Source organism: Phocoena sinus, chromosome 1, assembly GCF_008692025.1.
Source record: "Phocoena sinus isolate mPhoSin1 chromosome 1, mPhoSin1.pri, whole genome shotgun sequence".
Taxonomy (NCBI): Eukaryota; Metazoa; Chordata; class Mammalia; order Artiodactyla; family Phocoenidae; genus Phocoena; species Phocoena sinus.
This window is the reverse complement of record NC_045763.1, coordinates 119,229,928-119,767,655: the sequence shown is the minus strand read 5'-3', so window position 1 is coordinate 119,767,655 and position 537,728 is coordinate 119,229,928. Positions and strand designations below refer to the sequence as shown.

At 43.5% G+C, this 537,728-nt stretch overlaps 5 protein-coding genes and 1 non-coding gene across 18 annotated transcripts in view; 4 read left to right on the top strand and 2 right to left on the bottom strand.

Moving 5' to 3' along the window:
- The window catches only part of UHMK1 (U2AF homology motif kinase 1), a 26,203-nt gene extending 8,334 nt beyond the window's left edge, over positions 1-17,869 (bottom strand). Inside the window, exons 1-7 of the mRNA XM_032621208.1 lie at positions 17,435-17,869; positions 15,812-16,104; positions 14,986-15,177; positions 12,990-13,084; positions 6,277-6,353; positions 6,027-6,125; positions 2,208-2,296 (exon numbers count right to left, since the gene is read on the bottom strand). Of these exons, the coding sequence (XP_032477099.1) occupies positions 2,208-2,296; positions 6,027-6,125; positions 6,277-6,353; positions 12,990-13,084; positions 14,986-15,177; positions 15,812-16,104; positions 17,435-17,702 (1,113 nt within the window). The 5' untranslated portion in view covers positions 17,703-17,869. The remainder of the gene's footprint in view (positions 1-2,207; positions 2,297-6,026; positions 6,126-6,276; positions 6,354-12,989; positions 13,085-14,985; positions 15,178-15,811; positions 16,105-17,434) is intronic.
- A 35,201-nt stretch (positions 17,870-53,070) lies between these two features.
- Positions 53,071-88,911, top strand: SH2D1B (SH2 domain containing 1B). 3 transcript variants are annotated; one of them, XM_032610059.1, is made up of 5 exons: positions 53,071-53,106; positions 56,333-56,502; positions 82,924-82,987; positions 85,356-85,521; positions 87,223-88,909. In XM_032610059.1, the coding sequence occupies exons 2-5, from the start codon at positions 56,354-56,356 to the stop codon at positions 87,252-87,254; spliced, it is 411 nt and encodes a 136-aa protein (XP_032465950.1). In that variant the 5' UTR covers positions 53,071-53,106; positions 56,333-56,353; the 3' UTR covers positions 87,255-88,909. The 3 variants fall into 3 exon arrangements, with proteins under 3 accessions (XP_032465950.1, XP_032465958.1, XP_032465968.1); XM_032610067.1 differs by lacking the exon at positions 53,071-53,106 and having other exon boundaries at positions 56,283-56,502; positions 85,356-85,512; positions 87,223-88,911; XM_032610077.1 differs by lacking the exons at positions 53,071-53,106; positions 85,356-85,521 and having other exon boundaries at positions 56,283-56,502; positions 87,223-88,911.
- Positions 88,912-107,636: 18,725 nt separating this feature from the next.
- On the bottom strand, positions 107,637-415,343 carry LOC116758533 (carboxyl-terminal PDZ ligand of neuronal nitric oxide synthase protein). Of its 10 annotated transcripts, none has more exons than XR_004351186.1 (13): positions 415,021-415,325; positions 333,433-333,504; positions 206,163-206,255; positions 197,129-197,202; positions 160,781-160,889; positions 150,235-150,376; positions 137,219-137,385; positions 135,076-135,255; positions 128,049-128,214; positions 126,475-126,627; positions 112,013-112,322; positions 109,352-111,190; positions 107,637-108,951 (listed from the first exon to the last, which is right to left on the bottom strand). XR_004351186.1 is itself a non-coding variant. In XM_032641446.1 (13 exons), exons 1-13 carry the CDS (start codon positions 415,123-415,125, stop codon positions 108,886-108,888), a joined length of 1,959 nt encoding a protein of 652 aa, XP_032497337.1. In that variant the 5' UTR covers positions 415,126-415,326; the 3' UTR covers positions 107,637-108,885. The 10 variants fall into 10 exon arrangements, 9 of the variants coding, with proteins under 9 accessions (XP_032497337.1, XP_032497314.1, XP_032497327.1 ...); XM_032641446.1 differs by having other exon boundaries at positions 110,869-111,190; positions 415,021-415,326; XM_032641423.1 differs by having other exon boundaries at positions 107,637-111,190.
- On the top strand, positions 116,494-119,914 carry SPATA46 (spermatogenesis associated 46). The gene is made up of 3 exons (XM_032641511.1): positions 116,494-117,204; positions 118,497-118,610; positions 119,273-119,914. The coding sequence occupies exons 1-3, from the start codon at positions 117,006-117,008 to the stop codon at positions 119,797-119,799; spliced, it is 840 nt and encodes a 279-aa protein (XP_032497402.1). The 5' UTR covers positions 116,494-117,005; the 3' UTR covers positions 119,800-119,914.
- Positions 415,344-439,898: 24,555 nt separating the features above from the next.
- Positions 439,899-440,029, top strand: LOC116745386. Its single transcript, XR_004347415.1, has one exon. It is a non-coding gene; the product is annotated as a small nucleolar RNA SNORA70 (small nucleolar RNA).
- Positions 440,030-477,805: 37,776 nt separating this feature from the next.
- On the top strand, positions 477,806-519,564 carry OLFML2B (olfactomedin like 2B). Of its 2 annotated transcripts, none has more exons than XM_032614804.1 (8): positions 477,806-478,445; positions 480,925-481,188; positions 483,174-483,281; positions 496,063-496,239; positions 501,892-502,117; positions 504,195-504,731; positions 517,753-517,929; positions 518,479-519,564. In XM_032614804.1, the coding sequence occupies exons 1-8, from the start codon at positions 478,272-478,274 to the stop codon at positions 519,078-519,080; spliced, it is 2,265 nt and encodes a 754-aa protein (XP_032470695.1). In that variant the 5' UTR covers positions 477,806-478,271; the 3' UTR covers positions 519,081-519,564. The 2 variants fall into 2 exon arrangements, with proteins under 2 accessions (XP_032470695.1, XP_032470699.1); XM_032614808.1 differs by having other exon boundaries at positions 477,943-478,445; positions 504,198-504,731; positions 518,479-519,507.
- Positions 519,565-537,728: the final 18,164 nt, after the last annotated feature.

Below are 537,728 nucleotides of genomic sequence, written 5' to 3'. Positions count from 1 at the left end.
AAACGTGCTTAGCTGTAGTTTCTAGCAATATATACTTTTTCACTAAATACAAAAGGAAGATTACATGATGTCCAGTGAGAAAAATGAAGCTCTTTCTGACTTTTTAAAATTGATTCATAATTACTCCAAAATCCATACACCGAAGTTCAATAAATGAGTAGACATGCAATTATAGAAGGAATACCAAGCTTTCTATCAGATTCCTTGCTTCATAGATAACCTATAATTTTACACATTATATAATTCTGAACTAAATAAAGAGGAAACATATTTTATAACTTACTATGTAATTAAATAATTATATTAGAGCTCTATCATTTTAATCTTGACCACTTTTTATAATTGTAAGGTGCATCCCATAGTCTACTTTCCAGTATTTTTTTAATATTCCTTAAAAAAAATAACATGTTAATTTGAACTGAAATAGTCAAACTGGCTTTACCAACTAGGCAACAGACATTTTCAATAACCCAAGAAGTTAAATCTGTGATTCTAAGAGTTTATCAAAAGTTGCTTTCACTCTCCAGTGAATATCAGTAGAAGCTTCTTATTTCTTTTGGTGATAAAGCAAATGTCTTCTTGCTCATAAAGACTTATTTTTTTCATATCATCTTAAAGATGGATACTTCCCCCTGAAAATACTCCCACTGTTTCTCTACGCTGTGTTTCCCATTCTATTTTGACCACTCAGATTAATATCGAGTCAGATTACATTAGTCCTCAATTCAAAATCTTCCAATACCTTCCCTTCTCATTCAGAGTAAAAGCCAATGTTATCTCAAAGGCCTACAAGGCTCACTCTACTTGATTTGTCCCTTACACTCCCATACTTCCCTGATCTAATCTCCCACTACCCCCCATTTTTCTCACTCTGCATAGCCACACTGACCTCCTCAAACCTACCAGGCATACTCAGGGCCTTGGAACTTGCTGTTCTCTTTGCTGAAATTCTCTTCCTTACCTCCTTCAAATTTTGACTCAAGTGTAATCCACTAGTGCTTCCTCACCTGCCTATTTAAAACTGCAATCCACCCCTCCACAGCACTCTTTAAATCTCTTCTCCAATCTCTTTTTCCCCCACAGCACTTTTCACTATATATTCTTTTATGTTTTGATCACTGTTGTATCCCAGTGCCTAGAAAATAACAGATGCTCAATAAATACTGGTTGACTAAATAAGCAGCAATGATGTATTCAGTATGTTCCTGACACTGAATGAGGTAAGTGCTGTTATTACTATTATTATACTGGCAATAATAACTTTTCACTAAGTATAGTTATATATAACTATACTATACTGGCAATAATAACTTTTCACTAAGACTAGAGTGAGATTTCTTTTGGTTTTTTTTTTTTCAGTTGCCAAGAATTTTCATAATACTGAACCATGAAAAACAAAATCTACAACCAGAAGTGATTTCACCCACCAGGGGACATTTGGCACTGTCTAGAGACATTTTTGATGTCACAACTGAGGAGGAGGGTGGAGGGAGGGCGTCTAGTGAGTAGAGGCCAGGAATGCTGCTAAACATCCTATAATGTACATGACAGCTCCCCCAACAAAGAATTATCCAGCTCAATGTTAGTGGTGCTGAGGTTGAGAAACACTTAAGAGTAAAACAATATTCTGTTTTCTGAAAAACAAAAAAAACCTACAGATAAAAGAAAGATTTAATTTAGGATACAGAGTTTTCTTTAGAAACTGTGATCATAGTTTTAGCCTATACATTTTACAGATGAAAAAAACTACGGTTCATCACAAAACTAGTCAAGTTGAAACTGGAACTCAGCTTTCAGGATTCTCAGTCCAGTGTATTTTCGTTGTTTAAATTATCACTGATAATTCTATTACAATCAGAATCTAACCTAAATGGTTTCCTAACTATACTTAATTAGAACAAAATTGGGCCAAATATTTCTGTAGCTGACCCTGACCTAAATTAGCATATGATTCAGCTGGCCTGTATATAATGGCTTAAAAGTAGGTTAATATTTTTAAAAAAACAAATTTTAACAGATAAAAAAGTACATGCATATTATAGAACTTTTGGAAAAAGTGAAAAGTACAAGAAAATAAAAACAGCCATAATGCAAAATTCATAATCCCTAGCAACATTCTGTGTACATCTTTCTACAAAATTAAAACATTTTGTACAGGATTTTAATAACCTCTGAATCATTCTGGAATTATGAAAATATTCACTTACTTGTCCTCTGCCAGGATTTTCTTTTGGAACAAGCAGAGATACCACTGGTCCATATTTTTGACACTCCTCTTTTACATCTTCTACAACATCTGGTTATTAATAAACACAACAGTAATCAGATGTAATTAATGAGCATTCATTATTTTCATATTTTAAATTAAAGAATTCAGGAATCCATATCTAAGTAATGAGGTCATTTTATATAACTTCTAAAATTAAGCTTAAGTTAAGAACAATATAAATTCAATGCATTTAATAATTCTTTTTATATTTTAATTTTTTTTGAATAGTTAATACATTCAAGTGACTCGAAATCCAAAAAAATAGTCTCCTTCCCACTTTCCAAAATGTCACTCTGTTCCTCTCCCTGAAGACAATAAACATTATCAGTTTCTTCTGTATCCTTCCATAAATCTTATAAGCTTATACAAGCAAACATGATCATATATGCTTTAAGTAAAAAGTTCCAATCTTGCTTTTTTAAAATTAACATTACATTTTTACATCTTTCAATAGCATTACATGAAATTTTCTCATTTGTTTTTATGGCTGTGTAGTATTTCACTCTATACATGGTTGATAAACTATCTAATGTGTCCTACTGCTGAATAATTAAACTATTCCCAAGCTTTTTGCCATTATAAACAATACTGTAATAGATAAACTTGTACATATCTCATTTCACTTGTGTATTTCTAAATTAACTTTCTAGAAATGGAATTGCTAGGTCAAAATTGATATGAATTTGTAATTGTTAGAGTTACCAATTTGCCTTTCATAAAGGTTCACCAACTTAAACTCTCTCCAGTGATGTATGAGAATATGTTTTCCTGTACCTCACTCACAGGAGGGTTTTCATACATTTTCTTCACTGTCAATGTAATAGGTAACAAAGATATCATAGTATGGTATTAACATTTCAATAAATGAGAATGAAATATGTGTGTGAGATATATTGTACATCCTTTCATATAAATTATCTATTTGTATCCTCTACCCATTATCTACTGGCTTGATTTATAGGGGTTCTTTCTGTGATAAGAGCTGTAAATATTTTGTCTTTGGTGGTTTATGCAAGGTAAAATTTGTTGAATTAAAATTTTACCTCTTCGGAGTTTTGTGCCAGACTAGTAAAAGGCCTTCCCCACTCCAAGAATATATATATTTTTAATCTCCCATGATTTTTTAGTTCAACTTTTTTTCCTTTATTCTCTCCTTCCTGCCTGCCTTTCTTCCATCCTTCCTTCCTTTTCTCCTTTCTTTTTCTTTTTTCCCTGTTTTACTCCCTCCCTTCTTTATTTTGCTTTAAACTCTAACCTGTACATGATTTGCAATTTATTTTGGTCTAAAGTGGAAGGTTTGAATCTAACTTCTTCCCCACCACCATCAAGATTACAAGACAGCTGTCCTGACACTTATGATTTCTAGCAAGGCAAGCTTACCTAAAACTAGTGTTATTTGAAGATGACCTTGCTAATTAGAACTAACAAGGCATTTAATGGTACTATATAGTCTGTTGCACTTTAGTTCACGTAAGACTCTTAAACAGTAAGATTTAAGAGCAAGATTTAAACATTTCAATGCTCAATGTATTTAGAAGTAGAAAAAAGGTGTTGCATAGCAATATACACAGAAAAGAGTAAGTATAGTCTACCCTAACGTTTATTCAAGGAAGTCCAAGCTTGAGTTTTACAGCAATAAAAATTATTAGGAGGAGACAAAATTAAGTACAGTAGGTAGACAGACTTAAAGGACTTAAGTAGTGGGGCTTCCCTGGTGGCGCAGTGGTAGAGAGTTCGCCTGCCGATTCAGGGGACACGGGTTCATGCCCCGGTCCAGGAGGATCGCACATGCCGCGGAGCGGCTGGGCCCGTGAGCCATGGCCACTGAGCCTGCGCATCCGGAGCCTGTGCTCCGCAACGGGAGAGGCCACAACAGTGAGAGGCCCGCATACCAAAAAAAAAAAGGACTTAAGTAGTAATTTGAATTAGATGTCGAGATTATTCAGAACTACTGTACCATAAGGACCTGATTAAAACAATGCCGAGGGCAAGACTATTCTTTCAGATAAAAAGGCATCCTAAAAAGTAGAGACTGGAGATTCCTACAACTGTCACAGATTCAAAGAAATTATGTTTGTTTCATTTGTCAGATAACTATATAGAGCTGATTTACCCTTACAAGAGACAGTATGGTAAAATTAGCTTCATCTGTAATGGTTTAATTTTCCACAAAGAAAATGTTTAATACTAAGCAATTAATATTTTTAAGTTTGGTCCTGCTTTTTTTTTTTTTTTGCGGTACGCGGGCCTCTCACTGTTGTGGCCTCTCCCATTGCGGAGCACAGGCTCCGGATGCGGAGGCTCAGTAGTGGTGGCTCACGGGCCTAGCCGCTCTGCGGCATGTGGGATCTTCCCCGACCGGGGCATGAACCCATGTCCCCTGCATCGGCAGGCGGACTCTCAGCCACTGCGCCACCAGGGAAGCCCCTGGTCCTGATTTTTAGTCCATTCGTCACTCTGCTTCCAGAATGCTCTTATTTAACACAAGTTTGACTATATCACTCTCCTAGTTTAAATTTTAATGGCTCTTTATTAGATTTAACAAAGAACAAATATTTATTGAGTACTTATCAGAAGCCAGGGACTATTCTACCCCTGATGCAAAGTTCTCTTGTGTAGTTTATATTCCAATATTACTATCTCTGGGATTAAAGTCCAAATTCTTAAACACACAAGTCTATTAGATATCTGTATTTTGGCTACCTCTTTAGCTTTAACTGACTGTTCCCCAATAAATATCCTAAGAAACAGCCATACCAAACAATTTGCTGTTCTCTGAACATGCCACACTTTCTCTCATCTCTATGTCTTTCAGCTACTTTTAGCTCAACCCCTCAACTTTTAGTCAAGCAATTCTAATTACTAACAGAGCTCAGATATTACCTCTATAGAGATGCCCATTCATGCATCACTCAGATTGTGTTAAATACCCCTCCTCTCTGCCTCAGTACATTACCCTACCTTCAGATTTATCAAAACTATAATTGTTTATATAACCGTCTCCCCTATCACACTAAAGTCAGGAAATAATTCCACAGTGGCAAGTATATACTCAGTAAATATGTCTTGAGTGAATGAATTATTAAAAGCAAAACAAGAGAGCTAAAAGGAGAAGTGAAAGATTAGGGCAGGACTAGAATAGACAGGGAGAAAGAAGTTGCTGGGAAAGATAGCCTTCTTTATTAATTTTGTAAAGACCAACGAGATGTAAAAGAGTTGAAAGGACCTTAGGAACTGTTTTAGTGTACTCGAACCGCTATAACAAAATGCCACAGACTGAGTGGCTTAAACAACAGACATTTATTTCTCATAGTTCTGAAGCCTGGAATTCCAACATCAAGGTACAGGCAGATTTGTTGCCTGGTGTAGACAGCTGCCTTCTTGCTGTATACTCACATGGCAGAGACAGAAAAAAAAAAAGAGAGGGAGGAGAGAGACACCTCTCCTGTCTCTTCTTTTTTAAAGGGCATTAATTCCATCATGAGGACCCCACCTTTAAGACCTAATCTAACCCTATTACCTCCTAAAGTCTCCAACTCTAAATACTATCACATTGCGGATCAGGGCTTTGCCATATGAATTTGATGGGGGACACATTCAATCTATAGCAGGAATCAAAAGTGAGAGTACTTTAGAGATCATATAGTTCAATACCCTCACTATATAAATTTGTAAAATATGAGAACCTTATGAATTGGTATGACCATTCCACACAGTTAGGAAAGACACATTAAAATAGAATTTAGGAAACGCTGACCTTCATATTCTTCTTCATTCTCAAGATAATCATCATCCAGCACATTCAGCAGCCTTAGCACTGGAGTAGGAAGCATCACCAAATCTTCAATATGAGGGGCTGTTAAATTCATTATAACATGGTTAAATGTAAACTCTCCCAAATAAATTGATGACTACCAGGCAAAGGAGCTTGGGAATACAAATTAGTCCTGATGTCTCATTTGATTGTAAAATAACCAAGAAAAAAAATAAAGACGTATACAACTTACCAAAAGGAATGCTAAAGAATGGGCTGCACAGTGCCATTTCAGCAGGAATTCTTCTGCTTGGATCATCATGAAGCATGCTAAAACACAAAAATAGGTACCTTTACAATTTTTGTCAAATCTTTTGAAAATGCAACCGTTAAAGAAAATAAAAACATCTAAATGTTCACCACAGCATTATCATATTAGCATGACTTACTGAATCATTCACCTACAAAAAAATAAATGCTCTTTATGAGTAAATAGTTCAATAAATTATTATATATACCTAAGACATAATATATTTTAATTTAAAATCTTTTTGATTAATAAATACAACATGGGAAAGTGATCCACACTCTGTAACACTAAGTGAAAAACAGCTAGACATAGATTTAGGGTAATCCAATTAAAAAAAAACAAAAAGAGGTGAGATGACTTCTGAGCCTTGTCAAATCCCCCTAACAATAAAGCAACTTGATAGCAAAATCAAAAATCTATGGACAACATCTCTAACAAAAGTAGGTAACCCCGCTAGACTCCAAAATACAAGAGGCTAGGGAGAAACCATCAATAGCAGTAGGACTTGCACCACATTGGCATGTATGTAGAAGGAAGCAGACAAAAATAACAGTGAATCTGATGAACCAGAGAAAAAAATAATCCCAAAGAACCAACAGGTATTCACTGGAAAGCACAGTTAGCCAATTTGAGAAAAGCAGCTGAAACTACCAGGGGTTATACATTCTAATTCCAAGTGAATGCAAGGGGTCCTCTGTAAGACCTGAGGGGGCTGAAGTAATCTAGACACTAGAACCTCTCAAAACCAACCAGCTGAAGCTCCCTTCCAGGGCAGAGTCCTGCAAAGAAAAGAAAACTTGGGAAGAGAATCCACATTGATGGGGTAAATAAATTGAGAGAGAAAGAGACAAAGACACCAGGAAAAAAGCAGGGAAGGGGAAGAGCCAGGAGATCTCAGGAAAAGAAAAAAAACACTTTTTCAAAAAAAATTACACAAAACAACAGAAGAAGGAGCCCTGTGTAGTTAGAAAAGCTACACCTTCTTCTGTAAGTTTAGGAAAATGTATTTCATATAAAAATGAACCACATAAAAAGTATTATAACAAAGTTACTACACAAGAAAAGAGAATTGCAAAATAACTGCCCTCAGACAACGAATGCATGCAAGAAAGACATGACCACAACACAGATGAACACTATAACCTACCATTTCAAATGAGCTAAAGGCATTTTTTACAAAGATACAAGATGTGAAAGAGTAACATAAATCAAATTAGAAAATTTCAAACATCAGATAACAGAACTCAGGAGAAACAAAAGGAAAAAATAATTTCATAAAATAAGCTTAAGCTAGAAGAGACATAAGGATGAATAAACACAAGAGATAATGTCTTAAAGACAAACAAGGCAGAAGGGAGAAAATATTTTTAAATAAAAAAAGATTCAAGAAAAAGTGATAATACTGAATAGAGTCAAAGAAAATCTAATATATATAATGGGAGTGCCTGAAGGAAAAAAACAAAGCGAGGGAATAAATACTAAGAACTAACTTAAGAATACTTTCATAAAACAAACAAAAAGATCTGAAACTACATATTTCCTGAGAATACAGACCCTAGAAAAATCAAAATCTATTATTCTGGTAAAATCACTAGGCTTTTAAGAAAAAGATGAAATCCTCAGGGCATCTAGGCCAAAAGACCAAGTGACTTTGTTTTTTTTGTTTTTTTTTTGCGGTACGCAGGCCTCTCACTGCTGCGGCCTCTCCTGTTGCAGAGCACAGGCTCTGGACGCGCAGGCTCAGCGGCCATGGCTCACGGGCCTAGCCGCTCCGCGGCATGTGGGATCCTCCCAGACCAGGGCACAAACCCACGTCCCCTGCATCGGCAGGCGGACTCTCAACCACTGTGCCACCAGGGAAGCCCGGCAGGCAGATTCTTAACCACTGCGCCACCAGGGAAGCCCCAAGTGACTTTTAATACAAAGACAGAGTGTCATCAACATGCTGTTTTCAACAGCAACACTATATGCTAGAAGAAAAGAGAGTACAGTTTACCATTGAACAACTCCAGGGTTAGGGGCATGCCCCCTCCCCACAGTGTAAAAGCCTTGTAACTTAGAGCTGGCCCTCCATATTCACAGTTCCTCTGTATCCACGGTACTGCAGCCGCAGATTCAACCAACTGCAGATCATGTAGTAACATACTATTTACTACTGTAAAACATCCATGTATAAATGGACTCTTGCGGTTCAAACCCATGTTGTTCAAGGGTCAACTGTAATTTAAGACACTCAAGAAAAGTGTCTGCTAAGGATTTTTATACCCAGGTAAACAGACTTTCAAGTATAATAAGCACAGTTTAACTATTATTAATATGCAAGGGACTTCCCTGGTGGCACAGAGGTTAAGAATCTGCCTGCCAATGCAGGAGACACGTGTTCAATCCCTGGTCCGGGAAGATCCCACATGTTGCAGAGCAACTAAGCCCACGCGCCACAACTACTGAAGCCCACATGCCTAGAGCCTGTGCTCCGCAACAACTGAAGCCACCACAGTGAGTAGTCCCCGCTCTCCACAACTAGAGAAAGACCACGTGCAGCAACGAAGACCCAACGTAGCCAAAAATAAATACATAAAACAAATAAATTAAATAATAAATAAAACAGTATTTAAAAGAAAAATGTTAGGGCTTCCCTGGTGGCGCAGTGGTTGAGGGTCCGCCTGCCAATGCAGGGGACACGGGTTTGCGCCCCAGTCCGAAAGAATCCCCCATGCCGTGGAGTGGCTGGGCCCGTGAGCCATGGCCGCTGAGCCTGCACGTCCGGAGCCTGTGCTCCGCAATGGGAGAGGCCACAGCGGTGAGAGGCCCGTGTACCGAAAAAAAAAAAAAAAAAAAAAAAGAAAAGAAAAAGAAAAAAAATTAAAAGAAAAAAAACATGTAAGAACTCAGAGAATATTAATCCTATGATCAAGAGAACAAGCTTCAGTAAACTAAAATGACTAGAGAGACATCAACACAAGGATCAGTGATGAACATTAAATATCTAGTTACACATAGAACTGAGATTAAATGAGAGTGCTTGAAAACAGAGTGCATAGCATGTAATAGCTATATAATTTGCCAATGCAGATATAACTTTTTCAAATGAGGGAAGAATGGGAAAAGCATATGCAAAAACAACTGTTTTCAATAATCTTATTGAGACTGTTTTAGTGTAATGTGGAATGAAGCAAATGAGTAATTATGAAATATTCTAATCTGGCATTCTCTTTGTCCTTAAGAACCAGAATTCTTGACATAAAAGAAAAGAGAAAGAGATGTAAAACAGAAGAAGTAAAAACACTGTGGTTCTGAATTTAAATTGGAAACATCAGTATGAACTCTGTCCACTTAATAGGCCTTGAAACAATGACCGCTCCAATAGCAGTGAGTATTCCTAATACCCAGATTGTGGTTTTTAAAATACCATTTCCTACTAAAAGAAACCAGGCTTCTTGGAGAAATGCTACTTCCAGGTCTGGGGCAGGAAATGTGTACTTTGAACTAGGAACATCTTACCACACCAGATAAAAATGAAACTATTACAGATAATAAGGTCTGCCAAAACCAACTTGCAGAGGCTCACATTCCTCAAAGATGGGATAATTTCAGCTTCAATTAGGATAAGAACTGCAATGGATTGAAATATACCAAATATATTTAAATTCACTAGTTAATAATGATACTTTGACCTTTCAAAAAGGGGATGGTCTGCTTTGGAAGATGACAGGGAATCAATTCATTATGAAAACAAGTCAAGAGAATCAAGCATTTATTTCGTCTTAACTAAATGAAGAGAAAATGACATAATAAGAACATCACCATTCTACAACCCCTAACAAAGTCATGGATCTAGGCACTAAGTATTAACAGTTCTTAACACATAAAATGGAGATGGCCACATTATGTGCTGACATAAAAAAAACAGAATACCATCTACAGTCTGGAAAAAAAAAAACCCTCTAGATACAAATATACAACTACCAATTTACAGAAAATAGGGAAATATGCTAGACTATACTACAATAACACAATCTGTAAAATTCAGACTGTGGACAACTATACTGAGTCAACAACCCAGGCTGTTCTACAAATAAACAAAGGAACAGGGAGAGTAGGAGATGGAAAGGGACCTTTTAGAGTAAATGAAACTTAAAAGGGATTTGTTTTTTTTTTAATAGAAGGGCAACACTAAACCATAGTGTTTAGGAATGCACACTTAGGTAATAAAACTATAACGAAAACAAGGAAGTAATAACCATGTAAGTCAGGGTAGCGGTTACTTTTAGGGAGGAAGAAGGGGCTTGAGATTGGGATAGGGTACATAGAGGACTTCAGGAGTAGCTGGTAAAGTTCTAATTCTCAACCTGAATATAGTGGATACAAGAGTATTCCTAAGCATTCACTAAGCTACACATTTGTTTTCAGTTTCTATACTTTAGTCTACAAAAAAAAAAAAAAAGGTTCGAATAATTTGCATGCATACACAACAAAATATGAAGAAAAACACTGAAAAGAAATACACCAAAGTGTTAACAGTAGAAAATAAGCTTATAATTTTTATTTTTCTTGTCACAATTTTCTATAGCTTCCAAATCTAGTATTACTTGTAGAAGAAAGGAAAAAAAAAGTATTATTAAAAACAAAATAAAACCAAACCCCTCAAGCTTAAATAACAAGGTCAATTAGACTTTTAAGTCTATCCCAGAATCCATTACATAATTTGACTTCTATCCTAAAATCCGTTATATAATTTTACACTGCCTCTTTTCAATATAAAATGCAACATTTAATATCTAGTATCAATCAGACACTGACAGCTATTTAAAACTACTGTAATTTGTAAGACACACACACACACACACACACACACACAAGTGCAAGTAAAACTGGTGAAGCTGACAATGGCACTATGCATCTTTGGGACTGGAGAACTGGCTACAATTTCCAGAGAGTTCATGCAGCAGTGCAGCCTGGGTCTTTGGACAGTGAGTCAGGAATATTTGCTTGTGCTTTTGATCAGTCTGAAAGTCGGTTATTAACAGCTGAAGCTGATAAAACCATTAAAGTGTACAGAGAGGATGATACAGCGACAGAAGAAACTCATCCAGTCAGCTGGAAGCCAGAAAGTATCAAGAGAAAGAGATTTTAATGTGGCGTTGTCTTCATGGTGGTTCCAGTTTTGTTTTTTGTTTCTTTTTTAGCTTGGTGTTGATGAGAATATCCAGTCATTTGTGCTCTGGCTAGGAATATAAAGCAAAAACTCACATGCTTGAATCATTGCTTTTTCATATTTTACAATGAACTGTCCTCTCCCCATGTTTTTATTTCTAAAATAAACAGTTTGAGATCCTAGGAGGTAAGATGCAGATATCAAGCGTATGTGGTTTTGTTGAACATAACTATCCTAAAGATAGAATGATTTATCACTTTTATTAAAACACTTTTTTTTTTTAACTTACAGAACTGCTTACTGTAGTAGGACATGTTTTGAGGGGAGCAGTCTTTTTTTTTAATCCTTTAAAAACTGGTATCTGTGACTGATAATTTGGGATTAAATGATTTGAAGTGTTAAAAAACAAAACAAAAAACTGGTGAGTTCTGAGTTCCATGGACTGTAATGTCAATTTCCTGATTTCAATATTGTACTAGTTTCATAAGATGTTACCACTAGGGGAAACTGGGTGAAATCAAAACACTACATCTGTATACTTTAAGCAAAAAGCTCCATAACCGCCTGACTCATTTCATTATATACACATGTGTAATATTAATTATCTCTCATCAAAAACCACAGTGTCATTTCCTTAGACACCAAGATTTATAAAACAATCAATCATGCCAGATAAAAACAGACACCTTCACTTACAATAACCGACGCTAATCAGAACACCCTGCAGAGCAACACCTGGCCCAGGAGTCACGTGGACCAGCTTTCTCAAATACGTTTGACAACGACTATCATAAGGGCATGACTAACTTGCCACCGAATCTGAATGGCCGTAGGTTTACTCTGAGAAACAAACATTCCTGGGTAGAAGGAGTGGACTAATGAGCAGTTTTAGTGAAGCTTTAAAAGCCAGTTTGGAGAAAATTCAAGAATAGGGTTACACATCCTTTTAACTAAACCATTTGTCAGAAATCATGTTTTGTCAATTCAAAGAAAGTCTATTTTATGTCACTACATTTTTAAAAGACAGGAATTATTTTTATATTAAAAAACAATTTAAAAATTAAATAAAAAACACTGTATCTGTCCCCAGAGTTTTCAATGGTAATTATTTAAAGTATAATATATAATTACTTTACTTGAAATTTTTATTTGGTAGTCCAAAGTAAACTTAGTCTTTAGTTAATAAACACCTATTCTCTATCATATATAGAACTGCCAGAGCTACGAAAGGCCCAAGGTACAGTGATCCATCATCTATCTTCCACTGAATAACTGCTAGGAAGAGCCTAATACCTGGTACTCACCAGGAAAAAAGAACACTCCTTTGAAAATAAATTTAGTAAAACAACTTGATTGCTTTCTTATTAGAAGCTAGACTGTATAGAATATCTAAAGATTTTTGATTCTAAGGAAGGAAAAGTTCTACATGATTAAGCAAACCAGAAATAATAATATAAATCCATTCAGAAAAAAAAGCCAGTTTAAAGTACATGTAACATACCTTTTGATAAGGTCTCTTAGGTGATAGGCTGGAATTGCGGCATTCACCACTGCTTTACTGGCAAATATGTGATCAATAATAGCAGAACTGTTTGCCTAAAAAGACGGAGAAAAATCTTCCTTTGGTTATTCAATTCAGTCTGTATTTACTAAGTACTGGACACATAGCACTGAACGGTTTGGTAAATTAAATGCAACAGAAAACACTCTCTTCTGAGAGCTTACAATCTTAATGAAGGAGATTGGTACATTATTCTAAAACTTCTCGAGAAGAGGAACATTTTGTCTCCATTCTCAGTACCTGACACTCTATGAAGACTTACCAGATGAATGAATAAAGAAACAAATACCAAAGCAACCACACAGAAATGTAGTTTAATGCAAAATGAGAAAGTAAATGTGTGCTAGGTGAGTCAGTGTCTTCATGATGAGTCTTCAATTGGTTTTCAGACAGAAATAAAATAAACTATCAAAGAGAAACAAGACAGTATTTAAAAATTTCATCTGTCACATTATTCATACCTTAAATCCTTGTGGAACATAACATTTTCTCCCTGAGTACTGTGGAAGTGAGTACATGAGTAAAAAGACCCGATGTCATCACCATCACCAATACCACAGGCCACACTCTATGCTAGGAACTAGGTATCATCTCTTTTTTAACCTCAACACTGTTATCCTCATTTTACACAAAGTAAACCATAGCTTAGTAAACCTAAATAAATAACTTAGAGGTGGGGGAAGATATAAACCCTAGAGGTTTAACGTCAGAGCCTATGTTCATACTTGGCAATTTTGCCTCTATAGAAAGTGATAAAATACAGAATAATGATGCTTATACCTATACAAATAATGGGGAATGCTTTAGTACACATCATGCCTCTAAATTTCACCAAAACAATGCCCAAATGTGATCTAGTTCTGGTTGGCTCTGGCTCAAGAAGAAATAGTCCAAAGAGCTCAAAGTTAGTCAAAGCTAAATGTAGAAAATTGATCCGTTTATCTATATTAGCACTAGAGAAAGAACAACGGACTGTTTGGGGTACTAATGATAAAGAATGATACTGGTTTTACTAACATGGCAGTACTTTTTTTTGCCAAAAGTAAGCATTAGGTACACCCACTAGGCTATTAAAGTATTTACTCCAAGAACTGCTTCACCAGGTATAGATGACTAGGAGTTTAAAAGAAAGAAAACTCTGTATGGTATAATGGCCACACACTATGCATTAGATGCTCAAAAAAATACTTGTTTAATATCAAAAGCAATAATAATTCCTAAACATTGTACTGTTTATCAAACCTCTAACCTAAAGGATACTGATATCATCACAACATTAAAGCCCCAATATGTTGGAAAACATAATGTAGTTAATTCCTAACTCATGAATATGTGAAAGGTTAATTCCTATGTCAGAGGTTTGGAACTTAGAACCCATGTTCCCAAAGAAACAATGTTATTAGCAGCACTTTCTCAGGATAGTTCACATATAGAATACAAATAAACACGAAGCAGAGTGGAACTGTGGACAGAACACTGAACTTCTGAGTAGGAGGGACAGAATTGGGGGCCCAGGTCTAGAACATCCAGTTGTACTATCTGGAGCTAGTGGTTTTACATATCTGTGCCTCCAAGTTTTCATTTGTAAAAGAATAACCAATATCCATTCTAACAATCCTCATAGAATAGTATTGTATTAGTAATATTTTAGAATATAATACTACCTTACTAAACAATTCATTGTTGCTTCTTTGGGGAAATGCATTCATTCAAGCACTTACGACACGCCAGGCCTCAGCTAAAAACAGTGAGCATGCAATGCTCACTAGCACATCTGTAGCTATGGGAGTGAGGAATGGCATTGAAGGTAACATGAATGCAGTAAGAGGAATATGGAGGAGATGAAGCAATCAGTGTCTTCAAAGAGAATCACTATAAACTGAGTACACTTACATTGGGATTAAGGGCCCCAAAGCAAAACAGTGGTAGAGTTTACCTTCCATTCCTGAGATCTGACTGTATGTTTCAGTTTCATTCCTGAGAACATTTCCAGTAAAATGATTCCTAGGCTCCACAGATCAACAGCTGAGGTACATTCTGTATCACTCTGCAGGCCAGCCTGGGCCAAGCAATTCTGCAGTTCTGCTTCCGGAGCCCGATACCCGTCTGTCTGAATGTACTTTACATCCTAAAGAAGATGAGTAAATACTGTAACCAATCAAAAACTGCCCACTTTCCATCCAACCAGTGTATTTACCTCTCTGAAAGTGCAATGAGCCACTGCCAAACCGAATGTCAAAATTTTGAGTCCTTGGCTACCACAATGCTTTGGTTCATTAACTGGGTACTTCTCAAAGGCAAGCTGTACACTTTCCATACAACTGCTCATTTCTTTAGATATTCTCTTGCCTGTCAGACACTGCTGATATATAAGGACACTCTGCAAAGAGCTGATAAACCATGGAGAATGGAGCATTTGCCAGAACTGTCACATGAGTTCTGCCATTAGACAGAGTCCCAACATTGAAGACACTAGTAACAGTAATTCAGCAATTAACCAAATGCTCAAAGAAAAAAAAGCCTTCTATGTAGGTAAAGTACTTTTAATAATTCCACAGCCCTCTTGTACTAGCTCCCCCTACCTGACCCAAACATATATCCCTTTTTAATGATTATGGCAATGAAATTCTTATTTGCTTCATCCCCAGGCACTTCAGTATTTTACATAGAAATATCTCTTAAGTCTCTACTAAATCACCTCTGTTATTTAAAAATATTTTGTTTAGACCATTGAGGGGGTGGGGAGAGAAAGTATGTCTTACCTGATTGCCTTCTTTGAAGCTAAGTCCAAAGTCAATGAGTTTAAAACATTCATTCTCGGCACTCCACAATATATTACGTGGTTTGAGGTCTGCATGGACATAACCCTCATGATGAAGAAAAGCAAGGGCCTCTAGAACATCTCTGGCACAATGCTGTATCATCCACATGGAACAACCCTGGTGACTGGAATATAAAAGCAATTCCGAAACACTGACATCCAGGAGTTCAAGCAACAGACAGCGTGATGGCACATTTGGAGAGAAGTGGATTGTAAAGACTCCATATAAAGTCACTAGAAAAAGAAAAGAATTATAATACTTTAAAAACCAGACTCCGAGTAAGTGACCATTAAAGTAGATACAAATTTGCGGTAGTCTAGATAAGGATAACTTTGATGAGCAAGCAAGCCACTGTAATTTACTTTTCCCAAGAGTAAGATTTTTGGGCAACTGGGTTACTTTATTTTAATAAAATGAGACGACCTTCAACAGCGAATTACTATTCAAAGATATTAAACATGGCACAATAATTCAAATTGTGTTTCCCAAGCACTCAGGGATGGGTGAATAGGCACTTAGGGTGCCAAGCAAAAAATGATCAAAAGAAAAATCCAAATACTAAGTACTCTTACGGCAAATGTCACAACATGCAAAATCAAAATTGAAGACTGTTTCTTGATCCAAAATAGCACTCTATAATCTAAATATTAAAAGGAGAGATTGAGACTTTCAAGATGACATTTTAACCTAATCTTGTAAAGATTCAGCAACTCCTTAGGTCTGCAAAAAATTTCCATCTTAAATACCCGGGTTATATACACCATTTAGCAACGCTTAAAAAATTAAAAAAAATAAAAACTAAAAAAGCAACACTAGTGTTAAGAAATTCTTCTCCAAATGGTAATATTTAAAAGGTCACCTTCAAATTAAATATGGATCATGCTTGCCAAGAAATAAGACATTTCTTTATTAACCAAAGCCGTTACTAATTATAAGCTCTCTGTTGGTATAGTAACAATGAAAACTGTTTTCATACATCAATCATCAGTAACCATCACATATTTTACATTCCGAATATCTGAATCATGAAACATGGTCTTACCTGGGTAAAAGTTTAAAGTGCTTATGTATAATTTTCACACTTCCATAAGGACTACTATGTAAAATTTGGGAGTCATTTCTCCCAAATCCATACTAAGTATGTATCAAGTAACACCTATACGGGTTATTAGCATTGACGTCACAAGTACTAGAAATATTTCCCATTTTTCACTGGTGTGCAAAGATTAAAACATTTCCGTATAAGACATGACAATCTAGTAAAGATATGCCTCTTTTCACTAGAGAAGATAATTCTCTGTGCTAATAGGTGCGGCATTCTCCAACGAGAACTGAATCAAAACAGAATTTATTGAGCATCTACTACGGCCAAAGCAGACCACCAACTCCACCGTATTGCAGAGTGAAAGGGGGACGGGAAAGGGCCCTGGACCGGGTGATAAGGACAGGGCCAGACCCACTTGTCCAGCCTAAAAGACGGAAGACGGAACGCCAGGCTGCAAGAGGGGGTGCATGCCTGGACTGGGACCTGAGCAAGACGAGAAGGGAGACAGCGGCTATTACCGATGTTCCTGTGACCCTGCAACTGCTCCAGCGCCGCCCTCTCTTTGCGGAAACCGTACTCGGCGGCCGAGGCCGCAGCCCCGGTGGTGCCCGGCGGTAAGAACTGCTTCAGAGCGCCGGGGGGCGAGCCGGGTGTGCCGCAGCAGCGCACACGATACACCGAGGCCGAGGAGCCGCTACCCAGGCGGCTCTGTACCTGCCACAGCCGCCCGAAGGCTTCCAGAAACCGCGGCGGCTCCGCGCTCCACGCGCAGCCGGATCCCGCCATCGGTGCGGACTGAGGGCGCTGACACGGAGCTGACGCGACGCCCAGGGCAGGCCGGCAGGGCCCGCGGTCACATCCCCGCCTGCCGGACCAGCGGCTCCGCAGGGAGGGTCCTGCAGCCGCCTCACCGACTGCCGAGACCTCGGGCCGCCATGACACCGGAAACCGTAGGCGCTGTGGGGGGTGGGGTGGGGGGGGTGGTCCCAGAAGCCGGAAATGGAGGAAGAGCCAATCCTGCAGGCTGAAGGAGACGGGCCCAGAAGGGGCGGGGTCTAGAGTTGATTAGAGGAATTAAGGTTTGGAGGAAGGGACTGAGGTTCAGAGTTGTGAAACTTTCTTGAGTTCTCACTGTTCCAGGCCCAATGTAAACCGCTTTCACACACGTCACCTGAATTAAAACTGATCCTTTTTCTTGTTGAGGCACCTCACCTCAGCACTGGGAACCTAGGAAAATAAAACCCCGCCTACGTTTCTCATAGCCGGGATCCCAGAGGAAATATCCCAGTTACTAAAGGAAAGGGTTTAACACCACTTCCACACCTATGGGCACGAGTGGCTATAATTCTGGACGCTCAGGCCTCCGTGCTCCTCTTAGTCTACTTTGCCTGTGGCTGCCTCAACAAAAAGCATCCAGTCCCAGGCAAGTCTTCAAATGACTGTAGCTCTGGCTGAAATCCTGACTGCAAACTCTTGAGAGACCCCTAAGCTAGAACTACCTATCTAAGCCACTTCTGAATTCAATCCTGCAGAAATTATGACAACAAATGTTTATTGTTGTTTTAAGTTGCTAAGTTGTGGAGTAATTTATAATGTAGCAGTGAAAAAACTAAACTAGAAAGGAATTAATTAATGTCTGCAAAATTTAACATTGTTGAAAAATTGCTTTGTAGACTAGTTGTATACATTTATGCTCTAATTAGCAGTCAGAGTGTGTAACTTACCATACCCATATCATTATAAAGTATTATGATTAAAATTTTTTCTTTTTATTTTTATAAGTAATAAATGATATTTCGATATAGTTTTTATTTATTTCTTTTATTTATTTATTCTTTTGCAGTACGCGGGCCTCTCACTGTTGTGGCCTCTCCCCCTGCGGAGCACAGGCTCCGGACTCACAGGCTCAGCGGCTCAGCGGCCACAGCTCACGGGCCCAGCGGCACGTGGGATCCTCCTGGACCGGGGCACGAACCCGCGTCCCCTGCATCGGCAGGCAGACTCTCAACCAGTGCGCCACCAGGGAAGCCCTAGTTTTTATTTTTTGTTGTTGTTAGTAGTGTACACCTTTTTCATACTTTTATTAGATATTTTAATTTTCTCTTCTGTAAATTTTCTTGCAAGATCACCTTGTAGATTTCCTTTTTCCCTTTACTTTCCTTGCTCCTATTGTCTTTCTGATTAGATCCTTTCCTTTCCACGTGGCTGGTAAACGCCAGGAAATACCAGAGGCTCACTTGGAATTGCAGGCTCTAACTGTAAGGGATCTACTGTCCCTCTCTAACCTGTTCTTTCTTCTCTCCTGAACAATATCTCTTTGCAGTGTGCTATGGATTGAATGTCTGTGTGCCCCCAAATTCATATGTTGAAACCCCAGTCATCAGTGTGATAGTATTTGGAGATAAGGACTTTGAGAGGTAATTAGGTCATGAGGGTGGAACCCTCATGATAGGATTAGCACCCTCATAAGAAGAGATACAAGAGAGCTTGCTTTCTCTTTCTGCTCTCCATTGTGTGAGGGTACAACAAGAATTTGGCAGTTTATAAACCAAGAAGAGGGCCTTCACTAAGAACCTGACTATGCTGGCACCCTGATCTCAGACTTCCAGCCCCCAGAATCATAAGAAATAAATTGTTGTTTAAGCCACCCAGTCTGTGGTTATTTGTTATAGCAGCTTGAACTGACTAAGGCAAAATGATTATCATAAACTTTGGCCACTTGAGGATTCCTATAATAGAACCCATTTCTTCCTGGTATTTCAAGAGACTTTGTTCTCATTTCCTTGTTCTACACCCTGAAGTTAAGTGGACCAATTGGTGGTCTGTCATGACACTTCCCACCTTTTCAATTCCCACATCCCTGTCAATGTCACAAGCAGCTTTAGAAGGAGGCTGAGCCAGGCCCTCTGACTGGTCCTTTTTCTATAGGTCTAGAGACCAAGCCCTGGCTTCAGAGTCAGACCTGATTTCCATCTACCACTTACTGTCTATGTGTCCCTGAGTAAACTAGCCAAACTCTCTTAGACCTTGTTTCCTTGGCTAATTTTAAGATGGGATGAAATATCTACTTTGTTATAATTAAATAAAACAACAAATGTAGATTATCTTAAGAAGTACCTGAGACACAGCGGGCTCTCAGTAAGATTTGCTCTTTTCACTTACCTATGCTTAGACTTAGAGTGCCCACTAGAACAAAGTAGAACCTTCTTATCATCTCATCATGACTCCTCCTCAGTGGACTGCAAAGATGCTACAGATAACTAACTGTGTTTCTTGATACTACTAAATATCTCCTCCAGGTATTCTGTCCCCTTGTGGTATCTGAGGGACCTGAATCACACTTCTTTTCCTGTTCAAGTTTACTGCCCTTCAGATGGAGGAGGATAATGTGGTGCAGGATGCATCCTGCAGGCACTTTTGGGAAAGTCAGTGTGAGCCAGATATGACAGGGAATTCCATCACCTCCAAATATTTGAATTTGAAATCTTAATAGACTAGAGGCTACTGGTGACTCAAGAGATCTGGGAGGAACTTAAATTTAGAGGGTGCATTGGTTCCCTCTGTTACAATGGAGAAATTACAGCCTCTGAGGCCCTAGAGCCATGTCACAAAGCACTGCAGAAATAGTCTCCCAAACTCAGAGGAAAACAGAGATAGGGAGGCTTTTTTTCTCCAGGTTGTAAAACAGGTAGCTGAGAGGGACAACTGATTCACCCATCAGGTCTAATTCCAGGATCACTAGGATCACCGTCCTCGGCCAAATGGCACAAGAGAGCTAGGCAGGTCCATTGACCCTGGAGCTGCAGCAGCAGAGCCCAAGGAGAGGTAGAGTGACTTGGGGAGAAAAAGACTAACCTGTGATCAAAAGGGAGAGACTGTTTTGAGAAAATATGGAAACTAAACTTTATAGAGCACTTACTGTGAGCTGTTACATCATGAAGGATCTTTGATAAACAATAGCTCTTTATAGAAACTGTACAAAATTATTGTTTCCTATCTAGAACTCTATATTACCCTTTGAAGTTATCTTCTCAAAGGAAGCATGTCAAAACATAACAGGGATGGTTTTTTCTTCAAACTACTTTGGGATCAAAAGTCCAAAAGAATAAATTGAAGGGATATAAAAGGAGAGAAATCAACTCAGATATGCCTGTGGTGAGGTATGCCTTTTCCAACTCTCATTCCTGTCAGGATACAACAAGGTACTATGCTTGAAAAGAGTTTGAAAGCTATAAAGCATGGTATTATTATTATTTTCCTATAGAGATGAAGGCAGCAGAAGTGGAGAAGTCACAAACAGAAGATCGTGTAAGTCTCCAACCAACTCTTGTATGAAAAATGGGTGCTTAATAATATAGGTGGGTCTAAATAGTAGAAACACTTATTACTCAAGCATTAATGAAAATCAGTCTAGTCTTGGCCTTAACATCAGGAGAGAGAGAATATTCGAGAGAGAGGACTGTGGGACCCAAATTCAGAAAGGTAGAAAAGCCTGATAGCTTGAAACCATTTATTCATTTATTCCTGACTTCAATAAAAATTTATAAAGAACTACTATAATTCCCTGGACAAAGAACTCAGAGTCTGGTGAGGGAGACAGACAAGTTTAACGAGGAAAAAAAAAAGCACAAGTGAAGAACTATGCTTACAGCATAAGGAAAAGTTCATTATTTGAGATTGGAGAAAGTTAAGATAAGATTGTGGGAAAGTGATCTGATGAACTGAAAAATGCTGATGACCCCAAGCTTTACCATTAAGGTGGTATGGTATCATCATCCCAAGAGGGAAGAGAAAAGAAGTCAAAGTTGGAAGAGAAAATAACTTCAATGAGAAGTGTATTGAAAACGAGGGTCGATTTAAATGGAATGGTATATAGATGTCCCTCGGTATCCACCAGGGGGCAGAGGAATTGGTTCTAACACCCCGGCTGATACCAAATTCATGGATGCTCAAGTCCCTTATATAAAATCCTGTAGCCCAGAGGACCTCCCGTATCCACGGGTTCCACATCCGCAGATTCTACCAACCCCAGAGAAGACAGAAAATCGTGAATGTGAAACCATGAATGTGGAGGGCAGAGTGTTTATCTATCTTCAAGATAGATCTTGATTTCTTGATACACTATCTCTTGATTTGAAACTGGCTTTTAGATAATATTTAGCAGGCAGTTCTGCACTGTATACACTATTGAGGAAAAGGCTAGGTAAGGGGAGGGGGGTATGCCTCAATGTCACTCTTGTCAACTGGCCCCAGCAACTATTTGTCCTGAAAATTTTGACTGGGGAATGCCAAGTCAACACTTTATTAATATCTCGAGATTAATGTATTTAAAACTATATTCCTGATCTTTCTCCCCAGTCAGCCCCAAAACCCTGGCCTCATCCTTTGACTCTTATCTTTCTACCATCTTCAAAATATACTCAACCACTTCTTTTTTTTAACCATCTCCCAGCTACCAGCCTGCTCTAAGCCTCCATCACCTCTTGCCTAGATTATTGAAATAACCTCCTAACTGGTCTTTCTGCTCCCACTCTTGTCCTCCTACAGTCTCTTCTCAACACTCTCAGGCCATTCATTTCAATCTCTTCCTTTCCTTTCTCTCCCAGGTCCAGCTCTTACAAAAGCCACTTTTGCAGACAGTGACGTTCAGGTGATGTAGACTTCCCAGCCTCTCTGCTCTGTTCTCCACCTTCTGGTGGGAGTGTTAATAAACAGTGAAAAGATAATCAGCCAAACCAAGGAAAATCAAAGGCCTTGATAATCCAGAAATTGCATAAACAGTTATATAAAATTAAGAATTGTCTCTAGATTCAAAAGTGATGTGTTTTTATTCCTGATCCTGAAATAATGAAAATCACAAAAGAGAGATATAAATCATCACTTGTCACTATTTTACTTAATATAACAAACTGCCTTAATTACTAATTTGCACTGAGCTGCATTAATATTGCTTCAAGTACTAACAGTTTTCCTCTGAAATTTTAAGACACTGCTTATGAATTATTTTTCTGGTTCGTACAGCCTGAGCAAATTTCATTAAACTCTTTTTGTTTCATGGGTTCACGTGTGATATTAAGCTACTGATCCTTGCTATGCCCATATATGGGTACTATATATTTTAATGTTATATCTTTTATTTATTTATTTTTTTTTAATTTTTTTTATTTTTGCGGTATGCGGGCCTCTCACTGTTGCGGCCTCTCCCTTTGCGGAGCACAGGCTCCGGACGCGCAGGCTCCGCGGCATGTGGGATCTTCCCGGACCGGGGCACGAACCCGCGTCCCCTGCATCGGCAGGCAGACTCTCAACCACTGCGCCACCAGGGAAGCCCAATGTTATATCTTTTAATACAGTTTTATATCATATTTATTCTTTTGGAGAGAAATGGATGCAGAGTGACAGTTAGCAGTTTGAAGTTTTGGGTTTATATTTTTTTTTTGGTTACGCTGGATCGTATTTTTAAAAAAAATTTTTTAATACAATGCATTTTCTTTTTTTCTTCTTCTCCTTTATTTATTTACTTGTTTTATTTTATTTATTTTTGACTATGTTGTGTCCCCGCTGCCGCGCGCGGGCCCCCTTCTCACTGCGGTGGCCTCTCTTGTTGCAGAGCACGGGCTCCAGGTGTGCGGGCCTCAGCAGTTGTGGCTCACAGACTCCAGAGCGCAGGCTCAGCCGCCGTGGTGCATGGGCTCAGCCGCTCCGCAGCATGTGGGATCTTCCCAGACCAGGGCTCGAACCCGTGTCACCTGCACTGGCAGGCGGACCCTCAACAACTGCGCCACCAGGGAAGCCCTGGATCTGTATTATAATATAGAACAAATTGATGAGATCTTGACAAAGAAACCTAATTGGTGTCCAGTGGAAAAAGATAGGTTTGTATTCTACCTACACGCATCCCAAGCCTAATGAGGAACAGCAACAATCCTTAATTGTGATAAGGATGAGTGAAAAACGAGGAGAACGTTTTCCTTTTCCCCAAAGCAGATCTTGCTCCTCTCTTACTAAAGCGTTCAACCTCTCTCCACATGGTAGCAGGGCAATTCCAAGCTCTGACCCTAAGCCCATTACATAGGGCGTTAACAGAGCCTACCTTAAAAAGTCAGAAAGGTAGAGGCAGTAAACTTTTCTAGTTGGAGGATGTGGGGTTGGGGGAAGTGTGGGATTAGCAAATTCTTAAAGAGAAAAGTCCATAAATTAGCAAATGAAATTTCTCAAGAAGAAAGTGTCTCTAATATATTCAGTAATCATCAGCTAAAATCTCTGCCCTGCAAGCATTTGGCAGGCCTCAGCAGAACTGATAGGTAATACCATTTCTTTGTAGATGACGTATTAAGATATCCAGGGTGATGGTTGAAAGCCTAGGCTCTGGAGTTCTACTGTCTGGCTTCTAACCCTGGATTCACCACTTTGCCATCATGTGTGTGATCTTGGTCAAGTGACTTCTCCTAACTAAACCTCCGGTTCTTCAACATTAAAACGTCATTGGGTTACTATGGCGACTAAAAGAAATACTGTGTTTAAAGAGCTTAGCATAGTGGTTGCCACAGAATAAGTACGCAATAGATGTTAGTTATTCTTCTCTGGATTTCGAATTATTTACCACGTTGACCCCTAAAATGCCTGGGAGAATCAGATTGAAGAATTCTACAACTGTCTTCCTGGTTGGGACCTACAGATGGTGCTATGACCTCATCTGTTCTATTTTCTAGAATGGTGGTAAGCCCTACTAGGACCCCCTCAGCAGACCCAGTGAATAAGGATGAGAGCCAGAGACGCAGATGGTGTAGTAGGCAGGAAATTAAACTGGTTCAGTGGGAAAACCTCTTCTTTTTTATCTTTGAGCCCCATCTTGAGCTGTTTTCTTTGAGATTTAGCCAGTGTGTTTTATTGAATGGGTATACTTGATCCCTCCAAACCCCTCCCCTCCCCAAGTGATCGTGAACCTAAGATATTACCCTTAAAGCTATCCTGTTTCTAATGCCACTAGTATGATTTTAACTTGCCACGTTGGCCCTGTCAGAAAACTACATTCTCCAAAAATTTTCTCCCAAGACATGAAATCTTCATTAGTTGCTACTTGGTGGCAATAGCCACTTTCCACACCTTTACCAAAAACAAGGATTTTCTGTAGTCTTCTGATTGTTGTTACTACCAAGGCTCTAGACAAAATTCAATGACAAATGATTTTAGTGAATTTAAAAAATCAGAAAAACTGCTGATTCTGAAACAGACACTATTAAAGCAGGCACCTTTCTATAAATTCTTACTTTTATATCAAAACAACTTAAATTTTTAGACATATGATTTTTACATGTGAATTTTACTCGTTGTTTTTGATAGACCATAAAGATTTCCTGTATTAGTCTTCTGTATAAAGAATTTCGCAAGCCTAAGGGAAGATACTTTCTGTGTGTGTGTTTATTTTAGACATGTGGTATCGGAAACTAATGGTATAACACACCTACACATAAATTAGGCAAAAGATAATGGATATCAAAAAGAGCATGAGAGAAATATTCTAGTAAATCAGATATAAAAAGCAAATATAATATAAAAATGCGAGAGCCACGTGAGTTACAAATTAGTAAGTTCAGGTAGGGCTTCACAAGAAACCCCTCGGTGAAACTATTGAGCAGAAGCGCATTGTAAAGCACTAACGTTCAGTGTAGACTAGACATGATTCTTTTGGAAGTCAATGCTCCCTAGCTCTTTTATTTCACACACAAAAAAATCTCAAGTCATCAGGTATTAAAAGTATTCTCTTATTACTTGAGAGTAAAGATGAAAGTGAAAATTTTAAGCTGTTGTAGCTGTATCATTTGCAAAATCATATGGCTTTAAAAGCTTGAAAATAACACTTCCATAAAGCCTTCAACTTAAGCTATCTGTGAAAAGAACAAACTACCTAATATCTGATGGTTTTCACTGATCAGAATAGAAATATATTAGGAGGATGGGAAATGTATTCGGTTAAGGAATAACTACATTCAATTTATTCAGCTAGAAAGTTTATGAAGATATAATTATGTGATGATATATGCTTGGAAATATTCTCCATGCTCTGTTAACAGAAATAGAACGTACTAAGTAGTACACTTGGGAGACAATGTCTTGTTTAGCAAGATACGTGAAGATACAGTGAGATGTGCCAGTTATCAATTTATTGCCTCTGATTCAAATCCATCCTTTTTTGACCTGCTTTGGGACACTGGAGCAGGACCCTGTGAACATTTCTCCATTGCCAGCTGTCTCTGTTAATAACAGAGGGCACTTGGAGGGACGCTGCCGAGAATGGGGCTTCTCTCCCTGCTTCTGGAGTGCTTTCTTTTCCTCCTCCAGTGTGGCTGCAAGTGACATGAGAGAGGCCGGACAGAACGTACCCTCCAGTGAGTTTGCCCAGCGAATTTCTCTGCTGCCCTACAGGTAAGCTGTGGCCGTGCTCTCTCCAACAGGATCTGAACCTCAACCTTGTATGGTGGGTACCCTCTTCCAAAGTCTTTGTTTCCTCCTTGGACATTCCTTCCCTTAACCCTGGAGGTGGTAGCTGCTTCCTGTATTTTTTATTCTTGTGTTCTTTAGTGTCCTCTTTTCCCCCTTTTAGTTAACTGCCTTTTACTACTTAATAATTCTTTATGATAAATTTTCTCTGCTCAAACTACTAGTGTGGTGTCTGACCCCTAACTAGATCCTGACTAATACATGAGATCAGGGGGAGGAGGCCAACTGACTGTTTAGACCAGCCTTTCTCAGTCTTCTTACCCTGGAGAAATCCCGGAAATAATTTTCAGGTCTCAAGGAAGCCCTACTGAGAAATTATTAAATCTCTGGCTTACGCCATCAGGAAGGTGTAGATAATAATGGTCAATGCTCTGTTTAGAAGAGAATGATGTTTTCCTGCAGATCTACTTATTTTGGTCCAATTACTACTGTATTTTTTGTGTGGTTCTCCCTCCCCACAAAGGATCACAACCCTACTGAAAGTCATTAGTGTAGATAGAGAAAACTTCCCTAAATTTCCAAAGTTTTTCCTTTGTTTAAATGCCCTTGACTTTTTTTTTTACCTAACCCAACTTGGCCTAAAAGTCTTATAATAAATTCCTACTGTGTGAGATGCTAATGAGGTGTACTCTGTGGAACAGTTCCTGGAGAAGAGTAGTTTTCCACCTATTTAAAACTAAAAATTACTTTTTAGCCAAACTTTCTTGAAAAAAATAGGGAGTTAAGCTTAGCTTATCTTTTTTTAAATCAATCTTTCTTTTCTTTTCATAATTTTTAAAAATTCATAAGGCAGGCAATGAATTTTGTTGAATAACTGACTTAAGCCAAAATGAGACAATTTTTCTAAAGGTAGGCTTGGTTGATTTAGTTTAAATAAAAGCTATACATTTATTTTAATTAACATCATCCACAACATGACATTTTATTAACACTTATTGAATAGTTAAGCTATTAAAATCATAAGCCAAACAATCTGAATAAAAATCTAGTTTAAGATACAAATTTACACAAGAATTTAAAAATACTTTCTTACCGAGTGCCATGAGCTGGCTCAAACACAAATGTAGCAGTAACAAAATTATTATATACATGATTGGTTTGTTTGTTTTTTTGTATGAACGTGTTATTTTTGAAACCACAAATGCAGAAAAAATTTTCTTTTTTAAATTGTAGTTGATTTACAACGTTGTGTTTTGTGTTCGTTTCAGGCGTAAAATTTATTTCTTTAATGTCTAATCTGTGCTAGATTTTTTTTTTGCTAAACAATATTTAATTCTCAGTTGAACTTGAGATAAGCATGAATGGATTTCATTTTTAAATGAAATGAGATCATTTTTTGATTTGTGGTGACCTAAATGAGAAGGAAATCTAAAAAAAGTGGATATATGTATAACTGATTCACTTTGCTGTACAGCAGAAACTAACACAACATTGTAAAGCAACTATACTCCAATAAAAATTAATTAAAAATAAATAAAATAGTATCATTTTTGTCCCTCCTCTTGATGCTTGGCATACCAGAAAAAAACATTCTTACCCATGTAAGTAGTTGAATACTGCAGCAAAATGTTTATTGTTTTTCTATGAATGGCAAGATACCCTTATTTTGCCAAAATCCAAAACTTGTCTAGGGGTCAGACAAGTACATCTCATCTTTTGTGTGTGATCAGATTGTGGATCACAAAGTACTTTCTCTTCTCTCAAAGCCAAGCACAGAAGATTCGGGGGGGAAAAAATGGTTCCTCACCCAGTCATCCATTTGGATTGGAAAAAAGAAAAAAAACTGTTCAGTGTTTTCTCTAGTACTTCCAGGTCATTTTTAGTAAGACTTGAAACTCGCTGGTTTCTTCTAATCCCAAGCAGCAGTGAAAACAGTGTGAAATTTCCTTTTACAATGTGATTTTTCCAAAGACTCAATTTCCTTTTAAATACAAGAATCTTGTCACCTAAGTCCATATATTTTCTTTAGGGCCTTAAAGAGACTTAATTCACCTTGCTCGTGGGATCAAAAATGTCTGCTAAGAAGGTTAGTTTCTGTAGCCATTCTTCATCTTCAAAGCACCTAGCAAAATCTGGCCTCCTATTTTCTTGAAAGCGTCCTGCAATTCACCTTTCAGCTCAAGCCCCCTGTTGAGAAGTCTTCCTTTGCCAGCTAACAGATATCTGTGTGTAGCAGGAGATATGTTCTTTGTCTGGGTGTTTACTCAGGCTTTTAAACATTTTTGAGTGAACAGGTCTCTGTTTAATAAAATTAAGCAGTTTTGTAACATCACCATAAGTTTTTGTATCATCTCCAAGAGTTTTTCAATAGCACCTCTCTTTGAAGAAGGCAGTCTGCTGTGATAACATTAGCATTTTTTTTTTTTTAAACAACAAAGGATGAAACCTCATATGGAACCAGCCATCGATGGGACACCACTAGTTATACTGGCCAATAGAGGGCCTCCAAGATAACTATCTTTTCTAGACACAAAGACACAATATTTTCTGGCCTTTTCCTGTTTTGTTCTACCCTTTGCAGCAGAAAATGTTTTCTTAACTATATCATTAAAAAAATCTTACAAGTGCTACAGCATATTTATTTCTGAAACCTGTTAACTCATCAACCTGGATAAAGAAATTCTCATTCTTCAGTTTTTTACACAAAACCTCTTCAGTATCATGTGACTTGTCATTACTATGTTGATTTGTTGTACTGTTTGAGAGTGGAACCTTCTCAGTTTCTCATACTACATGCGGTAGACCGAATAATAGCCCCCAAAGATATCCCTGGAAACTCTGTATGTTAACTCTGCTCGGCCTTCTTATCACCTTCTCTGTATCAACTCTCCTTCTTGTCTCCCTCTTACAAGAACATGTGATTGCATTTAGGGACCACCATATAATACAAGATAATCTCCTCATCTTAAAATCATCAGTTATGTTTGCAAAGACCCTTTTTCCAAAGTGACATTCACAAGTTCTGGGGAATAGAAGTGGACCTATTTTTAGGAGTCATTATGAGCCTACCAAAATGGTCTAGGACAACTTGGATTACCAGCCTATGTAAAACCCACTGATAATCAGCCTTTACTGTAAAGATGGACTTCTTTTATGTCCTTTATTGCACCAGTGCAGTGAAATTATTCAAATGACTATAATTTTTGTCACTGACCTCAGCAGAACTTTCCACAGGCCTAGGTCTAAACTCTTACTCTTTTATCTTATGACTCATCTTCAAAAATTGTCATGTGATCATTGGTCATGTTGGTAAAACATCACTGTTAATATAATATAAAATGGAAGGGTATAAAAATATAACTAAATGAGAAAATTGCAAGAAATATGAAAACTTTACAATACAATTGACTTCCAACAGATAATCCATATTTTGCAATGTTTACAACAATAGCAAAGCTGCAGGGAACAGCTGAGTTGTGGCATACCAAAATTCCTTCTTTAGAATGAAAGTTTCCCTGTGATTCTCTATTACGCTAGTAGAGTTTGCTCACCACTTTTAAGGCAGCTGGTGGCTTGGTGGCTTATAAGAGGAGGTTGAGGGGGAGGCAATTTGGAAAGGAGAGGCTGACATCATCAAGCCTACAGTCCTCCCTTCCATGTGGTCAGCACTCACCAATTACCACATTGAAAACCAAGAATAAGTCAATATAATGAACATGGTCCTACTGTGCGCCAACCAGTGGGACCAAAAGACCTCTTAATGAAATTGCTAGTAGGGCTGTTGGGTCACCATCCCTCACTGTAAACACTAGTACTGAGCAGCACACGACATACAAAAATGATAAGTTTTCGATCACAATTTCTTGCTGAAGCCACATGTGAAGTTTCCATGGAACCTAGTTGTAAACTCTGGTTTAGATTTTTGTGACTACAAGAGTGAAATAAGCCAAGAACACCTGCTTTTTATTTTTCTTTCTTTAAAATACTTATATGTGCTGGGCATTGCTCTACACACTTTATATATTGATACATTAACTAATTTAATCTTCAGATCCACTCCTTAAAGTGGATATACTATTACTGTCTTCATTTTACAGACGAGGAAACTGAGGCATTAAGAAGCTAAGTAACTTGCCCAAAGTTACACAGCTAGCTTTTACTGGGCTCCGGTAACACTAATGATAAACCAATTTATTCCAATTTGTGAATGACCAACCCCCTTAAGTCTTCTAGAGATGTAAAGATGATTTTCTAATATGTAAATTAAATGAAGAAGTATTTTGAAGTAAAATTATAGATTAAAATATAACATATATAGGGCTTCTCTGGTGGCGCAGTGTTTGAGAGTCCGCCTGCCGATGCAGGGGACACGGGTTCGTGCCCCGGTCCAGGAAGATTCCACATGCCGCGGAGCGGCTGGGCCCGTGAGCCGTGGCCGCTGAGCCTGCGCGTCCGGAGCCTGTACTCAGCAACGCGAGAGGCCACAACAGTGAGAGCCCCACGTACCGCAAAAAATAATAATAAAAATAATAACATATATAGAAATATGTCCAAGTTGTGGGTCTATAGATGAATGAATTTTCACAAAGTAAAAACACCCTTAACTGATTCACTTTGTTATAAAGCAGAAACTAACACACCATTGTAAAGCAATTATACCCCAATAAAGATGTTAAAAAAAAAAAAAACAAAAAACACCCAGGTAAGTGACACCCAGATCAAGAAGATATTTTCACACTCAGTTCATTTGGCAGTCCACTTATCTTCTTCTAGGTCATTCTAGTTCTAAGTCATTCCATTTTTTCAGTCCATGAGTTAGGTAGCCAGGATAGAAGCCACTGGCCTTCATAGTAATGAAACCTACCTCACAGGTCTGTGTATGAAAGCACTTTGTAATCTGTGTGTTCTTTGGAATCTTCTGTGTACCACAAAAGCTTAAACACTTTCTAAAGACTCAACTCCAAGTTATCCTCCACCATGAAATTTTCTGTCTTTGATGATGCCATCCTGTCAGGGTCTCCCCTCTTTAATCTTTTGCAGGGCTCTTGCTAATATTATTCCATTGATATTCATTCTATGTCACTTTTTATATCTATGCTCACATGAATTGCCAGGGAAGGAAGTGTTTCTTATAGCTGATAATAATAGACACTCAAGAAATATCTGTGGGCTTGTCCGTTATATATTCACCACCCCCTTTGCTTTGGGTATACAGGGAGGGAATGAGTGCTGTTATGGACTGAATGATTGTGTCCCCCCAAAATTCATATTTTGAAACCCTAAGCCCCAGTGTGTTGTATTAGGAGACAGGACCTTTAGGAAATAATTAGGATTAGATGATGTCATAAGGATAGAGCCCTCATGCATGAGATTAGTGCCCTTATAAGAGTCACAACAGCTTGCTTCCTGTGCTCTGTTCTCCACCATGTGAGGATACACCAAGAACCTGGCAGTCTACAACCCAGAAGAGGGCTCTCACCAAAACCTGACCATGCTGGCACACTGATCTCAGACATCCAGCCTCCAGAACTGGAAGAAATAAATTCCTGGTGTTTATAAGCCATCCTGTTTATGGTATTTCGTTACAGAAGCATGACTTGACTAAGACAGATGTCAGGAAGGGCTGGGACACCAAATAGATGTTTGCATGAGGTTTATAGAACAAGATTATTGACTGGACTAAAATTTCAGGACCCACTGGTGACTTCTGCCTGACATTTTCCATGTGCGATAAGTTACAGTCTCAGAAGTTACCAAGCAGTGATGGACTGTATGGGAGCTTTTCTTTCTCTCTTTTTTTAAAATTATAATTGACATATGACATTATATTAGTTTCAGATGTACAGTGCAATGATTCAACATTTGTATATATTGAGAAATGATCACCACAATGTCTAGTTAACATCTGTCAACACACATAGTTACAAAAAAAATTTTTCTCTTCCTTGTGAGGGAGATATTTTTAATCTGAATAAATATCTGCTTTGTCCTGGTTAAAATGTTAAAATGCACTTCAAAGTGGCCACTGCTTTAAAGGTGTTAACCATGGATGAATATTGTGTGACAACTAGTAGTGTGAGCTGCAATATATAGTAAAAATGTTTTGTATATTATTATTAAAATTATAATTTGATTGTTATTAACAAGTTTGCCATTGGGATCTGTTCAAGACTAACTTTCCAGTGTTCAATTTAATGGTATTGCCATTCTTAACTGAGCAGCCTTAGAATTTTTGTTTTTTTTTTAATTGGGGTATAGTTGTTTTACAATGTTGTGTTAGTTTCTACTGTACAGAAAAGTGAAGCAGAGTTCCCTGTGCTATACAGCAGGTTCTTATTAGTTACCTATTTTATACATATTAGGGTATACATGTCAATTCCAATCTCCCAAGTCAGTCCACCCCCTTTTCCCCCCGCTTGGTGTCCATATGTTTTTTCTCTACGTCTGTGTCTCTATTTCTGCCTTGCAAACTGGTTCATCTGTACCATTTTCTAGATTCCACATATATGCGTTAATATACAATATTTGTTTTTCTCTTTCTGACTTACTTCAATCTGTATGACAGTCTCTAGGTCCATCCACATCTCTACAAATGACCCAATTTTGTTCCTTTTTATGAACAGCCTTAGAGTTTGACACGGACTATGAGTTTGCTAGAGCAGAACAACTATGAAATTATTATAGCTCCATTTATTTAGCTATTTTTTCATTCACTATGTATAAATCATTGTTTTAGCTGTTGGGCAAAAGGGAGAAACCAACATGGGGAGAGAAGAAATAATCTTTATACTAAAACCAGCAACCAGCAGAAGGACAGTTCAAGAAAGGAAATTTATGTCTCACTCATGAACATAATTGCAGATATCCTAAATAAGATATTGGCAAAATTATACTGAATGAAAAAAAGCCTTACAAAAATGCATACTTACCTTATGAGTCCACTTATAGAAAATTGTTGAGCAGTCAAAACTAATCTATAGTAAAAAAAGAAAGATCAGAATAGTGATTGTCTCTGGTGGGCATGGGGGCAGGAATTAACTGAGATGGGACACAAGTAAACTCTTAGGGATGATGGTTAAGTTCTATATATTTTTAAAAAATATTTATTTATTTCTTTGGCTGCACCTGGTCTTAGTTGTGGCACGCGGGATCTGTAGTTGTGGCATGCATGCAGGATCTAGCTCCCTGACCAGGGATCGAACCCAGGCCCCCTGCATTGGGAGCATGGAGTCTTAGCCACTGGACCACCAGGGAAGTCCAGTAAAGTTCTATATTTTGATAGGAGTTTGGGTTTCAGAGGTATATGTATTTAGAGTTGAGGTCATTCAAGGATGCTGAAGCCATGCACATCAAATATGTTGTAAAATCATTCATGTGGTATAATGCAGAAAATATACTGAAAGAGGGTGAGACTCCACTCATGCATTCAGTGAACTTTTATTGAATACCTGCTCTGTGCAATATCCTGTATTAGGTGTTACGGATTAAAAAAAAAAAGTAGTACAATAGAGTTCTTACCTTTGAGAAGTAGTTCTTAAACTGGAGGTTCTCAGCAGATGCCTTGGGAAGCTAAAAAAATCATAGAATCAGACTGAGTATAAGCACAGCATAAATACAGTTATTAAAGAAAGAGAAGCTGGATTGTAAAGTGTTAAAGAGAGGAAGAAATGGATACAGTGGGTGTAGAATATATGTGAATGGTTTGACTGAACATTCTCAATTCACGGAGTTTCACAGTAGCACTGCTCAAATGATACATCTTGCAAGTTTCTTGTGAGTTTGGGTAATAAGATATGAGTGGTTTGTGTTTTGAGCTTTTTCTGTGAATATAACTCCTTTTAGTGAGTATCAAAAATGTATTCTAGGGGCTTCCCTGGTGGCGCAGTGGTTGGGAGTCCGCCTGCCGATGCAGGGGACGCGGGTTCGTGCCCCAGTCTGGGAAGATCCCACATGCCACGGAGTGGCTGGGCCCGTGAGTCATGGCCGCTGAGCCTGCGTGTCCGGAGCCTGTGCTCCGCAACGGGAGAGGCCCACGTACCACAAAAAAAAAAAAAAAAAAAAAAAAGTGTATTCTACCACTGCATTCTGCAAATCCATGTCCTCTTTGCTCTCAGGAGGACCACTGTGAAAAAGGTGTCAAAAAAAAAAAAGGTGTCTGGATAATCCACTCATTCATTCATTCATTCCACATACATGTATGATACACCCATAGAACAGACACTATTCTAGGACTTGGGATATATCAGTGAACAAAATAAAGATCCCTGACTTTATGTTCAGCTTACGTTTTACCCCACTCAGACAATAACAATGAACTTAATAAATAAATTAGTAAATTACATAGTACACGTGAAAGCTATAAGTGCAATGGTAAAAATGAAAAAGAAAAAGCAGAGTAAGGAGAACCAAGAGTTCATGGAGGTGGTATGTAGGAAGCTGCAGTTTTGAAGAAAGCAGTAAGGGTTGGCCTCAGTGAGAAGATGACATTTGAACAAAGACTTGGAGGAAGTGAGAGAATTATCCGTGTGAATGAGGAAGGAGCAGTCCAGCAATGAGAAGAGTCAGTACAAAGGCTTTGGTTCAGAGGCGTGCCTGGTGTGTTTAGGAGTGATTAGGAGGCCAGTGTGGCTGAAGCAGAGTGAGCATGAGGCAGAGTAGGAGGTGAGGCCAGAGAGACGAGGTGTAGGGGAACAGGTCATGCAGACTCTGTAGCCCAGTAGGGTCCTTGATATTTACTGTGAGTGAAAGGAAAAACCATTTGCAAAATTTTGACCAACAGAAAGACATGAATCTGACTAAATTTTTATAAGATCACTTTGATGAGTGTACTGAGAATAGGCTGAAAATGGGCAAAACAAGAAGCAGAAAGATAGTAGAGGCTATCACAGTAATCCAGTGATGGATCCAAATTTATCCTCCAGCCTGGTACCAATGCCCATTAGAGACACTCAAAAGGCAGGCAGAGAGGCAGAGACATTATCACTGAAGGACATGGTGAAAAAATAAGCACAAATCTGGGAGGGGGCCTTTACCACTAGCACTTGTAAGTGGATTAGTTTACCTGGAGAGTTACCCAACTAGAGAAATAACTGCTCCTGGGAGCGATACCCAGTACAGGTCTTATACCGAACTGTGAAAATACAAGATCTGAGGACCAGCAAGGCAGCACTGGGTAGCCTGGCCAGGGCTAGGAAAACTAGGCAAGGGGAGCCTACAAAGTGAGGGGAAACAGTGATGTTGAGGGCAAGCTTCATTCATTCAAGAGAATAATATGTTCTAGGAATTCTACTAGGCAGTAGAGAGAGAAACAGAGAAGACATATACCCTGCCTTCTAGGAGCTCACAATCTTGTTGAGGAGAAAAAGAAAACAAATAATTGCAAAAAAAGTGAGCAATATTTGAAGTGTGAACTAGGTACAGTTATAGCCACAGAGGAGTCATTGGTCAAACTTGTCCAAGAGATCAAGGAAGGCTTCATATGGGAGAAGGTATTTAAGTTTGATCTTGAAGGTATGTTTGTCAGTTAAGCAAAGGAGACTGGTATTCCAGGAAGTGGAAAATATATGGCATAAATATAGACATAGATGTAAATGTAAATATATAAAAATGGGGTCATTTGAAAGACCATGTTCTCTTTGGGGAAGTGCAGGTAGTTCCATATGGCTGGATCTTATGTATGTAAAGAAAAGCAGAAGGGAAATAGTCCTGAGAGACATGCAGAGGCCAAAACTCAAAAGCCCTTTTCAGATGGGCTAAGGAATTTGCATCCTACCTACGCTAATGATCTCATGATTTTCTACTCAATATCAAATTTGCACCACCTCCATCGTGTGCCATCCAAATGGCATGAATATTGACCCCTGTCTCTGGGAGCAGGTCATGAATACTCTAAGCTATTTTAATAACTCCATACACCTTGCCAGTGGTTGGTTCAGAATCTCTAAACCAATCCGTGGATGGATTCCCTTAACCAGAGAGACAGGTTCAGGAGTTGTACACATGACGAAATATGTTCTAATGAAATTTGAATTTGCTGCAAGCTTCTGGGTAAAGTTTTCTCTCTCCTAAGAAAGGAAGGAAGAGGCAGTGTTTTTCTCTCTCCATGAATATCATATTGTAACTGTGAGTACCAAAACTGCTGCAGTCACCTTGCAACCAGCCTGAAGAACAAAATTCACAGTGGGAAAGGCAGACATAAGAGAACTGCAGGGAAACAGTACTGGAACCACCAAAGTAAGTCAACACTGAAGTCTGCCTTCCCTCTGAAGTTCATGTTACATGAGCCAACATTCCCTATTGAATTTCCTTATTGAATCAACTTGAGATAAGTTTTCTGTTACATGCAATGTAAACCATCCTAACTCATACATTCCAGTAGGAAAATAAATATCATTTTTTAATTTCAGAACGATCATGCTGGTGATTTGGAAGGGGTAAAACTAGAGGTATGACTTAGCAGAGAGATAATTGAACCACTCAGAAAAGATGATGAGAGTGTACATTTAAGTTATGTCATGCATATGGATGGCAAGGAATGGATACAAGACTATTTAGGTGGAAAGAACATGATTAATCATTGGATGTAGGGATAAATGAGAAGGAATTTTGAATAATCTCCAGCTTTGGGGAGACTAGCTCGATAGTAGTAACATTTAGAGAGAGAAAAAAACTAGGGAAATATAATATTAATGGAATGGAATTCCTTCTTAATCTGAATAATAGGGGTAACCATGCCCACTTCCTACTATTGTTGGGGGTATTTATTGAGTTAGCACACAAAGTACCTGGAATATAGGAGATGCTCAATAAATAACAATAATGTTATCCATTACCTGTATTCCTCCTCCTATTGAAAAAAGTCTTTCCATCTTTCAAGATCAATATCTCAAATGCCACTCCTTTGTGAAATATTTTCTGCTCTTACAAATTAGATGCAGTATTTTGTATCATGCCACCCTTCCTGATCCCATCCATGCCCCCATCCTATTCATGAGACAGCTCCATCAACTGTACCATTTTATCTTGACACCTACTACAGCTTTACACATATGATATACACATGCCAGCTTCTCAGGATGCTCCTAACTCCTTCTGCTCTCCAGGAGAAAGTTCTTGGGGATTTGTAGAAATCTTGGGGATGCTTCCCCAGCTCATTATATTAAAGGATCAAGGAAATTCTATCTAAATTTCAAGTGCTAGAGAGAGCTTCAGTACAACCTGGAGTTACCCCTGGGTTAGTCAATGAGGCAACTGAACTGTCTCTGAGGGCCCAGGCAAAAAAAAAAAAGGTTTTATACTTGGGAGATGCTATATTTTACTTGGGAGAAAGTCTCCTATTCCCCTGTTGTTAATGTACATTCCAGTATCTCAATTCATCAGGGGAACTATGGGACAATTCAGAAGACAGACTGGTGAAGGAGATGAGTAGTACAACAATGAGATATGTGTGTCAAGGAAATGCCTGAGACAGGCCCAGCGAGGGGATCCAGGACAGGAGAGGAGAAAGAAGGGTTGCTGATGGCAAACTTCGCTAAGCACCTACTGTGTGTATGGAACTATGCTAGCTGGGCATCAGGGGATATGAAGATAAATTTGGTCTTGAGGCATTCAAAACTTAGGAAGGGAGAAAGACAAAAAGGAGATTAACTTGAAAACAGTAAGAAAAGTACCACAAAAGTAATTGTGGTATGAAATAGGAGTGACATGAAATAGAGGGGAACGCATTTTTTTTTTTGAGTGTAGAACTGAAGTGAGTTTTTTATTTGTTTCAATCAAGCATATGATAGAGTGATTAACCATTCTATCAAGCATGTGATAGAATGAATGCAAATTAGTGTGCTCAGATACACCTTAAGATGTGAAAGAAACCCAACCCAACTCGTCCACTGATGGATGAGTGAAAACACAAAATGTGATATATATGATACACACACACACACACACACACACACACACAAAATAGAACATTATTCAGCCTTAAAAAGAAGGAAATTCACCAACTTGGATGAACCTTGAGGACTCTATGCTAAATGAAATAAGCCAGTCACAAAAGAACAAATAGTATATCATTTCACTTATCTGTAGCATGTAGAGTAGTTAAATTTATAGAGACAGAAAGTAGAATGGTGGTGGCCAGGGACTCAGGTGGGAGGGGGGATGGAGAGTTACTGTTTAAGGGGTACAATTTCTGTTTTGCAAAATAAAGAGTTCTGTGAATGTATGATGATGATGGAACACAACACCATGAATGTACTTATTGCCACTGAACTATATACTTAAACAGGGTTAAGATGGTAAATTGTAAGTATTTTACCACAATAAAAAATTATTAAGGACATTTTTAAAAAGTGTTCTCTGAAAGATCCCTAATCCCCTACAGTAGATTAGGTCCCTCATCGTACAATCCCGTTCTGCACCACAGTTCCTCCAGCATATCACTTATCACACCCCATTGGAATTTCTGTTGAATTGGTCACCATCCAATACTAAAGTTTAGCTTTTTAAGAGAAACATGATTTTAGTATGTTTTAGCCACCAAAATCAACTTCCTCTTTGGGTATACGTTTAGATGACTTATCAAACTCTCTTTCACTTAAGTATGGCTATATAATTATGTTGTCTTTAATGAAATTTGGTCCAAAATAATGTGTGCCACTTCCAGGCTTGGTCCTAGGAATCTCCCAGGTGTGGCCTCAGTGCTCACTTTCCCCAGATTGCAGTATTGATGCCAAGGGTGCCATGGGGAGCAGTGTGTTGAAGATGCAATGTCAGCAGGGGTCCCTGAAAGACCATGTGGAAACAAGTTGGTCTGCTGATGTGAACTTCCATCCAGGACTTTTATGTTAGCAAGACATAAAATCTACTGTGTATGTTACTGAAACTTTAGGAGTCTATTTGCTGCTGCATCTTAGACTACCTTACTAATCCACTAAGTCACTCAACCTATCTAACTTCATCACTTATAGCTGTATGAGTTGGACAAAGTTACTCAGTCCCTCTTAGGGTCATCTTCTTTTTTTGTTCTAATTGAAGTATAGTTGATTTACAATGTTGTATTAGTTTCTGGTGTACACCATAACATATTATAGCACTTACGTATAGTTGGAGCTTATTGATGATTATGATTTTACTCCAATGGGCTAGCATGGCCCTGACTAGCCCCTCTTCTCTCATCTCCAACCATCAGCATTCTTGAAAGTTCACTTAAAATGCCCTATACTTTAGAAATTTCAGTCCTCAAATCTGTATGTGCCTCTATAGGAAACTCTGCCTTTGTATTACAGCTACAGTATTTTAAGAATTCTAAGACACCATTTATTTTTAAATGCAGGATCACTTTAATAAAAGCCCTTCAAGAGAAAAGCACCCTATCTCTTTTAGTTATACACACTAATATTTTGACTCACCTTGATTTCCGAAACCTTAAATTATTGGGGAAAATTCTTCTTAGAATAGATGACATAGGGTTTTTATGAAGTTATTTTATCCTTTCTTGCTCAAACTTCCTCATTCTCATGCAATGTGCATGCACATGGGTTCACACATGACAAGATATGAATGGGATAAAAATCCCATTGACCTTTGACAATCTATAGTACCACACCTTGAAAGGACTACACGTCAGTAAATGTGACTTAACTGAGCCATGGAGGAGTGATGGTCTCATCTAGGAAACAGCCTGGCTCTCCTTGGGGCACTAGCAGTTTTCATTGCCCTGAGGTGACATAAAAGGTTTTCTGAGCACCTGTGTCTGGATGTACCAAGTTCCTAGTACCCCCAGGAATATAAGGAGAAGAAGCCCCTTCCCTAGGAAGATCCATGTCACTGGGAAGAAAGTGCCTGCAGCTGCCTCAGAACCTGAAAGAGAGAAAGTAGAGTGAGAGGGATCAGAGCATGTGTGTATAAGTGGAAGGGCTGTTGTTGGTAGGTGCTGAGAGCTGGCATCTACTCCTTCCAGCTCTTTCTAAAGATTCTCAAAGCATTTCCCAGAAGCCCTAGAAAGGCTAGAAGGGGTCAGTTACCTGCACAAAGCTGCCTAACAAGGTTGAGGCTAGAGATACTCTTGCTAACAGGATTCATAGGTGTGCAGGTCTAGGCCCAGTTCAGATCACAAGAGTTCTGGGAGTCACTGAGGACTGATCCTGGGGCAGAATGGCCCTTGGTCCCATTGGTGTCCACCCATGTATGGTGTTCTCTCCTCCTGCCTCCACAGAACATCTCAAGGTGACATTACAGGTGCTGTGCTCACAGATGAAGGAATCCACTTGAACTTGAGGCCTTGGCAGTCACTCTGCTTGAAGCAATAGTTTTAAAAGATAAAAATAGCAATAAGGGGCCTTACTAGGCCATCCCAGGAGGAGAGGACACAGGGAATAAATGGGAGAGAACATAGCAAGGAATCCACAACCCTTTGGAGAAAAGATTTCTGACTCTTCCAATTCCAGCCCTTAAGGGGCTGAATGGAGGAAGAAGCAAGCTGTGTGATGCTTTTTAACCAGCCACAACCAGGGCCATCAGCCAGACTTTGCTGACAACTGAAGAGGACAAAAAAGAATAAGAAAAGGGATGAGAAAGATCTACCCTGGCCCTGATACCCTCCCTTTTCCCTAAGTCTCCCAGTCAGTCATAGCCCTACCAGGTTATGTGAATGTGAGACCTAGCAGTGGTGCTTTGGCTGGAGATGGAATTGAGCAATGCTTACTCTCCTTCCTGCTGGGATCATGTTCTCCAGCCTGGGGATTGGGTTCCTACTGAGGGCTATTGGCCCTGGAAGCTTAGAAGGGAGATGGCAGGGGAAGTCAGGGCCCAGCCTTACCCTGCCCAGCCCCTCTTTTTCCTTATCCCTAAATTTTAACTCTCATGACTTCCTATTTATGAAATACTCTCCCACGTCGCAGCTGGGGTTTTGATATCGCTGTAGTTCTGGTGGCTCAGTGGTGTATGGTATAACGATCTCTAGATGACAGTCTCTAGAGGATCCTGCCTCTTCCCGTGCAGTTTTGGAGAAGCCTGTTGATTTCTCCAGGCATCTTCTCTTTTATAAAATAATGGAGATAAAATGTAAAGCCTTTCAACTCTGACATTCACAATGTCATGATTCTATGTACCCCCAACATTCTCTTTTCCTCCTCCTTCTTTCTCTCCTTCATTATTTAATAGGTCTTTCTCTCTCATGTCCTTGAGTCATTCACCCGCTTTTTTCTGCCTGTTCTCCCAATCTCTCTGACAAGGGGCTCTCAATTCTGGGAAAGTCCTTCCCAGGCAGCGCCCATGTGGACCCTCTGCCCCTTGGAAGGTCAAGCTACAGGGGAGGAGCCTCTGACCCACTCATCTGGAGACTGGAGAAGCAGGGGGAAGAGGAGAAGCTGAGCAGGTCTCCTGCTGGTAGGACTGAGCTGATTTGCCCTGAAGATCTCAAGGAACTAAGAGGAAGGCACAAGAGAACAGGAAGTTCTGTTTCACAGCACAGATAACACAATGAGATGCTGTTAGTTCCCACGCGCATTATCTTTGCTAAGCACATCCCTAGCACATCCCTTGATTGGCCCTGACATCTGCCTCAGATTCTGTCCTTAAAGTCAGGAAGAGTGCACAAATATGAAGATGGCACTTTAGAGAACCTGATATGCTTTAACAAATGGTTTTGATCGGATTGTTAAGCTATTTTAAAAGTTAAGTTCTCCTCTTACCCCCATGTTAAAGACAATCCTAGATATCATGCCATCATCTTCGTATTTCAACGTATGTTTTAAAATATACATACATTTCTTACATAATCTCCATGCCATTATCACAACTAAAAAAATGAAAATACTTCATTGGTATTATATAATATCTAGTCTGTATTCCGAGTTCTCCCAATGGCAGGAAACTATTTGTAGTTGGTTTTGCTTTAATCGGAATCTAAACAAGATCCTTGTGTTGCGTTTTGTTATTGGACCTCATAAATATCTTCTAATCTACAGAAGTCAGTGCCCCTCACCTCCTCCTTTTCTTTTTTTTTTTTTTTTTTTGAGGGAGATTTCTCTCTTTCACGTACCATTATAAACTCATGAATTTTTGTATATGCAATGTGTGTCAACTGCAATTATTACTTTGATGCTTAAATTTTCTCATCTTTGGTCAATGTGAGGCCCTCCTTGCTGGTTCCTTTGTTCTTTTGACATGGCTGCATGAGGCTTTTTTTTTTAATTCTTTTTTTTTAAACATTGTTTTTTTTTAAAAAATATTTTATTTATTTATTTATTTTTGGCTGCATTGAGTCTTCGTTGCTGCGTGGGCTTTCTCTAGTTGTGGCAAGAGGGGGCTACTCTTTGTTGTGGTGCACAGGCTTCTCATTGCGGTGGCTTCTCTTGTTGCAGAGCACAGGCTGTAGGCACACAGGCTTCAGTTGTTGTGGCATGTGGGCTCAGTAGTTGTGGCTCTCGGGCATAGTTTCTCCAAGGCATGTGGGATCTTCCCGGACCAGGGCTCAAACTGGTGTCCCCCAGTGCATTGGCGGGCGGATTCCTAACCACTGCACCACCAGGGAAGTCTGCATTGGGCTTTTATAATTCCTTTGAATTCTTACACAAGAAGGTATTCCAGGCTCAACTTGTTCATAAACTTCCACAGACACGAAAGCAGCCATTCCTCAAAAGATCACTTATTCCTTTAATGGGGGAATGCCACTTAGACACCACAATTTTGTCTCTAAGCATACTCATTGGTATTGGGTTGTCATTGCTTACAGACATTTTCAGTGGATGGAATTAGGAAATACATATTCTTTAAAGAAAAATGGAACAAAAATTTGTATTCTTCCATTTTCTATTTAAATTCTTTGATTTTACACATATCTCTTTCTTTCACAAGAAAACGTCTTGGTTCTTAACAGCACTAATGTAAAAATGTGTTTGTTTTATCCTGGGAAAAATATATACAGTTTTAAGATAGTAATAATATCAGAATTGTTAATAGCAACAATAAACACTGAATGAGTTTAACATTTCTTTGTATGTTTATTCATCCTGTAACCAAGCAGGCCTTCTCAGACTAGACCCCCACCCATGTCCTCTGCCTGCCTTTTATCTGTAGTAAAACTTCAGTTAAAGAACAAATTTCATCAGAAAAGTGAGAAAACACAGAAAGAAAGAAAAACAGTCAAGCAAGACAAAATAATAATACTCTAGCCATTAAATAAAGTCAAGGACCTTTAGTTCTTCCTCAAGGACTATAGATAATATTCTGAGCCATGCCCTCTGAGCTGTTTTGCAGATACTGAAACCCCCATCAGGTGGAAGAAGTTCACTGTGTGCTGCCCACAAGCACGTAGACCCCAGACTGGTTGGAACCAGATGTTGATGATGCTGACTCCCGATTACCTCACCACCAACCAATCAGAAGAATGTCTGTGAGCTAATCACGCCCTGCTCCTTGAAGACTCCTCCTACCTCCTCCAGGGTGGGTCACACAGTCTTGAGGGCATTAGCTCACTGTGGTCCCCTTTGCCTGGCAAAGCAATAAAAGCTACTTTTCACCCAAAACTCCACATCTCCACGTTTCTATTTGGCTCTGGTGAACAGAGGCCAAGTGTCGGCAACAATCCTTAGATATCTTCCACACAGAATGTACAATGAAAATATTAGGGCTGGCTTTCTGCAATCAAATCAGCTTGGGATACAAGAGGAGTCCCCATGGATCTGCCTTATTACCACGGCCCTCTGTCCAAGTGAGACTGTGAGACCTTGCTGCTCAAGGAAGGGGTGGACGGCAACTTTCTGTTAAGAGACAGTGAGTCTATGCCCGGAGTCCTGTGCCTCTGTGTCTCGTGAGTAGCCTCATCTTCCACACATATGGAACCTTACGCTAAGTGTAGGACTGATAACCAAGTAGAAAAGAAATTCTACTTCACTGACTTCGCAGCCCCAGTGAGCAGAATGAGAAATAGTTAGACTGCCAGGAGGGGATGGAAGGAACGTGTCTGTCCAAGCTCCTCCACCTGCCCTTCTCTCCCTGGTGCAAATGCCATACAAGCAATGAGCACACTCTGTGAAGCAGCAGAAATGGGGCTGATGAGGAGAAGAGTGCAGGCAGCATGGGAGCGGAGCGGGGAGGCAGAGAAGGTAGCCATGTGAGAAAGGTCCTTTCCTCCAGATGTCTATTTATTTATTATGGAAAAGGCTGGAGACCCTTTATGAAATTTCAACCTGAAAGACCAATAATTACATGCATTCTGCCACCTCTGCTTGCAATATTTAAAACACTAATAATACTTCACATTTTATTTAGATTTATAAAAGGCTTTAACATTTATCATTTGCTCTTGTCTCTCTCTGGGTCCACTAAGATAAGTATAAATAATCGCTATTATTTAGATGAATAAGCAAGGCCCAACAGTCATTCCTCAAATGACTTGCTCTTGCTAAAAGTCATCTGATATCAGGCCAAAATGCCAGAACTATCCTACCAAAGTGATTACTTAAAGACTAGTATAGAGAGCAATGCTGAGTGAATAATCACTTTAGTCTCCCAATAAAGTATGGACCACTGAAAATTTTCACATTTTACCTACTATAGAATTAAAATCAAGTCAGTCAAACATAAGGAGAAGATATATATTTCTCTCTGGGGATACAGAGATGAGACAGGTAGCCCTAATTTGTTCTGGGTCTATTGGAGAAAAGTGAGTTTAAGCAATTATTTATAATATTGTGTCTTATCATAGACTTAGAATTTCCAACTCTTGCCCATCTTCCTGTGCCAACCTTGAAACCTCTGGCCTTCTGCGACCAGTTCTTACCTGGACCACCACATGTATACCAGGCCAGGCAATGAATTACCACCTTCACCAAGCCTCTACTTCTATTACTAACTAGGGTCCCAGCCTGGTTCTGCAGTGAAGCAATTTTATTATTTGGGACTTCCTATTCTTTGTTTTTCTTCTGTGACCCAGTTCTTCTTCCCTTTTCTATTTTTTAATTTATTTGTTTATTTTTGGCTGCGTTGGGTCTCCATTGCTGTGGGCTTTCTCTGGTTGTGGCGAGCGGGGCTCCTCTTCGTTGTGGTGCATGGGCTTCTTATTGTGGTGGCTTCTCTTTGTGGCAGAGCACGGGCTCCAGGCGCCCGGTCTTCAGGAGTTGTGGTCCAAGGGCTTAGTTGCTCCATGGCATGTGGGATCTTCCTGGACCAGAGCTCGAACCCGTGTCCCCTGCATGGGCAGGTGTATTCTTAACCACTGCACCACCAGGGAAGTCCTTCCCTTTTCTTATATACCTTTCCACTGAGCCTTCTGGGCTCCTTATTTCATAGTCAACAAATTTCCATGTATCTTTCATCTAATTGCAGGATGTTCACTTTATTAGTTATCCATAACTGGAATCAGGCTGGCTATCAACATCACTCTCAGCTGCTTCTGGGGCATCCCACAACATGTGGAGCAATCGAAGATCCTTAGCAGGTCTTATGAGGACCTGCCATTGTCTGATTTGTCTCTTGAGCCTCATTCTTACACCTCTTTGCCTTGCAGCTAACGCCCCAACAAGCTTAAAATGCCTACATCTTTCCCTGTGCTGTATTCTCTCATCTACATTCCTGGCTCCTGCTATGCTATCTGTCTGGAATGCTCTTCCTCCCACCCCTTATTTCTCCTTCCCCTACATAGGGTAACTCTTAATCATTCTTTAAGGATTAGCTAAAAATAATTAAAATAGAAGCTAACATTTATTGAGGGCTTACTAAGTGCCAAGCACATGAATGTTCTCCTCAAAACCTTTCAGCCCTCAAATGTGGTAGGTTTTATTATTTTTCTCATTTTCTAAATGAGGAAAGTAAGGCTTTAAGAGTACTGGGACCTATCCTGCCCCTAGGTTCATCAGAACCTTTTTTATTTAGATTCCATATATATGTGTTAGCATACGGTATTTGTTTTTCTCTTTCTGACTTACTTCACTCTGTATGACAGACTCTAGGTCCATCCACCTCACTACAAATAGCTCAATTCCATTTCTTTTTATGGCCGAGTAATATTCCATTGTATATATGTGCCACATCGTCTTTATCCATTCATCTGTTGATGGACACTTAGGTAGAGAATAGACTTGAGGACACGGGGAAGGGGAAGGGGAAGCTGGGACGAAGTGAGAGAGTAGCATTGACATATATACACTACCGGATGTAAAACAGAGAGCTAGTGGGAAGGTGCTGCATAGCACAGGGAGATCAGCTCGGTGCTTTGTGACCGCCTAGAGGGGTGGGATAGGGAGGGTGGGAGGGAGGCGCAAGAGGCAGGGCATATGGGGATGTATGTATACATATAACTGTTTCACTTTGTTATACAGCAGAAACTAACACAACATTGTAAAGCAATTATACTCCAATAAAGATGTCAAAAGAAGAAAGAAGCACTGGACCTCTTTCTCCAGGAGGATCCCACCCACCAAACAGGTTCCCATATTATCCTATGCATATTTTGTTTGTTTATTGTTTTTTGTTTTTTGCGGTATGCGGGCCTCTCACTGTTGTGGCCTCTCCCGTTGCGGAGCACAGGCTCCGGACGCGCAGGCTCAGCGGCCATGGCTCATGGACCTAGCCACTCCGCGGCATGTGGGATCCTCCCGGACCTGGGCACGAACCCGTAGTCCCCTGCATCGGCAGGCGGACTCTCAACCACTGCGCCACCAGGGAAGCCCCTATGCATATTTTTATCATTGCACTTAGTACATAGTATTGAAATAATATTTGTATATGTTTTGTTTTTTCACTGGGCCAATGAATTCCTTGAGAGCAGAGATTGCTTCTTACTTATCTGAATTCTTGAACCTAGAAAGATGACTGGATCAATGAGTATTTGCTGCATGAATAGCTCACATTATGAACGGATGGATGGATGGATGGGTACCATCATATAGCCTGTTCAACTATTGTGGAAACGTAGAAGAGGTAGAACAAACTGCTTAGGAGCAGTAAAAAAAGGACTCAGGGAGGAGGTGTCCTTTCAAATGAACTTGAATAAAGAGTAGGAGATGTCAGACAAACAAGGGAATGAGGGCACAGCAATAGCTTCAGTGCATGTCAGGCACAAATATCTCGGATTTAAGGTGTCCCAATGTGTCTGGGCAAGGCTGACAAATAGAATATGTATATTTAGAAGAAGAAGGAGATGACAATATAAAGGGAGAGAAAGACCAGGTTGTAAAGGGCTTTCCATTAATTACCTTGAATGATTGTAAGCAGGGAAGAACCTATTAAATTATTTGAATCATCTGTTTAGACAGTGGATGGAGAATGGCTTGAAAGGAATATAGAGCGATCTGTGAGAAGTTAATTGAAACCATCCTGGAAAAAGAAAAGGACATGAGCCATGGTGATGGTGGTGAAGAAGATGAAGATGGGATGGATATGAGTGATAGGCTGAAGTGACTGAACTTAGTTACAGGCTAATTGTGGGAGGTGTGGGAGAGGAAGAAGTTTCAAATGACTCCAAAGTTTTTGACTTGGGAAATGAGATAATAGCAGTGCTATAAACCAGTAGTGACAACCAAAACATAGAACAGATTTCAGTGAGAGGAGGCAGACAGACAGACAGAGAGGAAAGATTATGAATTCTGTTTGGAGTATATTGATTCTGTAATACCTATGTGATGTCCAGGTAAGTTACATGCATTATCTCATTTATCCTTTGCAAAGCCATCTTCAGTAGGTGACATAGCCCTGTTTTGTGGGGAAAGAAACTGGAGCTTCTTATTAACTAAAACATCCAAGGTCAAACTGTTAATATGTTGTTATGTTCCCTCTCGTGTCAATGTCCCCAGTTCCACTGAAATATGTTCAAGGTGGTCCCCTTAGAACTGTGTTATAAAGTGCCCAGATGGGGGACTTGAGGGCTTGGCAGTAGATCCTGATATGTGGAATCTTGCATTCTGCTTCTAGAAATGAGCTACCCTTTCTTCTTTGCTGTATTAGAATGGCAATATACTAACTTCCATGCTTTCTCAGATCTAAATGAAGATATTATGGAGAAGTTTAGAAATAAAGGAAGGAAGTCACAGAGGAGAGTTGGCCCAGCAGCATATAGCACCCACCAGAAAGCTATGTATGTGGTAACCATGGACAGGAAACATTACTTGATCTCACCGCCTGATAGAGCGTGCAGAAAACACCAATGTGCAAAATGCTGTCTGTGTAGGTGACATTGTGAGTGTTAGAAGTTGGAACTGGGTCTGACTTTATAATCAGCAGAGTCAAAATGGAATAGTTATTCGGAGATGCAAGGAATTCACCTACGGGTATGAAGGGAAAGGAGCGACTTTCTGTAGTCGTAGGAAGGCTGCAGGTAAGAAGAACCTAAACCCTGACTCAGGGCATGTCCTCACTGAGGTGGAGGATGGCAATTAAAGAAATTGGGAAGAAAGGCCTTTGGAAAGTCTCTACGTTTTAGAAAAAAGACATTTTATAGACGTTCACAGTAGAAAAATCAAACAGAATACAAAGGCATAAAGAAGAAAGCAGAAACCCTCTAAAACCTTACCATTTATAAATGATCCTTATCAATATTTTGGCAAAATTCTTTCTAGACTTCTCTCTGTGCATATACATATACACATACACATACACATAAGCATACGCACACACACACACACACACACACACAAAATGACACACATATGTGCTTACGTGGAATCATCTGATTTTCTGATCTGCAACATTTTGTAACTCAAAAGATATATCATGGGCACCTTTCTACATCCATGAAAGCATATATTCATAATACTTTTATAATTGCCTAGTATCCTATTGAGTGCATGTATTGGTTTACATAAAATTACGCTAGAAGTTTTTCTCAACAGTGTGACAGTAAAAATTTTCATACTTACATTTTTAAAAGTCTACCTAGCTCTCTCTTGAGGTTAAATTCCTAGAAATAGTATTGTTTGGTCAAACACCTGTACATTTAAAACTTCGATATGCATTTACAAAATTAACCTGCTGCCCAAATATTGTACCAATTTACCAGATGGAAAATTCTTAAAGTATTTTTATTGACTTGGATTTCCCTGCATGGGTCATGTCATGGAAAAATGAAGGCCACATAAATAACATCACACACACACGCATTCAATTTTATTTCCTCCAAGTGACTTTCCAAGTTTGTTTAGAACAAAAATTAAAACTCAAGCATGAACATCAGAACAGAACGTGAGCAGGTTTCCCCTGAGATACTGGTCCTCTGCAGCTGTTGAGGAACTAAGCACAGACTCAGAGACACATATACAGCTCCTACATTTACTCTATAGAAACAGGATAGACTTCCATCCCAAATGTGGTTCAAATGTCAGACTAATGGTGCCACACACATATACCAAGAGGGTCTGAAAGGCTTATTACTTCTATAATGAGACTTTCTGGCTAGAGGAGCAGTCTTCCAGAACTGGTCTGAAAAGGTGGAGAGAGCAATTAAAAGTGTTAAAATGAAACACAGAGACCAGACTTAAAAATTCCCTGAGCAGTGCTTCCCTGGTGGTGCAGTGGTTGAGAGTCCACCTGCCGATGTAGGGGACACGGATTCGTGCCCCGGTCCGGGAAGATCCCACATGCCGCGGAGCGGCTGGGCCCGTGCGTGAGCCACGGCCGCTGAGCCTGCGCATCCGGAGCCTGTGCTCCGCAACGGGAGAGGCCACAACAGTAAGAGGCCCGTGTACCGCAAAAAAAAAAAAAAAAAAAAAAAAATTAAGACCCTAGGAATTTACAGAAACGCTGGAGAAATTTCCCCAGGGCACGGACTTGGGGAATTGAGGTAATTCTATCTAAATTTCGAGTGCTGGGGAGGGGTCCACTGCAAGCTGTGTTGTACACCACTGGAGTTATTCCTACATTAGCCAATCAGGCAGCTGTATCGTCTCTGAAGTCCCCAAGAAAAACATTTTATACTTGGGAGAAACCCCTTAGACCTCTGCTATTAGTGCCTTTGGGTGGACATTAATTAATTAAATTTATTGAACCAATGGTCTTGTGTCCAGAAAACCTCTCAGGACTAACCCTGCTGAGCACTCACTGCCTCGAGTTAGTCACACTGGTTTGCTGAGCCTCTGGAGGGACCGCCCTGACCAGAGCTAGCCAATTCCTAGAGATACTAAACAGCTCGCATCTCTTTTCAAATGCAAAGACAACCAATCCAGAGCCCATACTCCTAACCATCTCCATTATCTCACACTCCCAGCCACTATCCACCAGTCCTAACCACCCAGGGTGAGGTACCAGGCAACTAGGAACAACTCCTATGCTCCAGAGTCCACTGAAATGATTCAAACTAGCCAATTCTAGAAACAGGAAGCATTCTGTGCTTTTGGATACAAGGGGCCCTAGATAGTTAAGATGCATGTCTAGCGGAGAATTTCACTGACCCCAGATTCTTGCATCTTCCTATACATAGAAAAAGCACTAAAATCATTAAGTTGAGATATCTGCTCTTTATGATTAGCATTAATAGTTTTATGCTTGACTACATGTATTTCCCAGACCCCACCCCACCCCCCAAAAATCATATATATCCTGGCTCCTCTCCCACCTCTTCAGAGCAGTTCCTCATAGCTATCTGAGAGGCTGCCTCCCAGGTTCTAGTCCTCAGTAAGGTCCTCGTATAAAACTGAAACTCACTGCTCTTACATTTTGCGTTTTTTTTTCAGTTGACATTCTCTATACCAGTAAAGAAATGGACCAGCAAAACATTTCACTGAATTCAAGTTATGTGGCCAAAGAAGAGCATAAAGCTAATTAGCTTAGATAGAAAATTAGCTCATCCTTTTCAACTCTTTAGAACTATGGTCTAACTACTAACGGAGATAGTTAAATCATAAAGCAGTTCTTAAAACTGCCAAGACATTTGTTTTTAATATCAAGTGTAATCCATGGTTACCGTTTGAGATTCTATTTCTCACCTAACAGTTATTCAACTAGATAATAAACTATCTCTCAGTTAGAAAGCACCAACATACACCACACACACACACACACACACACACACACACACACACACACACACACACACACATGCACTTTCTCTTCTCTGTATACTGTGTAGGCAAAAAAGACCTGTGATCTAAGGAATGTAAGTTAGAGGAGATGCAGATAAAATTAGTTTTATTTGGAATGAAGGATTGTGGGACTTGCACCTGACAAGTAATAGAGACTTCTTAGAAGAAATAAACAAACTAGCCAATTCTAGACCTGCTTACCCTGCCTCACCTATTCCTCCCCAGGGAAACCACAATAGAGGCTATGACCTCAGTTCCCCCCCACCCTCTCTGCTCTTGTGCCTGTGACCTATGTTTTCCCATGTGCCCCCTCCTCTTGGGAACTGTGAGAAAAAAGGTGTTTTTTCCATGGCAATGGTCTCCTGATCTGTAGGCCTTACTGATCTTCAAATTTTCTATGTAGTCACTATATTTTAGAATAGCACAGTACCTGGATGTGCCAAGTTCCTAAGATGTCCAGGATCACAGGGAGAAGGGGCACTTGTCCCAGGAGAATTTACATCACTGGGCAGTAAGTACCTGCCACTGCCCTGACCTGAAAAAGAAGTGAGAGAGGCCAGAGCACCTATGTGGACAGTGGGGCGTGTGTGTGTGTGTATGTGTGTGTGCGTGTGCTAGGAATGGGTGTGTCCTTTTCTCAGCACTCCCTGACCTTCTCAGAGCATTTCCCAGGGGTCCTGGGGATGCCAGAAGGATCAATTACCTGCACAAGGTGTGTGGATGGAATACTTGGACCTTTGACAATCATCCTGGGACCACAAGAGCCAGGCTGCCTGCTGAGAAGGCCAAACTGGAAAGAGAGAAAAAATCTGGGTCCTCAACAGTGGCACTGAGCTGCTTTACCAATTGGCCTAGGAACCCATGCCTCCTCTGGACTTCCAGTGGGATGGAAGATGAATTTCATCCCTGTTTAAGCTATTTGAGTTGGGACTCATTTTTGCAGCAAAAAGGATCCTAAGAGATACACTGACACAGGGCATTGAATTGTTAAATTAGTTTAGATACTATCTTAATTAATCTGTTTTTTTTAATGTGGTAGATGTTACTCATCTACTAACAGTGTGTAGATGTCACTACAATGTTGAATTCCCCCTATTTTCTGATTTCCTCATATCTTGAACTATCAGCTTTCCTAAAGTCCCTCTACCACAGATTGACTATCTCTCATTTTCTCCTTATCATTCATCAAATAAAATTTTAAAAGCTGTGTTATAATTGTATTGAATATTGAAAATAATAACTTAGTGTTAAATTAATATGAGCATACCTATGACATCTAAGAGGTGAAAACAGATAATGTATCTGTCTTACTGCTTCAACTATTTTGTATAATGGAAAATAGTTTTACATGTATCACTTTATTTAAAAATTGAAATACTCAGAAGTAAACAAAAGGAAAAAGCAAATAATTCATCTGAGGTCATTTAATCTTCAGCCAGGATCTGTAGGTGAGTTTTATCACTGAGATAAATCCTTTCTCTGCTCTATAGTTTCTCTGGGGGCCTTGGAGCTCATTTCTACAGTTCGTATTTAGATGGTGCTCATCTCATAAACCACTCTGAGGTATTAGAAGAGGAAGAGGAGGTGGAAGAAGAGGGGAGTAGGAAAGTACACTGGGTTGGATAGTGTCCTCTGAAAATTCATGTCCAGCATGAATGAAAAAAGAAAACCCTGAAGAATGCAAACAAAAATCTCAAAAGCAGCTGAGACACTCCAATCACATATAAAAGGTAAACTTGGTAAGTATGAATTTTAGGAGAAGATGTGATTAGGAAATTTGTTCATTTGGCAAGTAAACATTAGGTAACTTTTTTTTCATGCAGTTTGATTTAGATGAACAGGCTTGACTGTTCGTGGAGCAGTATGAGAGAAAAGGAAGTTAAAATGCTTTTCCTGCAACAAGGCTTTGTTGCTGGGCTGATTCATAGTAAACAGGATCCTACTCTTCAATGTAACTACAGATGAGTGAGGAGAGAAAAGTTAAGGGAAGCTGCTTCATCCTCCATGAGAGAAATCTGGATTTTCTTCCTGAGGGAACCAGATTTGTTAGGTGTATTAGTTTTCTATTGCTGCTGTAACAAATTACTACATATAGTATTTGTCTTTGTCTGACTTATTTCACTTACTATAATGCTTCCAAGGCCCATCCTTGTTGTTGTAAATGGCAGGATTTCCTTCTTTTTTAATGACTGAATAGTATTCCATTGTATATATTTTTACCACATCTTCTTTATCCATTATTACGTTGATGGGCACTTACGTTGTTTTCATGTCTAGGCTATTGTAAATAATGTTGCATTGAACATGGGGGTGCAAATGTCTCTTCAACATAGTGATTTAGTTTCCTTCAGATATATGCCCAGAAGTGGAATTACTGGATCATATGGTAGTTCTATTTTTAATTTTTTGAAGAACTTCCATACTGTTTTCCACAGTGCTAGTACCAATTTGCATTCCCACCAACAGTGCACAAGTGTTCACTTCTCTCCACATCCTCACCAACACTTGCTATCTCTTGTCTTTTTGATCATGGACATTCTAACATGTGTGAGATGACTTCTCATTGTGATTTTGATTTCCATTACCCTAGTAATTAATGATTGTGAGAACCTGTTCATGTACTTGTTGTCCATTAGTATATCTTCTTGGGAAAAATGACTGGTGAAAGATGTTACCTCAGTATGGATTTAATTTTCATTTCTCTTATGATGAGTGAGGATGAAGGAACTGGGTTTTGAAACAGGAAAAAAAGGCATGAAAGCCCCTGTGATGATAAAGACCTTGAGTGTATATCCAATTATTTCCTCTGTTATGCCCCAAAATATCCTCACACCAAGCTCAGTACCCAATTTCCTATTTCATGAGTAAAAGTTCTCTCCTCAACTGCCATAATTCTCAAAAAAAATTATACACCAAATGGCCTGAGTTCACACAAGAGAAACTGGAGTTTGAAAGCACATCTCCCTGATACAAGCTCCTCAGTTAGTGTCACTCCATTACACTACATTAAACCAAGAGCAGGGCAGTGGGACTTCCAAGGAAGAACAAAAATCTGCTACAGGAAAGTTCAATGTAAGACAAATCCCCAAGAGTGGGTAGACAGCTGGTAAGCAAAGCAGTAAGATAAAATAATCATCTGAGTTAAGAAGGAATTAAGGGAAGTAAGGATGTGTCCTGAGCACACGGTTCTATTTTTATAGATAGGTACTTGAGATATGTACAAATTCCTATAGATATTTGGATAAGGCAGGTGAATAGGGAGAGAAATTTACATATAGTTCATACTAATTGACATTGTGTGATGGTAATTGTTAAAGTTAAGTAAACGTAATTCAATTGAAAACGTTGGATTATAGATATGTTTACATGGCTTCTATCTGAAATTAATTAATTATAGCTAATTAAGTAATACTATGTAGGATGCTAATCTATATTGACACTAAATTTAGTCACATGGTCACAGATAGGAAAAATAGCCTTTAGCTAGGCAGTCATGTACTCAGTTGAAAATTTTACTACTCTAAATCAAGGATTGACAAACTATAGCTGGAGACCAAATCATGCCAGTGTCTCTTTTTGTAAATAAAGATTTATTTGAACATAAAACAACACTATGTAGGATGGTTTAGTTGCTCAAAAAGCCTTGGAGGAAATGGGGAGATATTGGTCAAAGGGTACAAACTTCCAGTTATATGATGAATAAGTTTTGGGAATCTGATGTACAGCATGGTGATTACAATTAATATTGATAATACTGTATTATATACTTGAAAGTTGATACAAGAGTAGATCTTATATGTCCTCACAACAGTAAAGAAATGGTAAGCATGTGACAAGATGGCAGTATTAGCTAATGCTATGGTAGTTATCATTTGCAATGTACCAAATTAACACGTTGCACACCTTAAACTTACACAATATTATATGTCAATTGTATCTCAAAAAAGCTGGGGATAAAAGGCCGCAGAAATTACTCTCAAGACTAATTTTGATTCTCAGATAACAGAAACCATCTTTTCCAAGCATATCATCAGTTGACCAAGGTAGAAAAGGCTCAGCAGAAAAAGAGAGATTTTTCTCATCAACACCAGGTTGTCTAAAGGGGGCTAAGTGTCCCAGGCTAGATAGACTTTCCTTGGTCATCACTGCTGTCCTGCAGGATGCAAACTTCAAAGGACCTGAGACTCTTCAAACCCAAGCCTAATATATTCTTTTCTTCCACCTGGAGACGTATCCCTGCACTAATTTTGCATATCCAGATATCCCTTGCACATGGACCAGCTCCTTCCCCAAAAGGCACAATGCTTCAAGATGTTAAAAATGGCATTTGTTCACCAGTGGCTAGGAGCCTTAGCCAGGTTATATTCTCCCCCAGCCATCCTCCCCCCACAGCATCCAGTTGCTTTCTATTCCCATTGCTGTCTTACATTTTTCATGTCATTTGACCCATAGACCCATCTTACCTTCTCAATTGTTCCATTGAGTCTGGACATATTTGGATTCATTCAGCATCTGAACGGTTTGTGAGCACCTGTTCTGAGCTAAGCATAGCATAATCATAGGCAGCTTCAGCAGAAAATGGGCATCCATTTCAGCCAAAATCAGTGATGTGATCCCCGGAAGGGATGCAATGAGCCAGAGAAGGTAAAAACTGGTGATTTAGGGTGATATACAAGGCTGCAACCCAGTTCTGGGGGGCTTGTCTTTGGCATTGAGCTCGAGCCATAAATATCATTGATTCCAGTGTGTACCCAAATGCACTTTAACCCACTTCTATGAGTCATACTTGGTCTATTTACAGGCTGAAAAGTCTTGGTCACTTCACTACCCCACCTCTCACATTTCCTGAATCTTGTGAAACTATCTGAGTCCCACAAGTAACCTCATCTCACTCCCACAAGTCAGAGAAGGAAGAGGTATTTCCACAGGCTTCATTAGGCCAACTGCTTCCTCTTCTCTCCTCAGAGTTGTCTCTGAACTTGGAATATGAGAGCGCTCACCGTGGATCTGCCTTATTACCACGGCCCTCTGTCCAAGCGAGACTGTGAGACCTTGCTGCTCAAGGAAGGGGTGGACGGCAACTTTCTGTTAAGAGACAGTGAGTCTATGCCCGGAGTCCTGTGCCTCTGTGTCTCGTGAGTAGCCTCATCTTCCACACATATGGAACCTTACGCTAAGTGTAGGACTGATAACCAAGTAGAAAAGAAATTCTACTTCACTGACTTCGCAGCCCCAGTGAGCAGAATGAGAAATAGTTAGACTGCCAGGAGGGGATGGAAGGAACGTGTCTGTCCAAGCTCCTCCACCTGCCCTTCTCTCCCTGGTGCAAATGCCATACAAGCAATGAGCACACTCTGTGAAGCAGCAGAAATGGGGGTGGGGGTGAGGAGAAGAGTGCAGGCAGCATGGGAGTGGAGCGGGGAGGCAGAGAAGGTAGCCATGTGAGAAAGGTCCTCTCCTATAGAGGTTGATTTATTTGGTATGGAAAAGACTAGGTGCCCTTTATAAAATTTTTATCTGAGAGGCCAACTTTTTACATGGATTCTGCTGGCTCCACTTGTGATTCTTAAAATACTAATAATATTTCAAATTTCGTTGGATTTGTAAAAGCTTCAGCGTACATCATCTCCTTTCATCCTGCTTTTAGCCTATCAAGACAAGCCACCATTTTATAGATGAAGAAACAGAGACCTGGGATTTCTCAAACAACTTGGTTGTGTAACAATTCATCTGGTGGTTCCAAAGGGGCTGAGTTCTGTATGCAGGTCCAAGTCAGAGCATCAGAGCTACACTGCTGAAGGAACTTGTTTAGCCCAGTTTAGAAAGCAATCCTGAACAGATATCAGGGGAAATCTACTGTCTTTAAAGATTCTTGTTTTTGTGGAGACCACTGAAATTTTTCTTTACCTGTTATAGAAATTAAAATCCAAGTATCTCCATGGATGCGCTTCAGGGCTTCTTAGAATTCGGGAGCTATAAGGACAAAAGAGATTGTCATTACTAACAGAATAGACAGGGATATATTTCTTTCTCTATATGATATCGGGAATACAGATATAAGAAAGGCAGCCTTAAGGTGTTAGCAGTTTGAATTTTCAAGTCACAGGTGAGGTTGAGGGTGTTTTCATATATTTTTAGCCATTGTTAATTCCTCTTTTGAGAATTCCATAATCATATCCTTTACCCATTTTTAGCTTGAGTTGTTCGTCTTCTTACTGATTTTTTTCAATTTCTGTGTATGAAGGTAAAACTTTTTTTTTCTAGAAAAAAGACACACACAGACACAAGAAAACTACAGACCAATTTCAATTTCATTTACTATCAATTTTCAATAAACTACGAACAAAATGGAAGCCAGTAAAACATTAATGGAGAAAATACACTATGCTCAAGTATGGTCCAATCCAAGAAATCAAGGATGGTTCCCTGATAGGAAAATTATTAGTTTAATTACATATTAATAAGTCAGAGGTTACAAACTGCATAGCTGATTCAAATTTGCTTAAAAGGTATTAGATAAAATTCAGCATCAACCCCTCAATTAAACACACACTCATGTGTGCATATGCATACACACACTTACATACTCTTAACCATGTAGAACTAGAGAGGTGCTTCCTTAAACAAAGGCCAGATGAAGCACTAGAAGAGGTACCCCCCAAATCATGAATGAGCCAAAGATGTTCATTATAAGCACTACTATGTAACATTTTCCAGGAGATGTTAGCAAGTGTAATTAGTCAAAGGAAATACAGGTAAAAATTGAAAACAAAGATGCAAAATTATTATTATTTGCAGCTGACCTGACTTTATACCTGTGAAATATAGATTTAACTGAAAAGAAAAACTACTAAAAACTAAGAAAATCCAATAAGGATATCTGCTTATATTATTGAAATCTAAAAAATCAATAGCTTTTTCATACAGAAACAATAGCCAGTAAGTAAATATAATAACACATCTCATTTACAACAGCAAAAAATTAATAATACCCAGGGATAAATGTAATATGAAATGTACAAAATTAAACAGCTCCTGGGGAGCTTACTAGAAGACTTTAGCGAAGGGAAGGATTCAGTTTGGAAGCATATCAGTTCACCATAATTAATCATAAATTCAGTATGTTTCCAGTGAAAAATCAACAGAATTTAAAATTTTTTCTTCAAAGATAGTAAAGTTTATCCAGGCGGGAAATGAAACACAAGGAACCTGTCAGAGAGCCATAAAATATTTAATTAAAAAAAGGGGAGGCTTCCCTGGTGGCGCAGTGGTTGAGCATCCACCTGCCGATGCAGGGGACACAGGCTCGTGCCCCGGTCTGGGAAGATCCCACATGCCGTGGAGCGGCTGGGCCCGTGAGCCATGGCCGCTGAGCCTGCGCGTCCGGAGGCTGTGATCCGCAACGGGAGAGGCCACAGCAGTGAGAGGCCCGCGTACCGCCAAAAAAAAAAGGGGGGGGGGACTAATACCAAATATTAAAATACATTATAAGACTGCAGTAACTACTACAGTAATTAAAAGAGTTTCGTACTGAGAGATCAATGGAATTGAATATAGAATCTGGTAGAAATGAATCCAAATACGTATGGAATTTAGCATATGTGTAAAAGAGCATTTCAAATCAATGAGGAAAAGATGAGCGATAATTGTGTTGGGACACTTGGCTGGTCACTTAGAAAAAAATAAACCTGAATCCCTATCTTACTTCTTGAAGTAAAATTAATTCAAATTGGTTCTAATACAGAACTTATTTTTCTAAATGAAACTGTGTGTACTAGAAGAAAACGTGAACTATTAAAAAATATTCCTGGAATTGAGAAAGACTTCCTAACAAGATATAAAACACAGAAACCAAGAAAAGATTGCTAAATATGACCATTATAACAAAAAACTGTTGTTAAAAAAACGTATTGACAAACAAACAGAAAAAATCAAAACTTCATTAACATATAATGAAGCTTTTAAAAAACAATAGAAAACTAGATAAAATGCAAGAGGAGGAGATTCTCTGAAATGGAATGTGAAAAAGAAAGATAAAAAAATGCTAGATCTCACTCATAACTAAAAAAACACAAATTAAAAGAATAATGTGGGCTTCCCTGGTGGCGCAGTGGTTAAGAAACCGCCTGCCAACGCAGGAGACTGGGGTTCGAGCCCTGGTCCGGGAAGATCCCACATGCCGTGGAGCAACTAAGCCCATGCGCCTTAACTACTGAACCTGTGCTCCTAGAGCCCACGAGCCACAACTACAGAGCCCAAGTGCCACAAACACTGAAGCCTGTGCACCTAGAGCCCATGCTCCGCAACAAGAGAAGCCACGACAATGAGAAGCCTGCGCACAGTGACGAAAAGTAACCCCTGCTCATCACAACTAGAGAAAGCCTGCGCACAGCAACAAAGACCTAACAGAGCCATAAATAAATAAATACATTTATTTATATAAAAAAAAGAATAATGTGATACCATTTTTACCTCTTCAAGGGTTTAGAATTAAAACTATGAAAATACCCAGGGGAAATTCAACTGCTGGGAAGCAGAAGTGCTTGCACATGCTAAATACAGCCTCTTTGAATAGAAATGTGGTCAAAACATAAAATGCACAGGTATAACCTTTGACTCAAAATTTCATTAATAAAAACGTATCTTATAGTTATTACTGCATACGTATGTGCAAATTGACATTAACAAGATTGAGTAAATCTATATATGGTATGAAAAATACTCCAAGATCTATTGTTGTGTGAAAAAGGCAAGATGCAAAGTATGATCCCATCTGTGTAAAAAAAAAAAAAAAAAGTATGCCTATATCCTTGTATATTCATAAACAATTTTTGAAAGTTATATAAAATTTATAATAGTGGTTACAGCTGGGGAATTTAGGAGGAATAAATAGGAAAAAAATGTTGTGGATTCATTCTTTTTATTTGATAACTTTTGCACACTTTAAATGCTTACGTGAATGCATTACTTTGGTAATTTAAAAAAATGTTTATAAAAATGTAGTGAATCCCTACTACCTATTCGAACACTGTGCTAAGGCCTAGGGAGATTCTAAGGGGATTCCAATAGGGGACTTGCAATTTTTTTCAACATGTAAATAAATAAAGTAAGGGTAAGATAATATTATACAAATTCAAGGACAGAGGAGATGAGCAGGAAAGTTTTCTTAGAGGAGGTGGTATTTGAGCTGGGATTTAAAAGAGTGGATAAGATTTGGTTACACAGAAATGGGATGGAAGGCGTTGTAGGTTGGGGAAAAGGCAGGAACATAGGTCTAGAAATAGGATATTTTAAAACACATAAGAATCATACAGGGTTCTGGAAAGGTAGTTTGGAAACCAACTTTTGGAAAAGTCAGTTTGGGGTAATATTATGGGGTCTTAAAAGAATGACTCTGTAGCTAATGGGGAGACATGGATGGTTTCTAAGCAGGGAAATGACAAGATTAGTGCTGAGTTTTAGGAACTCCAGTCTAATAAGGAGAGTGTACTGAAGCTGGCACATGATGATGGCAATGCAGATGGGAGATGGTGAGGGACTAGCTACAGTGGGGCAGGCAGTGCGAATGGAGATTAGAAGAAGTTGCAGGAGATGTGGTAGAGACAGGAGAGACCTTGGTCAAGATTTCAGGGTAGATAGTCAACACTGGGATTCTCTTTAAAAATTGACATTTATGCTCAACTGCTCTGTGATACATCATGTTAGCTTATATATTCATTCAAAGCAAAATTCATTGAGAAATGTAATACAAATAATAATAACTAATCAAATGGAGAGGCAGAAATAAATATTTGTTAAACACCTGCACTTGATCGGGGCTCACTCTCTTCCCTGCCCATGTCACTGAAAGGCAAACAAAATTTCAGGCACCCTCAGGCTTAAGGCTCAGATCAAATGGTCCCCATCAAAACGGCCTTTTTCATAATTCTTGTGAAATTTTGTTGTCACAAAGATCAGACAGACCATTCAGTTGTTATTGTTCAACACTTATTTAAAGTCTCCCATGTCAAGCACTATGGTAGACACTCAGTTGATGCCTTCAACACAGCTCAGAGTCTAGTGGGGAAAATAAAGAAGTAAAAGGACCCTGTGACGTGTGTGATAACTGATGACTGAGAGCAAGGAGTGATTCATTCATCAAGGAGTAGAGAGCCTACATGGGAGCTGGGACTTGGAGGATGACTAGAAGCTTCATTCACTCATTCAGCAAGCACACACTGAGCGCCTATTATGTTCCAGGCATGTTCCTATGCATTGGTGAGACAGTGATAAACAGTACAGGCACTAGTCCTGCCTTCATGAAATGACATTCCAGTGAGAGGAGACAATATAGTGAAAACAAAACAGAGGGGTATTACAGGGAGGGACAAAGAGTCTTCTTTAGGTTGGGTACAGGAAAGATTCCTCTGAGAAGGTCACATAAAGCAATTCGTATTCCAGTGTACAACCCTAAGTAAGCAAAGCCAAAATTATCTACAACACAAGTATTAGACTGTTTTTCTACATCTGTGCAGCAAGAGCCACTATGAAGGTGCTTTCTATGAGTCAAAAATTGTGCTAAGCATGTTACATCAGTTACCTCATTTATCTTTTGCAAAGCCATCTTCCATAGGTGATATATCTCTATTTTGTGGGAAAAGAAATGGAGCTTCTTATTAACTAAAGTGTCCAAGGTCAACCTGTTAATATGTTGTTATGTTCCCTCTCTTATCAATGTCCCCAGTTCCACTGAAATGTGTTCAATGTGGTCCCCTTGGAACTGTGTTATAAAGTGCTCAAGCAGGGGACTTGAGGGCTTGGCAGTAGATCCTAACATGTAGAATTTGCATTCTGCTTCCTAGAAATGAGCTACCCTCTCTTCTTTGTTGTGTTAGAATGGCAATATGCCAAATTTCATGCTTTCACAGATCTAAATGAAGATATTATGGAGAAGGTTAGAAATAAAGGAAGGAAGTCACAGAGGAGAGTTGGCCCAGCAGCATATAGCACTGACCAGAAAGCTACGTATATGGTAACCATGGACAGGAAATGTTACTTGATCTCACAGCCTGATAGAGCATGAAAACACCAATGTGCAAAACACTGTCTGTGTAGGCGACGTTGTGAGTGTTAGAAGTTGGAACTGGGTCTGGCTTTATAATCAGCAGAGTCAAAATGGAATAGATATTCGGAGATGCAAGGAATTCACCTGCAGTTATGAAGGCAAAGGAGGGACTTTCTGTAGTCATATATAGGAAGGCTGCAGATGAGAAGAACCCAAGCCCTGACTTAGGGCAGGTCCTCACTGAGGAGGAAACAACAGAAAGAGTGAATGAGAGAGAACCCAAGAGTCATTTCCAGCTCTCAGGTTCTGAGATCTTTGGAAAGACTTGAGTTCAGAAAGAAAAAAAAAAATTCAAACTTTTTTGTTGTTTTAGAAAAATCAAATGTTGATAAAGGTATAAAAAAGAAAGCAGAAATTATCTCAGTCTCACCACTCAGAAATCACCTTTTCTAATCTCTCCAGACTGTTCTCTATTCATATGCATGTATAAGCAAATATTATATATGTACATAAATGGTTCATTATATATATGATCATCTGCAACCCTTTTTTTCCAGTGTATAATGGGTATCTTTCCACTTCAAAGAAAGCCAATACACATCATCCTTTCATGATTGCTTACTATTTTGATTGCATATATCATAATTTATATATAAACTATACATTTAGGTTATTTCCAGTTTGGTCCAATGGACCCAATGTAATTTGAGAAGATTAACATTTTTGTGCTTACATCTTTGAGAGTTTGCCCAACTCTCTCCTCAGGATAATATCCTAAACATTTTAACATTTTTACACACATTGACAAATTAGTACAACAAAAGGTTATATGGATGCACACTCCAATCAAGACCAGTGAGAAAGCCAGAAGTTAAAAGTCTTAAAACATTCTGTATTGACTTGTAACTGTTTTATTCATTGTCTTAGCAGTATATTTCAAAGAACAGGAGTTCTTGATTTTGATGAAGTCAAATTTATGATGTTTTTCTTTCATGAATTGTGATTTCAGTGTTGTATATAATAAACCCTTGCTTAATGCAATTCATAAAGATTTTCTCCTTGTTTTCTTCTAGAGTTGTATACTTTTAACTTTCACATTTAGTGTAGCCTATTCTGATTTAATTTTTGCAATCTGGGGTAAGGTTGGGGTTGGTGTTTTATTAAATATGGTCACCTATTTGTTCCAGCTCATTGTTGAACAGACTATCCTTTATACCAATAAATTGCTTTTGTGCCTTTGTAAAAAACAAAAACTATTGACTATATAAGTTGGGATCTATTTCTAAGCTCTCACCATGGATCTTTTTTTTGGTCTTTATGCAAATTCTGTATTGTGTTGATTACTATCACTTTATAATAAATCTTGAAATAAGATGGTTGAAATCACCCAACTTTTTCAGGGTTATTTTAGCTATGTTAGGCCTTTTGCATTTCCATACATATTTTAGATTCAGCTTTTCAACTACTCCCCCCCACCAACACACACACAGACTGATGACATTTAGATTGAGATTGCATGAATCTAGAGATCAATTTGGGGAGAACTAACATGGTAATATTAATTCTTCTGATCCATGAACATAGTTTAATCTCTTCATTCATTCATATCTTTTAAAATTTCTCTCAGAAATGTTTTGTCACAGGTCTTGTACATCTTTTGTCAAATTTATCCCGAAGATTTCACACACTTGATGTTATTTTAAATGATATCAGATTTTAATGATTTAAAATTTTAAATTATTTTATTTTCACTTTCCACTTGTTCAATGCAAGTGAATGGAAACACAGTTGATTTTCATATACTGAACTTGTATCCTGAAACTCATTTATTGGCCCAGTGGCTTTTTTTGTAGAATCTCTGTATGATTTTCTACATGCCATCTGCAATTAAAGATGATTTTATTTCTTCCATGCCAATTTTTCTGTTCCATTTTTTTCTTGCCTTATTGCACTAGCTAAGACTTCCAAAACAATGTAGAATAGAAGTGATGAGTGCAAAAAATCCTTGTCATTTTCTGATCTTGGGGTAAAAGTATTCAATCTTTTCCCACTAACTACATCTTTAGCCCTCCTGTTCCTAGTAGGGCTGAGAGTATTTTTCTGCATCAACTGAAATGGTAGTATGAATTTTTGTTTCTTGTCTGTTAATCAACAGATTAAATTTTCTAGATTCCACATTTAAGTGATACCATGCAGCATTTATCTTTCTCTGTCTAGCATGGTTGAAAAATATTCTATTGTTTATATATACCACATCTTCTTTATCCATTCCTCAGTTGATGGACACTTGGGTTGTTTCCTTATCTTGGCTTATGTGAGTAATGTTGCAATGAACATGGAGTACAGATATCTCTTTGATATCTTGTTTTCATTCCCTTTGACTGTATACTCAGAAGTGGGATTACTGGATCACAGTTTTTACTTTTTTGAGGAACCTCCATACTGTTTTCCATAGTGGTTGCACCAATTTACATTCCCACCAACAGTGCACAAGTGTTCCCTTCTCTCCACATCCTCACCTATATTTGATATCTCTTGTCTTTTTGATGATAGCCATTCTAACACATGTGAGGTGACATCTCATTGATTCTGATTTCAATTTCCCTGATGATTAGAGATACTGAGTTCCTTTTAAAGTACCTGTTGGCCATTTGTATATCTTTTTGGGAAAAACATGTATGTTTTATGTATTTTGAAACAAACATTTAGGTGCATAAACATTTAGAATTGTTATATCCTCTCGATTAATTGACCCCTTTATCTTTTTGAAAACCCCGCTTCTTTATTACTGGTTATAGTCATTGCTCTGAGTTGATATTGCTAGCTTTCTTTTTATTAGTGTTAATAATTATACTTTCCCCATCAATTGACTTTTAATCTAGTTGTGTTTTCATTTTTATATCAGGTCTCTTGTAAGAATCATACCCCTGAGTCTTGCTTTTTTATCCAATCTGACAATAACTTCCCTTTAATAGGGATGATTAGGCCATTTGTATTTAATGTGATCATTAATATGACTGTGTTTAAATCTACTATCTTGGTATTTATTTTCTATTTGTCCCATCTGTTCTTCTTTTCCCCTTTCTGCCTACTTTGGAATTGATTGAATATTTAAATTATTTCCAAATTATCTCTTTTGAAGGCTTGCTACCTATAATTCTTTGTTTTTTGGTAGTTTATTTAGTATTTATAGTATTCATGTTTAACTTATTATAACCTATATTTGAGTAATATTATACCACTTCACCTATAATACAAGAACCTTACAATAATATCCTTTCATTTCTCCCACACTCTAATCAAGCTTTTGTGCTCTTATTGTCATCCATTTTATTTCTATATATTTTATTACCCCTATAGTAGATTGTTATTACTTTTATTTTTAGCAATCAATTATCTTTTAAAGTGATTTTAAATATAAGAAAAATATTTTTTCCTTTACCCACATAATTACTATTTCTGGTACTCTTCTTTCCTTTGCATGTACCAGGGTTTCTCAACCTTGGCATTATTGAAATTTGGGGCCAGCTAATTCTTTGTTGAGGGGAATGCCCTGTGCAACTTGTGATGACTAAAAATATCTCAAGACATTGCCAAAAGTCACTCCTAGTTGAGAAATATTAGCATTGTTTCAGATTTTCACCTGGTACCATTTTCTGTCTGTCTAAAGGACTTCCTATAACATTTCCTGTAGTGCATATATACTGGTGTAAATTATTTCAGCTTTTGTGTATTTGAAAATGTCTTCTTTTCACCTTCAGTTTTTGAAAGATTTTCCCTGGATATAGGTTTCTAGGTTAATTTTTTCTTTCAATACGCTTAAGATTTTGTTCCACTGTCTCCTGACTTGCAGCGTTTCTGATAAGAAGTTTGCTGTCCTTATATTTGTTCTTCTGTAGGTATGTATTTTTTTTCTTCAATTGATTTTGAGATTTTCTCTTTATCATTGGTTTTAGGCAATTTGATTGTGATGTACCTTTGTGTAATTTTCTTGTGTTTCTTGAGTTTGGGGTGAATTTAATTTTTTGTACATGTGGGTTTATAATTTTCATCAAACTTAGAAAATTTTTGTCTGTTGTTTCTTTAAATAGTTTTGTTCCCACTCAGGGAATTTAATTACAGGTATATTAGGCTACCCAAAGTTGTTCCACATTTCACAGGTTCTCTGTTTATCTTTTTCAGTCTTTTTTTCTCTCTGATTTTCATTTTGGATAGTTTCTATTGCTTTGTCTTCAAGTTCACTAATTTCTATCTGCTGTAATGTGAAATTTGCTGCTAATCCCATCCAGTGAATTCTTCATTTTATACAATGTAGTTTTTATCTCTAGAAGTTTAATTTGGGTGTTTCTTTAATATCATCCATGTTTCTACTTAGCAAGCTCTCTTTTCTCTAGATTCTTGAACATCTGAGATAATAACAACTGTATTAATGTCCTTGTCTACCAAGGTAGAGCTTTATGTCTCCCTAAGTTGATGAAATAGAGCTAGGAGTCCAGGAAGGCCAAGGTGCCTAGAGTTTATGGGGGTGAGAACACAGAAGAAAAGATACACTAAGAAAGAGCTCCTGGGATCTGCAGAGGGGTTCCTTGAATCTTCAGCTTAGTGTTGAATAGCTCATGTGCATGAGGTAAATAACCAGGCTGGGTAAAAAAAATCACCCTAAAAGCCAAAGGAACAATCTCTGGAGCTCACGCTGGTCTGGAAATAGTTTGTATTCTCACCAGAGTAGAAAATTTTATAATTCATGGACCTCAGTTAGAATAATCAGAAGCATATTGACTCAGTAGTGGGATAGAATTAGCTCTGAACTAAAGGCTGCTCTTGTATCACCTAAAAAATATTTAAAACAAGTCTCCAAAAGATTGAACTATTTCCAAGTAGCTTAACTGCACCCTAGAAAAATGTTCAAGAATCTTTATAGGAAAATGAGAATATCCAGCACCATAAAGATAAATTTGGGGCTTCCCTGGTGGCGCAGTGGTTGAGAGTCCGCCTGCCGATGCGGGGGACACGGGTTCGTGCTCGGTCCGGGAAGATCCCACATGCCGCGGAGCGGCTGGGCCCGTGAGCCATGGCCGCTGAGCTTGTGGGTCCGGAGCCTGTGCTCCGCAACGGGAGAGGCCACAACAGTGAGAGGCCCGCGTACCACAAAAAAAAAAAAAAAAAGATAAATTTGCTACTTCTGGCATCGAATCAAAATTTACCAGGTGTGGGGACTTTCCTCATGGTCCAGTGGTTAAGACTGCATGCTCCCAATGCAGGGTGCAAGGGTTCGATCCCTGGTTGGGGAACTAAGATCCCACATGTTGCATGGTGCAGCCTAAAAACAACAAAAACAAAATTTACCAAGCATGAATAGAGGCAAGAATTACAATCCATAAAGAGGAGAAACATTAATCAATAGAAACAGACCCAGAAATGAACCAACATCGTATTTTATAGGATATTAATATAATCAATGTCCTTCTGTGTTATATTATGCCACAGAAAGAGAACTGACACATCTGCATGATAAGGCCATGACTGTGTACTCTTATTCTTATCAAATGCAGGCAACTGGTTCTGACTACTTTGCTATTAGGAATTTTAGCTAGATAGCTGAATAAGTTGATTTTGTTTGATCTACAGCAAAGCTTTTCTTAGATCTAGATGCCAGATCTGTGATTATTTTATCCACAAAAATATGCACAGTTGAACTGCAGTTGAAAATACAATAACCTTTGATTAAGGTTGTAATAATCCATAGTCATTCTTCAAGATATATCTGGTGCTTGCACTGGCCAATAGGTCAGTCAAATGAGAATGTGGTAGGAATCAACACACCGTACATTTCATGATTTGATGGTGCCCTTAGTATAGAAATCTCTTCCAGGGATGTGAAATTGCTTTAGTTTACTGTCTCGGCAGATGAAACCAGTTATAGGAGCTTCTGCTTTGTCCTTTCCACTACAATAGTCCTCATTCTATGATTCAAAGAACCAATGAAAAGATTTTGACAATTCCTAAGTCTGTAAGTGCATTCTGGAACTGGGGAAATAACCATAGGATGGTCCCGTGGTCCCATTGGATCCACTTGAAGTAGACTCGGGCCAAGATTTCTTCTATCACCTGACTCCCATGAGTTCTACCTCTGACTGCTGGATCATGGGAACATTTGAGTCTCCAAAAATTACTGTCAGTTCAGAGCCAGTATCAAATAACCCTAAAAAACATTGGGTATTTTTCCTTTTCTCAGTACACAGTGCCCCTAGTAAATGTTGTACGTTCTGGAAAAGGCTTGGGGAAGTGTGGTCACATTCCTTCCTTAAAGGAATCCAGAAACCCAACACCACTCTCCATAAAAGGGATCTGAGTCTGTCAACTGGATTAAATCTGTAAATTGGGTAAGACATCCAAGAATCCCTACTCTGTGACTCAAGTCAATGTTGTGCCACAAGACCTAGAAGTTCTCTGCTTACTTTATATCCAACAGAACTTTAGGCTGTCCATCATTCTATGCTTTGGAATCCAGTGAATCAATTAAACATCACCACAGATCCCTGTACAGCAAATTGCTCTTACACTGTTACATCCCTCTGGCTTATGATAATTGTGCTGTCTTTGTCTCTCATTGAGTGCTAACACCTAACCTCTACTATTCCTCGATCCCATTATTTCCACTAAAATCAGGGCACCCAACCATTTCAGGATTTCCCACTGTCAACTCCAGCTTACAGCACAGAGATACAGTTTTCAAAGATGCTGGTTCTCTCCTCACAATTTATTTTTTAGTTCATCATGAAGGTGCTGACCTTCAGACACCTTGAATGGGGGTGAGGAATAACTAGACAGTTTGCATTAATAGATTTATTATAATATTCCCATCTTCCTGAGTTTTCATATTCCTTTCTCTATAGAATTCCAGGGAAGTTTTGGCATTTTGATCTCCATTGAATGTGAGCCATCATTAAATCCATGCTTCAATTAACCAGTCTAGCAGAATGTTTATGTCACTCCCCAGTGCATGAGCTAGCACATTAATTCCGAATCCTGGGTGAGTGTGCCTTTATTTATGAATTCAGCCAACAAATCTTCTATTTTATCCTTCTTGGTTTAACATCCTAATATCCATTTCTGTATATACTCTTTTTTATAAACATCTTTATTGGAGTATAATTGCTTTACAATGGTGTGTTAATTTCTGCTGTATAACAAAGTAAATCAGCTACTTTATCCTTCTTGGTTTAACATCCTAATATCCATTTCTGTGTATACTCTTTATATATGTGTCTCCCACTGACTGAACCCAATCAGAGGCCTGAGAGCAAGGGAGCCCATAGAGGTCAGAGCACAGAGCAGAGTGGGGAAAGTTAGAAAGAGGATCTGGAGATACAGAAAATATCCGGCACATGTATATACCAGTACAGTAAGTCCCCTACATAAGAACCTTCAAGTTGTGAACTTTCAAAGATGTAAACATGTGTTGGCATGTCCAATCACGTAAGTTAGTTCACATGTCTGGTGTACCTTGCCACATGCGTGCAGCCTCTACAAGTGGTTGTGCTTTTGTGTACTTTACTGTACAGTACTGTATAGAGTATAGTAGTACAGTATCTTTATTTCAAGCCCAGGATGTCTGGTAGCAAGCATAAAAGCAGCGGTGATGTAGGTGGTACTGCTAAGGAGAGATTCACGACACAGAAAATGGCAAGGGAATTTTCTTTATTTGAGGAGGCACTGTTAGTTTTTGAGGCATAGGACCTGAATGTAGAATGGTACACGAAGGCTGCAGCAGCCATTCAGAATGCAATCCAGTGCCACCGTGTCGTCTATGGTGAGAAAAAAAGAGCTACCCAGACATCACTGGATCATTTTTTTCAAGAGGGTAGATAGAATTGAATCCAGCAAGGAACCAGAACCTGTGCCATCAACGTCAGGCATGAGTGAAACTGCAGCTTGCCCTCTGTCTCCTGTTGCTGACGATCCTTCAGCTCTACCATCTCCTACCCCCTCTCCCTCCTCCAGTCAGTAACTCTTCTTGCCTGTTCTTTCGATGCCAGCCCCTGGAAGCCAGCAATTGTACTGTACTACTGTACTTTTCAAGGTACTGTACTGTAAGATTAAAATTTTTTGTTTATTTGATTGTTATGTGTTATTTGTGTGAAAAGTATCTTAAACTTATTACAGTACAGTACTGTATAGCCGATTGTGTTAGTTGGGTACCTAGGCTAACTTTGTTGGACTTACGAACAAATTGGACTTACAAACAAATTGGACTTATGAACGCACTCTCAGTACAGAACTTGTTCGTATGTAGGAGACACTGTTCTGGACACGTTAAGCTTGAAATATCTAACATCCAAGAGGAGGTGTTAAGTAGTTAATGTTAGGTAGAAAAAATGAGTCTGGAGTTCAGGGGCAGGTTGGAGGTAGAAATACAAATTAAAATATAATTTGATAAGTAGTTTCACTTATCATATTTTCACAGTAGTCAGTCTTTCCATTCAAAAACATTCCACCTCCTTTTATTTTGTTCATTTATGTCTCTTGGTAAGATTTTTCATACACACTTGGCACATTTCTTATTAAGATAATTCAATGCAACTCAGCAAACAGTTATTGAGAATGTATTGTAAGACTGGCAATGGTGCTAGAGTGAACAAAGCAGACATGATTCTGGCCCGAGTATGAAATACAGATGAGGAAATGGATAATTAAAAATCGGTATGATAAGTATGTTTCGATAGTAATGGACTACTTTTTCCAAAGGTTCCCCTCCTTTCCCCCTGATGGAATGCCCCACCCCAGGGTGCCTTACCTGAAGCACTAGGTGCCTTGAATCAATTCAGCTGCCTTTCTCTGCCAAGTCTTTGAGCAAAGCCTGGGTGGCAGAGGTGGCATGTGGCTGGTTATCGTGGTATGTAGTATGTAGATAGTGAGGTTCTTGTGATATTGATTACCACTTGAGACCTGTTAAGACAGGAATACATACACCGATTAAACCCCATCTACCCATCATTCCTCTTCTCTCCCCATGAGAATCAGCCTGAAGTCACCCCATCCCCCATTCCATACTCTTAAAAGCACAGGGGGAAAATCAGGGATACAAATTTTAAGACTATATTCATTTTAGGTCTGTTTTTTGAAAAACATAAAAATTTTCTTGAATATTGAAAAAAGTAAAACCACTCTAAAAGAGAATTATTAGAGAATTAAAACATAGCCTTTACCACAAAATAGTGTACTTCAAAAGAAGTGAGGTTGTTGGAAAAATAACAAATACTTAGTGGTGAGCACTTTTTATCTGTTTAATTGTTTTGCTTTTGTGTTTGGATAAAGGCTGTTTCAGAGCAGTCAGTAAGCATCTGGAATCTAGAAAGTTAACCACTGTGATTACTAAAGTCTTAAATAACAAACTCTGTAGCTTGTTTTCAGTAAAGAGATATCAGCTCCCACAAAGAGCCAAAATGTTCATAATAGATTTTTTTCAAAGTTGCAGAACAAGAGATGTTTGTTGAAGATCAACAAATCATAGGAAATTTACTTAGCCTATTCTTACGTCTTTAGCATTTCCCAACTAGTGTAAACAGATAGAACTTTTCCAACAGATGGAAAAATTTGCACCAAAACCCCTCAGAACTCAGTGATGACACCACTGATAGCCCTTCCTCCCCGCCTTCCTCCCTCTCCCTCCCTCCCTTGTTCTTTTATCTTTAATCTCAAAATTGCACTAAAAAAGCTATTTTACTTTAAACTTTCATTATTAATTATAATTTAGTAAGTTTTATAGAGTATGTGTTATTTTTGAATACTGTATTTTGATTAAGTTAATCTAATAATCATTCATATTAGAAAATATGTATTTTTCATTAATTTACACTTTTATTTGTACTTTATAATATACTTATTTTTAAAGTATATTTAAATGTAATAAATACACAGTTTCACTGATCTTTGTTTTGTAATAAGGAATAAAATATTGGCATTATCAGTTTTGTTTCAATAGTGCCAATCCGAAAGAGTAGACACTTGGGCTCATGGATTATACACATTTCAACTTTACTAAATTTTGCCAAATTGTTCTCCAAGATATTCATATCTAATTATACCCCAATTCGTAGTATATAAAACCTTGTATAGCTCCAAATCACAGCCAATATTTTGAATTAGTTAACTCTTACATCATTGCCAATCTGGTATGAAATTATATCTAATGTGGTTTCATTTCTATTTCCCTGATTGTTAGTGAAGTTGTCTTTTTCTTATTGTACATTAATGTTCCCATTTTATCAATATATTAGGGTTGCAATTATCTTCTCCCAACTTGCAGACTTCTTCACTTTGTTAATAGTATATTTTGATAAATAGAAGTTTTAATTTTAATATAGTGAGTTTATTAATCTTATCTTTTGGCTTGTACTTTTTGTGATTTAAGAACTCCTTCCTTAACTCAAGGTCATTAAGTCGGTCACTTATATTTCTCCCAAGCTTAGTGTTTTGTTTTTTCATAATTGGATCTTCAATTAGAGTGTGAAGCAGGAATCCAATTTTATTTGTTTACACATGAAAACATTACCATTATCATTTAAAAAACAGTCTATCCCTTTCTCATTCATCTGCTATGCCAGCTCTGTCCTATATCAAGTTTTTATACATATATGGGTCTGTTTCTGGGCTATTTTAGTCCATTAATGTCTTCTTGACTCCAGAGCCAGTTCCTCACTTCTTTTTTTTAAATACATATTTATTGGAGTATAATTGCTTCATAATGCTGTGTTAGTTTCTGTTGTACAACAAAGTGAATCAGCCATATGCATACATATATCCCCATATCCCCTCCCTCTTGAGCCTCCCTCCCATCCACCCTATCCCGCCCCTCTAGGTGGTCACAAAGCACCAAGCTGATCTCCCTGTGGGATACAACTGCTTCCCACTAGCTATCTATTTTACATTTGGTAATGTATATATGTAAATGCTACTCTCTCACTTCGTTCCATCTTACCTTTCCCCTTCTTCGTGTCCTCAAGTCCATTCTCTACGTAACCATCTTTATTCCTGTCCTGCCCCAATGTTCGTCAGAACTGTCTTGTTTTTTAGATTCCATATATATGTGTTAGCATACGGTATTTGTTTTTCTCTTTCTGACATAATTCACTCTGTATGACAGAATCTAGGTCCATCGACCTCACTATAAATAACTCAAATTCGTTTCCTTTTATGGCTGAGTAATATTCCATTGTATATATATGCCACATCTTCTTTATCCATTCATCTGTCAATGGACACTTAGGTTGCTTCCATGCCCTGGCTATTGTAAATAGTGCTTCAGTGAACATTTTGGTACATGATTCTTTTTGAATTATGGTTTTCTCAGGGTATATGCCCAGTAGTGGGATTTCTGGGTCACATGCTAGTTCTATTTTTAGTTTTTTAAGGAATCTCCATACTGTTCCCCATAGTGGCTATATCAATTTACATTCCCATCAATAGTGTAAGAAGTTTCCCTTTTCTCCACACCCTCTCCAGCATTTATTGTTTGAAGATTTTTTGATGATGGCCATTCTGACCTGTGTGAGAGTGATACCTCATTAGTTTTGATTTGCATTTCTCTAAAGATTAGTGATGTTGAGCATCCTTTCATGTGTTTGTTGGCAATCTGTATATCTTCTTTGAAGAAATGTTTATTTAGGTCTTCTGCCCATTTTTGGATTGGGTTGTTTTTTTCATATTGAGCTGCATGAGCTGCTTGTATATTTTGGAGATTAATCCTTTGTCAGTTGCTTCATTTGAAAATATTTTCTCCCATTCTGAGGGATGTCTTTTCATCTTGTTTATGGTTTCCTTTGCTATGCAAAAGCTTTTAAGTTTCATTAGGTCCCATTTGTTCGTTTTTGTTTTTATTTCCATTTCTCTAGGAGGTGGGTCAAAAAGGATCTTGCTGTGATTTATGTCATAGAGTGTTCTGCCTATGTTTTCCTCTAAGAGTTTGATAGTGTCTGGCCTTACGTTTAGGTCTTTAATCCATTTGGAGTCTATTTTATTTTTCCTTTTTTTTTTTTTTTTTGCCGTACGCAGGCCTCTCACTGTTGTGGCCTCTCCCATTGTGGAGTACAGGCTCCGAACATGCAGGCTCAGTGGCCATGGCTCATGGACCCAGCCACTCCGCGGCATGTGGGATCCTCCTGGACCGGGGCACGAACCCGTTTCCCCTGCATCGGCAGGCGGACTCTCAACCACTGCGCCACCAGGGAAGCCCTGGAGTCTATTTTTGTATACAATGTTAGGGAATGTTCTAATTTCATTCTTTTACATATAGCTGTCCAGTTTTCCCAGCACAAATTATTGAAGAGGCTGTCTTTTCTCCATTGTATATTCTTGCCCCCTTTATCAAAGAAAAGGTGACCATATGTGTGTAGTTTTATCTCTGGGTTTTCTAGCCTGTTCCATTGATCTATATTTCTATTTTTGTGCCAGTACCATACTGCCTTGATTACTGTAGCTTTGTAGTATAATCTGAAGTCACGGAGTCCAATTCCTCCAGCTCCATTTTTCTTTCTCTAGATTGCTTTCGCTATTCAGGGTCTTTTGTGTTTCCATACAAATTGTGAATTTTTTTGTTCTAGTTCTGTGAAAAATGCCATTGGTAGCTTGATAGGGATTGCACTGAATCTGTAGATTGCATTGGGTAGTAGAGCCATTTTCACAATGTTGATTCTTCCAATCCAAGAACATGGTATATCTCTCCATTTGTATCATCTTTAATTTCTTTCATCAATGTCTCATAGTTTTCTGCATACAGGGCTTTTGTCTCCTTAGGTAGGTTTATTCCTAGGTATTTTATTCTTCTTATTGCAATAGTAAATGGGATTGTTTCCTTAATTTCTCTTTCTGATATTTTATTGTTAATGTATAGGAATGCAAGAGATTTCTGTGCATTAATTTTGTCTCTTGCTACTTTATCAAATTCAAACTACTACTAGCTCTAGTAGTTTTCTGGTAGCATCTTGAGGATTCTCTATGTATAGTATCATGCCATCTGCAAACAGTGACAGTTTTACTTCTCCTTTTCCAGTTTGGATTCGTTTTATTTCTTTTTCTTCTCTGATTGCTGTGGCTAAAACTTCCAAAACTATGTTGAATAACAGCAGTGAGAGTGAGCAACCTTGTCTTGTTCTTGATCTTAGAGGAAATGGTTTCTCTTTTTCACCATTGAGAACAATGTTGGCTGTGGGTCTGTCATATATGGCCTTTATGATGTTGAGGTAGGTTCCCTTTATGCCCATTTTCTGGAGAGTGTTTATTATAAATTGGTGTTGAAATTTGTCAGAAGCTTTTTCTGCATCTATTGAGATGATCATATGCTTTTTATCCTTCAATTTGTTGATATGGTGTATCATATTGATTGATTTGCATATATTGAAGAATCCTTGCATCCCTGAGATAAATCCCACTTGATCATGGTATATAATCCTTTTAATGTGCTGTTGGCTTCTGTTTGCTATTATTTTGTTGAGGATTTTTGCATCTATGTTCATCAATGCTGATAGTTTTCTTTTTTTGTGACATCTTTGTCTGGTTTTGGTATCAGGGTGATGGTGGCTTCATAGAATGAGTTTGAGAGTGTGCCTCCCTCTGCTATATTTTGGAAGAGTTTGAGAAGGATAGGTGCTAGCTCTTCTCTAAATGTTTGATAGAATTCACCTGTGAAGCCATCTGGTCCTGGGCTTTTGTTTGTTTGAAGATTTTTAATCACAGTTTCAATTTCAGTGCTTGTGATTGGTCTGTTGATATTTTCTATTTCTTCCTGGTTCAGTCTCAGGACATTGTGCTTTTCTAAGAATTTGTCCATTTCTTCCAGGTTGTCCATTTTATTGGCATAGAGTTGCTTGTAGTAATCTCTCATGATCCTTTGTATTTCTGCAGTGTCAGTTACTTTTCATGTCTAATTCTGTTGATGAGTCTTCTCCCTTTTCTTCTTGATGAGTCTGACTAATGGATTATCAATTTTGTTTATCTTCTCAAAGAACCAGCTTTTAGTTTTATTGATCTTTGCTACTGTGCCCTTCATTCCTTTTTCACTTATTTCTTTTTTTTTTTTTTTTTTTTTTTTTTTTTTTGCGGTACGCGGGCCTCTCACTGTTGTGGCCTCTCCCGTTGCGGAGCACAGGCTCCGGACGCGCAGGCTCAGCGGCCATGGCTCACGGGCCCGGCCGCTCCGCGTCATGTGGGATCTTCCCGGACCGGGGCACGAACCCGCGTCCCCTGCATCGGCAGGCGGACTCTCAACCACTGCGCCACCAGGGAAGCCCTTCACTTATTTCTTATCTGATCTTTATGATTTCTTTCCTTCTGCTAACTTTGGGTTTGTTGTTCTTTCTCTAATTGCTTTAGATGTAAGGTTAGGTTGTTTATTTGAGATTTTTCTTGTTTCTTAAGTTACAATTGTATTGCTATAAACTTCCCTCTTAGAACTGCTTTTGCTGCATCCCATAGGATTTGGGTCATCGTGTTTTCATTATCTGTTTTTAGATATTTTTAAAATTTTCTCTTTGATTTCTTCAGTGATCTCTTGATAAAAATATGTTCTTATTTAGTAGCGTACTGTTTAGCCTCCGTATGTTTGTATTTTTTACAGTTTTTTTTTCCTGTAATTGGTATCTAGTCTCATAGTGTTGTGGTCAGAAAAGATACTTGATACGATTTCAATTTTCTTAAATTTACCAAGGCTTGATTTGTGACCCAAGATATGATCTATCCTGGAGAATGTTCCATGAGCACTTGAGAAGAAAATGTATTCTGTTGTTTTGGATGGAATGTCCTATATATATCAATTAAGTATATCTTGTTCAATGTGTCATTTAAAGCTTGTGTTTCCTTATTTATTTTCATTTTGGATGATTTGTCCATTGGTGAAAGTGGAGTGTTAAAGTCCCCCACTAACCGTATTACTGTTGATTTCCCCTTTTATGGCTGTTAGCATTTGCCTTATGTACTGAGGCACCCCTATGCTGAGTGCATAAATATTTACAATTGTTATATATTCTTCTTGAATTGATCCCTTGATCATTATGTAGTGTCCTTCTTTGTCTATTGTAGTAATCTTTATTTAAAGTCTATTTTGTCTGATATGAGAATTGCTACTCCAGCTTTCTTTTGATTTCCAATGGCATGGAATATCTTTTTTCATCCCCTCATTTTCAGTCTGTATGTGTCCCTAAGTCTGAAGTGGGTCTCTTGTAGACAGCATATATATGGGGCTTGTTTCTGTATCCTTTCAGCCAGTCTCTGTCTTTTGGTTGGAGCATTTAATCCATTTACATTTAGGTAATTATCGATACGTACATTCCTATTACCATTTTCGTAATTGTTTTAGGTTTGTTTTCGTAGGTCTTTTCCTTCTCTTGTGTTTCCTGCCTAGAGAAATTCCTTTAACATTTGATGCAAAGCTGGTCTGGTGATGCTGAATTCTCTTAACTTTTGCTTGTTGGTAAAGGTTTTAGTTTCTCCGTTGAATCTGAATGAGATCCTGCTGGGTAGAGTAATCTTGGTTGTAGGTGTTTCTCCTTCATCACTTTAAATATGTCCTGCCACTCCCTTCTGGCTTGCAGTTTCTGCTGAAAGATCAGCTGTTAACCTTATGGGGATTCCCTTGTATGTTATTTGTTGCTTTTCCCTTGCTGCTTTTAATATGTTTTCTTTGTATTTAATTTTTGATAGTTTGATTAATATGTGTCTTGGCGTTTTTCTCCTTGGATTTATCCTGTATGGGACTCTCTGCACTTCCTGTACTTGATTGACTATTTCCTGTCCCATGTTAGGGAGGTTTTCAACTATATCTCTTTAAATATTTTCTCAGATGCTTTCTTTCTCTCTTCTTCTTCTGAGACCCCTGTAATTTGAATGTTTGTACATTTAATGCACTCCAAGAGGTCTCTGAGACTGTCCTCAATTCTTTTCATTCTTTTTTTCTTTATTCTGCCTTGTGGTAGTTATTTTCAGTATTTTATCTTCCAGGTCACTTATCCGTTCTTCTTCCTCAGTTATTCTGTTATTTGTTCCTTCTAGAGAATTTTTAATTTCATTTATTGTGCTGTTCATCATTGTTTGTTTGCTCTTTAGTTCTTCTAGGTTCTTTTTAAATGTTTCTTGTATTTTCTCCATTCTATTTCCAAGATTTTGGATCATCTTTACTATCATTACTCTGCATTCTTTTTCAGGTAGACTGCCTATTTCCTCTTCATTTGTTTGGTCTGGTGGGTTTTTACCTTGCTCCTTCATCTGCTGCATATTTCTCTGTCTTCTCATTTGGGTTAACTTACTGTGTTTAGGGTCTCCATTTCTCAGGCTGCGTGTTCGTAATTCCTGTTGTTTTTTTGGTGTCTGCCCCCAGTGGGTGAGGTTGGTTCAGTGGGTTGTGTAGGCTTCCTGGTGGAGGGGACTGGTACCTGTGTTCTGGTGGGCGGGGCTGGATCTTGTCTTTCTGGTGGGCAGGGCCACATCAAGTGGTGTGTTTTGGGTTGTCTGTGAAGTTAGTATGATTTTAGGCAGCCTCTCTGCCAATGGGTAGGGCTGTGTTCCTGTCCTGCTAGTTGTTTGGCATGGGACGTCCAGCACTGGAGCTTGCTGGCCATTAGGTGGAGCTGGGTGTTAACGCTGAGACGGAGATTTCTGGGACAGCTCTCGCCGATGGGCAGGAGGTCTCTGGTGGCCCAATGTCCTGAACTTGGCTCTCCCACCTCAGAGGCTCAGGCCAGAGCACCAAGACCCTGTCAGCCACATGGCTCAGAAGAGAGAGAAAAAAAGAAGGAAAAATAATAATAAATTTAAAAATTAATAAAATAAAATTTTTTTTAAATAATAATTTTAAAAAAAGAAAAGAGCAACCAAACCAATAAACAAATCCACCAACGATAACAAGCGCTAAAAACTATACTAAAAACACGTCCTCAAGTCCATTCTCTATGTCTGCATCTTTATTCCTGCCCTGCCACTAGGTTCATCAGTACTTTTTTTTTCTAGATTCCATATACATGCATTAGCATACAGTACTTGTTTTTCTCTTTCTGACTTACTTCACTCTATCTTAATTATAGCTTTAAAAGAAGACATGACTTGTTAAGACAGAAGCACTGCACTGAGTGCACACACACACACACACACACACACACACACACACACACACCAGTTTTTTCTTTTTCAAAATTGACTAGACCAGATATTTATGCAGAGGAGTGACATGATCTGACTCATAGTTTTTAAAAGGAGCACCCTGGCTGTTTTGTAAAGAATAATAATGACATCAGAGAGAGAGGAAAAATTGCTAGAATTATGTCCTTGAATAGATGAAAGCAGATGGCAACCAGTGGAAATAAGAGGGATTAGCTTTGCAGAGTAGCATGCAAAGTTCAACCACAGTAATAAAGGCAGAGTCTATGTGTGTAGATGCTATTATGCTATTATGGTGATGGGAATCTGGAGATTCTCTTCTGATTGTTTTAATCTTTTTGGTGAAATCATCAGTTAAGAATGAGAGGTTGAAGGTTTAAGAAGAAAGGAAATGGTGTAGAATCATTGTTGAGGAGAATAGGAAAATCAATGATCACCTGGAGGCATTAAGAGCCTACTTGAGGTTTGTGGTCATTTAAAGAGAGAACAGTGAACATGGCTGTCTCCCAGCCACATACAGCTGTAGAGATTTGGGCTTAATCAGGATTCTGCTAATTAAGGAAATAAAGTGAAAGATGATAAAGGAGTTGAAGGGAGTGATTGTAATGGTTGACAAGCAATCTAAACTGGGTAAAAAAGGGAGAGAAGACATGTGAGTGAGAACACTGAAAAGTGGTAGGATCAATGGATTGGAAAGTCTATGGGGTCAAGGGAATGTTGGAGAAGGGATCTGGAAAGACGGGAAGCAGGAGAAAGAGAGCGGGATGCATGAAATTCACATTATGAGAGGGTTGCCCATATTGGCAATTACAAGGTCAAAGTTATGAGTGGGGCTGGCTTCGTGGCATGCAACCTTATGCAGCCACCAAAGGCCCTACACTCAGAGGGCCCCCGCACTTGGTTTACTGTTCTGCTGTCACCATCTCAAAATTCCTAATAATTTTTTAAGAGGGGTGTTAAATTTTCATTTTTTCTATGGGCCCCACAAATTATGTAGCCAGTCCTGGTTAGGAACATGGAAGTGAGAAGGTGATGTAGGTGGAAGACAAGATTATTGAAGGAGAGAAATTCGAGGAACTGAGAAATTGGGATGTTAAACGATAATCTACATGTGAATTGAAATTGCCAACAATTTAGTCAGGAATAGTACTGAAGACAGTGACAGTGAGCTAGGAGCTAAATCCTGAAGAAACGAGTCGCAGTAACACAGAGCTGAGGAGCTGTCAGCATAGTGACATCTTGACTGGGTAGGAGGTGATATAATCTACATGAAACTCAAAGCTGAGGGTTTGGAGACAGGAGACAACATTGAAGAGCTGCAAAAGCAAGAACACGGGTCTCCCCTCCAGGCCTGCAGTGAGGAGAGAGCAGCAGCCTTTTAGTGGGGTCCCGGGGAAGCAGTGTCCGTGAGACAGAGCCAGGTTTCCCTTAGAGTGAGAAGGTGGCAGGGATGATTAGAGAATAGGTTGAAGACATAGGAGACTTTGATGATGGCAGACCTTGAGTGCTAGAGAACACAAGGAAGGATTTCAGGAGCTGGGGAGAGGACACAATACAGGCTGTACAGAGCCTTGTAGGATTAGAAAACAGGAGAAAAGATATCCTGAGAGACTGGGCTTCTTGCAATGACTAACAAACAGGGATAAAGGGCATGATGAGATTAGCCCAGTGGATTCCAGGCAGAGGGTGGAGAGAAGACTGTGAGTGTTGGGGGATAAAGAGGGGCTCCCTCGTCACTGTGGTGACAGGAGCCGAAGGCCCAGGGGAAACATGGTCTTTATAACTGCCTTGAGTGTAAATGTACACTGAAAAATCATGTATCTTTTAAAAGTTTTATAAGTGGCATCTATAAAATAATAATTAGGATAGGAGGCATTACAGTAAGTCTTTATGTCGACCCAATAATATTGCAATTGTATAAAGTAGATAGTAATCTCACTGCTCTGTAATCTCTTACAGCACTTTTTGGGGTAAACATTCCAAAATAAATGCATATAGGTATCACAAGTTCAGTAAATCAATTTCTTGTAAAGCATCACTGCAATGTGGCTTATTTCATTAAAAATACTTTGCAAAGAATAAGACTATATTTGAGCAATGTCCGTCTTTCTAACTTGAAGTATATGGCTTTTGGATTAATTAATATAGAACCTCCATTTGTTTTATTCTTTCAAACTCCTCTAGTAAATATTTTCTTAGGCTGATAATACAACAATGTAATTAAAAATAAAGTCATTTATTTAAGAATTTAAGTTAGGCTATATGATAGTTGAGTTTCAAGAAACCATGTGAGCGACGAAAAGCAATGAATGGACCTTGTTTGGATCCCGATTTGAATAATACTTCTGTGAAAAGACACTTGTGAGACCTCTTCCCAGACTGTGGAATACTTTAATTTGTCACATCTAGACAAGGATTCATGTAAAAACTTTTTGTTGCTTGTCATGTGATTTAAAGACACCCACTAGCTTCTTCTGGCCTCAGGAAACCCCACAAAAAGGATTGGGATTTGAAGTCAATTGTCAAAGCCGACAGACAATCAGCAATGACGTCTCCTGTACCTTAAATCTATAGCTATCTGCCTTCCCAATTCAGTCAAAAGATGGGTCATCTGATTCTTTGGCATGGGTGCAAGTGAAGGGGTGAGGAGTGATCAGTCAGATAATTTGAACTTCATGTCAATGTTTTTTAGCCTCATTTTTTACATTTTAATATTTCTTTGGAATCAGAACATAGTTAACAGTTGATAGAGACGTTTAATGTATGCATTTTTCTCCTCAAAAGCTACTACTAAATTGACTGTATCCTACTATTGATGACATCTTGGAATTGAGGAAATATGGTAATGTATGCTATTTCCTGTTTTGGAAATTGCTCAATTGAGTCTGTCATCTAAATTCTAGTTAGATTACTTATCCAGTAGCTCCTGTTCCAGTGAGGAAAAAGAGCACAATACATCACTTCCTTGCACAAAATTCCCAACCTTCTCTATTTTAGTTACATTAACTAGCTCTAATGAGGTCAATGACCTGTCACTTAATAAACAACACAGGAATGGCTTGATGGTGTTTTGTATGTTGTATCAACTTAGGGCTAAGTGAAAAAACTAGAGAGAAATACCAAGACAATGGAAACTGTAAAATTTCTCTCCTTATTCTCTTTGCTACAGCCCAGACTTCCACCATAGAATAAAGGTCTCCATTTTAAAACCTCTCTTTCAAATTCCCACCGATGAGAAGGTCTGAAAATGATCAGTTTCTTTTTGGGATCCAAGGTTGACAAAGCCATTGCATACAAAATACAGTGGTAGATATTACCTGGATTTGCATATAAGAACATTGTGATTCACACAGTCATCTTTCCACAGGTTTAAAAAGTTGGTCTACACATACCGAATCTTCAAAGAGAAACATGGGTATTACAATATACAGGTAAGAACATATAAGAAGTCCTATAACAAAAACAACACAAGCTGGGGGGAGTAAAACCTGAGAACATCTCTCGAACCTGAGATGCCATGAAGAGGCATTCTAAACAGGGAAGCACTGCGGAGAGTTAGAATCAGATCAGTAGTTAACCTTGTCTTTCTTTCAGAGAAATAGGAATGCACTAGAGTTGGGTTCCATTTTCAAGAAAAACAAGGCAGTTGTTCAAAAGTGTAGAGGCACAAAGTTCCTCCAGGGGTCAAATATACCAACCTGAACTCCATATAAGACTACTGTCAAATTATAAGACTAAACAACAAACAGGATGAGTGGAAAGGGAAGGTGGGGAGAGGTCCGAATGTTTAAGAGGTCAACATTCGGGGACACCATAGCTGTATGAAAATGCAAAGGGGAGCATCAGTCAACTGGCAATTTAGGGATTTCTTTAATGTTTCTGGTTTACTGAGAGCTAAGCAGAAAACCCCTTTTTTTTTTTTTTTGAAGTTACTTCTCTGGCGGGAAATAGAGTATAATAAATTTCACTGAATCTTTAATTACTAACATAGACTCCTGAACTAATCTTTCTGAAACACTTGTATAAATGTTAAGCAGATTTTTTTACTGCAGGATTTCTCAGTATCTTCAATATGCTAAAGTTCATTGTGACTGTCTGAAAGAGATTAGAATATACAATGATCCCCAGACACACACACACATACTATATATGTAATTTTTCTTTTGTCACAAAGGACATTATTGAGGCAATTGACAAAATCTGCATCAGGTCTGTAGATTAGTAACAGTATTGCATCAAGATTAATTTCCCCATAGGGAGGGTTGGAGGGAGACACAAAAGGGAGGAGATATGGGGATATATGTATATGTATAGTTGATTCACTTTGTTATAAAGCAGAAACTAGCACACCACTGTAAAGCAATTATACGCCAATAAAGGTGTTAAAAAAAAAGTTCCCTATAATGGCCATTGATATTCTAAACTGTCTTTGGTCAGGTCTGTTCATTTAGTTAGAAATGTACCTGAAAAAAAAAACCGATTAATTTCCTCATTTTAGTGTGGATATGTAATGTTCTTGCTTTTTAGGAAATATGAAGTATTTAGGGTCAAAGGGATATCATGTCAGCAACTTACTCTCATAATTTTTTTAAAAAGAGAATACATATATGTATACATATATACACACACATACATATTTAGAAAGAGAGAGAATGAAAGACAAATAAAATTTTAACATTTGGGGTATGGGTGAAGGTTATATATGGAAATTTAAAAAATATTTTTGCAGCTTTTAAAGCAACATATTTTAAAACATTTATTTCTTTGTTGTGCATATTTTGGGAAATTCTGGATAATTCCTTAATACCCCATTTTGTCTCTTGTCTGAACAAAACAGAGAGGCATCCAAGTCAGTTATAACAGACACAGAGGGGCATTTCATTGAAACAGAGGGGCATTTCATACAGCAGCTCTGTATCAGGGTCTGTGCTGGATGCTACCTTGGGCTGAAGGGACAGCCTTTCGTAGAGCCGTCTTCCATGTCAGCCTGCATCTCTGTCATGGAGGTTAACTACACCCCAGGTCACAGAGCCTTCCTGTCACCACCCCTCTGTAGACCAACACTGTGGACCAACACCGTCTTCCATGTCAGCCTGCATCTCTGTCATGGAGGTTAACTACACCCCAGGTCACAGAGCCTTCCTGTCACCACCCCTCTGTAGACCAACACTGTGGTCCTAAGAGAACTACAGTGATCATTAAGAAAATCAAATACATAAGAGCCAAGGAAGCTCTTGTGTTTTAAAATTATTTCTATAAGATTATATTAGAAAATTGTACTTGGTTTGTAGGTGGTAAAGAGAAAACAACTATTCACAATTTACCTGAGTCATGTTGACATTCCCATTTTCAATTTAAATCGGGACTTTTTCGTCTTGTTTTGCTCTCATGGAGAGTCTGAATTCATCAAGTATGTAAGTTGCATATTTTGCATTTCCCATCAGAAGTCCTCCCGTATTAGTTCCCCGCACTCTGACATAAGCTCTTAGAGGGGTACCCTCCACAGTGTACCTACAAGAACTGTCCCCAAATTGCCAAGAATGGGGGCTCATTCGATACTGCAGACTGAGGTGGGAACCTTTGATTGTTAATCTTCTTTACTCAGAGTAGCTCAAGTCAGAATTCCATTTTAAAAAGGAGGGTTTCTGGTTATTGCGTATGGTGTGAGCTCCCACACAAGAAGTGTCGGCCACCTGTTTTCAATTTACCGCTCAGAGGCAGCCCTGAAAACCACTGTTATGAGAAGTGTCATCTTTCACACACAATTGCACGATGATGAGTGATCTCGCATTTTTGCAGACCGTGGAAGGTGCTCAAAGACAGATCTTTCCAAACCTAGAGGAACTGATCTCCAAGTTTGAAAAACCAAATCAAGGGCTGGTGGTTCACCTTTTAAGGCCAATAAAGAGAACCTGTCCCTCCCTGAGATGGAGAAGATCGAAGATAGAGCTGGATGGTATTTATGGTAAAAAACTTTCACACGGGTGCCAGACAGGAACCTTAGTCCCATTTCCACCACTGGGCTACTTTGCAGAACCGATACAGATAATTTCCCCTTTCTATGATGTTAGCTCTAAAAAGCTTCATCCTATGAAGAGCACTTTCCATTTTGTTGGGAAGTGGTGCCTTCAAGCTCCTGGAGGTGGCAAACACATAGAGCTCTCTGTGTTTGCACAGCCCGGGGAGGAAGAGTGGCTCCTGAACATTCTCCAAGAGCTGACTTTAGATTCATTCTGTGATCTTGTGCAAACAACACAGGTTTGGGAATAGATAGCCAACAAGCAGAATTTTCAAATGAGAAAATTGCTTCAACCCTCTCCCCAAGCCTCATCCTGTTACATTTTGCTCAATATTTGCTAAGCATTCATTTATATAGTGTTAGGGGAATAATTATTCCAGATACACCCCAAAAGTTATTAAGCCATGGTGGAAAAGGAGAGATGGTCCGTAAATCTGAGTGAGGAGAATCCAGATCATATCCAAAGCAGCTACTCTTGCTTACATCCCTGCAAGTCTGCTCTCAGAAGAGAATCTAGCATCTGTCAGTTACAACATAGTTCGAATTTAACTCAGACTTCCTGAGACATTTACAGTTTAACCCTGTCTTCTCAAGGTGGGATGTGTGGTGATAGCCCCATGAAAGGGATTTCAGTCATCACTGGGTAGGTGATGGGGATGGGACCAGAAGTGCTAGCTAGGGAGAAGGGTGGAGGACAGAGAGTTCTGGGGAGCCTGCAATCACCCCACACCCATTGTACTCTGTCTACAGCAAAGTTTCCCTTTAGACTGCCAGAGCAAACTTCTCACCTCCCCAGCAAGACTAAGCGTGGCTTTTTAATTATGGGAAAAAGAAAAACCCCAAAACCCTCCTCTACCATTTTCTCTGTCGCCCTTCCCCCACATAGAGGAGTGTGCACCCAGAGGAGAAGCGACCCATGCACCCGCTTCCTGTAGGTTCAGCTGCAGATGTAGTCCCACGGCCATTTTCTACCATAACTTATAGATTTTGAAGGTGTGGTTCCTGTTCCCAACTAGGTTTTAAAGCATGGTTGGGTCTTCCCTGAACCCTCCACAGCATGTAGAAGAATAAAAGGGGGCAGAGTAGAAGCCCAGGGATGTACATGTGCTGCAGTCCTCAGGCAAACCCAGATGAGTTGCTCAGGATGCTTGGGGTGGCGGTAATATTTGTCTCAGTGATGATAAAATAACCACAAATTCCAACAGGAGAACCCTTTAGAGTTCGTCCCCAAGAACGGGCGAGAGTCTCGCCATACCAGTTGTCCACGCTTGGCCAGCCTTGGCAGAGCAAGCTCCCAAATCCTCAGCTACCGAAGTGGGAACTTCCTCCCATTAGCTCATCTTCTTCCTCCCTTTCCCTTGGCCTCCTTAGAACAAGCCTTAGGTGTTCTCACTCTGAGGAAGGCACAGGTGTTCTGCTGGTGAGTGGAGGCATCTGGTCCTGGAAACTCTGATGTTCGACTTATAAATAGACCCCCTGTTTTGCCAGGAGAGCTCCCTGTGGTACCCCAGCCCTTGAAGGTGTCACTTTGATGTGGCATCAAGATCACCCTCTGCCTGGGGAGAAGTCTCTCCCTTGACTGGTGTTGGTCAGTGTGACTCCTGGGTGTTGAGCCTCATGGCTGGTCTTCTGCTTTTTTTTCCCCAGAGAACAGCGATTATGTGGATGTCTTGCCTTGAAGATAAGGAGACTGGACAAAGCACTTATAGAAGAGATGGGGTGATAGCTCTCACCAGTGACCCTGCTTCTCCTGCAGGTGTAGATCTGTAAGGCCAAACTCTAGGGGAAAATTTAGACTCTCTTGGTGTGAGTGACTGTCCACCAGTCTCAGAGAAATCACTCCCCCTGCCCCGCCTTCCATGCATACACCTTGAGCAGCTTCGAAACCCCTTTTCCCCTCTCACTCTTCTTTCTTGCAATAGGACAGCCTGAACCTATTCTCCTTGACTTGTTAAAGGTGCCACCACTACATCACAGTTGACATCCCCCTTTCAACCACGTGACCAGAGGGGAGAGAAGAGAGAGCGTTGGCTGCTAGTTAGGAGCCTGAGTTCCAGTCCTGGCTCTGTGACTGCAGACCAACCTCTTCCTCTTTCTCTTTCTCTGTTTCTTCATCTATAAAACAAGTGGCTAAGCAGAAGGGTACACAATGCCCCAGCAGAGTTAAGACCTGATTAGTGTGGAATGTACCAAATTCTATGCCCATTCTATCACCCATCTTCAAACCGTAGTGATTCATTTCACCCCACTAGACTTACCTTTTAGAGTTATTAAAGAGAGGAACTTAGATCTCTAGGGAACATGAGCAGACATTGTGGCTGGAACCCCAAAGCACGAGCCGTTCTGACTTTTGGGTCACAGCAAACCACAGTAGAGAAGAAGTGCACTGTAGCCATATTGAGAGAGCTGAGGGGGCCAAATCCTTCTGGTTGGTTCGGTAAAGGACACCACAGCAAACCTGCTCTCCAGGATCCTGGGTCTTTGATCCTTTCTCCATGGTACAAAGAAGCATGTTCCAGTTGTCAGAGCCTGCAGCAAGCCTTGGCACAGAAAATACATTCAGTGAATATTTCTTAAATAAATGACTGAATAAATCAATATACATAAAATGTGGCCACTTATTCTGGATAGCAGAGATTTGTTTGAACTTTCTACATTTCAAAATCCAGTAGAACGTGACTATTAATTCAAGACCTTTCAGTTGTAACTCTCATGGAAGTGATCTCCTTTTTTCTGAGCATCTATGCGTAGCACCTTACATGAGGCTTGGTCCCAGTGGGTTTTCAGCATATTTTTCAAACGAGCAAGCCACATTTAATAGCTGATGTGGATGTCATGCTATAGTTCCCTGAAATTTAGAAGACCCTGAACAGGTCATATGAAGAACAGCTGAAAGTTCTGAGTCTGTGGGACTGGATGAGGGAAAACTTAAACTAAAGCAGTCGTTTCAAGTGTCTGAAGTGCTGTTCTGTGAAAGAGCCTGAAGATTCACTGGGTACAATGCCAGACAGTGGAACTCAGACCAATGGCTGGGTGTTTATAGGAGGGCAGTTTTAGCCAAATATAAGAAAGAACTCTGAACCCACTGGAGCTATCCTACATTCAAACAGTCCTCCCTCTGCTGTGGTCCAAGTGACTTAGGTATGGAGAGTAATCACATTCCTTTGTTCATAACTCATTACCACCATCAAACCATACAAGACTCTTGTTTTATTTCATTTTTCTTCCCTTCATCCCTAATTCCCATTTCAATGGAACCAGCTCTGTACTATTTGATACATGCCCTTGGTATGTATGCACCCTTGTAGAATATACAGAATTGGTTGTGACTCTATATATCTTTTGTATTTACCTGCATGATATGGTGCTATTGCTCCAATTCTGTTATTATTTTTTTTCACTCAATAGTATGTTTAGTTCTATTCCATATTGTTGAGTGTACATCCAACCCAGTGCCTCTAACTGATGCATGGTATTCCACAGCGTGCATCCACCACATTTTGCTTCCCTCTAGAGATAGAGATATCTAAGTTGGTTCCAACTCCCTGCTACCAGGAACAAAACTGTGATGAGCAACCTTGAGCAAGTCTCTTTATGGAAGTGTAAAAGACTTCCTCTGGATTATATGGGTGGGTCATAAAGTGTACTCAGAGTTAATTATGATGCAATCAAGCCCATTAAGTGTTTTTGCCTTATGATTTGTGCTTTTTGATCTTTGTTTTACAAGCCCTTCCCCACTCCAAGATCGTGAAAAAAAAAATTATCCTACATTTTCTTCTACTGACTTTTTATACTTTTACACTCTGCAGTTAGGGTTTTAAAGATGGCAAGGACTTTTGCTTTTTTCACTGGCATATATCCAGTGTCTAGAAAAGTCCTTCACCCATAGTAGATGCTCAATAAATATTTATTGAATAAATGATTAATCTGGGGTAACCTTTTTCATGGTGAGAGGTAAGAATCCAGCTTTGTATTTTTCCATATATATTTAAGTGGTTTTCTGATTTCAACCCACTTAATAATTCATTTTCCCCCCTCTGACTTATGGCATCTCCTTTATATCACAACTGTTCTAATACTCTTGCTTCTAATTGTCTGGTAGGATAGGCACTCTCTCTTATTTTTTAAAACCAATTTAGCTGTTTGTGGACCTTGATTCCTCCACATACATTTTAGAATAAATAAGTTTCTCAGAACATCTTCCTGGAATTTTGTGTAAAGTTGCAATGAATTTGTAGAGTAATTAGGGGAGAACTGATATTCTTGTGATGTTTTCCCATGCATAAACATGCTACATCTATTTTGTCAGGCTATCTTTTCTGGTCTTTAATGCAATCATAAACTTTCATTCAGAAGTCTTGTATATTCTGTTAGTTTAATTGCTAACTATTTTTAGTTGTTATAAATTTAAGTCATATGTTTTATTACATTTCTTTTTTTCTTTTGATTTGAGGTTTCCCTTTTTTTTTTTATATATTGGGGTATAGTTGCTTTACAGTGTTGTGTTAGTTTCAGCTGTAGAGCAAAGCGAATCAGCTATATTATACATATATCCCCTCTTTTTTTGGATTTCCTTCCTATTTAGGTCACCACAGAGCATTGAGTAGAGTTCCCTGTAGACTACAGCAGTAGCAAACTGTTTATGCTCTGATTAGATCTACCGGTTTATCTGTTGATTCTATTGTAAATTAGATTGTAAATTCCATGTAAATGATTTTGTCAGCTATAAATGATAGAATTTTGTTCTCCTTCCTTTCATCAGTTATACATTTTATTTATTTTCTATGTTTACTTGGTTGGCTAGGACCTCCGGTATACATTAAATACTAGCCATGAAGGTGGGCATTCTTATGTTGTCCCCATATTATATGAAATGCTTAGAAATTTCCCCATTTAAGCACAATGTTTGTTTCAGCCTTTAAGAAGGCTATTTTAGTTTTTATCAGAAATGTTTTGAAATTTATTAAATGATTTGTTTCTGTATCTACTGAGATAGTCACATTACTTTAATCTTCATTCCATTATAGAGATAAATTACATTAATTAAATTTCTAATATTATACCATCCTTGCATTGCTTAACTTGATCATGTTACATTATTTTTAATAGACTGTTGGATTCAGTAAGTTAGTATTTCATTTAAGATTTTTGCATTAAAACTCATAAACCAAACAGAACTATAATTTGCTGAATCATGGTTATACTAACCAGATCAATATTAAGTGAATTAAGGAGTCTTTCTCTTTTTTCTATTTTTTTGCAGCAGCTTTGTAAGGTAAAGATTATTGCTTTAAAGCTCATTAAAGCTTTGCTTGAAAGCTTTAATGTTTGCAATGTTGCTTGAAAGCTCATTAATACTCTCTTGTAAAACTGAGTTTGAAGTTCTGGTGAAGAAGGAGAGGGTGTCTTTTATTACTACTTAAATATCTTTTTTTTTTTTTTTTTCTACAAAATTTAGAGAGTTTTATTAAGTGTCAGACACATGCATTATATCTCACACATGTTAAAATTTGTATTTGAACCCCAAATTAATTTTATTAAGAATTTCTCCCCCAGAGCTCTCATGTGAGCTATAGTTGGTCCCATAGGAAGAACAACAACAATAAAGACTTTAATGGGGAAATCTAGTTACAAATATATGTTTTTTAAAACATAGTCTGATGAGAGGGAATTAAACATATAATTTTTATTATGACTGGTTTGTTCAACAAAAGAACTTGCTTATTACTCTCTTTAATTCATATTGGTTTATTCAATTATTTTGCCAAATTTGGTATTCTTTTTTTTTTTTTTTTTTATAAATTTATTTATTTATTTATTTTTGGCTGTGTTGGGTCTTCGTTTCTACGCGAGGGCTTTCTCTAGTTGTGGCAAGTGGGGGCCACTCTTCATCGCGGTTCACAGGCCTCTCACCGTCGCGGCCTCTCTTGTTGCGGAGCACAGGCTCCAGACGCGCAGGCTCAGTAGTTGTGGCTCACGGGCCCAGTTGCTCCACGGCATGCGGGATCCTCCCAGACCAGGGCTCGAACCCGTGTTCCCTGCATTAGCAGGCGGACTCTCAACCACTGCGCCACCAGGGAAGCCCCCAAATTTGGTATTCTTTATTTTTCCAAGAATTTATCTATTTTGTCTAAGTTTTCTAAAGTATTAGCATATAGTTAATAATACTATTTTATCATTTTTAAGAATATGTTGTGACAGTCATCATATCTCCTTCACTCTGTATCTTATTTGCATCTTACTCTTTTTACTAATCAATTTTATGTATCTTCAATGGTCCTTTCAAAGTCAGCTTTTAGCTTTAATTTTTTGTTATTGTTTTAAGATTGCTATTCTCTATTTCATTGACTTTTATTCTCATTTTTGAGCTTATTTGGCTTATTTTCAATATTTATTGTTTTCTAATAAATATACTTAAAGCTATGAATTTATCTCATAGTACTACTTTAGCTGTACCCCACAATTTTTAACATATTATTGCTGTTCAGATCAAAGTATTTTTAATCCCTGTAAAAATGCCCTCTTCAATCCAAAGAGAATTTAGTAGTTTGTAATTCTTTTCAAACATGTACAGTACTTTAGTTTTCACTTTAGTACAGATTCCAAACTATACAGCATTAAAGTTAGATAGCATAGTTTGACTTGATGAGGCTTCCTTGATGACCTAGTATATGTGAACATTACATTTGTTTGGAAGAAATGTTTTTTTCTACCCATTTTAAAGCTCACTTTCTTCACAACTGCCGCCAATGTATTCAAGATTATAGATCATATAAACCAAACTTTTACATATTTTCTTACTTTTCATTTATTTGACCTATCAAAGAGAAATAAGTCTCTCGCTTTAACCCAATATATAATAGCGTTTAGCTTTCTAATTAAAATAGTTGTACAGATTTGTCTTCATAGTTCTGTCATTCTTGTTTTAACTATTTTGAGGTTATATTTTTAGGTGTGTATCTTTTTATAATTATTTCATCATCTTAATATCTTTCTTTTATGAAGGGTTTCTCTGTGTCTCATAAATTTATGCCTTTAGGGACTTCCCTGGTGGTGCAGTGCTTAAGAATCCGCCTGCCAATGCAGGGGACACGGGTTCAAGCTCTGATCCGGGAAGATCTCACATCCCACAGAGCAACTAAACCTGTGCTCCACAACTACTGAGCCTGCGCTCTATAGCCTGCAAGCCACAACTATGGAAGCTCGCGTGCCTAGAGCTCATGCTCTGCAACAAGAGAAGCCACTGTGATGAGAAGCCTGCTTACCAAAACGAAAAGTAGCCCCCATTCTCTGCAACTAGAGAAAGCCTGTGTGCAGCAATGAAGACCCAACGCAGCCATAAAATAAATTAATTTGAAAAATTAATTTATGCCTTTAATTTTATTTTATCATATTAAAATTGATATCCTGACTTTCTTTTTTAAATTTTATTATTTTTTTATACAGCAGCTTCTTACTTGTTATTGACTTTATACATATTAGTGTATATATGTCAATCCCAATCTCTCAATTCATCCCACCATCACCACCACCAACCTACCCCCACCCCATTTTCCCATGTTGCTGTCCATACGTTTGTTCTCTACATCTGTGTCTCTATTTCTGCCTTGCAAACTTGTTCATCTGTACCATTTTTCTAGATTCCACATATATGTATTAATATATGATATTTGCTTTTCTCTTTCTGACTTACATCACTCTGTATGACAGTCTCTAGGTCCATCCACGTCTCTACAAATGACCCAATTTCTTTCCTTTTTATGGCTGAGTACTATTCCATTGTATATATGTACAAAATCTTCTTTATCCATTCGTCTGTTGATGGGCGTTTACATTGCTTCCATGACCTGATTATTGTAAATAGTGCTGCAATGAACACTGGTGTGCATGTGTCTTTTTGAATTATGGTTTTCTCTGGGTATATGCCCAGTAGTGGGATTGCTGGGTCATATGGTAATTCTATTTTCCGTTTTTTAAGGAACCTTCATACTGTTCTCCATAGTGGCTGTATCAATTTACATTCTTACCAACAGTGCAAGAGGGTTCCCTTTTCTCCACACCCTCTCCAGCATTTGTTGTTTGTAGATTTTCAGATGATGCCCATTCTGAATGGTGTGAGGTGATACCTCATTGTACTTTTGATTTGCATTTCTCTAATAATTAGTGATGTTGAGCAGCTTTCATGCACCTCTTGGCCATCTGTATGTCTTCTTTGGAGAAATGTCTATTTAGGTCTTCTGCCCATTTTTTGATTGGGTTGTTTGTTTTTTTAATATTGAGCTGCGTGAGCGGTTTATATATTTTGGAGATTAATCCTTTGTCTGTTGATTCATTTGCAAATATTTTCTCCCATTTTGAGGGTTGTCTTTTCGTCTTGTTTATAGTTTCCTTTGCTGTGCAAAAGCTTTTAAGGTTCACTAGGTCCTGTTTGTTTATTTTTATTTTTATTTCCATTACTCTAGGAGGTGGGTCAAAAAAGATCTTGCTGTGCTTTATGTCAAAGAGTCTTCTTCCTATGTTTCCTCTAAGAGTTTTATAGTGTCTGGTCTTACATTTAGGCCTTTAATCCATTTTGAGTTTATTTTTGTGTATGGTGTTAGGGACTATTCTAATTTCATTCTTTTACATTTAGCTGTCCAGTTTTCCCAGCACCACTTATTGAAGAGGCTGTCTTTTCTCCATTGTATATTCTTGCCTCCTCTGTCATAGACTAGTTGATCATAGGTGCGTGGCTTTATCTCTGGGCTTTCTATCCTGTTCCATTGATCTATATTTCTGTTTTTGTGTGAGTACCATATTGTCTTGATTACTGTAGCTTTCTAGTATACTCTGAAGTCAAGGAGTCTGATTCCTCCAGCTTCATTTTTTCCCCCTGAAGACTGCTTTGGCTATTTGGGGTCTTTTATGTCTCCATACAAATTTTAAGATTTTTTTGTTCTAGTTCTGTAAAAAATGCCATTGGTAATTTGATAGGGATTGCATTGAATCTGTAGATTGTTTTGGGTAGTATAGTCATTTTCACAATATTGATTCTTCCAATCCAAGAACATGGTATATCTCTCCATCTGTTTGTGTCATCTTTGATTTCTTTCATCAGTGTTTTATAGTTTTCTGAGTGCAGGTCTTTTACCTCCTTAGGTAGGTTTATTCCTAGTATTTTATTCTTTTTGTTGCAATGGTGAATGGGATTGTCTCCTTAATTTCTCTTTCTGATCTTTGGTTGTTAGTGTATAGGAATGCAAGAGATTAACTGTGCATTAATTTTGTATCCTGAAACTTTACCAAATTTATTGATTAGCTCTAGTAGTTTTCTGGTGACATCTTTAGGATTATCTATGTATAGTATCATGTCATTTGCACATAGTGTTACATTCTTTTTTTTTTTTTGATTACCTTTTATTTATTTTTAACAACTTTTTTGGAGTATAATTGCTTTACAATTGTGTGTTAGTTTCTGCTTTATAACAAAGTGAATCAGCTATACATATACATATATCCCCTATCTCCTCCCTCTTGTGTCTCCCTCCCACCCTCCCTATCCCATCCAATATATATACTTCTTCTTTTCCAATTTGTATTCCCTTTATTTCTTTTTCTTCTCTGATTGCTGTGGCTAGGACTTCCAATACTATGTTGAATAATAGTGGTGAAAGTGGACCTCATTGTCTTGTTCCTGATCTTAGAGGAAATGCTTTCAGTTTTTCACCACTGAGAATGATGTTTGTTGTGGATTTGTCATATATGCCTTTATGATGTTGAGGTAGATTCCCTCTGTGCCCATTTTCTGGAGAGTTTTTATCATAAATGGATGTTGAATTCTGTCAAAAGCTTTTTCTGCATCTATTGAGATGATCATATGGTTTTTATTCTTCATTTGTTAATATGGTGTATCACATTGACTGATGTGCGTACAGTGAAGAATCCTTGCGTCCCTGGGATAAATCCCACTTGATCATGATGTATGATCCTTTTAATATGTTGCTGTATTCTGTTTGCTAGTATTTTGTTGAGGATTTTTGCATCTATATTCATCAGTGATACTGGTCTGTAATTTTCTTCTTTGGTAGTATCTTTTTCTGGTTTTGGTATCAGGGTGATGGTGGCCTCGTAGAATGAGTTTGGGAGTGTTCCTTACTGTGCAATTTTTTGGAAGAGTTTGAGAAGGATGGGTGTTAGCCCTTCTCAAAATGTTTGATAGAATTCACCTGTGAAGCCATCTGGTACTGGACTATTGTTTGTTGGAGGATTTTTAATCACAGTTTCAATTTCATTACTTGTGATTGGTCTGTTCATATTTTCTATTTCTTCCTGGTTCAGTCTTGAAAGGTTATACCTTTCTAAGAATTTGCCCATTTCTTCCAGAATGTCCATTATATTGGCATAGAGTTGCTTGTAGTGGTCTCTTAGGATGCTTTGTATTTCTGTGGTGTCCACTGTAACTTCTCCTTTTTCATTTTTGATTTTATTGACTTGAGTCCTCTCTCTCTTTTTCTTGATGAGTCTGGCTAAAGGTTTATCAATTGTGTTTATCTTCTCAAAGAACCAGATCTTAGTTTTATTGATGTTTGCTATTGTTTTATTGTTTCTATTGCATTTATTTCTGCTCTGATCTTCATGATTTCTTTCCTCCTACTAACTTTAGGTTTTGTTTGTTCTTCTTTCTCTAGTTGCTTAGGTGTAAGGTTAGATTGCTTATTTGAGATTTTTCTTGTTTCTTGAGGTAGGATTGTATTGCTATAAACTTCCCTCTTAGAACTGCTTTTCCTCCATCCTATAGGTTTTGGATCATCGTGTTTTTGTTGTCATTTGTCTCTAGGTATTTTTTGGTTTCCTCTTTGATTTCTTCAGTGATCTCTTGGTTATTTAGTAATGTATTGTTTAGCCTCCATGTGTCTGTGTTTTTTACGTTTTTTCCCCCTGTAATTGACTTCTAATCTCATAGCATTGTTGTCGGAAAAGATGCTTGATGTGATTTCCATTTTCTTAAATTTACCGAGGCTTGATTTATGACCCAAGATGTGATCCGTGTGCACTTGAGAAGAAAGTGTAACCTGCTGTTTTTGGATGGAATGTCCTCTAAATATCAATTAAATCTATCTGGTATATCGGGTCATTTAAAGCTTGTTTTTCTTACTAATTTTCTGCCTGGATGATCTGTCCATTGGTGTAAGTGAAGTGTTAAAGTCATCCACTGTTATTGTGTTACTGTCAATTTCCTCTTGTGGCCTCTCCCATTGTGGAGCACAGGCTCCGGATGTGCAGGCTCAGTGGCTATGGCTCATGGGCCCAGCCGCTCCGCGGCATGTGGGATCTTCCCAGAATGGGGCACGGACCCGTGTCCCCTGCATCGGTAGGCGGACTCTCAACCACTACGCCACCAGGGAAGCCCCAATTTCCTCTTTTATAGTGGCTAGCATTTGCCTTATGTATTGAGGTGCTCCTATGTTGGGTGCATATATATTTATAATTATTATATCATCTTCTTGGATTGATCCCTTGATCATTATGTAGTGTCCTTCCTTGTCTCTTTTAACATTCTTTAAAGTCTATTTTATCTGATAAGTGTATTGCTACTCCAGCTTTCTTTTCATTTCCATTTACAAGAAATCTTTTTCCATTCCCTCACTTTTAGTCTCTATGTGCCCCTCGGTCTGAAGTGGGTCTTTTGTAAACAGCATAGAGATGGGTCTTGTTTTTGTATCCATTCAGTGAGCCTGTGTCTTTTGGTTGGAGCATTTAATCTATTCACATTTAAGGTAGTTATCAATATGTATGTTCCTATTACCATTTTCTTCATTGTTTTGGGTTTCTTTTTGTAGGTCCATTTCTTCTCTTGTGTTTCCCACTTAGAGAAGTTCCTTTAGCATTTGTTGTAGAGCCAGTTTGGTGGTGCTGAATTCTCTTAGCTTTTGCTTATCTGTAGAGCTTTTGATTTCTCCGTTGAATCTGAATGAGATCCTTGCCGGGTAGAGTAATCTTGGTTGTAGGTTCTTCCCTGTCATCGCTTTAAATATATTGTGCCACTCCTTTCTGGCTTGGAGAGTTTCTGATGAGAAATCAGCTGTTAACCTTATGGGAGTTCCCTTGTATGTTATTTGTCATTTTTCTCTTGTTGCTTTTCATAATTTTTCTTTGTCTTTAATTTTTGTCGATTTGATTACTATGTGTCTTGGCATGTTTCTCCTTGGGTTTATTCTGTCTGGGACTCTTGCGCTTCCTGGACTTGGGTGGCTACCTCCTTTACCATGTTAGGGAAATTTTCAACTATAATCTCTTCGGATATTTTCTCGGGTCCTTTCTCTCTCTCTTCTCTTTCTGGGACCCCTATAATGTGAATGTTGGTGCGTTTAATATTGTACCAGAGGTCTCGTAGGCTATCTTCATTTCCTTTCTTTCTTTTTTCTTTATTCTCTTCCACAGCAGTGAATTCCATCATTCTGTCTTCCAGGTCACTTATCCGTTCTTCTTCCTCAGTTATGCTGCCATTGATTCCTTCTAGTGTATTTTTCATTTCAGTTATTGTATTGTTCATCTCTGTTTGTTTGTTCTTTAATTTTTCTAGGTGTTTGTTCTTTAATTCTTGTAGGTCTTTGTTAAACATTTCTTGCATCTTCTCAATCCTTGCCTCCATTCTTTTTCCGAGGTCCTAGATCATCTTCACTATCATTATTCTGAATTCTTTTTCTGGAAGGTTGTCTATCTCCACTTCATTTAGTTGTTTTTCTGTGGTTTTATCTTGTTCCTTCATCTGGTACATAGTTCTCTGCCTCTTAATTTTGTCTGTCTTTCTGTGAATGTGGTTTTCTTTCCACAGGCTGCAGGATTGTAGTTTTTCTTGTTTCTGCTATCTGCCCTCTGGTGGATGAGGCTAAGAGGCCTGTGCAAGCTTCCTCATGGGAGGGACTGGTGGTTGGTAGAAGTGGGTGTTGCTCTGGTGGGAAGAGCTCAGTAAAACTTTAATCCACTTGTCAGCTGATGGGTGGGGCGATTTCCCTCCCTGTCGGTTGTTTGGCCTGAGGCGACTCAGCACTGGAGGCGACAGGCTCTATGGTGGGGCTAATGGCAGACGCCAGGAGGGCTCATGCCAAGGAGTACTTTCCAGAGCTTCTGCTGCCAGTGCCCTTGTCCTCATGGTGAGCCACAGTCACCCCCCACCTCTGCAGGAGACCCTCCACCACTAGCAGGTAAGTCTGGTTCAGTCTCCCATTGGGTCACTGCTGCTTCCCGCTGTGTCCTCATGCACACACTACTTTGTGTGTTCCCTCCAAGAATGGGGTCTCTGTTTCCCCCAGTTCTGTCGAAGTCCTGCAATCAAATCTCACTAGCTTTCAAAGTTTGATTCTCTGGGGATTCCTCCTCCCATTGCCGGATCCTCAGGTGGGGTAGCCTGATATGGGGCTCAGAACCTTCACTCCAGTAGGTGGACTTCTGTGGTATAACTGTTCTACAGTTTGTGAGTCACCCACCCAGTGGTTATGGGATTTGATTTTATTGCGATTGCGCCCCTCTTACCGTCATTGCAGCTTCTCCTTTGTCTTTGGATGTGGGGTATCTTTTCTGATGAGCTCCAGTGTCTTCCTGTCGATGACTGGTCAGCAGTTCGTTGTGATTCCAGTGCTCTCACAAGAGGGAGTGAGTGCACACCCTTCTTCTCCGCCATCTTGAACCAATCGAGGCAAAAAATCTATCCAGACTTTTTCATCCATACTTTTAATTATATAATTTTCCATCCCTTTGTTTTTAAGTTTTTTCATATCTTTTGTTTTAACCCTGTCTTCTGTAGACAAAGTATTGCTGAATCTATTTTTTTTTCCAACTTAAGTTTTCCTTGTTTTGTTTGGTGAGTTCAATACACTTATATTTATTATAATTTGTTCTATTTGAATTTATTTCTGCCATTGTTATGGGCCAGATGTTTTTGTCCCTCTGAAAACCATATGTTGAAGCTCTGACCCCTGACATGATAGTATTTGGAGGTGGTGCCATTGGGAAGTAATTGGGATTAGATAAGGTGGTGCCCTCATAATAGGTTCAGGCCCCTTATAAGAAGAGGAAGAGACACCAGAGCTCTCTCTCCACCTAAAAGCGCAAGGAAAGGCCTTGTGAGAACACAGCAAGAAGGTGGCTGCCTGCACCCCAGGAAGTATCCTCAGCAGACACAGGTGCTGGCACCTTGACCTTGGACTTCCCTGCGAGAAAGTCGAGTAAAATGTCTGTTGTTTAACCCACCCATTCTATGGTATTTTGTTACAGAAGCCTGAGCAAAGATAGAAATCTTATTCCATTCTTTCCATTTACTATACATTTTGTTTCTTTTTTTTTTCTCCTCTTCTGCTTTCCATTGGATTTCCCCCTGCTGATTTGAAACCTCTATTTAAAAAAAAAATTATGGTGGTTATCCACAGCCTATTAAAACCTGTATTTTTGTTTTTCCCTACCTAAAACCTTAAAATACGTTGTTATAATTAAGCATACTCTCATTTCCCTTTTGTCACCATAATTAATCCCACCTCATTTTCTGATCTAAAATTTGAATTACTATTATCTACTCCTTTTGGGTCCTTTACCATTTAAATAACAGTAAGCTTTAATGAATCAATTACTCATTCTTACTTCCTACATATTTACAAACACATAGAACTCTTCTGAGTTCACTTCTTTTCTTACTGCAATATTTCCTCCAAGAATATTTTCAAAGATGGTCTTTGAGAAGTAACCTTTTGCTGTCTTATATGCTTCATAATATTATTTTACACTCATTCAAATGATAGTTTAACTGAATATAAAATATAGGTTTAGTGTTTTTTTTTCTTTCAACAGTATCAAATCTTAAGCCATTATTATTTTGTATCTAGAATTCTTATTGAGATGTCTGATGTCAATCTGATTCTCCTTTATAGCCAATCTTCTTTTTCTGGAAACTTTAAAGATGGTGGGTTTTTTTGTTTTGTTTTTTTGACAGGTAAGAAGTGAAAGGTGGTTTGTCTTTATGATCTTAAATTTCCCTGTAAATGTGTCTGAGTTTTTCCTCCTCTATCCTGTTTGAAGGTCTATATGTCATTTTATTCTTAAGATTTCAATCTTTCTGTACTTTTGGAGAATTCTCATTTTTTTCAAAGATTTCCTCCCCTTCTGTTTTCTCTCTCCTACTGGAATTCCTAGTAAAGAAGTATCATCTGTTTTATTTCTCCTTTCCCATATTATTTGTTGAATGATCTTAGGAAAATTACAAGCCTTTCCAAAGGAGGTAGTACTTATCTCATGAATGTACGTTATCTTCATCACTAAAAGCTGCCTCTTGGCAGAAATTAGCTGCCAGAAACTGTAATGCCTAAAGTCAGCCACAAGAGGTCAGACAACCACCAAGAAAACAGGTACTGAGTTGAGGGTTTTTTGTTTGTTTAACGCTGCCGAGGAACTATGGTAGCTACAAAAACGGAAACATTCCTCTCACTAATACTCATCTATCATTTGAATGCTTAATCTCCAGTGTCAATAGCAAGATTAGTGTATGAGCCAGCCTTCCCTGAGTTTGCAGTTTGAGATGCAATAGAAATACTTCTGCCACTCCTGCTGGGGCTGAAATTCTTGCAATTCATAGAGCAGATTTACACCAAAACCATTCAGAATGGATGTTTTCAAGAGGCACCAGAGTCAGCTCTGTCACTTACTGGTAGAGTAACTTTGGGCAAGTTGCTGAAACTCCCTAAGCCTCTGGCCAGCCTCGTCTAGAAAATGGGGTTAATGATTCTTACCGCACAGTTATTGTGAAGAATCAGAAACCATGCCAGCACAGGTTAACACTGAAAAACTATAGCCTTTGCTCTTTCCTCTTCTGTAAAATGAGGGATTGGTGAATGGGTCTCTAAATTCCCATCCCACATGAATATTCAGTGCTTAATGAAATTGCATTCACCCCTGGAGATGGTCCAATTCAACAAGATGTTTCTGGGCCACGAACATCTCCGGGAAATTTTTATCATCAGACTGGTGTGATGGAAACAGAGAAGAACCATGTGGTGGTGGGGAAGCTGTCTGCTCCTCGGGTCTAAAAACCTAGGCCTACACATCTAGCTCTGCTTTTTATGAGTTGTAAGACTCAGGCAAATCTGCTTAGTCATTACCTCAATCTCAGTTTACCCATCTTTAAAACGGGGCTGAAATAACTACCTCACAAGATACAAGGATTAATGACAGCATGTGTGTGAATTATTTGAATGCAGTAAGGTTTTGTCTGTATCTAAAGAACGGGCGTAATAGGACTTCTCTTGCAGGGCTATTGAGAAAAACAAATGAGATAATGAATGTAAATTGATTAGCACAATTCCTGGAATGTATAGGAGCTTTGGAAATATAATAAAGCATCAATGAATAGCAAAGCCCAAAATAGTAAAGTACGAATATTAAGAACTGGACCTGAGCGAAGCTGGAGGAGCAGCAACTAGAGGTGGGCAGGTGCCTGGCACTGGAGTGCGACCCTTCTTACAAGTGCCTGCTTCTGCCGGCTCCATGGCAAGGTGTCACTCGTCCGGGAGGCAGAATTAATGAAGGCTCTGTCTGGAGAGAAATGAGCTACACACTGGCCCATTCATCATTTTCCACTTTGAAAATGGCCTTTCTCAATCCTTCTCTGCAGTGGGTGATCAGGTACAGAGACTGCCTGTGGGTGGAGGCCCTGAGGAAGGAGGCTGAAAGGGGTGGGGTTCACTTGGCACTAGATTGTGTGTGTACACGTATATAAAAGCTCCCAGGGCTTCCCTGGTGGCGCAGTGGTTGAGAGTCCGCCTGCCGATGCAGGGGACACGGGTTCGTGCCCCGGTCCGGGAGGATCCCACATGCCGCGGAGCGGCTGAGCCCGTGAGCCATGGCCGCTGAGCCTGCGCATCCGGAGCCTGTGCTCCGCAACGGGAGAGGCCACAACAGTGAGAGGCCTGTGTACCGCAAAAAAAAAAAAAAAAAAAAGCTCCCAAATCAGATGACACGTTCTGTGAGTTTAGTTCGGCTCAAAGCACATCCTTAACAAGCGATGTGCCAGGTGCTGTGCCTGGGACCGAGGAGTCAGAGATGAAGAGGACAAGGCCCCCGCCTTTGAGGAGCTCAGAGACTTGTGGGAGAGACAACAGGAGGCAGCTCTTGATAATTCCTATGTCACATGGCATGTGCCAGCACGGAGGAACGCACAGGGTGCTACCTAGGCGCAGGGGATGGGCTGGGGGTGGTATCTGAGCAGGGACCCCAGAGGAAGGGATGCCTGAGCTGAAATCTGAAGGATGAACTAGGATAGCCTGGAAGAGTCACAGGAAAAAGAAGGAAGTTGGGGGGTGATGGGGCCGATGGACATTCTTGAACAAAGATGTGGAGGTAATTCTAAGCAATTTGGGGTGGTGGGGTACTGGGACATAGAGGCAGTGGTAGCAGATGAAGCTGGCAAGGTCCGCTGGGCAGGACTGTGGACGGTCCTGAGCACAGACAGCCCGGCTCCCCCTCCCCCACGCGCTTCCCAGAAGAGTCCCCAGCCTCGTGACAATCTATACTACCTACATAACTGCTGATTGATGAATGAGTGGGACATGGGGAGAGGCATGGGCAGGGCTGCTGGCCATGGGCACAGCCTCCTCCTTCAGCTTTATTACACGTGGGATCACCTTCCACAAGGCCTTTGCAACCTCTGCAGAAGACTCAGTTCCTAGAAATGTCACACCTTGGCCCAGCCTACAGGGAATTTACCAGGTCTGCTGCAAAGACTTTCTGACAGTTCTTGACACAGAGGACCCAGGATTTAAATTGAGCAAGGAAGGTTGACAAACACAACTTACCAGATACCCAGAGACTGACCGGAAGGTAGTACAAGCTTGTTCTGGGTTTTCCTGTCCAGGAGCTGGGTCCATGCAGAGGGAGCGCATCCACTGGCTGAAGCTGCAGGGCTGATGGAGTTCCAGTCCCTCTATCTCAAAGGCCAGGCTGCCCCTTTGCTGCCATAGTGGCCTGGGCTAACCAGAACCACCCCATGGTAGCCATAGGGAGATGCTGTAAGTTGCCATGAGTTAGCCCACGAAGCAGGCTGGACACTTGGCTGTGCTTACACACCAGACCAAACCGGTGGGAGTTTTGTAATAAACAGGAGTGTAGAGATGCCACTGGCAGCAAACACGGAGGGTGCTCTAAGGCAGGGGTCCCCAACCCCCGGGCCACAGCTTGGTACCAGTCCTTGGTCTGTTAGGAACCGGGCCGCAGAGCAGGAGGTGAGCGGCGGGTGAGCGAGCAAAGCTTCATCTGTATTTACAGCCGCTCCCCCTGGCTCGCATTACTGCCTGAGCTCTGCCTCCTGTCAGATCAGCCGTGGCATTAGATCCTCATAGGAGCGCGAACCCTACTGTGAACTGTGCACGCGATGGATCTAGGTTGTGCGCTCCCTATGAGAATCTAATGCCTGATGATCCGAGGTGGAGCTGAGGCGGTGATGCTAGCACCGGGGAGTGGCTGCAAATACAGATTATCATTAGCAGAGAGGTTTGACTGCACAGAGACCCTAATGAATCAATTGCTTGCAGACTCCTATCAAAACCCTATCAGTGAGTGGCAGGTGAAAACAAGCTCAGGGCTCCCACTGATTCTGCATTATGGTGAGTTGTAGAATTATTTCATTATATATTACAATGTAATAATAATAAAGTGCACTTTTTTTCTCTTGGCCAAAAGAAAGTCACTTGACAGTGTTTACTTCATTAGTCTGAATGCTACAGAAGACCAAAAACAAACAAACAAAAAAAAACCAGCACATGCACAGAAACAAAAACCCCAAACCACTAAAAACTGCTTAAACACTGATTTGTTAAGCAGAGCGGAGATGAAATTTCTCTAGCAGAGAAAGAGTAAAAAGGTAATGTGGGCCTTTTAAACCTTCAGTCCGTTTAGCCAGGCTTCAGTTGGGATAAATGGAATATCAAAATCAGGCTAGTCTAGACGAAAACTGCATGGCTGTTTAAAAACCACTGAATAGGAGGAATGTGTTAGAAGGAAATAGATTAAAAACAATTAGACAATCGTTGACCCGCACCTATTTTTCTAATAAATTTCTATCAAGCGCCTCAGTCTAAAAATCTAATATACCTGGACCATTACTACTACCAGCAAGTCTTATTTATTTCTGGCCATTTATTCCTGAAGTCTCGTGAGAAGACATGGTGAGGAGTAAATCCAACCGCACATAGGATGGTGGACAAGAGAAAACATGCGTGATGCGCTTGAATCATCCCCAAACCATCCCCCACCCGCCGCCGGTCCGTGGAAAAATTGTCTTCCACGAACCCAGTCCCTGGTGCCAAGAAGGTTGGGGACCTGGTGCTCTAAGGAAGAAGGTGGCCAAGCAGATGGCACTGGAAACCGCTGACTTGTTAAACAGTAAAACGCAAAACAGAAGTTGCGGTTCGTTGGGTGACTGCCTTTTGCTTTGGGGGATTTTCTTCTTTTTCCTTTTTTTTTGTTGTCTTTTCCAAGAGAGAGAAACTGGCAGCGTTTCCTGCTCCGAAAAGGACAGATTCCTCAGGCACCTGCCACGAGGGAGAAAGTAGCCTGGTGTCTGAGTTTGTCCTTAAATATTTCCTCAAGCTGGCTTCCCTGTCTGGTCAGTAACCAAGTGATTCGTTCCGTGGGGTAGAGCTTCCCTGGGCTCCCTCGAGTTGGACTATTTATCATGGCAGCAGCTGGAGATAAGCTGGACACAAAGAGGATTTGTGTCTCCACGGGTCGGGCCCTAGATACGAACGTGGAGGAATTTTCTCATTAGTGGTAAGTCACGGAGGGGACTCCGGGCTTTCATCGTGCGACCCGGTGCAAACGGCAGCAGGGAGGAGGGCACCCTGGAGGGGCAAAGTCCTTGAAGATGCTTTCACTGGACAACTGAAATGAAGGTTTCCAGAGTGGATTTCCTTGGGAGAGAGGAAAGACACTGAATGTTGTCTGCAAGCTGTTCGGGGTTAGGTGGGGCTTCATCTAGGAGGGCTGCATTTCTTTGTGTGGACTTAATTACTTGTTCCCGCTCAGAGGGGAGCCACAGTGGGGGCTCCAGATCGGGCACCTCAAACCCAGCGGTCGGCTGGCAGGGGCAATGCTGAATGAAGCCCAGGGGACCCCGAGGGCCAAAGTCTCAAAGGCAAGGAGGCGTAACCAGCAGCTGGCAGGCTGATCTGGGGAGCCCAGCGGTGGTGGTGATGTGGGTAGAGAGGGGACAGGGAGTTGAAGCACAGACGGTTCTAGAATACTCCCAGGATTTGCAGACTTCAAAGGGATTCGGAAGATGTCCGAGAGCAAACTGACCAGGAAGGAATTCTCTGAGCCTGGAGCAGTATCTGAGGTGCAGTCCCAGACTAGCTAGCTAATTCCATAAATTCTGAATCCCAGCTGGGGTTCCTCACCAGCACAGACACAGACTTTAGGAATGAAGTGGGCTTCCTGATGACCTCTGATTTGTTCGTTTCCTTCAGCAACCACTATAGGTAGATTACGCTCAGAGTTTGAAAAACACTTAGTTGAAATTACTCGCCCACCCCCACCCCCCCAATTTGGTACTTCACTGCATAACAGGCTACGCTAACATAGCCTGTTAGCATAACAGGAAGGCAGGTTCCGTGGTGTGCTCACCCATCGTGGTTAGTGAGAGACAGAACCAGGTGTCTCTTCACCAGTGATACCACTGTGCCCCAGACAGCACTCAGCTCACAGACAGGCTTGGATATGTTGTCTGAATACATGCCTCTTTCTATCCCAGCTTCTAGACCAAAGGCTCAGAGCACAGCATTAAAAAATGTGACATATTCACATCCTTTTTCACACTTAAAAATTTCCTCAGAAGTTTTAAATTTTTACATTATAGTTTTTCATATTTGATCTCAGCCAAAAATAACTCCTTTGCATAATAGTGGGAAAGAAAAGCATACGAAAGGCACATTTCACACCTGAATGACTGCAGACGTTGATCCTGAAGCCATCCAACGGGAGAGGTCGCCCCAAGAATAGTCACTGGACTTACGCTTAAAGGAAGAAGTTGCTACTGTAAGTACTTTCAATGCCTTTTCCCAGGCATGGAATATGCTGGACTGGGTTTTGTGTTACTCCTGCTTTCCTAGAGCAATACGCCGCTCCCCACTCCAGAGCGAGCGAGCAGTGTGAGTGCCCGTGGTCTTTGTGCTCATCCTCTGAGAAAGGAAGTCCAGGAGTGCGATTCAGTGCAGAAAAGGCTGGAGACAGCCTCACGCCCGAGACATTTCTGATGCGCCCCCAGGGAGGGACCCCCGGCACATCATGGGGGCGAATGACGGGGCTGGGCAGAAAGGTCCCATCCTTCCCCCTTTAGAAATGTGTATGGCTTCTTTTCCTTCCCCTTCCTGTCTCTTCTTTACTTTGTCCCTTTTAAGGAGGTTAAAGGTCTGGCCAACTCTCAGCTGGGAGTCCTCTGGGTCTCCTGGTCTGACACCAGCCAGGGGCAGCAAGGGGGTTAAAGGGGCTTCAGGCCAGCGCTGCTCCAAGCCACGCTGTCTCAGTAAGGAGCATCTGGGTTGCCCCAGTCTGGGGTAAGTGCCTACATCAGCAGCTTCGGGTTTTTTCCCAACATTGCTAATGACTCCGAATCTGATGGCAGCTCTGATCCCTCTCTGAAGAGTGCCCGTGTGCACACCTAGCTCTGTCCCCTCCTTGATGGGAGAGGGCTATGGACCCCAGGTGGACACTCTGGTGGTCACTCGCATTTCCTCCCTGCTTCCTTCTGAGGGGGAAGGTTGCACCTTTGCACGTGATGTTGATGCCCTGAACCAGACGTAGGTCTGGTTGGAAGAGGGACACTTCCACAGCAGCCAGCCAGTTAGAGGAACGTATGAGGGCACATCCCGAGAGATCATTTCCTCCCAAGGTCTCGTGCTGGAGATCTGTCATCAGTGCCCATCATCCTCACGTCTCACTCTTCCAGGCTCACAAAGCAAAAGGCCAATGCTCTCCGCTCAATAAGGCAGCCTTCAGAAAAACCAACCACTCTGCATCAGTCAGGAGCAAAAAACCAAACCAGCAAAACCAAACCAAATCATTTTATTGTGTAGTTTCCTTCTACCAGAAGATTACTAAAAATATAAATATAAAATCTCTAGAAAACACTTGGAATAGCTCTGTAATATTCTTCTTTCCCCAAACTGGGGCCAACCTCTTTGTTCTTTAAAAGTTGATGGACTACACGAATGTCTTCATATCACCCACATTCGTTAACACAGATACATTTCTCTCCAGGCAGGGGAATACGCCACCTTCCTGCCAAGTTCTGGAAGCTCACCTTGCATCTATCAGGGTAAAACTATTGCTGAATATGGGAATACAGGACAGTGGGTAACAGGGAGAGAAAAAAACTCTGTGGCCCCAGCTTCCTTCTGTGGACACAGAAGACAGGCCCTTCATTTCTCCTCAGTACCCTGTCTTCGAGCAGACTGGGCCAAGCTTCCAGAGAAGTTGGATTCACCATGAGGGGCGTGTCAGGGGGGTGACTGCCATGCCGCAGTCATGGGCAGGTCAGGCTGTTGACACGGACGCGGGAAGTCAAGTGGGGCTTTGCAGAGAGAGCTGGTCTGAGCCGGGGCCCTCAGCAGGATAGAAGTCGCTGTTCCTACTGGCCTCTGGGCTACACTTAGCCCTAGCGCCAGGCACTCTCTGTCACATCTAGGACCTGAATTTAGCCTCAGAGAGCTCCTCCACCCCGGTAGCGGCATCACCCCTCCTGTAGAAGGATGGGTGAGATGGAGATCACAGAGAGGCCACCCAGACATTGAAGCAGGGTCCCACAGCTCCTTGTTTGGTACTAGACACGAGTCCAAGGAACACTGGGACCACCCTGGCCACGGTCCTGGGACAGCCTGATAGGATCCCTGGGCTAACCCTGGGTCTGAGGGCCAGGACCTCAGCAGCGGCTGGGTGTGGAGCGGAGAGCAGGGTGCTTAAGCCAGCCAGGGCCTGCCACCTCTGCGCCTACGGCTACAATAACACCCGGCCAGAGCCACCCTGGTCTCTGGGAGAGGAGCAGCCCCAGAGTGCAGGAACCTGGTAAGTTTCCCATCAGAGAAGCAAACCGAGCTTCTGGGATGGAAGCACAGATGAAAGTGGGCTAGCTGCCAGCACGTGGGTTTAGTTCTCTGCCCCCAGCTCTGTGTTTTGTGCAGAACCCCAAGCCATTGTGGGAAAACTCACGGGCCCCCAAATGCTAGTCCTGAGAACTTCTGAGCATCAGGGTCAGATATCAACATCTTTGCGATATTCCTGGAGTAAGTCGGGATCGACTCAATTCAGTAACAGCCCTCCTCGCTTCACCACGGCCTGCGAGGTGCCCGGCGTGCCTGGACGCTCCTGAGGAAGATGAGACAAAGCTTCACTCTGAGGAAGCAGGGTAGGAGAAAAGGCGGCGGGAAAACTATGGCAAGGCGCCCGGCTGCAGAAGCAAGGAGGCGGGAAGGGCACCTGCATCCCGGTGGTCCCCCGAGGCTCCCGGGTCTACAGGAGTTAGCTTGGACATTTTATAAGGCAGGGTCTACAGGAGTTAGCTTGGACATTTTATAAGGCAGGGGTGGTTCCTGGGGAGCAGGAACTGGGTGATGAGATGAAGTGGCCAGTGAGCTCTGGGGCACCCAGAGTGGGAAGCCGAACAAAGAATAGAAGAGGGGAGGCGGCAGGAGTCACAGAAGGAGAACTGAACAGCCCACTCTGGCCAGATGTGCCACTCCCAGCCTTCTCCCGGGGACCCAGCCACCTTGCTCAAAAAAAGGCATGTTCTCTTCTTGCTGCAAAGGCCCCCGGGGTTGGGATCACCCCCCGACAGGGTCTCTTGGCCACAGGAAAACAGCATGACAGGACCCCTGGTGGGAGACAGGAACACAGACGTGGGTTAACCCAGGAGGGAAGAACCAGTGGGGCTGTGTGAACCGTCAGTCCTTCACAGAGACCCCAGAGGCAGGCAGGTAGACAGCACCTTCTGTACAAGAGCGGAGCACCTCCTACTTAAGCGTGGCCTGCTCCACGGTTCCTACCACATTCCAACCTCTCACACTTCTCACCTGGCTTCCTGCACTTACCACGCCTAGACCCTAGAACTACATCACATCACGCTGTGGAAACCCCGAAAAGCTGCTCTGAGCCCTAACGACTACTCTTTCCCCATCCCGTTTTCACTGCCTTCCCCACTACTGCTCTGGGTTCTCTCGGGACCAGCTCCCTGGACGCCAGGTTCCTGGGCCCTCCCCGCCAAACAAAATCAGAACTTGCTCTGCTGCTTCTGCCAGGGCCTGCCTAGCCCTGTCTTCACGCACAGCGAGGGAAGCCCGGGTCTCTTCTTCTGTGCAGGGAGCCCGAGCGTAGCTGACTGCATCATCTTGCCCAGTGCCCCTCCACACTCCCACGCTGGGCAGGCGCTCTCGGTGGCTGGCTCCGTGCCCTGCCTCAGGCTAGACGAGACACACCCTGTGAACCCGGGGTGTCGACAAGGCTGCCCGAGGTCTCAGGTCCGGTAAGCACTGCCCCCGGCTTGCATCCACACGGGCAGAGGCGAGGTAACAACCCAAGGGCCTGTGCTGTCCTGGGGTCAGGAGGAGCTGTGGCTGTGCTGTGCTCAGGGTATGCGGCTTTCTGGGCCTGGGCCCGTCATCGAGCCAAACCCATCATCCCTCAACCAGCCTGATTCCCCTGGAGGCAGGAGGCCTCTGGCCCCCAGGGAGGAGAAGGAAGGAACCAGGAGGGCATGGGAGGAAGAAGAGCAGGCAGCATGTGGGAGCCAGGCAGAGAGAATACCCTTCATCCTGGACTGCTGGCCTTGCAGGTCGGTGGGAAGTCAGGGCAACTCGGAGCAGAGGCGCCCTAGTATCCAAGGGTTGCAGCCAGCAAGCCAAGGAGCGGGCATGGCACCCGAGTCCTTTTGCCATTCCACAGACGGACTCTTGAACTAGGACTACACGTGGACTTGCGGGCCTGCAGCAGCCCGTGTGGAAGAACTGGCTCTGCCGAGCCTTGTGCAAGCAGGACAAACAGCAGGGTGGAGCTGGGGCAAGGGCCAGGGTGCACAGTGGAGAAGCGAGCAGAGGGGAGGGGGTCTCAGCAGGAGCAGAAGAAGCTCTACTCAAAGGACAGCAGGTCTGGGTGAGGGCCCTCCATGTCAAGGCTGGAGGTCCGTGCCCGAGGAGGCGGGCTGCTGTCCTCCAGAGGCTCAGCCAGGCTGAGTTTGAGGCCATTTCTCTCGATGAGGCCAGGGGAGGAGGCCCTGCGGCACTCAGTCACCTTCAGCTTCGGTTCGTCCTGGTTGTCCTTGTGGATTAGGTCAGGTACCGACAGGGAAACCTCTCCATTGGGCAGAGCCTCGCCCCTGTCCACCATTTCCATGATGGCCTCTGGCTGTGAAACATCTGCTGGGCTGGGCTGGGCAGTGGGAGGGGAGTCCTGGGGCTGCCCAGGTGACAGCTCTGTCCCATACTCCAGACTGCTTAGGACTGGCTGCGATGAAATCAGCATGTCCTGGGTGGTCTTCAGGGCCCGAGGGGTTCGCTTCCTGGTGGTAGGAGGCGGGGGATCCAGCCGAGGGAATGCTTCTTGCAGGGATGACCTATAAGGTTGGTGACATGAGCTGTCATGAGGCTGGCGAGACACCATGCTGCACTTTCTACTCACCCACCCGGGAAGTGCTTTTCGCTCTGGGCCCTCGTTCTTGGTTTAGCGTGCGAGTCTCGGCAGTCTGAGCACAAGTGGCTTTGGGCCTGTCACATCCTCACTCGGTGTTCGCAACAGCACGAAGTGTTAACACTGGGACCACTGGTGAACCGCGTCCCGTCAGAACCTACCCAATAGCCCTGAAAAGTGCAGCACCACTTGGGGAGTGTAGGTGTCTAAAACGAGGCTGGACACAGGAGAGCTGCCAAAGCAGGCTCCCCTCTCCCCTGACCAGTGGGTTCTGCCAGACGCCGGCTTCTCCACTACCAACAGTCAGGGCAGCACTTCTCAGGTGTGGCTGGGTGCCAGAATCCCCCCGGGGAGCTTCTGGCAATACCTGGGTTTGAATCCAGCTCTGCCAATTACTAACTTTGTAACCTTAAGCTCCTCACGTTACCTCTCTGAACCTGCTTTACCTGCAAAATGGAAATAATATACTTCATCTCAGAAGGCTGTTTCAGGGTTAGGTAAAATAATGCAGCTGAAGAAGCATAGCACGGTGCTAGGACATGATGGGCACGCCGTAAACTTCAGCCATGGTGGGAGCGTTGAAGCCGGCTCCCACAAACATGGCCCGATCCTTCAGCTGTTCTTTATGTGACAACCTCCGTCCCTACCCCAAGGCCATTCTCCCCTCTAGACACTAGTTTGTCGCAGGCCTCTTCCAGTGGGTCCAGACCCGTAAGGATGTCAGGGCGGGAGGGAGAGATGCACTCACCTTCCGTCATCCACGTCAGCCCCGCCGGCCAGCTGGGCCCCTGCAGTCTTGTTGACCTCCATCGTGCCCACGCTGCCCAGGCTCGAGGGCTCTTTTCTCCGCAGGAAGTCATTGACTTTGGCCCCCATGGCTTTGCCCAGGTTCTTGAGGTGCTGGCTGCTGCCCACCCAGAGTCCAGGCCCTCCGGGCTCCACAGACCCCAGGGCGGCAGAGCTGGGGGCCGCAGGCCTGGACACGTGGGGGAAGGAGCGGCTTGGCTGGAGCTTTGGAGTGAGGGCCGTGTTCAAGTTCTCAAACATGCTGTGGTCGACTACAAAGAGGGAAAGACAGAAAGCCGGTGAGGGGAGGGGAGGGGGGCCCTCGACCCCATCACTTTTGATCTTCTCCTTATACCACACCCACAACTTGTAACTTCATGAGGCTTTGGAAATAGTCAAGAGGGAGGCAGCAAAGACACTCTTGAACCTTCCGATCCAGTTGTTCTGATGGGATGTGGGACCAGAAATTCTAGTTTTGCCTCACCCGGGTTAATCAGTGATGAACTCTAGCCACAAAAAAGCTAACTTACCCCTTTAAACATGCCTCCTTGACTCATGGCTTAACCCCTTACCTTGGGGTCACCAGGCCCTTTGAAGTAAAGACAAACAAGGATGAAGCAATGAGATGTGACATTTTTACACTGCCGTGAGCACATGTGGATCTCTCTGACTCAGGCGCTGGGGTAGAAGCTGGTGGAGGGATGGCAAGTATGAGGCTTGGAGTTGGAAGCCCCCTGCTAAAAAGCCACATGTGTAGCACGTTTTCTCCATGAAAAATGCTCACTTCTCTTGGGGGTGGAACTTGGGAGAATGGGACAGCTGCATGCAGAGAGATGCTAAGTGGTGCTCCAGAACCAGTTCACGCCAAGTGGACAGAGCACTTGGTGCCAAGGAAGCAGGAGGAAGCTGACAAACGCCAGCTCACTTAATCCTCACAAGCTAGTACGGTGGGGCATGCTAAGATTTCTCTTTACAGAGGAAGAAGACGGGGCTCAGAGTAATGAACTGCTGGGCCCGAGGTCATAGCCCAATTACTGGCACAGTGGGAACTGAACCCAGGTTCTCTCACCTAAAGCTCAGGGCTCTTGCCACTACTTCTCCTGCCTGGCAATGGAATAAATGCCTAAATATGCCTCGTGCACAGTCTGCCTCTCGGGGATCTCTGTTCGGCTGGAAAGATTAACTCAAAGGGCTGGGAGGAGACCCCCTGGGCTGTAAACACTTGCAGGGCAGAAGCCACGTCTCACTCATCTTTGTGTCTTTAACAGCTAGCCTGGGTGTGGCACACAGTAGGTGCTCAGTAAATATCCTGAAATGCCAAACCCATTTGCAGATAGAGAATCGTGGAGACCGAGACCACAGTAGCTCCGAGGTCTGTAGTTGGAATGGCTAGAGCTCAGGGCTCTAAGCCACGCTGTCCACACACCTGCAGAGGTAGCCTCTCCCCACCAGGAAATCCAGCTCAGGCCTCAGCGCAGCCAGACCCACCCTGGGGCCTTGGAAGCAGGCTTGAGGTTGCTGTCCTTACCAGCTACTCCAGATATTTTGTCGGTCTCAGAGGAGGAGAGTGATTTGGGCATAGGCTCTGCTCCTTGTCAATATCTCTGCGAAGTGCCTACTCCTGCCGAGCCCTCCTAAGAGTAACTGAGGTTAGGGTATACGTTTTCTTCCGTTGAACTTTTGCATAAAGCAATTCTCTGCCCTGCACTGCTGAGTCCTGGGCACTGGGGAGCATTTCTCTTTATTGTGGTTTTACGCAGAGATATCCCTTCTGAGCCAACTACTTCAATAAGCCACATGCTAAGGGTCTTCGGGCAGCAGGAGGAAGCTGTGGGAGGAGTGGAGATCTCCCCCTGTGATGCACCCCACAGTCTTCACCTCTGTAACTGCCCCTAACCCACGTGCAAGAAAAGCACCACTGCAGGGGACATGCTGGGAACCCGATTAGAGCACCCCTGGGACACGGGACACAGAGCTGACTGGTTCAGGCTGGCTGGGTTCCAGATGTAGACCCACCACACTAGGAGGAGATCCCGGCCCATCCCACGACAGGGGTATCAACTCTTGAGTCTTCTCCTGAGAGTATAAATCTTGCCATGTCATCCACTTTTGCATAATTTACCTATCATGTCCCATATCCTTCTAATTTTTCTTTAATCGTGAACTCTGCAAACTAGCAGAGAAGCCTTTGGAAACTAAAGCATTTAATGATTTCCCCCCAAACCAGAAAGTATTGGGGCCACCATGAAACTAGAGCAAATGTTCAAGAGATATATGCCAGGGAAGAGGGCCAATCCCCACCACTTTCGGGCTCACATAGTTCTGTGGCTGTTTCCTTACTGGTTTAATGAGAGTCTTCAGAGCAGACACATTCACTTCTAAAAGTGTAAGTACCAAAAACACCTGGCAAAGTGACTTGTAAATTGTGAGCGCCTTTGATTATAATTATTGAAGAAACACATTCTAAGAAACATAAATAACTTTTGGGTTAAACACCGTTTTAGATTTCCTGTACTTCTTGTTTCTCTACCCTTCAGGATGTATACACTGAATTCTTAAGTAATTTAAAGATAGCTCATCATATACTCTCTTCGTAATTCTCTTAAGACTTCTGGTAAATACATCTTGTCTTTAATAATAAAATAAGTCCCTTGATGGGAAGAAGCATCTTAAGTGACATTTTTTGTCTATAATGCTCAGCATAGGGCCTTGCACGACAGTAGGCATTTAATAAATTCATTGCATTGACTTTTGATATGAATACTTAAAACTGACTGCATTATGGGTTAACATCGTAGAGAAGCTGTTCCCCAAGCCTTCTTCCATTTACAAAAGACACTCAAAACCCCCTCCTCCGGGAGCGGTCCACGGGGGCTCTTGAGGTCAGGCCGGGAAAAACTGCCCCTCTCTCCAAAGCAGGACTCTGGCTGGGGCTCCCTTCATCTTTACATCTGAGGGATGTGCAGCGAGCCCCTTTCCTGCTGGAGGCACTAATGACCCCACACTCTGTCAGGACGGGAGGCTTGGTGGTTCAGAAAATAATGGTGATGGCAGAAAGAAAGGTGACTGGATCCCAACCAGGTGGCCCTCCTAACAGCACCCCCCAGCATGCACATAGCCAAGCAGAGGGGAGCATCTGGGGCCAAAGTCATCCAAAAGACAGACAGTATCTTACCTGTCCGAGAAAGGGGCTCGGAGAGCAGGCGGGAAACAAACGAGAGAGAGACACATTTTATGTAGTGACCGACCACTATGGGAGTATCACCTCCCGTCTGGGTCACCAGCAACAGCCCACCAAGAGGATATAGCATGCAAGACAGGGGTCCTGCTATGAGGAGTGTAACAGACCTGGATGACCAGATTCCCATATGCTTTTTAATAAACCAAAACAGAGCCGTATTTTAAAAATTCTACAAACAGGTGCTGAGGCAGCCTCCTGTATTTCCCCCAATATTCTGAGGCCCCTTTACATTAAGAATATCTGAAGTTCCTAGCTGGCAGTGGGAGGAATGCGATGGGCCAAGGCAACATGAAATTCTAAGTCTTCTGGATCCTGTGTGCGTCACTCATTTTTTTGCCGTCTTGTTTCCAACGTGTGAATCCCTAGATTTTAGACCGGAAAGATGTTCATTCATCCACTCCAACCGTCTAAATTAACAAGATGGGAAAAGCCCGTGGCAGAGAGGTCTGCCTAATACCGCACAGGGAGGTGATGGCAGAGCAGGGGTTAGAACTCACGTAGACTGACTCCCAGACCCACGATCCTTCTCTACACCATGACGGCCAAGAGAAACTGCCAATACCCTCAAAGTTGCCAAGGTACGTGGCGTCAAGTTACATCCTAACACGTTCTAACGTTCCAAACCAGGCTATGAAGGAGGTCCATGAGATCTCATTCTCCGCACTGTCCTGCAAATGTTTAAGTACCGTGAATAAACACGGGCAGGAAGACAACTCTGGAATCTCACAGGCACATGCTAGCTCACACTTGCTTCACACACTGCCAGGGGAGCCCACTGCTGACTATGGGCTGGGCCAGACCTTTCCCACCCAGCACAAACACACCCACCTTTAGATCTAAAGCCCTGTATGCATCTAGTCATGATGATCTAGAATGGGGCACCTTCAAGCTCATCTTTCAACCCTCTAGCTAGCAGGCTGGCCAGGTTGTTACGTGACAGAAGGGAAGCAAAGAGAAGAGGCTACCTCGCCACTCTGAGTGCATAGCCTTACTACCAAATTGCTTATAATGAGCAAAACGGTGCTAAGCCATCCATTTATGGTTTAGTCATTTGCTAAAAACAGACAGCACCATTTAAAACAGTATTTGGTCCCTATTCTTAGGACGTACATATTGAAGTATTTAGGCACAAAGGGATATTATGTTTGTAATTTACCTTCAAATATCTCAGAAAAAAAAATGTATACACACGGAGAGGCAGAGAGGGACGGAGGGAATTGATAAGACAAATGGAGTAAAATGTTAACAATAGGAAAATCTAGATACAGGTTACGTGGATGTTCTCTGTTCAAATTTTATTTTTGCAGCTTTTTATAAGTTTGAAATTATTTCCAAAGAGAAATGTAAAAAAATATACCCCAAACCAAGAAAACAAACTAAGGCAAAACAACAAAAACATCTGGTGACAGAGGTTAGGCAGATGAAAAAAGCAAAGAGGTCATTAAGAGAGGACAGAGGATCCCAGAGCTGGGGGTGGTGACAGCAACGACATGGAAAAGGGACACTAAAGAACAGAGAGGGCGCACAGACAACATCGCTATCAGGTCTCTACTACATTCCTCCCTCTCTCTGGGTATCCCCAGTCAAGACAGGCCACGGAAGAATGACAAGTGAAAAACATCTTTAAAATGTTTTTAGCTTGCTTGCTACAGACCCCATCCATCTTTGAGAGGGATAACCTCGCTGGCGAGTAGAATCGTGTGGCCTTTCTGTGATGTCAGCTGAGCTCAGAATGTTTAGCGTCTGGACAACCCGACCAGCCCCCTGGAAGCAGGCGTGTGTGACCTCCATACACTTCAGTAGTCAGAATATGGAGAACTTCTCACTCCTCAGCATTTCTGGACCTCGAATCGCTTCCTCTGCTCTGAGCACTTTTCCTGATATCACGTCCTCACGTGCCACCAGCTTGCCAGGTAAACTCTCGTGCCACTAGGGCCACAACACTGTGGTTTTCTGAAGCTTGTAATTGAGTACTCTACCAGATCATGTTACAGGACCACGATTTAGTGAGAAAGTCAAATCACACGTGGGGAGAAAATAATTTTTCAAAATGTTGCCTACGTGGTAAGTGGTTCCCTGCTGTTTATTCATTTCTTGCAAGGGAAGGATGGGGGAAACATTTGTTATCAGGCTTTTCTCCCCCTCTGAATCTGCATGAACCCTCAAAGTGACAGTTTGTCTAAGTAAGGAGTATGTACTAGTTTCAGCCCTGTTTTGACAACCTGGAGAAGATCTAGACTTATCAATCCATCAGAAGGAACCTAAGGCAGGGGGCAACTGCTGAGCCTATCCTGGAATAAAGTTGAACGTGCTGAGGACTTGCTATTCAAAGCATGGTCCATGGACCTGCGACATCACCATCACCTGGGAGCTTGTCAGAAAAAGGCAGAATCTCAGGCCCTACCTCGGACCCGCTGAATCAGAATCTGCATTTTTCACAAGATCTCCAGGTGATCCCCATGCACATGAGAGTCTGAGAAGTGCTCTTCTGTGAAGTGGTTCTCCTAAGCATCCATTTGCCTATACACAGGACATTTGTATCCATCTGTTTCCCAAACTGAGCACAGCTACTGCTCTGCGATTTGAGGCAAGCCAGCTTCTTCATCCAAGTATTAGCAACCATCAGGCAGCCGGGGTCCACCTGAACACTCTCTGGCTGTGGGTGGGAGGCGTTTTAATCGGAGAAACGGGCTTCCCGTCCTCAAAGGGATCTTGTAACATAGCTCCGCGGTCCTCGACCAGACTCCCTCCTCTGGGCCCTCCAGGGACCCAAAGGCTGCAATGCAGAGTGAAAACACACACACACACACACACACACACTCTCTCTCTCTCTCTCTCTCTCTCTCTCCCCCCTCCCCCTCCCCCTCCCCCTCTCTCTCTCCCTCTCTCTCTCTCTCAGCTGCAGGAGGGTCAAGAGAGGGGAGGGCCAGGCAGAAAGCTGTCATCTGGTCCACATCTTATATTCTTCTTTGGAGAGGACCTTTCCAGGGTCTCAATGACACCAGCACCCCATCTGGAATTCCCCAGGAGGTCATCCAGAATAGCTCTGCCTATGTGGATGCCACAAAGGTCATTGTTTTGCTTCAGTTTTGCAGTGCCTTAAAGCACCAAGGTTGAACCTCTAGGTATGTCTCGGGGGGAGGGTTCCCAACAAGAGGACGCCCAACCTTGCTCAGCTCACCGGAGTGTTTCCTCTGTAACCCAGGCATTGCAAAGACCGTGTCTCCTACTGAGGCGTCCGGCCCAGCTCAGGCCCTGCTACCCCAGTACCAAAGCAGCGCTCTCCGGCATGGGGTGCATAACACAGTGCTCTCAGCAGGTGAGGCCTTCTCTGACTCAGGCTGGCACATGTGAGAAGCTGGGGGAACAGGGGCTGCTCCCCTAAGGGCAGGGTGCCTGTGTGTGGGATCGCTGCGTGCTGCCTTTCCCCACTGCAGTCTCCTGTCCGGTGCTTCCTTTAGCAGAGACCTGCAGGTCTGTAAAGTCCTCTGCTTCTCCTCTCCTGTCTCTCAGGCTGATGGAGAACAGCACTTTCTGCCTGACTGGGCTGCTGCAGGCAGACAGTGAGGCTGGAGAAACGGCCACAACCAGTGGTGGTAGAAAGAGGGGCTCTAGGAGGCCAGAGGTCTGGCTGCCTGCTGAGCCACCTGTGTCTATCCTCAGAGGAGGCAGAGGAAAGGTGTCTGCAGGGAGGGATGCACCTGACAAATGCCAAGGCTTAGTCATTGCAAGGGGAGTCTCTATACCTAGAGATCAAACTGCTTTTCTCTGGACAGCAGGAAGGAAGGCCTTAGCCTGCTCTCCCCACCCCATCCTCTGTCTGCTCTCAGAACTGCACTCAAGGAGGGGCAGAGGTAACTTGAGGTCCTGCCTGACTACCTGCTTTCTTGCCCTTCTGCTTCTCCACCCGGCCTCCAGCCACCCCAGGCCTCACTGCTCCCTGCCTGGCTCGAGGCTCAGACCCAGCCCTTTCCTTTGCAGGCTGCATCTTGGGGGACCCCCCAAACAGAGAGAAGCTGAGGAGGAACTGCACCATCTACCGGCCCTGGTTCTCCCCTTACAGCTACTTTGTATGCAAGGACAGAGAGAGCCACCTGGAGACCTACAGCTTCCCAGAGGTGCAGCGGGACGAGGGCAGGGGGGACAGCTGCCTCCCAGAGGACACGGCTGAGAGCATCTGCTCGTCCTCCTCCTCCCCAGAGAACACCTGCCCCCAAGAGGCCACCAAGAAATCCAGGCACGGCCTGGATTCCACAGACTACATCACATCCCAGGACATCCTAATGGCCTCCAAGTGGTACCCGGCCCAGCAGAACGGCTTCAAGTGTGCGGCCTGCTGCCGTATGTACCCGACGCTGCACTCCCTCAAGAGCCACATCAAGGGGGGCTACAAGGAGGGTTTCAGCTGCAAGGTGTACTACCGCAAGCTCAAAACCCTCTGGGGCAAGGAGCAGAAGGGCCGGCCGGGAGACAGGCTTTCCTCAGGCAGCTGCCAGGCCTTCAAGTAGGCCTGCTGGGTGGCGGCAGCTATCTTGTTAGCGGACAACGCTTTAGGTAAACAGGGGATGATGCCTATTTATGTCTCTACAGAGAGGCCAATAAACCAAAGTTAGTGACAGCCTTCTGTCAAGTCTGAGGTCACCCTGTACTACCTGTCCTTCTCAGTCCCTGGTCCCCATCCCACTCCCCTTCTGCTACCAGTTGCCTAGCAACACCAGGCCCATCTCCCTGCCTTTTTTTTTTTTTTTGAAAGACAATACCCAAAGTTTGAGACTATCTTCTAAAATGGTGGTTTTCAAAGTGAGGTGCTCAGACCAGCATCCCCAGGGAATTTGTTAGAAATGAAATTCTCAGACCTGCAGAATCAGAAACTCTGGGGGGTGGGCCCCTCAGTCTGTGTTCTAATTGCTCTCTAGGTGATTCTGATGAGGCTCAAGTATGAGAACCACTGTTCTAAGACCCTGGCCCTCCTGTTGGTCCTTCTGTGATTGGTCCTTGCCCCGCACCGTGGGAGAACTCCCACTGAGGGAGAAGGGTTGAACGCCCTTTTCTGTCGGTTCCACCAGCAGAATCTCTGCACAGTTTGAAAGCTTCTTAGGTGTTAGATCTTCTGAGGGGTGGAACAGGGAGGACAACATGCCCCACGCATAAGGCAGAAAAGAGGCAAATAGGGCTGGGGCCCATCCCACCACGTGTACCATGATCCTTCATTTGGAAGGGACATCTCTGGCTGAAGCAAAACAGATCACTTCTGGCCCAGGGGGGTATCTTTACATGGCTCTGTTGAGTCATGTCTAAAAAGCCCAGTAAACATGTGAAAACACTGCTTCCTAGTACCAAGAAATGTCCCAGCAGACAGCCCTGACCCTTATTCCATTTCTGAGCAAACCTCATATCCAACTCTGACCCAGAAAAATGGATGAGCATCAAGGGTGCAGCAAGGACATCGGTTTTGCCCATTATGTGGTTACAGAAAAAAGAGCTTATGTTTGATGATCTTATTTTTAGGCCTTATTTACCTGTCATTTCATCTCCCTAATGACTCAGTGGGCCCCTTCACTGCAAGGGGGCATTTCCTTTCTGGGACCCTGGCACCAACCCTCCCCTTGTGTCTGCTTCCCCACTGCTTGGCCAATGGGTTAGGGTGGAGGATCTCCCCTTACCCTTCCAGTGGTCACATACTTAAGTCTTCCGAAGCCCCACTTTATAGTTTGGCCGAGCTGCTTCTGCTTATCACTGTTCTGCTAAAATATCATTGGTGGGGGCTTCCCTGGTGGCGCAGTGGTTGAGGGTCCGCCTGCCGATGCAGGGGACGCGGGTTCGTGCCCCGGTCCGGGAAGATCCCACATGCCGCGGAGCGGCTGGGCCCGTGAGCCATGGCCGCTGAGCCTGCGCGTCCGGAGCCTGAGCTCCGCAACGGGAGAGGCCACAACAGTGAGAGGCCCGCGTACCGCAAAAAAAAAAAAAAAAAATATCATTGGTGGTTCTTTTGTGAGAAACAGGCTGGTTCACACCCCCATCACACACCAGTCCCTTGCTGTGAGAGCACTCCCAGTCCTGCACCCAGTTCCCCACTCTTTCCCTCACCCTCCACCCACTAAGTCAGAGTCCCAGAGTCTACTTGATTTGCAGGCTCCAGCTGGCCTGGGAGCCAGGACATGCAGGGTCCCACCCACTCACTGAGGGGCAGGGTGGTCTTCAGGCAGCCCTGACATTATTCCATTGCTTCCAGGGCCCGGTTCCCGGAGGGAGCAGATGACTGACTCTGGCGAGTCTTTAGTCCTCACTCTGACCTCCTGCTTTCCTAAATGGAAAGGCCACCGGAGCCCCCGGAGGCTTCTCCTTACAGACGCTGCTGTGCACGTGTGCCCCCTCGATAGGGCTCCTGAGGGAGTACAAGGAGGGGGACACGGAATGGACTTGAGGAGACCGGTCGCAGTCTCAGCATGGTCTGTGGCAGGACCAGGCGCGGAATCACTCCTCATCTGGTCTCTCTCCCTCTGCCCAGCCCTCACTCCCTCCTCTAGGGCATCCACATCATGGGCACAGAGCACAGCTTAAAAAAAAAAAAAAAAAAAAAAAAAAAGGAGAGAGAGAGAGAAATCCACCCAAAGGCCAGGGACTGAGCCCAAGGGCCACAGCACATGCTAATCACGGCCTGGCAGGTGCGAGAATTTAGCGTTTTCCCCCTAAGGACAGGTACTTTCCACCTTTCACATCTAACGTAGGGTCATGAGGACCCCATAGCTTTCTCAGTACAGAGCTCTGAATAGTTTCCGCACAGTAGAAAATGCACACAGAGCACAACTGCACCGAGCAGAACAAACACGGCCCCCCCCACCAGTTAATGAGGGGGTAAATGGTATTGTGTCCTGGGCCACTGCCAGGCATTCTGTTGGGTGCTTCTAAAAACCATCGCATCTGCTCTGCATTATAGCCTTATGTGGTGTGTTGTATTCCCATTTTACAGGTAAGAAAGTAAGGCTCAGTTCAGTTCACTCAGCCCGAAAAGGGCAGAGGATATGTGACCCTGGTTGATCTGACCCTCCAACTTTCCTTCAGGCCTGGCCTACCAAAGTATCAGGTTTAACGAAACCTCTGCCTTCAAAACGGCTCGCGTTCCAGTCAGGGGAGCCTGGTTTTCACGATGTGGGTTTTGCGAGAGCCTGCAGCTCCATATCTCTCTAACATCCCTCTCTGCCAGCATCCCTCCTGCCCTTTCATTTCTACTCCCTGCAGGAAAGCCCACATCTCAATGAGTCAGGACTCCTCTGCTGAGCTGTGTTTCAGCGACACCATAACCCTTCTAGGCAGGTGTGGGAAGAAGTCTGTTTGCCTCCAGTATGGACATCCCTGGAATGGGCCCATCCAGAAACCTACCAACTACATACTTCAGACATTTAGTCGGGGAGTCAGTGAAATTTTATAATCTTGATGATCTTAATTATATCTGAAAATATCTATGATGCACTTTTTCAAGCACTCAAAACTTGCTGCTGCCGCCAGTATAGTCCAGTGATGTCTGGAGTTTGAAAAGACCTGGGGTTTGGGAGAGTCCAAAATAAAAAACAAACAAACAAAAACGGGTATAGCCTAGGCATTACTGACATTTTGGGCCGGATAATTCTTTGTGCTGGGCCTGTTCTGTTCACTGTAGAATATTTAGCAACATCCCTGGCTTCCCACCACTATGTGTCAATAGCCTCCTTCCGAGTTGTGACAACCAAAAACGTCTCCAGACGTCACCGAACATCCATCCCTTGGGGGAGCGAAATCGCCCTTGGATAAGAACCGTTGGTACAGCCCGATCCTGCAAGGCTGGTCTGAATCAACTGCCCCTGAAGGCACCACCTTCCCCAGCTCCTTGAAGGCACACACGAGTTCTTTCTAAACACCACACACCCTTGGGAATGGTGCGTCACAGAGCTGATGCCACCGGGCTCGGGAAGTTGGGAGGCGGGTGAGGGAAGGAGCAGGTAGAATAGAAAAGGCAAGAAAAGACAATGGAAAAGCTTTTAGAAACAAGAAAGGTTTATTTAGCAAAAGCCACTAGACTAGTGACAACATCCAGGGAGTAAGTGCACTTAACATGAACAGAATCTTTTCCCAGAGAGTTGATCCAACAGAGTTAATGCCACACAGTTTTAGGAAGTAGAGCGTTCAGGGGGAGGGGGCAGAGTGGGAGGAAGCAGTCAGGCAAAGAGAAAATAAAAGGAACACAACCCCTATATGAGAGTTGAGAGAAGTGAGGCTATGAAGAGGCTTTATAGACAGCATTGGTATAAGCAGGAATATGATTTTCAGTCCCAATATACAGTCCATCCTGTGCAGAGAAGTTCTTTCCTGGCTCCGCAACTGTGGGAGCCTTGTGTACCCGAGAGTCTGCTGGCACCCAGGAAAGGCTGGGGCAGGTACAGTAAGGGAGGCGCCCCTGGTGTCCACTTGTCCTCCATACAGGGCAGAGTAGAAGGATGAAAAAGAGGGTGGCAGGAGTTGAGTTAGCAGAGCAAGAAGCAAGGAGAGAGGAGGACAGGGTGACATCGCTCGGAGATCAGGTCTGCAACATTCCCTTTCCTTCCCAGTGGCTGGTGACCCTTCAAGGCCCCTAGATCTGTCCTTTGTCTCCTTCACCTCCAACACACCTAGTGCGCGCTGGTGTGGGATGCCAACACACAAACCAGTGCTCCAGGGAGGGCCTGAACTGGGGAAAGAATGGGGCCGAGGTGGGTGGAAACCACTGCGGGGCACCCCGAGGGCAAGGGTCTTAAATGGGTCCCAAGTCAGCGGTACATAGAACTAGTCTCTCCAATTCTTCAACCGCTCCACCGTCTCCTTTCTTCCTTCCCTTGGCAAGGTTTTCAAGACCCTTTTAGAAACTATCCCCCCCACCCACTCTTCTCCCCATCCCAAAGAAGCCTTCTCCTACCACATTCCACACACCTAATCCACTGGCCTCTGGCTTTGTCCTCAGCCCCTGCTTGCAGGCAGTGGGCCTGAAGAAGCCAGACCTTCCACTCCCCTGAACACCCCAAATTCTAATGAGCTAAGAGGTCCCACACTCAAGGAAGCCCGGGTAGGATTTTGTAAGCTAGCTAGAGAGGCTCAGCCAAACCGGACTCCTAACCTCTCTCCTTTGATTTCATGGTTCCTCCTTCCCTTGTGTACCTGGACCTACTTCCAATGATTAATTAGAAAGTATAACAAAAACAGGACCACCTCTCTCCAACCAAATGCACATTAGAAAAAGAACGCAAATCTACTGTTGATTCAAACACCCTGGAGATTCCCGTTCTCTTCTCTCTGGTCACTTCTCACAAGCCTATGCACACGTATACACCTTCCCTCACACGTGTGTGTCAATGCCAGCACACGTGTACACACATGCACACACACACGCACCCGTCCCGTTCTGCGGACACCCTCGTGCACCAAGGAAGGCTAACACAAAGCTACATTTATTTCCTTAATTTGGACTTTCTGGTCTAGAAGAAATCCAACTGTAGCTCTAAGAAAAGACCTGCACTTTCATTTCTATATTTTATAAAGCCAAGTTAGGCTTGAAGAACTCAATTTTGCAGCCAACTGATCCCCAAATAATACTGCAGTCTAGGTCTGTGGTTTGCTGTCCAAGATAAAGACTTATTTCCCCAACACTTGGCACTAGCATGTCTCAGCTCTCTTCAGGCACCTTTAAATCTGTTAACAGCCACTTAGGGCCTCATTGGAACCAAGGACAAGTAAGCTAGCCTTCCCTGCCCCAATCAGCTCACTGTACCAGGTGGTAATCTCTAGGCCTAGATGGTAAAAGAGAATTGCACCTGGCACTTTTTACAGGTGTGCTCGAGGCATGCATCCACAGGGAGACAGGTCAAGGGCAAAGTGACTATCGTGTCTGACTTAAGTGGCAGTGATTCTGAAGAGTGGACTTGAGTGGTCTCAGCTACCAGTCTCTGTTTGCTTTTTTTTTTTTGATCACTACTGTGCAGTGGAAGGGACAGGTTGAGAGGTAAGGCTGGGGACTCCGGGTCTCTGAGGCTTTTATAGAGGCAAGAGTGCTACAAAGGCTTCAGCTGGCACAGCCCCTGAGGCAGGACACAGGGGAGAGAGGGCAGCTTTCCAGCCTCCATGTGGCTGAGCTGGACTTGCAGGCAGGCGGTGGGCAGGGCATCCACACTGAGGAGTCAGACCTAAGTGATCTGGGGCAGGCAAGAGGTTGTCCTCCCCACGGGCTTTCACTCCCAGTCTCCCTCAGGAGCAACACCTGAAGCCCACCTAGAGAAAGTGATTGGATCCAATTCATCTGAAAGCTTATCCCCGCAATGTGACACATCCCGATTCCACGTTCACACTGAAAGGACTGTCCTGTCTTTCGGCCTAGAGCGTTCGACCTCTACAATCTTTGCAAGGGCCTAGAGAAGGAATTCCTCCCACGAAGGTCGGGGAGAGTTAGGCAACTGGTAGCATCCTGATATCCAAACACAAAGTACCTGAGAAGGTACCGATGGCTTCCCTTCATAGTCGGGACCACAGAAGTAGGGGGGGCGGCGAGGGGGCATCACACGACAGAGCAGGGGAGCCTGATGATGCAGCGGGCAGGGAGCAGGTCCTTCAGCAGCCTGATGGTCCTCAAGAGGGACCCTCTCCCAAAGCTATGGGCTCTGAGAGGCCCCCTTGCCCAACCCCCACCCACCCAGTAGTCGCAAGCAGGAGGCAGGACCTGATTCACTTCTGGGAATCCAATGTCTTCCCCACTTGACCCTCCAAAGCAAAACCCTAATCCTTTTCTGAAACCGTAAACGCCTCGGGGCCCCTGGGTATCCTTCAGCAGTGCGCATTCGCCGGCAGCCCCTACCGGGGCAGCAGCCAGACTTGGCCCCTCCACACCTCGGCCACGGCCTCCGCCTGCTAGCACCACAGCACCTACACGGCGATCTCATCGTCCAGGCTGTCGCCCAGCTCCTGCCTCTGCAGGACGTTCCGCAGGCGGGGCAGCTCCTCCTGGGACCACGAGTCGCGTTCCTCGCTCTCGTCCGTGTTGGATTCGTACTCCGAGGCGATGCCTGACTCTCGGAACTTGATGAGCTCCAGGCTGCCCAGCAGCGGCTCACCCTGAGCAGGGGGCGGGGTGTCCTCGGGCGGGAGAAAGCGGAAGCACTCCAGCTTCACCAAGCAGTCGCGCCTACCTAAGGGGCTGCCCACCGGGTGGGCGAAGTCGGCCAAGCCCGCGCCCAGGGGCGGCGAGTGCAGGTCCTCTGGCTTCGGGGTCGTGGGGTCACAGAGCACGGGAAGAGCTCCAGAGCGGAAGGTGATCTCCAGCAAGCTATCCTGGGAGCCCACTGGAGGTGGGGGAGAAGAGGGGGAGGGGGCGACATTAGCAAGCTGCTTGGTCTGGAAGCCACCGTTGGCCCACCCAGGTCCCTGGCCAGTTGAGCGAACCCTCACAGGGGCTCTTCAGCCCTTCCTTCCACCCCACACGGCACAGACACGCCAGGCTGAAGGGGACGAGCTCAGGGGAGGTGGTAAGGGCAGGGCAACGATAAGCACATGATCAGCTGGTGAGGTCCGTGGACGCCTTGAATGGGGTGTGTGGTAGGAAGAAGGAACCAACTGAAGAACTACCTTAAAAGCATGTAGTAACACTTAATGCAACCTTGTAAACTGGCATTAATTAGAAATACAACAGGGCCTTGATAAACAAAAATAAAAATCCAGAGAGGCTTTCAGAGCGGTGAAGTACAGCGGTTCCCAACCCGTAACTTTGGGCCACTTTAAAAACACAGAGTTATCAGCCCTGCCCCAGATCTACCAATGCAGAACCTCTGTGGGTTGGATCTGGGAATATCCATTTTTTAAAAAGCTCACGGGATCGTTTGGGAGAACTACTGGTATAACAGGGAAAGCATTAGACCTGGGTCTGAATCTGGGCTCCACGCTTTGCTAGGCCTGAAACTGTGGGCTGGTTACTTAACCTCTCTGAGTCCGTTTCCTCATCTGTAAAATGGGCACAGCACCACCTACCACTATAGGGATTAAATGAGATTATGTATGCGATCAATGGATATTGGTCCACAGCCGGTGCACACTTAGAGCAGCAGACAACCCAGGGACAAGCTCAGGAGGAAGGGGTGGAGACACGCTGTCTTCTAGTACTTCTCAGTGCAGCCTGGGGGTGGCTGCGAGTAGAGGCAGGCATCTCAGGCTGGGAGCCAGGCAACCTCTGCCACTAATCAGCAGAGCTTGCTGGCCACAGTTTACTCCTCTGCCTTATCCATTAAACAGACGGACTGCTGCCAGCCTTTTCTATGCTGCCGAGTTGTCAAATAGTGCGGGGAGAGTAAACTACTAAACGGTTCGATGTCTCCTGCAGAGCTCACAGAGACCACGATTCACGATAGGTGCTCAGCGTGTTTCGACTGGAAAGGCCCCCTGAGAAAGAAACGGGCAGCCCTAGCTTACGTGTAAAGAGCCCGGGCCCCCATCGAGGAGAGGCTGGGTGAACATGCGGTCGTGACTCCCGGGGACTTTCAAGGTCAAGTCTGGGCACTGGGCTAGAAGGCAGCCAAGCCCCTCTCTGGCCCTGCCTTTTTATAACTCCATGAAATGTACGAATGGGACACACAGAGCTGCCTTTGTTTTCTGCTGGGATACCAGGTCAGGTCAGGGGTCCAATAAAGCACCCCCAGAAAGCTTTAGGGAAGAGAACATGTGGTTCCAGAGCTTCCCCACGGAGGTGAGGCTGGGCAGGGCCCCGGCTTACTGGCGTTCTGTCCCGACAGCTTCAGCTCCAGCTCCTGCACCTGCTTCACCAGCAGAGAGATGTGCTGAAGCATGTCCTTGTTCTGCAGCAGGAGCTGGTGCACGCGAGCCTGGGCCTCCAGCCGCGCCGCAGCCTCAGCAGCCAGCTGGTCCTTCAGCAAGTGAACCTGCAGGGGAGGAGCAGGCAGAGGAGACAGCGAGAAGACAGGACAGAGAGAAGGGAGGCACGTGAATGCAAATGCGAGTCACTGGTGGATGGCCAGGACCAGAGACACCTTCCACGTTCAATTCGAGACAAAGAAGCCCTGCCCCGGGCAAAATGGGCACCCGGGCTTGCAATTCAGAGGAGAAGCCAAAAGAAGCTGCTCGCTGGATCTCTCTCTGTCCTGAGTGAGGGCCACGATGTGTCACTCATGTACGACTCAGAGCCCCACACCACGAGCAAAAGGTAGGAAAGAGTTGGGCCCCAGACCCTGCCCCCTGCTCCATCCCTGTCGGAACTCCTTTGACAGCTAACGTATTACTGCTGTGTTGAGGCAGGTACGTTTTTCTTCTCTTTTAAAAAACGAAACCAAAAACTGATATACTGACCCACTAGCTAAGAACAGTGTCACAGTAAACCCCCTGCAATCATCCCTCTTCCCTTCCTCGCATCCAAATACCGTGAGAAATAGGAAGCCCTACACATGCCCTTTCTAAGTCAGTGAAATGGCTGTCATGGTCTGTGTTTCCACATCTGTGGGTGAGTGTCAGCTTCCTTCCCTGACCTTCCATTCCCTTTTTGTTTCTCAGGGCACCTGGAAGCATGCTTCATACCTGGCAAATGTCAAACGTTTGCTGACTGACTCATAACAGGGCCTCATCCAGCAACCCCGGCAGGGCTGAGGTAAACAGCTTTACAGAGACGCCCTCTATGAGAAGAGGGGGACCCTCATCAACTCTCGCCTTCTCATGGTAGAGCACCTGGCAATGGCATACCCCGAATGCTCAGGGCCCAGTAGGGTCTGCTCTTCGTGCACAATCTGGGTGTGGGGATACAATTCAGTGGGAGGAGAGGTGGGGTGATTCTGTCAGGACCCTGGTTTGAAGAAACTGAGTCACGAGATGATGACAATGTTTACACATATGTGATTTTTCTGCTAAGAAGTGGATAAAGGGTTCTCGAGGAGGGTTTCTGAAGGTCCCTGAATAAGCACAGCTGATGAATTTGGTGGCCTGGACCAAGGCATGTGGGAAAGAGCGTTTTCTTGAACCGAAAACATGGTATGGATAAAGACACAGAGTCAGGGTGAGCAGGGTGGGAGAGCCGCAACCAGGAGCGGAGGAGAGAGAAGGAAGGAACTGGAAAAGCCAATTCTCTGGCTCAGACAACAAATGCTGGATTGCTGAAGAGTAATCCTCTCCAAAGAGATTCACGTTCTATCAGGGAGTAAAAGACCATGTCCGCCCCACTGTCTGGCCAAGCCTGACCCAGGGTCCTGCCAGCCCTCCCAGCAGCCAGCACTCGGAGACCATACTCTTGGATGCAGCGGCTGCTTCTCCCGCTGCCCGGATTTAAGGACCTGATCCTGCAGTTGGCTCTGCCTCTAAGTGGGGCCACTAACGAGATTAGTTGCCACTTTCCATTAGTGGCTCCCAAGGTGAGGCCGATCTTTCCCTCGGTGGTTGGGTGGGGGGGGGGGGGGGGATGCCTAAGGAATCTAAAGTAAATCTGTTCTCCACCAGGTGCTGCTAAGGACAGAACTGATACTTTGGTCCAGAAATCAGCCTCATCTGTTGCCTCAGATAATCTAAAGAGAGATCTAGAGAAGGGTGAGAACAGAGAAAAAAGAGTGGCAATAATATTTCGATCTGGATATCAGATGGTGGATGGCTATTAAGCCTCTATCTTCCCCGGAAACTGAGGCATGGAGGTAGTTCACCGGAGAGTCCCTCAGATCCTGTTGCTTCTGAGAAACAGGACAGTTGCTGTGGGAAGCCCACCCCCCAGAAGGGCCCCCAGAGGAAAGGCCAACCTTAACCTTCTATCTGCAAGTAATGTAACTTATTCCAACTAAGAGTATCATTGAAAGGAATATACTGAGCAGACAGAATTGCTAATTATCCATTTTCTATTTTCTTTGGAACAAAACCGAGACATTAGGCATAAATGTGGAACAAAACTTTCAATGCATGTAAACAGAAAACGTGGAGAATCCTGCCTACCGCTAACTGGCATCTCTGGAGGGTTCCCTGCACACACTTGCTACAGACTCGGGTGCCTGAACCCCACATCTGAACATCCCAACGGAAGCTGGAACACTTGAGTCTGTTGGTTACTCCCTACGCAACTGCAGGTAATTCACTTCTACTTGGACCTCCCTTTCTCCATCTTTCAACTGAGAGGGTTGGCTAGAGGCTCGGACAGTCTGTGATCTCACATCCAGGTGTATGGAGTGGTCAGTGCCAGGGGCCATTCACTAAAGGCTCACTGAAGAACATCTCTAGATTTCCGCTGGGAAGTCAGAGAATTAGGACTGGGAACAAAAGAGGAATTCCCTCCTGCAGAAGCCAGGGGAAAACAAATTGGAAGTTTCTTTTGCAGGTAACCATTCTAGTGGTGGGGGTACAGTACATCAAATGCTTTCATCACAAATCCACTGGCACTCAGCACCATGAAAAATGCCGTGTTTGAGTCCTCCTCGTGCCAGACTAAATAAGAACTTTAGCTTTGCAAACGTCGTTATGACATTTCGGGCATTTTCAAACCCTGGGAATGAGAAAGTACACGCTGCTGCTGCTGCCTAAACCCCAGCGCTAACGAGCCCTTCTGCTCCTGCAGCCGCCAAAAGTGGCAGCAGGCATAAGGCTCCGACCTGTCGCTGCACCAGTCTGCACACCACAGGAGAACCCAGACCAGGCCAAGCTGGGACAAAACAGCCAAGACTTCCTTTACATGTGAGGCAATTTAATGTAGGCCATATCAATTTCTGGAAAGGCAGGAGTTAGCCTGGCCTTTCCAGAGCTGTGTGGTCTTTGGCAATGACTTATCCTGGTCACGATCTAAGTCCGCGGGAGGGCCACGCCTGGAGGGCGGTGTCCGGTTCTGCATTCCTGCCACAGCACTCCAAGCGTAAGTTCGACCCTGTGCCCTCCAGCTGGGGTGCCACTTCCCAAAACTCAGATACCCACCCTCAACCCACCCAGCAACACCAGACCACTGCCCACTGGCTCTCCAGCCTACTTGCCTGGACTCCAGCTCCTCCGCGAGAAGTGGGGGCAGGCCCAGGCTGAAGTTAGGGAGCGGCAGGCACATGGAAATGGCAGTGAGGAGAACCAGAGCGATTTGCCCACACACACACCGGACACACAAGCGGAGGCAGGCAGCGCTGTCTCAGCATGCACAAGGCAGGGGACCTGGGCAGTGCACCCAGGGCGCTGGGGACTGGGGGAAGCCACGAGGCCAGATGCTAAAACTAGGGCCTCGGCGGGGTGTGGAGGGTTTTTAGCGCTGTTCCTCTAACTACGGCATACACAATTGCAAAGCACAGGTAACCAACCACTTGTCTCAGAACAAGTGCAAGTGGCACAGGTAGAGGAGAAATCTTTAAATAGCAACACTGAGCTGCGGTGTAACATTTTCCCCATGAGCTAGGCCAGGAACTGGCAAACTGTGAAGGAGCCTGGCCTACTTAACTGTTGCCAGTCAGCCACAGCGCCTGGATCAAGTCTGGAGCTGTGTGGGCCCAGCCCGTGGCCATGCGGGCGCCAGCTACATCCCAGCTTTGGTTCAAGGCTTGGCTATACTCTCGCTCGCACCCTTGAACTTCTGGTCCATCTAAAAGCAGGAAGCTAGTGCAGCCAGGCAAGCCTCATGCTGGGTTAGGGAAAGTGGTCCAAAGGGCTTGGGGTTCACTATTTACACACTGATATCTAATCTAGAAATGCTTTTAAGAGGCAGCTGAGCGAAACCTTTGCCTGGATACCTTTAAGGCCAGGACAGGCCCTTTCTAGGCCAGCTCTGAACCAATTTAGGGAGAGGCTGGGAGAGATCTTGAGGTCTCAGGCCAAATCAGAATGCTGTGAAGGAGATCTAAGCCTAGCCCCATTGATAACAGTAGAACCAGACTGGCCTGTGAGAATAAATGGGGGAGAGGGGCATAAATCATGCAACAAGGGACCCCAAGAGTGCACCTGTTTGCAAGAAACTCTCTTTATCCTTAGCTCTTCTTGGGAGCCACATAGGAGGACTTGGATGCCCCAGAGCAAAGGAAAATACTTTCCCACTGAAGTGCTGAGATCACAGTATTACCCATTGGAATTCTGAGGACTGCTGGTAGTTTAACGAAGAAAGAAACCTTGCAGTTTGATGGCAGTAGAGTCTGACAGAACAAGTAAAAACTGACCTCATACTGGACACTGTGCAGAGAAACCAAGTATGCCAGATTTGATATGTTTTAAATGCATGAAAGATGTCAAGAAGACCTATCTATTAGTCCACCTATTAATCTTATATCGTTTATACCCAAAGATATGGATACTAATAAAAAGCCCTTGGATCAAATGCTACAAAGAGAGTGGGAGAGGAACACGCAGAGAAGCCTGTCGCTGAAGGCTGGTTTAGGACTGAATCGGTCCGGAGGACAGGGGAGCTGAAAGCCAGTTGAGAGGTTACAATAATACGGCTGCTTCATTCCCGGGCAGCAAAGGAAGGGGCAAACTGAAGAGACTGCTTATGAGGAGGGGAGAGAAGGGCAGAGGAATCTGCTCCAGAAGCTCTCTGAAGACCTCAAGGTGCTGTCTGACGTGAAGATGTTAGAAGTCTACGTCCCTACCCCAAGTCATTTCATCCATGTGGGATACGGATGCACTCTGGTGGCCTTTCAATCGTCACTGCCTGAACTGAGACTCAACCAGGACACCACCAACTATAATCAACAGATTCCAAGTGCAGGAGAGGCTGAGGGTGTCCAGCCTGTGGAAGTGGCTGGAACCGAGAGAGGCTCATCAAGTAAACTGCAAGCACCGTGCTCTTCCCCTCTCCTAGCTTCACTGTCTTCAAGGACAGAGGCAATTAAAATAGGGCCAGGGCAGTGACGCCTGCTTGAGACAGATGCTTGATTCTGGGCCAGAGAACCACTCTTAGACTTTCATCCTGACTGTGGGAGACTTACAGGTCTTGTGGCTTCGCTGAGTACGTTAACTGCCACAGCACTCTTCTTGTGCAGACTGTACATGTGCAAACAGTTTCTCTTTAGTATTAAGCAGTGAGTTCACATTCAAATGCCTCTCCGATAATATTCACCATGAATACGCATCAAGCCCGTTCTTAGATAAATAATAATTACTTGGCAACTGATATGCTGAAGGAGAAAAGTATCATGGCTGGAGGATGGATTTATATTTAATGGGAAACTTTGGAAATGACATGAGTTGCTGAACGGCCCCGTGCTGTAGCACGCCGGCTTTCTGCTCTTGTCAGCCATCACACCTGAGAGGAGGGGATTCTCGGGACAGCCACTCCGTTAGTAACTAGAGGAGATGAACTGTGTTATCTGACGAAAGGTGATGATTTTTCCCCCCAATATAAGAAGCCATTAATGACATTCCTCCTCTTTGTTGCTGTTTTGGGAACACCTGCGAATCCTCCTAGAATTAGCACACATCCTTTTGGGTTCATGGTCTGGATTTTTAAAAAGGTTCAAATCCCTTGGAAGCAGTGCCCTACTGATTTTCCTCTCTTGAAACCTGGCTGCAAAAGGCACCCATGAGGCTGGGCCTCAGGCCCAGGTCAGGGTGAGACTGTTACAAAGAAGGTCTTTTCAAGACCCAAGTCATTGCATCGTTCTGGGTAGGCTGCTGGATGCTTCCTCAAGGGGTATGTGTTGGAAAGGACGGCTCCGCCTGGGTGATTCACTCCACCCAAGGGTCACGAGACGAGTAAGGAGAAGAAACGATGAGGATCGATAAGAGCTCCCTAGAGAAGTCTTCGTGTTCTCATTCAAGAACGCAGAAGGCCAGCCTGGTCGACCAGATGTAGAATGTCGATGCATAGAGCTGCCTTTCCCGATCTCTCACCAACTCTCCAAAGCCTGAAGACCCCACCTTCCTCCTCACTGTCTGCATCTACCCACCCAGGTCCTCACCCTGTCTGACTCCTACCACAGAATTCAGCCTGTAAACGGTACAAATGATTGTGTCTTCACTATTCCCCGACTGCCCATAGAGAAGATGAAGCTCGGACTCACAAGTTCCAAGGAAGATGTGGACTCTACCGTGCCCTGCACAGAAAGCAAGCGAAAGGCATCCCTGCTAAAAGCAGCAGGGAAATCAGCTCACCCCTCCTTTCTAAAGCAGCAGCAGCTCAACACGTCTTCAGGGCTCCAACAGCACTTGGCTCCTGAAATCTAAGCCAACTCTTCTCATTATGGCTCAAATACTACGCCTAAGTTCCTGTAAGTTAAATCCCAATATAATGAACTCCAGGCCAGTATGGTATCAAATTCTGCTTGGAGAAATCTTTAAAAAAAAAAAAAATCCTTCCTGGAATGCGTAGATGACTAACAGAGGCATGGAAATCCCTACGGACAAGGTTTCCAGGGTGGTAGCTTCTGCAAGGGTGTTTGGGACAAATTCATACTTTAAACTCTTTTAAGAGTGGTATCACAAAGTCACATCTGTCCTGACTCCAGAGGCGTCCCTTCCAACCCCAAACACCAGCAAATGAAGGTAGGAAAGGAAGGGTGAAATTATGTGCATCTTGTTCCTTAGTAAGTTCAAACCATTATCCAACAACATCCAGCCAAGCCAGCCAAGCCCAACTCAGAGCGGGGGTACACGGGAAGCCAAAACACTTCTTCCCATTTCTACCGCGTCCCCCATCTCTCCCCTCCCTGCCGCCCTCATTCCTCAACAAGCAACGACCCAACAGCGGGAGCCATCCCTCACAGCTCGCTAGGTTGTAAACCTGCCCTGTGCCCCTTGCTAAGGAAGGCGCGTCAAGCCCATGAGAGTGGAGCCTGCGAAGTAGGGAGGAGGCTGAGGAGAACCTGGGCCACAGCCACTTGTGTCTGTTGCTGCTGCTGCTGGAGGAGCTGCTGGAGGAGCTGCATCTGGTGCTGGGTGGACAGCGGTGTGCCCGCGCCCAAGCCCGGGGGCTTCGAGGAAGAAGTGGGAAGAAGCATCCTGGGCGAGGCTGTCAGCATGGGCTCCTGGGGGCGGGCTGAGACCTGGCGGAGAAGAGGAGACACGGCATGACCCTGGGTAGGTGCCACCTTTAGGGGCCTCACTCTGCCTTTAATACATACAGCATGTAGGAGGGTGGGGTGAAATGGCCCGCTTTTAACCAAGAGCTGGAAATGCTACGTCCTTTTTTTTTTTTTGGCTGCATTGGGTCTTCACTGCCGTGCGTGGGCTTTCTCTAGTTGCGGGACTACTCTTCATTGTGCGGGCTTCTCATTGCAGTGGCCTCCCTTCCAGAGCACGGGCTCTAGGCACGTGGGCTTCAGTAGTTGTGGCACACAGACTCAGTAGTTGTGGCTCTCAGGCTCTAGAGCGCAGGCTTACTGTTGTGGCGCACGGGCTTAGCTGCTCCGCGGCATGTGGGATCCTCCCGGACCAGGGCTGGAACCTGCGTCCCCTGCATTGGCAGGCGGATTCCTAACCACTGCGCCACCCGGGAAGCCGCAATGCTACGTCTTCAGTGGAAATGTGGACAGACTCCCACAGAGGAGATGATGATCTGATGGCCTGGGCTGGGACCACAGAATCAGAAAACCCTATCTGGACACCTGATGCCATGTGATGGGAGACCAGGCAGCTGAGATCATCCTATCACTTGCCCATAGCTTCCAACTATACCATGTTGTTGAGTCACTTGAGGTTCTGGACTTAGAGGGATCTGTCTCTATGAAAGACAGCTACCTACCACCCCACTACGGGGCGGCTTCTACCTTTACTTTGTTGTGTTCTTAGGGCTCCCTCTTCCAGGCTCTGCAGGGTTCTCCTGGGCTGGCCACAAGTGAGGGAGGCGCTCCAGCCCAGCACGGCCTCCTCTCACAGTGAGAGCCACCAGGGAAGCAAGTCGGGACACAGATAGTGGTCTGGAGAGATCCTCTCTCTGAAAGGGGAAAGCAGTTTCTATTCCCTTCCCTCCTGTCTCCCTCCTGGTAGTTGGACACTTTCATTAAGACGGTTTCTGTGAGCCAGAGGATTCAAGCACAGGGTTGAATTTGATTTCTGGCAGCTCTGCTGCTGGTCCTTTTTCAGATGTGCAAGAGGAAGCACCCAGTGACAGAGGGCTTTTGCCACTTGCAGAGTACAAACTGGGCACCAAAGAAGACATCAGGCAGACAATCTGGAACAATATTGCCCTTCAAACTAGATAGGTTTCTCCTTCTGATGAACTAGCCTAATGACTTCCACTTCAGAAAAGGCATTGCAATGGTGAGGAAAGAGAGGCACTCCTGATACAGGGAACTGGCAGGGAATCTACAGGAAGGGGAATTTGTCAGTATTTTCCTCCTGTTGGCAGGGGTGAGGGGGGTGCAGGGGGGGGGGTTGTTTTGTCTTCGGGTTGGAGGTTCTTAGTTTCTTAACCTGGATCCTATCAGGGACTCCTTGAGGGCATCCATCATCTCACCCCTACGATACGAGGTTGAAATTGATGATGCCTGAGGTGGTCTGCCAGTTTCTAACCTCCAAGGGACCAATCTCCAGCCTCCCCAGGAGCATCAAAGGCACACAACCGCTAGCGGCAGGCAGAGGCAGCCCTAACTCACTCTGCTCCTTCAGCTAAGCCCCCGGGGATCACGTCACATGGTGCAAGGATTAGCCATGCACAGGTATTGTGCAGCGACAAGGTGCCATTAAAGGTGGGGCTTCCACTGAGAAGAAGGGGACCCAGGGCTGATGGGACCCTGGAGGGTGGCACGCATCAGGAATGAGCTCTGTGGCATCCTGGCACGCAGCAGTGTCTAGCATCAACACGCGGGGAGTGAATCTCTAGAAGTTAGGCCCCTCTGAAAGGAAGTAAAACATGCTCTGGAACCACCACGGTGCTGGGGAGCGCCTCACTCTAAAGGTGACCCGGCAGGCGCTAAGAGGTGACTGACAGTGGCTGAGGCTGTGACACAAACTGCTCTGGGAGGTGATATGCGTGCAGACCACCTGGGTGGGCCACCTCTGGCTTACCTTGGAGTCTGTATGGGAGCCTCCTTCCTTCTCTACCGCGTCGAGGTCAGTCACACCTCGGCTGAACTCCAGGGCATCATTCCCTGGGAGCGGGGCCTCAACTGCATCGATGTCCGTCTCCTCTGCGGTGGCCGTGGAGGCCCTCTCGGCTCCGGTGAGCTGGCGGCCTACAGGGACAACAGAGAGGGTAGGGAAGGGGTACAGTCACACTAAGAACAATGTCCTACTTTCCCAACACTTTAGTTTTCAGCTGTGTCACGCCTAGGGACGCCACTGGCTTTGTAACGTTTTCACATATCTTTTCACTCAAGTCTGTTAAATTTCCAATCCAATAAGATGTTCTCATTTTAATATCCTTTTAAAGTCCAGAAACAAAGACACCATTTCCTCAAGTCTGCACATGACTGCTTTGCCATGCTCCTAACGGGCTGTCAGATAAGGGGTAAATCACCTCACCCCCTGGGCCCCAGTTCCTTCAACTATACAGTGGAGGCTGAGTTAGGTGGGTGGGAGGGTTGCAGGCCTGAAAAATAAGGGCAAGGAGATCCGAGGCCCCATCCCACACGGTACATCAGTCTCCCATCCTCAGAGCCTGCCTCTGACCATCCCCCAGGAGCAGAAGCTAGGGAAGGGCCCTGGAGAAGGCGGCAGTGGCAGAGGAGAGACAGGTGGCTGGTTTTCATGCCTTGTCTTGTCTATTTCCCACTTGCCCCTTCCTACCGAAGACAGTGACCATGTCTTTGATCACACGCTCAGCACGTGTATGAAATTCCTACTGTTTCTTATTTTTCTTCATTCCCTGTTCCTCTCTCTTTCCTGGGCTCTATAAAAACACCTGGCAATTCTCAGGCATTTCCCAGGAAACATTTTCTTTTTCTCTACATTTGGGATTAGGTTCATCACTACTGTCTTCAAATAAAACTTCTTAAAAAGGCTTCAGAGACCAAGCACCAATCATAAAACTACACAGGCTAATGTAAGTAGCAAGTATGAAGAGTTGATTCCCTAACCCTAAGGCCAACCCAGGGAGCCAGGCTTTGGTCATTTGAGGGCCTGCCTTGTAGAACAAATAGTCCTAACAAGTCTTCTCATGCAAACCCATACGAGTCATCGGGGGAAGCAAGGTGGTATTTAGAAAGCCAACAGTGTGCTTGGTTTTCCTCCTGGATGCTCTGGGAGCTGGGAGACGGACTGCTAAGGGTTGCAATGGCATGTAACAGAAAGGAGGGCCCTGGACCATGGCCTGGCAGGGCAGCTCTTCTGCTCCTTTGTAAAGCAGCCGGAAGGAACATAGGGAGTGGGCTGCTTCCTACCATCTCCTGCACCCAGAAGTGACCTTCCTGACGATGAAGAGGTTGATCCTGTGAGAGGGAGGCCGATGGATAACTCGTGACTATTTCTTAGTAGGTGGATGGTATTGGGAACTGAGCCTCTGATTCTCCTTGCCCGCAGAGGAGTGAGCAGGGTGAACTGGGCCCGCCTTTGAGGAGAGATCTCCATCAGTCATCAGGAGGGACTGGCTCCTACAGCACCGGGCATCCATCTGTCAGTGCACTTAATTAGCACATGATAGCAACTGTGCCCTTCTGGTCTTGAGACCAAGGGTGTATTTCATTCATGGCTCCCGAGGACCTGGCACAGAGAAGGTGTTCAGTAGACACTAACAAAGGCAACAGTGTCACGACAGGGTAGCAGAACAGGGAAGTGGGCTATAAGAGGAGGCTGCCCCTCACCCCTGGAGATCCTAATGACGAGAACTAAGCAGCCCTCCAGAGGGTCTGGAGATGCCCAGGCCAGGAGCCCAGAAGGGACTGGAAAATCTCTTAGGTTCTAGCTCTGCTTCTGGGGGAGTCATTAAAAAACAAACTTCTCAGCCATTTTCTTTGTACTAGTGGAGTTCCCAAACCAAGCCTGACGTACACGAAGTCACCAACTATGGGACTGCTTTTTGAGAGACTTCCTGCCACTCAGTGGGCTCTTCGATGATCACATTTGGAGTCTTATAGATTTAGTACAGCTAATGGGTAGAGAGTACAAGCACACCTATTTTATTGCACTTTACAGATATTCATTTTACAAACTGAAGGTTTGTGGCAAACCTGCATTGAGCAAGTCTACTGGCACCATTTTTCCAACAGCATTTGCTTACTTTGTGTCTGTGTCACATTTTGGTAATTCTCAGAATATTTCAAACTTTCTCATTATTTGTTATTAGGTGCTATCCATTATTTGCTATGATGATCTCTGATCAGTGATCTTTGCTTATAATTATTTGGGGGCACCATAAACTGTACTCATATAAGACAGTAAACTTAATGTGCTCTGACTGCTTCACTTGCCAGCCACTCCCACCCCCCCCCCGCCACCCTGCCCATCTCTCTTCCTTTCCTTGGGCCTCCCTATTCTCTAAGACACAACGATAAGGAAATTAGGCCAATTAATAACCTTACACTGGCCTCAAGTGTTCAAGTGAAAGGAAGAGTCACATGTCTCTCATCTTAAATCAAAAGCTAGATATGATTAAGCTTAGTGAGGAAGGCGTGTTGAAAGCCAAAATAGGTCAAAAGCAAGGCCTCCTCTCTGCAACAGTTAGCCAAGTTGTGAATGCCTAACCCAGAGCAAGGCCCTAACTCTCTTAAATTCTATGAAGGCTAAGAGAAGGTAGGAAGCTACAGAAGAAGAGTTTGCAGCTAGCAGAGGTTGGTTCATGAGGTTTAAGGAAAGAAGCCATAACCATAAGGAAAAAGTGCAAGGTGAAGCTGCAGGTGCTGATGTAGAAGCTGTAGCAAGTTACCCAGAAGATCTAGCTAAGATCATTAATGAAGGTGGTCTACACTAAACAAACAGATTTTCCATGTAGAGGAAACGGCCTTATATTGGGAAGATGCTGTCATTCAGGACTTTCATAGCTAGAGAGGAGAAGTCAATGACTGGCTTCAAAGCTTCGAAGGACAGGCTGATGATGCTCTTTAGGAGCTAATACAGCCAGTGACTTCAACTTGAAGTTGAAGCCAATGTTTATTTACCACTCTGAAAATCCTAGGGCCCTTAAGAATTATGCTAAAACTACTCTGCCTGTGCCCTACACATGGAACAACAAAGCCTGGATGACAGCACATCTGTCGACAACATGGTTTACTGAATATTTGAAGACCACTGTTGAGACCTACTGCTCAGAGAAAAAGATTCTTTTCAAATTATTACTGCTCATTGACAATGCACCTGGTCACCCAAGAGCTCTGATGGAGAGGTACAATGAGATTAATGTTGTTTTCACGCCTGCTAGCACAGCATCCATTCTGCAGCCCATGGATCAAGGAGTAATTTCAACTTTCAAGTCTTATTATTTAGGAAATACATTTCATAAGGCTATAGCTGCCATAAATAGCAATTCTCCTGATGGATCTGGGCAAAATAACTTGAAGATCTTCTGGAAAAGATGCACCATTCTAGACACCATTAAGAACATCCATGATCCATGGTAAGAGGCCAAAATGTCAACATGAACAGGATTTTGGAAGAAGTTGATCCCAACCTTCATGGATGACTCTGAGGGGTTCAAGACTTCAGTGGAGGAAATAACTGCAGATGTGGTGCAAACAGCAAGAGAACTAGCATTAGAAGGGGAGCCTGAAGATGTGACTGAATTGCTGCAATGTCATGATAAACTTGAACAGATGAGGAACTGCTTCGTATGGATAAGCAAAGAAAGTGGTTTCTTGAGATGGAATCTACTTCTGGCAAAGATGTGTAAAGACTGTTGATAATGCCAATAAAGGATCTAGAATATAACATAAACTTAGTTGATAAAGCAGTGGCGGGGTTTGAGAGGATTGACTCCAATATTGAAAGAAGTTTTACTGTGGGTAAAATGCTATAAAAGAGCATTGCCTGCTACAGAGAAATTGTTTGTGAAAGGGAGCGTCAACCAATGTGGCCAACTTCACTGATGCCTTATTTAAGAAAACTGTCCCAGCCCCGCCCCCGCACCTTAGCACCCACCACCCTAATCAGGCAGCACCCATCAACACTGAGGCAAGACCCTCCACCAGCAAAAGATTACGGTTTGCTCAGATGATAGTATTGTTAGCAATGAAGTATTTTAAAAGTATGTACAGTTTTTTACATATAATACTATTGTACACTTAATAGACTACAGTATAGTGTAAAGATAACTTTTATGTGCGTTGGGAAACCAAAAACTTTGTGCTACTCGCTTTATTGCAATATTCATTTTATTGCTGTGGTCCGAAACTGAACTCGCGATATCTCCTAGGTATGCCTGTATAGTAACAGATCTGTTAGAAACCGGGGGTGGGGGGTAAGCTGGGGTAGAGAGAAAGAACAAGCTAGATGGAGGGATATTATTATTGTGTGTGCGCCTGTCAGTGTATCAGATAACACAATATCTCGAAAAGGGACCCACAATAAACGGTCTTCTCAGGTCCTATCAGACAAGGACAAATCTGGTATTTGCAATGTTTCCTGATATCGACAAGCCCAAGGGACAAGAAATGATATGAAAATCTTCTGGTAAAACCAGGAAACTTACAGGATTGGGCACTATGGATTTCAAATTGTAATAGGGACAGGTAAGACTGGACTTGGTGTAGGGGGTGGTGCTTTTTAAACTGTTTATTTAAACTATACTCGGATACACTGAATAGTCTCTAGACATGCTGATTTCATTCATCTACTCAGTAAGTATTTGTTAAGAACCCTGTATACAAAAGAAGTCCACTGGGCATAAGATGAATAAGCAAAATCTGTGCTTTCAATGCTTTCCCCAGCCTGATGGAAGAAACCAGACATACACCACAGATGTATCACCTACGAGGGAGCTATCCAGGGTGCAAGGCAACAGAAGAGGAACATGTAAGTCAGGCGGGTGAGAGAGAAGCCTGTGCAGAGGGGGAAACACCTCCCGAGGAAGGAAGTACCAGCTAAGGGCAGGTGAAGTAAGCAGGCAGAGGGGAGGGGAAGGGGAGGCCATGGAAGGCACTCTAGGCAGAGGGCAAGGCAGGGGCAAAGACACACAGGTACAGAAGTCCACAGCATGGTTGGAGACACTGCAAATGACTCTGCGGGAGGGACCTGACCAGGAAGAGTCAGGAGCTGATCTTGAAGGGAGGCAAGCAGGTTAAGTAATACCAAAAGATTTTCATTTTTTCAAATTTCACCTAGGGATGATGTGGAGGATAGATCTATAAGGGACAAGATAGAAAGCAATACTCTAGGGGAGAAAGATGAGGGCTTAAGCTAAAGAGGTGGCATAAGACAGAACAGAGGGGACAAATCTGAAATACCTTCAGGGGTGCAGAAATCACAGGACTTGGTAACCAACTGTCTGTGGGTGGGGAAGGGGGAGGGAAAGAGGGAGAGAGGAGGAGATGGGGAGGGAGAGAGAGAGGAATACATGTAGAATGAGTTTTAAAACTCTGATTTAGGTGACTGAGTAGAGACTGGCATCCTTTAGGGAAAATTTTGGAGAAGGAGGATTGCGGATAAGAGAATGAAATTGTGAGAGTCTGTAGCAGCTAACTGGAGATATCCACTATCCATAAGTGGAGAGTTCAAGAAAAAGGTCTGGGCTCGAGTTAAAACCATGGGCGGTCAAAAAAGAGCAAAGGGACCAATCCCAGGAGAAAATCCCCACACCTGAGGGGTAGGTAGAAAGGAGAACCTACAAAGGATGCTGGAAAGCAGCTAGTGGAGAAAAAAGGAAAGAGTGCGGGGTGGCGGTGGGGGGCCCCAGAAGCTGGGGAAGGGGAGTGCTTCATTCCCAGTGGTGCACACTGCAGACAAAGGCTGGTTCAATTTGCCGACTAGGTGGCCCTTCAGTGACCTGGACTGGTCGTTTCAGGAAGGACTGGCAGGCAGCAGACACCAGATCACGGGAGGTTGAAGGGCTAATGGCGAGGGTGGGGTAAAACGCAGACGATGAGTATAAATGTGTCTCGCAAGAAGCTTGACTATGGAGAGGAAAGAGATAGGCTGGGGGAGATGCAAGGACAAGGAAGGTTTGATTTTTGTTTTTTTATGATGGAAAAGACTTGACCTTATCTATTTGCAGTGGGGGGGAAAGTCAGCACGGTAGAAGATTCAGGTGATGATTTAGGAGAGAGCTGATGGCTCAGGGTTTGGGAAGAGGCGAGATGAGGGGAAAAGCAGAGGCAGTGAATAGGCTAATCTCAGACAGGAGAAGAACATCGTCCACCAAGACGGAAACTGGGGATAAGGGAAAGGCAGAAGGACTGCTGAATGGCAAAGTAGCCTGGGGCCAAGTCTGGGGACCACAGATGTGTAATGGACCAGCGTCACAGGGCAAAATGGACAGGTACTGTTGGATGAATGCAGAACTTTTTACATGTCAATTATACCTCAAAATAAAATGGTTGAAAAAAAAAAAGGATTATCAGCTCAGTCCAAAAGTACTTGAAATGGCCACTTTTGGCCTCAAAATTGCAAGAGCAATAGCTTAAACTCAAATAGTGCTGACTGTGTTCCAGGCACTAGTTTAAGGGATTTACATGTCTTAACTCACTTATCCTTAGAACCACCCTGAGAGTTAAGCACTATTAGTATCCCCATTTGACAGATAAAGAAACTGAGGCACATAGCCGGTAAGGCTGGAGCTGGGGCTCAAAGCCTGCCAGTCTGGCTCCAGGCTTGGTGCTTTTAACCATTGCACCACCTCGTCTCCCAACAGGCTCACTGCTTCCACCTGTAGTCTCAGCCACCCTGCTTTATCTTCTTCATTGCATTGACATCCCCTAAAATGGTCCTGTTTGTCATCTGTTTGATCCCCTACCCCAACTTTCAGTGTGAGCTCCTCACCAGCGGAAACCTTGTCTTGTTCACAGTATCCCCAGAATATGCGCAAACTTGATAAACATCTGCTGAAGGAAGGAAGGAAACTGAAACTAAGGAGAACCAAAGGACCAGGCAGTGGTGGCCTGATGAGATGGAAGAGCAGGTGTGGTGGGAGCGTGGAAGTGACACAAGGTCAGTGGTGTGCTTGCTTGAATAAGCCAGATGCCCAGGTCCAGCAGATGTAACAGGTACACAGTAAATACTCCTGAATCCACTGCTCACTGTCTAGATGGCAAGAGTTTTATTTCTAAGAAGCTCTAATCTCCAAAGGGCTCCAAGCCCTTCCCCCGTTGGATTGTCTGCTGCCGTGGGAAGAGGGACGCCTCCAGGGGAACGGGATCTCTCCCAGGAAACCCTCTCCAGGAGTCAAAGAAACTGCACAGGGCAAAGCAAGGCAAGAGGAACAGGGGCAGTGGCCCCACCTGGCTCTGAGCCCCGGGTACTGGCCAAGGGCAGCTGCTGCCAAAAGATACAAAAGATAAATCTCCCCCAGGGTAGGGAACAGTGGGAAGAATGAGGGAGGAAAAAAAGGCAGGCAGAGAAAGGAAAAGAGAGGCAGCACACACACAATGAAAGTGAGGACCTTCATTAAAAGCACTCCCGAAACCCAGAAGGGAAAGGGCTGACAAGACATCAAAGAAGATAGCAAAGCCTCCGCACTTTCCAATTCCTCCAGAGTAAACAAGTTTCCTCTGTATAACAAACGGCCTGCCTGGGGCAGCTCCACTGGAAAGATAAACACTGCATTAAATGAAAGCTCCCTAACATGGAAGAAAGATTCTTGTTAAAAGGAAAAGAAAACCTGCCAACCGACAGTTCCACTGTGGAGCTTCAAGGTGCCCTATTACAGAGAAAAGTCCTAATGGAGTCAATAAATTCTTCTGGGTGAAGAATTTATGGAAAAAAGGAACGTGTTCCTATCAGTTTATAGACAGTATGTAAGCAAGTGGGGCTGTAAAGGGGAAGTGACTACAGGGCTTGATAAGAAAACATTTCCCATCTCAGATCTGTAGAATTCCAAGCACTGATACTCAAAGTAGGTTTCACTTCACAGCAGTGGCACTACACCACATTCAGAGGGCACCTGATTAATCATTTAACGTGGATCTGTCATAAAATCATGGGACTTCAGAGATCTTCTTGTCCATAGATGGGGTCACGTAGTTGAGACTCTGAACTGGAGAACTGGCTCATAGCTAATGTGTATTTAGAGTGTATTACAGGCTAGGCACGATGCTGATTTACATGCATTATCTCCCAACACCTAGCAGATAAGAATGATCCAGAGAGGAACTATAAAGTTTGCTGAGGATCACCCGGCTGAGAAGTGGTAGAGTTAGGATTCAAGCCAGCTGTTCAGGTGCCAGAACCCAGACTCTCAGCTGCTTCTCTAGTCTGCTGGTCCAACACTCTCTCCATCATGCCACACTTGCCTTTTCATTTCTATGATGGTTACTTTTGTGTGCCAATTTGGCTGGGCCATGGTGCCCAGGTATTTGACCAGACATTATTCTAGATATATCGCGCTGAAGGTATTTTTCGCACGAGAGTAAACATTTAAATCAGTAGACTCTGAGTAAAGCATGTTACCCTCCATGATGTAGGTGGGCTTCAACCAATCAGTTGAAAGGTCTTAACAGAACAAAGACTGACCTCCCTGTAAGAAGAGGGAATTGTGCCAGCAGACCACCTTTTAGATTTGAACTGCAACTCTTTGCTGGACTTCCAGCCTGGAGCCTACCCTGCAGATTTTGGACTGGCCACACCTCCACAATCACATGAGCCAATTCCTTAAAAATGGTGTGTGTGTGTGTGTGTGTGTGTGTGTGTGTGTGTGTGTGTGTGTGTGTGAGAGAGAGGAGAGAGAGAGAGAGAGAGGTGTGTGTGTGTGTGTGTGTGTGTGTGTGTGTGTGTATCTCCCTGAAAAATACAATTCACATCACTCCACAGGCCAGATTCTCCCTTACATGAGTTTGGGGAGAGCCCTACCACTCCCTTTACTCTGCAGAGATGCCAACACGATATGTGGAGAGCATATCCAACCCATGCTTGACCTCCTTAAAGAGATATATACTCAGTGCTTTGACATCTTAAACTCTGAAGCAACTACACTGGGCCTGATAGATTTCCCTAAAATGAACCGAGATGTTTCATTTCCCTAAAATGAACATCAGTTACATTCTTCTTAAGGAGAATGGTATACAGAAGGTGCCAAATAGCTGAGATCTCACATATATTACTGTAATTTGAAAAAATTATCACCAAAAAAGGTTATAAAAGGAGAGGTGCGTGTAAGCTGATGGGCCCATTATCTCAGACGCTGACCACCTGTTAGTCAGAAGAGCGTAGCCACGTTGGCCTCTATCTGCAGCCTCAGCCACCATCACACATCACCATCGGTACTCTCTTCAGCCTTCCACCCTCACCCTCTAGGCTACATCACCCCAATTCTACCTATTCCCCCCAAACCAAGGTCATCGTTCTTCATCAAGGGGACTGTTTCAGAAGTCAACTCCCTGCTGAAATTTCTACTCAATCTCCATGCTCATTTTGGCACAGAGTAAGCACTGAATAAATGCTGTTGACAATGACTAAAATGACACACATCCCTTGCCACAATCACTGACCATGTTTACCAGTTATTCAACAAGTATTTATTATGCCAGGAACAGTCCCTACCCTCCCAGAGCTTGCACTCTACTGAAGACAGGAGGACACTATGTATCTGGTAGACAGTGGGCTAAATTGCTAATGTTAACAGCATCAGCCAGGAGTGAAAAGAACATAGGAACCTGGAGGAAAAAGTGCTTAAATTTTCGGGAAGGGGGAGAGGAAGAGAATGGGACAGTGGAAGCTGGAAGGCAGGCTTCCCAGAAGACAGGATAGTGAAGGATAAGTAGAATGGCTGCCTGGGGTAAATGCAGGAACCACTGGCAGATGGACAGCACTGACAACGGCTGGAGGGTACACGATACACTCAGGGTGCTAGGGGAGGAGTGGGGGGAGACAAGATGGAGAAAAGGATAGGAAGGGATCCCTACTGGAATCTCTACTCACCCCCAGAGAGAATCCTGCCTAGTATCACAGGAAATCATATCAACCCACCCCCACCCAGAAGACCCCTGCAGGGTCTAGAAGGGGAAGGAAGGAGTAGCTCCCACTGCAGGAGGGAATAGCCTACCTCCTACCCCTCAGAATAGTCTATATGAAATGCTATCCAGCTCTTCTCTCCGAAAGGCCAAACCATACCATCCTGATCTCTTTAGCAAATGGCTGTTAGTTCTGATTAGGTGCTCGGAGGCTAGATCAAGCTCCACAGACAGGAGTTCCGTGATAAGAACACAGTTCAAACACTCAACCTCTAGGTAACCTCCCTATGTCCAACTCCTTTCACTCCAGGAATAAATGGCCTCACCAGAGACAATGCCCTTTATTTTTTGATTAGAATTTCTTTGTATATGTGCATCCTGGCTGCTAGTGGTACCATGGGTGTGAAAGCCTCTGAGGCTTAGCTATGATTCTCCACCAACAAGGGAGCAGGGCATTACCAAAGAACAGTCAATAACGTAAAGGTATCAATCTTTTCCAGCTAGCAGCTCTGAGGGCAAATCCTCCAGTTCAGAAGTGAGCAGATCAGCTTCTGTTCTCTGAGCAACATGGCCAGCTACAGGTGTGGTATAATGAAAAGTACATCTTTCTCCCACTATCGCCACCTAGTTCCTTTTTGCAGAATGAACCACAGTAACCAGTGTCTTGTGTATCATTCTGGAGATGTTCTATGCAGAGTAGGCACATATATGGTTTCATGTGTACATGTATATATACATATATATACACACACACACTTTCATTTACATGTATATATTTTTCTACAGTAATTGGTAGCGTGTCATATCCACAGTTCTACACCTTGATTTTTTTTTAATTCAACAAAATATCTTGGAGATGACTTTTTATCAGTTCATAGAGTACACCAAGTCTGTGTAATATCCCATTATTTGTAACCATAATTTATTTTAAAATCCCCTCTTGCTATTTCCGATTTTTTGCTTTTATAACAAATTCTTTGCTTACGTAACTTTATGTATGCATTATTTCATACATGTATGGGTTTACCCTTAACGTGAATTCTTTGAAGGGAATTTGAGGGTAATTTGGGGGTCAAATCATGTGAATTTCCAAAATTAATGATTTCCACATTTTTCTCCATAGGGGTTCTACCTATATCACACACTATGTCAACATGTGTGTCTGGGTTTATTTCTGAGCTTTCTGTTCTGATCCATTCACGCACTTATTCATGCATCAGCACAGTTTTACCTATTATAGCTTTATAATATGTTTTTGTACTGGAAAGCCACTCCTCTGTCATCACTCATCTCTTCCAGGATTTTTTCTGTTCTTGTTTTTTCCCATATTTTAAAATAATAATAGCTAACATGTATTTGGTGTTTACCATGTGCCAAGCACCAGACTCAGCATTTGAAATGTATCTGCTCATCTAGTCAACACAAAAATTCTATGAGGTACGCACTGCTGTTATTTCTGTTGTTTCCATAAGAGGGAACTAAGGCACAGAGAGGCTATGGAACTTGTCCAAAATCACACAGCCAGTGACCACTGCAGCTAGAATGTAAACCAAGAGTCTCTACTCTTCACCACTTTGCGATAATGCCTTTTGCAGTATGAGATTTCTTCTGCTATTTTCTAACTTCTTGAATTGAATGTTTAATTACTTTGATTTTCATGATTGATCACCTAAATGTAAATAATTAAGTCTTTGATTTTCCTCTGAGCACTCTTTTATCTGTATCCCATAAGTTTTGAATATGACAGCATACCAAGGTGCCTACTTTGCTGTTAAAAATTTGTATTGTAATGTTAAATTTATAGATTAATGTAAGGAGAATTAACATTTTTATGATGTTGAGATTTCCCAACCAAGAACTTTCCAATTGTTTATGATTTTCTTCATATAAAACATATGTTTTATTATGATTATTCATAGGCATTTTATCTTTTTAAATTGTTATTTTAGTGGATATTTTCTTCCACTATGACTTCCAACTGGTTGTCGTTGGAACAGAAAACCATAGTTATCCATATGTATTTATTGGACCTCACCTCTTTAACTAAATTCTTTTATTTCTAATAGCTTTCAGTTTATTTTCATGGGTTTTCCACATAAAAATGTATAAACCATATTAACTTTTTGCCTAATACTCATACTTTTTCCCCCACATTTACTGTTAGATTATAGAGATGATAAAAGACATCTTTGTCTTATTCCTGACTTTTAATGAGACTTGAAGATTGGAGATATTGGAATAATGTCCACACTGAGGGTTCATAAAACTATAGAATTTAGAAATAGGAAAAAAAACCTACTTAGATAACTGTAATTATCTTCTTTCTAATTTGTTTTATGAAGGTATTTTTGTATTGTAATTTTCTTTGGGGTCTGACTTGGTAGCATAAACAGCTCTACCTTTAAAATGCGTTTCCTGATGATATCCAGTTTAATGCTTCTTTGTTTGACAGTTTAAATATCTTTAATTTTGTTATAAAAGTAACACACATTCCTTAAAGAAAATTTGGAATATAGAGAGAAACAGAGAAAATCAAATGTTTTTTAAGTGAACTGATTGCCTGCACGCACGAACACACACACACACACACACACACACACACACACACACGCACCCAAGAGGACTCTCAGAGTTAAGGACTTGGTCCTGGTAAGATGGAGGAGGGGAGACAATTGAATTTGAATGTGGAGGAAACTGTTTTCAGAAGAAATTTATTTTTCAGAGTCCAAAAATCTAGCCAGGATAAGCTGATCCTTAGGACTGTTCACTGGGCTGAAATAACCCAAAGAAATCTTTGATTCTCTGACCAATTCTCTCAATCTTTTTGCCTGTCTTCTCCCCACCTCTCCGGAGGAAGTCACCCAGCCGGCGAAATAGCCCCACACTCTGAATCTGTGACCCAGGAGGAAACAGGTTTCTTTTGGGGATTGGCTCAAGATTAAAACCAGACCGCTCCCCACCTGAACATCCCCATTCCTGGGCCACCATTCACTTCCACCGCCCCACGCTGTGTGTCTACCTGCCTGTTCATCCACATCCACGGCAGTGACCTACCTGGGTCCCCTGAGCTGTTGCTGTTCCTCTCACTCTCCCCGTCTTCCTGGCCGTCGGCATTCTGCTGCGTGTGCTGTAGGCTCAGCTTGTGGCAGACCTCGAAGGCCTGCCCCACCGTGCGGACGATTCGCATAGCTTGGCTCTGGGAAGGAGAAAGGAAAGGAGAGAAGGGAGGATGTGGAGACCCTCTATAAGGACACAAGAAGGGCCGAGGTGGGAGAGGATGTGCAAGAGGCATGCAGACAGAAACCCATGAAGCCAGCAAAGGAAAGAGATGGAAAAACCTTATGTTGTTTGGATGTGCACATACAAAGAAGAATGCAAAGACATTTTCCCTTCCTGAAATACTCCAGAAAATAAGAAATTGTCACCACAGTTCTGAAACAATCAGTCAACTGAATGGACAGATAGCGAACATCCCAATTCTGGACTTAGCCCAAGTCCGCCTCCCAAGTTTGACAAAAGTGGTTGATACGCTTCAGAATTCTTTGCCAACCATTATCAAATGTTCCATGGGTTCATCACACTAACAGTAACTCAGCCATGTTTTTTTTTTTTTCTGCTGGAAGCGGTGGGTTTCCCTGGTGTTCCTGCAGACCAAGGGTTGAGAAGCCATGGTCTAAACAGCAGAACCAGCTGAGGCCTGGAGTCCAAGTTCCCTGGAACACGACTGGCAGCCAACGGTATCTAAGGTGAGCTTCCCAGCCTTGCTCTAAAGATATCTCTCATTGGGTCTATTCTTTGGCTACTTCCTTTTTTCTTTTCTTTTCTTTCTTTCTTTTTTCTTGCTATTTAACCTCTTCCTCTAACGGCTCAAGCACTGAGCTTAACCCTAGCTCCCAGTATTCCACTACTAGGACAGCGGGAGACAGGACAAAAGAGCCTGTTCCTAGAAGGAGTCTCAAGTGGCCCACATAGGCCATGAGGAAAAACCACATGCAAGGTTTTCAGGGCATGGTCTTCTAACTGGATAACGGATTATAATTTGCTAATCGGTCTGTTTTCACATTCTTTCAAAGACTCACTGAATGACTTCAGTGAGAGCTATGCAGAGTTTAAGAGCTCAGGCTGGGAAAGCTTCGGTCACTGCTCCTCTTACACCAGTGGTCCCCAAACACTCTGCCACCATTGACTGCACTGCATTTAACTGTGGCCGTCACTCTATGCCTTGAGTCTAAGATTAATCACATCCTGGATGATCTGACGTCAGGTCAGTTGTGACTACCTAATGACACCATCAGTTCACCCCACACATTTAAAAAACCCCAAGGTAACGTCAGCAGTCAAGTAGAGCTTCTCATCAGCAAACCGATGCAACTATAGACAAACGCAGAGTCCAATGTTTTGATAAGCCTGTAAGGCCTTATCGAGGATAAACGTATGATTCATTTACACTATTCACAATATTGAAATTAGCTCACATTTCTCCATTACTATCTTCATGAATCCCTAAGGGCCTTGGATCCCATGTATGGAACTACTGCTCTAATTCACTCTCTGCTAGGTGTAAGTCCCCAAGTCGCTACCCTTACTATTTCCTCAAGCCTGGCATTACTTCTGTGTTCTCCCTTTTCATTTCAGGCCGCAGTATTCACGTTAAGATGAAAAGGCATCTTGGCCAATTGTCATCATAGGCCTACTTCAGATCTCAGTCTACTTCTACTCCTCCTGACGTTCCTCAAACCACTTCCTAGAAGTGACCGCCTTAGTGCTCAAACCTCTCTTCGCCCATGATGCGAACTCCAGGGATGTTCTTAACTGATCTCTCACCTGGAACATCCTGACGTGTCTGGATGATGAGAACTTTCAGTGAGGCAGGAAGAGATGAGTAACTTCTGTGGGATCCCCCATCACCCAGTGGTGGATCAGAGCCTCTGTCCTGTACATCCAACCTTAACTTCCTCCTGTTTACCGAAGGTCAGGCTTAGGCCCCTTCTCACACCACAAGTTTGTACTATCTAAGAGATAACCGCTCTGTCTGCACTGGAAGTTGAGGAACAGCAGGCACCGGTCTTAAGCAAGAAGCCCCCACCTTTCTCACTCCCAAAATATATTTAAAAAGTGTCATTTATGGGCTTCCCTGGTGGCGAAGTGGTTGAGAGTCCGCCTGCCAATGCAGGGGACACGGGTTCGTGCCCCGGTCCGGGAAGATCCCACATGCCGTGGAGCGGCTGGGCCCGTGAGCCATGGCCGCTGAGCCTGCGCGTCCGGAGCCTGTGGTCCACAACGGGAGAGGCCACAACAGTGAGAGGCCCACGTACCGCAAAAAAAAAAAAAAAAAAAAAGTGTCACTTAGAGGGCACAGTCCCTAACCAATCCAGGCCAAGCACATCTTTCACATCTCCTTTGGCAATCAAGCTGTGCTCTGAGAAGGAGGCTGAGCCAGGAAGCTCAACCCTCAGGTGAAAAAGAAGATTCTGTTCCACTCAAAAGTGTTCTTCCCCCAGGCCTCCTTAGATCTGTTGTTACTTATTCTCTTTAGGAGAATAAGAGCAGACTGCCTGTGGTTAATCTTTTACAGCAAAGTTTACTACCAGTTTACCAAATCTTAGAGATGCTATATTCTACCTACCAAATATAGCCAGTGTCCGTTACACAGAGCCTTTCCCCTTTCCCTTCTTCTGATTTTCGGAAATTTTGCTCTCTTACACATCTTTACAAGAGGCAGAAAAGGACAAATTTGGGAGGTCTAGAAATAAAATATGGTAAGTCTAAATGATATGTAGAGATTCCATATTTAATTCCATTACTTCCTTATCTTCCATAAATTAACCCAGATAAATCAAACTGCATAAGTACCTGCAAAGGCTGAGTTAGTCTTTTCCCAATTGTATTATTACCAGAGTACAGACCCGGTTTCCCTCTTAAAAATATATACTCACGGGCTTCCCTGGTGGCGCAGTGGTTGAGAGTCTGCCTGCCGATGCAGGGGACTGGATGGGTTCGAGCCCCGGTCTGGGAGGATCCCACATGCCGCGGAGCAACTAAGCCCGTGAGCCACGACTACTGAGCCTGCGCGTCCGGAGCCTGTGCTCCGCAACGGGAGAGGCCGTGACAGTGAGAGGCCCGCGCACCGCGATGAAGAGCGGCCCCCGCTCTCCACAACTGGAGAGAGCCCTCGCACAGAAACGAAGACCCAACACAGCCAAAAATAAATAAATAAATTTATAAAAAATACATACTCACACAGAAAATTCCAAATTTACTACCACACGCGTTGCTACAAAATCTCAGGTTCTCCTAAGGAGGACATGTTACAAATCCCCCCAACTCTGTAAGTCACAGATACCTCCCTTAACTAACTTTTAATATTAAAAAATGAAAGGGACTCAAGTGTCCCTGAGTCTAAGGAATTAACAGCGGAAAGGACAGGATCTCTAAACTTCTCTTTGGAAGGAAACACTCCGATTGAAGTATGAGGATATAGCTGGCGGGAAATGACTTTTCAGAGGACCTGCATTTCTCATGCATCACACACTGACCGTGGATGATGGGATACACTCAGGACTGAGCATCTGCAGAACCTGGAACCCAGCTCAAATCTCTATTCTGCCACCTTCATCAAGGACAAATGTAAGACACACACCCACCGGTTTCAACCAACTATTTACAAGCCCAAAACGGCCGTAAGGAAGTGGCTGGTCTTAATGCTTAATATTTATACTCTCCGTGTGTCATTTTCACATTTTAGTACATTTACTAGGACAAGCAATTGACCCTCACCTCTCTCTGATTCCCCTGAAAAAGCAGAAAATGCAGACTTAGGGTTCACTGGTCCTGACTTCCCTATGTTAGAAATGACTCCCACCTCCCTGGTCTCCCATTTCCTTCCTAGCCCCCTCTACCAGACCTGCTCTGCAGAACATCTCTGTAACTTCAATGGAAAAGTGAATCACTGATGTTTATAGCCTCTCCTCCACCACACAGAGGAATAAATACATGGCTAACATATATGAGAGCACCTCCCACAGTGCTTGGCACGTACCAAGTGCTCAAGAAATGTTTTATTCTGAGTATGGAATTCACTGCACCAAAGGGGAATTAAGACATAAAACAAACAGTAGTTCAGGAAAGGCTAGGCTTACTTTATCAATAACAGAAACGTGAAGGCATGAAGGGAACTGTCTCTTATGTAGGTATGTTAGCATCAAAACGGCTAAAGCCATCATCTCTCTGTCCCCATAGGAACAGAGAGGAACTGGGCCAAATCATCTTTGGTCTGAGCTTGTATAAAGGTTTCTGCTGTGAGGGAACTGTTGAGTAAGAGTTCTAGACTGGCACATTCAGTGCTAAGTGATTTCATTTTGATTTACCCTTCACTCCTGTTTAATGTGAAGGCTGTATTTCCATTCACAGTAAAAGGACACAGTAGCATGTTTTATGAAGAGCTCTCCACGCTTGAAAACAATCAAGCTACCCTATCTGCTTTACAGAATGATTACATACATGTAAAAGAACAGCCCTTCCCACTCACCAGTCTAGCAGTCAGAAGGGGTTGGGTGGCTCCTAATTCTCTCACAAATGACTATGTGAGTTCAGAGGGCCCTTGACCTTTTAGGCTCCCCTTCCTTGACCAGGAAAAAGTCTACTTTTAGAAGATTCTATCTAAGGACCTCGTTGGGGAATATTACTTGAAGGTGGCTAGGAGGGCCAGCCTGCACCTGGCAGGGGTTGTCACTCCCCTCACTGGTGCCACCTTCTCCCTGCATGGTCATGCTGGCCCCTGCCTGCCAGGCCTACCCCACGTGGTAACTGGGCCTTCCGGCCTTCTAAGCAAGAAGGCTGCACCTCGGAATGCAGGAATCACACATGCTGGAACTTATTTTAATAAGCCATAGCTAACTCAAGAGGGAGAAGCTTTAAGAAGAACCCATTCCATCGGGCCCCACGGGTCATCACGAAGCAGGTGCTCACACCTCCTGACCTTTGCAAATCAAACTGGGGCTTTAAAGTTGTGAAGATAGCCAGGTATGAAGCAGAGCAAATAATTAGCATGTTGGGAAGGCAGCCTTTTCCAGTTCCGGGATATGGGCATTCTCTGGAATTTACTAGGTTTTTAATTTTTATTATTTATCTATCTATCTATCTATCTATCTATCTATCTATTTACTTATTTATGGCTGCGTTGGGTCTTCGTTGCCGCGTGCGGGCTTTCTCCAGTCGCGGCGAGCAGGGTAGTCATCAGATAAGTAAGGAAAGTGAACAGAAGAAGCTCAAAATGCAAGGTGTACACGATGATGAAGAAGGTGATGATGACAATGACCGAGAACGAAGAGAAGACTGGGGGCACACTTCTTACAAGTAAGTGTCTTTCTTAGTCTACTTAGCCTTCCCTAGTGTAAACTTAGCTTTCTACTCCAGTGTACATCCCCCTCCTCCGCCACCCTGTATCTCCTGGGAACTTGAGATTTATCTGCCAAGTGCTTCCGAATTCTAAGGAACTGCAGCCCAGTAAGTCAGTTCTAGGACAACTCACAGGTTTGTAATTCTTTTCATCTACCACAGCAAGAAAGTACAGTGCCCCTCTATTGACCTTAACCAGCACAGAATCTCAACAAAAATAGAGCTGAAGGTCACGTTTCTTTAATGTGTTTTTTGAACCTTAGTAAAAGATTTAAGCTTATATCTACCAAATGATCTCAATCTATAGAATCTGCAATGCTGAAGCAAGAAAATATATCTGGAATTCTACATAGAGGAAGATCCAACAAACTAAGCCTCTGAAATGGGAGATGGATTAGGTTTCTGTCTAACAGGTTCTTTAATGGCCTTGATCATATAATTTGATCAAGGCAATGCCTTGGACACTAGAATATTGCTACTATGGGGAAAGTTTAGTTTCAAAGTGGGTATGACTTTCAACATTGACAGGAGATAGTGGACCTTACAGTTTCCAGTGGACTGCTGGGTTTTCCCTTGTACTCTTGCTAGTTCATGAACCACAGTACCATAGAGAAAAGAAGGTCAAGTTATAACCTTAATACTGTCAGTAACCAGCTAGGGGACCATGGGCAAGTTAATTCACTTTTCCAGGTACTGATTTCCTCTCCATTAACAGAGAGGTTTGGACTAGATCAGTTCTGAGACTTAGGATTTCTGTATTTTTGACTTCCCAACCCAACCCCACCTCAACATTTAAGATACAAAAAAAGAGGCTGCTTCCCTAAATTTAGGACCTATCTCTCCTCCATTTCTTGAGCTTGGCCAGGAAAGTGACTTATTCTTTAGCACATGACTGACATCATCATTCAAAATCCATTGCAAACTCTTAAGGGCAGCTAAACCTCTCCACTGTGGTCCCTAATCTGATGGTGACAGCATTATGGAGGAAATGATTTCTCCTAACCCAAACCAACTGAGCTGTGATTGCAGGCAGAACAATTTCATGAAGATAGTGGGGGAGATTCCTGTGGCTCCTGTTAATCACCAACACTTCATGCACTGATGCGCTAATAAGTACAGTCACACTTCATCAGGGCAGACAGCCACATCCTCCTGGGGCTGGGAGAAAATGACAGGAGCGGGACAGCTACTCCACTGGAGAGGTCAAGAGACCACACAGAGGCTTCACAGGAGTCAAAAGGCCTTGCAAACGAATACTGTCATTATATCCCCTAAGGAGGAGAAACCGGAAAGCCGTGTTATTAGGAAATGTCTCCAATGCTCTGGGCAAGGAAAAGACCCTCTCCTACCCTTCCTTTCTGGCACTAGTCTGAATAGCGCTGGGATCTCCCCACCACAACCCTGGTGATCCTTCCCAGTCACACAAAACTTGTTTCCTGAAGACCATCTCACTCCACATACAAAAAAAACAGCATCCCCGAGATGCCTTTCGTCTTATTTGGTGGCTGGAGAAACTCAAATCCAGAGAGGCTCATGTATCTCTTATGAACTTTGTGTAACAGAGTTAAGTGGCCAAAGCTCTGGACTAGGAAGCAGGAAGCTACGTTTTTATCTCAGTGGCCATGTTGACTCACTGTGCGACCAATGGTAACTTTCATCCCTGGGTCCTTTCTTTCTCCCACTGTAAAATAGAGTCAATATTGACCAAACAAAGATACTAAGAGAAAAAAAGGAAAATCTATGTCAAAGAGACTTGGGCCGTTCAGAGTTAAGGAGCTCTTCATACCCCAGTAACAATTACAGTAGAATCCGGTTACGAGTAGGTCTTGGAAAACAAAGCTACTCCTCAGTTATGCAACTTCCTGATGAAGATAATATAATGCAGTGGTTAAAAAGATGAGCTCCAGAGTCAGACTTTCTGGGTTCATTTCTGACTCCACCACTCATTATGAATTATGTCCCTTAAGTCTCCATAAGATGAAGAGCATGACAGTACCTACACCTCACAGGGCTGCTGAGGGAATGAAGGAAGATAATTCATATAAAGAGTCTAGAACAGTCACGAGCACATAGCAAGTAACCAAAACTGATTGGATATCATTTGACTTAATATAAGGCTAAAACCTGGAAAATCTAGACTAACAGATGAATAGCTGGTAGTATGTTATCTTCCTGCAATATTCTGCTATCTAACTTCTGATGAAAGCCCAACTGAAAAAAAAATCAGCTCGAGATTAAAGTTCCCAAGATGAGAACCACATTGGCTATACAGGTAACTAAAGGAAGATCCATAGGTATAGCATAACAACGGTGCTGGGAGCGAGGCACAGGGAGGTCCTCTACCAGGCAAGCTGAGACACCTGACCCATGTTCTCTCCCAACAGAAGAGACACTCCTGTTCCCCATGGTGAACTGTAAGGTAAGGATGACCCACATGAGAAGCCTGTCATGGGAAATGTGCCATGAGTACCCACTCGGGACATGATGTGACGTGAACAGCAATAACCAAGCCTTGACCTAGCAAGGAGCTCATACAAGGTTTTTCTACGCTATAATCAACACGAGGGCTCTGGAGAACACCCAGGTCCGCTGGCTTCCAGTCAAGAGACCACCATACTGACCTCCAGCAACCCAGAAACATCCCTGCAAGACACTTATACTCAGAGTATTTAGTCCTTTCCCCCTCGCCTCGTAAGTATTCCTATCATGTGCCAATTAAAACTCCTTCCCAAGCTAACTATTACCTCTGCAAACCAGAAGGACTTTACAAGAAAGGAAATCACCAGATCTGGAGACTAACCAGGATAAGCGTGCAAAACCTTGCAGACGTGTTCCCCACCCCTCCCCAACTGTGCTTCCTTTGCTGAACGATTAATTCACTTCTCTTTCCTGGCTTGGCAACTAGCCCTTCCACCTATAGTTCAGCGGCAATGGGGCTCACAGCCCAGGCTGTCTGGAAACAATTCCTTCAGCTGCATGGCTACAGGCCAGCAAAGGGCCTGAGAACCAGTTACAGTCTCAGTAGGTGAGGGTAAAAGGGATATAGAAAATAAAAGAGCCAGAGATCAGGATTAGCTCTGAGAGCTATGAAACATGGAAAACACTGATATGATAGGGAACCAGATGACTACTCCTTTGTCATTGGGCAATAAGAACTTAATTCTGTCCTTCGCTTCAAGATCCAAGTTCCAATGGGCATTGTTCTTAGACTCAGGTTTTGGCGGAAGAACTGGACGACCCCACTGAGTTTGCATTGCCACACTAGATTGGATGGCAAAGCAAATATAACCATCTCCTTTACCTAGGTTTCCTGCTCAAAATCCTTTCGTTCTGCATGTCTCCCTGATTCTAGCCAATGCCTATTCATGGGACCTTGGGCAAGTCACTTAATCTCTCTGAGCCTCAACTTAACTTTACTTATCCGTAAAACTGGGCATGAAAATTACCTGTCTTAACTTCTTCATGTAGGTTTTTGCAAGGATCAAGTAAAATTAAATATTAAAGCACTTTGTAAATTAAAATGTGCCATTTGTAACTTTAATAAATGCCAAGGTCCACAGGGTCCAGTCTCTGGACAAAACTAAAGTCAGATGTAAAGTAGAACACTCAAAATGAATTAAAGGGAATCCTAGTCTTCAGTTGTATCTGTCAAAGACCATTACAGACGATCCAATTCATAAGTCTCAGGAACGCTTTGTATTTCCTTTCCTCTCCTCCCTAGATCCACTACACCTCAAAGCCACACAAGTGCTTTTCACTCTTCCAAGCCCTGAATTCTCATCTCCAGCCCCTCTGGTTTTTCTTTCTCTCCCTCTCCTTCCTACTCTTTCTATCAGTTCTTTAATATGCAGCTCAACTTCACCCCACTTTTCACTTTTTTCCTCTCAACTGTACTATTATCTAAAAGTGAAATCGGGCAACTTGCCCCTTTTTCCTTCTACCTTTCCAGTTCTAGCTCTTTCCATCCAATTCCATGATTTGCATTAAAAAGCTTGGGAATAGGTGGGTAAGGGCACAACTCTCCTTAGAGGAAGAGGCTAAATCAGCAAAGTATAATTCTCTTAATGGAGCTAGGGTGGGGAACAGGACATATATAATAGTAAATCTTGACCCTGTCACGTTTTTATTCTTATTATCCCCACTTGGCAAGGTACCTACAAATCTATTAAAGATGTCTTACAGCATAAGATGCATTAAGATATCACATAGCATCAAAGAAGGGACAAGCAGGAGAGAATTTGGGAGGAGTCCTCATAGAAAGCCAGGGTTAGTGGTTTATGTCTAGAATGGTTGGGACCTTACCATTGCACACCTGTAAGGGACCTTTCAGACACAAATAGTGTTTTCCAAAGTCACCTCTATAGTAAGGTAGTTCCCAGGATATTAACAATTATACATGGAAAAAATATGATTCCATGGCCAATGCAGTTTGAGAAATGCTGCGTTAAAGGGATTTCTCTGACTTTAGGACTTCCCAGCACATTTAAATTGAATAATTTTAACATGAAACATTTCGGATGGTAAATGTTTTACAGGATACATTTTAAGAAATGCTGGTTTTGACTCTCCTCCTCATTTTATAGACAAGGAAACTGAGACCCATGGGTGGATACTGACCCTCATAACATCATTCAGAGTTCCGGGGGGAGAAGAGGGGCTAGAGCCCACGTCTCCAAACCCCAGTTTTGTGTGTTAGACTTCTGGAGGAATGATAGAGAGGACGCATGCCTCTACAGAATTGCAAAAGTTGCATTTACTCAAGCATCAAGGTTACTATACATCAAGGATGGTTACAAAATAATCATCCAGGACAACCAACATCACAAAATCTAACTAGATCCCACATGTCATATTTGTAGGCCACTGAACAGTATACAGAATTATGATGAAGGGTCACCTTAGCTAGTGGCAATCTTCTTTTCTACCGCACATCAAGGTGGGCACCACTCCTGGAGCTGTCTGCCTGCTCCTGTTGCAGAGCCCTTAACCAACGGTCAAGATCTCTCCAGTTGTTCGCATAAAACTAAGTACAAAGTTCAAATGAAACTAAAAGAGAATTGCAATGACAGACTAGTGAGAGAGTTCCCCTATATCTTGCACTAAAATAGCCACCTCCAAACCTTGCCTATCAACAGGGAGATGGCTCACTGTTAGGGGCACTCTGGTTCCATCAGAGGAAAATAAGAGATGACAGCCCCTTTACCTTCTTCTTGGATTTAAAGACGTTACACCTGAAGATATTGCTGGCACCATCTCGAGCGATATAGCTGAAGATCTTCAAGTCTTGGGAATCGTGAGAGACGTAGAAGATCCTACAGGAAGAACAACAGAAAAATGCACTGAAAATGGCATTAGGTTCAAATCTCCAATGAGGAAACCTCTGTTTAAGGACACTCTACAGACAGAGCTCACTCAAGCCAAGTCCTTAGAGAAAGCTTTCTTCCTATGAAAGCCACAATGCAGGAGGCACTTTCCATGGGCTCCACAAACACTGACATTCCAGTGAGTGACCTCCAGATGGGGAAGGGTGGACACAGGTAGGACATGGACCCCATGCTATCACTAGTAAATCTGTCCTGGCAACTTGTACGTTAGAAGGAAAAAATCATTCCCATCCTTATCAGAGCGATAAATCTGCATCTAAGCCAGGGAAATGTGGGGAAGTTTCCTAATACCTGTTCACAGTTACCTCCGAATGAGGAGACTTAGGGAACCAGCAACGCTAACCACATTGGGAGACACTCTGTTTCATTATTGTAGGTCCCTCGGTGATAGTGACTTCACTTTCTGTCCCACTCCATCAAGTCCACGGCTTCCATATATTCATTCCATCAGTCACCCAATCCCCCCTGAGTGCACACCATGGGCCAGGCACTATCCCAGCAGCCAGAGGAACAAAGCAACAGAACATATAGAGCCCCTGAACTCATGGAGCTCATGTTCAGGAGACATCAATAAACAAATAGAAAATGAGTGCCATGAAGAAAAAAATAAGGGACAGAACATGACAGAGCTGCTATATTAGACAGGGTGCTTAGCAGGAAGGCCTCAAAGAGGGGCAAAGACCTAATGATGGGAGGGTGCCTGCCACTGGACTACGTGGGCAAAAGCAGTGCAGAAAGTGGGAACAGCAAGTTTCAAAGCCAGGTGGTGTTTATAAGGCGCTCTAAGCATTCAAGGAATGGCCAGAAGGTCAGCGTGGCTCAAGTCAAGGGAGTGTGGTCAGGGACAGGGTCAGAGAAGCAATCAAGGGCCACAACACAGGAGACCTTGAAGGTCAGGGGTTGTACTCCAAGCGAGACAAGAAGCCATTAGAGGCTTCTGAGCAGAGGACTGACTTCCTGATGCTTTAGACTAAAGAATCCCTCTGGCTGCTGTGGGTGGGTGGTAGGGGTAGAGGTAGAGGAAAGGCCAGGAAAAGGGGAAAATTATAAGCAAGGCCCTAATGGCTGACTCTTAGGTGGCCCTAGGACAGGGTACCACCAGAACCACCAAGCCTGAGTGCTGTCAACATGGGGCAGGGGAGGGGAGTATCAGGGATACATCAGAGGAACTGATTTGGGCACTGAGGAGAGTGTTGCTCTTGATAAACACCCTGGGGACACATTATTTCCCCCCAGAATCTTTTCCTTAATGAAAACACAACTTTTCCATCCCAGGATTTCACAGGCCTGGTATGTCTGAGTCAGTCTTTCTGTGCAGCACAGAGAGAACAGGATTTAGAGTCATATCCACAACTGTGCCCCTTACCATAAGGTAAGCCAGGGAACCCTCAGAGGCTCAGTTTTCTTATCTGTAAAGTGGGACTTCTAATAGTAACACCTGGCAGTGTTACTGGGAAGATGAAATGAGTAAAGTGCTTTTTACTTCTCCTTACCGATATCGCCTCTAAGTAGCCTTTTTACTGAGATTCTTACCAAGGACCCCAAGAAGTCTGAGAGGAACTTTCAAAACAGAAGTGATACAGAGAGGAGGACAATCCCCGGAAGAAATCCAAGTTCACCTTGGGGACCAAAGTTTCTCTGCTGAACTCTGCTAAAAGTCATTTCATTTCATCTCACATGTCCACCAACTCTGAACGATGCTGAAATAGAGGTTATTGTGTTTGTTTAACGTGGCTTCTAAGAAAGCTAATCTAACATTATCGGGCCCGCACCACAGAGTACCCGATCCTTCTAATGATGCCAAAGTGTCCTCCTAACACGGAAGGGACAAGCTAACAACTGCACCTCAGCATCTCCTGCCTGAGCTCCAGGCCCACCCAGCCCGTCTTTCTGGACACACACTCCTGATCTTCTCTCAAGCTTCAAATTCATCACATTCCCCAACTAAATTAATCATCTCCCCTGTAATTCTCAGGCAAACATGGCCTTCCTTCTACCAAGCCCTCTCTTGATGATGGGCGCCATGTCCACTCAAGCCAAAAACCTGGGCAACACCTCTGACTCCTTCCTCCCTTGTTCTCCAATATCGGTCACTCATGACCAAGTTCTCTGCAGCCCACCCCCTTGACATGGCTCTGAAATACACTTTTTCCTTCAGTTCCACAGTACTGCCTTAGTCCACAGGTCCTACTGTTCACCTGGAATTTTGCAACTCACCTAGTGTCTCTCTGCTTCCTACCTCACCTACTGCCAAGCCACTCTCTATATTGCTAGCAAAGTAGTATTTTTGAAAACACAAACTACATCCTAGTATTTCCTTCTAAAAACCATTCAAAGGTTTCCTACTGCCCTCAGACCAAGTCCAAACACCTCAGCATGGAGTATCTATGTTTCTGCTTTCATCTCTCTCCAGGAGCCCGACCTACAGAGCCCTTCAGAACCAGGTGCATACATCTGCCTGCCTTTGCAACTGCTGTGACACCTCCGGCATCCTTGAAGACTTGATTCAGAGAAGCGTTCCCTGCCCACCCTGCCCCCAAGTCTGAGTTGCTGAATGCCCCTGGGTTCACCATTACCATAACACGTTACCTCACACTATGATTTTTATATTTATTTTTTGGAATTTATTTTTTTATACAGCAGGTTATTAGTTATCTATTTTATACATATTACTGTATATATGTCAATCCCAATCTCCCAATTCATCCCACCACCACCCCCCTCCCCTTTCCCACGCTGGTGTCCATACATGTGTTCTCTACATCTGTGTCTCTATTTCTGCCTTGCAAACTGGTTCATCTGTACCATTTTTTTAGGTTCCACATATATGTGTTAATATACAATATTTGTTTTCCTCTTTCTGACTTACTTCACTCTGTATGATAGTCTCTAGGTCCATCCACGTCTCTACAAATGACCCAATTTCACTCCTTTTTATGGCTGAGTAATATTCCATTCTATATATGTACCAAATCTTCTTTATCCATTCATCTGTCTAGGGGCATTTAGGTTGCTTCCATGACCTGGCTATTGTAAATAGTGCTGCAATGAACACTGGGGTGCGTATGTCTTTTTGAATTATGGTTTTCTCTGGGTATATGCCCAGTAGTGGGATTGCTGGGTCATATGGTAATTCTATTTTTAGTTTTTTAAGAAACCTCCATACTGTCCTCCATAGTGGCTGGATCAATTTACATTCCCACCAACAGTGCAAGAGGGTTCCCTTTTCTCCACACCCTCTCCAGCATTTGTTGTTCATAGATTTTCTGATGATGCCCATTCTGAATGGTGTGAGGTGATTCCTCATTGTAGTTTTGATTTGCATTTCTCTAACAATTAGTGATGCTAAGCAGGTTTTCATGTGCCTCTTGGCCATCTGTGTGTCTTCTTTGGAGAGATGTCTATCTAGGTTTTCTGCCCATTTTTGGACAGGGTTCTTTGTCTTTTTAATATTGAGCTACATGAGCTGTTTATATATTTTAGAGATTAATCCTTTGGCTTTTGATTCGTTTGCAAATATTTTCTCCCATTCTGAGGGTTGCCTTTTTGTCTTGTTTACAGTTTCCTTTGCTGTGCAAAAGCTTTTAAGTTTCATTAGGTCCCATTTGTTTATTTTTGTTTTTATTTCCATTACTGTAAGAGATGGGTCAAAAAAGATCTTGCTGTGATTTATGTCACAGAGTGTTCTTCCTGTTTTCCTCTAAGAGTTTTATAGTGTCTGGTCTTACATTTAGGTCTTCAATCCATTTTGAGTTTATTTTTGTGTATGGTGTTAGGGAATATTCTAATATCATTCTTTTAAATTTAGCTGTCCAGAGTTCCCAGCACCACTTATTGAAGAGACTGTCTTTTCTCCATTGTATGTATCCTTGCCTCCTTTGTCATACATTAGTTGACCATAGTTGCATGGGTTTATCTCTGGGCTTTCTATTCTGTTCCATTGATGCATTCTGTTTTTGAGCCAGCAACATACTGTCTTGATTACTGTAGCTTTGTATTATAGTCTGAAGTCCGGGAGCCTGATTCCTCCAGCTCCATTTTTCTTTCTCAAGATTGCTTTGACTATTCAGGGTCTTTTGTGTTTCCATACAAATTGTGAAATTTTTCGTTCTAGTTCTGTGAAAAATGCCATTGGTAGTTTGATAGGGATTGCATTCAATCTGTAGACTGCTTTGGGTAGTACAGTCATTTTCACAATATTAATTCTTCCAATCCAAGAACATGGTATATCTCTCCATCTCTTTGCATCATCTTTGATTTCTTTCATGAGTGTCTTATAGATTTCTAAGTACAGGTCTTTTACCTCCTTAGGTAGGTTTATTCCTAGGTATTTTATTCTTTTTGTTGCAATGGTGAATGGGATTATTTCCTTAATTTCTCTTTCTGATCTTTTGTTGTCAGTGCATAGGAATGCAAGAGATTTCTGTGCATTAATTTTGTATCCTGCAACTTTACCAAATTCATTGATTAGCTCTAGTAGTTTTCTGGTGGCATCTTTAGGATTATCTATGTATAGTATCATGTCATCTGCAAACAGTGACCGTTTTAATCCTTCTTTTCCAATTTGTATTCCTTTTATTTCTTTTCCTTCTCTGACTGCCGTGGCTAGGACTTCCAAAACTATGTTAAATAATAGTGGCAAGAGTGGACACCCTTCTCTTGTTCCTGATCTTAGAGGAAATGCTTTCAGTTTTTCACCATGCAGAATGATGTTTGCTGTGGGTTTGTCATATATAGCCTTTATGATGTTGAGGTAGCTTCCCTCTATGCTCACTTTCTGGAGATTTTTTTTTTTTATCATAAATGGGTGGAGAAATTTGTCAAAAGCTTTTTCTGTATCTATTGGGATGATCATATGGTTTTTATTTTTCAATTTGTTAATATGGGGTATCACATTGATTGATTTGCATATAGTGAAGAATCCTTGCATCCCTGGGATAAATCCCACTTAATCATGGTGCATGACCCTTTTAATGTGTTGTTGGATTCTGTTTGCTAGTATTTTGTTGAGGATTTTTGCATCTATTTTCATCAGTGATATTGGTTTGTAATTTTCTTTTCTGTAGTATCTTTGTCTGGTTTTGGTATCAGGGTAATGGTGGCATCAGAGAATGAGTTTGGGAGTGTTCCTTCCTCTGCAATTTTTTGGAAGAGTTTGAGAAGGATGGGTGTTAGCTCTTCTCTAAATGTTTGAAAGAATTCACCTGTGAAGCCATCTGGTCCTGGACTTTTGTTTGTTGGAAGATTTTTAATCATGCTTTCAACTTCATTACTTGTGATTGGTCCATTCATGTTTTCTGTTTCTTCCTGGTTCAGTCTTGGAAGGTTATACCTCTTCAAGAATTTGTCCATTTCGTCCAGGTTGTCCATGTTAGTGGCACAGAGCTGCTTGTAGTAGTCTCTAATGATGCTTTCTATTTCTGCAGTGTCCATTGTAACTTCTCCTTTTTCATTTCTTATTTTATTGATTTGAGTCCTCTCCCTCTTTTTCTTGATGAGTCTGGCTAAAGGCTTATGAATTTTATATTCTCAAAGAACCAGCTTTAATTTTATTGATCTTTGCTACTGTTTTCTTTGTTTCTATTTCATTTATTTCTGCTCTGATCTTTATGAATTCTTTCCTTCTACTAACTTTGGGTTTTGTTTGTTCTTGTTTCTCTAGTTCCTTTAGGTGTAAGGTTAGATTGTTTACTTTAGATTTTTCTTGCTTTTTGAGGTAGGCTTGTATTGCTATAAACTTCCCTCTTAGAACTGCTTTTACTGCATTCCATAGGTTTTGGATCATCATGTCTTCATTATCAATTGTGTCTAGGTATTTTTTTATTTCCTCTTTGCTTTCTTCAGTGATCTCTTGGTTATTTAGTAACATATTGTTTAGCCTCCATGTGTCTGTGTTTTCTACGTTTTTTTTCCTGTAATTGATTTCTAATCTCATAGTGTTGTGGTTGGAAAAGATGCTTGGTATGATTTCAATTTTCTTAAATTTACTGAGGCTTGATTTGTGACCCAAGAAGTGATCTATCCTGGATAATGTTCCATGTGCACTTGAGAAGAAAGTGTAATCTGCTGTTTTCGGATGGAATGTCCTATAAATATCAATTAAATCCATCTGGTCTATTGTGTCTTTTTTTTTTTTTTTTTTTTTGGCGGTATGCAGGTCTCTCACTGTTGTGGCCTCTCCCATTGCGGAGCACAGGCTCTGGACATTCAGGCTCAGTGGCCATGGCTCACGGGCCCAGCCGCTCCGCGGCATGTGGGATCTTCCTGGACTGGGGCACAAACCCGTGTCCCCTGCATCGGCAGGCGGACTCTGAACCACTGCCCCACCAGGGAAGCCCCTATTGTGTCATTTGAAGCTTGTGTTTCCTTATTAATTTTCTGTCTGGATGATCTGTCCATTGGTGTAAGTGAAGTGTTAAAGTCCCCCACTGTAGGAGGGCTTCCCTGGTGGCGCAGTGGTTGAGAGTCTACCTGCCGATGCAGGGGACACAGGTTCGTGCCCCAGTCCGGGAAGATCCCACATGCCGCGGAGCGGCTGGGCCCATGAGCCATGGCAGCTGAGCCTGCGCGTCTGGAGCCTGTGCTCTGCAACGGGGGAGGCCACAACAGTGAGAGGCCCACGTACCGCAAAAAAAAAAAAAAAAAAGTCCCCCACTGTTATTGTGTTACTGCCGATTTCCTCTTTTACAGCTGTTAGCATTTGCCTTATGTATTGAGGTGCTCCTATGTTGGGTGCATATATATTTATAATTGTTATATCTTCTTGGATTGATCCCTTGATCATTATGTAGTGTCCTTCCTTGTCTCTTATAACATTCTTTATTTTAAAATCTATTTTATCTGATGAGTATCACTACTCCAGCTTTCTTTTGATTTCCATTTGCACGGAATATCTTTTTCCATCCCCTCACTTTCAGTCTGTATGTGTCCCTAGGTCTGAAGTGGGTCTCTTGTAGACAGTATACGGATGGATCTTGTTTTTGTATACAATCAGCGAGCTTCTGCCTTTTGGTTGGAGCATTTAATCCATTCACATTTAAGGTAGTTATCGATATGTATGTTCCTATGACCATTTTCTTCATTGTTTTGGGTTTGTTTTTGTAGATCCTTTTCTTGTCTTGTGTTTCCCACTTAGAGAAGTTCCTTTAGCATTTGTTGTAGAGCTGGTTTGGTGGTGCTGAATTCTCTTAGCTTTTGCTTATCTGTAAAGCTTTTGATTTCTCCATCAAATCTGAATGAGATCCTTGCTGGGTAGAGTAATCTTGGTTGTAGGTAGTAATCTTGGTTGTAGAGTAATCTTGGTCGTAGGTTCTTCTCTCTCATCGCTTTAAATATATTGTGTCACTCCTTTCTGGCTTGTAGAGTTTCTGATGAGAAATCAGCTGTTTAACCTTATGGGAGTTCCCTTAAGGGAACTTTTTAATAGTTGCTTTTTAATAATTTTTCTTTGTCCTTAATTTTTGTCAGTTTGATTACTATATGTCTTGGCATGTTTCTCCTTGTGTTTCTCCTTGTGTTTATTCTGTCTGGGACTCTCTGTGCTTCCTGGACTTGGGTGGCTACTTCCTTTCCCGTGTTAGGGAAGTTTTCGACTGTAATCTCTTCAAATATTTTCTTGGGTCCTTTCTCTCTCTCCTCTCCTTCTGGGACCCCTATAATGCGAAAGTTGGTGTGTTTTATTTTGTCCCAGAGGTCTCTTAGGCTGTCTTCATTTCTTTTCATTCTTTTTCCTTTATTCTGTTCCGTGGCAGTGAATTCCACCATTCTGTCTTCCAGGTCACTTCTCCGTTCTTCTGCCTCAGTTATGCTGTTATTGATTCCTTCTAGTGTGTTTTTCATTTCAGTTATTGTACTGTTCATCTCTGTTTGTTTGTTCTTTAATTCTTCTAGGTGTTTGTCCTTTAGTTCTTCTAGGTCTTTGTTAAACATTTCTTGCATCTTCTCGATCCTTGCCTCCATTCTTTTTCCGAGGTCCTAGATCATCTTCATTATCATTATTCTGATTTTTTTTTTCTGGAAGGTTGCCTACCTCCACTTCATATAATTGTTTTTCTGGGGTTTTATCTTGTTCCTTCATGTGGTACATAGCCCTCTGCTTTTTAATTTTGTCTTTCTTTCTGTGAATGTGGTTTTCATTCCACAGGCTGCAGGACTGTAGTTCTTCTTGCTTCTGCTGTCTGCCCTCTGGTGGATGAGGCTATCTAAGAGGCTTGTGCAAGCTTCCTGATGGGAGGGACTGGTGTTGGGTAGAGCTGGGTGTTGCTCTGGTGGGCAGAGCTCAGTAAAACTTTAATCCACTTGTCAGCTGATGTGTGGGACTGAGTTCCCTCCCTGTTGATTTTTTGGCCTAAGGTGACCCAGCACTGGGGCTACAGGCTCTTTGGTGGGGTTAATGGTGGACTCTGGGAGGGCCCGCACTAAGGAGTGCTTCCCAGAACTTCTGCTGCCAGTGTCCTTGTCCCCACCGTGAGCCACAGCCACCTCCTGCCTCTGCAGGAGACCCTCCACCACTAGCAGGTATGTCTGGTTCAGTCTCCTATGGGGTCACGGCTCCTTCCCCCTGGGTCCTGATGCACACACTACTTTATGTGTGCCCTCCAAGAGTGGAATCTCTGTTTCCCCCAGTCCTGTCGAAGTCCTGCAATCAAATCCTGCTAGCCTTCAAAGTATGATTCTCTGGGAATTCCTCCTCCCGTTGCCAGACCCCCAGGTTGGGAAGCCTGACATGGGTCTTGGAACCTTCACTCCAGTGGGTGGACTTCTGTGTTATAAGTGTTCTCCAGCTTGTGAGTCACCCACCCAGTGGTTATGGGATTTGATTTTATTGTGGTTGTGCCCCTCCTACCGTCTCATTGCAGCTTCTCCTTTGTCTTTGGATGTGGCGTATCTTTTTTAGTGACTTCCAGTGTCTTTCTGTTGATGACCGTTCAGCAGTTAGTTGTGATTCTGGTGCTCTCACAAGAGGGAGTGAGCGCACGCCCTTCTACTCCGCCATCTTGAACCAATACTCACTATGATGTTTATACTGAAGCTTCTTGAAGCAACAAGGGCCACATCTTGGTATTCCAGTGCCAGCACTGCAATTGGCACATAGGAGGTTCCGAATGCATGCTTAGGAGGGAGGGAGGAGTCCTTGCTGTCCTTAATAAGCACCCATAATGTGCTCTGCCTGGCTATTCATTTCCCCCACCCCCAGACAGAAGTGAGGTCCTATTAGTTCAGATGCATCACACATAAAACTCCTTTGATTTTTGAGTTTTTCATTTATTATTAGGTAACACCCTAAGGACTGAGAACTAGATTTAAAACCGATGGAGCAGATATGAAGGCAGACTGGCATGCCAACAAGGCACAGAGACATGGAAGGCACTCAAGGATGGCAGCAAGCTAGGGTTAACTTTACCTCGGTAGACAAAGCACCTTTTCGGCAAATACGATGACAACCTGGGCATGGATGCAGCCACTCTCTTTGGACTGGAGCTCTTTGGAGACTGCTCTGTTATGTCTGAGTTCAGAAACTTAATGTGTAAGTTATTAAAAGTCAATAATCTCTAGCTAACTATAAAGTCAACTAGTTAGAGCTTAGAAAAGTATCCGCCGACACAATCAAGAAGCAGGAAGTTTTTCCATGTGACCTCATTCACCCACAAATTAATAAATCAACAAATTGAGGCCTCACGTCCAAACTTCTAGATCTAGAACTATATTCCAAGAACCCTTACTTCTTCATACCTTGGTTTTAAGAACTGTGATTGCGTGTGTGTTGGGGGTGGGGGAGGGGAGAAAGAATAATATGAGGACTCAAGAGAATAAGAAAAGGTTTTCCTTTTCCCCTCCTTAATCTTTATCCTTAAGTCTAGTGCAGTTCTGATCCCACTTCCAAAAAGTATCTCAATTTTCATAACTTTCAGTATAATTATAGAGTAGGATATCAAAGTAGTTCATATAGTGTTAATAATGATTACTAAGATCTTATTAGATTTATTCCCACTTCAAATTTCTTAAAATTTCTTGGTTTTATCTCAAAATATGCATAGAATTATAATTTTTACTCACTGATGGAACTGTTATGCATTCAAGCCACAGCAATAAACTTTTCTATACACTGTTATGTCCATAAAAGTAACATAAATTACTGAAATATAAACAATATCTTGGAGAAACTGGATTTGGGTTTTATAGTTATGCTGGAATTCAAGTTGACAGATTGATAAAGAACCACTAGACCCACCGCCAACACCCCGCTTCTCACTTCCTTGACTATTAATCTATAGGTAAATGTGTTTCTTTTAGGAGCACAGAAAAAAAGAAACGGAATGTAGAGTAGAAAGAGACCTGTGTAGTCCTCAGATCTGTCCAACCCAGCATCCCTGTCATTCAGCATTTGTCAGTAATGAGCAGTTCACTCCAGTTAGAGTAGCCACTCCTCCTTTCGGAGAGCTTCTAATTACTTGGAAATTTCCCCTTACATTGATTAGAAATCTACCAACAGCAATGCAGTGGAAGGAAATGGTTGAAAACACCGGCCCTGGTGTGGGACAGATCTGGATTATAGGCCCAGGCTCTGCTAATTACTAGCTGTTAGATCCTGGGCAGTATCTTGATTTACTCATGGTTCTTCACCTGTGAAATGGGGCTAACCATAGTACTGTACCTCACTCATGAGGTTTAAAGAATGAATGTATGCAGAAGGATCAGCTTATAACAAATGGTTAATAAATGGTAACTGCTATTAGTACTGCCACACTACTGCCCTAGTTCTATCCTTTGGGGCCTTAGAGAACAAGGCTAATCCTTCTAAATGGCAACCCTTTGAAAACCACCACATTTATATTTACTCCTCTCATTCTTTAAAGTGACACACTTCCTCTTCCTTCAAGAGTTCCTCAACCAGCCCATTTTCTAGATCTTTTATTACTCTGGCAGGTTTGTACTGTGGAGAGAGTATGGGCTTTGGGTTGAGAGAGATCTAGGTTCAAGTCTTAGCTTTGCCACTTCCTAGCTGTTAGCCTTATGCAAACTACTCAGTTGACATAACCCTTTCTTTCCTGATCTGAAAATAGGTAGATTAATGATCTCTTCATAGTATTTAAGTATTAAAACACTCCCCTCCAGTATTTAACACAACGCCCAACATATGGTGAGTTGCTTGCTCAGTAAATACAATCTCCATCTTCCTTGTTAACCTTTTCTGTACATACCCCAATTTACCAATGACTCTTAAAACACAGTTCACAGAACTGAATGCATATTCCTAAAGGGATGAGAACATGACAGAGTGAATTTGGATATTTTCTATGCCCTAGAACTGAATTTTTAGCAAAGCATCTCTGATCATATATTTTTAGCAAAGCATCTCTGATCATATCTTTTTCTTTAGTTACAGCATCTCACTGCTCATTCACACTGTGGTCAACTCAAACAGTCAAATCTAATTTGCACAACTGCTCTTAAGGCAGATTTCCTAAGCATACTTGGTAATTGGTTTTTAGGACTGTCTCCTAGGGATCACTATTTCCTTTGCCAAGCTCTCACAGATCATCTGCTTAATGATCTCTTCTAGAATTTTGCCCAGAGGCAATGACAAGTTCACTAGTCTGTAATTCCTAGACCCAGAGTTTTCCCCTTTCTAAAAAGTGAAATGTCTTTTTCTTGTAATCTTCTCATATCTCATCCATTCCCCATGATTTTGCAAAGATGATCAAATATCATTTTGCAATCACATTCTTTAGGACTCCAGGTCCTAAGTGACCAAGGCCTGGACACATTTAAAGGAGTGAAGGACGCCTGCCTTTTTCCTCGTGGTTTTCAAACTTCTATTTTTCAAATCACCTATGTTCTAGTGTTTCTAGTTTGAAGATCCGACAGTTCTCTACTTGAGGTTAAAAAAAAAAAGGAGACACATGGTTAGAACAATGGGACTTCACAATATCTCTTTGTCATGTGCTACTCTCTTTTCTTTTATACTTTTCTTCTCTCATCGTCAGTCTTTTCCATGAACCCAATGCATTCAGGGTTTCGGTTCCTCTGCACTTATACTTGATTTTAAGCTCTGCTTTCCATACTGTGTACTTCTCAAAAGACATTTTATGAAAATGTAGGCAGCCATGTGATTTTTCTTCATGGTCTCACCTTTTTGGACCCAATTAGAATAAATTATGTTGTACTTCTGTCTTCAAGTTCTCATCTCTTATTTCCTGAGACAACAACCTTACTCTGTCACCATCCCTCTCTCTGGATGTTATACACTCGAAAATGCCACGGCCATGTCCCCCCAGCAACTAGTATCCTGCCCCTACTGCCCCTTATCTCCATGGGGACTGCTGGCTGACCTTGGAACCCACTGGCTACAGAGAATGTGAAGGGTCTTGAGTCACCTGCAAGGTTTCCTGAGTCTACATCCATGCTCCCCTATCCAAGACGCACAGACACAGAGCTCCACAGAAAAGTCTCCATGCTGTCTTCTACTCAAAACCTGCTGGGTCTCACCAAGACGCACAGACACAGAGCTCCACAGAAAAGTCTCCATGCTGTCTTCTGCTCAAAACCTGCTGGGTCTCACCTAGCCAGCCGGGACCTGCCACGGCAGAAAGCACAGAACCTCAGGACAGAGGATCTAGACCTGCCATGGGGCCCCCAGGCAAACTCTTTTCCTTCTCTCAGCCTTCTTTCCTAATCCTTAAAGTAAGGGCAATAAAAACATCTTTCAGAGCAGTTTTAAAGTTCTGGGATGGGCAAATATTGAAAGTGGATGAGACAGCAGATGGACAAATATTCTATAACCCATTGTACAAATACATTAAAACTGTGGAAATAACTCTAGAAATGGCAAATGGAATAACAAAGAGAAATCATCCCTGTTCCCCCAACATCACCATCTCTCTGGGGTTTATCCAGTTTGAATGTGAAGAAGAGATTTTTCTCTGAAGGCCCTGGAAGGCACGGGCATCCCTAACCCACAGGGACACATGGAAATGAACCAAGATTGAGAAGATAAGCTGCCAAGTAACTTGCAGATGGTAAAGACAAAACCCAGTGGGATCTTAAGGGAAAACCTCTGGGAGAAGAAGAAGCATGATGTGAAAAATGCAGAAGACAGAAAACAGAGCCAACCTGCTGCTCGAGACCAGCTGAGCGTGGCACAGCCATGAAGTCATGGTCCTGCAAAAACCCAGCATGACTTCTGCCCACGGGAGCAGTGATTCCCCAAGCAGCCCAGACTGTGTGATTTTTGTGGGTCCCCCCAGAGGAATGTGTTATCTTCAGAGGGCCTAGGGAAAATATTAGGAAAGGTGGTGGGTGGAGGGAGGCCCCCAGTGCTTTGCTAATAGAACCACACCAAAATCTACAGCAATGAGCACCCCCCCCCGACCCTTACCCCCAGCCCCTGCATGCTCCCTGAACACTGGTGTGTCTTCTCTTCCCACCCAGTCCTGGAGCATTCACACAGTTCCACACTTCTGTCCCTGGTCATCATTCCTTTCCCCATTTCTCTGATTTTAATCTAATCTTTAGACCAAATTGTCCTTCATCTTGATCATTTCTTCCTAGTACTGCTTTGGTCTGATTATCTTTCTCTCCTGTATTTTCAGGGCCCTTTATCACTTTGACTGGTTTTCTTCAATTAGACGTTAGATCAGTTTTCATCTTCTTCATCCCTCAATTTAGCCATTTTCAGGGCTGCTATCTGGCATAAAGGAATGGTGATCAACTCATGAAATGGTGCCACAGTCCCTCATGGAATGTGGTCTCCTTACTTCACAGCTGTCTGAGGTGTAGGAATACATCATCCAAGATCTGCTGGCAGCCATAGCTGGGCCGTCTTTCACAGACCTGCCTCACCACAGTGTGATCTGGAAAGAAGTCTGGGATTTTAGGGCTAGGAGAGACCTCGTGAGACAGTCAAGCTCATCTACACAACTGCAGGCAGAGAAATCCGAGTATCATAGCTGATTTCTAAGGTTTCTTCAAGGCGTAACATTATAAAAATGTCTAAATTATTATGACAACTATCTACTGTGTACCTGAAATAAGAAGTAAGCAATCAACTGAATTTTAAAATCTAGTGAGAGTCAGACAAATACATATTTATCTTTTGAAAGTCCAGTTAAGTCACCCTCACGGCCTGTCTCAGTAGTTAATTTATGTTTGAATTTCACAGCTGTTAAGAAGTGCTTTCTTACATCCCACAAAATCTTCCCTGGTTTACTTGAATCAACCACAAACCACCACAGAGCACTTTCTAAATACCAAGCACTGCGATAAGTAAACTTCCTCTTGTTCACTACTTGACAAACAGGCAAAAAACAGGCCAGTGTCCCTCGCAAAACCCCAACAATCCTTTCACATACTTCAAGGCTTTAACTTCTCTGCAACACTGGTAATTTCTCCAAAATAACTGTCACCTGCTGTTGGCTTTCAAAAACCAAATCTTCCCACAGGCTGCCAATTCTTTCTCCTCTGCTTCTGTGTTATCTGGGTTCGCACATCTGGTGTGTTCATGTTTTCTGGGGTTAGCCAACCTTCCTACACTTCTGAGGATCCTCAGGCTTCCTGAAGACTCTTGCTCAGAGACACAGCTTTCCTCCTGAGCCAGAGAGCGGAGAGAATACCAGCACACCACAAATAGAAGGGTGCTGCTTTGACTGGTGTGTGCTGGGGGAGCCTCGCTTAGAAAGCTGCATCTTCCTCTCCTTTCTCCATGAACAATTTATCTTCTTGCTTTCACGAAACGGAAAACTTCCCTTCTTTAAGTGGTATGTGGAGAAAGGGGTCAGGCATAAGTCTCCCCAATGCAAAATGAATCCTAATCAGAAGTTCACACCCTTCCTGATCCACTGCCCTGTATCCCTTGAGATCCCTGTGGTTTTGTGGAATAAAAGAACTGACAGAACAGAGCCACAAAGCCTCAGCTGAGATGGCAGCTCTTCTACTTTCTCAAAGCTCTGAGCTTTAGTTTTCTCAGCCTCAAAAAGGCACGAGAAGTCTCACAGGATTGTTATGCGAATCAAATGAAATGATTTATACATAGTACGTGGCACATAGTAGGTGCTCAAAAAAAATCTTTACTGAACTGAAGTGAGCAAGAATATTTGCTGATCTCTTGTGTCCCTCTCATGTGCCAGGCACTGCTCAAGTCACACTACACATAAAAACTCATTTAATCCTCACAACCTTATGAGGTGGGTACTACTACTATCCCCATTTTATAGATGAGGAAACTGAGAGGGGTTAGTCAACATTCTCAAGGTCACACAGGTAGTAGGTATCTGTATTAGTTTCCCAGGGCTGCTGTAACAAATTATCACAAAGTGATAATTTAAAACAACAGAAATTTAACCTCTCAGAGTTCCAGAAGCCAGAAATCAAGATATTGGCAAGGTTAGCTCCTTTGAGAGGCTCTGACGGAGAATCCAGTCCACATGTCTCTCCTGGTGTCTGGTGGTTGCCGGCAATCCTTGGCATGCTTTGGCTTTTAGTTGCATCACTCCAATCTGCTGTCTCCATCTTCACCCAGCCTCCTTCCTTGTATCTCCCCTCCATGTTTCTCTCTCCGAATTTCCCTCTTCTTATAAGAACACCAATCATTAGACTTTGGGCTCACTCTAATCAATTATGACCTCACCGTAACTCAATTACATCAGCAAAGTCCCTTTGCCAAATAAAGTCACATTCATACGTATCAGGGGTTAGGACTTCAGCATATCTTTTTGAGGGACAGAATTTGGCCCACTGCAGTCTCTGAGACAGAATTTGAACCCTGGCCATCTTAACCAAGTCCTTCACATCTGCATTATCTGCCTAGCTGATTAATAACTGTCAAAAATCATTCAAATATTAGATTGTTATTATTACTATTGTTATCTCTATATCTAGCTAGAAGTCAGTGCTATGGTACATTTATGCCACCTAGGAACCCTGAATTTCCTTATTCCAGGTATTTTTCCAAGCCCTGGATGCCTTTATAGACTCTCTACGGCCAAAACAAATTCATTCTCACGTGGGTAAGATTTTCACTGGACACTTGAGTGAGTGGTGCTTGATGGCGTTGCTCTCCCCGACGGCCCACCTTCCATCCAAGTTTCTTCAAACCAACCAACCCAGGAATATGATAAATGTCATAAGGACATCTTAGTCTTTCCAAAGACTAAGTGACCCTCAGGCCACTTGCTCAACACATGGGGAGCCTTGTGTGCCATGACAGGAAATGAAGAGAGGGCATCCAGCCCCTCCCTCCCTGGGGCCTGGAGCATGCCTGACTGGGCCTGGCTGGCACGGCCACGTACTCTTCTTTCCTAGTAGTTTTCTTTCTCTGATTGCTCTGACCTGCTTGCCTGATGCTACATCAGAGGAGGTCTGAATCACAGCTCACCTGAAGGCACTTCCTCCTAGGACCTGAGGTTAAGAGAACAAGCCAGGGAGCTCAGCGCAGGTGTTTACTCCAGGCGTCAACAATGCTAATTCTCACATATGCCCCCAGGACAACGGCTGAACAATTCTGATTTATCCTAGGACAACTCCCTCTCTATCATAATCGAGTTTTTTCCTCTTTTTTTAAACTATAAAGGACCATGTACCTTTACTTCTAGGCCACTAACGTATCTTAGAAAAAAATGATAAAATGAACTGATTCATATTTGATCTCATTTCAACTTCCAATCACATTTTTTTTAACATCTTTATTGGAGTATAAGTGCTTTACAATTGTGTGTTAAAGGGAGATTAGCTCGGTGCTTTGTGACCACTGAGAGGGGTTGGGATAGGGAGGGTGGGAGGGAAACGCAAGAGGGAGGAGATATGGGGATATACGTAAATGTATAGCTGATTCACTATGTTATAAAACAGACCACCCTCCCTATCCCACCCCTCTAGATGGTCACAAGGCACCGAGCTGATCTCCCTGTGCTATGCAGCTGCTTCCCACTAGCTATCTATTTCACACTTGGTAGTATATGTAAGTCCATGACACTCTCTCACTTCATCCCAGCTTACCCTTCCCCCTCCCCGTGTCCTCAAGTCCATTCTCCACGTCTGCATCCTTATTCATGTCCTGCCCCTAGGTTCTTCAGAACCATTTTTTTTTTGGTTTTAGATTCCATATTATAGGTGTTAGCATATGGTATTTGTTTTTCCCCTTCTGACTTTACTCTGTATGACAGACTCTAGGTCCATCCACCTCACTACAAATAACTCAATTTCATTTCTTTTCACAGCTGAGTAATATTCCATTGTATATATGTGCCACATTTTCTTTATCCATTCATCTGTTGATTGACACTTAGGTTGCTTCCATGTCCTGGCTATTGTAAATAGAGCTGCAATGAATATTGAGGTACATGACTGTTTTTGAATTATGATTTACTCAGGGTATATACCCAGTAGTGGGATTGCTGGGTCATACAGTAGTTTTATTTTCAGTTTTTTAAGGAACCTCCATTGTGGCTATATCAATTTACATTCCCACCAACAATGCAAGAGGGTTTGCTTTTCTCCACACCCTCTTCAGCATTTATTGTTTGTAGATTTTTTTGATGATGGCTATTCTGACTGGTGTGAGGTGATACCTCATTGTAGTTTTGATTTGCATTTCTCTAATGATTAGTGATGTTGAGCATCCTTTCATGTGTTTGTTGGCAATCCTTATATCTTCTTTGGAGAAATGTCTGTTTAGGTCTTCTGCCCATTTTTGGATTCGGTTGTGTTTTTGACACTGAACTGCATGAGCTGCTTCTAAATTTTGGTGATTAATCCTTTATCAGTTGCTTCATTTGCAAATATTTTCTCCCATTCTGGGGGTTGTCTTTTCATCTTGTTTATTGTTTCCTTTGCTGTGCAAAAGCTTTTAAGTTTCATTAGGTTCCATTTGTTTATTTTTGTTTTTATTTCCATTTCTCTAGGAGGTGGGTCAAAAAGGATCTTGCTGTGATATATGTCATAGAGTGTTCTGCCTACGTTTTCCTCTAAGAGTTTTATAGTGTCTGGCCTTACAATTAGGTGTTTAATCCATTTTGAGTTTATTTTTGTGTATGGTGTTAGGGAGTGTCCTAATTTCATTCTTCTACATGTAGCTGTACATTTTCCCAGCACCACTTATTGAAGAGCCTGTCTTTTCTCCATTGTATATTCTTGCCTCCTTTATCAAAAATAAGGTGACCATATGTGCGTGGGTTTATTTCTGGGCTTTCTATCTTGTTCCATTGATCTATATTTCTGTTTTTGTGCCAGTACCATACTGTATTGATTACTGTAGCTTTGTAGTATAGCCTGTAGTCCAGGAGCCTGATTCCTCCAGCTCTGCTTTTCTTTCTCCAGATTGCTTTGGCTATTCGGGGTCTTTTGTGTTTCCATACAAATTGTGAAATTTTTTGTTCTAGTTCTGTGAAAAATGCCATTGGTAATTTGATAAGGAGTGTACTGAATCTGTAGATTGCTTTGGGTAGTATCACCATTTCCACAATGTTGATTCTTCCAATCCAAGAACATGGTATAGCTCTCCATCTGTTTGCATCATCTTTAATTTCTTTCATCAGTGTTTTATAGTTTTCTGTATAGAGGTCTTTTGTCTCCTTAGGTAGGTTTATTCTTTGTTATTTTATTCTTTTTGTTGCAGTGATAAATGGGAGTGTTTCCTTAATTTCTCTTCCTGATCTTTCATTGTTAGTGTATAGGAATGCAAGAGATTTCTGTGCATTAATTTTGTATCCTGCTACTTTACCAAATTCATTGATTAGCTCTAGTAGTTTTCTGGTAGCATCTTTAGGATTCTCTATGTATATATAGTATCATGTCATCTGCAAACAGTGACAACTTTACTTCTTCTTTCCTGATTTGGATTCCTTTTCTTTTTCTTCTCTGACTGCTGTGGCTAAAACTTGCAGAACTATGTTGAATAATAGTGGTGAGAGTGGACAACCTTGTCTTGTTCCTGATTTTAGAGGAAATGGTTTCAGTTTTTCACCACTGAGAACGATGTTGGTTGTGGGTCTGTCATATATGACCTTTATTATGTTGAGGTAAGTTCCCTCTATGCCTACTTTCTGCAGGGTTTTTATCATGAATCGGTGTTGAATTTTGTCGAAAGCTTTTTCTGCATCTATTGAGATGATCACATGGTTCTTCTCCTTCAGTTTGTTAATGTGGTGTATCACATTGATTGATTTGCGTATATTGAAGAATCCTTGCATTCCTGGGATAAACCCCACTTGATCATGGTGTATGATTCTTTTAATGTGGTGTCGGATTCTGTTTGCTAGTATTTTGTTGAGGATTTTTGCACCTATGTTCATCAGTGATATTGGCCTGTAGTTTTCTTTCTTTGTGACATCCTTGTCTGGTTTTGGTATCAAGGTGATGGTGGCCTCGTAGAATGAGTTTGGGAGTGTTCCTCCCTCTGCTATATTTTGGAAGAGTTTGAGAAGGATAGGTGTTAGCTCTTCTCTAAATGTTTCATAGAATTCGCCTGTGAAGCCATCTGGCCCTGGGTTTTTGTTTGTTGGAAGATTTTTAATCACAGTCTCAATTTCAGTGCTTGCGATTGGTCTGTTTATATTTTCTATTCCTTCCTGGTTCAGTCTCGGAAGGTTTAAATCGCCCTTTAACAGTCTTCTGGTTTTATTTTATAGGTTTGGGAAAGGGGTGAGTTGGGAGGCCTGAGGCAGCCTGGTTTTTGTTTGTGTGTTTGCTGTATGCCAGAAGTTCTCTTACTGTCTGTCTCCCCACCACCCAGGAGCAGTTGCTGAGGGATTACAGTGTCTGTGGGGTGGCTTGGCATAACCTTTATTCTAAGAAATGCACATCTTGCTCCGTATCCACACCCTCCCCCACCCCACATCAGATTCTCTTGGGACACAGAGCTGAGCAGTTTCAGAGCCTATCCTTGAAGAGCTGAGAGTGTGCTGATGGAGTGAGACAAGAGTGGGACAGTGGAACAGAGCACTATGGACATGGTCCTGGAGGAGCATGCAGCCAATGGCCTGCGAGCCAGGGAAGGCACAGGGAGGGGAGCTGCTACCTGAGCAACGTCTTGAAGAATATGTGGGAGGTGGCAGGGACTGTGGCGTGGGGAACTGATCAGTCCGGGTCCTGGCAAGAAACAGATAATTTGAGTCATCTGAGGAGAGTTTAATAAGGGACTGTTTACAAAGATGAGGGCAGAGTGCAGGGAAACCCCAGAGGATACGACAGTACCTGTGGGAGCTCTCAGCACCCCAAGGCTTGAGGGGGCAGGGCAGTGAGAGGTCATCAGAAGCCGGAGAGAGAAAGAACTGTGTGCCACCTGGCAGGAACTCTCATGACAGTAGAGAAGGCTGCTGATGCAGTACACACAGGCCAGCCTCCCTGGGCACCCAGCACTGCAGAGAGCAGATCTGGAGGAAGGAACAAAGAAAGCTCTACATCACAGAGACAGGAGACGGAAGGACATTCCTTGCAAGGGAAACTGCACATAGAAAGGCAAGGAGTGACAAAACAGCAGTTTGCTTGGGCACAGGGACATGGGACGTGCTGAGGGCCTGGCAGGAGATGGGAACAGAGGGAGGTCAGGGCCTGCTGGGGAGCGGATTTCACCTTTGGGGGCTCAGGGTACTGACGGGGGTCTGAGCAGGGGGATGATGTAGTTGGTAATAATGGTGGTGTGAAGGGTATCTTGGAGGAGGACAGGAGCAGGAGAAGGGAGGCCAATAAAGAGGTTACTGCAATATGGAATGTCTGGGGGAAGAGGAAGAATCTGGACCCAGGGCTTACCAGTCAGAAGAGCTGGACTCAAATCCCTGCTCTGCTGTTTACAACTGTGAGACACTGGGTGAGTCTTTTAATCCTCAAGTTATAGTTTTGCCATCTGCAAACACGGGAGCTGTCACGAGAATCAGCGTTTGGGTAAACCAGGTGCCAAGCACAGGGCAGGGTGACTGACACACCCTGGAGTTATGCAGTGCACAGACTGTGTAGCCAGACTGGTCAACCTGAGTCCAGGCAAGAAAAGCTGAAAGCCTAATTAAGGCACCGGCAGTGATCACAGGTAGCACATAGATTCAAGAGTCTTTTCTCTGGATGTGAGAATAAGGAAGGGGAAGACTCCGAGTTGTGTAACTTGGGTGACTTGGTGAGTTGACTAAACATTAACTAGGTCAAGAGGCACAGAAATAGGAAAAAGTTGAGGGGACAGGGAAGGAAGAGGAGTGTGGTTCTAAACATGTCAAGTCTCAGGAGCCACCAAAGCACTCAGGTGGACTTGCCTATGAGACAACTGGAAACAAGGGATCGAGGAGAGAGGCAAGACTTACGAGTCATCAGGACTGAGAGGGTGGCTGAAGCCATGGGAAATATGAGATACCCTGAGAAGAAGCAGAACGAGAAGAGAAGGGGTCACTGAGAGAATCCCATTAACAGTATCCATTTAAATGGAGCACAGAACAGGGAGAATCAGCAAAAAAAAAAAAAAGAGCAGGAAAAGACCAGGAGAGCAGAGGAACAAGAGAAAACCACCATGGAAGCTGAGGGAGGAGAGAGACTCCATGGTCCATAGCACTAAGTGCTTCAGAGAGAATGAATGGGATGAGGCCAGACAGTGAGCCAGAGACTTAGTAACTAAGGCATCCCTGGTGAACTCAGCGAGGGCAGCCTCCACAGGAAGCCCAATTATAATGAGCTGAAAAATGAGTGGGGGGTTTTGGAAATATATACAGCAAAAGCTGTAGCACTGAAAGAGCAAGATACCACGGTAGGCTGCGGGAGGATAATTTCTTTTTAGGATGGTGAAACCTGAGCCTATTTATAGGCTACAAAAGGAACAAAACAGAAATAGCCTCCACGTTGAAGGGAAATACAGAGAAAATGATGGCTCAAGAAACAGAGACAGCAGAAGACCGGGTCCAACTGGAGAAGCTCACCTCGGAAAAGAGGCAGCAGTGCTTCCTCTGGGTCGACAGGGCACCGACTGTGAACCTGCTGCACAGGGGGCCGTCGACCCCCGGTCTGGCTCCCTCCCCGCTTCCTAGAGAGCACTGCGGTGGCCCTTCTGAAGTAGCCAAGCCTTTCCCTGGCAGAGAGTTGAGCCTGATGTTCAAGTAGGAGGAACGAGACCGGCTGAGGCAAGAGGTCAGTGTAACTGATCTCTGCTTAAAAGCAGAGGCTGTTTTACCTGCCACAGACCTGCATTTTATCGTCCCTTACTTACTTCCCTTTCCTCAGGGTGAGGATGACTCCCAGAAAGAGACATGGATCAAAAGGAAAGCATGTGCAATCAGAAATATTTTGCTGCAGTCTTCTTAGAAGATATGTATGCATTCATCCTGACTCTGACGGCCTGAAGGACGAGGCTCATGTAAATACATGGGGTGGGGAGGTGAGGAGGGAGGCCTGGCCAGGGACACTAAAAGCTCTCTGGGGACCCGGTTTATGAGCACTTGCAGTTTCAACCTTACATTTAGCTTGTCAAATGCCTCTTCATCAGCTAAGGCATCTGACAGGCTTAATTGTTTCCTTAGGGCTTTGTCCTTCCCATCAGTGAACAAAGGCAGTTGGGAGGGATTTGGGTTTAGCTCTTTTGATAAAAGAAATACTTTTTAACACACATACACACACATAAAAATTGATGTGTGTGCACGTGTATTATGCGCATGTGTGTATATATACATGTGTGCGTACACACACACACACATATACATTTTTTTCTTTTGTTATTAGTGTTTTGGGAGTAGGGATAGGTAGATCTGACCACTGGCCTGCTGCTGGCATGGCCACTCCAACTTTGGAAGGAAACGCACCAGCAATACCTCACCACCTGCAGCCGTCAAATGCCATCTTCAACAACTGATTATGTGCCAATACGAGACGATGAGGGAAAACGAGCCCATGTGCAGATCACGACCATCAGGGTTTGCCCTTCTGAGGCTCTTCCCCTCCAGAAAACCTTTTAGTGGGGCCATTATTAAAAACAAGATGAACACATTTACTGTTTATTATGGTCTCATTTCTCCCATCCACCCTCTGATAGTTACAAGACAAACTGGACAAGAGATAAAGTCAAAGACCAAGAATATCAAAAGAAGACCATCAACCCCTCAAGCCAAGAGCTAATGCACAGCAGTAAGGGAGTATGGGGGTCGGCATCCTTGGCCAACTTGAGGAGGGAGCAGGTATATTTTCAAAGGCAGCCTTGCTTTGTGGTTAATCCCACAGCATGAAGAGATGCTGGGTTCTCTCCCGGAGCAAAGCTGAACAAGGTCACTTGACTGCTCATTTCTCAGTGTTCTCAGCTGCAGTGCTGCCTTTCCAATAGTCATTTGTGTGCTGTTCATTACCTCCTATTAGAACACATGTTCTGAAGTTCTAATGTTAAGATTTTTTGTCACCTTCCCCAAATATCTTTACATATGAGTCACATTCAGGGCTCAACAAATGTTTGCAGGTTGGTTGGTTCGTCTGTCCATCCATCCATCCATCCATCCATCCATCCATCCAATCCTGGATAAAGGTCTATAGAATGAGTGTACCCACTTCCTGGGAATTTCATAAAGATTTAAGAAATCAATTTGATTTAACAAATATGATTTGAGCACAATTATGTACAAGACAGTTGTCAAGGAGATGTAAAGATGAATAAGATGTAGCTCCTACTAAAAAATACAAGACAGGTAAACGCATAACTACAGTACAAGGATGAGCTATATAGCCTTTGGGTCCAAAGGAGAAACAGAAATTAGATCCCCACTGTGGGAATGAGTATGAAATCAGGAAAGAATTCCTGGTGGACGTGTATTTAAAATAAACCTTGAAAGATGAATAAGAATTTGACAGGCAGAAATGTTAAACCAAACACAAAGAACTCAGTTAATCATGATTTGATCATGACTGCCACCAGCAAATAGGAAAGGCTGTTACTCCTCAGTAAGTGCTTCTCAGAGTCTCCTGATAAAGGATGTGGGGACTTGCAGACAGTTTCGCTTTTCTCATTGCAAATTTCCTGAATTCTGTGCATTATCCTCTGGACCTCCCAGTCAGCCTCACCTCCACAGTTTGAGGTCTGTGCTACCAGTAAAGGAAGACCAGGCTCACAATGGCTATACTCTTAGAGGTGGGACACTACCACCCTTCCTCCAAACTGTGCCAAGACACAAGGAGGGGCCCACAGAGGGCTTCCCAGCCAGGCTGGCGGACAGGGCACCGCCACAGAGCATCTAGCCTGGTGTGTAGTGCAGAATGCCCAGCTGCCACTGTGGGGATGAGCTATGATACTGTCCTACAGCTACAATCCTAGAGACTATCTATTAATATTAAGGACTAGTAGACAGGGGCTACAGCTCTGAATCAAGAGCAATCTTTCTTTCCTTGCTTTTGGGGCTAAGGTTGGTCACACAATAATCCTTACACACTAGTGTGAACCACAGACCCTGTGCCAACTTCCCCATATCCATATAAATCCAGGACACTTCGGACATCATAAAGTCTCCCCTTACACAAATCCTTTCCCTTTACATGATCTGAAACCCACCAACACAAGATTAGTTTGTTTTGAATAAGACGACTCCTCTAACAACATGCAAATACCTCCTGGGAAACTAAAGTAAAATCTATCAATCATTCAAGCATTAAATCACTAAGAAAGTTAGACTGGTTTGTTTACTTTTCCTCCCACAGTAGGACTACCAATTATAAACTCTCCTAGCTTGAGATACGAAATATTCAAAGAGGCTTATAATGCTTATTGGCACCAGGGGTCTTACCTTGGAATCGATAAACCTCAGGACTACGGGGTCCATGAATCGACAGAAAAATCAAAATTTTGCAAGTATATACAAGAATTAATTTTTCTAGGCAGAGAATCCAGTTCTCACCGTATTCTCAAAGGTGTCTGTGTGCCATAAAAGGTCAGGACCATCCAATGGACACCCAGGCAAGTGCCCACTTGGTAGCAAGAAGAGAAGTCAAGGGGAGAAGTGCTGGTTTTATTGACACTCTGCACATACTTTCCCGTCTGAGACTCTTCGATGCTTTGTACAAACTCTAAATTGATTCTCTTTATGTATTCAAGGAGAACAGGAAGCACAGAGTAATGGAATTTGAAACTAGGCAGTCATTTAGTAATAGAACTGGGACCAGGCCTGGTTTCCCTGTTCCCCTGGTTCTTCCTCCCCAGGGAAATTCCCTCCCTGCTAGACAGTGTTTAATTATGTGAAGTTTTCTAAACTTGGCCTAATTGAATTTTCCATCATTATTAGTGTAAAAGATGCCCTCTAAGGTCTGGCATAGAGAGACTGATCCAGAGGTTTAACTTTGATCATGCCGGTGGCCATCTTCAGTTTTCTGCTGTGCACACGTATTCATTCTCTGGCTGGCTTCATGCCTCCTTTGGGCTGTGCTTTTGGCCATCAAGAAGGGCAGAGAATAAGGCCACCAAGATGATAAGTAGGCTTAACAGCCTTTTTGAAATGAACGTTTTAGTGCAGCAAACAAGTGAATCAAGCCTGCCCTAGCTTTGACATGCAGTATTTATTGAGCACCTACTATGTAGTAAGGATCCTTCCAGGCAGTAGGGATACAGTAGTGCACAAAACAGGTGTGGTCTCTGCTTTCATGGAGCTTAGGCTTAAGTGTTATCATGACAAAAATTTCCACCCTTTTGTCATGATTGAATTTAATAATCAAGCAGGATCCACCAGAGGCAGAGAGCAGATGTAAAACTACCAAAGATTCAAGCGGAAGTCACTGGGATCTGTTTTCTCCCCCCACTCCTCAAGAAAGAGGATTCTCCCTTATTTACTCTCTATATTCAGACTGTCACTAGTCTGAATGACCCAAGGTTACAATAGCTCACAGACTGACCCCTTTCTATGCTGTCTTTATACGACGTCCCTTTATATGGACACTCTTCCCATTATCCTCAGATTACTGGGCAATCTTTCCCTTGTTCACCTCCCTGACATGAGTCTCTTCAAATCTAGGGTGCATTGCATTCCATGCCACACTGGTTGCCCTAAAACATCACTTTCACTTTGGAACTCTGAGTCAAAGCCCCCATGGGAAGACTGTAAGTATGGATGTGGAAGCAAGTCCTTGATACATTACTGAGAGAAAAACAGGCTCATGGTAGAACTATACACAGAATATCAGATTTTGAGAAAACATCTGAGCGTCTATATTTGCATACAGAGTGGTACTAGAAGGAACAGATGTTGAAGGAAGGGCATTTGACTTTTTCCTTTATAAAACTCTGTCACGACTTTATTTTTAATAACAAACATGTATTATTTGGTCATGTTAAAGCTCACACCTCAGGCATATTCCCCTGAGCCTTACCTGAAAACTGTCACAGAAAGGAGGGGTCACTGTGAGGACCCTGAGGAGGTGAGCCCTCAGGAGGTGAGCTGTGCCTCACCTGTCTCTGCATTCCTGATGCTTTCTACACAGTGCATATGATGACCTTGAAGTCGAAGAGATCAAAGACAAGGAGGAAGGAGAGAGGAAAAGAAAGTCTTGGATGTGCCTGCTAACACAAGCATGGGACACAGAGCCAGAGAATGAATTATGGGTCTGCAATCCCTTGCTGGAGACTCACAGTCTATCCTAGGTGTTTACTGGGCCTTCCCAAGCACAAGGGACTTTATCAGCCTATAAAGATTAAAGTGCAGAACTTGCTTTTAAGGAAAGATACAGAATGGTGAAAGATAAAAAATGCATAAAACTATGTAGGTTTGAAAGCAAACAAAAGAGAAGGAGGCAGAGAAAAATGAAACAAGAGGAGTCACAAGAGAAGGAGAGGTGGCACTGCAGAAGAACCTAGGAAATGCTGCTGTATCTGGAGATATGGAGAGCACAGACAATAAACTTGGAGGGAGCAATTTCTACCAAGTGATGGAAATCAGTGTCGGACTACAAGGAACCGCAGGATGGTGGGCACTGGTGAGGACACACTCAGTGCTTTGGGAAGAAGCCGAGAGTTGACAAAAGGTGTGCCCTTGAATGGGGTTATCAGGACTGAGGGAGGTTACTTCAGGACAGGAGAGACCGGAACACATTGCTAGGGAGAGAGGGCGGGCCCAGGAAAAGTGAGAGGTGGAGTGGATGGGGGAAGGATAGAGATGCTCACGGTGCTGAAGAAACAAGCGAAGATGGGTCTAAAACGCAGAGAGGCAGGGAGGGGACAGAGTGACAGAGGGCAATGACACAAAGATGTTTGAAGAAAAGGAGGAAACCTGAGGAACCTCCCAGAAGATGGGGGTCACCTAAGGAGAGTGAAGATGTACCAACAGAGCTGACAGGTGGAAAAGGTCTTGGCACCTTAGCAAGTGGAATTTCTACCAGGGACAAATAATGGATTGCAGAGCAGCCCTGGGGAACTAAGTGAAGCCAGAGAGCATGAATGATTTTCCTTCCCCTTCTTAGTTCATAAGCTTCTCCATGCATAAAATTGGGTAATTCCTACTCATGCATATCTATAAAAAGACACTGTCTGTGAAAGGTTCTGGAGCTAGAGGGAATAAAAACATCAACTCTACCTGAAACGTCTGTCACGACGAGAGTGATGGACACTCATAGCCTTCAGATGGGCTGGCCCAGAAATGATATGAAAAGAAGTTAGATACAGATCGATAGGCTGGGCTGCTTCCAGATTCCTGGTTATCAGTTTTCCCAGCTTAGTAGAGGCCCTTCAAGAAACTCACACAATGGGAGGCTGAAGGAGGAGGAGAGAGTCATCCTTAGAAAAATAATATGGGAAGATGGAGACAGTCACCCTGTTCCTTGTAAATCACAGAAAGAACAAATGAGACGTGCATGTAACCAAAGCAAAGAACTGGCTCCAGCTCCAAGTCTGCTCATCCTTCCCTGATCCTTCATACCTCGGCCCCTCCCTCCATAATCCAGTGACAACAGAGTGAAGGGAACACATGCCAGGGTTTGAGTTGGGGACTTGGGTGTGTGGAGGTTTGAAAGAAGGGAGCTCATAAAATAGAACCGTCTGTATCTGGGAGGTCTCTATCTGATTTCGGAGGGACAACATGGATTTTGGAGACTCATCTTAAAGAATTCTGAGAGAGGGCTTCCCTGGTGGCACAGTGGTTGAGAGTCCGCCTGCCGATGCACGGGACACGGGTTCGTGCCCCGGTCCCGGAAGATCACACATGCCGCGGAGCGGCTGCGCCCGTGAGCCATGGCCGCTGAGCCTGCGCGTCCGGAGCCTGTGCTCTGCAACGGGAGAGGCCACAACGGTGAGAGGCCCGCGTACCGCAAAAATAAAAAAAGAATTCTGAGAGAGGTTTTCTGGCTCCACAGAACAATACAGTAACCAATTACTATATAGTCTATCTTCTAATTATGTAATTCTATCTATATATCCTAAGTTAGGATAGTAACTAATTCCATTTAAAATGTCTTCAGAAATGCTGCCTAGGATTTTTCCTACCTTATTGTCATAGTAAGAAAGTATTAAAGGAGTACTTTCTAAGCTTCAGCACTTGACTCACCATATTCTTAAAGATAATTCACTATGTTTTGTCTTCCATTTTTGCTATCAGCCTATGTTCCTTTGTAGACAGTATATTTTTCCCCTCCAGATTGTTTTTAAAATCATTGTCTTCCACACTCTGTAGTTTCATTACTATGAGTCTAGAGTTTAAGAATCAATTTCTTAAAAAAAAAAAAAGAATTTCTTTTTCTTTACCTTGTTTGTAATTTGATACTCTTCCTAAATCTTAGGATACTCATGTTTCCTTAATTTTGTCTGGCTTGATCATTTAAACTCTTGACTGTGAACTAAGTTAAACATACTACATGGGGTGCTTGACTACCCAAGAAATCACCAAGTATCACACAGTAGGTTTATCAATCCCCAAGAGAGAAAACATTTCATTTGCCTTAAAATCTAGTTTTTTTGGTCCTTCAAGACGTCCTGAACTGTGATATATCAGTTTGAAATGATCAGAACAATAATATGAAGGCAAATAAATGAGTGGGTTTGTCTTGAGAGGCGGACGACACTGAGTGGAGTTAGTAAAACAGAAAAGACGAAAGCTCGGCAGGCAGGCATTTCTCCAAACATTTACTAGTTATGCGGTTATGGAAAAGTTATCTAATGTCTCTGAGTTTAATTTGTTCATCCTAAGAATGGGAAGGACAGATTCTACCACTTGGAGTTGTCGTTAGGATTGAGGAAAACATACGTCAAAGCTCATCTGACTATAGATGTAAGGGTAAGAACTATGTCTTGCTCATCGCTTGTACCAGTTATCAATTTCTTGCCCTTTCAATACACGCTCTGTGATAATGGGCAGAATTCTTTTATGTACTCCCCCCTTTACAGTAAGCGGGCTATTCGAATTTCTCTGTATAATGGAAGGACACTGCAGGAGGAAAGGGCTTCTCTTGCTGGTTGCAGCTGCCGTAGAGCCCATTAGCAGGACATCTAGTGGTGGTCTGTCCCAGCCACGTGGCCCAGAATATAGATCTTCAGCGACTTCACATTCCCAGCGTGGCTGGGTGAGTCCCACCTAGCTACAGCCCTCCCCGCAAAGATCCTGAGCATCCCTAGCCTCCCATCCACAGTGACACCCCTACTCCCTCTGTGCGCCCACCGACCAGCTGCATTTCTCCTGCACCCAGCCCCTGAGGGTTGCTTCCTGTTTTCCAAGCAACTGGGGACCACTCTGGCCTAGGCAACCCAGTGAGCTTCTCTGCCATCCAGATGCTGCAACACATCCTCCACAATGAAATCTGAGACCCAGCCCAGGAGAGGGGTCTTCCTCCCCAGATTGGTCCTCCTTTTTGTACTCTCCTTCAGCCCCAGAGGACTCTTAAGACTGCTCTTTACATCTTGAAGTTACTGTTTTGTTACGACTTAGTAATTCTTCATAATCCTTCTCCTATTTAAATCACTGAGTGAGTTCTGTCCCCCACTGGACCCAGACTGATAAATTACTGCTTTCCTCAGTGCCTAGCACAGTGACCAGCACTGCACATCTGCTCTCCATGCATTCTTTCCTCCCTTCCCCAGTTAGCCTTGAATAATCTGTGACCTGCTCAAAATCCAAGCACAGCTCAATGTGCAGGGCCAAAACTAGAATGCACTTTCTCTGATTTCTAATCATCTCACCAACTGCTTGGATGTTAATGAATGCCATTTCTGGGGAATGGCTGGAAACCCTACGGGGGCTCTATCTGGTTTGATCGTTTATGCTCAAAACTGGAGAATTACTTCCAGTCTGTCTCCTGAAGACTTCAGGTTGATTAATTTACTTCCTCTGGTCACTGCCCCCTCCCACACACACAAAAAAAGGATTTTTGTTTGTTTGACTATCTGATCCCTAGCATGAAGAACATAAATGTCCTAGAGACTTTTTCTACCCAAATATGTTAATTCTATTCGTGCCCAATAAGACTAAAATGTAGAAGACATCAAGGTAGGGAGACTGAAATTCAAAAGCACAGTGACTTCTGTAACAGTACAACCACTCCAGTGCCATTTTTAAACTTTTTTTTAAAAAAATAAGCATGCCCTTTACACCAGAAAAGGTAAAATAAGCATATTAACTAAGGAAGTGAAAATAAAGAAAAATAAAAACATGAAGTCTACATTTCCCATCTTTCCCATTTTATTCAACAGCCTATCAGTGACTTGGATGAAAATATTAAAGTTTCGCTTAACAGAAAACGAAGAGGGATATAGTTAGCCTGTTACTAGAACCTGCTGTGATGGTTTATACTGGGGGAACTCAGCTAAGCTAGAACTGTATATCTTCGCTTCCCTGTAGAACTGCACTTTAGGATTGCTCACAAGAGAAACGTGTGGGAGGTTTAGGAGGCCAGAATGAAGTAGCCATGATGCTCTGAAGGTCATCACTCGTTAGAGGCAGGAAAGGATGAACATGGAGGTGCTAGTGAGCTGCAATTTGTCTTCACTCTTCCGTGCCCCATATATCTGGCTGTCCTTCATAACCGTCAGCCCTGCTGAACAACAGTGAACCCAGGACTGCCAGCAGAAGCTTCACTGCAAACTCAAATGCAGCAGCCATCAAGGACCTTCAAGCCATCAAATGCCTTTCACAGACATTGGCACCTGTGCCCCTGCACAATTCCACTCTAGCACACACGCGCACCTAGCATCCTGGACACTCTTGACGTCTAACACATACCAGGGCTGGCTCATGACTCCTCTCTGGTCGTTTCTGGACTTTTACTTCCCAGCTCCTATCACAACTGTGTAGGTCTAAATCCTATAAACAAATTCCTTATGCCGTAACACTCATAGCTGCCTGCGTCCCTGATTCACTCTGATTCATAAGAATCCAAAAACTATGAATAATGGGTTCAAATGAAATATATCTAATTTAACAATGGTATATGTAAAGTTCTGTATTTAGGCTAAAAAATAAAACAGAGCAAACTACAGAAATAAAGAATGATTTAAAAATCTTGATTGAAAGCAATTACTGTGAATATCCTAAGGATTCTGGACAATAAATCCACCACGACCTAGGACGTAACACAGTTTGTTTAACAAATAAAAATACACTATGATCTAATTCTTAAAAAACAAATGCAAAACTCCATATCATGAGGGTAAAACTGTGTCTCTATAATTTACACTGATAAGACAGCATGAGATATTGTATTAAATTCCAACATATATTATGAAGAAATATGATGTTTTGAGATTAGGAAGTCTAGAAAAAATATTATAAAGAATGGCTTCAGAAACGTTAGCAAAATAAGATCTATGTATGTGTAACTCCAGAGAAGAGAGCTAGGATAAATGGACGAAAATTACATAAACAAAGACATTTGCCTTCACTTAACAAAGACCACCATAATAGCAAATACTTTAGAGAAATAGAGGCATCCTGTAATGGAGGGGAAAATGGACTAGATGTTCACCACAGTACTTTAACCTCTTAAAGTTCATGATTTTAAAAGTTACATGGGGTTCAAGGAGGGGGAATAAGGAGTTTGTACATAATGGGCACAAAGTTTAGAGTGATGAAAACATCTTGGAAACAGTGCTTCTGGTTGCACAACACTGTCATTGTAATTAAGGCTACTCATTTGTATACTTAAAAGGGGATAAAATGGCAAATTTTATATTATATATATATATATATATTTCATCACAATTTAAAAAACATGATTCTGTTATTCTAGGTGAGAGATGCAAAAGACTCAAATTGACATTTTGACTTAATAAAAAACAAAAACTTCATTACTGCTGTGGCAAAGTCCCTTCTTTTGACTAGGAAGAATATGTTTTACCATAAACGAGTTTTCCTAATGTGAACGCTGCAGTAATCCTGTGTTTCATCAAAGGCACAGCAACTATGTATTCTTCAGCAGTGCTACTGAATCCAACTGGAGTGGTTCCTTAAGGGCAGAAAAATAATTGTACCCAGGAAAAAGCTCACTTGTAAATGTTACTATATTATCATGATAATAAATGTTCTTATTGATGATAAAATGGGACACATACAGTTTAGAAAAAAGTCCTCTTTCATCTACCCATAGCAAACAGATATACAAATACACACATACAGAGACTAAAACACCCACAATTTAATACATGAGGGGGAAAAAGTATCTAGGAAACTGGAACAGCATCCCTTTGTTCATAAACACAGGTTGCTAAATTTTGATAGATTAGGAAGATATCCACAAGAAATCTACAACCAGAAAGTCTGCTGCATGGAGGTTGGCCAAGGAAAAATTCACTTTAAGAGTTCTTTGATGTTTTCTACTCCCTACCAAAACCCATTTTTCTTCTTAAAAATGAATGGAAAAAATATAACATACTAATACTAATTGGAAGAAATCTTTGAAAAAGAACAAAGTTGGAAGAGTGAGACTACCTGATTTCAATGACTGTTATTAAGCTACAGCAATCAAGACACTGTGGTACTGGTGTCAAGACAGACAATTAGATAAACGGAACAGAATAAAGAGTTCTGAAATAAACCACACAGATGTGGATAACTGATTTTTAACAAAGGTACTGCAGTGGAGAAAGAATAGTCTTTTCAACAAATGAGGCTGGAACAACTGGACATTCATTTGCCAAAAAAACCCAAAACTGAAACAAAACAAAAACCCCCAGAAAGAACTTTGATATATCCCTCACACCATATTAAAAAAATTGGATCAAAATAGATCATACACCTAAACATAAAGCCTAAAACTATAACGCTTCCAGAAGAGAACACAGGAAGAAAACCTTTGTGTCCTTGAGTTAGCAAAGATTTCTTAAATATGACACCAAAAGCACAACCCATACACTTTAAAAAATGATAATATGAACTTCTTCAAAGGACACTATTAAGATAAAGACAAGCCAGACTTGGATAAAATATTTGCAAATCATATATCTGATAAAGGACATGTATCCAAAATTTATCAGGAACCCTCAAAATTCAATAAAAGGAAAACAAAACACCCCAATTAAAAATGGGTTAAAAGATTTGAACAGATGCTTCACAAAAGATATACAAATGGCACATACGGTGGACAGATGCTCAGCATCATTACTCACTAGGAAAACGCAAATTAAAACCACAAGGATATACTACATCACACATACTTGCAGGGCTAAAAATAAAAAGACTGATGATACTAGATGTTGGCGAAGACGTGAAGGAACTGGGACTCTCAACCACCACTAGCGGTACAACCGCTTTGGAAAACAGCTTGGCAGTCTCATAGAAAGTTCAACAGGGACTTTCCTGGCGGTCCAGTGGTTAAGACTCCACGCTTCCACTGCAGGGGGAGCAGGTTTCATCTCTGGTCAGGGAACTAAGGTCCCACATGCCACAGGGCGTGGCCAAATAAATAAATAAAAATTTAAAAAATAAAGAGACGCACTTTAAAAATCACTCCGAGATTCACCAACCAAAAAGATAATCACTTAAAATTCACTTAAAAAAATAGTTCAGTGTACACCTAACAAATAATCATTCATTCTACTCCTGGGTATTTACCCAAGAAAAATAAAAGCATATGTCTATACAAAGACTGTAATATGAACAGTCACAGAAGTTTTCACTGTAAGAGTCAAAAACTGGAGACCACCACAATGTCCATCAACATGTGAATGGCTAAGCAAATTGTGTTATACTCATACAATGGGATACAACTTAGTAATAAAAAGGGACAAGCTACTGATATATGCAATGGCAAGGAACGCATCTTAAAATAAATATGCTAAATGAAAGAAGCCAGACCAAAAAACAGTGGGGGGTATACTGTACATATGTATACTGTACACTGTATGACTCTGTTTATACAAAACTCAAGAAAATACAAACTCATCTCTACTGACAGAAGGGAGGTCAGTAGTTGCCTGGGGACTTGAGGGGCAGGAGGGAGATGCAGCAGGGAGGGAGAGAGGGAAAGATTACAACAGGGTACAAGGAAACTTCTGGGGGAGATATATGCTCAGTATCTTGACTGAGGTGATGGTTCTAGAAGTGTACACATATATCAAAACTTACCCAATTATTCACTTTAAATATGCTCAATTTTTATACGTCAATTATACCTCAATAAAGCTGTTATAAAAAAATAAAAACAACAGCTTATTTGGGATATAAAACTTTGGGGAAAGTTCCTTCTTTCAAACCAGGAAAAGGCAAGGTTAAAGTTCATGACCACCATCCCACACAGAGGTCGCTTTTGTATGGATATGATGCCACTGTAAAAAAAAAAAAAAACAAAAACAAAAAAACAAGAATCACTTCCTTTTACAAAGCGCAAATGATAGAGGTTTTGTCCATTCACATCCTTCAAGCCCAGTTCCGACACAACTTGTTTCTTAAAGCCTTTCGTTATCACTCAAGTAGAAAGTGATTATTCCCTCCTGTGAATCACCATACCACTTACGTTAATTTTCAGGTATTAATTCAATACATTTATCCATCCACCCATCACACATTTACTAAATGCCTCATAGAGAACAGACACAGGCTTGGTGCTAGAAATACAAAAGTGAGTTGAACACAGTTCTTCACTGGCAAGAGCCTCACAGCCCAGTGGCAAAAGACAGATTCATTTTGAAGTAGCAGTAACTATAACAAGTATTTCAACAAACACAAGTACAACGGAAACACAGAGAAAGAAATCCATTTTGTCAGACACACTGTCTTGTACCACAATGATTTGTTCAGGACTCCATTTCCCTACTAGACTAAAGCTTCCTGAGAACAAGGGACCATAACTTATTTTCGCCGTCTACTAAATTACCTAGCACAGTACCTGGGATGAGTGTTCTAAATATGTATACATATGTGAATGAATGGAAATTCCATTTCACAGGCAGCTACTCTTGGACTTCGCAGGGCCACCACGATGCCAACTTCTCAGGTGAGTGCCAACCTTAATTCACTTTGGCAACCAAGGCAAGTAATTTGACAGGAGACAGAATCAAAACTTAAATCTCGACGCCCAAATCCCAAAAGAATAGCTAATACCCCTTTCCCCCCAGTGAAGAAAACAGGAAGGAGTAAGAGGTGGGGTAGGGCTTGGTCAGCGGAGATTTAGGACAGAAGAATGACACAGATGAATCAAGGCCCTGCGTGGGTCCCAGGAGGGCCCTGGCTTTCTGTATGTATTGCTAACAGGTATCCCTCTGCCCAGAGAGTACACATGAACGGCAGTCATCTAATCTGAATAGGAATACCAGTCTCATTGTAAAAGCAATTTCTATGGATGTTATATGTGACTTTCTGCTGTCCCAAATGATCATAACCCCCTTATCTATGCTCAGTATCTGAAGGGGCAGAAAGGAAGAACAGATAACTGTGGGGAATTATTTAAGTATAGCGTAATGGAAAAACCCAGTTCTCTCATTTTTACCAACATATATGCAATTATGAAATTTCAGTTAAACAAAAAAGTGAGGAAAAAACTCCTGTTAAAATAAAACTAGCACAAAACGAAAAGGTCTCAAGTGACAACTAAAAGACATGCATTAAACATCAAGCAGAAATCCTTCATAGTTCCCTTAGTGCTACTGAGCATCAGAAGGATTTTCCTCTCTTTCTTAAAGATAGAGCAGATTTGCTCCTTGTACTTACATCTACAGAAATAACAGGTCTCAGGAGGGAAAAAGGAGAAATTTATTTTAATCTGTCTGGACCCACCAACCCAACAGATGGCTCCCAGAGAGGACAGGTGTACCCTGGGGACTGGGCTCTTACCTGTAGATAGGGTCCTGCATCACCAGCATCTTGCTCTCATCCCACGTCCACTCCTTTTTCTGCAATAAAAGAAGCTGTAAATGAATAAGTTAGGCTTGTCCTCAGCTACAGAACCAGGGCACACATTGAGCTACTAATGCTTATGCAAACACATGCATTTGCTTCTGGCCTTGTTCCCTCTAAGAGGCCTGGAGTCGACTGCTCCAAAAGAACAAGTGGAAAATGTCACGTATCTGGTCTGATCAGTTTCCTTCAAGCACTTTAGGAGAGTGTCTCTCACGGGTGCAGAGGGTAGGCAGGGGCCAAGGGGTCTCAGGAGACTGCAATCTAAATCATCTTTCGTGGAGAAGTCACCAAGGAAAAAAAAAAAAGATCATACATTACTCCAGAGGAACAGGAGAGGCAGGGAGCACAAAAGGGAGAAGGGGTCATAGAGACTGAATGATGCCATCAAATGCAAATGATATGTGGACCCCAGCCTCCCTCCCTTAAAGAGGGGGAGAAAAGGCTGCACACGAGCCTGACACGCTAATTAGTACATTTACAGCCGCCCATAAGAGGATACTCATCGGGCTTTGAACCTAACGTTCTGTGAACACAAAGGAGACAGATCCCTTAGCAGCTGGGGATGAGGACAAGAATGAGGATGTAGGAAGGTGGGGGGAGAGGATTCTGGCGCAGTACTGGAGACCCCAGATGCTTGATGAAGTCAGTAGCACCCCAACATGTTGGAGAAGCAGCCACCACATGCCCTCAGGTCCCACCCGTAGGTGCAGGGACAGAGGATTCTGCTCCACCTTCACTGGCCTTTGTCACAGGGGCAATGCTGTTCAGGACACCTGGGGAAGAACACACTAAGCTCCCCATGGAAGAGAAAGGGGGTAGGGGGCTCATTACCAGCTGGCAGGGGTGAAAGTCCCTGCACTCTTCTTAGCTGGAGAGACTGGAATCCCTTGTTACTCCTGGCAAAGGGGGAGTCTAGGCTTCCCACTCACAGTCTTTGCTGGCCTGGGTGGTGGGGAGCCCGTTTTTCTGTGTTGTCTGGCTGGAAGTTTTCTGCCTTGCTATGCCGTCCCTTCCCTCCTCCTCTGGCTAGAGAGAGAGCAGGCTTTGTTGGGGTTCTGTGCCATATCCAGGTTGCAGGCTTCTTCGGCTCCGAGTCTGGGATATATGAGATTAAAACTAACCTCAGGCAGCTCACGGCTGCGTGATGCCGTGTGTCCCCAGCCAGTCTGCCTTGCCCCACCTTTACGTTTGTTTTACAGATAATGCCCAGGGTTTCCAGTTGTACTTTAGCAGGAAGAATAGAGAAAAATGCACCCATCCAAAAAGTGAAAGTCTGGTTTGTATGTTTTTAAAAAAACTCCAGATGCTGGGGCTCCAACTCTTTGGAGTCATTCATATGGTGGGCCTAAGTTCACGTGAGGCCCTGTAATCTGTAGCTTTTAACAAACATTTCAGGTGACTGGGATGTGACCCTAGGGTTGAGAGCCATTTTTCTATACCAGAGAAAAGGTATACATTGAAATCCCCACCAGGAGGATCTCTTTCACGTACAGCATGGTCCTCTGGAGTCTCAGGCCTGGCACAGGAAGGGTCACCTGACACTAAAGACAGCCAACCGGTGGTGATCCCATTAAGCACTGTCCCTGGCCAAGGCCCATCCCTGGTGTTAACTCAATAAACAGCCACTGTGAACTAAACACCTGGATGACTAACAGCAGAGGCTGCTCTGCTTCTGAGGGAATCGAGCCTCAGTTTTCTCATGTTCTTACTATCAAGAAAGTCTGCTCGGGCTTCCCTGGTGGCGCAGTGGTTGAGAGTCGGCCTGCCGATGCAGGGGACACGGGTTCGTGCCCCGGTCTGGGAAGATCCCACATGCCGCGGAGCGGCTGGGCCCGTGAGCCATGGCCGCTGAGCCTGCGCGTCCGGAGGCTGTGCTCCGTGACGGGAGAGGCCACGACAGTGAGAGGCCCGCGTACCGCAAAAGAAACCACAAAGAAACAAACAAACAAACAAAAAAGAAAGTCTGCTCATAAGAGTCCTTGCTGCTCTGATGTAATTTTCAAAGTTAACACAAGAGTTAATAACTCAGTGCACCAAAAAGTCCATAAAACTCTGAGAAGCTGCCCACACCCACTGCCCCCCTCGGAGGAAAGCAGCCCCAGAGAGGGTTCTTTCTGAGTGTGGGTGACTTGGCTCATGCTGTGTGCATCTGATGAGCCATCCTTGCTAACCGGGCCGTGACTGACGGAGCTCAGGATCAGCAGCTGACTGCACATGAAGAAGGTCAAGTGTCACGGAGGGGCTGGCCAGACCTGCCTAGTCCTTGAGCACCACGATGAGAAGATCCAGTTCCACCCACTCACATCCTCTCTTTGGAGACTACCGAGTCCTAGACGGAGCCTAGGCTGAACCCCCAGGAACGGTAGGTGGTGTTTGTGACCAGCTGCATACTTTCCACTCAAACAGACTGCACCGCTGAGGAAGAGGAAGCATTGTGTGCCAGCCCATGTTTCCGCCTAGCCTGAAATAAGCCTCCGTTAAAGTTGATCTGGGCACGACTCCTCCTTGCAAGTCTAAGGAATGCAACTAATACATTCATCAAAAAGAAAGAATAATGAGGCAAAAAAAATACAGAATAAATATTTTTCTTTCTCTGGAAGACATGAGGAGAAGGATGGAGAGACCAGACTCCCAGGGAACCTTGTGTTAATTTATTGAGGAACCTCAGAAGGGTCCACAGCAGGCAGAAAATACTTTCCTTTTTAAAGTGGTATCAGCAACGGTATAGAATATCCTGGCCAAAAATAGTAAACATCTTCTCACTTACTTACTTACTAATTTTCCTTTTCTGAAAATCCCATTAAAATCCATTTAAGTAAAATCCATAAAATCCCATTAGATCTCCCTTTAAAGGTCTTGCAGTAATCCTTGCATGAGTCCGTTCAATCTATGCAGGGATAAGGAAATTATCAAAATAACTCAAAGGGTTTGGAGGGTAGACGGGACTCAACAACGTATCAGTTATTCAAGAACCTAAGGCAAATATGGTTGGAGCATTTTACCCCAATCTCCTCAATGCCTGAATGATGCCCCAACACTTTGATAACTAAAGCCTCTCCACTCCTCCTTGCCACACACTCAATATCCTTCCTATCCCACCATCTTTCAAATAAGACCCAGAGCAGTGCAGTTTCTTGAGCAAGATGTCCCCCTAGTTAATAGCCCAGTCAAGACTAGAATCAAGTTCTCCTGACTTTTTGACCCGTGCAGGTACTCTGGTACAATTCAGAGTCAACATGGTATTATCTGAATAGCGTAACTCAGACGGAGGCAATGCGTGTCTTAAAAACGATGTGATTCTTCTCTTTGCTCTGACATTGTTTTACACATCTCCTCCATTTTTCAAACAGTGTAGAGAAAAAAACACACGCACAAAGAGATTACCCCCTCCTCACTTCTCTACATGGAAACATTCTTCTAAGGAAAAAATTTTAGAAAAAAAAAGGTTAACGAGAGAAAGAAAACAGGAAGAAAAGCTACTGATCTACCTTTATGGGATTATAAATCAAAGTTGGCATCAACCATAAAACAGAGACGTATTATTGAATGGTAATTACAGTCCACAGAAAACTCCCACAACTCCAAGTTACACCTGAAAACCACTTCTTTTTTTTTTTTTTTAGTGCTTGGAAATAAGCCTTGGAGTCTTGGTAGCTATGTGAGGAAATTTTCAGTTTTGCTACCCACTATCCTCAATGAGCTATGGTCTCCAACATATGCCAGGAAATGAAGACATTTCAAGTCCAAGTGGGAGTGGAAAAGGAGGTGGAGGCGGGGAAGAGAAGAGGAAAGGAAGAGGGGATACATCTTTAAAGCTGTCAGCACCTCTCTGAGTGCTTCTGAGGGAAAGAGCACCACCCTTCACAGCTGTACTCACTGCAAAGAGCCCAGGGGGACCAGCAGGACTGATCGAGGCTGGTCCTCAGGCTCCTTGCACCTGAAGCCCAGGCTCAGGCAGGGCCTCACTGGTATCACTGGGAACACAAACAGTACCAGCATTGAGGCCAGTGAGTGAGGCCCAGGGAGACAAGATCTACCTCCTCACTAGCTCCATAAATATAAAGAAAAGGGGGTAAAAATATGAGTGGGTCTGGCAGAGCACCTAGCGGAGCAGACTGGTGCCCTTGGGGCAGCTGTCTGGCATTTTGCCATACATATACAGAATTGGGGTATCACTTCTTTCTCTTACTCTTTGTCCCCTCCGTACCTACAAAGGACACTCAAGGCACTGTTGAGCCTTTTAAGAGGCCTCTGACTTAGTTTATTAACCTGTCTCTCTCCATGCCTTTCCCTACCCCAGCAGTCTCCCCTTCCCTCCCCTTTTTCTTCTCTTTTAAAAATGAATTCCTTACTCCAAGGTAATTAAAAAGTCATGAGATGTAGAGAGTAGCTTCACTTGAAAGAAGGTTCTGCTTCACATATTGGCTAGTAAAAAATTTCTGGAGAAGAGAAGATGTTATCACAAGAAGGTGCCCCACAGACCTCCAATTACAGGAAGTTTAACTAACCAAGGGCCCCCCGGCTGCTGCATTCTGAAATCCATCATTACGTGAGCGCAGGCGCCCTGCCCCCAGACAATGACCAGTGTGTGGGGATCCTGAGGAAGCCCATTCCTAGGAGACACAGGGATCCTCTGACAGATGACTGGCTTCAGAACTCCCTGACGGCCCTGCCAAACCTTCCTCAGACCGTGCTGTGCTCTCAGAGACCTTCACCCAACCTACCTGCGTCCTTCCTTCCTCTCTCCTTCACTTGGAGTCAGACCCACACTGAAATCTGACAGCTAGCCCAGCCTTGCCTCCCCACCTCCTCCCACAGGCATTTAATCCTGTCTTGGCATTTACTTGTTGGAGGACCTAGAATAACACAGAAAGTGAGAAAGTAAAAAAAAAAAAGGAAAGATATAGGAAAGTCATATTCAGCTGCTTCACTTTTTGTTCTCACAGGAAATTTCCCAGTTGATATGGGGAAAAAAAAGTCCTTTCTTCCATTTAAGAACTTTATATATTGCTTCCTTGACACTATCAAAATTCATCTCAACTTTACAAACAATGAGGCTCCGGAAGTTAACTTACTCCCCTGCAAGGCCATCTAGTCCAGGGGTAATTAAAGTCCAATCTGTCTACCTCTAGACCCCACGCTCTCTTTGCTACTCTAAGTGATGAATTCAAAGGTTTTCACGTTCCACTGCCAGGAAGCTTTTCACTTTCAACAGAGGGAGAGGGTAACAGGCTTTAAGTGTATGCTTTTATAAGACCACCGAATGAGGTAAGCACATCCTTGAGTTTAGATTCTTCTCTTTTCTTTATCTAATGAGTGCAAATATCCAGTCCCCCGTGGAAAGTTACAGCCATTTTGTTATTCCAAAATCTCCTGCCAGGGAATATTATATGGGAACTGGTTCAGAGGGAGGTCTGCCTGGAACAGGGCCAAGAACAGAAAACAGAGTCAGGGATAATTATCACAGAGCTCCTTCCTCCTTTTGGAACCCAGAAATGGATATGGCATTTTTGAAGGCCTTCCCTAGGAACCCAAAAGTAGAGGAAGAATTTGTATTTCCATTTATTTCCTATCCCTACTGGAAACTATCAGTAGGCACGTCACAAAGTCTGTCCGCTTTATCATTATTTATGCTCCTGAAAGCAATGGTGACTTCTCAAAAAATAAGAAGAAATTTTAAAAATCACTGTGCAAAGGCCACATTAACTCAGCCTGGCAAGTTCTCCATGCCTCCAGACAGAATAGGATTAGCCTGAAAACACAGCTACCACCCATCTTAAGGTATAACCTATATAGATATAGAAAACGCATTTCAAAACTGAAGCACTTAATAAGTTCTCACACAACGCACAAAATTCCTAATATGCCGGTTTTAAAACTAGCAGAAAACATGGTAGAAAGAAGACCGGACTCAGTTTAGTCCTGGCTCCATAACTAGCTGGGTGACCTCAGGACCGTTACCAGGCCTCTCTTGTCCTCTGTTACCACGCCTCTCTTGTCCTCTGTTACCACATCTAATCAATTAGGGGATCAGACTAGAGCATTCCTAAAGCTCTTTCTCCCAAATTCTGGTTCTATAATTCTAAGTGCCTCCTTTTCTTACCCAAATAGATCTAAGTTGTGTGTTTCTATAGGAACTAACAGTACTCCTTGAGCAGGAAACTAGTTTCCCTGTGATGTGATATCCCAGTGACAGGGTAAAGGCTAGACGTTAAAGACACTGGATTAATTAATTAGGCATTTCCTATGGAGCAGTTTTTCTCTAAGGGATTCTGAAGAGTTTAGTACACACACAGCAACATGGTAGTAGGAAGAACCCACTTGGGATGTGAACAAGACAGACCTGGTTCAAACCTCAACTTCACCACTGGTGGGACTTGAGGTCTTGGGCAAGTTGCTTAATCTTCTTCTGCAAACCAAGCCTTAAAATGGTACCTACCTCACAGGATGGTTGTGTGGATCTAATAAGTATACACTGCATCAAACAAGGCCTGGTAAATGGCGGGGGCTCAATATCAGTGTTAGCTATTATTGTTAGCCGTTCTCAGTACCATCTTAGTGTGTAATTACGTTCATCAGCTTGCCCCCACGGGTCTTCTACCCTCTCAAACAGATGAAATAGAATTGGAAAGAAGACACGGTCCCTGGCCCTAAAGGCTCGCAGCCTACGGGGTAAAGAGACAAATAACTACAATGCAATGCTATAGGAGCTACGATAGACCAATGTATGCATATAGTGTCATTCAAAATAGCTAACTTTGCTGGAAAGGGTCCATATCTAATACCCCTGTGCATCCTACCCAGTTCCTTGAACATGGTTGACACAGTAAATATTTGTTAATGAGAACAGCAGAGCCTTTCTAGAACAATGCTTTCGGCTATCCCAACAAAGTTACTGGTGTATATGAGAAACCACAAGAAACAGAGGCCCTTTAGGGTCCTTTTGTAGAAAACTCCTTCGGATGAAGTTCAAGACTAATCTTCCTTCTTCAGAAGCCCCTCCCTAGCAAATGGTGCAAGAGCGTGATTCCAATACTATAATAAATAATCATTATCATATACACAGGAAAGATCGTTACTTGGGCCTAGTTGGGAGTTGAAGAAAATATCCTGATCGAGAAACAACGCAAAGCCAATTTTCTTAGTAGCTGGGTTCACACCACAAATACAACCTAAGATTCATATAGGAATCTGAGATTAATTATCTGTTAGCATCAGTTCAAGATAACAGCGTTTTAGGGCTTCCCTGGTGGCGCAGTGGTTGAGAGTCCGCCTGCCGATGCAGGGGACACGGGTTCGGGCCCCGGTCCGGGAAGATCCCATATGCGATGGAGCGGCTGGGCCCGCGAGCCATGGCCGCTGAGCCTGTGCGTCCGGAGCCTGTGCTCCGCAACGGGAGAGGCCACAACAGTGAGAGGCCCGCGTACCACAAAAAAAAAAAAAAAAAAGATAACAGCATTTTAGACACATTAATATAACCAAAAAGATTTTTTTTTTAACATCTCAGTAAGAGATGATCACAATATATTTAGCTACTGCCTGCATTAGAATAGAGCACCTGAAGATCAGAGGTACTGAAGAAGTCCCACTCATAAAGTTAGCAATTTCCACTGAGGCCTTTCTACGCTTGGGAAGGCTCTCATCCTTGTTTTTTTTTTTTTTTTTAAATGGGAAGGTTGACAGACGAGAAAGAGGGAGAAGAATGTGACAGCCAAAAGTAACAAATGAGACTTCATTTGACCCAACTGCTAAGTACTTAGTTCTTCCTGATTTAATGACCACGATACACAAAACATGTTCATTTACCCAGCGAGCCAACAGCCAAAATCGTTGGAAACACACTACACGTACCAGGTGTCCAAGTGAGTGCTGAGCTTACAGAGATGGCCCCTGCCCTTAAAACATTCTCTGGAGAGCAGGGAGTCCCTGTAAACATGCTTCTCCCCACAGCCCGGAGGCATACCACCATTCAACAGTCATGGACAGGCTAGGCAAACAGAGGGGGCTTGGTGGCTGCTTTGGGAAGTGTTTAACCTCTGAGGTTCCCATCCTGCCTCAGGAGTTCAGGGGGCAGGAACACACAAACCTATTTGGCCTCTAGGGTCTGCTTTCTCTGTAGCCCAGAAGGTTCTCAAAAACCTGAATAAGCACAGGTGACCTATACAAACACATGCAAGCACCGAAAAGCACAGTGCCAGAGCTGGTGCAGAATAATTGATCTGACAAGGGTAAAGTGCTCACCTAATCCAACTCTTCATTTTATAATTGAAGCTCCAAAAAGCAAAATAACTTGCTTAGAACCACACAGTCAGAAAAAGAAGAGCCAGGACTACAACCCAGGTCTTCTCCTCTCAGCTGAGGGCTCCTTCCAGCATGCCACACTGACCCAGTGAAAAGCAACATGCTGGCCACGCTCTAGCCTTCCTGCAGGCTGAATAGCAGCAGTGGCTGGGTCTTGAGGGACTATTTAAATAGATGGGCTAAAGCAGCAATAACTGTAACAAGAGGACACAAGGACACACCATGGGGCCGGACGCCACCTCAGCTGGAACTGAGAGTTATTCCTGCAACAGAATGGGACAACTTCTGAGGAAGCCGCCTCTTATCCCCTCCTCCACTGAATCCTGCTACTTGTCCACACTTGAATTTAAAGCATTTCCCAAGATCAAGACTCAAAGGCAAAGGTATCAAATGGGGGAAGGGGTATGAATGCCAGGATGACAGGAGATGACCCTTGTCACTCATGAGATACGAGGACTAAGCAAGCCGAACAGCTGACCAGGCCTTGGGCCCCTGCCTCACCCTTTGCTCCAGCTGTAGCCTCTCAACACTGTTGCTGGTCAAAGCAGACCACCTCACCAGATAAGGGAAGGAGTCTGTCCAGAAGGTAGCCTAGAAAGAAAAGCTATCCCATGCCTACCTCCCCTCCTTCCCTCTTCACCAGAGTTTGTGGCTCAGAGTCACTTACCTTCTTCTTCTTCTTCAGAATCACTTTCACTCCATCCACTGAAACCATAATGCTCACCTTCTTCTTCTTGATGTTTTTGGCTTTAAACTCATACTGCAAGTGAGAAGAGAACAAAGGGCACAATCCAGTTAGATCAGTGCATCTGCACAGCCCCAGAGAGCTCATGACCTGGAAAAGAGGGCCACAGATGGGTCTAGGGAGCTGATGCAGTTTCTGGGGACATCAAGCACCTCAGGGGATGTAAAAGCAGGCAGATGTCTGTAGGCAGGGGCTCGGCAATATTTGGGTTGGAACGGGGACTCTGAATGCTCACTGGTTTCACCACTCAGCTATCAGGTAGGGCCATGGGAATGGACCTGATCCATTCTATCAAGATGAAAACAGAGCCTACTTTGGAAATCTCATGAGAAATCCAGAACCTTCTCTCAATAACTCATTCTGACATTTAATGACTTTCGTTGGCAGGCAAGTTTTCCTCGTGTCTACCCAAATGCTGCTGGGGCTCTATTCCAACCTCAATGAAGATTAGGAAGAGCTGGCACCCATCTTCAAATCAGGGATTTTACATACTTAAAGATCATTATGATATCTAAGTTATTCTCTGCAAGTTCAAGTCCCAAATTCTTTTATCTGTAGGTCAGTCTCCAAATTCACCCATAGCCCCATTAACCTAAAATATTCTAGAGAGTACTCTAGAAAGGATCTGACTAATGATAGTTATAAGGGAGGGCATTACCTTACAAACCCTATATTCTAAATTTCTATTTGCAATCCTGAATAGGCCTGCTTCAACCACAACTACACTGCTGAGGGATGCTGGCTCTCATCCTCAATCCCAGATATTTTTCTATCCCATTTGCTCACTCACAGCCATTTCTTAGGTTTGTGCAGATATTCAGAATGGTGGAATAATTCTACACTTTCCTCACTGAACTTCATTCTGAGCGCTTACCCATTTCCATCTGGTTCCCGTCTTGGTATCACCACCTAGCAAACTAACCTGCCACGCTCTCTAATCAAAGATCTGGCCTACAGATTAAAACAATAACAGTACAAGACCCGGGGCCAAAATCTCTACTCCAACCTACAGGCTCTCTTCTCTGGGACCTTTTATACTCAAAACCCTTTCCCACCATGCCACCACCCAAGTTTATTTAGTAAGGCGTCCAGCTCCTTGCCTGGACATCTAAAACCTAACTATTTCTACTTGGTATTTTGACAGATATGAACCTAATCCACCCTAACAAGATGAAAACATAACCTACTTTGAAAGTCTCACGAGAAATCCAGAACTTTCCCTTGGCCATGCCATTTAATACTCTGATTTTAAGAACTCAGATTAGAGCGTCTTACCGTGTCTGTATTCTAGCCCTTCCACTGAGGTCTCAACTCATTTTCTTATTCTGTTGCAGAGTTACTGCTGATGCCCACTGGCTGTCAGCTTCTTAGAGACAAGGACATGACCTAGCTAACTGAGGTGAAACATTTTTCTTTACATCGTCAGGGCAGGTTCTGGTTTACTGCTGATCTGAGTTTACAGGTGATGGCAACATACATCACTCCCCAGTCTGGTGGTCACTTCTCCCAGCTTCCCCATCACTCTATCCTGCCAACAGCTGTCCTTTTTACCAGCGATCCTGAAAGAAGAGCAAACCGGAGCAGCAGACACATAGGAGAGAGAGAAGAAAACTTCAGACTCTGCCTCAGAGTCTGGGAACCCAAAGCCAATTAAGAGTAATACAATAAAAGAGAGCAAGTGTATCTGACAGGATGGGGAGAAGTGCTACATGTACTGGAGTCTGGCTTATAAGACGGCCCCGGCCACGTAACAAACTTCTCTCTAGGTCAACGGTTGTAAGCTGGTGAAGGCTAGAGTTGTGTGACTGGCATGCACTTCAGGACACAGCTACGATTTGCGGTGTGTCCCCTGACTGCAGCATTCTGCTCAGGTGCACCTCTAGATGAACTGAAATTACCTCTGGGTGGGAGAACTAGCACGAGGATCTGTCAGTTGGCTGACTTTGGCCTTGTGCCTGCTGGGAGAGGTGAACCAGCTCCGTTTCCTGACCTCACCTGCATTTACCTCTCCTCACAGGCTTTCAATGAACACAGTCTTTCAGCTGTGCCTCCCTTAGGGACAAATCACTAAAATCATAGCTGCTCCTGCCGGTCGAAGGAGGGCAGAGAGGTGTGTTTTGATGAACTCAGGGGGGAGACAAGGGCTTAAGAGTCCAGGAAACACCCGGAGGTGGATAAAACCTGCCCTAGACAGGTCAATCCTTGCCTGTTTTATTGTCTTCGCTCTCTTCCAGCACGTCACTCTCACAAGCTCCACGCACTTCCTTCTTCCCTTTTTCCAGCAAAAAAGTCAAAGCAGTGAATACTAAGTACCTACCTCTGCAGGGCAGGATGTCACCTCCCAGCCCTGGTTTCAGAGAGCATATTGCCTGCTAAACCAGACCCTTAAATGTCTTATATTTCCAGGAAAATCTTGTAGCTGGCCATATCTCTTTCTTATTTGGTCCACCACCCTATCGGTTTCATTCTCTCTGGGATCTTTTTAAAATCGGTATCCCCCGACCCAAGGCTCGCAAGAGACGCCCAACCAGCTCCTTGCTTGTGTATCTGAAATCTGAACTATTTCCACAGTTCGTGTTTTGACAGCGTTGGCCATGCCTGTAATATCCTGATCTTAAGAACTCAAAATGCAGCTAAACATTCTTTTAGCTGGAACTGGAAAACAGCCTCTAATTCGATCACTGTGCACATACTCCCAGGCGTCTCTTCTATGGTGTGTGGGGCACCGTAACTACATGTTACTGTGAGAAGCATGACCAAACGATTGCATTATAATCTCAGTGACAGTGACAATACAGGTGCTCCGCCTTACAACAGCTGGTGGAAGGCTCTCTGGAGTGCTTCAAAATGAAGAGGGCAGAAGAGGCATGAAATAGGCTTCTAGCCCCTGTTACAGCTGCCAGTATGTACTACCTGACTGCTGCTTAGAAGGCTCTTAGGTTCGACACACTTTGCACCTACTCCACCTGTCTGGTGGTCAGATGTCCCAAACCCTTTCCAACTGAAGAATAGGTACTCAAACGGTAGTTTTGTTGAAAACTAGGGAAATGAAATCAAGTGTCTGCAAAGGTTTAAATCTTTATTATCATAAAACCATTCATTTATATGGCAATTATATTTCACTTGGACAACCATGTTATTGTGCTTACTGTGGGGATGGAAAATAGATTTGGAACAGAGGAGATGTTGGGAGAGACTAGAACAGAGAAAAGAGACCCACAGAGACAAGCCCTCCTTTTTACCAGACTGTGCTGCTCCGAGGGGCAGGCGGGCCCAGGAGGAAGCATCTGTGTTCCTCAGGATAGGAATCTAGTCCGCCCAGGCTTTGCTAGGGGCTGAAGAACAAACAGGACTGCTGATGCCACCGTCTGTGGTCCAGGCCCGCCTCCCACAAAGCCCATGCCAGCTCTGGAGTCTGTGCCAACAGGCCTGGCTCTTCCCCCAACATGGCCAGACTGACCTGATATATTTGCTTTGCTAGTCAGAGCCCCACCAGCAAGGACAGATTAGCCTTACAGGACCTGACCTTGTAGGGAACAAAACAATACAAGCCCTGGAACACTAACCACTGACTAAAAGACTAAATGTCTAGGGTTCATCAACAGAGCCTTGGGACCCTGCATGGGAATAGCAGCCCTGGAACTTAGAATGCTGTGCCAACCAGTGAGGCCCATGAAGGGGAAACTGGGTAGAGGGAGGGGTTCAGATCCAGCAGGAGCCAGGAGTAAACACTCAACCAGAACACTGGCGGGAAGTCAGAGAGCTGCCAACAGAACAGGATATCTCTGATACCCCAATGCTTCCCTGTCCCCAACTCCCAGAACTACCTCCTAATCTTGTGTGTCGGCCACAGGGTGTCCAAGAAGGGGAAGCAGGAGGTCTGTAACAGGGGAGTGAGTTAATGAAGGGACTGGCCCAGCCCTGGGCTTGAGGCTGTACTGCAGAAATAGAAGTAACAGAATCACTTTCTTAGTAGTCAGGAAGGTTGGGGCTGTATGCACACGCACACACACGCGTGCGCACGCGCACACACACACACACACACACACACCCTCTTAACAGTCTATTTTCACAATAATGTCTAGCTCCCTGAAGAATCTAGTTTTTTTTCAAAAAATAAGGATCCTTGGTTCCTCAATTACCTTGTCTACAAACAACTTACCGAGTGATCGCACTCTCTCACCAGCTATGTAGGAAGCTGGTCCTTTCACGCGTCTCCATAAAATTTATTTTGCCTAGCTCCTTCCCACTGTCCCCACAATGCTTAGTTATGAATCAAGATGCTCAGAGGCTACTTTACCAAGAGAGGAGATTTAATTTGCAAACGCAGATAGTGATGCTCTTCCTTGGTAAGTCCTCGGCTTATAATCAGCTGTGTTCACCACCTTTCCAGAGTAAGTCTTTGGAGGCTTTGCTTCCTGTTCATGATCACAGGAAATTTAAAAGTGAATTCTACTAGTGCCATTGGGTATTTTAATCATATTCTGCCCACAGTCTTGTTTTCAAGAGTGCAAACACATCTCCACAACAAAACTGTAAGCACCTCAACCAAAGGCACTGTCTTATCAAGGGTTTGTAGGAAATCATTTTGCACTTAACATTTGAAAGTTTAACAGCTTAGGTAATAAGATACAAAATCTGAGTACGTCCATATTCGGAGCATATTCACAACAGCCCAAAGGTGGAGGCAACTCCAGTGTCCACTGATGGACGAACAGATAAACAAAATGTGTTAGAGACATATAATAGGATTTACCAGCCTTAGAAAGGAGATTCTGACACGTGCTACAACACGGATGTAGCTTGAAGACATTATGTTAAGTGATGTTTATGTTAAGCTGGAACCAACAGACAAATATTGCATGATTCCACTTACATGAGGTACCTAAGAACAGTCAGATTCAGAGACAGAAAGCAGAATGGTGGTCTTCAGGGGCTCGGGGAGGGGACAGAGTGAGGAGTTAGCATTTAATGAGTACAGATTTTCAGTTTTGGAAGATGAAAAGATCTGGAGACGGACAGTGGTGATGGCTGCACGGCAATGTAAATGCTGTATGTAGGTGTCACAGAACTGCACATTTAAGAATGGCTGAAATGGAGAATTTCACGTAATGTATATTTTACCACAATAAAAGATAAAAATCTGAAGACACTGTAACAAACACATTTCTTCTCACGGCAAGTCCCCTTAAATGCTGCTTGCGAAAGGGTATTGCTGTTACTCTCCCACGTGCAAGTCAAACATGCCATACTTTTCCATACTTCCATGTAATTGCATTTGCTAATGTTTATGCCCAGAATGCCCTCTCCCCCCGCAATCTGCTCGGTGAACTCCTGCTTATTCTTAAAAGATCTACTTAGCCTTCTCCACAGAGAAGCCTTGCAGGTCAACGTCCCCTTCCCGTATGCTCCCGCGGAACTGCACCATCCACTTCGTTGCTACAGCAATATACAAGCCTCCGCTATCACTCACCATTGATTGGTTGTGTATTTCCCCACTAGGCCATGCCCTCCTTGAGAGCAAGAAAAATGACTTACACATATCTGTAACCCAAGAATATAGCACCAGGACACAGGAGGGTGACAAATGAATGTCAAATAAATTAATGAACACAGTGGTTAAATCAATTAAATAAATTAATTGACAGTGGTTATTCACAGAGCCTGAGAAAACATGACACTGTCCATAAAGGTATAATAAAATAAATCTCCCATAAGTTAATTAATTGATTAACAAGTTATTGAAACCTAGATTCCATTTCATGGGCATAAGGACTTTAAGAAGATCTAACTTTAATTATTCCAAACTCCACAGCACACTGATAAGTACCTTATCTTCTGCTTGATCCATACTTCATTAAATGAAGTAATTTAGAGCTTCCTTCACTGGTCAAGGCTATTCTCAATCATCTTATGGCACAGTTAGAGGTAAGAAATCAGGGGGATGGTCATGTACATGAACCTCTGTTCTCTGGGCTACCCAGCTTCCCTAAGTTCCAGCTCCTGTGCCTATGGAGCCAGATTCTGAAGGACAGGGCACCCAAGAGCCACGGCAGTCCCTGACATTGTTGTGTGGCTCAGTGACTTGTACCGTTCATTCCTATGAAACCTAAGAAATGCAAGACAAAGACCAAAGTTGGTACCGAATCCAAATTCTAGAATATCTGAGGCTTCTTGGGAATACCAGGTAGAGACATTTAGTTCCTATCTATCAACCTCAAGCCCAGCATAACTTATTTCAGCAACAGACGTATCACTGAAAGCTGGGCATAAATAAAATCTCCATAAACTGCACACTACTTAAAAGGAAGCAGAGGAGCTGCTTTTTAAAAAAAGGAATATTCATTGTCCTTGTAACATAAATGTAGAATTTAAGTATTTACCCAGCTCTGTAGACCAGGGGATCTAAAACTTGTTTTAAATTCCATTCGGGATTCCTGATAAAGTGGCAGAATCCCAGACCCAGGCCTCAGAGATGCTCATTCAGCAGATCCGGGATAGGGCCGTAAGTTGGCACTGTTTTTGTTTGTTTTTTGTTTAACATCTTTATTGGAGTGTAACTGCTTTACAATGGTGTGTCAGTTTCTGCTGTATAACAAAGTGAATCAGCTATACATATACATATATCCCCATATCCCCTCCCTCTTGCATCTCCCTCCTACCCTCCACATCCCACCCCTCTACGTGGTCACACAGCACCACGCTGATCTCCCTGTGCTATGTGGCTGCTTCCCACTAGCTATCTATTTTACATTTCGCAGTATATATAAGTCCATGCCACTCTCTTACTTCGTCCCAGCTTACCCTTCCCCCTCCCTGTGTCCTCAAGCCCATTCTCAACATCTGCATCTTTATTCCTGTCCTGCCCCTAGGTTCTTCAGAACTGTTTTTTTTTTTGGATTCCATATATATGTGTTAGCATACAGTATTTGTTTCTCTCTTTCTGACTTCACTGTGTATGACAGACTCTAGGTCCATCCACCTCACTACAAATAACTTAATTTCATTTCTTTTTATGCTGAGTAATATTCCATTGTATATATGTGCCAAATCTTCTTTATCCATTAATCTGTCAATGGACATTTGGGTTGCTTCCATGTCCTGGGTATTGTAAATAGAGCTGCAATGAACATTGTGGTACATGACTCTTTTTGAATTATGGTTTTCTCAGGGTATATGCCCAGTAGTGGGATTGCTGGGTCATATGGTAGTTCTATTTTTAGCTTTTTAAGGAAGCTCCATACTGTTCTCCACAGTGGCTGTATCAATTTACATTCCTACGAACAGTGCAAGAGGGTTCCCTTTCCTCCACACCCTCTCCAGCATTCATTGTTTATAGACTTTTTTGATGATGGCCATTCTGACTGGTATGAGGTGATACCTCATTGTAGTTTTGATTTGCATTTCTCTAATGATTAATGATGTTGAGCATTCTTTCATGTGTTTGTTGGCAATCTGTATATCTTCTTTGGAGAAATGTCTATTTAGGTCTTCTGCCCATTTTTGGATTGGGTTGTTTTTTTGATATTGAGCTACATGAACTGCTTATATATTTTGGAAATTAATCCTTTGTCAGTTGCTTTGTTTGCAAATATTTTCTCCCATTCTGAGGGCTGCCTTTTCCTCTTGTTTATGGATTCCTTTGCTGTGCAAAAGTTTTTAAGTTTCATTAGGTCACATTTGTTTATTTTTGTTTTTATTTCCATTTCTCTAGGAGGTGGGTCAAAAAGGATCTTGCTGTGATTTATGTCATAGAGTGTTCTACCTATGTTTTCCTCTAAGAGTTTTATAGTGTCTGGCCTTACATTTAGGTCTTTAATCCATTTTGAGTTTATTTTTGTGTATGGTGTTAGGGAGTGTTCTAATTTCATTCTTTTACATGTAGCTGTCCAGTTTTCCCAGCACCACTTATCGAAGAGGCTGTCTTTTCTCCACTGTATATTCTTGCCTCCTTTACCAAAAATAAGGTGACCATAGGTGCGTGGGTTAATCTCTGGGCTTTCTATCCTGTTCCATTGACCTATATTTCTGTGTTTGTGCCAGTACTGTACTGTCTTGATTACTGTAGCTTTGTAGTATAGTCTGAAGTCCAGGAGCCTGACTCCTACAGCTCCATTTTTCTTTTGCAAGACTGCTTTGGCTATTCGGGGTCTTTTGTGTGTCCATACAAATTTTAATATTTTTTGTTCTAGTTCCATAAAAAATGCCATTGGTAATTTGATAGGGATTGCATTGAATCTGTAGCTTGCTTTGGGTAGTATAGTCATTTTCACAATGTTGATTCTTCCAATCCAAGAACACGGTATATCTCTCCATCTGTTTGTGTCATCTTTAATTTCTTTCATCAGTGTCTTATAGTTTTCTGCATACAGATCTTTTGTCTCCTTAGGTAGGTTTATTCCTAGGTATTTTATTCTTTTTGTTGCAGTGGTAAATGGGAGTGTTTCCTTAATTTCTCTTTTGGATTTTTCATTATTAGTGTATAGGAATGCAAGAGATTTCTATGCATTAATTTTGTCTCCTGCTACTTTAGCAAATTCATTGATTAGCTCTAGTAGTTTTCTGGTAGCATCTTTACAATTCTCTACATATAGTATCATGTCATCTGCAAACAGTGACAGTTTTACTTCTCTTCCGATTTGGATTCCTTTTATTTCTTGTTCTTCTCTGACTGCTGTGGCTAAAACTTCCAGAACTATGTTGAACAATAGTGGTGAGAGAGTGGTATGCCACATCTTCTTTAACCATTCATCGGTGGACAATGAAGTTGTTTCCATATCTTGGTTATTGTAAATAATGCTACTATGAACATAGGAATACATACATCTTCTTGAATTAGTGTTTTCATTTTCTTCAGATACCGAAAGGTGTAATAGCTGGATCATATGGTAGTTCTATTTTTAGTTTTTTGAGGAACTGCCATACTGTTTTCCATAGTGACTGCACCAACTTACATTCCCACAAACATGAGGTTTGCATGAGGGTTCCCTTTTCTCCACATCCTCCCCATCACTTATTTCTTGTCTTTTTGGTAACAGTCATTCTGACAGGTGTGGGGTGATATCTCATTGTGGTTTTGATTTGCATTTCCCTGATGATGTTATGTGGAGCATTTTTTCATGCGCCCATTGGTCATCTGTATGCCTTCTTTGGAAAAACGTTTATTCAAGTCCTCTGCCTATTTTTAATTGGCTTGTTTGCTTTCTTGATATGGAGTTACATGAGTTTCTTAAATATAATTTGGATATCAACCCCTTATCAAATATATTGTTTGAAAATATCTTCTCCCATTCAGTAGGTGAATTTTGTTGGTTTCCTTCCCTCTGCAAAAGATTCTGAACTATTTCAACAAAAATTTAGAGGAATCGTTGTGTTTGAAATGTTTGGGACCACAAATGTTGATCAGATATTTCATCTTATGGATGAAGAAGTCACTGCCTGAAGATGGTAAAAAAGTTCCCCAGGTCATTGGCGGAAAACCCAAGCCTGGAACCCACATCTTCTGACTTAGTCCTGTTCTCAACATCTGTTCCCTACAGCCCCAGCACCCCATCAGCCCAGAATCCTGGCTCCAGCAAATACAATTATTCATTCACTCCTCCTTTCATTCAGTACATGTGTAATGAGCTCTCTGGTATGCAGGCAACTCCATCTTATAACAGGAAGCAAGAAGAGTAGGAAGAACTTTCTGGAAATTAACTTCACAGGATCTGGAATATTCTCAGACCACTCAGTGGAAAGCATACAATCTCCTCCCACCCCAAATTCTTTCCCGTACTAATCGCACTGGCTGCCCTCATTTCCTTTGTTGCTTCCCACTCTGTTCCACACCCAAGGACAATATCAACGACCTGGGAAGGGCACAGAATGCCAATGAGGTCAGAAAAACATGGCAAAGGCGCCCTCTGAACATAAGGAGGCCTTCAGGGCAGGAAATATCCAAGTTCGCTGCTGTTTGGAATACTGAGAAGCAGGGAGAGAGGTTCATCCAAACACAGATGTTCCGTGGGAAGGAGGCAGTTTCAGTGTGGAGAGATCGGCGTGATGGTAGAGGGCAAATTAAACAGGCCCTTGGATGACACAGCGGCAGACTCAAAGGCAGGCAATTTCGGGCTGTGTACTCAAGGGAGCCTCTGAGTGGTGGTTGCTCCCTATAGAGAGGAGACGAGACAGGCCCTGGAATACAGCCATCACTTTTTCTGACTGAGAGCATGTTGACAGGTCACGGGGAGCTGAACAACAAACCAAATGATTAAGGGGCCCAAAGGGGTGACTGATGAAGGTAAGTACCACTACTAATAACAATCCACTGCTTTCAGGTTGCTTTTCCCTCCGCTAGTTCTTGCAGCGCATTAAAAACATGTATTAGAACCTTCTCCCTCTAAGTAAAAATAGAGGCATAGGTGGGTGAAAAGCAAAAAATAAAACAAAACAAACCCCGACTGTGACCAATTCTATCCTTCTCCTCTAATACCTAACCCAGACCCTCCTCTAAATGGTTAGCACGGTATCTCATGTAAGTAGAAAGATAAGGGACATTAAAATCATCTTCCAGAGGAAGAAAAATAAAAAGACAACAATGCCTAAACAGTGTAACTCCTCTACACACACACACCGTCCCCTAGAAGGAGCAAGCACCTGCCAGTATTTAGTAGAGTCACGAATGAAGAATTTAAGGTTGCCTCAGACCAAAAATGGTATGAGACAAATAATGAATCCTTCTGTCTAAGGCTTGATTTACCTCTCTTTGAAAGAAGGCAATCCATCATGTTTCGTGACTTCCCTGCATCCCTCACCATCCACCATGCACATCCCCACACTTACCTTGTAGTTAAATGAAACAGTTCACATCAAGCATTACGAAGTCCCCTGAAGGAGCCACACTGGACAGTGCTGTTACTTCACATCAAGCATTTGCACTCTTCGCTGTGTGACCGTGGGCACCTAACCTCTCTGGGTATTCCTCTTCTCTTTTGCGAGATAAGGGTACTGGGTTAGGTTGTATCTGAGAACCTTGCTAGCTCTAAATGTGATTCAAGTTAACACAAAGCTCACAGCCCTTGTAGGAAGGAAGGGGATGTTGAAGAAGGAAGGGGAGAAGGTATAAGAAAAAGGAATTGAGGGTGTTTGGCCAGGCCAGGCTGATCCCAGAAGCAGAGGTAGGGAATGGGAGGGAGAAAGGATGCACACAGATGGGGGAGGGTTCTCAACTGGAAAATAAATTATTAAGAGTTTTGCATAGAAAGGAGGAGGGAGTTACATTCTTTAGGGTTTTGAAAACACTGAAAAGCAGAGGGGCAGATGTTGAACATAATCTTGGCACCAGCGCTGAGGATTCCAAAAGGAGAGAGACCGGAAATGGGAAACCTAGGAAAGACCAGGAACATATATCAAGTACTGGGTTGTAAGAATAAAGAAAATGTCCGGATGAGATCACTGTATGGACTGAGAACCAGGACAAGGAAATCACCTCTAAATCCCGTGTCTGGAAAAAGTAGCAATGCTCTCAACAATGACAGCACAGGTGAGCACAGAAGATGTGTTATACATCAAAAAAGTCTACCTTGTACTGGAGAATCTGGGCATAGGAATTAAGAGGGGAATTTAGAGGTTACGTAGGCATTCACATGGGACTCCCTTTCCTAGCCTCTCCCAAGTCTTTGATCCGTTCAACCTTTCTCCCTTAGTTTAGATCCAGCAGCACAATGAGAAAGAGATGAGAAGACTTGGATAACCTGTGCTTGCACTCATCCATTAGCATCATAAGAGTTTCCAGGTTTAAGCAGGGAAACAATGGGAAGACCACAGTGCACACAGCAGAACAGATGGCTGCAATGCACGTTCATAGTATAAGGTATGAAGAAAGTCATTCTTGGGAGACACTGAAGAAACTATTTGAGGAGGAGAAGAAAAACAATAAAATCAGACTTGGGAGGGCTCTTAGAAGTAACAGTGTTGTCCCTGTCAAGCGGTCCTTCAGTCTAAAAGAATTCTGGCAGCTGTGTTTGAAAAGTAGTTTCTTACTATGAATTGAAATGTACTCACAGAAGCTTCCACTTATGATTCTCTAAAGCAGTGCTTCTCAAGCTTTAAGGTCCATATGAATCACCTGAGGATCTTGTTAAGTTACAGATTCTGTGGGTCAGGGGGTGGGGGTGGGTTCAGAGGTGGGGGGTGGAGGAGGGAAGTCCTGCCTTTCTAACAAGTTCCCAGGTGATGCTGACACTTTTGATCCATGGACCACACTTTGAGTAGCAAGGTTCTAGGGCCAGAGTATATAAGTACAAAAGATACTTGGACATGCTAGCTGTTTGAGCTAATGACCTCTAAGGTTTTCTTCAGTGTTAATATTCCATGATTCCTACCAATTGTATACGCCAATATTCTGGGTTACATCAAAACTGAGACAGGGTGTTACTTATTGAGAGCTACCTTAAGATGGCCCAAAATCAAACTCTAATATACAAATGATAAAAATAAAAACAAACATTATCCAGAGCACAAGATCCCAAACTGGAATGGAATCTGAAGAGTTACTGACTTGTTTCCTAGCAGAATAACTTCCTACTGTCAGTAGGTGGCAATATTTCCTCGGGGTCTAAAGAACTGCAAAGTGGAATGAAGGTTCTCAACTGTGGCTATACACCGGGAACACCTGGGAAACTTAAGCAATCCTGGCATCTCCCTCCCACCCCAGAAATTAGCTTAATTGGTCTAGAGTACAGACCAGGTGATTCTAACGTGCAGCTAAGGCTGAGGACCAGTAAAGTCAAGTGTAGCAGATACAGAGAAACAAGAGTCCAGGAGGGGTAAGAGGTAAATACTGGTCATCACATCACCCCTAAGTCCCTGAGTCTCCCCCACCCACATCAGGACTGACTCAGATGCACCACATAATCTCCACTCGGTCTCACCTTTCCTTTAAGCCCATCACCACCAGGTTATTCCAAGGCTGCACCAGATTTTACTTCCTCCAAATTCCTATGATGATACTGGATCAAAAGATGCTAGGATGGTTTATGTAGGAAAAGCACTGGTATCGCTTGTTTTCTACAAGATTCAGTTTGTTTGTTTTTTTTTTATGGTACGCAGGCCTCTCACTGTTGTGGCCTCTCCCGTTGCAGAGCACAGGCTCCGGACGCGCAGGCTCAGCGGCCATGGCTCACGGGCCCAGCCGCTCCGCGGCGTGTGGGATATTCCTGGACCGGGGCACGAACCCGTGCCCCCTGCATCGGCAGGCGGACTCAACCACTGCACCACCAGGGAAGCCCCAAAGAGTCAGTTTTAACCTCAGCAAAGTGCCCTACCCCGAAACTCATCCCCAGTACCAGCCTCAACTCCATGAGCTGGCAACACTTTTCTGTACAGGGCAAGAGAGTAAATAATTTATGCTTTGAGGGCCATATGGTCTCTGTTCCAACTATTCAACTCTGCCACTGTAGCATGAAAGCAGCCATAGGCAATATATAAGTCAGTGGCTATAGGCAGTGGGCTGGATTTGATCCATGAGCCATAGTTTGCCAACCCCTGCTTTACCCCACCTCAGTTTCTTCTGAATTTTCTGTCTCCTCCCTATGACATCATGTTCAGGTACCAAGCACAACCACTGAGACACCCACAGTACAGTACAGGACTGAGACCACTGCATGGAGAATGGAAAATATATGAGGGGGCCTTGGGAGGCAGGTAAGATTTGAAACACAGACCTATTCTGACTATTCAAAAATGAGGACAAAAATAGGGAGAAAAAACCCCTTATACCGAGAACTGCAAAAACGCCAGACTTCTGACATGGGGATTCTTTTCCCATGAAGCAACCATCTGTAACCTGAGGCTGATTCTCATCACTTGCAACGGAAATCTAAAGTCAAACTTGTCAGGAAAAGACAATGAACTACCGGGAGTGAGCTAGGACCAGACTAGGCCAGCAGATGAACTGTGACATAAACCTCACACCTTAGGCAAAAATTAATGCAAAATAAATCACAAGTTTAAATGTGAACCTATAAAACTTTTAGAACAGAAGGAAATTTTCACGACCCAGGGTTATACAGAATTCTTAGACATGACACCCAAAGCATGGTCAAAGAAAACTGATACATTCAACTTCATCAAAACGTAAAACTTGGGCTTCCCTGGTGGCGCAGTTGTTGAGAGTCTGCCTGCCGATGCAGGGGACACGGGTTCGTGCCCCGGTCCGGGAGGATCCCACATGCCGCGGAGCGGCTGGGCCCGTGGGCCGTGGCCGCTGGGCCTGCGCGTCCAGAGCCTGTGCTCCACAACAGTGAGAGGCCCGCGTACAGCAAAAAAAAAAAAAAAAAAAAAAAAAAAAAAAAGGAAACCTTTTTCTCTATGGAAGCCAATTTGAAGTGAGTAAAAAGACAAGCTAAACACTGGGAGAAGATATTTGCAAATTACACAGCTGACCAAAAATAAACCCAGAACATACAAAGGACTCTCAAAACTCCACAATAAAAAACCACCCAAATACAAATTGGGCAAAGGATTTGGACAGAACTTCATCAGAGGCTATATGGAAGGCAAATAATCTCATGAGAAGAAGCCAAAGAGGTCTGGTAGTTGGTTCAGTGTTGCTGTGTGACAGGAAGAAGTGGGGCTGCAGCGAGACTCCTGCCTAGGAAACTAGGCTGGAAGATTATTTGTGCACATTGGAACCTCTGAAGTCTGCATCGTGAGTCTCAGGGCCTACTGAGACATGTCCAGACCTCATTACAGCTCCCGCAGACAACAGGATATCCCCCCAAGTCTGGAATAATGGCCTCCCATGCAAAGGTGTTCAACAGCCATTAGGCAAGTGCAAATTAAAACCACAATGGAATTCTACCGTGCACCCATTAGAATAGCTAAATTAGAAAATACTACCACCACCAAGCACTGGTGAGGATGTAGAGCAACTGGACCCCTCGTACACTGCTGACGGGAATGTAAAATAGCACAACCGTTCTGGAAAACTGAAGTTTCTCATAAACATACACTTACCTTATGCCCAACAATACCTCAGCTAGGTACCTACCCTAGAGAAAGAAAAACTTCCGTTCACACAAACACCTGTATATGAATGTTTAGCAGCTCAATTTATAATTGCCAAAATTAGAAACAGCCAAATACCCTTCAAACAGGTGAACAGATAAACTGTGGTACATCTATATGATGAAATACTACTGAAAAATATAAGGAAAACAGGGCTTCCCTGGTGGCGCAGTGGTTGAGAGTCCGCCTGCCGATGCAGGGGACACGGGTTCGTGCCCCGGTCCGGGAAGATCCCACATGCCGCGGAGCGGCTGGGCCCGTGAGCCATGGCCGCTGAGCCTGCGCATCCGGAGCCTGTGCTCCGCAACGGGGGAGGCCACGGCAGTGAGAGGCCCGCGTACCGAAAAAAAAAAAATAATAATAATAAGGAAAACAGGTACTTCATGTGTGATATAGTGTTGCTCTAAAAAATTACAGGTAAATTGGTTGGAATGTCAAAGAAATGAATATATATAAATGAATCAACTATTGATACGCACAAAACTTGAAAGTACTGCAAAGACATTAATGCTGAATGAAAGAAGCCAGTCTCAAAAGATTACATATTGTATGAGTCCAGTTATATAACATTCTCAGAAAGGCAAAACTATAGTTATAGTGACAGAGAACAAATCAGGGTAGTTGCCAGGGAGTAGGGGTGGAAGAGGGCATGACTGACCACAAAGGGATAGTGCAAAGGAGATCTTAGGGGTGATGGAATAGTGCTGTATCCTAATTGTGGTGGTGGTGACACAAATCTATACATGAACTAAAATTCATAAAACTACAGTTTAAAATCTATTTTACCCTGTTAACTTAAAACAATAAATTAAAATGGTTAGGGCTGGATGAAACATCAGGATGGGGGATGCATCCCTACCTCCTCCTCAGGAGTCCCCCACTCCTCCAGGGTTGGTACAGACTGAATGTAAGAAGCACTGTCCCCACCGAAGTGCAAACTAGACAATTCGGACCCTCTGCCTCCCAGGCCAAGGGCAGGGGCTTCCAGCGGTGGCCTACAGTACCAGCCCGTCCAGGAGAACCTCATATTCCCTAAGGAGAGGAGGGAAGTCTTCCCAGCCACAGAGTTCCTTCCAGCCTATACACAGCCAGTACAGGTGCTGCCTGAATCACTGCACCGGGGCAACGGACACCCTTAAGGTCATCCGACTTCTATTTCCAAGCCTGCTCAACCCTGGCAACTCAGCCCCTATGGGAGGCCATTATTCCAGACTTGGGGGGATATCCTATTGCCTCAGAGAGCTGTGACCAGGCCTGGATATGCCTCTTTAGGCCCTAGAATTCAAGATCAAATTACAACGTTCCCAGGGGCAGAAATCATTTTTCAGCCTAGTTTCCTAGGCAGGAATCGCACCCCAGTCTCAGGTGTACTGTCACACAGCAGCATTGAGCCTACCACCCTGTTGGTTTCTGAACACCTCTGCCTGTCTCTGAATCCACGCTAAGCAAAGGCTAACAAACCTGCGTCTCAGACAAAGACAAGCTGAATAATAATGAATGCATGCCCTGAGCACCCAGTGGAGGCAAGGCCTGCAGGGGAGCAGCTGATGAAATCATCCAGCGATAGTCAGCTTGAGAGGAAGGCGGAATCCAGTGTGTTCCGTTCTTCTTCCCACCATCCCGATCTAAGGTCTCTCGTCGTGCTGCCGCCTCTCTGGGTTTGTTTCTCCTTCTCAGAGGATCAGACGTCTGTGCTTCATTCCCTGCACAGAGTCTTGAGTGGACATGGAAAATCTGCGTGGTTGGCCGCATCCCCCGCTTCGGCCAGCCATTCTGGGACGCATGCTGCAGAATTCCCTTCCTGTTCTGCACACATGCTGCAAGTGGGAAAGGCACTGTCATAAGGAATCAAGAAAGTCCTCAGTACAAGAGGGAAACAGGGAGCGGGTGGTCATTACTACTGACCTGAGAGCTAAGTTCATGCCCTTGGAATCAGCAAGGCTGAGCCGAGCCGGTGTCTCCTATGTATGTCTGAAGGCTGCTTCCTCTCTCCCACTCTACCATAATATTACTGCTGCTAGGATACTACTCTAACTCACAGAATTTAGTCTTTTACACAAAAGTCTTTGATAAATTTCAGAGCACTATTACATGTATTATCCTATTTAACCTTGGCCAGCACTCACCAACTCGGCCCTTATATCTTTTCTTCCTTTCTCCCCTGAAGTTATTTCAGCCACACATATCTTGCTCCTTAGTCAGAAAAAGTAAACACTCTCAGTGGACTACCGAGGGGTGTTCTAAGGATCATGCTGTGGGGTGAGGGGGCACAAAAGCTGCACCCTGCCGCCATCTTAATCTTCCTGTAACACTACGTTAAAAGGTTCTGCTCAAAAATTTTCTATAACAACTCACCGGCTAAACAAGAAGCTCAAAATGGATATCCAACATTTTTTATCAACTGACCCAAAGTGGTCAGTTTTCTTTCTCCCACCAAGCTGCTCCCTGAAACATGTGGTTTCTAAACTTTATTCCTCAGAGCCCTGTGTCTGGCGAGAGAGCCTCAAAGACCCCCCAGTGCGGAGCTGAGAAATCACACAGGCAGAAATGGGCGAGCACTCTCCACCTGCATCCGGCTTTATCCACAGAAGCTACAGTTCTCATGTTTAATATGTTGGAGTTCCACATAATGTTCTGCTTAACAAAAGGGGTCTTGACTTTAAAAAAGAAAAATTTGAAAATCACTGACCTCTACGAAATACGACGTTGCAACAATTTAACTGCCCCGCACTTTGTTCACTGTACATCCTAAAGATACTTGGATTTTCTCACGTCTGCACTGTTACTCATGCAATTATTACCTTAAAACTCCTTGCTTGTTTCCTTCATCTATCCAAAGCATTCCCATAAGCTGTATTGCAAATATCACTTCATAAAAACCTCCCCTGACAATCATAAACTAAAGGAATTTCTTCCAAACTGCTACGGCAATTAGCACTCAGGGGACTGATTTTATAATAATGCTATATATAAAACCTATCTAATACTCTGAACTTAGAATGTGGTTCTTTTCCATCTTCTCAACCAAAACGTAAGTTCTTTGAAAACAGGAGCTATATAGGTTCCGCTTTATATCCTCTTTAGCAACTATTATTGGATTTCCAGCCAAATATAAGGACTTGATCCGACAATCGCTCTGGCTGCTGTGTCAAGAATATTAGAAGGCAAGTGAGGAAGCACGGAACTCGTAAAGGAGGCTAACTGCCCAGTGAAGTGAGAAAGTGACAAGAAATAATACTACTACCCATACATAGAGGCAAATGGATCCCAGGCAGGAGGAATACCACCAATGGACAGGGTTTTGGCTAGTTGCCATTTAATTTTGGAGGAAGACAGTCTTCCAAATATGGCCATTGTTCTCCTTCGATTTATTTTTCCTTTTAAAATACTTGGTTGTTTTAATGGCTATGATAAAGGAGAGTCATGGCATCATAAACTCTCAGGATTGTAGGTTAAACCCCCTTGGACACTTAGCCCAACACTTTGAAAAGTTACTTCGGTTTAGGAAACAGACTCAGCCTGTTTGAGTCTGTTGAGTTTTCCTAAGACCTTAACATCTTTTAGGAAATCAGGCTACTGAGTGGACCAGAAAATTGTTCTCTTTCCTACTTTTTCAAAAGAAAATTGGAAAAAAAAAAAAAAAAACAACAGTAGCTATAGCCCTTAGAAAACTATCTCAAATCGTCTTCATTTTGTAGCAATCATCACATTCTGAGCCCAAATCAAAGTATCTTCTATGACTAAGTTACATAATAATATGTCATTTAAACAATTTCTTTCCTTGGAATAATTGTGCCCCTCCTCGCCAAAAGAACTATTTTTCTCCAGTCTAAAAGGAGCTGAGTTCCTTTTATTTCTTCCCAATCCTTTTTTAATCAGGATGATACTTGGTTGCAACCAATTAGATTCAGATCACTGCTCAAAAATGAACACTGATTTTTTAAACTTGAATGAGTTTATATTCATTCTAGTTTCCAAAATATCAGCTATTATCTTTTTAAAAATGTTTCAAATTACTTCTCAAAAAGGTAGAAAAAAGCTTCCTCATTTCATATTTCTGTATCCCTTAACTCCTCCTCCAGTCACTACAAAGAATAAAAATAAATCCAACTTTAAAAACAGGGACATTTTATTTGATAATGAATAATTAAGATAACCAAGGAACTGTCAGGTCTATTTTGCCATAAGAAACTGAATGCAAGGTTCCCAAACTCAATGATCTTAAAAGACAGAACATGAGTCTTCCTCAAGTGATACGCTATGGCCCCTTCTAAAATGGAAAGGGGCAGCCATAGAGAAGAGTTACAGCACAGCTACCTCTGGAGAAGGAACTGATCCTCGAGGTGCCTTAGTTTGCCTGGATGTGCCTTGAACACTCAGTGAGTACTTTTCATTTTCACTGTGCTGATTATTCAGTGGGTCCTTTCAATCTGAAAACTTGGAAATTTTTCTTGTATTGCTTCTTTGACAAGTTCCTATTTGTTTTTTTCTGTATTTATCAGATGTTAGACTTCCCAGATTGATTCTCCGATTTACTAATCTTTTCTCTCCCACCTTGTATTTTTATTCTGATTTTTAGCTGATTTTCTGTCTCTCTTTCTTAACCTTTCAACACTTCCATTGATTCTTTTTTTAAATAAATTTATTTTTGGCTGCATTGGGTCTTCGTTGCTGCACACGGGCTTTCTCTAGTTGCGGCGAGAGAGGGCTGCTCTTCGTTGCGTTGTATGGGCTTCTAACTGCAGTGGTTTCTCTTGTTGCAGAGCACGGGCTCCAGGCGCACGGGCTTCAGCAGTTGTGGCACGTGGGCTCAGTAGTTGTGGCTCGCGGGCTCTAGAGCACACGCTCAGCAGTTGTGGCGCACAGGCTTAGCTGCTCCGCGGCATGTGGGATCTTCCCAGACCAGGGCTCAAACTGGTGTCCCCTGCACTGGCAGGCGGATTCTCAACCACTGCGCCACCAGGGAAGCCCCCCATTGATTTCTCTTTTAGTTTGAATATCATATTTTTAATTTTGGAGATTTCTCTATTTCTTTTTCATAGCATTCTGTTCTTATTTTAGGACATAGTGTCTTAATTCCAGGTTTGTTTTTTGTTTTTTTAGGTTTTCTTCTGATCTCTGCTATCTCTGTTTTCTTCAGCTTCTTCCTTCCATTTTATTTTTGTCTCTCTGTTGTGTAGGGTGGTTTCCCCAAATATTTCATGATTTGGGGCTGCCCACCCCTATTTGAGGAGAAAAAAGTCAAAAGCTGACTGGAAATGCTCTGTGTAGCGGGTGGGGCTAGTTGTCTGGAAGGCCTCACTGACAAGTGAGCTTCCCTAGAGAGTGATCAGGATGCAAACTGGCCTTCTAGTTGCAGAAATCTTCAAATGTCAAGGCCTAGAGGTCATTTCTCTGGGGCCATTCAGTTTCTCCAGAGATAAGTCTTCTTACAATCAATATTCCAGAAACAGGGGAGGGAGCTCTAGGGTCCTGCCAGCTCAGTATGAAGACTCCTACTTAAAATCTTTTTTATCTTGGCACTTTACCTCTGCCTTTTGCAACAACTGGTACCCTCCATGTCTTGAGCCTCTCCAGAGCTTCCCCACATCAATCAACTTACCTGTCATCTGACGCTGCCTCTGTTCAACTAAAGCCATCAACACACCACACATTCTGTCCTTTAAAAAGTCACTGAAGTCTTTTACTATTTCCTCTTCTATTCTCTTTGTCCTAATGGCTATTTCAGTGAGATTTGGGAGGGACAGGAGATGAATACATGTAGCCAATACACCAGGTGTTATGACCATTCCCTAACACAGGTGGGGCCCTCTGGGATAATTCTGTATGATTCTCTACACCAACTGCAGCAGTGCTAAAACTAACAGAAGCAGATTTTTCTCTCTTCAGACATTAGTTTGGAAGTAGTATTACCTCAGTAGGGCAGATACAACTCTTTGATACATCTGCTAGTTTTTCTTCTACCACTACTACTACTACTACCACTACTATTACTACTACTACTGGTTTTTCCACAACTACAGAAGTGCAGTCGTTACACTGTGGCCTATCACTCCATGGCTCACCGTTGAAATATGTATCCTCTAGGAAGAAAAGGACAAAAGATCAGAATTATGAGCATCCTGGTGAAATGTTTTCATAATTAACAGGTTCTTCTTTAGTTAGAAACCCAGCATTCAACAGAAGAAGAATGCCATACAGCACTATTCAGAAGATGAACAGACAGCCCTTTGGTCAAAGCCTTCAACGACAGCAACAACAAAAGTAACCATGTTTAAAGACTCGGTAGGGAGGAAAATACCAAGAACCAGAAGACAAACAAAAGCTTCACTGACACCAATGAGATTAAAAAGCAATCCTCTTATAACCAGTATTAGAATGGTAGAGATAAATATCAGGTGTTGATATCATCATAAAGAATGAAAGGGAACTAGAAAGGGAGAATTTTCTTACAAAGTGATTCATGGTGATAGACTGCCGTGCCCACTTAACACCTGAAGCCTTCCTGGATACCACCAAAAATTATCTGGTATTTCTGAACACATACCACATGCTTGGTAACATCCTATTACTGGTATTACTTCACTGGTATTTCTCTTTTACTGTTAACTTATCGTTTGTTTCCCTAGTAAAACAGAAATCCCTGAGACCAGGAACTTGCAAGCTCAGTGGTCAAGAGCTTGGGTTTTACAGTCTTACCCAGAGACTGCCTGTAATCTCCTGATACACACTGCTTCTCCTCCTAGGGTAATAGAAACCCCAATATTTAGCTGGCACATAGCCACCTGGAATAGTGACTTCATTTCCCAGCCTCCCTTGCAGATTATGTGGCCATAAGACTAAGCTCGAGCCAATGGGACATAAACAAAAGTGCCCCATGGCAGCTTAGGGAAACCTTCCTGAAGAGGTAGTTGCATGTGCCCTCTGTACTCCTCCCTGGCCTCAGACAAGGTCATGCTGGACCACAAGGTCAAGTTAAGTTCAAGTGAAGCAACACACATAAGTAGCCAAGGTCTCTGACACCACAGGCTACCAAACCACCTTGGGACAGTATTACATGACAAAGAAAGACTTCTACCTTGTGTATAAACTTCTGTTACTTCAGGTTTTTCTGTTCCTCAAAACTGATCCTAGCATTAATAAATACAGAATCACACAGATTCGGGTTCAACTCCCAGCTCAGTCAACCTTCTAGCTGAATTATCTCAGGCAAATCACCTGCCCCAGTTCTCTCATCTGTAAAATGGGATCAGCCTAATTTGGAGTGGTTATGAGGATGTACACATCCAAGAATCACACAAATCCACATAAAATTGTAACTGCGGATTTTCATAAAGAAAATGAGCTTATTTTAGGGAGATGTGACCTTGTCAGGAAAGAAAAGGAAGGCCTCTTCAGGGAGCTGACACGTAAAAATTTAAAACATAAATAGAAGCTAAGAAAGCAAAGAAGGGAGGAAAAATATTCCAGGCAAAGGTCACCACCTAGGCAAAGGCCATGGGCTGGAGGGAGTACAGAGACCACAGAAATGGAAAGAAGAGCAGTATGACCCCAGAAAAGACAGGAAGGGAGCAGTGAAGGGAGAAGAGGCTAAAGAAAGAGGCAGGGGGCCACCTTGCACCAGTAAGGCCATGTTAAGAAGTGTGGCCTTTAGCCTAAGAGGAAAAGGAAGCAAAGAATATATTTAAGTTGGGAGGATGAGGAGGGACATGGCTGAAGATTCTGATTTCAAAAGCTCACTCTGGGGCTTCCCTGGTGGCGCAGTGGTTTAGAGTCCGCCTGCTGATGCAGAGGACACGGGTTCGTGCCCCGGTCCGGGAAGATCCCACATGCCGCGGAGTGGCTGGGCCCGTGAGCCATGGCTGCTGGGCCTGCACGTCCGGAGCCTGTGCTCCGCAATGGGAGAGGCCACGGCAGTGAGAGGCCCGCGTACCGCAAAAAAAAAAAAAAAAAAAAAAAAAAAAAGCTCACTCTGGTCATAGTATGAAGAATAGACCAAAAGGGTGGGGCAAGGCTGGCAAAGATGTAAGGAGACCATTCAGATGTTACTGCAACAGTCCACTTGAACTAGGACCACTAGGAGGGTAGTGGGGATGAAGAGAAGCTGTTGGATTCAAGACCCAGTACAGAAGTAAATGTAACAGGGACTGCAGAAAGAGCAAGGGACCAAGAGACAGGTTACTAATGTTTGTGCAACTGTATACATGGTGGTGCCAGTCACTGGACCAGGATAACTGGAACAGAACCAGATTCACAGAAGAAGAGCAAGAGTTTGATTCTGGACATGAGGATACCGAAGTATCCATGATGATACTGAAGAGACGTCAAGTAATCAGTGGTAAAAATAAAAATTTGGAGTCAGAGAAGAGGTCTCAATCAAACATACAAATTCTGGATTGTCTGTGTATAGTTGTAAACGTACGTGAGATTACCCAATGGCAGTGTAAAGAGAGAAAATAAGAGAACTCCAAAGCTTATAGACTATGATAGGACCAACTTCTCTACGAAACCACAGGAAAGTGCCATTTCTTGGACCAAAAGAGCTGACTACCAGCAATTTCTATACGATTCAATCTAATAGAAAGGATGGCCAGAGGGGGTAAAATCAGGAAGGTGTGATGTACTGACAAAGCCAAAAACTTTAAAGGAAGTGGTGATGATCAACGGTGGCAAACGTTCCTGAGAAGCCGAGGAAGATGACTGGAAAACATCCAATGGGTTTGGAGAGAGTGATCACTGATTTCTTTAACAAGAATTATTCTTGCAGAAAGATGAGGCTGGAATCAGTCTACCACGAGAGAGAGAGAGGTGAAAAAAATAGAGTAGAGCAGCAAGTAAGCAATTCTTCTGAAGATCAAACAAGATAATAGATCTAAAGAGATTAGAAGAGTGCTTAGGCTCAGTTAAATGGCTCAATAAATGGGTTAAATGATTAAATGTTTTTTATGCTACTATTAAGATTACTAGTAGCTTTACATCTCCCACAGCACTTTAAACAATGCTTTGCACTTGTACTCAGTAAATAGTTCAGATGTGATGATAACTGTTAAGCAGGAACAAAGGGATGCTAAATCATTCTACACAGTTTGCAATTAAAGTAGCTATAGAGTCTTGGTGAACCAGATGCCCTATTTTCCCTTCATTAAAATACAAGCTAATCTAAATATGATTGTGTTCTTCAATCCCTCATGAATTAACAAAATCTTCCCATTAGAATATCACTGAATTATTACCATGATGAAGTTACCCCCTCAAAAAAAATGGAATTTGAACCAAAAGTGAAACTGGTTATATTTTATGACACTATTAACTGTTAAAAGATTTAATGAGGATACCTATGAGAACCCTGATCTTAGGATCAGAAGCTGCTCTTTGCTATAGTCAGTGAAAGAATGAGGGCTTCAGGAATATTCCAGAAAGTACACTGGCCACAAGTTAGGTGTTAATTTGGTTTATATTTATAGGTAACTGATGCTTCTCTTATCCTTGGGTAAAATTTTGCAGCTTGAAGGACTAAATATCCAGCCAACATGCAGAACAAAAGGCAAAGAGGGCCTTGGAAAACCAAAACAGCTGTGAGTGTCTGCAGGGTCTTCATCTACTTCCCTCAAAAGAAAATCAACTGAAGGTGATTTATGAATTTTGCATTACCTGCAATGGGCTTTGCCCATCTACCACTTTTTCAGTCGGGCATGACTCCCCTTTCACACTTCCTCTCCCCACCAATCACATACACATTCATTCTGTAAGACCTGAACATTCTGGATCCCCCAAAATAAGATAGTTGCCTCTTCTTCTGAATTCCTACCATTCTTTATTCTGTATTCATTCTTTATTCAGTTTCAGCACCTAATAGGTTAGATTGCAAAGATACTTTTATCTGTCTTTTCCCAGCTCAATCTCCCAATTGGACTAGGTGCACAGCAAAACTGAGAATGTGGGACACACTGTGTCTTATTTCATTCTGAACACCTGATACAAAATTGATAACAAATGTTTGCTGGACAGAAAGTATATGTATAATAAATTCAGTCATCTGATATAATGCCTCAAATTAGGAGGGCAACAGCCAGGGTCAGTGTATTAGTTTCCTATGGCTGCTGTAACAAATTACCATGAACTTAGTGGCTTAAAAATGTCACAAATTTAACATCTTATTGTTCTGGAAGTCAGAAGCCTAAAATGAGTCCACGGGGATGTATTCCTTCTGGAGAATCCATTTCCTCGACTTTTCCAGCTTTTAGAGGTTATCTGCATTCCTTGACTCATGGCCCCTTTGTTAATCATCACAGCCAGCAGCTTACTAGCATCGTCAAATCTCTTTGATCTCCTGCCTTGCCCACAGAAAGACCCTTGTGATTATACTGGGCCCATATGGAAAAACCAGGGTAAGTAAAGGATCTCCACGTGGGAGATTAATCACACCTGCACAGTCTCTTTTGCCACGTAAAGTAGCACCAGGACACAAACATCTTTTAGGGGCCATTATTCAGCCTAGCAGAGTCAGGCACACTGACAACTTCAAAAAGCAAACACCAGTAGCCTAAAATCAAGGGATAAAACAGAAAAAAAAGATGGAAAGTAGAGGAAAACTAAAAACGCACAAACAAAAAAAGGAGCAACTTGTGTCATTTATAAAGTGGAAATCAATTAGCACTATGCTCCCTCCATGACCTCTGAGGACAGTACTTCATTATTTTGGTTCAATATTACAAGTAGAATTCAAAATAATGACTTTGAGCCATGGGGAAAAAAAAGTTAAGTTTCATTCTGTAAAGTTCCTTTAAGAAAGAGGGCATGACAGATCATGAAATATTTCACTTAAATGATTATTAATTTTGAAAGACAGGACTAATGCTTAGAGGGAGAAGATTAAATTTTACTTATATGGAAAATCTCACTGTCTGATACGAAATGAGATTTATGATGTGTTATAGGCTGAATGTTTGTGTCCTCCCAAAATTCCTATGTTGAAATTCTAAGCCCCAATGTGATGCTACTAGGAGGTGAGGCCTTTGGGAGGCAATTAGGTCATAAGAGTAGAGTCCTCATGAATGAGATTAGTGCCCTTAAAAGAAGACCCCACAGAGCTCCCTCACCCTCTCCGCCATGTGAAGATACAATGAGAAAACGGCTGTCTGCAACCTGGACGAGGGCCCTCACCAGACCCCGACCATTTCAGTGCTTTGCTCTTGAACTTCCAGCCTCCAGAACTGTGAGAAATAAGCTTCTGTTATCTGTAAGCCACCAAGTCCATGGTATCTGTTATAGCAGCCCAAATGGATTAAGGCAGTATTTATCAGAGAGATTGATTTCTGTCATGTATACTTGAACTTATAGATCCAAAAAAAAGTTCACCCTCAAAGAAGTCACCTTGGGAACATAATAAATTCTAATGAAAGAACTGCTTGAAAGTTTAAGGAAATCACCCTTTAAGAAGTTATTTTAGAACCAATATATAAACTACATCATTATCTGCCTCATTACTTTGTAATGATACTTCATTTTTAACTGGAATAGCCAAAGTTGAGTTATCAAGATAGGCAATCATTAAACTTGGTTCCAAATGATTTGGACCATTAAAAAAACATCAAATATCATATATCCTGATAATGGTCAAAAGAGTGAGCCACAAGATCTGGATGCAGTTCTAAAAGAGGAAAGGCAAAAACAAAAGTGGGCGCAATCACTGAATCAAGAGCTTAGCCTTTCCAGACCACCTCTGTGAACAGGGCTACACCCTTCAGAAATACAAGTTACAGTATGCTACTTAATCAGACTCTGGCTCTGATCAATTAGTCATAATTTGTATTATTCATCAAGTCATTTACATTTAGAGAATATTTAAATGCATTCAAGTTCAACGAAACTATATGCCTACTGTATATCAATGCCTATTGATTACATGCATTATTACAAAGCTCCGATTTGTATTAATGCTGACACTGCAAGCCTTATGTATCTGGATACCAAACCCTGGAGACGTTATTTCTCCTTCATTTCTTCCATAGATGCTGGGAAGTTGATTTCATATGTTACAAGTTCCCACCTCATGGACCTGGGAATCCAGCTGATCTAAAGTCAAACCGTGAAGCAGGATTTACTCCACAATCACATACACATGGCTTCACAAACACACACTCCATATGGGCTGTCCAGAATTGCTACACAAATCCACTTTCCTCCCATATATATTTCAAGTTGCTGACAACAGAGCCCCATTAGTAACTTCATAGGTAAAGCTGGGCTCTATCACTGGCCTTGATATATGGCACTCCTGGTGGTCACTAAGCCCCATTCATACCCATGACATCACTGTTTCCATAGAAACAACATCACTACATTCTGCAAGGGGGAGAAACTACAAGGGGACTCTCAAAGACGACAAAACCCAAACAATGCAACTAGAATATGCATGCTGTTAGTTAAAGTGGTCTTTTAAGGGGGCCTTAGTTTCTTTGGAGAAAAACACAAGCACAAAATGCAGATTTTTAAAATTACAAATAAACGGGGAATAAATGCAACTAGGAAATACAAGTGCTAAATTTCTTTCTGAAACGTAATCCACTCTACTTTGCACAAGCCAGATTTGAGAAGTTTAACTTTTCTTAAGACTTGCAACCCTATAACATACACATGTTAATGTTTTAATGCTTTTAAAAAACATTTAAAACCTTTAAATGGTTTTGGACTTTGTGTTTATATGCTGTGAACTTAACATAATTGAGAGTAAATTTTAATGACTTCTTGGCAGTTCAACTAAGAAAAAACTCATATGCAATCTTATTCCACAGTAAAATGTAAGAACCAAGCCACAATCATGTAAATATTGAACAATGGAACCATATGAAATTGGAAACAAAGAATGGCAAAGTCAAACTATTATACAAAATTTGAACAGAACATTTTCAAAATCAATCACAAAAATAAAAAATTCATGGAGAAGAAAATCAGACAATAGTACCATCCTCTGACTGTACAAACATAAGAGACTCTATCAGTATTGTTAGAAATGGCCCACTGTGCTTATGGTGAGAAACCAGCACATTCTTTCAAGAGTTTACAATTAACAGCCTGATCCACAACTCCAGAAACATCTGAGGAATGCCTTTCTGGACATGGGACTGTGTTTTAAAAGACTGAAAATGTTGCCCAAGTCAGTCACCCAAAAGCAATCTAACTCAGAAAAGATGGAGAGCGCACAGGGGTATGGTCCCAGAGAGACCACTTGTATACAAACATGTGAACTCTGTCCCAGATGAGAATCACAACCAAACAAACTGTATCAGAGGTTACAGGTTGTCCCTGAGCAACAGCAGGAAAGATGATGATGCCTGAGCAATAGCGAGTATGGAAACCACAAAGTTTACAAGCTGAGAGAAAGGGTACTAGTGGAATCAACCAAACATCAGCCTATACATGCCACTGTGAATACCCACTGCACACCCTGCCAACCCCAGGGCTATTCCTTTGTTATTGACCTTATGTCAAATACCCTAGGCTTATATAAGCATTTAAACCTTAGTATTTAACGATGATTGTAATGAGGTGGATAGACCTAGAGTCTGTCATACAGAGTGAAGTAAGTCAGAAAGAAAAAGACAAATACCGTATGCTAACACATATATATGGAATTTAAGAAGAAAAAAAAAATGTCATGAAGAACCTAGAGGTAAGACAGGAATAAAGACACAGACCTACTGGAGAACGGACTTGAGGATATGGGGAGGGGGAAGGGTGAGCTGTGACAGGGCGAGAGAGAGGCATGGACATATATACACTAACAAACGTAAGGTAGATAGCTAGTGGGAAGCAGCCGCATGGCACAGGGATATCGGCTCGGTGCTTTGTGACCGCCTGGAGGGGTGGGATAGGGAGGGTGGGAGGGAGGGAGACGCAAGAGGGAAGAGATATGGGAACATATGTATATGTGTAACTGATTCACTTTGTTATAAAGCAGAAACTAACACACCATTGTAAAGCAATTATACCCCAATAAAGATGTTAAAAAAAATGTAAATGCAAAAAAAAAAATCCTACAAAGACGCATTTATTTACCCTAGTGGTAGACTTGTTTGTGGGGGCTCTTCCCCTCCCTGAAAACCCACATGTAGAAGTAGCCTAAAGAAATACCAACGACAGAGAATGACAGCCAGTACCTGCCAGAATATCAACCAATCCTGCAACAGGTGAGACAGGCACTGTTGTCAGAAGATTTCCACCGTAGATCTTAAAGGCTTGACCAATGGGGAGACAAAAACATCTACAGCTAAAAGTTGAGCCATGGATATAAGATAACATGCAACTACAAGAGACCACTTATGTGTCAACCTGGAAACAAACCAAGGTAGGAGAGGAGAACCCAGGGAAGTAGAAGTAGATTCAAGTGAGAGGAAAAGATTACAGATAAGATGCATGATGGGAGCTGCACCTGTGCCTCCTACCCACCTGGGTTGTTTTTTTTTTAATCAATTCTCTCCTGCCCAACCCCACCACCATCACAGCCCCCCCATATCCCACTCACGGTCCTGTTGGAAGATACAGGGATAAGGACTGACTGTTCTATAAGCAGGTCATACAAAAATTATCAGCATGTGGTTCCTAATCTCACGGGGCTGACACACAAGTGAGTAAAAGACAGACGTCTAATAATTCTGATTCAATGTTATAAACACTGTATAGTAAAATGGAAGGATGACCAGGAGTTGCCCAGGGAGACAAGGTAAGAGGGGAATATGAGGCTGGGAGAGAACAACAAGAACACGAGCTGTGGCCTCCAGGTACCAACTCAGTGCTCAGGAAATGCAAACAGCCCTGTGCATTTGGAGCAAATGAGCACAGGGGAGTGGTTAGAAATCAGGCTCGAAATTTAGCCAGGGGACAGTTCATGGCCAATTTTTTAAATAACCAAAACAAGGCAATAAGTCTGGTACGTTTGATTAATGGAGTTGCTTAAAGGCAGAAATGTCCTCCCTGAAATGTGGATAAAAAAGAGAAAAGTCTATGGCCACTAAAGAAAATCTGAAGAGATGCATGGCTAAGTCAGGTTCAGCAACCAGGGGTTACAATCAAGGTGATCCATGGCACTATAATATGGCAACCTAATCTCAAGACCTACACAGGCAGCAGATGGCCACCTCCCGCTACCGCCACCCTGCCCCACTATCACTACAGACGATGTTGCCTTTGACAATTCCTATGTTTGTACCAGACTTGGACCTGGATTTCTTACCACTTATGTGACCTCGGACAGCACTTTTTAGAAAAATCACATATAGATGTGAACGGAGAAACCCACTGGCTTCCACTGTCCTCCCAATGTGTTAACTCCCCGGCTTTTGGCAAGTTCTAGCCAAAGCTCCCTTTCTGTTCTCCTCCAACCAGAAGGTTCTGCAGCGTTTGACATGGATTCAAGGCCTGAATGTGGGTGGCTGTGTAATAAGCTAAGTTTTTATTATCTTGGATGCCCCACTTATCCTTTCTGTGCATCTATCTCCCCTCCAGTGTGGCCCTTTCACCTCTAACACACAAGCTTTCTGACCAATCCTTGGGAAAAACTTGTACAAAAATCAGTTTCCCCTAGGAATAATCTGGAGCAAGAAGGGCACACCCTGTAAGTGGAAGGTGCTTAAGTATAAGAAGTGTTTAAATGACTGCAGGTCCTGGATTCATTAAGAGATAATCTAAAAGAAGTTAATTCCTAAATAAGGGGGTACACTCACAAGCAGCCCTAGGTATCTGGCTCTAGCTGACAGGGTAAAAAAATCAAAATCCCTGACTCAGACCAAACACATGAGGGATCCTAAGACTCAATGAGAAGTGACTTTTGCATCATCAACCACTCTGTTCTCAAGAGAAAAGAGACCCTGTTCATATATAATAAGCACACATTTGTGTGTGCACACCCACATGTGTAAGTATATGTGCGCCTCCAAGAGAGGAGGAAGGAAAGCAAAGAAGTTGAGAAGCAAACATGGTAGAGTAAGATGAGTAATGCTGGCATTCAAAGATGATTCATTTACAGAGGCAGGTCAGAAAGGAGACAGTAAATTAAACATTGTCCACATCAGCACAGGCTCTGACCAACAGCTCCAAGTCCCAAGGACCCACAAGGAGTTCAAATGTAACAAAGCCTTTTGGAAGGAGAGTTAAATCCATAAGAAGATCCAGTTCAGTCCAGAAGCCAAAGTAAGGAAAACAGCTGCACGAATGTTTACTGACACACCAGATGATGGTGGAGCAAAACAATCATTCAGATACTCTGCCATAATGGCAGACATAGTCTCATGGGTTGGACTCAGCATATGGCTGCTGCTAATTTGGCCCCTGTCTCCTTATCTCTATTCCAATTAATTGAATTCTTATTAACCAGATTCCTACCCTTAAAATCTGGGTTAGCTTGCTCACACAGAAAACAATCACTTGCATTGTTTGTTTTTCAATGTTTCTCTTGTATATGAGATTACATTCATGCAATGAGTTTACAATGCTACAAGAGGTCATTCTCCAAAGGATCCATCCATCTGACCTTGTTCACTCTATGGCCACTGATTACAGCTCTCACCTTGGCTGGAACTCCTGTCCTGATCAACACCTTGCACACAGCAACGGAAGGTCATGAGAGAGGAAATCAGAGAATGTAGATAGCTCAGAGCAAGTCATTGCCTATCCTGTAAAAAAAAATCTTCATCAGCGAATAACTCACATTGAATTCCCTCTCCTGGGCCAGCTACCCAGGTCTCTCAGCAAGAAACAGTAAAAGGAGCTGAGGGAGAAAAAAGAAGTTTTTGGGGACGGGTCTAGGGTGCTAACTTCAGCCTGGCCAGGGCCAGCTGGAACAGACAAGCACAGGAAAGATGTAGATCCCAGCTTCCGGAGAAAGAGCCCTTGTAAATAAAAGCGGTCGGAGATGGGGAAAAGATTGACCAATCTATAATACAAACTCTGGGAGCCACCTCAAAATAAAATGTTCTTCAAGGTCATCTTGAGTCCTTCCCAGTACTTAGGAACAGCCTGACAGATGTTAATTAACCCTCCTGATTCCACAGCCCCAAGGGAGATGTAAATATGTTTAACTGATGAGCATATTCAATCTGTACTATTCCTGGAGCTCTAACAGCTTCCTAAAGGGCCTTTTGAAGAAAAGCATTTTGACAGCATCATAAAATGTCCGGATTGAAATGGATCACAAAGGGCCTCTCTGGAGAGGAAGCAGGAATAGTGGCAAAAATAGGGCCTTGGAGAAAGATCTGGCATCTATCAGCTGTGTGAGGCCAGGGAAGTTACTCAAGCCTTCTAAGCCTCAGTCTCTCTACCTGCAAAAGGAGGACGACATCGCCCACTCTACGGATTGGGCTGGTAAAAAGCCCAGCCCTGTGCCCCGTTTATAGTGGTCTACAGTTGTAATTTCTGTAAACAGCGCTACACTATACAGTACTGCAACAAAAGTAACTTATAATTTAGAACATACTATCCTCACATCCTTTCTCCTTTGTCACCGCTCACCAATCCCAGCCTCTCATGACACGCCAGCCACTGCAGAAAACACATTCATGTAGATTCTCAAGGCCTCATATTCCTTACTGTAAAACGACCACCATGTTTGCCTATTACTAGTCAGTCAGCAAGGCAGTGGTGGAGCCAGCTTGCCAACCCTGCCTCCCAAGTCCAAGTTGCTCACAGTCCTCTTTGTCTACCAGCCCCACTGCTTTCCCCTCTGGCATTCTCAGCTCTGTACACTATTGCCTACTCCTACATGCTCACTTCCCTAGAGCTCACCTCAAAATCTTCGGCCTTTGCTAGGGTTCCAAGTGCCCTCAACTTTAATTTTCATCTGTGACTCTCATGAACAAGCTGCATACTTCCTCTTCAGGGTCCAAACAAAAGGCTCTAAGCAAGCAGACCTAGGGAGGTTTCTCTACACTCGCGGGAAGCTTTATGAAATCTTAATGAGAAGACGGCCCATCAACCTAAACATGTTCAGATTATTTTCAAGTGAAAATTAGAAACACTTTGTTAGGGTCAGCAATGGTGCGTGCAGGGGTCGGGAGTGAGGGAGGGGGAGGTGTCAGCCACATGGGGTGATGGTAACTTTCATGTTCACCTATTCCTACACATGATGACACGTGTAATTCCCAACCAGTGGCACCCTCCTGATCTGTTCTGGGGCTCCAGAAATCCTAGCCCTATGAGGTCCTGACTTAAAAAAAAAAATTAGAGTAAAAAAAAAATTAGAGTCAATGATACAAAACATCTCATAAAAAACCCCTATTAGAAAAATAAATGGTTCTTAACTTGGTTTAGCCAAGTTGGCCAAAATCACACGGCTCCAGAATCCAGGAATCCTATCTCCCCTTTCCACCTCAACCACGAAGGAGCCTCTACAGGAGCCGACATTAACTCCCCAAGGCAGGAATTATCATTTCCTGGGTACAGCATATGTCTGCTTCTTATTTTCTGGATTCACGGACTTAAAAAGATAAACCTTCAACCAAACTACTTGTCTGTGTGAGCAAAAAACTTTTTTTTTTTTAAAGTGGCCTGGTAAATGAAAATCAACAGATAATCAAAAGAAAAAAGCCCACACGATGAGTCTGTTCTGGGGGGAAAACTGCAACTTTCTCATAGTATTATATCCACAAAGGTGGTAACATTTCCTCAGATCTCAGCATCTCAAGAGTCGAGGGAGAAGCAGGGGAATCCAAGATTATGGGAAATGCCTAAACTTTCACTTATCTTATTGACCAGAACTTGATAGGGTAATTGTTAATTTTGGTTTTCTAAGAACGCAAAGTGCCTTGTTTGCTGTTGTGTGTTCTTTAATTTTTCTCTGATAGTTCGTAATGGTGACAGGGCAAAGTATCAGTTTTTCCCAAACTGCCCTCAGCTTCACCCATGAGAAACAGGCTTTGCTAATCTGAGGGCTCAATCAGTACATATTTATTTGGGCCAATTAAGTGTCATATGTACCGGGTGCTATAGAATAGTCCATCAGAACTTTCTAGAATAATGGAAATGCTCTTTATCTGTGCTTACACACTAGACTACTAAGCACTTGAAATGTGGCTAGCGCAACTGAACTCTACTTTAAACTTAAATTCTCACGCGTGTCCAATGGCTATTGAATTGAATAGCACAGCTACAGGGGATACCAAGACATGAGAAAACATGGTCCCTGAACGCAGAATCATGTTCCATCCGGAGGAACAAGTCAAGGACAGAAGAAAAGCTAACTCATAATGACAAGGTAGTAAGTAAAGTTGCCCTTTGAGTCTTCACTTTCTCTATGCAAAAGCCCCTGTTTACAAAATTAATGCACAGAAATTGCTGGCATTCCTATAGACTAATGATGAAAAATCTCAAAGTGAAATCAAGAAAACACTCCCATTTACCACTGCAACAAAAAGAATAAAATGTCTAGGAATAAATCTACCTAAGGAGACAAAAGACCTGTATGCAGAAAATTATAAGACACTGATGAAAGAAATTAAAGATGATACAAAGAGATGGAGAGATATACCATGTTCTTGGATTGGACGAATCAACACTGTGAAAAGGACTCTACTACCCAAAGCAATCTACAGATTCAATGCAATCCCTATCCAACTACCACTGGCACTGTTCACAGAACTAGAAAAAAAATTTCACAATTTGTATGGAAACACAAAAGACCCCGAATAGCCAAAGCAATCTTGAGAACGAAAAACGGAGCTGGAGGAATCGGGCTCCCAGACTTCAGACTATACTACAAAGCTACAGTAATCAAGACAGCATGGTACTGGCACAAAAACAGAAAGATAGATCAATGGAACAGGATAGAAAGCCCAGAGATTAACCCACGCACATATGGACACCTTATCTTTGATAAAGGAGGCAGGAATGTACAGTGGAGAAAAGACAGCCTCTTCAATAAGTGGTGCTGGGAAAACTGGACAGGTACATGTAAAAGTATGAGATTAGATTACTCCCTAACACCATACACAAAAATAAGCTCAAAACGGAATAAAGACCTAAATGTAAGGCCAGAAACTATCAAACTCTTAGAGGAACACATAGGCAGAACACTCTATGACATATATCACAGCAAGATCCTTTTTGACCCACCTCCTAGAGAAATGGACATAAAAACAAAAATAAACAAATGGGACCTAATGAAACTTCAAAGCTTTTGCACAGCAAAGGAAACCATAAACAAGACCAAAAGACAACCCTCAGAATGGGAGAAAATATTTGCAAATGAAGCAACTGACAAAGGATTAATCTCCAAAATTTACAAGCAGCTCATGCAGCTCAAAAACAAACAACCCAATCCAAAAATGGGCAGAAGACCTAAATAGACATTTCTCCAAAGAAGATATACAGACTGACAACAAACACATGAAAGAATGCTCAACATCATTAATCATTAGAGAAATGCAAATCAAACCTACAATGAGGTATCATCTCACACCAGTCAGAATGGCCATCATCAAAAAATCTACAAACAATAAATGCTGGAGAGGGTGTGGAGAAAAGGGAACACTCTTGCACTGCTGGTGGGAAGGTGAATTGGTACAGCCACCATGGAGAACAGTATGGAGGTTCCTTAAAAAACTACAAATAGAACTATGACCCAGCAATATGACCCAGCAATCCCACTCTTGGGCATATACCCTGAGAAAACCATATGACCCAGCAATCCCACTCTTGGGCATATACCCTGAGAAAACCAGAATTCAAAAAGAGTCATGTACCAAAATGTTCATTGCAGCTCTATTTACAATAGCCCGGAGATGGAAACAACCTAAGTGTCCATCATCGGATGAATGCATAAAGATGTGGCACATATATACGATGGAATCTTACTCAGCCATAAAAAGAAACGAAATTGAGCTATTTGTAATGCAGTGGATGGACCCAGAATCTGTCATACAGAGTGAAGTAAGTCAGAAAGAGAAAGACAAATACTGTACGCTAACACATATACATGGAATCTAAGAAAAAAAAATGTCATGAAGAACCTAGGGATAAGACAGGAATAAAGACACGGACCTACTGGAGAATGGACTTGAGGATACGGGGAGGGGGAAGGGTGAGCTGTGACAAAGCGAGAGAGTGGCATGCACATATATGACCACCTAGAGGGGTGGGATAGGGAGGGTGGGAGGGAGGGAGACGCAAGAGGGAAGAGATATGGGAACATCTGTATACATATAACTGATTCACTTTGTTATAAAGCAGAAACTAACACACCATTGTAAAGCAATTACACCCCAATAAAGATGTTAAAAAAAAAAAGTCCCTGTTGATCAGGCGTCAGTACAACCATCACTTTTTCAGGGAAGTGTCTCCAATGGGGCAAATCCCCATATCATGCACATTAATCACACCATGGACCCTCTCCTTTAGCAGATCTTAGTTGAATGTTCATGCTCTTGTGTAATTATCTAATTAGCCCGTGATTCTCTCTTCTGTCAACTTCATTAGGGCACAGACCATGTCTATTTTTTTCTCACTACTATGCCCCAAACTCCAACACAATATGTGTGCATAGTAGGTTTCAAATTAACGTGTTGAACTGAATAAACGATTAACTGAGGTCCCGAATGTGAAAATGATCTATAAACTATGAAGCACAACGGCAACGTTTTTGATTGTTACTTGGCGTGGTTGATGACAAGAGAATTAATGCTCTTAGCTGCTGGAAACCAGTCTGCTTTCATTTAAGTAACATAACTGCTGCATTTGAAGGACACCACAAGGAAAGGGACTCTTACAAGCTATCCCACAGTGCCCTATTTCAGTATTCTGTTCATGACCATGTCAAAATATCCAGCTCATCTGTGTTCGTATGTAGTATTGCTTTATTCTGATCCATTGCTGGTCACTGTGGGAGCCTTGGTTGAGTCATCTGGCCTTTTAAAAAGCAAGAGGCCTATTGGCTAAATCTGCTGGGTATCTGGTGCTGGACCATAGACAATGCATTCTGGCCATGGGTTAGGCTGAGAAAAGCACTCCAGGTCCCACCAACCCCCACCTTTGCCTGAATCCAACTCTATACCCAAAGTGCCATGGGCATCAGGAGCCAGAGGAAACTGCAGTGGCCAAGGCCCGGGAGAGCTTGCTCCCCCATGCTGATACATTCAAAGGAACAAAGACCTTCCAAGTTACACTGAGCTGGTCTGAAGATGGAAGGTCTTTATGCAGGTTTCCAAGGAGATGACTCAGATGCTGTTACCATAGAAACTGTTGCTACCATCTATTGTCCATCACCCCTTTACAGAAAGCCGGAGCGGGGTGGGGGCGCGGTGGTTGTTGATGGAGAAGGAAACAAGAAGACTTGGATTTAAGTCAAGATAAAAAAATCCATTGAGGTGGGTCCCCTAAAGACTTCTATGGTGTATATAACAAAACCTCCAATCTCCAAAGGAAATGAATAGGGACATGAGTGTTTATGGTTTGTTGTTACTTGTGTTGATAGAGTCGGAGTGAGTAAAGTGGCACATACTCTACCCATTTGCTGGGCCTTGTCACCTAGAAGCTCTAGAGAAAACACTCGAGTATGAGGGTCATCAGCAATGTCCAGGCCAAAACCCCTGAAGCTGCAGGACCATAAGGAAACTGATGTAAGCTGTCCCCTCCCTTCTTTCCTGCTGAAACTTTTTTTTCAGGTGGAAGAGGAGTATATTAGAAGTCCCTCTGACTTTTGCTATTATCTCATAATATACACTACCAATAAAGTGTTAATTTTTTTAATCTAATGAGAGCAGCTTATGGGAAGAGTAGAATAGTTGCATAAGTAACAAACACATAGAAATGCACATAGGTAATAAAAGACATACTGGACTTGGCATCCAGTCTCATCACTTATTGTATGCATGACCTCAGGCCCTTAACTGCTTGAGTCTCAATTATCTCTTTTATTTCATGGGAATCGTTGCTGCCAGTCTACTTCCTACGGTACAAAGCCTTATGAAGGAATTATGCTATCTGTGCCAAGAACCATGATGTTGGTTACCTAACATGCCATACCCATATTAGCAAAAGACTTTTAACTTCAATGACTCCAGGCAGGACTGTTATAAATCCTTCTGTGTTATTCAACTTTCTGTTTGGAAAACAGTTGGTACCCAACCAGTTAATATGACATTAAAATTATGGATGATAAGACGGAATATGTCTCCACGGCCTCCTGCTTATTTTCTTATCTAGGCCCACAGACTATATGCAGGCATCAAGTCTGACAATTAGACCTAACTTTTTCCCAAAGTAGCCTTGGAAAGTTAAATTTCAATTGGGAATAAGATGCTGAAGTTACAGGAGGAGCTCTCTGGAGTAGACAAAAAGTAGAAGCTGTTTGAGGAGAAAAAAAAAAAAGGAATCTGGCAGGTACATTGTCAAACCTGAAACATCTAATTAGGGTAGAGAATGGGAGTTGGGAAAGATCTGGAGTCTGGACATAGAAACAAGAACAGAAATTATATACTGCTGCTACCCCAATCTAAAAAGTCTTCACATCTTTCACACCCTTTATTAAGAAAACAAAAAGTTTGTAATCCATCTTACAAAGTAAGCACTCGCAAAGCTGCCAGGTAGGAGGACCTGCAGTCTGCCATATCTGCTCCAGGAAAGGTGACTCAGGCCTGGGCATTCCCAAAGCCAGACAAAGGAGGCATTCAGGCACGAACAGACGGAGCAAAGAAAATGCAATTCAGTTCCTCTAGTTCTACAGAAGTTCCTTATTTATGTTTTTCTTTCAAAGAACGCCGCTGTGCATTGTTGGGATACTACTAGATCAGGAGCATTTCTCTTGAGGTATCAGACAGGAAGGAAAGAGAGAGGCAAGGAAAGCAAATGTCTTTACAGTCATGGCACTGGCTAATCCTACATGCCAGGAAGAAAGGAACGGGGACAATACAAAACATGCCAGATGTTCTCACTCTTGAGTTCAGGTCTCTCTTGATAATCATCAGGAACCCAGCACCAAACCCAAAGACCACACAGTCAAAAAGGGGTCACTGAAAGACAGAGTCCAAGGGGGCTAAGGTCCCTGGCGCTGGCAAATAAGATTCACACTTGGCTTTAGCTTTAAATATGATTCCCACAAAATGACTTCCAGAGCTTTAAAAATCCCTGAATCCCACGTTTTGCCCAACTTAATAATGGACAGCACTTCTTCTCAACAGCTTTTGTGCTTCATTGAGGCAGATCTCTCCAATGAGGACAAACTGGCCAGGTTCACTCTGCTCAGATCTCCTCAGGACACACTCATAGCACCGAAAGGGAGAGCTAAAACGGACCTGACATATCATACACCGTTATCCAGGCTTTTCATTTTAGATTTGAAAAGACCAAGGCCGAGAGACCCAATAAATGACTTGTCCAGCGTCAGGAGCCAAAGAGTGTAGATTCCAGGCCAGAACATCACTGTATTATTTCCATCCCATTAAACCCCACCCTAACCCTACACACACTAACGTACACCGAAAGCAAGCCAGTATCTGAGCCTAAACAGATGCTCTCAGTCTGACCTGTCTCTGTACCACACCTGATTAGTTGGCAGGATTTGAAAAAGTCTCATTCACAGAGCAGCGTCTAAACAGGAATCGCTGATAGACATCTGGGTTGTTTCCAGTTTGGGTTACTATTACGTTTAAAGCCACCATGAACACTCATGCACAAGTCTGTGCATGGACGCGTGCTTCCATTTCTTTTGGACAAATACCTAGAAGTGGAAAGGCTGGATTATATGGTAGGTGTATGTTTAACATTTTAAGAAACTGCCAACCCGTTTTCCCAAGTGGCTGTGCCATTTTATATTCCCATCAGCAGTATGTCAGGAGTTCCAGCTCCCCTACATCCTGTCAATACTTGATATGGCCAGTCTTTTCAATTTTAGTCATTCTTACAGTTGTGTAGTGATATCTCATTATGGTTCTAATTAGCATTTTCCTAATGACTAATGATTGAATATACTGAACATAGTTTCATGTGCTTATGTGTCATCCACTTACCTCCTTTGGTGAAGTGTCCAAATCTTTTGCACACTTTTAAAATTGGATTGTATGTGTTCTTATCATTGAATTTTGAGAGTCCTTTGTATATTCTGGATACAAGTCCTTCAGATAATAAAGTCTATAGCAATTGCTTCCCTTAAAGACAAAATACCTTACTGATTTCCTTAAGCCTTTCCCTCACCCCATCAGCAGTCTCTCCTCCCCTGCTATGGTAACATTACGATCTGAACATTTAAATGCAGGGACAGGCAATATGGTCTTCTTAGCCTCCGTGACCCTGGGTGGTCACAGCTGATCAGGAAGCAGGATGTCTTCTCATACCCCTGACTGCTACTCAAGTCCATTTTATACTCACACACTGCAAGGCGTTAACATAAATGTTTCTTATTTAAAGAGACACTACCTTTAATCAGTAGTTCTCAACAGGGGACAATTTTGTGCCCGCCCCCCCCCCCCCCCCCGAACATTTGGCAATGTCCAGAGACATTTATGTTTGTCACACCTAGGTGGGGAAATGGTTGTTACTGGGATTTAGTGGGTAGAGACCAGATATACCAGTAAACACCCACAAGGCACAGATCATCCCTTCTGTGGAAACCCGGCTTTAAATCTATTTGAGGGCACTGTTTTTAGACCACGCAATACAGTGCAATAGAAATACTGATTTAAGAACCAGGAAATCTAGGTTCTTCTCCTAGCTCTGTCACTAACTAGTTGTGTAACCTCAGGCAAAGCACCAAAACTCTCCAAGGCCCTAATTTCTCATCTGTAAAACGCAAGGGCTGACCTAAATTACCTCTAAGTTCTCCAGTTGCAAAGAAATATAACCCTCTGACCATTTATTTAAAACCACACACAACTTGGAGCAGTCCTGAAAATGTCCTTATGTTTTCCATACTTAAGGAATTTAACAAGATGGTGACAAAGGTTTGTTTAAGGGAACAGTCCCTGAGAATGTTTCTCATTAAAAAGGATGGGTATCATAATGTTCACTGCAGCTCTATTTACAACAGCCAGGATACGGAAGCAACCTAAGATGTCCGTCGACAGATGAATGGATAAAGAAGATGTGGCACATATATACAATGGAATATTACTCAGCCATAAAAAGAAATGAAATTGAGTTACTTGTAGTGAGGTGGACGGACCTAGAGTCTGTCATACAGAGTGAAGTAAGTCAGAAAGAGAAAAACAAATATCACATATATATATGGAATCTTAAAAAAAATGGTTATGAAGAACCTAGGGGCATGACAGAAATAAAGACGCAGATGTAGAGAATGGACTTGAGGGTATGGGGAGGGGGAAGGGTAAGCTGGGACAAAGTGAGAGAGTGGCATGGACTTATATATACTACCAAATGTAAAATAGCTAGCTAGTGGGAAGCAGCCGCATAGCACAGGGAGATCGGCTCAGTGCTTTGTGACCACCTAGAGGGGTGGGATAGGGAGGGTGGGAGGAAGACACAACAGGGAGGAGATATGGGGATATATGTATAGCTGATTCACTTTGCTATAAAGCAGAAACTAACACACCATTGTAATGCAATTATACTCCAATAAAGATGTTAAAAAAATAATAATCCATAGGGCAAAGAAGAAATCACAACGGGAATTAGAAAACACTCTTGTCTGAATGAAGAAGAAAACTTAATGCAACAAAGTTGCGGGATGCTGTTAAAGCAGTGATTAAAGGGAATTGTTTTTTCTTTAAGTGCTCATATTTAAAAAGACCAAAAAACCCTCATGTCAATGATCCAAGCCAGGAATTGGTAAACTTTAAAAATAAATGACCAGATAGTAAACATTTTGGGCTATGTGGATCATATACGGTCTCTGTTAAATGTTTTTTGTTTTTTAACAACCTTTTAAAATATAAAAACCATTCTTGGCTCAGAGGGTGTATAAAAGTAGGCCATGAGCTGTAACTCGCCAACCTCTGACCTACGCTATTGCCTTAAGAAACTAGAAAAAAAATGAGCAAATTAAAGTAAGCAGAAAAGAGGCGAAATAAAAAGTGAAATAGAAAAGTAAAAAAGAAAATCAGTAAGATAAAATGTTTATTTGAAGTGATCAAGAAAATTGTAAACCTCTAGCCAACAAGAAAAAGACTCAAATTACCATATGTAGAAGGAAGAAACCTGACTTCAGATCCTGTAAACACTAAAAAGATAATAAAGGAATCTTACGAACAACAACAAAAAAGGATGGGTATCAACTGCCGACCTCAGCAGGGACTCCACTCAGAGATGGGAAGACGAGATGGGCTTCTAGCACCCACCAGCAGAGTTCAGATGTTCCCAGAACAGAACCCACCCCACTGAGCTGGATCATTCTATCCTCCCTTCCACCCCAACTCACTGGACTTCAATGATACAAACATGAGCTCAGGTGCAAACATGACTTTCACAGCAGAGCAGGTGAAAACACTTCCAGGGCCAATTTGCCTAGCAGATGCAGTTTCCAACTCAAAAGTGAGATGGTGCCAATGATACAGTGTCTCTGAAAATCCTGACAGACCTCTGATAGGAAAGTCACCTCATAATGGGACCCTGGGACTCACCTCAGTGAAACGACAGGCTCACTGCAGGCCCAGACAACACAAACCCTAAATCCCAATCAAGTTTCTGCCATTCACGCCCCCTTTGGGGGGAAGAAGATCCTTCACCAATTCTTACAACAGATGTTCTGCAGGTTAAATGAGTTTGCAAATTGCTCCTAAGGGTCCCTGCAAGAATAAACAGACAGCTAACAGCTCGGACAGCCCAGGGGTAAAGTTCTTTAATTTCAAACCGACAAAAAGTTATAAACATTAATTAAGCAAGAAGATTTACCAGGAAAAACCTGCCTCTCAAAATCCCAAGAGCTTCCCACAGATATTCCTGGTGAAAGCATCATGATTTCCACCATAACTGATGGTTAAAAAGAGGAGCAAGGTCGATTCTGGTCGAGGAAGAGCTTTTGCTCTTCTAGCAATTGAAAGGAGGCTTTGAACTGCTTGCTCTTTTTCCAAGAGGATAAGGTCAACAGTTGGGACACATTATTAACCACTGTCATCTCTCCTCTCTGTTTTTCTTCTGTGAATAGAAAGGAAGGCTTCCTACAGGAAAAGGGGAAAGCAAAGGCGAGACACCATGTAGAAGTGAATACCTTGGTCTCTGATAGGAAATGTTCTCAGGCCGTAGCCCATACCCGTTGCCGTTCAAAATCACCTACCTCATGTGCTCCCAACTAACCCAGAGCTTGATGGAACCATGAGAAGCATGCTTCTCTCTTCCAGTTGCAGCCCTTACTCATTTTAGTGCCCTGTCTAGCACCAGAACCACTCAACAGACAACCCTGAGGCAAAGCCACTGCAGACTTTTGCAAACAGTTTAACTCATCAGGATGTCAGACCTAAAGCAGAGAGTACTGTTCGTTACCAGCCTGAAGACTGACAGCAGTAGGCGCCATTAGTGACGACGGTAACTTCTAGTTAATCAGGTTCCTGCACTGCCTGCTGTGTGCGTGGTGTATGTGTGTATGGATGGGGGAATGTCAGCTCAAACTCAAAGCAGCATGTAAAATCAAGTCTTCCTTATTAAATTGCTCATTTCACTTTTTCTCTTCTACTTTTGCCTATCCCTTCCCTCACAAGGACCAGTGAGCAATAAAAGCTGAAAGATAGCGGGATGTTCAGTGCTGAACCAGAAGATTTAAGCAATTTCTCCTCTCAGGATTTGAGCCCAATCTCCTCTGGGTGCCCTGAGGTGCCTCTCTTCTCAGTTCTTGGAGGCTGACTATCCCAGTGGCTATTTCTATATAACAACTTAACAACATCTATAACATAACCACTTTTTTATTTTGCTCACACTTTTACGGGTCAGAAACGTGGGAGAAGCTGGACAGTTCTCACTTGGGGTTCTCATGCAGTTACAGTAAGAAGTTGGGGTGAGCTGCAGTCATCGAAGGTCAGATGAGGCTGGGTGTCCAAGATGGCTCACTCACAAAGCTGGCGGCTGGTGCTGGCTGTCGACTGGGAGCTCAGCTGGAGCTGTCGACCAGAGTGCCCACACGTGGCCTCTCCACTGTGGCTGCGTCAGGCTAGCTGGACTTCTTGGCAGCTGGTTTCCCTCAGAGTGAGGGATAGTTGTCTGGCCCTTTTTGGGACCTAGCCTCAGAAGTCCCACAACGTCAGAAGTCACATACTTCCGCTGCATTCTATGAGCTATAAGTGAGTCCCTAAGGTCAGCCCAGACACAAGGGAAGTCGTCATAATTCTCATCTCTCAATGGCATGAGGGTCAAAGAATTTTCAGGCATGTTTTAAAATCCCCACACTGACCTGTTTTTAAATCCCCATCTGCTTGAGGTCAGGAAATGTGACTTGTTTGCTACTGTGTCTCTCACACACAGCAGAGTAGCTGGCATATAATAGATGCTCAATAAATGGATGCTGAATGAATGAATGAATGAACAAAAGAACAAATCAGCTTCCAGAGTGGGTATCTATTTCTTAAGAGAAAAAGTTAGTTCTTTCCCCTGTGCCTCATTTTTTTCCCCCACTGCTATAGCAGGGATACAAATTCAACTTTCATGGGATTGTGTTAATAAATGAGATAGTTTATGAGGGAGGATTTTCATTTTCCCAGAGTTGCCGGAAAAGACCAGAAAAGGCACCACGTGACCAGTCTCTCATTGTTCACAGAGCTGCAGTGCACACCTCCGTGTCAAGGTTAACATCTGTCACCCTCTCTCGATGGGCTTCCCTTCCCTCCTCTGCCCGGTCAATCCTTAGAGGCCGGTCTCCATCTCGAGTTCTTCCCAGAGAGGCAGTGTGGGGATTAAGAACCTGAAGCCTGACTGCAAATCCTGTCTCTCCCTTCCTGCGGTGTAGCCTTGGACACGTTACTCAGGCTTTCTCTGTCTCATCTGCATCTGCAAGATGAGGATAATAATAATAGCTACCTCATACAGTCGTTGTGAGGATTATATGAGTCACTATGCATTGAGTGCTCAGGTCACCCAGCACATAACAAGTGCGATGCAAGTGTTATTAGCCGTAACTGTCACTCCAGCCTTCACCGATCTTCCTCTCCTCTGAACCCACAATAAAGGACCATGTGCCTTGTATCCTTCCCTGGTGGCTGTTTATATCTTGCAGTATCCCAGCGTAAGCACAAAGCCACTCAACACAGGCAAAGCTTTATCATCACCCTTATGTCTGTACTTTCTGTTGTTCTGAGTTGGGGGAAGAGAGAGGGAGGCTTCTAGACCCTTCCTTCCCAGGGACAGTGTAATTTACGCTCCAACTGGCAAGAGTGCTCTGCTGTAGAGCCCTCATGCAGGTGGCCTATGGCACCTCTGCAAATGCAGTCCTCCCTATTAAATGGCAAAGAGCTATTCTAGGGCCCAACTGAGCTTGCCCAGGCTTGGGCAGAATGTGTAAACCTTAAGTATTGGGTTGGCCAAAAAGTTCATTTGGGTTTTTCCGTAAGATGTTACAAAAATCCCAAGCAAACTTTTGGCCAACCCAATATTTCCCTGAATGGTTCAGAGGGCACTGGATGAGGGTGCTGCCCACAGGGCTGGAGGGCAGGAACCCTGAGGCTGGTGCCAGACAAGCAGGTGTGCCTCAACACACACCCACCTGTCGTGCAGTGCGGCAGGAACCAGACTTGGGCCATTCCCAGAAGTTATGTGGCCCTGCATTTAGTAAGCTGGCAGTAGTCGTGGCTTACTGAAACGGAGCCACAACAAGGCAGTTTAACTTGGGCAGTTATGAGTTTCAATTAGTGTCTCTAGGGTGGTAGGTAGGTAAGTGAATGTGCCAGAAAGATGCAAAGCTGCCTGGTGGCAGGAACAGCATCAGTCGAGGCACCAGGAAGCCTGGTCAGAGCTCTGGCTCCACTTTACTGGGACAAGTCACCTTCCCTTTATATCTGTGTCCTTAGGTGTTGGTTGGCAATGTAGTGGTCTTTATACTTCCTGGAATTATTTTGAAAATTAAATCAGATAAACATAAAAGCAATTCAGAAAGTTCTTCTTATCACTGAGTCGTATAATTCCTCTGCAATGTCACCCTAATTCTAAACTGTTTTTCCAGTTGGAATCCTCTCCTGCTGTCCTCGTCCTGCACAATGCTCTCTAGTACCCATTTATCTCAGCCAGTGATGTGTGACTCCTTCAGGTACATCCCCAGGTTCTTTGGGGGCAATGATCACCTTGGGTATTTCCTTGGGTCCTTATGGCTCACAGCACAGCACTTGACATATAGTAGGCTCACTGAATACTTGCTTAATTCGATATAAGCTCATGTGTGTATGTATACATGCATACACATACATGTTCACCCTTCAAATCCTCAGAGGATCTGACAATTGGAATAGCAAAGAAATCCCTTCGGTTACAAGCACCAAAGGGCAGTGTTATTTTATGTCAAATTTCATTATACTCAAAAGAGAGCAGATGCAGTCCACTGAGTTTTAGAACTATTTGACATGTTAAAAGCCAATGCAACCCAATAACTGAGGAAGAAAAGGAACTTGCAATAAGAGAATATGATCTATAGGTCATACTACGGTTACCTCACAGGCACAGTCCTTAGAGGAGCGTAATCAGCTCACCCGCAGCACTCGCCCACATCAGCAGGGGCCATCTAGGGCTCAGATCTTACTTGGCTTCAGTAACTTTCTTACAGTACAAGCAAGACTTCTTATCAACACAATCACGGCCAATAAAAAGTGGTCTATTAATTAAAACAGATGTTAAAACCAAAGAACCGGGACTTCCCTGGTGGCGCAGTGGTTGAGAATCTGCCTGCCAAGGCAGGGTACACAGGTTCGAGCCCTGGTCCGGGAAGATCCCACATGCCGCAGAGCAACGAAGCCCGGGCACCACAACTACTGAGCCTGCGCTCTAGAACCCACGAGCCACAACTACTGAGCCCGTGTGCCACAACTACTGAAGCCCACGAGCCTAGAGCCTGTGCTCCACAACAAGAAAAGCCACCGCAAGGAGAAGCCCACATACCGCAACGAAAAGTAGCCCCTGCTCACAACTAGAGAAAGCTCACGTGCATCAAAGACCCGACACACGCAAAAATGAATAAACTTATTTTTTTAAAAGTTCCACCATAAACACGTACTGTTTAAAAAAGAAAGCAAAGAATCATAGAAAATAATGTGCATACCTTAAACACTTCATTTTAATATAAACATATAAACATGTTTATTCATGGATATTTTGATTTAGATTGGAGACCTTACTCTCTAGATATGGGTCCACAGATTTCCCAAAGTTTTTCTTGCATAAATAATATATTGACTGATTCCTAGTTTTGCTTTCTTCCAAGTGGATTAAGCACTTAAAAACGTTTGCTAAGTAAATGCAAAGGTTTCTGGATGCAGAAACCAGCTAAGGTTTTTAGTTTCCCTCCAAGTTTTTTTACTGTTATTTTCTTCATACCTAATTCATCGCCAACTTTTTTCTTCATTTTTTAAAATGTTTATTTTATACTGGAACATAGTTGATTAACAATGTTGTGTTACTTTCAGGTGTACAGCAAAGTGATTCAGTTATACATATACATGTATCTGTTCTTTTTCAAATTCTTTCCCATTCAGGTTATTACAGAATATTGAGCAGAGTTCCCTGTGCTATACAGTAGGTCCTTGTTGGTTATCTGTTTTAAATACAGTAGTGTGTACATGTCATTGGCAACTTCTTTTGCAGCAACTCATTTTTATACATTTTGTTCAAAACATTCAACTTAGTTTTATAAACACAGCAGTTTATAAAAATGTTAAACAGAGAAGAGTGCCTAGTACACAGTAAGTGCTCATTGAATATTAGCTATTTTTCCCATTCATATTTCATTTATGTAATGGTTACATTACTCAATTACAAGAACCAATTTAGTTGGCACAAACAGGTATGGAAGCTTACACAATTGGCTCTTAGCATGTAGTCAGCCCAAATGGAGGGAGCAGAATCATGGTGGCATATAAGACGATAGGAACATGAGCAGGTAGCAGCAGTAGCCGTTAATATGTTTTGCAAAAGGAACGAAAATTAACAAGTAAGTTAAATGGAGGTCACCTGAGAGCTTCTTCTTGAAGTCCTTCAAGTCTCTTACCCTTGCCTGTGGATGCCATCCCCAACCAGGGCCATGGGTAGAGTAGCACAGGCCGTGACCTGCCCAAAGGCACCCAACTGAGGAGGTAAGTGAGGGCTGAAACCCACCCATGCTCCCCTCTCCAAGCATGGTGCTGTACCCACCCCAAGGAAAAGGCACCTTTCCCTAACTCTCACATCAACTCTCCCTCGTCCTGCCCCCACCCTGCCTCCCACCCTGTGTTCTCCTCACTCAAGCCCCTGCATTACTCAGAACACAATTAGGCAGGACTATAGGGTTACTGCACTGAAGCGTATTGGAAATGACGTCTTCATTAAAAACGACAGCACAGTCAAATAAAGAAATGTTTGCGTATGACACGTGATTAATTCTTCCAGGCCTGGCTCCCACTAATGGGGCAGGAGTACCAACTCAGATAGCAACACTGCACAGAGCCTAGCTGTGTGCCTGGCCATGAGCTAAGTGCCTCAGCTCACTTTATTTTTGCCCTCGGAGATGAGACTGAAAAGGATCCACCCTTCTGTATGAGACCAAAAATGACAGCAACGTAACGTTTTTTGCTTAGAGAGTGCACTTAAATTTTTCAAAATACAAAGCTAAAACTTTCCCTGCAAAATCTCCTTTTAAGTGTGATAGCTGATGAAGTGTTTGAACAGGTCCATTTGAGTTGAGCATTCTTTTAGTAATAAAGGACTTGATTATGCTTTCATTCTTCAGACCTCATTTTCATTCGTGTTAACTGTCGCTTGCCCGTGTTCAGACAGACGTAGTAGGGTTAATCCAAAACCATATGTGCTTTAAAATCTAGATTGAACAGCATCTTCACCAAACCAGGCGCCCAGCTGAAAAAGGGAACTGTTTCCCAGGGGGCCTCAATGCCCATGTAAATCCCTGTGCAAAACAGGGAAACAGAGACAGAAAGTAAGTGACATTGGTAGAGGGCTGGAAGGCAAATCCAAATCTCTAGACCTGTAATCTTAGAGTCCGCACTGCCTTCCCAGGTCCCAATTTTACAGTTAAATGGCTTAGCAAGGGCTTTACTGTTTTGAAGTCAACATTAGAAGACATTAGGTTCTACCAGCACAATCCTGGGCCCTGTGTCTCTAATGAGGATTTGCCCAATTAAAATTTCAACATCAGTCCTACCTGAGGGACCTCAGCTTTCACAGCCCGAAGCTCTTGAAAAGATTTCATTGACTCAGGTGTTCCTCCTACAAAGAAAGAGTCAAGAATCCTCTCCAGGAGAGGCATGGACATATATACACTACCAAATGTAAGGTAGATAGCTAGTGGGAAGCAGCCGCATAGCACAGGGACATCAGCTCGGTGCTTTGTGACCGCCTGGAGGGGTGCGATACGGAGGGTGGGAGGGAGGGAGGGAGACGCAAGAGGGAAGAGATATGGGAACATATGTATAACTGATTCACTTTGTTATAAAGCAGAAACTAACACACCATTGTAAAGCAATTATACTCCAATAAAGATGTAAAAAAAAAAAAAAAAAAAAAAAAAAGAATCCTCTCCAGGAAAGGCGAGCTGGCCTCAGCTGTAACTGGGAAAGGGTTTAAACTGGTTTAAATCGCCACCCTCTCAGCAGACACCAAGGTGAATTCAATAGAACATACATAGGTTGCATTTCCACGAGGGCTAGGGGCTAGCCAAGGCTCTGATGGGCACGCTATGATCAAAATGACACCACTTCCACTCTCAAGTAAGTAGCGATTCAGCTAGATGAGGCTGCCCTGATGCCTAAGGGAGGTGGAGGGCAAGACAGATGAGCGAGGCAGCAGAACCCGAATGCAGAGGAGGCTGGAGAAACGAGGCCTGAAACCAGCCAGCCTCTTCTGCAATCAGAGGACCAGTCCGTGAGCTGTGGGGTTAGGGTTAGAAAGACTGTATCTCTAAACAGTGAAAACAGAAAGGAGAATGGAGAAACAATGGACTCCCCCCAAAATCTGGAGTATTCTTTTCTAGAAAGAAGGCAAAGCGTGGAGAAAGGAGTCAGAGGGTCAGAATAGATTTGCCCCACCTCCTCATAGCTTAGCAGGGCAGCGTCCGGGGAAGTCTGTTTTAACAGCAGACAAAAGGACCCAAGGGAGTAAAAAGTTAGACCCACTAGTTACTCCCTGGGTATCCTTGGGCACACTGCTCAAGCTTGCAGCCTTTCAGCTCTGGAAATATGAATGGCACATTGTGAGGGATAAGGCGGCTAAAAGTATTTTCCTGGGGATTAAGTGAGATAGCATCTGTAAAGCATTTAACATAGAGTCAGGCGTTTATAAGGGCTCAACATGGTGGTAGTTTTGTTATTAGTAGCTGAGGAAAATGTTAGCACGCTTCATAGGATATGGTAGGTGTTCAAAACTGTTGGTCGGCATTAGAAAGCTGGGAGAGCTGCTAGCACAGGGAATGTGGAGCTGAACTGACCTTTGGCACTAATGATAGGAAGGAGCCTGATGACTAGGAAATCAGGAAATCAAAGATCTCTGAGTAGGAAATCAGTAATGAAATCAAAGACCTTGACACACAGCAGGTGATCAGTAAACATCTTTGGAATGAATGAGAACCTAAACAGCTAAGTTACAGTTGTCATCTACAAAACGACGCTAAGTAAGCTGGGGCTGAGGAAGTGACATGAAATATACACTCTGCTCCTAACCAACTCTGAGAATCCTTCTGACCTCAGTTTCTCGCCTCTATGGGATGGAACAAGATGACCTCCATGTCTCGTCCTGCTCTCAGATTCTGTATTTCTGTGATTCACTCAACGGATTAGACAAGTGCTGGCAAACGACCTGACCATATGTATGCGTATGTGTGTGCACAGGGTGTGCCTGGAGACATGCTTGTGTCAGGAGTGCCTGTAACGGGCAAGTTCTCCTTGTACACCAGCTCCAAGTGGACCAACAGACAGAACGTCAGGAATTAACGACCATCACCTTTTCATAACTGCCTCTTTGCCTTTAATCACACTGCCATGCACACAGGCTTGGTTTTAATTAGTCAGAGCAGTGACTGCATCAGTCCAGCCATCAAAGCTTTGATCTCCCCGTGGGGCACGTTTCTGCACTGCTGACCATGCTCCAAGAGTCTGAAACATAAACCAGTGAAAGCCTTTGACAGTTCAGCCTTGACAAGGCTTCCAGTGGCCCCTTTGCAGATAGGTGCAACAGCAAGGGCCCACAAAGGGGCAAAGGCTGGGGAGAGGGCAGTGGAGAAAGGTGGCGAGGTCTTGTGTTGCAAAAATGCCGACAGCATCAGCACCAGGGAAGGCTTCTCAGGTTAGGGAAGCTCTTAAACAAGGGCCCGGTAAGTTACATGCTGGTTGCTACGTATGCAATGAAACTGTGATGGGGAGAAAACTGTCCTGTTGTAGGGAGATGACTCAGACTCAGTTCAAATTCTGATTAGCTAAGTGAACCTTTCCAAGAGGGGAAGACTCACAGAATCAGGTCCTCAGGGCCTAACGTCATGACGGTTGACAACTTAAAAAGAAAGCTTTAAAATGTTTAAAAAGAAAATTTTCTGTCTCTGTACTGAATCTCTTCCCCATGTATTTAGAATTCACTGAAGGAATTCCCAGATTTAAAGCAATAAAAAGCAGCCCACATCTAAATGAACAGGTTGAGAATTTATGAGCAGAAGTGATGGCCCCTTCTCCTGCACAAATACAAATTCACCACCCCACGTGGCCAAGTGCAAAGGCCAGGGGCGGTGGTGGGCAGGGGCTGCCCTTCCACAGAGCACTGTCAACACATATCTACAGTTTCTGGAATGGGCTCGAGAGTTACAGCAGCACCCACTCCTCCCGTGATGTGAATCTTTTGGATTAGAATGGAATCATGGAGCTCAGGGCAGCAACATTTTAAAGGAGGGGAGTAAGCGGGGAAGGATGGGGACATAAAATGATACAGGTCACAGACAGAGGAACAGACAGGCTCTACTTCAGAGGGATTTAAGAGCTGGAGACCTTGGGCAGCAATGATGTCAAAATGATCTTGCCTACTTCGCATGAGAAACATTTCGATTGGAAGACACATCCTAGAGCACAGCTCTAACGCTGCCATGTTCCTGTCCCCAAACTACTGACTTCCCACCATCAGTGGGATACCATACACACTCGCCATGGCACGCGACGCCTTCTATAGCATAAGCCTAATTTAGCTTCCTATCCTTACTCCACTAAACCCCCTCTTGTTCCAGGGACACCATATTAACTCACTGCCTGGATGCTGTGCCCTGCATTTTCCCACTACTGGGTGCTATTCCCTCAGCCTATAGCTTTCCCCCACCTTCGTCTACTAAAATGATACCCACTTTTCAAGGTCCAGGTCCTTCTCCATGAGCAAAATGGGCTTCCTCAGCACCCTGTACATATCCTGGAGCCCTGACCACATTCTGTCGAGTGTTAGCAGCAGTTTCTGTGCATGTTTGTCTTTCCCGTTAGACTTTAAATTCCTTGGGGATAGAGACCACGTCTTACTCATCTTCATATATTTCCAACAGCAGTCACGATGCTCTCCTCAAAAAAGGTGATTTCCCTATATGGAACATATCCCTAACTGTTGAGTTTAAGAGATCAGAAGATAATCACGCGCCTTCATAAACTGCCCCAAATGTCAGCATCAGATCCCAAACCCCAGAGTATACAGGAGTCGGGAAAGGTGACTAAATACCTCGTATAAGTTCTTGGCAGAAGAGGAACCACCAAGTGGTCCAGGCAAAGCTTCTGGAGGCAGGACTTCAAAGCTCTGTCTTCCAGGTAAAAGTCCCAGAGAGTCGTGTTATTCTTTGGGATTGGACCACAAAGGGCTAAAAGTTCATCAGGTATGCCTAGGGCCGGAGATTATTTGGGGGAAATGCAAGTGACTGCTAATGGGTACGGGGTTGTATGCTGAATGACAAAAACATTCTTTAATCGTGGTGGTGGTAGCACAACTCTGAATATACTACGAACCACTGAATTATACACTTTAAAAGGGTAAACCGGATAACGTGTGAATAATACCTCAACAAAGTTGTTTTTAAAGACGTGCACCAAGTACAAGCACCTTACTCTGTGGGAGCTTGGGAAATGGCCAGATTAGAGCCAGAGGTGGTCTGACCTTTGCTATGAGAGTCAGGGCCTCAGCCAACAGCCCCCCCTCTCACCACCACCGTGTAAGAGCAGCAGACACTGCAGTGAGGGAGAAGCTGCCTAGCAAGGACCCGTTGCTGTAGCCGTGAAGATGAGCCTGTCAGCTTCTCAAAGCGTAATCCCTGCACCAACGCCATCAGTATTACCTGGAAACTCATTAGCAATGCTAGTTCTTGGGCCCCACCCCAGACCTACCTGATGAGAAACTGGAGGCAGAGCCCAGCAAGCTGTGTTTTAACAGGTCCTCAAACAGACTCTGAGACACGCTGAAGTTTGAGAACCACCGCACTGGCTTAATTCTTAAGTGCACAGACTTTGGAACTAGACCACTTCCTCCTTTTACTAGCTATGTGACTGAAAGCAAGTTACCTAACCTCTATGTGTAAGTTTGCCTCCCATAAAATGGGAGAACCAACCATACCTCTATATCATAGGGTTGTGATAGGATTAGATGAGCTAATTCCTGACAAGCACTTAACAGTATCTGGTATATAATAAGGTCAATAAACATTTGCTTCTTTAAAATTTTTAGAGTCAGATTTGGGGTTGGTCTCATGGACCTTCAGCCTTTCTAGGCCAAGCTGGCATAAAGTTGGGTCAGTCTAATAATCAAAACACAACAGAGACCCATAACATGGGGAAGCGGTCTTGCAGCTGTGTCAGCAGACTCCACACACAGTGCACAACATTCCCCATCTTCAGCTGCCCCGAGGAAAAGAGAAAAAGAAACTCTACTCTGTAGGACAGAGCAGAGGAGACAAAATGCTCTATATAGAGGATGTAATATATAAATCAGTTCTAACAGCAGCCTTTAATCCCCTGATCCCCGAGAGGAAGAAAGGAAATGAACAATGGCCAAGCACTCCAATCCCAGCCATTACCAAGCAGCTTTTAACAGAAACCGCATAAACTACCTTCTCTTATCCATAAATTGGTAGAGATTAGGGTTCTGCTACCTTGAGGACTCCCAATCGTGACTTTTCAAACTCAGAATGGCAAAAGCTTTGCTCCTTACAAAGGTAGGCTCACACACTCCTTGGAGTCAATCCCATTTCCAGCATACCCATTTCTCTCTGAAAGTGTGACCGACTGAGGCCCGAGGGACTGGGCCCCCCCAAGTCCCGATGTCTGGAGAGTCAAAGGACAGCTCTGTGCTATAAGCGTATGGATGTTATGTGAATTAACTGTGTGCTTATTAAAGAGAATTTGAAAATACATAAATGTAGGAAGAAGAAACGCAACTGCCCAGTACCACTTCCCAAAGATAAACGTTGTTAGTATTTTAGTGTATGTCCTTTCTTTTCTGATACATAGCTTTCACTTCAGAGTTTTGTTGCTGTTGTTACAAAACTGATATTCTACTTATATACAATTCTAAATGCTATCTGACTTAACATAAGAAGAGCCTTTTCCCAAAATTCCTGCAGCTTTCTAGAACATCGCTTTCAACTATACGTAACATTCCATTATATGGCCACATCATTATTATAATTGTGCACCAGCTATCGAGTTATTGCCTCTCAGCTCCGAATCCACGTGCTATGACCAGCTTTCTGATACTGGAGCTGGACCCTGTAAACTGCCCTATCCGATGTGGTAAGCCAACTAGCCACAGATGGTTAAGCGTCTGAAATACGGCTAGTGTGGACTGAAATGGGCGGTTAAGTATAAACACTTGCCAGATTTTGAAGACTTAGTACAAAATATGTCAAATCTCATTAATAATTTTATGTTGATTACATACTGAAATAATACTTTTGGTATATTGGGTTAAATTAAATGCATTATTAAAATTAAGGTAAACTGGTTCTTTTTGCTTTTTAAATGTGGCTACTGGACATTTTCAATTACATGTGTGACTTACATTATGTTTCTACTGGACTGAGCTGCTCTAAACATCTCTCCTTTGCCAGCTGGCACAGCATTAGGTCTTGTCAGCAGAGGGTGCTGGAAGGACACGGCGGGAGGAAGGGTTTCTCTTCCTGGTTCTAGTGCCTTTGTTCTTGCTTCTATCACACAGCAGGCAACTTCCTGGCCACTGGTATGTGGGAGACTCAGTGGCATAACCGCGCCCCTGAGTCTTCCTGGTGCCCCTTGAATTCTCCACCACCCATGGGGCCCCAGACACTCGCTCTCCAGCATGTAAATCTCAACTTTGGGGGTCTCTCTTTCCTAGTTTATCCTTCCTTGGATATTCTCCTTCAGCTCTAGAGATTGAAGTTGCTCTTGTAGTCTTTAAAGTTCTTCTCAGTATTTTTCAATTACTAGTTAACAATTCTTTATATTAAATTTCCCCTGTTCAAATTACTGGTGTGGTTTCTGTCCCCTGACTGGACCCTTACGGATACAGTTGTAACGAGGACAAGATAAGTTGCTGAAGGACTGTCAGTGAGGCTTTGAGCAGTTGCCATATATCCTCCATTTCCTGCCGTTCTCGCCTTCTCAAGTACTATCTTCCTTCTTCCGTGTTGTCAATTCCCTAAAAGCCGAACTGTGTGTTTTCCATTGCACCTCTACCACACTGTGAACATTCAGGCAGGACTTTAAGATCCTGAATTAATAAAGAAGTCAATCAAGAGCTATGTCTTCTATTCATTCAACAAATACTTACTTAGCTTCTATTATGTGAAGGTAAGGTACTGAATGTTGGGTGGAGGGTAGCTGAGGGGATGGAAAGAAAGGTCACACACGGCAAAGAGAAATGAACAGGTGAAACAGAAACTCTGGCTTGAAGAGCCTAACAGCATAGTATATAAACATAAAGGATGACACAACACTATAATGTAATAGAAAACAATATAAAATAAAAATAATATAAAACAATATAAAATAAAAATAATTAAAAATAAAAGCCGTAGCTATACCATTCTGGGTACCCTAACTGGCCATAGGGAAATATATAAAGAACACAAAAAACTTTTTCTAATGGTCTCTCCTCACACCAGGGTCCCCTCTCCCCCTTCCATGCATCTATCCAGCGTCTTATTAACCAAAGGTTCTGCTTTCAGTCGGCACTGGTTCCTGTTCTCAGACTTGACTCCGCTTCCTTCCCAAGCCACAAGCAAACTACACAGCACAGGAACATTACTTCAGACAATCCTGAGCCATCAGCAGCTCCATTTCACTGGTCCGGATCATGGCTCCAGACTATAACTTCACTCCAACTCTTATCTTTAATAGAAGACTAAGATATTACCTGTTCCCTGTGAAATTTTCGTTCTAGGATTCCTAGGTGATTGTTTTTAATAGATTCCCATTCTCTGCCAAAATTCTCCAGCTTATCATCTTGTTCCTTGAACTCATCCCATTTGTTTTAAAGGTCCGCGTGTAATAGTTGCAATGTGTGAAGCTCCTGTGCAGTTCTGTTTCTTCTGCTTTTTTTTCCCCTCTTGTTTTACAGTCTTTCGGTTTTACTCTTTGAAACATCTGGGAATATTTTATTGGCTGTCATACACTGCGTATGAAAAAGCATTGAGTTAATTTGAGGATCTGAATGTTATTTTCCTCCAGAGAGGCTTTACGTTTGTTTCTGGCAGGCAAAAAAGGTGGACAGAGAAAAAGCACCTTAATCCAACTGAGCTGACAAAAGCTAAGTGTCAGCCTAGCAAGTGCTGGTATTTCCAGTCTGCCCTCCCTCCCTAGACACAACCTTGCAGGGCTGCAAATTGAAAGCCTAAGGTATTTAGTTTTAGCAGGACCCCTCTTCCTAGGCAGGCAATTTCTGTCTCCCCAGATCTGAGAGACTGCTGAGAGCTCTGCGCACCTAGTTAGCCTCTTTGCTGCCACTTACAAACTGGCAAATACGTGGAGGAGAAGGTGGCACCTAATATCAGGCTCACTTCTCTGCACGTCACTCCTCGCTAGGATCCTGGCCTCTCTCAGTCTCACTCCTGCAGCATTCTCCAGACAGATCTTACATTATTTGCATTCACATACACAGTATGCATATATATGCTTTGCTAGCATCCATAGCGGAAGAATTAGTATGGTATAAACTACCATGACAAAACCTGAAGAAACCCAGGAAAGAAACTGCTAATTGTACGTTAGAGCTTCTCAATCTAACCTTTTTTTTTTTCTGTCCAACTTTTCAGCCCTTTACGGTTCTGTGCTGCCTCGTTGCTGTTTCCAAATTCACAGACTCTTCAGCTATATCTAATCTACTGTTGACACCATTTCTTCATTTTTCCCCCAAGCCCTGTATCTTTCATTTCAGAGATTTCCACTTAGATCTTTTTCATACTGATGAATCCTTGTTTAATACCCACTGTTTTCATCTTAGAAACACTACTACTCCGGTCTCTCTCTGAGATCCTAAATACATACATCATTAAAAACTTTTTCAGTGCTCCTCTTTCTTGGGTTTGGAATCTCTTGTTTGCAGGGTCTGCTGCCTGCCTCTCAAGGCTTGAAGTTTCAAAGTTATCTTGCATCAGAGTTTTTTCCTCCTATTTGCCACTCCCTGGAAGTTGATACCATGGATAAACCTCACCCTAAATGACAGGCAACTCTGAACAAGCTTTGAAGGTGGGCTTTTAGGATTTCTCCGTTTAGGGACAACAAAATGCTGGATACCATCTGTATGCTGCACAGTCCTGGGTCCTATTCTCATACTTACCTCTGTTTCCTTCCTGGGCCAAAGGAAAGCTACCCATCACTAAGGACCACTGTGAATGATCAGGCTCTAGTCCACTGGCAAGGAGCATGGCCCTAACCCCAGCTTCATACAGGAGTCTGGTTCTGGTCTCCTGCCATGTGCAAGGTAGCTAAAACCCTTTTCTAGGGCAGGTTTTGAAGTCTGAGCCATTGACCCCCACTTTTCTCCATTCCTGATCCAAAAAAGTTTCCTCCTGATTATGAATTCATTTATGAGTTTTTAAAAATTACTTCTGGAAGAGAGAATTTTGAATGTGAACAAAAAGTTCACCAAGAAGGAACGTAAGTTGGTGCAGCCATTGTGGAAAACAGTATGGAGTTTCCTCAGAAAACTAAAAATAGAATTACCATATGATCCAACAATCCCATTGCTGGGCATATATCCAGACAAAACTATAATCCAAAAAGATACATGCACCCCTATGTTCATAGCAGCACTGTTCACTAGCCAAGGCATGGAAACAACCTAACTGTCCACTGACAGATGAATGGATAAAGAAGAGGTAGTACATATATACAATGGAATACCATTCAGCCATAAAAGAGAACAAAATAACACCATTTGCAGCAACATGGGTACAACTAGAGATTATCATACTAACTGAAGTAAGTCAGAAAGAGAAAGACAAATACCATATGACATCACTTATATGTGGAATCTAATATATGACACAAACAAACCTATCTATGAAGCAGAAACAGAATCTGGGACATAGAGAATAGACTGGTGGTTGCCAAGGGGGAGGTGGGGTGGGAGAGGGTAGGAGTGGGAGTCTGGGATCAGCAGATACAAACTGGTATATACAGAATGGATAAACAACAAGGTCCTACTGTATAGAACAGGGAACTATATTCAATATCCTATGATAAACCATAATGGAAAAGAACATGAAAAAGAATATATATATATGTGCGTGTGTGTGTGTGTGTGTGTGTGTGTGTGTAACGGAGTCACTTTGCTATACAGCAGTAATTAACACTGTAATTCAACTATACTTCAATAAAAAATAAATTTTAAAAAAAGTTCACCAAGAAATGTTAATATGGCCCTCTTAAATACTAAAAAGCTCTCATGCATAAAATGCAGAAAAAAGTAAGTTATGATTATATTTTATATATAGAAATGGATACATTAAATAACAAATGCAAAGGGGAAAAAAAACTGGAAGAATACACTCCCTGAACGTTAACAGTGTTAACTCTGAATGCCGGAATTATGGATGGTATTTAAGCTAAAAAAAAATTTTAAACACATTTTCTATAATCATGTATTCATTACTGTCCAGGATGCTTTTTCTTTATTTAAGCTCGCAACCCAAAGGGAAATGAATGGTGCAATTTCAAACAGTAGGGAGACTAAGAGATCACAACTCTTTTTTTTTTGCTGTACGCAGGCCTCTCACTGTTGTGGCCTCTCCCGTCGCGGAGCACAGCCTCTGGACGCGCAGGCTCAGCGGCCATGGCTCACGGGCCCAGCCGCTCCGGGGCATGTGGGATCCTCCTGGACCGGGGCACGAACCCGTGTCCCCTGCATCAGCAGGCAGATTCTCAACCACTGCGCCACCAGGGAAGCCCAAGGCCCATTTATTCAGCCCTGCTCGCCCATCCCCTCCCCCACCCTAGACAAACTGGCTCTCTGGGGAGAAAAGAGCTCCTGGCACACTGGAGAAAGAAGAGTTAAGAGCCGAGTCCAAGGCCTGTCATCAAAGGGCTACTAAAGAGGGGAGAATTTAAGAGCTCCCTGAGGGTAACACTAGCTTAGAAAGACACAAAAGTGCTAATGGGCGTATTTATCACTTGTTCTCTAACGAGAAGCAGATCTTAGGAAGAAATATAGCCCAAAGGAGGGAAAGTGAGCTGAATCAGCCTACAGGTGAAAGTAAATATATAGAAAAACAACAATTTAAAGTTAGCAATGGCTTCAACAGAGCTTCCACACAAAAGCCTTCTCAATGCCCTCACACCGCTTACTATTTCTTCATGGCACTTATCGCAATTTGCAAATTCACACTATTGCTATAATATTTAGTGTGGTATTTAGATCCCCACTCACAATTCAAGCCCATGAGTGCAAGGACTGTGTCTCTTTCGTTCACTGCAGAGTCCCCAGGGTCTGGCGCTATAGCAGGTGCCGGATAACTTTTCTTAAATGAATGTTGAACACAACCAAAAATATTTTAGCTTGAGTTCCCCATTTCCTCTATAATATTCCTTGTTTCTGAACAGAAAATAAATTTAGTTTACTTAAATAATTTCATTTTTATGAAAAAAATAACCTGAGCTGTCAGTATTCTGTGGCTAAATTAGAGGTGACTATTGGATCTATTGTGTCCTGGTGAGTACCATTGGTAATCCAAGGATGGTGCCAACAGCAAAGGCAGAGAACAGGAGGAATTCACAAGCTTCCTTGAAATGTGGTTCTGAAACTTTCACCCCTTTTAAGTAAACAGAACAGCAGAAGTTAGCAAACTGACAGCCTTAACCTAGATTAGTTAGCTTAATGGAATGTGGGACAACTTTGATTATTTTTTTAACATCTTTATTGGAGTATAATTGCTTTACAATGGTGTGTTAGTTTCTGCTTTATAACAAAGTGAATCAGCTATACATATACATATATCCCCACATCTCCTCCCTCTTGCATCTCCCTCTCACCCTCCTTATCCCACCCTTCTAGGTGGTCACAAAGCACCGAGCTGATCTCCCTGTGACAACTTTGATGATTAATGAAGCCTCTGTGGATACTTTAATCCTCTTTGGAAAAGGGAGGGCATAAGTTAACCAATCCATAATGTATAAAAAGGATTCCCACAAGCACTGACTCACCTTATCTTTACACAACCTATCTTAAGAGGGAGAAACTGCAGGTACTACTGTACCCAGTTTACAGGCTGGGAAGGTAAGTGGTGCTCTTAGAGGTACAGCTGGGCCAGAGCACCTGCTGTTGTGGCTGGAGCCCTGGTCAGCAGGAAACACGTAAGAGTGAGGAAGAAAGGGAGACTCAGAAGGCACACTTGCCCATGACTAGCCACGGTCTGTGCTATGACAATGGTCCAGGCCTTCAGGGAAGCGCAGAGCTACCATAAACTAATGAATAACAAATCAGGGGAGTGACCTCCTAACCTACGCAGGAGGGCCCTGGTCAGGGAAATTTGAGTTGATATTTATCACCGCCGGCTCACGAGAAGCCAGAATTAAATCGTTTGACTGCAGTGAGAAGTATCTGAAATACTGGTGGTGGAAGAGTAGTAGGCATCATTTTCCAGGCTTCTTGATCTCAGGTCTATCATTGGAAAGAGAATCATTTCCAAGAGGAAAACTACTCAGAGCCTCATGGTTACTGAGATGCTTCTTTTTCGGAAGCTCACTTCTTCCCTGTTAACTATACTGCCCAGGGCCCTGCATTTACCACCTGTTTTGCTCATTATGCATGAGCCCTCACACCCCTCCCAACCCCCCCCCCCCACCAACGCCCACCCCTGGGCTCCCTCTGATAAGGCAGTGTCACTCTGGACTTGTGCTCCATCCTGGAAATGCCATCAATGTTAGAAAAAACCATGGGGAGACTCTAGCCAAGTCCCCTGGCAACAACAAAACAGACGGTTCTTGTCCTAACCTCCCTCTCGCTTTCTCACCTTGTGCCGAAGTATTTCTAGATAAAATCCGGTTCAAGGAATGGGTCCACAGCATCTCCTCTGTCTTCTTGTTCAGTACAATTCTTCAATTTTAATTTTATTTTTTTATTGATTAAAGCAAAGCTCTTTATCAGAAGCGTTGTTACATGCATCCAACACGACATATATTTTTTTACTTTACATTTTTCTTGGCTCCCAGGGTTCCATTCTCAGGCCCCATTTCTATAAAGTTTAACCACCTTAAAAACCAAATAATGCGGCTTCCCTGGTGGCGCAGTGGTTGAGAGTCTGCCTGCTAATGCAGGGGACACGGGTTCGAGCCCTGGTCTGGGAGGATCCCACATGCCGCGGAGCAACTAGGCCCGTGAGCCACAACTACTGAGCCTGCGCGTCTGGAGCCTGTGCTTCGCAACGAGAGAGGCCAAGATAGTGAGAGGCCCGCGCACTGCGATGAAGAGTGGCCCCCGCTTGCCACAACTAGTGAAAGCCCTCGCACAGAAACAAAGACCCAACACAGCAAAAATAAATAAATAAATAAATAAACTCCTACCCAACATCTTAAAAAAAAAAAAAAAAGCCAGTGAGAGCTGTGGCGTCAGGCTTTGAACCCAGAGACCGTGCTCTTAACCTGTGTGTGTGTGTGCGTGTGTGCGTGTAATGTGCTTAAAAAACAAAAAGGAATTGAAAGATTACCCCAAGGGTTAACGGTGGTAAACTCTCTAGAGAGGGAGTATGAGAGTATGACTTGATTTTCTTCTAAACCATTTGGATATTTTTTTCCCCAGCAAGAGATTCTAGTTGTAATCGAGAAAGGAGAAAGACAAAACAAAGAAAGAAAATCAGCAGGCCTTCAAAGGGAATTCCTAAATAGGGTAACACCATGCAATAAGCCTAACCACCACCTCGAAATGTGTTAAAAGTAGTGTTTAAAGGGTTTGGTCTTTTGGGGGGGAGTTTGTGTTTTTTTTTTCTTTTAAACAGAGCCCTGATCACGAATCAATTTGTTGAGCCCAGATCAACAAATTCTGGATGACTCATTATCTCATAAACATATCAAAATGGTGACTTGGAGGAAGGTGTTCAAAGGTACAAACTTCCAGTTATAAGATACACAAGTACTAGGGCTGTGAGGTACAGCATGACGACTATAGCTAACGCTGCTGTATGATATGTAGGAAAGCTGTTCAGAGAGTAAATTCTAAGAGTTCTCAGAGCAAGGAGAAATTTTTTTCCTTTATTCTTTTCTTCTTTCTTTTCTTTTTATTGTAGCTATGAGAAGATGAAGGTTAGCCAAACCTTCTCTGGTAATCATTTCACAATATATGTAAATCGAACCAGCATGCTATATGTCTTAAACTCACAGTGACAATGAAACTCATTATTAGACTCATTATTATAAGACTCATAATAAGTGATGTGTGTCACTTATTTCTCAGTAAAACTGGAAAAAACTGAGCTACATCTTCCAATCCATGCAAGCTAACGCACGTAGGACTGTAATATACATGCTGCTCTACAAACTGATTCTTCAGTCAACAGATTACATACTTTGGTTCATGTCAGTACATACAGTTCTATCTGATCATTTTAAAAGCTCCTCCACAGCATTTAATTTAAATGTAGTTTAAAAGCCACCAGTTATTCAATCTACAACTGACATTCAATTAGGCTGTTCCTAATTACAATTTATACCACATTTCAGCAAACATTTTCTTTCACATATATTTTGGGTACTTGTGTGAGTTTCTATGGGCTAAATTCCTGGGAGCAGAGCTACTCTGCCAATGGGGGAGGTACATTTAAAAATTTGAGAGCCACTACCAACTGGCTTCACAGAAGGTTGGTCCGCTTTGCAATCACAGCAAACTCCCCGTAACTTGGATGTATTTGCTGGTGTGTAGAGGTAACATTCAGAGGAATTTTATGAGGAATTTTATTTTTCAGACATGGCTGAGATTTATCAGGCTGTTCTGAGGTTTTTCCCCCTCAAGATATCTGAAAGCAGAGGAACGAGATCTAATAATATTATCTATATTTAAATAAACAGTGAATCATATCAACTTCTCTTTCCATTTGAGCCAATGGTTCTGAGAGCATATGCAAAACAATTAACTATCCATATATAAAAGGACAGGAGGCCACAGGGAAACAACAGGTTTGCTTGATGACATTGCCAAAGTGTGAGATTTAGAGCCAAAATGGCAATCAACGTCCAGGACAACACAGGAGGACCTGGGAAGCTTCTGTCCGTCCAACAAAACCCAGGAATCAAATCAACACTGGCCCTAGAAACGCTAGGTACCACAAGTGCCTTCAAAGTCCAGGTCACCATTTATCCATTTTACAAATGAGAAAATTAATTTTTAGCAACTGCACTCCCATCAGTTTGGCCAGACCACTTAGAGGTGTGGGTTCAACGCCCACTCTGGGCAGCTGTGCTCTTGGTACTTTGTCCATCTAACCCCCATTAAGATGGTGGCTTTCTGTGGCAGCAACTTTGATCTGTGCATAGCACACAGCAGATCCTCCAATTCTAGCTGAACAGAAGTGAGGGAGGTAGTTATGAAGAAGGAAAAAACTTCCCAGTTCCTGCAGTATCTCACCCCTCATGTCCATATGTAAAAACCGAAGTTATTTCACTTCATGTGTCGATGTTTAACTCTTTCTCAGGGGCACAAGCAGATAAAAGCTGCCTTCTGAAAGGTAAAGTTACAGGCAACGTTTTTCCAAGCCATCAATCTTTCCCTCAAGCAGCAGCATGATTACAGCGTAAGTCAAGTGAATCACAAAATAAAGCTTAAAACTTAACGCCCCGTTATTCTTACAAGAAGAAATTTCCTAGAGGGCTGAACATTTTCAGGGCTACTCTCCCTAGAACTCAGTCCTTCCCACCAGGGGCAACAAACCACTCTGAAGGTTAACATCTAACACTATCTCTGGTGTTATTCGAAAGAAGTTATTGTGCCCCATCTGTTTCCTTGATGATGCCAGCAACAGTGACTCTTTAAAAAGGGAAAGATTTTCTGGTAGGAGGAGAAAGGAAGGAGACACAGAGACTGAAGGATAAATGAAGAGCCACGGCTCTGATCCCTAGCACCTGGGTAGAAGAACAGGTAATAGATGACAGATGTTGAGAGAGAGAGAGAGACAGACAGACAGACAGAAGGACCAGATTCCTGGGGCCCATGGGATGAAAGGAAAATGAAAACAGGAGCCTATCTAACACTTAAACAAATAATTCTGGGGTTTACGTCTGACTGCCCCCAACCCCAGAGACAACGGCTAGCTACTAACAGCTAGTATTACTAAGCATCTACCACGCACCAGGCACTGCTGGAATACTGGCCATACTTCATGTCATCTGTCCCAACAACGTAGTGAAGTGGGTGTTCTCATCCTCATTTGACTATTACAGAGGTAGGACCTGGAAGACTGAGGAGCTTGCTCAGTGAGAGACAGCTGGTAAATGCTGGAGTCACGCTTCATAACATGGTGTAACTGGGATGCTCCCCACCCAGCTGTTAAGCATGACACAACACCTCACTTGCGCACTATACCGCTGTTATAAAAGAGGTCTTCCCCCCCCCCCCGGGGCTCGCTGGGTATGTCGTAAGACTCCAAAAACTGTACATGAAAAACAGTTTTAGGCCAAGTCATCAGCAAATGCTCTGGTAGGGCAGAGAAGAGACATTTGAAAGTAACCGCAAAAGCAGAGTGGGAGCCACTGCACTCAGAACTGCATCTGTGCTCCCGCAGATGAAGCACGTGGGAGCAACCCCATGATGGCAATGGACGGGGCTGGAGGGGGCAGGCTGGCCTGGACTCTCCTGACAACCTGTCCCACGCCCCGAGAGGCTAGATTCCAGGAACAGCAGGAGGCTGGAGTCAGGAGGCCATTCAGTGAGGGAAACTGGGCTTAAACAGGTGCTCCTGCTAACTAGCAAACCGCATGTGTGATCACCTCCCCCAGAGACCATCGAGCACCTAATCAATCCTGACGATGTTCTCACGAGACCTGCCGGAAAATGACACCTACAGGACCTGGCCCAGGGTGGTGGTAGGAGTATGAACAACAGTGGGATAATAGTCACACCTGTCATCATTATTATGAAATTCTTAGTGTGATCGCTTAAGGCACCACCAGAGAGGCTTGATTTCAAGTGGGTAAGAAAGCTCAAAACACTCTCGCGGCAGTGCATTCATTATTAGCCTGACATTTTTGAGGTTGATGGTGTGGCTCCACTTTCTTTTTTTTTTTTTTCTGGTACGCGGGCCTCTCACTGTCGTGGCCTCTCCCGTTGCGGAGCACAGGCTCCGGACGCGCAGGCTCAGCGGCCATGGCTCACGGGCCCAGCCGCTCCGCGGCATGTGGGATCTTCCCGGACCGGGGCACGAACCCGTGTCCCCTGCATCGGCAGGCGGACTCTTAACCACTGCGCCACCAGGGAAGCCCGTGACTCCACTTTCATAGATAGGCAAACAGGCTCAGTAAAGGACAAGTGACTTCCCATCAACCCCAAGCGAGAACTCAGGTCATCAGGCTCCCAGCCAAAGATTCTTGCTCCTAGAGCAGTGGTTTTCAAACGTTTAAAGTCTCCGCACGGTTTCAAACAGAATCTTCCCTGGTAGCTCAAACTAAGTCAAAAGTAGAACTGATCTATCTGATGGACACAGTGGTAGGGCTCAGGTTCAAATCCCAACTTGGCCACTTCCAGCTGTGACGTCTTGAGGATGTTAGTCTCTCCGAGACTCACTTTCTTCATATCTAACAAGAGGGATAATATTGCCTCCCTCACAGTTATTTATGAGAAATAAAATGAGACTATGTAAAGTTCCCAGATGCTTGATCCATGGAGGCCATTATTATTATTGCTACCACTGTATCTATGGGTAGGAAGGAAGCTGCTGTAACTCAGAAACTGGTGCAATGTCATTTCCAATCATGGTCATAAACCAGGCAGCAGAGAAGCCAAAGGTTAATTTTAAAAACTGATGCCAATCAAATTAGAGAAATATACATAATAGGGAAAAAGAAAAAGAGAAAAGTGTACATGCATGCTTAATTACATTCATAGAGTTAACAGGGAGGCTGTGCCCTCCGCTCTGGCACCAGTGAGTCAGCCACATACACTCACTCTGCATCTTTGGCACCAACAATAATTAGGACATCCATATTCATTCAAACACACTGCTGGTTGACCCAGATGCCAACAGCAGACATGTCAGGGCCAAAATGGGAAGTGGTGGGATACCATGAAAAGAGTACCAATGTGGAGTTGGACAAAAAAGTTTGATCTTGCTAGATTGGTCCTCTGAGGCTCAGCTTCTTCATCTAAGGAGATGACACACAGAAGTACCAGCTGTACCCATCATCACACAACAGGCACCAGATAAACATGAATGCCCTTCCTCCCTTCTAAATCACTCACTTGGGGCCCCTTCTCTAGCCAGCAGGAAAAGATCTGATGATAGAGCGTCTCTATAAATGATAACAGTACCCACAATAATAACACTTATAAATGTGCCAAGCCCTCCTTTAAAAATGCTACATAATGTTAACTCATTTAATCCTACCATAATCACAAGATCATAAAGTACGGTTACCCTGCTTTAACATTTATAGCAGAGGAAACCAAGGCACAGAGAAGCTAAGAAACTAGCCCAAGGTCACACAGCTAGTAACAATACTGTCAAGATTTGAACCCAGGCTACCCGGTTCCAGAGTCAGTTCTTATATTACAATACTATTGGTATAATGCTCACACCTCTCTTACTGAATGTAAGTATTTTCTTTTACATTCCGTGGTACAGCTGAACCCTGAACAACAAAGGGGTTAGGGGCTTTGGCCCTCTGCACAGTTGAAAATCCACATATAACTTACAATCAGCCCCCTGTATCTGTAGTTCCTCTGTATCCACCGTTCTGCATCTACAGATTCAACCAACCGCAGGTCACGTGGTACTGTAGTATTTACTACAGGAAAACATCCACATACAAGTGGACCAATGCAGTTCGAAGCCGTGCCGTTCAAGGGTCAATTATACTCCTAGAATTACAAAAGTCTTGTCATGCTATCCGCAAATACACTTGTGAGGTTGATAGGACAAACTTTAATATTCCCATTTGGCAGATGAATAAATCAAAGCACAAAGGTTAAGTGACCTGCCTAAAGTATAGAGTGGGAATTAGGGGCAGGGCTGAGATTAAAATGCAGGTCACCAAGAGTCAAACTCTAGAAGTAAATGGTCCAGTGATTGTCTAGGCACTGAAAATAAATTTCATAGGTGTCATCAACATGCCCCCATCAGCGGCACTTCCCCACACTGCTTTGGCCAGGGCAGAGGTAGGGACACACTGGTCCCGATACAATCTCCAGCCCCACCCTAGACTTTCTCCTCTCATAGCAATTGTGTAAAGAAGCATTTTCCTTATTGCTGGTGGGCCCACCACACATCAGCCCAATGAGGTCACCAGCAGAGATAAGAGTGGAAATGAGACACAGGTGGCTCAGGGTGGTGAGCAACTAATGAGAAAGAACCTGGAGAAAGCAGTGCGGGGATGAGCATCACGAAGAGAAGGGAAAGGAATGTAAACAAATGTCAATGGGTGGGGGCTTCCCTGGTGGCGCAGTGGTTGAGAGTCCGCCTGCCGATGCAGGGGACACGGGTTCGTGCCCCGGTCCAGGAAGATCCCACATGCCGCGGAGCGGCTGGGCCCGTGAGCCACGGCCGCTGAGCCTGAGCGTCCAGAGCCTGTGCTCCGCAACGGGAGAGGCCGCAGCAGTGAGAGGCCCGCGTACCGCAACAACAACAACAAAAATGTCAATGGGCTCTGAAGAGTGATGACAGGAATGAGGGAGAAGAAGAAGAAAGTGTAGCTGGAGCTCTCTGGCAGGAAACGGAAGTGCGCGTGAGGCTCTGCACCATCCTCCACTTACAGTCCCACAGAGGGGCAAACACACAGAGAAGCTGGACTCCAACCAGAGGGTGGCAAAAGAAGAGCAAGTATAATCAAGCAAAGGATACACGCTGAGAAAGAGAGCTAATGAAAACCCTCCAAAATGCTAACAGAACAAGGATGCTAAGATCATGAGTCATGAGTTATCATTTTTCCTTTCCTCTTTTCTCCAATGTTTCTGTAAGAAGGTTATAGTGCTTTATAAATATTGAAAGGTGCCAGTTTGAGCCTAAGGTCCCTTCACCTGAGGATTTAAGCCTACCTGGGCATGGTGAAGGACCTCAGGGGCCACTCTGCTGGAAGACCATCTGGAATATGGACGAAAGGGCCTGCTGGAAGTGAATGTATCTTTCGGGGAGAGAGTGGGGTCCTTAGACTTGAGCCAGTTCACAGGCCTTGGGCACGGAGCAGAGCAGTTCTGAGCACACAGCTGGTCACTCCGTTTTCGGGCCTGGCATTCATACACCCATGTCTGCATCTTAGGAAAAGACCAAATTTCAGGACCTCAGAGCACAGCAGACAACACAGCCCCAGGGCTCACGAAAGGGGTCTAGCCCAAAGTCGCAAGTAAACGTCTCACCACTTCGGTGGAGGGCACAGCACGGTGTTGCCACCCAGAGGTGCCAGTGCATCACCAGTGTGGCACAACAAGACAGCACTCAGTAGCCCAGCGGCATGACCGCAGTAGGGTGCCAACTGGCCCAGCTCTGGTAAGCATCAGGGAGACCCAGTCCGAGGGCCCCAGCAGGGCACTTTCTGGGCCCCAGGGCTAGGCTGAGTGCTAGGAATGGTCATCACCACATACAGAACTCAAGAGGAAGTGGCCTTCAGAACCCATGAGGCACCTCCCAGGGGCGCTCGGAAATACTTGGAGAAGCTTCAAGGGAAAGCAGCATAAAAGTTCTACTGTGGTGGGTAGGGACAGAGCCAGAGGAATATTGTTTTACGTTATTAAAGTTTTCTGTTTTCGGTGCTCTATTCATCGATTTGGCCTAGAGTGGGGAAAAGTAACATCTTCCAAAAACTTAAGAATTCAGAAATAACAACGGTGAATTAGTAACTCAAAGCAGTTATAAGAGGCCAAAGAAATATGACTAATAAACACATTTACGCATATAGATAAAACTCTCACATGTTGTCAGCCATTCTTTATGGAAGGCTAGAGTAGATAATTCCATACAGAAAATTAAGTAAAACAGCTCTATAGCTCTACAAAGTGCTTCAAGAACACAATAAAAAAAGGAGCAACTATATAAGATGAAAGGCAAAGGACTAATGAAGAAAGTGATATTTCAAAAAATTAAAAAGATGTGCAGGTTGGCAGAAAAAAGGTTAATCAGCCATTTGAACGGCGGAAGGATGAGAACACTGAGATTTATTTCTCAACAGAAGACAAATTATGACAGTAAAAATCAAACCTAGAAGCTAATTAACTCTTCTGTCTTCTACTTCACATGGCATTTTATCCCTGCCTTGAGAACAGCATTTACGACTGTGCATTATCATTTCCTCCTCTCTCTCTCCAACAAGACTGTGAGCTGGTTGAGAGCCATGTCTTATAGTCCCCTCCTTGTTTCTAGTGTCTAGCACAGTGCCTGGCAAAGAGTAAGCATTAAATCAGTGCTCACTGAATGAGTGAGTGAATAAATGAACAAATGAACCAAAAAAGAAATGTTAAAGGGACTGAAAGGAAAGTGTATCTATGGAAAACATGGGGAAAAGGAAGCTCTGCTCCCATAAGGCAACCAGAGAAGGCAACTCATACACTTGGCATTTCGTTGAAGTCCATTTTATATATTCCTTAATGGTTTCAGGGACATATGTCTGTGTCCATCAAGAAGCCTTAGGTCCTAAAGAACAAGGACCACAAACTTCTACTTCTACACGCCCCCCCCCACCTTTGTAGTGCCTGGCATGCTGCTAGATTTTAGGTCTTAAATAGATATTCATTAAATAGGCTTGAATAAAGATGATGAGAAGAGACAAGTAAAGTTACTTCTAGCAGGCAAGGTTCTTTCATTTTAATTTATAGGAGAAAGGAGCTGTCTACTTATCAGGCTTCATTGTGACAGGCATTCCTCAGGACAAAGGCAGCCTTTCAGAACTACACGAGGAGTGGCGGTGCCTTCTCCAGAGCTCCAGGCTTGGTATTTCCAAGGCAGAGCTACGGGTCAACAGTAAAATACGCCGACACAGGCACATGCCCGGGAAGTTGGCACAGCACCTGCCCAGGCTAGGACTGACTCCAGGCAGCCTGACCAAAGTCAAGAAAGCTCATAATTCATCCAGAGGAGAATTTAGAAACAATCCAATTAGTCAGGTACGACTGCATTGGGCAACTGCGTGTCAAATGAATTCAACAGGGAGCACAGGAAGTGGGGGATGGGAGGAGGAGTGAGCACATCCCTCTTTCAAAAGCACATGACCCAGGTGGAGGTGAAAGGTCTCTGTTTCTTGGATTCCGCAACTCCAGCCATAACAAAAATGCCTGCGTAGGATCAGGGCGAGAGGCTCCTCTCTTAAGGCAAAAATTCCTAAGCAGGCAGCTCCCAGCTCCTACCGCTAGATTAAAAGAGCAGAACAAAGAAGCTAATTATTAGAAAGGCTCTGAGAGAGGAAGTGCAGTTGGTTATTACAGCTAGCGCTAAGGATGAGAGTTGCCAGGGTATTTAAATATGTACGGAGAATAAAGCAAAAGGAGGCTATGATCATAAGTTCATGTCCTAAGGAAACGTGCCAGGGTTTTCAGGTAACGCTGGATTCCCTAACTGTACCTAGACTCCTCCAGATAGGGGAGGTAGGCAGCCAGCCCTGCCCTGATGCCCCCCAGATGCCCTCTAAACCTGCTTTGCCTCAACACAACTCCTGTTCCACCCATATTATTCAAGGGAGTCAGAAATCGTTACACTGAGCAAGAATCAGAAGCTTGTCACTTGCGTGTAAAGTAGTCATGGAACAGACTTTGAAGCAACAGTCTCTAGACTCATCCAGTAACTGGTATTGCCACATGCAGCTGAGCTTGTCAACCCTGTCCCCTGTACTGCCAGAGCACTCCCAGGAGAGTTTAGAAGCTAGACTTTCACAGAAATAGAAAAAACAATTCTAACCACAAAAGACCCCCAACAGTCAAGCAATCGTAAGAAAAAAGAACAGAGCTAGAGGCAACACACTTGCTGATTTCAAGCTATATTACAAAACTATAGTAATCATAAACAGTATGGTACTGGCATAAGAAGAGATACACAGACCAACGGAATAGGAGAGAGAACCCAGAAATAAACCCAAGGCACCAGGAATATACAATGGGGAAAGGATAGTCTCTTCAATAAATGGTGCTAGGAAATCTGGATATCCACATGTCAAAGAATGAAATGGGACCCTTATCTTATCTTACTCCGTACACAAAAACCAACTGAAAATGGATTAAAGACTGAAACATAAGACCTGAAACCATAAAACTCCTATAAGAAAACATTAGGGAAAATAATTCTTGACATTAGCCTTGGTAATGATTTTTGGATATGACACCAAAAGCTTAGCCAACAAAAGCAATAATAAACAAGAGGAACTACATCAAACTAAAAAGCTCATAAACAGCAAAGGAAACCATCAACAAAATGAAAAGGTAATCTATGGATTGGAGAAAATATTTGCAAACCACACATCTGATAAGGAGTTAATATCCAAAATATATAAGGAACTCTGACAACTAAACAGCAAAAGAGACAACCCAATTAAAAAATGGGCAAAGGGCCTGATAGACGTTCTTCAGAGATGACATACAAATGGCCAACAGGTACCTAAAAAGGTGCTCAACATCACTAATCATCAGGAAAATAGAAATCAAAACCACAATGAGATATCATCTCACACCTGTTCAGATGGCTATTATCAAAAACAAACTAACAGACAAAAGATAAGTGTTGGCAAGCATGTGGAGAAAAGGGGATCCCTGTACACTGTTGGTGTGAATGTAAGTTGGTGCGGCCACTATGTAAAGCAATATGGAACTTCCTCAGTAAAACTACTATATGATTCAGTAAGCCCTCTCTTGGGTATATATCCAAAGGAAATGAAATCAATACCTCAAAGAGATATCTGTGCTCCCACGTTCACTGCACATTGTTCACAATAGACAATATATGTAAACCTGGGGAGGGGGAAGGGTGAGCTGTGACAGGGCGTGAGAGAGGCATGGACATATATACACTACCAAACGTAAGGTAGATAGCTAGTGGGAAGCAGCCGCATGGCACAGAGATATCGGCTCGGTGCTTTGTGACCGCCTGGAGGGTTGGGATAGGGAGGGTGGGAGGGAGGGAGACGCAAGAGGGAAGAGATATGGGAACATATGTATATGTATAACTGATTCACTCTGTTATATAAAGCAGAAACTAACACACCATTGTAAAGCAATTATACCCCAATAAAGATGTTAAAATATATATATATATGTAAACCTAAGTGTCTCCTAATGAATGAATGGATAAAGAAATAGCAGTGTGTGTGTGTGTGTGTGTGTGTGTGTGTGTGTGTGTATCTACAACAATATGAGTGAACCTGGAGGACATTATGCTGAGTAAAATAAGCCAGATACACAAAGAAAAAAACTGCATGATTTCACTTACGTGTAGAATCTAAAACAAGTCTAATACATAGAAGCAGAGAGCAGACTGGTTACCAGGGACAGGGAGGTGGGGGGAAATGGGGAGACACTGGGCAAAGTTGCAGTTAGGTAGGATGAATAAGTCTAGAGACCTAATGTATAGCATGATGACTACAGTTAAATAATACTGTATGGAATACTGAAAAATTGCTAAAAGAGTAGATTTCAGGTGTTCTCATCACACCTAAAAAAACGTAACTGTGAGGAGATGTTAACTAGCTCATCTCCAGTAATCATTTCACTGTATATATGTATATCAAATCATGTTGTACACCTTTTCAGTTTTTAAAAAAGAAACTAGACTGCAGTAGCCAAAGTTCCAGGGAGCAGCCAGGATAGAAGGGACTCCAATCAGGAAGGAGGAGAATGTATGGGTCAATCTCCACAGCCACCCCCTAAGCTATTCCCCACCCCATCCACTCTCCCTTCCAAGGCCTTTACCCGCAGCTAGAACCCCTAACTGTTCCTGCTTCAGGTAAGGGCACAGTGAGGATGTGGGGATAGAGAGAACAGAAATTAGACTCTGTTCCATGAGGGCAGGGCAAGCCCACTTTCCTCACCATTATATTCCAGCATCCAGCACAGTGCTAAATATTTACTACATGTCACCTGAATTAAGAGTGAGATTAACCAGCATGTCAGTTCTAAGCGAGAGGCCTTAAGTTCAAGAGGTGGAATCTACAGAAGACCTGCTCATATCACTGGCCATTAAGTCCCTTGTTCTTTAAATGTCATAGAACGCCTTCCCAGTTTGTAGAGAAGCCCATGCAATGAACTATCTCACTCTTTCCCCACCCCTTCAAGTGTGAAATGAAGAACACCCCCCAAGAGAGCAAGGCTAGGGAAGGTTACTCAACAAAATGAGCAAAGCATTCCCTTCTACATTCTCCCAGGAAGTTCACCAGCTCTAATAACGACGAAGGATTGTAAACAGGCTTATGCTCCTGGCTCTGCCACTGCCTAGTCTTAAGACCTCATACCCAACCATCAGAACTTTTGCAGTCTTTGCTTTGTCTTCTGTAAAATGATCTTCTGACAGAGGAGGGCAACAAGTACTGAATTTAAACATAAGCCACTCCTTGTAACCTAAATCTGAATCAAGTCCAGGTGCTCTTAACCACGCCAGTCTCTTGGTGGCACAGTATCTAGAGACCCTAGACCTTCGTCAGTGTTCTTTAACCAGGAAACAGTGAGCTATCTGTGGACAATGGAATTACACAGAGAGAGAAAGTGGCTCCCTCAAGGCCTCAAATAGTCAAAGAAAAAAAAAAGCAAGAGTTCTGACAGAAAGAAGACAGCCGTATAACCCATCACTTCACTGTGTTGTTCACACATTACAAGGCGAGTTATTCTTTGTCTTCTGAAGTTGAAGAAAATCACCAATAAGTAAGTGCTAGACTGAACTGAGTCCCCCTGAATTCATATGTTGAAGCCCTAACCCCCAAAGTGACTGCATTTGGAAAGGGAGCTTTTAGGAGGTAATTATTGTTAAATGAGGTCTTAAGGGTATGGTCCTAACTGATAGGATGGTAGGATGGATAGCCTTAAAGGAGAAGAAAGATCTTTCTCTCCCCATGTCCATGTACCAAGGAAAAGGCCACGTGAGGACACAGAGAGAGGACAATTGTCTACAACCCAAGGAGAGAGTTCTCACTGGACACCAAATCTGCTTATACATCGTCTTGGACTTCCAGCCTCCAGAACTGTGAGAAAATAAATGTCTGTTGTTTAAGCCACCCAGCCTATGGTATTTTACGGTACTGTTATGGCAACCTGAGCTAAGACAAGTAAGAGATCCAAGTAGCTCTTCCCAACGTCAAATGCCATTCAACCTCATTTCCAAAACCAGAAGGGTCCATAGTGGATTCATCATCTCCATGTAAAACTATGGGTGGGATGAGAAGAGGGATGAAAACAGTAAGAGCACAATAGTGAGAGGTAGGGTGAGGGCAGGGGAGCAGCAGATTGACCGACTTCCTTCAAATGGTAGGACACCTGGTGCTTTAGGACCCAGCTAGTTCAGCAGCCCATGACAGACGGTTCATGCGCTGTGCTACACTGGTCGTCTGCAACAGCAGAGATGAAGAAATAAAGGCAGTCAGTGGAAAGAGGAAGCAGTGTCATGGAACAATCTGGGTATATCACCCTCGCTCTACCATCCAAATAAAGCTGACCTCCCATTTCACAGGCAGGGAAGCATGGGCACAAATGCCCGGGGAAGGCCCCCAAGAGGAGCCACTGCCATGGCCTCAGCAGACAATTACCTCGAGGTAATTACAAGTGGCATAAATATATCCAGTCAATTACAGAGGGGAACAGGTGCTCTGTGGAGCCCTACAAAAACGCTCCAAAAATGGAAAGCAAGGACTTCACAGAAAGATGCTGGCCTCAGAAAGCACAGCAACGTGAGAGACACGGGCCTGGAAGAAATCATTTCCAGAGAAAGTGGATTAATTTGGGTTCTCAGTCACAGCCAGCTCCCATGACAGCTGATTCAGAGCCATGAGGAGACAGACAGACGGTGGCAGGGGAAACAGCATGGCTTCTGCTTGCTGCTCAGTAAGGCAGGACAGCTCACAGCGAGAGAGGCAAGCAGAGCTGTGGGTTCAGCGTGGGGGCTGGTCCCTGGCCCATGAAAGTCAAGCTGGGGCCCCACGGCCAGTGCACCACAAAGATTTTCTTGACACATCTCTGAGCGCCTACGTTTCAGGCCACACCCCACTTGAAGGTTGTTTCTGAAGAAATATAACTAAAAGCAAGGCTCTCTCTGCCTCAGAGCCCTCACTTTAACATCCATCTCCACCAAGGAATCTCTTCCCCTTCCCTTTTCAAGGATCTCAAGATATAGGTAATAATTTAAAAAAAAAAACAAAAAAAAACAGAATTTTTAAAAATTCGCAGGGTCAGAAAGGACTTCAAGTCACCTAGTCTGATCACTCATTTGATAACTCAGTTTCAGACAAGCAAGGCTGATTGCCTCAGCTAGAATACCCCCAGTGATGAAACTCCTTCCCTCTAAAGCTTATTTCACTTTCCAGCAACTCTGATAGCTAGAAAAGTCTTCTACTGAGCCAGAATCTGCCTTCCTATCACCTGGTTCTACTCTCAAGGTATCAGAGAACAACTCCAGTCTCTCAGCTTCATGGCAGCCTTTCCAAAAGTTGAAGATGGCTAGCAAGAGAGTAGTCTTCACAGAGTGTTGGGAGGCCCTGGCCTAACCTTCTAATCAAGTCTTCTTCCATGAGTATGAAAGAAGTGCGCTTCAGGCTAAAATTTTCAAGTCATAAATGTTCAGAGGTAGAAGCGATGGTAAAGATCATCTAATTCATTTCTCTCCCTTCACAGGTGAAGCCAGGCCCAGAGAGGAGTTAACCAACTTGCCCAGGTCCTCATAGCCACTTAGTGGTGTATCCCAGCTTAGCTCCAAGCTCTCACTTCCAGAGCTCTTTGTACTGAATTCTCCTGGAACACCACTTCTCCTAATTTTCCCCAACAGAACCTTGCTCTGTCCTCACTATCACCTTACTACACACACACTCACACAAACATACACACTCCCAACTTAAAAACTTAGACCTTTAGCCTTTGTTTACCCTGGTACAACCGTACATGTAAAATTGAGTCCCTGGGACCCTTGGGCCACCTATTGGTGTCCATCCCTGGAAGGGCAGAGCAAATACTTCTTGAAACTATTCTTAAGCAAATTCAGCACCACTTTGTGCAAAAACGACAAACAGAGGCCTCATGGAGTTTTAAGGCCATAAATGAGATTCCAGAGGAGGAAAAAAATGTACCCATCAGTCTATTATATTAATCAATTTTTTCCAAAGGAAATCTGAACAAGGGATGTGGGATTTGCTCATTTGCTTACAGTACTGGCATTCAGAAAGCAGGAGACTCCAGAAGCGAGAGTTAGCAAGGAAGGCGAAATGAAAACCAGCAAATTCTAAGCATTTATTTCATGCATGCTAACTGAGGATAATGAAGATAGCCTTGAATTTTTTGTTCTTCCCGGCCTCAGCCGAAGGTGGTACAACGAGGAAAATGAGCAGAGCAGACTGAGTGAACAAACATCTATTAATTAGACATATACTCTACGGCCAGTATACAGGCATTGTGGAGATAAAGAAAATTCTGCCCCCGGAACTTATAACCTAACTGAGAAGACAAGAGATAGGCAGCGCTGGGAATTCCCTGGCGGTCCCGTGGTTAGGACTCGGCGCTTTCACTGCCAGGGTCCCAGGTTCAGTCCCTGGTTGGGGAACTAAGATCCCACAAGCTGTGCAGCAAGGCCAAAAATAAATAAATAAATAACAAAACAAAAAACAAAGCCAATCAAAATAGTTTTCTGACGAAAGAAATATTTGGGGGCGGGGAGGGGCAGTGCCTAGAACACAGTGAATCAGTGGTTCTCAACCAGGAGTGATTTTTGCCCTTCGGGGTACATCTGGCAATGTCTGAGGACATTCTGGGTTGTCACAACTGGACGGTGCTATTGGCATATAGTGGATAAAGGCCAGGGATGCTGCTAAACATCCTACAGTGCACAGAATAGTCCCCACAACAAAGAACTGTCTGGTTCAAAAGGACAGTAGGGATGAGGCTGAGAAACCCAGAAGTACATGCTCAAAAAACGATGGTTACATTGAATTAGAATTAATCCAATTCAATAGTTATTGAGCATATGCATGTGTCAGGCACTGTTATAAGCGCTCAAGAATTAAAGATGAGTAAGACATGTATCTTCTCTCAAGGCTACATAAAGCAATGATAAAAATACAGGTGGGATGCGATCCAAAGTTAAATTGGGTGTATAAGTGCTTCAGGATTCTGAGAAGGGTGTGATGCCTGTAAGCCAGCATGAATCAGGAAGAAGATGGGCTCCAAGCTTGGTCTTGGAGGAAAGATGAGATTTGGACAGGCAAGCTGGGGGTGCTCTGGCAGGTGAACAGGCTGAGTTAAGAGACAGCAGCAGCATCACTAGCCTCACCATGAGAAATGCACACCTGATGGACGCACAAAGAGCACCTCTGGTTCTCCCGAACCACGGCTAGCCACAGAAGCCAAGGCTGGGCAGAACCTATGCATCTTTATCTCCTAATCTCTGTTCATCAATGTCTGCAACAGGATATGGAGTTAATGAATGAATATGAAATCATTAGAAAATGACAGTAAAAACAAGAACTACCATTTAATGAGCATTTGCTCCACACCAGATAGTTTGCTTCACACTTTATCAGCAGTACCTCATTCAATCCTTACCACAACCCTGGAAAGTACATAGTATTACCACTTTTTTTTTTTTTTTTCTTGCGGTACGCGGGCCTCTCACTGTTGTGGCCTCTCCCGCCGCGGAGCACAGGCTCCGGACGTGCAGGCTCAGAGGCCATGGCTCACGGGCCCAGCCGCTCCGCGGCATGTGGAATCTTCCCGGACCGGGGCACGAACCCGTGCCCCCTGCATCGGCAGGCGGACTCTCAACCACTGCGTCACCAGGGAAGCCCGTATTACCACTCTTAATATGAGGAAACTGAGTGATGGAATGAAAAGGTAAATGAACAAATGAGTCGACCAAGAAACAGCTTGAACAGCTCTGCTTCTCTCTCATCCTAACCTCGGACCTTCTCGATTCCTACCATTGCCCAGCTTTCCAGCTTGCTCCTCCTTTCAGAAGATTTACACGCGAGGTAGCTGACCAGAATCTAATTTGAAAAGCATTGGTGTCCCGTGGATAGATGGTCATTTTGTGATGGTCCCTAAGGCCACTGTGGCCCTGGCACTATGTCTAGGACTTCCCAGAATTTCTGCTGGTCAGAGGCAGCATCACAAAAGGGAAGAGAGCAAGGATGCTGTTCTAGGACATCCTCAGGGAAAACGTTCAGGATCCCTGGTCCACATTAACACAAGGCAACAGCACACAGCGGCTTCTCTTCACTAGTACGTTCAGCAGACCCTCTAATTATGTGATAAAAATCCCACTGGCGACTGCTTTTTCTGGAGCAGCACATTACCACCATCCGAATATTTCTCAGTCTCTAAATAATAGGGTAGTTTTACTGGGCATGTTATCTGCAGCAGCTGCAAACAGCACAAATAGGTGCTGAATAATCCCTCCTATTTATACAGTCCTCCCACCATTTACGGGACACTCTAGGGACTTTATTTCATTGGATCCAAGCAATCACGTTATAAGACAGGTCACCTTATTTCCATTTTACAGTGGAAGAATCGAGGCTCGCAGATGTGAAGTGAATGGCCCACGGTCATACAGCAAGGTCTTCTGACCACAGCTGCCCTTTCCAGTAATCCTGATATGTACCAACCACTTGGCATGGCACCTTAGCCATAGGGCAATTTTCACCCTCTGTTCCTTTCCTACTTAATGTGTAAACAAATAATGCCTACTTGTATGTCAATTTTAAAATATCACTGTGATACAAAACCTGATACAAAAACAATCCCCTTCTCTTATTAGAACAGGCTCAGCCTATTTCAAGGGTTGGCACACTTTCTGTACAAGGCCAGATAACTAATATCTTAGGCTTTGTAGGACAGACTGTCTATCACAACTACTCAAGTCTGTCCTTGTAGTGCAAGAGCAGTCACAGATCATCGAAACATGAATGGGTGTGGCTATGTTCCAATAAACTTTATGAACACAGTTGGGGTGGGGGGTGGCTAGTTTTCTGACCCCTAAATTAAATCAGAAGGTCTTCCCATTTGTTGTGGACTGAATTCATGTGTTGAAGCCCTAACCTCCAATGTGACTGTATTTGGAGACAGGGCCTTTAGGGAGCTGATTAAGGTTAAATGAGGTCCTAAGAGTAAAGCCCGATCCAACAGGGCTCCTGTCCTTATAAGAAGAGGAAGAGACACCAAGAGTATGTGTGCACAGAGGAAAGGCCATGTGAGGGGCAGAGTGAGAAGGAGGCCGTCAAAACCCAGGAAAAGAGGCCCCACCAGAAACCCACTCTGACAGCACCTTGATCTTGGACTTCCAGCCTCCAGAACTGTGAGTTAATAAATTTCTGTTGTTTAAGCCACCAAGTCTGTGGGATTCTGTTATGGCAAATGAGTCTGCAGCCCAAGAAGACTAATACACTATCCTCTTACAGATCTGATCAACCCACAGAAGTCAGATTGCCTATAAATTAGGAATCAGAAAAATATGAAATTTTTATTAAAAGGAAATAGGTTTAAAATGCCTTAGTCCATTTTCCTTTCCAGAGCTCCCCGCATTTAAGATCCCTTTATCCTAGTCTAACCACTTGGCTCAGCACTGTTTCTTTTCCTTGTTCCTCTGAGTTTTCCAGTTACTTAGATAACATTCCCTGAAAGTCTCGATGCCACTGTTTTTGCCTTCCAACATGTAAACAGATGATCTCAGGTCCCTCACAAAGTGGCCTTCACTTGAGCAGTATAAATAATTGCTCTGCTAAGGTAGAGCGATCAAACAAATGCACAACTTTGATTCCTGACATCTAGATTCCTGGTTAATACTTTAGGAGAGCGAATACAAGTCTAATAAGTCTGAAATGATCGTCTTAAAGTGAGGGAGAAATGAACCTTTAGAATAGTTTGCAAGAGACATCTGAACAAGAGCAATAAAGAGCCACCAACAGGCGCCAAAAGCACCACTTGCTTACAGAGCAAGGTCGTCTATAGAGTTCAGTACTTTGCAGGGTGGTTCTCACAGCAGAGCTAGCAATTACAACCAGGCTGACCTACAGCAAGACAGCTACAATTCCCCAACCTATAATTCTGTGCCAATCACCCTTTCTGCAGACCTCCAAAGTCTTTCTTAATAAAAAGATCCAACGGTGATGACACTAGAATACTCCCTGGAGAGGACGTGATGTCATCCTGGATGAAAAACAGAAACGGAAGCACGAGCGTGGCAACAGTAGAGTGGTTTTCAGAAAGCGAGGCAAGGAAAACTCTAATTTTGAATTCCATTGTCAAGAAGTATCTTGCTTGTTAACAAGTTGCGCTTCCTCTGGTCCTCGTTCACTTAACAGTTACTCTCATTCCAAAGAGGGGGGGGAAAGGTGGTATGGCAGGTAGAAAAAGAGAGCCAAGCTCCTTTCTAATGCTTTGTCTTGCAACCATGTAGTGCAAGCCAACACCACTCCCCATTAGATAAACAGCCGCACCATCAGAAACAAATTCAAGAGTATTTCTTAAAAACTCCTAAAATAAAACTCAAACTGATCCCGGAACTGTGCGAAGAAATGAGGTAATACGTGTATTCAAGCGCAAGCGAGACTAACACACAATAATCAATAAACGTTTGCTCAATGAAAGTATAAATAATCACCAGGAACCAGCTTCCTGTCCAGGGCTCACAAGGCTTCTTTTCACTTTCTAATCCATTAAGAAGCTGGGCATCGGTCCTGTTTTGTCTCCAGAACCAACCGATTAGCCCTCGGATTTCTGGCGATATATTTGTGCTAAATGAGGTATCAAAACAGTTCTGATAACTTGTGTCCTTCAGCCTCATGAATGCTTGGCTGTATAGAGAACCCAGATATTTTCTTATTCACTTCAGCAAAAACCTAAGATAAATTTTAGCAGCTTCTTCTCAAAGTTTCCCAGTCCTACCCATAAACAAATCACCATCCACTCACATCCCACACAAGCACCCACAGCCTCATGTGTGCACAGAGAACTGCAGCATCACCCAGTGATTCAGATTCATAATGATTTCCAAGAATTAAGAAAAGTGAGAGCTTGACACCTACATTCCTCCATCCCACTCCCTTCTGAAAACCACTCAGACAGCTGGGGGCCGCTGCACTGATCAAAAGCTGGGACTCCACACCTTGGGGCAAAAGCACTAACACAGAACATGTCCAAAGCAGACACGCATAGGATAATGCCAAAGGGACAGGCTGACATGGAGCGCCTTCCTCCCAGCTCCTACTGTGAACTGTGCTCAGAATGACCACACCACTCCGACACCCACTGGCCATTTGCTGGACTTGGGTTCCATACTCAGCCACCACCTGCCCAGACAGAGGGCACACGCATAAGCCGTTTTTACCTTTTCCACCATTAGTGACTAGCCATTCAGTCTCCCAGTCAAAAGATGGACAAAAACTGGAGGAAGTGACATGTAAGCTGAAATCTGAAAGATGACTCAAAGTTTGGGGGTTGGGGGTTAAGAAGAAATAAACTACACCCGGGAAGGTCTGAAGGCAGGAGAAGGCATGGTGTAACCGGAAAGGAGTCCAACTATAATGTAGAGCCACAAAGAAGGAAGGGAAAAAATAAAGTGGCGAAATCAGATCTGGACCCAGATCACTCCTATGTGTCTTTTTCAGTTACATGAAGGAGTTTGCCACATCCCAAGAGCAGGGCTGAAGCAGGGCTGAAGCAGGGCAAGTGGCATGATGGGACTTGCACTTTTAGAAAGAGCAGTCTATGGAAGACGCAGAGGAGAGCTGCAAGGCGAGGCTGCTACAGTAACCTAAGCCAAGCTGAAGGGGGCCCGTGGTGGCAATGGATGTGAAGAAGAATCCGCATTTATTTCACGGTTTTTGAGGTCTAGATTTTTATGTGCAAAGACTCAGTGGTTCTTGAACATCCTACCAACCTCCTTTTTTGGGCTTCTCTACCAAAGAGGAAAAAGACCAATTCCTCTGGGGCCTTACTGAATGGGACATAATAACCCCTTTCAGAAGGGATGTGGAACTTGCTTTTACGCCCTAGGTGCTCGATCCTTAACACATCATCTTACATTTATGTGGTGCTATCACGTGCGTTTTCATTTCATTTTATCCCCCAACCCCAAACCCTCTGAGAGAGGCAGAACTGGTACATTAGCCCTCTTTAAATAATGAGGAGATGTTCAGAAAGCAGATGCAAAATCAGCTTCTAAAGTCTTAGTGAGTGACTTTGGGGGTGGACTTTGCAAATCAGCTGGAAAAAGAGAGAGAGACAGTACCCTTTGATTACATTCCCTGAGTGGCTCCATGTCTGGCTTCCACACTACTTCCTCTAACAACTTTTCACTATACATTTTACCTTTTAAAAACTGCTGGTGGGCTTCCCTGGTGGCACAGCGGTTGAGAGTCCGCCTGCCAATGCAGGGGACACGGGTTCATGCCCTAGTCTGGGAAGATCCCACATGCCGCGGAGCGGCTGGGCCCATGAACTGTGGCCGCTGAGCCTGCGCGTCCGGAGCCTGTGCTCCACAAGGGGAGACACCACAGCAGTGAGAGGCCCGCGTACCAAAAAAAAAAAAAAAAAACTGCTGGAAAGCAGATGCTTCGGAGGATGTGCCCCAGGAAGAGAAACTGCTCCCTGATACCAGCTGTGCTTTGGTCACTGCCATTAGGGCACACTGCACTAGGGTACCAGTGCTGGAACCTGGATGAGAATTCACATCCTTTAACTCCTATTCATCCATTCATTACCTGGATGAATGAAGAGACATATGGACAAGCACAGAGATGGAAAGATGGACCAAGGGACAACCCCTTAAGGCTCTATAATCCACCTCCTTTGTCTAAAAAAAAACTTCAGCGGAAAAATTTTCATGTCAGCCAAACCAGACCAAATGGGACCAAAGAAATAAGCAGATTCCCCTGATAGCCTCCCTGGGTTGAGATTGCCTGTGCCAGTCATGGAAACACTATACCTCATTCAAAGCTCAATTATAACCACACACACACACACACACACACACACACACACACACAGAGGCCACCACAAACAGTTGCCCTGAGTAGCCAACAGACTTTTACTGATGGGGGAGGAGGGAGAACCAACTCCTAGAGACATTAGTTGAGCCCCTGTATCCATGCACACCTGAAGCTAAACTCTAGCCCTACATCTTTTTTTCCAGTAATATAAGCCAATACATCCCTTTTTTATTCATGGCAGTTAAAGTTTTCTGATCATTTGGAGCAAAAGTGTGTTAACTGATACAGAGTATAAATTGGTATAATGGTATAATATTTCTGTAAAACCATATAGCAATGTATAACAACAGTTTATATTGTTCATACACGTTGACCTAACAAATTCATTTCTGGGAGTCTAACCTGAGCAAATAATCTAAAACACATGCAAAGACTTATTATGCATAATGTTTAGTGCAAAGCACAAACTACAAAATAAATTTAGTGGCCCATGGCCCATGCTGGAGGAAATGTTAGATCAAATTACCTTATACCTTTAGGATAGCGTATTATGAAACCATTAAAATGTTATGCTTACCACAAATTATTAAATGTGAAGTTAAATGCTTTGCCTGAAATCATGCTTAAAAATTAAGATTCAAGGAATTCCCTGGCAGTTCAGTGGTTAGGATTCCGAGCTTTCACTGCTGAGGGCCCCTGTTTGATCCCTGGTTGGGGAGCTAAGATCCCACAAGCTGCATGGCGTGGCCAAAAGAAAAAAAATTAAGATTCAAAATTGTTTATGCACTATTATTCCAACTTTGTAAAGAAAAATAAAATACACAAGAATACTAGAAGATAACGTACCAAATGCTAATAGTGGCTGCTTCTCAATAGGGGCATTACAGATACTTCATGACGTTTTTTTATTCTTTCCTCTTAAATGCTCCAAAATTAACATGTCACTTTGACGGTCAAGGAAAAAACAGTAAAAATACCACTCTAAACGAAACTCATTCTTCCTCATATTAAACAGAATCACTCCCCTTAAAGCCTCCACCCACGAGTTCTGTGATTCCAATGTAAGGACCTCTGTGACCACACATGGATCCCCAGCACAGCCTTCCAAATATTTAAAACCCAGCCAGAGCCTGAGTTTTGCCTTCTCCAGGTTAAAAATCACTGTATTCCCAGCCATCCCCACAGACCAGAGTGGGCTCTTCCACTCTCCTATAAATATGTTCCAGTGTGTCCATATCCCTTGGAAAATGTGCTTTTCTCAATTCATCACCATGCTCCAGGTGTGGTCTAACAACTGGTGCTGAGGGACTGGGATTCTCACCTCCTTTATTCTGGATACAGCATCTCTATTAATTCAGCCTAAGTTTCCATTTCCTTCTAGCTCAGGATAGGAGTGAACAGAGCAGCTCAGGTTCCTAAGACAAAGATGGAATTCACCATAGCAATGTATACTTCCTCTCTCTTTGGAGAACTCCTGATTCTCCAGAAGTCATCCTCCCACATCCCCCAAAGAATTCCTCAGGGATGATGTCACTCTGAGCTTCACTCAGAATGAAGTCTAGAGCTTTCTAAACCCCAGGGGAGGAGTGTCAGGGAAGATGCAGCAGAAGCCCTGAGCTTCAAGTCTCTCTGGAGATAATACTCTGCCCCCAATGCCAGGCGCCAGGGCCTCACAAAATACATGGGACTTGAGCCAGATTTCTGTTCAACCTGTTTCCTTGGGCCCAGGGAGGGTAGCCTAAAAAAAGCCCAAGGAGTCACAAAGAGCCCCTTTCCAAGTCTCAGAACATGCATAGGCTTTTGGGAGGTGAAATGGGATGCATCGGTATTATTTCTGTATCATCCTACTGGGTCCTGAGTGAAGTACAGGGAAAGATTTAAAAAGCCGAATTCTGGGCCTGATGGGATAAATCACAGAAAGACCACTAGGGTGAAAACCACCAACTATCCACGTGCAAATATCTGTGTACCTACATATGGCCTCACACACAAGCTTCTACCCTGTTTGGGCGACAGCGCTCCTTTCCCCTGCAGCACCACAACTTCTTCTCGATAAGGCAGCACTGAGAAAGGGATGTCAAACAGCAAGTAATTTTTTCTCCTAAACCACAGATAGAGAGACTGAAGCTAAGGAAGTGAGATGGGTTTCCTAAGATCTCACGTGGTAAACTGTCCCCAGTGCCAACAGCTTCCATCTCCAGGTACTTGACTTCTACCACCAGCCACTGCTTCCTTCTACAAACCTGAATGCACCAACCGCCCTCTGGATTCTAGGACCAAAGTGATCATTTGTATCCGGCTTAATTTGCATTTGCATACAGAACTCACAGTTCTTAGTTTCAAGGAGGTAAGTCAGTTATGCCAGACTATCGCAACTGTCCTCGAACCCAGAATTATGTGTACTAGCCACAAAATACTTAAACGTCAAAAATCAGTCCATTCAACTGTATCCCAGCACAGGAGTACCTGGGGGGTGGAGGGAGGTAGAAGTTGGCGGTTTATCAGCACTCACTCTAGGGGCAGGAGAATTTGCAAGATTTATACACAGACACAAGACAAGCAACCCATGCTCTGCTCTCCAGGGATTATCACGGGAATTTCCATGAGTTCTAGTCTCTCAAATACTTCTCAGGAAAAGCAAGCACAGAAACCACTCAAAGCTCCTGTGTACATGTATACACTTCCCAGAGGGGCTGGGGAAAATGTTGGAAGACACAGGCTTCAGCCCGCCTGTCAGTTAGCTCTTGTTTATCCTTAGCAACATCAGGATCACACCACCTATCGATCCTTACGAAGGTTTAAAGGACTAAATAAAACAAGTGCAGCGTGAGGAAGCCACTAGCACAGAGCAGCGCAGCAGAAAGGCTAAAAATAAATGGTGCTGTTTCCTTCTCCCAGCCTTTAAGGGATATCTTTGCAAGACTCCATTAGGAGAGTAAAATCTCCTACTGGTCTCCTCCTGCCTCAGGCTCAAACACATAATTTCAGAAGCCGATTCTAGGAGATCTGATGGTCAAATGTAACCTAAAGCTGCATTTGTGGTGAGACACAGTGAGGGTGTACTAAACCACCAGCCTGTAGGGCACAGGACTGAAACTCACCCAGCGATGAGGAAGCAGTACAACTAAGGGGAGTGCTAAGGAACATCTCTGCCATATTTAATCAATCAATCTATATTTGCTGAGTGGCTATTACTTGCAGGGTATCACATGCAGAAGAACAAAACCTGATCCTGCCCTCCAGCTGTTTACTGTTTAGCTGAGAGAACAAGGCCCCAAACCCTAAGACTGTGGGTAAGTCACTTCTTCCTCTCTGGCCTCAGAGGCCACATCTAAATGGGGGGGGGGGGGGGGGGGGGGGGGGAACAGTGGGTGAGGGTGTTGGTCCAGACAGTCTCCTCCAGCCTCTACACACTAAGCTCCCAAGGCAGGCACTGAGTGTGCCCAGCTTGCCATTTTATCTCCAATGCCAGCAAAAAGCAAGGCATAGGGAAGGCTCTCAATAAATATTACATCAATAAAATCAACTTAAGAATGAGCGAATTAAATCTGAATCCGAGGCAACAGAATCACTTGGAGATTTGCTGCATACTGATACCAACAAATATCAGGCTGATGTCCCTGCTTCCAGAGCCTCAGGGAGAAACATGAGTGGTTCGCAGGTCCTCCTGAGGTCCATCTTCTCAGTCAGGTCAGCAAGGACCACCCAGAACATTGCAGCACCTTCAGGGTTCCTCTGGGGTTGACTTTTGCTTCAAGTTTCTTAAAAACAGATCTGAAATCTGATTCACATGCCACTGCAGGGACATTTCAGTGATGACAAGGAGCTGGCTCCTGCCCTCTGTTCACCCCCAGGGCAAAATCACAAAAGGTTAGACTGACAGTATATTACAAAGATCAGAAATTTTAAGTCTCAGCACCTCCAAGTCATAGGCAGATGACTCGGAAGACTAGAAAATAAGGAGGACCATTGGGAAAATTATAGGCCTGACAACTCAGTCTGTATTTAAAATGTCACTGTCTGGGGCTTCCCTGGTGGTGCAGTGGTTGAGAATCCGCCTGCTGATGCAGGGGACATGGGTTCGTGCCCCGGTCCGGGAGGGTCCCACATGCCGCGGAGCGGCTGGGCCAGTGAGCCATGGCCGCTGAGCCTGCGCGTCCGGAGCCAGTGCTCCGCAACGGGAGAGGCCACAGCAGTGAGAGGCCCGCGTTCCGCAAAAAAAAAAAAAAAAAAAAAAAAAAAAAGTCACTGTCTGCCTGGCTCCCTCCCTAAGCCCCTAAAAGAGCATCAGGACAGCCCACTCTCTCCTACATGCCTTTGCTCATTCCTCCCTCACCATCTCCTTACAATGCCTTCCAGGTCAACCCCAGAGCAGGCAGCACCAAAGCTCTCAGGCTGTGGGGTCCCATAACGCCTCCCCACCCTGCCCTGCAGCCAGCAGGAGAGGGTACAAGTAGAGCCACCTTGCCTCAGGGCACATTCTAGGGGAGGCTAATGAGCAACCTGTCCTCCTCGCACTGCAATGCCCCTGCTGTGAAGCTCTCTCCCTCAGAGGCCCGAAAAGCAGCCCCAGAACACAAGTTAACCTGAGGACGGCGTGACCCCAGGCAGGAGACAACCAGGAAAGTTAAGCGCGCTCAATCCTGCAGTCCTGCGATGCACGCTCAGGCCAGGCATCTCTGCTTCCTCACTCAGAAAAGTGACATTCCAGACAGCTGGCACCTAGTGGTAGAAGGAGCCCAGGCAGGAAAATACAGCAGACCCAGTCTTTAGGCCTAGCCCTCAGCGACCCTAAACAAGACATTTCCCCTCTCCTGAGCCTGAAGGAGGGCTGTGGAAGAGGAACGCTAAACTGCCTGACTTCTAAAGTCTGTGTTCCCAGGCTCTTTCTCCGCAGGCTTCCAACTGAAAAGCATGTAGTGCTTTTTACTTAATTCTTAGAGACTTATTTTAAGGACAAACCAGGCTCAATCCACTTGCTCCATTTAACAGAGACTCAGACCTGAAAACTCCCAAGGGAGATTCAGCTACAGTTGAAAACCCAGCAGCCAAGAGCCTCTGTTCACCATTATCTGCGTGCCCTCCACCAGGCATGAGGAATTTCAAGGGAAGCCGACACCATCACGCAATTAAACATGGCAACACAAAACCAGCAGTATTTTTTCCCTTTTGTTTCTGCTTGTATTTAGTCAAAATACCACTATGCAGGTTTGTCTGTGTGTGGTCTTTGCATTGGCCTGAAAACTCTCATTGAAGACAGGCTATTTCTTGATTGTTTACCATACAGCACCAAAGACAATGCCATTAGCAGTTAATTATTACTCAAAGACATGGACTCTGCCCTCAAAAACGTGTGTTTTATGGACCTGCCAGTAAACGTCCACACAGTACATGGCCTTACTTACTCACAATGGAATGAGAAAAAAAGAGAACTACCAATAAACTCTTTTAACCACTCTTCACAATTTTCATCTGGTTACAGATGGAAAATGAAAAGCTCCTGCCTGAACCAGCAGTGGGTTGGGTTTGAAAAAGAAAAAGAGGAACAAAAACCCTGGGGCCTCCAGCCCCACTCTGCCCTGAATCTATTCACTCAATAAATGTTTACTGACCGTCTGCTAAATGCTAGGCAGTCTGCTCCCTCCAAACGGCCCTGTTGTCAGTCTGTAAAATTTATAATTATTTAAATATTTATCCACTAGAATAGAATACTATATGGCATTTCTTCAAAACACATTTATCTCTACTATAGGTTGTCTTCCACCGTCCATGTGGTGATGGGATGCTCCTCCAGCATCTCCTTCCTGTTCTTTTTTCACAAAGGCTGGCTCCCTCTCGGGAACTAGTGCCCTCTACCCCTCACTCTCCCCAACCCTCACACGCTGCTTCACTGCAGTCCCAGCCCAGGCTGCACATTCCTGCAGGCATGTCTTCCATTTGCATGCATCCATTCCCAAACATTGACAAAGCACCTACTATGTGCTGCACACCACATCTCCTGAAACATCCCCCCACAGAGTTCTCCACTGGACCTCTAGCCACAAAAAAACATTGAATGAAGCAACCAATCATAGTTCCATAGCGAAACAGCTTGGTAATAAAGCTAATGAAGAAATGAACACAGCATGGAAATATAAAACCCACTAAATAAATGGCAAACCTCGATGTTACCATTAGCCACTGCCATTTCCTTTATCACCACCGAAACATGTTACCTTCCTCCGCAGAGACAGTAGACAAGCTTAAATTTTACATTTTCCTTCATACCTTTAAAGAAGTGTGAACTCTTCAAATTCTGTAAAAATAAAATAATCAGGAGGAAAGACAGTGAAGACCCAGCACCTGAGGAAGACAGCAGGATCATAAACCTAAGAGAAGATTCAGGTCCTTTCGGCACTTCAGTGCTACAATTCCCTGAACGAGAACACTGCCAAATGAGAGCCAGGCTTCGTTTCATTACAACTGGCCTAAATATCACAGTTTACAATTCTTAGAGGACACACCCAAGTCCCATTCAGGGGAAGAACTGACTGGAAAATGCAGAAATAGGAATTGGGAAGACAGAGTACAGAAAACCCGTAACTTAACACAAAATTTAGGTGCTGGTACCCGTCCTCAACCCCCATATTTGCACAACTAACTACAAAGACTGTGTTCCATCAGCAAAGACATTCTTATCTCATTTACCCCTTTGGTCCAACAGCCTAATTCATTTAGGTATTCTGACAATGGCTTACCTTTTATTTAGAAGCAATTATGTAGCAGGCCCTGGTCTAGAACCTGTACTAGACAGACACAATAAACATATGGTTGCTCTCAAGAAGCTGACAATCTAGTTGGAAAGATAAAGCTATCACACAAAAATTCAAGAACAACAAGGCTTTACAGGCTGTAAAGGGAACAGGACTGCATGAATGGGATGAACGTGGGCTGGAGTGGGTGGGAATGTATCATGGAAGAGAAGGAACACAGGAAGGGAAAAAAAGGATGCAGAATGGCAACAGAGAAGATGCACAGTATTTCACAACAAGAGGGCAGGTGTGGATAAAGGAAATGGCAACTAATATGGTCACTGGGGAAGCAGGAAGAGTTCAGATAGGCACCGAGCCTGCATGAAGTACAGGAGACATGCTGCAGAGTAGGGGAATGGGAAGTATGGGAATGCATTTTTGAAAGTCAATTAGAAGAGTTCGTTCATGTTTTATTTGGTACCTAGTGAGCCCGTTCTATGTGCCAGGCAGTGTACTGGTAAAGTACAGGTGCCAGTACATCTCCACAGGCGCTGGAGATGCTGGCATACAATGTAAACGTGACAGCAGTTTCAAGGACCTAGGCATATGGCCTCACAGAGAAACCGCAAGTACACTGGCAATTACAGGACAGAGTGATAAGTGCTATGAGAACAAGGGACTTATGGGACAGTAAAGATGGGGCACCAACTTCATGCTGTTAAGAAAAATAGCCATATTGGTATTAATATTATCAATACTGTTATTTTTAATGGAAACTTCCATTTACTGAACACCTACCACATGCCAAGCACTATACTTAGTACTCATTTAATCCTCAGAGAACCCCCTAGTCACTGCTCCCACCCCTTTCCAACCAGAGAAGAAGCAAATCTTCACAAAGATCACAGAACTGCTAAGTGGCAGCCTGTGTTCAGAGAATACCATCTCTGGCACTCCCTCTAGTACTAGCCACGAGCAATTCCAACGCAGTGAAGCCACCTAGCATCAATCGGGTAACACACACCCAAGCGACCCACTTGGCCAAACCCTCCAAGATAATGCTGGACATCAAATCCAGTTTCTGCAAGCTCACTTCTTCAGGACTGAACGTCTCAACTCGAATTCAAATACCTCTCCTAAGATTAAAAAAAAGAAGTTAGACTTCCTCAAAGCATTAATATCCCCCTACTGCCTCCCCTCTGTGTCTCTCCAGCCCCAATCCCCAATGACAGCCAAGGGCTGTTGGTGAGACACTGTCTCAGACCTATGAGCCCAGACCAAAGGTAAAGAGAACACTGAAAACCTTGCCAACCCCACAGTACAGTTTTTATGTGTTCCTTTTGATCATCTGTGAGATCATTTAATTAAAAAAAGACCACTTTCATTTCCAGGAGCCCCTTTGGAACAGAGTACAAACCTTGAAAGGTTACAGGGAACTTTTCCACAGATACAGAACTTCCAACAAGGAAGGAGAAACCACAGTGCCCTTTGAGAAAGGTCTCAAAACAAAAAGGGTACAGCCAGCACTGAAAGTTAGTTCAATATGTTGGGGAGCCTCTTCTCAGTCAGAGAGGGGTTCCCAAACCAATCCAGACCCCATGACCTACAGAGATGAACCAACCAGGCTCTCTGCCAGGCTGGGCAGAACACTCTTGGAAACTGGTCATGGGCAAGGGAATATACTATCTGCTCTATTAAAGCAGTAAAGGATGCTTTGGTTCTTTCATTGGAGAGGGAGAAGAGAGGGAATATATAGGGGTCTAGGTAGGTGGTGATGGGAAGTTGGTAAATCATGTTTCAAAAACATATGGAGATGGAAAAGGGAGTCAGAGATGAGAAACAGAGCAGATCATTCTGGGATATTTATTTAAGGCTATGCATGGGAAGCTCTGCGTGCAGAGTGTGTACATCTGACACTTGTTGAAGTGACAGCCCCGCATCTCTGCAGACTCTGTGAGATGGGCGGTCCTAGCAGCTGTGCCATGCTCCAGTAAGTTGGCAGATTTGCCTTGGATCTTCTGGCAAATACTTGCCAATAGCTCAGATGGCAAGGTAATTTCTTAATTAGAAAGAAAGAAAAGAAACATCCATCTAGAAATGGAAAATAAAGTAGCAGAATCTAATACAGTCGGGAGCGGGGGTGGTGAGAAAAGAAGGGTCCCAGGCTTTGGAAAACGGGTCAGGAAGAAACAGAAAAGATCTGGCTTGATTTCTGAGAAGCGTCCCTTTTCCCTGGCCCCTCTGAAATCAGGAGAGACTCTTTAGGGAATTGTCCGGGAAGGGAACAGGCAACCCAACTAAATTATTCAGATGGCAGACAAAAGAATTTAGAGTCTTCTGGCTGCTATTCAACAAAACAGACAGTTAGTAAATGGTAAAGAGAAAAGGAAGCATACAATTATCCATCGGCACAAATTCTTGAACACCCTCCTCCCTCTGCTCAGGCCTGAATCGTCTGTCTAGGTCCCTTTCTAACCCTCAGGCCATTCCTACTTTATCTCTTCTACAGGCTTTTCAGCAAGTCCGCATGCCTATCAGCTACAAGTGGCTTGGACTCTTCCCTTTAAGCCAGGGCACTGAGACATACTACAGTACAAAATGGCCCAGAATCTTATCTCCCATCATGCCAGCTTACCTCCACTTCAGGAAAGGAGAGGCTTGAAGTGTCACCCTTCTGATATTTCAAAACAGACAACCTACTGCTAAGTGGAATTTAATACAGGGGATCTAGAGCCGCCCATTCTTATAGGACAATCCAGGCTCCCAACTTCAGCTGCTTTCCGGCCACGTCAGGACTACTTCTTAGGCATTTAGGTATTTCCTTACAGGCTGATAGTCATTTTTTCAGTAGCAGATAAGGAAAACCTTTAACTGTTAGAACTTTCCTGCAACATCTCCTGATGTGGTGAGCTCTCTCATCACAGGAATTTCTCAGCAGAGGCTGTCGGTTCCTTGCATATGGGCACATCCTAGTTACTCACCAGGGATCAGAGTGGGACATTAAGAGGGTCTGGCTGCAATCAGGAGACTGGACCAGATCCCTTCTCAAGTCTCTTCCTTAGTCTGTATAAGGGAGGCGGGCAAAAAGGTGTTAATAAGCATATCCGGTCTCCTGCTGAGCATTTAACTTAAAAATCAAACACGTATCAGATGCACGTAGAAAGACACAAAATCACCTAAGGAAAAAGAGAAAGCTGCTAAGGCTAGTAAACCTGACTAGAACCAGATTAAATTATTTAAAAATCTCTCTCCATTTTTACACAGACCCAAATCAAAAGGGGAACTGGGGGCTTCCCTGGTAGCGCAGTGGTTAAGAATCCGCCTGTCAATGCAGGGGACACGGGTTCGAGCCCTGGTCCAGGAAGATCCCACATGCCGCGGAGCAACTAAGCCCATGCGCCACAACTACTGAGCCTGCGCTCTACAGCCCGCGAGCCACAACTACTAAGCCCACATGCTGCAACTACTGAAGCCCGCGCCTAGAGCCCGTGCTCCACAACAAGAGAAGCCACGAAGCCAACGCAATGTGAAGGCCGTGCACCGCAACGAAGAGTAGTCCCTGCTCGCCGCTAGAGAAAGCCCGCATGCAGCAACGAAGACCCAAGACAGCCGAAAATAAATAAATAAATAAATTGGAAAAAAGGAGGGGTGGGGGGATTGGCCATCAGTGAAAGTACAGAGAAACTGAGATGAGCAGACATGCATTGCCCATAGAGGCACAGACCAGAGACGGGCAACCTTGGCCTAAAGACACACTGCCACAGCTGCACGGCGGGAGACATCCTTTCTGTGAGGGTGAAGGCAGTCATCCAGCCTCTTAGCCCGGCTCCCTAACACAAGTGTCACTTGCACTCCTTGTTCTGAATTTATAATCCCCAATGGCCTTCTGCTAATCTTTCCACTTCAACTCCAAGCCTCCCCCACCAGGTCTTATGCTATGCTCAAAAGGTCTTCCTTTAAACCAGCTAATCACCCAAACAAAACCACACATTCTCCTTTCAGAACCTCTCCTTGAGACTCCACCCAGGTTCAACCAAATCATCTGAAGAGTAGCAACTTTTCACACTAGAGTCTGAGACATATCCCTGGAAAAAAGAAGTGAAGTTGATGGCCCAGACCAGCAGCTCTTAAACTTGATCATACATCAGAATCACCTAAAGACTTGTTATAAGAGCTTGCTGGGCCTCCACCCCAGAGTTTCTGGTTCAGTAGATCTTAGGTAGGGCCTGAGACTCTGCATTTCTAACAAGCTCCCAGGTGAGTCTGCTGCTTGATAGTCTGGGGACCACACTTTGAGAACCACTGGCCTAGACCATTCAAGTAATCCAGGATACAGAGTTGGGAGACCAAAAAAGCTGTCACTGACTAAAAACCCCAAATAATCCCTGCAACTTTAAGGAGACAATCACCCCCATATGAGTAGCAGTACACCTGTTAGCTGAACACCGAGCCAGGATCTATGCAAGCAATTTGGTCTACATTACCTAATTCTAAATGAACAGGGTAATGGCTAGGCTAAGTAAGTGGTATAATTGCAACAACAATAATTATTATTATCATTATTAAAATTAGTGGGCCGATAAATCATCTTGATCAGAAGGATCAAGAGTCAGTGACAGGCTTCCCTGGTGGAGCAGTGGTTGAGAATCTGCCTGCTAATGCAGGGGACACGGGTTCGAGCCCTGGTCTGGGAGGATCCCACATGCCGCGGAGTAACTAGGCCCGTGAGCCACAAGTACTGAGCTTGAGTCTGGAGCCTGTGCTCCGCAACAAGAGAGGCCGCACCGCGATGAAGAGTGGCCCCCGCTTGCCGCAACTAGAGAAAGCCCTCGCACAGAAACGACAGACCCAACACAGCCAAAATTAATTAATTAATTAATAAGCTCCTACCCCCAACATCTTCAAAAAAAAAAAAAAAAACAGAAAGAAATAGCAGAAAATCTCGAATTAGGCACTAGCATGAATTTTAAAAAAAAAGAGTCAGTGACAAACATAAAGAGGTCAATTACAGGATCAATCTGAGCTCAACTCTCTTGCCCCCAGGCCTCTTTAATGGAGGAGGAAGGGGAAGGGAATTTAGCCAGCTATCTGGGAGAAAGCAGCAAAGAATTCCTGGAATTCCTTATCTTCCTCTGCCAGCCTAAACACAGCTCCTCAAGCAACTCAGTAAATCAACCAATACATAAAAAGAGTCCCGGGGGACCACAGGAATCTTCTCCCACTGTACCTCCACACTGGGCCAGCAGCAAGTGGCTGGTGGACGGAACCTCGTAATAGCAAGATCTATGGGCTGCGGAGAGGAAACAGAAAGAAAAAGCCAGGTGGCTGCCCCCACCAGACCTCTACACTACAGTGCATTATGCAGAAAACGCTCTCAAGCAAGAAAGACCCGCAGGAAAAGAATGCTCCGAAGAGAATCGTGAAAAACACTACCCAGGGAGGAAGCCAGTTAGCAAGCTGAAGTAGAGGACAGTGGACGGAAAGACTCTCAGAGCAGTGCCTGTCTCTTAAGAAACTGAGGGGTACTTCCCAAACTCAATGTTGGATGAAAGCGTCACTGGTACGGGCACACTGAAATGCTAAAAGAACATCAAACTGAAGCCCAGAGAAGAGCTGATTTAAATAATGCTGATATGAGCAAGCTCAGTTACGGGGTGGTAGATGGTCTTGGCAGGGGAACAACTGTCAGATTTTGTCAGACTTGGGGTCCCAATGCAGGGCCCCTCCTCATTCAGGACTCCAGAAAAGCAACACAATAGGGATTCCTCACTTCTGGAAACAGACACTGCTTTCAAAACCCTTGACTTTGCGTACCCTAATATCTTACCACTCTTCCGCTGCCCTCCTCACACCACCAAATTTTTTATTTATTATTATTTTTTTAACACCTTTATTGGAGTATAATTGCTTTGCAATGGTGTGTTAGTTTCTGCTTTATAACAAAGTGAATCAGCTATATGCATACATATATCTCCATATCCTCTCCCTCTTGCATCTCCCTCCCCTGCCCCATCCCACCCCTCTAGGTGGTCACAAAGCACTGAGCTGATCTCCCTGTGCCATGTGGCTGCTTCCCACTAGCTATCTATTTTACATCCGGTAGTGTATATATGTCCATGCCACTCTCTCACTTCGTCCCAGCTTACCCTTCCCCCTCCCTGTGTCCTCAAGTCCATTCTCAACATCTGCATCTTTATTCCTGTCTTGCCCCTAGGTTCTTCAGAACCTTCTTTTTTTTAGATTCCATATATGTGTTAGCATACAGTATTTGTTTTTCTCTTTCTGACTTACTTCACTCTGTATGACAGACTCTAGATCCACCCACCTCACTACAAATAACTCAATTTCATTTCCTTTTATGGTCGAGTAATATTCCATTGTATATATTGCCACATCTTCTTTATCCATTCATCTGTCAGTGGACACTTAGGCTGCTTCCATGTCCTGGCTATTGTAAACAGAGCTGCAATGAACATTGCGGTACATGACTCTTTTTGAATTATGGTTTTCTCTGGGTATATGCCCAGTAGTGGGATTCCTGGGTCATACGGTAGTTCTGTTTTTAGTTTTTTAAGGAACCTCCATACTGTTCTCCATAGTGGCTGTACCAATTCACATTCCCACCAACAGTGCAAGAGTGTTCCCTTTTCTCCACACCCTCTCCAGCATTTATTGTTTGTAGATTTTTTCATGATGGCCATTCTGACCATCACACCACCAAAATTTTACCAATTCCTGAAGTTCTCAGAAAATATGTGTTCAGAGAAGAGAGAAACCCTAGGGTTGAAGAATCCATCCAAGCAGGAAAGGACGGCTGATAAAACTAAAGATGTTAGCCTGGAGAGATTGGGGAACCAGATATCTGCAGGGCTACCACAGGAAAGAGATGAAGTATGTTGTACATGGAATTGGTGAGAAGGGTGGGAAGGTAAGGCAGGTACTGTCAAAGTCACATGATTTGGGTAATATCAATTACAAAAAGTAAAACTCCACAAAACCTCATTGGCTGTCAACTAAGAGGCCTGGATTATAAAATGTTGAGAAACTCCTTACTAGCCACAGCCTGAAAGGCCCTCCATGATCTGGGCCTGCCCACCTCTCCAATCACACGTCAGGTCACTCTCACCCACCACGCTCTACGTGAATTTTCCTTCTGTTGCTGGAAGAGGCCAAGCCCATTTTTGCCTCTCAATCTTGTCCTTGCTGACCCCTCAGCCATAAACAGATCTTGGCATGGCTAGCTCTCCATCAACGTTCAGGCCTTAACTTGAATTACACCTCTTCGGAAAGGCCTTCCCGGTCACCTCCGAAGTATGATCACCCCAACCTCCCCCAGGGTCGCTCTTGGTCACATCGCCCCTTTTATTTTATTCACAAGACTTACCACCGTCTGATATCACCTTGTTTATTATACTGTTGTATTATAATGAGTCTTCCCCACTTGAACACAAGTTCCATGAGAAGAGAGACCTCATCCATCTGTTTCCCAATTCCTAGAATACCGTCAGATAGTGATACTCAAATATTTGTTGATCAAATGAGTATTTGTTGAAACACCGGGCACAGTCCAACTCTTTACGTATGAGAAACCTGGCTCTGTATGCAAAGGCATGTTCTTTTGCATCTAAATTATAGAAAATTAGTTTGCTTAAAATAAGAATTAGCAGAGCACTGACAAAAACATGTCAGCTTTTCTGTAATAAATCATTAGAACTTAATGAGCACCTTAAATTTTTTCCATGTTTCAAACAGATGAAGTCTGCATAGATAGGGATGATATCTTGGCTTCTTATAATGGCAATTCCAAGTGATAATTTCTGGGTACTTATTAATAACTAAAATAATCAATACGTAAAAGACCATTCTTAGACATTCTATTGTCAGGTAAAATGATGTGCTATAAACATCACAACATATATTATGATGCAAATACAAACTTAGGGAAAATACTCAAATAATCTTAGTATCAGCCAACTATTCAACATTTGAAGAAAAATGGGAATGTTTATCACACTGGTATCATTCAACTAAACTTCCTGCACTTCAAGGATGGCATATAATACCACTACACACGCAGCCTATGTTCACACCACTTCTGTCATTCTTTCCAAAGATTTAATAGTTGCCAGGCAGATTGCTCTATTGCACCAAAGTTGAAACAAAATTTAGCCATTCTCAACGTCTGCTGCAGTTGGGTCTCAGGACGTGCAACGAACATGAGTGCTACCCCTGCATTCTAAAAATTCCATTTCAATAAATCAAGTGGTCCAGGTCTAATAAGGGACATTAACAGTAGAGCAGTAATCAAGCATTTTGAAAATGGCCCATGAAGAGACTGCATATGGGCCCAACTCCAGCAACAGAAACATAGGAAGAATTCTCTCATCAAGCAGAAGTGTGTGGAACAGAATCCTGAGCAAGTTTCCCAGCAAGCCACAGATAATTTGCAAACTGATCGCAAAGGGCATCACTTGCTTTTACAAAATAGCATCTTTTATCTGAAAACTCCAGCATGCCTTTGACATTACCAGAGGCCGTTTCTGTTGAGGTCCTTAACGTGAGCAAGAATCAGGCCCAGTTTTCAGGAGTCTGGCCCCTTTCTCCACCAGACAGACAGGAAATCAATGGGTGATTAAATTGGTTGCGATGCTGGGCTACCGCTAGTTCCCCCTGCCGGGAAGAGGGCTCCGCAAGGTAAGAATGGCAAGCCAGGGATGATAACAAGAGATGTTATACCGCATTTACCATATATTCAAGTGGCCCTGGGAACTCTTCCCAATGCTTTCTTATTTCTGATCTCTGCATGGCTGCATGAGTGTAGCTCAATCAGACAGGAGCATACACAGCCTGCCTTCTGTCCAACACATCACATGGCATCTCAGACATCGGGAAATTTTACATCAGGGCAGCAGGCAACTGGTCATGGGCTCTGGACGCCTGCTGCAACTGGAAGGCCACTCTGAATCAGATTCCAGCTCACCAGCAGTGACCTGTATTTCCATGAACTACCCCAATGTCCGTCCTCTCTTCAACTAGCTTCACATGTCTATAACGTATTTCTGCACATCGAAGAGAGCAGTGGAGAGCCCCAGCACACTCTTATTATACTCAAAGGGTACCATATTTGGGAGGAGGGGTGCAATCTGGCAATATATGTAGCCAAAGCCTTAGAAGCTACATACCATTAAATGCAGCGATTCCATTTAGTAATTTATTCTAAAGGAATAATTCTGAATGTATTCAATGACATAACTACAAGGATGCTGACAGTGACCTGTGAGAAGCTAGAAACAAGTTAAATGTCAAACAATGAGGGCCTGGTTAAATAAATTACACTATATCCATCTACTAGAATGTAAATACATTCAGCCATTAAAAATGACGCTGTAGGGCTTCCCTGGTGGCACAGTGGTTAAGAATCCACCTGCCAGTACAGGGGACACGGGTTTGAGCCCTGGTCTACGAAGATCCCACATGCTGTGGAGCAACTAAGCCCGTGAGCCACAACTACTGAGCCTGCGCGTCTGGAGACCGTGCTCCGCAACGGGAGAGGCCGTGACAGTGAGAGGCCCGCGCACCACAATGAAGAGTGGCCCCTGCTCTCCACAACTGGAGAAAACCCTCGCACAGAAATGAAGACCCAACACAGCCAAAAATAAATAAATAAATAAATAAAACTTTTAAAAAAAGAAACGATGCTGTAAAGGATTATTCAATGACATTAATCTTATAAAATATTAAGTAAAAAAAAATACACCTTCTACAAGATCTCATTATTGTTAGAGATATTTCATTTTTGCTAAAATTACAATCTAGAAGAGAGACACCAACAGGCTTTACGGTGGCTATTTCTGGCCAGTGGGTTTACTGGCAAATTGTTTTCTTTTTCCGCTCATTTTTCTAAAAACTTTTATATAATAAATGTGAATCAGGTTTTACATCCAAAAACACAGAAGTCATTATTTAAAAATAACTCAGTGCTCTGTGGAAACATCTCACAGGTTTTAAACACTCATTTGTAGGAGACAATCACAACGTCTCAGAACCAAGCACAGTGACATTAGGATTTCTGCCCAGTGACGTACATTATAACATGGTGCCAACCAGAATGCAGTTTCACTGTGTTTCTTGAGGTCTTGAGCAAATGGGGTTGGATATAGACCCATCACACCAGGCCTACCCTATCTTGATGTCATAATTACCAGTGTTATTTTAAAGCTTGCAAGTAAATATATAAGTAAAAAAAAGTTAAGAAAAGCAACTATGAAAGAACGAGGAGGAGTAAAGAATTTGCTTTTCTGCCCCCCAGGCCACAGCTAATCATTAAGTTCAGCCCCTTTTAGGATGTGCTCCAGGCTCATCTTGGTAACCTCAGAACCTCAGTGTCCCCTGGAAGAGGAGAAAGGAGGTGTCAGCCAAAGGTTCAGAATTAAAATCTGAATCCAAAGTATGGAAGTGGGTGACACACATGAATTCTTTCCTGAATATGCACACATAAGGTTCCGTATTTTTTAAATCACAAATCCCATGACATTCTTCATTATTATATTTGGCTTTTATATTGTGTGTACATATGCAAAAATGTTACTTTAGAAATTACACAATAGTCCTCTTACTAGTGATCCTAGCAGCCCTGGGAGGTAGGGGAAAATGCTCACTACTATTGAAAATCAGAGGTAGAAGGCTATGCTACCTGTCCCAATGTGCACAGCAGGGTAACATCACAGGGGCAGCTAGTACTGAAAATGGGAACCAACCTTCACAGCAAATAGTGAAAAAAATAAAAGAGCAGACCAAGAGAATCTTTTCAAATGAAGTAAAAAATCATACAAATAAGCTTATTTAAAATGTAAAGCATTATATAAAATGTGAAACATTTAAGTTATATTGGATTTTGCATTAATTCTTAGATTGGACTAAGAGTTCATTAATTATTGATTTATTGTTGTAATTTCCCCCTTTTATTGCAGCAAAACTGCACAAAAACATGACATCCTTCACATCCCCTCTTTCACACAGCACTACTATACAAGCGGTAATCTCTGCAAAAATTATTTAAAGGCTTGCATTTTCTCAAAGGAGCCTCTTAATATTCAAAGATATTCTAATCCTTCTATTTTGAGACTGGTTTCTTGTCAGCATGCTGGTTGTCTTTCTCACCAATTATGAGCGGGTCTAACCCTGCTTGGTCCTCATTTGTCTGTAGAATGGTTTGAGCAGTGCTCCAGCAATCCTTTTATTGACTATCCATAATCCTACACCTTTTGAAAGATTTGCAATTTCACTCTGAAATATATTTGCATGGAAATTGCATGGTACTGCCATATCTGAAAGCCAAACACTGGCTGACAGACCTCGAGGATGGACAACAGCAGATATGAGTGTTAGATGGAAGATAACTGAAAGGGAACTCTTAGTGTCCTACTGCTGTGTAACAAATTACCACAAAACTCTCAGCTTAAGACAACACATTTAGTATCTGCCTGTTTCCTTGGGTCAGGAGTCCAGGCACTGCTTACCCAAGTCCTCTGCCCAGGGTCTCACAGGTCATCACGCTATCAACCAGGCTGTGTTTCATTCTGGAGCTTGGGGTCCCCTTCAAAGCTCACACAGTTGGTAGAATTCAGTTCCCTGAAGTTATGGGACTGAGGCCCCCATTTTCTCTCTGGCCAGCAGTTGGGTGTCACTTGCAGCTCCTAGAAGCTTCCCACGGTTCCTTTCCACATAAACACCCCCTCCCCAAACACGGCAGTTCACGTCTTCAAAGTCTGCAGGAGACAATCTTGCTCCAGTCTCCTAAAACAGCGTCTAGTATGATGTGACAATCACGGAGGGGTTTATATAAGGGCAAGAGGCACTGGGGGTCGCTTTAGGGTACATTCACCACTTGGACCATTTTTATAAGTGATCAATCTGTTAGTAAAGATTTAATGTTATGACCACTGTTGGTTTCCTAGGGAACCCCATAATTCAGAAATTCAGATAATGAATACTTGCGTAACAAGGATCCCTTAGTCCTGACCTCTCAGATCCATCCTCTCCATTCCCTCAGTCAAGACTCTGGTTTAGACCCCAGCATTTCTTGCCAGCACTACTGAAAGGGCATCCAGTCATGCTCTCTCCCAATCTACCCCCTTCAATGCCCCTAGAGAGAGCTTAGTTAACGTGCACACCGTCACCATGTTTCTTCTCTGCTTGAAATCCATCAGTAGCTCCCCACCAGCAGCAGGATAGAGTCAAAGCTTTTCAGCAGGCAAGTCAGTGCCTTCACGACTGTATTACCCGAGACGTCCAATGCCACATCCATCTCTCTCCAGCCCTCCCTGTATTCTCACCTTGAGGCCCAGAAGACCCCCTCTGCCTGAATTTCCTCCGCCTCAGCCATCCTTCTGACCTGAGATTCAGGATCACAGCCTCTGTGAAGCCGACCTTGACCTCCCAAGGAGGTCCTGCATGATCCATCTTTCACACTCCCACTGAATCTTACATATAATTATTACAACATTTACCCCTCTGTGCTACAGCTACTGGTCTCCAGGTGCTTCTCCCAACCACACTGGGAGCATTTGCAGGCCAGGAGCTAGTTTTTTCCTTCTTGTATCTTAGCAGTACTAGGGAACAGACAACAGTAATGGCTTTTGAGTTAATCATATTTCTAGTACAGGATGGCGATGAAGAGCACAGATTATGAAACCACACAATCTATACGAGGAAATGAATGTTCACTAAATATATTGTGGCAATCACTTCACAGTATATGTATGTCAGGTCATTACGTGGTATAACAAACTTATACAGAGCTGTATGTCAATTGCATCTCAGTAAAAACAGGAAATAAAAGACATAAATTTTACAAAAAAGAAAAGAAAAAGAAACCACACAATCTGAATTTGAAGGCCAGCTAGACCACTGCATGCATGACTCAAGCAGGTTACTCGACCTTTCTGTGCCTCGGTTTCATCATCTCCAAATAAAAAAAAAAAAATCTCTTTAAAAAAAAACCTCTAAAACCTCTAAATCTCTGCAAAAGAAAAAAAAATATCTACTTCATAAGACCGCAATGAAGAGCAAACAGGTTAATATTTGTAAAGAACTTAGAAAAGGGCATGGCATATGCTTAGGATATGGAAATATAAAAATTTGTAAGTAAAATAAATAACCAACCACCACATGATACACAATAGTAGGAAATTCATCCAAAGGAAAGAGAGATGTCACACAGATCAGGGAGATGAACCAACGGTAAATCTGTTATCATAAATATTGTTTTGAAATACTCCAGCCAAAAAAGTACAAATAAAAAACAAAAGCAAACTACAAAAGAACAGAGAAAGCAAGAATTGCAAAATCCTGATAATCCTAGAATCTGACATACAGTAAGTATGGTAAGTATAAGAGCAACTCTACTAGACTCTCTACTTTTTACATGTTTGACAATTTCCAGAATGAAAACAATTTAACTCTAAATAGACCAGAGTAGGCCTAGCATCCTGGGAGAGTAAAAGCACCTGGGCAAGGTGCTTTTGCCTCTCACATGTAAAGGAACTACCCTTCCTTCTGCTGTTCATAAGCTGACACGCATCCCTGGTGAACCTGGGAAGATGCTCTGCTCCACCCTCTCCAGCTGCGTGGATGCCATCTTCTCCACCATGCTTCTCTTCAGAGATGGCGTGTTGCACTGAGAAACTACCAACACCAAGAGAGCTCGGTTAAAATGCCAACTCTGTCACTTGTTAGCTAACCCTCCTCAGCCTCAGTTTCCTCATCTATAAAAATGGAAAACCCTACCTCATAAGGTTGTTAAATGGATTAAATAATATATTTTAAAAATAGCACAATGTCTGCCATGTGGCAGGTAATCAGCCAATGTCTTTTAAAAATTAAATTAAAAGAGTAGGTGGGGACTTCCCTGGTGGCACAGTGGTTAAGAATCCACCTCCCAACGCAGGGGACACGGGTTTGGGCCCTGGCCCGGGAAGATCCCACGTTCCGTGGAGCAACTAAGCCCACGAACCACAACTACCGTGCTCGCGTGCCACAACTACTGAAGCCCCCGTGCCTAGAGCCCGTGCTCCGCAGCAAGGGAAGCCACCGCAATGAGAAGCCCACACACCGCAACGAAGAGTAGCCCCAGCTCACCACAACAAGAGAAAGCCCACATGCAGCCACGAAGACCCAACACGGCCAAAAATAAATAAATAAATAAATAAAAATAGTTTTAAAAAAAAGAGTAGGTGAACTCAGGATGTCTAAACCCAAAACTTCCACAGGCCAGCAACCTGCCTGCAAATCAAGGTTCGGGTAAACTGGGAGGGAGGCTGGACTACACTGACCACAGTGTACACAGTGTACACTGACCACACCTTCATCCCAGTGACTTGAATACCAGACAGTAACCAGGGAGCACAGCCCACCTACCTGTAAAACAGACTTGCTACCCCAACTTGACCCAAAGACCTGAAAGGACCATGCATGGGCCAGCCCCCTTCCCAAGTCACACAGGGTGAATCGCTGGCTGTAGCAAACTCCCCACATTACTGGCGCTTACTGCCACACCCAGGTAAAGTGAAAGCAGCTTTCAGAGATCAGGGTTAAGCTCCTATTCAACACAATGGAGTAATTCTCAGGGCTCAGCCAAACCCCAAATCCAGGGCTGCACATAATCACCCTTCTCTCCCATATCACTTTCCAATTAAAAAAAAAATTCTCAGCAACAGGGGTGGCAATGCTCACCACTTATAGACAAAGGAAAAAGCTGGTCAGTACACAGAGAGCACAGCGAGAGAGCTAGTCAATTTTCAGAGTGTGCTGATATCGTCCAGGTGGAACTAGGGGGAGGCAGACGCTGAAAGCAAGCTATTCAAAATGAGGCACATTCCTCTAGGTATTTATCCAACTGATGTGAAACTTACGTCCATACAAAAACCTGCATGTTAATGTTTATAGTAGCTTTATTCATAGTCACCAGCCTCTGGAAGAAACCAAAATGTCCGATGAAGGACACTGATTGGATGAAGGGATGAGTGGTGAATGTATGAACAGACTATGTACACCCAGACTGTGGAATACTGTTCAGCAATAAAAAGTGATCTATCAATCCTCAAAAAGACATGGATGAATCTTAAATGCATCTTGCTACATGAAAGAAGCCAGTATGAATCCAATCATATGACCTTGTGAAAAAGGCAAGGCTACAGAGACAGTATCCATATCAGCCGTCGCCAGGGTTTGGGAGTAGAGGGAATTGAACAGGTGAAACACGGGAGGATTACTTAAAGTGGTGAAATTATTCTGTATGCTACTGTAAAGGTAAATGCAAGACATTAAGCATTTGTCAAAAACCCAGAGAACTTTACAGCACAAGAGTTAAACCTTAATGTGTACCTACTTTTGAAAATCATTTAGGATGAGAGAAAAGGGGAAATTCCGGGATAGAATGCAAACTGTGACAAAAGAATCTAAATGTATTACAAATGGATGAAGCAACCTCACTTAAGGAGGTGGGGGTTAAGGTGCTGACCAAAGTAATAGAGTTGGAAATGAGGAATGTCTATAAAACTAAAAACAAAAGGAACTGTACGTTAAGTACAGTCAATGTACACTAGCTGTCAAAACTGTGGCCCACAGGGGTGTGGGTTAACAATTCTTAAAACACTACACTGGAATTGAACAACTAAGTAAACGGCTGACGGGAGCCGGTTTTCTCACTCTCAGCCTGTTGGAAGAGGAAGTTATAGATAAGCAAAGGGAGGAGGCTAGAATGAGTCACATTAGATTTGGAGATACGGTATGAATTTATGTTTAGCTTAATACAGATACAGATGGTTACATAAACCTTGATAAACATGTGTACATACAAGAGTTAGCATACACACACATATTTCCTTGCTCTATCAGCTGAGAGGGCTGGAAGCAAAGATACCCCAGTAGCAACATGTACACCCAGCACCATGGTGTTAGAATGGTTTCTAACACCATTCTTCAATAAAGGAGATAAAGAGTCAATTTCTTCTCTCAAGGGTTTATGTTACCACAGGGAAGTCTCAGTCTCCATGACTCATTTGTCTAAACTCAGACAAAGCCAGGATCTCATGATGTATATTTCTATTGCTACAGCTACGCTGCTGTCCAGGAAATGTGAGAACTTAAGATTTATTCTTCCTTCTTGAGAACTGGCACAACATACGTCTACCTTTAGCTGCCATTTATCGGTGGACACTTGGGTTTCCTCTCCTCCACAGTCTATCACGGGTTCATTCTCAACTTGAGCTCCTGGTTGGCTTTATAAAGAGGTCTTGTTTGTGCTGGGTAAAGGGCAGTGAGTAGGCTGAGTAAGGCCCGAGGAAGTTTCTCCCACTGAGCATGTGTCTTCCTGTGTGACACTATCAAGCAAGCCCCCACCTCAGGACTAGTAAGCGGGCCCCTTGGAAACGACATCTTCCCATATAAAGGATTAAGGAGTTATAAGGAAGAAATGTATCACCCAAAAAGGGTGACGTGGAAGAATGCCATCAACCTTCCTTCACTGCACTGGGAGTGCTCCGTGGAGAAGAGACTGGCACAGCTGACTGTGATATGGCCTCGAGAAGAAGCACAACAGGAGAGGAGAGGGGAGAGGCCACGGGATGGAATGAACTCTCAGAGGAAGAGTGGGGACCAAAAAGTGGAGGCTCATATTGAGTGGTGAGCGGAAGGAGATGAGTTCAAGGAGAAAGGGTGGAGAATTCTGACGAAAGACCTTAAAATGGCGATCGTCTAAGAGCTCATTTGCAGGATCCTTAGAACCAGAAGGCTCTGAGTTTAGGGGTAGGGACAGTTAAGACAAGGAGTAGCGAACACAACTCTGGCTGCAATAAAAACTAAGTACAGAGGCCCAGTGCAAGAAGACCACAACACATTAGGCAAGAGATACCTGGGGCCTAGACCAAAGTAGAAGTTGTAGGGACAGGGAAACATGCATCATCTAAGAGATGCAGACAGAATAAAGATGGGGAGAAGCAGCCCCACATACCTTAAACGACCCTTTCCAACAATAGTAAGGGTGAGAGAAATTCATCTGTTACTCTCTACAAAGCCTGAAAACAAAGCAGAAAGAACCAGGGGCCAGAATTCCAGTCAGCACCGCTGCTACAGTGGGATCCAGGGCAAGTCACAGCCTTTCTGGGCCTCAGTTTCCCCACCAGTAAGCTTGGAGAGCTTGATATCTGCTTCCACCCCCCCCCCCCCATCTATCTCTTTTGGTAAAAGCTGTAAGTCACACCTGGAGCATGTGTGGTGACTGTGCCAGGCGTGCCAGGGTCCAGGCATAGCAACTGACAATCCCTGTGTCTGCCTCAGTGTGCGGTCACCCCGCACCCCTTGAGCCTGATTCCAAAAGCATGAGCCCCAAGCTTCGATTAGCTCAACCTTCTGTGTTCCTCTCTCTTCTGTTCCTTCCTTCTTAGCTCTCCTCCTTCTCTTTCTGCCTGCTGATTCTAATTTTACTTCTTCCTGTTCCTCGTTTTTAAACTAATTTATCCCTGCTCACTTACGTCTCGAGTTCAGTACAATTTTTGTTAGTAAACATGTATTAATCAAGTACCTGCTATGAAACAGGCCACGTAGCAAAGTCATAGAGAGCCTGGACCAGGAAGGCAGACAGTCTGAGTGGAAACCTGTGAGAGTTAATCTTATGTGTCAACTGGACTGGGCTAAGGGTAGCCCAGAGAGATGGTAAAACATGATTTCTGGGTGTGTCTGTGAGGTTGTTTCCAGAAGAGGTTAGCATTTGAATTGGTAGAATGAGTAAAGAAGATTCACCTCACCAATGTGGTTTCGGCACCATCCAATCTGTTGAGATTCCAAACAGAACAAAAAGGTGGAGGAAGGGCAAATTTGCTCTGCTTGAGCTGAGACATCCATCTTCTCCTGCCCCAGACACCGGCACTCCTGACTCTTGGGCCTTTGGACTCAGACCTGGACTTATACCATGGGCTCCCTGGGTTCTCAGGCCTTCAGGTTTGGACTGGAATTACACCACCAGCTTTCCTGGTCCTCCAGCTTGAAGATGGCAGATGATGGGACTTCTCAGTCCCCATAATTGCATAAGCCAACCCTTCATCATAAGTCTCTTTCTATACATACACACACACACACACACGTATCCTATTGGTTCTGTTTCTTTGGAGAACCCCAATTAATACAGAACCTCAGCTCTGCCACTTCCTAGCTAGGTGGCCTAAGAAAAATTACATAGCCTCTCTATACCCCAGTTATCTTATCTGTAAAATGGGACTAAACACAGCATCTATCTCCGAAAGCTTTTGTGAGGATTACTGAGTTGAGTATGTGCAGTGCTTAGAACCGGCACAGAGAAAGCACTCAGGAAATGTTAGTTACTACTCCAGTTGCCGAGTTCCATTCTGTTGGGAGCACATGTGACCCACACAGGGTCACCACTCTCAGGCAGTCCAATTTAATAAGAATAAGTATAATATAAAGCAGGCCAAAATACCTGAGGAGATACAGAGAGGGTGGCTCGGTTCAAATGGGGGTGCTACAGCTGAAAGGAATCAGAAAAAGATTTCATGGCAAAGATATTCATTGGAAATGGGCCTTGAACAATTTGACCCGGTAAGAAAGGGAGGGAATTCCAGAGAAAGGGAAGAACATAAAAGCAGAAGGCAGGACAAACAGGGCACCGCATGTCTGAAGACTAGTAGGAAACTCAGTGCGGCCAGAGACTTGGGCAATGATGGAAAATAAAGGGGTTTTTGTTTTGTTGTTTGGCCGCACGGCATGTGGGATCTTAGTTCGCTGAACAGGGATCGAACCCGAGCCCCCTGCATTGGAAGCGCACACACAGTCTTAACCACTGGACCGGCAGGGAATTCCCCCCACAGTGAAGCCAGCCTGGGGAAGCCCCTGACCACCAGCTGAGAACTCCTAATTCATTCATAGGCAGTGGGGAGCCACTGAAGGCTTTGGAGCAGAGACATGACAGGTCTCATGCCAGTCCAGACACAGTGTGCTGGGTGGACAGGGAGAGCCCTGCAGCTCTGCCTCCGTGAGGTCAGATGGATGCATGCCACACATATACAGTGGTCCTACCTATATGCTCGAGAGTACTCCTCTCTCCCTCTGGAGACGAGCGCACTGGATTCTTAAATGAGCAGTCTGAGTGCCCTTTTAATGCACTTAAATGCAGGGGTGTCTGGAAATGGATTTAAATTAAAATAATAAATCAATATGATCTCTTTCAATAAACAATCTGGCTACTGACTCCCCACTGGGCCCTCAACAGGGTGACGTTGTTCAGTTTAAAGGCAGCCAAACTCTTACTTAAATTAAGTGTCATCCCAGCTAAATGAAGACCAGATGCGCAAGCCAAGAAATCTAATAGGGTTTAAAGAAAGGATTTCTGTAAAAGAGAAAACTGGGGGAGAGGTAGCGTTGACCAGAAGACAGAAAGTGCTGAGAAGAAAAGTCAAACCAGGGCTCCAGATCCATAGGGTCACTGGCAAGGAAAGGCAGTGCGCTGCCCTAGAGCCCATCCAAACAGGGCCCTCATCTGGAAGCGGCGCCTAGCAGCCTACTCGGCTGTTAGCAACCTGTCACTCTTTCAGAAATCCCAGCCAGGGTAGCCAGACTTTCTATTTTGACCACAAAGTCCGGTGCTTAAAAGACAGCCCACACCCAGCTCCCCAGGTGGGAGAGAAACTTCAGGTGTAAGCCGCATACCAGGTGGACACTAGCCAATCCGAAGCAGGCCTGGGTTTGGGAGCTTAAACCTGAACCAAGCCAGACACGACGGTGATCCCTCATGGCCTCAGCCCCTTAAGCCTCCTGTTCCATAAGCAGCTTTTACACCATCCAGAGAAGGCAGAGTTTTTGTAGGCTCAGAACCCCTCTTCTGTCGAGTAGCTTTCACCAGGACCGCCTCTTAGTCTTTCAATGCAGGGAGGGAGGGACAAAGCAACCCACGTGCCCACAAGCCTCAGACGATGCACGTGGACTTCTAGGTCTTTGCTCTTTCAAGTGAGCAGGCAGCCTCCCTTGGGGACCCTGCTATCACTCTCTCCTTAAGCAGCCTGACCCTGTTTTATCAGCTGCTTCCACAGCTGTACCAACTGATGTCGCAAAGCCTAACTGAGGACCGGGGAGGAACAGCTTGCTTTGGAAGTTCCTACCTGAGCAGACTGGCTCAACCAGCAGCTTCAGAGAAGTGGGGATGGGATGCGACCAGTTTTAACAGGAGAACAAATACAGACGATGTGGACTCTGTGCACGGAGAAGCCCAACAGAGAGGTCAAGGCTGCACTCTGCAGTAACACATGTCCAACCAGCAGATAATCTCAACTGAGGTGACTTGGTGGTGACTTGTCTGCCTTTGAGACAGTATAGCAGTCAAGAGCCTGGGTTCCGGAACTGGAATCCTAGCCGTTTACTGACTGTGTGACCTTGAGCAAGTTACTGACACTCCTCTTCATAAAGTAATTGCAACGATTAAGTGAGTCACTATAGGCCAAACGCTTAGAACAGTACCTGTTACACAACAACTAACACTTACTGTAGACTTACTGTCATTGTTAGTTTTGAACTCTACAGTTGATTCTTGTGTGTCTGATGTTTGGGTATCACTATCACCTAAATGAAATGAAACCATTACCTCCCTGTCCTTTCCTGGTTCTTCCACGAAATGGCTCAAACAACTGAGGAGCTACCAGTCAAATTTTAAAATATTAACGACCCATATATAACCAGAACTATTCAAACTGTCTTCTCTTCCAGCTCTTCCTGGGGCCAGGATGAACAAAGACCTACCTGGGTCCACAAATGATAAAATGAAGCAGAGGCTGACGTGGCTGTGAACAAGGACATGAGATGAGTTCTGTGTCCAAGCTGCTTGGAGAGTGCCCCTTCCAGTGAGGTACCCTTGCAGAAAGGCTGCAGGTGGCAGGGCTGCCCTGGAGGCCTGAGCACACAGCAAAGGCAGGAGCCCCACCTCCGTGAGGAGCTGAAGAGAGCAGAGCCTGGGATGTCTTAGGAAGGGCTGAGCTGGCTGGAGGGAACGGAAAGCGGGGATACTGACTTCCCTCAGCCTCACAGCCACCTGCAGCCAGGGGTGATTAAGTTACTCAGGACACAAGTCCCGGCCACGCAGAGATGCAAGCCAGGGACTCTGCAGCCCAGAGTCCACGCTCTCCCTACCACGGTCTCTAAAAAGAGAGGAGCAAAGGCCCGGGGCTCCGGCAGCTCAGGACAGAAGCTACGTGAGGAGGAACAGCTCAGAATGACTGTTTTCAGGGCAAATCCAGGGTACGCACTCCACCTATTTAACAAGCCCTCGGGTGATGAGACTATTAACAGTGGCAAAGGAGAATGCCAAATCTTGTCAACTTGGTTAGTGGTTAAGGAAACAGGGTAATTGCTAACAATCGCACGAACAAGGGTGATTCCAACTGGGTTTGGTTACACAGAGCTCCTTGTGGAGAAGTGATTTGTCATTCCCAGCAGCTGACACACGTGGTTAAATGCCTCTCCAGGGAGACAGAAGACTCAGGAACAGCAGCTGCCGCCCGTTATCTCTCACACTGATGCAAACGCCAAAGGGCCGGGTGCCTACGGAAAAGGCAGACATGGCAGGTTTTCCACTGAGACCGTTGGGGTTTCCACTGAGACCAGATTCAACCGGAGAACAGCAGCGCCAAGTGGAGATTCTACCAGCAAGGAGCCCCTGACCAAGGGGCTTGTGGCACCCTTCTCACTGCCTTCTGGGTCCAAATGCCGCCTATCTGTACACACACTTGGCAATTTACGGAGCCTTCTATGTGGTATCTCATTTAACCCTCACGAAAGAGCTATGAGGAAACTGGGCAAAATGACCCTCACTTTACAGAGGGGAAGGCTGAGGTTTGGAGATGTTAACTTGCTCACGGTGGTGCAACAGAGAAATAAACAGAGGGCTTCTGCCTCCAAGTCTAGAACAGCTCAGGAGGAAACATTCCAGCAAATGAGCTAGTGTGGGGATGCCTGGGGAAGGTTTCTCTCCAGTCACACAGGCAGCAGGGATGGAGAGAAAAGATGTTAATAGCCCCTGAGGATCTGTTACAGGCCAGGCACATGCTAATAAGCACCTGACATCATCATTGCCTTTCAGTCCGACAGGGTTGACTTTGTTCCTATTTTACGAAAGAAGAATTAGCCTTCACCCCATGGCTCTCATTGATGATTACCAGTCCCCGCCCTGAAGGAGACACATACCTTGTGGTCTAAGTGCAGAGACAGAGGTCTCTAGAGGGGAAGCTCCTAGAAAGGATGAAAGCCCACACTGGCTCGTGCAGGACATGCAGAAGTTCCGCTGAGTCCTGAGGAGACAGACTTCGGCCATATTGGTAACGGGGAGCTTCCCAGGCAGAGGGAAGAGCAGGAAGGACATGGGCCCCAACAGGACACGTGCAGGGTCCTAAGAACGGCAGGACTGTCACTGTGGCCTGACGTGCCAGACGGAACCCCTCGTGCATTGCTCCAAGTCCAGGCTCCAGCCTGTAGGTGATGACCTGTTGCCACATGGTTTTAAGCAGGACAACTCCTACAGACGTGCCTTTAGACAGATGAGCCAGGCAGCAGTGTGGAGGATGGGCAGGAGGGAGACAAGTCTAGGGCACAGCGACAAACCTTTACGAAGAAGGGCTACCGCAATCTCTGTAAAATGACGTGGGTACCCGCAGGGAGAGATGAAGAGGGAGAGACACAGTTGAGAAATATTTAGGGGGCAAACTCAGTAAGGGTGACTAAGGCTGCTGTCAGAGAAGAGTCTAAGGTGACTCTGAGGTTTCCAGCTTACATTCTTGGATTGATAAGATGCCTTTCAATGAGATAAGGAAACAATCACAGAAAAAAACCGCAGGGGAGAGGGTTCCGAGCAAAGAGAAGAGACTGCAGAAATGATGAATTCTGTTTTTGACATGTTGAATTTAAGATGCCTCTGGGATAACCAAATGGGGGTGTCGCACAGGATGTATGAGTCTCAAAATCTAAAAAGAAGTTTATAAAAAAATCAAATAATGCCCACTGTCTGGCAGTGTTCCCAGACTGGAGAAAGGCACAATCAGGGACACAGGTGACACTGCCTGGACTGATATCTGGTAAAGCAGGGACAGTCAGCATGTTCTTGTAGGATCTCTGACCCGGAGGTAAGCAAACTGATAGTATCAGAACCATGGCAAGACTCAGCTGTACCTCATTCAAGCTCTGGAGCGAATCCCAGATTCCCCACTTAGCAGTTCTGTGATCTTGGGCAAGTTATTTAACCTCTCTGTGCCTCAGTTTCCCCATCTATAAGAGGGGATGACCTTCACACCTGTGGTGAGGATCAAGTGATATAATACTTGTGAAGCACTTTGCACGTAGCCTGACACAGCACACAGGCACAGTCTGTAATCCACTCTGGTCATCACTGATAAGGACAATAAGATAATTAGTTTGAGCAAGCCATTCCACTCTGATGACCCTTATCTGTAATAAAACAGGGATAATGTGTGCTTTAACTTTATAACATTATAAAAAGTTACTGGAGACATTAGGTGACAACGGACACGAAAATGACTTTAACAACTATAAAGTACTATGTAAGTGAAGACTGGGCCTTTCAGCAGGGACCAAAGAGGTTTCCCACCAGCAGCTCAGGTCCTCAGTATTTGTTGCTGTGGATGTTCTGTTCCATGACTGTGCATCCCTGTCCTGTAATACATTGCTTTTGGTCCCAAGAGGAAACAGCCACACACCAAAGCCTGCATGATGTGCTGAGTGCAAAAAGTCACAGCACAGAATACTATTCAGCCATAAAAAAGGAATGAAATTTTGATTTATGCTACAACATGGGTGGTCCTTGAAAACATCACTGTTTAGTGAAATAAGCCAGACAGAGAAGGACAAACATTATCTGAGACTCCACTTATATGAGGACTCTAGAACAGGCAAAAATCAGAAAGACAGCAGAACAGAGGTTACCAGAGGCTGAGAGCAAAGAGGGAGTTACTGTTCAATGGGTAGAGAGTTTATGTTGGAGATGATGAAAAGGTTTTAGGTATAGATAGTGGTAATAGGTACAGAACAGTGAATTATTTAATGCCATTGAGCTGTACACTTATATATGGTTAAAATGATATTATGTATATACTTTTTAAAAAGGCACAGAAGTCATCAAAGCAAGGAGTGGATGCTCAGGGCAACCTTTTACTAACGGCAGGAACATGAACAAACAGGTCCCCAGAGACCGGTAGCAGTAATGAACTGAGGTTCTTCATCTCCTCCTGATGTGAAGGATAAACATCACTGGCTTCAAGAAGACCTCCGAGCATTAAGTAGGTCAGCACAAGAAACTGTGGGCTGCGCCAGGCAATATTCAAATGCTCCCATGGAAGCCCAATTACATCATTTCTTATTCTTGAGCATAAATGGCTGTAATAAAGTAAGTCATCATCTTTAAAAGCAAGCATGCGTTAGCTTCTGATAACAACTGATTCTTACTAAGGCTTCTCTGCTTACAGATAATGCATCTAGCAGCTCTGTGCCAGTTTTAAAATCATCCCCAAACTTGTTCACCTCAGAAGCAGAACCAAAGCTCCTCATGCAAAGTGACTTTTCAACCTGGTGCAGATTCAGAGGAAAGATAAATGCATTTTCTCATGTGTGGTCCGACATTCGGTAGGTACCAAGTGAACCAGATTCACATGATATGTGATTCCTAGGAATAAACTCCTGGAAATAATCTACCATTTGCGCTTGGACTCTTGAGTCTCCAGCCACACTGAGCTTCTTGGCTATTCCTTGAAGCTGCAAAGCCCAGTTCCACCCCAGGGCCTTTGCACTTACTGTTCCTTCTGTCTGGGTAGCTGCCTCCAGATATTCACATGCCTTGCTTGCTCACTCTCTATCTCACATTCACATCTCTAGAGATTCAAAGGTCACCATAAACTAGAGGCCTTTCCAACAATTCACATAAAATAGCTTCCACTCCCTACCTCCTGGCACTGTCTACCCTCATGCCCTGCTTTATTTTTCTGCAATTTACGTGTGATATTATATGTATATTGTCTCCTCCTTTACCTCCATCCCAACCACCAGAATATAAAATAATGTCCTGTCCATTCAGACAAGGACTTTGTTTTGTTGACTGCTATATCCCCAGAGCCTAAAACAATATTGGCTAATAAAAGGAAGTCAACACATTTTTTAGTGATTCAATATTTTTATAGATTATACACTATACAAAGTTCTTACACTATTATTGACTATATTCCCTCTGCTGTACATTATATCCCTGTGATTTACTGTAATATATTCCAGTAGTTTGTACCTCTTAATCCCCTTCACCTGTTTCACATCCCCCTCCCCTCTAGCAACCATTAGTTTGTTCTCTGTGAGTCTGTTTCTGTTTTGTTATATATGTTTGCTTTGTTTTTTAGATTCCACATATATGTGAAAGCATACAGCATTTGTCTTTCTCTGATTTATTTCATTCCAGATCCATCCATGCTGTCACAAATGGCAAGATTTCATTCTTTTTTATGGCTGAGTAATATTCTATTGTAATATATACAAAACACATCTTTAACCATTCATTAGTTGGTGGGCACTTAGGCTGCTTCTGTATCTTGACTATTGTAAATAATACTGTGAGAATGTGGAGAAAAGGGAACCCCAAGGGAACCCCAGTGCATTGTTGGTGGGAATGTATATTGGTACAGCCATTGTGAAAAGAGTATGGAGGTTCCTCACAAAATCAAAAAACAGAGGGCTTCCCTGGTGGCGCAGTGGTTGAGAGTCCGCCTGCCGACGCAGGGAACACGGGTTCGTGCCCCGGTCCGGGAAGATCCCACATGCCGCGGAGCGGCAAATCAAAAACAGAACCACCATACGATTCATCAATTCCACTCCTGAGTATTTATCCAAAGCAAACGAAAACACTAATTCAAAGAGATATATGCACCCCAATGTTCAACATGTTTTTTTAAATGAGTGGACAAAAAATTAAGTTCTCCTATCAGTACATCATTCTTTATATTGATGAGAATGCCTTGCCCAAGATTACCTAAAAAAGCAATGATTTGTTTCCTTTGGCTGAGAAGACAACAACTGTCACCATCCCTTTACACCCTGCTCAATCCACATCAAATGTTTTCTAAAACTTAATAAAGTCTGGGCCCCTTTTCAAGAAAAAAAATTTTACAGACACTCAGCATTTGAATGAATAATATATGGTATATCCATACTATGGAATATCATTCAGTAAAAAAAGAAATGAAGTACTGATACATGCCATAACACAGATAAACCTTGAAAACATTATGCTGAGCGAAAGAAGCCAGACATAAAAGGCCACACACTGTATGGCTGCCATTTATATGAAATGTCCAGAACAGACAATCCATAGAGACAGAAAGTAGACTCGTGGTTGCCTGAGGCTAGGATGGGGGGTAGTTGGGGGAGATTGGAAGGTGATGGCTAAGAAGTGCAGAGCTTCTTCTTGGGGTGATGAAAATATTCTCAAATTGATGATGGTGATGGTTCTTTACAACACTACGAATATACTAAAAAACCACTGAATTCTATACTTTAAATGGATGAGTTGCACGATATGGGAATTATGTCTCAATAAAGGTGTTACCAAAAACAGTGCTGGCAAATCATGTATACCATTTAAATATGTAAGACATAAAACTGGATATAAGCTGCTTACACACACAGGTCTTTTACAACTTTATAAATTAAACACAAATTGTATAACCAATAAATTCAAAGCAAAGATGTTCATGTCAGAGGAGATTTTGTTATTCAACTGAAATTATATCCCTTCTCACAACAGGAGTATGTGGTGAGTACCTGACCCAAGTTCTTTGGAGTTCAGCACACACAAAATTGGATGACAGTATTCTGACAACCAGCATAGCACAGGTGCCAACAAATCAGAAGATACTGGAACTAATCAGAAAACACAGCAGTCACACAAGCCACGAGCAACTCAGAGCCACCCCGGGGAGTGTGGCCGCGTTGCAGCCCTGACTGCAGTCCTGCGCTCCATGTGCAGACTCCATTTTTCTGCCACTTTCTTCTGTTCCCACCACTGCAAAATCTTAATTCCTACAAGGTGTGGTACCGTCACTTGTCCTTCTCATAATGAATGAGAATTCATTATAGACATATTGTGAACTTTTTCTTCAGGGCATGACAATTACAGAACTATCTGGTGCCAACATAAGGAAACAAACACAACTGTAGACAGTAAAACAGTTGGCAGCACTCAGGCATAATATGGCCCTTCCTAGAGTCTGGAATAGGCTTCTTTTACTTTGCTACTGGATCAAATGAAAACACAAAATTTTTTAATTCTTATAAAGAACTCAGACCCTGGAGACTACAGCCCTAAATTCCAAGAGAGCCACAGAACCCATTTTGAGAAACACTCATCTACAGACTAAGGGAAAAAAATAATTGGCATGCAAAGCTGATGTCTTTAAAAGCTAACATTTACTGGGTGCTTATGTGTGTCTGACAACCAACTTGTATGGTTTTCTGACCCCACTATCCCTGTCCAATACACGCTAATTAGAAAGGGCCCAGCGGCTGGGCCCGTGAGCCATGGCCACTGAGCCTGCGCGTCCGGAGCCTGTGCTCCGCAACAGGAGAGGCCACAACAGTGAGAGGCCCGCGTACCGCAAAAAAAAAAAAAAGAACCTTGAGATGGGGGAGATCATCCTGGATCATCAGAGAAAGGAGGAAGAGCCATGTAATGATCAAGGTCCTTATACATGTGAGGGGAAGGCAGCAGAGTTAGAGCGGGGGTTGGAGTGATATGATTGCTGACTTTAAAGATGGAAAGGGGCCAAGGACGAAGGAATTCAGGCAGCCTCTAGAAGCTGGAAAAGCAAGGGCACAGATTCTCCCTAGAGCCTCAGAAGAAAAACAGCCCTGCCAACTCCTTGATTTTAGCCTCATTTCAGACTTTTGACCTCCAGAACTGGAGGATAACGGTAAGATAATAAACTTGTGTTGTTTTAAGCCACTATGTCTGTAGTAATTTGTTACAGCAGCAATAGGAAATTAATAGGGCCATGCTAGGTCTGTGTTATGATCTAAGCTGCTCGGAGGTAGACTTGCCAACTCTGAATTTGGGAAGAGAAGGAAAACAATTCATGACAAAAGAGCAAATGATAGTGGGGGTAGCCACTTAGGGGGAAAGTTACATAAAGGGGATGAAATGATTCCTGGACAAAGCCTCCCAGAAGCAGGTAAAACATAGATTTCGTGGCTGAACGTATGAAGAGGCCACGTGCAGGGGCTTAACGCCTGTGGGGAGGGAAACACAACTCCAGTCACTGCTCCATAAAGCTACTGGTGCCCCCAGTCCCCGGATCTTCTCCCAAGAGCATTTCATTCCTGTTCTCCCAAGACCATCCAGGACCTTTTTATATTTGTTTGTTTGTTATTGTGAGAGAAATTTCTGGAAGAGGTGGCACCACTGGAAGGGAGCTGTAGGAAAGAGGAGAGCTTGGCCACTTCCTGGTCACCTGCCCATTCTGTTCCAGACCACGGATCACACCACTCCTGAGCAGTCCTTGAGAAATCAAGTCACTGTTCAATGGCAAACTCTGATCCCATGCTGGACTACCGTGAAAGCTGTTTGCAAGGTGGCCGAGGATGTACCCAGCCCACAGCCAGAGGAGCCACGATGGGAGACCACACAACTCTGAGTGCATCTGGTTGCACGCACATACCCCTCCAGGTCCAGCTGCATGGCCTCTGTGAGGCTACACTACATTTCTACTGCAGGGATCTGTCCCCTGGGTTTTTAAACAGCCATAAATCTGGTCTTCAGCCACACATCTGTCTTCTCTCCAGCCCTGACGGCCCAGCAAGATGCCTCTCTCCTTCCCCACCTGAGGCTTCCCTTCCAGCAGCTACGACAGGTTCCAAAGGTGAGAGAGTAACAGAACACCAGCTGCCACTCTGCAGCCCAGCCTGTTGGTTAGGTCTGACTCCACTGCAGCCCTCCTCCTCCCTGGCACTCCCTCAGTAGAGCCTCGCTGGGTTTCACTGCTTCATGCTCACATGGTTATCAACTAAGATGAATTTTCTCAGTCACTAACAAAAGTCTACTCAGCAAAGGCTGGCACCCTGCCAGACACTGGGAATACAGTTGCTACAAGTGCTATATGAAAGAGAGAGGTGTGGTGCCACAAGATCACGACCTAGTGGGGGAAGCCTCCCGAAGGATGTGATGTTTGCACGGAAATCTGGAAAAAGACGCTGGCTATCAAAAGGAGCTAGATGAAGCAGCTCAGTGTCTCTCAGGGTATTTACCTGCATTTATGAAATGCTTTGAAACCCAGAGGAATGTACAAAAATGATACCGATGAATATAAATTGTCCTTTTCGGTTTATAAAGTATTTTTTCATGCGTTATCCCAGACTCAATGAGAGCACCAGAGAGAGTGAGTATCATCCTTTCCCCTTTATAAACAAGGAAAGTGAAATTAATGGCAGTCAGATACCTCACCAAGGTTACACAGCAAGTCAAGGGGACTCGAGTCCAACTCTCATTATTCTTCACTGAGAGCTCTTTTGACTACACAGCTTTCTGAGGAAGCTAAAAAGTGCAATGGGGGAAATGGTATTAATATTTGGGAACAATGGACTTGAAAATCATACCAAATATTTGGCTGCCAAACTCACCTATTCACACAGCAGGCCCAATGGTGCAAAGCCAGTAGCCTGATTCCAGTATTACTGGCCACCCTTCAACTTTCAACCAGTTAACTTCCAAGCAAGTGACCCCAGCGTGTCAGACCAACTGTGGGTTCATGCAGAACTTCTCTGAACTTTGTGAATTGTTCTAAGCTGCGCAGCTTTAAAAAAAAAAACAAAAAAGGGCTTCCCTGGTGGCGCAGTGGTTGAGGGATGCAGGGGACGCGGGTTCGTGCCCCGGTCCGGGAAGATCCTACATGCCGCGGAGCGGCTGGGCCCGTGAGCCATGGCCGCTGAGCCTGCGCATCCGGAGCCTGTGCTCCACAACGGGAGAGGCCACGACAGTGAGAGGCCCGTATACCACAAAAAAAAATAATAATAATAAATAAATCGTATCCCCTCTTCTCTTGTTTTCTTCATCCAGCTAGCATCTTCTCAGACCTTTGGATCCTTGGTAGACAAAGAGCAGGATAATCATCCAGTGCTTCTGGGGAATATCTCTTAAGCTTCCTTCCTGCCTGGGTCATCATAGGGATCAGAGGAGAACAGGTGGGTCAACCCAATACAAGGCAGCTAGTATGGAGTGGGGGAAGTATGTGATCTGGAATTAAGAGGGCCTGCTGATTTGGTCTGGCCTCCACCACTAGGCTTATGCTATTTGGTAGACAATAAACAAGGCAGGTGTGGTAGGCGGAATGATGGGCCTCCAAAGGTGTCCATGTCCTAACGCCTGGAACCTGTGACTATGTTACCTTACATGGCAAAAGGACTTTGAAGATGTGATTTAAGAATTGAGAGATGGGAAGATTATCCTGGATTATCCATATGGGCCCAGTGTAATCACAAGTGTCTTTATTTATAAGAGGGAGGCAAGAGGGTCAAAGTCAAAGAAGCGGATGTGGTGATAGAGAGTTCAGAGTGATGAGGCCACAAGCCAAGGAACACAGGCAGCCTCTAGAAGCTGGAAAAGGCAAGAAACAGATTCTCCCCTAGGGCCTCTAGAAGGAACACAGCCTTGCTGACCCATTTTTATTTTAGCCCCATAAGACTCATTTCAAACTTCTGACCTCTAGAACTGTAGATAATAAACCTGCATTGTTTTAAACCAGTAAGACTGTGGTATTTGTTTCAGTAGCAACAGTAAACCAATACAGAAAATAAGAGAAACTGAAGATTTCTTAAGAGTAAGACAAGGGAACAGACCAGGGTCTTCGTGTGTCAAGGGGACTAGCTAAAGGTACCTCTTTCAACCTTGGGGAAAGTGGCAAATCCTGAATAAGGAAACAAAAAAAGAGCAGATCCAAAAAAACTATTGCTACCCACAGCTGCGGTTCATTCCAACTCAGTTTGATGGTCAGGGCTTCCCAAAATTCATCCCAACTCCCAACTAATCCATGGAAGTTCCTAGAAGCTGTCCAAAGAAAACAAGGAAGCAAAAAACGTGCAGTGAATTTCCACTGGCCTTACTCTGCAGCAGTGCTGGGCTGGGCATCAGAAGATCTGGGTCTTCCTCCTGTGTGGCCTTGGGCCTCTAAAATCTGAGGGATAAACTGCAATTACACAGTCACTTCCAACAATGAATGATGTGCTACGATTCTGTGCCTGAAGTACACAGAAGACTGAGTTTAAACAAGTACATTTTATTGGGGAAAAGTCCTCATTCATTCAGGAAACACTACTGTGTACTAATGGTTAGGCACTACGTTAGGCAGGTGAGGTTCAAAGACAGTATGATGTGACGTGGTCACCTCCCTCCAGGAGCTGCAAGTCCTCCCTGAGCCACAATATCCTCATCTCAGGGGTCATCTGGCTGCAGTATCTACTGATTATTGACTCCATCCCTCTGTAACCCACAGGTCTTTCCCTGTCTCCCCCAAGTTGGGTTACATCTCCCAGCTACACACTTTCTTAGCTTCTTACCCTTCTTCTAATAATATATGGTTATTCATGTGCCTGGCTCGTCCATTACTAAATATAAGCACCCAAAAGAATATTGAAACATTAGCCCAGGATAGAGTGTTCCATAAATATCTAATGAATGAATGAGTGAATAAATGAATGAGCGCACACGCATTATGCTGGCTGACATGGCTGGAGAGCCTGGTGTCCCCTTCCTTCCTCCATGCCCCGTCTTCCCACCTCTCATCAAACAGAGGTAACAAACGGGAACACTCCAGGCTGATCAAATGAAATAATGTATGTGAAAGTATGTATGTTTAAAGTTGTAAATGTACGAGTTATAAATATATATGAATAACTATCAGCCACAGGGCAAAAGGAAACACTAGACACCCTTCCCCAGCCGAGCAGGGCTGGCTCTCCGGCTCCTCCCTTCTTCCTCCCCCATCCGTCTGCCAGGTCTCAGGCTCTCACCTGCATGGTCTCCACACACAGCCTCCAAACACACTGCCCTGGGAACATGCCACGCTAGTCACCAGAGCCTGACCAACAGCTGTGCGTCCGAGCAAAGGGACACTGCGTGACCAGGGCAGGGCAGGGCCGGGCCAGAAGTGGTTCTACCTGGAGTGTTAGAGAAGCAGAAGGTGAAAGTGCTAAATTAAGGAGAGGCCTTCTAAGAAGTGCTGATGAATTCACCCACTTATGTGCCAACTCATACTATGCCAACTGTGCTAATGCTGCACTTACAACCATTCACAGCCCCAGATCTAGTCCTTAGAAGTACAGTCTAAGGAACTCCCACACCCTGGCATTGGGTAGTTCAGGCAGGAGGCCCCTGTGACAGCAAGTAACCCGGCAATCCATTGTGAACCCATGTCCTGTTCCCTGAGACTACCCAGAAACACTCCAAGGGCTGAGTGGTCCCCACCCCCAACAAATCCTTACCAGAAAAAGACAATTCATCTATTTAAAGAAAATTCATCTATTCATCTATTTAAATTCATGTGTACCAAGAAGGTACACGTTACTGAGAAGAAAAAAAAATAATCTTGGAACCCTTTTATACTGTTACAGGAATTAAAAATGGTGCAACCGTTATGGAACACAGTACGGAGGTTCCTCAAAGAGCTTTTAAAAAGAACTACCATATAATCCAGCAATCTCACATCTGAGTATACAACCACAGGAATTCAAAACGGGATCTCAAAGAGATATGTGCATATCTCTGAGATCCCGTTTTGTTCAGAAGCATTAGTCACATGCCCCTGTGAATAACTGTTCACTGCAGCATTACTCACAGTAGCCAAAAGGTGGAAGAAACCCAAGGGTACAGCAGATAAACGGATAAAGAAAATGTGTTACATACATTCAACCGAGTACTATGCAGCCTTAGATAAGGAAGGAAATCCTGTTACAATGCTACAATATGGATGAACCTTGAGGACGTTATGCTTAAGTGAAATAAGCCATTCACAGAATGGCAAAGTATGATTCCATAGATATGAGGTATCTGAGTAGTCAAAAGCACAGAAAGAGAAACTGTAAACGTGGCGGCCAAGAGCTGGGGGGAGAGGGAAGAAGAATTAGTGTTCAAGGGGTAGAGAGTTTCCGTTTTGCAAGATAAAATTTTAGAGTGCTCTGTTACACAACAGTGTAAATACACTTAACACTATCGAATTATACACTTTTAAACGGTTAAATATGTGATGTGTTTTTAACCACCATAAAAAAAAAATCTTTGAAAGCACATGAGAAAAGAAAAAGATGCCAAAGACAGGTAAATTTTAAAAGAAGATCTATATGGCGAGGGAACCAATGAGAAATGGGGAAAAGAGAGAGGAAAAACACCAGTCAAATCAACAGTCCATTTATTTAGCTCAGAGTCAACACTGCAGGTGTGGCACTGGGGCAGGAACAGGAATCCATAAAGCTGCTGGGACCCCAACTCAGAAGATGAATCTGGCCAACCTCAGGCCAATCCCTTCACTCCAGGTGCTTCCCTCTCTGTGAAACGGAGACAATCTGCACTGTCCTGTACAGAGCTCCAGAGAGGATCAGGGAGACTGGCGTCTAAAGGGCCTGGCGAGGCACGACCCATTTCACAGACGTAAGGTACCGTGATCCTTAGAGGAACTGCTTCCCTCTGAGGACGAGATACTGCTCAGGGCCAAGCTGGAGGCCTGCATCTTGTGAACCCACAAAAGCATCCAGGAACCAAACTCCGCAGTGTCCTGCCCAACTTCAGCCTGGCACCATTCAACACAAAAGGACAGAGTCAGGCACGGCCTTTTACACAGAAATCACATGCCCTAGTTCTCGACAACTGTAGTTACAGGCAAGACAGCTTTTGAAAGGGAGAGAAGAAAAGAAAATACCAGCCTGGACCTGGCAGTGAATTGGGGGGTTCAGGGTAAAACACACACCCAGAGTTCTTAGTGGTGGTCAGACTAAACAAGTGACTGGATAGCCAGACCAAACAGCTTTCTGGCCACTTCATTTCGCCCTCTAATTTAATGAGCTGCTCATTAAGCACCAGAAGCAGGTCACAGGGAACCGAGCTACTGGCACCTGGCCAGTTGGGCTGACAGGTGATGAGGGAAGAGGACACAGGGGCCACACTCCAGCCCCAAAGGCCTCCAGATGCCATGCATGGCCAGCCCCACCACACACCTTGACCCGCCGTTGCTTCGAGGGGATGTTTTCCTGTACCTCTGTTCTTTCTACAAAGTTGTATTTCTGCCACTGACTCCCTCGCTGGGGAAGCTCCATGTCCCTACCTTTTGGTTCTCCAGCTGGGATCATCACCCAAATTAGGGAGCAGCACAGTCCCGGGCAGGAATCCCAGCTCCAACTATTGACACCAATTTGATCTAGAATTAATTATTTAATGCCCCAGGCTTCCATTTCCTCATCTACAAAATTTAACAATAATACCCTCACCTCATCTAGAGTAGCTACAAATAATAGCATTATTTCCATATTAAAAGGCCGCATAGCACAGGGAGATCAGCTCAGTGCTTTGTGACCGCCTGGAGGGGTGGGACAGGGAGAGTGGGAGGGAGGGAGACGCAAGAGGGAAGAGATATGGGAATATATGTATATGTATAACTGATTCACTTTGTTATAAAGCAGAAACTAACACACCATTGTAAAGCAATTATACTCCAATAAAGATGTAAAAAAAAAGGCCTACTAGGGGGCTTCCCTGGTGGTGCAGTGGTTGAGAGTCCGCCTGCCGATGCAGGGGACGCAGGTTCGTGCCCCGGTCTGGGAAGATCCCACATGCCGCGGAGCGGCTGAGCCCGTGCGTCCGGAGCCTGTGCTCCGCAACGGAAGAGGCCACAACAGTGAGAGGCCCGCGTACCGCAAAAAAAAAAAAAAAAAAAAAAAAAATAGGCCTAATAAAGCACCTATCACATAGTAAGTACTGAATAGTAGCTACTATTATTGATAGCTACTATTAATATTTATTACTCTAATAATGATAGTGATATTAGCAACAGCATATGTGCTGTCTCTTAGTCAAATATGAAGAAAAGAGGGACTTTTTCTGTTGAAACCCCAAGGTTACAACCATGATGAGAGCAGTAACCTATCCTCACAAGAGCAACACCCCAGATATGCTCAGCTGAGGCCTTGGTGCTTTCTACCTGAGCAGGAAGGTGAAGGAAGAGAAGAGGCCTGGGGATACTGAATGCCAGGCCTGAAGCCAAAGGTGTGATGCGTTTTGCATGTTCTCACGAAACCAACTGGAGAACTGCATTCAGGCCACATGCCCACCACTTCTAGACCTCTATGACTCTCTGAGCCTCAGTTTAATCTAGAAAATGAAGGAAACGTGACCCCTACTTCGCAGCTTATTATGAACATTAAATGAACTCATGTGAAAGTGACTCATTTCTGTGTCTATGAAAAACAGTATTGCTGTATTTAATAGTAGTTTCAACAAATTCCACTTAACAATAAAAAATGATGAAGGACTGGGAGGGCCAAAGCAGTGAAAATATTATTTTAGTAGGTTGATGAACTGCTTAGAGAAACAGAAGCAAACACCCTAATTTTCTTCCCAAAATTGCTGTCATTGAATTGAGGTCTCTGTTGCTCAGATGAACTGACTGAAAGTAAAACTGGCAAAAAGCAAAATGAAGCTCCCAATATCTATATGTTTTCCACTGAGGTGAGTAGATTCTTCTAGAAGACAAAGAGCTCAAACCAGGCTGCATTCAGGATGACCAATCCAGCCACCTCCGACTCCAATTCTCTCCAAAAAGTCATGACAATTTGCTTGACCAATCCCAACCCTACCTTCGAAACGCACAAATCTAATTTCCTCTGTTTCATGACAGAGCACATGGGCAAATTCCTTCACAGTGATCAGAAGACAACTTAATTTTTATTCCATCTCTGCTCCGTGTACCCCAGACTCCAAAAGCAACAGGTTGGAAAGTTGATCAAATTCTACTCTAGAGTACCAGAAATGGCAGAAGAGAACCCACACACATGTCCAGAGCCTAAAGCAAACCAACCAAGGAAATTCTGTTGAAATCCCACATTTGTTCTTAAAAATTTAAGTAGATCCTCTTTATGTACCACAAAAAAACTTCACTTTTTAAATGCGTTGGGCCAATTATCAGCTAATTACTAATACTGAACCTTTTCACTAAAATCTTTGAATAAAAAAGATACTTCACCAGTCTCTCTCATTCCCTGGCAGAACCCACACAACCTCAAGGGTAAGGTGTCTCAGTTTGAGAAGCAGCAGGTCATAAGAGAGGGAGGGTGGTAGCCCTCCAGCCATCCTATATCCATTTTACCTTGGTCTTTAATTGAGATCAACCACCTAACTCAGAACAGCTCCCCTGGACCGTACAGGGGTCTTGCAAAGAGTGCAGCCATCCATTTTGGTACCTCCAGTACTTTCTAAAAGGGCGGACGCCTGAGTTCCGGCTCCACACAGCCCCACCTCCAGCCACTCACCCGGATCCGACGCATGGCAGCCACAATCTCCACTCTGCTGTTGGGCCTCGGCACGTCCAGGCTTCCGACATACTGTAGGGAAAGAAGCAAACACTCACTGAGAAGAGGGATGGCAAATGTCCCTAATCACAGAATGTTAGGGCTGGAAGGACTTTGGAAGTCATCAAGTTCATCTTCCCATTTTACAGATGAGGAAATTAAGAGCCAAAAGGATGTCTTGAGACTATTTCTAACTTTATAAGAAGCAAAACAAGAAACTGCTTCCTTTTCATCTCATTCTTAATCAGAGATGCAGCCAAGGACTGTGTTTAAACAAGCAGCCTTCCGAAACAGAAAGAGCTGGGTATGAAGAATCTCCCACCACTATCTTTGGGGCAGGCTACTTTGCCTTTGTCTCAATTTCCTCATCTGTAAGATGGGATTTCAGTAAAGATAAAATGAGCTAAGGTATAAATCTCTTACACAAATCTGGTCTGCATGCATTAAAGCCGTCCAAAAGAATAAGAAAGATGAATATCTACTTTTTTAAATTAATGGAACTTCATTGAGTTAGCCCTGGAGACCTCACACATTTGAGTAATTTCCTAAATGGAGAAAAAGAATGGACTAGTTATGTATTAAAAAACTTAACTTGATCAAACTTTTAAGTTAATTTTAAAACCAAACGACATACAGGTTGTCTAATGCTGCATATAATTTCTTGCTGTACACTATTCAAATAATGCAGATATATACAGTATAAAAGAATAAAGTCCCCCACTGTCAACAGTCTGATGTACATCTCTTTTTGTATATTAATGGACATATATATATATATATTCACAGACACCCAGAGGAATTTCTTTTATGTAAAAAGTTCATACTACGCACGTTGATTTTTTAAACTTTATTAAATATAACTTGGACATCTTTCTCCACCACTGCATACAGGTCTATCACATTACATGTGATGGCTCCCCTGATGACTGATGGACGCTTACCCTAGGGCACTATTACAAAATTGCTTCCACAAACCTCCTTATCTACACACCTTTGAGCTCATCCAAGTAGGATGATGAGCTACAAGTGGGATTGCCGGATCAAAATTATAGATTATTTCTAGATAACATTACTTAGCAGGATGAAACTAGAAAAGAGGACAACCCAACATTTATTAAGCACCATCCCATTCCACACTGACCCACTGGAATTTATCTTTCCTTTTTACACACACATGTAAAATAGCCCAGAGGATATCCTAGAAATTAACAGCTCCAGGATAATTTAAAAGTCTACGCAACCAAAGATTGCATTAATAGAAGATAAGAGCAGGACAGTCATTTCTACAGAAAACATATTTCCTGTGGTTACGGGAATAAAAGGTTCTTCCTAAAATTTGGAGTTAAGGCTGGCCCCAGTGAGGAGGGTTTCAAAAACTAAATACTGGGAAAGGATTTCCCCTAGTACTGATCCCCGGTTTGTGCTAACACACTAAAGATCAAGATTCCCAGCAGCCTGTAGGAAGTCTGGGCCCCAGATGGACAGCCTGACCACAGCAGGTAAACAAAGCCCCCTGGATCTAAGGATCTAAGCATGCTGTCAGCTTTAACCATGGCTGGCGTTTCTGCCCTCTGAGCTCTGCTGGGGCCCCACCGTTTGTCAGCATGTCAGTGACCCACATAGCCAGGAATGACGTGAGGCTGGGTTTGTGACTGCCCAACTTCAAAGCACCCCCCCACCACCACCACCGGGAGCAGTTTCCGTGCCCCCTCTCCTGAGCGCTGCACGCCTGATGGCTCCTGCCCTGAACTCTGAGCAGTCAGGGCTGACTTGGCAACCAGACCTTCGGGGCTTGTGTTCCCTCTGGCATCACATGAGAGCCTGGATCTCAAGACCGAGCAAGGTCACCCATTACAGGTAAACCTGAAGGACTGAACGGTCCTCCCACGCTGATCCCTGCAAAACCCCAGGAAAGGGCCTGCTACCCAGTGAGGTCCACAACTGGGCCTGATTGCAGACGCCCAGATGGGTCCCATCCCCATCCCTTCTCAAGAAGGGGCACCGCTGGACTGAGAATCCCAAAGCATTCGGGGTACAGTGAGGATGGAAGCAACACGGACAGAATGGAGAGGCAGCTTTCTAGCTCTGGACAAGGTTTCCTAACAAGGGAGTAGCATCCTGCCTGTGAGGTGAGGACACCCAACATCTTCATGCTATTAGTGCCTCCTTGACGTCATCAGCCAAGCTGGTACATGTGCACGCATACACCACACACCTTCACACACACACATCAGTGCACACACATTCACACACCTCATGTGCCACGTGCATACACATGACTGATCACCTCTCTCTCACACACACACACACACACACACACCCCACACAAAGCATGCACACGGTCATCCCACACTCACTAACACATCCCACTTGTATTCACACCACACACTCACTCATCCTCCTTCCCAATCATGTGAAGAAAATCACAAATCTGCCTTTCTGAGGAGAGTCTGGAGCAGATAACCCATCCTTACCATAGCTGCACCTTACGGTTATTCAAGGAGATTAAAAGGAAACACGAAGTAGGGATCAAAAGCCAAATACCACACTAATCATGAACCAAAAAACAGTGACAATTTCAGGGAAGCAGGGGAGGGGTCAGAAGTCCCACTCCTCAGGGCAAAACCAGAGAGTACGATAAGTGATTACTGCCGTTATGTACGTGTATAACAAAAAAAACCAAAAAAGTATCTCGATACCTAAACATTACCACCTCCACAACTAGCTTCAGTCCATTCTGAGCACAGTGTAAGACACAGTCGTAGACCAGACCCACCTGAAAGGTGGTTCATACAACCACTCAAGTTTAAAAATATCAGGGCCTGCTTCCTTTTCATTACCACCTAGAAAGAAAAAAAAAAAAAAAAAAAACTAGAAGGGAGATGCAAATTGTACTAAGTAACCAACATATGAGATTTATCCAAGTCAGTTTTTTTTTTTTTTTTTTTTTTTGGTTGCATTGGGTCTTCATTGCTGCACATGGGCTTTCTCTAGCTGCAGTGAGCAGGGGCTACTCTTCGTTGCGGTGCGCGGGCTTCTCATTGCGGTGGCTTCTCTTTGTTGAGGAGCACGGGCTCTAGGCGCACGGGCTTCAGTAGTTGTGGCTCACGGGCTCTAGAGCACAGGCTCAGTAGTTGTGGTGCACGGGCTTAGTTGCGCTCCGCGGCATGTGGGATCTTCCCGGACCTAGACTCGAACCCATGTCCCCTGCACTGGCAGGCAGATTCTTAATCACTGTGCCACCAGGGAAGCCCTATCCAAGTCAATTTTATCTGTGCCTTCCTCTTCCAATGGAAGAAGAAGGCATGTGAGCGCCTTCACATGCAGGATGCTATTCACAGAATAAGCAGAAGCTAAGGGTAAATAAGGTTAACCAACAGACTTCAGATATTCTTTGTTAAGTTCCCAGAAAACCTCACCTTTGGTGCTAGGTTAATACCTCATGAAGTTTTTTTGTTGTTGGTTTGTTTTTTGTGGGGTTTTTTTTCCCCCATTTTCTTGGTTCCACCCTATTTTCTGGAGATTAACTTCTAAAGACAGTGGTAAACTCAACTGTAGTGTTTCCTGGTACATGAATCACAGTAAAAGCAGCAAGACATAACAGCTTAACACAGTCACAAATATCATCGCCACCCATCGGCTTGTTAGACTTTCTGCCCTCGCCCTTGTCAAGGAACTCCCTTTATTTACAAGGTTTCTGTCACGTGTTTCCAGAGACCAGGAAAAAGCTTATGTGTGAATCAAAAATAAATGCATCAGATGACTCTGCTTGTGATAATGTTGGAGAAACTGGTATCCTCAGACTAGGCCTCCAACAAACTCTGGACAAGATACAAAGAAATAACTGCATAGAATGTACAAAGAGTAAACTATGGATACATATAAACTATGGACATTAGTTAATTATAGTTTATCAATATTGGCTCATCGATGGTAACAAATGCACCACACTAACGCAAGATGTTAATAATGGGAAACTGGGGGTGGGGGGGGCTGGGTTGAGCGGGTATATGGGAACTCTGTCCTCACTACCCAATTTTTCTGTAACCGTAAAACCAGTCTAAAAGAATTAAGTCTGTTAATTGAAATAATAAAAGTAACTTTGAAGGCACTGGAGAGAGACCAAAAACAGGCAGAGACTGGCAGGGAATCAACCCTTAAAAGGAGGGAACCACACTAGGTGAGACCTGGTTTGTGCAGTTTTGCCCAAGAGCACAATCCCCCAAGTGCTGCCTTGGCTGCCTGGAGCTTAGGCCAAAAGACTCACTCAGACGGCCTGGGGAGTTGGTCACTAGAGCCTGAAAGTGAGCAGAAACTTCTGACAGAAAAGGAGCCCCTATGGTGCATAAATCCCACTCAGGTCCTGGATGACCCCACCAACTGCACATGTGCAAAGGAGGCTCCCAAGAGTCCAGCAGAAGGTGGCAGCTGCTCACCTCAGCACAGGCAGATTTAGGATTTAAGACCAGCCACATTAACTGTCCTTAAGAACAAAAATCTACACTCTTCAGAAGGAGACAGCAGAATCTTCTGTCATGGGCTATAAAAACCCCACTGACTAGCCAATGCAGGCAAGGCCCTGGGGAAAGACCACAGTGCCATATTCTCCTGGGGTAAAAGGACAAGGCCCCCATAAATGGGCACAATGTAAAGGTCCCTGGATCTCTGCATTCCCATCTTGCATCTCTCTGAAAACCACTCAGTGCTACAGCCTCAGCCCAGAGCACATCCATGCAAGGTTCAGGAGGATACCCGTCCTGTAACAGAGATTGACAATGAGGCCTAAAGCAGTTGGCAGGTGGCAGGGAAGGGGCCTGTCCTCCCCCCAGCTCCTGGGCCCCAGTCCAGGACCCTCCCCACTGCCTGCTTCCTTATTAACTCTCTCCCTTCGGGTCCCCAACCTGGCCTGGTTTTTATTCCATCACCCTGCCTACCTTCTCATATCCTTCAGGTCTCCTGGCCACACTGAGTTCTCCCTCCAAAAATACACAGAAGCTGTAGAAAATCTGATAACGCTGCTTGTATCTAGAAATCACCAGCTGCGATGGGCCCATCTGAGTTAGTCCCTTAACCAATCCTCTGTCCTGATACCTGCTAAAAACTTGAAACCATAGGTGCAGACAGTTTCCCAAAAGGAACCTTAGGGATCATGTCCAAGGTTATGTCACAGAAGAAAGATTAAGTAAGAACATATGAAAAGCATTTAGCACAGCTGGGTATCCTGCCAGTGCTTAATAAACATTCACCACTATGACTCTATCTAAAGTTACTCTTTTTCACATGCTGTATCCTTCCCAGCATTTAACATGGTCTGCACTTAGGGGTTTGCCTCATTTACATGGTCGCTATCTGCCTTGCCCAGTAGAATGGAAGCTCCTTGAAGGCGGAGACCTTGCCCTCATATTCCCGCATTCCCAGCCCTTAGAACAGGGCCTGGCAGAGTAAGACTCAAGTATCTGCTGAATGAGTGCGGGGGTAACTGCAGCCCGCAGAAGTGACCTGCCCAAGGACACAGTTCATGGCAGAACCGGCAGAGAAAAGCCCGTTCTCCCCACTCCAGGCCAGCGCGACCGCTCCAACAGGAAAGTTCCTCCCTGCCTGCAGAAACTGCTCTCGGGGCACAGCTGAGCGTCCTGCTGAGCAGGATTATGAATGTGACCTGGGTGAAAGTTCTCGCCTCATTTAGCATCGAACAAAGCAGCATTAAGTGCAGCAGCAGCGGTGGCCCCAGATTCCAGGGCACGCACTCAGCCAATGACCTTCTACTAAATGCTCTGGGGGAGGGAACCGAAAAGAGAAAAGTTGCCTCGGGGTGCCCCACACCCCACTTCTGCAGCCTGCTCTGTTCTCCAGGTGCTGAGGTTTGCAGGAGGGGGAGTGGGGACTTAGAAGTACCCATATGGACATTTACCAGTGTTCTTAGCACCGCCTGCAACAAGACAGAAGCCTCAGTGCAGGTTCCCCTCTCCCCACGCCTCCCCCTAACCGTCCCCAACACCCACACACCAGAAAAGCTTCCAAAATGCTTGAAATGCAGCTGCACACCATGTCTTTATTTATTTGTAGTCTAAGAGGAATGAAGCACTTATATTTCTTCCTCTCTCTCCCAGCCCATGTGAAAAAGAAAGTACTATTTGAAGGCCATCTGATGCGACTGTGTCACCATTGATCAGGGGCTCAGCAGGGGGGGCGATGAATGTGCCGGAGATCACAGAAGAATCCTTCCTGCTCTTCAACATTAAGGGGTTGGGTGCAAAATAAATAATTGTGGTGACTTGTCTTTATGCTAATGCCTTGCAATTCTCTAAAAGGCACAGAGGGTAAGACTGAACCATGCAACGTGCCCATGGAGAGGCTGCCTCTTTGGGTTCTTTTAGTCTCCATTAGCAAAAGCTTACATGGGTTGGCTTAATCATTTTTCTTTATTATGAGGACTCTGAATGATAGAGCAAAGAGGAGAGAAAAAAGCAGCAAGACAGAAACCTGTTCTAGTCTTTCAACTATTAGCTCTTGAATGAAAGCCTCTGCTTCACAATTAAGATCTCTCGCTTACACAACAGATGCAGGCATGGGGCAGGGCTAGGGTTGCATCCTGGTCAGAGAGTGCTTTCTGCTGTTGCTTGTATTTTTTTTTTTTTTACATCTTTATTGGAGTATAATTGCTTTACAACGGTGTGTTACTTTCTGCTTTATAACAAAGTGAATCAGTTATACACACACATATGTTCCCATATCGCTTCCCTCTTGCATCTCCCTCCCTCCCACCCTCCCCATCCCACCCCTCTAGGTGGTCACAAAGCACCAAGCTGATCTCCCTGTGCCACGCGGCTGCTTCCCACTAGCTATCTATTTTACGTTTGGTAGTCTATATATGCCCATGCGACTCTCTCACTTTGTCACAGCTTACCCTTCCCCCTCCCCATAACCTCAAGTCCATTCTCTATTAGGTCTGTGTCTTTATTCCCATCTTACCCCTAGGTTCTTCATGACATTTTTGTTTTTTTCTTAGATTCCATATATATGTTAGCATACGGTATTTGTCTTTCTCTTTCTGACTTACTTTACTCTGTATGACAGACTCTAGCTCCATCCACCTCACTACAAATAACTCAATTTCGCTTCTTTTTATGGATGAGTAATATTCCATCGTATGTATGTGCCACATCTTCTTTATCCATTCATCCAATGATGGACACTTAGGTTGCTTCCATCTCCTGGCTATTGTAAATAGAGCTGCAATGAACATTGTGGTACATGACTTTTTTGAATTATGGTTTTCTCAGGGTATATGCCCAGTAGTGGGATTGCTGGGTCATATGGTAGTTCTACTTGTAGTTTTCTAAGGAACCTCCATACTGTTCTCCATAGTGGCTGTATCAATTTACATTCCCACCAACAGTGCAAGAGGGTTTCCTTTTCTCCACACCCTCTCCAGCATTTATTGTTTCTAGATTTTTTGATGATGGCCATTCTGACTAGTGTGAGATGATATCTCATTGTAGTTTTGAGTTACATTTCTCTAATGATTAATGATCTTGAGCATTCTTTCATGTGTTTGTTGGCAATCTGTATATGTTCTCTGGAGAAATGTCTATTTAGGTCTTCTGCCCATTTTTGCATTGGGTTGTTTGTTTTTTTGTTATTGAGCTGCATGAGCTGCTTGTAAATTTTGGAGATTAATCCTTTGTCAGTAGCTTCATTTGCAAATATTTTATCCCATTATGAGGGCTGTCTTTTCGTCTTGTTTATGGTTTCCTTTGTTGTGCAAAAGCTTTGAAGTTTCATTAGGTCCCATTTGTTTATTTTTGTTTTTATTTCCATTTCTCTAGGAGGTGGGTCAAAAAGGATCTTGCTGTGATTTATGTCATAGAGTGTTCTGCCTATGTTTTCCTCTAAGAGTTTGATAGTTTCTGGCCTTACATTTAGGTCTTTAATCCATTTTGAGCTTATTTTTGTGTATGGTGTTAGGGAGTGTTCTAATCTCATACTTTTACATATACTTGTCCAGTTTTCCCAGCACAACTTATTGAAGAGGCTGTCCTTTCTCCACTGTACATTCCTGCCTCCTTTATCAAAGATAAGGTGAACAACCTGTGTGTGTTTATCTCCGGGCTTTCTATCCTGTTTCATTGATCTATATTTCTATTTTTCTGCCAGTACCATACTGTCTTGATTACTGTAGCTTTGTAGTGTACTCTGAAGTCAGGGAGCCTGATTCCTCCAGCTCCATTTTTTGTTCTCAAGACTGCTTTGGCTATTCGGGGTCTTTTGTGTTTCCATACAAATTGTGAAAGTTTTTGTTCTAGCTCTGTGAAAAATGCCATTGGTAGTTTGATAGGGATTACATTGAATTTGTAGATTGCTTTGGGTAGTAGAGTCATTTTCACAATGTTGATTCTTCCAATCCAAGAACATGGTATATCTCTCCATCTATTTGTATCACCTTTCTTTCATCAGTGTCTTACAGTTTTCTGCACACAGGTCTTTTGTCTCCTTGGGTAGGTTTATTCCTAGATATTTTATTCTTTTTGTTGCAATGGTAAATGGGAGTGTTTTCTTAATTTCACTTTCAGATTTTTCATCATTACTGTATAGGAATGCCAGAGATTTCTTTGCGTTAATTTTGTATCCTGCTGCTTTACCAAATTCATTGATTAGCTCTAGTAGTTTTCTGGTAGCATCTTTAGGATTCTCTATGTATAGTATCATGTCATCTGCAAACAGTGACAGCTTTACTTCTTCTTTTCCGATTTGGATTCCTTTTATTTCCTTTTCTTCTCTGACTGCTGTGGCTAAAACTTCCAAAACTATGTTGAATAAGAGTGGTGAGAGGGACTTCCCTGGTGGTCCAGTGGGTAAGACTCCGTGCTCCCAATGCAGGGGGCCCGGGTTCAATCCCTGGTTGGGGAACTAGATCCCACATGCATGCCGCAACTAAGAAGCCCACATACTGCAACGAAGATCCTGCGTGCCGCAACTAACACCCAGGGCAGCCAAAATAAATAAATAAATATTTAAAAAAAAAAAAAAAAAGAGTGGTGAGAGTGAGCAACCTTGTCTTGTTCCTGATCTTAGAGGAAATGGTTTCAGTTTTTCACCATTGAGGATGATGTTGGCTGTGGGTTTGTCGTATATGGCCTTTATTATGTTGAGGAAAGTTCCCTCTATGCCTACTTTCTGCAGGGTTTTTATCATAAATGGGTGTTGAATTTTGTCGAAAGCTTTCTGTGCATCTATTGAGATGATCATATGGTTTTTCTCTTTCAATTTGTTAATATGGTGTATCAGGTTGATTGATTTGCATATATTGAAGAATCCCTGCATTCCTGGGATAAACCCCACTTGATCATGGTGTATGATGATCCTTTTAATGTGCTGTCGGATTCTGTTTGCTAGTATTTTGTTGAGGATTTTTGCATCGATGTTCATCAGTGATATTGGCCTGTATTTTTCTTTCTTTGTGACATCCTTGTCTGGCTTTGGTATCAGGGTGATGGTGGCCTCGTAGAGTGAGTTTGGGAGTGCTTCTCCCTCTGCCATATTTTGGAAGAGTTTGAGAAGGATAGGTGTTAGCTCTTCTCTAAATGTTTGACAGAATTCGCCTGTGAAGCCATCTGGTCATAATTATCAGATCAGAAATAAATGAAAAAGAAATGAAGGAAACAATAGCAAAGATCAATAAAACTAAAAGCTGGTTCTTTGAGAAGATAAATGAAATTGATAAACCATTAGCCAGACTCATCAAGAAAAAAAGGGAGAAAACTCAAATCAATAGAATTAGAAATGAAAAAGGAAAAGTAACAACTGACACTGTGGAAATACAAAAGATCATGAGAGATTACTACAAGCAACTCTATGCCAATAAAATAGACAATCTGGAAGAAATGGACAAATTCTTAGAAATGCACAACCTGCCAAGACTGAATCGGAAAGAAATAGAAAATATGAATAGACCAATCACAAGCACTGAAATTGAAACTGTGATTAAAAATCTTCCAACAAACAGGAAGTGCTTTCCATCCCTTCCAGTTGGGATGCTTACTTAGACCGCTGGTTATTTCTGCTATGGGGGAAAAAAATAAAAAAGGAAAAGGGGGAAGCCAGGGCATAGTGAGAGGCAAAGAGAAACACTGACATTCCATGATAATGAAATCACCTGTGGATCAACCAAGCAAGCCAGGAATGGAGAGATGAACAAAGAACATGAGAAAATCATAGGGAAGTCAGACCCAATAGCTTAAGTGGCCTTAAAGGTCATGTGATCGAACGCTTCATTTTACAGAAGGGAAAACTGAGGCTCAAAGAGAAGAATATAGTTTGTGAGTGGCGGAATCAGAACAAATGTGGGTCTCCCTACCCTTCACTGAAACACTCATACTTCAATAGGAAATAAACCTTCAGGATGAACACAAGCCAGTGTGCCACAATAAGGCCTGGTTCACTACATTAAACTCAAATTGAGCTGGAGAAGTAAGCCTGTGTACGGACACCAGAATGATCATGAGGTCAAAAACAAACCAATGAAAAATTTTAGGGCATGAAGATTTTCCGAAAAAGGAAAAGGGATCACCATTTGATTCACTGAATGACACTGGGAATGGAACTGAAGATGTTTATTACGAAAATGGAGCAATGACACTGAAGGAGGAAAAAATAATCCCACTATTGGAAAGGACGAGGGAACTAAAGGAACACAGAGATGAGGAGACCCCAGGATGATGCTAGAGCGGAATTTCCCAGTACCAACACTCTGTACCTGCTAGATTCTAAGTATTTAAACTCTCCAAGCCTGTTTCATCCATAGAATATAGCTAGTATCTGTACCGCCTATAAGTCAAAGTTGTCGTAAGAATCAAAATTAGATAATGCAGACAAAAGTATTCTAGTTTTTAAAATATCATACAACCATAAAGAGATGATATTCTTTATATCGTTATGCTCTTCCTTTGTGGGCCAAAAAGACCCTGAAGATGCAGAACTTGTAGCTCTACAATAATCCTGTCTTGGATTCTCAAAGACTAATGACTCTGCACAAAACAAGGTGATTCAAAATGCCACAGAGTTAATGGGAGGATGGAATCTAGAATTCAACCCCAACAGGCTCAAACAGAAGGGAAGGGATGAAGAGCATGAGCAGGGAGTGTCACCAGTGACCAAGCTACACAGACACTGACAGACTCCCAAGGACCACCCCCAGTAGGGAGTGGCTAACTATGACACTGCTCACAGAACCTCACAGAATAGGCTCAGCTTGAGGTACATACCTTGTCATGTTTCCCTCCAGATGAACAGGCTGTGACCAGGAAAAGAGTTGGGGATGCAGGATCTCTAGTACAGCGGTCATTTATCACTGACCAAAACCCCACAACTAGTAAAATTTCCAGATAACTGGCATGTACCCCATTTAAATACCAACCTTTTCTCTATTTTTCTCTCTTTTCTCTTTGTTGACTGGAAAATTGTCCTAAAATATATTATACTCTTCCCTAATAATTGAGACTCTGAACTAGAATCCAATGTATTTCTTCAAGATTCAGAATAACCATTATATACATCACTTAATATATAACCTAATATCAGCAATGACTCCATGAGAAATGTCTCCAGATTACTGCTATGTCTTTTGAGCCCTTAAGGCTGATTTTTAGGATTTTTCTAATGCTTCCTACACTGTTAGCAGCAAGAATGATAACAATATGCCATATATGCTTCTGCTTTTAACAACTGTCCCCAAATCCTCAAGTACTAGCAAGACAAATCCAACAACACATAAAAAGGATTATACAATGACCAAGTGGAATTTTTCCCAAGAATGCAAGGTTGGTTCAATATATGAAAATTAATTAATGCACTACACCATATTAATAGAATAAGGGACAAACACCAATTGATCTTCCCAATAGACAAAAAGTGTTTGACAAAAATCCAATATCCTTTCATGATGAAAACACTCTACAAACTATCAATGGAAGGAAACTTCCTCAACCTAATAAGGAACATCTACAAAAAACCCAGGGCCATTGATGGTAAAAGACTGAATGCTTTTTCTCTAAGATCATGACCAAGTCAAAGATGTTCATTCTCATCACTTCTATTCAACAATGATCTAGAAGTCCTAGTCAGGGAAATTAGGCAAGAAAAGAAATAAAAGGCATCCAGACTGAAGAAAGAAGAAGCAAAACTATTTACAGATGAGATTTTCTATATAAAGATCATGTTAATACAGATACACACACACACACACACACACACACACACACACACACACACACACACACACAAAGAAAACCCTATTAAGACCAATGAATGCGTTCAAAAATTAAGAAAACAATTCTATTCACAATAGCATATTGTAATATTCAAAAAGAGCAAAATGCTTAGGAATAAATTTAAGTATAAGATGTACAATGAAAATTATACATCATAATTGAAAGAAAGTCAAGACAGCATAAATCAATGGAAAGACTTCCCATGTTCATTGTTCAAAAGACTTAATACTGTAAAGATGGCAATACTCTCCAAATTGATCTACAAATTCAGTGTAATTTCTACTGAAACCTATAAACTGTTTTTACTACCAGCGCTTCTGATACCAAATGTGTGGGTTTTTCACACCAAGTAATTCTCCACTTCTCTGCAGACACTAACTGGGTATCCTACAATTTAATTCAATCCTGACACTAACTACCCAGAGTTAGCACAGACCCCACAGTTAACAGCTCAGTCCCACAAGACTGCCCCGCCACTTCAGATGCCAATCACAAGTCTTCCATCTCGTGTACCTCTGACCAACCAGCTGTAAATTACGGGTTCCTGTGACCCCTCTAAGGTTTGATAATTTGCTATAACAGCTCACAGAACTCAGGGAAACACTTTACTTACTAGTACTGAATTACTATAAAGGATACAAATGAACAGCCAGATGAAGAGATGCACAGGGCAAAGTATGTGGGAAGGGGATCAGAGCTCTGGTAAGCCTCTCTGGGTACACCACCCTCCCAACACCAACCCGGAAGCTCCCCAAATCCCACTGTTTAGAAGGTTCTATTATATAGACTGGCCACTGAGGTTGGACTTAATCTCCAGCCCCTCCCACCTCCCCTGAGGTTGGGAGGTGGGGCTGAAAGTCCCAACTCTCTAATCATAAGGTTGGTTCCTCTGGCAACCAGCCCCCATCCCGAAGCTATTAGGGTCCCACCAAGAGTCACCTCATTAGCATCAACTCAGGTAAGGTTGAAAGGGGCTGCTTATGAGTGACAAAGATGCTCCTCTCACCCCTAACATTCAGGAAATTCTAAGAGTTTTAGGAGTTCTGTGCCAGAAACCAGGGACCAAATATATATTATACAACAATATCACAGAATCCCATCTTCCTTTCTTGCAATAAATTGACAAGTCAATCCTAAAATTTGTGTGAAAATGCAAGGGACCCTGAATCACCAAATCAATCTTAAAAAAGAAAAACAAAGTTGTAGGACTCAGACTTCCCAATTTCAAAAATTACTACATAACTACAGTAATCAAGACAGGATGGTACTGGCATAAAGCTGGACATACAGATCAATGGAACAAAATTGAGAGTCCAGAAATAAATCCTTACATTTATAGTCAACTGATTTTTGACAAGAGTGCCATGATAATTCATTGGGGGAAAAAGGTCTTTCTAACAATGGTGCTGGGACAACTGAATAGTCACATGCAAAAGAATGAAATGAGACTCCTACCACATATATGTGAAAATTAACTCAAAATTTATCATACATCTCAATGTAAGAGCTAAAACTATGAAACTCTTAGAAGAAAACAAAGGAGTGTAACTTCATGACCTTAGATTAGATAATGGTTTCTTAGATATGACACAAACAAAAGAAAGAAAATAAATTGGACTTAAAATTAAAAGCACTGTGCGTCAAAGGATATCACCAAGAAAGTAAAAATACAACTCACAGAATGGGAAAAAAGATTTACAAATCATACCTGATAAAGGAGTTTTATCCAGACTATAACTCTCAGAACAATAAAAGACAAAAAACCCAAATGAAAAATGGGCAAAGAATATGAATAGACATTTCTCCAAAGAAGATAAACAAATGGCCAGTAAGAACTTGAAAAGATGTTCAACCACTAGTCATTAGGGAAATGCAAATCAAGACCACAATGACATACTTCTTACCTATTAGGATGTATAAAATTTTAAAAGACAGACAATAACAAGTGTTGACAAGGATACGGAGAAATTGCAGTAGGAAATAGTGCAGCCACTTTGGAAAAGTTTGGCAGTTCCTCAAAAAGTTAAACAGAGTTAATATAATCAGCCAGCAATTCCACTGCTAGGTTTATACCCAAGAAAAATGAAGACATATGGCTGGGACTTCCCTGGCAGTCCAGTGGTTAAGACTCCACACTTCCACTGCAGGGGGCACAGATTTGATCCCTGGTCAGGGAACAAAGATCCCACAGGCCACATGGCATGGCCAAAAAATAAATAACTAAAAATAAAAAAGGAAGACATATGGCTGTGTAACAAGTTATGCATGAATGTTTGTAGCAGCACTATGTACAATAGCCAAAAAATGGAAGCAACACAAATGACATCAACGGATGCACAGATTTAAAAAAATGTGGCATATCCATACAATATCTTTTGGCAATAAAAAGGAATGAAGTACTGATACATGCTACAGTATGGATGAACCTTGAAAACATCACTAACTAAAAGAAGCTAGTCACAAAAAGCTACATATTATATTATTCTATTTATAGGAAATGTCCAGAATAGGCAAATCCATAGAAACAGGAAGTGAATTAGTGGTTGCCAGGGACTGGGGAAATGACTGCTAATGGTATATGTTTTCCTTTGGAGATGATGAAAATGTTCTGCTACTAGATACCGTTCACACAACTATGTGAATATACTAAAAATCACTGAATTGTACATGCTTTACTAGGGTGAATTTTATGGCATGTGAATTATATCTCAATAAATCTGTTATTAAAAAACAATGCAAGGGGGCCTTCCCTGGTGATGCAGTGGTTAAGAATCCACCTGCCAATGCAGAGGACACGGGTTTGATCCCTGGTCCGGGAAGATCCCACATGTTGTGGAGCAACTAAGCCCGCGCACCACAACTACTGAGGCCACACGCCGCCAACTACTGAGGCTCGCATGCTCTAGGGCCCGTATGCCACAACTACTGAGCCCACACACCTAGAGCCCGTGCTCCGCAGCAAGAGAAGCCACCACAATGAGAAGCCCACGCACCACAACAAAGAGTAGCCCCCGCTCACCGCAACTAGAGAAAGCCCACACACAACAAAGACCCAACACAGCCAAAAATAAATAAAATATTTTTTAAAATGCAGTAACTCTCCCCCTTTTGGTCTGCTGTGGAAACAAAGTACAAGTGCAGCCAAATTAGATTCTCCTTCAACACAAGGCTATGAGATTCACCATCCATTTTGGCTGCTCAAATCTCTCTTCTGTGCCTTTCTGCACTGCTGCCTGTCATCAAGATACTCGAGTTCACAAATAAATAATCCCTGGGGGAAAAATGAGCTATAACTGTACTGAAACTTAGTTCTAGTTCTAGAGGATACATTTCCCTTTCCTAAAGAAAATGAATTTTTTCTATCTCATAAGAGTTCAGCAATCCCATTTCATATTCCTACTCTCCAGTGCAGTAAAACTGAACAGACGCTCACAAGATAGATTACTTCTGTATCATGCTGAAGCTTCCAGAGCAAAGAGTCCAAACACCACACCATTTCTGGGACTGCGTGGGTAAACCAGGCTCACGGAGGTGGCCCTAAAACACAAACAGTACCAAACTTCCAGGCACGAATATGAATATATATATATATATATATATATATATATATATATTTTTTTTTTTTTTTTTGTGGTACGCAGGCCTCTCACTGTTGTGGCCTCTCCCGTTGCGGAGCACAGGCTCCGGATGCGCAGGCTCAGTGGCCATGGCTCACGGGCCCAGCCGCTCCGCGGCATGTGGGATCCTCCCAGACCGGGGCATGACCCCATGTCCCCTGCATCGGCAGGCGGACTCTCAACCACTGCGCCACCAGGGAAGCCCATGAATATATTTTTAAAGACACACCAAGGAAAAAGGTAAAATAATATATTACACATTTTCCAACTTAAAAATTCCAACATTCAAAGACTGTGACTAAAAGGAAAAAACAAAAAAGTGGTGTTATGGTGAGATTAAGGAAGTAGAATTTCAGGGTTAGAAGGGACAGTAAACACAGATCACATTGTCTGACAGCCCTCCCCCTCCACACATGCACCTGAAATTTTTCTCTCTTCTATAAATCCCTGCCATCATGTTAGCCAGCCTATGCTTAAATACCACTGCTGAAGAAGAAATTACTACCTCAGACAACAGCTTTAACTGTTGGCAAGTTCCCCCCTATGGCAAGCTAAGACTGCTCTCTATAAAGATTCAGACTCTACTGTCTCCTCAAACACGCAAAGATATTTGTCATCACCCTGGCACCCACGGGCTTTCTCCTCTGCACATTATAGCCCTTCTCATCTTTAGAGTTCAAAGGACACTATGGATAAGGCGTCACTATTCTCAAAAAGGTGTCCCAAGTGCTACCAGCTCTGCCAAACATTACCATGAGTGTGCCCTGACAGGCTAAGGCTTAAGGAGGGGACAGTTTTAAAGAGGGGAATTTTCAAAGAAACAAGTAAATGAGCAGGAGAAGGGAGACAGCAAGAGAGAAAAGCTCAAGAGGTGCTCATGAGGACCAGCTGCTGAGAGGCAAGCCCAACGGGCTGAGCTTCCACCCTGATGCCAACTAAACCAAGAACTCCAGATAAAGACATGAGTCAACCTACTCTTGGCTCAGCCACTCGGCTGCACTGTTTCTGATCTGTGAGTATAACAGAGAAAATAAATACCGGTTCCTTCTTCTCACATAAGAGCTGAAAAAAATAATATCATGTACTTTGTATCTCAGAAGGGTGAAAAGATGTAGAGAGACAGACATGGTATCAAGACCAGCAGAGGCAAAGTTTGTCTCTAGTGACCTTTCACCTCTCACACGGGGGTCCCATTCCTCTTCTTTCCAGGTACCGTTTCTAGCCCTCCTCCCAGTATAGAACCAAACCTCTGGGCAATTTCTTTCCCCACCAAAACTTCCCTGTCCTGGTTCCAAGTCCCCAGTCTCCGTGCATTCCACACACAGCTAGCTAACTAGACAAACTAGGACAACACTAGCGGCAAATGTCCTAATTTACTACCCCAGGCAGATGACACACTCACACCTTAAGAGCATCTCATGGAAACCAAATATCCTCAAAGGCTATTCACCGGCCAGAGTTTCTAGCACTATCAGATCAGTAGAGTGGATATTTGAGGACAAAGATGCCTTTGAACTACAGCCTTCAAATCACAACAGAAAAGCTTCCATCTATTCTGCCAAAGGGTGAGTGATGGCCCTGCACAGAGAATTACATAGGCTGGAATTAAAGACTCTTAAGGGAGGTAGCAAGGTATAGGATAAAGAACCTGGGCTATGGAGTCGGGTCAGGATTGAAATCTGAGCTTCAGTTTCTTCTTCTGCAGAATGGGGCAAAGACTAGCCCCCCTTACAGAGCCACTGTAAAGACTAAATGAGATAATGTATACAAAGTGCTCGACACTTATATCTTCTTTCAGCTCCCTGTCCAGGTTAGTTCTCCCTGCTACACTTGGTTTCACTTACCAGAGTTGTGAGTTTAGAATTGTTTGCTTCTTATATTAACTGTGTCTCCCTTAACCAGACTGCAATAACTAGGTAGCATGTAGTTGTCACCACTGTATCCTCAACATCTAGTACAAAGCCTGGCCCATCAAACAGACATGAACAATTAGTAGCTTTTCCTGTTGTTAAGCAAGAACCTTTAAGATGTTATCTAATTCTTTACCTACCTTCAGGCTGTCCCAGACTGTTAAGCCTCCATCTTATTACCCAACTTCCCATGATCATCCACCCAACGGTTCTCGTAGCAGAGTAATTAATCATCATCACCACCACCACAAAACAGCAAATACTTTTGCAATGATTTTTCGGATATGGTAATCTAGGTAAACTATAGGAAGCAGGAAGTCTGAGGAATCCAAAGTCACAGCAACAAAATTCCTCTCGCCAAAAGGTGGAGGGAAAGAGGCTAAGAAAAGCCACAAGGATAATCAAAGAGAAGAGTCCTTAAGAGCAGCCAGTGTGAGGGGAGAGAAATGAGGGGTACACATGGACTGTGAAGATAGTTTCCCAGGGAGAAGAAATGACGGAAGACAGAGACATTAGCACGGGAAGGTACCCCCAAAGTCTTTCAGTCCCAACTTTTTACTCCGATAAGGCAGGACAGTGATGTCCAATGATCAACTGTTTGCTCAAAGTCACCCGGTTAGTTACAGGGTCCAGATGAGACTATGACACAGGTGTCCTGGCTTCCAAGCCAACGTTCTAAAAATAACAGTATGATAGAATCAGATGAAAAGGCTTGGCAGTCCCAATCCCAGTTCTGCCACTTTTAAGCAGGTCTGTGAATTTCAGCCAGCTGGTCAACCTCCCTGCACCTCCGCTTCTTCATCTGTGAAATGGAAACCTGCAGGGTTATCATGGGAATTAATTCAGACCATATAGAAAAAGCACGTAGTATCTCAGAGCTCTATTCCTTTCTTTATGAAAAAATTACAGAGCACTTATTTGCCAAAAATCAGGGAGGCAAGAAGAAATGAGCTTGTAAGGGGAAAAAAATGATAACAAGGAATGACCTAGCTCTATCCTAATAGAGAACTAGATTTGGAAATAATTGTCTGAAGGACCTTGAATGAATACGAGTGCCAGGTTAGGGAAAAGGAAGTGGTCCAGGGCTGGGACAGAAGAGGTTGCGGGCAAAGGTCTTCTCTGGGACACAGAGAAATGCTTCAGAAAACTAAAGACTCTGCCACACCTGCCCTAAAAGCTTAACCTCAAACTACGCTGCTTGCATCCCTTTCTGAGATGCCAACAAAGCATGGCAAAGGTTCAGATCTGTCTGACAAAAGTTTATTAAAACATAAATTTCTCCTTAAAAAAAGATTTTTCTGGAGCATCTCCTTACATACCACGGAGCTAAAGAAACTGTTTAGATGTTGCTGTGAGAGGCCCACCCCACCCTTGGAGCAGTGGGAGGTTCAGAGAAGAAAACTAGGGAGGGGATGAGGCCAAAAGCCAGGATGGGATGAGAGGCACCCACTGGGGCAGAGGAAAATGCTGCGTCCTGAACCAGGGCCCTCATCCACACAGGAGCCTTCTGCCAGATGCTCACCTGTCATGAGCCACAAGGTTCCTTGGGTACAGAAGCAAGGGGGAGGATGGTAGGGGTGAATGCCAACCAGGATGACCAGCCATCTTGGTCTTCCTGGAGCTGTCTTGGTTTTAGCACTGAAAGTTCCACAACCTGGGCAAAGCCCCATCCTAGCTGTTTGTAGTGTCCCCGCTCCTTCACCCTGGTTTCACTAGCAAGATGGTGAAACACTCCTGACCTACCAAGGGCACTATAGGTGCTAGCAGCCTTGCCAGCTAAGCACACGATCTCTCAAAGAAGGGCCTTCTTAATGCCTCCACTTAGGTAAAGTTATAGAAAAGGAGAAACAGGTGCTGAGAAAGCAAGACGAGTCCCTTGGGATGTCTCCCAGGCAAGCAGGATGCCAAGCCTCAGGCCCCATCTTGCCAGAGTTATAAGGATGTCCTCTGAAAAGTGACACTCAGCCCTGCCAGCTCCTCCATGCTTCCTCTGTCGTCTTCCCACATGGATTCAGGGGTGGGGGGCAAATGGACAAATAAAATGCTACTCAAGGGCATAACAATTATTAATAACTACATATTAATATCAATGTATGTATTTCTGTACAAATTCCAAGAACTATAAACACCCCCCACACACTCATTACCACAAAGTTTTATCATCTGGGCCCACTCTTCCTACATTTACAAAACCAAACCAAAGGAAAACCACATACCCCATCATGACCACTGCCCCACTGCACAACAGAAGGATACACTAACGTCTCTGGGCTCCAGCTCTGCAAACATGAGTAAGAATACCCATTCTTCCTACCTTGTAGAGTGACTGTGAGGCTCAAAGGAGTGATCAGTGTGAACATATCTTGGAAAAGTATGAAGCCCTACAAGAGCAAGAGGTGACATTGTTATAATACAGGAGTAATGTGGCACCTGGTCCCTGCCCGCTAAGACAGGAGCAAGAGGTACAATCCCAGGGAAAAGGAGGGGCTGCGCCAAGCCAAAGCACCAGACTTTCTGGGCTGGGGACCACAGACTCCCCTGTACCTTTCTAGAGCCCCACCTGCTCCCAGGATGCAGAGCAACGTGCTCCGGTTGGGGCATTGTCTTTGGACACTACCTCTCTCCTGGAGAGGAAGAGGCCGTTTCCAAGATGCCACGGTCCAACACTGCCACTGTAAAGCATCACTGGACTGTTAGTTTCCACTTAGGGATAGCTCAGAGGCAGCACGGTGAAGTAGAGAGGGTCTAAATTTCAACATTACCACATCTTAACTGTGAGGGGGTCTCAGGAGAGCTACTTACCCTCACTGAACCTCAGTATACTCATCTGTAAAGTGGAGATGATACCTAAGTGGAGGGTTTGAGGCAAAAATTAAATAACATATGTAAAGCACATAGACTGAGCCTCACTAAGTGGAAGCTCTTCTATGAAGAGCTTAGAAACGCTCGAGACACCATGGCTCCCGATCCCTCCTCGGACTTAGTGCCCAGCTGCCCCACCAAAGTCAGCCCAGTGGTGCTGGGTATGAAGAATGCCCTCAGAGGATGCATGAGGATTTGCAGACTGGGGCTGCCGTGGGCACCACCAGTCTACTCAGCTGATATTGGTCCTTCTTGAAGGACAAAGCCTTCACCATAGGTTTTATAATTTGGTGAAATACCGCAGAAATCACGAAGCCAACATCCACGCTCACCTTACTGAAAACACACAGCTTGGCAAAATTTTCCAACCTCCTGTGAGTCTGGCCGATGAAAGGTGAACAGAATTGATGCTCACCACCACCAAGACTGATTATTAAAATCAACTCCCCAGGAAATCCTTGCTGTCTTCCTCATTCTCAGATGAATAGAGGACACTGAGGCCCTAGAGGAAGGTAGAACAACAAGATGGAAAGAATCTGGGTCCCCAGATGACTGCATGTAATTTAGCCCCCTTCCCACACAGGACTGTGAAGTAAGAAATACTGATAAACCTTTTTTTTTTTTTAGATTCCATATATATGTGTTAGCGTATGGTATTTGTTTTTCTCTTTCTGACTTACTTCACTCTGTATGACAGACTCTAGGTCCATCCACCTCATTACAAATAGCTCAATTTTGTTTCTTTTTATGGCTGAGTAATATTCCATTGTATATATGTGCACATCTTCTTTATCCATTCATCTGTCAATGGACACTTAGGTTGCTTCCATGCCCTGGCTATTGTAAATAGAGCTGCAGTGAACATTGTGGTACATGACTCTTTATGAATTATGGTTTTCTCAGGGTATATGCCCAGTAGTGGGGTTGCTGGGTCATATGAGGCAGGACAGGAATAAAGACGCAGACGTATAGAATGGACTTGAGGACACAGGGAGGGGGAAGGGTATGCTGGGTGGAAGTGAGAGAGTGGCATGGACATATATACACTACCAAATGTAAAATAGCTAGCTACTGGGAAGCAGCCGCATAGCACAGGGAAATCAGCTCGGTGCTTTGTGTCCACCTAGAGGGGTAGCATAGGGAGGGTGGGAGGGAGACGCAAGAGGGAGGAGATATGGGGATATATGTATAGCTGATTCACTTTGTTATAAAGCAGAAACTAACAATTGTAAAGCTATTATACTCCAAAAAAGATGTCAAACAAAAAAAAAAGGAAAGAAAAGAAATACTGATATAACCCATTGAGATTTTGGTGTGTGGTAGCCAGCATGACTCTCATCTCCTGGTATTCACACCCCTGTACAGTTCCCCCCAAGTGTGAATAGGCTGACCCAAGTAACCAATAAGATGTTATAAAAATGACTGGGTGTGAATTCTGTAGCTAGGTTTTAAAGACATTACAGCTTCCACCTCTCTCTCAGTGCACCTGCTCTGGGAGAAGCCAACTGTCATGTTGTGAAAGCATCCAAACAGCTCCACAGGCAGGTCCGTGAGGCAAGGAACTAATGTCTCCTGCCAATAACCAGCTCCAATTGACCAGTCATGCAAGTTAGCCATCTTGAGATTGGACTCTCCAACCTAGTCACATCTTCAAATGACCTCAGCCCTAGCCAGCATCTTGACCGCATCTCCCAAGAGACTTCGGGCAAGGACCACCAGCTAAGCTGCTCCTAAAAACGTGACCCACAGAAACTATGATATAATTAATGATTATGGTTGTTTTAAGCTGCTAAATTTTGAGGTAACTGGCTATGAATAAACAAAGTATAATGTTCGATTAGCTAGAGTTATTTACCAAGTCAATACATTACATGCCCGAAGAAATCCCAAAGGAGTTGTCCAACGCATTCTGTTCCCTCGGGTTACGTGTAACATTTAATGCGAGGAACAGATATTGGCTCCACTGACCACACCAGCACTCCCCTCTCACATATTCCCTCTCTCACAGACCTATACAGGCTTAAACGCTCCGGGCCAATCCACAGCTGTTGTAACTTTCTTTCCATTAAGGAGGGTGTTCTATCTGGGATTCATAGATGGGGAGGAACCTGAGGGACCCTAAGAGAATGTGCAGTCTGTGTATGTAACACCACAGTAAGACAGTTAGGTGTGCACATGTATGCACGTGCATATGTTAAGGCACAGGAGAGAGGCTAAGCAGCCACAGTGGGGAGAAGACGTAGGTTTTTGACTAATGGGACCGCGGAATGAGGGGCAGGCAGCTGAATAAGGGAAAAAATGGATTTAGAAATAAAGCAGAGAAAGGGCAGGAAAAGGTCCTCATACACAGACTTTTAAAAAGAAAACAGAACTATTTGCTTTACCTCTAGTGCCTCTGAGTCACTGGACAGCTTTGGCTGCAAAGCAAAAATCAGTTAGGAACACAATGTGTTGCTCCCAGACAGCACTCCTAGAAACCGCGGTGATGGGTACCATTAAATCAGGTCAATAGATAGAAAAGCATCCAGAAACACACGCCAACCCAAATTCAGTTAAACTGTCTGCAAATGGCAAATCCATAGCACTGCAGAAGTGCAGAGGGACAGACAAATGGCTCTGGGGGTAGCAGGAGTGGCCCAGAATTTGAATGTACTTATCTATGTGTCTGAGGGGCTGATACTGACCAAGGGATAGAAAATACCGGGCAGTGGCAGACGCTGCGGGAGACTGAGTAAAGTGTGAATCGTGGCCTCCCTCCTAGTCTGGGGCAGAGCATCCATCAATGACAAAGTCAAAGAAGCAAAGGAAGATGGACTCCAGCTTTCAGCTTCACCTCTATCACCAAAACCAAGGCCAGTGAGGACTGAAGGTTAAGACAGAGATTCAGAGATCAAGTCCCAAGTTAACCAGAATCTCAGAATCCTTATGGACAAGCCCAGGGCACTTTCACATGAGTCACCAATTCCTCCACAGCAACTCGGAGCTGCTGCACTGTGACCTGCACTCTGATTGGCCTGACACAATCTGTCTCTTCCTAAAGTTCCAGGGCACGTCTAGAAGGGCAGTACTCATTCCAGAAAGGCCAAGAAGCACTTCTTCTATCTGCCCAAAGGCAGCTTCCTTCATGATACGTCAGCTGAGAAGCAAATGAAGGGGAAAAAACCCAAAAACAATCCTCTTACTGTGTTTCTTCCAACCAACTTGTCTCCTTGAACTTTGGCAAATCACCTGACATCAAATTTCCCATCTAAAGGGTAAGGAATGGCCATTTACCAACCTCTGCAGCATGGAAGAAAAGAAACAGGTCTGGAAAGCAGTGGGAGAATGAGAGAGCAAGCCCAGAGCATCACACCAGGAAGATAGAATCTGTGGCTCTAATTTGACATTTTCATTTCAAAAATTGCTGTTGGTTTTATGTTTTTCAGTAGGTTAGGGTAATTTACAAGACTGAAGCTCCATAAGGAAAAGGGCGCTGTCTTGCATTTATATCCAGCCCAGTCTGGATACATGGTAGGTATTCAAAGAATTAAAAGAGGCTAGGGCTTCCCTGGTGGCGCAGTGGTTGAGAGTCCAGCTGCCGATGCAGGGGACACGGGTCCGTGCCCCGGTCCGGTAAGATCCCACATGCCGCGGAGCGGCTGGGCCCGTGAGCCATGGCCACTGAGCCTGCGCGTCCGGAGCCTGTGCTCCGCAACGGGGGAGAGGCCACAACAGTGAGAGGCCTGCGTACCGCAAAAAAAAAAAAAAAAAAAAAAAAGAGGTTAGATAAAAATAAGAGTAAGGGGGTGGGGGTAGGGAGATCATGAGCCCAGATTTCTACAATTAATACTTGGTCAAATCAACACCATCAATCTTAAAGATATTAAATGAAGGATGTCCATCTGGTTGGCTTTGCGCACACTGTTTTCCCACCCAGGAATCACCTCTCTTCTCCATTACGTCTCTTCAAATTCCACTCACCTTCAAGATATAGCTCAAACCTCATTTTCCTCCCTATGCAGTATTCCCTGACCACTCCAGCTCATAATAGTATCTCCCTCCTCTGAAGATCTGTAGCATTTGTTGAAACCATTTTTTATAGTACTACTTGGGTTGTTTTAATGTTTTTCACGTGCTCATAAAACAGAGCTTTCACTAGACTCCCAGAATCTCAGGGTCCCAGATTATATTATGTACCTAAATCACATCTCCTAAAACACTTAACAACAGTCATATATACACACAGAGGTGAACACAAAACAGTCTTTGAATAAATGTTTAGAGTCCCCACTTCCAAAGAGAGTCAATTTATTATATTCCATTTCCTAGACAAATTTAAGAAACACGGACATATCAAAGGACATGCAGTCCACTAAATGCAAAAAGTTCATTTAGGATGAGGCATTTGGTGGTGTAGAAAGCAAGTCTGCCTGTTTGCCACTGTTGGTCTCGAAATTCAGCTACCCTCCCTGAGTTTCCACAGAGGTCAGAAGTGTCCCAGCCACCTTCATGCTTCAAGGCAGATCCCCAGATGGTGACAGTAATTGCCAAGTTACAAAGTAAAGCTGGGTCTGCCACCTCCCCACACAGACCTGGCAGCCCCCTTGGGAGATGTAGAAGGCTTCCATCTCTCAGGGTCCAAAGCAGATGCCAGCTCTGCAGACAGAACAGGTGTTCCCCATCACGATCATATCAACAAATTCAGGACACTTGTACCAACTGTTCCTGTCCTCTACTACTGGAAATCTTCCAGAATGAGAAAGGAATTCATCTTCCCACATTTCCAAGAGCCTGTCTTTTCCCCTTGCAATATGTGGAAGCCAACAGCCTTTGCAGACACTCAGTATGCACGCTGTCCTTGAGGAGCTCACAGCCCGACATGACCCACCCAGTCCCTCCATCAGCCATTGCCACTGAGGACACAAAAACCAAGACACGACGCCTGTCTTCTAAAAACTAACAGTACACACAAAAGACAGACATGTGCTTTCACAAGACAATGTGCTACGGTCACTGCTGTAATAAGGTTCTATCTACAAAACACAGTAGAAGCACAGAAGGACAAACACCTAAGTGGACCAGATGCAGGTCAGAGGTCTTCACAGAAGAGACACAGGGGATGAGTAGATGCTGTCAGAATGAAACTGGGGAGAGGGTCTGTTCCCGAGAGGAACACCAGTATGCACAGAGACAGAGTGAAATCAGCATGGCCCATGGGCCTGTTCGATGCTACATGTCCTCCAGCCCCAAGACCTAGGGATTTTGCACAGCAAACTTTGGTCAGATTTGTACGGCAGCTTCAAATGATGGATTGGAGGGGGCGAGAGGACAGACCAGTGAGAGATAAGGAGGACCACAGCAATGGAACTGAGGACAGGATGAGGGAATATCTGAGAAGTATTAGGGACAGACCTTAGAAACTAATCAGATGTGGCCATGAGGGAGGGAAATGAATCCAGGATCATTTTCAGGATTCCTTTAACCTTCCTCTAACCTTTCACCGACTCTATCTCTACTTTTTACCCACTCTCCCACCTTTCCTCCCCCACTTACACCACTACAGTTTTGCTTTGAAATATGTTATCCATTATACCTGTGCTTGCTGTGACTCATTCCTCAGATTTGTGTAATTTAGCATCAATTCTGACTTGATGGCTGTCACCCGTGTTTCTTCCCACTCAACTGAATTTCAAAGGTGTCCTTTTGAACTGAATCCATTTTCCCTCCCCTTTAGAATAGATACAATTTTGGGAAAATGTCCTCTTCCTTCCGTCCTCCCTGCCCAGTTCATTTCACATGACGTTCGTGGGGCAGGAGCCAGGTCTGATTCCATGTTCTACTTCACGCCAAGCACGTTCTTGGCGCTTGGTGAGTGCTCATTACTTTGACCACAAAAATAATAACAATCTACAAATACCTTGACTTCCTGCAGTTGAAAGGAATTAACCACACTGCAGTTAAGGAAAGCTGGAGAAAACATTTAGTTAGCAACTTCTCAAAGCAGACAACAAGATTAAGGCAATAAATAATACTTCCAACATATTTCTTTGGTAGTGTTTCATATAATAGTCCAATAAAATGCTGAAGACCACCCAATGCCACAGCAGAATGCTAACAACATGAGTCACCCAACAGCTAAAACTGAACAGATTAATCTGTCACGTAAGAGACAGAATAAACGTCAATCATTTATACTGCTGCCAGATTATAAAAAGGAGAGATTGTTCTCAAATCCAGTTCATATAAAACATCATACTTTTAGAACAATAAAACAGCAAGATAGTATGACCCCATTCAGAGAAAACTATAAACGGTCTCTGGGTTCAGGCACAATGGTAACCAAGAGGGATATGAAACCTACTAGAATTGGTTCTATCAAAAATAGGACAGATAAGGGATAACTGCAGGCCAAAATATGCCCAAACGTTTGATGCTGAAAGGTCTACTGTGTCAAGTGTAAACCAAATATAGGGCATCTGATAAAACGACTTGCTTTTGCAGTCAGAGTTTAATTCAAAGTGTCTAAGCGTAAATATTAAGGACATCGACCAATTAAGTGGACTAACATAATAAGCTCACATCTGGAGAATATTTTAGGGAGACTGCTGCCACAGAATGAACTCAGATGGAACCTGAAGCAATGGACCCCGAAATCTCAGCCGACCTGTGACATCGTGATATTTCATCAACCTCTATCACTGGGTCTTGTTGACATCAAACTTTAAATTAGGTGCCAAGTCAAAAGAGACGACAAAGGAAAAGACAAAAAAAAAAAAAAACGCCCACAGCTCAGAGAGGACAGCCAGAGCAAACAAGGGAACCCGGGCACATTCAGGTAAAGCTGGGAATCTTAACAAGAAGAAAGCTGTGGTTTCAGAAAGCAAATCTTTCCCCAGTCATGGCACCCAGAGCACTGTAACTACGGTAAACTGAAGGGGTCTGGAACCTAGGAGGGGCCACTCACAACCCACAGGGCTGCCAGGAATCGACATCCATCTACCGTAATCTCCCATCACGAGCTTCCCATGGATTCCCTTGTTTGGGCAGGTATATGTGACTTGCACTTTCTCCAATATGCTTCACGTTCCCCAAAACTTCGTGGATGCCATCACTTTCTTCTGGAGGAAACATTGTGTTTGATATAGGACACCCAGTACTTGGCTGAGTCAGGTGTCCCATAACATTCTTCCTCCCGGGGCACCTTTAAACTTCTCACAATCTTCCACCATGATCTGAAGGTTTCAGCCCACGTTTCCATGCACACCCTGGGGTCAACGTGTCTGGGACAGACACACGTGCCACTGCCACCAAATTAGATTTCTCAATAGTCACATAGGACTACATTGTGCAGCTTGCAGTTTTCAAAGCATTTTCACACATTATGTCATTTGATCCCGGTAATAATCCTACAATACAAGCAGACAACATTGTTACCTCTATTTCACAGGGGAGAAGCCTGAGGATTGGAGAAATGTGGATACCTGCTCAAAGTTTCACAGCAATACAAGAATAACAAGTCAGAGATTCTGACTCCCTTCCTGGTGCTTTTTCCACCTTTATCTTTTTTTTTTTTTTTTTTTTTTTTTTTTTTTTAAATTTTTTATTTTATTGTGGTACGCGGGCCTCCCACTGTTGTGGCCTCTCCCGTTGCGGAGCACAGGCTCCGGACACGCAGGCCCAGCAGCCATGGCTCACGGGCCCAGCTGCTCCACGGCATGTGGGATCTTCCCGGACCGGGGCACGAACCCGTGTCCCCCGCGTCGGCAGGCGGACTCTCAACCACTGCGCCACCAGGGAAGCCCCCCACCTTTATCTTAATCACAATCAAGAAAAGATGCCACTGGCTAATACTAGAGCCCACAGAATAGTCCAAGAAGCCCATAAAAAGGGCTGTTTCTGTTTCAGCAACTAAAAGAAATCACCTCTGAATCCTTTCCAATCTCCCAGGGAAATGTCCCTGCAAGGACATTGGTAAACAGGCTGACCCAAAGTACAATCTAAATTAGAAGCCTCTTTCCATGGGAAATCACAGACTTAACTGTTTCTAGCCCATCTACCTCAACAGCTGATATAATGAAGAGCCTAATATCTCCTAACTGTGCTCCCTTTTATGTCCTACTGTGTGCCCTGTCACTTGTCAGGGAATCAGCAACATTTTAATAAAGTTATTTGCTTATATATTTGTTTCCCCACTGCACTGAGAGCCCCCAAGACCAAAGACCTCTTGAATCCCCACACCTGGCACCTAGCATATTACAAGCATCCAACATTCAACCAAATACAAAATACACACAAGTCCTGAAGGGACATGCTTGCCAGTATATTCCCTGACCCCCATCACAGAAATTTGAAGGGGAAACTCCTCTGCTTGCAGAAAACAGTAAGAAAACAGGAAAGCATTTCTGCTTCACTCATGACTTAAGTCTTTTCCAAATCCATTCCCCTAAGTCTTAATTTTCTTTTATTAAAAGATGGAGACAGGCTAAATTTCTAGATGCCAAACATGTACTATCAGACCTACTTGACCCCAATCAAGAAGATTTTTATCTGTTAGGCTTAGAGTGGGTCCTGAGAATCAACATTATTTTTTTTTTAATTCCTTAGGTGACTCTGACGATCAGTAAACCAACCATTCATCCAACAAATGTTATGGCACTTACTGGGCACTGGACAAGGTGCTGGGTTTACTCTAATAAAACCAATGTGGTACCTCCCTCGTTAAGCTGACCACAGAGACTGGTTTGAAGATTCTGGAATAGATGATCTCTCGTGCTCAACAAAAAGGGAGCCTCTGGAAAGACCTCTTCCCTGCCTTGGACAATGCCATACTCTGATGTAAACCACAGCAGAGATGGCCTAATACCCTGGTCTGTTCCTCCTAGCCTTGGCAAGAACAAGGCTCTCAGCAAATGCCAGAAGTCACATGGATATTGCCTGAGACACAGAGCAGGCAGGTGAATACTCATCAAGGATAGCTTACGAGGATGTAGCATCTGAGCTGAGCCTATTAGGATAAACAGATACATAGAGTGGAAAGAGAAGACATTCTAGGTAGGGGAAACATGGGACAGGACAGAAAGGTAGGAAAGCATATAGCATATTTGTGGCAGTGACAGGACTGCTTGAGCAAAGTAGGGAGCATACACTGTGAACTAGTGAGCAGTAATGGCTGATAGGAAAAAAAATGAGGTCAGATGACAAACACACAGCTTATTCAGTTAGGGGGAGCAGACCTAGAGAAAACAGTTATACAATAACACACGACATGTGTGACCCTGGGCCAAATGAGAGGACAGAATTCTGAGGAAAGGTAGAGCACAGAGTCCTAGAATGGTCAAATTACAGCTAAAACTGAGCTTGAAAGAAGTATGCACACTTGGGAAAAGACAACACAGAGAAAAGCTTAGATGGAGACCCAAAACTTTAGCTTGGCATGAGACGGCAAGAACATTCATAAAAATCAGTACATTTAGCACCTTCAAATCCTCGTGAATCCCTGTGTGCAGAATAAAGGGTAAAACCAAGCCAGGGGTTATCAGAGCCAAATAAGAATCTCCTAAGACTGGGAAAGAGAATCAATGACTTCGTCAGGACCCACCCTTACGTGACTAAACAGCCACCCACCAAATTAATCAGGTGGCAGGGAAATCCCAGGCTGCCTTCATAGACTGGCAGCTGATTCCTGGTAGTTCAGGAATTACTCAGTTTAAACTGATTCCTTCAAATAATAAAGGAAAGCAGGGGTTGGATGTGGAATAAATTTTTCCCTGTTTGTATAATTTATATGCTATACTGTTAAATTATCTTGTAAATAGCAGATAAACAAGTATCTATATGGTAAATAAGGAGAAAAGAGAAAGCATTAAAGAAATGAAAAAATAGGAAAACCTACCCCTTTTAAAGAAAGAAGATTACAAGTAAACTTTGGTTTGGAATACAAATATTTTTTGAGGATTTTCATTCAGTGATATTGGATAATGATGAACAAAATTATCAATATTTAAAATAACACTGAATATTTCATTCTGGTGTGCTGAACTTTTTGTAAATATGCACAAGGAATGAATACTTTGTGATTAGAATGAAACACAGGAGAACAGATCATTGAGTGAACTGAAATATCAATTCAACTAAATCAAAATATCCCAAAAGACAGACAATGCAAAATAACACAGAGTACAAAAAACCCCAAGTGCACAGAGAAATGAAGTGCAGAATAAAGGCAGTATTTCCATGGGAGGTGGGATATTTACTCATTAATAGTGTTAGGACAACCACTTTATGTTTATAAAAATATAAAATTAGATCTGTACTTCATTCTGTATACTAGGATAAATACCAAATGAATGAGAGATCTGAATTAAAATTTAAGAAAATTAAAACCACCCAAGTACGTACTAAAAGAAAACATGGGTAAATTTCTTCACATCCCTCAAGTGAGAAAAATCTTACTATGCTTCAAAATCCAGAAGCATTAAAATAAAAGATTGATAAATTTAATTATGTAAAGGCATACAAACTATATAATAAACTATACGAAAGCACAGCAAAAACAAAAACTACCATAAACAAATTATTGCTGATTTTTTCAGCATGACAAGGTTGTTACAGTTAGGTAGATGTTTGTCCTTATTCTTAGGACATGTATCTTATGTATTTAGTGACGAAGTGTCAATTTCTACAGCTTACTTTCAAATGAAATAGCAAAACTGTGTGTGTAAAGAGGTAATAAATATGGCAAAATTATTAAAAGTTGATGAACTTAGGTGGAGAGTATAGAGGTTCATTGTACTATTCTTTCAACTTTTTAAAAACTTTTCAAAACATAAAAAGTTGTATGTGGTTAGGTGGGGCAGGGGGAGAGCACCGTAAATTCAAATGACAAAGTAGAAAAAAATATATTTGCAGCAGATCACAAAGGGATCATATCCCTGATATACAGTGAGTTCCTAAATTCTGAGAAGACCAAAACCCTGACAGAAAAATGGTAAAAAAAAAAAAAAAAATGAACAGTTTATTGGAAAAAAAAATGCCAGTGGTCCTTAAACAAATGGAAAGATGCTCAACCTCACTCATAATAAAATAAAAATTCAAATTAAAACTATACAATGATGCTACTTTTCACCTATCAGATTAGCAGAGATCCAAGCTTGACTACATATTATGTTGACCAGGCTATAGAAACAATCATTGCTGATGGAATGTAAAATGGTACAATCTCTATGGAGAGAAGTCTGGCAATACCCATCAAAAATGCATATGCATTTACCCTTTGACTCAGAAATCCCACTTCAAGGAATTCATCCCCCACCACGCCCTGCTGCCAAAAAAAAACCTGGCAAATTATCAAATGACTTATGCCTAAGGTTACACATCGTGACACTACTTGGAATAGCAAAAGACTAAAATTATCCAAACGTCAATAGGGAACAAGTTGAATAAACAATGTTCATCAGGATAGAAAACTATACAGCTATAAAAAGAAATAAGAAAGTGTTCCACGTACTTGCATGGATGATTTCAAAGATAGATTGCTTAAGCGAACAAAAAGCATGGAGAAAAAAGGCAGAACCTAACCAAGTGATAAAGGTTAACATCACCAGTAATGAAACAAACCAACACCTGTGTCTCCTGATATGATGCACTTCTGTGGTGTTCCTGTCCCAAATGCTAAGCCTAAGTCTCATCTCGAGGAAACAATCAGGCAAATCTCAAATAAAGGACATCTGCAAATTAGTCTGTATTCTTAAAAAATGTCAAGGTCGTGAAAGACAAAGAAAAACTGAGGAGCTATTCCAGATCAAAGAAGACTAAAGAGAAAACATCTAAATATACTGTACCATCCTAGATTAGATCCTAGACCAGAGCAAAATTTTTTTCATTTTTCTATAAAGGGTATTAGTGGTAAAATGTGAAAAAAATCTGTAGATAGGATAATGTGCGGATGTGGATGGGTGGGTGGGTGGATGGATGGATGGATGGATGGATGGATGGATGGATGGATGGATGGGAGGGTAAGAGGGAAGGAGGCAGAAGCTAAGTGAAGGGTAAATTGGAGTTCTTTGTCTTATTTTTGCAATTGGTCTGTTTGACATTAATTCAAAATAAAAACCAATATGTAAAGCAGTGAATACAGTATGTCCCCTTTCATGTGTAGGTTCAGGGAAAGGACAGAAATACTTCTAACTTGTAAAAGAGAAACACTGAAAACATTACCCAAAAGCTAATAAAAATGTTTACATACGGGATGAAGGAGGAGAGAGGGTAGAGGGTAGATATCTCTGAATAGACCTCGTTAATAGCTTTGAATATGTAATATCTTTTACCTACTCAAAAAATATAATTTTTTAATTGAGCAAATTGAAACAAATGAACCTAATATCTCAAGATGGTAATATAAACATACAAAGAAAATTAACATTTCAATGGCCTTTAGAACACAGTACTTTGACAAATACTTGACGGAATATATTCTAAGGAAAACAGAACTGTGATGAAATCAAACATTATTCAGTATTATTATCAGTAGCAATGTTGATATTTTTTAAACTATTCTATATATACTCTAAGAAAAGACAAATAGGAACCAAGATTTTCAATGAAAAGAAAAACATACAAGTATAAAATTAAAGAAGTTCAAATCTTGTAATGTTCATTATCATTGGAAATAGCAGCATGAACTTTCTTCAAAAAATAAATGCTTCCTAATGTAAAACCAATAGCTAGTGGGAAGCAGACGCATAGCACAGGGAGATCAGCTCGGTGCTTTGTGACCACCTAGCCGGGTGGGATAGGGAGGGTGGGAAGGAGACGCAAGAGGGAGGGGATATGGGGATATATGCATATGTATAGCTGATTCACTTTGTTATACAGCAGCAACTAACACACCACTGTAAAGCAATTATACTCCGATAAAGATGTTAAAAAAAAAAAGACCAAAAATAAACAGATAGATAAAAATCAAAGAAAAGGCCTCAAAGCCAGCAACAAGTACCCCCAACACCCAAACCACCGTCTCTAAATTCCTCCTCTATTAAAAGGAACAGGGCCCCTTGAAGGCGGGGCTGATTCCGGGTCTGGGTTAGGAAATATACAGATCGGCCTAGGATATCTTGATGTACCACTAAGCAAGGAGGCCATAAAAACTAAAGGGGCGGGGGGGGGGGGCGGGGGGGGGGGCAAAGAGGGAAAAAAACGGGATCATGTCAAAAGGACACAGAAGCCAATTTGCAGAGCTCATCCCTATTAAAATATGACACAATATGAGCATCAAAATGAAGACGGTAAATTTTTAACACACTGAATGTATCAATATCTCATGATTCTCAAAACAATTCCAGTGTGTGCGACATCCTACAGGACAACCGAGCCAGTTTCTTCAAAGTCACAGGGGGAGAAAAAGGAGGGGCACTACCCTAGACAAGAGCCCTGAGTCGTAACAACACACTGCAACACGTGGACTGCACTTGATCCTGATTCCAACAAACCCAGAGTAAAAAGACATATTTGAAGACAACTGGAGAAAGCAAACAAAGGGCTAGGTATAAGGATTTTTTGCTAATTGACTTGAGTTTGTAAGAAAAGTCTATACTTTTATGGAGATTCACATTCAAGTATGTAGCGGTGAAACAACATGACCCCATGATTTCCATTAAACTACTTCAAAATAGGGAAGCAGGTTACAGATAAAGCAAATATGGCAAAATGCTAAAAATGATTGAATCCGGGCAATAAGTATTTGGGGATTCATTATATTATCCCACTTTCACATATTTGGGGCCTTTTTCGTAATAAAAAGTTCTTAAAATATATTTCCCAAAGACCTACTACATGCAGAATACAATGTGACCTTGGTTTCTGGAGGGTTCTCTACAATTACCATTAATTCAATTTAAGGTTTATGGACATTCTCTGTGGAATAAAAATTAAAATAATGTTCATTGTTATATGTCCACCAGACAGTTTACTGCGCTTTTTAGCACTAGTATTTCTGAACACTGATGACGTCTGAAAGCACCGTTTCTGAACATTTCTTATACCATCAGAAGACAATTTTATCTCAACAATAGATTGCATATGTCTTGCTTTACACAGTTTTCATTTTGCTTATCATTGTACGAGGGAAAACTGTCAAGGAATAATCTTAGAATACTCAATAGGAGCTTCTCTACTTAAATATACTTTGAAATTAATTCTTCTGTAAAGTGAAGGAGTCATTTGTAATTACTGTAATCACCCTAATTTACCTGTTGATATATTCCAGCTTTTAAATGCTAGGTTGTCCTAAAATAGAGGTTCACCTGCATTGTAATGTGTTCGTTTCAAATGGACTTAGAAATGGGTTACTCCACCCTAACTGCAAATATTCAACTATTGCTGTATGTCCCCCATGTGGGGACATTATCTGAACAATTATCTCACATCTCCAAGGAGGTGAGGGTTCTATTTCCTAAGAAGGTCCAAATAATGGAAGCAAGAGTCCTTTCTCTTAAGTAATAACAATAAAAAGTAATGATTACTAACTTTCACTGTTATTTGTATTTTTATTGTTTATAATAGTTAACACTTACTGAGCACTTAGTATATGGCAGACACGGTGCTAAACACCTCATACAATCTCAGTTTACAAACGCACCCGCTGAGCCTCAGATTTTTCACCCGAAGTCACACAGCTACTAAAGAGCAAAGCCAGTATCTTCCACAGTCCTCCTCTGTAAAACGGGATGCCACACCTATCACTACCAGCTACAAGATTTGGGGCACCTTACTTGGCCTATGTTTTCCCACCTGCAAAATGAGGAGATGGGACCAAATATTCTCTCAAACTCGGAACTGGTAAGTCTACCCCTCTCAGAAGCAATTTTCCAAATGAAAAACTGAATGTTCCAAGTTCTCTAGCAGAAATGTATCTCCTTACACCCGGACATGGCTTGGCAGTGACCAACTGGCTGAACTCCTCATGAGGAACCCTGCTCTACAGAGATGTGGGTAAATGGGAAATCACAGTGCAGGGGGCCTTTTCAGAACCAGTATCCAAGAGAGTTGAACACCAGGATTATAGGTCAGAAGCATCAACCCTTCTGCAAGTGTGTGAGTAGCAACTGATTGCTGGGGAATGCAGCTGGCAGTGGGGAAAATAAAGAAACGATTCTGTGGAGAATTATACATGGAGAATGTGAAGAAGTACATGTTAAAAGGTATAGGAAAAAATTGAAAGGGTTCTCTCCCTGTCTCCTGCATCAGATTCCCAATTCTTTCTGTGCTTCCTTATTCATAAACAAGCTTAATGGCTGCACAAATTTCCTTCATTTGAGTGAACTGTCACTTGCCTAACAATTCCTCAATTGTGAGCACTTAAGCTGTCTTTCCACTTGTCACTGTTACAAATAAAACTGTGCTGAAGGGTTTCCCTGGTGGCGCAGTGGTTGAGAGTCCGCCTGCCGATGCAGGGGACACGGGTTTGTGCCCCGGTCTGGGAAGATCCCACGTGCCGCGGAGCGGCTGGGCCCGTGAGCCATGGCCGCTGAGCCTGCGTGTCCGGAGCCTGTGCTCCGCAACGGGAGAGGCCACAACACTGAGAGGCCCGCGTACCGCAAAAAAAAAAAAAAACAAAACAAAACTGCGCTGAATATAAAGATGTACCACACAAAATATTTTACCATACTTAGGCTATTTCTTTAGGACAGATATCCAGAAGCAGGAATTATGTGGTTAAAGGGTATGAAATGCTGAAGTATCATAATATACACAAACACATATAAGTGTATGTATCATATACATATATATAATCAAACTGCTTCCTTAAGAGGTTCACACTCCCACGGGCAGCACAGGGATAGGTTCACGGGATAGGTTCACATTCATCACTCTGGCCATATACCCAGTATTACCATCCCTCTGCCTCCCCCACGCCATCCATTTCCCTTCCAACAAGCCAAGGACCCCTAATATGTTTCACTCTTCAAGTCCTCAGAGGGCAAGTCTAGGCAATTCCAAGTGCCTCCATAAATCCCCTCATCTGACATGAATACCTTTTGCTACCCTTCAGTATTTCACAACGACAGACAGATTCCTTAGCTCTGTTAAGTGCTCCAGGATCCCCAAGACAAAGCTACAGCTGCACAAAGAAATAGGAAGACTCTCATATAATTTTTAATAAAGGCAGGAAAAAAAGATCACGCAAGTAGGTTCCTACTACTTCTCTTAAACTGACTGAACCCTCGTCATGTTGGCACTTTGTTTGTTTGTTTGTTTATAGCTGGCTGCATTGGGTCTTTGTTGCTGCACGCGGGCTTTTTCTAGTTGCAATGAGTGGGGGCTACTCTTCGTTGAGGTGCACGGGCTTCTCATTGCGCTGGCTTCTCTTGTTGAGGAGCACGGGCTCTAGGCACGTGGGCTTCAGTAGTTGTAGCACGCCGGCTCAGTAGTTGTGGCACATGAGCTTAGTTGCTGTGCTGCATGCGGGATCTTCCTGGACCAGGGCTCATAGCCGTGGACCTCGCATTAGCAGGTGGATGCTTAACCACTGCACCACCAGGACGTCCCATGTTGGCACTTTTTAAATAAAAAATGAACAGCAGTAGTACCCCTTTGCTGACTTTCTGTCATTTGCTGTTATTTGTTTCATCTTGGTTTGTTTTTTTTTTTCTTTTTTTGCAGTACACGGGCCTCTCACTCTTGTGGCCTCTCCCGTTGCGGAGCACAGGCTCCGGACGCGCAGCCTCAGCGGCCATGGCTCACGGGCCTAGCCTCTTCGCGGCATGTGGGATCTTCCCGGACCCGGGCACGAACCCGTGTCCCCTGCATCGGCAGGCGGACTCTCAACCACTGCGCCACCAGGGAGGCCCTCATCTTGGTTTTTTGGCTTTTGCGTAATGTGAAGTAAACCCAGTAGAGATCTCAGCTTTAGTGAAACAGGCGAAAGCGGGGGCATCCCTATACAGTTCTCAGGGACACGCAGACACACAGGCTCACTGCCCGCACAGTTATGTCTGCATAGTAAATCCTTCCCTACTAACCAGGCTTGTTATTGCCTGTGCCAGACACTGAGCTCCCAGACCCCATTTCCAGACTGCAGGAAGGTAAAGACCTCTCTGGAATGCCTGGACGACCTGCTCTCAACCTCTCACTGCTCTCCTTCACAGGATACTGGAATAGTTTCCATCCATGGTCCCCCAAGCAGACTCTCTTCTGCTTATTATGACAGCGAAATGGTCTAGTTTCTTTAAAAAGGAAAACAAACTAGGAAGGTCCAGGAATTAGTATTACTACCTCCCAAAATGCAGATGATGGCAAATCTCTTAAGTGATCTGTCATATCATCAAGACAAGTGACTCTTATGTTGGGGTCCTAGGAATCTCATGAACTTGCTCATGGACTCCATGGGTTCCCTGAAGGGCTATGCTAAAGTTTCTGTTGATGAGCAGTTTTCTGAGAGAGGCCAAAACTCTCATTTGATTTTCACAGGATCCATGACTCAGAAGAAACAAGGGTCTGCCCAGAACAAAGTTTTGACTCATCCCCAGTGAACACACACTCACCCACACTTTGACCCCAATCTCTCGCACAGCCCTGGACACACAGTGGGTGCTCAGGACATATGGAGCAAATTGAAAACTATAAACTAACATATCTATTCAAAAAACGATGGTTATACATAAGGGCTCTCCAAATACTAATTAATCATGCAAGAAAAACTATAGAGGCTATAGTGGTTTTTCTTTAAAAAAAAAAATGAAGAGCCAGTCATATAATCACAACACACAGGACACACCGCACCTGCTAAGCAACTGGTATTGACGAAACATCTCACAATCTTTTTATCTAAATCTCTCCAACAGCTTTGTGAAGAAGAACAATGAGATGTACCTGGTGCCCAGAAGATAAAACAAATATTCACTGACTGATGCATTACGAAGTAAAGACAAAAAAAAAAAAAAAAAAAAAAAAAGAATATATGGGCTTGTCTATCATCAGATGGCCAGAAACTGTGATGGCTCTCTAAGGTCCCCAGGAGAGAATGGAAGGCCCTCTGTGTTTGCACGCACACGTGTGCACATGTGTCAGGCAGCTTCTCCTGCACAGACCTTCTTGGAGGGGCTCAAAGTATACAGCCCTAACAAATGCTTGCAGTGGGACCCTAAGTAGAAAGAAAACTAAAAGGTTTCCAAGCTGCAGCCAGACAAGGTGCATTCAGGGCACCGGCCCCTCTTTAATCCAGGAGCACAATGGCACATTTGCTCACCAATGGGCTCAACAATATGCCCGAAAGGCCAGGAGGAGGGAGGTCAGCAGTCTTAGCTGAGAGGCAGCTGGGGTTCCACAAGGTTCATGGCTCTGAGCAGCCAGGGCCTTGATGTGTCCCTGGGCTTCCCTATGTCTCCCTCCCTTCCTCTCAGACAAAAAGGACAAACACTAGGGTACATCAGTTCATGCCTCCCTGTCTACAGAAAGAAAAATTCATGGTAAATTACCCAGTAAGAATTCAGTTTAAAAAAAAAAAAAAAAATAGCTACCAAGAAGTCAGCAGTCAAGTGTCAGACACAGGCTACAATCCATTAAGCAGCAGCAAATGAATCCACATGCATCTCGTCACTACTGCCCGACATTAATCTGGTAAAGACAGGACTGATGTATGGAAACCTGCAGTATCTGGAGAGACAGCCAACGCAAACAGAACAAAATGCATAAAATAAGCTCCTGTCCCCAGGAAACTGAAGCCAGCATTTTCTGATAATTAGATTATGCCCTAGAAAATGGATTAATGCTGTCCACAGAGGCACGTTTAACTCTGTTCTTACTCCCTGATGCTGTGGTGTACGTGTCTGCAAGGAGCTTCATGAGAGCTCAAGTAACTTAAAAAATGAAATGGGCTTAACTTTGATTCAGGCGGAACAAAGGCTGCCTCTTGCTCCAAAGCTGATGAAATACATTCTTACTCCCAAAAAGAGCCCACAGATCTACGTAGGAGCATCAAAATATATAGGGGGAAACGTCTCTGAGGAAATTGTACTTGTTAAAGAGGATGTCGGAGGAAAGGGGCAAGTGGAGCTGTCTTTACATCACCCATGGTCACTTCTAAGATACCCACTCATCCTGAATCAGCACCAAAGTCAATACATTAGAATGCTAAGAAGTTCAATCAGAAACCATACCTGTCCTCTGCCTGCCCAGTTGTCTTTTCCCCATGTGTCTCACAATATTTTTGAAAGAAAACTTACAGCATTCACAACTGTCCCTAACTAGGATTGATTCCCAGGTGACATGTTACACGTCTATCACCTTAAGCTACCAGATCAGCCAAGATCTTTCTGAGCTGTAGCTGGAGTGAATACAGGACGTGCACAACACCCAACACAAAGTAAGAGTGGAATGAAGTAAACACCCTCAGTATGATGGATTCCGGGAAAGACAAAAAAAGAAACCTGAGGAGGAAAGGTTAGTCCTCTGGGGGATAAAGCACACAGAATGTCAATCCCATGGATGGGATAGCTGTCCATGCAATTTTACTAGGAAGCAACCTGTTCTGGAAACACCAGGGAGATAGGATCAAAGAGTCTCCCACAGGGCATCAAGAAGCTAATTCCATTTCTACAATGGCATTAGCACACAACAGTCCTAGGAGTCACCACTAAAAAGGAAGACAGTGACCTGCACCCAAAGGTGAGCCATCACCCAGCTTCTGGAGAAGGTGATAGTGGCTGTGACAGCAGAGCACACACTTCAGAGGCCAGGGCTCAACTGCCCCAAGGCTGAGCCTAGATCTTTAAAGGCAACACTCCTGAAGCAACAGATTGATACATCCAGCAACACTCAATATCCTTTATGATAAAGACCAATTCCAACTTCTTGATCCTCGACTCCCCAAACAACCTGCTACCTTGTGTATTTGACATCTGGAGGAGACTTGGGACCGAGGAAGAAGTGTCCTATGCAGAGACCAGTTCAAGTGTTCAGTATTTTAAAACTGCATACCTCCCATCATAATCTAGTAAATCGGAAATTTTGGTAATGAGTCCATTTCTTGAAGGTCAGTTCTTCACAGACTTCACCCAGGATAAAACCAGTCAAAATGACCTTCTGAATTCATTCTCTCCCTTCTTTCCCTTCCATTTCTCTTCTGAATCCAAAGCTTTATACCTAAATTGCTCTAGTAGCCTTCTGAATTGCCCTTAGCCTCTTTTACTGCAGTGTTTCTCAAACTTTAGTATACAGACAGGTCACTCAGGGATCGTGGTAAAATGCAGATTTGATTCAGTGGGTCTAGGACAGGGCGGCTTGAGAGTCTGCATTTCTAACAAGATCTCCAATGATACTGATGCTGCTGGACTACAAACCACACCCTGAGGAGCAAAGCTTTAACCATCCCAAAAGACATTTCTAGACAACTCACCTTCCTAGAACCTCTTCCCAAAAACTTACAATGGCTCTCACCACAGGTGGCTCAAACGCCAAACATCTCACAGATTCTTATCCTAGGTGGAACAACTGAGGTTCAAAGAGGTGAATTTGCCCAACGTCACACAACTCAGAAGTCATTACTTGAACTCAGAAAGTAACCAACAAATTTAGAGTCACAGTATCCTGCTTTATTTTCCGCAACACACTTAGCACTATCTGAAATAAGCCTGTTCATTTCACTTGTATAGTTATTCACTGTTATTCTCCTTCCCTCTTTCCACGTCCCCAACACCCATGTTAGTCAGTAAGCTCCAAAGGAGCAGGGATAGTGTTTTGTCTTGTTCACTACTACATCTTCAGTACATAGAAAAATCCCCAGCTCATACTGGGCACCTGAAAATATCTGCTGTACAAACAGAACAAATTGCTTTTTCTTCCACGAGGAGAGATACCAAGAATCTTGGCCATTCTGGGACCTAGAGGTAAGTCACTGGTTGCAGTCCCTGTTCACTGAGAAGCCACTCAGAGCACTGCAGCATGGATTCAGACCAGAAACAGATAAGGCAACAGAAGGTACCACCCCACCCCTGCAAGAACTTTCAACTTAGTCATGGGGAAAGGTCATGGATACACAAAAGAAAACTTTAGCATTTGTACTTAAGCACTTAAGCCTTTGTACTTCTGCTTCGGAAGCAGAAGTACAAATGAATATAACAAAGGTCAAGAACATGACGCTCTGGGTGGACAGGTCCTGGTGAGACCAGTGGGATTTACTTGAGACCTGATAATTATATCCTAGCAGGGAGGGTTGTAGAAGAAGGGGTTGGACTACCGAGGCAGATGATGTACCCAGTTCTTCAGATTAACTTTCAAACAGGATAGTTTACCAAATGTGATAGGCTTTTTTAATATGTCAATCTAGCTAGGCTACAGTACCCAGTCATCCAATCAAACGCTAATCTAGGTGTTGCTGTAAACGTATTCTGTAGATATGATTAAGATCCATAAATCAGTTGACTTTAAGTAAAGGCGATTATCCTAGATAATCTGGACGGGGCTGATTCAATCAGTTGAAAGGCCTTAAGAGCACAGCTGAGAATTCCCTGAAGAAGAAATTCTGCCTGTGGACAGCAGCTTCAGTTTCAGTCCATGCCCAAGAGTTCCAGTCTGAGAGCTTGCCCTAAAAATGCTGGACTTGCCTAACAGCGTCCCCAGTCACCTAAGCCAGTTCCTTGCAATCAATCTCTTCATACATCTACCTCTTTCCAACTGGTCTGTTTCTCTGGTTGAACCCTGGCTGACACTCCAGCTAAGCAGGGTGATCTTGTCCTGCTAGAGAGCAATGTGGCCTCTTCCAACACTGGTGTTTATAATGAATGACACCACAGTTCTTTCCATTCAAATTAAGTAACAGTTTATGTGCGAAATACGGTGCCACCTTAAACTAAGACTATGAGTAAAGGTAACCCTACATACCCCCTCACTACTTGAAATATTCTTTCTGTAAGCTCTGAGTTTTCAAACTCTCTATCATGACATTAGCCTGTGAATAATTTTTAAAAAGAATGTATATTCATTCTCCCACCTCAGACAGGAGCAACCAGAGGCAGTTGCTTTACTGCGGCTGCGTGCCGTCCTAAGAGGTGAAGGATGGACAGGAGAGGGGAGGCTCTCTCCTCAGCAACCTAAGCCCCACACTCCTCGGGGCCACCAGACACTTCTGTAGGCTTGATGCGTAAATGTCCTACCAACAAAGTCATGCCTGGACTGCCTCCGGTCCTGCTCCGACAACTATGGTCACTATATGAACCAAGGCCACCCACACCTATTTACTGCCAGCCTCAAGGTCCACCTCCCGGCAAGGCCGTGGGGAGGAGAGCCGGCTTCCCCTCACCCCATCTCCAGACACCAAGATTCCTCAGTTCAGAGCCTGTCAACTTGCCTACCTCAGTGACCCCATCCCCACACCCCACTACCCGATACACCCGCTGACTGACAGGCCTATTCTGAGAAGCAGCCCAGATATCAGAAAAGGCAGAGACACTGACGTCAGACAAAACGGAGGAGCCACAGAACCTTCGGGAGGCTATTTCACCTCTCTGGATATGCAGGTCTCTTCACTGGAAATTACAGCAACTCACCCTATAGAGTTGTTACAGAGAATATAAATAATATATGTAAAAAGTACCGCTGTTACAGTCAGCCCTATGCCAGCTGTGGGCTCCGCCAACCACGGCGCTATGCCATTTTATACAGCGGACGTGAGAATTCTTGGATTTGATACGGGGGAGGGAGAGGGGGGATCCTGGAGCCAATCACCTCTGGATACCGAGGACAACTGTATTATGTCCTTGACATGCTTAAATTGCTAATATATTCAGTCTGCGGTATATGCATGCCTCTATTTGAGGGAGTTCTTAGGCCAAACGACTTAACCTAAGTAGTGAAAGCGGAAGGAAAAAACGTATCCCTTTTTCAGACGTGACAGCTTCATCACACTACGGATAGAACTGTTCAATAATCTATTGGGTGTCTGTCTTTGAAACGTGCATCCATGTCAGGAAGTCTTTGATTGCGAACTCTGAGAAGTCGGAGCCTGTCTAAAAGGCCAATTATGTCCCCGATGGTGCAGAGCACAGGCAAAGAACACTTCTGAATGATCCCAGAGCTGGGTGGGCCCTCCAGAGAGCCACTAGTCTAATCCCATCAACTGGTTTAGACATAAAAGAATTGGGGCCCAAAGATGTTGAAAGAGGTGACCAAGGCTACGAAAACAAAGCCCAGTGACAAAGGAATCAGAACCCAGAGGCAACTCTCGTGCACCTTACACTGGCGGCCACGATGCTCTTACCGTGAGATGACAACTCAAGCCTATGTTCCGAGGCTTTTGCTAGCTTCCACAGATGCTAACATGGTACCTTTGTTGACCATGCCAAGTAAAAACTTTTAAGTACAGCAAGTCCACTGAGAACACATCTAGCTCCCAAGCCACCAGATAGGCAGGCAGACTGATGACAAGGAGGCAGCTCTGCAAAGTGTGATTACAGACAGATGGTACCAGTAAGCTGGAAAATCTAGAACTGCATCAATTAAGACACCACTGAAAATAACCAGGATCCCAGAGTGAATCAGTGACCATATGCAGCAGTGCAACAAGAAGTCAAGGCATGAGGGACCACTAGCCCCAATTGTGAGGCAGACAGGAACAAAATTCAGGTTTGGGATCCTTTGTCTCCCATAAACTGCTACTAACCACCATTACCACTGACTGCCACCCTAGCAATGAGGCTCTCGGGACTGCAGGCTAGAAGGCCCAGAGATCACCCAGTCCAACGCCTCCGCCACTTCCAGTCCAGGCTTAAATTATCCTGCAACACTCCTGACAAGGGGCAGTGCAGTTTCTCATCAACTGTGAGGGAATGTATCAGTATCCAAAGAAGCCAATTCCATTTTTGGGCAGGAACATCCTCCTTGTATTTGGCAGGCACCACCTCTCCATACTTCATCCATCCAGAAAGCCTCTGACTGCAGCAACTTTTTTGGCAACGACATCATACTTTGACATTGTTTCCACTTGATGTCACTGAAGACCCTAAAACTGTTTTCACACTTGCCATCAGGCCAGGTCTCCCCTTTTACTTGTCCTACTAGTTTTGAGATGAAAGAGCCAACAGTCTTGAAGAAATATGTCATTTCTCTGGAATGGAGTTTCTCAGAAATGAGACCATTTACAGGTCAATGAGCTCTACTCCACGGTCAAAGGCATTAACTCCTTACCCTAGCTACGCCCGGGTCACCACAGAGGAGCTCACTGCAAAACTGTGCCCACCACTGGCTAGGCAACCCTGCCCTTTCCATTGGCTTCCACATCCTCTCCTGTATTCTCTTTCTGTTCCCCAAACATACCAAGCCAGCTCTCGCTACAGGACGTAATTTTCACTTGTTCCCTCTGTCTACTCAAGTCCTAACTAACCTCAGAGAAGCCCCCTGACCAGCCTAAAACAGCACCCAAGTCACACTCTTAAGACGTTCTGTGTCACATTGCCCAGTTTTATTTCCTCATCATTGCCTAGAAATATCTTGTTTAAGGTCTGTCTCACCCCACTAGTTTTAAGCTGTTTAAGGACAAAAGAGTGTGTCTGTCTTGTTCACAACTGTATCCCTGGTGTCTGAAAAGTACCTGGCACGGAGTAGGTGCTCAATAAAGATCTGTTAATTGAATGAGCTAATGAAAATCAGTGAATGAGTCAATAGTTAGAGCAGGCCCTGGCATCAGACACACCTGGGTTCAAATCTTGGCTCAGCTCTTTAACAGTGCTGTGACCTTCAGAAAGTATTTAATCTTATCCAAGATCCCAAAGCTAGTAAAATTTTATTATGTATGCCACAGGGTTTGTATTAGAATTAAATTTTATTGTTTTTAAACATGAGGACTCCCGTTGCCAACCATGCCTGACACACAGTAAGTCCCAAACTGACTGTAGCAGTAATTATTACTCATTTAATAATGATGGTGGTGGTGGTGGTGACAGTGACAGGAAGAGCCTACGCCATAATAATGACAGGCCAATGGCATCATCTGACGATATCATACATTACTTTTTTCAACTTTTGCCAAATGAAAAGGGCAGTGTGACAAAGAAGAGACAGCATGGAGTCTGGAGTCAGCAGACCCTGACTGCAGTCTCTGACTTGACAAGCCTTTCCATCACTGATAAGAGCAGGTGTGGTGAAGAGGAACAAATGAGATGGTGTATTTATGTGAAACACTTTCCAAACTCTAAAGCACTATGAGTATTATCAATATTAAAAATGTTCTTGTCCCCAGTTTAATATTCCTCAGACCCTGGAGACTGTGTTCATTTCCTTGGGCATGTTAAAAGTTACTTGGCTACTGAATGGTACCCAGAAAGGCACAGTGGTCTATAAATGACTCAGGGCAAAACTGCTCTCAAACAGCACATTGGAGGTTCAGCAAAGAAGAGTACAGGCACCCTTCATCACATGAGGAAACATGCAGAATTTAACCTACCAAATAAGAGCAAAGTATAGAGTACAGGGCAGTGGGAGTCCGCAGACAGGTTCGAATCCCAGCTATCCTACTAATTGGCCAAGTGACATTGGGAGGTCACAGACCATCTCTAGGTTGCTGCGTTTTCAAAGGGCCCTTGAACACTTGGGACTAGGGAAACATTCTTTTCCATTCACAGAGATAGTACAGTCTGCAGGTGGCTGGAGGTGACGATGAGAGAAGACAGAGCCAGATTAAAGGAGAATCATAATCCACACTAAGAAGTCTTCTTATGAACGGTCTTCCAAGGGAGCAAACGTGGGCTTAGAGGGCTTGGTGAGCAGCCGAACCACTGAGTTAAAACCAGAACTAATTCCAGATACCCAGTGTGTGCTCTGTTTCCCTCGAGGAATTTCTAATGTACAAAGACAAAAATGAAAATGAGGTTTAACACAGAGTCCCATTTTACGTAACTTTTCAGAAATTCACCCCTTCTGAGCCACATTTATGTTAAGAATTCTATTCACTTAAGGCTTTACCACAGAAAACCTTAAACATACATAAAAGTAGACAGAATAGTACAATAATGAACCCCTATGAATCCCAGTTTCAATCACCACCAACTCAGGGCCATCCTGGTTTCATCCATACCCACCCACTTCCTTGTCAGCCTTTTATTTTAAAGCAAACCCCAGCCATATTATTTCGAAAGCAAATGATGCGGCAAAACCTGTTCTAAAGGGGAAGTTTATAGTGATACAAGCTTACCTCAGGAAACGAGAAAGATCTCAAATAAACAATCTAACCTTACACCTAAAGGAACCAGAGGAAGAAGAAGAAACAAAATCCAAAGTTAGTAGAAGGAAAGAAATTCTAAAGATCAGAGCAGAAATAAATGAAATAGAGACTAAAAATACAATAGAAAAGATCAATGAAACTAAAAGCTGGAAACTAAAGCTTGGAAAAGATAAGCAAGTGATAAACCTTTAGCCAGACTCATCAAGAAAAAAAGGGAGAGAGCCCAAATCAATAAAATCAGAAACAAAAAAGAAGTTACAGGGCTTCTCTGGTGGCGCAGTGGTTGAGAATCTGCCTGCTAATGCAGGGGACACGGGTTCAAGCCCTGGTCTGGGAGGATCCCACATGCCACGGAGCAACTAGGCCCGTGAGCCACAACTACTGAGCCTGCACGTCTGGAGCCTGTGCTCCGCAACAAGAGAGGCCGCGATAGTGAGGGGCCCGCGCACCGCGATGAAGAGTGGCCCCTGCTTGCCACAACTAGAGAAAGCCCTCACACAGAAACGAAGACCCAACAGAGCAAAAATAAATATAAATAAATAAACTCCTACCCCCAACATCTTCTTTGAAAAAAAAAAAGTTACAACTGACACCACAGAAATACAAAAGGATTGATCACAAGACACTAATGTGGACTCAGTATGAATTTTTAAAAGATAAAGACATTTCTTCAAACATAACTGCAACATTATCTCACCAGTTCTTTCATCAAATAGCCAGTATTCAAGTCTTCCCTGGCTACCTCAAAAATTTTTTGAAAAGTTTGTTCTAATTAAAATCCAAACAAGTTCTAAACACTGCAACTGGTTAATATGTCTATTCTAATCGACAGGTTTGCCTACCGTTTTTTTGGTAACTTAATATTGGTAATTATTTTAAAACCCAGGTTATTTTCCTATGGCATTTCCAGTAGTTTGGATTTTGCTGATTGCATTCCCATGGTACTGTTTAATATATCCCTCTGCTCCTTGTGTATCGTTAAAAAACATTTGTTAAATCTATGGGCTTCCCTCGTGGCGCAGTGGTTGAGAGTCCGCCTGCCGATGCAGGGGACACGGGTTCGTGCCCTGGTCCGGGAAGATCCCACATGCCACGGAACGGCTGGGCCCGTGAGCCATGGCTGCTGAGCCTGCGCGTCTGGAGCCTGTGCTCCACAATGGGAGAGGCCACAACAGTGAGAGGCCTGTGTACCACAAAAAAAAAAAAAAAAAAAAAAAAAAACATTTGTTAAATCTAGAGGCTTGATCGTATTAGGGTTCAATTTTTGGGTCAAGGCTACATCAGAAGGCACATCATGTCTGGTTGTTTTTTATGCTGTCAGCAGTCCTTGTTCATTGCCTAGATCCATGAGTTTATTAAGTATTACAAAATGGTAACGATTTTATCATTCCCTCTTTATATCTCGGCTGCACTACTTCTAAAGAGAAGCTTCCCTTTTCCCTTTATCGGCTCTTTGATCATCCTAAAGTACCATGTGTAAAATGTTTTTCCTTTACTTACCAGTTTTCAAAATAATGAGTTAATTTCATCCTACAAAAGTGACTGATTTTCTTTTTTTGAATATCATTGTGAACTCAAGTATTTAAACCTGTGTAATGTTTCAAACCACTGTAGTAATATCCTTAATGATGCTCAAATTGTCAACTCTTTGGCCAACAGAAGCTTCTTCAAGTTGGTCCTTTTAGGACATGACCTTAGAAGTCCTTCCCTGCTTCCTCGTGTGCTATAATGCTCCAGGCACATTCTGTGTATCTCCTGCCCCATATCTGAAAGCAGACATTTCTCCAAAGAGCACTGGTTCCTTTTATATGGAAATGGTATTTGGCAATCACTCTATGGACACTAGGAATACTCATTGTCATTGTTTCTGGGCCTTGCCAGTGAACAGAGATAGAACATTTTTTTTTTTTAATAATGAAATGCTTCATGAGTTCATACATATGTCCAATTCAAATTCATGACTGTGGGGATTTTGATCTCACTGTTCTTACGTTGGTTTTCCTTTCTCCTACCACTGTAATTAGTTGTTTGCTCTTTCCCACAATACACCTAAGGATTTCAGAGTAACAATACCAACACTACCAACAACGGTATTAAAAAACAGTCTACGATTTTTCTGCATTTTTGGTATCTTTATGGTATATGTCACCAGGAATATACAATCAAATCACTCTGTTTTAAAGCCAGTTGGCAGAATTCCTCCCTGTGGGTTACACCAACCAGCTCAACACACAGATTTATCTGGTTTTCTCAGGGATTGCTTGCTTCTTTATTTAGTTTTAAAATTATGTTTAAAAAGTATGTTTCAAAGCCCAACTAACAAAGCAAGGTATCTTCAGAGAAGATAAAGTTTTATTCCTTTTCCCTCCAGCCTACCACCTCTCTTCTCCTGAAGATAACCATTTTCTAAATTATTATTTTATGGCTTATTCTTTTTTATGTAAAAACATATTCTTTCCTTTCTTAGATATTATATTGCCCTTTCACTTAGTATATCCAAGCTATCTCCATTGCAGATATATCCTCCATTCCTTTTCTCAGCCTCATAGTTCTCCATCATGTGAAGGCACCAGAGTTTATCCAATCAGTGCTCAAGTGAAGAACATGTGGGTCATGTTCACCCTTTTGTTACTCCGGATCATGCTTCAGTGAATAGCAAAAGGCATACTTTCAAAAAATATTTTTGCCAGTAAGGCTTTGGAATAGAATTATAGAAGGGGGATTGCTAGATCAAAGAGTAAACGCATATGTAATTGTACTAGCTACTGTCAATTCCCCTTACAAAGATGGGTATTATATTATTTTGCACTCCCCTGCCAGCAGATGGGAATATATATTTCCTCCATGGCCTTACCAACAGAGTATGTAGTCAAACTTTTGAAATTTTGCCAATCTTTTCAGTGAGAAATGCTATCTCAGTAGAGTCCGCATTACTCTTTTGAGTCAAGTTGAGCATTCTCTCATATGATTATGAGCCATTTGGATGAATAATTCTTCATATTTCTGATAAGTTCAAAGGTCTATTGCTGAAGAGCCTAAGCAAGAGAAATCACAGACATGTGGAACAGAGAAGATGAGAAACACTTAAGATGGCCTAGTGGGAAAAGAGCCATGAAACGCAAAGAATACAAGCCCCCAACCGTTAGAAAATGTCTCTCTGCAACAGATACCACTTATTGCAGCAACCAAAACTATAAGACACCTGCAAACCAATAAAAGGTGGATAAAAATTTAAGAAATTATAAAATTTTATTGAAAGGCATTAGTAATGTCTAAATAAAAGATCTAAACCATATTCATCGATTGGAAGATTAAATATCATAAAGGTGTCAATTATCTACAAAATTATTCTATAAATTCAATGCAATTCTGATTAAAAATTTCAACCCAAGAAGACAAATCAGTAAAGAAACTGATAAACACAAAGGACTCCACTTTAAAGAACTTACTAAACTGCTTCTAAAATGTTTATGAAAAATCAAAGGCCCAAGAATAATCAAGACCATAAGGTTGGGAATTGTCCTACTAAATCACAAGACTTACAATAAAACTATAATAATTAAGATAAAGGCTCTGAAGGAACGAGAGACAACAGACCAATGGAACAGAACGCCTTGAAACAAACCTCCACATATACAGACAACTCGATATATGACAAAAGTGGCATAGCAAAAGTAGTGAATGGACAGACGAAAATGGTGCCAGGACAACTGGTTATCTACACAGAGGAAAAAATAAAACTAGACTTCTATTTCAGACCATACATAAATATAAATTCCAGAGCTAAATGTGAAAAGCAAATCTTAAAAACTTTTAGAAGATTTTTTAAAAGGCCCCTTTGTGATCTCAGATTACAGAAAACTTTTAAGAGACAAGAACACCAAGGAAAAGGAAAAGAGTGATACATCTTATGTTAAAATCTAAAACTTTTATATATCAGAAGATAAACCATAAAGATAGTGATAAAACAGGCCCCAGAGTGGAAAAAGACAGTTGTAATACACATAATCAAACTCAGCGTTCAGATAAAGCTTCTATAAATCAACAAGGAAAAGACAAAAGACTCAATTGAAAAATGGAGAAGAGATACAAACAATTCCCATATGAGGAAAAAAAAACTAATAAGAAATAAAGAACTGATGCTCTAACTCAGTAGTAATGAGGGAAATGCAAATTCTAAAAAAAAAAAGATATTTCACATCCATCATATTGGCAAAAAAAAAAAAACGTTAAAGCTAACGAAACTAAGTATTAGCATGGGTATGGAGCAAAGGAACATGTAAGCACTGCTTATCGATTTACATCCCTCCAGCAACCTTACAGTATCTAAAAGGTGGAGGATATGCTCAGCCCTTCAAGTCTACCCTTAACAAATTTACAACTGTGCTCAAGGAGACTTGGAGATTTGTACAAGAATGTTCACTACAACATTGTCTATAATTTCAAAAACCTGGAATTAACCTAAATACCAATTAACAGAAGAATGGATAGATTGTGCTATATCCATAAAATGGAATACTACTACTTAGCAGTGAAAATTTAATAAACTAAAGCTACATGGCTATATCTCAGAAGCATAATGTTAAGTGGAGGGGGGGAACAAAAGCAAAGTGTAGAAGAATAAGCAAGGATGCCCTCTCTTGCTACTTTAATTCAGCACAGCATTGGAAGTCCTAGCCAGAGCAATCAGGCAAAAGAAATAAAGGCATCCACATTGAAAAGGAAGATGTAAACTGTCACTATTTGCAGATGACAAGATATCGTATATAGAAAACCCTAAAGACACCACCAAAAACCTGTCAGAACTAATAAATGAATTCAGTAAAGTTGAAGGATATAAAACCAATATACAAAAATGTACTTCATTTCTATACACTAACAATGAACTATCAGAAAGCGAAATTAAGAAAATCCCATTTACAACTGCATCAAAAAAAAAAAAGAAAGAAAGAAAGAAAACCCTAGGAATAAATTTAACCAAAGAGGTAAAAGCCCTATACATTGAAAACTATAAGATGTTGATGAAAGAAATTAAAGATGACACAAGTAAGTAGAAAGATATTCCATGCTCCTAGATCACAAGAATATTGTTAAAATGTCCTTACTACTCAAAGCAATCCATAGATTCAATGCAATCCCTATCAAAATTCCAATGGCGGGCTTCCCTCGTGGTGCAGCGGTTGAGAGTCTGCCTGCTGATGCAGGGGACATGGGTTCGTGCCCCGGTGCGGGAAGATCCCACATGCCGCAGAGCAGCTAGGCCCGTGAGCCATGGCCGCTGGGCCTGCGCGTCCGGAGCCTGTGCTCGGCAACAGGAGAGGCCACAACAGTGAGAGGCCCGCGTACCGCAAAAAAAAAAAAAAAATTCCAATGGCACTTTTCACAGTAATAGAACAAACAATCCTAAAATTTGTATGGAACCACAAAAGATCCTGAATAGCCAAAGCAATATTGAGAAAGAACAAAGCTGGAGACATCACACTTCCTGATTTCAAACTATATTAGAAAGCAATCACAACAGTATGGTACTGGCATAAAACAGACACAGATCAATAGAATAGAGAGGCCAGGAGTATAACCATAGATATATGTTCAATTAGTTCACAATAAAAAAGCCAAAACTATACAATGCGGAAAGGACAGTCTATTCAATAAATAATGTTGGAAACACTGGACAGCCACATACAAAAGAATGAATCTGGACCACTATCTTACAACATACACAAAAAGTAACTCAAAATGGATTAAAGCCTTGAGCATAAGACCTAAAACTTCTAGAAGAAAACACAGACAGTAAGCTGCTTGACATCAGTCTTGGCTATGATTTTTTGGATCTGACACCAAAAGCAAAGGCAACAAAAGCAAAAAGTAAGTGCAACTACATCAAACTAAAAAGCTTCTGCACAGCAAAGAAACCAACAAACTAAAAAGGCAACCTACTGAATGGGAGAAAATATTTGCAAATCATATATCTGATAAGGGGTTAGTATCTAAAATATATACAAGAACTCATACAATTCAACAGCAAAAAAATTAATCCAATTGAAAAATGGGCAGAAGATCTGAATAGACATTTTTCCAAAGAAGATATACAGATCGCCAACAGATACTCAACGTCTCTAATCATCAAGGAAATGCAAATCAAAACCATAGTGAGATCACTTCACACTTGTTAAAATGGCTATTATCAAAAAGACAAGAAATAAGTGTTCGCCAGGATGCGGGGGAAAAGGGAACCCTTGTGCTGTTGGCAGGAATGTAAATTGGTACAGCCACTATAGAAAACAGTAATGGAGGTCCTTCAAAAAAAATTAAAACTAAAACTACCATATGATCCAGCAATTTCACTTCTGGTTATTTATCCTAAGGAAATGAAAACACTAATTTGAAAAGATATACGCACCCCCATGTTCACTGCATCATTATTTACAACCTCAGTGTCCATCAATAAATGAATGGATAAAGAAAATATGGGGGGGGTGTATACACAAACACACACACACACACACACACACACACACACGTTACTCAGCTGTAAAAAAGGATGAAATCTTGCCATTTTTGACAATATGGATGAAACTTGAGGGCATTACACTAAGGAAGTAAGCAGAGAAAGACAAATACTTATGATCTCACTTATACGTGGAATTTAAAAAACGAAAACAAAACAAACTCACAAGTACAGAGAACAGACTGGTGGTTGCCAGGGATGTGGGGGAGGGGATGGGTTAAGAGGGTCAAAATGTACAAACTTCCAATTATAAATAAGTCATGGGGGTATAAGATACAGCATGGTGACTACAGTTAATAATACTGTATTGCATATTTGAAAGTTGCTAAGAGAATAAATCTTAAAAGATCTCATCACAAGAAAAAAATCTTGTATGTATGTATCGTGACAAAAGTTAATCGGACTTATTGTGGTGATCGCTTTGCAATATACACAAATATTGGATCATTATGTTGTATACCTGAAACTAATACTGTTATGTGTCAATTATACCTAAATTTTTTTAAAAGGCAAGGGAGGAAAAAAAATCTGGGTGGTGGATACCTATATGATGTTTATATTATCTATATTTTTGTATGCCTAAGGTACTTTATAATTTTTAAAAATTACATGAAGAGGCCTGATTATGGTTCAATTGAAAAGTTACACTGAAAGACACTGGTTCAATACCAATACAAGGGGAAGTCTTCTAAAAATCTGAGCCATCTCTACATAAAATATGCTAACCTGGAAAGTGAATTTCCCATCACCAGAGCTATTGAAACAGAAGCAGATACCCTCCTGTGGAAGATGGCACAGAGGAAAGGACCATGAATATCTTATTTACCATTCTATCTCCACTGCAGAGCCTATGCTTGGAAGACACTTGATTAACATTTGTTGAATAAAGAAATTTTAAAAGCATTTCCTGAAAGTTTCCTTAAATGCTAGGGATGAAAATGGAAAAGAACAAAAGACAAGTCTAAAAACTATTAGCAATTAAGAATATTAACTTGCGTTCACCAATGAGGATTAAACAGAATGAATAAGATAGGAGACTGGAGAAGAGAGAAAGCAATGTTAGGTATAGTAGTTAGAGAGACACTCTATAGTGGATTTGAAAACGATTCTAATAAATTCTACATAATTAGCCTTTGAAGAGTGTTTTACAGCTTACTTGTGTTATTTAATACTCACAATAATCCTGTGAGGATAGTTTAACTCAATTCTATCAATTAAGAAATTGAAGGTGAGAAAGGTTAAGGGACTAGCCCAAGATCTTATGACCAGTTAGTGTCAAGACTGGTCCCACAACACAGGTCTCCAGACACTGAGCTCCTCCACCTTTCAGTGGCACAAGTAACCATGCTCACAGGATAAGAGAATTCCATTTACAGACAGATTCATGGTCTAAAAGGGTCCCTACAGAACTTGATGTACAGACAGTATAAAAGACAATCTAACATTCTCTCCCTGACTCCCAACTTTATCTTCTAATACCATATAGTACCCACATATCGTGTCTCTATGCCAATCAATAATCAATCCCCACTAAGAAACTTGAGTAAGTTATGATTCCAGAGTTTCTAGAATTGTTACCGATTATCCACACTGAGCTATGAAAAAAAGAAATTTAGGTTTCTCACACTCATGACATAAAAATCCCTGCAGAATCCCACAGTGGAGCCTCCAATGGACTCGAGGAGAGCTGCTTCACACAACCACCATCCTCATCACCACCACCACCACAGGTCCTACTTTACGGCAAACAGGCCACGTTCCTAGAAGCACTATAAGGAGTGGAAGATGACACGTGGCTGACCGGTGCCGAACTTAGAGCTGGAACCGCCAGTGACACCTGGCCCACCCACACCTTGACAACTGGACCACTCCGGAAGGACCGTAACAGGACAGAAGTCAAGGCTCAATCCTAAATGAGCTGTGTGATCTTGGATAAATCACCAAATACAAGCCTGAGCTTCAACTAGTATCAGATCAAAAGACAGGAAGAGATGACCTCGAAATGTCCAGTGACACATGTCCACATCCACCTCCCGGCCAGGTCCAGGACAGGCCCAGGGCATGCCTGCAGACTCCGCTCAGACACTCAGCAGATGTTTACTAAACCGTCCATCCGTCAGCAAGACTGTGTTTATGGTTAACCCTAACCGGCATGATTAGGCACTGGTTCTCTGATTCTGTTTTACGGGTTTCGTGGGCTCCAGGGGACGAATAAATCAAGCAGGAGTTCCAGGTCTGACCTGGAACACGCCACCAACATTTCAATGAGATCCCAAAATCTGCCAAAGAAGCTAAGATTACCCTCCCCACCAACCCATCTGTTGTCCCAATGGAAGATTAGAGTCAATGAAGTCATGAGCATAGAGAAGAGGGATCAGGGAACCAACCTACGTGTAAGATGCTATCGGGGCCACTCTATCAGAAGGCTAAGTCCACTTTCCAGGTGAGGCAAGAGTAGGCCAAGGCCTTCTCCCCCTCCTGAGGGGGTAACAACTCAGTCCCACCCATCAGCTGAGAGCTATGTACTCTGCCATTAGCACAGGTCTCTCTTACCTATGCACACAGACACAACTGGCTTTGAGGAAGGCTAGAAAGGTTATAGAGGAGCACTTTACACCTGTTCTTAATCAGGCACAGGTAACTGGGCTGCCAGAGGAATCTTAGAGCCCACCTTCCTGGTCACGATCAGCACAAACACAAGTCCTAGAGGACAAAAAATTATACTGTGGTCCCTGTTCATATGGCCTAACTGCTTCGCACAGCTGCACTTTTTCAAGGATGCCCCCAGTACCTCCTCCACTAATCTATATGCAACCTGGGGGGGAGACAAAATGCCTACCGCACACCTAATGCCCTCACCATCAAAAACAAAAAAAAAAAAGTGCATGATAAAGCACTCTGTTCTGTTGCCCGTATAATTCTGAGGAGTCCACGTGAGCTACATCACATGACCCTTGCAGCCAACAGCGTCTTCTTGTTCAAGGGCATAACCCTATACCCCAGCACTGTAGCTGGCTTGCCAGGGTACTCAGGAAATGTTTGCTGACTTGAATCATGAAATTGTCTTCCATGATCCTCTTATCTTAGCACATTCCCACTGACCTTCTGCTCAGCGGAGCTTTGAGAGGTGGCATACAGTACAGCAAGGGCTCTGGAGTTCCAGTTCCACTGGGAACTGCCTTTCACTAGCCAAGCGATGTTATGACACTCAGAGACTAGGACCTAAACTGTAAGTGAAAATACAGTCAGCCCTCCTCATGTGCGAACTGAACCAATAGTGGAACGAAAATATTCAGGAAAAAAAAATCCAGAAAGTTCCAGAAAGCAAAACTTGAATTTGCCACGTGCCATCAACTATCTTCACAGTATTTACAACTATTTACAAAGCATTTACATTGTATTAGGTATTATAAGTAATCTAGAGATGATGAAAAACACACCGTAGGATGTGAGTAGGTTAGACGCGAATACTACGTCATTTCATATAAGAGACCTGAGCATCCTCAAATTCTGGTATCTGCAGGGGTCCTGGAACCAATCCCCAGCGGACATCAGGGGACAACTATAATAACTATCTCAAATGAAGGATCTAAAGACCAAACACAGGAAAATGCTTGAAAAGCTGCAAAAGATAACAGGGTGGGGTAAGGGTGAGAAAGTAGCAGCTGCACACCTACCTCTCTCTTCAAAAAACCAATTTTCTCTGATGGCAAATATACTTCTCCCTCATTTGATGTCATTATCATAGCAGTGCAGCAGTAACAGGAAGTCCTCAAATCCTCCTTACCATTTCATCCAGGAAGGCTTCCAATCCGGCACACCTTCTTCTCAGGATCTGTGGCGTATTATTTAGTACTCAACCATGCAAGGGAATTTGAGTTTGTTCATCTTGTCATGGGTTAGCCTCACTTCTCCAAACAGATTCATTCAATGCACATTATATGGAACACAAATCATGTGCCAGACAATGGGTACACGATTATGAATTACTCTCTCCTTGGCCAAAGAAACAAGAAGACCATTAAGAAAATATATGTTGAGATGAATAAATATCAACTCATTAAATCATCAGTCATAAACTATCATTCAGTGAATAGCATACAGTTTTCAGACAGACGCTGCCTTTTCTTGGAAGTGTCAAGGCCAGATTTATCACCTCGCGGAGTGAAAAGTTCAGTGGGACTGAGGCAGTCAGGCCTTCAGGTCCTGTCTTGATTCTACCATGGAAGAGCTGTGATACTGTTGAAATCCTCAGCTCCGCCCCTCATTTATTCCCCACAAACAACCAATTATGTGTGCCTCTATTTTAAGAAAACCCACTAACTGAAACACTGAACTTCTTAAAACAAAAGAGTGAATACCCTTCAATTTACAAAAGGCCTCTTCGCTTCATAATAGTCTGTTTACTCATTACTCAACAGGGAGGCCAGGGTCTGCGAGACTAGAATGAGGCATGGAAGAGTTCTGCACTGGTTGCAATGCCGGTCCTACCCTTTGCTGGATCACACAAGCTTTGAACAGGTCACCTGCATCTCTCGGCACTCCAGTTCCCTGGTTTGTAAAATAACAGAGCCACTTAGAACCTAAATCTTAGATGATCTCTGAGATCCCTTCTAAACTGAACACTCCGTGGTTTTCTGTTTTATTCTTCCCATATCTTCTGCAATCCCACCCCATGACTTAATGCCCACATACTGGTTGACAGATCAATTAGAGCAAACAGCCGGAACCCAGCAAGACTGCACGTGGGGCTCAACATGCTCCCGGCTGTGGAAGTGCCCTCTCTCTCTCTGAGGCGTGGGAGGCAGGAACCTGTGCTCTTTCTTCCCCCTAGCTGTTCATCAATATGTTGCTCCAGTGTAACTACCCGTAAGCAGAATTTGTTCATTACTCGTCTTCTGTCCTCAAATATTTACACCTTTTGCTGCTCCACGGTGGGGGAAAAACTTTTAAAATCTCAGTCAGCAATTTGCCCGACTGCTGTGAAAATAAAAAGTTGATATCCCAGTTCCAGTTAGATGGCAGCAACGGTGGCGGAACAATTATTGGATCTTCTGCATTCCTTACAAAAGTAGAGCAATTAAATAGCAAAATCTAAAACTCATGGACAACGTCCAACAAAATTTGGTGACAAGGTACCCCACAAGCCCCAAAATGCATGCAGTTGGGCACAAATCACTAAGAGCTAGCATGATACTGGTGTCCATGTGGGAGAAAACAAAGGGAAGCAATGGGGCACATGATGAACCTGAATGACGAGAACCCCAAAAGGGCCAACAGGTGTTCTTGAAGAGCACAGTGGGAAAACTGGAGAATTGCAGCTGAAACAAGGGGCTCAAGGGGCCCACAGTGAGGTCTGAAGGGCTGGAGCACCGCAGCCCCTATGCACTCTCAAAACTGACTCTCCAGGCAGGATCCCACACCGAGGAGAAACCACTGGGAGTAGAGTCAAAATTGAGGAGGACAGGCAACAAAGACAAAAGGGAAGGTTCAGATAAAAGTGGGAGAGGAAACAGGGCCGTCAGTTTCCTAATCTACATGAAAACAAGGGAAGAGGAATTGTGAAGTTAGAAACGCTACTGAACTTATCATCCTTCTAGAAATTGAGGAGAACAAGTTCAAAGAATAATTAACAGAGAAGTACCAAGGTCAATTCCATAGACATTTCTATAAGAAAAAGGGATTAAGCAGCAAAATGTTATCTCTGGAGATGTGTGACAATAAAAGCATGCCAAAATGACATATTCAAATAAAGATAAAAATATAACATTTCAAAATAAGCTTTAAAATATTTTAAATTATGCAACACATGAAAGAACATCATAAATTTGAATTATGAAAATTCAGAAAATGAAGTGACTGAATTCAAGAAAGAATCAGAAATTTAAAAAAGAAAATCATTTTAGAAATGAAAACTAAACTAGAAGGAATCTAAGAAAGAATAACCTTAAAATACCTGAAAAGTTGGGAAAGTTTTAAAACGAAGAAATATGAGTCGACTGGTTTGACTCCCACTTTAGTCCCAGATATTTAGTGTACTCTGGACACTTATATCCGAAAACACTTTAGAAAACTTTTAACATACTTAAGGCCCACTATGTTTCTCCATACTTCTGTCTCTCAAAACTTTATTGCCAAAAAAGAAAAAAAAAAAAAAAAAAGCAATAAAAAGTTGTACTTCATCAAAAGCACATTTGTACTTCAAAGACACCATCAAGAAAGTGAAAAGGCAACCCACAGAACAAGAGGAAATATTTACAAATCATATCCAATAAGGGACTTTATCCAGCATAAATAAAGAACATGTATAGCTCAATAACAAAAAGACAACTCAATTTCTAAAATGGACAAGGGATCTTAATAGACATTTCTCAAAAGAAGATATACAAATGGATAATAAGCACATGAAAAGACACTGAATGTCATTAAGGAAATGGATATCAAAATCACAATGAGAGACCACTTCACACACTTTAGGGTGGCTATAACCAAAAAGTCATAACAAGAAATGTTAAGAATATGGAGAAACTGGAACTCTGATGCATTGTTAATGGGAATGTAAAATAGTGCAGCTATTGGAATAGTCTGGCATGTCCTCGTAAGGTTAAACATTAAGTTTCTATTTGATCTAGCAATTCCACTTCTAGGAATATACCTAAGAGAGAAATAAAACACATCTATCTACAAAAATTTGTACACAAAAGTTTCAGAGCAGCATTATTCATAATAACCACAAGAGGAAAACACCCCAAATATCCACTAAATGATGAAAAGATAAATAAAATGTAGTGTATCTATACAAAGGAATATTATTCAGCAATGAAAATTAATTAAGTACTGATACATACTACAACTGGATGAATCTTGAAAACATTACATTAAGTGAAAGAAGTCAGTCACAAAAGACCACATATTGTAAGATTCTATTTATACAGAAGGTCCAGAGTAGGCAAGTTTATAGAGATAGGAAGTAGATTAGTGATTGCATGGTGCTGAGACAGGGATGGAGGAGGGGGCTGGTTTGGTGGAAATGAGGAGTAACCATGTGACAGCTAATGAATGGGAGATTTTTGAAGTAATAAAGTTCTAAAACTGATTTGATTACAGTGATAGTTGTACAACCCTGAATACATTAAAGACCACTGAATTGTATACAACACACAGGTGGATTTTATGGTATGTGATTTATAGCTCAATAAAACTGTTTTTAGTTTTTTTAAAAAAGAAACATACAAAGAGATAAAAGGGATCTGAAAGTGACAGATACTGAAGATGGGCAAAGAAGAGCCAACATATGGTTAAGAGGGGTTCTTGAAAAACAAAACCAAAGCAAGGGAACAGATTCTTTAAAAAGTTATTCACGAAAACGTTCCCAAAACATATTTGAAACCTTATATTTAAAGAGATTATGTACCTGAGAATACTGACTCAGAACAACTGATATCAAGCTATACCCTAGTAAAATTACAGGACTTTAAAGATCATTTGGGCATCTAAGGAGAAAAAGTACATGAATTATAAGGGAGAGAAAATTAAGATTATCAGACTTACAAGATTTATGGAAGAAGAAAATGGAGTAATATTTAAGATAAATAAAATGTGAATCAAGAATTTTGTATCCAGCAGTTTTGACAAAATTTTACCAACATTTAAAAAAAATCAGGAAATACTGTTCCCATGAGTCCTTCCTAAGGATACTAGAGAATGAATTTCAAAGGACCAAAATGACTAGACATGTGGAAGTAAGTACTGGTAGTAAGTATTAAATATGTAGTTATTAAGGAACTAATACTAAGAGAGGCTTAAAGAAAGATATACAATGTGTAATGGCTATATGATTGTATTAGTTTCCTATGGCTGCTATTACAAATTATCACAAATGTGGCTTAAAATAACAGAAATTTATTCTCTCACAGTTCTGGAGGCCAGAAGTCCAAAATCAGTTTCACTGAACCAAAATCAAGGTACCATCAGGCTGCCTTCCCTCCAGAGGTTCTAGGTGAGAATCGGTTGCCTGCTCTTCCAGCTTCTGGTGGTTGCCAGCCTTCCTTGGCTTGTGGCTGCATTACTCCAATTTCTGCCTCCAGGAGGATCACACTGTCATTTCCTCTTCTGTGTATAATCTCTCTCTGCTTCCTTCTTTGTGATGGTATTTAGGGCCCACCCAGATAATCCAGTAACCTCCCCATTTTAAGACCCTTAATCCCATATGCAATGCCTTTGCAGTATAAAGTAACCTCACAGGTATTAGAGATTAGGAGCTGGACACTTTTTGAAGGGTCATTACTCAGTCCACCACAATGATCTAGTAAAAACATTTTTTTTTAAATGATGGAGGATAAGGATGGCATATGCAAAAAAAGTTTTTGGATATTTTCGGTATCATAATTGATGCTGGCATTAGTATTGTTATTCCAAGACTGCTGATTGTATACTGTGGGATAAAGCAAATGAGTAATTATGGGGTATTCAATTCTGTCATTCCCTATGTACTTGAAAATCAGAATTCACAGTGTGGAAGAAAGACAGATGAAATATAGGAAAGACAAGGTAAAAACCTTGTAGTCTTGGATCCTAATTGGAAATATCAGTATGAACGCTCAAGTATTGATATTATGTTCATATCTATTACTGTCATTCTCATGCTCTCTCTTTATAGTTCCCCAACTGTGTCCACTGAAAAAGATCTAGAAACAATGGCCAACTCCATAAAAAACAAAGAAATCAGCATGCCGAGGGCCCATATGGTGGTCGTGAGAAAAGATTTTGCTTGAAAAGATACCAGGTCTTCCTGGAGAAATGCTAATTCGAGACTGAGGCAGAAAATATATGAGGAGTGGAGGAGAAGGAGGGCAAGGAGGACACAGAGAAGATGAATCTCCCAGGCCCAAAAGAGGTGTCAGTTACCAGACTCTGTACTCACAAAGGTAAAGAAAGAAGGTGTCACAGGGAGGGGAGGGAGGCACTGATCGGCCCTGGACTCGGTCACGCACGACAGCACAACACGGAAAGGCAACTGCTGGCAGTATCCAGCCAAATATTTTGTAGCTGGGGGAGAGCTCTGACCTACAGACTTTGAATGTTCCAACTTCACCAGGGAAACCATCACCATCATGTGGGAGAACACCTCAAACCCTCCTGGCCTGCTGACATTAAACATCCCCAGTCAACCCTCTGATGGAGACCTATGCCCCTCCAACCCCGATCCTCTTACCTGCAGGGAGATAAGTGCTGGTTCTGCACCCACAAGAATATCCAGTCACTCATTCAATTACGCATCTCATCGTAAATCCATCAAAAGGCATATCCTGGCCTAATAAATCAGGCTTGTCGACCAGCATAATCCAGGTCTGCTCATAAATGCCCCTGTTCTGTGAATACATCAACAGTTCTCCTGGCTGCATGCTGCAATCACCTGGGAGCTTTGAAAGTTACAGTGATGGTGGGACCCCAGCCCAGATATATGAAATAAGAATCCCTAAGGGTAGTGGGCATCTGTATGTAAGTTCTCCAGGTGATCCCGAGGTGCAGCTGCGTTGCAAAGCACTATTAAAATACAAAATTAGGTTTCTGAGGCAGCAAGGCTGAGGGTTCACCCTGGAAAATTGGGCTGCTCTTTAAGGCTAAGACTGGCCCATGTGAAGCACACAGAGGCCTCTTCCTGCTTGAATTTCTACAAAATCCAAGATTGCAGCTCAGTCTTTTTTCTCCTTTGCCTTTCTGCAGGATGTGACCCCATAGGGTTCTGCAGTTTTTCACAATTCTTCTCTTCTGGCTGCAATAGGGAAAAATTGGTGACTAAGACTTGAAAGATTTCTTTTCGCAGAGCAGCAAAAGGTATAAATATTTGAGGACAGAAGACGAGTGATGAACAAATTCTGCTTACGGGTAGTTACACTGGAGCAACGTATTGATGAACAGCTAGGGGGAAGAAAGAGCACAGGTTCCTGCCTCCCACGCCTCAAAGAGAGAGAGGGCACTTCCACAGCCGGGAGCATGTTGAGCCCCACGTGCAGTCTTGCTGGGTTCCGGCTGTTTGCTCTAATTGATCTGTCAACCAGTACGTGGGCATTAAGTCATGGGGGTGGGATTACAGAAGATATGGGAAGAATAAAACAGAAAATCACGGAGTGTTCAGTTTAGAAGGGATCTCAGAGATCATCTAAGATTTAGGTTCTAAGTGGCTCTTATTTTACAAACCAGGGGACTGGAGTACAGAGATGAAAGTGACCTGTTCAAAGCTTGTGTGACCCAGCAAAGGGTAGGACCGGCATTGCAACCAGTGCAGAATTCTTCCATGCCTCATTCTAGTCTCACAGATCCTGGCCTGCCTGCTGAATAAATAGACTATTATGAGAAAAGAGTACGTTGGAATGGAGAGGTGAGAGGAGGGACTGCGTCCCTCCCACATGACATAGCCAAGGCGTCAAGGCTTCTCCCTTAGAAGAGGTGAGTCAGCAGCCTCAAGTGTGTGCTTTAGACATACTTTTTAATGAAAAACAACTTCAAGCTACGGCTGGAAAGAGGAAATAAAGAATCACTAAAAGGCAGCACTGTCATCAGGCACTTGATAACCACAAGACCCAAAGGATGTCGGCCTCACTCTCTGACAAAACAAACCCTTGCCGAATTCCACGCACCCCACATAGGCTCAGTGAACGGCTACTATGTGCCAGGCCCTCTGACAGTACTGCAGAAAAAACAAAAGTTTAACCACCTTTTATGGAGCCTATGCTAAGACAAGTACACAAGTGACAGATTATAAACCAAATGGTGCTATAGTAATTTAAGGAAGAAGAATGCACATAGAGTTGGGAGGTGGGGAGAAACCAGTATCTGATGAGCTAAGCTTCCTAAGATGAGAATGGAGTTGATGTATTCACCCCAGATCTACAACAACAAAGCCAGCTTCAGGCCACAGGCTAGGTCACCTCCTGGAGAAGAAAAGTGAGAGCCATACCATAAAAATCTTTACCATTTTGCCAAGGGAATGGCTGGGAGGGCACAGTCACCAAACACTGCATTCTTGCCACAAAAAAATATTTTGAAAAATACAACCAACATGACTGGGAATAACAACTGGGCTGGGCAGGAAAAGCAGAATTACTGTACTGGGTAAGAGCCATGTTTGGGATCCCACTCCTGGCAAAGGCACCCAGGTAAATGTGGTGAGGATCAATGACACCAACTTCATTCATTCATTTGTTCATTCAGGATCAATGGTGCACCTATCATGTGTCAGGCACTGTGCTAAACCCCAGAAATTCAAGAATGAATCAGACATGGTGCTTGTTTCAGCATCCACAGGCCAGGGAGTACCACCTGGAGGGGAGCTGGGAGTGGAGGGAGATGGTAGAAGACAGAAATAATTGCAATATAGGCAGTAAGGATTCACAGAAAGCCTAGGGACACAGAGGGAGCTGCTATCTAATGTCCCAGACAATTTAATTAGCCTCAGAAACCCATCATGGATTTGTCACCAGTGACTTACAGAATCCCTGCCTGAAGTTTTTATATTTTAGCAAGTTCCACTTCCAACAAGAGGCTGGGAGGGAGAAAGAAACTTCCTAATCCTGACTTGCTGAGATTGTCAACTAACTAGGGACTGTGTTTTTACAGCCTTTATTAGCATCCCACTCAACCCTTTTCTCATTTCTCAGAGGAGCTCATACAGACACAGTCTCATTCCATCATTCTGGCTTAAACTGCCACATCTCAGCAGCCTAATAGGTTTCCTAAACTCTGAGATAGTATAAGATAGCAGGACTGCTCTAAAAAGAGAATTCCATACAGGATATTAGGACAGAGTGTAGCTAAGGGCCCAACCCATGAAGAACAGCTGAAGACCAAATACAGAAATGAGACAAGTTCAACCACCTTTCAAGCTCTTGCAGTTCAGATATTAGAGTGTCCTCCCAGTGGACAGCGTTTAAAGGTTTGTCATGTGAATTGTAATGACTCATTTAGAGTAAGTCCCTTTGAAGTGAAGACTATTTAGTTCTGTGTCTTTTCTGCTTCTGACTCTCCTTCCCAAATACACCCTGGCCCTAAGAACACAATACGTGTTGCTGTACCAAACCTTTCTTTGCAATTTCTCTTACACCTACCCCTTCATTTCCATGCCTGCCACTGTCGTCCTGGTTCAGGTCCTCACATGTGGAGAAGTGCTCTTTTGTGTCTTTACAACTCTTAACCATTTCCTCTTCCTAATACATGACTCTGTGTGTGCATGCACACATCTACATACATATATGTGCATATACATGTGTATATATTTATATATATGTGTGTATATATTTTATATATATACACACACATATACATATCATCCCCTAGAGGCACACATTTTTGTTCCCCATCATTTACAAGATGAAGTCACATCTCTCAAGCCTGGTATTTAAAGCCTCCTGGGGTATGTATGGGTCTTCCTGCCTCTATCATTTCTTCATTACCTACGGTTTTCTTATTATCTCCTCCCCTCTCAAAAAGAAGGTAATAAAACTCCACATATAAACCATTCTCTCCCCCATTCATACCACAGAGCCACCCTTCCTCTCCTTTTCACTTACCTAAAAGCTGCCCATTCACTTCTTTACTTATACATGTGGTCATTCCAAACCAAAAGATGCCGTATACCTCTTGGCAACCTCCAGAGTAAAACGTGGTCCCTCGTTCCAGCCACTGCCATCTCTAACCTGAAATACTGGATGAGCTTCCTGAACAGTCTCTCTGGGCCTATTATTGTCCCCTCCAACCCACTCTCCACAAAACTGCTTCAGTGATATTGTTAAACCTCAAGACTCATCATCTCATGCCCCTGCAAGACCCCTTCCAAAGTCACAGGCTAAGCCACTAACAACAGCTGCCTCCAAAAACTGTCCTAGGTTTCGGGGAAGAATATAAATGGATGAGCTCTACCCCATCACAGCAGGACCCCCACGAACAGGCTCATGAAGAAAGCGCAGTAGAACATCTCTGTGTGGAAAAAGCAAGGCCTCATTCCAGCAAAGCCTTAGTCCAATTTTGTCCCAGGACTGGATATGGAAAGACCTTGAAAAAGTCACTTAATACTTAGCCTTTGAAACTACGACGATGAAAGGGAGAGAATGACATCATGCACCATAGTTGGAAGGATTAAATGAAAAAGTTTATGAAACAACCTGGCAGAATGCCCAGCACATAGTATGTGCTCAATACATAATACTATCACTGTGCCTGTCTTTCCATATCTCCCCAGCTGGGCTGATTTCCTTCAAGTCACCACCTTGTCTCACATATCTCTGACCTTCAACACCAAGTACTGTGCCCTAAACACAGTACAAGCACAATAAATACTTCCTATACGATTGGTTTTATTCCTACACCCGCATTTGGAAATGTATATTCAGGGAACACGAGTCAGATTCAGAAAAAGCTATATGGCGAAAAAAATCTCAATAAATCTATGGAAGGAAAGTGAAGATAAGTGATAAGAATTTACCAGGCAGTACACAATGATTCATAAGGACCTCCACTTGGGAAAGACCCCAGGTCCTTTTGGTCTTTCCACCGAAACTACTACCCTGGGCTGCTCCAGCACTCTGACACTGAGATTCTCCAATTGTGCTCCTTGATCTGATTTGATTAGAATCACCTGGTGGGGGGGGCTTTTTACCCTCCCAACATGCAGAACTCCCGTTTCCAGAAAGATGGAGTAGACATACCTATCCCCATTCCTCCTGCTAACAACCTCCAAAACTCCAGGCATTATATATAAAACTAGTACAAGACAACTCCAAAAGATGGAGAGAAGGCAGACCAGGCAGGGATCGCAGCACCCAAGGAACGCGACAGTTGAGTTCCCTGGGTTCTTGTTGCCTCACATCTCCCAGACCCGTTGCTGGAGAAGCCAGAGACCCAGAAATGCCGATGAACACAGACCAAAAAAAAAAAAAAAAACACTCCCAAGAGAAGCCCGCTTTCTCTAGCCAAAGGACCAGGAAATGGGCAGCTGCACATGACAGAAAACTTTCAGACAATAACAGCTCTACTCCAGCCAAACATCACAGAAAAAACCTATTACCCTCATACTCATCCCACCAGCAGTGTCAGAAACTAGATTTCTGCCCTCACCACGCTGTAAGGAGTTGCTCCACCCTTACCTTCTTCCTGTCGGTATCAGAGACGCCTGAACGGGAAGCTGGGACGCCAGGAAGTCCACCTATGGGTGATAACAAGGCCTCCTGCTCTCCTCGCTGGGGTTTCAGAAGATTCCCAGTGCTGAGTCAGAACTTTTACCACCACCGAGGGTCAGGAGGCAGAGCATATGGGGAGATCACGTGACCAACAGTAACGAGGCACTCCTGCCCCACCCGAGCGGTATCAGCTGAAGCCAATAAATGATCTAGCCTTCCACCCACACCTAATGGTAAGGAGGCAGCGCTCCCCTCCCCCCACCAGCACATCGGCAGAGAAGAGAAATCTTGCCAAAACAGACGTAATTAAGATCCAGAAAGTCATAACATAATACCCAAACCATCCAGGTTTCGATCAAAAATCACTTATCATTCCAGGAACTAAGAAAATCTCAACATGAATGAGAAAAGACAATGAAAAGATGCCAGTACTGGCACAAAAACAGAAATATAGATCAATGGAACAGGACAGAAAGCCCAGAGACAAACCCACGCAAGTATGGTAACCTTATCTTTGATAAAGGAGGCAAGAATATACAATGGAGAAAAGACAGCCTCTTCAATAAGTGGTGCTGGGAAAACTGGACAGCTACATGTAAAAGAATGAAATTAGAACACTCGCTAACACCATACACAAAAATAAACTCAAAATGGATTAAACACCTAAATGTAAGGCCAGACACTATCAAACTCTTAGAGGAAAACATAGGCAGAACACTCTATGGCATAAATCACAGCAAGATCCTTTTTGACCCACCTCCTAGAGAAATGGAAATAAAAACAAAAATAAACAAATGGGACCTAATGAAACTTAAAAACTTTTGCACAGCAAAGGAAACCATAAACAAGACGAAAAGGCAACCCTCAGAATGCGAGAAAATATTTGCAAACAAAGCAACTGACAAAGGATTAATTTCCAAAATATATAAGCAGTTCATGTAGCTCAATATCAAAACAACCCAATCCGAAAATGGGCAGAAGATCCAAAGAGACATTCCTCCAAAGAAAATACACAGGTTGTCAACAAACACATGAAAGGATGCTCAACATCACCAATCATTAGAGAAATGCAAATCAAAAACTACAATGAGGTATCACCTCACACCAGTCAGAATGGCCATCATCAAAAATTCTACAAACAATAAATGCTGGAGAGGGTGTGGAGAAAAGGGTACCCTCTTGCACTGTTGGTGGGAATGTAAATTGATACAGCCACTATGGAGAACAGTATGGGGGTTCCTTAAAAAACTAAAAATAGAACTACCATACGACCCAGCAATCCCACTACTGGGCATATACCCTGAGAAAACCATAATTCTAAGAGTCATGTACCACAATGTTCAGTGCAGCTCAATTTACAATAGCCAGGACATGGAAGCAACCTAAGTGTCCATCGGCAGATGAATGGATAGAGAAGATGTGGCACATATATACAATGGAATATTAGCCATAAAAGGAAACGAAACTGAGTTATTTGTAGTGAGGTGGATGGACCTAGAGTCTGTCATACACAGTGAAGTAAGTCAGAAAGAGAAAAACAAATACTGTATGCTAACACATATATATGGAATCTAAAAAAAAAAAATGGTTCTGATGAACCTAGGGGCAGGACAGGAATAAAGACACAGACGTAGAGAATGGACCTGAGGACACGGGGAGGGGGAAGGGTAAGCTGGGATGAAGTGAGAGACTGGCACTGACATATACACACTACCTAATGTAAAAGAGATAGCTAGTGGGAAGCAGCCGCATAGCACAGGGAGATCAGCTGGGTGCTTTGTGACCACCTAGAGGGGTGGGATGGGGCAGGGGAGGGAGATGCAAGCCGGAGGGGATATGGGGTATATGCATATATATAGCTGATTCATTTTGTTATACAGCAGAAACTAACACAACATTGTAAAGTAATTATACTCTAATAAAAATGTTAAAAAAAAAAGATGACAGAATTATCTGACAAGGACTTTAAAGTGGTCTTCATTAAAATGCTTCAACAAACAATTATGAATATGCTTGAAACAAATGAAAAAACAAAGTCTCAGCAAAGAAATAAAAGATTTAATTGCAACACCCAGGCTACACCCATATTAATTGAATTAAATTTGCTGAGCGTTCGCAGCCAGCAACAATTTTTTTTAACTCCCCCAAGATTCCAAAGAGCAGCCAAGTTTGAGAACTAGTGCTCCAACTCATGGTTCTCAAACAAAGGTATCTATCAGAATCACCTGGAAAACATGATCAAGGCACAGAGATCCAAGCCCTATGCTACTTCAAGCCTGGGCCTCTATATTTTCATCAGTTTCCACATGATTCTAATAGACACCAAAGTTTGAGAACAGATGCCTTAACTAATCAAAGAAATTTGCAGGTGATTCCTCTCACTTGAGGATGCTGCAAAATTCTTGACCTGAAGGAGGAAAGAGCAGCATTTAAGTGACCTTGAAGCAAGAGGTAGTTTCAATCATACTTTAAAAAAAAAAAAAAAGAAAGAAAGAAAGAAGTTTCAGCGCTTCCCTGGTGGCACAGTGGTTGAGAGTCTGCCTGCCGATGCAGGGGACACGGGTTCGTGCCCCGGTCCGGGAGGATCCCGCATGCCGCGGAGCGGCTGGGCCCGTGAGCCATGGCCGCTGAGCCTGCACGTCCGGAGCCTGTGCTCCGCAACGGGAGAGGCCACAACAGTGAGAGGCCTGCGTACCGTAAAAAAAAAAAAAAAAAAAAAGTTTCAATCATACTTTGGATATGGGTGCCCAGGATACAGTGTGTTTAACCTGAGCTGCCAAATTTAAGAGAAAACAATCCACACATATTGAGGACCAGTTTGAAAATGTAGTTACAGTACAGGTTAAATCCATTTATGGGAAATAGCATGGGAGCGAAATAATATGTTAGCTGTCACTTGGCCCATGGGAGACATTAATCTTCTTCTTGGCAGAAAAATAAAACGCTTCCACATGAGTTCCTCTTCCCATCCAAAGAGACCAAAACAAAAAGGGAAGAGTTTATAATCAAGATAGAAAAAAAGGACACAACCAAGGAGCTTTTCCATTGTGCACTGTGGGCTAAGATTTCCAACCAAAAGGCAACATCTCCTGGGCTGGAAGTTTTTTGGCATTTATACTTTCCTAGAGGGACCCTGGAGGCTCCAAGTGGAGTGGAGAGAACCAGTCCTCAGAAACGGAGCTGAGAAATGCAAGGAAGAGGGCATGGAAGTTGACAGGAGGAAGAGGTGTGGTAAGGGCGGGTGGATCACCACCACTAGACAGGAAGTGCACGGGCAGGAGCCCAGCAAAGAATAACTCTCCCCAGGAAGGAAGGGCCTCCCAAAGCCCTTCTCCTGCCTGTCTCGGCTTTTCCACTTACTCATTGATGCCTCAGTTTCATATCTGGAGACCATCAACATGACCCACCAGAGAGGCCCACCAAAGGTGGCCTGTTGCCCACTGGCACACAGCAGCTGACCAGTCCCTTGGTCACAGGCTTAACCTCAATGGGAGGAGCTGAGACCACCACCTTTAATAGTCCATTCGCCCATTCAATCCAACCTAGAAAGATGGTCTCAGTTTCCTCATTGTAAGCAAAAACACCTACCCTCAGGGGGCCACTGTAAAGATTAAATTAGTTTGCATATGTAAAATTCTGAGAACCATGCGTTGAAAGTGGTGAGTACTGGATAAACATTAGTTCTTGGTATCTTGAAGCACATTCAGCACAGAAGTTAATAGTGCCAGACTGCCAGGGTTTGACTCAGGGATCTATCCATTACTAAATGTGGGCTGTGAGCAAGTTACTCTGCCTGTCTATGCCTCGGCTTCCCCATCAGTAAAACTCAAACGATGAGAGTACCTTAACTCGTAGGGCTGTTGGGGAAGATTAATCATTTCCTAGAGAGAGCTTGGCACAGCGCCTAGAACATAGTAAGTGCTTTGTAAATGATAGTGATTATTATGTTAGCTTTCTACGATGTGAACAGCATGAGGCAGGTATGTGGGGAGTCCTCTTCATCCTTGAGGAGCTTATAGCCTAGATCAACGGATAAGAAATGCACAAACAGAACCAGCAAGGAGGAGCAGCACAGGATAGGGGACACGCGATGATTCTGCAAGCACGCAAACAGTGTTTCTAACATGATTCCACACAGGTTAATGGAGTTCAGAACATTCTGAATACAGGGTGCATTGGGCAAGTGCCCTCTTCTTGGCTACCCCTTGGTAGGGAGTGCCAGGTCTCATTCACCTCTCAAGGCTGATCATTTCAACAGTTCTCCTGGAAAGCACTGCAGCTTCAAGAATAAACGGGGGTAGTAACCACTGTCCTCAGTTCTCATGGATGGAGCCATAAAAGTGTAAGACACACAAGTCTCGTTGAAGTGTTGCAGAAAACCAACTGGGTTACACGTGGTGGGTAGGGGACCAGGGGTTCTAAAGTGTTCCAACACTCTGGCCACAGAACTTGCTGGAAGTGCCATTTTAAGTAACTTTTAAAGCTAGCTGCTCCAGTGTTTGAAAGGAAATATGATGCTTAATATAAAAATTGCAAAGGGAATTGTAGGCATCACAAGGTATTAATTAATCCCATGATGCAAGATTCCTTCTGCTTACATTACCTCTGCTTAAAGATACATTTATCCAAGAAATTCAGAGAAAGGTAGTGAATACAGACAACATACAGTACTTAACAAGATTCTGTGATTTTTTAATCCGAACAAGGATTAAAAGACTGGAACAAATGTGATGGGGGCATGTACCAGAAGCTAGTTAACCCCTCCTTATTCCTTCCCAAGGAGGCTGACAGCTATTTTAAGTCCACAAAGTAGTCACGCTGTCTGATTTGCAACTTTGGGAATCAAGAATAACATGGCGGCTAGATGCTTTAAGCAGGCATGTAAAATGAAGATAATAAACTACTAGGCCTCTGACTTATTAAAAAAACAGAGTGGGGGTTTCCCTGGCGGTTAAGAATCCACCTGTCAATATAGGGGACACGGATTCGATCCCTGGTCCGGGAAGATCCCACATGCCATGGAGCAACTAAGCCCATGCACCACAGCTACTAAGCCTGAGCTCTAGAGCCCACAAGCCACAACTACTGAGCCCACGTGCCACAACTACTGCAGTCTGCACACTCTCGTATCTGCGTGCCGCAACTACTGAGCCCACATGCTGCAACTACTAAAGCCCGCACACCTAGAGCCCGTGCTCCACAAGAGAAGCCACCGCAATGAGAAGCCCACGCACCGCAACGAAGAGTAGCCGCCGCTCACCGCAATTAGAGAAAGCCCACGCGCAGCAACGAAGACCCAACGCAGCCAAAAAATAAATATATAAAATTTTTTTTAAAAGAGTGTATGATCATTCCTAGATCAAAATCATGCACAGATGAAATTTAAATCGCAATCTGCAGGACTAAACAACAACAGTAATAAAAATAACGGCCCACTCTGTGCCAGGCACTATGCTAGGAGTTTGCGTGCATAACTCGTTTGCACTAACCCTATGAGGTATGTGATACCTGTATCCTCTTTTTACAGATGAGGATCCTAAAGGAGAGATGTTAAGTAACTCACACAAGTTCACACGGCAAGTGAGGGACAGAGCCAAGATTTTAACCCAAACACAATTCGGCTCCTGAACCCATTTATGCTATGCTGTCAACCAGATTCATGTCATAAAAACGATAAAATAGAAAATTAGAGGAAATAAAGAATTGGGGGTAAAGGGTATTAGTTCATTAATAAGAACACAACAGGTTGAAAACATTTTTTTTTTACTAATGACAATTATCTACTCCTAAAATTGGCCATGTGTTCTATAATCAAAGATTCTAATTCCATTGCATATCCATCGCTGGAATTCCATTTAATTCAGGAAAAATGCTTACCTGGCATTTCCTTTGGAAGGCAGTGGCACTCTGTGAGGTGAAGGGTGATGGGGATACCTCCTGGGATCAGAGACTAGTCTCACTAGGGACTGAGAGGTACAGGCCTGAAACAAGAGAAAAAGCTGGCAGGAGACTAGAGCCAGCTGAGGCATCGCCCACTCTTGGGTGATACAGGAAGGTCCTGGCAGTCCTTGTGGGGAGCATCTTAGAAATTATATTCATTGATTCAAAATACATTTTCTATATGCAAAACACTGCAGTCAGCACTGCAGAAGACACAAGTGGGCAGAGGGACAGGGACCCTAATGATGACAATGGGGGGATGAAAACCAGACAAGGGCAAGCAGCTGTAGTCCATAGCAGGGTCTGCTCAGTCCCTTCCACACAGAGGAGGGTCTGGTAACATCCACTTCACTGAGTGACAGTGGACTGGGCCTAAGAGATGGATGGGGAATCACAGGGAGGGTTGAGGGAAGGGTAAGTACCCCAGTTGGGTTGAAGCATAGGGTGATTAAAGGGAACTGTTCAAAACCAGAGAGCCCTGAATACCAGGCTAAGAATTTTTGGATCTAATATAGTAGGCTTATAAACTTTTAGTGTCTTTGAGTAGAAGGATATCATAATTATATTTCAGGATAATTAACAGAGCAGAAGTTTATAGGGTAAAGCGGAGGCCTCCAGAAGGTAACTGAAACAGTACGGTGAGAGGTGATAAGCATCTGAACCAGCCAGAGGTGAGACAAGGAGGAACAGGCAGGATGCATGGATGGACATCACTGTGAAAATTCAAGGACACACCTCATTTGAAGTGGGGGGACGGGGGGGGGGAGCGGGTTTCTGGGAAAAGCCTGGCCACAATAGGTACTCAATCAACAGCCAATGAGTCCACTGCTCCAAAGTGTCAAGCTTGGTGTCTGAGAAGATGGTGGGGTCATTTAAAGAAGTATGAAGTCATCAGAGAGATTTGAATTCAACCTTGTTGAGCAATGGGGTGAGCAACATGTTCACTGGGGTAGAGATAGCCAGCAGGAAGCTAGAAATAAAGATCTGGAGTCTGGACTAGAGTTAGAGATCTAGGAGCCAACATGCATAACAAGGCGGGAGGGGGAAGGATGAAACTGAGCACTTACCTTAGAGGTCAATGTGCAGCAAAGAAGAGAAGGTACAGACGGGGGGGGCTATGCATGGCCAATCGAGAGCCTGAAGAGAGCTGAGTGAGGCATCCCAAGAAAGACAATGATAGGCTGTTCAGGGAGAAAACTCAAAAAGAATGAGGACAGGGAAGGGTGACAGTAGAACAATCTCTACATGGCAGCCAGGACAGAGGTGGGAAGGACACAGCCAGGGACTGAATGAATATTGAGAAACTGAAGAGAATAGACCACTCTTTCATGAGGCTTAGCTGTAAAAGGAAGAGGACAACATGTTCATGAAGAAAAAGGTGGAGAGAAGAGAGTTTTCACATAGAGAAGGTCACAGCACACTCCTGGACAGAGGAGTGAGCCAGTAGGGGGAAAGATGGAACAATGCAAAGGTGGGGGTAGGGAGTGATGGGGTAATGAAAAAAGACTCAGGAGAGGTGGGCTAGCAGCAGAGGGACGGCAGATGAATCTCAAAAAGAAAGAGGGAAAAAGAAAAAAACTAATTGGACTTCATAATTTAAAACTTTTGTGTTTCAGAAGACGATACCAAGAAAGTCAAAAGACCACCCACAGAATAGGTGAAAACACTTGCAGAGCTATATAATGGATTTGAATACAGAATATTTAAAGAGCTCTTACAATTCAGTAATTTTTTTTAAAAAAGACAATCCAATTTAAAAATGGGCAAAAGATCTGAATAGACGTTTCTCCAAAGATGTGAAAATGGCCAATAAACACATGAAAAGATGTTCTATATCATTATTCATCAGGGAAATGCAAATCAAAACCACAATGAGATACCACTCCATACCCACTAGGCTGGCTAGAATCAAAACACCAGATTATAAGAAGTGTCGGTGAGGATGCAGAGAAATCAGAATCCTAACACACTGCTGGTGGAAAAGTAAAATGGTGCAGCCACATCGGAAAACAATCTGGCAGTCCCACAATGGTTAAACATAGTTACCGTGTGATCCAGCAATTTCACTCTTACCTGCCTGCCCCTGAGAAATTTAAGCATATATCACACAAAAATTTGTGCACAAAATGTTTACAGCAGCATTATTAATAGCTAAAAAACAAACAACCTTAATGTCCATCGACTGATAAATGGACAAACAAAATTTGGTATACCCATACAATGGAATATTATTCAGCCATAAAAAGGAATGGAGTCCTGATACATGCTACAATATGGATGAACCCTGAAACCATCATGCAAAGTGAAAGAAGCCAATCACAAAAACCCACATACACCATGGTTCCATTTATATGAAATGTCCAGAATAGGCAAATCTAGAGACAGAAAGTAGATTAGTAGTCGCTTAGGGCTGGGGTGGACGCGGGTGGGGGAGATGATAGTTAAAGGGTACAGTGATGAAAATGTTCTAAAATTGACTGTGGTGATGATTGCACAACACTATGAATATATTAAAAACCACTTAATGGTATATTTTAAATTAGCAACTTCTATGGTATGTGAGTTATAGCTCAATAAAGCTATTAGGGAAGAGGGAGTGGAGGAAAGAAGGAAGTTCTTTTTCCAAAAACAGGAAGGAAGGAAGAAAGTAGCAGAGACCAAGTCTGCAGTGTAGGGCAGGAAAGTGGGAAAGACGGAAAGGGGGATGGGCATGGCTCCAGGCTGCTGGGGGAGCAGGATAAGGGCAGCAGGAGGTCACTGAGGAGCTAAGGGAAGCCTCAAGGCAATGAGGTGAGAGGAAGCAGATAATGATGGTCAAAGAAAGCATTCTGAAGGTTTGAGTTCCGGAAATAGCAGCATTATGAGTAAGCGATAATAAACAATGAGTCTGATTAGGGTCTTGAACACGGATGATTGGCAAAGGTCAGCATGACGAGTGAGTGTGAGATTCTGACCACTAAATGGACTGGGACATTTTGGGGCAAAGGAGACATGGCAAAATCATGAAATGTACAGATAAGGTAGAAATACATTTACCCATCAAATTCCAAAACACCAGCTCCAGAGGAACACCCTGGAGCACCTGAGAGCAAAATAAGGGTGAATAAAAACAGGTATTATTTCTGAGAAGTGCTGTATATTTGAGACTCATCATCCCGCAAAGATTCATCTGGTCCAGGCAGAAGATAACAATGGATATTAAAGCATCCAGACAAGTACCTAATAAGGTGAAATAACCTGCACTTCAATGATGACATCAGCGAATACGCCAGGGCCTCTATCTGAATCCCTACTTGTCCACAATCCTGGAAGACAGGACCCTTTGGGGGGTGGGCGGGGGAGGGGAGAGTGCACACCCAGAATATAGCAGAGCTGGTTCTGAGAGCTTTTTACCACACACCACAGGTTAGGTTTGAGTTAGAGTACCCCATTTATGGTGAACCAACATATGTAATGTCCTAATCTGGAAGCCCTCAAGACAGCGTGTTCAAGAGGCATCCGCAGGTAGCCTGCTGTGTGGGGTTATTGTAACCTCTAAAATCTACATCATGGAAACCATCAGCCAGTGAAGCCATTTAGCAAGGAGGGAGTAATGGCCAGAGAATTCAGTTCAGATTTGACCAAGGACTCCCAAATCCCCCAAATCACTCAGCAATAAGACAATATATTTACTGCTTTCAGACCTTCTACAATTGGAAATTTCTTCCACTTGATAAATAATTTGATGTTGCTGGCTATATATATATATGTACCTGATGTTGGGGGAGGGGGCTATACACAGAAGCACGAGACAAGGTACTCAAAGAACACTCGACATCGCTGGAGAAGCTATATGCAGAGGAGAAAGAACACAAAATTTTATGGTTGACCATGATCCAAGGATGGCTTTGGCAATATCTCTCATCCCACGTGCACTCCTGCACTGTGACCTTGACACTCCCCACCAAGAAGTGAAGAATACTTCTCCTCCCCTTGAATCTGAGCCAGCCTATGGCCCGATTTGACCAGGAGAATGCAGCAGAAGTGACTCTGTGTAACTTTGGAGGCCAGGCCTTCAGAGCTTCCACCTTCCCTGCTTAGAACACTCCCTCTTGAAAGCCAGCTGCCAGATCAAAGGGCCACCATGCTATAAGGAAGTGCAATCTACCCAATGCAGAGAACCTGCACACGGAGGACTACCAAAGCACAACCATGAGAGTGAAGCCTTCTAGGACCTTCCAGCCCAGCCCCAGCAGAATGAAGCCAAGTGAGTGATCCAGTCCACACCACATGCAACAGAAGAACAGCCCAGCCAAGCCCTGTCTGAACTCCTGACCCACGAATCAAGAGCAGATTAAACAGACATTGTTTTATGCCACTGAGTTTTGGGGTAGGCTGTTAAGCAGAACAGATAACTGAAACCACCTTGAAGCCAGGAAACTAGGGATGAGTTCTGGTTCTGTTCTCACCTAGCTATGTGACCCTGGGTCGACGACTTCCCCTCTGGGCCTCAACTTCCTCATCTGTAAAATGAGGAGGCTGTATGAGGTGAGCTCAGGTGCTTTCCAGTTCTGACAGGCTGTGCCACACATGCCCAGATCAGTGAATGGGCTACGCAACGAGAGTTACGAATACAGAGGGAGCTACTATTTCAGGATGAAGCTAAGGAACCATGGACGAGGAATCAAAAGCACTGGAGTGTGAGGCTTAAATGAGGCAGCACCTAGAACAATACATGGTCCATAGTAAGTGCTCACTAAGTACCAGCTATAATCATTATTCTTTCATCTTATCAGTTCTGTGACCCTGGACAAGTTAATCTCTCTGATCCCCAATGTTTTCATCTGAAAAACAGAGATAACACTAATGTCCCAATTTCCACATGAGGAAAATTTTGTGTGTGAAAGTCGCAGGCAAATCAAAAATCACCTACAAACGTAAGGCAGAACTATATTATTAATACTCTTATTCTCTGCACCACTGTCATGAGAAGTCTTCTTCTCACCCAGCAAGCAGAGACAGCCAGTTGACGGCACTGGCCACCAGGAAGGCATATTGGGAGAGGGAGAGGGAGAGACAAATACAAAGGAGCCACACAAGCTTTCAAGCCGAGAAGGATTTTACCGCCCACCCACCAGCAACGGTCAGTGAGCCAGGTGCCCTTTCTGACACGGAGGGCACTATCCCCTAAGAGCAGCTCCCAGACCAAGGTTTTATCTTGAAAGAGCCTAGCACTAAAAGTTTGAATAATTTCCTACATCAGAGTCAGAGAGGCCAACAACCTAAGGGTGCCCCACCAGTGAACCGTGAACCAGACCAACCGCACAGCATAGAGTGAACATTCCATAAAAAATATTAAATGAATAAGCATTGCATTTGAGAGTCTGAAGTCAAAGCTCCCAGGTTTAAATCCTGTCTCTGCCATACCCAGCTATGTGCGATAAAGCAGGCAACATATCCTCATTTATAAGGTATAAGGAGACCTACCTCCGCGGAAGCAGTGAGAAGTACATGAAGTACTGCCAGGTGGAAAACCTCTAGGATCCTACTTGATAGTTAAATGCACGGTGTGTTTTTTAAGTGCACAGAACCCCTGACACCCAGATGCCCTTCAACTCTGGCCATAACCTTTTCAATCTCCGCGGCACCCTGAAAATGAGCGGCATGCATCCAAAAAGTCATTCCATCCAGTGTTGATTCTGAAAAACTGCCAGCCCTTGGGAGTGAAAGACCTGGGCTCATTTTCCAGGAGTTTCTGACAAGGCAGCGCTAATACATTTACATTTTTACAGCCCGTGCTTTTCCAAAACAAGGAATGAGTGTGGTGTGGATTTAACCCTGAAAACCCAGTGATTGCGCAGTTCCACGGACACTGCTCGGGAGGGATGTGAAAACCAGCCAGATGAGGTGCTTACCCAGGTGCTCATGAGACAGAAAAGCTTCTGCTTCCACCTCTACTCAGGTCTTAGCTGACATGATTTGAATGTACTGGTGTCCAGCATCGGTTACCAAGAGCTGGGAGTTAGGACCCAGTTCTCAAGGTCAGCCCTGTCCTTTCTTCCCTACCTCACCATTCTCAAAGCAGAACCCATGGTTCACCATGTCCCACATCTGCATTGGGAACACAGCTGGGACCAACTGTGGTTGTTCCCCTTCCTCTTATGGAGCACCACTGTGTGTGAATCCAGGCAAGTTACTATAGGAACTACACCACACAACCCCCAGATATTTGCTTAGAAAAGAAACTACATGTTGGGAAAGAGAGCGTAAGATCCAGCAAGCTGGAGGCAAGCCTGAAGCCACTGTTTCTCAAAGTCTGGTCCCAAACACCTGCATTAAATCACCTGGAATGCTCCTTAGAAGTGCACAGTCCTGGGCTCTCCCCAGAGATGTGAGACTAGAATTGGAGGTGGCAAGAATCCGACTCTAACAACCTAGGTTATGAGTCCTAGCGAGGATCAAATGCAGAGACTGTGAGAAAAGAATTAAAAGGTTAAAAACACTTTAATTCTGATCTTTCTTCTTCTGTTCATTCTTGCAAAACAGAGCCCTGGTGAACCAAACAAGACAAAAGCCAATTTCCCAGTTTATGCGTGTCCAAGAAAATTAAATCATGACATGATGAAAACTCATACTTTAAAATTTAAAAACCTGCTCACCAAAGCAACAGGCCCGGACAAAAATTAACCCAAACATCCTATATTAGACCAACCAGCTCTATTCTGAGAGAAGCAAGATAAGATCTTGGCTACAGCCCCACTCTGGTCCCAGCCATACCCAGTAATTCAGCTCTGCATTCCACTGCAGGGTTTGATGTCTGGGGAAACAGGGGGTGCCCTCCCAGCTCTAGCAAATATGGCTGGTGGAAGGTTATTCAGGGAGAAAAAAAAAGGTAAGATTTAACAACTCACACATCTCCATGAGAAGGAAGAACAATCGAAAGTAACTGACCACATTGGACTCATATCAGACACTCAAAAAGATGTCTCAAGAACTGAAGCAAATAGCTACCTGATGGAGTAACCCTTGCCTGAGATGCTAACACCCTGCCATCTACAAAGCCATTAAGGAGAAAAAGGGAATGAAGACTCTCTCCACATCGAAAGTACTACCTTTTCAAAACCAGAAGACACAACCTACTTGGAGGGGTAGTACTTTCTGTCACTTACCAGTGACAGGCACACAGTAGGTGCTGAGCATCCCTGAGTCTTGGGGGGAGGGTGTCAAGCTGCATGAAGGAAGAGGAGAAACACTCTTCACCTGTGATAAGCAGCAGGAACCCCAGCTGTAATCTCAGAAACCAGAACTCCTCATTCTGGGAAGTGCCTCACGGTGGGAGGGGGGGGGCAGCCTTATTCACACCTCATGGTGCAGTACAGAGGCTTCCGCCCCGCCCCCTCTCCCAAGGATGGACCTGGGGCTTTGAGCTGAAAATTCCAGTCAGCCCGATAAATTCTTCAGCAGCGGTCCCCTACTAGCTGTTGAAACTTAACATTAAGCCACAAAACTAGTAACCGGGCAGCTTTCACCACACCTCCCCCCTTCAATGACTGGCACTTGCAAAGGAGTCGTGGCAAATAAGGCGTTTAGGAAGTGACTCTGACACCTGGCCGGGGTTACCTGGAATCTAAAAACAAAAACCACCCCTGTATTATTTTCTTCAATCAGGAAGCGGGTATTCCCCCTTTAAAAGACCTTCCTGAAAGCACCTCTCCCAAGGGATCCCAACAGGTAAATAACACCAAAGCTTCCCTAAACCGATTCTAAAGAACCACGTCCAGGCTGCGCTCACCCACTGGCTTCTCCTCCTCAGAAAAAGGGATCCGGGAAGTAACTCAATCAGTCCTGGACGGGTAAGGATGGGGGAGTCTGCAGGTGGGAGGAGGGGGGTGAAGCAATACCGCTCAAACTTTGCAGTTGCTCTTTAGCAGTTCTGGGCAGGAGCCCGCGGAATACTATACAGAGAAGGGGAGTCACCCTCCCTAACAGAAAGGCCCCCAAATCAGCCTAACCCACCAGCTCTGCGTCCGGGATGTCTGCGCATCCCGTCCGCTCACACATGCCCCTCCGGGGCAGTCCCCTCCCTGAGGCCCCCTCACCTTAGCCTCGAAGCAGATGCCGTGCTGGAAGGCGTCCTCGTTGTGCAAGGGGATCCGCAGGTCGTGCCCATCGTCCACAAGGTTGTACTTGGTTTTGCTGGGCATGGTGACCCGCGGTGGACCGGCTCCTCCAGAGGCGGCGGTGGCAGGAAGGGGCTGGAGAGACCCAGGAGAGGGGAGGCGAGAGCTGGGGGCGACGGCGCGCGGAGGGGGCGCAAGCGGAGGGGCGCCCTGGCCGCGCGGCGGCCGTGGAAGCCGGGACTCGGAGCGACGCCTAGGGCCGGGCTGCAGCGGGCGGCGCGGATGCGGGCGACGCGAGCGGCGCTGTGGCCGCGCAATTCCTACCGGCGAGGAGGGTGGCGGGGGCGGCGGCGGGAGCTGGCGGCGCGACGACCGGGCTGGGGGAGGGGAGCAGTGGGCGCGCGGCCCGCGGCAGGACTGGGCGCGGCACTGGCCCGGGAGCAGTGGCGCGGACAGCCCGGGACAAGGAAGAAAAGGCGGCAGCGGCAGCGGAGCGGGGTGCCTGTCACGGAGACGCCGGATCAGCCGCGGGCGAGCGGCTCCTCCTGCGGGGTGGGCCCGGGCCGGCTCCTCCCGCGGGGCGTCCAGGCCCCGCCCGCCGCCGGGTCCGCCCCCGCGCTGCCCGCCGAGCAGGTGAAAGTCCCCGAGAGCGCCGCGCCCGGCCCTGCCCGCGTCCAGCGCCCAGACCCCGGGAACTTCGCCCTGGCCCTAGGCAGCCGGGGTCTCAGGAACCCGGGCTCAGTCCTATTTTTGTTTCTGGCAGTCAGAGTCTGAGCCAAGCTACTGATAGCAGCAGCGGCGCCTTGGATTTTCTGTTTTTGTTTTTTGTTTTGGGAGGGGGAGGGGCGTTGTTTATTGTTTTGTTTTTATGTTTTACCAGGAAGGCCCAAGTCCTGGCCCATATATATATATGTATATACATGCAGATCTAAACTGAGAGTCCCCTTTTCTCTGGAGAATCAAGACTGCACCCAAATGGGAGAGTATCGCAAGTGCTTTGTGTTCGTCCCTTTGAGCAGTGATTTGTGACTTGCGTATTGGGGGGTTATGGAGATGCCTTTGGGGATGGTGTTAGTATTTAAAAGCCATCAGCCTTGTGGAAATGGAGTAGGCCAAAAAAGAGTACTAAGGCCAAAAGAATCCGTCACCTTTTTATTTTCTTGAACAACCTATAACCGGGTATGGACAAAATGAGCTTCCAAGTTATTTCTGTCTTATATTATTCTTCCTATCTTAGTAAGTGCTTGAGTTCAGTGTGCCTATTGTTAAAAGGAGGCCCATTCACTTTTCTCCTTTACATCAAGAGTTTTTTGCCAGGCAAAAATGTGCAAAGGAGGAGGCCAAAGGGGCAGTTACTGACCGATTATTTAGTATCTAGCAAACCCCATGGGTAGAGGTACATGATAACTATGATTTACATGGCTTAATGTTACCCCAGAGTCACCAAAAGCAACCAAACAGGCCGGTGCCAAGGCCAGCCCAACCTGAGATCACTGAGACCAGATGGTCAGCTCCTCTGTTGAATTCATCAACTTAAACCCACTTTTAATACCTTGTGGACACATCCACCCAGGGCAACCTGAAACCTAAACGTCATTGACTGCTTGTTGTATAGTCAAGGTTTGGCGTCACCATAAAGCATCACAATGAAATTACTTGCAAAAGGCATGTCTTCCTATACCATTTCAATGATAAATTTATGTAAGAGAATGCATTATTGCCATAATTATATTTCTGATTTTGTCCCATAGTGCTAACATACAATTGCCCTTTCCTATATATTGCCTACTCCCTATCTGCTGAAATTACTGCTCAAGATGTAGCATCTTCTGGGATATCTCCTTATATAAAATCAAGCTGATGACTAAAATTAATCACATATATTATGGTGTATAGACTTTATTCATAAATATTAGTAAGAACCAAAAATAATTTGCACTGAGGAAATGCACCACTAACCTTTTCATAAATACAGGACTTGAAAGTCTAATCAGGCATGTTTGACTCTTTGAATGTCACCGTGGCTTTAATATGCATCATAATGCACTCTCTAAAACCTGGCACAGGAACTCAACAACTAAAAGGCAAGACCTTAAGTACTTCATTTACATCTCATATTCCCTCCTGAATTTAAAAAGTCTTCTGAACTCCAAATGGCCTTTTTTTCTAGATTAACTTGGGTCCCACTGGACTGCTACGTTTATCAGAATTTCATATCTAACTCTGTAACACTTTCTTTGTAGACCAGACACAAAAAGCTAAATCCCCAAAGATATTTCAGGATCTAGTATAGAGACTACTACATGGTAGACATCCAATAATTATTTATGGAATTGAATAATAATAATAGCTAATATTCATTGAGCTTTCTCTATGTGTCAGGCATTGTTCTTAGAGCCTTGCCTGTATTATCTCATGTATTATTCACAACAACCCTTAGGTAAGCCGCATTTTATGAAGAAACTGAGGCAGAGAGGGCTGCATAACTTGCCCAAGGTCACACACTTAAATTAGAAAGAAGCCAGAATTTGAATCCAATTCTTTGTCAAGAAGCGTTTCCATTGGCCTGGATTGTCATGAAAATCTTCTTTCTTATTGCAAATGATATGCATATCAAATGCAGGGTCCATGTTTTTTTTAGGTGTATTTTGTTGCTAAGCTATATTTATTCCACTTCAGTTAGGTGAAATGTTCCCAGAAGAAGAGGACTGTCCTCTGCTTTGGCCTACACCTACTATAACGTCAGAGCCACACAGGCACAAAAACACCCTTCTTCCAGAAACAATGGGCATCCAAAGTAATTTCCTTTTTTTTAAGCAGTGATTTCAATCTTGTTTTTGCACCTTTAAATACAAGTGAATTTCACCCACAGCATTTCCAAATTTTTTTTAAGTTTTATTTCTTAAAGTGAATGATAGGTATGTGTATCACTTTCCATATCCGTCTGTATTTTAAACATTGCACAATACAATTTTAATATGAAGTACATTTAATTAAAATATAAATTGCTAAAGCATACAATACTTCCTATGTTAAATTTTATTAAAACTTTGTTTAAAAATGAATTGGAAAAAATCCTAACACAGAACTTTAGAACTGGAAACTACTCAGAGATCCTCTAATCCAGCTCCTTCATAAAACCAAAGGAATAGAAACCCAGAGAGGTTAAGTAATTTGCCTAATCATCACTATAGACTAGATCTCCTAACTCAGTAATCTTTTCATCACACGAATATGGGTTAAAAATAAATTACCAGTAAACTTTATTTGTAGCACACAGTTGGAACTGAGAAAATTAATTGGCTTTTGATCATAAAATACCTGCTTTTCTATGCTGAGCACTTCCTATGCATTGTCTCACTTGACCGTAAGAAGCAGGTACTATCAGTATCCACATTTTACAGATGAAGAAACTGAGGCTGGCAAGGGGAATAGCTTGTGTAGGTCATAGAGCGGTAAGTCCTAAGACTCCTTTCATGACTATAACCAACAAAGAATGAAGAGTATGTCAGCTTGCTCAGTACTGCTCAGATACACACACAGAACTCACAAAATCTTTATATAAATAATAGTATTAAATATTAACAACATGTAATGATTTCTTTCCATTAGCTAACAGTTAACTCCAAAAAGCTCCAATTATTTTTCATGGCACCATTTTTACCTGACACTCTTTCCCCAGGCATATAGATTTAGAAATCATTAGCCCATTTTAACAGGTGGCAGTAAAGATGTTAAATGATTTCTCTGCCACCCCCCCAAACATCCTCTATCACTAATAGTCTCTGATCCAAGTTTGGCTTATTATGATCTTTTCTTATGTAAGAAAAATTTAGGATGTTTGCCCCATAAAAAAGATTATTCTTAAAGGTATCCCATATTCTGATGCTGGCCTACATCTTTTTCCCCTTAATTGAAACTGACTCCCCCACTTAGCCCCCTTTATAAGGGCAAGCCGCATTTCCTATTGAGTCACTTATTTCTGTTTTAAAGGTAAATCTTTCTACAAAATTATGCAAGTTATATTTTTATAAATGGAATACTTTTTCTAATCAACTCCCAGACAGGTATAACTTTTGGGTTCCAAGCTTTCCTCAACAGCTCACTAGTGCGGGCAAAATTAGAGGAACAGGGAATGCATGTTGAGTGGGAAGAAGTGGCAGGAGATCCCTCCCTCCGTAGCACTTTCCTCACACACCCCAGGACCAGAAAGGCATGAAACAAACAGATCGAAGGGTATGGCTATTTTCAGAGGGCCTGCAGACTGCTTAACAGCCTTCTTCCTCTTGGAACACTTGTGGAGAATTAAGAGATCTAGAGAAAGGAACAAGATCTGAAGAATTTTGAGTTGAAGAAAGAAGGCTGGGTTTCCCTTTTTCTTATACATTCTACTAAGAATCTCTCTTGGATGGTGTAGCCATTCCCTGCTTCTAATTCAAAAGATTCCTTTTCAAGTTAAAGTTAATAGCTGGGCTTCTTAGCTCTGCTTAAGATTTCAGGTGAGAAATATTTATTGATTTGACAGCTTTTGGTCAAAAAGCCTTTCCATCAAAGGCAATAAAATAATATTTAACAAATATTCCTGCTATAATAGTTTCCCAGGGGTAGCAAGGGTTATAAGAGAGGTATATACACCTTTAATGCAACAGACACTTTTAAGTGCAGAAGGTAATCTAAGTATGATCAAAGTAAAAAGTGAGAGGCACCATTTCTAAGTGTCATGGGAGGAAAGGGAAGGAGAAAACTCACTGGGGCCAGCATGGTCAGGAAAGACTTCAAGAAAGAGGTGAAGGGCTTCCCTGGTGGTGCAGTGGTTGAGAGTCCGCCTGCCGATGCAGGGGACACAGGCTCGTGCCCCGGTCCGGGAAGATCCCACATGCCACGGAGCGGCTAGGCCCTTGAGCCATGGCCGCTGAGCCTGCACGTCCAGATCCTGTGCTCCACAACGGGAGAGACCACAACAGTGAGAGACCCACGTACCGTAAAAAAAAAAATAAATAAAATAAAAAGAAAGAAAGAAAGAGGTGAGGCTAATTATTAGAAAAATGCAGATCAATGAGGTACCACCTCACACCGGTCAGAATGGCCATCATTAAAAAGTCTACCAGGGTAGACGCCTGTCAAGCCCAGGCAGAGTCCCTGGTGCACTGGGTGGCGCAGGTGGCACAGATGGCCTGGCTCTGACCCAGAGGACACCAGGCCACCCTGTGCATCTCAGGCCACTGCCCTGCCCCTCCAGCAGCTCCGGGTTCCCCTTGCTGCACACCAGCTGGGCGGTTCCAGGGATTTCGATGTCCATGTCTTTGGGGGACCATTACTTCACCTGACACATGCTTGTGGGATCTTGGTTCCCAGGCCGGAAGTTGGGCTCAAGCTCCTGTGGTGGGAGCTCCAAGTCCAAACCATTGGACTAACAGAGAACCTCAGACCGCAGGGAATATCAATCAGACTGAGGCCTCCCGGAGGTCATCTCAGCACCGAGACCCAGCTCTATCCAGCTGCCTGCAAACTCCATTGCTGGACGTCTCGGGCCAAACAGCCAGTAAGACACCACCCATCAAAACAAAAAATTAAATGACAAAATAATACGTTACAGACGAAGGAGCAAGGTAAAACACCTACAAGACCAAATAAATGAAGACGAAATACGCAACCTACCTGAAAAAGAATTCAGAGTAATGATAGTAAAGATGATCCAAAATCTCTGAAACAGAATGGAGAAAATACATGAAACATTTAACAAGGGTCTAGAAGAACTAAAGAGCAGACAGTGATGAACAACACAATAACTAAAATTAAAACTACTCTAGAAGGAATCAATGACAGAATAACTGAGGCAGAAGAATGGATACGTGAGCTGGAAGATAAAATAGTGGAAATAACTGCCAAGGAGCAGAATAACGAAAAAAGAATGAAAAGAACTGAGGACAGTCTCAGAGACCTCTGGGACAGCATTAAACGCACCAACATTCAAATTATAGGGGTCCCAGAAGAAGAAGAGAAAAAGAAAGGGTCTGAGAAAATATTTGAAGAGATTATAGTCAAAAACTTCCCTAACATGGGAAAGGAAATAGTCAATCAAGTCCAGGAAGCACAGAGGGTACCATAAAGGATAAAGCCAAAGAGAAACATGCTGAGACACATATTAATCAAACTATCAAAAATTAAATGGAAAGAAAACATATTAAAAGCAGCAAGGGAAAAGCAACAAATAACACACAAGGGAATCCCCATAAGGTTAAGAGCTGATCTTTCAGCAGAAACTCTGCAAGCCAGAAGGGACTGGCAGGACATATTTAAAGTGATGAAAGGGAAAAACCTACAAACAAGATTACTCTACCAAGCAAGGATCTCATTCAGATTCGATGGGGTAAATAAGACCTTCACAGATAAGCAAAAGTTAAGAGAATTCAGCACCACCAAACCACCTTTACAACAAACGCTAAAGGAACTTCTCTAGGCAGGAAACACAAGAGAAGGAAAAGACCTACAAAAACAAACACAAAAGAATTAAGAAAATGGTAATACGAACAAACACATTGATAATTACCTTAAATATAAATGGATTAAATGCTCCAACCAAAACTTACAGACTGGCTGAATGGATACAAAAACAAGACCTGTACAAAATAAGACCCGTACAAACTAAGACCTGTACAAAATAAGATACAAAAATAAGATCCGTCTCTTGCTGTCTACAAGAGGCCCACTTCAGACCTAGGGACACATACAGACTGAAAGTGAGAGGATGGAAAAAGATATTCCATGCAAATGGAAATCAAAAGAAAGCTGGAGTAGCAATTCTCATATCAGACAAAATAGATTTTAAAATAAAGACTATTACAAGAGAAAAAGAAGGACACTGCATAATGATCAAGGGATCAATCCAAGAAAAACATATGACAATCGTAAATATTTATGCACCCAACATAGGAGCACCTCAATACATAAGCCAAATGCTAGAAGCCATAAAAGGGGAAATTGACAGTAACACAATAATAATAGGGAACTTTAACACCCCATTTTCACCAATGGACAGATCATCCAAAATGAAAATAAATACAGAAACACAAGTTTTAAAGGACACATGAAACAAGATGGACTTAATTGATATTTGTAGGACATTCCATCCAAAACAACAGAATACACTTTCTTCTCAAGTGCTCATGGAACATTCTCCAGGATAGACCATATCTTGGGTCACAAATCAAGCCTTGGTAAATTTAAGAAAATTGAAATTGTATCAAGTATCTTTCCCGACCACAACACTATGAGACTAGATATCAATTACAGGAGAAAAACTATAGAAAATACAAACACATGGAGGCTAAACAATACACTACTAAATGACCAGGAGATCACTGCAGAAATCAAAGAGGAAATTTAAAAATACCTAGAAACAAATGACAGTAAAAACATGACAGGGGTCTTCCCTGGTGACGCAGTGGTTAAGAATCCACCTGCCAATGCAGGGGACATAGGTTCGAGCCCTGATCCAGGATGATCCCACAGGCCACGGAGCAACGGAGCCCGTGCACCACAACTACTGACTCTGCTCACTAGGGCCTGCGAGCCACAACTACTGAAGCCTGTGTGCCTAAAGCCCATGCTCTGCAACAAGAGAAGCCACCACAATGAGAAGCCCATGCACCGCAACGACAGTAGCCCCCACTCACCACAACTAGAGAAAGCCTGTGCGCAGCAAAAAAGATCCAACACAGCCAAAAATAAATAAATAAAATAACTTAAAAAAAAAAAAGAAAACATGATGACCCAAAACCTATGGGATGCATCAAAAGCCGTTATGAGGGCTTCCCTGGTGGCACAGTGGTTGAGAGTCCGCCTGCCAATGTAGGGGACATGGTTTCGTGCCCCAGTCTGGGAAGATCCCATATGCCGCGGAGCGGCTAGGCCTGTGAGCCATGGCCGCTGAGCCTGCACGTCCGGAGCCTGTGCTCCGCAATGGGAGAGGCCACAACAGTGAGAGGCCTGCGTACCGAAAAAAAAAAGAAAAAAAAGCAGTTCTGAGACGGAAGTTTATAGCGATAGAGTCCTACCTCAAGAAACAAGAAAAATCTCAAATAAACACCCTAACCTTACACCTAAAGCAATTAGAGAAAGAAGAACAACAAAAAAAACAAAACCCAAAAGTTAGCAGAAGGAAAGAAATCATAAAGATCAGATCAGAAATAAATGAAAAAGAAATGAAGGAAACAATAGCAAAGATCAATAACACTAAAAGCTGGCTGTTTGAGAAGATAAACAAAATTGATAAACCGTTAGCCAGACTCATCAAGAAGAAAACGGAGAAGACTCAAATCAACAGAATCAGCAATGAAAAAGGAGGAGTAACAACTGACACGGCAGAAATACAAAGGATCATGAGAGATTACTACAAGCAACTATGTGCCAATAAAATGGACAACCTGGAAGAAATGCACAAATTCTTAGAAAAGCACAACCTTCTGAGGCTGAACCAGGAAGAAATAGGAAATAAGAACAGACCAATCACAAGCGCTGAAATTGAAACTGTGATTTAAAATCTTCCAACAAACAAAAGCCTAGGACCAGATGGCTTCACAGGTGAACTCTATCAAACATTTAGAGAAGAGCTGATCCTTCTCAAACTCTTCCAAAATATAGCAGAGGGAGGAACACTCCCAACTCATTCTACGAGGCCACCATCACCCTGATACCAAAACCAGACAAAGATGTCACAAAGAAAGAAAACTACAAGCCAATATCACTGATGAACATAGATGCAAAAATCCTCAGCAAGGGCTTCCCTGATGGTGCAGTGGTTGAGAGTCGGCCTGCTGATACAGGGGACACAGGTTCGTGCCCCGGTCCGGGAAGATCCCACATGCCGCGGAGTGGCTAGGCCCATGAGCCATGGCTGCTGAGCCTGCGCGTCCGGAGCCTGTGCTCCGCAACAGGAGAGGGCACAATAGTGAGAGGCCCATGTACCGCAAAAAAAAAAAAAAAAAAAAATCCTCAGCAGAATACTAACAAACAGAATCCAACAGCACATTAAAAGGAACATACACCATGATCAAGTGGGGTTTATCCCAGGAATGAAAGGATTCTTCAATATATGCAAATCAATCAATGTGATAAACCATATTAACAAATTGAAGGAGAAAAACCATAGGATCATCTCAGTAGATGCAGAAAAAGGTTTTGACAAAATTCAACACCTGTTTATGATAAAAACCCTCCAGAAAGTAGGCATAGAGGGAACTACCTCAATATAATAAAGGCCATATATGACAAATCTACAGCCAGCATTGTTCTCAATGGTGAAACACTGAAACCATTTTCAATAAGATCAGGAACAAGAAAAGGTTGTCCACTCTCACCGCTATTATTCAACATAGTTTTGGAAGTTTTAGCCACAGCAATCAGAGAAAAAAAGAAATATAAGGAATCCAAATCAGAAAAGAAGAAGTAAAACTGTCACTTTTTGCAGATGACATGATACTATACATAGAGAATTCTAAAGATGCTACCAGAAAACTACTAGAGGTATTCAACAAATTTGGTAGAGTAGCAGGATAAAAAATTAATGCACAGAAATCTCTTGCATTCCTATACAATATTGATGAAAAATCTAAAAGAGCAATTAAGGAAACACTCCCATTTAGCACTGCAACAAAAAGAATAAAATATCTAGGAATAAATCTACCTAAGGAGACAAAAGACCTGTATGCAGAAAACTATACGACACTGATGAAAGAAATTAAAGATGATACAAACAGATGGAGAGATATGCCATGTTCTTATTTTGGAAGAATCAACATTATGAAAATGACTCTACTACCCAAAGCAATCTACAGATTCATGCAATCCCTATCAAACTACCACTGGCATTTTTCACCAAACTAGAACTAAACAATTCCCAATTTGTATAGAAACACAAAAGACCCCGAAGAGCCAAAGCAATCTTGAGAAGGAAAAACGAAGCTGGAGGATTCAGGCTCCCTGACTTCAGAGTATACTACAAAGCTACAGTTATCAAGACAGTATGGTACTGGCACAAAAACAGAAAGATAGATCAATGGAACAGGATAGAAAGCCCAGAGATAGACCCACGCACATATGGTCACCTTATTTTTGATAAATGAGGCAAGAATATACAATGGAGAATAGACAGACTCTTCAATAAGTGGTGCTGGGAAAACTGGACAGCTACATGTAAAAGAATGAAATTCGAACACTCCCTAACACCATACAAAAAAATTAACTCAAAATGGATTAAAGACCTAAATGTAAGGCCAGACACTATAAAACTCTTAGAGGAAAATATAGGCAGAACACTCTGTGAGATAAATCACAGCAAGATCCTTTTTGACCCACCTCCTAGAGAAATGGAAATAAAAACAAATGGGACCTAATGAAACTTAAAAGCTTTTGCACAGCAAAGGAAACAACAAACAAGATGAAAAGACAGCCCTCAGAATGGGAAGAAATATTTGCCAACGAAGCAACTGACAAAGGATTAATCTCCAAAATATACAAGAAGCTCATGCAGCTCAATATCAAAAACACAAAAAAACCAATCCAAAAATGGGCAGAAGACCTAAATAGACATTTCTCCAAAGAAGATATACAGATTGCCAACAAATACATGAAAGAATGCTCAACATCACTAATCATTAGAGAAATGCAAATCAAAACTACAATGAGATATGACCTCACACCAGTCAGAATGGCCATCATCAAAAAATCTACAAACAATAAATGCTGGAGAGGGTGTGGAGAAAAGGGAACCCTCCGGCACTGTTGGTGGGAATGTAAATTGATATAGCCACGATGGAGAACAGTATGGAGGTTCCTTAGAAAACTAAAAATAGAACTAGCATATGACCCAGCAATCCCACTACTGGGCATATACCCTGAGAAAACCATAATTCAAAAAGAGTCATGGGGCTTCCCCAGTGGCACAGTGGTTAATAATACACCTGCCAATGCAGGGGACACAGGATCAAGCCCTGGTCTGGGAGGAGCCCACATACCATGGAGCAAATAAGCCCTTGCACCACAACTACAGAGCCTGCGCTCTAGAGCCTGTGTGCCACAATGACTGAGCCTGCATACCACAACTACTGAAGCCCACGCACCTAGAGCCCTTGCTCTGCAACAAAACAAGCCACCGCAGTGAGAATCCTGTGCACTACAAGAAGGAGTAGCCCCCACTCCCCACAACTAGAGAAAGCCTGTGCAACAACAAAGACCCAATGCAGACAAAAATAAATAAATAAAAAATTTAAAAATATAACAAAAAGAGTCATGTACCACAATGTTCACTGAAGCTCTATTTACAATAGCCAGTACATGGAAGCAACCTAAGTGTCCATCAACAGATGAATGGAGAAAGAAGATGTGGCACATATATACAATAGAATATTACTCAGCCATAAAAAGAAACGAAACTGAGTTATTTGTAGTGAGGTGGATGGACCTAGAGTCTGTCATACACAGTGAAGTAAGTCAGAAAGAGAAAAACAAATATGGTATACTAACACATATATATGGAATCTAAAAAAAAAAAGGTTCTGATGAGCCTAAGGGCCAGACAGGAATAACGACACAGACATAGAGAATGGACTTGAAGACACGGGGAGAGGGAAGGGTAAGCTGGGATGAAGTGAGAGAGTGGCATAGACATATATACACTACAAAACGTAAAATAGATAGCTAGTGGGAAGCAGCTGCATAGCACAGGGAGATTAGCTCGGTTCTTTGTGACCACCTAGGCGGGTGGGATAAGGAGGGTGGGAGGCAGTCGCAAGAGGGAGGGGATATGGGGATATACATATGCATATCGCTGATTCACTTTGTTATACAGCAGAAACTAACACAACACTTTAAAGCAACTATACTCCAATAAAGATGCTAAAGAAAAAAAGTCTACCAGGAATTCTGTGGTGGTCCAGTGGTTAGGACTTCGCACTTTCACTGCTGAGGGCATGGGTTCAATCCCTGGTCAGGGAACTAAGATCTCACAAGCCACACAGCCAAAAAATAAATAAAATAAAATAATAAAATGTCCACAAATAACAAATGCTGGAGAGGGTATGGAGAAAAGAGAACATCCTACACTGTTGGTGGGAATGTAAATTGGTGCAGCCACAATGGAAAACAGCATGGAGGTTCCTCAGAAAACTAAATATAGAATTACCGTATGGTCCAGCAATCCCAATCCTGAGCATATACCTGGACAAAACTATAATTCAAAAAGGATACATGTACCCCTATGTTCATAGCAGCACTGTTCACAATAGTCAAAACATGGAAACAACCTAAGCGTCCATCGACAGATGAACGGATAAAGATGTGGTAAACATATACAATGGAATACTACTGAATCATAAAAAAGGAACAAAATAATGCCATTTGAAACAACATGGATGGAACTAGAGATTATCATACTAAGTGAAGTAAGTCAGAAGGAGAAAGACAAGTACCATATGATATCACTTATATATGGAATCCAAAATATGGCACCAATGAAACTATCTACAAAACAGAAACAGACTCACAGACAGAAAAATCAGACTTGTGCTTGCCAAGGGGAAGGGGGGAGGGAGAGGGATGGACTGGGAGTTTTGGGTTGGTAGATGCAAACTATTACATTTAGAATGGATAAACAACAAGATCCTACTGTATAGCACAGAGAATTATACCCAGTCTCCTGGGATAAACCATAATGGAAAAGAATATTTTTTTTTTTTTTTTTTTTTTTTATGCGTTACGCCGGCCTCTCACTGTTGTGGCCTCTCCCGTTGCGGAGGACAGGCTCCGGACGCGCAGGCTCAGCGGCCATGGCTCACGGGCCCAGCCGCTCCGCGGCATGTGGGATCTTCCCAGACCGGGGCACGAACCCGTGTCCCCTGCATCAGCAGGCGGACTCTCAACCACTGCGCCACCAGGGAAGCCCCAAGAATATTTTTAAAAGAATGTCTATATGTATAAAACTGAGTCACTTTGTTTCACCATTGAGAACATTGTAAATCAACTCTGTTTTTTTTAACATCTTTATTGGATTATAATTGCTTTACAATGGTGTGTTAGTTTCTGCTTTGTAACAAAGTGAATCAGCTATACATATACATATATACCCATTACTCCTCTCTCTTGCGTCTCCCTCCCACCCTCCCTATCGCACCCCTCCAGGCGGTCACAAAGCACCGAGCCTATATCCCTGTGCTATGCGGCTGCTTCCCACTAGCTATCTATTTTACTTTTGGTAGTGTATATATGTCCATGCCACTCTCACTTTGTCACAGCTTTCCCTACCCCCTCCCCATATCCTCAAGTCCATTCTCTAGTAGGTCTGTGCCTTTATTCCCGTCTTGCCCCTAGGTTCTTCATGACCTTTTTTTTTTTTCCTTAGATTCCATATATATGTGTTAGCATACAGTATTTCTTTTTCTCTTTCTGACTTACTTCACTCTGTATGATAGACTCTAGGTCCATCCACCTCACTACAAATAACTCAATTTCATTTCTTTTTATGGCTGAGTAATATTCCATTGTATATATGTGCCACATCTTCTTTATCCATTCATCTGTTGATGGACACTTAGGTTGCTTCCGTGTCCTGGCTATTGTAAATAGAGCTGCAATGAACATTGTGGTACATGACTCTGAATTCTGGTTTTCTCAGGGTATATGCCCAGTAGTGGGATTGCTGGGTCGTATGGTAGTTCTATTTGTAGTTTCTTAAGGAACCTCCATAGTGTTCTCCATAGTGGCTATATCAATTTACATTCCCACCAACAGTGCAAGAGTGTTTCTTTTTCTCCACACTCTCTCCAGCATTAATTGTTTCTAGATTTTTTCATGATGGCCATTCTGGCCGGTGTGAGATGATATCTCATTGTAGTTTTGATTTGCATTTCTCTAATGATTAATGATGTTGAGCATTCTTTCATGTGTTTGTTGACATTCTGTGTATCTTCTTTGGAGAAATGTCTATTTAGGTCTTCTGCCCATTTTTGGATTGGGTTGTTTGTTTTTTTTAATATTAAGCTGCATGAGCTGCTTGTAAATTTTGGAGATTAATCCTTTGTCAGTTGCTTCATTTGCAATATTTTCTCCCATGTGCAAAAACTTTTAAGTTTCATTAGGTCCCATTTGTTTATTTTTGTTTTTATTTCCATTTCTCTAGGAGGTGGGGCAAAAAGGATCTTGCTGTGATTTATGTCATAGAGTGTTCTGCTTATGTTTTCCTCTAAGAGTTTGATAGCGTCTGGCCTTACATTTAGGTCTTTAATCCATTTTGAGTTTATTTTTGTGTATGGTGTTATGTTAGGGAGTGTTCTAATCTCATACTTTTACATGTACCTGTCCAGTTTTCCCAGCACCACTTATTGAAGAGGATCTCTTTTCTCCACTGTATATTCTTGCCTCCTTTATCAAAGATAAGGTGACCATATATGTGTGGGTTTATCTCCAGGCTTTCTATCCTGTTCCATTGATCTATCTTTATGTTTTTGTGCCAGTACCATACTGTCTTGATTACAGTAGTTTTGTAGTATACTCTGAAGTCAGGGAGCCTGATTCCTCCAGCTCCATTATTCATTCTCGAGATTGCTTTGGCTGTTTGGGGTCTTTTGTGTTTCCATACAAATTGTGAAAATTTTTGTTCTAGTTCTGTGAAAAATGCCAGTGGTAGTTTGATAGGGATCGCATTAAATCTGTATTGCTTTGGACAGTAGAGTCATTTTCACAATGTTGATCCTTCCAATCCAAGAACATGGTATATCTCTCCATCTATTTGTATCATCTTTAATTTCTTTCATCAGTGTCTTATAATTTTCTGTATACAGGTCTTTTATCTCCTTAGGTAGGTTTATTCCTAGATATTTTATTCTTTTTGTTGCAATGGTAATTGGGAGTGTTTTCTTAATTTCACTTTCAGATTTTTCATCATTACTGTATAGGAATGTCAGAGATTTCTGTGCATTTATTTTGTATCCTGCTAGTTTACCAAATTCATTGATTAGCTCTAGTAGTTTTCTGGTAGCATCTTTAGGATTCTCTATGTATAGTATCATGTCATCTGCAGACAGTGACAGCTTTACTTCTTCTTTTCCAATTTGGATTCCTTGTATTTCTTTTTCTTCTCTGATTGCTGTGGCTAAAACTTCCAAAACTATTTTGAATAAGAGTGGTGAGAGTGGGCAACCTTGTCTTGTTCCTGATCTTAATGGAAATGGTTTCAGTTTTTCACCATTGAGGACCATGTTGGCTGTGTGTTTGTCATATATGGCCTTTATTATGTTGAGGAAAGTTCCCTCTATGCCTACTTTCTGCAGGGTTTTTATCATAAACAGGTGTTGAATTTTGTAGAAAGCTTTCTCTGCATTGATTAAGACGATCATATGGTTTTTCTCCTTCCATTTGTTAATGTGATGTATCACATTGATTGATTTGCATATATTGAAGAATCCTTGCATTCCTGGAACCAACTCCACTTGATCATGGTGTATATTCCTTTTAATGTGCTGTCAGATTCTGTTTGCTAGTATTTTGTTGAGGATTTTTGCATCTATGATCATCAGTGATATTGCCCTGTAGTTTTCTTTCTTTGTGACATCTTTGTCTGATTTTGGTATCAGGGTGATGGTGGCCTCTTAGAATGAGTTTGGGAGTGTTCCTGCCTCTGCTATATTTTGGAAGAGTTTGAGAAGGATCGGTGTTAGCTCTTCTCTAAATCTTTGATAGAATTCGCCTGTGAAGCCATCTGGTCCTGGGCTTTTGTTTCTTGGAAGATTTTTCATCACAGTTTCAATTTCAGTGCTTGTGATTGGTCTGTTCTTATTTTCTATTTCTTCGTGGTTCAGTCTTGGCAGGTTGTGCATTTCTAAGAATTTGTCTATTTCTTCCAGGCTGTCCACTTATTGGCATAGAGTTGCTTGTAGTAATCTCTCATGATCCTTTGTATTTCTGCAGTGTCACTTGTTACTTCTCCTTTATCATTTCTAATTCTATTGATTTGAGTCTTCCTTTATTTCTTAATGAGTCTGGCTAATGGTTTATCAATTTTGTCTTCTCAAAGGACCAGCTGTTAGTTTTATTGATATTTGCTATTGTTTCCTTCATTTCTTTTTCATTTATTTCTGATCTGATCTTTATGATTTCTTTCCTTATGCTAACTTTTGGGGGTTTTTGTTCTTCTTTCTCTAATTGCTTTAGGTGAAAGGTTACGTTGTTTTTGAAATGTTTCCTGTTTCATAAGGTAGGATTGTATAGCTATAAACTTCCCTATTAGAACTGCTTTTGTTGCATCCCATAGGTTTTGGGTCGTCATGGCTCCATTTTCATTTGTTTCTAGGAATTTTTAAATTTCTTCTTTGATTTCTTCAGTGATCACTTGGTTATTAAGTAGTGTATTGTTTAGTCTCCTTGTGTTTGTATTTTTTACAGATCTTTTCCTGTAATTGATATCTAGTCTCATAGCATTTTTGTCGGAATAGATACTTGACACGATTTCAATTTTCTTAAATTTACCAAGGCTTGATTTGTGACCCAAGATATGATCTATACTGGAGAGTGTTCCATGAGCACTTGAGAAGAATGTGTATTCTGTTGTTTTTGGATGGAATGTCCTATAAATATCAATTAAGTCCATCTTGTTTAATGTATCATTTAAAGCTTGTGTTTCCTTATTTATTATCATTTCAGATGATCTTTCCATTGGTGAAAGTGGGGTGTTAACGTCCCCTACTATGATTGTGTTACTGTCGATTTCCCCTTTTATGGCTGTTAGTATTTGCCTTATGTATTGAGGTGCTCCTATGTTGGGTGCATAAATATTTACGATTGTTATATATTCTTCTTGGATCAATCCCTTGATCATTATGTAGTGTCCTTTTTCTCTTGTAATAGTCTTTATTTTAAAGTCTATTTTGTCTGATACGAGAATTGCTACTCCAGCTTTCTTTTGATTTCCATTTGCATGGAATATTTTTTCCATTCCCTCACTTTCAGTCGGTATGTGTCCCTAGGTCTGAAGTGGGTCTCTTGTAGACAGCATGTACATGGGTCTTGTTTTTGTATCCATTCAGCAAGTCTGTGTCTTCTGGTGGGAGCATTTAATCCATTTACATTTAAGGTAATTATCAATATGTATGTTCCTATTCCCATTTTTCTTAATAGTTTTGGATTTTTTTTTATTGTAGGTCCTTTCCTTCTCTTGTGTTTCCTGCCTAGAGAAGTTCCTTTAGCATTTGTTGTAAAGCTGGTTTGGTGGTGCTGAACTCTCTCAGCTTTTGCTTGTCTGTAAAGGTTTTAATTTCTCCATCAAATCTGAATGAGATCCTTGCTGGGTAGAATAATCTTGGTTGTAGGTTTTTCTCCTTCATCACTTTAAATATGTCTTGCCAGTCCCTTCTGGCTTGCAGAGTTTCTGCTGAAAGATCAGCTGTTAACCTTATGGGGATTCCCTTGTGTGTTATTTGTTATTTTTCCCTTGCTGCTTTTAATATGTTTTCTTTGCATTTAATTTTTGATAGTTTGATTATTATGTGTCTTGGTGTGTTTCTCCTGGGATTTATCCTGTATGGGGCTCTCTGTACTTCCTGAGCTTGATTAACTATTTCCTTTCCCATATTAGGGAAGTTTTCAACTATAATCTCTTCAAATATTTTCTCAGTCCCTTTATTTTGCTCTTCTTCTGGGACCCTTATAATTCAAATGTTGGTGCGTTTAATGTTGTCCCAGCGGTATCTTAGACTGTCCTCAGTTCTTTTCATTCTTCTTTCTTTATTCTGCTCTTCAGTATTTATTTCCACTATGTTATCTTCCAGGTCACTTATCCGTTCTTCTGCCTCAGTTATTCTGCTATTGATCCCTTGTAGAGAATTTTTAATTTCATTTATTGTGTTGTTCATTGTTGCTTGTTTCATCTTTAGTTCTTCTAGGTCCTTGTTAAATGTCTCTTGCATTTTCTCTATTCTATTTCCAAGATTTTGGATCATCTTTACTATCATTATTCCGAATTCTTTTTCAGGTAGACTGCCTATTTCCTCTTCATTTGTTAGGTCTGGTGGGTTTTTATCTTGCTCCTTCATCTGCTGTGTGTTTTTCTGTCTTCTCATTTTGCTTATCTTACTGTGTTTGGGGTCTCCTTTTCGCTGGCTGCAGGTTCATAGTTCCCGTTGTTTTTCGTTTTTCTCCCCAGTGGCTAAGGTTGGTTCAGTGGGTTGTGTAGGCTTCCTGGTGGAGGGGAGTAGTGCCTGTGTTGTGGTGGATGAGGCTGGATCTTGTCTTTCTGGTGGGCAGGTCCACATCTCGTGGTGTGTTTTGGGGTGTCTGTGGCCTTATTATGATTTTAGGCAGCCTCTCTGCTAATGGATGGGGTTGTGTTCCTGTCTTGCTAGTTGTTTGGCATAGGGTGTCCAGCACTGTAGCATGCTGGTCATTGAGTGAAGCTGGGTCTTGGCGTGGAGATGGAGATTTCTAGGAGATTTTTGCCGTTTCATTTTACGTGGAGCTGGAAGGTCTCTTGTGGACCAGTGTCCTGAAGTTGGCTCTCCCACCTCAGAGGCACAGCACTGACTCCTGGCTGCAGCACCAAGAGCCTTTCATCCACACGGCTCAGAATAATAGGGAGAAAAAATGGAAAGAAAGAAAGAGGATAAAATAAAGTAAAATTAAAAAGTTATTAAAATAAAAACTAATTATTACGAAAAAAAATTTAAAAAGTAAAAAAAAAACAAAGAAAATATGTAGGGACAGACCCCTAGGACAAAGGGTGAAAGCAAAGCTATACAGACAAAATCACACACAGAAGCATACACATACACACTCACAAAAAGAGGAAAAGGGGAAAAAAATCATAAATCTTGCTCTCAAAGTCCACCTCCTCAATTTGGGATGATTCGTTGTGTATTCATGTATTCCACAGATGCAGGGTACATCAAGTTGATTGTGGAGCTTTAATCCGCTGCTCCTGAGGCTTCTGGGAGAGATTTCCCTTTCTCTTTGTGCGCACAGCTCCCAGGGGCTCAGCTTTGGATTTGGCCCTGCCTCTGCGTGTAGATCGCCTGAGGGCGTCTGTTCTTCGCTCAGACAGGACGGGGTTAAAGGAGCCGCTGATTCGGGGGCTCTGGCTCACTCAGGCCGCCGGGGAGGGAGGGGCACGGAGGGTGGGGAGAGCCTGCGGCGGCAGAGGCAGGCGTGACGTTGCACCAGCCTGAGGCCCGCTGTGCGTTCTCCCGGGTAAGTTGTCCCTGGATCCCGGGACCCTGGCAGTTGCGGGCTGTACAGGCTCTCCGCAAGGGAGGTGTGGGTAGTGACCTGTGCTCGCACACAGGCCCCTTGGTGGCGGCAGCAGCAGCCTTAGCGTCTCATGCCCGTCTCTGCCGTCAGTGCTGTTAGCCGCGGCTCGCGCCCGTCTCTGGAGCTCCTTTAAGCGGCGCTCTGAATTCCCTCTCCTCGCGCACCTTTTGGGAGGTCTGAGGTCTTCTACCAGCATTCAGTAGGTGTTCTGTAGGAGTTGTTCCACGTGTAGATGTATTTCTGGTGTATCTGTGGGGAGGAAGGTTATCTCCGCGTCTTACTCTTCCGCCATCTTGAAGCTGCCCCAACTGTATTTCAATGAAGGAAGGAAGGAAAGAAAGCAAGAGAGAAAGAGTGAAAGAGAGAGAGAAGGAGGGAAAGAGGGAGAGAGGGAGGGAGGAAGGAAGGAAAGAAAGAAGGAAGGAAGGAAGGAAGGAAGGAAGGAAGGAAAGGCATCCCGATTGGAAAAGAAGAAGGAGAAGAGGCTTGAATCTGGCTTGAAAAAGGGAAAGTAGTTAATAAAGAGCAGAGCAGGAGGAGAGCAGAAGACATGGAAGCAGGGTGTGAAGAGACATTAGTCTGCAAAGTGTCTTCAGGGAACAGTGAGGAGATAAGCTTGCAGGATGGAGTCCCTACTGGAGCACAGGGGTGATAAGGCTGCCTGCAAATCTGGAGAGAGCAGAGGAGGCCTTGACACGTGGCTGAGATGACCGCACCCTGTGGGAAATGTTTGAACTGGGATATGACCCCGGGTGCTAATTCAGCAAGATTACCCTCCTCCCCCCAACCAAAGAAAAGAAAAGAAAAGAAAACAACATATGTTTCCTGACCCTTTTATTTAAGCTACAATTGAAAAATGGCACTTAAAGCAAATGATTGGATTTTCCATATTATAAGAGCGTGTGGAGAGTTGACCGGACAGTCCTTGTGCCATTCTCCTATACCCACAAATAAAGGATTAGGGACACAGATAAAGCTGCAACCAATTATGCCTCAGTATTGTGGGTTCCAAAGTACCTCCACCCTGCTCACTTCCAGATGCTAGTTTCTAATTCTTGCTTCTACTCCACTTTAGCTTTAGGCCTTCTCATTGGCTGACAATTTGAATATTATTTATGTGGGCCATTAGTTTTGTTTGGTTTATTTGTTTGTTTGTTCATTGGTTTGTTTTAGTGCTCCATAATGGCAAAGATAATTTAGTTTAGCTGCTCCACTGGAAATTGATTTTAGGACCTTCACTTTTACCCTTCCAAACTTAGATCTCTATTCCTAAATCTGGGCCGACTTTTCGTTAGTTATCTATTTAAAACACCAAGTAAGCTCAGCTGTTAAAGTTGGAGATTGTCTGCTCGACTAAATCTACCCTGTCATTGTAAATGATCTTGGTTCCTCTTTATAAAAGCCACATTCTTAAGATAAGATGACACAAGGGTTGTAAAAAGACTAGGGAAACAGTTGGAAATGCAATATAAGTAAATATTTTATTTTCAGATCTCTCTTTGGAGGTGTAAAGCTTGTAAGCAGCTTTGTAGCTGCTTAAAAAATAAAGCTTCCTCCAGACCCCCCACTAGCGTGCTTAAAAAAAATAAGGAAGAAAGAAAGAAAGAAAAATACAGATGTGCAGTGCACCCAGGTGCGTTTGGGCATTTAATTCTTCTTCCCAGGTCCTGGATCGCCCACTTGGGGCTTTATGTGTGAGATCTCAGTTTCAGTTACCCCAGACTTTGATTAGCATAACAGGTTCTTCCCTCTGCACTCTGATGTTGTCTTTTAAAGTACACACAAAGGGAGTGGTACAATATGTTTTTTAAAAATTATAAGCATTTGAGGATAACTAGCAAATTAAATGTTCAGGCCTTATCCAGATCCAGCTTTAGCAGTTTTCCATCATTAGCAACTGCCTCATTCCCTTAAAAGGTCTTGTAATCTCTTTCATAAATCCCTTGACATCACCAGCTGGCCCCTCTCCACACCACTCAGAGCATTTTTCCTGAAACAGTGCTGGAGGGGCCTCAGAATTTTCCACCTCTCTGAGCAGCCAGGCTGTGCCATTTACTGGCCAAAGGCAGCCTCTGTAATTTGAGCTCCGCAGACATGATAACACTTTAACTGCAGCCAAGCTTAACTCAGAACAAATGTGCCTCAAGTCCATACCTTTTTGGAAAAGCAGCCCAGTCTAAGATCTAGAGCAGTGACAGGGTTGAGGTGGGGGTGGGGTGGGATGGATGTGCTGGGCACATTACTAATGTGTACTGTGGCCCAGTCACCTGCCTCCTGGTGGCCCCGTGTCCATTCCTGAGACAGAGACCTCATTCCCTATCACTGTCTAGTGTCCATCCACCCAATATTCCAAGAAAGGTCCTTAGCAAACCTAATGGTGGAATGGAGTATTCTGATTACTCAAATTTTCTGGTTAGTGGGAAGTTACCATGGATCTAGGGTTTACCAGTGAGAATAAGTCTATGATTTAAAAAATGACATATTTCTGAACAGATATTTGTATACCTGTGTTCATAGCAGCGTTATTCGCAATAGCCAAATGGTGAAAACAACTCAAATGTCCATCAAAGATGAAGGGATAAACAAAATGTGGTGTATACATACAATGGAATATTATTCAGCCTTAAAAAGAATGAGATTCTGAGGCATGCTACAACATGGGTGAACCTGAGTACAAAACACTAAGTGAGCCAGTCACAAAAGGACAAGTAGTGTATAATTCCATTATATGGGGTGCCTAGAATAGGCAAATTCATGGAGACAGAAAGTACAATAGAGATTACCAGGGACCGAGGGGAGAGGAGAATGGGGAGTTATAGTTTAGTGGGTATTGAGTTTCTGTTTGGAATGATGAAAAGGTTCTGGAGATGGATAGTGGTGATGGTTGTACAACAATATAAATGTGCTTAATGCCGCTGAATTGTATATTTTTAAATGGCTTAAGTGGTTTTTTAAAAGCATGTTTCTGAAGATATTGTATCTTTAAACAAGGTATTTGGGTTTCTTGACGCCAGGGTCACTGCTGCAAGTATCAGTGACCATTCTGCTGACGAGCAGAAAAATTCTGATTAACCAGGTGTTCTAATTCAGATGATCTTAAATCATCACACATGCACTGTACTTTGTGACACTTCAAGTTCTTCTGGAGACTAGTTGGGATAGTAAACAGACCAAAAAAATGTCACATTTTGAAATATTAGAATACTTGAAACACCTTGAGACTATCTCATACCCTACCTCAAGGCAGTCTTTACGGTTATTTCCGTGGAAGTTTTGACAGATTTTAGAACTCAAAGGGTTGTGTGTAACTGGTTTCCACCTAAACATCAAGGGTAGTGTAAAGAGTCTCTTGCATTTCCCAGCCGTGGGAGATGGATGTTATTGCATTCAGTATGCATTTGCTGAGTGCCTACTATATGCCATTGTCATGAAATACATCATTTATTCAACAGATATTTATTGGTAATTGTGTGCCCTGTGAAGAGCTCTGAACAGTAAAAAGAATAGATGGAACGATTCCTGTTCTTGAGGAACTCACTCTGATCTATCAAAGAGCTAAGACGGGTATTCAGATAGCACAGACACAAAGCAGCAAAAGTAGGTACACAGGTGATGTCGTAAGGGTTCAGAGTGCGAGAAATCACTCTGTATGGCAGGGATGGGTGGTAGGATGTGACGTAGGGAAAACTTCATGGAGGTGGCAGGATGTGAGCTTGACATTGAAGGCTTATATTACTTCCATGGGCATGATCAGCAAAGGGCATTCCAGGCAGAGGAAACAGCCAGTCAGACTCGCTAACCATCGCTTAATGTACCTGAGGCTGCAGTGCCCCACCTCCCAAGCCTCCCCGGCAGATGCATCTTGAGGTTACCTGAGACTTCTCTGTGGTCAGCCAGTGAGTCCTGCTCAACTGTCCACTGAGCTCTGCAGTCCCTTCCCAAATTAACTCCACGGGACCGGCCACAGAAATTCCAAAGGGGATGAACAGGACTTGCCAAGACCTATCTGAGCTCAGACCTCCATCCTGTGGCTTTGTGTCCTTGGACCAGAAAATGACAAGGGTCCCAACAAAGGGCTTTTCCTCCTGTTTTAGCCAAGAAGAGGGAAAGGAGATAGAAAAAGGAGATAGAACAAGTAGTTGCTTGTTTCAGGACACAATTCTTTATAGAAAAGAAAGTAATGTAATGCTCTGGGCAGAGAATGAAGCCTGAACTTATCTACAGGCCGGTCTTACACACTTGTGCACACACATGCACATGCATACACACACATACATGATTTCAGGGGCAAGAAGGAATTGCAACACCTCTGTTCTGCACTCACCCACAGCCCACACCACAAAGCCAAAGGATAAAATCCTTTATTTCACAATGCAAATCCCCCAGAGGGATTACACATTGACCTTTGAGAGTCATACTCTGATAGAGCATGTTTTCTTGACGTTTGCTTCTGTGGAGAGGAGGTGGGCCTGGCCCCCCAAGGAGGGGAGGGGAAAGCACACATAATGCTCTCCTGCCACATGCTAGGAGGTGCCTGGCGCTTTCACTGACTTTATCTCATTTAATCCTCACAACAACTCTGGAGGTTGCGGATCACTGACTCCAGTTGCAACTAAGAACTAAGGCTTCAAAGTCATGCCTATCTGTTTTAAATTCCAGGCAGCATCCAAGAGTGGGAAAAAATGTAGGAAGAGGCAAACTTTTCCAAATGCACTTTTCCAACTTGCCCAAATTTGACCTGATGTGTGTGTGTGTGTGTGTGTGTGTGTGTGTGTGTGTATATACGCAAACACACACACAGGTGTAGCAAAGACACAAGTATGGGCTCAGCCATCACGCTGCCTGAGTTTAAATCCCGGCTCCATCACTTAGGAGCTCTGTAATCTTTGTAAGATAACCTCTCTGTGCCTTTCCATCTGTAAAATGGAAACAAGAGTGGCATTTACGATATTTGAGATAGTCTTCAAAATAATATGGGACGGAGAATTAGGTATGGATACAGATAAAACAAGAATGCCTGTGAAGGGAGTTCCTTAGCGGTCCAGTGGTTAAGGCTCTGCGCTTCCAATGCAGGGGGCACGGGTTTGATCCCTGGTCGGGGAGCCAAGATCCCACATGCCCTGTGGCATGACCAAAAATTAAAAACTTAAAAAAAAAAGAAGATTGGCTATGAGTTAATAATTATTGTACATGGGGGTTTATCACATTCTTCTGGTCTACTTTTGTATATGTTTGGAATTTTCCATTACAGTTTTAAGCAGTATTACTCATAAGAGCCCAAAGGTGGAAACAACTCAGATGTCCATCAACAGATGAATGGATAAACAAATTGTAATATGTATAATACATACAATGGAATATCATTTGGCTTTGAAAAGGAATCAGGGACTTCCCTGGTTGTCCAGTGGTTAAGACTCCGTGCTCCCAATGCAGGGGGCCCGGGTTCGATCCCTAGATCCCACATGCTGCAACTAAGAGCCTGCGGGCCGCAACTAAAAAATGATCCTGCGTGCCACAACTAAGACCCAGTGCAGCCAAATCAATCAGTCGATCAATGTTAAAAAAAAAAGAAAAGAATGAAATTCTGCTTTCTTCCCCTTGGGGGCCCAGTGTGCAACGGCTGCAAATAGCAGCCTCCTCAGTAGTGTACACAGCCTGTTGCCTGTACGGGTTGCCCTCAGGGACCTTGGAGACAGCCCTTTCCAGTGGACCTTCATGACTGGCATGGTGTCCCCAGTCTAGACTCCAGACAGGTATGCGCAGTGCCTTTGGAAAGCTCCAGGGCACAGTGGCCAGGGTTCACACTGGCCAAGTCACAATGTCCCTCCGCACCAAGCTGCAGAACAAGGATCATGTGATTGAGGCCCTACGTAGGGCCAAGTTCAAGTTCCCTAGCCGCCAAAAGATCCACATCTCCAAGGAGTGGGAATTTACTAAAGTTTAATGCAGACAAATTTGAAAACATGATGGCAGAAAAGTGGCTCATCCTGGATGGCTATGGGGTCAAATACATCCCTCATCACGGCCCCCGGACCAATGGCGGGCCCTGCACTCATGAGAGACTTGGCACTGTCCCCTCCTTACTCACGCCCACCAATAAATCCTACTTTCCTGTCAAAAAAAAGAGTGAAATTCTGACACATGCTACAATGTGCATGAACTTGAAAGAATTATGCTAAGTGAAATAAGCCAGTCACAAAAGGACAAATATTGTACGATGCCACTTATATAAGATACCTAGAATAGACATTTTCATAGAGACAGAAAGTAGAATAGAGATTGCCAGAGCCTGGGAAGAGGGAGGTAATGGGGAGTTACAGTTACTGGGTACAGAGTTTTTGTTTGGGATGATGAAAAATTTCTGGCGATGGGTAATGGTGATGGTTACTTAATACCACTGAATTGTACACTTAACATGATTAAGATAGTAAGTTTTATGTATATTTTGCCACAATAAAAAGAAAAACAATGAGATCATGCATGTAAAGTACTTAGAGTTTTGGGTACATCGTAAACTCTCAGTATTAGTTAGTATTATCAGATGCACATCCAGTCTCTTAGAGACATGTTTTGGGACTATGTTGCATTGTCTGGCCCCCAGGATTTCTCTTCCCAGACCCTGTGTCCAAACCTGTGCATGTCTGTATTACCTGGGTTTGTCTAGCTTGCAAAGCCCTCTTGTTTTTGTTCTCTCACCGAATCCTCATGAGAACGTTCTGAGAGAAGTCCTTCCCCACACTTCTATCTTGCTTTACTGACCCAGTCCCACATGACATCCCTGCAAGCCGAGAAGTGAAATGTCTGATACTTCCCCCAACAGAGCGATAGTGTTGTTTTCCCAGCGTTCAGAACATCTCAGGCTGCCTCGACCTCTACCTCTGGTGTTTACAACATAGGAGACCACTTTTCCCCATCCACCACACAGTCTCTTTGCAGTCCTTGTGACACCCTGGCCTCTGGGTTTAACCTACACACAAGCACCATTGGGACAATGGACTAGACCCCATTGACAGGCCACCATGCTCTGTCTGCTCGGGAGCCAGAGACTAACACTCTGAACAATTGTGCCTGAATCAGAATTGCCTTCACTATCCTCACAGCCAAGACTCTTCCCCTCAGTGCTCACTCTCTTTCAGTCATTGACTCGTTCATTCATTTCTTCAGGAGCGACGCTACATGCACGCATTTCTTCTCCCTACCCCAGTGACTTGTTGTGAACCAAAATATCACGCACAGCTTGGGTGTGGAAGTGACTTGTCAGGGAAAGCTCATCTGTGCCTGAGAACACTATTGAGACGACCGCCCATGATTCAACGGGGCTCGTGAGTGGTACTCAACATTCCTGAGTAGGTCTGGGTTATACTGTGCTGTTATTTCACACACAGCTAGACTGCTTGGGATGGTTACAAAAAAAGGTTATCCAATCTTTCTCCAGATACTGCTCCTACTGCTGTCTAGGATCATGGATTAAGGAGAGCTCGTGAGATTTCCACCTCCAATGTATCTCCTGAGCTTCATTCTCCTCTGTGGTCATTCACAGCTCTGATATCACCCCCATCCCAGCCGTCTTGCCGTACTTGCTCCTGGCCATGCTAAGGTCTATGCCCAGGACAGGGACACTTTTAAAGGTTCCAGGAAATAAGAATCTGTGCTGTTCTATCATTTCCCATGTTCCTTATTATTTAGAGCAATTTTAATAAGCTGGAAGAACCTGTCTGGTTTCCATCCAGGCCCCGTTCTCTACAGCAAAGCGGTCTCTGGTGCCCTCAAGGGGCAGAACTGAGCAGTGGCGAACCTCTCCACTGCCGGGACAAAGCCAGCAAGCAGCCTGAGAAATGAACCCTCTGATTCACCTTGACATAGACTATATGTAAGCGAAATTAGTTGTTCTATCATCTGTTCCCATAGCCCTGTTTGGGCATGTTATCTTGTGTTGTATCGTGTTTCATCTCTGACTCTCAAACTATCCAATTCAACAAACATCAATCAAGTGCTTCTATTTGGCAGGCACTGTACTGCCACAAGAGGCTTAAGGAGCTCTGATTCGTCTCTGAACCTCGTACATGGCCAGTGCAGTGCAGCTTGGTAAGTGTTAGATTTGCGTACTGTTTTTTAGGCAGGATGATTAGAGAGACGGATTCCCCATGTCAAGTATGGAATTCTTGGTACCTGGCTTTCTAGTTATGTGTGTTGTTCTTACAAATGTGACCAGTGGGGGCTTGTCCCCTTCTTCACCCCCTTTTGTGGTTGATGGTTGTATGAGTCAGGGTAATTGACTCTAGCTGCTATAACAAATCATCCCAAATCTCAGTAATGTAGCACACAATAAAAGTTTATTCCTCACTCATTCACACTAATGGGAAGTGGATGTTCCTAGTCAAGCAGCTCTTCTGGGCAGCTGTCGTCTAAGGTGGTGACTTGAGATCCAGGCTCCTTCTGTCTTGGGTCCACCTTGTCATCTCCATCGGATTCTCTACATGCAGCCAGATGAGGAAGAGAGAGATGAAAGGCCGTGTACCTGGAACTTAACCAGCTCTGCCAGAGATGACACACATCACTTCTGCTCAAGATCTTTTGGAGAAGAATAGTCACGTGGTTCCTGCCACATGCACTAGAAGCAGAGACCTGGGGGCTCTGCTGGACAGCTTCTTGCCAACAGTTACTCTTCATCTTGGAAGTGAGCATGAATTTTTGGGCTAGTCATCCCTGCCAAAACAGCACTTTAGGATAATTAGGCATTAAAGTTATCCTCTGAGAGACAGAGAAATAAAAAGAAGGATTGTTTGACTTATAAGTACTTTATTCTGAAAAATCTAGAAGACAACCTATTCCTGGGAAGATTTGTTAAAAAAAAAAAAAAGCAATTTTAAACCCAAGGATCCTCTGTAGCCCTCCCAAGATCTCCACAGTTGCTCGTCTGGATCATCACCATTGGAGCTGGAACCAGAGGGTACAAATAGAGAAGAGGGGAAAAGACCCAGGTGCCTTTCAAGGCTGTAAGAGAGCTTGATGGAAAGACAAACTTTTTTGTGTTATCCTCTGGGAAGAAGATTATCTTCTTGTAATGGTTCTGTTTCTTTATATACTTCTAGGCATAACAGGGCATAAAGACAGGTCACAGATAAAAGTGTGCTCGCTGTACCAGAAATTCTGAGCTGAGAAAGACAGATGACTGTATGAAACCTTTGGCACTAAAGGAAGAAACAGTTTGAAGAATCAGCTAGAGATGAAAAGGAAGGCCTGGCCTCCTCTGGGTTCTTTCACTAGCCCAGGAGGAACTGGATTTGAGGCCTCTGGTGTCTACATCTCTTTCTTTAAAACATGAGATCTAAACATCAAAGGGTTTCTGGTCTGAGATGTAGGTTTGGCATAACTTAGAGGTGATGACTTGTCAATGATACATGTTAAATTAACTGGCAATTAGGCTACAGGGAAGAGTGTAATTAAAACTTAGAGATAGTCCTAAGACCTGTGTGAAGACCTGAAACTGTCTGTTTTGGATAAAAATGAATATTATTTCACTGTCCCCTCAAAACATAGTTATAAATATTCCCCAAGTCTCAAATCCTGCCCAACGAGCCCCTTTGTGTGGACCTAGGGGAGAGGGGGCAGGGGAAGGGTCAGTTTGAAGACTGTATGATAAGTTTTGTGGGATGAACCAACTAACTAGTGAGAAGTGAGCACCCTAGAGGTGAGGGGGATCCTACAGTATGCACCCTCTACCTTCCCTGGAGCTACCACAAACGGAGAGAAAGAGGGAGGGACCAAAATAGATACTGATGTTACAGCATCGTCACCCTCAGTGCTGAACCCTGGACCACTGACCTGTAGATCCTGAAATTCTCCCTGAGCAAGTACAAGACTGATCCGAGAACCTGGGGATCGACCTGTAAGTAGGAGTTGGGAATCTGTAGCTATAAAGGGTATAGAGCAGGAACTTAGTAAGCATTACATTATCATCATCAGAGAATGCAGTGTCAAGAGCCCTGTGTGGTTAGTGATGTTTAAACTAAGGTTACTAAACTGTCTTCTAGGACAGTGATGCAAACTTAGCGCACAAAGAATCATCCTGGGAGTGGGGAGGAGAGTGTATTAAAGTGCAAAGTCCCAGGGAGCAAACTAGAAAAGAGGTTTGGGAGGGGACCAGAAGTCCTCATTTTTAAATCAGCACGACCAGGTGATTCTCAAACAGGTACTGAGACACAGCTGAAAACAGCTGCTGGCTAAGAGGCTACAGTGGATTTGACAGAAATAAAAGATGTCTATCACCATCCAAGAAAAATTAAAATATTGTTTTTTCTAAAAGAAAAACATTCTTGGGCTTCCCTGGTGGCGCAGTGGTTGAGAGTCCGCCTGCCGACGCGGGGGACACGGGTTCGTGCCCCGGTCCGGGAAGATCCCACATGCCGTGGAGCAGCTGGGCCCGTGAGCCATGGCTGCTGGGCCTGCGTGTCCGGAGCCTGTGCTCCGCAACGGGAGAGGCCACAACAGTGAGAGACCCGTGTACCACAAAAAAAAAAAAGAAAAACAAAAAGAAAAACATTCTTATTACTTAATATAATCTTATCATAGAGCTTTCAAAAATTGAATACGCATATTTCATTTATTGGCAGTGAGCACTTTACATTTTTTTTTTTTTTTTTAAACATCTTTATTGGGGTATAATTGCTTTACAATGGTGTGTTAGTTTCTGCTAACACTTTACATTTTAAAGCAGTGATCTATTTTTTACTTTTTCAAGCTGATTTTGTGTCTTGAGAAAGCTGAATATCAAGTTCATTTAGGTGCAGGAGTCACTGCAGGTGGATGTTTCCAACATGGCAGGGGAATCGTGAGCCTTTTTTGAAACAGGTGGTAGAAGGTCAACCACTGATCCTATAAAACGCAGTTATACAAAATTGTTCTGATTAACTAAAACGTATATGAATTCAAAGGTGGTAGTGATTCTAATTAAATTGGCCTACAATCAACTTTTTTAAATCTCTTGTTTTTAATTTGAAATGTTTCTTTATGCAGGGAGAATAGCATGAAATACTTCAAATGTTAGTTTTTGTAGGAATAATAAAGTTCTACATATAATAGAATAAAATAACAAAAGACTCTCTGAGTTGTAAAAGACCTTGAAAGTAAACTGTTCCAGCCACTCATCTGATGCTTATCAGCCTGTGGGAATGGAAATAATACAGGCCTTGGGAACATGAGACCTGAGTTTGAAATCATCTTTGCCACTTGGACAGTAGCTGTATAATCTTAAACATGTAGCTTAAGTTTTCTAGGCCTCAATTTCCCCATCTGTAAAATGGCATGTTGACCACTACGGTCTCTTTCAGTCCTAGTATTCTGTGATTCTCTTCTACGATTTCACCTTCCTCTTCATGTTTATTCATAATCTGAAGAAGAGATATGAGCTGTTTTTCACTTTGCAAATTATCCTTCAATTTAGAATGAATTAGAACATGTACAAAGATTTAAAAAAAAACTAGACCTAAAATTAAAATTTCCTCAATTAAAATATGAATAAATTAACTCCCAATAAAATCAGAAAGAACATTCTCCAATATGATGCTTAAAGTAGATGGTGGCAATTACCAAACCAGTGATGCTGCTCCCTGGGTACAGCCTGTATTTGAAGTGGAATTCTTCAACACAGATAAATAGAGCCATCAAGTGGCACAGTTGTTATCGCAAATTATCTCTGGAGACACAAACCCATGCTTTAAGAACCAAAACTCAGCATCTTTTTGATGCGTAATGGGATGTGCCATCCTGATTGAACATTATGTCCCATCAGTAAAGGGGCTTCCTCTCACCTTTCTAAGTGATCTGCACAAGATCCTTTTGCAGACCTTTCTTAAAAGATAACATGGGTATCATCTTAATTTTAAAACTATTATTAATACAAATAAATAATTTTAGTTCAGTGCTTTGCACTTTCAAAACACAGCACATAGTATGAACTCAATAATTGTTTACTACATGAATAATTTAAATTGAATAAAGCACTAGGCACTTGACAAACTGGATCATTGGTACAGTTGAAATAGCACTGGCGTTGGGGTCTTGACCACCTCTCGCTAGCTGCATAATTGTAGGCAATTTACACAACTTCTTTGAGCCTCAACATTCTCATCCGTAAATGAGATGAGAATTCTCTTCCCAAACACTAAGCTTAATGAGAGAATTAAAATAGATAATACCAAAAAAGGGAATCTATGAAAAACTTCAGCTCACATTCTTCTTTTTTTTTTTTTGCAATTGTGCAGGCTCAGCGGCCATGGCTCACGGGCCCAGCCGCTCCGCGGCATGTGGGATCCTCCCAGACCGGGGCACGAACCCGTGTCCCCTGCATCAGCAGGCGGACTCCCAACCACTGTGCCACCAGGGAAGCCCAGCTCACATTATTCTTATGGTGAATGTCTGTTTTTTTTTTTCTCCTAAAGCTTTATAATCATCAATTCTAATGTGTGGGATTTTCTCCCCTCACACCAAGCAATTCCTGGCCTCTCGCTGAGTGTCCAAAAGTCAACTCAATTCTGACACTAATCTGCCTGGAGATAATAGTAGATTCCACAGGTTAAGGGTTAAGTCCCACAGGACTGCTCCCCAACCCCTACCCCACTTCAGACACCAATCACAAGTCCAGGTTATCACTTGTGCTTCTGACCACACCCCCTCCTTGGGTTTGATTAATTTGCTAGAGCAGCTCACAGAACTCAGAGAAACACTTTACTTACTAGATTACCAGTTCATTATAGAAGGGCATCACTCAGGAACAGCTAATTGGAAGAGATGCATAGGACAAGGTATGGGAACAGAACATAGAGCTTCCATGCTCTCTCTGAAAAGACCACTCCTCTCAAATCTCCACATATTCACCAACCCAGAGGCTCTACAAACCCTATCCTTTTGGGTTTTAACGGAGGCTTCATTACATAACCATGACTAATTAAATAATTGGCCATTGGTGATTGATTCAACCTCCAATCCCCCCCACCCCCATCCCCAGAGGTCAGGAGAGTAGGAGTAAAAGTTCAAAGTCTCTAATCTCATGGTTGGCTCCACTGACAACCAGCCCCATCCTTAGGTAGGGTCCAAAAGTCACCTCATTAATATAACAAAAGACCCCTTTAATGCATTCATCACTTAGGAAATTCCAAGGGTTTTAGGAGTTTGGGGCCAGAAATGGAGATGAAGACCAAATATATCTTTCTTATGATAAATCGCATTATCACACCTCCTAAGACTGGGAACAAGTCTTCTCTCACGTCTATTCAACACCATACTGGAAGTCCTAGAAATAAGGCAAGAGAAAGAAATAAAAGGTATACAGATCGGAAAGGAAGAGATACTGTCTTAATTCTCAGAAATATGATCATCTACATAGAAAGTCCTGAAGAATCTATTTTTAAAAATGAACTACAATTTGCATGGAAACGCAAAAGACCCTGAATAGCCAAAGCAATCTTGAGAAAGAAAAATGGAGCTGGAGGAATCAGGCTCCCGGACTTCAGACTATAATACAAAGCTACACTAATCAAGACAGTATTGACAGTAATCAAGACTAGCACAAAAACAGAAATATAGATCAATGGAACAGGATAGAGAGCCCAGGGGTAAACCCACGCATATATGGTCACCTTATTTTGGATAAAGGAGGCAAGAATATACAATGGAGAAAAGACAGACTCTTCGGGATTTGCTGGTGGCGCAGTGGTTGGGGGTCCAGCTGCCGATTCAGGGGACGCGGGTTCATGCCCCAGTCCGGGAAGATCCCACATGCCCTGGAGCAGCTGGGCCCGTGAGCCATGGCCGCTGGGCCTGCGCGTCCGGAGCCTGTGCTCTGCAGTGGGAGAGGGGAGAGGCCACAACAGTGAGAGGCCCGTGTACAGCAAAACAAACAAACAAACAAAAAGACTCTTCAATAAGTGGTGCTGGGAAAACTGGACAGCTACATGTAGAAGAATGAAATTAGAACACTTCCTAACACCATACACAAAAATAAACTCAAAATGGATTAAACACCTAAATGTAAGGCCAGACACTATCAAACTCTTAGAGGAAAACATAGGCAGAACACTCTATGGCATAAATCACAGCAAGATTCTTTTGCATCCACCTCCTAGAGAAATGGAAATAAAAACAAAAATAAACAAATGGGACCCAATGAAACTTCAAAGCTTTTGCACAGCAAAGGAAACCATAAACAAGACGAAAAGACAACCCTCAGAATGGGAGAAAATATTTGCAAATGAAGCAACTGACAAAGGATTAATCTCCAAAATTTACAAGTAGCTCGTGCAGCTCAATATCAAAAAAACAAACAACGCTTGGGCTTCTCTGGTGGCGCAGTGGTTGAGAGTCCGGCTGCCAATGCAGGGGACACGGGTCCGTGCCCCGGTCTGGGAAGATCCCACATGCCGTGGAGTGGCTGGGCCCGTAAGCCATGGCCGCTGAGCCTGCGCGTCCGGAGCCTGTGCTCCACAATGGGAGAGGCCACAACAGTGAGAGGCCTGCGTACTGAAAAAAAAAAAAGAACAAACAACCCAATCCAAAAATGGGCAGAAGACCTAAATAGACATTCCTCCAAAGAAGATATACAGATTGCCAACAAACACATGAAAGGATGCTCAACATCACTGATCTTTAGAGAAATGCAAATCAAAACTACAATGAGGTATCACCTCACACAGGTCAGAATGGCCATCATCAAAAAATCTACAATCAATAAATACTGGAGAGGGTGTGGAGAAAAGGGAACCCTCCTGCACTGTTGGTGGGAATGTAAATTGATACAGCCACTGTGGAGAACAGTATGGAGGTTCCTTAAAAAACTACAAATAGAACTACCATATGACCCAGCAATCCCACTACTGTGCATATACCCTGAGAAAACCATAGTTCAAAAAGAGACATGTACCACAATGTTCATTGCAGCTCTATTTACAATAGCCAGGACGTGGAAGCAACCTAAGTGTCCACGGACAGATGAATGGATAGAGAAGATGTGGCACATATATACACTGGAATATTACTCAGCCATAAAAAGAAACGAAATTGAGTTATTTGTAGTGAGGTGGATGGACCCAGAGTCTGTCACACAGAGTGAAGTAAGTCAGAAAGAGAAGAACAAATACTGTATGCTAACACATATATACGGAAACTAAAAAAAAAAAGGTTCTGAGGAAACTAGGGACAGGACAGGAATAAAGACGCAGACATAGAGAATGGAGTTGAGGACACGGGGCGGGGGAAGGGTAAGCTGGGACGAAGTGAGAGGGTGGCATGGACATATATACACTACCAAATGTAAAATAGATAGCTAGTGGGAAGCAGCCGCATAGCACAGGGAGATCAGCTCGGTGCTTTGTGTCTACCTAGAGGGGTGGGGTAAGGAGGGTGGGAGGGAGATGCAAGCCGGAGGGGATACGGGGTATATGTATACATATAGCTGATTCAAAAGACCCCTTTTCATTGTTATACAGTAGAAACTAACACCACATTGTAAAGCAATTATACTCCAATAAAGATGTTAAAAAAAAAAATGAACTGAAACTAATAAGTGGGTAAAGCAAGTCACATAGAGAACATGTAGGAGGAGAGGATGTTATTGGGAAACAGAAATATAAACAATAGGTGGGTAGTTTAGACAATAAAAAGAAGCTAGGCCCACCCAGTCATGGCATGTTTCCCACACCCCAGTTTCATGAGAATTGTGTACACTTGGTATATTTTCATAAGTTTGCCTTGAAAGGAAAAATTTAAGCTTTTTGAATGAGCAAATCTTTCTGTGAGATAAGCTAGTTTGCAATGTCAGTCTCAATAATGTCCACAATTTTACAGAGTGATGGGTTCCTTCTGGAAGTCCTGAAGGTCTTCTTGCAACTTGAATAGACAAGAGAGGGCTTTTTTCTCGTGAAAGCCACTGAACTTCAGTATGAAACAAATGTTGCTTATGGTCACCACCTATCTGAGAAAAAAAGTCAAGAATGCCTTGCTCTTAATGTGACTGACAATGTAAACAGATTTGTTAAATCTTCATGCAGTTCTCTGGTGGGAAAGACTTCCCTGTGTTTACATCAGTAAGAAAATTTTCCTGTTGCTGCAACAGATTATACATGAGAAACAAGTCTTCTTATTGACTTTGCAAATAACTGCGAGTTTATGGAAGAAAGACTTCACTATTTTCCTGAAAAGCATGCAAGAGCTCAATATATGAGAAGCCATATAAGTAATCTATATCATTGCTAACATCAATAATTTTACGTAACAGAAGATTCGGTTACTGGCATTTGGAAACATCCATATACTTGCTTGAGCATATCCTATGTTTTATGTGTTCTGACTAAAATAGAATTTCATGGTTCTAACTACCTTAACCCTGTCCTATGCAAAAGCCTGAGAAATCAAAGTCTTGATGTATAATTAATTATATTTTTAACACATTTAACTAACACAACTGTTAAAAATGTTTTCTCATTTATTACCTAAGATAACCAGACATATCACCAGTGGTTTGCATACCAACTTGGGAAACACCGGTATAGTGAGAAAAGCACTATAATTACATGCAAAATACTTACATTCAAATTATGGTTCCTTTGCTTAGTAGTTCTGCAATACTTAAGAGCCACTTAACATTTCTGAGCTTCAGTCATTTTAAAAGGAAGAAATGCAATAAAAAGTATACTGGGGGATCCTGTGGAATGTGATCGTATAACCAAATACTACCACATATTTCAAGGCCTGTGTTTGCATTTGCATTTGCACAAAGTGGACTGCAATGCAGTCACAGTGAGTAAAACCTTGCTAGTAGTTCAGAGAAAAGTGGGGGGACGACTGAGTCACAGAGCACAGGCATGCTGAACTCAAAATAATCTGCACTTTAGGCATCAACACTACACTCAAGTGACTGCTTTAGAAATATGAAATGCATTCGTGGCAAGGGTAGGCTAGTTGGTGTTGTAGCATGAATTACCATTGCAGAAGAAAAATTTTGTCCTTAAACTGTTAAAAGAATTCAACATGGTAATAACAATGGCTCAATGATCATTTTGACATCAGAACATATCAGACTTTATTACAACACATTAAAAATCAAGCACTGTCACTTAGGGGATCAACAGTTGACAACACGATCATAAACACCAGTGTAAATGTGAGCCCTGTTCTAGAATATCCTTATATCTGACTTTTAAAATATTTTCAAAATGAAAATATAAGATTAAAAATTGCGATGGGGAGGGAATTCCCTGGCAGTCCAGTGGTTAGGACTCTGTGCTCTCACTGCCGAGGGCACGGGTTCAATCCCTCATCGGGGAACTAAGATCCCACAAGCCGTGCGGAAAAAAAAAAAAAAAATTGTGATGGGAAGATTTAAATACCACTAGGTTTTTCCTCATCATGACATCAGACCATCATCATGTCAGCTTTACTCTCGTCTTACTCTTACATTTATACAAGCATCTATGCACAGGGTGTTTTGATAAAACATTTATATATGAGCATATGGATTGATACAATCACCAGTACAGATACAATCACCAGGCTAATTATGTGGCCAAGAAAATAAATTAATATAGAAAATTACAATGAGGTATCAGATCTTTAAGATAGTATCAGTTAAAATAAGCAATCTTCATCTTTATTTTGGTAGGAGTTTGCTGATTCATTCTTGACCCTCAAAAGGTACATGAATATAGCCCAAGAAAGGGAAGTATGTCCCATATGTCTTCCATTCACCAAAGTGCTTGAACTGGACATGAAAAGAGTAGTTGGCCAGTTTATCTGTATAGAGATTTAACTATACTGTTTTTCACACCTGGGGAGGTGGTCTATTTTCTGTTCAATCTCCACGTTTGGTTTTTTAGCTGTACTGGGTTGAATAGTGTCCCCCAGAATTCATGTTCACTGAAACATCAGAATGAAACCCTATTTGGAAATAGTATTTGCAAATATAATTATAGTTATGATTAGGTCATAGTAGATCTTAGGATAGACCTTCACACCATGACTGGTGTCCTTATAAGAAAAGAAAACAGAGACACACAGACACACAGGAGAATGCCCACTGATGGAGACAGAGATTGGAATGATGCATCTACAAACCAAGGAATGCCAAAGATTACCAGCAGCCACCAGAAGCTAGAAAGAGGCAAAAAAGGATTCCTCCCCACTGTCTTCAGTCACCTTGACCCTGCTGACACCTTGATTTCAGACTTCTAGCCTTTAGAACTACGAGAAAATAAATTTTGGCTCTTTTAAGCCACTCAGCTTGTAGTAGTTTGCTATGGCAGCCCTAGAAAACCAATACGTTAGCTATGTACCTCTTAATCTTATTTTTTAGGTGTTGCTTTAGAGTTTCCAATATTTTTAATTCATCATAGTCTACTTTCAAAATATTATACAATCTCAGCTATAATTTAAGAACAACAGTATACTTAAAATGTCCCCTTCCCATCCTTTGTGCCATTCTTGTAGTTCATTTCTATTTACGTTATAAACTTCAGAATACATTGTGTTTTTTAAAGATCTGCTTTAAACAATTACATTTAAAGATATTTTAATTAGGAAAAGTCTCTTCTATATATACACATATCTCTTAATTCCTTTTTGTATATCTGGCTTTCCATCTGGTATTGTTTTTCTTCACTCTGAAGAGCTTTCTTTAGCATTTATTTTAACACAGGTCTGCTGGTGACAAATTTTCTCACCTTCTGCTTCTCTAAAGATGTCTTGATTTTGCCTTCATCTTTGAAGGATATTTTTGCTAGATATAAAATTCTAGGTTGATGGGCTATTTTAAAAAATTTCAACACTTAAAATAGGTCATTCCATTGTCTCCTGGCTTGCATTATTTATGGTAAGAAGTCATTAAATTCTTATTTTTGTATTCCTGCATATAGTGTCTTTTTTTTCTGGTTGCTTCTAGGATTTTTCTCTTTACTACTGGTTTCCAACAATTTTTCTATTATGTTCTTTTGTGGGTTTTGTTTGTGGGTGTGTGTGTTTATTCTGCTTGAGTTTCATTTAGCTCCTTAGATAATTAGGTTTCTAGTTTTCATCAAAATGGAAATTTTTCAGTTATTGCATTTTAAAATATTTTTCTTCCCCACCCTATAACTCCAATTACACATTTATCATGCCGCTTGATATTGTCCCACAGGTCACTGTGGCTGCTTGTTGTGGGGTTTTGTTTCCAGCTTTTTCCCCCTCTGAGGTTCAATTCAGATAGTTTCTACTGCTGTCTTCAAGTTTACTAATCTTTTTTTCTATAGTTTCTAATATGCTATTAAGTTCATCCAGTGAATTTTTCACTTTAGATATTGCATTTTTCAGCTTCAGAGAGTCCATTTCTTTCTTTTTTTTTTTTAACATCTTTATTGGGGCATAATTGCTTTACAATGGTGTGTTAGTTTCTGCTTTATAACAAAGTGAATCAGTTATACATATACATATGTTTCCATATCTCTTCCCTCTTGCATCTCCCTCCCTCCCACCCTCCCTATCCCACCCCTCCAGGCGATCACAAAGCACCGAGCTGATCTCCCTGTGCTATGCGGCTGCTTCCCACTAGCTATCTACCTTACGTTTGGTAGTGTATATATGTCCATGCCTGAGAGTCCATTTCTTTTTTCATATCTTTCACTTCTCATATTCATATTTTACAGTAAATCTTTTTTAAGGCTTGCTTTATTTATTTGTTTGTTGTATGGTAAAATCTATATATTCTTTTCCATTACATCTTGAACATATTTATAATACCTGTTTTAAAATTTTGTCTACTAATTTCATCTGGGTCTCCTATTGACTGATTTTTCTCTTGGTGATGGACCACACCTTCTTGCACCTTCGTGTGTTTAGTCATTTTTATTAGATGCTGGATATTTAAAATATTACATTATTGATTGTATTTTGATGCCTTTCTTTAAAGAAAATTTAATTTTGTTTTGAGAGGCAGTTAAATTAATTGCAAACCACTTTGAGACTTAAAAAAACTTTCATAGGGTAGACTTTGAATAGGCTTTACTCAGTGGTATTGAGAGGCTTTTTTTCACCCGACACCAACCAATTCTGACTTCAGCTGGGTGTCCTACAATGCAATTCAATTCTGACACTAACTACCTGCAGTTTGTGTCAGACTCTACATGTTTCATTACTTAGTCCCACAAGATTGCTCTCACTTCAGACACCAGTTGCAAGTACTGGGTCCCCAGGTTACCTACACTTATGTTCATTTTGGCTACAAAGTTGAGGGTTCTCTCCCTTCAGGTTCAATAATTTGCTAGAACATCTCACAAAACCTAGGAAAGCACTTTACTTACTATTACTGGCTTATTATAAATGATACGACTCAGGAACAATCAAATGGGAGGAAGATAGTGGGGCCCAGTGTGGGGCACGCCACCCCCTAGCACATTAATATGTTCACCAACCCAGAAAGTGCTTCAAACCCCATTATCTGGGGCTTTTATATAGGCATGACTGATTAAATCACTGACCATTGATGATTAACAATCTCAAGCCCCTCTTACTTCCCCAGGTGTTGGGTAGGGGGGCTAAAAGTTTCAAGCTTCTAATCAAAGCTTGGTCTTTCTGGCAACCAGCTCCCATCCTGAAGCTATCTAGGAGCCTGTCAAGAGTTGCCTCATTAGAACAAAAGACACTCCTAGTATTCTTAACACTTAGAAAATTCCAAGGATTTTGGGAGCTCTGGGCTAGGAACCAGAGACAAAAACCAAATGTCTTTCTATGACACCACAGGTATGCTGGTAAATGTTTAACAACCAGTTTTCCAGGGGAAAATAAAACAACAATCCAGATTTGTAGTGTATACTGATTTCCTTGATGTAAATATTCCACAATGGCTCATGACCACCTACCAGCATGATGTCACTGAAGGTGGAGTTGGGAGAAGATGTGAACAATTGGCTCCACTAACTAGTTTGAGCCAGCTCCAACACACCACTGCCTTAGTCCAGTTTAGCTCTAATACTAAAGGATAACTATCTTGGGGTCTCTACTGAATGCATAGGTGTTGGAAGAGGACTAGTCTGAATGGTCAGAAATTAAACATCTGCCCAACCTGTGTGAGCTGTAGGAGATCACTCGTCTTATCTGTCCAGTAGTTGTTCCTTTCCTTCTCTCACAGTTTTATCTGGAGAAGCTTCATGAAGTTATTATTTTTTTAATTAATTAATTTTTGGCTGCATTGGGTCTTCATTGCTGCGTGTGGGCTTTCTCTAGCTGTGGCGAGCAGGGGGCTACTCTTTGTTGTGGTGCACAGTCTTCTCATTGCGGTGGCTTCTCTGGTTGCAGAGCACGAGCTGTAGGCGCGAGGGCTTCAGTAGTTGTGGCTCACAGGCTCTAGAGCGCAGGCTCGGTAGTTGTGGCACACAGGCTTAGTTACTCCATGCATGTGGGATCTTCCCGGACCAGGGCTCGAACCTGTGTCCCCTGCATTGGCAGGTGGATTCATAACCACTGCGCCACCAGGGAAGTCCTCTTTATGAAGTTTTATTCTATGTATGTAGATCTTAATGTTCAGCCAAGAATTCAAGAGGAGCCCTTATGCAGATTTCTGAACGTCTTTATCTATATAGCTCCCTTCTTTCTGGTACTCTGCCTTGCATATTCAAGCTGCCTTGGCCTCTCTGAACTCTGTCTCCTCAACGCAGGCTGCTGTGATCTTCTTGGGTTTCCCACCTCTGCATCACATTCCAGAAAGTGCCTCCAGGCAGGAAACTGTGTTAATTGTAGGTTTCACGTTATTTGTTTCCTTTCTCTCAGGGATCACAGTTCTGTGCTGCCTGTTGTACAATGTCTGTAGCAGTTGTTTCACACATTTTGTCCAATTTTCTAGTTGTTCACAGTGGAAATACAAGTCTGTTATCAGTTACTCCATTGCAGCCAGAAGAGGGAGTCATTCTGCTTCTATTTCCGTGAAGCGGATTCCTTATAGGGAGATATTACATTTCTGATTTCATATTTTCCTTTTATGAAAAAAGGGAGCTTATCTTATTTCTGTTTTCACAGAAACTATCAGCTTGATACTCTTTTACACTACCTTGCTTTAGTGAATGGGTTGTCCATGCACCCTGGAATAAGCCTTGGGAAGGCAGCATTCTGAAAGAGGCACCACTCATCCAGCTTTTACTCTCTGAGCGACAGACTGACTGCTGTACTCAGGTGGGGACCCTTGGGTCCAGAATTATCCATATCAATATCGGAAGAGTTCTTTACCTTAGGAGATTATGAAAATGGCATGAGGACTAATTGAAAGTCACTGAACTCACATCAACGAAAGAGAGTCAAGTACAATTTGTTACGGTTAGTTCAGGATAAAATAATCACTTAACCTTTAATGTATTTTTTTTATATTAACTGCAAATTTCTCCTATGAGGAAAGTAGGAAAAAATCTTTAGCCAGGTACGCCTAAGAGGTTTGCGTCTGTCCTGGTGTAATCTGGATTTCTCCTTTCTAGCATTGCCCAGGCTCAGCTGATCCTCTTCTGACTGTCCCACACTGTTCTTACTCCATTTGAGTCTGTGCTGGAAGGAGGGTTCTTTTTATCTGTGCCTTTCTTGCCAGATGCACAACTGTTTTTCAGCCTCTACCTAAAATTGTCAAGGTCTTGAAAACCAAAACCATAATGAGATTTTTCTTTCTTCCAATGTGATCTGCAAAATGTCCCCATTGGTTATTTGTCATCGGGGAATGGCTTGTCTTTTTAGCGGTGTGGTGTATTACTTCCCTGTAGCTGCCATAACAAATTACCACAAACTCAGTGGCTTAAAATAATAGAAATTTATTCTCTCATAGTTCTGGAGGCCAGAGGCCTGAAATCAGTTTCACTGGATCAACATCAAGGTGTTGATAGGGCTGTACTCCTTCCAGAGGCTGTAAGAGGGAGTCTGTTCCTTTTCTCTTTCAACTTTTAGTGGATGCCGGTATCCGTTGCCTTGGGGCCACATTACTCCAATTTTGAAGGCCAGCGTCTTCAAATCTCTCTCTGCTACTTCCTCACATTGCTTTCTCTTCTGTATGTATCAACTCTCCCTCTGCCTCTCTCCTTTAAGGACATTTGGGATGATATTTAGGGCCTACCCAGATAATCCAGGATAATCTCCCCATCTCAAGATCCTTAATAACATCTGCAAAGATGCTCTTTTCAAATAAGGAAACATTTACAGTTTCCAAAGATTAAGATGTGGATATCTTTTTTTGTGCAGTGGGTGGGGGTGGAGTTTTCAGCCTACCGTGTGGGGAGTTCTGCTTCATGGCTAAGTGTATTACCTCAGTTGCTGTTGAATTCTGTGAGACAAGTCTTCTGGCCATGCTGTGGTAATTTGGGAACAACATCTAAAGAAAGAAAAAACTGGAAAAAATGAACTGAGTAGAAATATGGATGCTCTGGGGTCCCTGTGTAACACCATTAAGTTAAATACCCTTTCGAGGGCTTCCCTGGTGGCGCAGTGGTTAAGAATCCACCTGCCAATGCAGGGGACACAGGTTCGAGCCCTGGTCCAGGAAGATCCCACATGCCGTGGTGCAACTAAGCCCGTGTGCCACAACTACTGAGCCTGTGGCGCCCAGAGCCCGTGCTCTGCAATGAGAAGCCACCACAATGACAAGCCCGCACACCACCACGAAGAGTAGCCCCTGCTCGCCACAACTAGAGAAAGCCCGCATGCAGCAGCAAAGACCCAAAGCAGCCAAAAATTAAAAAAAAAAAAAAAAAATTTCTGTCTGCAGTAACAAAAGATTTTTCTTTTTACCCATTTTGGGCCAACTCTAGTCAGGGTCCCCCTACATCTATAAGAAGTACAGTGACATAGCCCAGAGAGTGTTCAGATGACACTACTGTCTCCTCTTGTTACATGGTCTTCATTTATTCTAGAATTGTTCGCACAGTTAGCCTCAAAAGAACCTAGATCAGCCAGGCAGTGCTCACAGCCACCATTAGTCACCCAAGAGTTTAAATGGAGAGAAAAAAAACAAGAAACAGTTAAAAGAAAGATCTGGGGTACAGCTAGAAAGAGATGAAAAATAATAAAGGAGGAAAAATAAAGGAAAGAGGGAGCGCCATCCGGAGAGGAGCAGTCAAGCAATACGTGAACAAGCATTTAATGAGCAACCATCATGCAATAGAATGTACTTGGCCCTGTTGAGGGAAAGAAAACAGGTATGACATCATCCTTGCCATCAGAGAGCTGTCACTCTAGGAAGACAGAAATGTACAAATCTAACTATAATATAAGGTGTATTAATATAAGGGCCATACGAAAGAGTCAAAGTAATGTGGGAAAGTTCACACAGCTATAGTACCTACTTTGTAAGGTTGCTGAGAAGACTGAATTAATTATTCTTTATTAAACAGAGTCAAGACTCTGGCCCTAGGAGGTGTTCAGAGGGTGCCAATATATATCTATCTTTAACCTCCCCCTCAGTGAGCTCTTTAATCTCTGCCTTAAATCATGTTCAAGTCATTGCAGCTCATCAGGATAAAACTCCCTCTCTGATCATCTCTTTTACCATTTGCTCTATCTCTCTACTCTTTATAACCAGCCCTCTTGAAAGAGTGGTTCATATAGGTGGAAGCAGTGACTTGAGCTGCAGAAAGCCTGGAGCATGTCTGAAGAACACAGGAATAGTGGGAAATGCCAGAGGGTAGCCTGGGGCCAAGTCATGAACAGGCTGAGGTGTTGGGCTTTATCCTGCAGGTTGGCAGAGGAGTGATCCGATAGAACTAAAAGAATATTAATCAGGCAGTGATGTGTAGGTGAGAACTCTTAAGAAAGTTATTGCACTGGGAGAGGTGAATTTATGAGCCCAAAAGAGGCAGTGACAAGAAGGGGCAAGACATAAAATCAACACAAGTCAAACTGAGAGACCTTGGCAATGGATAGGATGTGGGAGGAGAGAGGCAAGAAATTACTTGTGATGACTGTGAAGTTTTCAACCTGATACCAAACAGGGGATTGAAGGGAAGGAGGAGAAATGGTTTGGGGATGGAGATGAAGAACTCAGACTGGGCTTTGCTGGGTTTGAAGAATGACACCAGACACCAGGTGTCACTCTACTCCTAGCCTGAAAATCGCAAAACAGCCATGGAGCTAACAAAGGGCCATAAAAAGCTGTAACGATTGCCATCTCCTGGCTCAGGCTCCTGTCCTGACTTCCCCTCCTGCAGGCCTGGTACAGAAACTCCACATGCATTAGAGACTCACGGTGCGTTCCAAACATCCACACCACTGACGGCTCCTTGGGAACACTACGCTCTGAAATCCCACCATTGAAGAACCAGTCCGTTGGGCCTTTAAGGATTTTGACCTTGGGGAAGATAAAACCTCAAACCAGGGGTCACAGCCTCATATGCCTTCAGGGGCCTGGAGTTAAGAAGGATGATGTTATGTGGAGAAGAGAAATCTGAGAAAACTAGAGTGTGTCCTCCCTGAAGACATTCAAATTCAGAAATTAAAAACAATCTCTGTGCTGACCTAACTAAATACATCTGCCGCCAGTCCCTTTGCAACCTGTGCCTTAGGCATCTCACTCAAGATACCTGACAGCAAAGCTTTAGATGCATAGGAGACAGGATGGTGGGAGTGGGTTAGATATTAGAAGTGGGATAAGTTGAGCTTTGGCCTATTAAGTCTTCTGTATACACAATTTGTTTCTCTCCATTCAGAGGGGTCTAAATGCCCAAGCGTTGGAGACACAGTGCCAGAGGCTCAGGGTGGCCATGGCCTTGCTCTGTCCTCATGGAACCAGTGAACATTGAAGCGTATTATCTGATTCAGCAGTCCTCAAGCCTCAGGCATTTGTGAAGTTCCCATCTTCACGATTTTTGCCACATCACCTGGACTGACTTAACCCTTTTCTTAAATCAACTCACTTTTTAATTTGGACTCTTCCTAAGCAATATTTAATAAACAGCAAGTTTTATGTGTGTGATTTTTTTCTAACACACTTGAAAATTAAAAAAAAAACATAACAGTTAGAATGAATGAATAACTGGGTACCACCTAAAATATCCTCAAGTACCCCTAGCGGTATGCATGTCACATGCCGGGAAGCAGTGGTTCAAGCCCTTCAGTCCACAGATGAGGATTGTAGCACTGGTTCTGAATAAATAAGCCCAAGTTCCAATCCATGGTCTGTAATTTTGGCTGTATTACTTGTACTTTCTGAGTTTCTGTTTTCTCATCCATAAAGTGGAGAAAACTACAGCTGTCTCCCAGCAGTGTTTTGAGAATTAGTGACAGTATGCATAAAACCATGAAGAACTGGTACTATCGTGAATGCTGCCATTGTTATCGACTCTCTCAAGTTAGGACCCCAACAATGGTCCTTGTGCTGGTGTCATTTGAGCCAGTAGAATGAGACTGAGTTCGGCTGAGAAGCAAAGAAAAGATTTACTCTTTGATCGGAGAATGGAGTGGTGTGAGCTCGTGCTATAGAGTCCACCCAACAGGCTGACAGACCATGGGCAGGGCTGCTTTATAGGGATTGCCGGGAGGGAAGGGGCGGAGTCCTCACGGGGCGCACAGGCGTGTGCAGGCATGCTGCTAACCCTCTAGATGGCAGTGCCGAGTGCAGCGTCTCTGCACACAGACCACCACCGCCATCTCGAATTGCAGTGTCGTGGGCATTGCTTCTGCACATGGTCCCTGAGCTGAGGTGCCAGGCACGGCCATTAGGCGCTAAGAACCCTGGTCTGAAGTGCCAGGTGCAAGACCTCTGCACTTGGACCCATATGATCAAGTGAAACTAGACTAAGCACAAAAGGAAAGAAAAAAAAAAGGTTAGACTTTATTTCATTACCCAGATTCTTTTTATTTTCTGGGAATTGTTCATAAGCTTTGCTGGTGACAAATCCCTCCTCTGTCTTTTGTCCTGCTCCTCATTCTTGAAGGGCACGGGTCTGTCTTCTGTAACTGCTTCCTGCTGAATCTGTGCGTGGTCATAACCCTGGGTGCCTGGGTGGAGGAGCAGAGCTTCTCCCCAGCTGCCTTTAGATATGTCTGGCTGTCGCCAGGCCTCAGCCCTAACTGTTCATCTCCTTGAGCGACCACCATCTGTCTAACCATTTGTTAGACACAGGACACCAGACAATTTAGGATGCGTGGAGCAAATGTTAGCAAGAGAATAATGGTTACATGTCAATTTTTTCCTAAAAATACAGGTATCTAGGTCTTTTACCTGTAGGCACAAGTGTGCCCTGAGGTTGAGGCTCTGCGTGGCCTGAATATCCCTGGTCACACTTTGTTGTTTTTCGGAAGAGAAGCTTCAGGTCAGAGAGAGGTTCACACGAGTAGTCAAGAGGGTCCATTGCCCCAGGTTGTCTCTCCCGAGGTTGAGGCTCCAGGGCCACTTCGCTTGAGTGTGATGTCCCCATGGAGTGACCCCTGTAACTTCAGGGCAGAGTGGGTGGTTAGGATCAGCAAGTGGGGTCTCTTCCCCTTAAGACTGAGCTGATCTTGCAGGCTGCTGGTTTTCCAGGTTTTCAGATACACCCAGTCTCCTGACAGGAAGCAGTGGAGGGTCAAGTCAGTGGGTGCAGGCAGCACCTGGTACCGTATTCTGTAAGGGCTTTCATGGTTTCTCCTACCTGGAGGGCATACGTGAGTTGGTCCATTTCAGGAGGGTTAAGGGTTCCCTTCTTCGGGCTCGGGGAATGGGTCTACATATATGAACTTAGCCCTTGGAGCTAACTGCATGTGGAGCAGGGCAATTTAATCCAGTTTCCTTGAGTTTCCTAACGTAGCTTGACTAAGGTCCATTTCTAGGTCTGTTTGGATCTCTCTACTTTCCCTGACGATTGGGGTCTCCAGGCTGACTGAAAGGTCCATTTTATGCCCAGCGCACTCGTCATGCCCTTTGTTTCTTGAGACACAAATGCTGGACCATTATTGCTTCGTAGGGATCCCAGGAGCCCGAACCTGGGGGTTATTTCTTTTAGTAATGCTTCCATCCACCAGAAAATGTGTCTACTAGCACCAAGAGATACCTGAAATCGCCCAGAAGTGTTGGCATGACAGTGACATCAATCTGCCAGTCTCCCCCAGGATATGTCCCTCTGGTCTGAATGGACCTTACCTGGGGGCCTCTTGGGGGTCTGGTGCTGGGGTTGTTCATTGTGCAGATGGGGAAGCTCTCAATCTGACTGATTATACTTTTCATGCCAGGAGTTACCATCACCTCAACTAACAAGTTATATACGACTTCCCTCCCATACTGAGTTCTTTGATGAGCCTCCCTGATGGCTTGACCAAGGTACAGTTTGGGGAAAGAAGTACTGCCCATGTTTATTAACTAGCCACACATGGCCTCCTAGATCTCTACTAAAGCCCCATTTTCAGGCTTTGTCTAATTCTTCCTTTGTGTAGATTGCAGAATAATTGTATAAATCTGGCCTTTGAGGCGTGAGGGGTAGTTGCCTAGTTACTGGTTCTAGGGAAGTTGCATCCACCCTGTTTCCTTTTATTACCTCCACATCCCCCTTTCAGTGGCCCCCTGCAATGAATCATTGCCACCTTTTTTGGAAGCTGTACTGCTTCTGTTACCGAATGAATCAGGTCTCGCTGCTCACTGCTTACAAAATCAATTACATACTCACAAATGGTAGAAGGGAAAGGTGCCTTTAATCTGAATGCTGGCAATCTGGGGAGATGGTAGACTCAGTGTCCCCCAAAAAACACCTCCGAAGATTCTGCTCAGCCATGAAAGTTTCAAAGGAAAGGAGGGAAGTAATCTGAGTTAATCACGGAGAGAGGAGGTCAGAGTCGACGCCATCCCCCACTGCGTGCAGGCTCGTTGACCCCTGGTGATTTCCACTAGACGCTATCTTGTTCACACAGTTTGGTCACACAGTTTGTTCGGGAGATTACTGAAGGGGAAACTAGGGAAGAGATCTGGTCATATGTTAATTATTGATCCTTCATTTTTACTTCTTTGATCTGCAGAAAGAACCAAGTTAGGCAAGGTGTTGTGCGATTGAAAGATTTGAAAGGTGTGCTTGGGTGGGAGATGAGTAGAGAGAGCATGGGGGTGCCTGGTATAAAAGCTGGTTACAATATAGCTTTGCTAAAGCGACAAGAGAAAGGGCTTCCTGCTGAGGGTGGTTTCTTGCAAAGAGCTGCTTACACTTCTAAGAGCTTCAGTATGCTTAAGCCATGTTTTACCTGTTTCTTCTCTGCAGTAAGCATACCTCTTACCTTTCAAGTAGCCGTGTGCATGTAGAATGGCACACACGTATCGGGAATCTGTGTAAACATTTAAGATCTTCCCCATTCTGAGCTCTAAGGCTCCGGTGAGAGCTATCAGCTCAGCCTTTTGGGCAGAAGTCCCTGGAGGTAGGCTTTGTGCCTCTGTCACTTAGGTCTGGGAAGTTACTGCGTACCCCACCAGGTTTTTTCCCTCTTTCATAAAACAGCTCCTGTTTGTAAACCAGTCCTCTTCGGCCTTCAGGAGAGGCTCACCTCCTAGGTCGGGGCAACTGGAATAGATTGTGTCTATTGTTTCTGTACAATCATGTTCCAAGGGCCGTGTTTCTTGATGTAGTAAGAGGGCAGGATTTAGTGTGTGACAGGTTTTGTGGTAACCGTTGGGTTCTTTTCATGCCCGTTCTTGGACCTTCCCTTGATACCCTCATAATTTTATAATGCTTGTGACCAAGTTTGCCTGATCTGGCATTCAGAAACAAGAAAGTGGCACCGGTGTTGACTAGGCATTAGACTGGCTTTCCCCCTTTGTCCACTGTCAGCCAGGGCTTCTCGGGGACAACTGGAGTGCCAGCTTAGGAGCCCCTGGGCCCATCATTCTTCATATATTTGGACCATCTGCCTTCCAGGGGAGAGGCCAGGATCTGCCATTTCCATCCCCTTTCAGGGGCAGTGAGGGCATTCTCCCTCGCAGTGACCCTCTTGTTTACATATGGTGCACTGATTGGGTTCTAGTCTCCTTGGCTTGCTATCCCTCCTTGGGGGCTGGGGGTCACTCACCAGAATCAAGAGTCTCCGTGGGCACTTAGTCCAGATTCCCGTGACCCGTTGACATTGGAGGGCAACAGTCAGTAGGTAGGCTTGCCTCTGGGCCTTTTTATCCTCTGGCTTTTCCTCCTCTATACCTCGGTTATTAAGCACCCAATAGGCAACCTCGACCAGGCCAGAGGCAGGGGTATCTGACTCTGTTTCCAGTTTCCAAAGTTCACGCCTAATGTTGGGGGGAACTTTGGGAAATGAAATATGACCTCTGGACTGCATTCCCTTCCAGTGACTCAGGGTCAGTGGTGATATAGATTCAGAGGCACTCGAGGAATGCTGAAGGGTTTTCTGATGGCTACCAATTGATTTCCTTTATTTTATCTAACTGACAGGTAGGTGAGGGTAGTGGGTGTTATCTTTTCTTGCCAGCAGCTCAAGGGCTTCCCAATAATGGGGTTCCTAGTCTTGTGAGCGGCTCATGGGGCTCCCCAGCCCACTTAGCCTGGGTGCCCTTTAGGACCATATTTTTATAATGAGCCAGCCTCTGTCCTCCACCCCATTCTCCATTATATTGGTGGTCCCAGTTAGGTTTGTTATCTGGAACCCTTTGATTCCCTGCATGACCTGCATTGTTTTTGTTCTCTTTGTCTGCTTCCTTTTGGGCTTTTGAAAAGACCATGGCCTTTTCTTCCCCGGTTAGGAGCACATTGAGACTGGATGTCAGCCCATGTGGGGTCATGGGTCTGAAAGATTCCCTAATCAGACTCAGGAACCCCTCTGGATTTTCCCTCAACCCCTTCCTATGACTTTTCCCAGCTACTGAGGAGGCAGTTGGAGTGATCTGCATTTCTGGTTTGGGAAATTTGGACTGATAATAGACTCCTCAAGGGACCTAAAGTAGGTAGCGTCCAAATGGTGTGGACTCAGATATAACTGGGGGTCCCCCTTGAATTTATAAGGGTGTGTGCTTGAGAGAGTTAGTCCCTCCTGTCAGAATATCCCACAGGAGTTTAGACAGGACTGTCTCTGGACCAGAGCAGTTTAGCCACGTTAGTTCCTGACCACCTTGGTCCCTTAGGGAGTAGCACAGCTGCCTGAGGCAGGGGTCTTCTCTTTCTCCCTTTCAGCCGAAAAGGAGTTTTTAGACTTCCCACTGGGTGAGAGCTAAAAGCAATAGGAATTCCCACAGGGTACTCACCAGACCGCTGGGGCAGCTAGCATTCTGTGCTGATACCAGGAGGAGAGCCCGTGGAACCTTGGTCAACAGAGAATCACCCAAGTTTCGCCTCACAAGCAGAGGGGGAGGAGAGGTCCTCCTGGAGAGGCAGTGGGTGTTTCCTGTTCTCACCAGCGGCTCACAGGGCCCCTCAGCCCACTAGCACCCCCCAGAGAAACTAGTGCTGACCGGAAGAGGTCAAGTCACCAGTCAAATACCTACCTTATGTCGTTCAAGCCAATAGAATGAGATTGAGTTCAGTTCAGGAGGAAAGGAAAGCTTTAGTCTTTGGTCAAAGAATGGAGAGGGGCAAGCTCATGCTCTAGAGTACATACTCTCCCCAGAAGGCCTTTGGTGGGGCTGCTTTATAGGGTTCTCATCAGTAGGGAGGGGAGAGGGGTGGAGTTCTCGCCGGTCAGGTACAGCTGCGCTGCTCATAGCTCCAGATCGCAGCGTCAGGCACAGCATCTCTGCACACGGCCTGCCGTCACCATCTTGAGCTGAGGTGTTGCGCACATGGTCCCCGAGCTGAAGTGCAGGGTGCAGCCATTTCCCACTAGGAACCCTGGTCTGGCACCCTATGAGCAAATGAAACTAGACTAATCACAAAGGAAAAGGAAAAGGATAAAAAAAAGGTAGACTTTATCTTATTACCCGGATTCTACTTTTATTTCCTGGGAATTGTTAATGGGCTTTGCCCACTATTGCTATCACTATCACTGCTTAGCTTGTCCCCATCCCAGAGTGAGCCGATCTGGAATCAGACTGTTTCTCCTGCTGCCCAGGCCAGGACACATGCTCCACAGAGAGTGACCCACCACTTCTGACCAGACCAGCCAAATTCCCAGCAGCACACCCTGGGGCAGCCCTGATGTTCCTCCCTCCTCTCCCACCTGTCTTCAGATACAGACTGCACATCATGACTATGCAATCACCATGCTACAATTTGAGGAAACCCAGAATGCACACATGTTGTGGAATGTTTCATGAAAAACACGGGATGTCTACCCTTCTCGCAACTCAAACATTCAACACTTTCTAAAGTGACTGATGGCCTTACAGAAACTTACAAAACAACTATTTTTCTGTGGGTAGCTACATTCAAGCCAACTGTTCAGAATACAGTAAAGAAGTATCATAAATCAAGCTGCTTGGACCAAAGAATTCAGAATGTTAGGGCTGAAAGGGACCACCCTGGAAATTGCTCAGTCCAACCAATTCTCTTGGAAAATAGACCAAGCGAAAGCCCATGACTTTCCAAGTTCACACACAGCGCTGGAGTGGCAGCATTGGGACTAGAAGCCAGGTCTTCCAGATGGGACATCTCACTGCCCACTGCTTCTGCAGTCAGTTGTTTTTACACAGATGCGCCACTTTGCCCCTAAGAGGTTGGAGAACCTTAAGTATGGAATTCTAGAAGGGGAGGTGACACGTGGGTGAGGGATGAATTTGGGTTTTAAAAGTTAAATGTTGGGCTTCCCTGGTGGTGCAGTGGTTGAGAGTCTGCCTGCCGATGCGGGGGACGTGGGTTCGTGCCCCGGTCCAGGAGGGTCCCACATGCCACGGAGCGGCTGTGCCCGTGGGCCATGGCCGCTGAGCCTGTGCGTCCCGAGCCTGTGCTCCGCAATGGGAGAGGCCACAACAGTGAGAGGCCCGCGTACCGCAAAAAAAAAAAAAAAAAAAGTTAAATGTTGTAGGATGGGGTGTGATGAACAGCATGAGCCTGGAATCAGACAGACCTGAGATCAAAGCTAGCTTACCACTTATAAGCTGTGTATTTTTGTCCTCTGGCACGTTTAATCAATCTCTCTGCTTCAGTTTCCTCACCTGCAGCCTGGGGGTAATAACACCTCCACTGCAGGATGGTTGTGGTAATGAAATGAGATGCTTGCACCTGGCCATATTAGGTGCTCAAACTGTCCTTCACCCCAGAGGACACCATTTACACTTTATGGTTCCCCTGGAGTTATACAAAGGTAGTGTGTTACTGGACATACAATTCTAGGTCTAAAAGCAGTGAAGCTCAGACACTGAATGGAAAACTTCAGTGGTTGTTCAGGAACCACTCTTATCACTTTCAGATAACAGAGCTCTGAATGGGTTTTTCCTTGCAAGAAGGGAGGAAGGAGGAATAAGAGGAAAACAGAGCGATATCAACGAGATGAAGGAAGGTTGAGAATGAGGCAGGCAGGAGGGAAGATCCCAAGATTAACTGGAACGAACTTGGATTGGGTTTTCAAAAGAGAGCAATTTTTTAGAGGAAGGGGGAGAAAGAACGTTGGCAGGAGTTGGAACTCTGGGGTGGCACCACCCTGACTCAGTTGTGACGCAGCTATCTTAGGTGCCTCTCTCCTTGCATGGGAGTGTTGGCTTTCAGAGCGCATAGCTGGGTTTCCTCCAGTCGGAGTGAGGTGTCCCTTGGTTTTCACTCAGAACTGAGTGTCAGGCCAGGGATGCTTGTGACAGTCTTGCTTTGCTCACCACCTTGCTCTGGGTGATGCTGTATGTCCCCCCAGACAAGCCCCCCGCCCTACCCACCTCCACCCCCATCCCTATTTCCCCATTGGAGGTAGCATCTCCCTACTGCAGCTGCTAGATATGCCTGGGCTGCCCTGCCAACAAAAGCAAGGGGCTGGCAGCTGGCTCCAAACCCCTCAGGAATTGCTCAAACTTTAGAAAGTTACCTTGTTAAAGTTTAGTCCCTGGAATGAAGCAAACCCAGAAAAGGGAAAAACTTGTTTACGTAAGTCACAATCACCAAATGGAAGGAACAAAGAATCGAAAACGATAGTTTACTTTTTCAGAGAAGTAAACTGAGGCACAGAGAGAGTTCTGAGTTCACATAGTGAGTCAGAGACAGGAGTAATAATATCCCCATTTAATAAATGGTTATTATTTTATCATTCATTCGACATTCAACAAATATTTGTGAATGTGGCAAGCTATGAGTCAGACCTATTTTTACATCTGTAATCTCCACAACGATCTAGCAGTGTTAGAAAACTAAGGCTCAGAAGACAAAAACTTGCCGGAGATCACCCGCCAGATAGGTGGCAGGATTAAGATTTGAGCCCAGCAGAATATTTCCAACATCTCAGAAAGTTCCCTCGTGCCCCTTCCTAGTCGATACCTTCCACCCTCAGGGGCAACCACTGTTCTGATTTCTACCACGTTACTTTGGTCTGTTTTAGAACTTTATATGAATGGAATCCGACAGCATGTACTGTTTGCTGTGTTTGGTTTCTTTAGCTCAGCATAAAGTTTTTGAGGTTTATCCATGTTGGTACATGGATGGGTAGTATGTTTCCCAGAATTTGTATACTACTCAGCAGAGTGGTATTACACTGTATGGATGTACCACAGTGTGTCTATCCATTTTCTTTTCTTTTTTTAAACGCATATCCTTTATTTTTTTTAATTTTTTTTTTTTTGGCTGCACTGAGTCTTCATTGCCGCACGTGGGCTTTCTCTAGCTGTGGCGAGTAAGGGCTACACTTTGTTGTGGGGCGCAGGATTCTTGGTGCAGAGCACAGGCTCTAGGTGCACAGGCTTCAGTAGTTGTGGCACGCAGGTTCAGTAGTTGCGGCTCTTGGGCTCTAGAGCACAGGCTCAGTAGTTGTGGTGCACGGGCTTAGTTGCTCCGCGGCATGTGGGATCTTCCCGGACCAGGGCTCAAACCCCTGTCCCCTGCATTGGCAGGCAGATTCTTAACCACTGCGCCACCAGGGAAGTCCCTTCTTGTTGATGAAATATGGGTCATTTTCAGTCTTCAGCTATTGTAAATAAAGCTGCTGTGAACATTCTGTACAAAAAAAAAAAAAAAGATTTGAGCCCAGGTCTGTGGTTCTAAAGCCCCCACAAAGCTCAGACTAGAACCGTCTCTCCTGCTTACAAGCAAACCTTCACCTTTGTATCAGTGTCTGGCTTTCCTCTCGATGCCAAATCTAAGACTTACCCTTTCAGTAAGCCTTCTGTGACCTTGATAGTCCTCATGATTTTTAGCCTTAGAATTGGGGCTGGAGTTCATTCCTGCCCGGGTCAAACAAGGAACACGTGGTGAGCGCATAGTAAGCAGTAGAGGATGCTTACGTGACTCCCAGGTTAGAATGAGGAGACCGAGGCTCACAGAGGTGAAGTGACTTTCCCAAAGTCCACAGTAAGTGTGGTAAATCCTGGATTCCACAGACCGTCTGTCTGACCTGAAGCCCAGGCTCCTGCACGGCTCCAGGCTGCCTGACATGGCTAAAATTAAATGACATTCATGCACCCCAGTGAACAGAAGGGAGTATCCTCAAAAGCAAATGTATGGATTACCATTGTCAGTGGCTAATCTACCAAGTGAAATGTCTACACTGAGCTGAGAGCTACTGTGCATACATATACCAGCTTAAATTTATCATTGAATCTGGTGGCTGTAGGATGGTGAGAAATCACATCTGGACTAGATTCAAGCCATGCTGGAAAAGGTATCACCTGGAGATGTGGACACATAGAAGCGTTATCATTCCTAGATACTAATTTGGCTTGTCTCCTCTGGGGATACATTTTTGCTTTTCTCTAAGATGATTAATTTATGTTAAGTAAGTGCATCTTGGAAGCGGAGGGGAGACAGAGAGCCAGCCAGCCATGGGCTAGGATACAGTGGGTACCTGTCTATTTGCCTGGTCTATTAGTTCCTCCCTGGGACCTGCCCTTCTTCCCACTTCTACACAGTGACCTGACCCCCTGCACACACACCTTAGGTGATCATTTCAGGACTGGGCACCTGATGCATGTTGCACCAGAGTCCCTTCCCAGGGCATTTGGAATTGGGCCTGAGAAGGAGAAAGCCTCACACTCTCTTCATGTAACTATGACCTGGACACCTTATGGCTTTTGTGTGGAGAAGTCCTTAATGACCCCAGTGACACTGGAGCCCTTGGGTTCTGTGAGACAATCCTATATCCTTATAATAAAGTCCCCTTCCTCACCCCTTTTCTTTGATTAATCTGTATAAAATTGCTTTATTACTTACAACCAAGAGTTCTTAATAATACTTTCACCCTACTCTGTCCCCCATATCTAGAGAGTCACCGAGTCCTCTTATTTCTACCTCTTTCTGAGTCTCCTACCCACCCCTTTCTCTCTATGCCACTACCTTCATCAGAGCCTTCCCATCTCATGCCTGGATTTCAACAACAGCCTCCAAACAGGTCTCCCTACTTTAGTCTGACCCTCCAACCCATTCTACTGCCAGGACCATCTACTAGAACTCCAGTTTTATTATTTCACTCCCTTGCTTACAGCAATTTTGGGGTCTCCCTCCCACAGCCTTTGGCTCAAAATCCAAACTCCCAGCACAGTACACAGGCCTGGGGTGATCTGCCCACCATTCTCACCTCTGGACCTCCATGCTACGTCCCCTTCTCTCCTGTCTATTGTAACCCCCGTGCTCCAGCTTTGCTTGCATTTCCCAGTAACTCACCATAGTTTTACCATCTCTAGGCTTCTGCCTGGAGTGCTGTCTCCCAGTCTTTACTGAACCAGCTTCTATGCATCTTTAATAATCAAGAATGAGTCCTTACACCTCATTTCTAGGCTAGGTGGTACAGCACGGACCAGGCCTTTCCTTTCTCCACATTCTCCTCTCTGGCATTGTCCCATAATGCGTCCTTTTGACTTGGCAGTGTTTTCCCACGGCTGCTTCCCTAGCAAAATCTGTTATCAGTTATTTATTCCCTGGTATAGATTTAAGGCAATGCATTGCCTCTACCAGAAGTATTCATGTGTAAAGACTCATCACTGAAGGCAGAACTTATTAAAGGGACATCAGACATCTATGAAAAGGCAGGGAAGGCATGTGAATGCCCCGAAAAAGCACACCACAGGATAGCACGTAATCTGTGCCAGTGTGCTGCTCTGCTTTTAAGCATGGAGGTCTCCTGGAACCAGGAGAGAGGGAGAGGCAGTGAAGGAAGAGAGAGGGGTAGGGAAGAGAGAGAGAGAGATCATGGTGTGTAGAAGCCACAGGCTGTATGCAGTGTCCCTGGCCTGCCCCAGGACAGTGTTTGGTGGTTGCCGGTTGTGCCTGCAGAATTTTAGGGGGCTCCACTCACGTAAGCTATGATGGGAATTGTATCTCTCGGAGTTCTGCCATGTAGGAGCCATGGAAAATTCCTTGCGAAGGCAAAGGGCCTCTGCCTACCTATCCCTCCTTGGGCCAGCACAAGTCATAGAGGACAGGGGAGCTTCCCTCTGAGTCAGAGCAATGACCCGTCCAGCACAGGACTCTGGCTTGGGCAGAGCCAACCCAGGAGGCCAGGTGGTCTGCAAACAAGAGAAGTATAGTTGTTGTATTGCCTTTCTCTCTGCTTTCTACTCTTCACCACATGAGTGATTCATGTAATCTGCAGATCTGACTATGGCCATTCTCCTAGCCCAAATCTTTTAATGGCTCCTCACTGCCTACCTCGCTTGCAGTTATGAACAACTTTGTTTTTACTAAAATACCGTCAGAGGGAAAAATAGCCTTTTGTGTGCCTCCCCAGGATTACATGTAATCTTTATAACATGAGCTCATAAAGGCAGAGGTTTCGTCTTCTTCATCTTTTGTGCTCAGCAGGCCAAAGAGCACCCGGCCCATAATATACATTCAATAAATGAGTTACACTGAATTTTAAAAAGGGAGAAAACCTAGAAGATCAAAGGCAAAATAAGAAGCCGAGAAAGCAGCAAAGCAGAGTGAACAGGGGAAAAAAGACTTCATTCTCGGCCAGACTTTCCATCATCCCTTTCCAACATTTTATGGCAGTTCCCTGGCAGGGCTCCCACCCTGCAGTGAGCCGGGGAAGGGAGATGGCAGAATGATGGTGCTTGTGGGATTCTGCCCTGCTCTTTGATTCTGAGGCTGTGGGGCAGGTGCCTTTTCTAAATTACACACTAAGGTGGCAGGTCATTTCTAGCCACCCCAGCCCCACCTGGCAAATGAAGCCTTGGTTTTCAACAGACGGGCATTTCAGAGCAAAGTCCGGAGGCTCCCAGGTAAACTGGAAAACAGATGCTCTTGCCAGAAGGAAACTTGGCTGGGGAGGCCTGGTGGATACAGCAGCTGAGGAATCCCCAGAGCCCGGCAACCTGCCAGCCGGCCAGGACCTATAAAGGTCCTGGGTCTCAGGTTGCTGAAGTGGCATGCTCAGGGCTTTCTGGGACCCTGTTCTTTGAACATTTCCACAGTAAGTATGCCCCTCTTTGAGGCTGTTTCCTCCTTTGTAAAAGGGGATGATACTACCTAGCTCAGGGGTTTTTTTTTTGAACATCAAATGACGCGTGGACACAGTAAGCACTCAGTACAGAGTGGTCATCATACAGCTCATTGTCTTGGTGCCTCAATGACTTCATCTGCAAACAGGGAGAGCAGTACTTACTTTACATGAATACGCTGAGGATCAAGTGAAGTGAGATCTGTAGGCACTTAGCAAAGACTGCACGGAGTTTACGTCAACTTGGACGCTCTAAAGCCAAACCGAGCTCATCTCAGGATCTTCAGATCAGGTTACCAGACTGGCAGGTGGGAGGAATGCCACAGTATATCTGGATTTCTAAAAGGTAGGTGACAAAAGTCTGTCGGAGAATGCTTTTAGACATGATGAAAACACATGGCCTAAGCACCAATGCCTCTGACTGCCTGAGCAATCACCAAAATGTTAATAAAGAAAGAGTTTTCGTATTATGGGTAGGGCTCTAGAATATGAATGAATATGACTTTTTAAAATTACTGATTTGCATTAAGACAGAAACTAGGCTTATTGAATTTGGAAATTATCCCAAACTGGGACAAAGGCAAAAACAGCAAGATTTCAACAGAATGAAAAGATGGGCCAAAACCATCATAATATTCAATGGCAAAAAATGTAAAGCCTGGAATTTGGGTTAAAACAAAAACAACAACATTGCTGGAGAGCACAAGATGGAGAAAACAAGTATAAAATTCATGTAAAAGAAAAAAGAACAGGAAAAAACATTTAAAAAATAAATCAATGTGAATCATTGGTGTGATGTAACTGCCAAAAAAACAAAGGCAATCTTTGGCTGTATTAATAAAACAACAGTGCCCATTAAAAGGGAAGAAATAGTTTCAATATGCTCTAACAGATACTCAAACTGGAGCCTTTCTAGAGAAAAAATAAGCAGAATAATAGAAGGTCTAGAAGGTCACATGGTCTGAGAAACAGGTGAATAAAAAGGAAATAAAAGGTGAAGAAGGGACTTCCCTGGTGGCGCAGTGGTTAAGAATCCGCCTGCCAATGCAGGGGACACGGGTTCGAACCCTGGCCTAGGAGGATCCCACATGCCACAGAGCAACTAAGCCTGTGTGCCACAACTGCTGAGCCTGCATGCCACAACTACTGAAGCCCACGTGCCTAGAGCCCATGCTCCGCAACAAAGGGAGGCCACCGCAATGAGAAGACTGTGCACCGCAATAAAGAGGAGCCCACGCTCGCTGCAACTAGAGAAAGCCCGCATGCAGCAATGAAGACCCAATGCAGCCAAAATAAATAAATAAAATAATTAAAAAAAAAAAAAGGTGAAGAAAGTGGGGGACTTCCCTGGTGGTGCAGTGGTTAAGAATCCACCTGCCACTATATGCCAATAAAATGGACAACCTGGAAGAATGGAAAAATTCTTAGAAAAGCACAATCTTTCGTGACTGAACCAGGAAGAAATAGAAACTATAAACAGACCAATCACAAGCACTGAAAGTGAGACTGTGATTAAAAATCTTCCAACAAACAAAAGCCCAGGACCAGATGGCTTCACAGGAGAATTCTTTCAAACATTTAGAGAAGAGCTAACACCTCTCCTTCTCAAACACTTCCAAACTCATTCTACGAGGCCACCATCACCATGACACCAAAATCAGACAAAGATGTCACAAAGGAAGAAAACGACAGGCCAATATCACTGATGAACATAGATGTAAAAATCCTCAACAAAATACTAGCAAACAGAATCCAACAGCACATTAAACGGATCATACACCATGATCAAGTGGGGTTTATCCCAGGAATGCAAGGATTCTTCAATATACACAAATCAATCAGTGTGATAAATCATATTAACAAATTGACGGAGAAAAACCATATGATCAACTCAATAGATGCAGAAAAAGCTTTTGAAAAAATTCAACACCCATTTATGATAAAAAACCATCCAAAAAGTAGGCATAGAGGGAACTTTCCTCAACATAATAAAGGCCATATATGACAAACCCACAGCCAACATCATTCTCAATGGTGAAAAACTGAAACCATTTCCTGTAAGATCAGGAACAAGACAAGGTTGCCCACTCTCACCACTCTTATTCAACATAGTTTTGGAAGTTTTAGCCACAGCAATCAGGGAAGAGAAAGAAATAAAAGGCATCCAAATCGGAAAAGAAGTAAAGCTGTCACTGTTTGCAGATGACATGATACTATACATAGAGAATCCTAAAGATGCTACCAGAAAACTACTAGAGCTAATCAATGAATTTGGTAAAGTAGCAGGATAAAAAATAAATGCACAGAAATCTCTTGCATTCCTATACAGTAAAGATGAAAAATCTAAAAGTGAAATTAAGGAAACACTCCCATTTACCACTGCAACAAAAAGAAAAAACACCTAGGAATAAACCTACATAAGGCGTTAAAAGACCTGTATGCAGAAAACTATAAGACACTGATGAAAGAAATTAAAGATGACACAAACAGATGGAGAGATGTACCATGTTCTTGGATTGGAAGAATCAACGTTGTGAAAATGACTCTACTATCCAAAGCAATCTACAGATTCAATGCAATCCCTATCAAACTACCAATGGCATTTTTCACAGAACTAGAACAAAAAATCTCACAATTTGTATGGAAACACAAAAGACCCCGAGTAACCAAAGCAACCTTGAGAAAGAAAAACGGAGCTGGAGGAATCAGGCTCCTGGACTTCAGACTATATTACAAAGCTACAGTAATCAAGACAGTATGGTACTGGCACAAAAACAGAAATATAGATCAATGGAACAGGATAGAAAGCCCAGAGATAAACCCACGCACATATGGTCACCTTATTTTTTATAAAGGAGGCAAGGATATACAGTGGAGAAAAGACAGACTCTTCAATAAGTGGTACTGGGAAAACTGGACAGTTACATGTGAAAGAATGAGATTAGAACACTCCCTAACACCATACACAAAAATAAACTCAAAATGGATTAAAGACCTAACTGTAAGGCCAGACGCTATCAAACTCTTAGAGGAAAACATAGGCAGAACACTCTATGACATAAATCACAGCAAGATCCTTTTTGACCCACCTCCTAGAAAAATGGAAATAAAAACAAAAATAAACAAGTGGGACCTAATGAAACTTCAAATTTTTTGCACAGCAGAGGAAACCATAAACAAGACCAAAAGACAACCGTCAGAATGGGAGAACATATTTGCAAATGAAGCAACTGAATAAGGATTAATCACCAAAATTTACAAGCAGCTTATGCAGCTCAATAACAAAAAAACAACCCAATCCAAAAATGGGCAGAGGACCTAAATAGACATTTCTCCAAAGAAGATATACAGGTTGCCAACAAACACATGAAAGGATGCTCAACATCACTAATCATTAGAGAAATGCAAATCAAAACTACAGTGAGGTATCACCTCACACCAGTCAGAATGGCCATCATCAAAAAATCTAGAAACAATAAATGCTGGAGAGGGTGTGAAGAAAAGGGAACCCTCTTGCACTGTTGGTGGGAATGTAAATTGATACAGCCACTATGGAGAACAATATGGAGGTTCCTTTTTTTTTTTTTTTTTTTTGTGGTACGCGGGCCTCTCACTGTTGTGGCCTCTCCCGTTGCGGGGCACAGGCTCCGGACGCGCAGGCTCAGCCGCCATGGCTCACGGGCCCAGCCGCTCCGCGGCACGTGGGATCTTCCCGGACCGGGGCACGAACCCGTGTCCCCTGCATTGGCAGGCGGACTCTCAACCACTGCGCCACCAGGGAAACCCTGGAGGCTCGTTTAAAAACTGAAACTAGAACTACCAAAAGACCCAGCAATCCCACTACTGGGCATATACCCTGAGAAAACCATAATTCAAATAGAGTCATGTACCACAATGTTCATTGCAGCTCTATTTATAATAGCCAGTACATGGAAGCAACCTAAGTGTCCATCGACAGATGAATGGATAAAGAAGATGTGGCACGTACATACAATGGAATATTACTCAGCCATAAAAAGAAACGAAATTGAGCTATTTGTAGTGAGGTGGATGGACCTAGAGTCTGTCATACAGAGTGAAGTAAGTCGGAAAGAAAAAAACAAATACTGTATGCTAACACATATATATGGAATCTTTAGAAAAAAAAAAAAGGTTCTGAAGAACCTAGGAGCAGGACAGGAATAAAGACGCAGACGTAGAGAATGCACTTGAGGACACAGGGAGGAGGAAGGGTAAGCTGGGACGAAGTGAGAGAGTGGCATGGACATATATACACTACCAAATGTAAAATAGATAGCTAGTGGGAAGCAGCTGCATAGCACAGGAAGATCAGCTTGGAGCTTTGTGACCACCTAGAGGGGTGGGATAGGGAGGGTGGGAGGGAGACGCAAGAGGGAGGAGTAATGGGGATATATGTATATGTATAGCTGATTCACTTTGTTACAAAGCAGAAACTAACACACCATTGTAAAGCAATTATAATCCAATAAAGATGTTTTTTTAAAAAAAAGCTATCCTCTGGTTGGAGGTATTGCCAGGTTCTAAAGCTGCCGCAGGCAAGCAAACTACCGATGGCGCTAAGTTCAAAGCTGCCAAGTATCTTTCCCAAAGTCAAGTCAGGGAAAAGAAACGTCCAACAGTAAATGTTCCATCTCTCCTCCAGATGCAATAAAAGGAGAATGCTGAGGATCCATCCATACTTGCTCGTGCTTGGAGAGAGTTCTCGCTGCCTACCTCCCATCCCAGAGGAAACTCGCTCCTCTCCGCGAGAATGGGCACAAGAGATCTCCAAATTTCAGGGATCCCGCTCGGGGTGATTTCTCTCCCTTTATCATTTGCGGTCAGATGAAGGAAAGGGGCGACGTCAACCCCCCGCGGAGGGCGTGCGCAGCAGCTGAGGTCGGGGGGGGGCGGGGTCGGCCAGGAACCCCTCCGCCGGAGCCCCGGACGCTACCCGGTCCTCCTCCTCCGCGCCGTAACTTGCTGCATCCCCGCTGCCCGGCACAATAGAGGCTCCGCCCTCCCTCCGCGCCAGCGCTCCGCGGCGCAGTCGCCCAACAGCCCTCGCAGCTGCCCGCCCCACACCCCCACCGGGTCCCCTTGTGCCCCCAGGCTCCCAGCCGCCCGCACCCTCGCGCCCCGCCCCGCCCGCCTCTGCCAGGACCCCTTCCTTCCACCTGAGCCCTCTCCAGAGGACGGCGCGCTCGGCGAGCCTTACCACCTCCACCTTCCCCGTCACCTCCTCCTATCCTGCGCCCCACTCTCTACCGGGGCCGCACGGTCGGGGCTGATCGCGTTGGGAAGGAGATGACCAGGGTCTCTAGGGAGCATCTTCCCGCCCCGCTCAGCCGCACCCAGCTTTGGAAGGCGCTGTGAGCAGCCACTCTCGGGCTCCAGCCAGACACCCTCTCGCCTTAGTCCTTGCCGAGACACCCCCCCTCCACCCCACCGGACCCCAGCCATTCTCCGAAGGGGCCGAGCTCCCTCTTGTCGCGTCCCTCATGGCCAAGTCTTTGCGACTAGCTCTCTGCTTCGCTCTGGTTATGGCTCTGGGCTGGGGGTACAGCACTCCCCCGACTGGGACGACCGAGCCCCCAGATGTGCAGACGGTGGCGCCCACGGAGGACGAGACTTTGCAAAACGAAGCGGACAACCAGGAGAACGTTTTATCTCAGGTAGGCTGCGAGTCCCATGCTCCCCCCTCTTGCCCTGGGTAGTGGCAAGAGCCTTAAGATGGTCCTTGCTGAAGCGTTCGGAAGCAGCCTTTCTCCCTCCATTACCAAAGGGGAGGGCACTTTTCCTTTATCAGAATATTTTCTTAAGCAAAGGGACATGGGTCCTCCTCTCAAAATCATAGGGTCTTTCAAAGTTACAGAATCAGGAGAAAGGAGAGGAGAAGGAAGGGAAGACACCACACAACTCCCTGAGAAGAAGAAGAAAAAAATCAAAACCTTTTGGTTGAAGGGGTGTAGAAAGTATGGCCATCTCTTGTCTGTGTGGCTGGTTGTCAGAATTGGAATGTGAAAACAGGCGGGCATGCTGGACAGGAGGCAGATGGCGTAACCCATGGGGAGATATTTCATTGCTCGGAGTGAGACACCCAGGGAGAAAACAGAACAGCAACAAGTGTGAGGAATATGAGATGACCCCCAAGCAGAGGGACTGATGATAAGTGCCCCCCATATTGAGAAGGTAAAATGGAAATGCAGATCCACTCAGGTCTGGCAGACGCTAGTGGGGAGGGGAGGGAGTGACAGCTGATAGGGACAGGATCTGTAACATATCCTTTTATGAAGTACTTTCACTTGGTTTATTTGACTCAATCCCCGCACAATCCTTATTCCCATTCTATAGTTAAGGACCATAAGGCTTAGAAGAGTAAAGGCCCCTAGAGATGGGTAGAGCCAGGTCTTCTGACAATCTCACGGTTGTCCCAACCTAGTTCTCGTGACTGTAAAAGACAGTTCTCTCTAGAGTGTTTATTTCATGCTTTCCAGAGCCTGCATGATGATTGTGTGGTGGGTGTCGTCATAATCCTAAGGATGAGGGATGGCTGAGAAAGGGTTCCTATAGTGCTGCCGTACCTCCACTAAGCCTTGGGACTGGGGTCCTTGGCTCCTTTCTGTAGAAACACTTGGCATTTATCAAGCACTAGTCTCCTCACCCTTCCTTTAATAATTATGCTAATACATGCCCTGTACTCACCCATAACCTCACACTGACCCCCAAATCGAAAAGACATATAAATCCTTCACATTGGGGCTCTGGAGGACCATCAACAAAAGCCTTCCTGAAACCGGAGCCTCCTGATAGGAAGGAATCCACCCAAGCTCTCAGAGCAGGGATATGTAGGAATCTAGGCAGAGTCTCAGAGAGCAGACAGCTACGATTTACTATCAGCACATAGAGACCGGCCAATTAAGTCACCCTGAACTACACAGCTCCTTCTTCCACTGATCCATTCTGCATTTGACAACAGTCCTAAAACAAATATTAGTATTAGCAGAAACCCAACCCTTGTAAAAAAAACATAACGAGACTTCTTCCCCCCCTCCGACAGCATCCCAGGAACATATCCACTCCAACAAGCTCAAAGCTTGCCTGACAGGGTCATTAGTCAAATGAAGGGAACCCTTCTCTGTGCCCACAAAGGGAGCCCTAACTTCAGGGATGTAGGATGTCTTGGAGAGGAGCTGGGGAGGAGGCTTTTCCCCGGCAAGTGCCTAGGATCGTGGTTCCCGAAAGCCTGCTGTTATGTGTTTTCCTGCCTGGGGAGGCCGGCGGGGGCAAGCACTCAGAAGGAGATGTTTAGCACTGTAGAAGCTGCCAAGTGCTGCCAGTTCGCTCTCCTGGCTTTGTCTTGGGGTTTGGGTGCAGAAGCTATTCTAGGATCCATATAAACCCTTGGGCTGAGTAAACCTTACTGACGTTTGGATCTGTCTCTCTCCTCCCAGTTTCTTTTCTCCAAATCTAACCCATCCTTTGAGACCAGATCAGATGCCATTTCCTCCAAGAAGTCTTCCCTGGTGCCCGGCTAGAGACACTCTCTGTGGCCCTCTGTTTGAGCTCCCGTTGCACTCCCACTTCGGGGGGCCTTAACACTCCCTAATTGGTGTGACTGTTATTTATATATCTCCTGTGCTGTAAGCTCCTTGAGAGCAGTCTCTGTGTCTGGCCCGTTGCTTTACCTCTCACAGCACCTAGCTCAGTTCCAAGGTGGCACTCAATAAATGGTGAATGAATGAAGGAGGACAGAAGCCAGTAGTCTTGAAATTGGAATGTCAGTTTTCCAATCCCTCCATCAATCCCTTCTCCTTTCCTTTTTAAATCTAAATCTGGATTCTAGCTAAGGCAAGGACTACGGAAGGATGATAGGGCTCATTTGTTTTCTTCCTTTAAATGATGAAAGGCTAAGGCCCCCTGAGAAATGCACAGCTTTCCAAGATAAACAAAGAGAGCTGAACTCTGAGTGCCTCCCAGGAAATGCTAGAGTCAGCAAATTGTGTTGCGATGACCTTTTCAACTCCACATCAGAGCTGTCTGAGGTCTCTGGCTAGCAGGACATCTGACAAAGTGAACGGAGAGCCTTCTTCAGGACCCTAAGTGATGCCTGTGTTTGCACACCCTCAACCTGTTCTCTCTCTCTTTGTCTAGTTGCTCGGAGACTATGACAAAGTTAAGGCCGTGTCTGAGGGCTCGGACTGTCAGTGCAAGTGTGTAGTGCGACCCCTGGGCCGAGACGCCTGCCAAAGGGTCAACAAGGGGACCTCCAGGAAGGAAGACTTCTACACTGTGGAAACCATCACCTCAGGCTCATCCTGCAAGTGTGCCTGTGTTGCACCGCCATCCGCCCTCAATCCCTGTGAGGGAGACTTCAGGCTCCAGAAGCTTCGGGAGGCAGACAGCCGGGACTTGAAGGTAGGACCTGGTGTGGGTTGATGCCTGGGTGAGAGGGTGCCTTAGGGACCCATGAGTCTGGCAAGGCTGTTGCTGGGGATTGTAGGCCTTTGAGTAAGTGGGCCCTGTTTTAGCCTTTAAAGGAGGTCAGACCCTGGCCTGAGAGTGTTGCGTGTGGACCCAAAGCTGGTGATCTGACAAGCTAGTCATTTGCAACTCTAACGTCTGAGGGAGATGCCTAGAGCAAAGTGTGCCCGCCTCTCTTACGGAGCCAAGGAGGCTGGGCCTGGGAGCAGCTGCCAGACCCAGCCGGCCAAAAGAACTCAGCATTCTTCTCCAGGAGAGTTACTGCCACAATTTGCTGTCAGCACAGGAGGCACCCCAGAGACACACCAGACACACAGAGAGAAGTGAGCCTTTAGTCCTCATTGCAAGGGCTGGGTGACCCAGAGAAGAAGAGGCCTGGGGCCTGCTCTAGGTCCAGTCATCAAACTTCAGTCCTGTAATTCTGGTCCACAGGATGGGGAAGCTCAGGCCCTACCTGGGGCAGCCCAGTGGGTCATCTGAGGGCTTCATCTGATCCTGTCCTCCCCTCTTCATCTGCAGCGTGGGGTCGTGGGACGAGCTTGGCTTGGAGTCAGACTTGGGTTCAAATCAGTGCTCTGCTACTGCTTGCTGTGTGATGCTACTCAAGTTACTCACCTGATCTGACCTCAGTCTCCTTGAGTTAAAAAGTAGGAAGAATAACATCTACCTTTGGGGGTTGTTTAGAGAATCGATGAGATGACAGCTATTGAGTACTTGGCACAATACCTGACATATAGTTGAGGCTCAGTAGACACTCGTTCCATTAATGAATGACCATGTAAAGCGCTACTGCTGTGCCGGCAGCTGGTACGCACTCGGTAACTGGTCATCATTGATATTCCTTTAAGCAGAGTAGGGTCTACCAATAAAATGAGTGTCCCAGGATTCAGCCACATCGCTCAGAACTACAGCTCTGCCGTGAAACAATCTCTGAACCAAAGGCACAGTTACCCAGTTATAGGACTGGATTCTTGGGGGATTCTGAAACAACAGTATGCAAAATTTTAGGAATCAGAAAATCATCACAGTACATATTAATCAGCTACCCTCCCTTGGCCTTTACCCAGGACTCAGCTATCTTCCTCTGAGGGGGGAGGAAGGAGATCTTCTAAACGTGAGCATTTCATACGTTGAATTCTTCATCTAATAGAAAAGCTGTTATTGGAGGAGCAGAGATTGCACAATAGCGTCCAACAAACTCTTCAGGGATGGTCCTTGGCAGGGAGGCTCAGTTTAAGCATCTCTCATCTGCTTCCTTAACCTGCACTTTGCATGCCCTGGATGTCACCAGCGCCTCAGCCACCTTCCTCCCAGTGGCTCTGTACTGGCAGGAAGGACAGTGTTGAAAAAACTGAGAGAGCTGGGTACCCTGTGACAACTTGCCGCCTCAAAGATGGGCCACTGGGTCTCTTTTACCCCAGGGGCAGTTCTGCTTTTAGTGCTAAGGAAAAGCTTGTTGGTGTCTTCCAGGGACTTCAGCAGACAATGCATGTGAGTGTTTCAGATCACTTGTTGTGGGCCAAGTACTGTACTAGGTATCATGGGTAATCAAAGATGAAGATGACATAGCACTACTTCCAAGGAGCTCACAGTCTAGTATGAAAGACAGACATGCATGCAACTGATGGACTTAGTAAAAGAAGTATAAACAGTTTGGCGAAGCTGTCCAGACCTCAGTTGACTTGTTCTTGTAGGATTCTCCCATTTTCTTACCCGCGTATTCCAATAGACAGAATACACCTACACCATTGTGTCTGCTTATGTGCCCACCCACACAAGTGCTGGTTTCTGAGGGCCACCTCTCAACTTCTGGCTAGTGGCTTCCCTGTCCAGTCTCCAACATGGAGATCTTAAAGGAAACGTCTCCCTCTGGACCTGTCTGCCCCAGCCTTGGACTAACGCCTGCCTTTGTTTCGTAGCTCTCCACCATCATAGACATGCTGGAAGGAGCTTTCTATGGCCTGGATCTCCTGAAACTGCATTCGGTTACCACCAAACTGGTGGGGAGAGTGGACAAACTAGAGGAGGTAAGGAAGAGTCTGGGTTTCCATATCTTTCTCTTGATCAGGCCCCAAAGTGCATCAAACTTACCATACACTTTTCTTCAGAAAGCATGTACCCTGACTGTGTTTAACCCATTATTCTTTGGAAAGAAAAAAATATACACAAAACATAAAACACTCATGCAAAATCATGCCAAATTTTTGGTGACAAAGAGAAATAGTGAAATATAAATGTAAATACCTTCATTTTTCATATATAAGAACCACATAACCAATGTATATCTATTTTCCCCTTGACGTCCAGGGAACTCAGAGTTAAATAAAATGTAAAAGTGCAATAAGCATCTTACTTCCAGTTTTAAGATGGAATCATGTCTCTTCTGGGTATATGTTTGTTAATTTCTCTTTTAAAAAATTGTTTTGGTGCATGCCTCTGTGTGTGTGTGTTGGGGGGGTAATCCATCTCAAATCCATTTTAGAGAAAGAAGACATAAAAATGATTACTAATAAATAATATTCCTTATTGCAAAACATTCAGGCTGATCACCCACAGGAAGAATAGACTAGTAATTTAATGTTCATAGACAGAGATACCTCATTTGTATGACTGAGTTCTAGAGAGATGCATAGCTGGAGCTATGGTTTTCAGCTGGTGTGTGATATGATGATGGGAGATAAAAGTCATTATAAACAATCATGTTGACATTGTTTTGTTGCTGTAATGCTTTAACATATAAATAAGAAGTCATTTAGTTATCAGAAAAAGAATGATCATCATTCAGCCTGATTGGTAAGCTTATGGATGTTTCTTCGACTGGCATCCAGTTCTGGAATGGATACTTGAAACAGTGACTCAAAGAGCTGCTGCTTCAAGTAGAAAACTATTTAATTTTTAGAATTTTTTTAAACATTTTTTATTGGAGTATAGTTGCTTTACAATGTTGTGTTAGTTCCTACTGTACAGCAAAGTGAATCAGCTATACGTATACATCCATCCCCTCTTTTTTGGATTTCCTTCCCATTTAGGTCACCACAGAGCATTGAGTAGAGTTCCCTGTGCCATACAGTAGGTTCTCATTAGTTACCTACATTATACATAGTATCAATAGTGTATATATGTCAATCCCCGTCTCCCAGTTCATCCCACCCACTCCCCTTCCCCCTTGGTGTCCATACGTTTATTCTCTATGTTAGAATGTTAATATAAGAGGTAAATTTAGGGCTTCCCTGGTGGCGCAGTGGTTGAGAGTCTCCCTGCCGATGCAGGGGACACGGGTTTGTGCCCCGGTCCGGGAGGATCCCACATGGCGCGGAACGGCTGGGCCCGTGAGCCATGGCCACTGAGCCTGCGCATCTGGAGCCTGTGCTCCGCAAGGGGAGAGGCCACAGCAGTGAGAGGCCTGCGTACCGCCAAAAAAAAAAAAAAAAAGAGGTAAATTTAATAAGCATATTAATATATTCCTCCTGAAAAAGTGGGCTTTTGTGGGTCTCTCATGGAGGAGCTGAGGTTCCCTGATGGGTGATTAGTAGGTAGGATGAGAAAAAAGTAAGGATCTTTAGTGTGGCAGAAAGGGAACTCACTGTACTAGGAGTCAAGACACAGTGAATTACTCTTTGTTTGCCACTACCAAGCAGCCATACCTCACTTTCTCCATCTGTGAAGTGGGAAAGGTCCCCTACCTACTTTGTACGATTGCTGAGGAGATAAAAGTTGAGCTGCTCATTTTGGAAACACTTTGAAATGCTAAATAAAAAAAGCACTCAGGTTATGACCAAGGAGTGAGTGCGGGCAACTGTCCCTCTGTTGCTATGCCAAGAGAACTGGGACAAGGCTGATGAAACGCTGTAGTTTCAAGGATTGATTTCAGCACACTCCCTACACTCCTAAAGATGTTCCCAGAAAGTGAACACCAGATCCTTCTCCCCCGGTGCTGGGATGAAGTGTTTTCTGAACACGGCCATTTGCTCTGGGAGGGTTGGTAGGTCCACAGTCATGTCAGTTACGAGGTCTAATGAGTGGGGTCAGGACATTGGAGCCCAAGCTTGTAGGCAGATCAAGGTGGCCAACGGGATCATGGCAGTCCACTCTTATCACCCCAGTCTTCCTGGAGGGGCTCCCTAAGAGAATCAGGCCACTTGGCATCTCGAGTCTCTCCTTTCCTGATGTTGACAGCTGGAATGATGGGATTCGGAATGGTCAACACCATCCTACTACCAATGGACTTCACGTGGGCTTGGGATTCTTTCTGCTATTTAAAACCGCCTTCTGATTCTTTCAGATGGGTTCAAAAGGAATTAAACCAAGATCCCATTGGACCTTCAAAGGTGCAAAGTGCCTGTCTTTCTCTTGGCCCCTAGAACCATCCAAATGTGCCATGCCCCTTTAAAAAAAAAAAAAAAAAAGATTGATTTTCTACAAGAAAAGGGGTGACAGCCACCTCTTCTGCCTTTAGCTGACCTTGGCAGCCACATGTTTTTTCATTCTGTCTGGAGAACACAGCCTGGGAAAGATAGCTCTGGGGGTAGAACACAGTGTTCACGAGGCCAAGGTCAGGCACTCAGCCTCTGAGAAGGCCAGTGGGCTGAGCTTTGTTCAAGGCCTATAATGTTTCCAGCCTTGTCTAGCAGCTGAGCCCTCCCTGCTGGCAAAGGGAAGGAGTGTGGATGAATTTGGTGCAGTGCCACTACCCAGCAGGATGTATCTTCTGTGCAGTCATACAGTCACTGGGTTTTTGCCCAAACCAACCTTAGTTATATCGACGAGAGCTACCTCTTTCTCAAAACTGTGGAATGATTAGTAGCAAAAACTGGACCTTTATAATAATCGTCATCATCATCCCTTATATTTGTATAGCATTTGTGGTTTTAAAGCATCCCATATACATTTCGCTTATTAGTTCCTGTGAGCTGGACAGGATATGAGACCAAAGGAAATGAGATGACTTTCCTTCCGTCACAGTGCTAGTGAAGTATAGGCTGGAGCTCAGGCCTTCTGGTTCCTGGTTCCTCAGAGCCCTTTCTAATCAACCTCATAAGTTTCTTCAAATCATTGCTGGCTGCCCTGGGAGCATCAGTTTTTCCTAACCAGAACTTACAGCAATAGGTCTTCCAAGGGAATTTCTAGGCAGAACCATGGCCATACCCCATAAATCCTGTTAAATAGGATTAAAGTTAATTTAGAGAAGGTCCCATCCAGTGAAAGTTCCCCCACACAGGCACCCCATGATGACAGGGTGCTTTGGTGTGACAACAGATACAGATGGGTCTGGGCCCTGGGCCCACAGACCAGAGCAATGTCTCTCAGCTTCAAGTCCAGCCACTCGTCTCCTGGCTCTTGCTGGCTGACTCTGTCTGCAGTCTGCATGCAGTGAAAAGGCAGAATGTTGGGTAAATGGAAAAATCACTCCTTCTCCAGCCTGGCTCTGCAGGAGGAATGGGAGTGAAACTCTGCTCCTGGTCTTTGAATATTCTTGAATCCCAAAGAGAGCTCTTTGGAGGTCAGACCAGACAAAAGGGTCAAATTGGAGGGACATTTTGCCCAGAGTAAGATCAGTACTTGGCAGAAGAAGTAGGCACGCACATGTGTATACATTCACCTCAGCTATGTAGGAGGATGTAAGAATGGAAACTCCATTTGTAGATGAAAGAGGAAGAAAGGAGAGAGAAATGGAATCTGAACTGTTGAGAATCTCACCCCTTGGTAAAATCGGCTCTGGAAGCTCTTGTTGGTGGAGTGATTTTGGTTGAGCTTCTGTTTTAAATTGTGAAAAATAACACATGTATAGAAAAGTGCATAAACGATGAATGTACAGCTTAGCAAGTTATCATAAAGCAAATACCCATGTAACCAGCACCCAGCTCAAGGAACACCCCAAAAGCCCCCCACATGTCTTCTCCCACTCACATCCCCCCCTGAAGGGAACCTCTATCCTGGCTTTATGTTAATCATCTTCTTGCTTTTCTTTGCAATTTCATCACCTAAGGATGCATCCCTAAATACAGCAGTTTTGTCTGTTTTTGAACTTTAAACATGTAGAATCCTACAGAAGTGTGTGTCTATGTGTGTGCACGTTGGGCTTCTTCCACTCAACTTAATGTTTTCAATACTCACCTATGTCATTTTTTGGCTTGTAGTTCATTCATTTTTATTCCTGTGTAGTGTTCTAGTGTGAGATTATACCACAATTTATTGATCTGTTCCACTGATGGCGGATATGGGGGTTATTTTTAGTTTTGTAATTCATAGTAACCCCAGGGGCATCCCTCTATATGCACATCCCATACGTGCATACATTTCTCTGTGATATGTAAGTAGGAACGGAACTATTAGTTATGCTTATCGGCAACTGTAGGGGATACAGCCGACCTTGCACATCCACATGTTTTCTCATCTGTGGATTCAACCAATTTGAGTTCACATGGAATTCAACGTTTATAATTACTTGGATGTGACTGTGTACACATGTGCCTTTGTATATGTGTGGGTGTATGTCCCAGGCTCTTGAAATAGATGCATGCCTACAATTTGGTTCAACCACAGAAATTTTGGGGGGATCGAAAATATTCCCCCCCAAGTTCCAGAAAGCACCAAAAAGCACAACTTGAATTTGCTATATGCCAGCAACTATTTACATAACATTTACATTGTATTAGGTATCATAGGTAATCTAGAGATGATTTAAGGTATACAGGAGGATGTCTTCAGGTTTTATGCAAATCCTACACCATTCTATATAGAGGACTTGAGTGGATTCTGGTATCCGTGGGGAGTCCTGGAACTCATCGCCTGCAGAGACCAAGGGGCGACCGTATTGCCAGGCTGTTCTCCCACGTGGTAGTACGAGTTCATGTTGCCTCCAGCAGGGTGTGAACGCTCCGCACACATTCTTACCGAAACTTGGTATTGGCAGACTTTCTAATTTTTATCAATTTGGAGCATGTATCTTAGTGGGACCCTTTCACTGTGTGTCACAAACTTAACCCCCAAAACCTCTTTCCTGTTCCCCTAGTGGAGTCCTGAAACCGCATGGGCATTCCTGTAGAACTTGTCCAAGTAGAAGTAACATCCAAGGTAGTCAGTGATCCAAGAACCTTCTATGTGGTAGATCCAGGCTGACACTCTTCTGAAAGTGGCTGGGAAAGGAAAAGGGATGCAGGAAGGACCGGTATGTATTGGAGCTGGGGTGGGTGTAGGCACAGAATATAGGTGCCAGGAGAGATAGGAACTAGAAGTCTAGAAGGAAATTCTGTAGCTTCCCAAGGCAAAGGCAGACCCTATTCATTACATGTAGACCTGTCGTTGGCACAGATTCAGCTCAGAAGACTTCTGCTCTGAGCGCTGAATGCACCCAGAGACACAAAGACTTGTAGGCTGCCCAGGCCAAAAAATGGATTCTGATGACAGCAGGACAAGAGGCAGAGGTACAGGCCTAGTACCGCGTACTGCCTCCAGGAGTAGATTTATTATCCAAGTAAAGAAAAAGACAAACAGGGGGACAGGTCGTTAAAATAATTTATTCTAGCATCAAGGCTTTAGTTGAATTAAGTCATGCCCATAAAAATTGCAAATCTTTGTGAAGAAATGCCCTACCTCCACTTAGCTGCAGTACAACTGGCAACATTTATAGTTACTTGGATGTGACTGTACACACATGTGCCTTTGTATACATGTGGGTGCATATCCCAGGCTCTTAAAATAGATGCATGCCTACAAGCTTCCCAAAGTGTGATTTCTGTTGCCCAAGTGTGTGTGTGACTCCTTTTCTCTCACACCTACCCGCTGGAGTTTGCAAACCCCATCCATGAGTACAGATGGCATTGTGGAACCTTGTGTGTCATTGAAGCTTTTTCTTCTGATAATGTTGTGTCCAAGTGGGATTTAAAGTCTACAATGGATTTACCAGACCCAGAACTGGCCCTCTCCCCAGAATGTGCTGGCACAAGCACTACTGAGGGCTTCTCCCCCAGACGTAAGAATTTGGTGGCCTTTGTGTTTCTGGTCTGGAAGGTAAGATCAAAGGATCATTCCTGACTCTGGGGGATATATCTTTTTACCAGCTAATAGGAGAATGTAATTTTTGTCTGTGCAGGCCTGGCCATGGGTTAGGGGACCCGTCTCTTTCCAAGCCTCTCCTCTCTGCCCTCCCTCCACTCACATCAAGACACCCCAAGTGCTTACTCTCTCTCCTGATCAAATCTGCACTCACAGAAGGGTTTGCTGTAAACCGTTTCACTCTCCTCCTTACTCAAGTGCAGCCTTGGAGAGGAGTGTCACTCCCCCTGTCTGACCATAATGTCCTCATCTGTGTAAAGGGAAAGGGTTGGAGATAATATTTCTAAGATACATTTCAGCTCTAACGTTATTTAATTCAGTTTACATCTTAGTATGGGTTCAGGTCAATATATAACCTCTCCTGGGTTTTACATATACTTCAAATCTACTCTGTCACTGTGGCATGAAAGGTTTTCTTCTTGGCTAAAGGGATTTAAGGTGTGAGCCTCAGCCCTCCATCCGCTGGCCTGGGAATAGCTTGCAGCTGCCAGGATGTGAGGGAGCGTGTCGCTGTACTGATGGGGTTCATCATCAGAGGCCTGGGGGCTTCTTGCTCTTTACTTGTTTGACTATCTTCCAGGCTCTGGACTTCTTGAGGACAACCTGGGTCTGAGTTATCTTTGTTTGCCAAAGTTTAGCCCAACGTGGATGTGGACTAGATGCTCAACAGCTGTTAGGTTGGGGGAGCGATTGAACGCGTCAGCTGCCCCACCCCCCCCCCCCCCCCCCCCCCCGCAGCCAGGCCGGCCTGCCCTGTGGTCAGGGGTTGTGCTGTGTCCTGCCTGTCCTGTCAGCTGCAGCAGCAGCTGTTTCTAGCTGCTCTCCCCATCCAGCTGTCTTAGAGGGCCTGGAGACAGCTGTCGCCTAGGGTGTCTGTCCCAGGCCGCCTGGTCCTAGTTGTGTCATGGAGGGTTCTGAGGGGGGAAGGGCAGGGCGAACTATGGGAACTCCGAGCCCTCCCACCAGGTCCGATTACTCCCACACTATCTCACTTCACTCCCACAAGGAACCGTGCTCCCTCTGTCCTCAGGCTTGCCATCTGCCTCTGAGCCTCGTGCACATCCAGCCATCTACTAGTGGGGGCACATGCCGGCTGCATGACTTGGGGCCATGGTTTGGCTCAGCTGCAATCTTGCTTAGTCTCCTTCTACAGGAGTCTCTTTACAACACACCAGCTCTGGGTCCTCGCCTTCTTCCCTGTCCCAGCCACGCCAAACCTTAGCTCCCCTCCCCTTTTCCACCTGCGTATCTGCTACTGAGATCCCGTGAGTCCGTCCCGCTCCACCTTCGGCAACGCGTGTCAAGCCCTGTTTTGTGTGCTGTGCCACATACAGCTCTTCATTCGTTCTCCAAACCAAGCCTGGCGAGGTAGGTATCATTATTCCTTCCTCCTCTAACTGATGGGGCCTGGAGAGGTCCCATCGCTTGCCTTATGTAGTTACGTAAAACCAGGTAGTGACTGTGGTGTGGGTTTCATACCTGGTCTCCAGAGCCAGCACTTTGCCCACCACACCTCGTCCCTGGTTCTGGTTGGGAAAACAAGACCACAGAGAGCTGATAGAGCTTTGCGCCCTGGTTGTCTTTCCCTCGGGTCCCAACAGTTTTGGCTTAAGCTGCGCCGTGGTCTCACCAGGCATGCACACACTTGTCCAATAACTGGACAAGGTCAGGACACAGTCTGTGCCCGTGGAACAGCCTTTCTGCACATGCCCGTTGCACCAGTCTGCACATCTGCTTGTGTTGTCCCTCCATATGGCTCGTTAAAGCTGTCCTCTGACCAACTGTGCTGCCCAGTGCTGACTGCCAGCTGTACCCTCAGTTCCACCTACATCCAGTTCCCCTTTTCCCAGGGACTTGCCGAGTTTGCACACTGCCTCCCCTCTGGCACCTGTGCCTCTGACTGTGGTCAGCACAGGACACCTGTGCCCAACTGGCAATGCGGGTACCCTCCGATGCCCGACTGCATGCCCCCAGCACGTGGCACTTGTTCTGTGAATACCTCTCAGTTCCTTAGCTCTGTCCACCCCAAGGACCATGACACAGTTCCCAGATCTTTAATGGCCCTGACTGGCCGTATCCTGCCAACTGTGCCAGCCCTCTATCTACCTGTGCTTCTTCCCTCCTGCTTTCCCTCCTCATAGCACCAGGATCCTTGGCAGGGACCACGTGGTGTGCTCACCCCTGGCAGACAGGCACCCCTCCCACTTCCTCCACCACGTTGCCAGTGCCATGCACAAGCCAAGTTGCACACACTGTAAATGTCACAGTTGCAGCTGTCCCAGAGGGGAAGAGCCAGAGGCATGAGGTCATGGAGTTCACCCTTCTCCCAGGGCAGGATCGAGAGTGTCTTGTGTGGGCACCATCCCCGGTGCCTCCTGAGATGTACCCCACAAAAGGCCCTTGGTGTGAGGAATGCAGAGCCCCAGGGAGGAGTGAGGAGCCCTGCAGGGCCAGCACGCCTGGGGAAGAGGGGGTTGCTGCTCTGCCGCCCTGGGGGACATCGGCTGGCTTGGCCCAGCAGGCCGATGGGGTGATGCCACCACCAGCCTGGTGTTTATTCAGGTGGCTGGTGGGCTTTGCTGTTCCCATGAGGGGAATAAAGAATATTGCTCCTCCGGGGTCTCAGGGCCAGGCCTGTCTCAAACCCTCCTCTGTGGAAACTCAGAATAATAGCTCCTCACTAAAACCAGAAAGGGTATTGGCATTTCTAAATCAATGAGAGGGGAGCCTTCCAGGGACCTAGAGAAACCAAACTCTGGAGGGCAGGGGCTAAACCTGTGGGGTTGCCCCTTTGCCTCACAGCGAGTGCAAGGACCAGTGCTGACTCTTTTGAGGTGTTCAGGAACTGGGTGGGATCTTGTTTTAGGCTACTTAGGCCAAACCATTGGGTCCACCCAGAGAGGGGTCCTAGGGCCCTGGCTGGGCAGCAGTTGTGGACATGCCTCAGTCTCCACCTTAGACAAGTGTCGTCGATCTTGCCGATGAGCCAGAATCTGCATCTGTCCCATCACTCTGACTTGCTTTCCTTCATTGCACTTTTCACTAGTTGATGTTTTCTTGTTTATTTATTGTTTGCTTCCCCTCATGGAGGGTGGTCTTCATCAGAACAGGATCCTCGCTGGCCCGGCTTACCCTCAGTGCCCAGGGCTGGACTCACGAGTGCATTAATGAAGAAATACTATATCGAACCCCTGAACCTTCTGGGGCTTCATTACCTGTCACAGGATGTGAGAGTTTACAGGAGAAGATGCACAGGTGCACCTCTTAGCAGGTGCTTAAAGATGTACAGAAACGCTTGAGTCCCACTCAGGCACCAGGAACTTTTCCTGTCGTCCCCAGAAAGAACCTGGTTCCTGTAAAACAGTCTTTCTCACACATTTGGGCCCCCTTTCCATTAGCTTTATCCCAAGCTTCCTACATTTAAGACCGTGCTTCCCAAACTTTAATGTGTGTGCAGATTGCCTGGGCATCTTGTTAAAATGCAGGTTCTGTTTCAGCGGGTCTGGGTCAGGTCGGAGCTTCTGCATTTTAACAAGCTCCTGAGTGACGGAGTGATGCCTGCGCTGATGGTCTCTTTGAGTAGCAAGGATTTATGGGAATCCAACATTTTTATATTTCTCCGTATATGCCTGTCCTATTGTATATCCTGAAACCAAACTGACAGTGTTCACTGGCCCCTGTGATGTGCTCAGTGCTGCCTGAGAGCTGACTGAGTGCCAGGAACCTCTCCTGGTGTTCTTAGTGATCCAGCAAGTGAACTGAAGACGCAGGGGCCAAGAGGCTGGGTGCTGGATTCAGTTCTGCCACTTTTAAAAATGATCATGGGAAAAATCACATCCTTACTCTGGGCCTCAGTTTCCTCATTTGTGAAATGAAGGGTTAGGCTTGAGTTCTGGGGTCCATTCCAGCTGTAACAGTCTATGAAAAATAGCAACCACTTAGTATGTCCCATGCACTTCCACATATAGTTTAACTCATGTAATCCCCGTAACTACCCACAGGGCAAGTGCTAGTATTAACCCCATTTTACACATGGGCAGAACGAAGCACAGGGAGCTTAAGTAATTTGCCCAAGATAACAGATCTAGCAGTAGCACCATTGAGATGTAAACCAGTTTCCTCCAGAATCCACGCTCTTAACCACTGTACTTGGCTGACCCTGATGACACTTATCAGGAATGACTGCACCCCCAGTAAAAGCCACTTATTCCGGGTATTCGTGAAACAAGACCTCTTCTCAAGGGCTTTAGCTCTCATAGTTGATTCTGTGCAGTTTAAGAGGTTGGCTTGACCTTAGCCCCACAGACACATTGAGCCTCTCCAGTGCTCAAAATCTGGCGTGCACTGAAGTGCTGTAAGAATAGCATGGCCAGTGGTCTAGAGCCTGGTTAGTTATAACAATCACGTCGTGGGCTCCTTTGCGCAGCCCACGTAGGGCCACTGGAGCCACAGTGTCTGGGTGTCACCATCTGCCTACACACCCCCTAACTCTGAGCCACCGTGGCTTCCCTCTGGGAGATGAGTAGCATCTTACCAGGCTGCAGACCGTGCCCGGCAATGTCTGAGCTTTTGCACTTCTCATGTCTGTCTGTCAAAGAAAGATGAAAAGTAAATGCATCTTCTATTCTTCCGTGGTTACTTCCTCTATCACCCTCATAAACGGGGCTCAAAGGAGAACGTCACATTTAAAAATTCAGATGCTCATGGGAATCTTAGAATGGGGGCCAACGCTGGACAATGTTAGATCTCAGGGCAGTAAACGTCTCTAAGCATAACTAGAGGAGAAAGGATACCTCTAAGTCTGTTGACAGCTGTCCAAGATTCAAATCCCAGTCAGCTTCATCTTCTCCAGGATGCTGCCTCTCGTGCCTCTAGTCCACTCCGTCCCTTTGAACCCATGTTGGGCACTTACAGTACCTGACATGGTTGGTCATCTTCTTTCTGCAGTGTGGACCCTGTCTCCCCATCACAGCTGTCCTCCCACCGCACCTGCCTCTGTCCCAGGACAAGAACCCCAGGGGAATTAGAGGCTTTCTTTCTGCCATACTGTACCCTAGACACACAGGAGGTACTCACCAGTGTTGGTTGACTGAAATGTAGCTTTAGTCCTTTCTGGTGTGAACTACGTCTGGGACATGCCTAATTCGCCAAGCCATTTAGGGAAACTTTTTATGTGTGAATAGGAAAGTTTAAGGCCAGCCTATCAATTTCCTATATAGATGATGCTTTTAAAGTGCTGGGGAGCCATAAAAAGAGAGTGAAATATTGCCATTTGCAGCAACATGGATGGGCCTAGAGATTATCATACTTAGTGAAGTAAATCAGACAGGGAAAGACAAATATGATATCATATCACTTATATGTATTATATGTATAATATACATATATGTATTATATATACAATATATGTATACATATATGTATAATATACAAATATGATATCAATACACTTATATGTATTATATGTATAATCTAAAAAATAATACAAAGGAGTCTATATATAAAACAGAAACAGACTCACAGACGTATTAAACAAACTTATGTTTACCCAAGGGGCAAGGGAGGGGGGATAAATTAGGAATACAGGATTAACAGTTGCAAACTACTATACATGAGGTAGATAAGCAATAAGGATTTACTGTATAGCACAGGGAACTATATTCAATATCTTGGAATAACCTATAATGGAAAATAATCTGAAAAATGTATACGTGTGGGCTTCCCTGGTGGCGCAGTGGTTGAGAGTCCACCTGCCGATGCAGGGGACGTGGGTTCGTGCCCCGGTCCGGGAAGATTCCACATGCCGCAGAGCGGCTGGGCCCGTGAGCCATGGCCGCTGGGCCTGCGTGTCCAGATGCTGTGCTCCACAATGGGAGAGGCCACAACAGTGAGAGACCTGCGTACTGCAAAAAAAAAAAAAAAAAAAAGTATACGTGTGTGTATATATATATATGTATAACTGAATCACTTTGCTGTAGACCTGAAACTAACACAATATTGTAAATCAACTATATCTCAATTGAAAAAAAGACTTTTAAAAAGTGCTAGGGAGGGCTTCCCTGGTGGCGCAGTGGTTGAGAGTCCGCCTGCTGATGCAGGGGACACGGGTTCGTGCCCCGGTCCGGGAAGATCCCACATGCCGCGGAGCGGCTAGGCCCGTGAGCCATGGCCGCTGAGCCTGCGTGTCTGGAGCCTGTGCTCTGCAATGGGACAGGCCACAGCAGTGAGAGGCTCGCATACCGAAAAAAAAAAAGTGATGGGGAATAGTTTGTGCTCATTAGAAGAGCATACTATGTAGATTTCTTTGGCCACCTCTTTTAAAATTGCCCAGAAAATCTTTCATTAACTGAGCCACTGGTTCACGTGTGTAGAGTTGCAAGCGAATGGAATTTTTCTGTAATGTTACTCGTCACTGGATAAGAGCGTACTGTGAACCAAGGGTGGATAAATAACAGGTGTCCCAGTAGCCCAGGGACATGGCAGTGTTATCATTAGGAAAGCCGTGGTGGTATTGGGAAGCATTTCCAGCAGAGGACGTACCGGAGCCAAGCTGCCCTGGAAATGCCGCCTGGGACCGAGCTCGGTCCTCAGCACAGGGCCGGACACACTCGAGGGCCCCAGTTGTTTCTGGCTGATTTCTCAGCCTGTCTGTTGAGTCTCTGTGCTCTAAGCAGAAGCTGGCTGCCAGCTCCCTCCTGTTTGTCTTCAAAGCACTTTAAAGGACTCTCTTTTTAAAATTGTCTCTCTTCTTAGGAAGTTTCTAAAAACCTCACCAAGGAAAATGAACGAATCGAAGAGGACGTGAAAGAAATTCGAACTGAGATGAACAAGCGAGGCAAAGAGAACAGCTCCAGTAACATCCTAGACAGCATGCCGGACATCCACTCGGCCCTGCAGAGGGACACGGCTGCAGCCTACACCCACCCCGAGGTACAACTCAGCCTCCAGGGGCTCTGACCACAGACCCCCAGAAAGCATACTCCCAGCACCTCCCATGTGCATAGCGCTTGCAGGCTTCAGTCCTTCCACGGGCACGCTCTCGTTTCATCTACACAACAGTTCTGTAGGTCTGATGCGGCAGGGGTTGACCCCATTGTACTTAATTAACGTTGAAGCCCAGAGAGGTTCAGTGAATACTGAAGCCAGGACTCAAATCTGGGTCTTTCGAGTTTCAGGCCCCATTTCTATTATACTCCATCCTGCCTCTTGGAGTACTATGTCTTTCATCATCATACCATGTGGTCTTCACCACAGCTCTGGAAGGCAGGCTGGGGCAGAGATCCATATCCTCACTTTGCAGATGAGAAAACAGATCCAGGAATGCTCACAGTCTCCCTTGCTCAGCTGGGAAGTGGTGACAGGGGTCTCACACCTCTATCTCTTCCCCCTCAGTATTGTCTGGAACACAGAGTCACCTGTACAATGAAATGAAGCACTATGTAATGTGACTTGAGTGATGCCAAAGGACCTATTTGCTTAAAAATACCTCCTCATTTGATACCTGTTTCTTTTGGCTCTAGTTACCAAGTTATGTGTACGTGCTAATATTCAATAGTTACGTGTGTTATTTTATTTAATGTATTGGACTATCTTGTAAATTGACTGAAAAACAGGAGCTAACCCCCCAAAAGTGGAAGAGGAAATGGGTAAATTCTGGCATCAGGACTTGAAGAGTGTGGATGCTATTAGCAAGGCAGGTCTGGATGAAGCATCGTAAGAGGGGTCCCTGGCAGCCACGGGATAGCAGCAGTTAGGAGGGGTTTTGCTCACTTTTACTGGACCAAGGATTGGTGGTGGATGGCAGAGCGTGGATTCCAGGTGAACCATTGAGGGATCCCCTCAGCCTGGGGCAGGCGGGCAGGGTATGGGTGAAGCAGGGCCTGGGACACAGACTGTCAGAGCCCCTGAGCTGTCAATGTCAATGTGCTGTGACGTTGAAAAGGGCTGGGAAGCATTGCTACGAAGGATCCTGTTGCCTGGGTCATTAAGAATTGGGGTAAGAAAGGAAGTAAGACTGACTAGGCATGTGGGCTTGGAACTCTTGAGCAAAGAAACTCCCCGAAGTGGTGCCAAGCAGACAGCAGCTTTGGTTTTGGGGAACCTTGGGCTCATGTGTTCCGAAGGCAGGAGAGCAGGCAGATTAGGATTTGGAGGCAAGAAGCCCTGAAGAGAGTATGGTGCCTGCACCCTGCCCCATTTGTAACTCAAAATAAAACCAATTCCAACCCAGAAAATAAGTACAAGGGAGGCCCGTTTTCTGGCTTAGCCCATGATGACTACTTTGACGGGGTTTTTTGGGAAATATCGTATTCCCTCAAAAATTATTTTTATTCTCATTTTTGGGTGTCCCCGACATGCCAGCTACTGAGTGTGTGTTTAGTCTGCTTGGTGGGTCATCCCCGAGCAGGTCTGAGTTTGTCAACCAAAGAGCCAGAAGACATTTGGGCTGGAAGGGAAATTGGAGGCACCCTCGCATCACACCTGGGGCCCTGCGGCTCCCATCGCAGCCCGTATGGCATCCTTTGCTGGCCCAGCAGCCCGGCAGAGTTAGGCGCTTCCTGTGCTCTCTGGCTTCCAATTTCCCAGTCGGCTGAGCTTGAGAATTCCATCTGTTGTCTCGATGACACGTTATGTGGTATGTTCAGGAACCCAGCTCAGATTTTCCTGAAGGCAAATCAACCACACCCAACTCTTTTTCGCCTTGCTCAGCAAAAGTTTCTGCCTCCTGAAATCCCCATTCACACACTGTGGAAGTTAGCACAGTCCACCCAAACCAGGGAGGGTGTGGGCAGAGCCAGGGCCAGGGTGGGACTGGAAAGGGGGAAGTGGTGAAGGAGGCAAGGCTAGCCTCTCCCTTTGCATCCGTCTGTCTCTTTAGTGAACCCCGTGCTGAAAAAGGGGGCGAGTGGGGTGTCTGGGTTTGGCTGTTCTTTTCAGGGTTCTTACAGATGATGTCAGGGTTTCTTGGAACGGTGCATGGCACTTTGCTGGAGGCCTCTTTCCAGGAAGGTCCTTGCCTGGAGGGTTGGCAGGGGGCTCTGGGGGGTGGGTTGGGAGTGGAGAGAGCAGGGTGGGATTGGGAAAACTGGGACACCAGCAGTTGAAGTCATACAACAGTTTAACAGAGAGAGGAAATCAAAGCTTGCGGAGGCCACTGCCTCCCAGTGCAGCCAGCGAATCCAGGGAAATTATATGTTCTCTGGCAGAGGCCGTCCATGGTCTTGCGCCATCTTCTTGGCTGGGAGAAGGAACTGCAGTTCCCGCTCGTCCCTAAGAGCTTGGATTAAAGACAGTTCCTGGGGTTTGCCACGAAGAAATGACAACTTGCTTTTGCAATGCAGAGGGAAACCAGAGTCTAGCAATTAGATGGCCCGCGGCGTCTGAGTCAAGGTCTGGGGCCTCTCGTCAGCCTCCCAGGCAGCTCTTTCCCATGGGAAATGAGGGATCCCCAAGTCTGCTGGGCACTAGCCAGACCATGGCCCTCAGGACTTGGGGATGTGGACAAGTTTTTGGATGGCCAATGAGTTAGTCCTGTGGTCACAGCTGAGGACAATGTGGCTTTAATGTAAGGTAGAGCACAGGCTCTGAAGCAGGCAGCCCTGGGCCTATTTAATAGCCGAATGACTTAATAAGTGCCCATCTCAACCACTTAATTGACTGACCTTCAACCAAGTTGCTAAATGACTCTGAGCCTCTCCTTCCTCATCTGTAAAATGTGGATAATAATATCTACCGTGCCCCATTATTTTAAGGGTTGAAAATAATATAAAGGGACATGTCTGGCCCTAATAGGTGCTCTGTAAAACGTCATCAGCACCAGCTGAGTATTCCCTGCGCTTCTGATGGAGGTCACCTCACCAGCAAAGAATGGGAAGTGAGAGAGGGGCAGGTAGCAGGAGTAGGGGCTGCCCGGGGCACAAATCTGCCTGTTTCTTCTGGGCAGCGCTCTGGCCCCAGTCAGGGGAGGCTGGCAGAAAGAGTTCCCTGTCTTCCAGGAGTCGGTCAGCTCAGGGGAGCAAGGAACACATATTCAGGAACTTCCATGTCTGCTGTGCCATCTGGATAAACTCTCTTGTCACGGGAAAACCAGTACAGACTTGGGGTGTGGTTGGCAATGAGGACTCTAGGTTTTCTCCAGGCCAGATTTTAAAGGTCAAAACAAGAGCCTGATTTGCTTCTTCCTGTGCAAAGTGAGAAAGTTGGCCATGATAGCTGGATCCCTGCCAGCTAATGTTCAGTGAACCTGAAGGTCCTGCTCTGCCCCTCAGGACACTGGGCATCAAGGGACAGAGGTTTTGTTTCCAAGTGGACTCTGCTCTCTGGGTGGACTTCACCAAGGATTTAAGGGAGCTCGCCCACCTCCTCATGGTGAAAAGGGGGAGCTTTCATGGCTTAGATGGCTACAGGGAGCGACCCCTTCATCATTCAGCCATTGGATACCTCATGAGAGCAGCGCTGGGCCACTCCCACTTAGGTCGCTGCATGCTTTACTGATGGAGCCACTGCCCCTCAGGAGCTGGACCCCCTGTCCAGTGGCTCTGACTTTCAGCACAGCTAGCTCACAGGCCCAGTACCCAAGGCCCTCTGCTTTCAAAGGTGGGCGATTGTGATCCTTTGGGTGAGGGGACATGACTAGATGGACCAAGGAAGGACCCAGAGACTCTGCCACACTGTGGACACAACAGCTCAGTCCCCAGGCAGCAGCTCTGTGGGGGACAGGGTGGTCCTTCCATGTGACCAGAACCATCACAGAGGACTTCTGTGGTACCATCAAGATGCCCAGGTCATCGGCTACCTACTTTAAAGCATCATTTGATTTGACAAAAATCCCAGTGCTAGTCACAAATGTAGATGGTTGCTTGGGATTTGTTATGATTCAGAAATTCAATTTAACAGGCATTTACTCAGGGGAATTAAAGATGAACAAGAGGGCTTCCCTGGTGGCGCAGTGGTTGAGAGTCCGCCTGCCGATGCGGGGGACACGGGTTCGTGCCCCGGTCCGGGAGGATCCCACGTGCTGCGGGGCGGCTGGGCCTGTGAGCCATGGCTGCTGAGCCTGCGCGTCCGGAGCCTGTGCTCTGCAGCGGGAGAGGCCGCAACAGTGAGAGGCCCGCGTACAGCAAAAAAAAAAAAAAAAAAAAAAAAAAAAAAAAAAAAAAAAAGATGAACAAGAGGTGGTCTCTGCTCTTCCAGTTGCTCAGTCAACAGAGGCAACATCCTTAAATAATGCCTGTGGAAGGCAGGCTGAGAAAGGTGTTACAATAGAAGTACAGACTTGTATCCATTAGGAGTTATGTTCGGCTTTGAGTAAGAGACCGAAATACAGTGCATTAAACAATAGAGCGGTTGGTTGTTCTTTCATGTAGAAGAGCTCTGGAGGCAGGTGGCCCAGGGCTGATATAGTCAGCTGCAAGATGTCATTAGTGATGTCCATCCTCAAAATCCCCTCATAATCGCAAGATGACTGCTCAGCTCCAGCCATCCTGTCCATATTCTTCTGGCCAGAGAAATGAGGAAGAGTGCAAAAGATGCCTTCCAGCTGAGTCAGCCCCAAGTCTTAAGAAACTTCTCCAAAAGCTCTTCCCACCAACTTCTACTTACACCCTACCAACCAGAACTTAGTCCCATGACCACTCCCACAAAACCAGTTTCTCATTAAGTCAGGAACAAGGAGACGGGGATTTGGGTAGTCACTTGGAAGTCTCTGCCACAAAGTGCAAAGTGATGATTGGGAAAGAAAGATTAATTCTGAATGAAAAGGTCTGGGAGTATTTCCTTGGGGTCCTGAGATTTTAGCCAGGCCTTGAAAAATCGGTTGATTTCAAGAAATACCTATATGGGTGCGGGGGTGGGGGGAAGAGAATGGCCTTCCAGACAGAGAAAACAGTCTGAGCAAAGACCCAGAAGCTCAGGAGAGCCAAGAAGTTCAGGAGTCAACCAAGTGCCTGGAGTACCGGGGGTGTTGGCGCTGGAGGGTGGAGCAAAAGAGAGAAGAATGCTGAGCTGGGTCAAGTCAATTTGAGTTCTCAGTGCCAGGCCAAGGACTTTGGACTTTATTCTGGATTCGTTAGGGAGGGCTTGGGGCAGTTTGCTCTAACAGCATAAGTAAAAGCAGTCATGATTCATCCTGAGGTCTGCAGCTTGGTCCTCAGCCTTCATGTCCCAGCCACATGGGCCTCACTAGAAACAACTGATACCAGATCTAAGTCACCCAGCATCCCCAGACCAGAGCTGAGAGGACAACTGCACTCTCTGAGAAGTATAGCGTGGAGGTTAGAGACAGAGTCTGGAGCCAGACTGCCTGGGTTCAAATCCTGCCTCTACCACTTACCTGCTGTGGCCCCTTGGGCAATTTACATAACCTCTCTGTGCCTCAATTTCCCAACCTGTACATGGAAATGATTAAAACTGGTTCCTACCTCATAGGACTGATGAGAAGATGAACAATGCCTGGCTCTTAGGAAGTGCTTTTAGGATTAGCTGTTGTTATTAGTATGGCCTTGGCTCCAGCATTGTCTCTGCCTGACCACTGCCCCTCTGACCAGTGACCTGATCTTCCCTTGTGTCCCCTCTGAGGAGCAGTATGAAGAGAGGTTTCTGCAGGAAGAAACCGTGTCCCAGCAGATCAACTCCATCAAGCTCCTGCAGACGCGGCCACTGGCTCCGCCAGAGGTGGTGAAGCCTCAGTGGCCCCTGCAGAGGCAGGTCCACCTGAGGGGCCGGCCGGCCTCCAAGCCCACCGTCATTCGGGGCATCACCTACTACAAAGCCAAGGACCCTGAGGAGGAGAATGACATCGAAGAGCATCGTGAGTTGGGGTCAGCCAGGGCCGCCCCACCCCCCCCAGAGGCAGGGCAAGGGACGGAGTCACCACTTGGACCCTGTGGAGGTGTACTTCCCGTGAGGCACACACCCTTTTTGCAGTTTGATTACTACTGTGGCCCCGCAGAGCCAGCTCGGTTACCTGAGAATTCCCTGCAGTTACAAACCATCCAGAATTCTTATGGCCTTTCCTCACAACTTGCTGAGCGCCCTGGGGCAAGTCACTTGCCTTCTCTGGGCTTGCAGAGGACCACAAGGCAGAACATGGCTGAGCCAGAAGGGACTTCAGTGCCCTGGAGTCCAGCCCTCCCCATTCGCAGATGAGGACCCTGAGGCATAGAGGCGAATGACTCACTCACAGCCACACAGTGGGCTTCTCCCACCTGTTCCTTCTCCAGGGACCCTGGGCTTCCTGACTGAGACTCCAGCACATGCTGGACCCCTTTTATCTCTGTCCCTCTTATTTTTTCACAGAAAACGGATATTCCCTTTCACCTCATCTTTATCTTGTTTCCCTAACGCTTCCTTCTCCTGTGCTCCTCCCTGCCACCGGCCCCTCCTTTTTCTTCTGTCTCTCCCTGCCCAGCGCCCCAGGAGGTCCCACTCTTCCTCTGTCTCCACTCTGCCAGAGCGAATGCCAGCTCCTCCCATCAGGTCCTGCTCAGCAGCCTCCTGGCTCATGCACCTGCTCTGCCTCTACCTCCTTACAGTTTCTGCTCACGCAGTCGCTGGCATAATCATTTTCCCATTTTTAACTGTTCGTAGCCTTTTTAAATTATTAATTTGTGGAAGTTCCCTGGTGGTCTAGTGGTTAGGATTCGGTACTTTCACTGCCATGGCCCGGGTTCAGTCCCTTGTCCGGGAACTGAGATCCCACAAGCTGTGTAGCATGGCCAAAATAAATAAATAAATAATTGGTTTGTGGGGTTTTTATATTCTGGAGCAAGTCCTCTGTCAGTCATACATACTGCAGATATTCTCTTCCTGCCCGTGGCTTGTATTTTCAGTTCCTTAATGGTGTTTCTGATGAGCAGATAAAATCCAATTGACCAATTATGTCTTTTGTGGTTAGACCTCTTTGTGTCCTTCCTAAGAAATCTCTGCCTCCTCATATTCCTTCTCTGCTCCAAACCCTGCAGACTGCCCCATTTCACTTGGAATAAAAACTGAAGTCCAGGGGCTTCCCTGGTGGCGCAGTGGTTGGGAGTCCGCCTGCCGATGCAGGGGACACGGGTTCGCGCCCCGGTCCGGGAAGATCCCACATGCCGCAGAGCAGCTGGGCCAGTGAGCCATGGCTGCTGGGCCTGCGCATCCGGAGCCTGTGCTCCACGACGGGAGAGGCCTGCGTACCGAAAAAAAAAAAAAACTGAAGTCCAAACACAACAGCCAAATGCCACATGACTTGGCTCCCGTGTTCTCTCTGACCTCTGTCCACCTCACTGCTCCCCAGCCTCGGCAGACATGTTCTGGCCCCAGGGCCTTTGCACTGCTGCTATTCCTCCCCTAGTATACTCTTCCCCTGATAGCTGCTTGGCTAACTCCCTCGCTCCTTCAAGCCTCTGCTCATCTCTCCATCCCACTGAGTCCCATCTTGACTACTTTATCCATTACTGCAAGTTTCTCTTCCCTTCCCTTCTCACCCTACTAGACTTCTTTTCATAGCACCTTCAAATGTACAATCTGTGTACTGTTTGGTGTCTCCACCACTAGATAGGAGCTTGGCGAGGGCAGGATCTTTTTTTTGCTCATTGTTCTTGTGCATGCTCCATAGATACCTACTGAATGAATGACTAACTTCCTCCCAGGTTTCGTAGCCCGTGGCTGTGCGTCCTCTAGGTGGCCCGTGGGTCGCAGGTGGAGGATAGCAGTAGACTATTCAGAGAGACCCTCGAGGAAATGCTTCCATCTGTGCTCCTTTTCACCTGCTTCTTCTAAATCCCACCTGGGCTCTATCTCTAAATCAGGGCGTCATGTTGAGGAAAGAAACCCTCATTAATCTGCCACATACCACATGCCCCCAGTTCCTCTCCCCAGTCACAAATGCACCTGTGTTTGTTTCCCAGAAGACGAGTTTTTCAGCGGTGAACACGGAATGGATTTGCTGATTGAAGATCAGCTTCTGAGACACAACCTCCTGCTGACCAGTGCCACCCGGAGGCCAGTAGCCACCCATCACAATGCTGCTGTGACAACTGATGCTGGCACTCAGACCACAGCCCTGCTTTCTGCACAGCCGCAGGCCTCGACCTCAGCTGCCAGCATCCCTGACCCTACTCTCTCTGCCTCAGTTGAAAAATTCTCAACACCACTCCAGACCACCTCAGTGTTTCCCGAACCCACCGGGGAGGCATTCCTTAAACCTTTTACTCAGGTACCAGCCACGACCGTGGCCCACACAGCCACCCAGCGACCTCCAGCCTCAGCGCCTCCATCAGTGGCTCCCGAGGATGCATTTGTAGAGGCGATGCACACAGCCCCGGTGCCTCCCCCACCAGTCAGGACAGACTCACTGGGGAAAGATGCCACTGCTGGGCAGGGCACAGCCCCCCTCAGCCCCACCCTGAGCCCCGGGGAAGAAGATGACATACGGAATGTCATAGGTGAGTTCATTCTACCTGACTTGGGTCTCCTGCTCAAGTGAAGGGCAGAGCCTGGAAATGGCTTGAAAGGAGAGGGAGGATTCAGATGGTCCAAATGCTTCATAAAGAAAGGCAAGTGGAGTTAGGCCTTGGCCGATGATCAGTTTTAACATCTAGGGTCTATGTATTCAAAATGTGCTGGTGATAAGAGTGGGAAACTCCTTTCTAAAATATAAGTAAACTGGGGCTTCCCTGGTGGCACAGTGGTTGAGAGTCCGCCTGCCGATGCAGGGAACACGGGTTCGTGTCCTGGTCCGGGAAGATCCCACATGCCGCGGAGCAGCTGGGCCCGTGAGCCATGGCCGCTGAGCCTGCGCGTTCAGAGCCTGTGCTCCGCAACGGGAGAGGCCACAACAGTGAGAGGCCTGTGTACCGCAAAAAAAAAAAAAAAAAATTAATTAAATTAAATATAAGTAAATTAATGGAGCCAAGATCTCAGCTTCATTAATAAATTTTATAAACATCTGTCAAGTGCTGGTGTACTAGGCTTTGTGATGGGCATTGGGTATTTGGTTATTTAATGATGGCTAAGTTTTCTGCAGTATGTTTACCAGGCCATGAACTAACAATAGATTCTTATGTGGGCAGAGGGATCCCAGAATAATAAGAATGGGAACAGGGGAATAACCAGTGCAGTGGGCCCCAGGGGAAAATCTCATGAGCTCTCAGCCTTAGAAAGCATGGAAACACTGTGGCATCATGTGATAAATGCTGTAACAGAGGAATGGAGAAACAGAGACATGAAAGAGGGAGCAGCAGCTTGGCCTGGCTGCTAAGAAGCCTGGGGAAGCTTTTCTAAGGAGGTATCCTTTGAACTGGGTTTTGAAGGATGAATAGGAGTTTTCTTTTTTATTTATTTATTTATGGCTGTGTTGGGTCTTCGTTTCTGTGCGAGGGCTTTCTCTAGTTGCGGCCAGCAGGGGCCACTCTTCATCGCAGTGCGCCGGCCTCTCACTGTCGCGGCCTCTCTTGTTGTGGAGCACGAGCTCCAGATGCGCAGGCTCGGTAGCTGTGGCTCACGGGCCTAGTTGCTCCACGGCATGTGGGATCCTCCCAGACCAGGGCTCGAACCCGTGTCCCCTGCATTGGCAGGCAGATTCTCAACCACTGCGCCACCAGGGAAGCCCAAACAGGAGTTTTCTAAGTAGAGAAGTCTTCTGACTATTAGGTCTAAAGGAGCAGGGTATGTTCCAGAAGCACAGAGAATACAGCTCTGTTCTGTGCCTGGGAGCTCCATGTCCACAAGATGACTCTGAGAACAGTAAACTGTGAAAGTGTGTGTGTGTGATGTCGGGGGGCAGCGGGGAGGGGGGGCAATGAGACCTGGCTACATATGTCTCTTCCAACAAGAACTAAACCAAACATTCATTACGTCACCATCCATAGTGATTGAGAAATAACACTATTGAATAATAATTTCATTAAAAATATACTTGAGTTGACGGAAGACGTGATTTGCCTTATACCTGTCTTTCCCTTCCTCCCATTTTCTGCTCCCTTGGCAGCCTCTTTCCTAATTCCTCCTCAGAATAAGGTGCCAGCTACGCCAGACAGATGGTGGAAGGAGCACCTGCCAGGAGCCAAACACCTTGTTATAGCCTGGTCTCTGCTGCTGACAGCTGTGTGACCTTGGCCACATCTCTGCCTGTCTGGGTCTCAGAAATTAGAAATTTGCTAAAGACTGCTTTCTCCATTATATTCTGTGGTTTTCTGCAGTAAGTTTATCAGGCCATGGTATAGCAAGGGATTCCTATTGGGTGAAAAATCCCAGAATAATGGCAAGGAAATAACCAAATGGACCCCAGGGCAAAATCTCATGAACCCTGGCCTGGAGGAAGCTAAGCAAGAAGACAGTTCTTGAGCCACAGAGGTCGGGGTGGGAGAAGAGAATGTTTTTCTTTTCCTTTCTTTTGCTTCCATGACGGGAGCAAGCTGACCATAGAGTAGAAAAGGTCCATTCCTCACTGCATGGATAATCAATTCTGAAGCTACGGGTCCTGCTCAATTTCTGTAGAATGCCCCAGGGTCTGAGCAGAGGTTCCCAGTTCCAAACTGGCTCTGTGCATCCTTGACCATGCTCATGGGCCCAGCACTCCATCTCCTCTTCTGCCATAGGAATGAGCTCCCCGGGGGGCCCCCATAGCACCACCAATTGGGTAGGAGGGATGGTTCCTCCAGAAACTTAGCTGCCCGCCACCATCCCTCCACAGGTGGATAGAATACTAACAGTGAAGACAGGCTACGGGTACATCTGCACGCCTTGTATGTCCTCAGCGATGGTGTTTGCCAGCCTGGAAGCCTCTTCCCTTGGCGACTTCCTAGCCAGGGGTGGAATTCTCCACTGTCTCCACAATCCACCTGCCTACCCTGGGTGTTGCCACCAGTGGGCTTTTCTGGTGTAATTCCCGACATGCACCTTTCTGGGGTTCTTAGGACGCCGCCCCCTCCCTTAGCCTGACTGAGATGCTGATGCCCAGACAGGAGAAACCCTGTGTCCTAGCCGCTATTTGCCTAGTGGTAGGAATGGGAGACAGGGATACATTTTCTCTTGTTGTTCAATATTCTATTCAACCAGAATAACATTGTCACAGAGGATGTAAGCTTCTGCTTAAAGCCTGGCCTGTAAGATTTTTCAGAAGAGCTGGGGTTCTTTTTCTTTTTAATTTTTATTTTATATTGGACTATAGTTGATTAACAATGTTGTGTTAGTTTCGGGTGTACAGCAAAGTTATTTCGTTATACATATACATGTATCTATTCTTTTTCAGATTCTTTTCCCATTTAGGTTATTACAGGATATTGAGCAGAGTTCCCTCTGCTACACTGTAGGTCCTTGTTGGTTATCTATTTTATTTATTTATTATTATTTTTTACATCTTTATTGGAGTATAATGGCTTTACAATGGTGTGTTAGTTTCTGCTTTATAACAAAGTGGATCAGTTATACATTTACGTATGTTCCCATATCTCTTCCCTCTTGCATCTCCCTCCCTCCCACCCTCCCTATCCCACCCCTCTAGGTGGTCACAAAGCACCGAGCTGATCTCCCTGTGCTATGCAGCTGCTTCCCACTAGCTATCTATTTCACGTTTGGTAGTGTATATATGTCCATGCCACTCTGTAACTTTGTCACAGCTTACGCCTCCCCCTCCCCATATCCTCAAGTCCAGTCTCTAGTAGGTCTGTGTCTTTATTCCTATCTTACCCCTAGGTTCTTCATGACATTTTTGTTTTCTTAGATTCCATGTATATGTGTTAGCATACGGTATTTGTCTTTCTCTTTCTGACTTACTTCACTCTGTATGACAGACTCTAGGTCCATCCACCTCACTCCAAATAACTCCATTTTGTTTCTTTTTATGGCTGAGTAATATTCCATTGTATATATGTGCCACATCTTCTTTATCCATTCATCTGATGATGGACACTTAGGTTGTTTCCATCCCCTGACTGTTGTAAATAGAGCTGCAATGAACATTTTGGTACATGACTCCTTTTGAATTCTGGTTTTCTCAGGGTATATGCTCAGTAGTGGGATTGCTGGGTCATATGGTAGTTCTATTTGTAGTTTTTTAAGGAACCTCCATACTGTTCTCCATAGTGGCTGTACCAATTCACATTCCCACCAGCAGTGCAAGAGTGTTCCATTTTCTCCACACCCTCTCCAGCACTTATTGTTTCTAGATTTTTTGATGATGGCCATTCTGACCGGTGTGAGATGATATCTCATTGTAGTTTTTGTTTGTTTGTTTGTTTGTTTTTGCGGTACACGGGCCTCTCACTGTTGTGGCCTCTCCCATTGTGGAGCACAGGCTCTGGACGCGCAGGCTCAGTGGCCATGGCTCACGGGCCCAGCCGCTCCACGGCATGTGTGATCTTCCTGGACCGGAGCATGAACCCACGTCCCCTGCATCAGCAGGTGGACTCTCAACCACTGTGCCACCAGGGAAGCCCTCATTGTAGTTTTGATTTGCATTTCTCTAATGATGTTGAGCATTCTTTCATGTGTTTGTTGGTAATCTGTATATCTTCTTTGGAGAAATGTCTATTTATGTCTTCGGCCCATTTTTGGATTGGGTTGTTTCTTTTTTTGTTATTGAGCTGCATGACCTGCTTGTAAGTTTTAGAGATTAATCCTTTGTCAGTTGCTTCACTTGCAAATATTTTCTCCCATTCTGAGGGTTATCTTTTGGTCTTGTTTATGGTTTCCTTTGCTGTGCAAAAGCTTTGAAGTTTCATTAGGTCCCATTTGTTTATTTTTGTTTTTATTTCCATTTCTCTAGGAGGTGGGTCAAAAAGGATCTTGCTGTGATTTATGTCATAGAGTTTTCTGCCTATATTTTCCTCTAAGAGTTTGATAGTTTCTGGCCTTACATTTAGGTCTTTAATCCATTTTGAGCTAATTATTGTGTATGGTGTTAGGGAGTGATCTAATCTCATACTTTTACATGTATCTGTCCAGTTTTCCCAGCACCACTTATTGAAGAGGCTCTCCTTTCTCCACTGTACATTCCTGCCTCCTTTATCAAAGATAAGGTGCCCATATGTGCGTGGGTTTATCTCTGGGCTTTCTATCCTGTTCCATTGATCTATATTTCTGTTTTTGTGCCAGTACCATACTGCCTTGATTACTGTAGCTTTGTAGTATAGTCTGAAGTCCAGGAGGCTGATTCCTCCAGCTCTGTTTTTCTTTCTCAAGATGCTTTGGCTATTCGGGGTCTTTTGTGTTTCCATACAAATTGTGAAGTTTTTTGTTCTAGTTCTGTGAAAAATGCCAGTGGTAGTTTGATAGGGATTGCATTGAATCTGTAGATTGCTTTGGGTAGTAGAGCCCTTTTCACAATGTTGATTCTTCCAATCCAAGAACATGGTATATCTCTCCATCTATTTGTATCATCTTTAGTTTCTTTCATCAATGTCTTATAATTTTCTGCATACAGGTCTTTTGTCTCCTTAGGTAGGTTTATTCTTTGATATTTTATTCTTTATGTTGCAGTGGTAAATGGGAGTGTTTTCTTGATTTCACTTTCAGATTTTTCATCATTATTGTATAGGAATGCCAGATTTTTCTGTCCATTAATTTTGTCTCCTGCTACTTTACCAAATTCATTGATAAGCTCTAATAGTTTTCTGGTAGCATCTTTAGGATTCTCTATGTATAGTATCATGTCATCTGCAAACAGTGACAGCTTTACTTCTTCTTTTCCGATATGGATTCCTTTTATTTCCTTTTCTTCTCTGATTGCTGTGGCTAAAACTTCCAAAACTATGTTGAATAAGAGTGGTGAGAGTGGGCAGCCTTGTCTTGTTCCTGATCTTAGTGGAAATGCTTTCAGTTTTTCACCATTGAGGACAACATGGGCTGCGGGTTTGTCATATATGGTTATCTATTTTAAATAGAGCAGTGTGTACACGTCAATCTCAAACTCCCAATTTATCCCTCCCCACAACCTTCCGCCCTGATAACCATAAGTTCATTCTCTGTGAGTCTGTTTCTATTTTGTAAATAAGTTCATTTGTATCCTTTTTTTTTTTTAGATTCCACATATAAGCGATATCATATGATATTTGTCTTTCTCTGTCTGACTTATTTCACTTAGCATGATAATCTCCAGGTTCATCCGTGTTGCTGCAGATAGCATTATTTCATTCTTTTTAGTGGCTGAGTAATATTCCATTGTCTATACGTACCACATCTTCTTTATCCATTCATCTGTCTTACACAGAGGATGTAAGCTTCTGCTTAAAGATTGGCCTGTAGGATTTTTCAAAAGAGCTGAAGTTCTTTCCTTTTATGTCTACTGTAGAAAAAAAATACAGGGACGTGGACACAGATATAAGGGCTTCTTCAAATACCAAGGAATGAAAAGAGGGGGTGGCACAGAGAGAAGGGTGGCTGTTTAGGCAATGTGGAGTCTTGGCAAGTTTTTTCAGGAATCACTTTTAATCATGTATCACTGTCAGGTGCTTCTCTCAGGCTGCTGTTAGTGTGGATGGGAGTTCTTTTCTGGAACCTTCTCTGCAGACTTCCTGCCTGCCTGTGCCTGGCCGAGTAGGACTACATGTAGTCATCATTTAAATAAAAATCATTTGGCTGAAACCAGCACAGACCACTGATGTGTTGCCTGTGAAAGGTTGCTTGCTGTTTACTGAGCCTGGCAATTTTGACTTTGAGCTGTCTGAGTGCTTTTAAATGGGGCTGCTTTTAAAAGGAATACCCTATCCCATGGTTTCTAAACCTGGTTTTGTAATACCCTAAAAGGTCCACCATTTTCCTCAGGGGAATTGTCAAACTCTCAGAAATTCCCAAAACAAGCAAATTGGAATTAACTTTTGGCCAAAGCATAGTAGCTCTAGGACAGGAGAGGAAAAATGCCATCAGTGATGGGAGCCGGGGCTCGGGAAGGGAAGGGGCGGGACAGGAGCGGTCACCATCCTCAGTGTCTGGGAGAGGTCTGCTCAGCCTACTGCAGAGGAAGAGGACACGTGCCACGTTGCCAAGGCTTTGCAGAGTCCCATACTTTAAGGACTACAACTCCTGCTGCACGTTTTAGAAGAGGCTGCTTTGGGGTGGGGGTTGGGAGTGGAAAGGAGCAGACAAAGAGGACAGTCAGGACGACAGCACTACCAGAGAGCCTGCCTCATGGTCGAACCTAGGCCATATGATTGGCTAAAGACTGTCTCCTTCACAAAGTATACCACCTTAACAATCCCCGAGGCCTGGCCAGCCACAGGCTGTGGGCACGAGACAGCCAGCCGGCCTGCCATGTCAGCGGGCCTGGTCCGAGGCAGCCTGGTGCTGACACGGACAGGGGCAGGGCTAGCCAGGTCCTCCACGGCACCCAGCCTCGGGACCAAGAAGTGTCCCAGTTGGCTGCCCTGAGTCACTTGACAGGCAGCTTTCCCAACCCCCAACTCCACAGACACACTCTGCTCTCAGTCTCTTTGTTGGGGCACCTCACCAGCCCCCTGAAACCACGAGGAACTTCAGTCAGGACACAGAGGCCGCTGGCCCTAGAAACAAGGCGAGAAAGTGGAGACGTTCCTTGTAAATGGGTAAGGAATAAAGTCTGTGCCTCTCTGCAAGGATGAAGCGTCCACTCCTAATTCACTCAGCCCCACGCCGCGCTGGCTGTGAAAGGGGGTGAGCTCTGGTTACATCTGCAGAGGGGTCACCGTGAGGGGGATACGGGCGACTAAAGTGGCCAGGGCTGGCAAGCGGCAAGGTATGCAGTCCAGTGGAGACTGTCTTCGGTTCTGAGGGTGGAGCTCCATTTCTGAGTGTGGTCCCCAGGGCAGAGCTGACCGCATGAGCCTGTGCGGGCATGGGGGGTGGGAGGTCAGGGGGATTAAAGAACGCCCATCGCCCTGGCACACACAGGGCAACGTACGGGAGAGGAGCCGGCTGATGAAGGGAGTGGGACATTGGGACTTATATCTAAAAGTGGTACAGAAGGTTCTGAGCCGGGGGACTACGTTCAGATCTGTCAATTTAAGGAAAGTACTGGGTGCTGGTGATGCGCAGGTTCTGTAGGTGTTGGTCGTGCAAAGGCAGGTGAGGCAGCACCCCTGACCTGGAGTTGCCACAAGCTTGTATGTGAGACACATTAACACCGTTTCAACTCAGGGTGGTGAGTGAATGCATGGGTGCTTTGGGGTCAGAGACACTCTCTTCTGAAAAAAGAAGCTGACCTAGCTGTCTTGAGGGATGAGGAAAAAACAGCCAGGAAGGAAGGTAGCACTGCAGTGAGAAGGACCAGAGCCGCAAGAGCCCCGGGAGTGAACCAGTTTGGTCAGGGCCAGCTATGCATTTTGTAGAGCCCAGGGCAAAATGAAAACATAGAGCCCCTCGTTCAAAGAGCAGGAGAAAAGTGCCATTGAAGGTAGTCAGTATAAAGCTGTTTCCTTTCTTCTCCGGCCTCTCTCTCTCTCACTTGGTTTTTTTCCTTTGGATTTCATGCAATTGTAAGTAAAGGAATATTAAAAACTTGAGGGCTTCCCTGGTGGCGCAGTGGTTGGGAGTCCGCCTGCCGATGCGGGGCACGCGGGTTCGTGCCCTGGTCTGGGAGGATCCCGCGTGCCGCGGGGCGGCTAGGCCCGTGGGCCGTGGCTGCTGGGCCTGCGCGGCCGCAGCGGTGAGAGGCCCGTGTACCACAAAAAGAAAAAAAAAAAACTTGAATAGCATGAATTTTATCATATTGTGCACTGCCAGTTTTCAATGCAAAGGTCAGATTATTTAACTCATGTGGAATCCACCAAAATGACAGTTGGTATTTCACGGCTTCTATATTCGTATGCATTTTGTGCCTAGCAGACCAGTGGAAACACTTACACAAAACTTAACTCATCTGTTTCTGTTTCACTTCTTAATATGAGTACACTTTACCAGCTTTTGTACACTCCCTACTTTCGCCTTACTGAGTAAGGAAGACTAAAAAGAAAAGGGACTGTGAGTTGCCCTATCCTTCCCTTTTCTATGTCATTTTCAGCATGAGTTGTTGGCTAATATGAGGAAATAACACAAGTAAGAAAGAATATGATAGGGTTATTTGGTTATTTATGCTTCTTAGAATACGACTGCCTTCTTTCTGCGTTCAAAACAAGTTCTGTTCAAATGGAAATTGTGGCCTCTGGGGGGGCTTTGTCTTCACTTTGAGTCTCGCTGGACTCCCACGTGCAGTGGGTCCACCTGTGTTCACTGGGCATGGGCATAGCAAATGCTGCAGAGGTGGAGGGAAAGGGCAGAGAGATGAAGAGATGGGAGACAGCGACCAATGGGTGTGCGGTGGAAGAGAGGGGGACGTCAGGGAGGACCACAAGTCTCGTGGCTTGGTTAATGGTGTGCCATGTCTTTCTCCAGGACAGGAAGTACAGGAGGAACAGGCTGTGAATTGAAGCAGATGAATTCCTTTTTTTTTTTTTTTTTTTTTTTTGCGGTACGCGGGCCTCTCACTGTCGTGGCCTCTCCCATTGCGGAGCACAGGCTCCGGACGCGTAGGCTCAGCGGCCATGGCTCACGGGCCCAGCCGCTCCGCGGCATGTGGGATCTTCCCGGACCGGGGCACAAACCCGCGTCCCCTGCATCGGCTGGCGGACTCTGAACCACTGTGCCACCAGGGAAGCCCCCAGATGAATTCCATTTTTAATCCATTAAGTCTGAGGAATCAGGAGGACACACAGGAGAGAAATGTCTAGTAGGGGTTGGATGTCTGGTGCTCAGAAACAAACGCCGGGCTGTATAAGAGCTGAGTGGGCCCAGGGAACACAGGAAGAACAAGAAGATAAGGGACTAAAAGTGGGGCTCTAAGGGATAACATCTGAAAGGTGGACAGAAAAGAGAACCAGCCAGAGGCAGTATGACCAGGGGGTGAGCGGGGACCAGGAGAGTGGGGTGTGAAAGCCCAGTGAGCGAGGGAGGTGGGGGGAGGTGGGTGGGGGTTTCAGACAAAAGACAGGCTTGACTAGAATAAAAAGGCCAGAGAGCATCCCTGATGGACAGGGTGTAAGCATTTAAGGCGGCCATCAGGGGAGGAGTTGAGGAGTGTGTGGGCTCCCCTGCACCCTGCAGGAGAGGCCTGCTGTGTGAACACTGGAGAGCCCCAGAGGGCACGGGAGCCTCTTGTTTGCTGATTTCTTTCTGTTAGATGGCAAGATTTGAGCAGGTTTATATGCTGAGAGGAAGAGCCCCTACTTTTCAGACCCCGGGGACCTTTGATGCAGGGCCAACTGTCTCCCAGGACTATCGATGACTAAATGAGTTAATACATAGAGACGGCTTAGGAGGTGTTCCCTGTCACCATGCTTCGGGGGAACACTTCTAAGATGAGTTGCAGGCAGCACTCTTTTCTCTTCAGTGCCTTCGAACTATCTCCCTCCCTTCTCTCATTACCCTTGAAGAGGAGTAGACAGGCTGCATCTTCTCTCCAAGGCTGACAGTTTGCTGCCAAGGGTGGGAGCATCTGAATGGCCCCAGATTCTCAGACCTGGGTCTGGGCCTCATGGTTTACTGATCTCCCTTGAACCTGACTTCAAATGCTCTCAAAACCACACTGGTCTGTCCCACTGTTCCTGCCTGTGCTGGACCACCCTGTAGGCTGCCGGCATTTGCTCTGAGGGCATGTGGAGATACAGCCTGAGGTCCTGGGTATCAGGACTTTGAAGCTGTAAGCTGGGACTCCCTCTTCCTACAGAAATAAAGATGCCAGAAGCTGACTCCATCTGTATTAGTTTCCTATGCCTCCTGTAACAAATTACCACAAACTTAATGGCTTAAACAATAGAAATTTATTCTCTAACAGTTCTGGAGGCCTGAAGGCTGAAGTGAGTCTTATAGGACTAAAGTCAAGGTGTCAGAAGGCTGGTTCCTTCCTGAAGCTCCAAGAGATAGTCCATTTCTTGGCCTTTTCTAGCTTCAGGTGGCTGCCAGCATTCCTTGGCTTGTGGCCTCATCACTTCCATCATCAGGTTGCCTCCTCTTCTGTAGTCAAATCTCCCTCTGCCTCCCTGTCATGAGGATACTTGTGATTGCAGTTAGGACCCACCTGGATAATACAAGATAGTCCCCCTATCGCAACATAGTCTCTTTTGCCATATAAGGTCACCTTCAGAGGTTCCAGGGATTAGGACCTGGTTACCTTTGGAAGCCATGATTCAGCCTACCATACCATCATCAGAGTGCATTCTCCAAGCACTCTTGTCAAGTAGGTAGGGCATATATTATACTTGTTTTACTGTGGAAGAAACTAAAGCTTTGTGACCTTTTAAAAGAAACACAGACTTTGGAGTCAGTAGCAGGGCGAAGACCAATGTCAGGCCTCTGTCTGCAAACCCGGGGCACATTCTATAGCCTCACATTAAGCCCCTCTCATTGCAGAGCCTTAGTGCTGAGACAGGACCCTGCAGGGATCTGGGGGGTGCTGCCTGGGGCAATGCGTTACATCAAAAGTTAGATGAGTCCTGGCTTCCAGGAGCTCATCTGCAGTTTCCATATCTGGGCAGGGAGATGGCATAGCCATGGCAGAAACCCCTGGCCTTGCACAGCCCTTTGTGGGGCTCTGGGCATGGGTGGGGGGCTGCCTCTCAGACAGGGAGTTGATGTCTTCACTGGGCTTTTCCAGGGAAAGGGGGCACATAAAAATGCCCCTCCCTGGGGATGGCACGCTAGGGCTCACCTCAGTTCTAAGGAAGCACAGCTTCTCCACTGGCAAGCCAGGGCCCTGCTCAGCGCCAGGGAATGAGATATTTTCCATCAGACCTCTGTTGCCTGGGCTCAGCCAGAGCCATCTATTTTATTGTCTCGAGCAGATGAACTCAGATGTGGGGGAATGAGGCTTTGGCTGGTAGGCTCTGTTGTTTGTCTTACAGAGGCCAAAACCCTCTCCTCTCTGTCGGACCAGGACCTAATAAACCCCACACGGAGATGCCTGAGCCCTGCCAATTGCACCCAACTGTGGGCCCTGCCTGAGAAACAATGTTTATCCTTCTTTCAGACGCCTGGCTGCCTCAGGCCCAGGGCCAAGGGCACAGCGCCTGCCCTGTCCTGCCAGCTCAGACCACTATGGGGGAGCAGAACGGATAGAACAGACTGCAACAATTTGGAAGTGGGCGTGGCCTGGAGTTTAGAGAACCCTGAACCTGAATTGTAGCCCCTTACTCTTTGGTTCCATGTGACTGTCAGGGACAAGTTACTCTCATCACCGTCGCCCATCTGTGCACCAGTCTTGATGGCAGTGGGGGGGGGTATTCTGCGGGTCCCAGCTGCCAGGAAGAGTAGGAGGAAGTTGTAAAGCCTGGATTAATCTGCTTCTCCCACTGCCCCCTCCATTGTCCTCTTCCCATCTCCTTCATAACCCACTATTGCAGAGACAAAAAGAGCACGTGCTCTCTGTAGTCACGTTATTTCAGGATCATTCAGGGCCATGTTCAATAATAATACTGCATAGTAAGCATGCAAGCAGGCTTTCAACTTGATTTAGAGCCCAGCGTGGTTCTAGTGGTCTTTTAGGGCCTCTCATGGGCACCAGGTCTCTCCAAAGAGTCACTCAGGATGGCATTGCAGAGTTCGTGTCCCCTTAAAGCAGACTTGACCTTTGAAGGAGTCTCCTACAGCCAGAGTAAACTCCTTATGTGGGAACTTGGTCCCCGGCCCCTCCAATTTCCCAGAAGGGGGCCCTGGCATCCTACCCACAGAGGCGTAGGCTTGAGGACAGCTCTCTAGGACCCAGAAGGTGGGCCTCAGGGACGTGACATACACTGCACAGTCAGGGCTGGTCTCTGCTGGTGGCCTGGGCCAAGCCCCTTGGGGTAGCTCAGTGGCTGGTGAAGCTCCACCTTCCTGGTCATACCTGTAAAGTCCTCTCCTCTGGTCACACTTCTCATGCTGCCGTGTATTCATCCAAGTTTCAGAACATCTGCTCAGTGCCTGTGGCCTGCCAGACACTGTGTATTCTGAGGACTGAGGACACAAAGAGGAAAGCCACAGACCCTGCTCCGTGGGGCTTATGCTCTGGATGGGGGGTGGCTTTGAATCAGGAGAGATATGCACAAACACTGCTGAGATATAAGATGACATGTCCTGTAAGAGAGGTACGTTCACAGTACTATGGGAGCAGGATGGAATCCAGTAAAAGGCTAGAATGGTTTTTCAGAGGAGGATGTGGTGTCAGAAAAGGGCATTGGAGCTTAGCTCCTTGAGGGATGAGTTTGTAGGATTGAGAAGTAAGAGGACAGCCAGAGCAAAGCATGGTGGCATGAAAGTGGCCCAGGATGGTGACAGTAGATGGCTTCATAGGAGTAGAATATAGGATAGATGAGAGGAATAGCAGGGGATGATGCTGAGAAAATGTCTGGCGTCAGGTTGGCTATACAGGGCCATAGAAGCCTGCCAAGGAGTTCAGACTCCAGGTGGCAGAGCTGGCAAGGGTTTTAGGGGCGGGGCGTTCTTCAATCATCCCAACCTCTCCATCCACCTCTCCTCCATCAGGAAGGTGCAAGGACACCCTCTCCACAATCACGGGGCCAACCACGCAGAACACATACGGGCGGAACGAAGGGGCCTGGATGAAGGACCCCCTGGCCAAAGATGAGCGGATTTACGTAACCAATTATTACTATGGCAACACCCTGGTAGAGTTCCGGAACCTGGAGAACTTCAAACAAGGTACGTGATATAGGTTCACCTTAGGGGGGCTCCTCCTTCCCCACTGTCCTCTGTTTTAATCATGGCCAGCTCTCTTAGGGTGGAGACAGTGGACAAGAAGGGCAACGCCTTCTTCTGATGGTAAAAGGACCTTCTCTGGTAGCAGGATGTCCCTCTTCCACACTCCCTCACGTTCTCTGCTCTCTCATCTCTCAGCCCTGCCCCTCCTTCCCAGTCCCTGGGACATGGGACAACCCGGAGTCTGGTCCAGAAAACAGTAGTGATACATCCTCCCTTTCCCATGGCCCTTGACAGTTTACAAACCACGCTCACGTACATGAGCCCTCTGGATCCTTGAAACAGCTCAGCGAGGGGAGTGGAAATCGTTATTTCTAAATGACAGACGAGGATGCTATACAGAACTAGAAAGTGGCAGAACCAAGACACAAACTGTGGGCTCCAGACCTCAAGCCAATGGCACGTCCCATCTCTCTGGGCTGCCCCCTCCCTGCCTGACAGGTTGTCTCTGCACCGTTGCCCTCAAGCCTTCTGCCTTCCCACTGCCCACAGGTCGCTGGAGCAATTCCTACAAGCTCCCCTACAGCTGGATCGGCACGGGCCACGTGGTGTACAATGGTGCCTTCTACTACAACCGGGCCTTCACCCGTAACATCATCAAGTATGACCTGAAGCAGCGCTATGTGGCTGCCTGGGCCATGCTCCATGACGTGGCCTATGAGGAGGCCACGCCCTGGAGGTGGCAGGGCCACTCGGACGTGGACTTTGCTGTGGATGAGAATGGCCTGTGGCTCATCTACCCGGCCCTGGATGATGAGGGCTTCAGCCAGGAGGTCATCGTCCTGAGCAAGCTCAACGCCGTGGACCTGAGCACACACAAGGAGACCACGTGGCGCACGGGGCTCCGGCGGAACTTCTACGGCAACTGCTTTGTCATCTGTGGGGTGCTGTACGCCGTGGACAGCTACAACCAGCGCAATGCCAACATCTCCTACGCCTTTGACACCCACACCAACACGCAGATCATCCCCAGGCTGCTGTTCGAGAATGAGTATTCCTACACCACCCAGATAGACTACAACCCCAAGGACCGCCTGCTCTACGCCTGGGACAATGGCCACCAGGTCACCTACCATGTCATCTTTGCCTACTGACACTCCTGTCCCCAGAAGCAGAAGTGCAGAGGGGCTACTGGCACCTTGTGTGTGTGTGTGTGTGTGTGTGTGTGTGTGTGTGTGTATGTGGGTGTGTGTGGTTTAAAAAATATATATTATTTTGTATAATATTGCCAATGTAAAATGACAATTTGGGTCTATTTTTTTTATACGGATTGTAGATCAATCCATATGTGTATGTGCTGGTCTCATCCTCCATGGTTTATATTTTTGTGCGAATGAACTTCTCCTTTTGACCAGTAACCACCTTCCTTCAAACCCTCAACCCCCTCCAGCTCCCACATCTCGATCTGAGAAGATTTCTTCATCTGGGTCTTGCAGGCAGCTGGCACCGGAAGCAGGAGTGAAGGAGGCAAGAAAGAAGTGCTAAGGGGATGGAAAAACTGTTTTATGTGTTAGAGAAGTTTTTCTAAAAACCCAGAAATAAATGCTTTTTTTTTAATAAAGAAGAAATTTAAAATCACCCCCCCAGTGCGTTTTTGTTTAGCACTGATATGACTGGCAGGGTTAGATCCCTCCCCCAGAAGGAGATGAGATCTGTGTTGCATAGAAATACCCTCATGCTGAGCTGCCCCAGGCAGCTCCTCTCCCCTCCTAATGAGGGCTTCCTTGTGGCGGCAGGAAAGGGGGTGTTAGAGATTTGGAATGAGCTGACCCCTACACTCACTTTAATTTGGGGGCATTGATCCCTTCCTGTCTCTTCCACTGTCACACCAGCTTCCTCGTGCTGTTCTGCTTTTTTCTAGTCATTAACCAAGATATGGGAACCTGTTCATTCCTTAGTCCTCCTCCGTGTGGTCTGGTGGTTGGCGCTGTTGAAGATACAAAGCTGAGTGTGACCTTGACCCTATACTTCTTGAGAAGCTTACAATCCATCAATCAATCTTTCCCCTCTCCGTAATCCTCTCCTCTGCCTCATCCTGAATGTTCACCTTCAGCCAGCCTTCCTTCCCAGCTTCCCCTCCAGGAGAAGGGCCTGGTTCTGAAACAAGGCCCCTGAGGGAAGTGTTTGCAGGATGGGAAGACCCCCTGTCCCTCCCCATGCACGGCCCGGCCCTGTGCAGTGCCTGTTGCCCACAACTTGCCCTTTCCTCCACATTACACAAAACGGGAGACAGAAAAGTGGAAAAAAACCTGAATGGGCGTCTCCTGAGTTTAGGGATGGAGGGCAGAACCCAAGAATGACATGGGAAGACAAGCATATCATGTCACCACACTGTCCCCACCCTCTCCATTCCCACCTCCATATAGGGAGCAGCTGCCGCCTGGTGAGTCCTTTTGCACAGACATGCTGCCCCTCCACGCTCCCCAGTCAATCCCTGTGCTGCTTACGCGGTGCGTGGCTTCCACGCCCACCCTGCTAGCAGCTTCCTCCACTTAGACTATTTCAAATAACAAATATCCAATGACTTCACTTTGTCTTGGGGCTGTTTGGGTCAAATTCTCCTGAGCAAGTGCAAGTGCCTGTCAGGCTTGGAGGCAGCAGCAGGGTTTAGAGGCAGGGAGATGGTATGTCCAGGGTTCAAAAAGGCTTTGGTGGGGCTTCCCTGGTGGTGCAGTGGTTGGGGGTCCGCCTACCGATGCAGGGGACGCGGGTTCGTGACCCGGTCCGGGAAGATCCCACACGCCGCAGAGAGGCTGGGCCCGTGAGCCATGGCTGCTGAGCCTGCGCGTCCGGAGCCTGTGCTCCGCAACGGGAGAGGCCACAGCAGTGAGAGGCCCGCGTACCGCAAAAAAATAATAATAATAAAATAAAAGTTAAAAAAAAAAAAGGCTTTGGTGGATGATGTTGGTGGTAAAGCTGCCCAGTCCAGAGGCCTTACCCGAGAGAGAAAGCATTTCCTCCCTAGATCCTGGCCCTTCTGTCAGGCCCCAGTTTGAGACCACAGCAAAGTCAGCCTGAGCTCACGGTAGGGCTGTTCCGAGGGAATGGGGTAAGCCAGCCGGAGAGTTGCTGGTGAGGAACTCACATCTTACGGAAATGTTTGTCTATCCATCCATCTATCATCTACCCAGTCATTCATCCACCAACCCACCCATCCATCTACATAAAGTGATATATTTACAGTTGCCAGATTCCCAGACCAGGGCTTGTCACCCAGGGCACGCTCACCCCGCCTGGGACCTCACTGCTGGGTGGCCCAGAGGCCAGGACCGGATGTGTGCCTCTCTCCCACTTGTGCCTGACCCACAGCTTACTCTCTTTGCTGCTGTCCATATGACACCAAGGCCTCCCAATCTGCCTACTCCTCGGGTTTCTGCATGAACCTCCTAAAAGTTGGGCTGCCCTGCCACGTCAAGAAAGGAAGTTCTCAGACTTCACGTTTCCAGGGCGAGTGGCCTTCGATAATGGACCTTAGGAACAAGCCATCAGGGTCAGTAGGCAGTGGTCAGGGCTTGGTCAGGGCCCCAGCTGTCATGCAGAATTAGTTCTGGGAGGCCTGCCTCAAAAGTGCGGGTGTAGGATCCCAGGCCATGAGCCGCGTGCCCTGAAAAGCCAGAACCCAGGCTGAGGAGCCTCAAGGCAGGAGGGGCAGAGCAAGGGTCAGGCAGCAGTATTGCCTAAGCCGAAGGAGTGACTGTCCTAACCGTCCATGGTCTGGGTCCTTGGATCCCAGGACAGGTGGTCAGCAGGTAAGGAGGGCTGCCCTCCACCCCTCGATGACTCTGCAATGAGGCTCCAACATGGAAACTCACGTGGCCGCTTACCCAAGAGTCAGTTTTCCTGCCCTAACCCCTCAGAGCCTCCTCCTGGCCCCCTCTGTAGGTAGTCAGGAAACTCCCCCTGCTGGGGGAGCCAGGGGGCCATGATGAACAGCCTCTGGGGATGCCAGCTGCAGCCTCTCTGGGCCATCTAATTGCCCTACGGCCGAACCGCCCACTCGGGCCAGGTGAGGATCCTCTCCCCAGGTACCTCCCACACGCTGGAAGGAGGAAGCAGTGGAAGAGGTGACCTCGGGCCTGAAGCCGGGTGGTTGGAAACGGTTTCCCCGAGCACATCCAGGACTTCTCCAAGCAGCTTTCTCATCGTGGGTTTGAACTTTGGAAACATGAAGAATTAGAGAACGAGTTTCTCAGAAAGTTGAAGAGACCGAGCAACAGTCAGGTATGTACCCACCCTCCCTGGCCTTCTCCTCACCTGTGAAATGAAGGGGGATTTTCCAGCTCTCAGATTTGCTGTGGCTTTTCCGAGCTTTGTAACCTCGCACCGAACCTGAGGCATTTTCATCCCTTGATACTGATGGGAAAATAGATTTACTTTTGTTTTTCCTATTAAAGTGTTTCCCAATGGTATCATTTTCAAAAGTGGAGAAAAATAAGACTAACAATTTATCCTACATTCTTTTTACCTTCATTTATTCATGTATATATGTATTCATTCAACAAATATTCATGGAATCCCCCACTGGGGATCCTGAGTGACCATGACAAAGTCCCTGACCTCAGAGAGCTTATATTCTGGAGTGGAAGAGAGAAAAGAAATGGGTTTATATGTGATATGACAGGTGGCAATAAAATAAAGCAGGAAAAGGATATAGAGAAACACAGGTGGAAGAGAGGGCGTAGCTTTTTGTGTAGGCAGGTGAGAGAAAGCCTGTGTGATATGGGGATATTTAGACAGAAGCGGAAGATAGCCAGGGCTGAGCATGCAGACCTCTGGAGGCTGACAGCAGGGGACAGGACCAAGCAAAATCCCTGCAGCGGTCCCACTCAGCCTTATCAGCCCGGAGTCCCTCCAGGCACAAGGTGAGGCTGGCCAAAGCACCTACAACCAACCCAGCACCCTGGGCAGTGAGCAAGTTTATTCTGCAGCCGCTCGATAAGGTAATTCACCTGAACACAATTGGGTGATGGCATGCAGGCCTTTTTCTCACTTGCTACCACCCAGTGAAGAGGGATGTCTGCTGGGAGAAACTGGGTCTGGGTCCTGACTCCCCCAACTTGGCCTTCATGGCACCTCAGAAAAGGAGCAGACACTGCCTACAAGGAGGGTGGGTGCACGGAAGATTCAAGCAAGGCAATGCAGGTAAAAGTAAGTGAAGAATATTAGCCAAAGTCCTTATTTAAATTTCTCAAGCAAGCTCCTCCTCTCGACTTCCCTGATAGTCTCCTGGTCTCTGGGATATAAGCTTTAGGCTCCTTTCTTAACACCCCCCCCGACCCCACAAGATACTGTCCTTCCACCCGAGGCACTATGGGAGGCAGTGGGTACTTGTGGACAAATCTTGGCTCTTCCCTGTTCTGGCTGTGTGATCTTGGAAAAACTACTGAACTTCTCTGAGCCCTCAGTAATGAATCTGTCATATATGGCTGTTTGGGGACTTAATGAAATAATAGGTAAAGCACAAGGCAAAAAATAGGCACACAATAGTTTTTATTGTGACAACTTTCAATCAATCAGAAAAATACAGAGGAAAGTATAATGAGCCCCCGTAACCCCAACACCAATAATATAATTATCAATATTTCATTATATTTGCTTCAGCTTTTAAAAAATTTTTGCTGAAGCGTTTTAAAAACATCATGACATTTTACCCAAACTTACTTCAGTAGGCATATTTCTAAAGAAGGACATTTTTCTACATAACCTCAATGTAACAAGGTTAATGATGATCCCTTAAAATCGATAACACCCAACTCCTTCAATTTCCCCAGTTGTCTCAAAAGTGTCTTGTACATTTGGACCTTTGAATCAGATCAATCAATGTCTACACATTGAATTTATGGTTTTGCATCTTAATTCTCTTTTCTCTCCCTCATAAATTTAATTAATTTATTTATTTTTAAATTTATTTATTTATTTTGGGCTGTGTTGGGTCTTCGTTTCTGTGCGAGGGCTTTCTCTGGTTGTGGCCAGCGGGGGCCACTCTTCATCGCGATGCGCGGGCCTCTCACTATTGCGGCCTCTCTTGTTGTGGAGCACAGGCTCCAGGTGGGTAGGCTCAGTAGTTGTGGCTCACGGGCCTAGTTGCTCCGCAGCATGTGGGATCTTCCCAGACCAGGGCTCGAACCTGTGTCCCCTGCATTGGCAGGCAGATTCTCAGCCACTACGCCACCAGGGGAGCCCCCCTCATAAATTTTAAATGTTGGAATAATTTAAGATTTACAGAAAAGTTGCAAAGTTATACAGAGTTCCCAAATACTCTTCACCCAGTTTCCTTTATTTGTCAAAACTAGGAAAATGATATTGGTACATTACTCCTAACTAAATTCCAGTTAGATCTTTTAGTCTAGAATAGTTTCTTCCTATTCTGCCCCCTTTCTTTCATGCTTTGATTTGCTGAAAAAATCACATTGGGTTTTCTGCAGAATATCACTTTCTGATCTGATTGCTTCCTTCAGCTATCATTTAATTTATTCCTCTCTCCCTTGTTTTTCCTTTAAACTGGCAGTTAGATCTGAAGGCTTGATTAGATCCAGGTTCAACTTTTTTGGCAAGAAGACTGCATGGTGATGCTATGAACTTGGTGCTCAGTGTTTTCCATATTTTCCCTACTTCTTCCACGGCCCCTCTTCAGCCTCACCACCCCAGGATGGCGTACTGCAAACACCCCATACCAGTTCTACTGCCTCCTGGGTCCTCTCCCACAGATCTGTCAAGCCCATTGCTGACAGATGAATCTCGCTTTGATCATGTCCCTGTAACTGTCAAATTGAACAAGAGTGTCTCCAGGGCTGTAATCATCAGGCACCTTTATTTTTTCCTACCAATATCCCTGTACATTTTTTTTGGTGAGCCTTGTCTTTTCCTGCTCTCATATGAAAACCTGGGCAGGCCCTTTGACGTTTCTGGGAACTCTTAGATAACAAAAAGTCCTATGGCCACCTTAAATAAATCAACACACATTCAGCTGAGTAATTAAAACGTCCAGTCAATTTTACTAATCAAAATTTTGGACTTGACTTCACCCACATCCTAGCTTCGGCCTGTTGGAGGCAGGAATCTGCTGATGGTGGAGGGGGTCATTGACTCTCCCAGGTGGTTAACTTTGGTCCAGAGTTGAATAGGAGGGAGAGAGGGGAACAGACGGGGCAGGAAAATTATGATTTGACTGGTAAAGTCATGGTGGTCCAGCTCTGTTGGGAGGCATTTAAAACACTCGGGCACCTTTGTGGGTCCTTTGAAGAGCATCTTCCTCTTTTGATAGGGATGCTTTATTGTTTTCACAAGGACTAAAGCATCTCTATTCTGGCTAGTCGTCCACCCCTTCCCTAGCCCCTGGGATTCTAGTGATACCTCCAGCAGCATGCTGATAAAATCTCTGTCCCTCTAAAATGGCCACTTGGATCGAACTGAAGATGACCCCATGTATGACAACATCTGGTCCATGGAAAATTTTCACACATTATTTATTCTGACCAAGGCTGGGAGTGCAGGTTGGCCTCCAACTAAGTAATCTTTGCTCTACTGAAAAGTAGTTAAGCAGTGCATCCTCCCTCTCTAGGTCTCGCAGATGGGAACCAGTCACTTGTCCACTGTGACCCCCCAAAATACAAGGAACATGGATTAAGTGTCCCAACTGGTCCATTTCAAACTCTCTTCCCTTAGCCTTGAGGGGAAGCCCAGGGAGAGGGATGGGTCTCTGGAAAGCTCTCTCCAAAGGAATCCTCTTCCAACATTCTCTTTAAAAATATCCAGTTCAATTAAAAAAAAAAAAATCTTAATGTGGGTGAAGAGTTTAAAAGTCTCTACCCAGTTTCCAGACACCTCCTTGGTGAATACGTCATGCAGTCTTGCCCCTCCTTTGCAATGAGAGATCTAGTGTCTCCTGGGGCTTCGGCTGAAAGCTCTCACTTTCACTTCCTATAATACTTCCCAGGTTCCCTTCTCCTCGAATGCCTTCCCAGTGTCCAGTGTAAGGGAAGTCTTGTCCAACTCCCCAGCCAGAGCAACCGTAGCCCTGAATACCGTGCATGGCACCAACTACATTTGTCTTTTATTGCATTCATCTGTCAGCAGGTCTTGTCCGCTCAATGAGGCGACGTCTGCTGGAGGGCAGAAGCTGTTCCCTATTCATCTGGGACTCTCCACTTAGCACTGAGTCTGGCTCATAATGCCTGCTCCTCAGAGATCTGCCAAATGAGTAAGTAAATGAATGAGGAATTCATTTTTACTGCACAAAATCCAAGGTCAAATTAGTGACTTCACAAACAGGAACCTGACCAGATTCACAGGTTTCCCTGCAGTATATATTCAGGGAGTAATTTTTCTCAAGGTTGTCCTGCCTGCAGACTCTTAATACAATGCTCAGCAGACCGGGTGGTCTGAATATGGTTGTGCTGAAGCTCAGGGAAGTTAAGACTCGAGGAGGGCAGACTTCTGGACACCCTTGGAGAGGATCCCTGCTGGGGCCACCAGTCTTCACCCAGTGGTCATCCCTGAGCTCAGGACATGTCCAGCTCATCCCAGATTGTCAAGGCCTCATTGAGGACAATGGGTTGCTCTCCTTACTTTTAACCAGGAGACGCAGAATTGTGCCCAGTTTCTCAACCAGTTATACAATTAACAGGAAATAGGGTGATCTGGGTCTTTACTGAGCACAGGTGAGTCTCTGAAGGCTTGATCCTGAGTAGGTTGGTGAGGACCGCAGCCCTTCTGATCACAGAGCTTCCCCTGGCTGCCCATGCACACCCACGGCCTCAGAAACATCCTCCCCACCTCCTCCACTAACTGCCGACTTTCTCAGTCTCCCCTCCGCCCCACTCTTGTGAAATCACAAATGGACAACAGTAAAAGTCTTGGCTTTTCAGAGAAGGAAACTTGGGATAATATTTGCTTTTTTATTTTTAACTGAAGTATAGTTGATTTACAATGTGTTAATTGCAGGTGTACAGCATAGTGAGTCAGTATTTTTGCAGATTATATTCCATTATAGGTTGTTGCAAGATAATGGATAAAATTCCCTGTGCTAGACAGTATATCCTATTGCTTACCTATTTTATGCATAGTAGTTTGTCAATCCCATACCCTAATTTGTTCCCCTTCTCTCTTCCCTTTGGTAACCATGAGTTTGTTTTCTGTGTCTGTGAGTCTGTTTCTGTTTTGCACATACATTCATTTGTATTACTTTTTCGATCCACATATAATTGGTATCATGTAGTATTTGTCTTTCTCTGACCTATTTCACTAAGCATGATATTCTCTAAGTCAATCAACATCGCCGCAAATGACAATATTTCATTCTTTTTACGGCTAAGTAATATTCCAGTGTGTGTGTGTGTGTGTGTGTGTGTGTACATACGTGCGTGCTCATATACACATAGATACATACATGCATACATACATACCATATCTTCTTAATCCAGTTGTCTGCTGATGGGCACCTGGAGTTGCTTCCATGTTTTCATGTATTGGCTATTATAAATAGTGTTGCTATGAACATTGGGGTGAAGGTAACCTTTCAAATTAGTGTATTCATTTTTTCCAGACATATACACAGCAGTGGAACTGCTGGATCATATATATGGTAGTTCTATTTTTAGTTTCTGAAGGAACCTCCATACTGTTTTCCATAGTGGCTACACCAATTTACATTACCACCAACAGTGTACAAGTGTTCCCTTTTCTCCATATCCTCTCCAACACTGGTTATTTGAAGACTTTTTGATGATAACCATTCTGACAAGTGTGAGGTGATATCTCATTGTTGTTTTGATTTGCATTTCTCTAATAATTAACGATGTTGAGCATCTTTTCATGTGCCTCTTAGCCATCCATATGTTTTCTTTGGAAAAGTGTCTATTCAATCTTCTGCCCACTTTTTTTTTTTTTTTTTTTTTGCGGTACGCGGGCCTCTCACTGCCGTGGCCTCTCTCGTTGCGGAGCACAGGCTCCAGATGCGCAGGCACAGCGGCCATGGCTCACGGGCCCAACTGCTCCGCGGCATGTGGGATCCTCCCAGACCGGGGCACGAACCCATGTCCCCTGCATCGGCAGGCGGACTCTCAACCACTGCGCCACCAGGGAAGCCCGCTCTGCGCATTTTTTGATAGAATTGTTTTCTTGATATTGTGTTGTATGAGCTGTTTGTATATTTTAGATATTAACCCTTTGTCAGTCGCATAATTTGCAAATATTTTCTCCCATTTTGTAGGTTGTCTTTTATTTTGTCGGTGGTTTCCTTTGCTGTGCAAAAGCTTTTAAGTTTAATTAGGCACCATTGGTTTATTTTTCCTTTTATTTCTTTTGCCTTAGAAGACTGATCCAAGAAAATATTGCTATTATTTATGTCAAGGAGTATTCCACCTATGTTCTCTTCTAGGAGTTTTATGGTTTCAAGTCTTACATTTAGGTCTTTAAACCTTTTAGAGTTTATTTTTTTATATGGTGTGAAAGAATGTTCTAATTGCATTGCTTTACATATAGCTGTCCAGTTTTCCCAGCACCACTTGTTGAAGACACAGTCTTTTCTCCACTGTATATCCTTGCCTCCTTTGTCATAGATTAATTGACCAAAGGCATGTGGGTTTATTTCTGGGCTCTCTATTCTGTTCCATTGATCTATGTGTCTGTTTTTGTGCCAGTAACACACTATCTTGATTACTGTAGCTTTGTAGTATAGTCTGAAGTATGGGAGGGTTATGTCTCCAGCTTTGTTTTTTTTCCTCAGGATTGCTTTGGCATACTGGGTCTTATGTGGGTCCATATAAATTTTAGTATTATTTTCTCTAGTTCTGTGATAAATGTCCTGTGTATTTTGATAGAGATTGCATTAAATCTGCAGATTGACTTGGGTATTATGGTCATATTAATAATATTAATTCTTCTAATAAAAAGAGCATGAGACACCTTTCTATTTCTTTGAATCATTTTCAATTTCCTTCATCAATGTTTTATAGTTTTCAGAGTATAGCACTTCCACTTCCTTGGTTAAATTTATTCCTAGGTATTGTTTTTTTTTTTTTTTTTTTTTTTGCTACATTGCATCTTCATTGCTGTGTGCATGCCTTCTCTAGCTGCAGTGAGCAGGGACTATTCTTCATTGCATTCTTCTCATTGCGGTGGCTTCTCTTGTTGCAGAACACAGGCTCTAGGCATGTGGGCTGCAGTAGTTGCAGCAGGTGGGCTCAGTAGTTGTGGCTCGTGGGCTCTAGAGCGCAGGCTTAGTAGTTGCGGCCCACAGGCTTAGTTGCTCCGCAGCATGTGTGATCTTCCCGGACCAGGTATCAAACCCATGTCCTCTGCATTGGCAGGTGGATTCTTTACCACTGTGCCACCAGGGAAGTCCCATAGGTATTGTATTTTTTAATGAGATTTTGAATGAAATTTTTTTTTTTTACTTTCTCTTTCTGGTATTTCATTATTAGTGTATAGATATGCAACAGAGTTCTGTATATTAATCTTGTATCCTGTAACCTTGCTGAATTCATTTATTCTAATAGTTTTGGGGTGGAGACTTTAGGGTTCTCTATATAAAGTATCATGTCATCTGCAAATAGTGACAGTTTTACTTCTCTTCCAACATGAATACCTCTTTTTTCTTTTTCTTTTCTGATGGCTGTGGCTAGGATTTCCAATACTGTGTTAAAGCAGCAAGAGTGAGCACCCTTGTCTTGTTCCTGAATTTAGCAGGAAGGCTTTCAGCTTTTAACTGTTGAGTATTATGCTGCTATGGGTTTGTGGTAAATGGCGTTTATTACATTGAGATAGGCCTCCTTTAAACCCATTTTGATGAAAGTCTTTATCATGGATGTGAATTTTGTCAAAAGCTTTTTCTGTGTCTATTGAGATGATCATGTGATTTTTGACTTTCCCTTTGTTAATTTGGTGTATCACATTGGTTGATTTATGAATGTTGAACCAACCTTGTGACCCTGAAATAAATCCAATTTGATCATGGTGTATGATCAATTTCATGTATTGTTGCATTTGGTTTGCTAATATTTTGTTGAGGATTTTTGGATCTTTATTCATCAAATATATTGGCCTCTAATTTTCTTTTTTGTAGTGTCTTTGTCTGGTTTTTACCCTGGCCACCAGGATAATGGTGGCCTCTGAATAAATATGGGAGTCTTCCAGTCTTTCAATTTTTGTAATAGTTTGAGAAGGATAGGTATAAGCTCTCTTTTTTTTTTAACATCTTTATTGGAGTATAATTGCTTTACAATGGTGTGTTAGTTTCTGCTTTATAACAAAGTGGATCAGTTATACATATACATATGTTCCCATATCTCTTTCCTCTTGCATCTCCCTCCCTCCCACCCTCCCTATCCCACCCCTCCAGGCTGTCACAAAGCACCGAGCTGATCTCCCTGTGCTATGCGGCTGTTTCCCACTAGCTATCTATTTTATGTTTGGTAGTGTATATATGTCCATGCCTCTCTCTCACTTTGTCACAGCTTACCCTTCCCCCTCCCCATATCCTCAAGTCCATTCTCTAGTAGGTCTGTGTTTTTATTCCTGTCTTACCCCTAGGTTCTTCATGACATTTTTTCCCTTAAATTCCATATATATGTGTTAGCATACGGTATTTGTCTTTCTCTTTCTAACTTACTTCACTCTGTATGACAGACTCTAGGTCCATCCACCTCATTACAAATAGCTCAATTTCGTTTCTTTTTATGGATGAGTAATATTCCATTGTATATATGTGCCACATCTTCTTTATCTATTCATCTGACGATGGACACTTAGGTTATTTCCATCTCTGGGCCACTGTAAATAGAGCTGCAATGAACATTTTGGTACATTACTCTTTTTGAATTCTGGTTTTCTCAGGGTGTATGCCCAGGAATGGGATCGCTGGGTCATATAGTAGTTCTATTTGTAGTTTTTTAAGGAACCTCCATACTGTTCTCCACAGTGGCTGTATCAATTTACATTCCCACCAACAGTGCAAGAGGGGTCCCTTTTCTCTACACCCTCTCCAGCATTTATTGTTTATAGATTTTTTGATGATGGCCATTCTGACAGGTGTGAGATGATATCTCATTGTAGTTTTGAGTTGCATTTCTCTAATGATTAATGATGTTGAGCATTCTTTCCTGTGTTTGTTGGCAGTCTGTATATCTTCTTTGGAGAAATGTCTATTTAGGTCTTCTGCCCATTTTTGGATGGGGTTGTTTGTTTCTTTGTTTTTGAGCTGCATGAGCTGCTTATAAATTTTGGAGATTAATCCTTTGTCAGCTGCTTCATTTGCAAATATTTTCTCCCATTCTGAGGGTTGTCTTTTGGTCTTGTTTGTGGTTTCCTTTGCTGTGCAAAAGCTTTGAAGTTTCATTAGATCCCATTTGTTTATTTCTGTTTTTATTTCCATTTCTCTAGGAGGTGGGTCAAAAAGGATCTTGCTGTGATTTATGTCGTAGAGTGTTCTGCCTATGTTTTCCTCTAAGAGTTTGATAGTTTCTGGCCTTACATTAAGGTCTTTAATCCATTTTGAGCTTATTTTTGTGTATGGTGTTAGGGAGTGATCTAATCTCATACTTTTACATGTACCTGTTCAGTTTTCCCAGCACCACTTATTGAAGAGGTTGTCTTTTCTCCACTGTACATTCCTGCCTCCTTTATCAAAGATAAGGTGCCCATATGTGCGTGGGTTTATCTCTGGGCTTTCTATCCTGTTTCATTGATCTTTCTGTTTTTGTGCCAGTACCATACTGTTTTCATTACTGTAGCTTTGTAGTACAGTCTGAAGTCAGGGAGCCTGATTCTTCCAGCTCCGTTTTTCGTTCTCAAGATTGCTTTGGCTATTCAGGGTCTTTTGTGTTTCCATACAAATTGTGAAAGTTTTTGTTCTAGTTCTGTGAAAAATGCCATTGGTAGGTTGATAGGGATTGCATTGAATCTGTAGATTGCTTCGGATAGTAGAGTCATTTTCACAGTGTTGATTCTTCCAATCCAAGAACATGGTATATCTCTCCATCTATTTGTATCATCTTTAATTTCTTTCATCAATGTCTTATAATTTTCTGCATACAGGTCTTTTGTCTCCTTAGGTAGGTTTATTCCTAGATATTTTAGTCTTTTTTTTTTTTTAAACATCTTTATTGGGGTATAATTGCTTTACAATAGTGTGTTAGTTTCTGCTTTATAACAAAGTGAATCAGCTATACATATACATATGTTCCCATATGTCTTCCCTCTTGCGTCTCCCTCCCTCCCACTCTCCCCATCCCACCCTTCCAGGCTGTCACAAAGCACCGAGCTAATATCCCTGTGCCTTGCGGCTGCTTCCCCCCAGCTATCTACCTTACTACGTTTGTTAGTGTGTATATGTCCATGACTCTCTCTCGCCCTGTCAAAACTCACCCTTCCCCCTCTCCATATCCTCAAGTCCGTTCTCCAGTAGGTCTGTGTCTTTATTCCTGTCTTACCCCTAGGTTCTTCATGACATTTTTTCCCCTTAAATTCCATATATATGTGTTAGCATATGGTATTTGTCTTTTTCTTTCTGACTTACTTCACTCTGTATGACAGACTCTAGGTCTATCCATCTCATTACAAATAGCTCAATTTCATTTCTTTTTAAGGCTGAGTAATATTCCATTGTGTATATGTGCCACATCTTCTTTATCCATTCATCCGATGATGGGCGCTTAGGTTGTTTCCATCTCCGGGCTATTGTAAATAGAGCTGCAATGAACATTTTGGTACATGACTCTTTTTGAATTTTGGTTTTCTCAGGGTATATGCCCAGTAGTGGGATTGCTGGGTCATATGGTAATTCTATTTGTAGTTTTTTAAGGAACCTCCATACTGTTCTCCATAGTGGCTGAACCAATTCACATTCCCACCAGCAGTGCAAGAGTGTCCCCTTTTCTCCACACCCTCTCCAGCATTTATTGTTTATAGATTTTTTTTTTTTTTAAACATCTTTATTGGGGTATAATTGCTTTACAATGGTGTGTTAGTTTCTGCTTTACAACAAAGTGAATCAGCTATACATATACATATGTTCCCATATGTCTTCCCTCTTGCGTCTCCCTCCCTCCCACTCTCCCCATCCCACCCTTCCAGGCTGTCACAAAGCACCGAGCTAATATCCCTGTGCCTTGCGGCTGCTTCCCCCCAGCTATCTACCTTACTACGTTTGTTAGTGTGTATATGTCCATGACTCTCTCTCGCCCTGTCAAAACTCACCCTTCCCCCTCCCCATATCCTTAAGTCCGTTCTCCAGTAGGTCTGCGTCTTTATTCCTATCTTACCCCTAGGTTCTTCATGACATTTTTTTCCCTTAAATTCCATATATATGTGTTAGCATACGGTATTTGTCTTTTTCTTTCTGACTTACTTCACTCTGTATGACAGATTCTAGGTCTATCCATCTCATTACAAATAGCTCAATTTCATTTCTTTTTAAGGCTGAGTAATATTCCATTGTGTATATGTGCCACATCTTCTTTATCCATTCATCCGATGATGGGCGCTTAGGTTGTTTCCATGTCCTGGCTACTGCAAATAGAGCTGCAATGAACATTTTGGTACATGACTCTCTTTGAATTTTGGTTTTCTCAGGGTATATGCCAAGTAGTGGGATTGCTGGGTCATATGGTAATTCTATTTGTAGTTTTTTAAGGAACCTCCATACTGTTCTCCACAGTGGCTGAACCAATTCACATTCCCACCAGCAGTGCAAGAGTGTCCCCTTTTCTCCACACCCTCTCCAGCATTTATTGTTTCTTGATTTTTTGATGATGGCCATTCTGACTGGTGTGAGATGATATCTCATTGTAGTTTTGATTTGCATTTCTCTAATGATTAATGATGTTGAGCATTCTTTCATGTGTTTGTTGGCATTCTGTATATCTTCTTTGGAGAAATGTCTATTTAGGTCTTCTGCCCATTTTTGGATGGGGTTGTTTGTTTTTTTGTTATTGAGCTGCATGAGCTGCTTGTAAATTTTGGAGATTAATCCTTTGTCAGTTGCTTCATTTGCAAATGTTTTCTCCCATTCTGAGGGTTGTCTTTTGGTCTTGGTTATGGTTTCCTTTGCTGTGCAAAAGCTTTGAAGTTTCATTAGGTCCCATTTGTTTATTTTTGTTTTTATTTCCATTACTCTAGGAGGTGGGTTAGAAAGGATCTTGCTGTGATTTATGTCATAGAGTGTTCTTCCTATGTTTTCTTCTAAGAGTTTGATAGTTTCTGGCCTTACATTAAGGTCTTTAATCCATTTTGAGCTTATTTTTGTGTATGGTGTTAGGGAGTGATCTAATCTCATACTTTTACATGTACCTGTCCAGTTTTCCCAGCACCATTTATTGAAGAGGCTGTCCTTTCTCCACTGTACATTCCTGCCTCCTTTATCAAAGATAAGGTGTCCATATGTGCGTGGGTTTATTTCTGGGCTTTCTATCCTGTTCCACTGATCTATCTTTCTGTTTTTGTGCCAGTACCATACTGTCTTGATTACTGTTGCTTTGTAATATAGTCTGAAGTCAGGGAGCCTGATTCCTCCAGCTCCTTTTTTCGTTCTCAAGATTGCTTTGGCTATTCGGGGTCTTTTGTGTTTCCATACAAATTGTGAAATTTTTTGTTCTAGTTCTGTGAAAAATGCCAGTGGTAGTTTGATAGGGATTGCATTGAATCTGTAGATTGCTTTGGGTAGTAGAGTCATTTTCACAATGTTGATTCTTCCAATCCAAGAACATGGTATATCTCTCCATCTATTTGTATCATCTTTAATTTCTTTCATCAGTGTCTTATAATTTTCTGCATACAGGTCTTTCGTCTCCTTAGGTAGGTTTATTCCTAGATATTTTATTCTTTTTGTTGCAATGGTAAATGGGAGTATTTTCTTGATTTCACTTTCAGATTTTTCATCATTAGTATATAGGAATGCCAGAGATTACTGTGCATTAATTTTGTCTCCTGCTACTTTACCAAATTCATTGATTAGCTCTAGTAGTTTTCTGGTAGCATCTTTAGGATTCTCTATGTATAGTATCATGTCATCTGCAAACAGTGACAGCTTTACTTCTTCTTTTCCGATTTGGATTCCTTTTATTTCCTTTTCTTCTCTGATTGCTGTGGCTAAAACTTCCAAAACTATGTTGAATAATAGTGGTGAGAGTGGGCAACCTTGTCTTGTTCCTGATCTTAGTGGAAATGCTTTCAGTTTTTCACCATTGAGGATGATGTTTGCTGTGGGCTTGTCATATATGGCCTTTATTATGTTGAGGAAAGTTCCCTCTATGCCTACTTTCTGGAGGGTTTTTATCATAAATGCGTGTTGAATTTTGTCGAAAGCTTTCTCTGCATCTATTGAGATGATCATATGGTTTTTCTCCTTCAATTTGTTAATATGGTTTATCACATTGATAGATTTGCGTATATTGAAGAATCCTTGCATTCCTGGAATAAACCCAACTTGATCATGGTGTATGATCCTTTTAATGTGCTGTTGGATTCTGTTTGCTAGTATTTTGTTGAGGATTTTTGCATCTATGTTCATCAGTGATATTGGCCTGTAGTTTTCTTTCTTTGTGACATCCTTGTCTGGTTTTGGTATCAAGGTGATGGTGGCCTCGTAGAAGGAATTTGGGAGTGTTCCTCCCTCTGCTATATTTTGGAAGAGTTCGAGAAGGATAGGTGTTAGCTCTTCTCTAAACGTTTGATAGAATTCACCTGTGAAGCCATCTGGTCCTGGGCTTTTGTTTGTTGGAAGGTTTTTAATCACAGTTTCAATTTCAGTGCTTGTGATTGGTCTGTTCATATTTTCTATTTCTTCCTGATTCAGTCTTGGCACGTTGTGCATTTCTAAGAATTTGTCCATTTCTTCCAGATTGTCCATTTTATTGGCATAGAGTTGCTTGTAGTAATCTCTCATGATTTTTTTTATTTCTGCAGTGTCAGTTGTTACTTCTCCTTTTGCATTTCTAATTCTATTGATTTGAGTCTTCTCCCTTTTTTTCTTGATGAGTCTGGCTAGTGGTTTATCTATTTTGTTTATCTTCTCAAAGAACCAGCTTTTAGTTTTATTGATCTTTGCTATCGTTTCCTTCATTTCTTTTTCATTTATTTCTGATCTGATTTTTATGATTTCTTTCCTTCTGCTAGCTTTGGGGTTTTTTTGTTCTTCTTTCTCTAATTGCTTGAGGTGCAAGGTTAGGTTGTTTATTCGAGATGTTTCCTGCTTCTTAAGGTGGGCTTCTATTGCTATAAACTTCCCCCTTAGAACTGCTTTTGCTGCATCCCATAGGTTTTGGGTCGTTGTGTCTCCATTGTCATTTGTTTCTAGGTATTTTTTTATTTCCTCTTTGATTTCTTCAGTGATCACTTCATTATTAAGTAGTGTATTGTTTAGCCTCCATGTGTTTGTATTTTTTACAGATCTTTTCCTGTAATTGATATCTAGTCTCATGGCGTTGTGGTCAGAAAAGATACTTGATACAATTTCAGTTTTCTTAAATTTACCAAGGCTTGATTTGTGACCCAAGATATGATCTATCCTGGAGAATGTTCCATGAGCACTTAGGAAAAAGGTGTATTCTGTTGTTATTGGATGGAGTGTCCTATAAATATCAATTAAGTCCATCTTGTTTAATGTATCATTTAAAGCTTGTGTTTCCTTATTTATTTTCATTTTGGATGATCTGTCCATGGGTGAAAGTGGGGTGTTAAAGTCCCCTACTATGAATGTGTTACTGTTGATCTCCCCTTTTATGGTTGTTAGTATTTGCCTTATGTATTGAGGTGCTCCTATGTTGGGTGCATAAATATTTACAATTGTTATATCTTCTTCTTGGATCGATCCCTTGATCATTATGTAGTGTCCTTCTTTGTCCCTTTTAATAGTCCTTATTTTAAAGTCTATTTTGTCTGATATGAGAATTGCTACTCCAGCTTTCTTTTGGTTTCCATTTGCATGGAATATCTTTTTCCATCCCCTTATTTTCAGTCTGTATGTGTCTCTAGGTCTGAAGTGGGTCTCTTGTAGACAGCATACATAAGGGTCTTGTTTTTGTATCCATTCAGCCAATCTGTGTCTTTTGGTGGGAGCATTTAGTCCATTTACATTTAAGGTAATTATCGATATGTATGGTCCTATTCCCATTTTCTATATTGTTTTGGGTTCGCTACTATAGGTCGTTTCCTTCTCTTGTGTTTCTTGTCTAGAGAAGTTCCTTTAGCATTTGTTGTAAAGCTGGTTTGGTGGTGCTGAACTCTCTCAGCTTTTGCTTGTCTGTAAAGGTTTTAATTTCTCCATCAAATGTGAATGAGATCCTTGCTGGGTAGAGTAGTCTTGGTTGCAGGCTTTTCTCCTTCATCACTTTCAGTATGTCCTGCCACTCCCTTCTGGCTTGTAGGGTTTCTGCTGAGAGATCAGCTGTTAACCTTATGGGGATTCCCTTGTGTGTTATTTGTTGTTTTTCCCTTGCTGCTTTTAATATGCTTTCTTTGTATTTAATTTTTGACAGTTTGATTAATATGTGTCTTGGCGTGTTTCTCCTTGTATTTATCCTGTATGGGACTCTCTGTGCTTCCTGGACTTGATTAACTATTTCCTTTCCCATATTAGGGAAGTTTTCAACTATAATCTCTTCAAATATTTTCTCAGTTCCTTTCTTTCTTTCTTCTTCTTCTGGAACCCCTATAATTCGAATGTTGGTGCGTTTCATGTTGTCCCAGAGGTCTCTGAGACTGTCCTCAGTTCTTTTCATTCTTTTTTCTTTATTCTGCTCTGCAGT

What these genes read in the sequence shown, in the direction of transcription:
- SPATA46 (XM_032641511.1), top strand. Translation starts at nt 117,006, where the DNA reads ATGTCAGCTGAGCTCAGAATGTTTAGCGTCTGGACAACCCGACCAGCC. An exon ending in ACGTGCCACCAGCTTGCCAG is followed by an intron (nt 117,205 to 118,496) that starts GTAAACTCTCGT and finishes TCTGTAACCCAG; the next exon opens with GCATTGCAAAGACCGTGTCT. An exon ending in TAACACAGTGCTCTCAGCAG is followed by an intron (nt 118,611 to 119,272) that starts GTGAGGCCTTCT and finishes TTTCCTTTGCAG; the next exon opens with GCTGCATCTTGGGGGACCCC.
- OLFML2B (XM_032614804.1), top strand. Translation starts at nt 478,272, where the DNA reads ATGGCCAAGTCTTTGCGACTAGCTCTCTGCTTCGCTCTGGTTATGGCT. An exon ending in GAATGACATCGAAGAGCATC is followed by an intron (nt 502,118 to 504,194) that starts GTGAGTTGGGGT and finishes TTTGTTTCCCAG; the next exon opens with AAGACGAGTTTTTCAGCGGT. An exon ending in CCTGGAGAACTTCAAACAAG is followed by an intron (nt 517,930 to 518,478) that starts GTACGTGATATA and finishes CACTGCCCACAG; the next exon opens with GTCGCTGGAGCAATTCCTAC.
- SH2D1B (XM_032610059.1), top strand. Translation starts at nt 56,354, where the DNA reads ATGAGAGCGCTCACCGTGGATCTGCCTTATTACCACGGCCCTCTGTCC. An exon ending in GTCCTGTGCCTCTGTGTCTC is followed by an intron (nt 56,503 to 82,923) that starts GTGAGTAGCCTC and finishes ATCTTTCCACAG; the next exon opens with GTTTAAAAAGTTGGTCTACA. An exon ending in AGAGCTGGATGGTATTTATG is followed by an intron (nt 85,522 to 87,222) that starts GTAAAAAACTTT and finishes TTTTTTCCCCAG; the next exon opens with AGAACAGCGATTATGTGGAT.
- LOC116758533 (XM_032641423.1), bottom strand. Translation starts at nt 415,125, where the DNA reads ATGCCCAGCAAAACCAAGTACAACCTTGTGGACGATGGGCACGACCTG. An exon ending in GCATCTGCTTCGAGGCTAAG is followed by an intron (nt 333,505 to 415,020) that starts GTGAGGGGGCCT and finishes CTTTCCCTACAG; the next exon opens with TATGTCGGAAGCCTGGACGT. An exon ending in CCCGGTGGGCAGCCCCTTAG is followed by an intron (nt 112,323 to 126,474) that starts GTAGGCGCGACT and finishes CCCTCTTTGTAG; the next exon opens with TCGACCACAGCATGTTTGAG.